General features: G+C 36.6%; 3 protein-coding genes across 9 annotated transcripts; all 3 read right to left on the reverse strand.

Moving 5' to 3' along the window:
- Positions 1–4,659: 4,659 nt before the first annotated feature.
- LOC131430086 (fasciclin-2) lies at positions 4,660–253,669 on the reverse strand. Of its 7 annotated transcripts, none has more exons than XM_058594739.1 (11): positions 252,622–253,669; positions 84,775–84,949; positions 73,217–73,270; positions 71,122–71,288; positions 58,946–59,070; positions 58,578–58,873; positions 57,305–58,505; positions 53,378–53,561; positions 19,265–19,466; positions 13,032–13,112; positions 4,660–6,161 (listed from the first exon to the last, which is right to left on the reverse strand). In XM_058594739.1, the coding sequence occupies exons 1-11, from the start codon at positions 252,683–252,685 to the stop codon at positions 6,032–6,034; spliced, it is 2,679 nt and encodes an 892-aa protein (XP_058450722.1). In that variant the 5' UTR covers positions 252,686–253,669; the 3' UTR covers positions 4,660–6,031. The 7 variants fall into 7 exon arrangements, with proteins under 7 accessions (XP_058450722.1, XP_058450721.1, XP_058450726.1 ...); XM_058594738.1 differs by having other exon boundaries at positions 13,032–13,148; XM_058594743.1 differs by lacking the exon at positions 13,032–13,112.
- Positions 253,670–445,691: 192,022 nt separating this feature from the next.
- LOC131428786 (uncharacterized) lies at positions 445,692–451,412 on the reverse strand. The gene is made up of 2 exons (XM_058592831.1): positions 447,355–451,412; positions 445,692–447,195 (listed from the first exon to the last, which is right to left on the reverse strand). The coding sequence occupies exons 1-2, from the start codon at positions 451,410–451,412 to the stop codon at positions 445,692–445,694; spliced, it is 5,562 nt and encodes a 1,853-aa protein (XP_058448814.1).
- Positions 451,413–462,803: 11,391 nt separating this feature from the next.
- Positions 462,804–471,315, reverse strand: LOC131430160 (uncharacterized). Its single transcript, XM_058594886.1, has 2 exons — positions 470,866–471,315; positions 462,804–464,768 (listed from the first exon to the last, which is right to left on the reverse strand). The coding sequence occupies exon 2, from the start codon at positions 464,213–464,215 to the stop codon at positions 463,019–463,021; it is 1,197 nt and encodes a 398-aa protein (XP_058450869.1). The 5' UTR covers positions 464,216–464,768; positions 470,866–471,315; the 3' UTR covers positions 462,804–463,018.
- Between the last annotated feature and the right edge of the window lie 14,483 nt (positions 471,316–485,798).

Below are 485,798 nucleotides of genomic sequence, written 5' to 3' on the forward strand. Positions count from 1 at the left end.
TTTCTCGTATTTTGAAAGCTCATAGCTCAGTGATCTGTGAAAGGATTTATATAATCTAACTACCAATAGAACCGAATTTTTTTAACTTAAACGTGTATAGAAACAGCATTGAAGTATTTCAATAGTACACTATTGAAAAACCTGTCTCATTTAACCCATGTCAATACCAGCCAATCAGAACGCGTTCTGAGGAAGAGAACAAAATATTTGCTGCTGTACAACCAATCGTTCGAGAAAAATGTTCCGAACAGTTCTTAATATCGTAGTGAGTTCCACAATTTGGTCCTTCTGAAAGGCAGGAATGAATCCCGTACAGCATCCTGATAGTTTCTTTCAATGAAATACAAATCCGAAATTAAATAATCGACATTAAAATTCTATATGCTGATATTTTTATAGCCGTTAGGACCGCTCTTTAGTGAGAAAGCTACAAACGAAATCACGTTAAAAGAAACCTCATAACAAAAATTGGATCAGTTTGGATTCTATCGCCACTGCGAGCAGATTTATTGTGTGTTGTTTTCAAAGCTAGTTTCGCTTCCGACAAAAGCGATTACGTCACAGCTGCCAGTTGATTGTATTGGTGAAAAAACAACGAAACGAGAACAACGGTGGGGAGCATCACACAAAATCAGCCGTTCTAATGGCTCTAAAAGTTTCCTAAAGAACTATTAGGATTTCTTCTTCGCAAATCGAAGATAAAAAAAACTCAGTTTGTGTGAAATTCACAGTAATCGAGATCAAGTGAAGCCTTTTTTTTTTTTTTTTTATTTGTTTAAGGACCTTTTAAACTTTGTCATTCAGGTCCGGAAGCCTGTTTTGTTTTTGCGAAAAATGTGAAAAAAGGAAATGTTTGCATGATTCATACAATAGATCAACTAATTGATATTCGGAAGTGTTAAAGAACATGTCAGTTGTTTTCGTATTCACGACATCCAGTTATGTCTCTGACACTATCCACCCGCCTTTTTATACGTCCATGCGGATTTCATGCAGGATACAGATTTAATACATATTGCCAAAACTAAATACAGAATCTGCCTACTTCTCATCCTCAACGCAATACAAAATCGAACCCATGTTCTGTTACGATATTTACTTGCTTCTGGCCTGCCGCCAGTGTGCCGGGTGAAAATCATCAATACAATCAAAAATAGCCTAGATGACTACAAGTTCATTTTTCATCGGGCCCGATAATGAACGTTTTTAACATTTCGTGAAAAAAATGAAAGGAATAAACATTACAGCTATGTATATACCACAAACCAATAATTATTTTACCTACCTGAGAGTCATTTTTTTCTGAACAACGTTGAAAAAAAAATGAATCGTTCCTTTCAAACATCGCTAAAAAAGTTAAATATAAAAACGGTATCCCATAATTTGTTGCGACGATTTTTTTTCAAATATTATACAAAGCTTGATAAAATCTGGCATCCAATAAATATTATGATTAAACATTAGTATGTAAAACAAGAGTAACTAAAACACCTATTATTAATAACGAATCGTATGAACAACAAAGATGAAAGCCCAAAGGGTCAAAACATTTGTACTGTAAAATGTTGATGTAATACACAAAAATAAGATTAATAAACAGATATTTATGCAAAAAAAAAATCTGGCATCCCTGTGAGATCTTTGTTGACAAACGGGGGAAAGATAACTAGTAAAAAAAACGTTTGCATAACACAAGGAGTGTACCGATACTAAAGAGTTCGCGCAGTTCAATATAGGTCGAACTAGTGGCCCACGAAAGTTTATTTTTAGAAGAATTTACTCATAGTGTCATGTCTGTTAGTCTGTGATTAGAGTGCCTATAATTAGAGCGACGACTTTGTTATGTTTTGCAACATTTCAAAACATTTAATCCAAAATGTTGGCAGTGTCGTTAATTTAACATTGTAATTGACAGGTCGTTTACTCGTTTGGAACTGTAAGCTGTCATTTCAAACGAAAAGCTTTCGTCACTCTAATTATAGGCACTCTAAGGGCGATACTTCAATTGCTAATAAGGAAGGGCGAAACTTTTTTTTTTCTTTATTTTAGGTGATTTCCGAACCTTTTACTACTGGAAATAGTAAGTGAGACGATAAAATTACCTTCCAAGTAGCAATCCGCAACTAGTTCTGATACGACTAAGTCCAAACTATGTTAAAATAAGAGCACGAACATGTTTTTTATGTTATACTGATTAAAACAAAGTGACAGCAATATTTCTTCCCAACATGACTAGTTACGAAATAGTCATTTAGGTTTCCAAACATATCTTTATTCACAACTATGCTTCTAGCTACTAGCTGAAAATAAGTTTATTTCCAACTATGTCGCAACAAGAGCGCGAACATGTTTTTTATGTTACACTGGTTAAAACAAGGTGACAACAGTGTATCTTTATAACATAAACATTGAACACTAACTATCATGTGCAAGTTATCGCTACTTAATTCTACAGCTATGCTATGCAGCTACTAGTTAAAACAAGTTGTATTTTCCTTTATAAATACGTAAACGAATGTTAAAATCGTTATTGTGAATTGATATAGCAATAACATAGATATTTGTTGGCTTCAATATGGCGAGCACACTATGGAGTCGCAAGAAGTGCATGAAACATAAATTAAACCCATAAATTACTGTTTTCAAAACTACTTTTGGCAGTTACGTACCCAGAGGGGGGGCGAGGACCCCTGGTCCCTCCCGAAATCAAAAACATATAGTTATTAAGAATGTCTCAGACATAAAAAGCAAAGTCTTGGCATTACATTCCTTTTGTGGAATTTGGCCTTTCTGTTTCAACAGACTTCGCAGCCGATTTTTAGTGTACAGAATCATTGCATTGCTAGTACTATGGATCCTACTGACACTAAGAACCCTTCCAGGTCGGGGCTCGAACATACGACAACTGGCTTGTAAGACCAGCGTCCTATGCACTGAACCGCCAACCCGGGACAACACATGTCTCAGACATGTGTTACAGAGATAACAAGACAGTAAACGTAATGAAATGTAATACAATATCAGTTCTAGTGGAAAAGTTTAAAGTGTATTTTAGAAACAACCGTAAAAGGCACACCGAGCATTAAGTACATAAGCAATCTTCAGTAACATTATTTTTTAATCTTTGGGCCCCTCCCGAAATGAAATCCTGGGTACGGGCCTGACTTTTGGCCAAAATAATCAAAGCCGGAATAGTCATTTTTGCTCTATGCAGTATAACAAACACTAAGAAACCAATATTGGAATTGAACATCGATTGTGATAATATTATAATTCTCATGATATATGAATTTAAAAAATATGAGAAATCACTCTACTTGAATTAATTTTGAGCAATCTGAAAAGGTTTATTTCGTTGTTTATTTTTTATATCTTCATAAACAGATTTTGATTGAAGGCGCTTAAAAAACAGTTAATTAAAATTGAATTTCGCTCGACAGCTTCAAAATCGTTGTAAAATCTGTACCTTGTATCAAATTTGTGATTTCAAGTACTTTACTGCCTTTTTATTTTTGGTAGAAAAGCATTCTGGAATCATTCAATGTTTATAATGTTGATGGTGACTAAGTTTCAACAAGTTTACTTTAAAACAAGTTATGGAAAGATAAGTTATTTTAGTATGGCATTACAACGTAACGACAACTCATTCTTAACCGACTTAGCAACTAGTAGAAACTGTGCTTTTTGAGTCACGCAAGTGGTTAAATATTAGTTGCAATCACTAAAATTTCTGGTTGCAAACTAGTCATATATAAGCTAACGTAACAAAAATTATTACTTGGGCTGCAGATTTGTCTTAGTAGCGAAAACCAGCCAATTTCACGAAAAATGCGCAATTCACACAGGAAGCATAAAAGTAAACAAATCGAAAAAGGGCGGAACTCTTTTTATGTTGATTTATTCAGTGGATATAGAAGGAAAGTGGTAAAATTTGTATGCCTTCTGAAGATAAACTAACAACTCATCGACTAATCATAAATTGATCTGAGAATATACGATTATTTCTGAATACGATTTGAAACCAAAGTCGAAACATTCATCAATAGATTTTCTTCATTTGCTGTCAATGTTAGATTAGCCTTTCTTTGAAAAACAGCTGATTTTCTGATTTCGGGGTACCTAATTGTTAATCACTGATGAGTTCAGCACAAGATATTGCCAAATCTCGGCAAACAGATGCACTTTGCTGAAAGATCCGCAAATCCACTAAACAAATGTTGGAAAACCTAATATTAAATACTGAGCAATCAGGAAAATTGTGTGTTGCCAATCTGTCTCGGCATTTTACTATACCGAGCTCGAGAATTGGTTTTAGGTATGCATGTTTTCCGGTTTCTTGAAAGCGGCGATCTTCTAAATCTACGACGCTATCGCAGTATCACCAATTGGTGAGTAGTGTCGAACCATCTTTTGTTGGTAGATTGCACTATCGGACTAACACCAACAAAAACAATCAGTAAACACGAACCTATGGAATATCATATCAACAACCTGTATCCCACGGACGGAAGAGATTTTGTTAAAATTTAGGCAATCTGTAGGGGAGACTGGAGGAAAATTTCCTGCTTTTATGCTAAAAACAAAGTTTATATGTCTTACTGTATACGGGTAATATAATAAATTCTAGACACGAATTTTCTTCAAAAACGAATATTTTCAGATATTATTACATTTATATAATTTGGTTTACGTTGAAAATAACACAATGGTGTGGTTTTAAGATTATTTAAAAAAAAAATCTAACTAAAGTTGAATCTTACACTAAACGTAATTATATGAAAAAGAAGTTTCATTTTCTACAAATTACAAACTCTTTTTTGGTTGAGATCTGATACGCAAAAAATACGGAGACATTCACTGTTACTGCTACTGCTAAAATAGATATCTGAGTCTGACTAATTCAAATGATTGGCTTTGGATCTGTGGACATAGTTTTCTGACGATGTGAAAAATGTTACAAAATATAACTATTTTGTGTTGGTCTGCGGCTCTTGCAAGCTATACGATGAATAGAGCTTAAGCAATGTTGTATAAATAGTACAATAGTTTCCATATATAGTACAAATATATGACAGACGTGAAATGCTTTGATTTTATTTTGTTTTCCTGTTCAGTGTGATGACAGAGTAATATATTCTTCCAGCGATATTTTTTAATCGAAATGAATCATTTATCTATACAATGACGATAAACATCTGTCCAAAGTAAATAAAGTTTACAAAAGCGGATGAAACACCTGTTTCTAACTGGGATGGCAGTCCATTTTGGAGCTTCTGGGGGCGGAATCTGTGCAAGCTGCGCTTTCGACTTTTCTACACAGTGTATGATACTTGTACGGTTCCGTAAAGGCAGAAGCTTTTTTGTTCAATATCCTCGAATGATTAACGACATCAAAATACCTAACTATTCAGTATGGTTTTATTGTATATCCGTTTCAGTTGACTCTTGGCTCGATTTGTTTTGCTTGGTATAATTCATATAGTACTAATAGTAATACTCATTTCGCTTTATTTTTAATAAACTCTTCTCGAATCGTGTAGTTTATGTAATCAAATTGTACATTTTTCAATTGTAGCAGTTTTCCGTTTGTTCGAGTTTTCATAGCAAAAGCACACATTGCGTCATCACTGTTATACTTAATTGATTGAATACTAATTAGATGGCGATTGAAAGAGTTTGTCATACATGTAGAATTTGTTCCTGCGGTAGCTTTAGAGGAACCTTGTTAACTAATATCTAAGTAATTCAACAGAAGTACAATCCGTGTGTTCGAAACTAAAAACAATCTGAGAGCATAATTCTGGCGCATTCTCTTCATTTAGTACGATGCAATCATGCAATGTTTGCAACTCGCTCTTATTACTAGTAGCTAAATATACACAATTTTGTGAAGAATTCTCAGTTGCTGTTCTCTCATTTGCTCACAGCACCGAGTCCCAGCGACCACTGGAATTGGTTACCCGGGTTACAGACGCTTTATCGGACCTCGGATGTGTGCAGTTCTTTAAATTGTAAGTACCAATTGACTGGATTACACCGACGAATTTTTCCCGATTATTTCACCGCTCCTGGTTTGTACCCCTCTGCCGTCGAACTCTACCGACATGTTCGTTTTTACACCAACTTCGGGAAGCGTGTTTAACGGTTGCTTTTCATCCTCTCTGTTTGGAATATCGAAAGAAGAAACAATATTTGTAAAGTTTATGAAGAATAAATTTTTAGTTACTACGGTGAAACTGGTTTTTCAATAGCTGTACCTACGTGAACTTGTTACAATCCCATAACGTGTTCATTTCGTACACTGAGACTCCGACTTGTGTGTAATCCATTTACATTTTTCTTGCATTACATCAGTGCCGGAAATGAAAACGTTATAGGTTTGCGTAATGAAAAATGACACAAAAAGCAGCTTGAGCATGCAATGATTGATGAAGCTGTAGAAGAATTATTTAATTAGTAACTAGGAGTAAGAGATGATCACTTGTGGTTCATTTGTAAATTGTATGATCGTTTACATGTAGAAACGAGAACTGAGACGTGTTTTACAAATCGATGGGTTTCCTTCTTGAAAAGCAATCGGATTATATCGGATAGTATTAGGATAAGTATTAGTCGATGAATATAAAATGTACTCGAAGTTTTAATACGCAATTTGTATTTTTTGAAATGTGTTTCTCCTTCCACCAATAGGTTTGAAATTATACAATTAAAATAAAATTGCTGTTTTGTAGAACTACCATGGGCTGATCCCAGGTTTGACTCAAAAGAACTAAATCGGAACCACTGGAACTCGCCTAATAACCGTGATTGATCTGATGTAAATGATGACAATTGTTTTCTGTTTCAATATTTTGACATAAACTAGTTGTGTCAAAACAATGTTTCATTTTGGGGCACAGAGACACTTACGTCGTTTTCGTTTGATGCCAAACCTAATCCAGTTTCAACCCTAATTGCTGTCAAACCATTTATTCGAAGCCAGTTTTGAACCTAGTTTCAACGATATTGAACTGAAAATTGAGTCAGTTTCGAACCTGGTTTTTATATCAGGTTTGCTTACGCCCCCGTTGCTAAGTGTGAAACGAACACAGTGGGCCGTATGAATAAAACATAGTAAGCTTGAATTTCGGTTGTAAATGCTACGTGTGGATCACGTTCCTGTCAAAAGCAGAGACTTTACTACACAATAACTTTCGAACATGCTACAAACTGTATTGTTTACTGCAATTTTTCGGTAGGTAGCTTTAGAGGTTGCTACTCGTGTATTTGCTGATAAAGTGAGGTACAAAAATTAAAAAAAAAGTTGCATTTTAGAAGCAGTAAGTACGTCTCTCGCTTTGTGTATACTTATTCCAGCTTTTCCAACTCCGTGGTTGCCAGTTATGCTTAAGGCTCGTATATTTTTTGACCATAAACAGTACATTTGGCGTAAAATTCAAGAAAACACAGTACATCGACTTTGAAAACAAACAGTACATTTTACAGTAAGCATTTTTCTAAAAATAGGGAATAAAAATCTAAAGCAAATAAAATTGATCAGCATCTTACGAGGAAAACAAATTGAAAAAATGACATTCGAATACAACTGTGTAATGAAAACCACGAAAAGGCCAACGCAGTTAGTTAGCTCCTATCCGGGTAAATTGTTTTGCCAATTAAACTATCCTGCATGTGAAAAACACGAAGAAACAGTCTAATTGAACAAAGGAACCAAGAATGTTCAGCTGTGCTCAGGCACCACGGCGTTAACTTGTAATTATTTCTGTTCGTTTTTCGTGTGATTCACATACAGGGTAGGTTAGTTGGCAAAACGTTTAACCCGGATAGGAGCTAACTACGGGTTCGAGTCTCGTCTCTGCGGTAGTTTTTGTACGGTTTTCATCACACAGTTGTATTCGCATATCATTTATGCGATCAGATCTGTTTTCCTCGTTAGATACTGATCAAATATAAAACTAGCTCAATACGACCTTAACAAGACAAATCGTTAAAAGTATATAATTATCAAACGATTTATTTTCATAATATAATTTAAAATACTTTTTAAGGGCATTTTTAGGTTTAAAAAAACTAAAAACTGCACGAATTATTCATCAAACATTTTTTGAGAAGCGTATGATTCTTCTTGATTGAGACATTTTTTTTTTTAACAATTTTTATTCAGGCCAATTTGCGTATAGCTTTACGTGGCCGATTTACCCATGTTTTTGTGACATAAAATTATTTTTTTATTGTTGGATCTCGTTGTCACCCTTCTTCTAGGGGGAGAAGAGCTTCCATTTCCTTCTAGCGAAGATTGGAGGTCGTTTTGTCCGTTGCTCGTATCATCCATTGCTATATCGTTGGAGTTGTGAGCGGTTTCCGTTTCCTTGTTTTCGTTGTTGATCGCCGTCTTGGGTTCATTTGCAGTTGCCGTAGATGCGCTTTGTACATTGATTGCAGTTGATAGTTGGTTAGATGGTGAAGGTGTTTTTGAAACAGGAGCACTGCATTCACTAGTTTCCGTTGTTGAGCGGTTGTCCTTGTTTTTGTTTGTTTTGTTTGTTTTCGCAGTTTCAGTGCAAGGTTTGCCGTAGTGTGCAGGTTGTTCACAAAACTGACATGTAACCAATTGATTTTCATACGTAATCAACGTTTTACACAGATGTATCCCGTCTTGACCACAAATGATGTAAGATGGAATTGCTTTACGTAGTTGCATACGTACCACTCTCACGCCATTCCGGATACCCGGGAAAAAATTCCGCCATACTTCCTTTTCGATGGAAAGAACTTCACCGTACTGCGACATACATTCCCGAACATACCCCTCGCTGGTCTGCGGGGGAAGGTCATGCACGCGTACTTCTATGGCATTGTCCACCATGTACACAGGGATTTTATATTTAACATTGTCATGATCAATACTGTGCACCCCGTTATTAACCGAAGCAAATGCAATTGCATCTTTTTCACGTTTAAACATAATGTACACACAGTTAGATGTCTTGTTGAATTGAATCTCACTAACATCATTAACGTTTAGATGCATTCGTTCCTTAAGCAAGATTTCAATTTCGGTTGCTGCAGGTCTAACTATGCAGCGCTTGAAATCAATACAAATTGAATTTGGCCTTGTAGGCCAAGTTTCAGGCTTTGTTAAATCGTATTTGCCCATTTCGTATACTCTATTGTTCACTGCACTGTATTGTCTTTGTTTCTGTCGTCGCGACCGTAAGAAATTTTGGACTGCGTCGGATGCGATGCGAGCACGAACTGGAGACATTTTTCTTTTATTTTATCATCAAAATTTCGCAAAATTGTTGTGACGTGCTCTGAACACAAATGATTAATGATAAAATATTTGTTGTTTGCATGTACTTACATTCACATTCACATTCGCTACGTGTTGTCACTGTTCTTTCTGACGCTTTGTTCTACCACGAATCGAAATTCAATGCATTAAAAATTTTAAATTTTGTATTAATTTTTAGTGTGAAAAATACAGTACATGTGTAACAATACAGTACAAATTAAAATACCGTACATTTGAGTGTAAAAAACAGTACACAGTATTTGGGTCGTAAATACAGTACAATACTGTAAAATACAGTACGGATACGAGCGTTAGTTATGCTACATGTTCGAACTTGTTTTTTATTCATACCAAACCGCGTAATATTCCGTGGACTTTGTTTAAAGAAGATACTACAAACATGCTGTATTAGGCGGAAGAAACTGCCATAACCACGCACAAAGCGATAAACCTGCTTACTACTAAAAAACACCTGTCCCATTATAATTTTTTCACTCGCTAAATCAGCAGTCTCACGAGTAGCGAGACTAGAGCTACCTACCGAAAACATGTAGTAAACACTACAGTTTATAGTATATTCGAAAGTTGTTGTGTATTAAAGTCTCTTCTTTTGACAGTAACGTGATCCACATGTAGCATTTCTTACCGAAATTCAAGCTTGCTACCTTTTTTTTTTGTTTTTTAATAGCAATTTATTGTAAACCTACTTGTAAGGCTACGTTTTGTTCATAAGGCCCATTTAGTGATGTTTATTTGTTCAAGACTCATTTGGAAACTACTTAGAACAACTTTCCCAAAAATTATGTTATTTACCGGAATCTCGAAGCTAGGTGGAAAATTCCCTAAATTAGGTAATTTCTCGGTTCCGTGTAAATCATACGTTGTAATGGTAAAGTGAGATTCGCACGTACCATCAGGTAACTGCCACCGGCATGGAATACGTCAATATTAGTAGTATACGATTCTTCTGAAGAAATTCACACAACGTCGTTACGGAACGTTTTGAAGACTGGCTCTTATAAACGCTCCGATAAAGAAAATATTGAACTAATCTTCAGCCCCAGACAAAGGGTCAGGAAGATTTTTACCAGAAAACAACGAAATTTCTCATATGTTATTTTCGAACTAAGAAATCGTCGATCAGAAAACCCACTGTATTAAAGTTCAGAACGGATTTTTTGGCAACGCGATTACTCGATGATATCTAAGAAAAATGTTTGCACATTGAATATATCTGATCTGATTCTCGAATTGAAGATTTTTGGGAAATGAATTTTTATAGCCGGTATATCTCAACTCTTTTCAGAATACATGATGAATAAATTCGCCGATGAACAAAAACTGAAGCTTTCTGAAAATGTTCAGTGTGCGTAGGGTCAAGGATGGCTTTTATCGTATCAAAGAACGCTCACTAGCAACTCTTCACACGATTCAGTCAGTGCCATCAAAGAGAGACGGATATCATCGCAGCAACAAAAAACCGGCATGGTTAATTTAACATAGAATATACACCAGTGCGAGAACGAATTTCTCTCGATGACCTCGATGATTCTCTCTGAAGCAACGAACGGTCGCTTATTCTCATTTCGCGATCCGATTCTGTATGGGCAGTGGATAATTGCGATAGAATCATTTTACTATTGCCGCTTATTCTAACAATGTGCGTATAAGTTGTGTCTATGAAAATGTATGTGAATGCTCCACAGGAGGTTCTGAAATATTGAAACTTAGTATGAGAGTCATCAAGTCGAATTATCGATTCGATTTTCCGCAATAATTGTCAATACTCTCTTGGTAAATTCCACACAGCACCAATCATTATCAGATTGTAATTTTTTTTAAGGGCCGGGAAATACTCAGAGTAGTAAGTGGAGCGAAGAAATGTAGAAAAATTCTCTCGCGGTTCATGCCTTGAGAGACTCGAGTTCTTGTAGCATCTTCTACTGGATTGAAAATGTTGTATACAATATTGATAAATATCGAGCAGCATCTGTCAAATTTTCGGCAATCACCAACACTGCGTAGGGTGATTGATAAGTTGATCAATAGTGGTGATGTATTTTAAATTTAGTCGGCAATACTGTTGTGGTGGAGTGAAATCATTGAGAAAAGCAGCAAGTGCTATGATTATTAATACTTATAATGACAATAAAAACATTATTAAAATAATCATAAAGAAAGCAACTTGAGTACCATACGCAGAAGTAACAAACGCTCCATTCAAACGCTGCGCCTGCTGTGTGTTTGAGACATTCTGACTATGCTGCGCTCTTGTTACTTCTATACATCAAATTCATGACAAATAACGTTTTATTGAAAAAACGCTTCAAGGAAGGAGATTTTACTTCAACGAAAAAGTTATTGCTGAAACAAACGCTTATTTCGAGGCAAAAGATAAATCGTTATACAAGAAAGGCATCGAAATGTCAGAGAAGTGCTGGACTGATAGGACTGTTCTGAGTATCGGGATTTATTGATCATGCGAATATGTATATGCTTTCCAAATTAAAAATTATTCTCAACCTACAACAAGATTTTGTCTATGAAAGTTCTCCCCAGATTAAGCCCGGTGAACGACAAAACAGTTATAACTGGAGTGAAATAGACGTTATCTAATCTAAAATCAGGAATTAACAGGATGATTCAATTTATTGTCAAATCATGGAAGAGAGCACAGTTTCCGATGTTCTTTACAGTTTCTGAAAACAACGGTTTTTATTATTGTACCGATTGAAGTAGTATGATGTATTAATTATGCGAATTCTCCAAGTTACCGAAATTATGGGGTACGTAAAAAAAACTTTAATATGCAGCAATATTAAATTTAAGCAATAATGAAAAAGCAAAAAATGTTAGAGAAAAATATGGCCAAAGGTACTGCAATGATCGAAAGAGAAGTTAAATAAAGAGTTACTGTCATTTAGAAATTGAACGTGATAGAAACATAGTATGTGAATCAACAATAAAAAAATAAATTCCTATATATCAAACAAAATTATAGATTTTCCTTTCTTTCCTAAAGGACTTTTTTTTTCCTAATTCTAATATTTACTAACTCATCTTAATTCAACTAGAAGAACTTTTGCAGTTCTATATACAAAGAGATATTTGTTTCACTGAACAGAAGGAATCATAAAATGGCTCGGTTGTATTGAACTGAATAATTCACAGCTAACTGTCGTGGGGAATGGTGTTCTGGCTTGCAGAATCTCAAACTGGAAAACAAATATTCGAAGGTACTCACAGTACCGTTTTCTTCGTGCTATACTTAAGCAGTCGCTACTGAATGCATTATTAGCATCATAAAAACCTGTTGGCTGATGCAACTTTTTCCAAATACTCCACTTCTTTACGAAGAACATCAAACGTCGATTCATTTCGTAAAGCTCTCTAACTTGCTCCAACTTTTTGCTATTTGTTTACTCGATTTTCTTTAGAAAAATCGTCTCACTCGTCGTATATTTTTTGATACCTACGTAGCTCATGCAAATAGTTTAACCACACTCACTCTCATGCTGTAACCTAATACTTGCACTATGGCGGAACTAAGAATCGGTAAAGGAGCTTATTTTTGCCATTTGCTCGTTCAACAAACCTCGCACCGTGAGTGCATCCGGCGATGGCAAAAACAAACCTGCCTTTCCTGGCAAGCAAACCGCTACATCGGAAAACTGAAATGCTAATAATGATAAAAATGCACGCGGAAATGTTGGTGGAAGGGGAAAGGCATCCTTACAGTGGCGTCGTAGCACCAAGCTTTACGAACGGCGGTGGCAGCGGTAATGGCGAGGGCGGACGCTCCTTGATGAGGCTCCCACTGCAATAGGGTAGCGGAAAACGCCAACCGTAGAGACTGGATTGTGGTTATAATGTAGCGATTTGTTTTTGTATATGGAAGTATTTTGTTGTAGTTGTAGTTGTTGTTGATGTTGTTGTAATTGAGTTTAAAATTTTTCGTACATATGGAAATGGGCAAGGGATGAGAGAACAACGTTATGATGATGGTAGAAGTGATGGAGTTCACTATACTGAAGCAGTTCAGCATGTGCAGATTAGGTGTGTATTAGATGGTTATTTTTCGCCGAAAAATATGCTCAACGTTTCCGGTTAGTCTCGATGCAGGCGGATTAGTTGTTGACATATTTTTCGATTCTATCATGGGTAAAATACTACTTGTGATGCTGATTAGTTAAGGTAGAAAAAACAAGTCGCTGGATCGGGTATTACAAACTATTGCATTGCGAGTTTCAAGAATATTGATAATTATGCATAAATCGATATAAATTAGCTATTTGTTTATTTGGAGCAGAGAAAAGCCCGCTGGAATTAGTTTCTGTCAAACATGCTCTTTTACAGGCATAAAACCTCCTCATTTTTTGCATCAACATCGAACAAAACATCCAAATGATACATTTCACTTAAACATAGTATTTCTAAACTAACTAAAACTAATTAGATAGTAACCCTAGGAACAATTTCTTGACAACGTTTCGTGATAGATTAAAGTCGAATGAATTGGAACAGTAGTTCTAGCATAGGAGATCCTAAGAAAAGAATAGTTTCTAAGATTACGGCGATGGATATCTATTTGTACAAGCTGTAAGAGCTCGGAGCAGTCTATTCTTGATTGAAAGAGATCTGCCACAAAAGTAGCCTTGCTGACATCGCGACGGTCAGATAAAAAATCGAAATCAATTAGTTTGCAACTGGCACAGTAACTTGGAAGGTTCCAAGGGAGCAGACGCACAGCAAATCGAACATATTTTCGTTGGATTGCTTCGAGCGAAGAGCGAACTAAGGCACAATACCATGCTTTCAAGCAATGTACATAATCGAATTCTTTAGTAACGCGGGAAATGAATCCTAGCAGTTTGGAGGCTTTGGAGATAGTAAACTCAATGTGCTCCTTGAAATTTAACTTAGAGTCCAGGAGGACTCCAAGTTCCTTCACAGACGATGTACGTTCCAAAACAATGCGTGAAATATCATAGCCGAAACTGGCTACAGACCTTTTGAGACTAAAAGAGATGACGGAGCATTTGGATGCGTTTAAAACCATTCTGTTGATATCACACCAATTAGTCAAATTATTCAACTGCTCTTGTAGGAACTCTGCGTCAGTAGTGGATTTGATGACATGAAATAATTTGAAGTCATCGGCGAACGATAGTTTCTTGCACTTGAAAGAAAAATTTAGATCGTTGAGATAAAGTAAAAATATAAACGGTCCAAGGTGACTTCCTTAAGAAACTCCATAGGTAACAGCGAATGGTAGTATTGTACAGTATTTTCACTACCAGCGGAGAAATCGGTGTAGATAGAATCTATTTGTAGCCGTGATTGTAATGAACGTATGATAAAGGAAGTATAGGATACTAAATATGTGGACGTCAAACGATTGGGCATGAAACCATGTGGAGTCTCAGATATATAGTTAGAGCATTATGTGTTATAAAATTCAGAGCTATAATTTCGAACAACTTAGATATGGCGCACAAAGCTGCTATTCTGCGGTAGTTGGATACTGTACACTTGTTTCCTTTTTTATAAACTGGAAACACATAGGATTTCTTCCATATTTCAGGATTGAATTCCTAAAACTATCGTAAAAAGTTATTTTATTGAACTTAGTGATTAGTGAATGCACATTTAACTACCTATCGTTTCAAAAACACTTAACTTGAGACGATTCTGCCCTGGTCAGAGACATATCAATTTAATTCTACGTAGTACGACACATTTAAAATATTAGTGTCCCTATCATTTGTTGTTCAAGAAGTTTTCCCGAAGATCCGTTGCCTTGATGTATCGTCTGTTTTTTTTATATATTCTCCTCTCTTCTTTAATGGAAACTATAACAATTGAGAAAACGTCATGTAATTTAATTTCGCGAATATAAAACAACTTAAATCATATCACACACTAAGCAGTCTATCATATGCTTCTTGAATTTGAATAAAATTTTAATTGAATGTTTTTCAATCCTGATTTCTAAATTTTATCGGAAATTCTTTGGAATCCATTTAAAATGCTACCCATAGATTTTTTTTATTCGAAAGTAGGATTATGGCAAGCTATTGGAAGTCACTACCATTCATTGAAATCAGTGTTTATGAAAATCAAAATAGCCGTTTTCTAATATATTCGTAGATCCCCAGTGTTCAAGCAAACAATGTTGCCTGGTTCCCGGGTAGATGTAAATAACAAACAACAATCAAAATAATAACAAATGTTACCATCATATATTGTCTTGATGTTTCTGTGCGGTCATAGCGATACTTGATATTTCCCTGATATTTCATCGGAGGATTGAAGAAATTGTACAATATCTGTTTAGCATCAAAATTAGTTATTATATTTTATTTCGTTATTGATTATATGAATTTCATTAACTTCAATTGATAAATTAGCTCCATCTTCTAATAAAACACTATTCAATAATCTACATCAGCATCAGATAAGATAAATGCTTATAATATTATTCTATTCTCAATGCTACACAGAAAAAAATAATGAAATTTACACGATATGTAAATCAACATTATGATGAAATAGACATAAGTTGAATCGAAAATTTGATTTAAAGACTGTCCCAGAAAGTATGGACGCAACCAAAAACCGCTACCATTTCACTCTTCTCTAACCACTTGTGCAGTTGTTTATTCGGTTTCATTAGTTTGTTTCAAAATGCGTGGACTTTCAGCAGAACAACGTCGAAAAATTGTGTACAGATGGTGCACAGAACGCGGACTGTCACTGAGAAAGATAGCAAAAATGGAAGGAGTAAGTGAAAAAGCCGTGCGAAATGCAATCAGAAAGTTCGGTGAGGATTAACACCATTGAGGATAAACCGAAAACGGGTCAAAAACCCTCAACCCTCAGTTGGATAAACGTATACTGAAGGCGTTCGAGCAAAAGAAGCAGGTTTCAGTTCGGGATGTGGCCAAAAAAGTGGGCACTTCGAAGTCAAATGTTCTTCGTGCAAAAGAACGTTTGAATCTTCGAACCTATAAAAAGCAGAAACAACCAAAACGTAGTCCGAAACAAGAAGCATCGATCAGGCCGAGGGTTCGAAAGCTGTACAATACGTTTCTTGCTGGAAAGTGAAGTCGAAAAATTTGGTAAGAAATCTATGGTGTGGCAAGCAATTTGTAGCTGCGGTAAGATTTCGATTCCATCACCACTGCTTCAATGAACAACGAAATATACATCAAGGAATGTTTACAAAAACGACTTCTACCCATGATTCGAAGCCACAAGAATCTTGTTGTCTTCTGGCTAGATCTTGCTTTTTGTCACTACTCGAAATCAACGGTAGAATGGTATACTACCAAAAATATCACTTTTGTCCAAAAAGACATGAATCCACCAAATTGCCCACAACTTCGACCAATTGAGGAATTTTGGGCATTAACGAAGGCACATCTTAGGAAACTTGTCTCGGTAGGCGAAACCATTCAACAGTTCGAAAAAGATTGGGAAAAAGTGTCAAAACTTGTCGCCAAGAAGTCTGTACGCAATTTAATGAGGAACGTTCGCAAGAAGGTGCGCCAGCTAGTCTACAATGGCTAAGTAGCAAATGTTGAGAATAATATTCTGTTGTTGTAGTCTAATATTATCAGTATATCGAATAAAATTTGAATATCTAACACTTGTGAATTATTTACAGCGAAATCAAAGTGCGTCCATACTTTCTGGGACTGTCTTTAAAACCATGAACGATATAAAATTAAATTGAATTGCATAGATTTTTTTAATGAACAAAACTGTATGCTTCAAAAAACGAATAGAACTCTATAGTAACTTTCCATTCAATTGCCTGCTCCAAATATGTGCATGGAAATTGATGTAAATGAACAAAATATTTTTATCTGTTTAGAATACCAATTAATTGAAACATTCGTCTTCTATAAATATTTTGTTCTTGGTTTGATATTACAATGACAGAATGTTATATTTTGTTGCTATTTTCTTATGAAGACTTTGTTATGATTTTTGATATTTTAGCCCTTATTTCAAGCTAAATAATGTTGATTTCTACCATAGAGTTGTTAGGTTTAATAATAAAATTAGTTATTGGTTTGCAAATTACTTCTACCCGGGTTCGTTGGTGGATATCCGGAATAATTTATAGAGTATATTCCACGTTTTGCTTGAGAAGAATTAAGTTTACAAAAAGTTTTAAAGTCCAGCGAAAATTTACGGAATTGACATCGGGATAATCTGGCATCAAATGTCATGCGTGTCAGAATTAAATGCAAGTGTAGAAAAATTTCGGAATTAGATGTTGTTAAAAGTAGATTACTTCTAATTATTGAGATTAAAACCAAAAACTAACTGGAAAAATTCGTTTCTTAGCGAGAAAAGCTAAATCGCTGTTATGATTCACACATTTTTAGAAAAAAAAGAAACTTTCATTTTCCAACACATATCACTTCACTTGATTTTCCCTATTACCAGCATCACGCACAGTGAAGTAATCACTGTAGTGAAAAAAAAATTGTTTTCTACAAAATTTTGGTGATGTGATGTTCATAATAACCACAAGCTCATCTAAGTAATTACTTTTTTCTCTGAAGCGACTTCCGTGATAAAAACCTACATTCACCTCACTTGATTACCACCGTGAAGTGATACCTATAGTAAGGGTCACAATCACTTTACTTGGTTTTCACCGTGTAGTGATACCGGTAATAAGAACCATTACATCTATTAACATGTAAAAACAGAATCTGTGTCTGTTCCGATGTCAACTGTAGCTATATTAGTTGTAAAATAATAATATGATTCAATTTTACATGCTTGAATTGTAAGTTTAAAGGAATTACGATGTTCATCTATACAGACGTAAATTTAGACGATGTGAGTTTCAGCTAAAACAACTATAAAGTTTATGATATGACTTATCTTTAAATGTTTTGTATTGTGAATGTAAGTGGATCGCGAAGCTCCTTTTATGTGCATCTAGAAAGATGTAACATTTTTTAAGAGTGTACAAACCTAGGGAAGGTCGTGTAAATTTACGTCTTCTGAGACCGACATATACGAATGTCAAAAATGACTCATGTTTGCAGTAGATCTAATACATATTTAATGCATTCTGACATATTTTCAAGGGCTGAAACATGTATATTTACACGACTGCTCGAAAGGTGGGGTATGTTTGACACATATTTGGAGCATTCTTGTGAAAATCTGTCATTTTACAAATTACGTTCTCATGAAAACTCTCACGAGCCATGGCACAGTGGTCCCAAACATGTCAAAACACACGTTTTTTTATTTGCGTTTCAGAGGTTAATTTTGGAGCTTTTATGTCTTCAGAAGAATTTCTGTTTGGAATAGTCCGCTTCTTTTAATATAATCAAAGTTGTCATTAATCCACCTACAAGTGAGTTTAAAAAATATTTTGCATACAATACGAGATAGAGTATTTATGTCTTTGGAAAGGTTGTAGATCATATTGAAAAAAAAATTGCCCAAGACACTTTACAATGCATTGGTGTCGAGATATGATGCATTGTTTATTGGAGACCTCATCATCATCATAACTTTTTTCAATGAATTTTTAGAATTTTTGGATGGATTAATGACAACTTTGATTATATTGAAAAAAGCGGACAATTTCAAACAGAAATCCTTCTGAAGAAACGAAAGCTCCAAAATTAACCCCTGAAACGTGAATAAAAAAAACGCGTGTTTTTACATGATTGGGACCACTGTGCATGGAGAGGAAACTTAAGAAAATTTTACTTGTCCATATTGTCATAATTGTTCTGCAATCCTTGATGTTGTAGTTATCACAAGAATCATGTTATTTCCCAATGCAAATTCAGCTTAAAATGTTGTTACCTCGACGAATTTAGAACCACAACCAGCATCACAATAGTGTCTTACCCAGATGTCTGATTAGTTCAAACCGAACACTTTTTATCGTATCGAAATATCTATTCACTAATTGGAGCTTACCTTCCTAATTTCTCTTCATCGCCCAGCTCCGACGGAGAGCGTTTTCGTCTTCTGCACATCATCGCCAGCAGTCCAAGGTTACCTATCAGACAGCAAAGGATGTCGATGATCAGCAGCAGAAGCAGGACGCAACCGACTACGATTCCGATCACAGCAGCCGATGAGAGCGCATGGTCATCAACCCGCAGCACTACGTCAATTCCTGTTTGATATGTTACACGTGTTTGTATGTGTGATCGTAGGTAGCACATGTTGAGAGATAAACATGGAAGCAAAAAAGAAATGCCGAAAAGAAGAGAGAAGAAATGCAATTAGTTTGCGAACCGCGGTTATTTCTTTTTGATAAATTAAATCCAGCGAAAATTAAACAAGAATTCCGATAGATGGATGGAAGAGGATAGCGGGTGAGAAAATTAATTACTAAGTTATAATTAAATGTACAGTAGAAATGGGAAATATAATTCACATAGAGAGCAGTGCCGGTAACACGTTTAGAGAAAAATTGTGCAATAAAAACAGAACAAATCACGACCGTTGGGTTTTGTTGAAAGCTTTACACTACTATCATGGAGGGTTATCAATAGTAAAACTTAAAATTAAATCAACAACTTTAGTAATTCTACGTGTAATTTTTGTTCAGTGCTCATCGCCATACACAATGCAACACTGTAGGTGGCAACAACAAGAATTCTACGATCCAAGGAACCATGGGACAAAACTTTCGCCATCTCTAGCCAAAGGGCAATTTCATTGTAAAAACCTGTTTTAATCCACCTAGTGGTGTAATGATGCCTTTCTCATGTATATAATATTGTGGCATTCTATTCAGAATTTCTCATACAGAATAGAACAGTGCTTTGATTGAGTAAGTCATCCTTAAGAAAACGAAATGGGTTCACTATTATATGCACCTCCGGCACTGGAACCCGAGAACCGGTATAATCAAAGTCGGTTCGTACGGCCACCAACTAAAATGACGTACAAACTCTTCTAGTACGCACTCTAGATTACGATTCAAATGTTTGTTGCATCCGAAAATATTTTAGGTGACGGTGTACAATATTGAACACAGTTTACTCTATAATTAAGGAACCGAAAGTCGGATCCGGATGAAATTCAGGAATTCCGTATGGGACCACGAGACCTTTCATTTGAATCTAAGTTTGTGGAAATCGGTCAAACCATCGCTGAGAAAAGTGAGTGAGATCCATTTTGGAATATATGACCACTATTTCCGGTACTTCCGGAACCGGATACCGGGAGCCAGGATAGCCGGAATCGGTTTGTTTAGTTGCCTACTGATAATACCTATCGATTTGTGTAGTTTTGAGGCCAGTTTAGAAATTTTTTTACGTTTTTTGTTTCGCCGGTTCAAGTGACGGTGTACAATATGTAACACACTTTACCCTATAACTCCGGAACCGGAAGTCGGATCCGGATGAAATTCAGGAATTCCGCATGGGACCACGAGTCCTTTCATTTGAATCTAAGTTTGTGGAAATCGGTCAAACCATCGCTGAGAAAAGTGAGTGAGATCCATTTTGGAATATATGACCACTATTTCCGGTACTTCCGGAACCGGATACCGGGAGCCAGGATAGCCGGAATCGGTTTGTTTAGTTGCCTACTGATAATACCTATCGATTTGTGTAGCTTTGAGGCCAGTTTAGAAATTTTTTTACGTTTTTTGTTTCGCCGGTTTAAGTGACGGTGTACAATATGTAACACACTTTACCCTCTAACTCCGGAACCGGAAGTCGGATCCGGATGAAATTCAGGAATTCCATATGGGACCACGAGACCTTTCATTTGAATCTAAGTTTGTGGAAATCGGTCAAACCATCGCTGAGAAAAGTGAGTGAGATCCATTTTGGAATATATGACCACTATTTCCGGTACTTCCGGAACCGGATACCGGGAACCAGGATAGCCGGAATCGGTTTGTTTAGTTGCCTACTGATAATACCTATCGATTTGTGTAGTTTTGAGGCCAGTTTAGAAATTTTTTTACGTTTTTTGTTTCGCCGGTTTAAGTGACGGTGTACAATATGTAACACACTTTACCCTATAACTCCGGAACCGGAAGTCGGATCCGAATGAAATTCAGGAATTCCGTATGGGACCACGAGACCTTTCATTTGAATCTTAGTTTGTCAAAATCGGTTCAGCCGTCTCCGAGAAAACCTAGTGAGATTATTTGACACATACACACACACATACATACACACACACACACACACACACACACACACACACACACACACACACACACACACACACACACACACGCACACAGACATGGCTCAGCTCGATGAACTGAGTCGAATGGTGTATGACAATTTTCACTAGTCGGTTTTTCAAGTGATTGCATAACCTTTCTATATGAGAAAGGCAAAAAGGTAAAAATAGCGTGGTTCAGAAGCAACATTTTACCGAGTCAGGACAAAGCAAGACTGAAACCGGTCATCAGGGCAGCAACCACAGCATCAGTACCTAAAGTCCTGCTCAGTGGTGGTAAATATCTAGAGCACAATGCGTCAGATAGATTACAGCCCGAGTGTTTCTGGTTCGCCACAAAGAGGCGGGAAAGCGGAAGTTGAACTTTTGCATTACACTTTCCGCTTATCGCGAGCTTGGCATTGCATTTCCCAACAGTTTCTCGTTTACTTAAATAAAAGCAGCTCAAGTTCTTACTTATGCTAGCTGAAATGAGGGCGGTTTGCCCTACAATGTGCCCTATTATATATATATACACATAGAATGGCTACTTACAGCGGGAGTTAAACAGCGTTTGCGGCGAGACTAATAAGTTTCATTATTGCTACTCGCTACGGGATGCTAATTATAGTCGACTATTCGGTAAGTTTCGCTATGTGAATGGATAACGGAGCTACCTGACCGAATAACACGGCTGCCACTAACTACCGCACTGCACTACCGCTAACCGGAAGAGGAGAAGCTATTCATGGGATTAGCTAGTATGAATGTTTTATGGCAGAGTGCACAAATATATCATTCCGGAAGAGGATGAGGTTGGAGACTCCTGAAGAGGTTGTCCAATTGCAACACAACACACGGTGTCCCTTCCGCTGATTTATTTAATTTTGCCTGTATAAAAGGAAAATCCCGGCTCTCCCAAGGATAGACACTTGAACATAAATTGGTTGAGTAGCACTCTTTCTATTCCCGCAATCCTGAAACGTTGCGGAAATTGCGGAAACTGATTCGCGTGCACATAGTCGAGCAAATCTTCACCGCAGTCTTGCATGCATTGCAAAGTTGTTCATAGATCAAATTTATCCGAGAGCAGGGTTCTCGCTAACGTCTGCATGGAAAGCAAAGGTATATCATTTTTTTCATTAGAGATATTGAGCTTTTAACAAATTAGTTAATACATTCGAAAATATAATGCAAAAACAGATTGCAATTTGATATTTAACTATAACACTCTGAATGTCGAATAAAACCATAATATGTTCCTGATTCAGCAATGTACAATGAAGTGCCAAACAGGATGGGCAAACGAAAACGAATAATAAAGAACTCAAGCAAACGTATCTAATGAGTTTTTATGAGAAACAGAAATTTTATACTTCGATATTACAGGAGCCATGGTTTCATCTCTCTTGAATTTATACGTTATTCTCGAAAGCAAAGTCTTGGCATTACATTCCTTTTGTGGAATTTGGCCTTTTTGTTTCAACAGACTTCGCAGCCGATTCTTAGTGTACATAATCATTGCATGGCTAGTACTATGGATTCTACTGACACTAAGAATCCTTCCAGGTCGGGGCTCGAACATATGACAACTGGCTTGTAAGACCAGCGTCCTATGCATTGAACCGCCAACCCGGGACAACGTTATTCTCGAGATAGTAGTAATAATGATTGGCTAACTTCTAGGGCTTCATTATTCAATGCTTGCAGTCTGTTTCATAAGAATGAAGGCAGTGATGGACCAGCACACGAGCCATATAGTCTCATACAGTCCGTGTGCTGTACCTTTTCAAAAACACACATACGAAGTCTGAAGCACACGCTCGTGTGCTGTGTTGCTACTAGATCGGGAGTCGTAAGCTTCGAAGAACCAGCTCGCGATGCTGGTTCATCTACTGGCTCATGAGCTGGAATGGGGAGCTAGCTCGTGAGCTGGCTCATGTGCTGACTTGAGTGTCGGTTTTTTTCTTTATTTAATAACATAATATAATTTTTAAGCACACAGTGCCCGCTCTTGTATTGTCTCTTGTCAGTAGGTGGACAACAACAATAGCACACGCTCATGAGTCTGGTTTGAAAAGATAAACGTTCATTCGTTAAAGAAGGTACTCATCATAACGAAATACCTAACATCAACAGATTTCTTTTGAACGAAATCGTTTTCGTTTATCACAAACTATTGGATACTTCTATTATTGTTTTTGATTACCCGCATGACAATAAAACCCTCTATTGTTCCAGTACGCACTTTTGTATGAAAAGCATTTACCGAAAAAAATTGCACGTTGACACCATGTGCAAAGCAATAATGTGTAAAACACATGAAATGCATGAAAATTTTGTAAAAAATAAAAAGTCAGTGTAAAATCTGTGAATTTATAAAGGGACTCATGCGAAAACGTAAAAGAATGACGCCAGATTCGGTATAAATTTTACACGAATGCCAAGTTGTTTTACATACAGTTTTCTTTTGAATCGCGACTTACTAAAGGAAGTGTGTTTAACACATGTAGGAAGATTCAATAGTAAAGCATTTTCCATCCAATGAAAATTCATATCTAAGTTGAGTGAAAAATATACTAAACTTGCATCAATATTGAATGTTTACATGAAATTCTAAAACAAATCACTTTGTATTGAAGTGTTATTAAGACATAAATTGATAATTATTTCCAACAGTGCATGTGTATCAAAAGTTTTTCCACCAATATGGCAGAAAAAAAACACTTATAATTTTACCATTATTATACTGCAATACTGTACAAAATAGTTCGTATTTAGATAAGATATTGCATAATTGAATGAAATATGCAATAAAAGTTACTGTAGACGCAGTAGCGTGAAATTACATTTGTCTACAGTTTAATTAACTTTAAAACTACATTGAAAATGAACGCTTGCTTATGTCAAATTCGGAAGCCTAACATTCATCTGAGAAACTTCTGCGACTTTACCGTGGTTGAAAACAGTAAGCTTTTTTTTCGTGCATGTCGCGAAGCCTTCCTATACCGACCGAAGGAGAACTGCTACAGAATAAAATGTGAGGTGTGAAACAACGATCAAAACTGTCGTCGCTGTGTTAAAGAAACCAAAAAGATGACATCATTATGGCATGCTATGACTGGTTCATGAAAACATTGGCTAATTGAAACCATTTTAAACGGTGCACTATTGAAATACTAAAACGACGTTGGAACACATGGTTAAATTAAATGTTTCCGATTCGATTGGTAGTTAAATTCATCAACAAGTGACTAAGATATAAGTTTCATGTCCAATATTATGACCAAAGAAGGTTACGCGCAGCGTATAATGAACAGTAAGGCATTTTTAATGCTAACATCTGATCTATACAAAGACACAAAAGCTCCGCGATTGATCAAACTTAAATTTTTGGCTTGTCTGGATTGAAAACAATACCAATTTGCAACAAAAGGCTCATTTGGGTTCAATAAATCTTTTTTTGATGTCAGTATTTTGTCATCTCATCACTGAAAGTTTGGAAAATTCCTCCCTTATTTAAAGTTCCATTCCAAACAGTTGTGAAATTATATAATTTTACTGATGGATGCCGAATAACCCAGATTTATTTGGGTAAAATACTTGAGTGATTTCTTTGAAAATATGTGTCCATATTATCAAAGAAAAGAGCGGTGTCAAACAATTTTTTTTTCTGGTCAATATGGTTCCTAAGTACGTTTTCAGTAGCTTAAAGCTATACGGGAGCTTTAAAATAAAACTGAAGCTGAAGCCAACGTTTTTCCAAAATTTTACTCTGTGTAAAATTTTTCGATTGGGCGTTTGGCCTCACATAAATGAGAATGTATAGAGCTTACTATACCAAGTGCCAAATCATCGAAAATTATGAAATGTCAAATGTCAAAGGGGTCCAAAAAATAAAGACCGATATACAAAACCGTTTCGTATGAATCATTTGATCTCGAAGTAATAATAATCACCCCGTCATGTTATTTACTTGACTGACTACTAGTAAATGCAACTCTCAAGAATTGTATGCATTTGTGTATTCCATAATAATGATGTGATTCCTCAGTGACGTCCCGTTAACGTTGGCGAAAGTTGACTTCTGTTCATTCGAATTGTGCTTAGATCTAGTAGTTGAGATTATTATATTTCGTCATGAAAACGATCAGATTAAAGTTGTCAGAAAATCTGATACTGTTATTTAGGGGTTTGGTACCACGTGGGTATCAGATTTGTGCTAAGTACAGATAACTATTTTCATTTTGATACTATGCCGATTAGTTCGAAATTTGGTGAAATAATATCGTTTGAAGGTGGCAATCAATTAAATTTTACCGATTATTATTTTGAAGTTAAGAAAAGGCGAGTTTGTACCGTTTTTGATGCAAGTGTTCTCAGAAATTCTGGCTAGGTAAATTATAAAACTAATCGGTAATTCCCGGCAATTAATTCTTGGTACATGTAGAAAATGGAAAGCTCCTAAAATACTATCTAAGCTATTTAAATTGTACCTAATAAGGAATATGAATTATGCTGCCATCATACACATGCTCATGCATAAAATCGGAAATCAAATGTGCCGAATTCTACTGTTTAAATTTCGTCACCAAACTTCGAAGTCAGATTTCATTAAACAAGACTCGTCTTGTAATCTTATTGACACAAAGTTTCTTCCCAATTAGGAGCTTGAACAGATTGATGTTGATAGTGTACAATACTTTGTATCATCAAGTCAGGTAATACTCGAAAACTTTCAAGTATGAATTGTTTAATTATGATAAATTCGTAAAATTTTGGGTAGAATTCCAAACTTCGAAACTGAGCATAAAACTCGTAGTTTGGGAAATCGCCATCATACAACTGAACAAATATAAGTATAGTGTACTATATAATCTGTATTTTCAAAAAGCTTTCAACGCACCTAAATCGAAATTTTTGGATTTTCGTTAAATAAACGCAATCAAGCCACTACGGATGCATTACTAGTAAGAAACTCCACATGCAATAGTTGTATCAAATCAAATTAAATAAAAACTGGAAACGCAAAAATGCAGCATTCATTTCATAAATCTGTACGATGGGAACCGATTCGTTTCAAATGATATATTCAATTAAACACACTATGAGCATTGATGGATGATTTTTTTTCAATAGCCGATTTGTCGGTTTACAATGACAGTGAACTCGAGCAGATGAGAATGCCGAAAAAGGATCGATGTGCTTTTTGATGCGATTATGTTTTCTAACTTCAGTTATTGTACATCGAAAGCGAACAAAACGTTTCATGTGCGATATTTACATCGATCAAATAGACAGATTTGCATCACATCGAATAGACGCTACCTAAAGCCGTTTGATAAATCTAGGACATATTTACAAATAGTGTCGTTTGCTCAGTAATGTTAAATCTATTCTATGCTAAATGAACCAGAGAAAAATAGTTCTAGAAACTGTTAATTAGTTGTTAAACTTTCAATAGTAGATTTCGGTTGAAAAATTCATTTCCTGATTGCTATAATTACCTTTAGGTGGATGATTCTCCTCGCTTTGCAGTAACAGTAACATGTCCCTGTGCGATTCATGTCTGGATCGCTGGTAAAACCGCATAGGTGTGGAACCGCTTTTATTAGTCATTATTAATTCAATCCAACATGCTTAACAGAACTAATTGTACTGCCGTACGTGAGACGCGAATCATTATGTGAAAATGTTCCACTGCGGACCACAGAAAAGCAATTTTATCATTGTAGATTCTCAATTCGTTTATTCGGTTTGCTCCTGTTCGCCATCTATTAACAATCCATTACGTACACAAAGAACTTGCATACGATTAAATTAGCCTCATCTGTTCCCACTACAATTCGGTTTTATTATTTTATTCTCGAGATTCGATCTCTGTGTGTATTGAATCCACGCGTTTCAATATTTTATGTAATCGTTACAATACTTTTTTTATTGTGTACATAAAAAGTGCACCTGTTTATCATAATTGCTGTTTTACATATTTATGATCCCTCAAGAGAAACATGACAATGCGATTGAATGAAAATCTCATTAAAGAGCACCTCTTCAATGAACTCCGCTGTAAATTACCTCCTGGTGATACGATTGTTGAGTTGATTACAATTTCAGATCACCAAACTGTTAATCGACTGTTTATTACATTTCGTTTTTTTAGTGGTATTGCATGAGAATACACAGAACCAGATTATCTATTTCATTTCGAGTTTTTAGAATCTTTTTTCCGTTTCTGTTTGCGAACAATTAGCAAATTAGAGTTTTTATTCAATAAGTTCAAATTAGATAAATTAGGCTTCCAACCTAAGATCGAATAACTAAAACTTATTAGATGGGTAAAACTTAACATTTTCATAACTTACTAAACGAAACCCTCCTTAATTCCTCCAATATGAGATAATTTTCTGGTTCCGAGTAAACAGAATTCGAGTACGTTAGACACCATGGTACACCGGTATCACGAAGTATAAATATACTGGTGATGAGATTTTTCAATATTTGAGTGCAGTTCTCTTTTTATTGCGCAAGAACAGGAAGATGTGTGGAAGAAAAACGTAAACATTTGCCGCTGTCGGACTATTTATCGAATCGCGTACAGTTGCAATTACTGAGCACAAAGTTTTATTTTACTTTTATGGAAATACTTGATAACTTGTTAATTTAAATTTCACACCCGAAAGTACCACATTGTATGCAATAGAATTCCGAACAACATTTCGTTACGCTATTTACATGCAGCGCCCCCGGCCGCCATACATCCCGTGAGCAAATTTTCAACACTTTCAAGGTTGGCTTATTTCGTCCCCAAAACATTTATACTTCGTGCAGCGGTATGTTGCTGTTGCCAATACTACTTTTTTCTGGACTGTGTTCTTGTTATTTGGATAGTAAAATGACGTGGAGTGTGTGATGGTGGCAATAAAAGATGAGAGTTGAATGTGATAACTCTAATGTACGATTCAGACGATCCGGCTCCTTCCGTCACAGTCAACATTAATTACATGCATTCTTATGGAGCCATTCACACGTAACGTCACCGTCACTGAACATCTTGACGGACGAAGCGTGTGAACGTTCCAGTAAAGAAAGTATTAGGCTCTCTGACAGCTCACTTACAACCACAAATGCAAATGAGATTGGTTTGTTTTCATCAGGAAACGCATGCATTAAACACGGTTCAGACGATTAATCAACTTCCGTCGACGTCCAGATTATTTTTATTATTTTTTTTAGCCGAATATTGCTCACGTATCCGACGTTAAAATGTTCCGTGAACTTGACGTAGTGTCCTTTAATATGAATTGCTTACAATTAATGTTGTTGTTCCGTAATCGTTCCATGCAGCTGATAGTCACTTGATGCTGCGTGTGAATCGCTTTTACATATTGTTGTGTTTTCATCAGGAAACGTGTTGGCCACCCATTTTTCAGTAGGGCCGCCGTTCATTTTTCACCGGGCATAGAAACCTCAATTGAACTAATTTTGACGGACGCTGACGTTCCGGTGACGGTGACAGACGAAGGCGGACCGTCTGAATCGTACATAACAGTTCTATACGGGTTGCCAGATGAGTTGATTTCTATTCTCGCTAAATTTGTTATATGCATTTTATTGTCTTAAATGATGAGCTTTCCGGATGTAGCTGAACCGACTTTAAATGTGCGAAAATGCCATCAAAAATTGAAAAACAATAATTGAAAAAGAAGTTAGTAAAAGACTCAACCAAACTAGAATTATTTCGGTATGTATAGAGATTGCGATTTTATTTTCAATTAGATGTATATGCAGCTAGTTAGTTAGTTTCCTGTGACTTTGAATACTAATAACAATAGATTAATGAATCAAAAAGGTAAAAAGCGATAAATAAGACAATAACTCTCATAGACATTGTTCTTTTTCTGAATGGGATATGTCTGAATGTTTTTGCCGAATCACACAATTATCCCAGATTGATTTATTATACTCTGGATGAAATTTCCTGAAAAAAACTAGTTGACTGTATAAATAACAAAGCATAAATCATTCGCTTTGGTATACGAAACAGGTCAACATTTGCAACTTATTTCCAATAACCGAGCGGTTTCGCCGCATCGCTTTTATTCGTGTGTTTTACGACTTCACTGTCGCTCACTCGAACCTAGCTAAGGCAAAAAAACCTAGCATTGATTAGACCGATCATGAAAATTAACAAAAAAAACTATCAAAAACCATAATTAGATTTTTTTTAAATTGGAAGATATTTAGAGCAAATTCTGCAGCTAGAAGTTCTATATGGAAGATCTATAATAGAGCAGAAACTGGAACAAACGTATCCCCAGCGAGCCGTTCTAGTTTTATTTATTCGACCAGTTCTTCTGTCAAATTTAAAACTGGTCAACGATGCCGTTCTAGTTTTTGTATATTTGAAACACGAGTAAAACACTGCTGACAGTTCAGTTCGTGCTCGCATCGCATCCGACACAGTCGAAAATTTCTTACGGTCGCGACGACAAAAACAAAGACAATACAGTGCAGTGATCAATAGAGTGTACGAAATGGGCAAATACGATTTAACAAAGCCGGAAACTTGGCCTACAAGGCCAAATTCAATTTGTATTGATTTCAAGCGCTGCAAAGTTAGACCAGCAGCAACCGAAATTGAAATCTTGCACACTTATAAAAAATCGTGTAAATTTAAATCATCTGTGACTGACATATTCGAGCGTCAAAAATAACCCATTTTTAAATGTGTTATTAATTTTACTTGGCACATAATTTTACAAACCTGTAATTTTACCATGAATTGATTTTTGTCGTGTAAAATTAAAATAAGTACTAATTTTACACAATGGGACATAAGTTTACGAGATCTTGCATTAAAATTCATGGTTTTTATGCACTAAAGAAATAACGATTATTTTAAATTATAATACATTGCTATTCATTAGCAAATTGTATTTATTGAATTACCAGTTCAATTAATGAAACATTTTCACCTTTACAGAATAAATTACAAGGTTTAACAAGAACGATTCTTCGGAATGTATGTAGACTTATATAGATAGAACATGACACCTATATACTGATATTGCTTAGGAATCCAACGTATGATTCGAGATAGCCTCTATTAGGCGCTTAACTACTCGCTGCTGCTGTCCCTTGCGTGTTGCATTTGATTTAGATCCACTTATGGGGAGAATCTTAAGAAAGTATTCCTGGATGAACTCCATGAACTTCGATGTTTGTTTTATATACATGAAATTATGTACGTAATGAATAGACATCAAATCCATAATGGCGACAATCAATAATTCGGTTCCTTCGCTTAAGCACACTTGCTCCGCAAATACATAATGCATCCACATATTATTTCCGCAATCTACAGCAACGAGTACTGGACCTGAACAGTCAGTAGTAACGCTATCAATTTTAGTGCCCATCTGGAAGGAATATATAAATAAAATGATGATGTAATTTCGCTCAATTTACATTACCTCTACATTACCTCTTTTTGAATAATAACGTCCTTAATCTTTTCTCCCAAAGAACAGCACAAAAACTTAAATATATCGTAATCCGATGAATAACTGTCTAATACACCAAACTTTTTATTGCTCTTCGAGAAATGAACGATTTTTGTCCGTTTAGCTGAGAAAAATTTCTCCAATAAATCCAATTAGACACCCGCGCGAAGAGAAATTTGTTGTTCTCTCAAAGAAGAATTTTAGGTACACGATAACGTATTTTCAGGTATTGAGAAATGTAATTTTACACAAGTAAACATTGAAGGCTATACGATTACTTGTTTTAAACAAATTTTCAGTAAAATTACTTCAAAGGCGGTAATATTAAAACGCTGTTACTCCAATTTTAGGAAACTAAAAAAAATAATTTCTTTACATGTTGTGGCATTGAAAATTGAGTTATTTTTCAGATTAGGTTTCGATAGATTGCGTCATATTGCAAAAAAGGTCATCGATAAAATTCCAAAATTTTTGGTGTGTGCTTAAGGAACGAATGCATCTAAACGTTAATGATGTAAGTGAGATTCCATTCAACAAGGCGTCTAACTGTGTGTACATTATGTTCAAACGTGAAAAAGATGGAATTGCATTTGCTTCGGTTAATAACGGGGTGCACAGTATTGATTATGACAATGTTAAATATAAAATCCCTGTGTACATGGTGGACAATGCCATAGAAGTACGCGTGCATGACCTTCCCCCGCAGACCAGCGATAGGTTTGTTCGGGAAAGTACGAGACACAGAAAAAAATTATGAATTTTACAGGTGATGTAATTCTACAACCGACACAATTCATAGAACTTTACAGGCTCCGAGTGTAATTTGCATTCGGCTACCATTAGTCGCTATGTAGATTTATATGCATCAATAATCCATCGAGCCGATATGAGCGATTACTGCCGTGCTTTGCGAGCTAATGTTTCTCGGTTCAAGTCGCGCTGTTTCTATCGATCTTTTGTTTTTTATTTCATTCGATTTAAAGCCATGTGATTTTCAAATCACATAATTTTACATGTTCTTGAATATAAATTTGAGTGAAATATGACGCTCCATTTATGTGCATGTTATGAGATGTAAAATCACTAGATTTTTTCGAACTGTGTAGAACTAGAACACTACTCAGTTCGGGTTTACATCTCATCCAAGTCAGTCGACAAACAAAACCGCTTACGTTGGGGACAGAAGAAACCAAGTACAGTATTGTGTAGTGAACAATAGACCTCGAAAATGAGTGAACCAAACGAACAGAAGCTACCGTCGGTACGAAAGAATACAATTATTGTTGACTTCAGACAGTGCAAAATTCGACCTTCGATACGAGAACTTGAAGGTTTGCTTAAGGAGCAAATGAATCTTGACATTAAACGTGTGCATTTACTCCAATGCAATAAGACCAATAATGTTGTTTATATCCAGTTCTATAAAGAGTTGGATGCAATTCAATTCGCTAAAGACAATAATAATGTGCACTATGTGGAGCATGAAAATATCAAGTACAACATTCCAGTTTATATGGAAGATAGTGCTATAGAAGTGCGTGTGCATGATCTTCCCTCAAGCGTCAACGGTTCTTATGTTCGCAAAACTATGTCCCAATACGGAGAGATTCTCTCTATCGAAGATGAAAAGTGGAGGAATTTTTTCCCCGGTATTCTAATTGGCGTACATTTGTTACGCATGCGCTTGAGGAGGCCTATACCTTCTTATGTGACATTCGGTCAGGATACAAGAATCCCGTGCAAATCACTTGTTACCTATGACAATCAGATGGCCACATGTCAATATTGCCAAAAAGCTGTTCACTACGGTAAGCCATGTGATAAACCGGACAAGGAGACAACTATACCAAAGGACAACGGTGCTTCCTTCACATCAACCCCAAGCAACCCCAGTACACCTGTGACAGTCACCAACAACAGTGAAGCATCCTCTTCAACGAAACCATCCAACGTATCCCCTATAGAACAAAGTACACCAGCTGCAGTTAACAGCTTACCATCCAACCAACCAGCAACTGCAAACAATGTACAACAAAGCGCATCTACAGCAACCAGCAACGAAATCAACAACAATACCACCGATGCGGCAATGGATGACGAGACGAACCACGAACGAAGTGCCCCTCTATCCTCGCAGGAGGAAAATGGAAGCTCCCTAGAAAAAGGGTGACAACGAGATCCAATACAAAAGAAAAAAATTTTTATTTAAAAACTCAGCTAAATCGGCCACGTAAAGCTTGTACGCAAATAGGCCTGAATAAAATATCTTTTAAATAAAAAAAACTAGAACACTACTGAATATGCCCTTATGCTCTGTACGAAAAACAGCCCCCGTTGAACGGCTTTCGGTGAAATCAACTGTTACCAAAACAACGGCGTGAAAATGACATGTTCAAGTAATGCAATATGCACTGAAATAATAAGACAGGTGTTGCACAAATTTTGGCAAGTCTCTTAAAAGCATGTTCCGCATTTATAATTTTTTTAAATTTTATCGTATGTGGGATAGAGATGGGCAATTCGCTCCTGAGCTGTTCCAATGAATCGAATCATAAAAGTGAGCTGACAGCTCACAGCTCTTTTTAAAAGAATCGCAGCTCACCAGCTCACTCATTTGCTACCCAGTCGCCGCATTGTGAAGCGAGGAATGACATGCGAGCTGAACGGATCTTCGAGAAGAAATGTTTGCACCAAGTTTCGTTATTTCTTCCATGCCTGCATCTATCCTTCTTCAACGGATTAAATGAAACATTAACATTACTTCTCACGGCACAAGAAAAACGGGTCACAAAATAAACCATCAGTTCAATCTAAATGAGCTGATTAGCTGAGACATCGAATCGGTTCATTTTGGTGTGCTGATCGGTTCGGAGCTGCTCACCAAAGTGAGCTGTTTCGCACATCTCTAATGTGGGAGTGAGTTACCAGTAAAATTCTTCATTTTTTTCTATGTAGCCCCGATGAACAATTTTTTAGTTTTATTAATTCGAACAGTTCCAATGTCAATATTCAGAAAAAGCATGCAGCCATTATCGAAAATTACAAACGTCACCTGGATAGTTCCTCATGATCCCATCCACCTGTCACGAAAGAACACCAGCTAGAAGCTGTATTTCCTAGAACTGTTGTAAGGCAGTATAACAAATTACTACATTATTCTATTTTCTAGTAGTTATAAGAAATGCCTTTGGCATCGTAGAACTAATGTAGTGTGCCTTTATAAACATATCTTGAGAAAAAAAAACTTTAAAACTGGTATGCGTTTCCGTTTTTGTTCGCTTAGTCGGGCATTTGACAGTTTTATCCAAAGGTTCCACGTTCGAATGACAATGGACCACAAGCCAGCAGCTGGACGAAAAATGATAACAACGCGCGAAAACATACACGACAGAGCGCTGATTTCTCATTACACGACCACATGATCTGGTGCAGATATCCAAGAAACGGGTCGGATTAAATACGTGCAAAAGGCAAGATGTTCCGTGACAAACGTCAGCAGTGGTTGACCCGGGTTGGCGGTTCAATGCATAGGGCACAGGTCTAACAAACAAACCAGTTCGCTTTTACATCTCATCCAAGTCAGTCGATATAACAAAACCGTTTACGTTCGGGACGGAAGAATCCAAGTACAGTATTGTGTAGTGAACAATAGAACGACCTCGAAATGAGTGAACCAAACGAACAAAAGCTACCGCCGACACGAAAGAATACAATTGTTGTTGACTTCAGGCAGTGCAAAATACCACCTTCGATACGAGAACTTGAAGGTTTGCTTAAGGATCAAATGCATCTTGACATTAAACGTGTGTATTTACTTCAATGCAATAAGACGAATAATGTTGTTTATATCCAGTTTTATAAAGAGTTGGATGCAATTCAATTCGCAAAAGACAATAACAATGTGCACTATGTGGAGCACGAGTATTATTATATTAAGTACAACATTCCAGTATATATGGAAGATGGTGCTATAGAAGTGCGTGTGCATGATCTTTCCTCAAGCGTCACCGATTTTTATATTCGCAAAACTATGTCCCAATACCGAGAGATTCTCTCTATCGAAAAAGAAAAGTGGAAGAACTTTTTCCCCGGTATTCTAAATGGCGTACGTTTGTTATGCATACACTTGAAGAGGCTTATACCTTCTTATGTGATTTTCGGTCAAGATACAAGAATTCCGTGCAAATCACTTGTTACCTATGACAATCAGATGGCTACATGTCAATACGATAAGCCATGTGATGAACTGGACAAGGAGACAACTACACCAAAGGACAACGGCGCTTCCTTCACACCAACCCCAAGCAACCCCAGTACACCCGTTACAGCCACCAACAACAATGAAGCATCCCCTTCAACGAAACCATCCAACGTATCCCCTATAGAACAAAGTACACCAGCTTCAGTTAGCAACTTACCCTTCAACCAACCAGCAACTGCAACCAATGTACAACAAGGCGCATCTACAGCAACTCTCAACGAGCCCAAGACTACGATCAACAAGGACAACGAAAAGAAAACAGAAATCACACACAACACCGACGATGAAGCAATGGATGATGAGAATGATGATGATGAATGGAAACTCATCTCCCCCTGGAAAAAAGGTGACAACGAGATCCAAAAGCAAAAAAAAAGTTTATGTAACAAAAATGTAAGCCAATCGGCCACGTAAAGCTTTTACGCAAAAAGGCCAGAATAAAAATTTTATTACAAAAAAAAGGTTGTTGTCTTGCATTAGGAAATTGCTTGAAAAAATATTCGATGTATCGACTTTTAAATCAAGATGAACTGTTTGCTAACGGATGAGCCACCGAATTGGGCTTTCATTGGTTGTGAACATTCATTCGCACATAATTTTTATCAGTTTGAAGTCTATCATCTACTTCCATGTGAACATGTTCAATGTCAACTAAGAAGATCTTTTTGACGACAGTCATTTAGCTTCCTTACCTTTTTACTATCCCGTTTGCTATAACGTTTACTTCTCACTGTTTCCTTCCTTCCCTTCCACAAAATTTAGAGCTCAAGAAGAGCCGCTCTAGTCGATGAACAAAATGCGGGGGGTCTTATTGAGCCGGGAATGTTTCCCGCAGACACACATAAAAAGAAGCTTGCAGTCACTATCAAAACGTATCAACGTCACCGAGGACACACATAAAAAGAAGCTTGCAGTCACTATCAAAACGTATCAACTTCACCTGGACCTCACGATCCCATCCACCAGTCACGGTCGGACACCAGCTGAAGGTTAGATTTCCTAATACTAAATTATCCCTGTTTGAAATAGTTGTAGTGAAATGCCCTTGGCATTATAGAACTAACGTAACGCGCCCTCATAAACATATCTTGAAGAAAAAAACTAGAAAAATCAGGAAAAAAAATTTTTCTTTGAAATTCTCGTCAAATAAAAGAAAATGCGACGCTCGGTTTTTCGTCCTCCAGAAATACCACGCGCCCCCTCAAAAAAAAAACTTTTTTTCATTTTATTAAATCACAAATTATGCAAAAGCATTTACAGCAGACTTGTTAATTAAATCGAACCAATAATGCAATGATACCGGCAAAACCAATTGAAACTTTCGTGTCGAACACTGCACTATCCGGCACTACCAAGGCGAGTACAGAGAAACGCTAAACGTGCAGTCATGTGATACAATCAATTTCAAAACTTTGCTTCCGATCGTTCTCCAGCTGCACAGTAACAATTTGTCCGACAAACTATTTCGGCTGAGAAACTTGTTCTGAAAACAGGATGTTACAGAGTGAAGCTACGAGAGAAAAAAATAACTTAACTCCAGATGCTGCGCCTCATAAATTTGTCACACTGTGAAGCACGGCGCTTCCATTCAATTTATGCTCTCTTATACCGTTTTTCCCCAGCCCGGGATTCAGTTACGTTGCCGTTTAGACGCCACTTTTCGGTCTTAGATTGGAAATGATCAGATTTGTGTTGATGTGGTTTTTGATTACTTGTTCATTTGTTTGAAGCATCACCCCAGCGGACCTGCGGTGACATCCTCGGACAGGAGCAAAAGTTTGTTTCGAAACTGTTATCACTGATGGTTTGTCAGTACCGATCGTAGCTTCAGTATCATCACCATAGTCCCCAATCGTAAGACGGTCACAGGGGGCACTCTTCGACATTGGAATCGTGCTAATTGATAGTTAAACTACAAGTGTATAATGGTGCTGAACTTACATTAAAGTTGAACTGTTCCAAGCATGAGGGTAATTGAATAACGGAAAATGACAAAATGAAACTCGAAATATAAAAGACACGAAGCGGACTGCTGTTTCTGCAAACTGTAGTTCTACGAGTAAAATCTTCAATCGTTTCAAAGTATGCAGCACGTATTTTGGCTTCTCACGTTAGAATGAAGAAATGGTTGCAGTTCCTTCCTCCGTCCAAAGAGAAAAAAAATAATGCTTCTACAGATGGCTGGATATAATTTTTGCCAACATTTAATTACTGTTAAAAAATAATACAAGCTGTGCTTTCCCGTTGGAATTATATGACCCGGAAAACTGTAAAAGCTGCAGCAGAAATCGCCATAAAACGCAGTTGTGGGTGGGCCAAAGTTGGTTGGACAAAAGTATTCGCTTATTTTCCTCCACTCTGTAATCAGATTATGTTTCCTAGTATGGCATTCAGCTAACCTTGGTATTACGTTCCCATGTGTAACTTAGTCTTCTCGTCTCTAAACCAGTGATTTCTATGCATAATTAGATGATTACGTTTCATGTAGCAAACAAATGGATTAATCGCTGCTGCACTCTCCAATGATTTCACCCACTTCCAGTTAGTCAGAAACCTTGAACATCAAACGGCATTAGTTTTCATTTGATGTTTTAATTGTACACTTGTGTGGAGAATTTTTTTTCACTCAGTTTGATAAACTTGACGTGAAACTATGCACTGCTGTTAAATTTGGTCCTCATTCAAAGATTCAACAATAGCATAAGGTTTCGGCAGTTGTCGGAGAGATATTTTAAATTAATCTTTTGGATGATGCCGATGAGACTTATTCATAATATTGCGTTTGAGTAACCTAAAAGCAAAGTCCAGGCCGGAACTCGAACATACGACAACTGGTTTGTAAGACCAGCGCCGTATGCATTGAATCGCCAATCCGGGGACAAGTAAGTAACTTACACTATATTATTAAGACCTGAGCCTTCCGGTAGAAAGATATTGTAGTCGATTTTATTAAAATACGTTGATGGAAATTCGAGTAATCGGCAAAATAATTTTGCGGCTTTACTAATGATATGGGCAAGGATGGCTTTTATTGTATCAAAGAACGCTCGCTAGCAACTCTTCACACGATTCAATCAGTGCCATCAAAGAACGATGGATATCATCGCAGCAACAGTAGTTATGATAGGTGATTGTGTGTGAAATGTACCACAGTGGCAATACTGACTGTAAGACGCTTTGGTCGTTGCACAGTCAGCACAAAAACGGACTTCTTGATGAACTGTATTTCATGACTAGTTTTTCTGCAAATCTTCATTTTCACTGTTTGAGTCTTTTTTCGAGCTGTTTTTCATTGGATATTGGTAAAAAATATAAGCTCTGGATAATTATTCACTTGCTGATACGGGTTCCAACTTATCATAGTGCGTATCATATTTAATGACTGTAAATTAAATTCATATAGATTTTTTTCCAGAGAAGACTAACATTTCCAAATGAAACAACACATATAAATATCTTTTCATACCAAATTGCAAAGCTTTTTCTTCCAACCATCTGACACTCAGACAATTGCCTTTCTCTGGAATTAATTTTCCTGTCAACGCAAAATGAAAATTTATGTTGGTCAATTAACAGGTGCTGGGATAGCGTGAATATCCTCTCCAGAGCCACTCGATTCATACATTCTATCATTGCGTTCGGTGTCGAAACGATGCATCGTTGTGCAGTTGCGGAATGCCCCAACACCCAACAATTTCAACATTCGGCCAATCATTTTCCATTGGGTGGTTTCTGTTTCCCATAGCCACAAGCTCAACGAAAAACCACAGCTGACAGACACCACACAAGTTTCAGGAACTTTCCAAATAATATCCAATCAAATGGATATCGATCCATAATTTATACAGGCTGAAGTGAAAAAAGTAACGTGTAAACAGAAACCACATACAAAAATTCGATCATATACTGTGAGAGGATTATTACCGGGAGTTCATTGTTTATTATTGCGGCCTGTCGATTAATTACGAAACCATTGCCAAAGAAAGTGTTATTTTCTGATCCCCGCCCTCTGGATGGGGGACTGAATAACACTTTAGGGTGCAATTTCAACATGAAAAAAAGTAACATGGTTTATGATAGATTATGCAAAATTTATCAAACGAAATAGTTTAAAGCTACACAAAGCAAACAGAACAAAAGTTTAACGATCAACTAAATCGTCGGTCGATGTATTTGTGTTTGAGTTCGTGCGGATGATTGTGTTTGTGTTTGTACATGTGGTTATGTGTTTTCGTACTTCGGAACCTGCTTCAATATAACTGGGATGTAGTATGATATTTACAACAATTGTCTATTATTCTATCGTCACATCAATATGTACATTATTGGAAGAGATATCCGTTGGTAACTAGTTTGCTCGACATCACTTTTTAATTCGATAGGAGCATAAAATCTTACAAACAGATTGTTTCATTATGTTTATTTCATCTCATGTTAGTTTAAACATTTACACGTAGAATCCCTTTTGGTTATTGTTATGCAAATTTAGTTTTGTACAAAACTACTTTTGAGGGATATTACAGTCTTGATGGTAACCACAAATTGAGACAAATTTTCAGCTTTCTTTCGATCTTTTAGTACATCACAATCTAACAGTATATATAACCTTGTTCCGAATTCTACCTTTCTATCTTTACCAACATTCAATAAAACCATCATTAAACCTTCACCTTACGTCATTATTTAAACTATTAGTAACTCTAGCATTTAGCTGAAAGGTTGATTTAGTTCTAATTGGCTTGTCTACCTACCTATTATATGTAGTGAAAATCTTCGTTCGGGTAAAACTTCACAACAAAATATCTTCGCATGGAAACCATGACAGATGTACAGATAAATTCGATTACTTTCCTGTCAGGCCGATCAGCTGATCCGATTTATAAAACTTATAACGAAAAATAAGATATATATTGAACATTGCTTCGAAGAAGGCATGAGTTAATGTTTTTTGATTTTTCGCTGTTAGTTTTGGGATAATGTTTGATATGGTTCTCTTGAATAAGAAAAATTATGGCGGAAAAAAACTGACACGAACTTGGTCATCGAATAGCAATTATCTTCTGTTGGTTGATTAAGTGCAATGAAAAAATCGAGAATAAGATAGTAAGGATATGCGCGGCTAAAATAATAAAATAAAAAGCGATAGTACTTCCAATTGGGACTCATCTATATGCTCACGGACCCACGGATCCGAAGAAAGAAACGGAGCATTGCCATGGAAGACTATCACTTTGTTATTGTAACGTTAAGTATTACACGTCTCACTCGGTTTCAGCAGCTCAAAAAAGATAACGTTAAGCTGATTCCACCAAATACAGAGTATTGTCATCTAGCCGAAGCAATTTGGACTGGATTATCCCATGATTTGATAGCGCACAGAATCCACAAAATCAATCCAATTTTCATTCGCTGTACGATGCAAAAATTATTTCCTTTTGAACTGTTGTATCTTTTCAGTATCATTTTACGAATCGTTCTACGTTTTTCTAGTTCTATCCACGTGGTACCCATTTTACCATCTTGTGCACTGTTTCCATAGCTCTCAAGCTGGTCGAAAATTGCTGGTTGCGGAACGCCTCAGTCAATTGTTTTGGAGTTTGCTGTGAATCAAGACTTCTCGGAACTTCCACATAGGATATTGTTGAAACGTTCACTCGGGAAGTCAGTGGGTTTAGTGGTGAATGCGAGCATCTTGAAACCGGAACATACTGAGTCGCGCGCGAATAATACCAATACTGAAATTTTTACTAACAAATATCCTTCTCCCTTGACACTTGTGGAATGCGCAGTAGTATATACGGCCTCTAGTAACAACAAGTGTTGGACTAATATTCCTTCCCATTCCTTAGATGATCTACGTTCGGGCCTGGCCGGCGCCGGTACTGATCAAGAAAATTCTGGGGTTACCAGAAGATGTACATGGAAGGATGATTTACCAGTCCCAGGTCGGATCATCTACAAACTCCCTGTACAATTTCAGCTAATCCCGATCAGTAACGGAGTAGCAACCAGGGGTGGTCGCTCAAGCTCAAGCTCAAAATTACCACTTTTGAAGTATTGAAACCATCTCTTGAATACTGCATCCAATAGAGCATGAGGGAATAAAGCCTGCTCAAGCATTCGATGGGATTCGACAGCGGATTTTAGACACAAAATTTGTCTTATTTAAAGTATAAACATTCAGTTAACAACAAACCACGCTTCATACCACGCTGAATCTTGTTGACGGATTTCAAAAAGGTAGAACATACTACATGAAAAAAATCATCAAGAGCAGAACTTCGACTCTTTGGTGATTATTTCAAGCTTATGTACCTGGTATGTCTGAGCTCGAAACTCGATCGATATTTATGCTACCATCGTTGGACTTACTATTGATGACATTGCATCACTGCCTGGTGAGGATTTTTATAAAGGTTGATGATCACTTAGTTTATTACACGAACGGGTCTCGGTGGCAGAGACGGTATCAATACTGGTCGTGGAAAGATATTAGATCCACCTCAACCACTAGGTAGATGCTGTAATATATTTCCAGCAAAAATCTGCACGATTCCGAGTGGCGTGCAGTTGAATCTTCTGTTTTTTGGTGAACGAATTCATTTTTCAAGCTGCATGGCTGCTTTAAAAGCAATTATTCCAAATAATTCAAGATTAAATCAAATTAAAAAAGAATGGTTTCATTTTCCAAATATTATTGCAGTATGGGAGTCGGTATAGACGATGTCAGTTCTATTGACAAGCAGCTAACATGATCCATAAATTGGGTTTGTTTAGAGTCCAATTTCGAAGATATTTCACGTATTGTAGCCCTTAACAACAGTTAGAAAGTTAATTACGGAATAAGCTGACATTCAACAACTTTATATGAGACCATAATACGTTTCATTTAAATCTAAGTTTGCAAAAAATCATGTAGCCATCTCTGAGAAATCCGAGTGAGTTCCATTTTGAAATATTTGATTAGTATTTCCTGTGTTTCTAAAACCGAAAATCCTGTTGAGGACCGATGTACTTGAAAACGGTTCAGGTTTTACGATCTTTGCATCGTCACTCTATGTGACAGATTGATTTTTTTACCATTCGTCATTTTTTTAATACCGGAACCGGAAGTCGGATCCGTATAAAATTTAGCATTTGCGTATACACTCCTTTTCACAAATATAAGACCACTCACGATTTTTAAGTTTTCGCAAGATTTTAAGGAGCAAAACACTTGGCACACGTGCGTAAAAACAAATTCCTGCGCTTCTTTTCCTGATTTTAATCGATAAATCTTCCATATGGTTGAAAAATAAGCAAATCAGTTCATTCTACTTACAATTTCAATTCAAGAAAAGCGATAATCTTAGTCTAAAACTCTTCCTTTTTTCTGAAAACTGCTCGAGAAAAATTATTTCAGTTTCAGCTACTCCCACTAACACTTTTGATTAGCAACGAATGGATGCCTGTATGGATTTTCTCTTGCAGAAATTATTGCGAAATAAAGACTTATGTACCTTCTATTAGTAATCCCGCAAAATAGGAACCTTTAATTTAACATGCGAAAGGCAATAGATATGGAAGGTTGTCGTAAAACTATTTATTTTTCCGAAAAACTGCTTTTAAACAGAAAATATTTGTATTTGTTTATTCTGTGTAGCGCGATCTAATACAAACGCATTGAAGCAGTGTAGCTAACTTCTTTATTAGGGAATTAAAATTTACATTCATAAAATGTAAGCAATTTTCCATCAAGCGTTGGTGAAAAATTGATCAAAACTGATATTTCATCCACAAAAGTTAAGCCTAACTTTCGTTACAGAATAAATTATTGCTAAAAAAGAAAAAAATCTCATTTTTGCAAGATACTTTGATAAACTGCTCTGCATTTATAATACATATAACATACGTACCAAATAAAACGTGATTAATATACAAATTACCAACACAAGTGAACTTGGTTTACATTCAATCTTTAATGAAACCACCTTAAGCGAACGATGTCAATTGATGGACAATAATGGAATAAATTAAATTTTCCAAAAAATTCGATAAAGTATGGCTTAAAACATAGTACAGGACGTAAAAGAAATCTTTCAGATAGGGATGTAGTAATGGAGCATCATACTATTACTCGTCAAGTTGCCAATATAGCATACAATTCTCGTTCTTCAATACTGAAGAAAAACATGCATTTAAACTTTTTACGGATTCTCGGACGGAACGAAGTTCAACCAGGACGGACCAGATGGATTTAATGGCTATCGGCGCGATCCTCGTAAGGAACCACGCCATTTCTTGGAGAAAAATTAGGCGAAGAATCTGTGAAGGTTTGTGGGTCTATTGGGTACAATCGCCAAACTGAAATTTCAATTCGTGTCGCACAAAATGAAAAGTTCGAAATTTTTAAATGTTTTTGAAGCTGGTTTGCTACCAGTATCCTCTTGGATACAATGGTTTGATAAGTTTACAACGATAATCGACAATTTTCAATACTACCAGAACTAGCAAGTGCTATTCGTTAGTTTTAGGAAGAAATCGAACTGGCAACACTCGGTCAAATCGTATTTTCAGACAACAAAACGTTCCGATGTAGTAAGGGAGCATAATACTATTATTCTGCTATCTAATGTCATTAAGTAGAACAAAGCCAAACATACTTCATCTTTGTTCTGTCTTGAAATTCATGAGTGGTCTTATATTTATTATCAGGAGTTCAGGACTATAGTACTGTAATACATTTAATTTGAATTTTAGTTTACGAAAATTGTTCTTACCATCTCTAAGAAATCGAAGAGCGTTCCGGTATTTTCGAAACCAGAAAATGGCGATTGGATAACCTAAAAAACACATAAATATTTTGCTTTCTCGACAAACTAGTTCAAATGGTATATGACACTTGGCCCTCACAGTGATTGCAAAACTTTTCCGAAAATTGTTTTCAGAACAACGCTTGGCCACATGTTTTGACTCCGGCCAACAATAATAATTCTGCTTTACCCACTTTATAATCCAGACTTAGCACTAACCGAATACTGCTTTTTTTTTGTCTTTCTCATATAGAAAGGCTATGCAATCACTGCGAAAACCGACTTTTGAACGGAAGCCCGGAGGGCCGAGTGTCATATACCATTCAACTCAATTCGTAGAGATCACAAAATTTCTGTGTATGTATGTTTGTATGCGACAAATAATGTTACTCCATTTCTCAGAGATGGCTGAACCGATTTTGTCGAACTTAGATTCAAACGAAAGGTCTTATGGTTCCATAGACTGCTATTGAGTTTAGTCCTGGTCCGACTTCCGATTCTGGAATTACAGAGCGATATGTGCCAATCTATGAGAAAATGTGCACTCAATTTTCTCGGATATTTCTTAACCGATTTTTACAAACTAAGATGAAAATAAAAGGTCTCTAAATTCTTTAAAAAGTTCCCGAAAAGGTCATCCAGATACTTATTCACAAGTGATGGCAGAACGAGGTGCAAATTTTTATTAAACTTACTGGTAGTTTCATCTTGTTGGCAAACCGTGTTAGTAAATCGATATATAAATGTACTTTGTTCCCAGTTTCCGCTTCCGAAAGCATCGGTAATAATGGAGAAAAGCTTCAAAAACGGAACTCACTTCGACTTATCAGCAACGGTTGAACCGATTTTCACAAATTATGATACAAATTAAAGCTCTCATCGTCTTAAAAGATACTGTGCAATCTCATCCAGATTCGACATTCGATTCCGAGATTAGATAGTGTAGAGTATCAATACTTTCAAACTGGCATACAAAACGATGTAAGCCCAAAACGCATCGGTTTTGATTTTAATCAAGTTTGGATGAAAAAATCTTGAGGTCTTGAATCTTCTAGTGATGTTTATGAAAATATAAGTAATATGAGAAAGGCATCATTACAGCACTAGGTGGATTAACAAAGGTTTTTTTTTATTAAAACGCTCTTGCCGAAATTCAATGCCGGTTCGTTCTTCAGTTTAAATAATTGTTCGAAAATCATTGAGATAGTAAGTAAATTTACTGTGAACTTACTTTAAAAAAATATATTCTCAAATTTTATCAAAAATTCAAGTTTGAATAGATGTTGTTTCCTCGAAGCATCCCTAAACAATTGGAGGATTTCAAGCACTAGTTTAACATTTATTTTCCGTCGAAAAAACAGATCGATTGTCGTCATATTCACATATTGGTTTAAAATCTGATTTGAGAATATTCTATTTGATGTTCAGTAAAAAAAGTCATGACAGTGTTTTGAAGAAACTTATTGTATTTTTTTCAAATCGATTTATGCTGCTTTCTTTTAGAACCATATCAAACGTACCAAATTCAATCAATCTATAGAATATACAACTGATAACTCACCGATTGTCTCGTAACAATGGGTTCTTTAAAGAGGACTAACAAATGTTATAATTCATTGGTTTTCAATTTAACTAACTTACGACCGGTGATAAAACTGCCAGAACCATGTCCTGTTGGAAAAGCCCTTAATTAATGACAGCGACAGAAATTGCTTGAAATTCCTTATCGAAGTCAACATGCTTCGACCCGGAAGGGGCTGCTTGTAATTGGAACTGGTGAAATATTTAACCACCCTCTTCTTCAGGTAATTTTTTTTCTGTGCTATGCTTCCGAGAAAAAAAAACTTATCTTGGCGAGCTGAGATTTACGATCGCGAGCCTATCGGACGTAACGGACGCGAATTCTCCGTTCGCATTACGGAATTCTCGATCGCGTGGAAGCACCAAATATTCCGAAAACAATATACTTTACTGTGAACCGCGGAAAAGAAGAAGGAAAATTAAATTATTCCAGTAATTTGCATTCCACTTCCACAGGACTTATTTCCGCCTCATTTACGGTCGTGGCCACCGCTTGCGATAGCGCATTCGTGTAGGCGCTGTAGTTTACCTCATTTCGTCGTCAATTTTCTATAGATTTTCGATTTTCTACCCTCCAATGGTTCCGTTTTTTGGTGGACCAGTTTTGCCTGCATCGTTTTCACCCTGTCTGCTAAAACTAAATTTGAGGAAAATGGAAATGTGCCTGTACTATGCTACTACTAACGATTGATCGCAATTTATTCGCCCACTCAATCTGAACACATTTTTTGGCATAAAAAAAACGTTTCGTTATTGATTTCGCTCGTGATAGTTTCTCCTTTTGCTGACTGTGATAAACTGAGATAGAAAAAAAACAGGTCGGTTCGGTTATTTGCGTTTTTACCCCTGCTTGATTTGATTTTTTTGTGCGCTTCTTCAGGATGTCGCTTATTACGGTGGTTCGAGGCCAGGACGAACACAAACCGGGAAAAAATACATTTTCTCACAGATATCTTTCCAGGCAGTTGTTTGCTGTTAGTTTCCTGTAGGGTGGACGCGACACAGCGGCAGGACCAGGACACACACAGGCAACACACTCAGTGACTTTTACGATCGCCGATGATGGATTGAATTAAATGTGGCTATCAACATCCATCCCGCTATGATGGATCGCCATGGGATGTCGTTAGAAATACCCTTACCGTAGTAATAATTTCCTAGACGAGCACAATTGAAAAGATATTGAGAGAAAAAAAGAGAACAAGAGAACGACAAGGAAGATTGTTTTGTATTTATCTTCGCTTTCGATTGCTTATTCTGCTAAACAATTCACGGTGTTCAGCTTGATAATGCTTATGAGCGGAACGAAAGGAGCGTTTTTGCCGTCGATACTCACACTTTTTTTCACACTTCTGTTTCCAACAATACTGTTTGTTATACGAGTTCAATGCAGTACAATCTGTCAAAAATGAAGCATCGAACGTTCGTTGGTAGCTTCTGATTTGGCATTGAAAGATTCAAGCGTAAAACTGTCGTTGGTAAAAAATGTTGAACCAGAGTTGGAAAATAAGAGGTGTGTATCTTTATAAATCCGTAAATTTGCATCGTTTCTGGATGGAAACTTTAAAGCATTTTTCAAAGCAGGCGTATAGAACTGTCTTTTGTACTACTATGGTACTGTGCAACTTGAATCGAACTATCTCAATTACCTTGAATGAAAGGTGATCACTTGATCGTATTATTCAACAAAATCGCTGAAAACAGATGTAAAATTTTCAATGTGTGTATAAGATTTTAAAGGTCTTTTTGGAAATTGATTACCAAGTAGCAACAAGTCTATAAAGGTGCATCAAGCAGTCCAGCAGTCGCTTATAGGCACTTGCTTTCGAACTTCCACACAATGCACAGTGATCCAAAACGGGAAATTAGCGAGACAAAAATATTTTCGCTATTAAATATTATTTTTTTGTAGTTAGTGTCTTCGCAAAAGTCGTATGTATTCAACTGGCGCATCTTTTGGTGTAAAAGATCATTAGGGTGGTCTATGTTAGGATTTTAATCTGAATTCTAATTTTCTTGAATTAATTTAAAAATTATTATATTATTTCGGCTGTACTTTTCTTGTTTATCATTTTTCGAAAAAAAATATGTATGAGACACTTATAAGGCACATTAGAAATCATCGTTTTGCTTAAGATAGTATGTTGCTACGTTTTGGCGTTCAAGAGTTATATGACTTTTTCAATTTTTTGTAAAACAATTTGAACACTAATTCAAAGGAACCGTATGAGATTAGATTTTATTGATCTGGCATCTGTTGAATATTTATACTGGAAGGTTGATTAGTTTTTGACCAAAAAACAACCATAATTTTAGAATGGTAACTTATATTGAAAATGTTAGTTGAGCAAAATTGTGCACAATAATTAACTCGACAAATTTTTGGAAGACGGTTTTTTCGTAAAACTGTTCATCAAAAAGTTTGAACAAAAAAGGTAATGTTTTTAGAGCCACCCTACTTTACTCCGAAAAATTGATATAACTCGATCAAATAAAGAGGTAGGAATATGACTTTCTCAGGAAAGTTCTTTAAAAATACTCTAACCACAAAAAAATTATATTTAATAGCGAAAATATTTTTGTCTCGCTAATTTTCCGTTCCGCATCACTATGCAATGGTAATTCATGCGTGCAAAATCATTCGGAACGGTGAATTTTAACGAATTTTCACTTGTATGCTTTTCACAGAATTTCAAAAAAAGTTTGTTGTAACTTGGATGTCTGTTCTCTATGATTCATATTTTAACGTGAATACTTCTGACTTTATGATTATGGAACGCCTTTTCAACATTTGCCCTCACATTAAAAATATGATTAGCAATTAATGATTAAATTTTCAGCAGTGTGAGATTAATAACTCAGTCCCGCTTTTCAACGGTTTTATACAATTTGTTACTAGCAGCAGTAGCAGCATTGTTATCTTGTAATCACATTCATATCGAAAGTAGCATTCGTGGTGCAACTAAAAACTGTCATTCATGCTAATTAACTGAGAACTGGGTCCATAATTATTCGTTTGGTTCTTATAAACAGGGGAAAATGTGGTCTAATCTATTCAATAGCGATTGTGGCTTATTGGCCGATTTGGTTTAGGCGCCGGTTCAAAAATGCACTCGAACTTTTCAACCAGGAGGAAATTCAATGATTCGGGTTTTCTAAGAATCTAATATCCATATCTCAAATTACTATTTGATATTTTCTTTCCATTGAAATGCTATATTTAGTTAGTGCCGGGTGTAGTTCAGCGGCCGGGTAATTTCATGCTCTCGTTAGTCCCGCCATATTGTCTGTAAGTGTGTAATGGTGCAGTATTTGAAAATTTTTATTTTTTATTCAACTATCGTCAGTATTGATTTACGGGGATCAGTTAGTATCTCAGATCGTTTGCTTTTATTTTTCATGAATTACACCCAAAAAGAGTATACAAAACGTGGGTAAAATGTTTTATTTTTAGATCGAAGGTGGTTGAAAAGTTATTTGCACAAAAAAACCGTGCAGGTATACGGAGTTTGTTTAGTTCGCTAAACTTTTGAATGCGTTTTGCTTTTTGATTGTTTTTGTTCAAATTTCTACTGCATATTCGGCACATTTGAAACATGAATTAAAATATTAAGATTGTTTCATTAGTATTTGATTTAGGGCTTATATAGATTCCAAAAAAGAGAAAACATTTGGATTTTTTTTCGAAGCTTTAAAAAAAATTTCCATTAATTTTTCCTCTATTTCAGTTCTAAACAGAGCCTCAAGCACCACAAATGATTTTTGATTTCAGATAAACATAACAGTCTTTTCTATGTTTTCATCACTGTATCTCCGAAAATATTCTGTGTAATGACTTGAAAAAATGTCCAAAGATTGTTTAAACGTATTTTTCATAAAATATGTAGTAAAACAATTACTTTATTTTGAGGATTTTCGAAAAAAATCCTTTAACTAGACATAAAAAATGACTGTCACACTTGCTGACCCTCTTAGTATGCATCGTATGCAGTTCAGCGGCCGTGAATTTAAACTTCTTCGCCTTTCAGATTAAAAAAACTTTTTGCCTCTAAGTGCCAATTTGGAACTTGTAACCAAATAGGCTGCCTTAAAAAGCGATCGTTTTATCTATTAGGCTAAATCTGTCACAACAGTATTATTTAGATTGATTATTATAGCTTTTATATTATGAATAATATATTTTTTGCTCAACAAATTTAAAAAAAAAGTTTTCGTGAAGATAAGCAATCTTCAAGTTGTATTAATTACGGTTGAACGAAAATGCAATCAATTAGGGTTACTTGAAATTTCCTTTTTTTCACCACAAAGGCAAATTTCAGATAAAACTTTCGTTGAGCGAACCCGTCGTTCCACGAAAAGTGCGATGAAATTTCGAGTATTTTATGGGATAGAAAGAATTTCATTCGTGCTCTGTTGGCTCGTTGTTGTGACACATCGAGGCTATCAATGGTAGTTCGTTGAATGTAAAGTTTTTCGGATTTTTAACGAAAACTAACTAATAATGAGGTAGTTAGCTTCGAAGCTATGTTAAAACCGGCATCATCTCAAGTGAGGTGACGTAGCCAGAAAAAAAGGAAGAAGAAAGTTTGTTCACAGTCTTGCATCTATTATTTCGAACGAACTCATTGGAGTGGTACTCACAGTGTGAATTAAATGGTGTAGCTTTGAAATTTGATTGTTATATTGATGGATGAACAACATTTTCAATTGAAGGAAGGAATAATGAAATATTCGTGCGTGTGTGTGTTGAGTGTGATGCTAGCCACTTAAGACGAGCCGCTCATGTATATTCGATTTCAATTGAATGAGTTTATAGCCCGAAATTATCGATTAAGGATTTAAATCGGAAACGATTACAATAATTTTTATGAAACTCGTCAAACAAATGCTTCGTCAAATTGGAAATTCAATAAAACGTTATTCGAAAACATGATAAATATTCGTTTGCCATGTCGGTAGACTTTGGTAGATTTGCTTCGGTGCAAATTTTTAAATATGCAGCTCATATTCAGCTTGAGCTTTACGTTAGCTTACCGGTTTTAGTTGAACTGATAAGAAGCAAAGGGGTTCAATATAAACTGTTATACACTGACGAGTCGAAGACAAAATGTATCGAAATTAGTTTTCTACCTGTTTTTATCACCATAAATACGCCAACATACAATTATTCGAGTAACAGTTTTGATTTCGATAGTTTTCTAGAAGCCTAGCAGATGAATAAAACCGCCAACTTTGGTCCGTTTCTACCTTTCGTTCGACGCGATTAAATTTATCAGCTGAACACCGTGAAAATCCATACTGAATACTGGTTAAATTGGTCGGAAAAACTGTCGGCAGAATCGCGCCTAGTTTCGTGTTAGTGAATGAACGAAATGCGTACGGAAAACAAAGATCAACAGAGTACCCGCCGTGTGGAGGAAAACTAATTTTCCCTCTCGGGTCAAAAGCATTGGTGATGGTGTTTGTGTTTTTTTATTAAAAAAGTGTGCGGGTGTGAGCAAGTGAATCAGAAAAAGGCTTTTTAAAATCATTTTTCGTCTGTATATCTATGCCGTTCGAGGGTTAGAGAAAAATGATTGATGAGGTTTTTGATTTGTATGCTAAATTGTTGACTTTTTTTTCCGGGGAAGTTATTTCCGATAGTAGATAGAGGGAGAGAGAGAGAAAGCGATGTGTGAATATCGATTACAGCTCGTCGAAGGGAGCATCGTGAGGTTGCAGTTTGGTAAAAAATGATATTAATCCTGCCTTAGTGTGATGTTGTGTGGTCAATTTTGCGGGATGAGAAGACACTTTATCTAATGTATAGCTTACTGGTTCGGATGTTCATGGAAAAATTATGACCTTCGTCTAATGCATAGTCTTTCACAAGAAACGAAAGATCCGCAACGCACGTGTTTCCTTTCCTGTGGTATGTCAATTTGTTCTTTCAAACATGTCCAAACCGCTAGCAGTTGATTTCACAAAATGATTCTGATGCTGTGCATGAATGCAACCGACTATTAAATGTGACATTTCCGGTTGATTGAAATTAATTAAAATGAGCTCAGTCATCATATCACATCTCGATCTGTCGGTGACGCATTTGACTGCTCATTGACCATTCCGATTACACATGCTAATTGAAATGATGAAATAATGAAAAATAATAATGAAACATAAAATATATAAAAAGTCAGTTAATATGGCAACTGATGACAGTATTGTTACCATAAGGTTATATTTATATGGAACATATTTTTTTATGAATGAGCTTCTGTTTCTATTGGAAAGTTGTGGAACAATGGCATTCATCAGAAACCACCGACAGTGAGAATTTTATTCCGTGTGAAAAAAAAATCGTACCCACGAATGCCATGAATGAATTAAACGAATTCGAATGATTCGGGCGGGATCGCGTTCTACTACTTGGTGGTCATGGAGACACCGAAAATAAAACCTATATAATAATCATCAGATCACGAGACAAGTGGGCGACGACGATGAATAATGAGACATTCAAATTGAGAGGTCAACCGACAGCGCGGACAAGCAACGAATAAATCACACAGCGAGACGGTTGCCAGAAAAAAAAATAAAATCAACCGGAAATGATCAATGCGTCGTACAGTTTGAAGTGAATTGAATGGAAACAGCACAATGTGGAAACTATAGGATTCTAAGAAGAACACCAATTGGTGGACGTGTGGGTGGCTTTGGCTTTCTAGAGGATGTTCCAATTAATGTATGAGACATTCGAAATTAGCATTGATAAGCAGACGCCAGTTTTTCTGTTTGTTGATGTCCGAATAGTTGACGTCAGGTTTATTGCGTTCTGTATGTTTATCACCAATTAAAAATGAGTCGTGTATCTTATGTGGCATTACTTAACTGTATTTTTCCTCCCTAACCAATACTTATACAGTAATAAATTAAATCTAACATTAAGACAAAAATGGAAATTCTAGTTACAAACTAATCTTACAAAATGAACATTTTATCGCTGACTTCTTTGACACTGAAGAAAAAAAAGGCGTTTACTATGTGTAACAATTCTTCGTACGATAAACTTATGAATTAAGTGAAGGAAAAAACTAAAGTTGTGTTCTATGTACGAAAAGCTAGTACGTGTGTTAAAATATGTTTTTAGCTGTCAACATTCTTTTGAACAGACGATTTTTCTTTAACTGATACCGATTTAATGATTGCCAATACACTAATGTTCGATAGTTTTATTGCTCACCAGGCACTTCGAATAATAAACATTATTGGATAAATCTTTAGCTCTACAAATTCTGGCAAGCTGGAAAGCAGAATTGAATCAAAAAAATTTGGCAGCAATTATTCTCAAAGCAAGGATCCAAAACATTAGAAAACAAGCCGAAAGTGTAGATATACAAAAAACAAAAACGATTATAGTGAGGCGCAACAATACAACAAAACGATAGAATGTATTTTCACTCAAGCTCGGCAAGAAGGTTTGCGTTGAAGCTCTCTCTCTCAATAGTAGCAGTGTTGCCAGACGGCAGCACAGTACCCTGCATTTTCCCTATCGGTTCTTACAATACTTGTTCACACGTCGGTGATTAAGTCACGTATATTATCGATAGTGGTGAATATTAGAAGCGATAAACGAACACAAAACTACACACAGAGTAAACAAACAACAGTAAAACATCCGTAGGCTGGGATGCGAAGCTGCCAGCGGTGGCAGGTGGATAGCCAAATCCAGCCTGGTATACGTTATATAAGCTGCCTAGGGATTTGTTGGACTCACCTCGAGCAGTCTTCAGCAGCAGGTGAGCCGGCTTCGAGAACCCGATGGCATTGTGCGCCATCAGTTCTATCCGGTAGTAGGTGTCGGCCTGCAGATCGCGCATCTCGTAATGCGTCGCCGTCGGGATGTCTTCCTCGATGCAGGCCCCTTCCAGCTCTGTCCAGACACCGTTGATTTTGGAACCCTGCGGGTGGAAAAATATTGGCATAAATTTTCTCGAAGTAACCGGTGCGTAATCCTTGAGCATTTCATTAAATTTTTTACTCTAACTTGCTACTGAGTTTAATGAAAATTATTACATGTACTCTAACAATATTCACATCTCAGAATATTAAAATTCCAGTAATTCTGCTTAAGTACACAGAAAGAAATAATGAAATTTACACGATATGTAAATCATTAGCAACATGGAATAAACATTGGTTGAATCGAAAGTTTAATTGAAAACCACCATCGATGCAAAACTGAACTGGATTGCATTGAATTTTCAATGAATAGAACTGTATCTTTCATTCATTCGCTTAGTTTTGGGATTAAATTATATTGAAACGTACATAATTGTGAAGTAACTTTATGTTTAATTGCCTGCTCCAAATATGTGCATGAAAATAGATATAAATTCACAAAATATTTTTATCTGTGTAATTAATTCTTGCAATTCAATTGACATTAGCATTTTAAATTTTGTTGTTATGAATGTTTCTGTGCGAAATTTTCATCAATACATTCAAAAACCATTGTTTATATTTAATTACTTAACTTTTTGTATGAAACAATTCTCTGAAGTGAACTTTTTGTATGAAACAATACCGGAATTGTAAGCTAATACATGAAAATTTACTGAAATTATGATTCTAAAGTCAATGCCCAGCAAATTCTAACAACGGACGAATCGAGCACAAAGCTTACGATTGCGCGATTTACCATGCACACAAAAAATGAGTTTTACAGGACTTAATCCCTCATACGATTTAATGCATAAATACCTAATTTATCAAATGACGGAAAATTTCATTTGTAATGACTTAATGTTTGATTAGCATGAATTTTACTGGATTCGATTGTAACTTGCATTCTGCTAGCAGGTGCGACTGTATGAATTTAAATACAACTTTTATCAACCAAGCAGATGTGTGCTTCTGTGGATCAGTCGATTAACAGACGTATTTTGTGATCCATTGAATCTTGGTTCAAGTCGCGGTGTTCGCTTATAAGTGCTTTTTTATTTCAATGAATTTCAAGTCATAGAAGTTTAGATACAAAATTGAATGTTCTTCCACGTAAATTTGGGTGAACTGCGACGCTGCATTTATGTGCATCTAATATTATGTAAAATCACAGGTTTTTTTCGAAGTGAATTTCACAGGTGAAGATATGTATTAACCACAAAATCTTTGAATAACTTGGTAAATTCAGATCAGTTTTATAGGAAAAAAATGAGACATCTCTGCTTTCACACTTAGCAAAAAATTTTAAAATTTGTGGGTGACGCAAATCAACATGTGACACAATTCATAAGAACGCAATCCGTAAAACGACTGAATTTTACACGAATGATAAAAATATACGCCAAACATACCCCGCCTTTCAAGCAAACGTGTCAGTTTACATGTTTTTTGCACATAAAAATATGTCAGAATGCATTAAATATCTGTTAGATTTGCTGTAAAATTGAGTAGTTTTTGACGCTCACATATGTCGGTCTCAGAAGACGCAAATTTACACGATTTTTTCTAGGTGTATACACGCCAAAAAAATTTGAATAATACAGGTGACTTAATTCCTCATACGAAGTAATTCATAAAGACCTAATCCGTCAAATGACGGAAAATTTCATTTGTAATGACTTAATGTTAGATTAGCTTTAATTTTACTGGTTTCGACTGTAACTTGCATTCTGCTAGCAGGTGTGACTGTATGCATTTAATTTCTCCTTTTACTAGCCATGCAGATGTGTGCTTCTGTGGCTCAGTCGATTAACAGACGTGCTTGCGATCCAATGATTCTCGGTTCAAGTCGCGGCGGTTGCTATCATATTTTTTATTTCAACGAATTTCATGTCATGGAGTTTTAGACACAATAATAAATGTTCTTCCACTTGAATTTGTGTGAACTGCGACGCTCCATTTATGTGCATCTAATAAGATGTAAAATCACAGGGATTTTTTAAGTGTGTACGTATAGAATTATCGATAGTACTTTGATGTTCGAAAGAAGAAGTAACCAAATAGGAACTGTAATTTGCACTTGGGGCCTTTTCTAATGTTCGTCATCATTCAATCATGCTCGAGCTCTTCTCCGATTAGTACAAATCCCGACGGCCGACAGAAACTGCGCATGAAATGTTCTTGACATGCCTACACAGAAAGAAATAATGAAATTTACATGACATGTAAATCAGAAGTAACATGCAATAAACATCAGTTGAATCGTAAGTTTGTTTGCAAAGCATCATAGATGCACAACTAAATTGGATTGCATTGAATCATCAATACATCAGATCAATCTTCTAATTACCGCTTATTTTGTGATTCAACTATATTGAAACGTACAGAATTGTAAAGTAACTTTATGTTCAATTGCTTGCTGTAAATATGTGCATGTAAATAGATGTAAATTTACAAAATAGTTTTATCTGTGTAGTAAATTCGTCTTTCATTCATTTCTTCTTTTGAACTCACTTGATTTTCTACCAGAATATTTTATCAACATTATATGCATGCACCAAATTTTTGTATTTTGTTTCAGCAAAATGATTTGCTGTAACTAATTCAGTAAAACATTGGTTGCTGTAAAGGCAATCATAAGCAATGAATGCCAAAGCGTTCATCAATTACATCGTATTTACTGAAATTTTAGTAGTTGCATGATTTCAATTTGTGTGAGAAATTCAACGGCAGCTTGGCAATTTGTCTATAGAGGCGATTCGAGCTGCCCAGCAAATGCTTATATTCATTGAATTTTCACTTGTATGCTCTACACAGCTTTTTTTCTGAAAAAAAGTTTATACGAGCTTGAAAGTCTATTCTCTGTGCTGCTGCTATGGAAAGGCCTAAAAGAAAATAATTACATATATGCCCTTGGAGGAAATTTCTGACAAACATTGCTTGTCTTCTAGAACCCACATTGCCTCCCAGATAAACTGAGTAATGAATTCTTGTTTGACTGCTCGATCACACCGTTTGATATTGACATTTTATACATCGCTAAACTTTTACTCGTCTCTTGATTGTTTTAACGTAAAATGAAGGCGATGTACACTATTTTATTACACTTTAGCTAGACGACGAACGATGCATGGAAGGTTGGATAATTTGTGCTGATTTCATTGGCAAATTTCAAGCAATACATGCTTAAGTTTTGTAAAAAGCGTTTTCAAACAAAGTTCTATTATTTCGATAAACTGTAAAAACCGGGATTGAAATAGATAAAGAAGAAGAAGAAGAAAACGTAATGTCAATACAGTCCGTTTTATCTCTCTTAATTCCAAAAGATTTCCGAACCAACCGGTTGGCGCAATTCGTTATGAATTCCACATGGAAATCAGCATGAAAACTTTTCGCTCACTCTAATTTATTTTGGAATTCCTTTAAAACTGGATATGGGGAAAGGGTTGTCTTCTTCTTCGGGCACGTTGAATTGTTATGCTTTGTTTTTTTTTGCGAAGTTATAATTCCCCACTGTGGAATGTTAACTGTAGAAAATTTTCAGCAACTAGCAAAAAATGAAAATATTTTAAGAGTACATGATTTCGATACTTTTGTTGAATATGAGATTCAGTTGTACAAGAATTTAAGAGTCCTGGAAAATTACAAATCAGGCAAACGAGAAATAATTATTTATTGAATTCCTAGTCTATTAATCAGCATTTCAGATGTTTGTTGCGTAAAACTTAACCCATCCGTTAACATCAATGCTAGCACTTACCGGACAGTATTTCACCCTGTAGTACGAGATCGGCTCGCCATTGTCCACGGGCACGTTCCACCGGAGCTCGAAGTGATCGGCATACGGTGAAGCAACGATCGCGTCATCTTCGTCGTCCTCTTCTTGGATCGGCACGTGCAGTGTTTTCGGCGTTTCCGGTTCCGATCGTTTCGGTGTCGAGTGCACAATGTAGGCTCCCCACTGACCGAGTCCTACCACGTTTCTAGCAGCAAATCGGAAGCTGTATGATGTCTGAGGTCGTAACCCTTCAACGATGTATGGACTGTCCGGTGACCAGGTTCGGTTCATGGCATTGTTCCAATCCGGATTGAATTCTTCCTTGTATTGCACAGAGATAGCAGTTATCGGTAGTCCCTTCTCCACCGCTGGAGGTATGATTTCGAAGGTCATAGAAGTGGCACTAACAGACCGAGGTTTTGCTTGAGCAATTGCATCAGGAATGCGTGCTTCCCGCAGTTCCATGATATGTTCATTGCGCCCTAATCGGTTTGTCGCCACACACTTATAGCTGGTGTAATACCGTCGATCAAGCGGTTTGATAATTAAATCGCTACGCACACCGTGATCTTCAATTTGCATATTGATGTCGTAAAGATCTGAGATGCGGCGATCATTCCACCGCCATTCGATAGTGGCGTTAGGAATAGCTTGTGCAAAGCAGCTTAGATTCGCTGGTCGCTGCTCCCAGGTGAACACCGGAGGTAACAGCTTCAAATGGTCGAATGTAGGTTTATATTCAACGGTAATGTGACCAACTTTGTATGCCACGTCTCCGGGATTCCGTGCAATACAGTCATACAAACCATCATCAGTCTTGGCAACTTTGGAGATTCGCAAGCTTCCTGTGGTTTCGCTTCGCTCGGTATTTGTGTCCAAATCCAGAACGATGCGATCATCACTGACTTGTAAACCAACTGAGAACTCCTCAGTCGTTCCAAATCGGCGGAATGTAATTTCCGGTGGTGGTCTACCAAAGGCTCTGCATGCAAAGACAGCCTCGGTATCCTCAGGTACTGTGATATTCATGAACTCGATGATCTTTGGACGAATTAAAACGTTTAGTCTTGTGGTTGATTCGGATATGCCAGCAGCATTTTTGGCAACACACGAGTACGTATCGTGATCATCCTGCTCCACTCTGCTAATGTCAAGCTGACCCGTCAGTGGATTCACAGAAAATCTAAACGAAATTGAAACATAGAGAAATCAACATAAATCAACGTGAAATTTCATTTCCAACACCCAAACGTACCTATCAATATCGGCAACATTTTGCTGAGTACTCTTCTTGATCCATTGGAACTCAGGAACTGGCTTACCGGTAGCGTTGCACAGAAACGAAAACGATTGACCCTCGACAGCGTCCAGCACGGGAGGTAGCTTTTGAACTTCAGGTTTAATTTGTACTTCAACCCGAATCTGCCGTTTGGCCAGCTCACCCGTAGATATCACAGCAGCACGGCAGGTGTACAAACCATCATCGCTCTCCGACACATTTTTGATCAGTAATCCTCGGTTTTCGATAACGTACCGGCCAACGGACCTAATCTGTAAAATTTCACATTCATTTCATTCTCAATCTAACCTGTAATACCTCTACTGGCAGTTCGCATAACTTACTGGATCCCCATTTCGGAGCCAATCCACAGTGGCTGGCGGATTGGCTGTCACCTCGCAGCGAACGATATAATCCTCACCCAGGATTGGACGCTGATCCTCCGGCGCATTCTTCCATGTGATGGCAACTGTAAAAGAACGAAGCAACAGTAAAATAGCTATGGTCAGCAACTTCATTCAAATGTGCTCGGTGCGGTGCGGTACGGTGTGGTAATTCTATATTCTATACGCTTCATTTTCACGAGATATAGCCTGCACGGGTGGTCTTGAGTTGATTCGAACGCGGTACTTGCATTGCTAGTGAAAACAAAAGACCGAACAAAGGAAGCTGCTCTCGATAATCGTTTATTACCGAGCCCCGTATAGAGCTTGAACATAAGAATAGCTGCGTATGGCATACCGTGACAATTGTACTAACATAGACAGAGCCGGAACGGTCGTTATGCTGTTCAATATGCACATAGCATCAGCATGCAAGCGATAGCCACACGAAGGCTGCCTGCTACTGGCTGTAATATTCACCATAAAGCATTCCGCAGCGTACCAACGCTCATATCGTCAATGCATTTCTGTACCCATAACACAACCATTCAGGAAAATTAAAGTTCTCCTTGCTAGTTTTCGGGGGAGCTGTGGGATGAATTCCACAGATTGCATTTCGTACAGGCATGTGATGGTGAAAATTCATGCTGGTTGTGTCGGGATTTTTAACTGATGGAATGAGGACAGATGCATAGCCAATAGCTGTTTGGTACGTGTGGAAATTTATGAAAATTGTTAAATAGTTAAATAGTTCTGTGGACATACCATAGCTATGAATATTTATGCTAAAAACTTTTGATCTACTGCTACGTAATGTAATGTGCAGAAAACGGTTAATGGTTTGTACTTTCAACATTTTTGCGATATTTTCGAGCCATGTTCAAACAATGCCATGTTAGAGCAGCGCCACGATAATCATAATAAATTGTATTTAGTTTATTTCTCTTCCAGAGGGCACGAATCTAGAGATTCACCAATAACACGAGAAGCGAAACTTTTTTCAGGTAGTTGTTATTTTATCGTGTGTTATTATGTTCTTTACTGTCGGTTAACGAGAATGTTGTAGAAGTTTGCCATGGATTTTATGAATTAATTATCTCGACTATAATGAAAGAAAAATAGGTATTAGGAAAACACAACACAACTCATATTATGGAATAAAGATATATTAAACAAAACAGAGAAAGTTTGCGTACTACAGTTCGATACGGTTCTCTGCGTACTGGATAAAACATTAAATTGGAAATGCAGAATCTATGCACAGATGATAAAAAATAGCGGACATAACTACAAAATGGTTACCGAAACTTTACGAAACAACATAAAAATATTCGAAGATCTGTTCATTTTACTTCACATTATACAGGGTTGTTACGAAACATTTCAAAAGTAAACGCGCCAAATCCGCACGAAATTGAAAACTGAAACGCGCGATGTTCGAGCGAAGCGTTAGACAACCATTTTTATGCAGATGATAATTTTCGCAGAATTTGAAAATTCACTAAAATATAATTTAAAAATCTGCATAAGCAATAAATAAGCCCGCATACAACACGTCACTTCGAGAAATCCCATGAAAATGATTGCATTTTTATTCTACAGCTTTTTCGATGTCCTTAGTTAATTAATAAAAAATAAAAATGCTTACAATTGTGATATTGAAAGAAGTTAAACAGATTTCAGCGAAGACATTTTTTTGGCTTCAACATCTTGTTCGGCCAGCATTTCCTTCTTGGTAAGAAGAATTTTAAGGTAGACCACATCAGGATGATCTGATTTACTCTTTTTACTTTCAATTTCAATTATAATATAGCCTTCTCCTGTTGTCAGATTTTACTCTGAATGTCTTTCTTTTCCTCCTCATCTTTTGCTCTTTTATTTGGATCAGGGAAAAGCCCACTGGAATTAGTATCTGTCAAACTTGTTCTCCAGCTGGCATAAAACATCCTCAACTTTTGCATTAATAGATTAAAATCCTTCAAATGATACATTTCCTTAAATCTAGTGCTTCTATAGTAACTAAATCTAATGAGACAGTAACATAAGAAACGATTTCTGTCCAAGGTGACATTACGTGATAAATGAAAGTCGAATCTAGCAATGGACTCGTTATGTCCATAATTAGTTCCAACATAGGGAATCCGAAGAAAAAAAAGGACCGAGGATTACGACATCGAGTGACAAATTTATTTATTTACTTATTTAATTTGGGGAGCACGGAAAAGCCCGATGGAGATGAAGTATAGTAATCTCTCTCTTCAGCAGGCATAAAACGTCCTCATCTTTTGTATCAACAGATTACAATGATCTAACAGATACATTTACGTTTAAAACTAACAATTAAAACTAGCAATTAAAACTAATAAATTGTAACAATTGCAATTACTCGGAGCAATCGTTCTGCGACTGAAGTAGGTCTACCACAAAACTAGCCTTACAAACATCTCGATGGACAAATAATAAATCGAGACCAATCAGTTTGCAGCGGTCATGGTAACTCGGTAAGTTTTGTGTTTTTCGCGGACCCACACGGACCGAAGGATGCGGCCAACATGGATAGTCGCCTGTTGAAAGCTGAATACTCGAGAATCCGCTACCCCGATACTACATTACATAATGATACTATTCTAGTTTTAAGTTAGTCGTAATTAAGATTAGTAAATACTCTTGGCATCTTAGAGCTTAAGCAGTGTGCCTGAAAATTATTTTATAATATTGAATAAAAAAAAACTCGGTAAGTTTAAAGGATATCTCCATGGAAGACGTCGGAGAGCTAATCCGACAAATTTGCGTTGAATCGCTTCAATGCGTTGGATATCGTTTTGGTGACCAGATAACCGCAGCATATTTGAGTTGAGTGAACTAAAGCGCAATACAGAGCTTACAAAAAATGTACATCAGAGATTTTTTTTAGTAACGCGAATAATGAATCCTAATAGCTTAGAGGTTCAGAACATAGTAAGCTCTATGTGCTCTTTAAAATTTAACTTTGATTCCAGAAGAACACCCAGGTCCTTAACAAACGATGCGCGTTCGAGAACAGTTTGTGAAATATTATAGTCGGACTTCAATACAGACTTTTTGTTACTAAAAGAGATGACGGAGCATTTAGTAGCATTTAAAACCATTTTGAAACATGAAATATGAAAGTCATTGGTAAACGATAGTTTCATACACTTGATCGAAAAATTTAGATCGTTGAGATACAATAAAATTAATAACTGTCCAAGGTGACTTCCTTGAGCAACTCCAGAGGTAACAGAAAATGGTGAGGTTGTACAGGCTCATATTTTCAATATCATTCCATGACCAGTTAGATATGGTCGAGGCCAATTCAAAAATAATCCGTTTAATCCCAATCTACTTAACTTGTAGATCGTTTGTGATGATTGATTGTGTCGAACAAAACAGCGATATATGTATATAAAACATACTTGTAGTCGTGCTTGTAAAGAACGTATGAAGAAGGAAGTGTAGGTTACTAAATTTGGGGAAGTTGAAGGCTTTGGCATGGATCCATGCTGAGTCTCAGATATGTAGTCAGAGCACCTATGTGTTATAAAATCCAGAATTATAATTTCAAACAGCTTCGATACAGCGCACAAAGCATCAATTCCACGGTAGTTGGATACTATACCCTTGTTCACATAGGATTTCTTCCATATTTCTGGAAAAATTCCAGAACGCAAAGAACAATTGAAAATGTTGGATAGTGGAACCATCAAACTATTAGAACACTTTCTTATCACCACGGGTGGAATCCCAGAGCTTCTTCGTTTCTTTTATTGTCAGACTTCGCTTCGTAAGCATGTCGTGTAAATTTTGCTTTAAGAATGCGATTTTTATCATACACAAAATTTGTGACCATATTATTGAAGAATAGCATTTCATTTATTACGTTCTTTGCATTATTGAATGTGTTTTCACTGAGACTATATCTTCCATCTGACATCAATATCCTTGATTGCGACAATCTTTCGATTTCTGCATTGGAATGGGAAAACGCAATCACATATATCGAAAAGTGTTTGTAATACCTGGTGACCTCTGTTGAAATAGCAATTTGTATCACTCGAGATCGAAGAGCATAAAATCCAAATTTTGTCCACTGAACATTTTCTAGAACCGCCTTCTAGTAAATTTTGGTTTTATCAAGGTGAAAATTCACCAATTCGGCCAGCTCGAACAATTGCTGAAACGTTCACCCATCTTTAATTTGGTAGGGTTTCATAAAACTCACAAGCTTCAAAAATTTTCAAAGAACTTTTATTATTCGAACAAATGATTCACAAATGTGGAATGATGTTTTTTGAAATTCACGCAAAATCCGCGCCATAGCATCGAAATCTTAGCAGAAACCGCGCTAAATCCGCGAAAATCGCAAAATTCGCGCGACCGTAACAACCCTGATTATAGCTACATATCAAAAAAATATGAAATTCACAAGTAACGCAACACATTCACACGTAATACAATTCATAAGAACGTAATTTGTCAAATGGTTGTATTTTACAAGAATTACTTGAATATGTGTCAAACATACCTAGCCTTTCTCGACGGCGTATAGTCGAATTACATGGTGTCATTAAAAATGTTTCGTTAAAACTATTAAAACAAACAAATTATTGTTATATACTGCTGTTAAACTCAACGAAAAGATATCAAACAACAAACGTTCTGGCAAAACTGTATACATAATTGTATACGCTCGAGTCAGTTTTGTACAAACTTTACTACCTAAAGTTATCCGTTTTCCTGAAAGTTTTATTAGTTTAATGATTCTTTTAATCTGGTGATATTTTCCGCTTTGCCATCATTGTTTTTTCTCGGCCAGTTTAGCACATTATTCATAAAAGGTGTGTTATTTAGATACTATAACAGTGACGACGAGCAAAATTATTTTAAAAAGACGATATTTTGCGGTTAGCTTTTGCACCTTAAATTAAAAGAATTTTTGTTTCTGCAGGCAAGTTATCTGCAGATAGGGTCGGTCGAAACCAACACTACTAACTTAAACAAGTTAGCAATAGGTGAGATTAATTGAAATTCCGGTCAATCGTTCCTATATTTCTTAATAGTTCCTTTAACCATATTAGTAGGAATTATGTCCACAGTGCATTTTCCTTTTCTCTTTTCTTTTTAATAAATTTCAGGATGGCTAATACGGTTACGGCAATAGAACCGTACAACAAGAGAACATTATTCTTTAACTGAGAAGAGAAGCTCAGATACTATTTTATTATGAATAATGTAAAAGATGATTCCAAGAAGGTACATTTTGCTACGTTACTTTACGTTTTTTTCGGAACTAAAATTATTATTCCCAAATGGCAATTGGTGGTAGCACCATATATAGAAATAGAAAGCTTAAATTGAGGCTCGCTAAGGTGGTCAGATTTGATTCAGCGCTTCAAACTTCAACAAAGACTTTTCTTTATGTTTCGTCTTAAACTCGTCAGTACATAATGGTATATCATTAACTTTTATGGCACCTCGCAGTCCAACATAAACAGCTAGGCAAACATAAATCTCATTCTATTTGCAAACCACTTTTTGTATTGCACTGAAGTATAACGCCTTTACTAACGTGTCGAACGAAAACGTTATTTTCAGCTTATACTGGCCGATTCAGGTATGGTCATTTAGGGGATATCCTATGTTTGTAGGGCACATAACCGAATTTACTTTCTTTTTCAGAAAATTTCCGATCAGATTTTCTTTCAGATTTCATTTCCGATCAGATTTTCTAACACAATCTGCACATTTTGGTAAATAGTGTAAATGTTCATCGTAACTTCCTATAGTCGTGGACCGATAGACACATGAGCGAGCTGCTGAATAGAATGACGACCGATGTGAAGAATTCATCCGACAACGAGGAAGATAAAGATTATCATAGGAAACGTCCGGGCAGAAGTCCATCGGAACCAAAAACGGGTTGGATTGATTTTACTAAAATTTAAGTGTAACACACTTTACATTTATGGGTATAGCTTCAGACACGTTTCTGCTACGATGTTGATATGTGCAACATAAATTCAGGCGAATATTTCGAATACAAATTCAATGGAACGATGAAAAAATGATTTTGTCTTTCTCGTATAGAAAGGTTATGCAATCACTGTGAAAACCGACTTTTGAACCGAGTACAATCAGTAGCCATATTGTCAGTAGACGGCCAAACATTAATTTGGCTTTCCTTGTTCTGGGGTTTTTGATGAATGACCGATGATTGTAGCCATAGACTTAAAAATGGATCCCAGTCACTTTTCTCGAATTAACTGTGATTATACCGGTTCCCAGATTCTGGTTTCGTAAGTACCTGGTTTCCTCAGAGATGCTCTAACCGACCTGAGTACTGATTCACTCTGCAGGTTATACTAGTTTATGGATAATCCTTTTTGTTTTTTAAGGATTAAAGAAAATTATTTTGAAGAATACCACACATTTATATATGAGAATATGTGAGATATGAGAAAGGTATCATTACACCACTAGGTGGATTAAAACAGGTTTTTACACATTCTAATAAAAAAGTGAAAGGCATTGCGGATTTCTTATAATCTGAATCATTTGAATTTACAATTAAAATATTGCGTTTTTGAAGAGCGACGACGCTTGACATAACCTATTTACTTGTGTTATTGCTCCGATTCTGATTTTGTGTTTGAGAGTAACGAACTGCATGAAAGAACACGTGTGAGCCGAACCTCATAAACAGGGCTGGCAATAATCAACTCAGTACTTCATCATCACCGAGTTCAGCTCACCTGCAAATCGGTTTCAAAAGCATCGCTGAATGAGTTGAGTAACTGGGTAACTATTTGTGTAGAGGAAACATCGTCTCAACATCGTAGTGTCAAGCAATCAGCAGATGAGGGCTGAGTGCACATCAAATATTAGAACCCACTGAGAGACGATTTGTGAGTTGTGATTTATTTATTTATTTATTTATTTTGAATCATGGGACATTGTAGTCTAAATGATTTGAGTGGGAAAAAGCCCATTTGAGTTTACCAACACATCCAATGGCATAGTTCTCAAACAGGCATAAAAACCACTATCTTTTCAACTATACTAAAAATAATGACATAATACACACAGAACACTAATATAATTGTCGTTGATTAAAAAGCAGAATACATACAAAAATAAAATAAAATAAAATATATCACAGAAGTTGTAGTCTGCGTATGATGAATGCAAATTTTTTTGATGAGTCGCCAAACTCGAAAACACTATCTACTTGTGAAAAAGTGCGTATCATAGAAGTAACTGGCTCGTGATATCCAAAACTTGTGCGATGAAATCTTGTCGATAGTAACGATACATCGCGAGTTCTTCTAGAGGCTCGTAGATCTATACGGGATAGCAGTTCGGGTACATCAATTTCACCATTCAGGATTTTCACTATTGTTACGGCTTGTTGTATACGACGACGACGTTCTAATGATTCAAGGTTTAGTAGCTGACAACGATCTCTGTATGGTGGAAGGTTCTGCGGATCACGCCATGGTAGATTCTTGAGCGCTAATCGTATGAACCTTTTCTGAATTCTTTCGAGTTTCAAGCTCCAAGTTAGCTGATGTGGATTCCAAACTGGCGATGCAAACTCAAGTATTGGCCTGACTAAAGAGCAATAAAGTGATTTCAAACAATATGGGTCAGTAAAGTCGCGGGATATTTTTTAAATGAATCCCAGTTGCCTATACGCTTTTTTAGTTATGTTAGCTATATGAGAGTTAAAATTCAGTTTGTGGTCAAAAATAGCGCCGAGATCGCTGATTTCACTGACTCTATGTAGGTTTATACCATCAATGCTGTGACTGAAGATGATCGGATTGCTTTTCCTATGAAATGTCATTACGGAACATTTAGCGATGCTAATGATCAGCAGATTGGAGCGACACCACTCCACGAAACTATTTAATACGGTTTGTAATCGATGGCAGTCTTCAATCGACTTTACTACTAGATAGAGCTTGAGATCGTCAGCAAATATAAGCTTGCATCCAGCACCCAAAACCGTAGCTACATCATTGAAAAAGAGAGTAAACAGCAGGGGACCCAGATTACTACCTTGTGGCACACCTGATCTATTGGTGAAATTGATGATTTGATGTGTTTGTACATCAATACATTGAATCAGATTCTTATGACACTGGGCCGTATGAATAAAACGTAGCATGCTTGAATTTCGGTAGTAAATGCTACATGTGGATCACGTTCCTGTCAAAAGCAGAGACTTTACTACACAACAACGTTCGAACATGTAGTATTGACTACAATTTTTCGGTAGGTAGCTCCAGAGGATGCTACTCGTGTGTTTGCTGATAAAGTGAAGTAGAAAAATTAAAACCAAACCAAAGGTGTTTTACTCTGTGGACTACGTTTTCGAGAAGATACTACAAACAAGAGACTTTACTACATTTTATTCATACGGCCCACTGTCTCGCTTGTATTCCCCATCCACAAGAGTTGCCAGCGGCCAACGTTCGAATCGATGCTATTTCAATCCAATTCTCAAGGCATGTTCTCGTATGCTGGAAAACGCATTCGGTTCAATAGTCAGTTGTGTTTAGCTCGAGACATGAAATTCAATCGTTTATGGTATACATCACGCTACGGTTCGACATTTGTTTTCATACATTAATGCTCGTGTTCGTTTTGAGTATCAGCAAAAACAAAACCGAAAATCTGGGTTGTGTTGGCCTTCTCTGTAGTTTAAACATACACTCACCGATGTAGCTCGGTACGATGATGCCAAATCAGTACTCACTTTTTAAAACTAGGAAAGAGAGTTAAATGCAATGAAATCAAAACTGAGAACCATCAATACCATCAAAATTTGATGTCAGCGGTGCTCTGTATAGGTGAGTGTTTTTGTTTAGATCAGCGATGATTTTCATCTTTACCATCATTTTACGAATTGATCGTAAATCATGAGGTGAGCTGATGAATAGAAAAAATCGAATCTTATGAGCGAGTTTTTGCCACCCTTGCTCATTAAACGAACTTTTATCTAAAGTTTGCAAATATATCGTTTTCAAAATAGTCTTATTTTAGATATTCCAAGTATACCATCGGAGGCTTGATATGCGATTCCAGTCAGCACATGTTGAGCGCTGGTGAAGTCAATGCTGTGTGAAGTAATCCAGAACAATGGATATTCTACCTAATATTGACGGTCAACAGCAGGGAAATTGGTTATCTGTAAGAAGTTGTGAGTCAAAGTTTACAACTATAAAGGAAAGTTCTGATATTCATTATAGCAGGCCACTCAATTTAATCCGTTTCTGTATCGCCCTTATTCTGAATAACGACGTATTGATTTTTCGATCGTATTTCATTTGTATTCCTAATAACGCTTACAAAATCAAAGGTAGCTAGGATTCGATCGAGAAATCAATACGTCGTTATTCTGAATAAGGGTGTATAACTTTGAACTTGCTGAGTAAATTGAAAATCTATTCACGTTGTAAGGATATTCAACGTACTGTAACGGTATTCAAAGAATATTTATAACCCGAAAGTCGTCATCGAATCCAGAAACGAATTCAAACATTGGTTTTGGTTACGCATCTACTCATCAACTCGATTTTGAAAAACCTCATATTCCGTTGAAAATCACCGTTGCGCAGGACTTTGCACGCATGGATTACCATTGTTTGAAAGCTCGAATGCAAGAGTCCACAAGGGATTACTGGGCTGCTCGAAGCGCCTCTACAGGAGAATTGCTAGTTGGTGATTACTTGTTAAAACTACCGTTAAATTTCTTACACAAATTGAAATCTCTACTTGGATGTCTGTTCTCTGTGACGATGGTTTTGAAGGAGTAAGCGATCCATCAGCTGGGAAGCATCGCTCTGATTGGTCAATTGATGCTAAAGCGAAGCTGTAGGGAATCTCGCGAAGTAGCTGCTAGACAACAAGACACAAAGCGCTATAAAACGATTTGAAGCTTTAACACAGAATAACAGACAGGATAGTAAGAGTAAATTCTTGAAAAAAAAATTTTCCTGATTCGCTAGTTCCACCTTTATTGTACTGCACGAACTATTTATTATTGGTACATCCCTTGTGTTACGTAAAAGTTTTTTTAATAGTTGGTTCCCTCTCGTTTGTCAACATCGATCAGCTGCTTGCAGGGATACCTGATTTCATCATAATTTTTGAAAATGAATCGTCACAATAAATTATTGGATTACGTTGATAATATATTAGCTTGTTTAGCGTTTTTTCCCAACGTTGTTCATCTAGATTATTTTTGATTGTGTTGATAATTTTCACCCGAAATTAAGTGGCGGCAGACCAGAAGCAAGTAAATATTGTAACAAAACGGGTTCGATTTTGTATTGCATTGGAGGATGAGAACTACCCGGGTAGGTGTAAATAACAAACAAAGGTCAAAATAATAACAAATTTTACCATCATATCTTGGCTTGATGTTTCTGTGTTGTCAGAGCGATACTTGATATTTTCGTGATATTTCATCAAGGGATCAAGACATTGTATAATATCTGTTCAACATCAAAATTAGTTATAATATCTTATTTCGTTATTGATGAGCTATTTCAATTTCATTAAGTAAATTGACCCCGTAGTTTTATCTTTAAATAAAATACCATTGAATAATATTGCATCAGAATCAGATAAGAGAAATACTTAAGATATTACTCTATTCTAAATGCTAGATTGCTTAATAATTAACAAATTCATCTTCTATAAATATTTTGTTCTTGGTTTGATATTACAATGACAGAATTTTTTATTTTGTTGCTATTTTCTCATGCAAGCTTTGATATGATTTTTGATATTTTAACTCTTATTTCAAACTAAATAATGTTAATTTCTACCATTGAGATGTTTGATTTTAATGACAGAATTTGGTATTGGTTTGCAAATCACTTCTACCCGGGTAGGCACAATTCTGTATATAGTTTTGGCAATATGTATTAGTTCTGCAAGGTAAACAAAGTCGGGGTTTGCGTGATCGATGTTGATTCTTAATACACTGAGGTCTGCGAGGGATACGTACCGCGTAACTTCGGGAATCCGCTTAACAAACGCATATAAAATACTGCGTGTAGTAGATCAATCGAAGGTGACTCTCGTGCAATCGCGCATTCAAAACCATGGTGGTTGATTGAACTGTTTGATTGAAAATATCGATCACTAGAAATTTTGGTTGCCATGTTATAGCTCGAACAACCCCATGGGACTGATCCATCTAGTTTTTTTACATAGATCAAAGCTGCCGTAGTGCCGTCGGTCGAGGCAAAAGCGGCAACCTCGCCGAAGCAAACATCGACGGCATAGAACCGCATAAGAAACGAAGTCCGAGTCGCTCAATGACCAGTCGGATGCGGCTATCTTTTCCATACAACCTTGTAACTGCCTCGTAAGCCCAGTTTATTCAACGCTATTCGCAATACCTTAGTTCGATCCAAACGAACGACAGTACACGAATCAGAACGATGCTGAGAAACCGTATCCGTAAATTTGAGTCGACTAACCAATAATTATTATTACCAAAAGTAATATTTTTCTTAATAGACTTGTTCATCAAAAGTATTATTTACGATTCCTGATAGATGAATCAGACTATGAAGGGTTTCTAGTGCATTGGTGATTCTACGAAGAGAGCAAATACCCCACCAAAACCACATCTGTCTAGGTTTATTCGTTTCGTCCAGTTTACAAAAAGCTAGTTAAACCCGAACGAACGGTAACGAATTCGGAAGGCAAGAATTTACCCGTTTGATACTCCAAATATTTTAGGATTGAGATACGACCCCTTCAGCAAAATAACTTTCGGCGAAATGGCTTTCGGTGAAACTACTCATCAAATCCGTTCAGAAAATTCACATGATTTTTTTCCATTTTCTCATTGTCACAGATATAACCTAATGATAGCGATCAATCGAAGTCGAAACATGGAAAAGATTAACGTTAAGTTCTCTTCTAACATGTTGCTTTGTTTTGAAGTGTTTATAAATCTTAAATATTATACAACATAATCAACGTCAAAGTTATGATAGCCTATTAAGAGTTCCTATATCTAAATTAAATATTTGCTTCAATCTAAACACCGATAAAAGTAAACGTTCTAAATAATTAACCACATATCCACTTACCGTATGTTTCCACTGAAACCGACGCTCCCAGTTGCTCGGTGACGGAGTAGGATGCGGCGCAATAGTAAATGCCAGCCATTGATTCCTGCAGCGAGTTAAATATCAGCGCCAGAGCCTGTCCGCTTGCGATTGACTCCGTGTATATCGGCGGAGATGACTGACCCGCCCTGAAAGGATAGGATGATACGAGTTTTATGTTTAACGGAGGTGTTATGTTATTAATGCAATTATATAGTTACAAATTTTAGGTGAAAGTTTCTGGCCATTTTAGTTTCGGGATTACTTTCTGTACAACACGGTAATGCAAGGTGACAGGATAGGAAAGTTAAAACGGAGAGTGCTCTGTCTGTGTTCATTACAAGTATCAACCGTGTCGTGTTGTGCCGATAGGTTTTTTGGTAGCCGGCTCTTGGAAGACTTTTAATTAGATTAGGGCAAAAGTGCCTGTGCGGGAATTTGCCTGTCCGAAGCGGATGTGGCAGGCCAAATTCCATTGATTGAGAACATCCTCATCAGAAGGCAGCAGTTCTGGAGGCCATTCCACACAATACATAATGCGATGATGCATAAAAGGCCCTCAGTAAGCATTTTACAACAGCTATCTGGCCGCAGCTTTCTGGAGACGACTTACAAAAGAAATGTGGAGCCCGAATTGCTATCTCATCGTATGGTAGTTAGATTCTTTTATCCACCGGGAGTAGAAGTAGGACTAATGGACATGCCGCCATGCCACTATCACCGTCTGCCTTCTGATGAGGGGGAGCATGCCGAGACGAGAGACAGGACAAACAAATCCATCGATCGAGATACGGTAGCTCACTAGAAGTTGTGTAGGAAGAAATTGTGTTATGATGTTGTAGGAGGTGGGATTGTATTTGAGTTTTGTGTTTGTTTGCATTGTCAGGATTAGCCAGCCCATTAGGTAGATTAGGCTGCCGGGTGCTAGTGAAAGGTTTAAAGTGTGTTCCAGATAAATTAATTGATTGACAAATACACACAGACAGGTTGGATACAGATCCAGACGATTAGAGTAAGAGGTTAGAAACTGATAGTAAATGCTCATGCTTGCACATAATTAGAGCTCGACTAATGCGTCTAATGCGTGAATATGCTTCGATGCTTGCACATGGTATCGGTTTCGTTGGTGGTTGACATTCATGGTGGTGTTAGTGCTTGGTGCACCGAATGTATAATTCAATGGAATTGATGAAATATCAATTGATTACAGCTTTGCTCGATTACGACAATACAATTATAGAGCAATTCTGCATATTGACCATGTGCAAATTATTACATTCATGTCGTATCGTGCGTAATGGGAATGAAATGCATTTACCCGGCTATGACTCCACTCTATTCAATTTCTGAACAAATCTAAACTCTGTACTAGCAGTTTCTTCCATTTGCACCTTATATTTATGTTCGCTTCGAAAATTCTGGAATCAAATATTGTTAAAAATTTCGAGATTTCGTAGAACACAAAGGCGAAAAGACTCATCCATTATGTCATGTTTCATTTGAAAATTATGTTTTTACTGCATTTGCACATAAAACTTAGTTATTTACATTCGCTGATCGTGTGCTTCAGCAAAAAAAAAAATCCAACCAATAAAATTTGGATAACTGTCACTGCTGTATAACTAGACCGTTTTTATGGTAGAAACTATTTTCAACTGATAGGTAATTTGTTTATCACATTTGAAAACTGACGCGAACCGTGAAATTCGAACTGTAAACTTTGCTGAGAATGGTTAATAAACGAAGCAGTATGATAGTGAAATGAAAACATGTAGTCTATTGACTTGTTAGTACATCTGTACAAACAAAAACTCAAACGCACACAGTGTGAGAAATGTTGGCGCTGCACCGGCTAGGACAGAGCCCCAACGCAATTAATTAATCTAACAGAGAACAAAACAGAAAACAAGATGAACACGGTATGGGAGGATGACATCGGTGGAGTCAGCACATTCTACAAATGGCCTGTTGGCTGTTGATATCTACCAGCTGCCACCGTGCGGAATTAGATTTGCGCAACTATTTGTATGAGAGAAAATGGTGGAACAACAATCAAAACTCGAAAATGCACACTTACTTCGCCGGAAGCTTTCGACCCTTAGAATCGTACTGTGGATAGTAATGTTTGGTCCTAAATAATGAAATAAGGGAAAATTAATTTTAAATGGTTGGAATTTGCGGAATCCTGTAAACGGTGCTGCTACGGTCTAGAAGCGAACGATTTGATATGTCTTCCGGTGGAAAACAATCAGAATGAAATGTTTTATTACAACTATAAAGCAAAAACTTGATGATAAGCCGAAGTAGAGTGGGTAGACACGAACACTTGAAAAAATAATACAAAATAATGCTCTCAGCTAGTTTTGGTGCATCATGCCGTATGCAGCAAATCCCTGCAGAGTCTAGTCTCTTACTTGTATAAGAAACTGTAGCTTGTGTGTTGCAACAGAAGGAGCCTTCAAATGTGCTTAGACATTCTAATGATTCATGTCGGTACTAACTGTAGGGATGCCAAACTCTATTCCGTTAAGGTACGAACATGTATGAAGATAAATATTTTCTCTCGATTAATTTTGGGAATTGTGTTAAGATGCTGGAAGTCTTGGGCTCAGTTTTTACTATTCAAAAATATCAACAAGAAATAGACCAAATGAAAATTCACAAAAAAAACCTGCTTTAATCCACCTAGTGGTGTAATGATGCCTTTCTCATATTACTTATATTTTCAAAAATATCACCAGAAGATTTTGTGAAGAAATTTTGTTTCAATCTTGAATAAAATAAGAAACTCTCTTTGGGTATAAACTAGCATAACCTTTTCAAATTCTAAACAGTTGTGTCAAGTTGATAAGAAGTTGTCTATATTTTGCATCATCACACTAAATGATTAAACACTCTTCGAACCCGGATGAAATTAAACAGCAACCTATGAGACTGTAGGAACTTTTATTTGAGCCTGTTTGTGTAAATCGATCAAATCATCTTTGAGAAAATTGAGTAAGTGACAGGAGAGGAAAGTTAAAACGGAGAGTGCTCTGTCTGTGTTCATTACAAGTATCAGCCGTGTCGTGTTGTGCCGATAGGTTTTTTGGTAGCCGGCTCTTGGAAGACTTTTAATTAGATTAGGGCAAAAGTGCCTGTGCGGGAATTTGCCTGTCCGAAGCGGATGTGGCAGGCCAAATTCCATTGATTGAGAACATCCTCATCAGAAGGCAGCAGTTCTGGAGGCCATTCCACACAATACATAATGCGATGATGCATAAAAGGCCCTCAGTAAGCATTTTACAACAGCTATCTGGCCGCAGCTTTCTGGAGACGACTTACAAAAGAAATGTGTGAAATTTGTGAAGAAATTTTGTTTCAATCTTGAATAAAATAAGTAACTCTCTTTGGGTATAAACTAGCATAACCTTTTCAAATTCTAAACAGTTGTGTCAAGTTGATAAGAAGTTGTCTATATTTTGCATCATCACACTAAATGATTAAACACTCTTCGAACCCGGATGAAATTAAACAGCAACCTATGAGACTGTAGGAACTTTTATTTGAGCCTGTTTGTGTAAATCGATCAAATCATCTTTGAGAAAATTGAGTAAGTCTCGTTTTAAACTTTTTGACCACTAGTGCAGGTACTTCTGGAACCAGGAACTTGGAACCAGTAGAGCCAAAGTCGGTTCGTTTAGTAAGTAACTAATATAGCCTACGAATTGAATCAGTTTTAAGTCAAATCTAGAATAATTTTACCCCTTTACCTTTTTATAGAACATATTGTACAAACTTTCTATATGAGAAAGTCAATAAGTGCACTTTTATTGAAAAGCATCGTTATCATGATCTTGTAATAACACTAACAAGTAGGTACCAATTGAATAAAAGGATTCGAAATTTACATATTTTTCACCTGAAAAATATAAATTTTAATGTGGCAACCCTGCACGCTATACGAAATTGACTAAAGCACCCTGTGAATGGAGCAAAGCCGCTCGTACCGTCGCGTACCAGTTTTGCATCGTCATTTTTTTCGATTATAGAGGTTTTAACATTGTTGTCATTCACCTCTGAGTTTTCTGACCCTATGTGCGCGGGGTTGGGAAACGAACCCAGGTGGGCAGCGTGAAAGGCATCGACTTACCCATAACGCTATACCCGTTCCCCTGCATCGTCATTTTGAATTTGAATGTTATGACACTCCTCGCCCCATAACTTCGGAACCAGACGCCGGATCAGGATGAAATTAAATAGTATGTTTAAAGACAATGAGAGCTTTAATTTGAATAATAAATCGTAAGAAACGGTTAAACCGTTGCAGAGAAATCGACGGGAGTTCCGTTTATGGAGATTTTCTGCAACCGGGGACTAGTGGTTTCAAAGTAGTTTTATATATTCACTAACTAATAAAATCCGTAAATTTGCAGTAAGTTTTATAAAAATGTGCACCTCGTTTCGCCATTGATTGTGAAAAAATACTCATGAAATTGAATATTTTCACTAATCGCACTGTAATACCGGAACCGGAAGTCGGATCTGGATCAACCTTTCAGGGACTTTTTAAAGAATTTCAAGACCTGTAATTTTGCTTCTTAGTTTGTGAAAATCGGTTAAGAAATTTCCGAGAATATTTATTGCATATTTTTTCATAAATTTTCACATATTTCCTTGTAATTCCGGAACCGGAAGTCGGGTCCAAATGAAACTCAGGAAAATTGTATAAGGTCATAAAACCTTTCATTTGAATCTAAGTTTGTGAAAACCGGTTCAGCCATCTTTGAGAAACGTGTGTGACTATTTTTTTCCTTTTTTAGGTGCATATCACCCTGTAATTCTGGAACCGGAGGTCGGATCTATATGAAGCTCAGGAACTTTGTATGGGACCTTTCATTTGAATCCAAGTTTGTGAAAATCGGTTCAGCCATCTCTGAGAAAATTAAGTGACATTATTTGTCACACACATACACACACACATACATACACACACAAATATTTTGTGATCTCGACGAACTGAGTCGAATGGTATATGACACTCGGCCCTCCGGACCTCGGTTCAAAAGTCGGTTTTCATAGTGATTGCATAAAAACAAAATATTTTATCGGGTTCGGATCGGGTAAGGACTCAAAAATTTGCGATAGTCGGATTTCGGGTATTCGAATCCGAAACCTAACCCGAAAACGAAACCAACGGGTTCGGGTCAGGTACGGATAGAGAAAAAACGAGTACGGGTACAGATTTTTATTTTCCATCGAGTATGTGTAGAATTCGGATTTAGTAAAAAAACCACGTCGGGTTAGTGCCGGGCAACGATTTAAAATCCAACGGGAACGGGTTTGAGAACTTGCGTATCTCTACTGTGAAACTATCTGCTGCTGAACTCGTATCAAAAATGTTACTTCAACTAGTTCAAATATCCTTCTCTTTATCCTCTTACTTGGTTACGCATAAAGGTAAGATGATTTGAGAGGTTATGCCTTATGCCGCGGGTACACAACATTTTTGACCATCTACATAACTGGCCACAACGCCTACAGCTAAAACAATTCAAAATCGAATTTTCAAAACTTAAAGTATTTATAAGCATGCTAACACTGAAATATGTTTGTACATATCAAAAGCAATGAATTTACTCATCACCTTTCTCCCAGAAGAAGTCGCATTCGAAATATTTACACATGAAGTTCAAAGAATTCAGTCTTTCGTTGAATTTAGAGTCTTTCGTTGAAATTAAAAAAAAAACTTGGGTGCGTTGATTTGTTAAAACGCCGGAATATAGTGAGTTCTTTAGAAGTTTTGTATATTTTTAATCTGTTAAATCATACTCCAGTGTTTAAATGAATATTTTTCATCGAAAACTTAATGTAATGTAAAAGCCTTCAAACTGTTTAACTGTAACTTTTGCAAAGATTTTCGAAAAAAAAAACACTAACTGTCATTTTTAAAAAGATACGAAAAAAATATACGTGAAATGCTTGTTTTTATAAGAATTTTAAAAACAAAAGAGGTGCGTATTTTTCAAACTTTTGTTTTCAAAATAATTTAAAATGGGGGACGGGCATAGCGTGATGGGTAAGACAATCGTCTTTCACGCAGCCTACCTGTGTTCGAATCCCAACCCCGCACATAGGGCCAGGGAATTTGGGGTAGATATTTTGAAATGGTTGCGAAAATTTTAATAGCATCCGGCATTATATCACGAAATAGATCGATCCGGCATCCGGTATTAAATCACGAAATAGATCGATTTCACCTCATAAATATTAAATCCGCTCACCTTTTCGATCGGTGCTTTTCAATTTATGGTACTATAAAAAGTCATAAAAAAACTTTTGTGTTGATTTTCACGCAATTAAAATTTGGTTTGAGCGCAGCAAAAAGTACAAGCGTCTGTTTGCTTTGGTATTCGGAACAAAAAGAACGTGCTGCTATTACACTCACATGACATTTGTCGAAATGACGCTATCTACTTTCTGTCAAAAGTTACGGTCTTCACCAACTCTATAAAAGTCCACTTTTAATTTTCTACAACTTCTTTTTGTGCACCTTTTCCATATAATTCAAAATTTATGCGTTACAACTACTTAAAGAAAGTACAGGGCCATTTAAAGTTGAAACATTTGTTTCTGAACAAAATATATGAAAATTTGTTCATATATTTATTTTCATTTCGATTATAATTTATTTTGGTTCAAGGAGATTTGTCACAGCTATTTTTTGAAAACGATATCGCGTAAATGATCTTTGACCTTGAGTACAAATTGTGCCCTTTTTTCGGTGTTTTGGCCAATGTATCGGGATATAGCGTCGATTTCACGTGGTATGTTGTCTTTGAGTTGAGATCTGGTTCTTGGCTTTTCACCCAAGGTTTCAACAAACCCCACAAGAAAAGTCTGGTGGCGTCAAATCAGGTGATCTCGAAGACCATTAAAAAATACTGTTTTTCAATATGATTCGTCCGGGGAACAATGGTCGTAACAAATCGATTGTTAGTCGAGGTGTATAACATGTTGCACCGTTCTGTTGAAACCAGTAGTCATTCAAACAATTTTCACGAACAACGGGTATCACAAGTCATTTTTTATGGCTGGATAACGATCGCCATTAACATTTTTATCGCCTTAGAGAAAAAGGCACCAATCACCATATTATCCACACGTGTGCGAAATATACCATATACTCAAAACGTGTGCAAAATTTCATCCAAATCGCTGTAAGTCAACCTTAACGTGGAAGAACATTCAATATTGTGTGTTTTAATTTCCATGACAAGAAATTCAATGAAATAAACAAAAAAAATGAAAACTGGTTGCGCACGCCGCGCGACTTAAACCGATAATCTTTGGATCGCTAGGTGCGTCTGTTAATCGACTTAGCCACAGGCACCCACATCTACTTGGGTGGTGAAGGGTGCATTTAAATGCATACAGTCGCGCTACAGAAAATTCTATCAGGTGTACAACTTTGCTTCCGCTGTTTTCCGATAGGTGGCGGTACCGGCTAAGGCTGGTCAAAATACATAGATGATGATGCCTTTAAAGTGAGTTGTTCTTGTTTTCGTATTATTCACGCTCGAGAATGTCTGTTTATGTGCCCAATTCTCGCCATTTGCGGGAAGTTTTACTGTTACTTTTTTACGGTGATGCTGCTCTGAGTAAAAGAACGTGTCGGAAGTGGTTTCAACGTTTTAAAAATGGTGATTTCGATGTCAGGACAAACATGGTGGTGGAGGAGAAAAACCTTCGAAGATGAACAACTAGAAGCATTGATTTACTACAAGCTCTTAAAACCGGGTGAAACCATCACAGGAGATCACTATCGAACGCAATTGCTGCGCCTTAGTCGCGCGCTCAAAGAAATTCGGCCATAACACCAAGAGCGACATGACAAAGTCATCATCCAACACGACAATGCTCGGCCTCACGTCGCAAAAGTGGTCAAAAAGTACCTGGAAACGCTGAAACCCGCCGTATTCCCCAGATATCGCCCCTTCTGACTTTCACCTATTCCGTTCGATGGCACACGGCCTGGCAGATCAACATTTTCAATCCTTCGAAGAGTTGTAAAAATGGATTGCTTCATAGATAGCGTCAAAAGAGGACTTCGTTTTTCGAGCCGGGATCCGAAAATTGCCGGAAAGACGCACGGAACGACCGAAATTAGCTCTGCGCCTAATTCGTATTACTGTTTTTGAATTAGTTGATTTTAACAACAAAATTTCCAAAATAACTATAAAATTAGTTAAAATTGAGAATTTATTTGCTGAAAAAAACTCTTATTTTTAGAGAATGTGTTTAGTTGGCGAATATTCTGGACACAAACCAGCAATATCTCATTCCAACACGAAATTCTCATTGACAACTAATTTTGTTTTTAAAATCAGAAAATTTGTTTCTATTTATCTATCACCAGTTTATTAGCCACAAAATTCATGAGAAGTGTCAAAACAAAACAATCCATTAAAAAGCTAAAAGGGACAGTCTTGTTGAAACTGCTTGCAAATTGTTCAGATGTTTTATGCATGTGTTACGATATATCCATATATAAATTTCTAAACCGGTATGTAAAAATGACGTAAACTGTTAGTGGAAAGTGTATTTATTCAGAATTTGTGCGCATTTGAAGCGATTGTGCGTAATAACGTTTTTACGCGGAACAGTAAATTAAGTTTCGAATGTTGCACTCTAATTGTACATGTCAAATGATGTTTTTTGTATCTTCCAACTTTCCGGGCCACGCCGTTCGATGTACTACTTGTATTCGGTTTTTATTTTCCGAGTGCTCAAAGTTTTCAGTGAGAGAGTCGATTTCGCGAAGTCGAATGAAGAAAACAGCGATTTAGAAAAAAAATGTTCAAAAAGAAGTTTATGTTTCGCTTATGTCTTTTTCTCCAATACAACATCGTATTTATACCTACCAATATATAAAAGTCAACGGCGACTGAAACTTTTTTCGGTAATAGTGTGCCATCTAGTGGCTAGTAGTCATTACGGTGTTAGCGTTATTTCGGCGACAGAGCGCCATATAGCTGCAAATTGCAGAAACCAATTCAACCATTTATGTTGGTTGAAAACAACGTTTTATTTCTCTTGTTCAACTAAAAATTTAGTTGAATGGATATGAAGTGTGCCTTAGCTAAGAAATGACAATTGGTGAATTCAACTAAAAAAATAGCCATTTCAATAAATATTTCATTATTATCAAGGAAATTAGAATTAATAAATCTAAATTAGCAAAAGTAAGATTTTTTTAGTTGTCTCAAAAAATAACTAACTAAAATCAGAAAATCAACTAATTTTTTCGCCAAAATGCCTTTCCGTGCGGGAGAAAGTTGTCGCTAGCGACGAACAATACTTTGAATAATTCATCTGTAAGCACTTTTTCGCCATAAAGCTTTTAATTTTGGAAAAAAAAACGGCGGAAGCAACGTTGTACACTTAATAACAGTTCGGCTGAAAAGTTCGTATCATTTAATAGAAACACACATTTTTTTGCCAAAATTCGTTTTTATTATTCAACATAATTGTCATCAGAGGCGATACAGCGATTATAGCGATCTTCCAACTTTTCGATACCATTTTTGTAGTACGATTTGTCCTTTGCCTCAAAATAGGCCTCAGTTTCAGCGATTACCTCTTCATTGCTTCTAAATTTTTTACCAGCGAGCATTCTCTTGAGGTCTGAGAACAGGAAAATGTCACTGGGGGCCAAATCTTGAGAATACGGTGGATGACGGAGCAATTCGAAGCCCAATTCGTTCAATTTCAGCATGGTTTTTCGTTGTTGTTTTTGATCGATTGTGAGCTCACGCGGCACCCATTTTGCACAAAGCTTTCTCATATCCAAATATTCGTGAATAATATGTCCAACACGTTCCTTTGATATCTTTAGGGTGTCAGCTATCTCGATCAACTTCACTTTACGGTCATTGAAAATCATTTTGTGGATTTTTTTCACGTTTTCATCGGTAACAGCCTCTTTTGGACGTCCACTGCGTTCATCGTCTTCGGTGCTCATATGACCAGTACGAAATTTTGCAAACCACTTACGAATTGTTGCTTCGCCCGGTGCAGAGTCTGGATACAGTTGCTGTGGAGGACCGTGAAACCGTCAATTCTGATGGGTATACCACCATTTGTTTGCCATAAGTTTTTCGTGAAATAAGAAGAACAAACGTAAAACGCAAAATCATTTTTCATCACGATTACGCAAGCTCTCACACATCGGCTCAAACAACCGAATATTTGAGCACCTAAAACGTCGAATTGATGGGCCACCTAACTTGGCACCTAACGACTTCTATTTGCTCCCTTCCGTGAAGAATAAACTGCATGGAGAGCGATTCAATACTCCTGGAGAAGCTGTTGAAGCGTTCAAAAACCATGTTTAGGGGGTACCTCAAGAAGAGTGGAAAAAATGTTATGCAAATTCTTTCAAGCGTTTATTATTTGAAAAACCTGCTTTAATCCATCTAGCGGTGTAATGATGCCTTTCTCATTTTCATTTTCTCCCGTATATAACAGCAGAAATTCCCCGAGATACTATAATTGAAAAAAGTTTAGAAAATGGTTTTGAAGATTTCTGTTGCATAATAACACATGGATCAATAAGTCCCGAGACTAAAGCAGAGATGGCGTTCGCAGTAAACCTGTAACCACGTCTTTCTAGAGTACTAACCTTTGCTTGAAACGGGTCAAAATTTTAAGTCGATCCGACCAGAAACAGCTGAGTTATCGAGGTTGGAGTAAAGTCGTTTTTTAGTTTGTTTAAAAAAATGGAAAAACCGAGTTTAGTGTTTTGATAAAACATTGTTTTTAATAGGTAAAAACACCGTGCAAGCGAAACAATGGATTGAAAAATGTTATCCGGACTCTTGTCCATCAAAAGCAACGATTTGTCGGTGGTTCGCCGAGTTTAAACGTGGTCGTACCGACACAAATGACGCGGAACGCTCAGATAGACCTGTGGAAGCCGTTACACCGGAAAATGTGAGTGAAGTGACAAAAATTATAATGAAAGATCGTAAAGTGAAGCTCCGTGAGATTGCTGAGATGACACAGATATCATATGGAAGTGTATTTACTATCCTTCATGAAAAATTGAGCATGAAAAAGGATTTTTCCAAGTGGGTGCCGCGATTGTTTTCGACAATGTCAATGCACCCTGCCACAAGTCGATGAAAACAATGGCGAAATTGAACGAATTGGGCTTTGATCTGCTTCCCCACCCCCCATACTCGCCAGATTTAGCCCCCAGTGATTACTGGCTCTTTGTTGATCTTAAAAAAATGCTTCAGGGAAAAAGATTTGGCTCAAATGAGGAGGTCATCGCTGAAACTGAAGCTTATTTTGAAGCGAAAGATAATTTTTTTTATAAACATGGTATTGAAAAATTGGAAAAACGTTGGAACCATTGTATCACCCTAAAAGGTGATTATGTTGATGAATAAAAAAAATTTGCAAAAAAAATGTTGTTTCGATTGTTAGTCTCGGGACTTATTGATCCATGTGTTATTGTTACATTGTTATACTACATTTGAATTTAAGTTAGTAAAAATCTATCATTTTAGGGTAACAGAGATATTTTGGCCCACTTTAGGTTTGATTTTATTTTGGCCCACTTTGTAAAAATATCCATCAAATGTTGCAATATCTTCGAAAAACCCTTCCGCAATAGGTAATTCAATGTGATTAGCTTCAAATTGATGCGACCTGGGTTACTTAGCATCGATTGAATCCCTAAAGTTTGTTAGGTGGGCTAAAACATATGAATTGGCCAAAATACCTGTTACCCTATTACATTTGATTATTATTGTTGGTACTTCCTTAACCAAAAGCTGGATGTCGGCATAGTGACATTCGTTTCATTCAACTATACACTAATATGACCTATAAATTTATTTACGATTCTCTATAGATTTGAATTTTGGAAAAAAATGTACCGGTAGTCGGACTTAAATAAAATTCAGCAGATCTTTTATGGGATTATCAATGGTTTATTTGGTTACAGACTCTCATGGTTTGTAAACTACAGAAATCAACTAGCAAATATGAAACTGACATTTTTACACTAAGCACCCTACCTCCGGAAGTAGGGGCTTAAGCCGAGTGAAAATTGGAATATTCTTATGGTATTTTGAGACCTTTAATTTAAATCGAAGTTTGTGGAAATCGGTTCAGCTATCTTCAAGAAAAGTGAGAGATATTATTTTCACATTTTTTGTGCATATCACCCTGTAGTTCCGGAACCGGAAGTTGAATCCCAACGAAATTCTGGAACTTTGTATGAGACAATAAGGCCTTTTATTTGAATCTTAGTTTGTGAAAATCGGATCAGCCATCTCCGAGAAAAATTAGTGATTTTTTTCATATTTTTCCTGTAATGCTGGAAGCGGAAGTGGGATAAAAACGAAATTCCGGAACTTTGTATGAGACCAGGAGACCATGACCTGAGTCGAATGGTATATGACATTCGGCCCTCCGGGCCTCGGTTGAAAAGTCGGTTTTTGCAGTGATTGTATAGCCTTTCTATATGAAAAAGGCAAAACAATAAAACCATTTCCAATCCAATATAATACTGTTTTAATACTTCGGCTAAATACATAAGTAACAACTCTCGTATAAGATGGAATATCACAAGTTTTTTTTCGAGCAGAGTAGGTAACTGTTTCTTCCAAAGCATCCACAAGTTCCAAAAAAAAAATTCAAAACATTTTTGTAATCCAATTTTCAGGGGTTTCGGACCAGCCGACATTACAACCATTTTTAAATTGCGGTACTCATAAACAACATATGTATGAAAATATGATTATTTATGAAAGGATTATACGAGAATGACTTCAATCTGTGGCAACTTTGATTCCAATTCGCTTTGATTCAAGCTTTGATTCCAATTTGCACTTGGTTAATAAGTGCAGTTGCGTGAATTTAAAATGTCAAGCAAATATGCAATGCCCAATCGAATAACGGACTTAATTTGTGATTTAATGATTCTCGATTCAAGTCGTAGCCGCTATCGATGTTTTGTTTTTTATTTCATTTGATTTGCTTGTTTGTGAATGGAATTTAGAAAAAAACAACGATGCTCAATTTATGTTCGTCTAATAAAATGCAGAAATACTATTTTTATTCTAGCAGTGCACAATTTTTGTGGTCGAAAGCTCATTGTAAAACTATTTTTCGAAACGGATTTCAAACCCGCATTATGTTTGTTTGTGAAAACTCATTTAAATAGTTGTCTTTCCTCCAAACACTTCGTTTAGACAAGAGAGAGAGAGACATCCCTAGCGCACATCAATTCACAGTTTTCACTCAATTATGTTCCACGGAAACCAGCGAGTTGCAGGTTACATCGCGTGCCATTCAGGACTGTGCAAAACCAAAACAACCATCCCACTTCGCTAAGTTCCGTAAAAGTTTCCCCATGGGTTTCGTTGCACGCGGGCTGTGACAGTTAATTATATGCGGTGCAGCTTTCCCAAAAGTGCCCGACTCGGAAATGCTGGCACAATAAAATTGAATTGTTTCACCCACTCGGGTACCCACGATTCATCGCGCACTCGGGGTCATGCAGTTCCGTTTGGTGTGTGCTCCATCTGTGGCAATTAATGTGACCGAGTGGGCCGGGTGGGAAAACTTTTCAGTACTTACGCTTTCGGCGGTATCGTCATGTTACGATTGTCGCTCCACCGCAGATCGGATATCAGTGTGCTATCGGGAACATCCGGTCGGCAGGTCAATAGCAGTGACGCTCCTACTGGCTTCCGCTGAATAGAGGCCGCCGGCAGAATTTGCAGACTAGGAATTTTCTGACATTGGGCTAGTCCTGAAAAAAAAGATACACGAGAAACAAAATTTATTGCACTTTGCTAGCTCAATAGTCATTTTTTTTTCAGAGAACATTCCAAGGAAAAAAAAACTATCACTAAATCTAGGGTAAACCTTTTTGCTAATCTTTATCATTCTCCGGAAAGTTCACAACCCGATGATCGTTATAATATTTAAATTACCATTAACGACGTCGGACAATTTTATCTACTCCTCTCTCCGTGGGGGAAGAAACTTTCAGCGAGTTTATGGATTTCACCCACAGTATTTCCAGCAAATACTACTAGCGAAAAACGAAACTTTATAAAATGGAATAAAACCAGATGGAGAGAAAAAAATAGCTAGTCGTAAGGAAGTATCTGGCGACACAATCTCGGTTCGTAATAGTTTCACTGTTCGGTGCCATACTCTTAATAAACTTTATTAAAACATTTTCACATAAAAATAAGAAGTATGGCATCATCACAGACTCACCAGAAATCGGTACTTCTATAAGAGGATGATAAAAAGTGGCGATATTGCCGAGAGCAAGTTCGCCGCGTACCAGTTTATGCCATTCGCTCCGGGAAAATTGCATCCCAAATTGTCACCCGGCTGTCGCTAACCGAGCGTTTTGCTTCCTCAGTCCTCCACACCTTGATCGGTTATTTTCGCACAAGAAAGTAAAATCTGGTGGAATGTAAACTCAGATAATATAAAGTTGGATTGCGTGCGAAGGAGAGATAGAGAGAACTGAGTCTGCGGTCTTCCAATTTATTGTTCTGAAATATGTTCCTAGTTAAAATTCAATCAGTGAGAGCAAATCCGTTTCCATGCAAAATATGGAAAGAACATTTGCATTCCTCTTATCGAACGTGTAGGGTATCATCGTGGAATGGAAGGTGAATCTGGTATTGGCGTGGAGTCACATTGAAGTTTTCACCTGAGTATGGCAACGATTCACAAGTTTTCGTAAGTACGGAGTTGATTTAATGGTAAGGAATCTGGTCGATATGGTTCTGGTTCTACTTCGTTAGCTCATGGTGTCAGCATAGTTCGAAGCTGTCGACGTATATTTGAGCGGATGAAATGTTGATTTACACACAGAGTAAATGGGAGATTATTTTGAGTAATTGGGTTTATTATTCATACAATGGTCTCATGCAACCTTCTGCTTAAGGTTCCAAGCATGTTTTGGTGCTAGATGGAATGTTTTAAAATTTTAAGCTGGATAACTTGTTCCATTAGTTGAAGTGAAATTCATATAGGGATTTTGTCAAAAGTTAGACAGAAAGATAAACATTAGAAAATTATTAATTTTTTGAAAATGAAACACATTAATTGCCACACGACAGTTTATTTGCTTGTTTGTTTTGGTAGTGACTGCAAGGCTATAACGGTACCGGTGATTCGAAATGATTCCCATCGCTTTCTACACATTTTACCACGTTTATGGAAATCTGTGAATACTTTGACAGTAGAATTGGTATGTTGAGCAATGATACCTGGTTAATTTTGACGTAGGACTACGTCTTTCTTTAACCTGGGTGCATTTCCAAAATTTCACAAAACGAAATTGATCCAGATTTGTTTTATTAGTAACTTTTTCCCCATTTGAGTATTTTCTCTAATTCTTCCACAAAACGAATGGAAAAATATGTAATATTGTTGTTAATACCACGTTTATCATGAAAAAATTGTTTAAATAGTGAAAAATAGGTCCAAAGACGAAACATTAAAATTAATCGAATCTATAAATACAGGGTCCGGCACTCGAAGTGTAACCAATTAAAAAGGCCATAAATTCAGTTGGAAAAATTACTTTTACTTAATTCAAAGTACAAAATGTGTAAAAATAATACAAAATTCAGAATCAATTCACTTTTGCTCGATACGACCACCTTTTGCCTTGACTATGGCCTTGAGACGGTCAAAAAACGAATCGCAAGCTGCCGAATGTGACTTGCAGGTATTTAGGCCCACTCGCGGACAATAACTTTTTTCAGCGCCTCGAGACTGGTGTATGTTATAGTTCGGACTTTGCTCTCCAAAATGGCCCAAAGAGAATAATCCATTGGATTCGCATCTGGTGAATTCGAGAGCCATTGTGAGGACGTGATGAAGTTCGGAACGTTGTTTTTCAGCCATTCTTGGTTCATTCGAGCTTTGTGAGACGGTGCCGAATCCTGCTGAAACGTCCATGGTCTGCCACCGAAATGTTTGTCTGCCCACGGCTTCAAAGCAACCTCCAGAATACTTTCCCGATAATATGTCGCATTTACCTTGACGCCAGGCTCGATGAAAACGATTGGAGAGTGCCCATCTGCGGTTACAGCGGCCCAAACCATTATCTGTTGCGGGTGCTGCCTCCTGGTGGCCAATCGATGACTCAAATTCTCGTATTAACGGTCGGTCAAGTAAACCCTATCGTTTTGAGAGTTTACGAATTGCTCAATTGGAAAAATTTTCTCGTCAGAGAATACAATGTTCGGAAATTGACCGCTTTCGGCCAAACGAAGCAACTCCTTCGCTCTCTCAAGTCAAGATTTTTTTTTCGCGTTTACTTTTGGCAAAATGCTTTCTTGCGCTTGTAAGCAATACAACTCCGAACTGTCATTTAGCAAATTTCCAGAGAGCTGATGCCCGTGCGTCAGCTGCGCGAGCGATCTGAAGTTGGTTACACTTCGAGTGCCGGACCCTGTAGAACCTGTTGTACATTTGCTAACTTCAGTCTATGATAATCTATGAACGGAGACACAGCCGTTCTAATGGCTCTAAATATTATCTAAAGCACTATTAAGATTACTTTCTTTGCAAATCAAAGGTCAAAGTCATCAGTTTAGTGCAAATCCAGAATAATTTGATAAGCTCCGAACAGTGTATAATATCGTAAAGAATTCCACAATTTGGCTTTTCTGAATGTCAGAAATGAATCCCGTACAGCATTTTGAAAGTTTCCTTCAATGAAGTATGCAAATCCGAAATGAAATTCAACAATATAATATAATTTTTTTGGCACACTGCTTAAGCTCTAAGATGCCGGTTTTTTCTAATTTTAGTTAACGACTAACATAAAACTGTAATATTGGTGTTGAAGTTGTCTATTCTCGAGAATCCAGCCTACAATCCGAAATGAAATAATCGACATCAAAGTTCTACATTTTGCTATTTTTGTGTACATTTCAACCGCCCATTTGTGAAAAAGCTTCAAATGAAACCATGTAAAAACATGTGCAGTGCGAACAGATGTGTTGCGGTTCTTTCGCAAAGCCAGTTTCGCTTCAAACAAAAGCGATTGCATCATACAGCATCTGGTCGTTTGCATTGGAGGAAAATAAAACAATAAGTGGATATCGATGGGGAACACTATTCTAAATCAGCCGTTCTAATGGATCTAAATGTTATCTAAAGAACTATGAACATTACTTTCCTTGTAATTCGAAGGTAAAAATCATCAGTTTTGTGCAAATCCAAAATAATTTGATAGATTGCGCACTTTTTGCTGGGCGAAATTTGCACCAAACGAATGCAAAAAATAACAACAAATCAATATCGTAGAAAAATACATTTAATCGACCCGAAAATTGAAAAATGATATCCGAAATGAAGTAGTTAACCTCAAAATTCTATATGTCGTTATTTTTGTAGCCTTTAGAATCGCTCTTTCGAACTTTTGATCCATTATGTTCATTGTTCGCTCCGTTCGCAGTGCGGCTTGGCGAAGCAAAGTGTTAATTGGATTTCTTCATATACATTAATTTAATTTTATAAAATCGATGTTTAATCAGAATAAGTGTCGTCACTAATACATACGACGTCCAACTTCATGGGTTCGACTCGTTGCGGAACGTTAGCGCTGTAGGGAAGGGCACACAAGCATGTGGCAGATTTACTTTGTGCGCCGTTCGCCAAACGAGAGGCAACCGATTTGTTCGGAATTTTGCTCGTGGAAATAATTTTCAACTGTTTTGAAAATTGTAGAAATGGCAACCTCCGGTTCTTTTCAGAATCCGAAGCATTTTAAAAAGATCCAATAAGATTTTACTTGAAATGGATAATTTATTAGAAGAAAAATGTACCACAATAAATGTGCATTTTTAATGTGTTGCATGGTCATGCACTTTTCACTGAATACTTCCCAGTGTGAAGTGTACGCCTTTTGATTTGTGCGATGCTGCATTTTCGTGGAACAGAACCACTTTTTTCTTAATTTTTCCCATGGCACGTACACACTTCGAAATAATCCTTTGATTTTTCATTCTATAAGATGCACATAAGTGGAGCGTCGTATTTTGCATAAATTTATATTCAAAAACATGTAAAATTGTGTGATTTGGAAATTACATACCTTGAAATCGAATGAAATAAAAAACAAAAGATCGATAGTAACAGCGCGATTTTATCCGAGAAATATTAGATCACCAAGCACGTCAGTTAATCGACCGTGTCACAGAAGCACATATCTGTATGATGAATAATTGATACATATAAACCCATACAGCGGCACTTGGTAGCTAAGTGCAGATTACACTCGGAGCCAGTAAAATTCTGAACGAATGGAGTATTGCATTATTTGGCAAGTTAAGTAGTTATGAATTATATCGTTTGTAGAATGATGTAAAATTCATAAACATTTTCTATGTAGAATTTTGGAAACTGCTTGCTGTTGAACTCCCAGAGTCTCTGCAATCTGTTGTTGGGTTCACTTGTCGCCTCTATCCAAAAGTGCTAGCAATTCGGTTTCATAAAACATTCTTTTCTTGCCGAATCGAGCAACACTTTTAAGGTTAAAATACCTTATTTTAAATCGTACAGTAAAAAAAGTTTAAAAAAAATGAAATAGCAATGCATGGCTCTTATACCCAAACTTCGATTAGTAGGTGACACCTTCGACGCGCGATTAAAACTGATTGAAAAGCAATCGTTTTCGTTAGACACGTTAGCAAAGACGTGACATACCGGTGACAAATAAAAAGTGTTTTGAAAATAGCATTAACTTTACGTCTGCTTAGCAGTTCTAGTTGAACTATTTAAATTTGCATTAAGCAGTTCAATTTGAACTGCTCTGCACTGATGAGTCAAAGACGAAACGTAAAGAAAACTGATTGAAACAACGAAATGATTCGACTCCTATATTTTATTAAATGCAACAATAAAAATTAGAATGCTAACTATCGGAAGAAACCGAAAACTTACACATCATGTATTACCGCACAGTAGTATTCCTATTCGGATTAGAATAAAAATTAAAGGCCTTTTCTACGGTAAGAATTTATTTTCTTATATATTGGGAAGCAGAGAAAAGCTCGCCGGAGCTGAATTCCACAATATCTCTCTTCAGCAGACACAAAGCCTCCTTATCTTCTGCATTAACATATTAAAATAATCCTTCAGATATAGACTTTCAGTTATCGTGAGCGGATTGATTTCTCAGGAGATTATAACAGATCTGCTATGAAAAATGATCCCTGGAGACATATCGACAAACGAATAACAAATCGAGAACTTACCGATATAGAATTCTTAATAGCTTACAATGAACCGTAATTTTTGTTTGTTTGGTTGGTTTGGTATATTTAATTTTCAACAAGTCATATTCAATTTTTTTGTTTTCATATTTTGTCATCGTGCTCATAATGTCGTATTTTGTACCAGAAAGTGATGATTTGCAGAAAGCATTATTTTTTAACGATTTATTAATTTGGTTTGACGTAAAGGCATGGCAGCTAAGTTCCGTTTTTGCAAAAAGTGTTGCAGAGTCGCATCGAATGCTTATTGAGGCATATGGTGACCATGTTCAATCAGAATCAACATTAAACGTTTCAGAGATAATGATTTTTATGTGCAAAATGAAGAACGTGGAAGACCAAAAAAGAAGATTGAAGGTGCCGAATTGCAAGCAGTATTGGATGAAGGCGATACTTGTAGTCAAAAGTGAATGGTAGCAAAGTTAAATATGACACAACAAATCATTTCTGACTGTTCAAAAGCTATGGGGACAGTCCGAACGTACGTAAAATGGGTGCCACATGGATCGAATGAAAGACAAATGGAAACTGAAATTTTGCTTCAAAGACACGAACGAAAATCATTTTTACATCAAATTGTTACTGACGATGAAAAATTGATTCATTCGAATCCTGAATGGAAAAAAAATTATAGGTTAATCAGGGGCAACCATCAACATCGACTGCAAAACCACATCGATTCGGTAAGCAAACTCTGTTTTTGGTGAGATCAGAAAGGTATCATGAGCTTCTAAAATCTGGAGAAACTGTTAATAATAATCGCTACAGACAAGAAATGATCAATTTCAACCAACCATAGATAAAAAATCTTGACTGGTGGAAGCTGCTGTCCTATCCACCGTTATCATCAGAGTTGGCCCCTTCCGACTACCATTCGACTCTGATTCTTACTAAAAAGTCGAAAATCGAGTTGTCTGATTGATTTGTTTCAAAAGACGAACATTTCTATTGGCATGGTATCCATACATTATCAGAAAGGTGGTCAGGATGTGAGAAAAGCAATGTTGAATACTTGAAATAACATTTTTCCATTCAAAATTAGTGTTTCCTTTTTAACAAAAAAAAAACGTTTATTTTATACCGGTACATCTGATATATGTTGAAGGGTATGATGAAAAGTCGATTTTACAGCAATTCTATAGCCTTTCTATGGAGAAAGGTATTACGAATCAATTTTTGATATCTACTAATGAAATTAGGCGTAATCTGGTAAAAGCGTTCTGTCTCAATATAAAAGAGTAATAATAGGTCGACGCCAAGTCTGGGTTATAAGGCGGGTGAGACCGAACTTCTTATTCACTACCATCGAATTGGTTTTGACCGGAGCCGAAACAAATAGCGCGAAGATGAATCACAAGCTCGTACATAATATCAAATTTCACGGCTTTTTTCTTTCAATAACCCTTTCAAACGAATTACACTGATAGACAAAAAAACTGTCTACCATCACACTGTTGTTTTTATAAATGTCATCTTTTTCTTCCGCAAAAGTTTCACTAATTGGAATGCTCAATTGAAACAGTATTGAAACAAAAGCAATGACAAAACCCTCCCGGGCCCGGACTATTCAGGGGGCCGGAAATTCGAAGATTCAAATGTTTCTCATTCTTCATAATAAAAAAAAAGTATTCAATAATCCAAATCTGTGTATCATTGCAACCGATCTACAAATTTTGGTATAGCCGTCATACCAATACAGGCACAAACAGTACGCTCAGTCAAAGCCGAAGAGATAAAAAAGGCGCCTTAAGGTGCAATTCATTCGAGAGTCGCGTTTTGGTGTGGGAAATACATGGAAGGTTTACTATCACGTATAGGGGCCCGTAATATTGCAACCTCCCCGGGCCTGTATTTTCTCACGGCGGCCCTGATGATTGTGTAGTAAAGGACGACGGAACGAAGGTCGTAGAAGATTTTAAGCTGCTACCAGACTCGAGTTTTTATACTTACATGCAAAAAAAATAGCCTGATCTTCCTGCAGAAAGAAGAAACACGAGGTTGCAGTATGACGGGCTATTTGTAGATGTGGTAGAATAATGCTAATAGTTATTTTTTTCTAATAAGAGTGGAAGTCCAACAATCTCGGCTACAATCCAAATAACGAAAATTAAAAGAGTAAAAAATCATATTAGTTGTAATAATAAGTACGTAAAAACGTCATTGAGGTGGGCGAACTGAATTATGCTGCTGCTATAATAATAGTAAAGAGTTTTTATTACTCCAGCAACTAATCAGATTAGACAAATTGCTGGATTATAACTTCCATAAATTATTCTTGGTTCGTCGGAGGGCTGCATCATTTACCCGTTGCATCTCAGTGCAACAATCTGCCTTCTTCATTTTTAATTACATCAATAAATATCAGACCACCTCGCTCCCACATTTTCTTCATAAAGACTTTGCGTTGAATGCTGAGTTTCAGCCAATTTTTCCTTCCGGAATACTGGATAGCTTGGGTGTCAGATATGAACGGATTTAAATACTCATTTTCATTAAGACAATATCAGATGTTAGATGATTTACTCAAAACAAAGTTATAAAACAAACAACGAGGGCCTGTTGCTTGTAGTTTGTGTGCCATTTCACTTTTCTTGTTAAGAATTATACAAACATTGAATTTAATTCTATAGGAACAGTTGTAAACGGAATGGAAAATAAACATTCTCACCAAATGAACAATTTATTCACTGACTGGAGCTGTTGTGCATAATCAAGCAAAGAAAATTTGTTTGCTAACAAGATACCTCGTTGCTTGAACTGTACAGACTGGTACAAACTGGGCACACATACAGGGAATGAGATTCGTCGCCGCTTAGACTGACTGACTGGATGGTAACAAGTCCCGGTGAAGCTGCAAGGTTACGCTCTACATCGGTATGTCATATAGCACATGTTTGTCATTGAGCGAGTTTGGTACGAGAAAATAAAAAAGAAACAAAACATGATAAATATCCACATGAACCTTTTATACAGCAACTATTTATGTTGCTATCGAAAGGGGACGTCGCCCATCAGGCAACTCTATGTCAATGGGATGTTTTGCGAGCAGGACGGTTAGCAGGATGCCGATGAGCAAGATTATAAATGTCGGTGATATTTTTAGATTCTATGGATAATTTGACTTTTGCAATTTCATGTTTTATTTAATACATGAATTAACCCAGATGGCAGTTCGTGCTCGGATGGGTTCTGTACTATAATGATGATGATGATGGTGAGCGAGAAATACTGAATATATTTCATTGTGAAGCTTGACCTTACACTGCAGTTTTCGCCACAGATTTACTAACCGTTCAAAATGTTTATGAGGTTGGTAAAACGGCACCCGGAGTGATACCTAATGTGACATTTTTTTCTGTGGATGCATTTATTTGAAAAGAAGACAAGCGTTCTCCTACATGACAAGTAGCTACTGACAATGCATAGCATAGCAGAACGAGAATTATTTATTTGGACATCTAAAAATTATATCTCGCCGGTAAATTTCAGAGAAATTAATTCCGAATTGGTCATCAACTTCGTTAAATAATAAAAATAAACATGGAACATAAAATACCAGTTTTCGTCGTATCGGTGGTAATAATCATATCGAATAAACTAGAGATTTTCGCATAAGAGATATATGGATTTTGATATTCAATGTTATTCCTGTAAACCGTGAAAAAAAAACAATATATCTTCGAAGCTCGATTAATATATGTTAGAAGATGGCCCATTTATCCAGTTTAAAATGAATTCCGAATCAAATCAGATTATAATGGCGACGCAAAATGGTTGATTCAGAAATCAATTGGCATTGAGCGAAAAAAACGAACTAAATTGACATAACGTTTTCATCTTCTTCGTCGCTCTATGCGTGATTTTTTGTCGTGGTTTATTATCGTTCACAGTTCGAAAAATTCTTGTTGTTTTTACATTTTATAGGATGCACATTGTCACGCAAATTTTGATTAAACAACATGTAAAATAGTGTGATTTTAAAAATACATTGCTTGAAATCGTATAAAATAAAAAAAAAACAAAAGATTGATAGCTACTGCGCGCGACTTAAACCGAGAAACATTAGATCACAAAGCAAGTCAGTCAATCGATTGAACCACAGAGGCACATACCTGCTTGGCTGGTAAATGGTGCATATAAATTCATACAATCTCACTTGCTAGCCGAGTGCAATTTATACTCGGAGACCGTAAAATTCTGTACGAGTGGAATATTGCGTCATTTGAAAAGTTAAGTAGTTATGAATAGCATCGTTTGTAGAATTATGTCACCTGTAAAATTCATAAATTTTGTCTGTGTTGTTTTGAAAATGGACCCAAAAGCTATATTATTTGAAATGAGTAGTTGAATACAAAACTCGGATAAATGCAACTAGAGTTGGAAATTCCTTTCAGCTTCTTCGATTGCAAAAACGTTATTAATCCACCAAGCAGTGAGATGATACCTTTTTTTATCAATCCGCATGTGTTTCTTGCATGGATATTCTTGGGTGTTTTAGTTCTCATGACATTTTTTAATTATCGTCGTTTTAAACGGCAAATTGAGATTTTAATCACTCATTACCCTGTAATGTCGAAACTGCAAATCGTATCGAATTTCAATCTTAACGTGTGACAATCAATTGAACATTCCATGAGATGTCGAAATAAGTTCCACTTTAGAGTTTTTCGTCATTATTTATGGTACTTCCAGAGCCGGTATTCAGGAACTAGCATAACCCAAAATGATTCAAATGGTCATAAATTAATACGCCAAACAATTCACATCTACTGTATCGGTATGAATTTTAAAAACTCATCATCTGTAATTCCAGAATCGGATAAAATTAACCAATTTGGTATGGAACCTTAAGTCCTTTAATTTGAATTTTTGTTTTTGAAGTTCGATTTGGCCTTTTTGAGAAAATGATTGAGCTTTGAGAAACGATTCGATACTGGAACCGGAATTCTAAAATCGGTGTAGCCGAAATCAGTGAAATTCACCTGAGGACATCTTTGAGAAATTGTAGCGCGAATTAAAATTTGGGGGCACATTCCGAATCCAAAAACGAATACCGCTTAAACTGAAATAAATTTATTTCGTGATCGACGATCCAAATCTGCAAACCCGATAAACCTGATTAATTTATGTGAAATAGACATTTTTATACTAATCACCCTGTATCTCCTAAACCAGAAGTCGGATCTGACTGAAAAGTAAGATGTTTTATAGGATTTTAAGACCTCTAATTTGAATCATAGATGATTCTTAGATTTCATTTGAATCTAAATCGGTTCAGCCATTTTCGAGAAAATGAATTGCATTATTTTAATTTCGTTTCACATATCATCCTGTGGTTCCGCAATCAGAAGTCGGATCCAAATGTAATTCAGGAACCTTGTTTGGGAGTATACTATTTTTCATATGAATCTAAGTTTGTAGAAAACGGTTTAGCCATCTCCGAGAAAATTGAGTGAAATTATTTGTCACACACGCATTTGCTGATCTCGACGAACTGAGTCGTATGGTATATGGAAGTTATGTTCTTCTAGTATTTATTGCTGTAAGTAGTGTAAATCAATATAATTATACAATTACTTTCAACTCGAAAATGCTGCCATATTTGCCATAATCTGGTTTACATATGTCATTCTCGAACGATTATGTTGCCAAAAACGAACCGTGCTAAAATCGGTCCGAGGCAAATTGTCATGAAAAAGGATGCTGTACACAGTCTTTTTGGTACTTAGAAACAATTGTATGCAACAGATCGCAGAACCATTCAATAGCGTTTCGATCGCAAAACCATTCAATAGCGTTCTGGGTGACGGGGAGACCTTTCATTTGCGACTAGTTTGATCAAAATCGGTCCAGCCATCTCTGAGATTTCGACCTCTTAGTTGACAACACACATACAGACACACACACACACACATACACACACACATACGGACATTTGTTCAGTTCGTCGAGTTGAATCGATTGGAATATGACATGCGGCCCTCCGGGCCTCGGAAAATTTTTCTAAAGTTCGAGCGAATTCTATGCCTATTTTTTATATATATAAAAAAGGTAAAACCGGAAAAAACAACGAATGTAGAACCGGAAACGGATTTTACATCGACAGACAGAAAAATCAATGCTTATAGTAAATTTTGTTTTAAAACCGCTATATGTCGGGAACAGTTGCGTTTTGCAACATTCCCAAAATTAGATCGAAAGCTTTTCAAAAAATTTATTTCAACTATTTTCAAAAATCTGCCAAAGTTTTCAACTTGTTTGCTCATTATTTCTCCATATTAACCCAGAGTGCAATAAACTGGTGAAACTATCAGCAACAACATATCAAAGAATTGAAAACAAATAAAAAATACTTGATCTAGAGAACGATTTTTAATTTTCATTTTCAAAATAAAATAATGACAAAAGTGTGTATACTCTTTCCATATAGTCCCAGTAATTACCTAAAACATTGCTCCCGACATCAAATCAATAGGATCACCAGTTATTGTGATACATGTTTTGGAAAATTTCCAAGGAAATTTTGCTTTGGGCCTTCTCAAAAATAAAACTAGAATCAAAATGTGAACCTATGGAGCCAATGGTTGCTTATGTGAAATTTGAGCCAAATCAAAACATAAAAAAAAATAAATTTAAGAAGAAAGTCGTGATTTCCAGTGGAACCGCTCTAATGTAGATCAAGAAATGTTTATCATAAATCACAAAAGCTTATGATAGTCTAACTCGGATAAATAAAATAAAAACCAATGAAGTTGAACTGCTCATTACCCAATGCGCAATGTTTTCAGTTAAACGACTCAATCATTCCAGCCAAATTGCTCGAAGGAGCCATCAGTTTCTAGCTCTTTTACCATAATTGAAATACCTACATGCCAAGAGTAATAGAACGTAGCTGCATTGTTTGATCTTTATCGTTTGTTGCAAATGGTAAGAGCTGAATTCAATTTTTGTAGGTTTCATTGAATAAAACATGATTCTGATACTGGCAGCAAAATCGTAGGATTACAATATGCACCAAACAAACGGTATTGTGTGAGCTTCCGGTTCCTTTTAGTTCCATCGGCAAGGCCGGTAATCATACACACACACAAACACAGTATTCAGACATTAGCTGACAAGCGACCCGCTGGCTAGAAGTCTTGCCGCCGAGAAGGCAAGCAAGCAAACTGTTTCTGAAGCGAACCGGTCAAAAGAATTGTATCGACTATACATAATACTCCAAAGTAAACTACATATTTTGCTTCTGCTCTATTGCACTTGAAATCGGTTTTACTACTGCAAAGACTATTGCATTACTATCTTTTATCCCTTCTTTTGGTCTAATCTTTTGCCAGAGCCACGTTCGGTACATTTATGTGCATTGCGAATCGAGAGAGTGCTCCATAGTTATATGTGCGAAAACGACTTATCGCCGTAGCATGCTGATGTAGAATTTCGATGCTACTCCACGTACATGTGGCAGAAATGGAACCAGTCCTGTCAAACGATGTACAGGATATTAGTCATTGGACGGGGCTGCACTTGTGGAGTCCTGCCGGGTGCACTGCCATGGGAACACTTGCAACGGCATCGGCGAGTTCGAAGTGCACTTTTCCAACTTAATGCGCACCAGAGCACTTATCCATTTTTCCAGAACGATTGACATGAGCTGTATACATTCTCCGTACTGGGATCCTGCACTTCATGGCACCATGAAACTATTGTTGCATCACATCATCAAAGGACGGCCGACAGAAAATTGTAATAAGTTGTACATGATTTGACCATGATACTGTATATGAGTGTGTATGTGTGTGTGTGTGTGTGTGTGTGTGTGTGTGTGTGTGTGTGTGTGTGTGTGTGTGTGTGTTAACGTATGTTCGTCAGTTGATGATACAAAATATTGTGCAATTCTTCTTCAAAGGCCCTTTCGAAACGATACTGCTGTTGATCACTAGGTAGCAGCAATCATCCAAATGACTTTAATAAAATGAAATCCCCCAACAAAACACTCCGGCAAGCTGAATTGAATTCCCGCACCTGAACAAAACTTCTGCAGAAAGGAGATGTTGGCTGGCGGGGATTTGTAAAATTGATTTCTTTGAAATGCGAACAAGGTTTATACCTGACAGAGCCGTCGGTTATCCACTGTAACAATTGAGTTACAGACTCTTTATTTCTGGTACCACTTTCTTCCATTGGCTTGTGCACTCCGGGGAAAGCAAAACATTCATCAGTTCCAACTCCCGGACCGCTAACATTCCGATCATCCCCCAAATTGGTACATTTTGGCTCATCGGATTCGGAAAACGCGTTTCGAATAGCAGGCAATGCGAGACAATAGCGAAGTCGTACAAAAAATGCCACTGCTGCTGGTGTCAGCTAGCCAAGCTATCCAAAGGATATAGACAAGATTCAATGTGCCCGCTGGGAGTTCTAAAAGAAAGCCATCAATATCGAGCTGAAAGATTTTCTCTGTTCTTGGAATCAGCCAAGCGTGCCACGTTTCACTACTCTCTAGTATTCTTTCAGCTGGATGGCGTGGGTAAAATTTATCTTCCACTTGCTGACGGGGAATTGTTCTCCACTCGGGAAGGGGTTCCATTTCATTAGAAATGAAATCGAATTAGAAGCCGGAATGAGTGACATTAAGTGCGGCGGCTAGCGGAATGGATAAGCTAAACGGAACAAGTCGGAATCCCCCGGAAAGGTTGTCACTCTCAATTACCGAAATCGACTGTTTGGTGAAATAGATTGCCTACAGATGCACCACGCGTTCACGTTAAGGTGTTTTGGGCCTTGGTGGAAGCGAAAATCAATCGCATCGTTATTGGCTGGCAACCGAGCATTCACGCTAAATGAGCAATCCTATTCTTGGTTTGTATTTAGGTTTATTGCATAATTATGCATGCCGCCAAGGCATCACCCCTTCAACCCATTTCCGTTTGCTTGGTTGACTTTTACTGGTTTTTGTGTGCTCGAGTCTATAAATGAACTTTCCGATTCGCACGTGCTAACGACGAATTGTCACGCAATATAGCCTTATGTTTGCATTAGCTTTGCAGCGTGGGAGTATTTGAATATTCACTTCGCTTCATATTTTGAGCTATCGATAAAATTTTGATAGAGCTATTCAAATTTCTCTAGTGAAACGTTGTACCAAGAAATAGGCCAAACAGGAACAAGAAGCAGGATCAGTTCAAAAACAAGAACTGGTAAGCAGCACAACAAATTGCTAACAAAATTTGACTGTGTGATTTTGGATGATGGAACAAATGTGAAAACTTATTTCAAAACCCATAAGTTGTCGAAGTTCAATAAAAAGTGTATAGTTTAGCACGCTATTTGTAGCTGTCGTTTGAAGAGAAAACTCTTGGTTACTACAGGTACGATAGAGCAAGAAGTTTACTTCAATGGGTGTTTGCGAAAACGGTTACTATCATTCATTGTATCATTCATTGCACACGAGTAGTTCTGGGTTGTTATTGTTTGATTTAGTGTTTCCCCATTATGATGAAACGACTCAAGGAAACAACATTAACATTGTTGCAAAGTACTACAATCATCCGAACATCTCAAAGCAACTTTCAATGCAAAAATGTCAAAAGGTTTCCAGGCAGATTCCCGAATAAAAAAGCGATAGCAGACTGATATTATAAAAATAGTTCATTTTACTATCATTGCTTATTTAGGCATTATTTTATTACTAAATATTTATTAACATTGTGGATTTTGAAATGTACAAACTTAGTAGAATTGTTATTCATCGTTTTATTATGTGTCATTCGTTCGATACGCATTAACAAAATATATTTTTCTCGAGACCGTCAAACGTGTTTCCTCAAAGATAATCCAAATACATTTTTAGATAAGTCACTGTATCCAACATTTTAATTTTGCTCTGCTATTGCTTTGGTATTGGAAATACCTCAATTAGATATTACTTTGCTCATGCGGGTGACAATTGTAAGTATGCCGTTCAGCTATTTTAGCTCTTTATTCAACCTCAAGAATATTACTATAAGTTCTTTTGCTAGTCGGTGACAAAGGTATGCCTTAACTAGTTTCACTCAAAGAAAATACCCCAATGAAAAGTTTAAATACTTTGTTAAATGTAGTAAGTTTATCTCGAAGTTCTTCTTACTTTCGCTGAACTGCAATTATTACACCACTTGCTTTCATTTTATTTTCAGAGCAAAATAGACCCAAATAACTTTCCATCCGTCAAACTTTGAAATGGTCCGCAGTTTTAGATAAATTTAACTATTCGATAAAAAATAACTGCTCGACTGTCAAATTTTAACTAAAAGTTCAAATAATTCGCATATTCTTAGAGTGGAGGAAGGAAATAAATTGCAATCGTAAAAATGCTAGCAAACTCGCGGGTAGCCAGTTCGACGTATATTGAAAATACACAGTCACAAAATTAAAAACAAATAATCATTTTTTTTAAACGCTGAACTGTTTTGCCTTTCTCATATAGAAAGGTTATACAATCACTTGAAAATCGACTAGTAAAAATTGGCCAAGTGTCATGTACTACTCCACTTAGTTCGTCGAGCTGAGCAATATCTGTGTATGTGTGTTTCTCGAACATAACTTAATCGATGTTGATCAACTTAGATTCAAATAAAACGTCTCGTGGTTCCACACGGAATTCCTGATTTTCAGCCGGATCTGACATTCGGTTCCGGAATGATAGGGTAAAGTGTGTTAAAAATTGTGTACCGTGACTTAAAGAGTCGAAACGAAAAGAGTAAAAAATTTCCTAAATAGGTCTTGAAAGTATCCCAATCAGTAGCCAAACAAAAGTATTCCAATCAGGCAGCCAAACAAACCGATTCCGGCTATTCTGGTTCCTGGTTTTCGAAAAACGACGGCAGATAATAATCATATGCTTAAAAAAAGATCTCACTTTTTCTCAGAGATGGCAGTCCGGTATTCTTAATCTTCGGTTCAAATGAAAGATCTCCTACCGAAAATTAGGCATATTTTTCGGATGCAATTAAAATCGTCGATTAGAGTACGATGTCAAAATCGTATAAAAATTTGAATAAAAACTTGTAGAGTTTGTAGGTCATGTTAGTTGGTAAGCATACGAACCAACTTCGATTATACCGGTTGTTGGGTTACAGTGCCCGAAATACCTACAATAGTGGAACTCACTTCGTTTTCTCATGGATTTCAGAGAACTGTTTCATTCTGTAGGTTATACTAGTTAATGCAGAAACAATCTCTTTAGTTTATTTTAAGAATTTAAGAGAAATATTTTTAATACTCTACCATAGTATTATATATGAGAATATGATTGATATGAAGAAGACATCATTACATCACTAGGTGGATTAAAACAGGTTTTTGACTATTTTATTCAGCGTAAACATATGGTAACAGTGTAAAGCTATGGTAGGATTATTTCGCCTATTCGTCACTAATGGCGCTGCTTGTTGTCGTGCACGGTCCCTATTGGATACTAAGCATTATTGCATTAGTTATTGTCACCATTTTTCATGTTTGAATGATGTCTTATAGGTTCTTACAATATCACAAATGTCATTACTGTATTTTTTGTTATATGTTGCATAAAAACTATCAGACAAGTGTAGCAAGTTTAGCATATTACAAGTAATTTACAAGCAGGGTTGCTGAGGAGGGAGAATAGCCCCCGAAATTTTTCATACTTTTATTTGGTCATAATTTAAAAAACACAAAATAACACATTTGGCATGTGAATCCATTTGTTAAGTAATTGTACTGAAATTTTGCGGCCTTTTACTAAAGGTTGGTGGGCGTATTGAAAAAAAAACTGTCACTACATGTAAATCACTTGCACTATTTTGTATTATCTTCACTGCCGTTTAACGCATAACCGTCCCATATATACAGGAAACCACATAGAATATAGAACAGTTATGCGTAGAACGGCGTAATATTGCAGTCCGAATTTTCTCTCGACGAAGATAAATGTGACCAAACTGATTCCTCCTGGAGAAGCTTTATAATTCCCCCTAAAGGTCTGAAATAAGTGAAATACGCTGTTCTAGCAAACAAATTATCAGGCCGGTTTAGGCTGGCAGTTGACATCCGTTTGCTTGTTATTAACGTCCAAAAAGAATTGTATTAGTCTGAAAAAAATTATACATCGATATCATAGCTCATTTTGAACTTCAGCAAAAAAAGAAAATAATTCATTAATCGAACATATAAAAAAAACTTTATAATGGTTTTCTCATTTAATATGACTTTCGCTTTTGGGTGGTTTTCTAACAACAGAAAAGAGCTAGTAAAACATATTCAAGACTACTCCAAAAAATAGGTGACAGTAATTGATTAATAAAAACTTTTCCGGTTATGCATATTCTTAGCCATTTCCTCTCAAACTCCTAAGCAGTAACAAGAGGAGCAAAAATACGCCAGGAAATAGAAAAAACGATTTGTTTTTTGTTGTTAGGTGTATAAAATGAATGACTTGTTAAGTTATTGTTTTTAAACTGACTGTAACAAGCAAAGCCTTGATATTACAATCTTTTGTAAAATTTGATCTTCTGTTTCATCAGACTTTACAGTCAATTCATATCGTACTGCATCATTGCATGGCTGGAGCTATGATTCTACTGACACTACGAATCCTTCCAGGTCGGGGCACGAACATACAACAACCGGCTTGAAAGACCAGCGCCCTATGTATTGATTCGCCAACCCGGGATAACTGTAACAACTGTCATTATTAAATATTGTTATTAATAAAAAAACTAGTTCCATTAAATTGATCAAACCTATCAAAATCGGTTTGTCAGTATCTTCGTACACAGCTTCTATGCCTCTATCCCGGGAGACTTTCTTTGCTTGTCACGATTTGAATCCTTGTAAGTCGATAATCCGGCTCGATGTTTTAGCTCGATGATAAAAACCACACTCCCTGCTTGCTTGCGACATTTCTGACGGAGACTTTGAAGTTCCAAATGCACCAGCTGGCAATTCTTTCCGAGGTTTTGTATTTATATTTCTGCTCAATTAATCGTAATATCATTACGTTAGTGACAGTTGATGTTCAATATTCAATAATTTCGCCTGTTTGGTGCTCAGAAGCAGAAAAAAGTACCAAATTGAAGTTGGTCAATTCAATTTTTAAGCGTAGCATTTGTCATTCAGAAAATTCTAAAGTCACCCACGCTCGCAGTCAACTTGCCTAGCTTGATGCCAACAACATTTGCAACGAACTACAAGTGCAAAACCTTGAATAGGTCTGAAGAACAGCTCCATCCATAAAAATTTCAACGATGTGCAAGCTAGCCTTCTTTTTCTCAAGCATATTACTGTCATTTGTACTACAGCTCAGTCTTCCTTCTGGTGAAAAACGACAACCTCGATTCTTGCTTCTTAAATACACCAACAAGGTGGGTGGAACATGATAAGTGTGATGATGGCCTTGACCTGAGTTGCTTACAGTGTGTGAACTTTCGAAGCAACCCCGTGGAATAATTTACTGTTCCATAGTGGTAAGAAACTGATAACAAAGTGGACAGAAAATTCATAGCATTTTATACTAGCTAGAAAAGGGTGATTTTTATGTAAATATATCCAAATTTTGTGATATTTATTTCCCATAATCTAAAAACTTTCACTGAAAGCTAACAAAGACAACTACACAAAACCACAGAGAAAAATCGTTGATTGGTATTTTTACCACAAGGAATTATACTTCTTGTGTTACACATACTATATAAGTTACTTTTAAATAGTATCATTGTACCCACATTAAATATTTTTTTTATCGAGATGCATTTGTTGTTTCAGCAGAGTTATATTCTCATCCTAATTCGTTGTGCATACATATTGACTGTATTGTGGAGCTGTGCTATAGTCGATAAGGTTGCGTATGCGAAATGGCACACCAAAAAGTGCTTCAGATTGAGGCACGTGCGAAAGCATAATCACCAGCCACGACTATCTTCTAGTTTAATGGAAAGTAGATCCACCTGAAGGATTTGTGAAAAAACTGTTTACGTTTCGGAAACATAGTACAATTGAACTTATTTAAATACGAAGGTCGATTTATTTTTCTATTTTACTTAACCTTTTTAAAATTGGGAGATTGATACGTTTTGTGTCGTGAACATTTCGAATTGAAGAAAAGATAAAAACTTCGTCATTTCTCCATACTATCAGAAATATGAACAGCAATTCACGATAAAAGTTTCAGTTGTATGAGATAATCAAAAATAACTCGAAAATAAACTTCCAGGTGAAGAATTCTATTTCAGAATTGCTTTTCAGCGTTCTGTTCCAGAATCCAGGCGCAATTTCAGAATTTATTTTCATTCTCTAAGCTAAATTTTCGTTTAGATGGCTGAAATGATTTAAAAAATCTCAGGCTTGTCTGAATATTCGGCTAGTGTTTGAGCTCGAAAATCAAATGGTGGACATTTCCGGTTCCGGAGATGTGATGGTATAACCGACAAACCGCACTGTTTTCTATCTGCACGATTCTCTCGAAGACGTTCCAACGGATTTCAATTAACCTAGGCTTATTTAACAGCTACTATGAGATTTGATTTTCGGTTCGTGGGATGTAATCCTATAGGGGACGTAACATGCCAACACAGTTTAACAATTTTTCAATACGTCTCGGAGATGAATGAACTGAATTCGAAAATCGCATTTGAAAGCTCGTAATGCTCATGGCGAACACTTCTTTTCTGGCGATATAATCGTATAAGTGACGTAACCGACAAGTCACACTTTTTCTATCTGCATTATATTTTCTAAGAGCGGCTTCAATGGTCAAATTCGAATATATTAGTGCTGCTACGTTGAAGTATCATTTGGAATCATCCAAATCAATCGGAATCAACCTAAATTAATCTATCTAAATTTGTGTCCAAAATTTGCTGCGTGGATTAAGAAGAAGTTGTTTTTATCTTGATGTACAGTGCTAAAAACTTCATCAGTTGTTAGCTCAATCAGAACAGGGTTCGATTCCGAATAATCATTTTTGATATGTAAATAAACTAAATATCGCTTACACTCCTAAAAAACTCAAGCTTTATATTTTTGATACATGCAAATTGTCGTACTTTTCATTTGACTCCTTTCGTCAAGTTCTAAACAGCTGTCGAGGTCCCTTTTTTGCCGCAGAATGACAGTTTTCCTTGCACTCCATGTATCTGGCAAAGGGTTTTGTCATTTTTTTAGGATTTGCTTGGTGACGTCTCAATATTGATCTGTTGGACGGAGTTCTGGGGTGACAGGGGATTCATGTCCTGGACATTGGTTGCGGTATGGATTCGATGACTACATGATCTTTTTGTTTTTCTCATATAGGACGGATAAAAAATCACTGTGAAAACAAATTTTCGAACCGAGGCTCAGAGAACCGAGTACTATATGCCATTTGAATCAGTTCGTCCAGATCTCAAAATGTCTGAGTGTGAGTTTATGTACAAAAAAGATTTTCTCGGAGATGGCTGAGCCAATTTTAACAAACCTAGATTCAAATGAAAGGTTGTACTTTCTTATAGAATGCTTTTGAATTGTATTCGGATCCGACTTTCGATTCCGGAATAACAGGGTGATGCGAAAAAAAATCAATTTAACGAGTATTTTCATATACATGGCAACGAAAAAACAAATAGAGTCCGTTGAACTAGCTATACAACTTTTATATTGTGCGCGTTTTGTTATTTGATAGTCCATAATCCTGATATCCGATATATCGACTTCCAGTTGCCGATTCCGGAAGTACCAGAAGATCAAAAGCAACAAAACGGAACACACTTTATTTTCACAAAGATGTCGAAATCGATATTCAAAACCTTTTGCTCAAATGGAAACTCATACGGTCTCTGTTGAATTTCTTCCGGATACGACTTCCGGTTCCGAAATTACAGGGTGATGTGTGTTTAAAAATTCGTACCGACAATTAGAGCTATAATACAATATACGGAAAAATTCTTCTAAGTTTGACTCTAAACTGTTTCATGTTGAATTTCGTTTAAGTTGCTGTCCAAGTGAACCAATTTTAGTTGTATCGAATCCAAGTTTCCTGTTCAGAAATACCAGAAATAGTGGGTAAAAACTCCGAAAACGTTACTGACATCATTCTTGTTTTTATTCATGATCCAATGAAAATGTTTTGAAGGATCCATTAGTAATATTTATGAAAATATGAGTAAGGCACCTCTAGGTGGATTAAAACAGGTTTTTCCATAATGGTGAGATGCCAAATCCTACAAAAAACGATCGAACCAGTTATTCGGCTCTTTTGCACTTAAGCTTAACGCGGCCGTTTTACAATAAAACAAATAATTTTTTGTTTTTGCTGGATCTTGTAATTTTTTTCCTTGGAAGAGAGGTGCTTTCGCTGTTATCTAGCGAATGAAGGGGAAGCAACTGTTCGCTCTTCTCTAACCACTTGTGCAGTTGTTTATTAGTTTTCATCAGTTTGTTTCGGAATGCGTGGACTGTCACTAAGAAAGATAGCAAAAATGGAAGGAGTAAATGAAAAAGCCGTGCGAAATGCAATCAGGAAGTTCGGTGAGGATAACACCTTTGAGGATAAACCGAAAACGGGTCGAAAAAAAGGTCCTGCAAACCCTCAGTTGGATAAACGTATACTGAAGGCGTTCGAGCAAAAGAAGGAGGTTTCAGTTCGGGATGTGGCCAAAAAAAGGGGACAATTCGAAGTCAAAAGTTCTTCATGCTAAAGAACGTTTGAATCTTCGAACCTATAAGAAGCAGAAACAACCAAAACGTAGTCCGAAACAAGAAGCATCGATCAGGCCGAGGGTTCGAAAGCTGTACAATACGATTCTTGCTGGAAATTTGAACTGCATAATCATGGACGACGAAACCTAGTAGTAAGAAAGCTGGTCTGGCAAGCAATTTGTAGCTGCGGTAAGATTTCGAAACCCTACATCACCACTGCTTCAATGAACAGCGAAATATACATCAAGGAATGTTTACAAAAACGACTTCTACCCATGATTCGAAGCTACAAGGATCCTGTTCTCTTCTGGCCAGATCTGGCTTCTTGCCACTATTCGAAATCAACGGTAGAATGGTATACTACCAAAAATGTCAATTTCGTCCCAAAAGACATGAATCCACCAAATTGCCTACAACTTCGACCAATTGAGGAATTTTGGGCATTAACGAAGGCACATCTTAGGAAACATGTCTCGGCAGCCGAAACCATTCAACAGTTCGAAATAGATTGGAAAAAAGTGTCAAAACAGGTCGCCAAGAAGTCTGTACGGAATTTAATGAGGAACGTTCGCAAGAAGGTGCGCCAGCTAGTCTACAATGACCAAGCAGCAAATGTTGAGAATAATATTCTGTTGTTATAGTCTAATATTATCAGTATATCGAATAAAATTTGAATATCTAACACAGCGAAATCAAAGTGCATATATACTTTCTGGGTCTTTAATGTGTGATTTGTGAATATTTCTTGAAAACAGAAAACTATTGCATTTGATGTTCAGTACAGTTACAGTTACAATTCAATTATACGCATATTGCTTGCCATATAGATTGCACTTCGCCTTTCGCAATTTTTTTTCGTCAAAGAATTTACGCACGCCACTTTGTGTTGATTTCACATTTCACTTATTTTCTCAACAATTCTCATGTCATAAACTTTACGTCGATACACGAATACTACACTAAAATCTAATTCCTATTGATATTATTCCATCGCTATTAGACGTACTGAAAGAAAGTGCAATGAGTGTGGAAAATTGAAATGATTGAATCCTCTGAGAGTGTGACCATTAAGTGCATGTTTCTCTGATGGTTTTCTCTCACTGCACTCTCTTTCAGCGCACCTGTGGAACGAAGTGAGATTGTCGAGAACGAATTTCAGATTGGCGAATTGTCGAATCCGAAGAAATAAAAATGTTCCATTGAGGACGGGCCCTCCATGCAGCCCACCAGCCTCTATAATTTAAACAAAAAAAATGTTCCGTCGTAATTGTAATTGACTTCAATATGTTGCGATACTGTAAGTATTGAGACCAAAAGTATCGATACAAACAGTATCGCTCTGATGCGATATCGATACCAAAAATACCCGATTCTTGAAAGTATCGATACCTCAAAGTATCGACTCGGTATCGGACATGTGTCGGTTTTTTTAAGCACTGCGGAAAAGAGTGTTAAGTTGAAATTGATCAATTTTTGATCGTTATAGCATTTAGAGTAACGGGTAAGACTATCGCCTTTCACTCATCCTTCCTGATTTTGATTCCCAATCCCGAATGTTGGATAGGAAAGTTTCTCGAGAAATAGATGGAAAGTTTCTCGAGAAATACCTTATTTTGAACCATTAAAATAGAATCATTGCATCGTTTAACGAGTTTATTAATCCTCAAATGGGGAACAGCCCCTCTCAAAACATTTCTATAACTTGAGTTGGAAAACAGATTATTAGATTATTAGATCTGGCCAACATTATGATTCTGGTAATGCTGATTCTATGAACTTTTGAATAATAATCTGACCGGTTCCGTAGAAAATCTATTAAACTAGGGATAAACAAACAAAGTGCATTCCGGAACTGTTCAAGTGCTCAAGTTGCTACACAGCATAATAACTCGTATGAGCAGCGCCTTGATTCATTCATCACGTTCGAACAGTTAAATGAAACCAAACTTCAACGATAACGGTAATTTTATCCTCTGTTGTAACTGTGTTCCACCCGCCGCACGAAACGATAATCCACTCGGCAGAGAATGGCAAAAACACGAATGGTCGGTTCGTTCGAATAAGTGGCCAATTGCATGCCCGGGATCAGCAAACTACAGGATCCAGATTAAAATTAATAAAAGGTCACTTTGTTCCGTCAATGCCGGTATCGGCATTAGTGACACCCTCGCATTATTGAACGACGATTAGTTATTGCCGGACTCCCACTCCAATGCGAGATTCCCGTTGGCTGCGGGTGGATAACTGAAATAGCCTTCGTTCGTTTGCCGTTTCCTGCCGCAGCTTTGTATAATGAAAATGGATTACATGCCAACGTGCTCTTTTTGGGCATTATCGGTCGCACCGTTTTTTTTTTGTTTGCTGTTGCCGGTTGATTTTTTATGAACTGCGAAAAAGTGGCAAGCTTCTCCGAGCGTGACTGAACGGAACCGTTGTGATCCGTGTCCGGCCCGATTGCTGTACGCCCAGACATGGCAGACATTCGAGGAAACCGTCGACGGTAGCAGCATCCTACAGTTCATTTCACAATGAAGGCATAAATTACAGTATAAATGAATAGATCCAAATATGCGAGTGACAGCTCATCGGTCCCTTGGGAGTCCCGGTCAACAGTGCAATGGCGGCTCGTGTCTGCCTCAGAACCGACAGGAACGACTCTCGGTCTGCAAGTGAGTATCTCCTCTAGGCAGCAAAAAGCAAAAAAGAATGTATAAATGGAAGAATATGTCGTACATGTCCCTGAACCTTCCTGTTATTCTTTTTTTTTGCCGCGGCCCGTTTCATACCCTCACTGTTGGAACGATGGCATCAGTTGGCATTCAAAGTTGAATCCTGACTAGAGCTAGAACGGCCCACCGAAAAATCATGATTCGCCGAACCAAGCGACTCGGGCGACAAGCAAAAGAGTCAATTAACGACAGTTATCGATCAACTTCAAAATTAATAATGAAAATGTGACATTCGGGGATTATTTTTGTGCTGACGCGTCGCCTAGTGATGGATTGGGAGATCCGCATCTGCATGTTTGCCATGGCGGTTGGTGACGTGGTGACAAAATCGATTATTTTACAAGGGAGCAAATCCGGCCATTCATTTAATGCTAATTTTTGGTTGTCATTCTCGTGATAGCTCAGGCAGAACGTGCTACAGCGCAGTTTATTGACTGCAGATCTTTCCCAGCGGCTAGTTTTGGATTCGCATGAACGCTTGATTTTTGTCATGAGATGTCTTCTATCCCTGTCTCATCGCTGAAAAACGGATTTCTTGGTAGAGCAAAATATTAATGCTGATCCATTTTGGTTGACCTTAAACCACGAGTAGAATGAATTAATTGATTTTCGTACAATGCTTCTTGGATGGTTTGACAGTTCTACCGTAATATATTGGTTTAGTCATCTTTTGTAAAAAGGCTGCGAATGCTTCTAGTATGTACTTAAAAAATGTTAACTGTATGTTCCGTTCTTAATTTTTCAATACCAATACCGGATTAATTAACAATCGTCGACGTGAAAATATTTGAATATTTCGGATAGGAGCTGTGCAACAAATAGGTCTGTTGGTTGTAATGGTAACAATTGTGTACGATTGGAATTGAAACTACACTTAAACTTCTGACAACGAAGCCGATAACGATGCCCAATTCGAATGGAATAACGATTGCAGTTTTTGATAATACTTATTTCCTATATCAAAATTTTCTCGAAAGATTTAAAAAACAGTCTGTCATGAAAATAACATCCAGCAAATAAATTTGTCATTTGATTTCTCTTGTAACCAGCAAAGTATATCCTGTCGAATGTAATCTATGATACGGAATCCTATGAATAGGATATCAAAAAGTGTACAGAGTGTGCCTCAAACCTACCGTAAAAGTCAACTATCGACTTCATAGCTGTGAATAGACGTAGTAGCATAGAAAATACAATTGCAGGATGTATCTTGCATCTTATTACCACAAAACGAATATCCTATTTGATCGACAAGGAATACAACGGATTACTACCGAGATATCTAGCGAAACGAACAACCCTCAACCTGAAGGAAGTGAAGGAAGAAGACACCGGCATACGAAATGTGCCCATATCTAGACGATGGATTTGAGTTTTGCAGCATGCATGAAATAAGATTCAGTCTGTTCGATGAATACATTCTCATTTTCCACACAAAGCATTTTAGCTAGCTCCCTTCTCTAACCCCGATATAAACTCTTTTTTCCTCCATTCAATATGTTTATTTGATAGCATAAGCTCCCGCCTCCAATGGTTCGACTCATATGAATAATGGTTTTGATGCAATATTTGACTTGCGAGAATAGCAAATGTTGGGTTTGTAATTTAAGAAGTATAAAAAATTTAACGGGTAACAATTGAAGTCTGCACTACTAACTGGTATTTTGGTATTTTTAAAATCATACCAGTTAGCAGTGCGTTAAAATATTCTATGTCCCAGATTGCAATCGAAAATTTGACTACAACTTGACTACAACAAGCTTCTAACCGTTTGCAACAAACAAAACCGACAGAGATGAAACGACTAATTTTCCCGTGAAAAGGGTCATCAAAAACGACCCGATTGTCGTGCAATCCAGAAAACCAATCGTCTGCCTAACTTTTTGACAAAAAAAAACCGTTCATTACAATACAACATAGAATGTATCTCCCTTTTAAAAATACCATCATTATAGATTGAAATATAAGCAGACTGACATAAACATCACGTACTGTTCAGCGGAAAATAATAAAAGAGAAAAAGTGAGCGGTACATATTTTACCACTAGATGAATAAGTGCGAGGCTAACGAGATTTAAAAAAAATCCAGACCACGGGATTGCACACTGTAGGAAAAGACCCTGGTTAAATACTGCGCCATTAAACGTTTACTGTCAACAAGGAGGAACTAACGAAAGCTAATGATATATGCCCGGCCGTAAAACTGCACACGGTTCGAATCACAATAATGCTGACACTAGATGCAACTGGAGAAAATATCAAACGTCTCAACGAGACCGGTTCTGTGTTCTTAAATGTACCTATAGTTGTGGAACTTTTGCAAGTAAAATAAATTCGAGTGCATTTTCCTTGAATGCATGCGACGTGTAGCTCTTCATGGAATTTAAAAATATCAACGACGCTGTAATATTCCAGAATGAAATCAATCTATTTCACATTTGGTGCTGCAAAAGTCTACCCCAACTTAATGTAAAAAAAGTAACTCAATAACTTTCAGTAGGAAAAACAAAACTCATTCTGTAGACATATTTTTAGGAAATCAAATAATAAAAAACGTGATTAATCCACCTAGCAGTGAGATAATATGGATATTCTAAGGTGTTTTAGTTCTCATGACATTACTTTAATTATCGTCGTTCTAAAATAAGAATTTTAATTACTCATTACCCTGTAATGTCGAAACTGCAAATCGTATCGAATTTCAATCCTAACGTGTGACAATCGATTGAACATTCCATGAGATGTCGAAGTAAGTTCCACTTTAGAGTTTTTCGTCATTATTTATGGTACTTCCAGAGCTGGTATTCAGGAACTGGCATAACCCAAAATGATTCGAATGGCCATAAATTAATACGTCAAACAATTTACATCTTCTATATCGGTATGAATTTTAAAAACTCATCATCTGTAATTCCAGAATCGGATAAAATTCACCAATTTTGTATGGGATCTTAAGTTCTGTAATTTGAATTTTTGTTTTTGAAGTTCGATTTGGGCTTTTTTGAGAAAATGATTGAGCTTTGAGAAACGATTCGATACTGGAACCGGAATTTTAAAATCGGTGTAGCCGAAATCAGTTAAATTCACCTCAGGAGTGTGTAGACATCTTTGAGAAATTGTAGTGCGAATTAAAATTTGGGGGTACATTCTGAATCCAAAAACGAATACCGCTTAAACTGAAATAACTTTATTTGGTAATCGACTAACCAAATCTGCAAACCCGATAAACCTGATTAATTTATGTGAAATGGACATTTTTATACTAATCACCCTGTATCTCCTAAACCAGAAGTCGGATCTGACTAAAAAGTAAGATGTTTTATAGGATTTTAAGACCTCTCATTTGAATCATAGATGATTTAAATTTCATTTGAATCTTAGATCAGTTCAGCCATCTGCGAGAAAACTGAATTGCATTAATCTAATTTCGTTTCACATATCATCCTGTGGTTCCGCAATCAGCAGTCGGATCCAAACGTAATTCAGGAACCTTGTTTGGGAGTATACTACTTTTCATATGAATCTGAGTTTGTAGAAAACGGCTTAGCCATCTCCGAGAAAATTGAGTGAAATTATTTGTCACACAAGCATTTGCTGATCTCGACGAACTGAGTCGTATGGTATATGGAAGTTATGTTCTTCCAGCATTTATTGCTGTAAGTAGTTTAAATCAATTAAGTATGGAATTACTTTCAACTCGAAAATGCTGATATCATCTGGTTTACGTATGCCATATTTGAACGATTATGTTGCCAAAACGAACCGTGCTAAAATCGGTCCGAGGCCAATTGTCATGAAAAAGGATGCTGTACACAGTCTTTTTACTACTTAGAAAAAATTGTATGTAACAGTATAATAAATCGTGTTTCACGTGGCTCCCAAGCATTGCTTTGTCATACAGAGCTCAAAACTTCTACTGCTGGAATAGGGAGAAAGGTCGCTTATACAAATCTGTCGATATCTTTGTTGAAAATTGACGATTTTTAACAATCTATGGCTTGTTAGATAGCTATTACCGTGTAGAATCTAAGTATAGACACATATTCTGTTTTCAAGGTCAAGTGTGACAGATACTGTCAAAAAACTAAAAATTTTGACATAAAACTTCGTATAACTCAAAAAGTAAACATCCGATCTCAAAACCATTCAATAGCGTTCAGGGTGACGGGGAGACCTTTCATTTGCGACTAGTTCGATCAAAAATGGTCCAGCTATCTCTGAGATCACGACCTCTTAGTTGACACATACACACACACGGAAATTTGCTCAGTTCGTCGAGCTGAATCAATTGATATATGACATTCGGCCTCGAAAATCTTGTCCGGGCCTCGTATTTTTTTTTCTAAAGTTTGAGTGAATTCTATACCTATTTTTTATATATATAAAAAAAGATGAAAAAGTAAAATTGTACGATATTTCGGTGTAATCTTGGATTCCAAGCTAACATTTGTAGAACATTACAATACAATAACCAATAAAGCAAATAGTATGCTGGGCTTTATCAAACGCTTCAGTCATAACTTTCAAGACCCATATAACGAGTCTATCGAAAATAAGCTATCCACAAATTTTTCTTTCAAATTATGATAAAAAACGATATTTTATTCAAACTAAAAATTGATTCTTTATTGTACGAGGTTAAACTTGAGCATAAAGAAAACCGGATGAAATTTAAGTTATTCACGAGTTTTCTAACTTTTGATCGAACGCTCTTCATCAAGTTCCGGACAAGTGTTGCATCGCATTTTTTGGACGCTTGAGTCCAATTTTTTTTAAATCCTCCATGTTCCCAGCTGCCTTACCAGTCTTCTTGAAGACCCTCTTCACGATTGCCCAGTAACGTTCGATGGGTCGAAGCTGAGGCCAATTTGGTGGATTGATATTTTTCTCGACGAAATGAGATTGAGAGTGGTTTTGGCATAGTGAGCCGACGCCAAAACAGTGGAGGTGTACTACGCTTTTTATATAAAGGCAGCAATCTCTTCTGGAGACATTCAGATCGATAGATTTCTGCATTTATAGTTCCCTGCTTTGATAGACCTGTCCGCATCGCTCACATCCTTCCCAACGACGACAGTAAAGTATTGTGGACCTGGAAGGGTTTTTGAGTCCTCTTTTACATAAGTCTCATCGTCCATCAAAACGCATGCATCCGGACCCTGCAAAAGACGCGAATACAATTTCCGGGCCCTTGTTGCTGTTTTACACTTTGTTTTGAGATTTTCTGCTTCTCGTAGGTCTTCAGGTGATTTAGCCTCTTGTTACCCTGGATCATTCCGACACACGTACCTGCTTTTTTGGCCAAATCACGTATTGACATTGGTTTGTTCTTCATGATTAGAGATAACACTTTCTGGTCCAGCTTCGGGTTGGCAGAAACGGGTTTTCTGCCTCTTCCTGGTAGCTCATCCAAAGAATAGTGTTCCCCAAACTTATTATTGATGGTTTTAACACTGGCATGATGAATTCCAAACCGCTTCGCTAATTTTCGCATAGTAATGCCCTTCTCACTTAGCCATGTGTCCAAAACTTTAATTTCCACTCCCTTTTCAATACGCGACATTTCGAAAACGCAGAATTTCAACCGCACAAACAAGTAAAGAATCGGAAGCTGACAGCCAAACGCACAGCATGCTGCGATCTGAGCATAAAAAACCATCGCGAATACATGCGTACAACACAAATGTATGTGGATAGCTTATTTTCGATACACTCCTTACTATAAAATTGCTATATAGTACAGAACCATTTTGGAATATTGCAGCCCAGTATGGAATCCATATAATATTACTCACGAAGAACGCAATGAATCGATCCAAAAACAGTTTCTTTTACATGCACTTCGTAAATTAAATTGGACAGCATTTCCTCTACCATCATGAAAAGCACGCCGCATGCTCATCAATATAAAAACACTTAAAGTACTCCGCGACTTTGCAATGCTTTATTTTATCAGTGACATTATTTCTCAAGCTCCATTATTAATGCAATTAAATTTTTATATATCTAGCCGTCAATTACGTTCCAGGAAATTATTTTTAGAAAGTCATACATACAAGAACAAATTATACAAGATACAGTCCAGTCGAACGAATAATGCGCCGTTACAATCAATACTGCGAATATCTTGATTTTACTATGTCAAACAGTAAAATAAAATCTCAGCTTTGTGGTAGAAATAATGCGTAGTATGTAAGTGAACATTGTGAACCATTTATATGTAGTCTGCATCTGCTTGATGAAATAAATAAATAAATAAATAAATAAATAAAGCACATTAGCCAATACAAAAATCGTCCTTTTAATACACAAAAAGAAATGATTGAATTATGAACCTAGAATTTCTTTCATACTCGTGCAGTCAAAAAGTGGGATTGACATGTATCTAATTAAATCAAAATCGTGGCAACCGTGATATATGATTCTGCTTGATTCGAAAACATTTCGGAAAAAGCGAGTGGGTAACCTCAGAGCCATAACTGGATGACATGAATTGAAATAAAACTAACATCCCATGCAACCAGAAGTTCTACAATTACTTAAAACATCCAATTTCTTGCTGCTTAAAAGTACACGCGGAACTTTTGAGGACTTGGAAGTTCCGCGTGAACATTCTATCTGCTTAAATTTTTGACCGTTCGAAGTACAGAACAAGTTCCGTGTGAAGTGTATTGCTGCTTAAGAGTATGCGTGGTACTTTTGGCAACTTGAAAGTGCAGATTTAGTTCCGTGTGAACTTTCTCGCTGCATAGAAGTTGAACAATATATTTTAGAAGCAGTTTAGAAGTTCGTTCGGTTGCGTCGCGCGAACTTTCAAGTGTGGATAATTACTTAAAAAACTGGGCTGCTTATGGAGTGTATCGAAAATAAGCTATCCACATACATTTGTGTTGTACGCATGTATTTGTGATGGTTTTTTATGCTCAGATCGCAGCATGCTGTGCGTTTGGCTGTCAGTTTTTGACTCTTTAATTGTTTGTGCGGTTGAAATTCTGCGTTTTCAAAATGTCGTGTATTGAAAAGGAAGTGGAAATTAATGTTCTGGACACATGGCTAAGTGAGAAGGGTATTACTATGCGAAAATTGGTGAAGCGGTTTGGAATTCATCATTCTAGTTTTAAAAACATAATTAATAAGTTTGGGGAACATTATTCTTAGGATGAGCTACCAGGAAGAGGCAGAAAACCCGGTTCTTTCAACCCGAAACTGGACCAGAAAGTTGTATTTCTAATCATGAAGAACAAATCAATGTCAATGCGTGATTTTGCCAAAACAGTCTTTTGCAGGGTCCGGATGCATGAGTTTTGATGGACGATGAGACTTATGTAAAAGAGGACTCAAAAACCCTTCCAGGTCCACAATACTTTACTGTCGTCGTTGGGGAGGATGTGAGCGATGCGGACAGGTCGATTCAAGTGGAGAAACTCGGTCAAAAGGTACTGGTATGGCAAGCAATATGTTCCTGTGGTTTGAAGTCAACCATTTTTTACACTACCGGAACTACAAATGCAGAAATCTATTGATCTGAATGTTTTCAGAAGAGATTGCTGCCTTTATATAAGAAGCATAGTACACGTCCACTGTTTTGGCTGGATTTGGCGTCGGCTCACTATGCCAAAACCACTCTCAATTGACTTGCGGAAAAGGATATACATTTCGTTGAGAAAATATCAATCCACCAAATTGGCCTCAGCTTGTAACGACAAACATAATCTACGATTAAATAAAGCGCAACTAACGAGAGCGAGAAAATTCAGTAGAAACAATAATTAAAGTCACTTCGAAGTTATTCAATAATGATGGAATATTCCTCGAGTAAGTCTGGAGCTGGATTCTGCACTTGGAACTAAATTATGAACCTTGATTCTTGACCTGAATTCTAGATCTGAGTTTTGGACCTGTAACTGAACTAGAATCTGGAACTGAATTCGTAATCTGGATTCTCGAGCGGAATTCTGTAACTGAGTTTTAAACCTGAACCGGCCTAAATCAGTTGCTTATGGTGTAAGGGGTAAAAATGTCATCTCGTCACAGTCAACTGCGAACTAGAACTAATGAAACTAGAACTAATAGAACTAGAACTAATGGAACATCAAAAGGTAACGAGAGGATGAATAAATGAATGTCGCTCGCTACATCAAAATCGTCGTCCGAGTACAAGAAAGTTATACACGCGTTATCAGTTTTCATCTTCGATACCCGTTGATACCGAGCATTTTCTGAAATTGTAATTTTTGGTTACTGGTCTGAAAATTTCGTCCTAAATTATTGAAGACACTTCTGATGGTGAGGACCAAAAAATCATGTTGCGTCAAGTACAACAAGAGATATTCACGATTAAGTTATACCCATTCATGTACAGGTTATGTTTCTAAGACGTCAAAACTTGAGTTTTGACGTTTTGCCTTTGGCTCATCCATTAGCAGTTCAAATTTAACTACCATGTCCACCAAACAGTTCAATTTGAACCGCAATACAGGCGCAAAGTTTACATTATTTATGTAACACTTTGTGAATATTGCACCACGACGTAATATCCTTTCAGATGCCTCTGACGTAACCGAGTGGGGGTTTCTGACGTAAACATTTAGGGGTATTAGATTACAAACTAACCAGTTTCTGCAACAAATCCCTGAGCTTCGGATGATGAACCTAAGGGCGCGTATCCCCAATTGGTGGATGAGCTAGGAGTCAATTTACACTTCTTACAAAAAATGAAAAACAGCTCATCACTATTTAAATTTAACTTCAAAATGATAATGGCAGTTCAATTTGACCAATCAGTGCTTTGATGAGAGTTCAAGCGAGAAAACATTTGACCCAAATAAGGGGACGGGTATAGCATGATGAATAAGTTGATGCCTTCCATGTAGTCCGGCTGGGTTCGATTCCCACCCCACACATAGGGACAGAAAGTTTTTCTAGCCCAAAAAAGTGACTGTCCTTAAGGTTAAAACCTCTATAATCGAAACAAAAAAAGTTTTTGGATCGAGTTCCGTCACAAAGAAAGTTTTTCGAAAATTAGCATTTCTGGTCCAACACTCGGTCGTCTTTTTTCAGTCTGTATGTATACTGATAAAATATTGAACTTAGTTTATGAATAAATAACAACATAATGTGCAGAGAAACTTAGCTATTCAATTTGCCATATTGAAGGTTAGTTCTCCTTGAAATTATTCATACTAAACATCCCTGTATCCTTTGCAAATTTTAATACCGGACTTACATGGATTTGAAAAACTTCAGCCATCTTACCTGAAACAGAAAAAAATAAGAATAAATGTTAGATATTTGTGTTCTTATGATGCTATTACAATAAAGAATCAATTATATTAAATAAACCTTTGCTTAACAAATCGTGATGAAATCGGTTACAATACCAACGTATCGGCACTAACACAGAAAAAATAGTTCTACAAATGAGTTATATTGTTGTTAGAGCGACGCGAAAAATCGAAACAAATGCAAAAAATTTCATCTCACCCCTTAAGCCCCTCTGCATCGAACAGAGATAGCAGATCTTACTCGAACTAAAAGTTTTAGCAAAAGAGATGAATGATGGATCGAAGATGAATGGGGATACCGTCACCCTACTAAACTGTTGAAATATAAAGCGCAAGTATAGAAATCTCACCATAATGCATGAAGAGTACGTATATTTAACCAACCAGTGAACCATTCAAAACACGATGTAGAAATCTTGTTGCTTCCCGGGAAAGCTCGTGTGCAACAACCAATTTCGAAGCCAGAGAAACCGAAAGCGGTTGAGTCTATTTGAGCCGGAATTTAGTCATACATCAGAACGGACTTCTAATCAAATTCCGGATGGTTCGGCTGAGTTATACTTGAACAATAACAGCTGTCATTTGGTCAGCTCGTAATCGCCGTTGCATTCGTGAATACGATCTAAATCGTTCTCAACAAACGAACAAACATACGGATGCGCGTAACCAACGCACAGTGGGACGGATTGGACAAAAATATACCAATAAATCCCCTTGTGATAAATTGACACTATAGCTATCAACACAAATTCAAAGGCTATTTTGTTCGATAATTTAAAAGAAACTTTTGCAAAATTAATAAACTGAGGAATGAGAAAAAGGGCGTTGTATTTTACACCCAACTAAAAAATCTATTTAATTCAAATTGATATCCACGATAGACTTTTGTATAAACTTGAAATCATCTCTTCGAATTTCAAATTTAAATCAATAAATTATTTACCGGAATAAACACAACATTCAGCCACAAACTATTTTTATCGTATTTTCTTAACTCTGTCCCAATATGCACTATTTTGGTTTGAGCAAATCGCATTAATATGGTCATGAGAATATAAATTATGTACCCCAGACGGAGCCAGTATGTTTCCAACATCGTTAACAACGGAATAGAACCGTATGTCTGATGAACTGAATGGAAATCTGATTGTCATCGCTCCGGTGTGATATAGGTTGAACTACTATGAATCCTTGTAGTATGACCAAACAAAAGAGTTGTTAATGTGTTAAGCTAAAAGGGGTCAAATAAAGAGAACATACTCTTTCAATATATGTAGTCTACGTAAATCCTTTATGAATAATTGAATTAATTTGACTTGGAGGCCGTAATTAGATCTGCTGGAAATCGATGATTTGGACATTACTGTGAAGTCATGGAAAACAATGAAGTGTAGACAATATCTAATTTATTGAATTTAGAAGCATAACCAGATTCTAGGAATAACAGTTTGGTATCCTGGGCTCGATGGTTCAGAAAGTAAAGTACTGGTCTTGTAATAAAACTCAGGTTACCATTTGCTGTTGCTGATGGACACTAGAGAAACTCGAAACACGGCGAAAGACGACACGATGGGAACGAATGGCAACGAATAGAAGGTAGACCACTTTATCCCTAACTTGTTTAAATAGTTGAGCAAGTAGTGCGAAGATGGATACGCTGGGTTGAAGCTTTCGACTATCTAAGTTATTCCCGGTGAAACCAAATTCCCGAGTTTTTTCTCGGTTTTCCCGGTCACCTGCCACCCTGAGCTTCTGTCGCCGTGAGATTTATTTTCCAGAGTAGGTTAAGTCCCGGCACAAGGGACCTAAACTAAAAAAATACCTGTTTCAAACCACCTAGTGGTTTAAAACTGCTTTTTCCATAGCTCACATATTCTCATATATAAATGTGATGTATTCAACAAAATAAATTTCTTTGATTCTCAGATCGGTTAAGTCTTATCTGAGAAAATGAAGTGAGTCCCACTATTGCAGGTACTTCCGATACCGGAGTCCGGGAACCGATATAATCAAAGTCGGAAAACCTGCAACCAGGCCGAAATTAATTTGTTTAGAAATTATTTTATTCAGTTTTTGCAATGACTGAGCGGAAACATATATTAGAGAAGCCAAATGAATGAAAAACTAACAGAAACGATGAATTTTTGGAAAAAGATACGCTCAGAGACAGAACTCGAACCTGCGTTCTTATGCATTCCGTGCATACGCGCTACCATTTCGCCACTCTGAATCTTGTTTTAGTCACTCTAAAACGCCAAACAGACACAATAGCGCGTACATCGAACATGGTCTACATCCTGGCCGTCACACGACCGATACCTTATATCCAAACATCTTCTCTGTCCATCAAACACTAGTCTTCTCGCTTTATATCTACTTCTCCGATCAAGCATTGAGTAGGAGAGTGTATTTATAATCGCTTGTCACCTTCTTTAATGGTGCCAGTCGCTGGCTGGACATAGGAATGTATGACCACTATTTCCAGTACTTCCGGAATCGGAAACCAGGATAGCCGGAATCAGTTTGTTCTGTTGTCTTCTGATAATGGCTGCTAATTGGAATAGTTCCGAGGCCATATTAGATTTATGTTAAGTGACAGTATCACATTTCTTACACATTTTACCCTATAATTCAGAAACCGAAAGTCAGATCCTGATGAAATTTATTTGGGACTATGAGACCTTTCATTTAAACCTAAGATTGTTAAAATCGATCACTCCATCTCTGAGCAAAATAAGAAGGTATTTCGAAATCACGCTGTAATTCCGGAACCGGAAGTCGGATCCAAATAAAATTCAGGAACTTTGTATGGGATAAGTAAACCTATTGACGGCTTTCTCAGGCTTGACATTTTGTTAAAAACGTAGCACATCCGAGTTGTTTATAGCGAGAAGAAGAAAAAAGAAAATAAATCTTTTAACAAAACTCGCACGAAGTCTCGCGATAGAAACGCTTTCTAACTGATATTTTTCGTCAAATGCATAGTAAAATAATTTATCGACAATCGTATGTTTTTGATTTTTCGTGAATCGGGTTAGTATTGGAGAAATTTGCAATTTAGGGTGAATTTTCGGCGACAAAGCAAAAGGAAGCATTGAGTTGTCTCGCTTCGACTTGACCACGGCGAAGCGCTACCTTAATGTTCCTTGTTACCTTTCTCATATAGAAAGGCAATACAATCACTGCAAAAACCGACTTTTGAATCGAGGTTCGGAGGACCGAATGTCATATACCATACGACTCAGCTCGACGAACTGAGCAAATGTATGAGTGTGTGTAACCAATATTGTCACTCATCTTTCTCGGAGATGGCTAAACCGCTTTTCATAAACTTAGATTCAAATGAAAGGTCTCATGGCCCCATATAAAGTTTCTGATTTTCATTTGGATCCGACTTTCGGTTCCGGAACTACAGGGTGATATGCAAAGAACTATGGAAAATAATGTCACTCATTTTTCTCTGAGATGGTTGAACCGATTTTCACAAACTTAGATTCAAATGAAAGGTCTCATATCTCCATACAAAGTTTCACACTTCCATTTGAATTAAACTTCCGGTTAGTGAATTACAGCATCCGACTTCCGCTTCCGGAATTACAGGGTGATTTTTTTTTTCATAAATACGTTTATTTCTTAAGGCAGTTTACATAAGTTTTTCTTCGCCGTAGCATCACTTTTACATAATATTCTTATCCTAATTTAATTCTAACATAGTCACAACGTTTTGAATTTATTAAAACATATTCTCTTATAGCTTAAATATCATCTTAGGTAACTCGTCATTATTTATGAAATCTACTCGGAAATATTATTTGAACCAAACGATTACCTTCTATAAATTATAAAATAAGCTGTTTTTTTGACATTTTGTTGATAATTTCATAAACTGTTTCGAGTTTGTTTGTATCATTACATAATTTTTATTCTAATTTAGCTATTGGTTGAACTCATGGACGCAGCTGGGATCAGAGCTAAGTCTTAAAAGGGGCCTTTATTAAATTGAAACTCCAATTTTCTTTATGAAATGATAAATAAGTTTCATGTATGAAAGGTCACGACAAGCAAGAATGTCTCGAACTGGGATATTGGATAGTCTACCTTGGGTACGCAAAGAATTTATTAGTTGAGATCTGACATCACGATACTCCACGCATGTCCAAACGACATGATCAATATCCCGATAACCTTCTCCGTAAGCACAATGATTAGTCTCGGAGAGCCCAATTCGAAGGAGATGTGCATCTAACGTGTAGTGATTGGACATGAGTCTGGACATCACACGAATGAAATCCCTACTCACATCCAGTCCCCTGAACCATGCCTTTGTCGATATATTCGGAATAATTGAGTGCATCCACCGACCCAGATCATCTCTATCCCAAGAAGCTTGCCAGCTGGCAAGTGTTCTTTGGCGAGACGAGCTATAGAATTCGTTGAAAGCAATCGGTCGCTCATAAATTTCACCCTCAATAGCACCACGTTTGGCTAAAATATCGGCTCTTTCATTGCCAGGAATGGAGCAATGAGCCGGGACCCAGACTATAGTGATTAGATAATTATTGTTCAATATGTCGTTCAGGCACTGTTTTATTTTGCCCAGGAAAAACGGTTCAGTCTTGCCAGTCATGTTTGAGCGAATGGCTTCAATTGCACTCAGACTATCTGTGAAGAGGAAATAATGGTTTGGAGATAATGTGACGATTACACTCAAACTATAATGAACTGCTGCTAGCTCTGCTATATAAACAGATGCAGGTTCTTGAAGCCTAAATGAGGCCGAAACATTATTGTTGAACATACCAAACCCTGTCGCTTCTTCAATTCGCGATCCGTCCGTGTAAAACATTTTCTCAGAGTCAATATGCCTGAACTTACTTGAAAATATTTTTGGGATTTCCGTCGAGCGTAGGTGATCCGGGATTCCACGCACTTCGCGCTGCATGGATGTGTCGAAAAATAAAGTTGAGTCAGGGACATTTAGGAGGCTGACATGGATAGGAATATATCTTGAAGGGTTGATTTCCTGTGACATATGGTTAAAATATACTGTCATGAATTTTGTTTGAGATCGAAGCTCGACTAGTCGTTCGAAATTATTAATTACCATGGGATTCAGCACCTCACATCTTATTAGCAGGCGTGATGAAAGCTCCCAAAATCGATCTTTTAATGGAAGAACTCCTGCGAGAACTTCAAGACTCATTGTATGTGTCGAGTGCATGCAGCCTAAGGCAATTCGCAAACAACGGTACTGAATTCGCTCAAGTTTGATAAAATGAGAGTTTGCAGCGGAACGAAAACAAACGCATCCATATTCCATCACTGAAAGTATCGTTGTTTGATACAATTTTATTAGATCTTGCGGATGAGAACCCCACCAAGATCCTGTTATTGTTCGAAGAAAATTTACTCTTTGTTGGCATTTCGTTATCAGATACCTAATGTGTTCTCCCCACTTGCATTTGGAATCGAACCACACCCCGAGGTATTTAAAAGTTAAAACCTGCCGGATCATTCTTCCCATCATATGGAGCTGAAGCTGCGCGGGATCATGCTTTCTTGAAAAGACGACTAACTCTGTTTTCTCCGCAGAGAATTCGATACCAAGATGAACAGCCCAAACGGACAAGTTATCTAAGGTATCTTGCAATGGTTTATGCAGATCAATAGCTTTGGGTCCAGTAACTGAAACCACGCCATCATCTGCCAATTGTCTTAGTGTACATGGGGTTACAAGACAGCTGTCAATGTCATTCACGTAAAAATTATAAAGGAGCGGACTGAGGCATGAGCCTTGCGGTAGACCCATGTAGCTAATTCTGAATGTTGTCAAATCGCCATATGAAAAATGCATGCGTTTCTCTGACAAAAGGTTGTGCAAATAATTATTTATAACCGCTGGGAGTCCATGTTGGTGGAGCTTGTCTGAAAGAACATCAATGGAAACTGAATCAAATGCTCCTTTAATGTCTAAAAATACAGATGCCATTTGTTGCTTTTGAGCGAAGGCAATTTGGATGTCAGACGAAAGTAATGCAAGGCAATCATTCGTTCCTTTATTTCTACGGAAGCCAAACTGAGTATCTGACAACAAACCGTTCGTCTCGACCCAAGTGTCGAGACGTCGTAGAATAATTTTTTCGAACAATTTTCTGATGCAGGACAACATCGCAATGGGTCTATATGAGTTGTGATTGGAAGCTGGTTTCCCCGGCTTTTGAATGGCGATAACTTTCACTTGTCTCCAGTCAGGTGGAACAATATTTTGCTCAAGAAACTTGTTGAACAATTCCAACAAACGTCTTTTTGCGAGGTCGGGCAGATTCTTCACCAAGTTGAATTTAATTCTGTCCAACCCAGGAGCGTTATTGTTACAAGACAAGAGTGCTATAGAAAATTCCATCATTGAAAATGGGTTATTAATAAAACCATTATTTGGAGGAGATTCCCTTATAATGCTCTGCGTAGGAACAGAATCTGGGCAAACTTTCCTAGCAAAGTCAAATATCCATCGGTTCGAGTATTCATCACTCTCATTGCCCACGTTACGATTCCTCATTCGTCTGGCCGTGTTCCAAAGAGTGCTCATTGAGGTTTCTCTTGACAAACCTTCGACAAAATGTCTCCAATAGCTACATTTTTTGGCTCGAAGTATGCTCTTGTACTTGGTTTCTAAAGCCATAAGTTTTTCAAAATTCTGAGGAGTTCCTCCTCCCCGTTTTAGAAACGTCTTGCAAGCATTTTGTTTTGCGAGTTTAGCCTCTGAGCACTCTTTGTCCCACCAGGGGTTGGCCCAGGAAAGCGTTTAGTTTGGGATTGTTCTGCTGCCTCCAGAATCGAACAAATGAGGAAGTCATATTCTTCAAGTGGAGGGAGCTCTTCCATTGAATTCAAAATACTAGAGATACTACTTTGGTATTTAATCCAGTCGATATTTTTTGTCAAATCATATGGAATACTAGCTGAAGTAGCAATGCAATTGCTATTGCTAATTGAGATGATGATTGGTAAATGATCGCTACCGTGTAAATCAGGCAATTTTTTCCAGGTGCAATCTAGTCGAATTGATGTTGAGCAAAGAGATAGATCTAATGCACTTGGGCGTGCAGGAGGTCTTGGGATCCGTGTCATGCTACCCATATTTAATACCGTCATGCTAAAATTGTCACAAATGTTTTGTATTAATGATGATCTGCTATCATTGTAAACGGAACCCCACATCATTCCGTGCGAATTTAAATCCCCCAGAATCAATCGTGGAGCAGGAAGGGCTTCAACCATTTCATTAAGCTGTCGCTGTCCAACTTGTGCTTTTGGAGGAATATAAACCGAAGCTATGCAAATATCTTTGCCTTTAATGTTTATTTGGCAAGCAACAACTTCTATACTAGAAGTTGAAGGGATGTTTAATCTATAAAAGGAATAGCATTTCTTAATTCCCAAAAGCACTCCACCATACGGAGAGTCTCTATCGAGACGTATAATGTTAAAATCATTAAACATTAAAGCTATGTTTGAAGTAAGCCATGTTTCGCATAAAGCAAATACATCACATTTTTGGCTATGCAATAAAATTTTAAATGAATCAAGTTTTGGCATGATACTTCGACAATTCCACTGCAGGACAGTGATTGTATCATTTGCGGCGGGTGATAAATTATCCATCAAAAGATACAAAACCTGAGACAATTGGCCATTGAGCTGATAACTGCTTCAAAAAATTTCTAGCTATTGGAAGGAATGCCATTATGAGGGTCTTTAAGGGTTCAGATATATTGAATGCTGAGAAAATCCATTCAACAATTTCCGAAAACTTCAGTAATCCTGTTGGTGGCTGTGAAATAGAGCCCACAGGATTATTACCTTTTTCTGTGCTAGATCCTGGATTGGTTTGTGAATTTGACAAACCAGGAGGCACAGTCTTTGGTTTTGACTTTTTTTGTTTAACACGGGGATCTTTTTTTGAAGATGAAATTTTAGGTGTCTTTTTTGGTAATTTGGAAGAAGACTTCTTTCTCTTAACTGACCCTTGGGTAGTGATAAACGAATTACCTTCACTATTTTCGTCAGAGTCAGAGTCCTCTGGTTCCTCTAGATTTGAAAACCCGTTTTCGGTTTCCAAAGGGGGGACATCAATGACCGTTTTAAGCATTTCTGCATATGTGCGCTTAGACCGTGCTTTTAAAGAAAGCTTAATTTGGTCTTTGTGTACTTTAAATGCAGTGCATACTGAAATATCCTCATGAGGACTTTCTCCACAATAAATACATTTTTCAATTTCCTTGTTGCAATCATTATCTTTATGAGGCCCTTCACACTTAATACATTTTGGTTTATTACTACAGTAAGTAGCTGTGTGGCCGAATTTTTTGCAGTTCGTACAATTCATTACATTTGGAACAAAAAGCCGAACAGGGAGGCGAATTTTATCGACATAGACATGGGACGGCAACGCAGACCCGGCAAATGTCACTCGAAACGAGTCTGATGGGCGATAAACTTTCTTTCCCTCTTCATGAACTACTGAGTACAGTTGTTTGCACTCCAGTATTTTCACACCCTCAAGCATAGAGTTCTTGAAACGACCAACACCATGCTTGAGTAAATCATCTACCGAAAGACTCGCTTCGGTAACAACACCGTCAATTTCGACATCTTTGGAGGGTATGTAAACTTTATACTCTTTAATGAAATGTTCCGAAGAGACAATATCATTCGCGTGTTTCAAATTATTTACCACAACACGAATTTTATCGTTATTTACTTTTATGATCTCTTTGATTGAAGAGTATCGTGATGTCAAACCTTTATTAATTTGTAAAATGTTTAATGGCTTTGATATACGTATAAAAAAGACTATCCAAGGCCCAGAAGAGCTCTCCTGATATTTTTTCGTTCGTGGGGGTATAGGATTCATGCTAGGATTTACGTCCATGGATTCATCCATTACATTAAAATTTTTAACTAAACTTTAAAATAAAATTTGAAACCAACACTACACAGTACTCAATCAAAAGGAAAAGAAAAAACTTCTACCTTGAAATTGTTGTCTATCTCCGTTGCACTGCCGTGTAGATCCTCGTTGCTCTATATGTTCTTGTTGGATGCTGATTGTTGGATGTGATGCTACTGCTACCTGACATCAAGCACCACTCGATTTCCGATATACTTTTGTCTTCGCCAGCTGTAACCAGCGCAGGCCACCGGTGTATACCTGCGTGTTGTATGGCAGTGGAAAGACCGAGTTGTCTTGTCTCCTTCTTCCTTGTGCTCCGCACCGATATGCTTCTGCACCGAAGTGCCTTCGCACCGGTGTGCCTTTGCACTCTCCTGCTTCTATGTGCCTTTGCACTCTCCTTCTTCGATGTGCCTTTGCACTCTCTTGCTCAGCACTTGTGGCTGTGTATTGTGGCCTGGGTAGAGCTTGAGAAACGCCCTTTGTTGTTTCCTTCACCAGCTTGGCCCAGCACTAGGGCTCTCTTATGCAGCACGACTATACGTTTTAACGGCTGCTGCCAACAGGTCTCTACCTGTAGTTCAACCGTTGTCGTATTTAACGCGTGTAAACTAACCAGCGTTGTTAAACTGTACGCTTCTATACACAACCTTCTCGGTTGAACGGCTATTACTGAATGGAATTACAGGGTGATATGCACCAAAAATGTGGAAATAATGCATTAAAAATGTGAAAAAAGTCTCTCACTTTTCTCGGATATGGCTAAACCGATTTTCCCAAGCTTAGATTCAAATGAAAGGTCTCATGGCCCCCCATACAAAGTTTCTGTTTTTGGATCCGACTTCCGGTTCCGGGACTACAGGGTGATATGCGCCAAAATTGTGAAAATAATGTCACTCGTTTTTCTCGGAGATGACTTAACCGATTTTCACAAACTTAGATTCAAATGAAAGGTCTCATATCCCCATACAAAGTTTTACAATTCCATTTGAATTAAACTTCCGGTTCCTGAATCACAGGGTGATATGTACCAAAAAATGTGTGAATAATGCTTTAAAAATGTGAAAAAAAATCACTCACTTTTCTCGGAGATGGCTCAACCGATTTTCACAAACTCAGATTCAAATGAAAGGTCTCATGGCCCCAAACAAAGTTCCTGAATTTCATTTTATCCTACTTTCGGTTCTGGAATTACAGGGTGATATGCATCAAAATGTGGAAATAATGCATTAAAAATTTGAAAAAAAATGTCACTCACTTTTCTCGGAGATGGCTTAACAATTTTCTCAAACTTAAATTCAAATGAAAGGCCTCATATCCCCATACAAAGTTCCTGAATTTAATTTGAATCTCACTTCCGGCTCCTGAATTTCATTTGAATCTCAATCACTAGGCGAACGATTCAATTCGACGTTTCGGTCGTTTTTGATGGCTTTCTTCAAAGGAAATGGTAAAGTTGTGTTTTTGTTGTTGTAAAAAAATAGGTACAAAAAGTTACATAAATACGAGAAACACAAATTCATTTTGAACTCACTTTAATCAATTCGTTTTTGTCGAGTAGGTTGATTGGCACCGGTAAGAAGTTCAACTATTTTAAACGGCTTTAATTGCTTCACGGAAATTTGCATTTGGTAGTCGATAACAGTCGCAGACTCTCCGGGTGTATACTTGCTTCACAACGGCCTTTGCCTAGTGATTTGTGACTGAGAAACCGTCAATAAGTCAATAAAAACTCATCTTCCAGTCGTTACAACCATCAGGCAATTATACCTTTCTTTTAAAAATAAGTTTGTGAGAATCGGTTCAACTGTCTCTGTATACTTAATTTCATTTTTTTTTTGCACATATCACCCTGTAATTTCGGATCCGGAAGTCGGATTCGAATAAAATTCAGGAGCTTTGTATTGTTACAAGAACTTTCATTTGAATTTAAGTTGATTAAAACCGGTTCAGCCATCTCCGAGAAAAGTGAGTAATCCCGGAAATATTAAGGCACAGCATAAGTAAGAAATAGCGAGACTAGCGCAAAGGGAGTCTTACACATTACCAATTCAGTAAAGGACACGTTTTTAAGTTTAGCTTTTTAAGTTTTGTCAACCTCACTATTAGCGCACACACACATTGAACTCACATTTGATTTCATCTTCGTACAACTCGTCGAATTGTATATGACACTCGACTGGGACTGTGAAATACGATGAGCAAGTAGAACCTTTGTGAGTCCCACTCTTAAACGAAAGAGGGTCCTCTATTCGATTCGAGAGTTCCGATCTATCCATTTGCATAAAACTTCCCTGGCCACCTATAGGAAAGCAGAGCGGTTTCTCCGGTACTCATTTTTTTCAAAATGCATCAGAAGAAACTTCGTTCGTAAATTCCGCATTGCATTTCTCCTCAGGTCTGTTGAATGATCGACCTCCAAATTGCCTTGAATTCCAGCGCAGCCGAGAATCTAGCAATGTAATGTACAGACTGGTTGATAATGATTTTAGTCGTTCTTGTCCAACTTTTTGTTAACTATTCCACAGAACTACTTAGCAGAACATGTTTACGAAAAGATAGCTCTTGACCAAAGCCGAATGGATGAATTTTAGAATAGCTCCCTCAATTCCCTTTGCGTCTGTGAGTTTGGGAACCTTGTTGAGTCGATTTTATTTCTCTCTTCTTTTTCAGAACGCTACCAGGAAACTAAAGCGGATAAAATAGTGCCCGTATCGAAACTAACACGAAACTTCACAGAACAATAAAGCTTGCTTCAGATAGAATTGGAACAAAGACAATTGCCTGTATTTCAGTTATTTATTATTGAATTCAAGATCTTTTTTTATACAAATGTAACGTTTTCTTCATACTTTTAAGAAAAAATACGGATAAAATTATTCGTCACGGTTTCGTTTTAGCTATCTTATTCCACCAGGTCGTCATCTGATTGATGTCTTTGACAACCTTACCCTTGGCCTTGAGTCTCCTCTTCATGATTGCCCAGTGTTTCTCAATAGGGCGGAACTGGGGGCAGTTTGGTGGGTTAAGGTTTTTCGGAACAAACATGGACCCCTTTCTCTGCATACCATTCTTGAACGACTTTGCTGTAATGACAGCTTGTCAAAACTTCAGTTTCATCGTCCATCAGAAGACACCCGTTGAACTTGGTCAGCACCTGGTCATATAGTTTACGAGCACGAATTTTGACCACACTATTCTGTTTTATGGTCCGATTTGACTGTTTGCTACCTCGATACGACTTGATTCCTTCCCGGAGTCGAGTTCTCCTCACGGTACTATGGGCTGCACCGAATTTTCTGGGCAAATCACGGTCCGACAGATTAGGATTCCTCTTAATCGTCTTCAAAATCTTACCACGCAGTTTCCGGTCGACAGTTCCACTCCGACAATTGACTTGAGGCTTCCGAATCGTCGTCAATGTTTCCTTATACTGTTTGATAACGCGCCATACGGTATTTCTGGCAATTTCAGCTGTTTAGCTAGCCTAGATGCAGACCACAATGGATTTTCCAAATAACTGTGCACAATTTTTTCCCTTCTTTCGGCTTCCATGTTGATTGTTTACATCGTGACAACCTATATGTACTACTGGTGTCTAAACTTATCTAGAGTTAATCACAGAGGTTTACGATATAAGATACTCCATGAACAAGTAGAGATATGCCATTCCTAGCGTTTCTTCAGTCAGAAAACGTCCAACGGTAAACTTAATGAATCATAACGCATAGCATGTCATTTCACAGAATATTCTTTAAACACATTTCACTATACATCATCAAGTGAATTTTTCGATATTCCTCACTGTTTCAAAGAAGTTGATAGTTATTTTTCCAGCATTGATTGAAGTAGACATCCATCTACTATGTTCGGATTTGTAAACTTACGAAGGGCTATGATCACTGTGTTAAAACCTATAAAAAACAAAGCAAAATACACTTCGTAATCGAATGAGTATTACTCACTTTTTTATTAGAAATAATGTTTTGTTCAAGTTTTCAATTCAGAAATGGATACGTAATAGTCGGGAGTTAGCAATGCACACAATTCCAATCCTCATATTTTACGAATCTAAATCGGCACATTTAAATACCAAGTGCCCTGTTATTCGTTACTTTACATTCGTGTGCAAAATTTCATGAAAACGATGCCAATCAGCAATCATTGGAAACGGATAGCGTTGGTCTATCCTTTCCGTAATCTAACTAGCCGGAACCACTCAAGCAGATTGCATTACGTTCAACACCAGAAGGGTTCTCCTAACTTTGGCACATCAATTAACGCTGAAGTGGAAGCCATCTCACTCTTCCCGCCGTATCCAAGATGATCGAAAAATACTGCACGGACACAAGCCTCCGGAACTGGCTGTAAATCCACCGACCGCGGAGCTGCTTCGGCTTTCCAGATAATGATAGTGTTTTCTTTTCTACGCTCCCGGTATGCTTTGCTATTATTAGCATTTCGGCTACAATTACCGATACTTGAGACACGGAAAATGAAATTCTTTTGTTTCATCATTTCTCCCCTCATCGAGTGGCAGAAATTTCTGTTTCATTTTGTTGTCTCTTAAGTGGGTGCGGCAGACGCATCTGTAAACGTTTCCCCCTGCCCACTGTTGCTGTTGCTGCCTCTGTGACGGAATGGCCATGGTTGAGGATGGGATGGAAGGGAATCGTAAGGTGGAAGCAGGATACTTCAGCTCGGCTACTAATGTCTCATTTATCTCAGGCGCACAAAAACAAAAACATCAACTAAGCAAAGAAACACAAAATTCATTCCACGAAGGCGAAAGTGTGGCGCTCGCTGGCTGGGAGAAATTATGTTGCGGGCAGAGATTATGAGCACGCGAGTGACTGCCGGTTGCACTTAACACAGAAAAACGCACCAGAAAGAAAAACAAAGTGAAGGAATCGTAACAAAAGTAAAATGCGTTCTTTGATGGTGGGCGCGGTGTTTTACTACTAGAGTTTATTTTAATAAAATGACACACAGGAGTCTTAATCCTGGTTTTAATCTACTGGTCATTTGTTATAGTGTTCTTATATTTAACTATAGATTGAATGTATAATATAATATTCATGTAAAAAATGATAGTTGGAGAGAATGATGAGTGAACTGAAAACGGAAAAAGCTTCAGTTTTTATCCAGTTTACAGACTGTACTAGATAAAAATGGATCAGTTTCATTTCATTACATGGGTGGAAATTAACGAAATTTGGAGTAAAGCTAATTTAGAGTGTAATGATTCCATGTACAAAATTTGTCGCAATCTGTCGAATGGTTTTCGAGATGAATTCTAAGCAAGAAGTACTTCGACCAAAAATTATGAACCCGATCATGGAAAATCCAGGACGGTCCTACAGATGGATCGCGATACTTCAATTTTACCATGTCCTGTGCGGTAAAAACGTTCACGGGGATCCAGGCGAAGCTCAAGTATAGGGGTAAGAAATGTCAAACTCGTGCGCGCGAAAGTAGCAGTACTGCTCAATCATATGTTTCACATGGTATGTTAAATGTGATCAGTGTTGGGAAAATCATAATAAAAAAAAGTTCATTTCATTATCACTAGTGAAAAAATCAGTTCAAGAGGTTTTCCAAAAAAACTCAGTGACTGAAAAATCGCTTCTGAGATGTAAGAAGTAACAGGAGTGCAGCATTGAATGGCGCGTTTGAATTGACGTAGCGATAACCTGCGCTCCTGTTACTTCAAACTGAAGATCAATTTTAGTGTGGTCAGTTTTAGTGAGATACAATGGCGTTGTTGAACTGAAGACCGATTTATATCTAAGCTGACAGGGTATGATACAATTGAGCAAGCTAGATAACATGGCTTCTAGATATAGTAAGTGCATATCCAAACTGCTTAACAGAACGGTGACGAGTCTAAAACGAAACGTAAGGAAAAGTAAAAACAATAATAATAATAAGCACAAACATAGGCTAACCCCTAAAAGAGAATACTGTGTCAAAATCGCCAGAGAGCTATACCGTGAACGGAATTGACTTGAAGATTTTCGTTCGCAGGTTCCGTCTGGAGGATCTGACAAAGGTCGAAATTTGCCAAGAAATACTTCGTGTGGCAGGCGAGTTGAAATGCAGCCCAAAGAATACGCATCGAAATACACCCAAACCTCCGTTTACGAAAACTTTTTTTGCGTTACCTCTTTTTAAGTAACTCTTTTTACGAACAAAATCCCAAATAACGTTATCTTTTTTACGAACCAAATCCCAAATAACGTAAACTTTGTTTACGAACCTACTTGGTAAAAAAGGTTTTTGCATACAATGAACATCGTTTCCGGCTCATTTATATTCCATAAAAATTACTACAATATAGGTATTTTCGGAACGGGTTTGAAGAGTAGATGTTGAAAAACGATGTTTGAGGTGGTTCTGAATTCCAAGATGGCGACTTCCGTTTTATTGTTATTCTTTGAAAACCTTCATAATATTGATATGTTTGAAACGGGTTTTATGAGTGGATGTCGGAAAACGATGTTTGAGGTGGTTCTGAATTCCAAGATGGCGACTTCCGGTTTATTAATATTCATTGAAACCCCTTATAATATGGATATTTTTGAAACGGGTTTTATGAGTGGATGTCGGAAAACGATGTTTGAGGTGGTTCTGAATTCCAAGATGGCGACTTCCGGTTTATTAATATTCATTGAAACCCCTTATAATATGGATATTTTTGAAACGGGTGTTATGAGTGGATGTCGGAAAACGATGTTTGAGGTGGTTCTGAATTCCAAGATGGCGACTTCCGGTTTATTGTTATTCTTTGAAAACCTTCATAATATTGATATGTTTGAAACGGGTTTTATGAGTGGATGTCGGAAAACGATGTTTGAGGTGGTTCTGAATTCCAAGATGGCGACTTCCGGTTTATTAATATTCATTGAAACCCCTTATAATATGGATATTTTTGAAACGGGTTTTATGAGTGGATGTCGGAAAACGATGTTTGAGGTGGTTCTGAATTCCAAGATGGCGACTTCCGGTTTATAAATATTCCTTGAAAACCCTTATAATAATAATATTTTTGAAACGGGTTTGATGATTGGATGTCGGAAAACGATGTTTGAGGTGGTTCTGAATTCCAAGATGGCGACTTCCGGTTTATTGGTATTCATTGAAACCCCTTGTTACATGGATATTTTTGAAACGGGTTTTATGAGTGGATGTCGGAAAACGATGTTTGAAGTGGTTCTGAATTCCAAGATGTCCGCCACCGGTTTATTGATATTCTTCAAAACCCCTTACAATATGGGTATTTTCGGAACGAATTTGATGAGTAAATGTCGCAAAACGATGTTTGAAATGTATCTGAATTCCAAGATGACGACTTCCAGTATATTGGCATTCCTCAAAACCCCTCTCAATATTCCTCAAAACCCCTACAATAACGGGTTTGATGAGAAGATATCGGGAGCGATGTTTGAGGTGGTTCTGTGTTCTGCTTTAGTTCCTTATATGAAGAATTTTGCTTTATGTGGGGCACTTGTTCAGTAATTTCAACCGTCTTGATAATCTGATTTGACTGGTATTTTAGCATTTTTTTATTAAATCCGGCTATGATTTAGATCTGCCGCAGATATTATACTACTGATTAAATAATGTAAATGCCTACTCATGATAACCGTTCTGAAAATATGCATATTGTGAAGGTATTCGAGCAGTTCGAGTAATATCGACACATATTGTAAGGGTTTTCAAGGAATATTAATAAACCGGAGGTCACCAGCTTGGAATTCAGAATCACCTCAAACATCGTTTTTCAACACATCAAACCCGTTCCAAAAATACCCATATTCTGGTGGTTTGTAACGAATATCGATGAACCGGAAGTCGCCATCTTGGAAAATAATGCAAATACTAATAATTTTTGTTCCATAGTTATCCAATATATTATACATTTCGAATAATAAACAAACATAGGGATAACTTTTTTTACGTTGGAAAGTCCAAATAACGTAAACTTTTTTTACGTTCAAACTTCCAAATAACGTAAACTTTTTTACGTCATAATTCGATTTACGAAGTCCCGATTATTACGTAAATGGAGGTTTGGGTGTAGCATGAACGACAGTAAAGAAAACTCCAACGTACTAGATTTCGCCTAAAACGTATGTCCCGAATTTGTTCCAAAACAGACGATCACCTGCATAGCAACATCAAACAGGTACGCAACACTATTTTCGATAATGGAGCTCTTGTCATGCAACAATACAGCTTCGGGACTAGTTACAATAAAGTTCAACTTTTTGTTTTTTTCACTTCTTTCAACATGTTTCTTTCAAATAATATTGTCCCACAAGACTGAAGACAAGTAAGTGTTATCATTATTCAAAAACTCATGAAATCAATGTTCGATCCCAACTCGTATATCAAAAGGGGTTTCGATTCAGTTTATCAGCATAGTCTTTCACAAACTTTAAACCACTGTTTATAGAATTTTTTTATCTGAAAAACACATGCATTTTGCGCATATTCATTCAGTGGTCATTTAGCTGCATGAGTCTTCCTCAGGATTCCAGTAAAAGTCCCTTTAATATAATTTATTTATGAACTACATCGACAAACATCTTGAATATTAAGATAACTTGACGACCATAGCTGCTGATCTGCAAGGGCTATTAAAAAATACTCTACATAACTTGTCACTTAAAATGGATTTCGAGTTGTTTACGTAGAAAACTGAGCTGGTGAAAAAAGTCAAGGAAGCGTCAGCTCATCTACAGCATCAACTCGGGGAAATGTTCGAATCTCGAAGTGTTGGTGGGCGTTCTTCCGTTGAAGATTTTATGCTCAATTGCTAATACTCAATCTTAACCGATAAGCAGACGCTACGTTTACACCACGTATGTAATACTTTTGGAATATTGCGTCTACTGAGCGGCTTAGATTGAACTGTTGAGTGGCAACGGCAGCTAAAGCTCTGATGAGCAGTTATTCTAGCTTCGAATAACATAGTGTGTTATGATAAACATGTGTTGCAACAATAACGAAGAAGTATTATAATTACTTTATACGATTGCAATGATTTTGACTTGAATATTCAACGATACAGTGTAATGTCATAGAATCAAGCCAACCCTCACTAATATAACTGTCCTAGCTCCGGCCTAGCTTAAAGTGACCTTTAAATTCGAAGAGCAAATTCAGCAGCTGTAAGATTCATATGGGTGGTCTATAATATAACTAAAACTGAAACAAACGTATCCCCAGCAAGCCGTTCTAGTTTTATTTATTCGACCAGTTCTTCTGTCAAATTTGAAACTGGTCTACGATGCCGTTCTATTTTTTGTATATTTGAAACACGAGTAAAACACTACTGGGGCTGCCAATATTTTTGTTATAAAATTCATATTTAAATTTTGTAACTGACATAAATTATGTATCTAGAACTAGAGCACTACTGAGTATGCCCTAAATTCCTTGAAAAGCACAAAATAAAGCATAAAGATAGAATTGCTAAATAAAATTTAGAATTCAATAAATCGAAAAAAAAATCAAAAAAATTCTTCATCTCGCGTGCCGCAGCTGTTGGTGTTGACGGCGGCTCCGTCTGTTTACTCTACGTTTCTTACTACCGAACTGCTGTCTGCATTGTGTATGTATTAATTACACACCTTCCTCCCGCACTCGAACGGGCGAAGATCAGTTAATTAATATCCATAACTGTTGGTTGGGTAAGAACGAGAATCCGAAGAATATGCCACTTAGACAAAAGGGGAGATAGTTGCCGCTGCATAGTGACTTCAGCTATGTACTAAGCCATTTGATCGACTGTAATGAATGAAAGTAATGAATGGTACAGGCAAGACAAAGTTGAGCAGAGATCTTTTTTCTTATCCATTGCTTTGTGAAGTACAAATTGTAATGAGCAAACATAACATCATTAGTTGCTTTGAGAAATGTTCATCAAGATGTTTGGAGAACTTGGAATATTTCTATCTTCTATTGTACTTAATTAAGGGGAGCTTCTAAAGAACAACTTGATTTCAAAAATGTTTATATCGGACTAAAGCGTATTAATTTTTCAATGAAACACCGAAATGAACTATTTAAAAAAAATGTATACCACTTTTTAAACAACTTTGACGAAAAAAATGAAAATTGTGTTTATTTTTGTGAAAATAACATGATCCACTTTGAGCAACCATATTTCAGGAACTACTCAATATTTTTATATAAAACTTACACTGTATCAGCTTAACCCATGTAAATTTTATTTTAATCATTGAATAAGTGTAAAAACTGTTCAATTTTAATGAAACTTCGATGACACGAAATTCTATATCATTTACAAGTGAATGAAAATTTATTTTACATTTCGATTTCAATTGTTTCACGATTTATTAAATCAAGTGCTTCATAGGTGCAATTGTACTATAAAAATGTACACACGTAAAACGGATCAATAGCAAAGCATATCACATTGAAAGGGAAACATTTCTAAAATTTAGTGAAAATGAAAATGAATTAAAATTGAATTCTCGGTTTTTATCACTGTATTATTAGGCAATTTGTTAGGTTCACAAAGCTCATGGGGAAACTTTTGGTTCCTAAGATATAATCGTATAAGTGACGTAACCGACAAGTCGCACTTTTTCGGTCCGTATTCTATCATACCACTGAGTGTGTGTGTGCACTTTTCGAAGATATTTTACCACTCAATTTTCTCAAAGATGACTGAACAAATTTCAACAAACTTAGGCTCGTTTTAAAGCTACTGTCAGGCCATTGATCAAGTTCAAAGAACAAATGGTTGTGACTTCTGGTTTCGGAGATATAATGGTATAAGTGACGTAACCGACAAAACGCGTTGTTTATTTTACCGCGCAAGTTTCTTTGAGATGGTTTACCCGATTTCAACAAGCTTAGGCTCGATTGAAAGCTACTATTAGGCCATTGATCAGGCTCAAAGATCAAATGACGGCGGCTTCTGGTTTCGAAGAGATGATGGTATAAGTGACGTAATGATCGTACGCGCGGAGCGTACCGCAGCGCAACTCGCTCAAATACGGGCTTAATTTACCGACATATGTCGCGCCACTGATGGAATCCTAACATTGACAGTTTATTGTTAACAACGTTTCAGTTAAGATTGCGGTTTAAAAGACGCACATTTCATATCTTGGACGAATTTTTGTATCTTTATTAGATTTTACAGTATGGGCTGTTGAAAAAAGGCTCTTTTTTGTACACGCGAAAATATCTCGAAAATTCCACGTACCATATTGAAATTAAAAAAATACGTTATTTTCGAGTTCCTTACCGAAAAAAATAGTTAGATGCAAAAAAATTGGGTGGCTGCCCGACGGTGAAGTTATGAAAATTTTCGATCTTGAAAAATCATCATATACATGAAATTTCCGAAATCGAAAATTTTTGTTGATGCCAAAAGTTTTAAAAATGCATGAAACGTCGAGATTCAAAGTTATCCCGAAAAAAAACATTTCGAAAATAAAGTATTTCTGGGAGATTCTCTTTAAGTCCCAGAAAGTCGATTTTTTTGAAATTTTTTTTTTCGAGATTACACTAAATCTAAGAAATTCAAGCAATTTTAAGACTTTTAACATAAAAATAAATTTTTCGATTTCAAAAATTTTATATTTTCATTTTGTATTGAAAATTTAGACTTTTTAATCTAACATAACAAAAATGTACACATCTGAAATTTTTTGTTTTTGAAAAAAATCTTTTGGACTTTTCCAAAAATTTTAATTTCGCTTCGTCAATTTTTTGATATGACACATTTTAAAAAATAAAATTGCGTCTTCTGTCTACAAATAAAAAAAAAATTCACAATTTTCATTTTCAGCCACAATACTCCAACTTTATGATATCTACGCATTTTTTCTGGAAACTATTGACATTTTTAGACAACGTCATTATAACTATTTTTAACAGATAGTATATTGTTAGTTCTGTTGCAATAATCGAAATATTTATTTTGCGTTGCGTAAAAGATGGTATATCATTCGAAATCCATCTTAAAAAGATGACATAACTTATTTTCGTAACAGGTAGAACGTTGTCAAAGATATTTTTTCAACCACAGGCAAAGTTTTTTCTTTCATCGTCATTTGGAATTGAGCGGCATCTATACCTACAAATCGATAGAGACGGTTCGCAAAACTATGAAAAAGATATCGTTTTTTAATATGAAACGCGTGACGTAAGATGCGTCTAATACTTAAAAAATGATCAAAGAATGTAAAGTTTCTCATTTACAGTTTGCAGAATGGTATCCGTCGTGACAGTAGACATTTTAAATTTTTCTTCTTTCCAATTTTTGATTCTAAATTCGGATAAAATGATTGAGGAATAACAAAAATGCATTTACAGTAAAGGCTATATCTTAATCTAAAGAAAAGTGTGGTATTTCTCCCCACGTTACCCTACATAAAAATGAGCATTTTCGATAACGACTGAAAAAGAACAATCTTATGTTTCTAAAGTCGTAGAAATTAATCTAAAGTAGAAGATACTTGATTTTGACATAGCCTAGCAGTTTCACAACTCCATATAAAATGTTAGATAGAAGCTATAAAAGTAGTTGATCAAGAAAATAAGTTCGATTAGATATAGGAACTTGTGATTGAGCAGCTATTTATCTGAAAATTGAAGTGAACATTACTAGTAACCAAGGATGGCTTGTATCGTATCAAAGAACGCTCAATCGTAACTCTTCACACGATTCAATAAGTGCCATCAAAGAGAGACAAATATCATCGCAGCAACAAAAAACCGGCATGGTTCATTTAACATAGAATAGACACCAGTGCGAGAGCGAATTTTTCTCGATGACCTGTCTGAGAATCAAAGGTTAGCTCGCTGCTGTGGGGATTCTCTCTGAAGCAACAAACCGTCGCTTATTCTCGTTTCGCGATCCGATTCTGTATGGGCAAGGGATAATTGCGATAGAATCATTTTACTATTGCCGCTTATTCTAACTATGTGCATATAACCTTTGTATAAGTTGAGTCTATGAAAATGTATGTGAATGCTCCACACAAGGGTTTTGAAATATTGCTCCCTAGTATGAGAATCATCAAGTCGAATCATCGATTCGATTTTCTGCGATAATTGTTAACTTGCGATTCTCTCTAGGTAAATTTCAACACAGCACCAATCAATTTCAGACTGTAATCTTTTTTAAGGGCCGTGAAAAACTCAGAGTATGAAGTGGAGCGAAAAAATGTAGAAAAATTCTCTCGCCGTTCATGCATTGAGAGACTCGAGTTCTTGTAGCATCTTGTACCGGATTGAAAATGTTGTATACAATATAGATAAAAATCGAGCATCTTCTGTCAAATTTTCGGCAATCACCAACACTGCTAGTAACTAGGCAATATAACTGAAAAATAAAAATCATTTTTTCCTGCTTCATTGCGTATTTTCCACAATTTGTATAGCACTTTTACTAATCGGATCAATGTTTTGTACTACCATCAAATATTAAAAAAAGAAATGATCAGTTTACCGACTTGCGCATATTTGATTGATATAATTCAAGCCAACGTAGAACTACCACGATAGGAACAGCTCAACCACGTAAGTAAATCAACAAATCACCGAACCACGTTTATTGGCAATATCGGTGCAAAAATCAACATCGTCTCCAAAACCGGATGCGATTTCGTATTTGATATGTTCATAGCCGAACTGGAGGGTTTACGTCCTGTACGTGCATGGGTCGCGTTTCAAGTTGAAAATACTCCTATATTATCCAGTCGTCCCTAATCGTAAATGAAAATCACCTGCAAAATATGTTACATTAACATTCAGCTGATTCTACCGCAGAGGGTCGGACGGTCGCCGGGTTGCGAATGGTTCTTACACAGCAGCAATGAAATATGAGGTTTGAATGATAATGAAGTGCCCTTATTTCATTGATACAAAGAAAACAAAGAACCCACATGAACAGCCAGTCCTCCATGAGTCCTCCAGGGAGGAAGCGGCGTCTATTGTTTTAAAATTCGATTTTAAATTTTATTGAGGGAAAAATTGAATTTTAACAGGCGTCCTCGGGACGACTCATTCCTGTGGATTCCTGGATATACGCTAGGAAGAACACCCGCATGGGTCGGAAAAGATTCAAAGAGCACGGACTGAAGGAAGCTCCTATTGTTTCAGCACTAGCGATACGTGATGTAATTTTCATTCAGTTCATACAATATCCAAAAGCCGATGGTGAAATCCAATGCTGTCTCTTCAAAACTTTGGACAAGATTGCAACAAAAACTCATAGACAGCACCTGCAAGAAACAGGTAGGCCTCGAGACGCAGGCGATGGAGTGTATGAGCTACAGACAATGCGCAGCAAGGGGAAAGGACTTTTGCAGATCTGCGGTAGTACCGTTCCCCGGTCCAATTGACGCCAGTCATCCGAGTCGACGCAGCCACTTCGCACTAGAGACATAAGCTGACGGCTAGCACTCCCGAACGATGCTCGGTGCGGTAACACAAAGACAGGAAATGATTCGTGCAAAAGTGAAGTTATCTGCTCTGCCTGCATTTTGCTTGTCACATCACACTTTTCACTTCATTTGTGTGCGATGAATTGAAAGTAAAAATAAGACCGCAGCCTCACAACAGCAGCAGAACTAGAAAAAGACCAAGGAATGGGATGCCCTTCTGAGGCTGCTCTTCCCCGGCAGATTACGGTGAAGTGGAAACAGTTAGTAAGTATTCCGGAACGAGCGAGAAAAGGTGAACGATAAACGGATGTGACGAGTCCTTTCGAAGGGTGGTTGTTTGTCTACTCTCGAGAACCTGGCCGACACCCCCACGGTTACGTAAAAAAACAAACACTGACAATACGTTCAAAATTAGTTGTTTAGAAAGGTGCTAATGCAGTTTATTATAGGGTCTAAAAGAGAGTTTCTGAAGCTTTACGAAAGATGTAGCCACTACTATGTTTATCTGTAGAACAAACTGCTGTGCGGTTAGGCGATACTTGAAGATTCCGTTCAATTCATTTAATTAACATAGCTTATCATTATCAAATGAAATTACATATTGGAAAACGCTCTATGAATACACCCAAGCTTCCATTTACGAAGTGTTCGATTTGCGTAATTCATTATACGAGCGAACCCAAAACAACTTGTTTTTTTACGAAGTAGAAAATATGTGTGCTGTAGTTTTAAAACTGTTATGATGAAAAGTTACCGAAAAAAAATTCTGAATCCAAGATGGCGACTTCCGATTTTTTGACATCCCGAAAATACGCATATTGTAAGGGACGACCCCAAACATTATGTTTTGCTTCTATTCTTCACATCTGTTTCCTAAATATCCATACGGTTGGGGTTTCAAAATTCATTACACAAAACATTTTTTTTTCAAAAGTAAATCCTAGATAGCAACGTAAATTTTGGCCAGGATGTAGAACATGTTCGATTTATGTTCTATCATGCCTAACCGTGCTTTAGAGTTGTGTCTATTACAAGTTCATGGTGGCGAAATGGAAGCGCGTATGCACGGAATGCATAAGAACGCCGGTTTGAGTCCTGTCTTTGAGGGTATCTTTTTTCAATAAATCATCTTTTCTGTTAAGTTTTCCATTCATTTGGCTTCTCCAATATATGTTTCCACTCAGTCATTGCAAGAACTGAACTGAAGTTATTGCGACTTTACGTCAAAACAACTAAAATTAATGAATCGTTAAAAACGTAACTTTTGTTCACTAATAAATTTCATATATCATAAACTTTTTTCACGAATTATCTCGATTTACAAACTTCCTTTTGGTTTAGTGCTAATCCTTTTGGTTTAGGGCTAATTCCTTCCGAAGAAATAATTCAACCCTGTCAACGCAAGTAAGCAACTCGAACCTTTCGATTCGGAACGTGGCCAAGAAGGATTAAGATATTTACCAAGAATTATTTGGTTTGGCTAGCGATCTGTGCGTGTGGTCATTTATATATAAAAATCGCCACAATCAAAATTCGAATATATGAAGAAGACAGAATCTAGAAGCGCCCACGAAGGTGAAACTATGTTTTGGCCGGATATGGCTCGTTCAAACACGCGATCGGTGATGGAGTGCTATGAAATTTCTAGACACCCATTTAGAAAAACACATTATACCATTGGACTGGATTTGATACGTAGTGTTAAGTCCAATGTGTGGGCATTTAGACTTGGAGAAGAAATTGAATAAACTAAATCTGAAAACACTTAGCTGAGGTGTTTATTGATTCCCCGAAAGTTTCAAAAATATCCAAATTCAAATGAACTTATTGTAAGCATTCTTGTCTGTTTAATAGAGTTGGGTGGTACCCAATCCGTGACAAAATGTGCGTGTTGAAGATCATAGGCAGTTTCTTCAATTATAGCATCATCAATGTACATTGCCGACTTCAAAATCATCGTATTTTTATGTTAAATAGTTAATATTGGACATTGTTGTTATAGAGCGTCTCTAACACTGTTATAAGTAACCAATTATGTATAAACATATAAACATTGAATGAAACCGACTCTTTTCTTTTTGCCTAAGAGGTTCGAAATGATAGTAGCAAACCAGGAAAATTTTCCGATTTCGATTGGAAATTTGGATCTTACCATCCTATGGCCACAAGTCTTTTCTAATCAACAGACTACCCGAATAATTGTTACGGAGGACATAATTAACCCACTCAGCCATAACAATGGTACTGCATCCAAAGAGATAACTGAAAACTTTAAAAACATGGTCAAATATCATACACAATAACCAGATCTCTTTTACCATTATGACCAAACATAATTACATCTCGATTCTAAACCTATCAGGGGGTCAAGTATCTATCAAAACTGATTTTCATGAACTGAATCCTATATATCGGAAATTAATCGCACCAAGGACGAAATTCTACTGATTTTTTGCTCAGTATTTTCCATGGCCTATTCATATTAACTTGGAAAATGTCGTACAAAAATTTATTAGTACTACGCACTTGTTTCGAACGTTAATTGCCGATGAGTAGAATACTACACACGGAACGGAATTGTAGCGTCGTTTTCCTTGTAGCGTTTTTGTTTTAAAAGGAATCCCATGAGAATCCAATGAACCTATTTTAATCCACCTAGCGGTGTAATGATGCCTTTCTCATATCTCACATATTCTCATATAAATTATATCTAATTTTGTTACAAATTTAGTACGACTATTCAGCTGTTATTACCCATTGTTTGGGGGGAAAGGCTTTACCGTGCAAATCTAAAAATAGATTCCGCGAAGTAAGATGAAATTGCATACCTTGAGGCGATTTGATTTGCCTTGAAAAAAGTCATGCACAGTCAAGCGACTGGTTTCGAACCGGGAAGTTTAGAGTTGCCAACATACGCTACGATTGCATCGGGGCATGAGAACCAACTGAGGTTGGAAGGATATATTGGCATCATATAATAACTATTGTAAGTCCATATTGCTACAAAAACAATCCATCGCTCTCCACCTTTTTCGTCGTTTCCTTTCAGCCGGCATATGAATGACACAGGGGCTATTTCAGAACTATGAGCAAGCTTTTTTTTTTGGTACTGAAGAATAGTTGATTGGAATAAAAATTCGAATTTAGATTGGAATAAAAATTCGTTTGAAAGACAGTGAAAAATCAGCAGATAACATCAATTCGAATATCAAGTTTTTATGAGTGATGATCAACCAATTGCCTATTAGTCACATAAGTTTGCGATATCCGCAGCCAGAAGCCCCGCAAGTAGTGTTTAAAAACCATCAAAATTGAACATTCATTCCGGGTTGATTGTTTGATATCTACCTAGATTGACTCAGAAAAATGATTCAAATGGAAGGTCTCATAATGCGGGTCGGCTACTTTCAACTCTACATTGCAAATTTCGAATCCCAACTCATGGTTCCGGATTAGAAGTAATCAAAAAACTACGAAATGAGACTATCATAAATTAACAGATATTTATAGGTTGAACTTTTCAAATCGAAGGTATTATGGTGCGATAAATTGTTTTTGTCTGATTCATGAATGTAAAAATTTTCATGCAATGATATAGATGACAACGGGCAAAATGCGATATCTGCAATTTGTAGATCTTATTAATTGACGACCTAACCAACTCATTTCGATTTTACTGATTTTGGATCCAAAAATTGTGAAAATGATTCGATATTACTTTAGTTTGCTTTAGGCCATGATGATATCATCAGCGCCACCAGTGAACATTTTTCAATGTAATATTAACAAAGTTTTTTATTTAGAACTACGTAAAAAATCATCAGATCAACATAGTATAAAGTACAGCAAGAACTAAAGATAAATCGGTACGAATTTTTTTCTCTATTTCCAGTACATCCGGGGTCCGGTAAAACTAAAGTCGCTATTTTCAATAGGAACTAAAAAACCTATAAATCGAAAAAGTTTTGAGCTGAGTTTAGATTTTGGTTTTGAACCCAGTTTAGATTTTGATTTTCGTTTATTGCAGCGTCACTTTTGAAGACGTTTTGAAATTTTTTAACACATATCACTTGGTGTTTTCGGAAACAAAAAAAACCCCTTCTTTGTTCGTAAGAGAATAAGCGCAAAATCATCTTGAAAAATATGTATTTTCAATTTAAAATTTGTATTTCAATAAAAACTTTACGCAATTTAAGTATTGGAACGTTCTCAAATTTAAAATTAAGACCGTCATTTCAAAATCAAATATCAAATTATTGTTTTAAAAAGCATCTTCAGGTATGTGAAATTAGAAAATATGTTTGTTACTGTTCTTTATTGAAGCATATAGCATTTTTCAGGTTAAAAGTCAAAAACATGATCGACAAAAGAGTTTGAACTCTTTTTTCTCAATTCTCCAGTATAATTTTCCCTGAAATATTACGGCCCCTAATATAATATCTGGACTTGATATAATCTTAATAAAATATGTATACACTGAAGTCTTTTTTTATGCGAATTTACGTACCGCATAAAAAAAATCGCATAAAAAAACCGCATAACTCTGAAAATTCGCATAAAAAAAACCGCATAACTCTGAAAATTCGCATAAAAAAAAAAACGCATAACTCTGAAACTTCGCATAAAAAAAGACCGCAGAAGGGCAAACCGCATAACTCTGAAAATTCGCATAAAAAAAACCGCATAACTCTGAAAATTCGCATAAAAAAAGTCGCGTAAAAAAAACCGCATAAAAAAAGACCTCAGTGTATTTGCTTCTGATTTGGAATCATATTTATAACATAATGAGATATAAATATTGGGATCATATATAATTTTGATAGAATCCTGTTATGCCCTGTTGATCGGGTAAACTAGTATAAACGACAGAGTGAAACAGTACACAGGTCGGTTATGCCATCTCTGAGGAAACGAAAAGAGGTACTTCCGAAGCCGGAATCTGGGATAGCGAAGTTAGTTCGAGCAAAGAGATTGGAATCCATTTTGGAGTCGATGGCTACAATCTTCGGTCGTTCATAAAAAATTCAAGAACAAAGAAAGCCAAATTAATGTTTGGCCGTCTAATGACAATGACTACCGATTGGAAAAGTTTCGAGGCAAGTTAAGAATTTTTTACGTGTTTTGTTTCGCCGCTTCAAGTGACGGTATCCATTTTTAAAACACTTCACCATATAATTCCGGAACCGAAAGTCGGATCCGGATGAAATTTAGATGATTTTGTATAGGACAATGGGACCTCTCATTTGAATCTTAGTATGTTGAAATCAGTCACGCCATCTTTGAGAAAAAGTGAGGAAGTAATTTGAAATAAGAATTTTTTATCACTAATCACCCTGTAACTCCGGATTCGGAAGTCGAATCAAAATAAAACTCAACTTTGTATAGAACAATTATACCTTTCATTTGAATCTAAGTTTGTGAGAATCGGTTTAGCCTTCTCTGAGAAAAGTATGTGCACTTATTTTCCTGTTTTTGCGCATATCACCCTGTAATTCCGGAACCGAAGATCGGATTCGAATAAAATTCAGGAACTTTGTGAGGGGTTACAAGACCTTTCATTTAAATCTAAGTTCATGAAAATCGGTTCAGCTATCTTCGAGAAAAGTGAGTGAAAAAAATGTTACATACATACATAGACACACACATACACACATACAGACATTTTGCGTACTCGACGAACTGAGTCGAATGGTATGGTTTTCACCGTGGTTGCATAACCTTTCTATATGAGAAAGGCAAAAATACTATTTAAGATTCTGATTTCACTCACCGAAAAGATTTGCACTTCCCGTGGGACTTACTGATTGTGATGTTTCACTACAACTGAACCCCACTATCAACAAAGGATCAATTTATTGTTTTTTGGCTTCATACAAAAAATCAATCGTTACCCCTTACATACAGCGACAATGTCAGCAGGACTGCTTCATCAATGGCAGTCGTAATTTTGTCGTTAGTGAACAATTTGGGAAACATCCAATTGATATTCCCGGCACGTGGAGTCACGTTTTCATTAGTCTTCTCTTCAGATGATTTCCTTAACGAAGAAGGATTTCTCGGGCCAACCAACACGCCCCCACAAATCTCGGCCTACGCGTCAGTTAGTGTGCCTGTGGCGATGATTCTGACGAAAAAGGAAAAATAACACGGTGAAAGCGGAAGTAATAGCAGATACCGGAGAATCCTCCATGAGAGGAGGCTGAAAAAACTGCCGACCAGCAAGCTGTTGCAAGAGGGGTACTGTCAGAATTCGAAAGCAAATTCGTTTAATATTCTGCTCGTGTAATTTAACGTTGAGTATAATGATATAGTTAGAATACAGTAAAGTAAATGCCAAATTTTGTTTGCTCCGATGTGTGTTTTCTATGACGAGCCAAACTCCCGGGAAAGGTTGCGGTGAAAAATGTCTGATGAATTTCTTATACTGCTGAATTCCAAAATATTTTGCTGTCTTCCGTATCGTTCGCAAAATTCACAGTCCAGACCTCATCAGTCATATCGTAGATCAAAGCACCTCGGAATAACCGGCAGCGACGACGTTATCGAGTGGATCTACATCTGAGAGCCGATTTTATCGTCTCAGTCGAGGGCACCCGAGTGGTTCAAGCAATTTCATGAATATTTGATACGAAGCATCACATTGAATCTAGATGTCTCTTATGAAGCACACGCACAATGGTTGTCAGGAGGGTGATAAATAATAACAACACCTCTTTCATCTCCTATTCCTGGTCCAATCGCAAGCCACAAAATCTCGCCATAGGGACGTGCCAGAGTTTATAAATAAATAATACAAATTCCAATAAACCACGGCACCCACTTCAGAAAGCCAAACACCATCCAAGTGGTGCATCTGGGCCTCGGCGACAGCAGAAGCAATACGCCCTCGCAGTTAAAAGACCGATTTGGGTAAAAAGCGGATTTTTTTCGATCCTGCGGTAAGAACCAGCCGTCCTTCCGTCCCGGGATATATTTTTGGTGGAGCAAATCAGTGTTGGATTGTATAATGATGACTTTAATTAAATTTTGATGCTTGGATCAATGTTTACACTTCTCGCTGGACCTATAGCTGAAATGAATCACCAGTGGGCGGCAATCCTTATTGAGTTTTAGGAACAATGACAGCAATCAGAGACAAAAATTCGGGTGATTGTATAGCCTTTCTATATGGGAAAGGAAAAAAGGTCGCCCATTAAGGGTCATTGAGTTAACTAGATCTTCTGATGAGTTTGTGAAATGTGCACTTGTTGTTGACAGTATTGAATAATGTCCAGGCAGTCCAATATAGAGAATATGAGAAAGAAATTTTATCTCTATATTTGTATATTTATGCATGAACTACGACTATCTGGCATCGCTACTTATAGGAGAAATGAAATTATTAAAAAAAACACATTAAACACATACGTCTAATTACTATTTTGAAAACAATTCTATTTTAGGTTTGTTTTTGGAAACCCTATTTGAATTATGATTCTACCTATCAAAAGCAATAAATTGGTTTCAATATTTTATACGAATTTATTGCTTTTAGACTGCTGTTATCTAGATATGTACGTAACAGAAATATACACTTGAATTTCCCACAAGAGGCGGTCTCGGTTGAAGATCTCGTAGTTCCACAGCCTGCTATAGAATTTATGCGGGATCCGATTTTCGGTTCCGGAATTATAGGTCCCATTAAATAATATTAAATTTTATTTTGATATGACTTCCAGTTTCGGCTAAAAATCTCAAACTTGAAAATAAATTTTGAAAAGTGAAAATATTAAAATTAGTAAAACTTGTTTTTATAGTTGCATCAGTTGCTTTTGAATTTCATTCGGATCATACTTCCGGTTCCTGAGTTTTTTAGATGTGGTAAATGACAAAAATATCAAAACGTCGTATTAGCGATGATGTAAACTAAAAACGAAATCTTCAAAATTTTTCTGAATAATGTACGACCTGCTAGTCAGAGTCTGAACAAATTCACTTCAGCCATTCCGGTCCCAGATTTCCAATTCCAGTAACATAGGAAGTAGTGGTCGAAAGAACCTGAGATGAAAATGACAAAGATAACAAACCGCTTGTCTCGATCTTAGTGTTGAGACGAATGCAAGACAACATTGCAATGGGTTTATAAAAATTGTAAATGGAAGCTGGTTTTCTTCGATTTTGAATGACGATAGCTTTCATTTGTCTCCAGTCAAGAAAAAGCAAAGCCTCGGTATTGCATTGAATTTGATCAACATATTTCAACAGACTTCGAAGTTAACACATGGATCAATAAGTCCCGAGACTAACAATGGAAACAACATTTGTTTTTGCAAAATTTTTTTTTATTCATCAACATAATCACCTTTTAGGGTGATACAATGGTTCCAACGTTTTTCCAATTTTTCAATACCATGTTTATAAAAAAAATTATCTTTCGCTTCAAAATAAGCTTCAGTTTCAGCGATGACCTCCTCATTTGAGCCAAATCTTTTTCCCTGGAGCATTTTTTTAAGATCAGCAAAGAGCCAGTAGTCACTGGGAGCTAAATCTGGCGAGTATGGGGGGTGGAGAAGCAGATCAAAGCCCAATTCGTTCAATTTCGCCATTGTTTTCATCGACTTGTGGCAGGGTGCATTGTCTTGATGAAAAGGATTTTTTTTCTCTGCATGTGCGGTCGTTTTTTTGCGATTTCCTCCTTCAAACGCACCAGTAAGTCAGTATAATAATCATTGTTGATCGATTTACCTTTTTCGAGGAAGTCAATGAAAATCACGCCATGCGTATCCCAAAAAACTGACGCCATGACTTTGCCAGCTGACTGCTGCATTTTCGGACGCTTCAGACGGGTTTCGCCAGCTGTGCGCCACTCAGATGACTGCCGCATCGACTCTGGAGTGTAGTGATGTATCCATGTTTCATCCATGGTCACGTAACGACGCAAGAAATCTTTTTTGTTGCGAGTAAATAGCGATAAACTGCTTTCTGAATCATCGACTCGTTGCTGTTTTTGTTCCATCGAAAGCAATCGCGGCACCTACTTGGAAAAAACCTTTTTCATGCTCAATTTTTCATGAAGGATAGTAAATACACTTCCATATGATATCTGTGTCTTGTCAAGCAGGTGTAACGGCTTCCACGGGGCTACCCGAGCGTTCCGCGTCATTTGTGTCGGTACGACCACGTTTAAACTCGGCGAACCACCGACAAATCGTTGCTTTTGATGGACAAGAGTCCGGATAACATTTTTCAATCCATTGTTTCGCTTGCACGATGTTTTTACCCATTAAAAAACAATGTTTTATCAAAACACGAAACTCGGTTTTTTCCATTTTTTAAACAAACTACAAAACGACTTTACTCCAACCTCGAGAACTCAGCTGTTTCTGGTCGGATCGACTTAAAATTTTGACCCGTTTCAAGCAAAGGTTAGTACTCTTGAAGGATGTGGTTACTGGTTTACTACGAGCGCCATCTCTGCTTTAGTCTCGGGACTTATTGATCCATGTGTTAATTCACAGCGTGCAGAATCATTGCAGTATTATAATCGTATTGATACTATGAACTCTTCCAGGTCGGGGCTTGAACATACGACAACCGGCTTGTAATACCAACGCCCAATGCATTAAAACGACAACTTGGAACTCCAGTTAAGAGGAACAATATTTTTCTCAATTTCAACAAGCGACAGTTGAATTTAATTCTGTCTAACCCAGGAGCCTTTTTGGTACAAGACAAGAGTGCTATTGAAGACTCGGTTCTGCGTAGGAACAGAAGAAAGCTAACAGCGTAGAAACAGAGTTTAGGTAAACTTTCCTAGTAAATATCCATCTGTTCCACGTTACAATTTCACATTCGGCTGGCCGTGTTCCGAAGAATTTCTGAGGAGGTATTAGAAATTTCTGGCAAGCATTTTGTTTCGCATCTTTAGCATCTGAACACTCTATGTTCAACCGAGGGTTGGAAGGCTTTCTGTTAGTCGTTGGACTAGGAAACCGTTTTAACACAAAACTGATTGGTTATGCTACGATTCCTCACGTGTCAGTCGATTTCAATTACAACTGTGATTTTACCGGAAATCGACGTCGTGTGATTTTACCGACAATACGACGTCTTGTCTGCACGATGTATCTTTGATACGAAAAATTTCTTGTTTTTAGCTGTTACAGTAGTGAGATCAAAACTATCATGCACCGAATCTTCTCTTTTCGAATTCCCTTTTATTACAGCCTGTAATTCCTAACTGAATATATTGTTTCTAAAACAGTCTTTGAAAAGTCATTACCACTTTCAAAAGTGAAAATTCAGTCTTTCAGCGAAGAAACTGTACGTGAACGGCTCAATTCGTTGTAATCCTTGTACTTTCCAGATGATAAGCATATTTTTCAGTATTCGTATTTTTAATGTACAGTGTGTTACATAAGAACATGGTCACGATTACTCGCGATCGGTAAAGGCAGTAGTGTCCTTCATGCAATGCAAGAATAAATCAGCTGACTATTGTTTACAATTCGATCTCAGCATTTTTTCAAAATGAGTACCGCGTACGCAGTTTTTTTGTGCTCGCACCCGAAAGGTCCCATATTGGATTGGTCTTCTCAGTGGCCCCGATCATCAAAACCTAACAAGTTTATAACAAAAACTTGTTTTTGTAGCAAGTCTGGTCTCGTTAATAGTTAAAATATCAGAAATACGAGAAACAGTTTAGATAGATATGTTGATCGGGGCCCGATACCAATCCAATTCAGAACGTTTGGAATCAAATGAAGATGAAGCTTGGGAAGAACCGTCCACACAATTTGAAGCAGCTTGTTCGCCGAATTCACGAAATTTGGAGGTCGTTTTCCGAAGAAATCTCGCTCAAAGTATGCCTCGAAGGTGTCAAGCGAATATTAACGCTGAAGGGGATTGCACTTGCTATTAATGTATTTGCATGTAAGTTTTTAGTGTCGTAGTGTCAGTAGGATCGTAGCACCAGCCATGCAATGGTTCTGTACGCTCTGAATCGGCTGCGAAGTCTGTTGAAACAGAAGGTCAAATTCCATTACAGAAATGTAATACCAAGGCTTTGGCTATGTAAGTTTTTGATCTAATAAAACAATATTCGAAAGAATTTTCGTGTTGAGTGTTTGTAAAAAACCCGACATTGTGATCTGTCCGTCCCATTGAGACATTGATGACTACATTCTATTGTCAGGCATTCGTTCTGTGTCTGGCGTATAATAATGGATTCAGCCAAATATGTACTCGAAGTGCGCTTGCGTTCGTTTTTCTATCCCTAAATAAGCATGTGCGGAGTCAAGGGGCAGGATATCTTTTTCATCTACAGAATTTTGCTTAACTAAGGCATGCTCGTGCACTTGCTTTCAATTGTATGTATTATTATTATTGTCATTTATTTTACACCGGTTTCATCCTTCATTTAATGTGGATTTAATTCTGTTCTGCTTTATCGACATTGGGTTTTGACCATCACGTAACTCTCAAAATCACTATCTCACTATGCAATTTACAGGATCAACAGTCTCATCATATTTCTCAAACTTTTTTAGTCGTGACCGAGGGAGACGACAGATCTGGTTTCTTCAAATACAACACGAAAAGTAAATGGAAAGCGAAAAAACTATATATAACCAAACATCTATATCGATCCGTTTGAAAGCGTTGCTAACCATGGAAAAGAAAGTCAAAGAACATGCGATCTCTTCATAAGTTTTCATAAGCCATATAGAAAGGCTATGCAATCACTGTGAAAATCGACTTTTTACCGAGGCCCGAAGGGCCGAATGTCATATACCTCGACCTGTTCGACTCAGCTCGACGAACTGAGCAAATGTCTGTATGTGTGTGTGTGTGTGTGTGTGTGGCCGTCCGTGTGTGTGTGTGTGTGTATGTAACAAAAATATGCACTCACTTTTCTCAGAGATGGTTTGACCGATTTACACAAACAAAGATTCAAATGAAAGGTCTCATAGTCCCATAGCCTGCTATTGGATTTCATTCCGATCCGACTTACGGTTCCGGAGATAAAGGATGATATGTACCAAAAAAATGAAAATAAACATGCACTTATTTTTTTCAGAGATGGCTGAACCGATTTTCACAAACTAAGAGTCAAATAAATGATATTATGGTCCCATAGTTTGCTATTGAATTTCATTTGAATATGACTTCCGGTTCCGGAGTTATATGGTAATATGTGAAAATTTGAGAAAAAGTTTACACTCAATTATCTGTGGAACAACTCAACCAATTTTCACAAACTAAGATTCAAATGAAAGGTTTTATAATATCCTGAAAATTTGTAGAGCATTTTATCTGGATCCGACTTCCGGTTCCGGAACTAAAGCGTGATAAGTGGAAAAATAACAATTTTATAAGTATTTTTCCACGAACGATGGTTAAAAACAGGTACAAATCCCATAAAATTGTCTGATAAATTCTTCTAGTTTGCAGAGCTTGTTAGTTTAACTTAATTCGGCACTACTGGTCCCCTCTTTTCCTGTTCCGAGAGCACCGAAAGTGAAGAAGAAAAACTCCTAAAACTAAATTCACTTCGATTTCTCTGCGATGCTAGAACCGATTTTCACAAATCTTGATTTGAATTAAAGTTCATACTGTTTTTAGAGCTATTGTGAAATTTCATCCGGATCCGACTTCCGGTTCCGCAGTTACCGGGCGATGAGTGTCAAAGTTTTCAAATCGCCATATAGAGTGACAATATGTACAACACCGAAAGAAGAAGAAAACGCAAAACGAACAAGGCGTGCTTTGTTCTATTTCGTACACGTTGTGTAGTGATGTCAATATAATTAATAATAATAATAATAATAATAATAATAATAATAATAATAATAATAATAATAATAATAATAATAATAATAATAATAATAATAATAATAATAATAATAATATTAATAATACTAATAATAATAATAATAATAATTAACTACGTTCAAAACTATTCCAATTCGTAGGTCATATTTGTTGGTAGCAAACGAACCAACTTCGGCTATTCCGTTTATCTGAATCCGGTTTCGGAAGAATTGGAAATAGTGATTAAAACTGCAAAAAGGATCTCGCTCACTTTTCTTGGATTGATTTTCACAAACTAATAGGTTCAAAAGGAATCTCACAGTTTCATACGGAATTCCGTAATTTGTTGTGTATACTACTTTCGGTTCCGGAACTACAGGGTAAACATGATTTATAGAGTTTGTGAGATTAGGTCCGAGCAAATTTTCCTATTTCTTTTCAATAAACAGTTGTTTTTGCGAATTTCACGGTTATATTTATGATGTAATGAGTAATATGAGAAAGGCATCATTACAACTAGGTGGATTGAAATAGGTTTTTGTTACTGTTTTTGGCAATCACTGAGTGTCAACATGAAATCGTCAGCAGATTGAAATAATGAAATTATGGTTCAAGAAAACGTTGAATTCAGTAGCTGGGAACGTGAAGATGGATAATATTTATTTTTTTGTTTTTTATTATAAAGGTTTTAACATTGAGGTCATTCGACTCTTCGGGCCAGAAAAACTTTCTGACTCTATGTACGGGGTTGGGAATCGAACTCAGGTGGGCTGCATGAAGGGCATCGACTAACCCATCATGCTATACCAGTCACTCATATTTAATTTTTCAATTTATTGTGACCCTTTGAAAGTTTAACCAAAGATATCTCTGTCCCTGTTCCCCTGACGGTTATACTATTTTTAACTATTTGCTGAGAGTAAATTGATATTGGTGTCGAATGGGTGAAACCGTCATGATATTAAGTTCCTTAAGGCAAAATTTCCTGAGAGCTTGAAGATGTAACAAAAGTGCCTTATGTTAGCTTATGGCATGAATGTTACTCTATTATAAGAATTTTAGACCTTTTGAAAATTATCAATTTAAGATACTATTCTGAAATTTTTAGATAAATTTTCAATATCTACATGACGACGATGAGCTGCAAAACGGTATAGAATACCGGTTTCAACATTGCAACAGTACACCGACGTTTTCAAAACTCAGTACCTCGCAGACATTGACTACTAGTTTGAGCATATCATCACAACGATCATAGAAATGGCAATGTTCCGGTAGATTTTCATATTTATTCGTCGGTAACCCATTTTTTTCGCACAGAGAGTTCGAATTATGTATTGATTTTATTCAATTCCCATTTTGACATTTAGACCGTTCACTAGGGTGTTGTACTAATTCCCGGTAGACTTATTGTTACCGCTAAGTATATTTTCCACCGCATGTTTAGCTGGAAGGAGCTCTTTTTCTTCTCTGTTTGGACATGAAATTGATTTGAAATTGATGACTAAGTGGCATGACTGAAAAGAAATTTTGATGAGCCCGGAAGTATATATTGTTAAGTATCTCTTCTCTAAACTCTTCATTATGAAAGTCTTGAAATACTAGAAGCCACGAATTGAAATTGTACATGAAACCGGTTCGATTTTCCAGTTCATTGATAATAAGTCATGATTTCATGAGTAAAATGATTGGTATCTTGCACAATAACACAACTTTCATGAAAATTTTCATGATATCAATCATTTTGCTTATGAAATTTCATGAGAAGGCATGGGTCATGATTTCATGATTAAAAAATCATGGTACCGGTAATAGATCTTTATCCATGTAGGCACTGGACAAAAGCGTTGTCTCGATGTCAATGTTGGAATATTGCTCTCTACTCGTCTGAAATAAACCAAATTGGATCAAGTTTCTAGCTAATATTTACTAAGCTGTGAATATTCAGCCCAGAAATAAGTAAAATTTAAATTCACAAAACAAGAACTACTCACTAATTGTAATGAACCACTTTTAACAAACTTAATGTGGAAAGATTATTATAATTATACTGAAATTTTGAAAAATGTTTTCTGCGTAAGAGTCCTATAAAAATTTACAAGAGGCATCATTTGTACCAATAGAAGATTTAAAAAAATGGCACATATTTTTTTAAAATTTTCTATCAACGTTGCTTATGGGCGGCCCCTTCGACAGTTTAGTCCTCCTCATTTCACATGCTCTGCAGGAATAACAAGAAAATTCGTAAATATTGTTCTCAGATCCGTTTGCCTATATTGATACCAGAATGTAGCCGCATGCATCCGTCACTGCGCTCAGCAGATGTGGGAGTCTCTCCGACTGAATGTCCCGCAAAAACGATGTCACAACATTTTGATGGACCGTCGCGCTGTTTCCTATGTGTCTCCGTCCTGGATGCTTAGCATGCGAGTCTAGTGAAAACGATGATGAACATCATCGCCGACGCCGTTTATCATGTGGATGCGTTGCCGGCAATCATCCGGACGGCCACATCCACAAACCAAGCGGGACCATACAACAAAAAGGTTCTCCCATTTCACGTACACTACCTACAGTTGACAAACGAAACGGCAGAGTGAGAAAAAAACAAAGTGGGGCACATTTGCACAACATCTGGTAAAAATTTAAAATATCTCATGCCGCTGAAAAAATTTCCTCGGGAAGCGTATGCGTGAAGAAGTCAAGACCATCATTGACACTTGTTCAACGGTATATGGTTCTGCCGTGACGATAGAGATATGTATGAGTATTATGCTCGGTGTATGTCTACTTTAGTTCCGCTTTATAGAGTGTCCGACGTTGAATCATTCCAGAGGAACCCTTGACACTTTCTCATGCTCCATAAAACTCAAGAATTTTGTCGCATCGGGTAGAATATGGTGTCAAACAGAGGGCTGTGTGTGAAGATCAAAGAAGCCAGATCCATTTCACAACGCACCACACATGCTACCGAGAACACACCGATAGAAAGAGAGACAAAGAGAGTTACGGGAGCTTTCATGTTCATCGGCAGTCATAACCACTCTTCTACAACCGATTAAGGATAGAATCACTCTACTACATATCTATCGAGTGACTGCCGTTGATGTTGATGTGGGTTGCAATGGTAAAAGATTTACATAAAAATAAAATTAACAAATTGTTACACGACAAAAAGGTCAAATATTATGACAACCCCCTGCGGGAGGGGACGTGCGACGGTTTCGTCACTCGTTCATTCTTCCTTTCCATTTGCATACTTAATGTGGTGTAACCGAGAAAAGGCAACAGCGCCTAGAATCTGAGACGGTGTGAAAATTATACGCATCACATGAAACGTTATTATCTGGAAGCGACAATATTTTCAAGAGGTTGCACTTCTCCGCTACATGACGGTAATTGGTTTGATACTCCTAAGCGGGTCATAATGAAATGAAGTAGGTTAGTGAATTCAAAGGCTTGATGATGCACAGTTTCCAAAAGAAATCCCCTAGCATGGAACCGTCCGAGGAAAAACCTCCTTTTAGTGAGTTTTGCAATTAAAATAATCGTATTACCTCATGCTATGAAGTTTTATTATATATAAAAACATAATAACACATTTCTCCGAATTCTTCACCGCATGATAAAAACTTTATAAACGCACTTGGCGTACAATTTAATCCGCGTCTCCAGGTTACCATGCCCTATCTCCGATCTTCGGTAGACAAGTGCTCAAGCCTTTCGGCGCCAGCTAAGAAGCATAGAGCATCTTCGGTGCCCGTTTGTGGTAGCGAAAACGTTTTGCACGACTCGTCGGCAGGTTATCCAGCTTCAGGATAACTATCAACATCTGCATAGGTTAAACTGGAACATCGACGGCCCGGAGCCGAGAAGCGTGCAGAAGTGCAGAAGTGCAGCAATGTCGTGCATGGAAAACGTGAAGCTTTCCCTGGTGTGCATTTGTCTTGCGGCGAACGTATCTTCGTGTTCATCCTGCATGGTGCATACCGTGAAATACAGCTGTAGCAAGATTTGTACTATTAGCGAGAGAGTATGACAAAAAAATGACTGAACAAGCTGCAAAGCACATACCAATCACAGAGTCGAAGCTGACAAAGGTGAAATGTTATGACATATCACAAATTTCCCGGGGGATTTTTGGTGTTGTTTGTCGTTGCCGTCTAGTGGTGAGAAGATTGAAATCTCGATATGTTATGGCACTATGAACGGAAGGTGGTTTTAGTTTGATGGTATTCGAGAGGACGCCAATAGAAACAGTAGAAGAAAAATCAATATTCCGTAAACGTATCTGAATTGTTTGTTTTAGAACAGAACCCGCGTGGATTTAGATATCCACATAGCCGGTTGCATAGACTCATAAAAAATCGAAATGAGTAGTTCAAATTTGTTCGCAAAAAAACTGTATATAGCATGAACGACAACGCAATAATTAATTCCCTAGTGTACCCATGGAGGTACAGAAGAAATGCAATATGTAAGGCTCCAAACTTTCCATACCCGACGAACTAGGCTATGATGCCCAAATGAACACTAGTAACGAAGGAGGAAACCCTCCAGCATGTAACCCAAGCGACAGATTCCTTTACGGTAACCAATTTCCCACAAAAGATACGAGTATCTTCTATTGCAAGTTTGCCAGTGAATTTGTCACTTGGGCAGGAAAAGTACTTCACCCGGTAACCAATCAATCATTGGGTCGTGTGTCTGTATTGTATTGCTATTTTGTCATCCTGTCGCTTCTGTGTTTTTAATGTCTATGTTTATGAATCTTCGGAGAATTTCGTATTGTATCCGCTTTGGTATTGGCCCTGCTTTCTTATGTAGTCTTTTATGTCTGAAGTAATACATACGATTATTACTTAAATTATCTAAAAATTGTGGAAATGAAAGTATTCTACAATCTATGTTACTTCACCCGGTAACCAGACAATTTTCATTTTTTTACATGTATAAGCCAACGATCGATCTCGCTATGTTCCGACTGTGTCCACATTCTTTACCTTGTGAAAAGTGTAAATTGACTCCCTTTACCATCCGCCAAACGGGGGTACGCGCCCTGTAGCTCATCATCAAAAGCCTAGGGTAATTGTTCTTTTTGAGTTAAAGTTGTAATAATACTATCGAAAATGTGAAATTAAATACAAAGCAAAATTTCTAATGTCTTTAAATACGCTGATGTATTCTTAAATTGTAATGTGAATCTTCAAATGAATCACAAGTCCTTATCGAAAATGGAACATTTTAACATGCTCATTGAAAACAGTAAAATCATAAAATTATTAATCATATCAAATTAGAATTCACGAGCGTGCGGAAACATTTTTGTAACAATACTATCACATCGTGCCAGCCGAAACTCACTTACTGCTATAAGTCTAGCCATATCTCTCGTACCATTTCCGAACTATAGTGAAAAATTGCAACCAAAACTCAATCTGTGCCACAGAACACACATTTCAAAATTTTCGACTCGTCGAAAGCAGAACATTTCATTGGTTTTCGTTTCAAACAATGCAAACGGGCAAATACTGCCTGCGTAGTGTGGAGGTCGTCGAATTACTCAATCAATATATAGATGTTTCGGTTCTATCCCCAGGCAGTATGTCGTTTGGCCTAAATTGGAACTCCGGCTGCCGTATTTAATTAACAAGCCGTAAGGCCATTCACTCGCCATCAACGGCACAAAGCTTCCCGTCTAACGGGATACAACATTGCAGCTGCTCTTCCCATCTTGCCTCGACGAGAACCGAAAACCGGACAAACCCCGCTGGTCTGAGGGCACTTTGCGTGAACACGCTGTTTGTTTTCATGTTCCTACCTCCATAAAGTGAAACCCACCCGTCCGGTTCACAGCACAGTCCATCCTGACTGTGACAGACAGACTCCACAGGGTGTTTCCAATGCGTTTATTTGATCCTTCCTCTCCGATAGCTTATTGTGTGTATTCTATCGCTTTACATCAACATATCGAAAAATATTGATTATCTATAAAAACAAAATTTCCACCGCACGCAGTTGCGGGCCAGCATTGAATTGGATACTGTGCCGTTCTCCTAGCGAATCCGAAGGTACTTTGTTTCCAACTAGGACTACCAGGCGAGGACTCTCCCTTGGAGGAGACCTCCTGCCCAGGAGCAGACTAAGCCCATTAGAAGGGAATCGTTTCTGCTTCGTTTCAGTCGAGTGAGGGAGAAAATGAAACTGGATACTGACATGCGGTAATGGTAATCATACTATTATCGGTTCAGTTTTCGTTTTTTTCTTCTTCGGTTTTTGAAGCCACAGCGGCGATATGCGTTTGATTTTCAAAGTGGATCCGGCGAAAGGCGCGCGCTTGGTTCGGAGCTTGTAAAGTTTGCCCACAGTCCACACGCCTCGGTCGAAAGTGGATTCGGGCGACTGTGTGTTTACTGCCTCAATTACGCTGATCCCTCTTCAAGGAGATTTCCTGCGAAATTTACGCCAAATTAAATATTTTCTCCGGCGCTTGGCGTGTGTTGTGATGTGATAATCCGCTACCGGCCGAGCGAGGGGGCAACTACCGGGGTCGAAACGGAATTGGAAAAGTTTTTGATGGTGATTTGCTGAGTTTTGCTGTGAAAACGGTGATGAAATTTGTTTAACGGAGAGCGTCTAGGAAACTATCAATGTCACGAGATTTGTTCAGAACCAAGAACATCTTAGGAGTGGTTTTTAGCGTACCAAACAATCGAAAGCATTATAACAGTATTATTTTTTCCAATTTTGTTAACAAGCTGCATAAAATTAACGTTTTAAGCCCCCATTTCTGTTTTGAATTTTTACTATTACCATAAAAAGAAATCAATCAAAAGTTGGTGTCTATCCGCCTGATGGTGTATTGATGTCACTTTCATTATCGTTTAATTAAGAAATTTATTTAAGATGAAATCTGTGCTACAAAATTTTCTGACCACACTTCCTGTGCTTCCGGAACCGGTATCTGAGAACCGACCACGTTGAGCATTTTGATCATCAACTACCAAGAATTATAAATTTTCTTTAAATTTCGTTTTCAACTCGTCATCACACCTAACCCAACAACTAAACTATCACGAAACGTTGTCAAGAAATTATTCCTAGGTTTACTATCTAATTAGTTTTAGTTTTAGTTAGGTTAGAAATACTATGTTCAAGTGAAATGTATCATTTGGATGATTCTAATCTGTTGATGCAAAGGATAAGGATGTTTTATGCCTGTTGGAGAGCAAGTTTGACAGAAACTAACTCCACCGGATTTTTCGCTGCTCTAAATAAACTAATAAACAAAAAAAAAGTTCAACAAAACATCGCTAAACAGACGTAAACGTTTTACTAAGGGGCTGTCCATAAAAGACGTCACGCTTTTTTGGACGATTTTTGACTCCCCATTCCCCCTTTGTCACAAATTGTCACAGAAGCAAAGACCCCCCACCCCCCTATGTCACATGTCACGAATTTAAAATAAATAAAATTCATCTCAATACATTCTCAATATGTATGACAAACCATACAAATATGAGGGAAAAATCGATTTATTACATGCTGTCATTAGAATAAAAAATATCCCTAAAACTACAAAATCATCGGAATTATTTTATTAATATCAATTAACAAAAGTATTTGGTTGGAATTGATGAAACATTTAAATCATCTGTTTTATTCCTCCTAGGGGTATACAGATATATTATTGTTTTAGGTAAAGAATAATATTTCCTTAGTGTAGCATACAGGGCTGAGAAAATAAAGACCAAAACCTCATCAAAACGAGATCCCTGCTGGAGAATCTTCAAGATCAGTTGAAGCTAGAAAATCAAATTACTGAAAAAATTGTCAGTGCATAACTTAAGTTAAACCGTTTGAAGGCATCTTTTTCTTTTTTACTCATATTAGGCAAAATATATTAATTTCGCTAATTTACTCACCCCTCCGTGCACTTTTTTTATCACAACAGAAATGATTTCCTGCATCATTCATTTCCGAATTTACAAGAAAAAGCTTTTACATAAACAAATACACGTTTTCCTATAGAATGTAAACGTTTATTGTGGAGATTTTTTCAGGAAATAGGGCAAAGCAGTAATATAATTAGGTATTTCGAAAATGCGCTCATTGAAAATATTGGACGTCACATTCCAAAAACCTCCCCCCCTTCCCCCTGTCACAAAAGGTCACGTTTTATGAAACACCCCCTCCCCCTTGCGACGTGACGTCTTTTATGGACAGCCCCTAATTACAGAATATTTTTTCGGTTTTACACCGAAGAACAATTATCTAACTGACGTGCCGAACGAAAACGTGATTTTGAATACATATACTGTCAGAATTTCAAACAATTTTGAAAACAGTTTTTTTCGTACATTCTTACGTCAATTACTTGATGGTTCAAAATTTTAAACACTAGTCACCCTGCCACTCCGGAACCGATAATCGGATCCTGATAAAAAACAATCGCAGGATCAACATTGTTAAGCATCGAAGTGTATTGGTTCCTTTTAGAATCAAATAAGAAAATCGATTATGAAATGATTATTCAAGAAACCGTCCATTTTGGGTTTGATGTATGTCTAGTCGCGTTAGCTCCGCCCTTATTGGTGTGAGGTGAAACTAATATTTAAATGCAATCAGCGTTACTATTGAACTGACTTTCACTCTACTAGAGCAGTTTATCACCTTTGATTTGATACTTAGGAGACATTGATTAAGTTCTAGTTACTCGAAATAAAGGGTCTGTAGCACTAGAAAAATTACTTTCCAAACGAAAACAAAGACACAATATAATTTTATTCTGATAAATGAACAACATTAAAAAAAATTCAATAACATTATTACTTTTCACCATTTCATGATATCTGGTACTAGACGTACCAGAAGTGATGGTCAAAGCACTGGAGCTCGCATCGAATTCTTAGAGAATAGCCTTACGATTGAACCAATTTTCTCGGTCGTGGATTAAAATTAGAGGTCTTTTACTTCTATCAGTTGATATTGAACTTTCTCGGACGTGGATTAAAATTAGAGGTCTTTTACTTCTATCAGTTGATATTGAACTTTCTCCGTACAAATTCCCGGTCTCAAAGCTAAATTCAAACCAGAAAACTGTTCTATCTAGTAGCTATTGTTAGTTGTTGGCCATACATACAAATTTTCAAGCAATCCGTTTCACCAGGAGCCATTTCGCCTAACGGGTCATGTCACCGAATTCCATTTCGCCGAATCATACAATTCTTTGTATATCGCATTGAAATTGATTTCAACTAAAGAAAGCATAAAGTTAATAGTGCTTACAACCGTTTTGTTGATCCAAAACCGTCCAAAAATTGTAATTTTGAATATCCAATAAAATTATTTCCCGGTGTTCAATTTAGAAAGATCATTTTCTTTATTCAACTTTCTAGATTGATTTTTAATCTCGGAATGGAATTTTCAGGAAAACTAGTTGACTTTATTAACTTCTAAGAATCAAAGCATTTGCTTTGGTGTACCTTCCCGAAAAATTATTAACAAAAAAGTAGTGGAAAAATTACTAGCTAGCTAAGTGGAAAAATTACTAACTAATAAAAGTAAATAAATGTTTTTGGCGGATAGGCAGAATTCAATCAGTTTAAATTTTGAATAACAGTTATTGTTATTGTCCGACATTTTAACCACTGATTTGAATGTTTATCACAAGAAATATTTTACACATTTCATTTTTGCAAGCTGTTTTTCCCGTAAGACACTGATCAAATTTAAAACTAGTTCAAGACGACTCTATGTCTTAACAAGACTAAATCAAATCATTGAAATATTTTAACGTTTCTTGTCTGAAAATCGCATGCTCACGATTGTTTAATTGCGTAGTCAAACTTCAAATGGTGCTATTATTTAAAAAAAAACATTCATTTTACCAATGCAAACTACCTAAGATGATCTTTGAGGATCTACTATTTTCAGGCAAGGAATGTGAGAATATTTTTTTGCATAAAGATCTAAATCAGTAGTCGAAACGCCGGCAGTACAACATCCGTTTTTATTAGAGAAGCCGCTAAACTCGACTGCAATACTGCATTGCATTTATGGTCGTTTTATTTTATATATTAATTAGGTGATATTTATACTCTGCACGATATTCTCAGTTCAGAAAAAAAACCATTTCGGCAAAATTATCCATTCGGCGGAATGACCCATCCGGCGAAGTGTCTTTCGGTTGAGTGGCTTTCGGCGAAACGGCTACCAGCAAAATGACCCGATCGCATTGACCCGTCAACTAAATTATAGGAAGAGTGTAGTTATTTTTCATGTACTAAACATAGGGGAAAGTGTTTGGTTGCCGGCATCCTAATAAATTTCGCTAAAAATTGAAAAATATAAGTAAAGACTGCAATTGTTCAAAGAAAAAACGGAATTTATTCTTTTCGGAGGCATTTCGGATAAAAGTCTCCGTTGTCTGATGGTGACTTCGCCTTGGTTCTCTTGGCCGATGATTTGGATGGTTACGCTTTTGGTGTCGATTTGGCCGGTCTTCCATCGGCTTCGCGGCATTGAATACGTTACTGCAGTCGAATTTATTGGCTTCTTATCCACTAAGCAACGTTTAATGTCATTAATCAGTGCATTAAAGTTCTTCTTTCTTGGCTTTGACGATTTGTTTGAAGTCGCCATGGCAAACTGAACCAGACAACCAAAGTTTTTACTTACCTTATGATAAAAAAAGAACCGGAATTTTCATTTTAAAATTCCCGCGCTTGTCCAATCGGTAAACTTTTATTCTCTCAACGTTGGTAACGTCAAAATTTGACAGAATGTGTATAAAAGTGTTGCCAACGTTGAGAGGATAAAAGTTTACCGATTGGACAAGCGCGGGAATTTTAAAATGAAAATTCCGGTTCTTTTTTGATCATAAGGTATATGAAGGATATATTGAAGCTGTCAATTTGTCTACGTGTTGCATATCACCAGAGATGCCAGTTCATACAATAACTTTAGCTAGCAAAAACAAAAAGATCGCGCCGATTTTCAAAAGTCTGTAAATTCTGACAGTTGTCGGTAAACAATCGAAGTTTCAAAAGTATGTAAAAAGTCTTCAGACGAAAAAAAGTTTGCAGGATATCTACGAAATTTTGATAATTTACAGACAAATATGCAGATTCGGCATCTATGCATATCACTGACAATTTTTCACGATTTATCGAAAAAAATGGGGTGTCGGTAACCAAACACCTTGAGGTGCCGGAACCGAGATCGCTAAACATTTTGAAAATTATTAAATCACGAAATAGATCGATTTTACATCATAAATATTGAATTCGCTCACCGTTTCGATTGATGCTCTTAAGCTTATGATACTATTAAAAAAAATCAGAAAAAAACTGTTGGGTTGATTTTCACGCAATTAAAATTTTATTTTGAGCGTAGCAAAAAGAACAAGCGTCTGTTTTCTTTAGTATTCGACTCAAAAAGAACATGCTACCAGTACACACACACATGACATTTGTCGGAATGACACTATCTGCTTTCTGTCAAAAGTTACGGTCTGGTGCCGGCAACCGAACAATGCTCGAAACCGAACACCTTACCCTATACTATTGTATATAAGAAGATGAGGAGGTTTTATGCCTGCTGGAGAGAGAGATTGTAAATTTCGGCTTCAATGGGCTTTTTCCTGCTCCCAAATAAACAAATAAACAATTAATTTGTATTATACATATATGAATAATTGAATGACATCTAGGAATCATTGGGACATCCCTTGGTTGATAAATGGTACATATTAATTTATACTGTCGCCATCGCTAGTTGAATGAAAATTATAGTTAGAAGCAGTTAAATTGCATAATAAAGTTAATACAATATAATTTTCCGTAATTTGATAAGTTAGGTCATTAAAAATGGCATCCTATGTGGAATAAGGTCACCAATATATTGGGTGTAGGCATGACTGTCCACCAGAGATAAAATCTACAACTTTCTTCCATCCGTGGAACTGCTCAAAGCAATGTGAGTTACGCTAATATAGGAATACATTCCATTGAGTTGCTTTCAGGAATTTATTATGTCACATTCCAGATTAGACCAAATGGCTTAGACCAGTTCCACAGATTAGAGAGTTATGTGAATGTTTGTCGTTCGCTAAAATTATCTCATATTATTCCAAATATTTGAAACCATTCCATGTTTTGCATAATTGATTCCCATAGAAAAATTACATCCCAGATTATACACATATGTGTGTGTGTAGGTGTAAGTATGTTTTCAGTTGAATTCACAAGCTATCGCCGTGTCTAACGTCGATTTTCACTACCGATTACATAAACGACAACCTTAGTGTGACGAAAAATCTGCCAATGCCATCACTTTTCCGGAAACACATTTCCACATCCGCACAGAAAAGTCACCAGCAACCGACAGTATAACTCATTGTGAGCACTGCATGGTTTTCCAGCCGAATAAACCTTTTCGGAATGGCATTACGCTGAAAATACGATCCGACGAAACCCTACAACGACGGTCCAAATGCATTGATTTCAACCTCGGTATAACAATAACAGTCTCGATAAAAGCACAATCGTGTTACGCTTTGTAATGGCACCTTGATTATACTGCCAATGCGTTTATTGGTTCATCGGACAGTAATAGAAGGTGCGAGAGGTTTATCGGGAAGCATGCGACTGCAAAAGCATAGGTCGAAAAATCACATCCCCTAGAAAGGTACAGGATGTGGTCCCACCTTTGCCAGTTTTCGCTTCTTCCTTCCTTCGTCTGCCGACTAACATTCACGGGTAGGGGAGGTTGATTTTTAAGGGCACATATTGTTGGTCCTGTACTGCCTGACGCCTGATGAACGACTGACTGACTTGACTTGTATCTCGTTAGCGTGACTTGTATTTTGGCGTGTGCACTGGGAGTTTAACAGTGCATAATTGATGGGTATTTGATGATTTGACACCCTGGAAGTATGCGTGTGCCATGTATGAGCTAATACATCTTTGAAAAAGGTGTCAAATAGCATAGCAGGCGATCGTTGTTGAGCGGTGACATTCCTTGTCCTCGTTAAATCCTCATGTCTGGTATGCGTGATTGCGTCCTCGCACCGGTGGGAGTAGCCATAAAGCGGGCAATTACGTGCATGACGCCTGCAATAATTAAGCAAGCCAACAACAAAAAAATGATGGCTATTTTCATTGAAAGACCTGTGAAAAGAATGGATAGGAAAGGTAATAACGGTTGACGTTACAAAACGATACCGACCATTTGTATGACGCGGAACAGCTACTTCTTTTGTTTGTAATTCTAATAGAGAGGAAGAACGAAAACATTTTGTTGGGGGTAGAGGGTATAATTGACACTATCTCATGAGCTAATGATATATAGTTATAGTTTTTTTTCTAAAGAACACGAAAGGTTAGAAGCTAACGAAGCTTAAGAAGCCACTAGAATACTACTGAAAACTCCCAATTCGATTTGGCGCGAAATGCGTTTGACCGTGTTTTTCATCAGCCTAATGCGATTTCAAAATTGTTCAAATGAATGTTCTTCTACACATTTAGAAGAAGCACTCTTAAGTCCTTAACTAGGAATACACAACTGTTACCCAAATCAGTGTACAATTTTTGTTTTGAATATTTGGGTAGCAGTTTTTTTGTTCCCTATAAACTTATTTGTATCTATACGAGATATTTTTTTCGAAAATAATTTATCGAGAATTTTGGTTGCCCTAAAGAGAACCGTTTGCTTTGTTGGTGATGAAAAGTGTGGATAACGATCATCCAGTACTCCATGATCGATGTCATCATTCGAGTTCCTCGAATGCAAAAAGAACAGCAGAATTTCGATGAAAATGTGAAAGTAAATCCACAGTAGGTCCGCTTGCTGATGTGCCCAACAACCTTCTCTACGGTTACACTTTCTTGTTTCGAGAAGGGGTTCCGTTTAAATGCGAACGCACATATTGAAGAGCGGAATTTCCTAGCAAAACCATGAACTTATGTATACGAAACTGTCGTCTCTGTTAAGGTAAACTAAAATAATAGTTTGAAAAACAGAAAAAACTAAATATTGTTCGTTACTAGTTGAAATTTCGACCACTAGTTATTTCAAATATATATCAAGTATACCGATATGAAGTGAGCGTTAAGATACAAATGTGTGTGGATAATTAATATTTGGTATAAACGAGTATTTTTTTGTTTGGTTGGTATGACACCTGCCAAACATGGTTAACATATTTCACTATGTTATATCACGTCATTACACTCTCACAAAGTCACTATTTTTCCGAAAGTGTATCAAACGTTATAATACAGATACGTATTTCGGAATGCTATTTGCATCCTTCTTCAGTGTATCGGTTTTATAAGTTTATTAACTTATAAAACTTATAAAACCGATACACTGAAGAAGGATGCAAATAGCATTCCGAAATACGTATCTGTATTATAACGTTTGATACACTTTCGGAAAAATAGTGACTGTGAAAATAGTGACTTTGTGAGAGTGTAATGACGTGATATAACATAGTGGAATTCAACGGTACAACAACAGTACTATTAGTGAGAACATTCTACTAACAGCTCAAACAGAAATTTAGTGATGGTTAACATACATCAAGCAATTGAAAAAAAATCTTAATACCTTATGATCAAAAAAGAACCGGAATTTTCATTTTAAAATTCCCGCGCTTGTCCAATCTGTAAACTTTTATTCTCTCAACGTTGGCAACACTTTTATACACATTCTGTCAAATTTTGACGCATATCGTACGATTAGTTTTTGTTTGGCGTCTATACAAAGAAGTTGTTGGGCGGCCAGGGATCTCATCATGATCCAAGCTTGTACGACCACCTTTGAAGCGTTTATACCACTCGTATGCCTGTGTTTTTCCTAGACACGATTCACCAAAGGCCTTTTCTAACATTTTCAACGTTTCGGAACACTTAAGTCCATTTGCAACACAAAATTTGATGCACGCACGTTGTTCTAAATTTTCATCCATTATAAAAATCGCCACACGAAAATTTTTCAACTTCTTTGTATAGACGCCAAACAAAAACTAATCGTACGATATGCGTCAAAAATTGACAAAATGTGTATAAAAGTGTTGCCAACGTTGAGAGAATAAAAGTTTACCGATTGGACAAGCGCGGGAATTTTAAAATGAAAATTCCGGTTCTTTTTTGATCATAAGGTATATTCAGTGATGTGAACATGTCGAAATTTTTGTCAAGTGAAGAGCATATGTGGGAAGTGTTGATTTATTACTTTATTTGGAAAAACGTACAGGGAACATGCTCTATCGATCACGACTTTGAAACGATGAAACGAAGACAAAGTATGATCAACAGATCATTCTACACGTTATGGGAACAATCCAAAATGTGATAAAATAAGTTCCTCATGAGCTGAATGATAAACAGCGGGAAAAGCTGAAAACGGTTAGTAAATGGAAAATGGTTTTATTTTGAGAGTCCTAAGCACCCAAAATCATGGTTCGACGCTAGCCAATCATCAACATCAACTGCAAAACCTAGACGATTTTGTGCATTTGTTAGGATTAAGATGGTGTCTTGTACTGAGCTTTTCGAGCTAGGAGAATACTAATCCCTACTGCCAGGGGACGGGTATAGCGTGATGGGTTAGTCGATGCCTTTCACGCAGCCCACCTGTGTTCGATCCTTAACCTCGCACATAGGGTTAGAAAGCTTTTCTGACCCAAAAGGCAAATGATCTCTAGGTTAAAACCTCTATGAGTGAAACCAAAAAAAAATTATCGCTTTTGATAGCAAATGACGAAACTGAATCTAATCTAAATCTTATGTGCTCGAAAGCACAATAGAAAGTAATTTTGCCGCACGTTAACTTCCCCGCGCACACAGTGAAAATGACCAAAAACAACATTTCTGGATTCAAATGAGAGCTTTTACTCCAAAATTCATTCGAAATCGGTTCACGATGATAAGTTCCACTGAAGTATACATCAGATCTCAAAAACATTCAATAGCGTTCTGGCCGATTATAAGAGTATTTCAGTTATATATTGAATAACTAAAATGACCGTCTCAAACAACATGCACAAATGTGTCTCCCTAATATTATTCAGTTAAAAATACTCTTGGTTTATAACCGTACATAGTGCCTATGTTACTAGCGAACAAAACGTGTCGTAAGCCCACCTAAAATATTCCGCATTTCTAAGTGTCGGTTTTGCACAATACGCTTTGTTCAATTAATGCGAATAAAATAGTTTGCGCCTTATTATGGCCATGAATTTCGCCTTTAAGCTCGTTTGTACTAAACATTTACTGAAAATTTTATCATAAATTGCTAGACATTTTTCCTATGATACGGAAAAAATTATTTTACTGCATAATATAAGAGTTATTCACGATTAAATTTTGCCTATTCTTGTACAGAATGAATTTTTATAAGGCGCCTCATATTATCGTCCAATTAGCTTACTTTCTTCTATCAGTAAACTTTTTGAAAAAATTATCTTGTTGAGAATGATGTCTCACATAAATGAGAATTAAATTTTTTTACCAGAGTAGTTTGGATTTCGTCATGAACATTCAACTACTCATCAACTTGTCAGAGTAACGAACATGATAAAAGCAAATAAATTTTCTGGGTTATCCACTGGAGTTGCTCTTCTAGACATAGAAAAAGCATTCGACAGTGTTTGGCACAAAGGTTTAATAGCAAAAATGTTTGATTTGCAGTTTCCTATTTATTTGATGAAAATGATTCAAAATTATTAAACTGGTCGTACTCTTCAGGTTAGCTATCAGAATTGTAAATCTGAATTGCTACCTGTACGAGCCGGTGTTCCGCAGGGTTCGAGCGTAGCTCCAATCTTGTATAATATTTTCACTTCTGATCTTCCAAATCTACCCGTTGGTTGTCAGAAATCGCTATTCTGTGACGACACAAGTCTATTAGCCACAGGTAGAAATCTAACAATGATCTGCAGTCGCCTACAAAGAAGTTTTAATATTTTCAGTGATTATCTGTCAAAATGGAAAATTAAACCAAATGCAGCAAAAACGCAAATAATTATCTTTCCACATAAGCCAAGAGCATCTTTTCTTAAACCAAACAATAATCACATTCTCAAATTGAATGGCTTGGAATTGACATGATCTGATCAAGCTAAATACTTAGGTTTAACGTATGACAAAAAACTCACTTTCAAGGATCACATTGAAGGAATCCAGACAAAGTGTTAATTTTAAATCATATTCGAAAAAAAGGCACCTCATAGTAAAGAAAGACGTATACTTCCCCAATTTGATCCCCTCTGACTATCACTTGTCTTACGCATTTGCTGAGCAACATTCCGCTAGTTATAGTAATGTGGAAAAAATCGCTTCTCTACTGGATCGCTTCAAAGGATTAACGGCTCTTGCGACGTGATATTCGTGAGCTGGAGTAAAAATGGAAAAATGATTAGCTTTCAAAAGTGAATATTTGAATAAAGTAACTTAAATCCATTACTTACAATCAATAAGTATTTCCATTCTAAAAATTTCGCATTATTATCTGGCAAACCTGGCAAGTTCATATTGCTTCTTAAATTATTTTTGAGTTCCATCTAAACAGACCCTGTCAGCTTGGAGCGAAGTCAATCTTCAGTTCAGCAACGCCATCGCACGGCATCACATTCAACATATCATGTCAATTGTATGGGTGCGCAACCCTGCTATTTTGGCGCGCACGAATTTGACGGGGCGACATGCTCGCAAAAAAGGATGTTGCCAATGATTTGTTCGGGAAATGTGAGAGCTGTATATCTTGTTAATATGATGTCTTTGATCTAAATCTGAGTACCAGTTCCAGAGTTACGTGTTAAAGAGCAAGTATTCATTCTTCATGACGAAATTTGCACAACAGAGTGCTCGGTAAACGTCTAGGCAAAATTGTATAATTTGTAAAATTTTTGGCAATCCTAAATGTGTTAATTTTCAAATGTTGAATTGAATCATGCATTACGAGTCATCTGTAATTTGGCGTAGGGAGGATTTTACTTCATTATTATATGCAACTATCACAAAAGCAAAAATTAGCTACAGAGAGTGTTTTATTAATCCTCATTTTTATTCAAAATACAAAAACGTGCTTAATCTACCTAGCAGTGAGATAAAACCTTTTTTTACCAATCTGCATATGTGTTTTGCGTGAATATTGTTCGATGTTTTTAGTTTTCATAACCATATTTAAATGACCGTCGTTTTAGGTCGCTGTTTGAGATTTCAATCACTCATTACCCTGTAATGTCGGGACTGCAAATCGGATCGAATTTGAATCTTAACATGTGACAATCGATCGAACATTTCATGAAATGTCGAGATAAGTTCCACTTTAAAGTTTATCGTCAGTATTTAGGAAACAGCATAATCCAAAACATTTCGTATGGCCATAAATTAATATATATCGAATAAAATGCAATAATGTTTTGAGCCCAACTTGGAAGCATTTTTGAATTGTCTTATCTATATCTTATCTTCTATATTTTTAAAACTCATCACCCTGTAATTCCGGAATCGGAAGTTGGAATTGGATGAAATTCACAAGTCTTTTAATTTTAACTTTTGTTCATGAAAATCGATTTGGCCGATTGCGCTTTGAGAAACGATTCGAAAATGGAACCGGAATTCGAAAATCGTTGTAGCCGATGTCAGTTAAATTCACCTAACGAGCTGTATAGTTTACATTTGATTCAAAATTTTTGAAAATCAGTGTAGACATTTTTGAGAAATCGTTGTGTCAGCTAGATTTATGGGTACCTTCCGGATTGAAAACTGAACACCGCAAAAACTGAAATAAGTTTATTTGGTTATCGACTATCCAAATCTGCAAACCCGATAAATCTGATTAATTTATGGGACATGGTAATTTTTATACAAATCATCCTGTATCTCCAAAACCGGAAGTTAGATCTGACTAAAAAGCAAGATGTCTTATAGGATCGTAAGACCTATCATTTGAATCTTAGATTTCATTTGAACCTTAGACCGATTCAGCCATCTCTGGGAAAAATTAGTTACGTTATTTTAATTTCGTTTCACATATCATCCTGTAGCTCCGGAACCAGTAGTCGGATCCGACTGAAATTCAGGAAACGTGTTTGGGAGTATACAACTTTTCATTTGTAGTCAACGGTTGAGTCATCTCCGAGAACATTGAGTGCAATTATTTGTCACACACGCATTTGCTGATCTCAACGAACTGATTCGAATGCTATATAGATGGTAATCTGTAAAGAATCTGTTTTAAGTGTGTAGAGTTATGACGAAGATGAAAATTTAAACATCAGGCATCATTGCTGCAATAATTTGATTGAATCATTTTCCTACTACTCAATAATTCAGTTCACATTTTTTGTCATTTTCTAGACTTTTTTGATTATACTTGTAAGATATTGACCCTGATCCTAATATTGATCAAAATAAATTTTGGCTGATCTCGGCACTGACACCTGCATTACTAGTGGCTAAACAAGCACTTTCCTTACATACTGAATCGTTTGGATGAACATTTGAACGCCCTGTCTTCTGTCAGTCCCTAACCTTACACAAACTTGTTTAAAACAAACTTACACAAACTTGTTTTAAACAAATCAATCACTGAACAAAATTTTTTTTTCAATCTGAACAGTCTTAGGCGTATGGCATGTAAAGTTCAAAAATTTTAGATCTACGTTTTAAAAAAAAGTTCAGTTCCATGTTTATCTGCATGAGAAAGACCAAAATAACAATTTATGATTCGTAATTGAGAATATTGATTAGAGAACCTCCCGACTTCCAGCTCCCCATTGAGGAAGACTAGAAATTCCAAAAATATAAAAATAAGAAAATAACAAATATTCTCAATCACATAATAGCCAGAGCCATTTGAAAAACCTATAAATTTCCATTCTATTTTCATTGCACTTCATCAAGTTGCCATTTCGCTTAAGGCTTAAACCGCAGACTGGAGGTCTGTGAGAGTAGACATAATGGATGCATGGACAAACCGTTTCTTTCTTTTTTATGGATGTAATTGTGTATATTGCTGTGTGTGCTTGAGAGCAACAGGAAGAGGCTGATGAACGTGAAGCATGCAGTGTTTTGCCATATGCCTTTCACAGAATTGCTCGAGTTTTATGAGCATTCCTTTAGAGCAAGGCAAGATTTTCTGCAGACAAGTGTTCTATCGGGTTCAGTTCATACACGTCCGTATGCTACATTTCAGCACAATCATTCCCCAGTTGGTCATTTCGAGCAGATTCCCACTCGCTGGAAAGCTGGATAATCTTATATAAATCAGCAAGACGTGAAAGCACACAACACATACCCATAAAAACTTAATTATCATACCATTTGTAATCTTCTTCGATTTGGTTGTACAACTTTTCTCGTTATCGCACCAGTTCGGTTTCGATCATCAAATAAATAAATAACTCCCGGCTGGGGAACGATATTGTGGCAGAACGTAAAAATATCTTTATGCTGGTCGTCATCAGTTCACGCTTCCTGGAGACAGTTGCTCCCATCCATTCATATTTCATATTTTATTTTCTTTGGCCGTTGTCGCCTCGTTTGCCGAGTTTCAACCTCACCCACACTGAAGCTGGCTGACACCCCCCTTATTCCGACTGGGCATAGTTTGTTAGAACCATGTAAATATCAAGTCTTGATGTACGGAGGAGAACCACTGAACGTGTCTCGAAAATAATGGAAAAAAAGCACAGCAAATGATTTATTCATAAATATTTCGACGCCACGGAGCTCAACGACATAATGCCTGAAATGATCATCGGATAACTCTGGAAAATCGAGTTCACGCTCAGAACCCACCTCGATGGAATAGGTATAGATAAAGAGGCAACAACTTTTCGACGAACGAAAATTCTATTTGGGCGGAAAAGAAGAATGGCTTCCACGAGCATTGGCGTTTTTTTTTTTTTGAAAAGTTTTAAACTTTTCCTCTTGATTCGGTACGGTAATGGACCGTAGAATCAAAAACCAATTTGTTTGATTTATGCTTTCTCAATCCAAGGTAGGTGAAGAACTTGGTGGCCTTTTCGATTACCGATAGATTGAATAGTTTTCTTGTAAGCATTTACTGGATATTGATATTTAGATTACGAGTCCACAGTAGCTCAAATATGCGTTGCGAAAAGTTCTTTGATTTCTGTTTACGTGTAGATAAATCGTTTTCCATTTGTCTTCTTGTTGTCACAATAATCTGTCGACTAAGGAAACCTTAAGTGTTACCTGTAAAGAAACAAGAGAAAAAAAGAAAAGTTTATTTTCTACAAGTTGCTCTGCTGGAAGATGCTAGCATAGATAAATATCCGTTTGCCAACATCATTAGCATAACTCAGAATGATCCACATAAGGAAACAAACAAAAAACTTCTCTTCTATGTAGTTTCGTTTGCAACAGAACCGTAACAGTTTTGCGGTGAAAAGTTCCACAAACTTCGAGTCTACTGTCGGGTGTCGGTCGAAGGGTGGGAGAAAATCCCCCTTTCGGAATGCTCTTGTTTTGAAGGCTGCACTTGCGCGCAAAATGCTACACAGAATGTTGCTCATTTCCAAATCCCAAATACATTTCATAATTTTTATTTTTTCTTACGTCCCATCGGACAACCAACCCTTGCGAAGTGAACGGTCATGCTCCGGCCTCCGATGCCGAGATTTGTTTTAGTCCTGGGGAGCATCCCTGTTTGAAGAAAATAATAAGTATAAGAAATGGAACACTGTCCCCGAAGGCTGCGAGAAGATCAAAATGTCATATTTCTTGACGGATAGCATAATCATTTTTTGCGATTTGCTCTAGGTCTGCACAATGATTGTTTACAGGCTTGTGGTAGAGTACGGAATAACGTTCGTTTAGTCTAGACGAATGAGAAGAGAGATAAAAAAGTTGCTCTATTTTTCAAGCCCCATTAAATGTAAAGCCTGGCCAGCTTTCTATATAATAAAACCCGAAATTGCATAATATTCATTCTATACCGAATCAGGTTGATAAAATGGATGCCATACTTGGAAACTTTTTCGGTTCAGCTTCTGCAGCTTATACAGTTACTACCCATCAACGAAGGCAACCAGAGTTTTCCAATGTAATGAGAATGTCAGAAAGGTGGAAGGAAACCTTTCTTATTTTTTTTCATAAATGGGTAATCTAGTGGAAGATATTAAGATCCAAATTGCAAAATAAGGATTACAAGGTAAATTCACTTTCGGACAGGTAGAGATTATTCATTGCACTATAGGTTCATCCAATGGATTAAAAAAAGTTTCTCAACTAGATTTGGAAACTTGTTTTGCTATATTACTCAACAACGTCTATGAAATGTGATAAAAATGTGCACTCACTTTTTAATAATGGATCTTGGTGTTCCATGCAAAATTTCTTATTATTCTACGGATCTGAATTCTGATGACGAAGCTACAGTATAATATGTACAAAATTTGGATCAGAATACCGGTTCCGGAATCACTGAGTGATTTCAGTAAAAATTTTATTTTCAAGAGTGTTTTGATCTTTCTCATAACAGTTCGACTGAAAAGTTCGTATCGTTTAATAGAAACACACATTTTTTTGCCAAAATTCGTTTTTATTATTCAACATAATTACCATCAGAGACGATACAGCGATTATAGCGATCTTCCAACTTTTCGATACCATTTTTGTAGTACGATTTGTCCTTTGCCTCAAAATAGGCCTCAGTTTCAGCGATTACCTCTTCATTGCTTCTAAACTTTTTACCAGCGAGCATTCTCTTGAGGTCTGAGAACAGGAAAAAGTCACTGGGGGCCAAATCTGGAGAATACGGTGGATGAAGGAGCAATTCGAAGCCCAATTCGTTCAATTTCAGAATCATCAATTCGTTGTTGTTTTTGATCGATTGTGAGCTCACGCGGCACACATTTTGCACAAAGCTTTCTCATATCCAAATATTCGTGAATAATATGTCCAACACGTTCCTTTGATATTTTTAGGGTGTCAGCTATCTCGATCAACTTCACTTTACGGTCATTGAAAATCATTTTGTGGATTTTTTTCACGTTTTCATCGGTAACAGCCTCTTTTGGACGTCCACTGCGTTCATCGTCTTCGGTGCTCATATGACCAGTACGAATTTTTGCAAACCACTTACGAATTGTTGCTTCGCCCGGTGCAGAGTCTGGATAACACTCATCAAACCATTTTTTGGTATCGGCGGCATTTTTTTTCATCAAAAAGTAGTGTTTCATCAACACAAGAAATTCCTTTTTTTCCATTTTTTTCACAATAACAAAAGTAGCTTCACTTAAAATGCAATATCTCACAAACTAATAATCAGACAGCTGTCAAATTTATACACGTATCTTTTGAAGGTTGGTACTAACTGAAAATGGTATGGATTTAATTCTAGTGGCGCCCTCTCATAGAAACGATACGAACTTTTCAGCCGATCTGTTAAGGAAAGACTTTCAATCACTGTTGAAAGCGACATTTGAACCGAAGTCGAACCGAATGTTATTTATGGTACTATTCGAATCAGTTCGACGAGATTGGAAAATGCCTGTGTGTACATAATATTTTTATACACTCAGATTTGTGATTTTAGTAATTGAGTGAATGAGTAAATGATAATCGGATTGAATGTCTGGTGAATATTGCTCGAATTGATCCGAGTAACATTATATCACAAAACAAGTCACTTTATCAACTGAACCATAGAAGCACATATCTAACACATGGATCAATAAGTCCCGAGACTAAAGCAGAGATGGCGCTCGTAGTAAACCAGTAACCCCGTCTTTCTAGAGTACTAACCTTTGCTTGAAACGGGTCAAAATTTTAAGTCGATCCGACCAGAAACAGCTGAGTTCTCGAGGTTGGAGTAAAGTCGTTTTGTAGTTTGTTTAAAAAATGGAAAAAACCGAGTTTCGTGTTTTGATAAAACATTGTTTTTTAATGGGTAAAAACACCGTGCAAGCGGAACAATGGATTGAAAAATGTTATCCGGACTCTTGTCCATCAAAAGCAACGATTTGTCGGTGGTTCGCCGAGTTTAAACGTGGTCGTACCGACACAAATGACGCGGAACGCTCGGCTAGACCTGTGGAAGCCGTTACACCGGAAAATGTGAGTGAAGTGACATAAATTATAATGAAAGATCGTAAAGTCAAGCTCCGTGAGATTGCTGAGATGACACAGGTATCATATGGAAGTGTATTTACTATCCTTCATGAAAAATTGAGCATGAAAAAGGTTTTTTCCAAGTGGGCGCCGCGATTGCTTTCGATGGAACAAAATCAACCTGCCACCAGTCGATGAAAACAATGGCGAAATTGAACGAATTGGGCTTTGATCTGCTTCCCCACCCCCCATACTCGCCAGATTTAGCCCCCAGTGACTACTGGCTGATCTTAAAAAAATGCTCCAGGGAAAAAGATTTGGCTCAAATGAGGAGGTCATCGCTGAAACTGAAGCTTATTTTGAAGCGAAGGATAATTTTTTTTATAAACATGGTATTGAAAAATTGGAAAAACGTTGGAACCATTCTTTCACCCTAAAAGGTGATTATAATGATGAATAAAAAAAAATTTGCAAAAAAAATGTTGTTTCCATTGTTAGTCTCGGGACTTATTGATCCATGTGTTAAAACTACAAAATTTGTTTCAAAAAAGTTTCAATTTATAGATTATGCTAGTTTATACCACAATAAACTTGTTTGATATTATTCAGGATCCATATTAGGAGAAATTTTAGTAATATAAACGAACCGAAGGCCGTCTATGATTTCAAAATACCAATATACCTAATCGGCAGAAAGGTACAACAAATTTCAAATGTCTTTATCTGAAACGTATTTCCTTAACTTATGAACACGGAGAAGAGAAAGTTGGAAGCCTCGAATTCAGCGAAGTATATTTACTTGATTTGAAGAATTATGATATGCTAACATTTTACAAGTAAATTCAATAACGATTACGAGTGAGTTCTAAAGTTTTGCTTCGGATTGATGGCAAAGTTTTTCTTAATATCTAAAAGCAAAAACGTAAAAGTGCACACAGGATACTCTGATGAAATCAATCGTTGTGGTATTTTGAACAGATGCCACTTTTTTTTTCATCCGTCGGTGCGACATTCTCAGCGCTTCCAATTTCTCTCCTTGTCACACCACGGATACATCTAACACATCGAATACCGCGTCCAATTTCACTCCGGAAATGCACGCTAATTAGAGTGACATCATCGCCACCAGTTTCCATAATTAATGAGCACGGTACAGTCGGTTCCCTGTCATTGCGCGATGCAGCAATGTCATCATACTTCGCTTCCGTGGAATCTAAGTTGAGCTGTAAAAAATTCATCAAAAATTACATTTCGCTAATTTTGACCGTACATGCAAAACCCATCTGGATCGATTAGGTCCAACATTGTTGTCCTGTTATCGAACTCGACGCTAAACTCAGCTTATGGACACAGACGAACTTTCTACTAAATATTCAATGGGAGCATCTGCATCCTATCATCGTAGTTAGAAACAGTGAGATGAGGTCCGGCATTGTTCAATCGATGAATTGAGTCATTATTTATTTTAATTGAGACCGTTTTCATTCATCCCATTCCAACTCGTGGTGGCTGCCGTACCGGGGAGCAGCTTGGTGTGATCCTATCCTGCGCCGACACATGAACGAATCTCGAATGGAGTCGGGCATGCATAGAAAGCGCAAATATAAACAGTATCACCCATTGTTTGAGCGGGGTGCTATAAATTATTTCGTACTAATAATGTGCCCTTTATGGAATCGACCATAACCCGGCAGGCAAACCGCGCGCCGCAGAGTCATACGCAATGATGTGGTGCGGCTCGAGTGCGTCGGGATCCTCTTTCCGTCGGATTTTCTGAATTGCAGTTCTGGTGTGGCGAGCAGAAAATGAAAGTAATTATGAACAGCACGGAACGCTGAGTCATGCGCTCCAACTTTGACTTTGGTGGTGGCGAGATGCGCGATATCGGAACTCTGGTTCAGTGAAATATTTATGATCTGTTGTTCTGCCCGAAAGACTCGCTCGCAAGTAGTTAGTATGCATGGGAAGGGAATTTGAAAAACCATATCGGCGGGAATGTTGTTCATTTCCTTCGATTTATTAGGCAGCTGCCTAATAAGCGCCCCTTCCAAGCTGTTAGTTTGAAGTCGTTATGGTTCGATTTTTAAGATGAAACATGTGTTGTAAATCACGAACTCAATATGCAGTTTGTTCTTCGATGAATTTCAAACAATGAGCTTCAATTTATAAGGCCGTGCCTATGTTGGCCATGATTGATACCCTAATTAACCAGATTGATGCATTCGGAATGTTGGTGAGAGGAGAAACGCGATAGGGGCTTGTTTACACGAAACGAAACCAAGATTATAAATGGCACCTTGTTTGTTAAATTAGACTCGTTTAAATGTGTTTAGTAAATGTAAGATTTACTACGAACATTGATAACTGGTCCTTTTGTCATTCTTTTCAGCTCATTGAATCTACGAATGGTAGTTGTTTGTCCTCCTAAAATCCTCTGAAAACACACGAGAAAATTTTCGTATTCATTGGAAATCATTTCATTCAACAAACCAAATAGCGTTAAATTCCAATTTGGTTATGGGAAATTGTTCGTGTGATATATTTTGCTTCTTTGTGAAATCGTTTTTCGAAAAACAGTAAATATGTACAATGGTTTACCAAAGTATGAAGTCTATTATCAATATGATTGTTTGCATAATTCAACATAATACAAATTTAAATCTGAGCAAGCTGCAGTGTGACCGCAGGTGATTACACACATGTTCGGTGAAATGTGAATATTCAGTGATTTATCAATTTTAGGGGGAGACGGGGTGTGACACAATTATTATACCGATTGGACAATAGCTGCACCATTATAATGAGTTAATCAATTATTCAAGAGCGCAGTCACAGGGACCGTAGAGAAATTCGTAGATTCATGACATCTGTATCAAGTGAAAACCTGTCATTACATGGCAAACGCAAACTCATAACTCGTATCGCTTTTCCCATATAGAAAGATTATATAATCATTACCAAACATACAATCATTCAATTATAAATATTAACTAAACATAGAGTTCGGGTGAGAAATGTGGTCAGTAGGAAAAAGCCCAACTGAATAAATACGCTAGAAAGGTACCAAACATTGGACCCTTGGTTCCGGAGGACTCAGAAGTAGCCAAAGACAGCAGAAAAAACAGCTTAATGCTGTGAAAATTGTGTAACTAAAACAGAGTTGAACTTCTCGTCTGCTAGTTGTTATTCGATCAGCAAGAAATAACAGGTTGGTAACAGAAAGTAATTCTCATCACATATTTAAATGAAAATCTAGTCTCGTTACTAATTAAAATGACAAACGACAAACACAAGAAGAGACATATTTTTTGTTATTTTATTATTTATTTATTCATTTATTTATTTATTTATTTATTTATTTATTTATTTATTTATTTGCTTACTTATTTATTTATTTATTTACTTATTTATTTATTTATTTATTTATTTATTTATTTATTTATTTATTTATTTATTTATTTATTTATTTATTTATTTATTGATTTATTTATTTTTTTTTATATCTTTTCCATCTGACCTAGATTGATATAAATGGAGTTTTGGTGGAGTGGAAAAATCCCATTTGAGTTTCATCCAATGCACTTAAAAACCCATCATTCTTGTCTATTGAGCCTATTCTTCAAAACCACACTCACACACACATTCCACATCGCTCTAATCGGTTCATTCTGACCATAATCTATTCTTTGGTAGTCCGCGCTCCAAGGGTTCTTGGTGGAACATTAATACGGAATATGACATATTCTTGTTAGTAACTAATTTCGCAAATTCGGAGTTGGTAGCGTCCTCTCGGTTTTTAATTAAACTTTCTGGACACGTAGACTTTGTTATACAACCAAAAACTTTGGAAACTTTTTTTCCTAAATTGATCTAGACTGCCTTTTGAGAAGGGAAAAACTTTATCGAATCAGAAGGATCAAGAGAAATAAATTTGTGAGGAGATGCTATAGATACTATACCTATATACTCTATAGGTACTTGCCCGATATTTGCAAAAAGTATCAAACCGGACAAAAAAGTTCCCATGTTGTAATATATAAACGATTGGTAGGGAACCTATCTCGAAACGAAATTTAATCAATATCAAAAGTTATTGTTTTTTTTTGTAAATCGACTTTAAATTTCATTTATTCAAAAATTGTCCGATTTTGGGAAAATCACATTGTTATAGAGATTGTCATTTTTTGACCATTTGAAAAAATTGGTTTGACCCTTTTCATGAGACAGTCTAGATCAATTTTGGAAACAACAAATTACACAAATACTTTCCATAAAGTTTTATTCTAATCTGAAAAAGTGCTGCCAACATTTGTTCGAGTTGGTGTGAAATTCGTCCATTGTTCTGTTATGATCTGCTGATCGGGTAAGTTGAACAACAAGGTTGCAAAAACGCTTTAATTTGAACTGCTATAGACTGATTGTTCCAAGACGAATTATAAAGAAAATATCGTACAGCGGTATCTTTGGTTGATCGTCGTACTAGTTTTATTCTGTACAGTGTAACAAACCAAAATAATCTTTCCTTTAAATAATGTAGAATTGAATTATAAATCGAGCTTCGAAAAAGTAGGAACGATGACTACATTTTTTAACATTGTCTGATATTTCTATAGAATCGGTTTCTTACCAATTGGGAACATCATGCGTTCACGTATCAAATAAAATGAATTATGAAAGATTACATTGTGTAAAATAGCATAATTTGGTTGTAGAATATAATCACATTGTGAGTATAATACGTTTTGTTTCAGCTTATAATGATTATTTTACTCAAAATGTTGTATATCTGGCTTTACTATATGATAAAACCCTTCTAAATCCACCTAGTGGTGTGAAAATGCCTTTCTCTTTTTTCATAACAGTCTCATGAAAATATATATTACATACTTTTATTAAATAATTTCGGATACTAATTTTGACACCAATTAATTCAGATTGATTCTAGTAGTTCACAAAAGCATGCTTCAGTGTTTATGTCACACAGTCAGCATCATTTTTCCAAACTAGTGCTTGACATTTGCGTTGCCTATTTGTATGAGAACAGTGATGCTAATCTAAAAAACCCTTCTTAATCCACCTAGTGGTGTGATAATGCCTTTCTCTTCTTTCATAACAGTCTCATGAAACTATGTTTCATACTTTTATTAGATAATTTTGGACACTAATTTTGACAACAATTGATTCAGATTGATTCGAGTAGTTCACAAAAGCATGCTTCAGTGTTTATGTCACACAGTCAGCATCATTTTTCCAAACTAGTGCTTGACATTTGCGTTGCCTATTTGTAATCAGTGATGCTAATCTAAAATAAAAAAAAGCCTTCTTAGTCCACTTAGTGGAATTTTCATATATCTTGAAAAATCACCATAGGGGGGAGTACATGAAATTTTCGAAATCGAAAAAAAATTTTTGATGCCAAAAGGCTTAGAATTGCATGAAACGTCGAGATTTAGTGTCATCTCGAAAAAAATTTTTTTTGAAAAAATCGACTTTTTGGGAATCATTTTGGGAGTTGATTTTTTCAAAAAAAATTTTTTTTGAGATGACACTAAATTTCGATGTTTCATGCAGTTTTAAGAGTTTCGGCATCAAAAAAAATTTTCGATTTTGGAAATTTCATGTACTCCCCCCTATGGTGCTTTTTCAAGGTCGAAAATTGTCAAACCTTTACCACCGGGCAGCACCCCTTAAGCATGTCCGACTTAGGTCAAATTTTTCATGAAGGCTTTTTTCGAGGTGCTTAAACTTTTGAGCACTAGAATTTAACGAAAATAGAGGTGATCCCAAAATTTTGGCACCCTTATATATATAAGAGCGGTAAAAATCAACGTGTTTTGTCGGTTACGTCACTTATACAACCATATATCTGGAACCAAAAGTCACAACCATTTGATCTTCGAACTTGATCAATGGCCCGACAGTAGCTTTCAAACGAGCCCAAGTTTGTTAAAATCGGATCAGCCATCTCTGAGAAAATTGAGCGCGTTCAAATACAACGCTTTTTGTCGGTTACGTCACTTATACAATCATATCTCCGGAACCAAAAGTCACAGCTATTTGATATTCAAACTTGATCAATGGCCCGGCAGTGGCTTTCAAACGAGCCCAAGTTTGTTAAAATCGGTTCAGCCATCTCTGAGAAAATTGAGCGCGTTCAAATAGCACGATTTTTGTCGATTACGTCACTTATACAATCATATCTCCGGAACCAAAAGTCACAGCCATTTGATCTTCGAACTTGATCAATGGCCCGACAGTAGCTTTCAAACGAGCCCAAGTTTGTTCAAATCGGTTCAGCCATCTCTGAGAAAATTGAGCGCGTTCAAATACAACGCTTTTTGTCGGTTACGTCACTTATACAATCATATCTCCGGAACCAAAAGTCACAGCCATTTTATCTTCGAACTTGATCAATGCCCCGATAGTAGCTTTCAAACTAGCCCAAGTTTGTTAAAATCGGTTGAGCCATCTCTGAGAAAATTGAGCGCGTTCAAATATCTTCGAAAAGTGCGAAAAGTGCACATACACACACACATACACACACACACACACACACACACACACACACACACACACACACACACACACACACACACACACACACACAGACATTTTCCGATCTCGTCGAACTGAGTCGAATGGTATACAACACTATGGGTCTCCGAGGCTCCGTTCGAAAGTCGGTTTTTTCCAGCAATTCTAATACCTTTCTATAGAGAAAGGCAAAAACCCTTCTCAGTCCACTTAGTGGAATTTTCATATATCTTGAAAAATCACCATACATGAAATTTTCGAAATCGACAAAAAATTTTGATGCCAAAAGGCTTAGAATTGCATGAAACGTCGACATTTAGTGTCATCTCGAAAGTCCCAGTCCCAGAAAGTTGATTTTTTCAAAAAAAATTTTTTGAGATGACACTAAATTTCGATGTTTCATGCAGTTTTAAGAGTTTAGGAACTCTTAAAACGAGAAAATTTATTTTGGAAATTTCATGTACTCCCCCCTGTGGTGCTTTTTCAAGATCGAAAATTGTCAAACCTTTACCATCAGGCAGCACCCCTTACGCCTGTCCGATTTAGCTCAAATTTTGCATAAAGGCTTTTTTCGAGGTGCTTGAACTTTTGAGCACTAGAGCTTAACGAAAATAGAGGTGATCCAAAAATTTTGGCACCCTTATATGTTATATACGAAATCAACGTGTTTTGTCGGTTACGTCGCATATACCATCATATATCTAGAACCAAAAGTCACAACCATTTGATCTTCGAACTTGATCATTGGCCCGACAGTAGCTTTCAAACGAGCCCAAGTTTGTTAAAATCGGTTCAGCCATCTCTGATAAAATTGAGCGCGTTCAAATACAACGCTTTTTGTCAGTTACGTTACTTATACAATCATATCTCCGGAACCAAAAGTCACAACCATTTGATCTTCGAACTTGATCAATGGCCCGACAGTAGCGTTGAAACGAGCCCAAGTTTGTTAAAATAGGTTCAGTCATCTATGAGAAAATTGAGCGCGTTCAAATATATTCTAAAAGTGCACACACAGACATTTTCCGATCTCGTCGAACTGAATCGAATTTTTCCAGCAATTCTAATACCTTTCTATAGAGAAAGGCAAAACATGTTCAATCACAAAGCATTAATTAGCCCAATTTAGGTTGAATATCAAACACAGAAGTAACAGGAGTGCAGAAATTTGTTACGCCAATTCAAACGCGCTATTCAAACTCTGTGCCTGCTGTGTGCATGAAACTGTCAAACCCTGCGGTCCTGTTACTCCTATAAATCAAATAGCTATAACGTCAAATAGCGTTTTAATGGGTTTAATCAAAATAGTGCATGAGCAGTATCAGCAAGCTGGTAGTAAAATAAAGTCTTTTGTCGCTATAAACACTGTATGGTGTGAATTTTTTTTATTAATTTGACATTGCGTATTGCTATTGCATAGTGAATGTTGACAATTTGACAGTATCAATGTGATTACGATCCTAACTTATTATTTTTATAGAACCTTCATCTAGTATTCATTATATTGCGAATCAAACAACCGGTTGCGAAATCGAACACCAGGTGCATCAAACAAGAACATATGTTAAAACTATGTGAACCGTGTCGTAACGAAACTGGTATTTTTTCCAACGCTGGTGATAAGGAGTATTAAAGGAACATTCCCCAAAGATACAAAATTGACCATTTTCCATTACTTTGAAAGTCCCATTGACACGCGTTATCTTTAGTTATAAATTCATGTAGGATTACTATTGTCACTCATTTTCACACCTCTCATCGGGGGATCAACGATTTTAGACATAAATCATTCGGCACTCATGTCTAATTTTAATCATATGTGATTTTCTTCCACAATAATGAATCAAGAGTCAGTTTAGCTCCAAATCACTATCGATTTTGTGTGATGGAAGATCAGTATCGATTTTGATCGTTGTGATTTAAAGATCACTGATCAACTGATCTTAAAAACATCAGATCAGTAGTGATCTTCATTGGAAAAGGTTACAAGCGATCTTCTTCGGCAGTTATCTCGAGTTGACGATTTTTCTTATCTTGATTTTCCCAGCCCTGGGCTCAGATGCTAAATTTTCTATATGCTTGCTAAGGGTTTCGATCAAATCATCAAAATCTTGCGAGCCTGGGCCAAGAGACTAGCTAAATTCGATGGATGAAACCGCTGAGAACAAAGTGCATCCTTGACATAGAAAAAAAACACTACGGCCGTTAAATTCTTCCTTACACTTGGAGCAAACGATAATTGCTTTTCCTAGAGTAAACAAATCTCTGTTTGAATGGCAGCATTACTGGCTAATATTAACTGGTTTGAACACCGCAGCATTACTGGCTAATATGGAAAAAAGCATTACAAAAGCCACATCACGCTGGCTCCAAATCGTAAATCAGCAATTGGCATTCCTGGTAATATTTTTTGTCCATCTTTACTCTACTGTGCTGAAGATCATCAGCGAGAGATAAACAAACAAGAAAAATGCCAGATACAACAGTTTGGTGAAAGTGGTGCCATATTATTTATTATCCATGCTGAAAAATTAAAAAATGGTTTTTAAATCTTGATGCACCATGCCACTGTTTCAAACGTTTATCAACATTTTTAGAAATAAAAAAGTCACCGTTCTTGACTTGCCGGGAGATTCTTCAAACATGTATCCTATAGATAATGTTTGGGACTTTATCAAATGGGAAGTTTCTTTGTGAAATGGGAAGTTTCACCAAAAAGGATCTGATTCGTGTACGTATTGAAACCTGGGAAAATATCGGTGAGACATGAAAAAATTGACGAGGCATATTGTCAATACAATTCTCAACATTTTCTTATATCTCTTCGTTATTTTTCCAGGTTTCATTATGTACACGTATTATATCACTACTTGGTTGTAGTAGCATGCTCAAAAACTTCACAGTTTACAAAGTCCCAAACATTATTTATAGGATACATGTCTGGAGATGTCTCGGCCAGTCTAGAACGACGCCTTTTATGATTCCTAAAAATGTTGATAAACGTTTAAACAGTTACATGGTGCATCGAAATTGGAAAAACAATTTTTTCATCGTTGGAAGTAACATCAATATTTCCGAAAAATATTAATTTTTCAGCATGGCTCTAATAATATGGAAAGGGACTGTAAAGACCAACACGAAGTATACCCCCAATTGTAAATCGATCCTTATTTATGATGATTAGGTTTATGATTCTCGAAACGTAAGGATTCAACAGAGTATAAACTAAAATTTGACATTGCTGCTCACACCTGCACGCAAAACATACATTACTTGAAATGAAAAGAGCGAAAGCTGAATGCGTCTGACAGAATTAGGACTGTACAGACTAAACCTCTTCGTGGTAATGTTCTGAAGCTATTCAAATGTCCCACTTTGGCAGACAGCAACGAGAAAGTGTCTTCAAAAGTAGGCTGACAATTAAATTCTGGTTCGTTTGGATATGTGCCTTCCGGCGAGTAAGACTGAGATGAGCTCTATGTCGGTGTCTGCTCATCCTCAACGAGGTTAAACTTATTTACTCTTTGATCTATTGATCTCACGTTCCTCTTTATTGATGCTGCAATTGATTAGTGCCACAGGCTGAATTAGTCTCCCGTGAGATTAGGAGCTGCGGGTGCTGCGGTAAATAAGTAGAGCCGTCTCCATAGCGAAGATGGAGAAAGAGCATACACAAATTTAGAGCACTATTTGCAGATTTGTGTGAAAAGAACAAGTTTTATAATCGTGTCAACGATTAATTCAATACAAAAATTAACTATAAATGTGCGATCTCATAATCACTAGCTACTACATGTGGTTCCAAACAGTTTTTTTTTTTTGTAAAAGATTGATAATTTTGAGCAAATCCATTTTCAACACCAAGCAGAAATATTCACGTGGGAAATAATAAGATATACAAACCATCTATAAAACATCATGATCAGTAACGCAGTGCATAGGCAGCAAGAAAATATCTCGAAAATTGCCTTGACGGACGGCACTACGAGCAGTGAAAGTGCGACGACGTCGCACTTGATTTTATGATTTTCTGCGAGCTTCTGCATTTTTTTTTTCTACTATTCGACCGCGGTAACGATGTCAGCTTTCACTGTGAACTAAGTCAAGAAGGCGGAACCGGTGATGATGGCATTATGATCGTAAAATGGTTGAAAAGACACGTTTTAGAACGTGATGAAGTCGTGGAACGCTTTCAATTAATGAAAAATTTATTCCCCACCCTCCAAACCTGTGGGAATTTTGCCGGTTTTCGATGTCTGATATTTGATTTTATCAGTTCACTTTAGTTTTTGCATGGATCGGTACCTCGCAGAGAGAGTTCAGCAAGCGTCAACGGCATCGGCAGACCGCGCGCAAGCATATTCCGAGTGTTCCCTTCGCTCTTTCCCTTACTTCTTTCCTGATGAGTGACGGTAAGAGCTTTCAAGACACGGCAAGTTCAGCGTGGGAAAGCCCTACTCTGTCTTGCGATGCGAGACACCGAATTGAGATCTTGGCAAAGTCGCAGTAATTTAAGGTCAAATGTTGAAGTCGTGATGATGCTCGTTCGTTGCGCACTGCCGCCGGCTGACACCTAACACGCATCAACAATGGAATATAGTTTGATTGTGTGTTTTCATTCCAGTGATTCGTTAAGACGAACTTATAGAGTGAGTGATGTACAATTAAAAACTCACAAGGAACTGTCAGAGCTACGATGTATAAATTGACAGCTAAGAAGTTTGAGATTACATTATAGGTGAAATTAGTCAATTGAGGGCTTTTTCGCGGAATGATGCTACAGGGACGAAATTGAACCACACCAGCCGAACCAAAAACTAAACATGCACAGAACTCAATATCTTTTAGAAACTTCCCAAACTTTGCCCAGATCTGATTTCCGGTTCCAAAACTGCGTAAAAAAATTTCAATATCAATAGAACTTTTAAACGACGTAAAGAGGATCGAAATTCCTTAAGTCGGTCTGTAAAATCATGCAGCTTTCTGGTCTCATTAGCTGATGACCAAATAGACTTACTTTTTCAGAAACGTTTACCAATTTCAGATTTCGGAAGCACCGAGAGTAGTGATCGAAAAATTTTAAAATGAAACTAAAAACTAATATCGTTTTCTCAGAGGTAACTAGATGCATTTTTTCAAATTTAGATTAAAAACGAGCTTAATCCACCTAGCAGTTAGATGATACCTTTTTTATCAATCCGCATTTGTTTTTTGCATGAATATTCTTCGGTGTTTCAATTTTCATGAACTTATTCTAATGGTAATTTGAGATTTTAATCACTCATTACTCTGTAATGTCGAAACTGCAAATCGGATCGAACTTGAATCTAAAAGTGTAACAATCGAATAAACATTCCATGATATGTCGAAGTGATTTCCACTTTAGAGTTTAGGGTAATTTAAGGTACTTCCAGAGCCGGTATTCAGGAACCAGCATAACCCAAACCGTATGACCATATGACGAATAAATTGCAATATTTTTGAGTCCAACTTTAAAGCTTTTCGGGATTGTCATCCTCTATATCACTTTGAATTTTAAAAATTCATCATCCTACAATTCCAGAATCGGAAGTCAGAATTGGATAAAATTGGATTTATTTTAATTTGAACTTTTGTTTCTGAAATTCGATTTGGCGATTCGATACTGGAACCGGAATCCGGAATTCGGTGTAGCCGAAGTCAGACAAATTCACCGGTGTAGCCGAAGTCAGACAAATTCACCTGAGTAGAGTGGTTTATATTTGTTTCAAAATGTTTGAAAATCAATGTAGACATCTTTGAGAAATCGTAGTGCGAATTAAATTTTTCTGTGTATTCCGAAACGAAAATTGAATACAACCAAAAATGAAATAAGTTTACATTTTTATACTAATCACCCTGGTTTTCCGAAACCGGAAGTTGGATCTGACTGAAAAACAAGATGTTTTACAGGATCTTAAAACAAAATATCATCCCGTAGTTCCGGAACCAAAGGGTTGGAACCAAACATAATAATGTTTGGGAGCATACGACTTTTTATATGAATCTGAGTTTGTAGAAAACGGTTGAGTCATCTCCGAAAAAAATAAGTGAAATTATTTGCCACACACGCATTTGCTGATCTCAACGAACTGATTCAAATGGTATATGGGAGTTATGTTCTTCCAGCATTTATTGCTGTAAGTAGTTTAAATCAATATAATTATGGAATTGCTTTCAACTCGAAAATTCTGCCATCATCTGCTTTATATGTGTGATATTCGAACAATTATGTTGCCAAAAACGAACCGTGCTAAAATCGGTCCGAGCCAAAATATCATGCTGTACACAGTCTTTTGGATACTTAGAAACAAATGTAACTAACAGTATAAAAAATCGTGTTTTATGTTGCTCCCAAGCATTTCTTTGCCAGACAGCGCTCAAAACTTCTACTGCTGGAATAGGGAAAAAAGTCACCGGACGGATTTTAACAATCTATGGCTTGTTAGATAGGTATTACCGTGCGGAATCTAAGTCTGAAAATATGTTTTGTTTTCAAGGTCAATTGTGACAGATAGTGTCAAAAAACTGAAAATTTTGACATAAAACTGCGTATAACTCCAAAAGTAAACATCCTATCTCAAAACCATTCAAAAGCGTTCAGGGTGACGGGGAGACCTTTAATTTGCGACTAGTTTGATCAAAATCGGTTCAGCCATCTCTGAGATCTCGACCTCTTAGTTGACAACACACATACACACACACACACACACACACACACACACACATACACACACACGAACATTTGCTCAGTTCGTCGAGCTGAATCGATTGGTATATGACATTCGGCCCTCCGGTCCATGGAATATTTTTCTAAAGTTTGAGCGAATTCTATACCTATTTTTTATATTTATAAAAAAGGTAAAAAGGTCTCATACTCTCATTTGTTTCAGTTAAATTTCATCGCAATCCGACCTACGGTGTCGGAGTTACAGGTTGATGGTTGTTAAAAATTTTAAACCGACATATAAGCAATAAAGTGAAAAGCTACTAAATTTGTATTGTTTGTTCAGTATTGTTCACAAAGCCAGGGGCGGCAAGTATGATGAAAAAATGGGGGGGGGGGCTCAAAAATTGATTACCACAGATCATTGAACTTTGCAATATATAAAGCATTTTTATAAAGGAAACAGAGAGATTAGAGCAAATAAAAAGCAACCAACTAAAAATCCCAAACATTTTCCCTACTATTCCAGTAATAACTAATATTCGAAAGTGGTGAAGTATAGCACATTTCACATTGTAGTAAATTAGTTTAAAAAATTTAGTTACTTAGTTAAGAAATATGAACGATTACGGAGACGAACTACGAGGATAACAGAAAAAAGTGTTATATCATAAGATATTTCTAGCAAATTTTCTAATATTTACTCCAGCTGCCAAAATATTGAGGGGGCATGGCCATTCCAATAAAATTTTTGAGGGGTAAAAAGTGCTTTGCCCCCTCATACTTGCCACGCCTGCACAAAGCTATTCTAATTGTTGGGTATTGTTAGTTATTCGTCAGACAAGTCCACTTTGGCTATTCAGGTCTCCGAAGACTCAAAATTTTCGCAAGCTTAGATTCAAATTGAAGGCTGTATATTTCAATAGACTGTTATTGAATTTAATCTGGTCCCACTTCCAGCTCCGGAATTGCAGGAAACTGAGTTGGGATATTATCGAACAGTTTTATATATATCCAGACGCAAAAAAGGAAAGATATCTGCATAATCGGATCCAAACGTATTCCGATGTGTAAATCAACTGATGGCCAGATAAACTCCTTTTGGTTCTACCGGCTTGAAATTTCCGGTTCCGTAAACATCGGAAGCTGTTATCAATTGACTCGGAAATAGAACTAATATCGATTTCCCAGAGAAGATAGAAATAATAACTTTCACAAACTTAAATTCAAATTGAATCTTCTGTGAGACCTGGTAAAATTATTTTCGGATCCTGCTTCTCCACAATTACCGAGTGAAACGTAGGATGCAATAAAGACTAATAAATAAATAGAAATGTTTCTGATGAATAATAAAATCGATGATTTGAGCAGGAATATTTTCCGTGGGTATTTCGATCCAAAACCGGTTAACATGAATTAAACGCATTTTTTCCATTAAACACTAATGAAACCTGCACACTAGAGTGACAATAAAGAAGGCTCATCTCTAATTTCGTAAAGCGTAAGTATGTAAGTTATTAGGCACTTTGAAAAAAGTTCTTTACCTAATTTATTTATTTTAAAGACTCAGATTTTGAAGAATCAGACGTAAAATCCAAGTTTCTTAAGACAAATGTCGTAACCTTTCACAACGAACAATTTTCGGATTTCGGCCAATGTTTACGTGAAGAGGAAAGGAATTTGCAAAAAAACTATATCACCTCCAGAACAGGGTACATAAAATTGTTGAAGAGTTATTAGAATACCTGACATATGTTGTAATTTTTCATCTTTTCGATAAACATATTTAGAGCAGAAAATTGAGTGTACAATCTTACTCCATTCCTACTTATATGAGTAAATTTTAATTGGTAATGTGAATCTTTCAATGAATCAAAAGTCAATACGAATCGCATCTCAAAATACTGAATGTGTTTGTTTTTTATCAAATTCACAAAACCAACGATTTATAAGTAGTATAAATTTAACTGGTTTTGACTTTCTTATACAAAAAATACATATAACATAATCACTGTGAATCCGACTTTTGAACCGAGGCTCGCGTGTCATATACCATTCGACTCATCTCGTCGAGATTGCAAATGTCAATGTACGTGAGTGCATGTAAGGATGTATGTTCAAAATATACGCATTTGAAAATTACAAATGAAAAGTAGAAAAAAATCTATTCGTGCTTTCATTCTTGACGCTCGTTTTTTAATTTTCACTCGAAACCTCAAATGATCCAATCGAAAGCTGTTGAGTTCCATTTGGATCCAACTTCTTGTTTCAAAATTACAGGGTGATAAGTGTTTACAATTTGACACATTTCGTCAACGTCATCGACGATGGAAAGAACGTAAAAAATTAAAACTATTTTAATTCATAGGTTATGTACTTTAACGGTCATACGGTCGGTTCGACTTCGGTTATACCGGTACCTAGTTCCTAGTTTCGAAAGTACCAGCAATTGTAGTCGAAAACTCCAAAATGGACCTCATATCGTTTTCTCAGAGATGGACAGCCGATTTTCACAAACTTAAAACATGGGCTGAAAAGTCCCGGACCTAACACATAGATGGCGCTAGTTTCATTGCAGTCACCTTTTTTCAGTTAATATTAACCTTCAAAAGTCAACTGTTGAAATATTATAATATTCTGTTCATTAGATTGTGAGCTATTGTGCCAAAAGTGACACAACTTTTGTTATTTTCAGAACAATGGATCAAGAACAATTTCGTATTACACTGCTCCTGGATGGGAAAAATACCATTCGAGCGAAAAGTGTTATGGAGACTCTGCTCGATCAGAAACAGCAATGAAACGTTGGTTTGTTGACTTCAAACGTGGTCGTAGAGACACTGATGATGCAGAACGCAGTGTACGTCCAAATGAGACGGTGACAACAGAAAACATTACAAAAATCCACAAAATTGTTTTTTAATGATCGAAGAGTAAGGTTGCAGTTATCTGACATCGTAAAGATACCAAAAGAACGTGTTGGCTTTATATTGCATAAGCATTTGACTATGAGAAAACTGTGTTCAAAGTTGTTGACCAAAAACGGGAACGCGTTGATGATTCTGAGCAGTTTTCGGTCATGTTTAAACGTAACAAACAAGAATTTTTGCGTCGATACGTGACAATGGATGAAACATGGATTCATCACTTCAGTCCGGAATCAAAACGATCGTCGTCTGAGTGGACAGCAACTGGTGATCCTCGTCCAAAGCACAACGATCGATTGAAAAGGTTATGGCCTCGGTATTTTGGGATGCGCGTGGTGTAATATTTATCGACTATTTTAAGAGAGCAAATACCATTAACACTGAATATTAGGGGAGACCGGGGCTAGTTGGCCGAACGGCTGTTTGGCAGAGCAGCTTTTCTGAAAAGGCTATTGTGCGCAGTGGCGACATCTATAATGATTTTGGTGGAGCATTTATATTTATTTATATTTGATTTCCAAAAACATGGTACCATTGGAAAGGGTATTCAAAACATTACAAAATGGCATAACCTTACTTAGCATAAATGGCATAACCTTACTTTTATTTTTGTTAATCGTGATTGTTCTCGAAAACATTCATTGGGGCAGGTTGGCCGAGTTTTGTGCGGGGTTGGTTGGCCGAGTTGTAATTTCGGCTTAGAGTAAAATGCACTTGGATATTCGTGAAATGTTATCATTTTTTTGGAATTTGATTGTACGTTTATATTTATGATCATAAGGAAAAACATACATGAGAAATAAGTAATGAAAATAAATTGAAATCATTGACAAATAGCAATAAGAAATTAGAATCATTAACAGTTGTAAATTGGCGATAGAAAATATGATTCCAATATTGTATGCATCAAATGCCATCAAAACTTTTAGCATTTAGAGTTCCTGACAGGATTTCTCGCAGATTGACCCAACCCCGAACAAAACTCGTCCATCAGTATAGAATCTGCTGCAGATGTAAGCCATCCTGAAAATAACAGACCTCTCCCCAAGGCTGATTCGGAGGAGCGTCAAGGTCGTGAATCCGGAATTAATCCAAAATTTTAACAATTCTCTAATAAAAGTAGCATTAGAGCAGTAAAAAATGAAACCAAACGTAAGCGCGAACGCTGGTGGAGAAAAAGGTATTAAGGAAACTAAAAAATTTCACTAATGCGGTCGAAATAAATTCCAGAACAGTTAAAAAGACTCAAAATCCAAAAAGGGGAGTTTTTTCACGTACTTACACAATAAAAATGATGCATACAGACTTTTTTAACTAATGAAAACGTTTATTGATACAACTGATGCGTTTCACATATTTCCTAAACCCCAAAGCCGGGGTAGGTTGGCCGATTTTTTTTCCACATTTAATTGTTAATAGCTGTTTTTCTGGTTTTCATACAGGAATGAAAAAAATCACACATGTGCTCAAAAGGTGTATCTTCATGACAGAGCAAAGCATTTATCGAAATGTCTAACCAGAAAGCGTACAAAAATTCCCGAAAGCGAAGCTCGGCCAACTAGCCCCGCTCTCCCCTATATAGCGTTATTGGAGCATTTAAAGACTGAATTGTTTTATCAAGACAACGATGCGCAATGGCAAAACTACATGAATTGAACTTCGAATTGTCCACCGTATTCGCCAGATTTAACTCCCAGCGACTACTGGCTGTTCGCAGACTTGAAAATAATGTTCACCAGTAAGACATTTCGCACGAATGAAGAGGTTATTTGCTGAAACTGAGGCCTATTTTGAGGCAAAAGATAAATCGATCTACAAAAGTAGTATTGAAATGTTAGAGCGGCGCTGGAATGATTGCGTTTATGTTGATGAATAAAGTTAATTTTGAACCTAAAAAATCGTATTCTCTTTGTTAGGCCCGGAACTTTTCAGCCCATATGTTAGATACAAATGAGCGTTCCAAGAACTTGTTATTTTATTTTATCTGGATCCAACTTTCGGTTTCGCAAGTATTAAAAATTTCAAACATTCGTTCAGAGCGACGATACGTAAAAGAGTTTTTTTTTAATTGGACTCAAAAACATTTCTTCTTCCTATAGGTCCTATGAGTTGATACCCGAACAAACTTTTATATTTTTATTAAAGTGGCAAGAAAAGTTTTTAGACGGATTCCACAGTAGTATCTATGAAAATATGAGGAAGGCATTACATTACCCAGCTCGATGGATTAAAACAAATTGTTCTGTGAATGCTTACTTATGTATTCCGTTGTGAACAGCTAAAAGACTTCTTACCTGAAATTGGAAAGAAAAAGTTATTTTTTTTTTAAATTTTCGACCATTCGAGTCAAATAACTTAAACAATAAAAAAATATTGTTATTTGCTATTGAAGTATGGTTATGGAAATTGAAAAAAAAACTATGCGAGATGTGAAATCTACATCTATGTCGTTATTTTATTTATATTTAAAGAAAATTTCCACTCTAGTCCCCATTAAACCATCAAATTTAATCATTGCCGAAAGTTCTTTGTCCCTCGAGCAGCGAAAATTCCCGAAAGTCGTAAAGTTTTAAATGAAAACTATGCGCCCATCTGCCGGAATCCAAGCGACACACAAGGGGCAGCTGCTATCTATTAGTCGGCGACCAGCCCCACACATGAGTCCCAAACAAAAATCAACCCGACGTAAGTAGACCATGCTTTTCCGTTCAGACCGTTTGAATGGGAGTTTAATTTTCTCCAGACCAATTTGGGTAGGCTATTTTAGGGTTTCCTTGTAGTAGCGTACCCTGTTCGAACTGCGCGGAGAGGACGACCAACCCACCGGGAGGAACTAGTACCGGTGCTTGGGGAAAGGTTTAAATTGCATGCAGTAGACTACAAGAATTTTACGACTGGCTACCAGCTAAGTTTTCACTCCTTCTCCAATTATCCTCGCTACTAGGCGTACGAGCACGACTTCCAGCCGGAAAAGAGGAGATGAAAGTGGCGGAAGATGGGTCCTACGGAGCAGCTATTATACAGCTGGGAAGTGGCTGCTTACTTTTTCCCGTGTATGAACAAACAAATGATGATGTGCACAAACGAGCGTGAAATTGCTGCCGCAAAACATTTGTGCCCCGAATGGAACCAGCGATTCGAGTAATCATAAATTTCGTTTACTAGGAACTGGGAGCGTGAATCACTTGGATTTATATCTCACGCAATTTTCTACGATGATTTGGACTTGGTTCGAGCCGAGAATTTCAAAACCTATCTCAAAAGCTACTAACCATCACATCTATTGAATCAATTCGAGCAATTCTCAATGTCTCCTAACAGGATAAAAGAACAGATACTGTAGTTGTTTTATTGCTTGCTTGTTCCTCAATTTGACGCCTTGCCATGATACGGTTAACTACTGATGATGGACGACGCATGATAAAGCTTCACAACAGTAACGTTTTCATTGCTTTCAATTAGTGAAACTATGTCCGATTGACTTGGTGCCAGGGAAACGATTTTGCAATCCTACTACGAACCATGAACAGCTCGGACACCAGTTCGTGTACATGTTGATGCCAGACACACAAATTGAAACAAATCTACTTTCTAGTCGTGTCTCTTGGATGATTCATTGCCAGGACTCAACGCAAGTGGCTTCTTCGGCAGTTTTCGGTGCAATGCTGCTAGCTGGTTTAGTTCCTCATTTTAGCAGAGACCGTGTGCTGTATTAGTTTTCACCAAGAAACAATTTCAAACTCGAACATCCGCCCAGCAAACCACGTTTCGAGTAGCAACCGAAAACAATGCGACGGAAGGAGGTGGAATTCGTTTAACCGAAAAAAAGTGTTCACACCCAATTCGTACAACATGCTACTTCGAAATTGCGAATGCTTGGCACCAATATGTTCACCTGATGGCATAAAACTTCAAACCAAGCAGGCCGTGAAACAATATCTGAAGAGCAACTCTTCTCGTACAATCTTCAGTGAGACCAACCGCTTCTTCTCATGACAGGAATAGTAAGTGAAACGAGTGTGAATTATGGTCGTAAACTTGGATGAGATATGCAGTAAATTATTGCAAGATGCTTTTCAGCATAGACGCTTTGTGTTTGGGACTTGGATCCGACGTTGGGAGATGATCATGAGAAATAGTTGCTTATTGTGAATAATCGCAATCTCCGTGCTTTTAATCGCTTGTCCCAGTTTCTTATTCAACAAATGGGTGGGATTCGAATGATACTCATGATTCATCGAAAAATGTTCAACGTTTAAAATCTGACCGAATCATACCAATTTTCAATTTCCTTATGTTTGGATTTTTAGATTCTTCTACATAACAATTCCAGAAGTTAACAGTAGAAAAACTTGCTCCGATTTAGATATACTTTTGCACACTTTTCCTTCGCATGAACTTTTCTTCAAATAGCTGTAACTCGGAAACTGTTATTGGTAGAAAAATGATGCCGTAAAAGAAGTGGGGCACTCAACACACTGAAAAAAAGTAAAACGCTTTTTCAAGAACTCAAAAATCGACCGAAAATATATAATTTTGGGAAAAAACACATCAATAATTTGGTTTTAAACCTATTATTGAAATCAATAAATTGATGTTAATGCGATTCTCGTCTTTCGAAAAACCAGCTTTTCAGGAATTCTAATTCAGATTCTTGTTGAATTGCGTCCATTTTGTTGTAATCGTTGTAGCACGGATACTGTTAATCCTATAAAAATTTTGTCCAAAAAGAAGTTGTAGAGAAGTTTGCCCGCACTTTCTTCATATCACTATATCTAAGAAACTGTTAATGTTTCAAAGCTGTTGTCGATGAAGAAGTTCTACGAAATCGGTTGAACAATCTAAAACAACTACGCTGGAAGAAGCCGAATATTTTTTCAAAAATAAATAATCTTACCAATCGAACTAAAAAGCCTCTTCACTTTTTTTTTAATTTATTTTATTTTAGACTTAAACTTAACATCTACATTTGTTATAGATTTCATTAGTATCAATCAAAAGCTAATGGAGTTACTGCAGAAAAAAACGGACATGGACCGCAACGGACTCTGGTTTTTTGTTGAATTACATCGATTCAACAAGTTGCAAGTAGTTGTATGTTTGATTTAGAATTACTGCTCTTGTAATGTAGACTTGTTGAAATGGCGTTATTCATTCATTTTCATACATTCATGAAAATTATTTCCGCTTTTTTTGGAACGAATTTTGCTGCCACTCGTTTCATGCCCAAAACATTTGAAAAAATATGATGGCATGAGCCAACTGATATGCCAACTTCATCAGCAACTTCTCTAATAGTGACTCGGCGATCATCCATAATCATTTTTTCCACTTTTCCCACATTTTCATCGATTATTGACGTGCTGGGTCGACCGGAGCGTTCGTCGTCTTCAACGTCTTCGCAAAAACGCTTATACCATTCGTAAACACTTGTTTTTTTCATAGCAGACTCACCGTAGGCTCTCTGTAACATTTCGCACACTTGGTTACACTTTATTTCATTTTTCACGCAAAATTTAATACAAATTCTTCAATTCTTCCATTGTTTAAACTAACAAAAATCGCCGAGCTCAAAAAAACACGTCTACACCTGCCGCTACAAGACAGAATGAAAACAATGAATACAGCTGAAAATTTCACTATTCATTAGGGACATATGTACCAACACAATAGAAAAAATTTTTGACCACCGGACTCTCCAGACGCGCGCAATTAAAAATTCCGGGAACTTTTTGAACAGACCTCGTACACATTGATGTTGTTATTTCAATTCCTTTGTTATTCTTAATGAATTGTACGTTTATAACACTATTCGTTTTATTTAATTGAAGCGATTATACCTCGTTGCAGAGAATGTTGAAGCCAATCCGTTTGAAATCAATAACAATGGTATTTTTTCTGTACTATCGCCGGTGATTTTTGTTCGTTAGATATACTTGTTTCGATTGTCTTATTACTCACAGCACATTGTTCTTGTTGCCGACTATTTTGAACGAGGCACGAGAGCAAACTGGTGCCTTTCTTTGGTCATTAAAATAACAATTTATTCCAAGGTTGCTAATCCTATCAATGAAACATTACTCGTGAACTATTCTCTTCACCGGCGATGCTCTACCCGTGCGGCGAGCAGTTTGTATATATTCCGTGTCTGCTTTATTCATTCTTTTCTTCCACTCAGAGAATTGAACCGCTTGGCAAAGCAAGCAAGCATCTTATATGCACTCTGTTGACTCACAGTGAGTTCGTTTCGAAGCATTTAGGTAGAAATCTATTCGGTGGTCGAACCAAGTCAACTACCAAAAAAGTTGAGACCAACTTTGATGATAAACACTATCAGTTCGTATAAATACTAGAAGAACCATAAACACCAAATAATTCCGTCACATTCAATATACAGGGCGTTAGAGCTACAATATAATAGAAACTAAAACCGAAATAGAACTTCTATAATTTTGTATAAGGCACTAATTTGGAGGCCAACATAAGATTTTACTGAAGAATGATATTTCTATTATTATCAAAAACAAACAAACTCTCTACAGTTACTTGTTGGAAACTGTGCCATTGATAATCGTGCAATGAAGACCTTCCGCAGTTTCCAATAACGAAATAAATATCTAAAAATCAAGTATCATACAATCAAACACAACAAAATTATCTGTCTCGTGCAGGCTTCCCAAATGTACCGCCGCGCGACATTATTATTGAGGATGTCATGCTACTCTTTCCATGACAGCCTTGTGATAGGTTTCATCACGACAGCCCTTAGACAAATAGTTCTGTACAGCCAACGTTGCCGTCATTCACTTCGTTCGACAGTTCATTCCATCTCAAGACATTTTGTCGTGGTCCACGACAGCCGAAGAAACATGAAGTTCCCGCTATTGCGACAGTAAACTTCGGGTATCAGTCACTGCGTTGTTTCTGTCGAGAGCAAAATATTACTCTCCCTTGACCAGGTCTGCGACAGTAGCCGGTGCGGTTCAAATTTGTTGCTCTTGGTTTGCTATGAAGATTCGAGGCAAGCAAATGGGTTTTAGTTTTGCCTTTGGTGATTGCTTTGCGCAGCGGTTGATCATTGCGCATAGCAATCACCGTTGTTAGGGCATTGATAACAATATAATTGATAATTAATAATATACGAAACTACTAATACGAAACGGATTGAAGAACGGGCTTTGGTTTTAATGAAAGGTAATTTTTATATTTTGGTCGATCTTCTATGAATCGATCGATCGATTAATTAAAGAGCAATGTATTTCAATAGCTGAGACAGTTCGGCGTGCTCCTTTCAGGCAGTTTGCGGTCGGTTTGTGGGCTGTAACATTCATAGTGTAGGCGCGTACTGATGTGCTTGGAGCATTATTTCCATCCTCTTTATCTTTTCCTTCAGAATATCAAAGGCGCGATCGTTTCTTATACAAGAGTGTATAAGTCAATTGAATCAGATTTTAGATGTAAACGGTGAATGAATGTTTGTAGCAAAAGATATATTCAAATTAAAGATTCTGTATTCGATACTAGTTAGCGTGATTCTGAATAGCATTCAACTTTGCGGTCGACTTGTAAGTCTACGGGACTATTGCATGGTCAGTGTTGCAATACTACGGACACTAAGAATCTTTCCAAGTCAGAGCTGAAACATACAAAATCTGACTCGTTAAGTTCGTTATATGTACATTGACCAATCGAATAAAAACCTTGAGTGCAAAATTTGGAGTCGGAATTAGCAATGCAAAAATCATTTAGAAACTTATTTGCAGGTACCGTACAACAAAGCTTTGAATGCAAAAACTGAATGAAAAATTGCGGATCTTTAAAAAACATGTTTCCAAGCGTGGAATGCAACATGGTTGCCCGTAACAGATTCGAATGTTTATTTCGTTTTATTTAGAAAAAAGTTTTAGTTCACCAAGTTATTTAATAATGTCTTTCTTGAGTAATATGGTCTCAAGCCTTCCAGACATATCCAGTTATCTTCTATATATGAATAGTATAGTGTTTCTATTAACCTGGAATATATTCCAAAATACATATGTGCTGATAATCTGGAATTCATTTTTTTCCTGTTATGCATTGAATTATCTTATCTCTAGAAACGGCATATTAACTATTATATTATTTTGGTCATAGCTACCAGAAGTTCGCGACTTTTACACACATTAAAACTGTCACTTTACATTGTAAAATTTAAAACTCGGTTAAAGCTTTCATCAAGTAGAAGCTTGTGTTCAGTATATTTTGAATTCTTTAGCTTAATGTCGTTGTTTACCACAAAACTTGATATAAAAGTAACTGAGGCCCAAATTTATAGCTACAGTTAAAAGGACAATTTCATGTAAACTTTGAGAAGTATCTTAATCATTTCCTCTATGTGCTTTTACGCTCAATCCAATTTTGGAAATGTAGATGTTGCAATCACGAGCGCACGCAGAAGAAGATGCGGTGCCTTGAAATTTCAAACAGCACATCCAGTTTCTATGCGCTTGCTACAATTCTCGTACACATTTTTGGTTCTTTGTTTCAGTCGGATCTCACGCCCTCACATTTCGATGCAATATAGATTCATCGTATTGAATTTCATTGCCGGTTCTGGTTGGGAAATTTGGGGATAAGTACGATTACCTATAAAGTACACTTATATTTCCAAAAATGGTAGGTAATAAAAACTACCTAAACATGAATTCAAGCTCAATTTGGTTTTGAAGAATCTTATATCTGCCATTGGAATTATAAAAATTTCATAGTGTGTATACATAGATTTTGATTTTGTCATAAAAAAAGGTTTTGAAATTACTTGCAAATTCGACTAGTGAAAGTTGACATTCGATTAGGATAAGTTAAGCAATTCCTCCGTGTGTATGTATGTGTATTGTATGTGTCAAACAACGTCACTCAATTTCTCAGGCATGGCACTGCACCTATTTTCCCAAATCAGGCTGAAATGAAAAGGCTGCATAGGTTACTATTGAATTTAATTCGGATCCGACTTCCGCAGTTACAAGTCTAAGAATGTCGAAAATTTTCTACTCTAATTGGCTAAGTAGCTTGTGTCCGCATTAAAAAAAATCAAACGTTTGAAACTTTAAATATTGTAAATGAATAGTGAAACATTCTGAGAGCCGAGTTCATTGCATATATTTAACAGTTTTCTTTCTGAAAAGAAATTATGTTAAAAAAATGAAAAATGATATATTGAAAAATGTGAAAAATTCCATGGTGAACGACCACAATTAAGTTTGAAAGCGGGAATAAATAAATATAATAATAATAATAATAATAATAATAATAATAATAATAATAATATTAATAATATTAATAGTAATAATAATAATAATAATAATAATAATAATAATAATAATAATAATACTCAGCACGTTGAATAGTAGCCATGTGATCATTGAGTTTGCTATGTCCAGTCAGAGCTCTGACCAGAATACTGCAATGATGCTTGGAAAAATACAGTAGACACTTTGACATTTTCAGATTTAAATCTGGTAGACATGCTTTTGTCTGAGCGCAAGCTTGCAAGCTGCGCCAGTAGCTGGCATGTTTGGATGCAGCCCAAGAACGAATCTTGTGCTTTATCCAACTAGTTGAAAGTGGTAATGCTGGTTCAGGACCAACGAAATCATTCGTTTCACCAGCTCTATCCAACTCATCAAATAATAATAATAATAATAATAATAATAATAATAATAATAATATTGTGGCTGTCATTTCCGACCCTAAAAAATTCATTGGTTTAGTTATCCTAGGAGAAACAGAAAAATCAAAACGTCGTTATTCAGAATAAGGGTGCATAAGATATTTTCGGAGTATTATCAATGAATGCTAGTGTATCTGTTTCTTTAGGAATAAGAAGGAAGCACTAAGGATGAATACTTCAGTAATTCAGATATATGAGCCGTTACACAAAACTCTGTGTTTATCTTTCAATATTCGTTAGTTATTAAAATTCATTGCCTTCGCCGACAGTATATATAAATCTAAAACAATTTCTTTATTTCACAATGGTAATGTAATGAAACCCTAAAATTTCCTGCAAAGGTAATCCCAACAACGCAATCGTATGTACTAGTACCATTTCATTGAGGCAGCCGAAATAGTGCGAGCGCACTATGAACTAGTGATGGGCAGAACCGTTCATTTAATAAAACCGTTCAGCCACTGTAGCACTTCTCCTATGTAGTGACTGAATGCCAAACAGGTCACAACTTGACAGGACCATTGTAAGGATTAATGTAGTGATGGGCAAAACCGTTCATTTTGAAAGAACCGTTCAGAACTAAACAGTTAAATCAAAAGAACTAGTTCTTTCGTTCTTTCGCTAGTTCTTTTGATTTAACTGTTTAGTTATGAACGGTTCTTTCAAAATGAACGGTTTTGCCCATCACTACATTAATCCTTACAATGGTCCTGTCAAGTTGTGACCTGTTTGGCATTCAGTCACTACATAGGAGAAGTGCTACAGTGGCTGAACGGTTTTTTTTAAATGAACGGTTCTGCCCATCACTACTATGAACCACAGCTCGTCTCCAGAAACAGCCGGTTTATTGCTTCAAGAGACATTGATGAGACAGCCGGCTTGCGACAGCCCTTCGTAACAGTAATTCCCTAAAAATCAAAGGATGTCTTCGATTTTCTAAGGCTGTCCCCGTAACATTTTATGCGAATGAGCGAACAGAAAGAAACAGGATACAAACAGCCCGTTCAGTTTGACTACTCTCCGGATAGAATACTCTCGTCAAACTGGTGAGTAGAAACTGTCTCAGTGACAGCATTCATTTAGGCATGCGAGCGCTGTTGCCATTACAGTTCGGCATATGCTTGCACACATATTGTAGACTGGGCTTTCGACTTTGCGGTCCGACAGTTCATGCTATCTCGTGGCGGATGTCATTGAAAAGCAGTACTGCTGGGAAGCGAGACTCTCGTGACATTAGTGACGTTAAATAAAGTGGAATTAAATGCATATTTTTTTTCTTGATCCTATATTCTCCTACTATCTCCTGATTATGTGATAACAGAATTATATTTCATTTGGACTCTTTGTATGTGATCCTTGAAGTATTCACGTAAAAATTTTTTTGCTCAACACAGTTTTAAGGTAAATAATACAATGAGTAGTTTCAAAACTGAATGTGTGATATGAGTAACAAAAATTCTAAATCGCACTATCTGACAAATCGATAAACCACGCGGATTGTGTTATTTTTCAAATTGAAATCGTTTCCTCTGTAATATGAATATTGTAAAATGTTATGAAATTGAATTTACAATTTCTTCTAGCGGATGTTCTTTTTTAAAAAAAAGCTAAACCGATCACTTCGGGAGTCAATTGTAGAACATTTTATTTTCAATACATTTTTGACAGCAATATCAGATTGTAATCTTAATTTGATTTCAGCTCATCAATTTCTCAACTGATATCACATTACGTTATTATTTTGCTGTTTGCTTTTGGAAGCAAAACTTACGAGGCAATAGTTTTGTGAAACTCCAAAAATGATAATATTAAATGCAAAAATTTAATGAATGCATTAAAATAGGACTAAGTTAATAAGGATATTCAGTAATAGCCGTTCAACCGAGAAGGTTGTGTATAGAAGCGTACAGTTTAATAACGCTGGTTAGTTTACACGCGTTAAATACGACAACGGTTGAACTACAGGTAGAGACCTGTTGGCAGCAGCCGTTAAAACGTAAAATCGTGCTGCATAAGAGAGCCCTAGTGCTGGGTCAAGCTGGTGAAGGAAACAACAAAGGGCGTTTCCCAAGCTCTACCCAGGCCACAATATACAGCCACAAGTGCTGAGCAGGAGAGTGCAAAGGCACATTGAAGAAGAAGAGTGCAAAGGCACACAGAAGCAGGAGAGTGCAAAAGCACACCGGTGCGAAGGCACTTCGGTGCAGAAGCATATCGGTGCGGAGCACAAGGACGAAGGAGACAAGACAACTCGGTCTTTCCACTGCCATACAACACGCAGGTATACACCGGTGACCTACGCTGGTTGCAGCTGGCGAAGACAAAAGTAAATCGGAAATCGAGTGGTGCTGGATGTCAGGTAGCAGTAGCATCACATCCAACAATCAGCATCCAACAAGAACATCTAGAGCAACGAGGATCTACACGGCAGTGCAACGGAGATAGACAACAATTTCAAGGTAGAAGTTTTTTCTTTTCCTTTTGATTGAGTACTGTGTAGTGTTGGTTTAATTTTTTATTTTAAAGTTTGATTAAAAATTTTAATGTGATGGATGAATCCATGGACGTAAATCCTAGCATGAATCCTATACCCCCACGAACGAAAAAATATCAGGAGAGCTCTTCTGGGCCTTGGATAGTCTTTTTTAGACGTATATCAAAGCCATTAAACATTTACCAAATTTCTAAAGGTTTGACATCACGATACTCTTCAATCAAAGAGATCATAAAAGTAAATAACGATAAAATTCGTGTTGTGGTAAATAATTTGAAACATTTCATTAAAGAGTATAAAGTTTACATACCCTCCAAAGATGTCGAAATTGACGGTGTTGTTACCGAAGCGAGTCTTTCGGTAGATGATTTACTCAAGCATGGTGTTGGTCGTTTCAAGAACTCTATGCTTGAGGGTGTGAAAATACTGGAGTGCAAACAACTGTACTCAGTAGTTTATGAAGAGGGAAAAAAAGTTTATCGCCCATCAGACTCGTTTCGAGTGACATTTGCCGGATCTGCGTTGCCGTCCCATGTCTATGTCGATAAAATTCGCCTCCCTGTTCGGCTTTTTGTTCCAAATGTAATGAATTGTACGAACTGCAAAAAATTCGGACACACAGCTACTTACTGTAGCAATAAACCAAAATGTATTAAGTGTGAAGGACCTCATAAAGATAATGATTGCAACAAGGAAATTGAAAAATGTATTTATTGTGGGGAAAGTCCTCATGAGGATATTTCAGTATGCACTGCATTTAAAGTGCACAAAGACAAAATTAAGCTTTCTTTAAAAGCACGGTCTAAGCGCACATATGCAGAAATGCTTAAAACGGTCATTGATGTCCCCCCTTTGGAAACCGAAAACGGGTTTTCAAATCTAGAGGAAACAGAGGACTCTGACTCTGACGAAAATAGTGAAGGTAATTCGTTTATCACTACCCAAGGGTCAGTTAAGAGAAAGAAGTCTTCTTCCAAATTACCAAAAAAGACACCTAAAGTTTCATCTTCAAAAAAAGATCCCCGTGTTAAACAAAAAAAGTCAAAACCAAAGACTGTGCCTCCTGGTTTGTCAAATTCACAAACCAATCCAGGATCTAGCACAGAAAAAGGTAATAATCCTGTGGGCTCCATTTCACAGCCACCAACAGGATTACTGAAGTTTTCGGAAATTGTTGAATGGATTTTCTCAGCATTCAATATATCTGAACCCTTAAAGACCCTCATAATGGCATTCCTTCCAATAGCTAGAAATTTTTTGAAGCAGTTATCAGCTCAATGGCCAATTGTCTCAGGTTTTGTATCTTTTGATGGATAATTTATCACCCGCCGCTAATGATACAATCACTGTCCTGCAGTGGAATTGTCGAAGCATCATGCCAAAACTTGATTCATTTAAAATTTTATTGCATAGTCAAAAATGTGATGTATTTGCTTTATGCGAAACATGGCTTACTTCAAACATAGCTTTAAATTTTAATGATTTTAACATTATACGTCTCGATAGAGACTCTCCGTATGGTGGAGTGCTTTTGGGAATTAAGAAATGCTGTTCCTTTTATAGATTAAACATCCCTTCAACTTCTAGTATAGAAGTTGTTGCTTGCCAAATAAACATTAAAGGCAAAGATATTTGCATAGCTTCGGTTTATATTCCTCCAAAAGCACAAGTTGGACAGCGACAGCTTAATGAAATGGTTGAAGCCCTTCCTGCTCCACGATTGATTCTGGGGGATTTAAATTCGCACGGAATGATGTGGGGTTCCGTTTACAATGATAGCAGATCATCTTTAATACAAAACATTTGTGACAATTTTAGCATGACGGTATTAAATATGGGTAGCATGACACGGATCCCAAGACCTCCTGCACGCCCAAGTGCATTAGATCTATCTCTTTGCTCAACATCAATTCGACTAGATTGCACCTGGAAAATATTGCCTGATTTACACGGTAGCGATCATTTACCAATCATCATCTCAATTAGCTGTAACAAATGTATTGCTAATTCAGCTAGTATTCCATATGATTTGACAAAAAATATCGACTGGATTAAATACCAAAGTAGAATCTCTAGTATTTTGAATTCAATTGAAGAGCTCCCTCCACTTGAAGAATATGACTTCCTCATTTGTTCGATTCTGGAGGCAGCAGAACAATCCCAAACTAAACGCTTTCCTGGGCCAACGACTAACAGAAGGCCTCCCAACCCCTGGTGGGACAAAGAGTGCTCAGAGGCTAAACTCGCAAAACAAAATGCTTGCAAGACGTTTCTAAAACGGGGAGGAGGAACTCCTCAGAATTTTGAAAAACTTATGGTTTTAGAAACCAAGTACAAGAGCATACTTCGAGCCAAAAAATGTAGCTATTGGAGACATTTTGTCGAAGGTTTGTCAAGAGAAACCTCAATGAGCACTCTTTGGAATACGGCCAGACGAATGAGGAATCGTAACGTGGGCAATGAGAGTGATGAATACTCGAACCGATGGATATTTGACTTTGCTAGGAAAGTTTGCCCAGATTCTGTTCCTACGCAAAGCATTATACGGGAATCTCATCCAAATAATGGTTTTATTAATAACCCATTTTCAATGATGGAATTTTCTATAGCACTCTTGTCTTGTAACAATAACGCCCCTGGGTTGGACAGAATTAAATTCAACTTGGTGAAGAATCTGCCCGACCTCGCAAAAAGACGTTTGTTGGAATTGTTCAACAAGTTCCTTGAGCAAAATATTGTTCCGCCTGACTGGAGACAAGTGAAAGTTATCGCCATTCAAAAGCCGGGGAAACCAGCTTCCAATCACAACTCATATAGACCCATTGCGATGTTGTCCTGCATCAGAAAATTGTTCGAAAAAATTATTCTACGACGTCTCGACACTTGGGTCGAGACGAACGGTTTGTTGTCAGATACTCAGTTTGGCTTCCGTAGAAATAAAGGGACGAATGATTGCCTTGCATTACTTTCGTCTGACATCCAAATTGCCTTCGCTCAAAAGCAACAAATGGCATCTGTATTTTTAGACATTAAAGGAGCATTTGATTCAGTTTCCATTGATGTTCTTTCAGATAAGCTCCACCAACATGGACTTCCAGCGGTTATAAATAATTATTTGCACAACCTTTTGTCAGAGAAGTGCATGTATTTTTCACATGGCGATTTGGCAATATTCAGAATTAGCTACATGGGTCTCCCGCAAGGCTCATGCCTCAGTCCGCTCCTCTATAATTTTTACGTGAATGACATTGACAGCTGTCTAGTAACCCCATGTACACTAAGGCAATTGGCAGATGATGGCGTGGTTTCAGTTACTGGGCCCAAAGCTATTGATCTGCATAAACCATTGCAAGATACCTTAGATAACTTGTCCGTTTGGGCTGTTCATCTTGGTATCGAATTCTCTGCGGAGAAAACAGAGTTAGTCGTCTTTTCAAGAAAGCATGATCCCGCGCAGCTTCAGCTCCATATGATGGGAAGAATGATCCAACAGGTTTTAACTTTTAAATACCTCGGGGTGTGGTTCGATTCCAAATGCACGTGGGGAGGACACATTAGGTATCTGATAACGAAATGCCAACAAAGAGTAAATTTTCTTCGAACAATAACAGGATCTTGGTGGGGTTCTCATCCGCAAGATCTAATAAAATTGTATCAAACAACGATACTTTCAGTGATGGAATATGGATGCGTTTGTTTTCGTTCCGCTGCAAACTCTCATATTATCAAACTTGAGCGAATTCAGTCGTTGTTTGCGAATTGCCTCAGGCTGCATGCACTCGACACATACAATGAGTCTTGAAGTTCTGGCGGGAGTTCTTCCATTAAAAGATCGATTTGGGAGCTTTCATCACGCCTGCTAATAAGATGTGAGGTGCTGAATCCCATGGTAATTAATAATTTCGAACGACTAGTCGAGCTTCGATCTCAAACAAAATTTATGACAGTATATTTTAACCATATGTCACAGGAATCAACCCTTCAAGATATATTCCTATCCGTGTCAGCATCCTAAGTGCCCCTGACTCAACTTTATTTTTCGATACATCCATGCAGCGTGAAGTGCGTGGAATCCCGGATCATCTACGCTCGACGGAAATCCCAAAAATATTTTCAAGTAAGTTCAGGCATATTGACTCTGAGAAAATGTTTTACACGGACGGATCGCGAATTGAAGAAGCGACAGGGTTTGGTATGTTCAACAATAATGTTTCGGCCTCATTTAGGCTTCAAGAACCTGCATCTGTTTATATAGCAGAGCTAGCAGCAGTTCATTATAGTTTGAGCGTAATCGTCACATTATCTCCAAACCATTATTTCCTCTTCACAGATAGTCTGAGTGCAATTGAAGCCATTCGCTCAATCGCTGCTGGCAAAAATGAACCGTTTTTCTTGGGTAAAATAAAACAGTGTCTGAACCACATATTGAATAATAATTATCTAATCACTATAGTTTGGGTCCCGGCTCATTGCTCCATTCCAGGCAATGAAAGAGCCGATAATTTAGCCAAACGTGGTGCTATTGAGGGTGAAATTTATGAGCGACCGATTGCTTTCAACGAATTCTATAGTTCGTCTCGCCAAAGAACACTTGCCAGCTGGCAAGCATCTTGGGATAGAGATGATCTGGGTCGGTGGATGCACTCAATTATTCCGAAAATATCGACAAAGGCATGGTTCAGGGGACTGGATGTGAGTAGGGATTTCATTCGTGTGATGTCCAGACTCATGTCCAATCACTACACGTTAGATGCACATCTCCTTCGAATTGGGCTCTCCGAGACTAATCATTGTGCTTGCGGAGAAGGTTATCGGGATATTGATCATGTCGTTTGGACATGCGTGGAGTATCGTGATGTCAGATCTCAACTAATAAATTCTCTGCGTACCCAAGGTAAACTATCCAATATCCCAGTTCGAGACATTCTTGCTTGTCGTGACCTTTCATACATGAAACTTATTTATCATTTCATAAAGAAAATTGGAGTTTCAATTTAATAAAGGCCCCTTTTAAGACTTAGTTCTGATCCCAGCTGCGTCCATGAGTTCAACCAATAGCTAAATTAGAATAAAAATTATGTAATGATACAAACAAACTCGAAACAGTTTATGAAATTATCAACAAAATGTCTGAAAATAACAGCCTATTTTATAATTTATAGAAGTTAATCGTTTGGTTCAAATAATATTTCCGAGTAGATTTCATAATTAATGACGAGTTACCTAAGATGATATTTAAGCTATAAGAGAATATGTTTTAATAAATTCAAAATGTTGTGACTATGTTAGAATTAAATTAGGATAAGAATATTATGTAAAAGTGATGCTACGGCGAAGAAAAACTTATGTAAACTGCCTTAAGAAATAAACGTATTTATGGGAAAAAAAATAAGTTAATAAAGCGATACAAAAATGCAAAAGTAAATTTCAATGGAACATCTATTCCTCCAATTTTATGTTGCGTTTTACAAAATGCTTCGACATCCTGTGGCAGTTGGCCGGAACCACAACCGTGATTCTCAATTTAAAAGTCTTAATTTCCTGATCGTAGTACAGTTATTCTAATCGATAATTTGCATAGATGTATGGTAAAAGATGCTGAATGAGTATTTAGTTAGTAATGACTATTTCTTTGTTAGCCATTCTTCTTAATTGCTTTGATTTTTGCAGAGCAAGCAGTTACATGGCGTCTCAGTAGGTTCAAACGTTGTGGAAAACCCTGCACTCCTATTACTTCTATAAATCAAATCTATGCGAAGAAGCGTTAAATTGTGTTTAATATAATAAAAACATGAGAAAATAAATCATCCCTGGAATTAAAAGATTAGACTTGCCTCTATAATCAATATTCAGAATATGTTTTTGTCACTCTATTTGCATTGCATATTGATATTGCGTATTGGACTTGATCATTCATAATCATATGTGATTTAAAAAATATCACTGTAGATATTTCAGTCCATTTTCAAAATCATAAATAAAATAAATATCAAACCAACCCGAAAGAGAATCAAAAGTGTTGCTACAGTTATATGTGGAAAATAATTCCTTTTATTTTATTTCTTATATAAGCCATATAAACTGCAAAATTTTCACTTTACAAAAGTGATTGCCCTCAGGTGATTCAACTCCAGCTTTTTTAAAATCTATCTGCCATTACTTGCCGCAAAATTTCAACAGCACGGAGTACGAACGTGAGAATAGTATTCGGTGAAATCTGAATAAACTGTTTCATTAGTTTTATTGCAGTAGGAAGTACATTATATGTACATTAGTATACGATTTTAAACGACGTTTTGAAGTAGACTATCAGTTTTATTTATCAGTTTAATTTTTATCCAGCCCAATCGTTTCGCCATCTTCCAATAATAAGTAATGATATTACGTTTAAAGTTTTCCAAGCTAATTTGTGATGTTCAACGCACACTTTTTATCAGGGCAATATCTACGAGACAATTAAACTAATCAAAATAAAAAATTGCTTCCATCGCATCGCTAATTTTTGTCTTCAATTTTTTTCGTACACTTGCATTCATGATTGCTGGCATTTTGACTCGCAGTGAGTCAAAAATTGACTCAATGTAAGCGCTACTCGTGCCTGATGATACCTGCTCTTGAAATGGTAGAGAATGGCTCACGGCGGAATAGCAACAAGCATGAAAAGCAAGATCTCTTCTCTCTTGCGAGTCGCTCAGGCAGTCACATATTGAGCATAGCTTTTGCCTCGTCCGGCATTACATGCTTTGCTGTCTCCGTTCTTGAATCGTTCGCAGGCGATGAACGTTAATGAGTTGCGTGAGGCGAATTTCAGCAACCCTGATTTATTCAATGAATAAATCCTGAAATAAATCTAGGTAGATTCAATAATTTTCGGATTACGTAACTTTCTCGGTAACATGTCTGAAACCGGAATTTTTAGCAACAATACATTAGAAATTGATTCATTTCCGCTTTGCTACTTTCAAACGAGCACAAGAATGTCAAAGTCGGAATTGTCCATGTTGGAGAAAGTTGCGCGAATAGAAAGGTACGGTTCGTTAGTCCTTAATTCGGATATACTTCCGGAAGCCCTTGATTTGTTTAAACTTGATCCATGGCCACATTGTATCTCCCAGAAACGTCTAAGATTGTCTAAATCGGTTGATCCATGCGTTATGTTGGTTACGCCACTTATACGATTATTCTTCCAAAACGACCAATTTGAACGCCATCTGTTACCATATCATAGCTTTCTGTTTGAGCTTGAACTAAGATCACACTGTAGCTTTATAATGAGCTCAAGTTTTTCCGAATCGGAGATATTGAGTGGATTGAAAATTGAGCGGGCTGTCGGTTACGTCACTTATATGATTATGTCTCCAGAGCCAGAATGGCTAACACCATGAGTTTGAGCACTTGAATCAAGGTCCCAAAGTAATCTAAGATTTTTAACATTTGTTCGTTCAGCTTCGAGAAAAGTGAATTTTTCGATTAGGTCGCTTCTACGATTCTATCTGGAAGTTTCTGTCATGTTCCATTCAAACATAGACCTCATAAAAGTTTAGTTTCAGAGAAAACTGAGCGAAAAGAAAAAATGTGAAGAAGTTTATACACATCAAGACAGATCCCTATCTCGCCAAACTGAGCCGAATTTCTGCAATTGTGAAAGACAAAAATATACAATGAAATGAATTTTTGTTAACAAAATTTTCCGAATCACATATAGCACAGAAATTTGAATAAAGGTATTGATTGATCTGATAAATAGGGTATCTGAGGTACAACGAAATGAACATTAATTTCGTTAAAATTGAGGTATAAGGTATAAGAAAATAAAACAAAATTCAGTGTTACTAAACAACACACATCCCATATATTCTAACTCATTGCTAACAATCACTATCAAAAAGTGGTGCAACACTCATACTGTTCACGCATTCCAACCTGATAGCGATAACACTTTGATAATATCAATGCTGGTCGGCTCGGTATGCAACTCAAACTCGTTTATGTGTGACGCTATCATATGCTCCTCAACACACCATGAGCCCCCACTGTATTTAGTCGCTCCCGAAGGCAACGGAAACGTTTACGCTAAACTTCAAATTTGTTCAGAACAAATTTTGCAGCATCACTTTAATGAGATAATGAGATTACTTGTAGAATGGAGTGAGAGAGCGTTACGATTTTAGAGTTATGCTCACGCTGAAATGATGAAGTTTACCGTCACAAAAGTTTAAACCGTGCTTGGGCTCTGCAGAATGATATCCTTTCACACGGCTATGGTTGTACAGCATGTCCCTTAAAAATGGATACGAATCCACTACTCGTTACTATACAAATTTTCATATACTTTGGTTAGAATGTGATTTTCGAGTATTGAATTCCACCTTTTGTTAAAAATTTACCATTCTGTTTCGAAGGACTTCGAAACCGATTATTAACCTACAGAACCATTGCATGGCATATAAAAAATGATCATCAGTAAATATGTACATTTCACTAACCAGGAAGAAAACTCCCATCCTAAAAAGTGTTGATAGATATTTCAGATCTTTTCCATGAGACATACTGTATAAAGCTTGCACGTTCTTCGGTGTCGCGGAAGGAAGCACGGTGTCGGGTACTCACTGTGATGTACGCCAAACACCTTACTATCTCATACCGGGAAGTTTTTAATGAGGAATGGAATTTACTATCCTCACTTTTTTTAGCTCTACTGTTTGAACGAATAGACAGAGAAAAGAGCATAACTCTATTTGGTGTTTTAATTAACGTGATGCAATTTTTGTTCTAGTCTTTTGTACGTGTTTCGTTTGACTGGGAAGATTATGAGGTAGCTCAGGTAGCGAATGCACATGTTTCTACATAAGATAGCTTGCATGTGTTGTTCGACACTATTCCAAAATGTCATTTAGTCAGTTAAGCTGAAGAAAATAAGACGATGCTAAGATAAACAACGATCGCTTTTCAATCGTGCGATTTTTTATCTACAAAAGGTTATGTTTAAATGTAATCCTTTAAGTGCAGTTCTCATACCAAGACGGCGCTGAAAGCTTCACTGTAAGAAATACCAATTTTCATTGTTTAACAAGAAAACGGTAAATGAATTATTTCAGAAATGGGTAACAAGTCATCAGACTTCGCGTACTCGGATTTGAATAACACTTTATACACGTATTTGGTGTAGTAAACCATTTGTCTAGCACGGATGAAAAAGGGATATTCTGAGTAAAAGGCGGAATAAATTAATGAAATAAATATATCGGTCCTCGCGAAAATTGGGCGAATATGAAAAAGTACGACATGTCGCTTAGCTAGCTTATACTCATTTAGGGGTTATCCTATGTTTGTGCTTTGGGCACATAACCGTTTTTACTTTTCTTTACGTTTCGTCTTAGACTCGCCAGTGCAGAGCAGTTCAAATTGAACTGCTTAGTGTAAACTTAAACAGTTCAATTTGAACCGCTAAGCAGACGTAAAGTTAATGCTACTTGCAAAACACTTTTTCAATTGGCACTTCGGTGCAAGGTGTTTTGCAAGTAGCATTAACTTTACGTCTGCTTAGCGGTTCAAATTGAACTGTTTAAGTTTACACTAAGCAGTTCAATTACTCGGTTCAATACCGAGTTGATACTTTCTTTCGAGAATCGGGTATTTTTGGTATCGATATTACATCAGAGCGATACTGTTAGTATCGATACTTTAGGTCTCGATACTTACAGTATCGCAACAGATTGAAGTCAATTTCCATTACTACGGAATATTTTTTTTGTTTCAATTATAGAGCTTTTAACCTGAAGGTCATTCGCCACTTTGGGTCAGAAAAACTTTCTAACCCTATGTGCGGGGTTGAGAATAGAACCCAGGTGAGCTTAGTAAAAGACATTGACTAGCCCATTACGCTATACTCGTCACTGTTGGAACATTTTTTGACGTGAATACATCTTACTTTACTATGGGGCGTCTTTTTAAAATTTACCCTTTGGAAGAGCGGTTTTTTCGTGAAAATTTCTTGTTTTATTCATCATATCATCCTAATTTTTTTACACGTCAGCGGAGACATGATCAGCATTTTGTGATAAAATTTTCAGTAATATAACCACAAATAACTAGAAATTAAAATATCATATTTGGTAAGTGAAAAAGGTAAACATTTAATGCTTCTTTTATTCTAGCCTGCGTAGTAGTTTCATTCAGCTCAGATCGGAATCCAGGTCAAGAATCCAAGACTAGATTTTATTTTTCATTTTAATAATCCAGTTCTAATATTCAGTCCCTCGTCCGGAATCCAGGGCCAGAATTGAAATCCTGAATTCTGGAACTTGGACTAAATTTAAGAATTTTATTCTAAGCCTGGTTTATGGACCCGAAATCTGGAACATAGATCAGGATCTTCGTTCTAGACCTAGACTCAGGAGCTAAAATTTGGAAAAGAAATTTTTGGACTTGAATATGAATTTTGAAATATAATTCTGGATTTGAAATTGAGATTCAGACCAGAATACAATTGCAAAACTCCTATCCAGAATTCAGACTTATAATTCAAGTTCAGAATTCGGAAATTGAGTTCTGAACCTCAAATTCTGGAACTACAGCCCGAAACTCTGGATCAAATTCAGATCTAAAACTCAGCTTTATTTCCAGAATTCTTATCAAAAATCTCCAGAACCAGGTTTCAGTTAGAGAATGCTGGTCTAGAATTATGACCTAAACTCACTTTTACAATTCTAGAAGTGTAACTGAATTGAGAGACTAGATTCTGAAGATTTCTGAACTATATTCCGGATCTGGATTATACAACTCAGTTTCGAAGCTGAATTATGGATCCGATTTTGAAAATTGAATCCTGAATCGGACTCTCGAAGAATCCTGTTACAGATCTCAGCTTCAGTGATCAGTTTAACAATCTAGATTCAGAATTTAATTCTTGGACTTAGTTTCAGAATTCAGTTCCATAGTCTAGCATCGGAATTGAGTTTCAGAATTTAGGTCCAGAATTCATTTTATTCGTATTCATGCCATCCGGTTATGTTTCTGACACAACCCACCTCTCTTTTTTTTCTTCGACGTCGATGAAACGCCAGGCTCGTGCATGGATTGGTATGACGTGGACGTGGACGCGAGATTTTCGAGAACGAATTTCAACGACAGCTAGTCCACGTCATACCAATACATGCGCGAGCCTGGTGCTTCCGTTCAGTCCGTCCTCGGTACCGTCGTAATGGCAATAGGAATTGGCTTTTAGTGTAGTATTCATGTATCGACATAAAGGTTTTGACATGAAAATTTTTGAGAAAATATCATCATGGCTCCAACACAAAGTGGCGTGCGGATAATCTTTGACATGGACCAAAAGTCGCGAATTCATTCACTTATTTTATTTTGAAATGATCGCTGTGCAAGTATCAATTGATACTTACAAGTATCGATACTTTATCGCCTTTTGATACCTTGTATCGACTCGCAAAATTTCGGTATCCCGATACCCTAGGTAGCGATACTTTGCCTTCCGAGTACCATCCCTACATTTCACAGTGGTTCAAAAGCCCAATTTCACGCTCTTAATTGATAACTCATCAAAAAAGAGGTTTTCGATGTACAGTATCTTCAGCGAAGTTGCTCAAAATGATAGACGCTATCTTTTGGTAAATTATTCCCCTTTTTGGTGATTATTCCCCTAAGAGTGAGATAAAAATATTCTATTGGCTCAGAGCAAAGACATCATATTAACTAGATATCCAGCTCTCACATTTCCCGAAATGATAGCAGCATAGTATGATTGGCAATATCCTTTTTTTGCGAGCATGGCGCCCTCAGGCGAGTCTGCATCGAATCTTGTACATAGAAGTAGGGGAGAATAATGTTAAATTTGTGCGCGCCAAAATAGCAGCACTGCGCATTAATACAACAAACATGATAAGTTGAATGTGATGCCGTGCGATGGCGTTACTGAACCGAAAATTGATTTCGTTCCAAGCTGACAGGGTCTGCTCAGAGTCAACTTAGGGGCTAGGTACTATTCCAGTAACTTGAGTGAAATTCATGATATAACGTATTTTCTGAAAAGGTTGTCATAAAACCAGTTTTTGTAAGAGAACACATATATTTCCAATTTATATGAGTTTTTCATATTTTACAACGTTTTTCATCATAAAAAAACTACACAACTTTCTCAAACATACTATGCTGCTATCATTTCAGTTTATTGAAATAAAGCCATTTTTCATGTTTTTTTTTACAAAATTTCAACTTATCTATCATCAAAAGGCGCAGAAAGGTGCAGATGAAACTACTTACATATTCAAAAGAGCTTTCATACCGTGGTCGAATACTCGTCTGCGATCGTCTGTGTTCATTGTATGTCAGATCAGATTTCAGTATATATTCATTACCATTGTGCTTGCCACAAAATATGATTTTTTTACACATTGAAATCTGCAGACGATTGCAGGCGAGTATTCAACCAAGCTATGAAAGCTCGTTTGAAAAAGTTTAATATGTAAGTAGTCTCATCTGCACCTTCCTGCGCCTTTTAAAGATAGTAAAGTTGGAATCTTGTGAATAAAAATGAAAAATGGCTCTATTTCATTATACTGAAATACTAGCAGCATAGTATGTTTGAGAAAGTTGTGTAGTTTTTAATAATGAAAAACTTTGTATAATCGGAAAAACTCATATAAAATGAAAATATATGTGTTTTCTTACAAAAACTGGTTTTATGACACCCTTTTCAGAAAATACATTATATCATGAATTACACTCAAGTTACGGGAATAGTACCTTCTGCAAATTTATTTGAAATAACTTTCTGCACAACTTTGTCGAAGTTAAGTTAAGCCTATATGTTGGCCCTGAGCTAAAATAATATTTGTATCTCACTTTTAGGGGGATTAATTACAAAAATAAAATTTTCCAAAAGATGGCGTCTATCATTCTGAGCAACTTTGCTGAAGATACTGTACCTCAAAAACAACGTTTCTATGAGTTATCAATTAGGAGCGTGAAATTGCGCTTTTGAACCACAGTGCATTGGTGAAGAATAGTGTCAACCACGTTCATCCAGCGCTCCATAATGATCGAAGTTATCCTGCGTTTTCCTCGAACGTGAAGAAACAGAAGAATTTTGATGAAAAAGTCTATCGTGCGAGACAAATTACATACAAAACTAACCCATACATGGTATGACTGCTGATATACCTTCTCTACGGCATTATCGAAACGCACAAAGAGCAAGTCGATTCGATACAGATTCTTATTTTGTGAAGATACTCTGTTTAAATACGAACACACGAATTGTCGAGCGAAACTGCTATGAAACTCATGAGCTTATGCATGCGGAACTGTCGTCTCTGTTAGAGGAAAACAGGGAAAATTGGACATTATTTGTCACTATTTGAAATTTCGACAACCAATTACCTAAAATATACATATATATATTAAACGACTTGAATCGATGCTATTATTTGTTAAAAATTAATCGAGCTATAGATGTTCAAAGTCGGGTAACTGTTTGTACGGTTTTAGTTGGCGTATATTGAATTCGCACCCCTATATAAAAAACAAAGACGTAGTTCTACATCAAAACAGCTAGACCAATTTTCACAAAGTAAGATTCAACGGTTTCACGATTCTGTTGTCCTCGTTTTGCATTACTCCCAGATTCGACTTCCGGTTCCAGAATTATAAGTCGATGGAATTATGGAATCCTTTACGATATTAAACACCGTTCGGAGCTTTTTTTTCTCGAACGCGAAGCAGTGAAATATAAGCTTTATTCGCACTCGTTGGGTTCGAATTTCACAAATAATTCTAAATTTGCACTAAACTAATGGTTTTTATCTCCGATTTGCAAATAAATAATCTTTATAGTACTATTGATAACGTTTGGAGCCATTAGAAGGGCTGATTGTGTATAATGTTCCCCATCGTTGTACACTTTTCGTTGTATTTTGCTCCAACGCAAACGACCAGAAGCAAGATGAAGGAATCGCTCTTGTTTGAAAAGAAAACTCACACTGCGAACGTCCCGCAGCAGTACTGCTTCCTGTGTGGATTGATTCAATTCTGAACTGAATTGTTGATACTGGAACTGGAACTGAACTCTAGATTTGAACCAAGTACAATGATATACTTGCTTTCATTCTGCTCAGTCAACTGCGCAGGCTAGGATGAACGAAATATATCAAATGTTAACCTTTTATACCTACCCAGGTACAAGAAAGGCCTCATGAGTTTTCTATTTTGATACTCGTTTATACCATACATTTCAGACAACATTAATTTTGAGTTATTTGTGATTAAGTCATACAATTGAAAATGTCATCATAAATTGATGATCATATTTCCTATGGCATGTAGTAAAAATTATGTTGATACGTTAGATACAACAAGAGACATTCACGATCAAAAACTTATCACTCTCTCAGAGGGTAAATTTTGAAAAGGCGCCCCATAGTAAAGTAAGACGTATTTATGACAAAAGTCGTTCATGAAAATGATTTGTGGCCCCAAAAGAGAACTACTTCCGAACCATAGGTTTGGAATAGCTGCTTTGAAGGACAGGTACTACAAAACTAAGCACGTTTATTAGTTGAGTCATTACTAATTAAATAGTACACCCGGGTTGCTCGTTGCTCGGGTGTTTCAAAACATGACATGAACAATTTCTCTAACATTGCTGAAACGGAAGAATTCGTAGCATATTTATATGAAGTTTGCGCTAGTCAACCTTGGTCACAGTTGTGAAAGCTGAAAACGGATGAATGAAACATCTTCTACTAGATGGCTTGTAGCCTATTATGAACCCACTCATTCCGAAAATATCGAATGCCATTCATTACCGGCAACATTCTAAATAACGGTCCACTACCCAATGTCCTATTTTCGGCTGCTCTCTAGCAGGAAAAGTTTCGTTCGGTAAATGGTCAACAGAAAGGCATACCGAGTCGACTGATTGCGTGTTTCATTACAATTCAGAATTTCACTCTCGGCACCCATTTCCCTGGGCTTCAGCGATACCCGCATGCCTTCTTGAAATAATTGTTCTGTCAGCACCGACTTGCAAAATATATTTGATGTTGACATTGTGATTATATTCCACCGACAACAATATTTTATCTTCCCTCTATTCACTCAGAGAACGCTACTGATACAGATAAGGTGAACTAACTGGCATGGAACAAAACTTTGTTCCAGTGTGTGTTATAATCATGCTACAACATTACATTGGTGCAGACAGACAGGTACAACAAGAGTAAATATTACCCACGGAAACGGAGAATTCCTTATTCACGGTTATATCCCGTTCCCGTGTATGAGATCGCTCATCCTTATGAGGGAGCCGACATGGTGTAAAGATCAGGTGAACAAAGATAAATAATCCCAACAATGGGGGCTTTCTATGTTTGATGCAAACAAGCTTTGTTTGTAATTAATGGTGTTAAAAACGATCCGTGTAACATTTCTATGAAGATTAATGACTTTCCAAGAGTAACGTACTCCTCATAAAAAGATATATCACTTTGGAATCTTCTGGTGATTATCAAATTTATTACGTTAATTATTTCATTAGAGGATTTTGGGAATTACTATTGTTTGAGGAGCTAATTTTGAAGCTATGACAAAACCCGTTAATCATTCGCAAACATTAAGCTCATTAATAAACTCATGAAAAAACGTTCAGTGTCAGTAAAGAGCTAAATCCAGAATGTCTTGATTCCATGCGATAACGAAACAAGCAAGAAGAGAAAAATATTTTTTCCCATTCACAACTTTAGTCTCATGAATAAACCAGCAGTCATCAGTGAAGAAAGGAGCACAAGATGCAAAAGGATGATAATAAACACTCAAGAAGACCTTTATCTACCGGTTAACCTTTCAACCGTTGATCCTGAATGTAGGGCATAATATACACTGTACAACATAGAATCCAGCAGACTATAACAGCTGTTTGACAAAAAAAATTATCTTAAATTCAAGCAATAATATCTGATCCCATTCGCAATGTCCCACTGATTAGTATCTCACCTGTTGGGACTGATTGTACTAGCTCAAGATAAGCATACAAATAGAAGTTTGGAGACTCTCGGTTCAGTGTAGGATGATGAAAGCACAGCTTGCTAGACTTCCTTCAGTGCTGACTACTCACATACACTACCTTTGTATCTTAGAACTCGAAAAGACTGGCAAACTTCATCTGTAAGTTTTGACTCTTGACTGCTGCTTTCGCAATTCAAAGGCGGATTACGTAAACTGCACAACAGATGAACAATCGCGTTCCCGGCCATTGTGTTGAATTGCAAATGCAGAAAAAAGACAATGTATTGTGTTAATGACCCGTGGACGTTTTATTGTTGTTCGGAGTCAGTGGTTTGGTCATATTTATTCATTCGTCTGGTGGACTTACGTCTCTTCCTTGCTGGTTGCTATCGTCTTTCCACAATGGGTTCATCGGAAGAGGCGACATTTTCAGTGGTTAAGATACAAACGTTAGAAATACTGTTTATTTATTCATTCATTTATTTATTTATTTATTTATTTATCGTAGTCTCCACGAAGCAATGGAACGGAAAAGCCCAGTTGAACCCAAATCGAAAATTATCTTTCATTGGACGTAAAAACCCTTATTCATTTCTGATTTCTAGATGTGATAATATTAAAATCATTACATTGTATTACAAATTTGACGTATACTTCCGTTTTTTTTAATTACTTCTAATACAAAAAATATTCTTCTAAATCAATCACATGGAATAGAAAATTATTATGGTTTATGGACACTGTTAAAAATACTACGGATCTCCTTTGTAGATTTGTTATATCTATAATGAGTACATTATACCACCTTATGAAATTACGCGATCTTGAAGCTCAAGGTGACAAAAAATAATTTACTCTAGAGAAAGGGTATCAACTTGATCGATTAAGAGTTTATTTCTTTAAAAGTAGTTCAAGAAATTACGTATCGCGTTCGACTTCTTGATCGAGATCTTAACAATGTGGTACTAGCTTTCGACTGGCGCGGTTCGAATTGTCAAATAAAAATAAACAAACCCATACGCAATCACGAAAAAAATGAAACTATGAATTATTGTTTGGATATTTTCGATTACATTGATGCGGTTCGAGTACTGAAAAACCCTTCTTAATTCACCTAGTGGTGTGATAATGCCTGTCTCTTCTTTCATAACAGTCTCATGAAAATATACTTCATACTTTTATTAAATAATTTCGGATACTAATTTTGACACCAATTGATGCAGATTGATTAGAATAGTTCACAAAAGCATGCTTCAGTGTTTATGTCACACAGTCAGCATCATTTTTTCAAACTAGTGCTTACATTTGCGTTGCCTATTTGTAAGTGACGAGTGACATTATTTTCACATTTCTGGTATATATCACCCTGTAATTACTGAACCGGAAGTCGTATCCGCATGCTATTTCGGAACTTTGTATGGGACCATAAGACCTTTCATTTGAATCTAAGTTTGCTAAAATCGGTTTAACCATCCCAGAGTAATGTGAGTGACATTATTATCACATTTTTGATGTATTACTTTCACCTATTTTATGCATATCACTCTGTATTTTCGGAATCAGAATTTGGATCTAAATGGTATTCAGGAACTTCGTATAGGACCGTGAGACCTTTCATTTAAATCTGAGTTTAAGAAAATCGGTTTAGCCATCTACGAGAAAAGTAAGTGACATTATTTTCACATTTTTATTGCATTATTTTCACATTTTTCATGCATATCACCATGTTATTCCAGAACCAGAAGTCGGATCCAAATAGAATTGTGGAACTTTGTATGGGACCGTAGCGCCTTTCATTTGAATCTAAGTTTGTGAAAATCGGTTCTGCCATTTCCGAGAAAAGTGAGTGGACATTATTTTCACATTTTTGGTACATATCACCCTGTAGCTCCGGAACCGGAAGTCGGATCCAAATTAAATTCAGGAACTTTGTATTGCTCAGTTCGTCGAGCTGAGTCGAATGGTATATCACATTCGGCCCTCCGGGCCTCGGTTCAAAAGTCGGTTTTAGCAGTGATTGTATAGCCTTTCTATATGAGAAAGGCAAAAAAGGAAAATATTTTTTTCAATTGAGATGCCGATATGTTTTTAATCCATTTGAAAGAGTAAAGAATTTTTTAAGTGCGAGCTTGTAAACAATCTTTTTTTGTGTGTGTGTAAGTAGTCACAGTGGCAGCAGTCCCTTGCTTCGGTTTTACACTGGACCATAAGACCTTTCATTTGAATCTAAGTTTGTTAAAATCGGTTTAACCATCCCAGAGTAATGTGAGTGACATTATTATCACATTTTTGATGTATTACTTTCACCTATTTTATGCATATCACTCTGTATTTTCGGAATGGTCGTCAAATGGTGAGATAACTAAGTCCTCACAAGTCCCTATCTCATGCCTCCCCGAGCGTCTATGATGACATTTGGTCAATAGAACGGCGTCGACTGGGTGCTATCGCCTTCTGCGGTAGTAGCAGAATGAGAGGGTGCGAAATGGCTTGTAGGTTGAAGCCCATCCTAAAAGGCAGTGTTTATCATAGTATATTACAACATATAATTCTGTTGTTTATTACATCATGTATTATTATTATTATTAACAGATCGGCTGAAAAGTTCGTATCGTTTCTATTAGAGGGCGCCACTAGAATTAAATCCATACCATTTTCAGTTAGTACCAACCTTCAAAAGATACGTGTATAAATTTGACAGCTGTCTGATTATTAGTTTGTGAGATATTGCATTTTGAGTGCAGCTACTTTTGTTATTGTAAAAAAAATGGAAAAAAAGGAATTTCGTGTGTTGATGAAACACTACTTTTTGATGAAAAAAAGTGCCACCGATACCAAAAAATGGCTTGATGAGTGTTATCCAGACTCTGCACCGGGCGAAGCAACAATTCGTAAGTGGTTTGCAAAATTTCGTACTTGTCATATGAGCACCGAAGACGATGAACGCAGTGGACGTCCAAAAGAGGCTGTTACCGATGAAAACGTGAAAAAAATCCACAAAATGATTTTCAATGACCGTAAAGTGAAGTTGATCGAGATAGCTGACACCTTAAAGATATCAAAGGAACGTGTTGGACATATTATTCACGAATATTTGGATATGAGAAAGCTTTGTGCAAAATGGGTGCCGCATGAGCTCACAATCGATCAAAAACAACAACGAAAAACCATGCTGAAATTGAACGAAGTGGGCTTCGAATTGCTCCCTCATCCATCGTATTCTCCAGATTTGGCCCCCAGTGACTTTTTCCTGTTCTCAGACCTCAAGAGAATGCTCGCTGGTAAAAAAATTCGAAGCAATGAAGAGGTAATCGCTGAAACTGAGGCCTATTTTGAGGCAAAGGACAAATCGTACTACAAAAATGGTATCGAAAAGTTGGAAGATCGCTATAATCGCTGTATCGCCTCTGATGGCAATTATGTTGAATAATAAAAACGAATTTTGGCAAAAAAATGTGTGTTTCTATTAAACGATACGAACTTTTCAGCAGAACGTTGTCGTTGTCGTTGTTCTTATTATTATTATTATTATTATTATTATTATTATTATTATTATTATTACTATTACTATTACTATTACTATTACTATTACTATTACTATTACTATTACTATTACTATTACTATTACTATTACTATTACTATTACTATTTCTATTACTATTACTATTACTATTACTATTACTATTACTATTACTATTACTATTACTATTACTATTACTATTACTATTACTATTACTATTACTATTACTATTACTATTACTATTACTATTACTATTACTATTACTATTACTATTACTATTACTATTACTATTACTATTACTATTACTATTACTATTACTATTACTATTACTATTACTATTACTATTACTATTACTATTACTATTATTATTATTATTATTATTATTATTATTACTATTACTATTACTATTACTATTACTATTATTATTATTATTATTATTATTATTATTATTATTATTATTATTACTATTATTATTATTATTATTGTTATTATTATTATTATTATTATTATTATTATTATTATTATTATTATTATTATTATTATTATTATTATTATTATTATTATTATTATTATTATTATTATTATTATTATTATTATTATTAGAAGAAGAGCGTAACTTACACTGCGACATTAACTGTTATATTGTATCATAGCATATTATTTCACAGCCCAAGTCACTTGAAGGAAACTTGTTTCCTTCTAAAGGTTTGACATGAGTCTGACGCGCCCTTCTCAAACAAACCATCAGGCGGGTTCAAGCATGTATAGCGATATGCTTCATCCATGCACTGGATATTATGGTTGGAAGAGCATCTTTTATTCCCGCGGAATACGAGTAAGTGACTCTACTTACGTATCCGCCCAACCCTTTTTGTTCGCTTTTCGGTAACAGTTATAGTAAGAAGGTGAATGGATGAGTCATATCGGGGCTACTGTAAGTCTACCCGCATCCACTGGCAAGTCCTTGAACTGATGGTGGCTTCACTTCACATCACATCACATCACATCACATCACTCTGTATTTTCGGAATCAGAATTTGGATCTAAATGGTATTCAGGAACTTCGTATAGGACCGTGAGACCTTTCATTTAAATCTGAGTTTAAGAAAATCGGTTTAGCCATCTCCGAGAAAAGTGAGTGACGTTATTTTCACATTTTTAATGCATTATTTTCCCATTTTTGGTGCATATCACCCTGCTATTCCGGAAGCGGAAGTCGGATCCAAATCATATTCAGGAATTTTGTATGCGGCTATGAGACCTTTCATTTAAATCTAAGATTGTGAAAATCGGTTTAGTAATCTCCGAGAAAAGTGAGTGACATTATTTTCACATATTTGGTGCATATCACCCTGTAATTCCGGAACCGGAAGTCGGATTCAAATGAAATTTAGGAACTATGTATGGGACCATGAGACCTTTCATTTGAATCTAAGTTTGTGAAAATCGGTTCAGCCATCTCCGAGTAAAAAGGTTGACATTATTTTCACATTTTTGGTGCATATCACCCTGTAATCCCGGTACCGGAAGTCGGATCCAAATGAATTCAGAAACTTTGTATGGAACCGTGACCATGAATCCTTTCATTAGACTAAGTTTGAGAAAATCGGTTTATCCATCTACGAGAAAAGTAAGTGACATTATTTTCACATTTTTATTGCATTATTTTCACATTTTTCATGCATATCACCATGTAATTCCAGAACCGGAAGTCGGATCCAAATAGAATTGTGGAACTTTGTATGGGACCGTAGCGCCTTTCATTTGAATTTAAGTTTGTGAAAATCGGTTCTGCCATTTCCGAGAAAAGTGAGTGGACATTATTTTCACATTTTTGGTACATATGACCCTGTAGCTCCGAAACCGGAAGTCGGATCCAAATTAAATTCAGGAACTTTGTATGGGGCTGTAAGACCTTTCATTTGAATCTAAGTTTGTGAAAATCGGTTAAGCCATCTCCGAGAAAAGTGAGTGACAATATTTGTCACACACACATATACACACATAGACATTTGCTCAGTTCGTCGAGCTGAGTCGAATGGTATATCACATTCGGCCCTCCGGGCCTCGGTTCAAAAGTCGGTTTTAGCAGTGATTGTATAGCCTTTCTATATGAGAAAGGCAAAAAAGGAAAATATTTTTTTCAATTGAGATGCCGATATGTTTTTAATCCATTTGAAAGAGTAAAGAATTTTTTAAGTGCGAGCTTGTAAACAATCTTTTTTTGTGTGTGTGTAAGTAGTCACAGTGGCAGCAGTCCCTTGCTTCGGTTTTACACTGGACCCTTGATAAGATTTGCTTCTATGAGCTTCTATTTTAAATCAACACACAGACGTTCCTAGGCTATGGTGCCCACTTGATCACTGTTTTTTTTGTGCTGATTCAAATAGACTGTATAAAATTGTCTTTATAATGTGTGGTTGTGTTTTATAGTTTTGTTGTTTTTGTAATGACAATGATCGTAGATCTGGTTTTGTGATAATGTAAATTATGGTATGTGGTTCTTGTAATGGTGTGTATGGAATGTAGTGGTAATAATTGTAATAGTAATGTAATAATGTAATAATGGTAATAGAATAACAATAGTGATAATCTTGTAAATGGGTTTACCTGTTGGGTACTTGATGTATTTTTTTACATACTTATCTATACTCTTGCGTTATTTGTTCGTTTCTTTTTTTATATTTCTGGTATTCTGCATCATTCTTCTTCTTTTCTTCTTTCTTCTTCTTCCTTCTTTTCCAAGTTTAAGAGCTTCTCTTAGTTCGATTTTCCAGTTTTCTCAGTGTGAATAAGTTTCATATGGAATAGAAATATTGAGTTAGTAATTATTTACACATGCAATTTACACATACATATACATCTACATATGCACGCAAACAAACTCACACACGTACATACATACATACATACATACATACATAATTGTACTTCACAAGCAAACATAGTAACATTGAGCTACTGTTTCTATTCTAATAGATTCTGACTAGGGTTAATGTACCAATAGTCATCTCATTAGTAGTGTCACCATGTTATTTTAGCGATTAAACGACTTTCAATTAATGCATTGTGATCAAATCGAATGCAATATCTTTACATCGGATTTATGAAGCAGTACCGCAGAAAAAATAGTTCGAAAATTGTTCAATACTGTTATTATAGCGACGCGAAAACTTGAAGCGAATGCTTCTAATTTCATCTTACTTTTGAAGTCAATCTATCGAATAGAGACAACAGATCTAACTAATGCTTTTCGTATATGAGATGACTAATGGAACTGGATAAATGAGGGTACCGTTACCCTATTTTTATCTCTACTATTGGTCACTGGTAATAAAGGCCGGTAGTATGAAAATGAAACATAGAACAGAGCTCAGTTAAGCCCTACCGGCCTCCCCAAACCCCAGATGTTTGGAGCGTAATGCAATCAACATCTTATTCAAGTCGTTCCGTATTTCTTTCATTAAATTCAATAATTAAGCTAAAGCTGTAACATATATCTATATTGAATTCTAACTGTAATTGTTATTATTGTATTGCAACTGTTATTCATGTATTGTTGCAAGTTTAACACATTTACGTCATCCATATGTGTGGTTTTAATCAAAGGCTTCTAGGTTCTGCAGCATTCACTGTAGTGTTTATCACTACATCTATCTAGGTACTATTGAAGAGTCAAATTAGAGTCTTTATCACGAGATAGCGAGATAGTGATGCTTTTGACATATTCCATATACGTTGAAGGATTTCACTGACTTATGGATTTCAGTATTTTGAAGTGAGTCTGTGCATATTACTCTTAACAGAGTACGTATGAACGTACGGCAATTATATGTTTATGAAAAGTAGAATCCGATCAGAACGCAATAACAAATTTATCATAAAGACTATCTTTCATAACAAATTTTGTTTCCCGTTTGTAGCAGCATAGGTCTAAATGATGGTTTGAAATTTCAAACACACATCTCCCTGTAGTTCTGGAATACCTTTTATCCGGGTCTTATGTTTATGAAAATCGGTTGAGCCATCCCGAGGCAAAGTGATCCAGCTTTATCACTGTCAACTAGTTAGATAAACACAGGATTCGTTCTCGAGCTGCATCCAAACATGCCAGCTACTGGCGCAGCTTACAAACTTTCGCTCATACAACATCATTTTTGCCAGATTTGAATTAGAAAATGTCAAAATGTCCACTGCATTTTTCCAAGCATCATTGCTCTGCACATTGCAACCTGAACCATCATATGGCTACTATTCAGCATGCTGAGTATAATTTCTGTGAATTGTATAAGTGCGATTGTGTACTTCATAACATCTGACATGTAACTTTCCCGCATTGAAACAACTACATATCCGGGTTTTTGGTTCTCCATACATGGTTGCATATGTGTATGGGGAGCTAAAATTGAAGGATATTCTATCGTTTCTCTTTTTCAATATGGAAAGCAGCAATAATCAGAGGAGTTCATCGCTCTTCCTGGAGTGATTGAATCAGTTCTGTTTCTACCCTACACGGAACCACCCGCGATCCCATTTCAACCAGAATTTTAGTTGATTTTCTGAATTTGATTGGTTAAAATTTGGTACAACTAATCGATTGTTGTTTTAACTATACTGTCATTTTTGTTTTTCGATTAGTAAAAACGATGGTTGAAACAACTAATTTAATTGGGGACGGATATAGCGTGATGGGTAAGTCGATGCCTTTCACGCAGCCCAGGCGGGCTTCGATTCCCAACCCCGCACATAGGGTCAGAAAGTTTTTCTGGCCCGAAGAGGCGAATGACATTAATGTTAAAGCCTCTATAATCGAAACAAAAAAAAACTAATTTAATTGGTTGAAAAAAAATGCTGTCAATTAGTGAGGACACATACCTTTCAATTTCAACAAATATTTTAGTTGAAATAACTGGCGTTGTTATTGAAACAAAATTCTGTTAGTTGAATCAACTCGAACAATGTTATTGATTTGCGATACTAATCAAAATATACTTACTGATATACGTCATGATCTATTTGAAATAAGTATCGTTGTTCCAATATAAACAGTATTTTATATTGACAAGTGATATCATTAGTTATTAACAGGGCTGGGAAAACCACCGATCACTGCTGATCTTAAGATCACTGATCTCGCACATAAAAAATCACTACTGATTTCATCACAAGTGATCTTAACCAAGAAATCAATCATCGTTACGAAATCACAACTAATCTGATCTATGAGTGATTTTGATTTTTGTAACACCAAATCAGTAAACGTTTTCTAATTTGTCACCAAACCTTTTTCAGCTGAACAAGGTTAACTTTATCGCAACACCGCTGTTCGATAAACACTTGTCATGGAATCATAAATTTCTTTAAATCGAATGGACACAATTTTCCCTAACGCTTTAACCATCGATGTTGTTTTCATTTACATTTTGAAGCTGAAGTTTGAAGTTTTCCATTTTAATTATTGTTTTGCTTTCAGCTGTCTCCGGCAATTGACTGCATTCAAAACAACACATTTTTCAACTACTTGAATATACCCAGGTCAAAAACCATATTGGTTGAATTGAAAAGAAATTAGTTGAATCAACTATCGCAAAAATTAAAAACTGCGATATCGCAATTTTATGGTCGGAGGGTTCTTCATGTAGTAAGTTTGAGCTGATTGTTTGGCATCCCTTATGGGTTGCCGATTTTACTTCTGTTAATACATATTGTGAATAGTCTGCCTTCTTCCGGGAGTGCAGAATGGTGTCGCTTTTGTAAAATCTCTAATTCCTCCAGGGGGTCGGAGGTTTTATTAAATGTATATTTTGGCACCTGCAGATCGTTCAGCATTCTTTCGTGGATGCAGAACGATTTATTTCTGTTTATGTTGTGCTGTTTCTCCACCTCATCCACTTTTCACATTTCCTTTTCTTGTTCCTTTTATCCAAGATGATCAGGAAAATGATGAGAAACCACGGAAGGCACAAATCTCTAAAAAACTAGGGCAACGTGCCACTTGAGCCAATTAGTTCTGATTCCTGATTTCTTGATTCGCAACCCAAGAGTAGCTTCCAAACGAGTTAGGTCTTTGAAAGAGGCATACACATACATACAGTGAATACGTAAAGAAAATTTTCCGATCTCGTCGAGTTAAGCCGATTGGTATATATCATTAGGGGTTATCCGGGACTCCGATCAAAAGTTGGAGTCTCTAGCAATCATCGTTAATCTACATTGGACGAAACTCATTAAAACTTAACATTACTAGAATAACTATAATTTTGTGGTGTTTAAGAGCATTTAGAAGAAGCATAGTGTAGATTTTACATTCCTCTGGTGGAATTTGACGATCCTATAGACTCAAAGATGCTTCCATGTCGGATCTCAAACTGCTTCCTGAAACTAGCGCCTTGTACAAAGTCTAAGCCACCGATACGAGGTATAAATCTAAACGGCTATCGAAGATAAAAATATTCCACATTCGCTCTCCAGCTTGGGATTCGAATGATTACACCGAAAAGTAACTAAGCAATGCAAACTCGGTTATCCACAAAACCTCATCTGCTTGATATAATTTCGAAAAAAAAAAACATATGTATGAAAGCAAAGTTTCACTCAACCATTTGCCGGTCGACTTCATTTTGGCTGAAATAAAATCCGCTTAACTAGTATAATCTACTTCCTCGAATCGGAACAGTGACTTGTAATAAAACTTTTCACTTTCCAGCATCAACAATTCACTGAATGTCCGCGTCGTTGTAATGATTTAATTATTTCTCGGTCATTGCTAATTTCCCTCTGCTTATTCATCAGCACACGAAGAAAAATTATGCCGGATCGAGGGTTCACGGCCCTGAACAACACTTCGCAACATAGTTAATATACATTACAACAAGTAATAATTGCACTATCAGCTGCTCTACCGTATTGTGAAATGTTCCAAGGTCTTGTGACTCTTCGAACCCTATCCTGCCGACATTGCTGGGTTGACAATTTCAGACAACAGCAGTGCGTCTCCGATCGTCCTAGAAGATGCCATGTTTATACACTTGACATCTAGCATCGAGTTGCGCTTCGGAGGCGGTGGGAAAGTTTTGCTCTGGCACGAAATGGGAAAAAATCACAACGAACAAGAAATGCTTGACTAGGCAAACAAATCGGCTGCTATTCTTCGCCGGAAATGATTTCACGACTTCAGTTGCAAACCGGCAAAGCAGGAGGCGGCGTCAGCGACGGGTGTGGTGAAACAGAGGAAAAATAAGAGAGAGAAAAAATCACTTTGGCGTGGGACATTTTGCGATGAATTTGGATCGTCTGCCTGTTCACGAACAGTTGGATCGGGCATTTGTTCCAGTGGTCACAAGTTTTAGGCGGCCGAAATGAGTCAGCAGTTTGTGGCACTTTCCCGTTAACCTCGAAACTACGGGATAGTTTATCATTACATGCAGAGCTCACCAGAAACTGTTTCGAACAATTCTTCGTAGAACTCAACCTAACATGCTCTTTATAAACGATGTTTTTAACCAGAAAGTAAAGCCCAATGAAAAACGCAACTGTGCAAGACGTGCGGCTATAGAAGATCGCGAAACTCATGCGCTGAAAATCGAACCCAACCACCATTGAGTGTTGGTTTCGGTGCATGAAAGCATAATGTTGGAAACTCGACAATGCTAGGCATTTGGACACGGTGGGGCCGGGCGGACCGTAGGAGAAATAAAATGAAATGCGTTATTCAACCGTGTGCTCCCTCGTCCGGTTCAGATTTGTTGTTGGTGTAATTCTCTCGTGGTCTGCCGGTAGCAAGACAGCAAATGTGAGCGTGCTGTTTCAGCTGGGTTTTGGGATCAACTAATCTACCAACCTCCCGCATCCCTGTGCACTGCAAGAGTAAAACTAATCATACAAGTATGCACTCACCTAAGCGGTTTCAGAATTTCAAATTCACCAGAACGTGGACTAGCTTCCTCCATTATTACAGTTTGCCTTCATCAGTCAGTCGCTGGCATTGGGAACGAGATATTTTCGGAGGGCGAATTTTGAGGTTTAGATTGAACGATGGAAGCCGCAACCACTCAGTTGGAATTGCTGCACCGGATCGGTACCTGTTACTACGCTATACCGATTATTATTAACGCAGTTGTACACACCCAATCAAACCTGCCTGTAGCTGCTTTCCAGTTCGAAATATTTAATTTATTAATAAAAACGTCACCGCAATGTTTCCGGTTCTACTGGAGGCACTCCGGTATGCAGGTAATTTGAAAATAAATGCTGTGCACTGGAAATGACAGGTAGGCAATTGAAAAAACATGACTTGTGTGGCCTAGAGCTATCAATAAATTTCCTATAATATTGATCATTTATAAAATGAAACAAAGCAGAAAAGTTATTTCTCCGGGAGCAATATACCGTGTTTGGCTATCGTGATCGTTGTTATTACACACAAGATGCTCGTTGATGCTAACAGGACAATAAACTATTATTAGAAGCCATAGAACATTGTCATGTTTTGTTTTGTCATTGCTTTCAACTTTAAAGCATTATTCTGCGCTTGAAATTTACATACATCGAGATGTTAGTGGCACAGTAATCATTGACTTTCAGCGTAAAATATTGGTTTTACCGAGTTCTAAATAAAAATATTGCAAAAAAAAGCATAGGTATGTTCTTCATTGATTTAATTTTTTTTGTTATTTTTCTAATTCTTGAAAAAATTAACTGTATTATTCAGTGTATTTTTTAGAGCGCCATATCGATTTTCTACTACTTCCCATTAGACACCATTTATTTATTTATTTATTTATTTATTTTGGTGAGCAGGGAAAGCCCAATGGAGATGAAATATAGTAATCTCTCTCTCCAGCAGGCATAAAACCTCCTCATCTTTTGTATCAACAGATTACAATGATCCAACAGATACATTTACGTTTAAAACTAACAATTAAAACTAACAGTTAAAGCCAAACCACTAACTCTATAGCTAGTTGATGACACAATATTACTGCATTACAGAGCAGCTTCCTTGAAAGGCGGGATAGAAGAAAAAAGTGGATATAAAGATGGAAGAAGAAGGTTAGTGAGTGAGCGTGGACGAACGACGGGGTTAGAACCGGCATGTAGATCTAATTAGTGAACAAAAAGATGGTGGAAGACGGAGAAAATGAGAGGGAGGACGAACAGGTTAGTTTCGGCGAATCTGATTAGTTTCCAATGAAGATGGTGAACATTTATTCACTGGATAGTTAAGGAATCGTTGAATAAGCGTTATATCGCATTACGCTAGAGATGAAAATCAAAGACCTGCGAGCAACTGTTAAACAAACGACACATACTGAGAAACGGTTCAATTTATCCGTAGTTAGTTCTAGCACGAGGGATTCGTAAAAATGGATGTGAACGGAGATTGCGACGATGGATGTCAAGGTTGACCAATCGTAGGAGATCAGGGCAATCAATATGTAATTGTATTAAATCAGCGATGAAAACAGCCTTGCAGACGTTTCTACGGATACCCAGCGGATCCAGTTCGATCAGTCGGCAACGATCATTATAATTTGGAAGGTTTAATGGATCTCTCCATGGTAGATTTCGGAGAGCAAACCTACTGAATTTGCGTTGAACAGCTTCAATACGATCAATATCAGTTTGATAATAAGGTGACCAAACGATAGCCGCATATTCAAGCGATGATCGAACTAGTGCACAATAAAGAGTTTTCAAGCAGTGTATGTTAGCGAAATTTTTGGTAATTCGAAATATGAAGCCTAAGAGTTTCAATGCCTTCGAAATCACGTAGTCAATGTGATTCTTAAAATTAGGTTTATCATCACGAATAACTCCTAAATCTTTCACGAACGATTCACGCTTAAGAACATTTTGCGAAAGATATGCGACTACAAGTCATATCTTATTACTGAGTGCCTGCGGGAAAATGATATGACGGAGCATTTAGAGGCGTTTATTAATACCATCTTGTTGGAGTGACACCATTCAACGAATGTTTTCAATTGCACTTGCAAAAAGTGTGCATCTTCTTGTTCTTTGATCAGATGGTAGAGTTTGAAGTCATCCGCAAATGATAGTTTGAAACATTTCAGTAAGAAGTGCAGATCATTAAGGTAGAGTAAAAATATGTACGGTCCTAAGTGACTTCCTTGAGGTACTCCATAACTCATAGCAAACGGTGATGTTGTACAGTTTCCTATTTTTACCGACATCTCACGACCAGTAAGATATGAATGCATCCAATTCAGTAACCAGTAACCAAAGCCAAGTCTGTCAAGTTTAGCAATTGTTATTTGATGGTTTATTTTATCAAATGCCGCTGAAAAATCAGTGACCATTTGTGAACAATTCAGTTTTTGGAAAGAGTGCATGCAAAAATACATCCGCTATTTTTATAAGTCACCCTTACGTCGAACTGAACCCTACATTCTGGCAAAATAAATTGTTCATCATACTGAAAATGTGCACAAAATGTTGTCCAGAATCGGTCAGACGTACTTATGAACATGAACTTAGCGAGGCACACCTCGCCAATAATGGTAACGCAAATGGGTGAATAATTTATTGCTAATAAGTTGCTAATTAGTTACAGTAGCTTTGAAGCTACTCAATATTTTTAATTTTTTTTTGAGAACTTCGCTAAATTTACATGAAGTTAACGGAATACCCCTCTTAAATAAGCTTGAAAACAAATCGAAACCCTGTGGATAGTTTGTTGCTAATTAGTTAGTAATTAGCTATGGTAACTTTGAATTTGTTGCTCAATTTTTTGAGTACTTCGTTAAATTTATATAAAGGTAATGAAGCACCACTACCAAACAAGTTTGAAAACAAATCGAAACACAGTGGATAGTTTGTTGCTAATTAGTTGTTAATTATTTACGGTAATTTTGAATTTGTTGCTAAGTTTGTATGAAATTAACGAAGCACCCCTCCCAAATAACCTTGATAACCAATCGAATTCCCGTGGATAGTTTGTTGCTAATAAGTTGGTATTTATTTACGGTTACTTTGAATTTGTGATTCAATTTTTTTTAGAACTGTGCTAAGTTTATATAAAGTTAATGAAGCCCCGCTACCAAATAAGCTTGAAAACAAATCCAGTCGATCATTTGTTAATAATTAGTTACAATAAAAAAATTTATAAATTTGGGTGACAAATTCAAAATTTCCCTAACTAATTAGCAACTTACTAGAAACAAATTATCAACTGGGTTTCGATTGGTTTTCAAGCTTATATGGAAGCGGTACTTTGTGAACATCATATGACCTTAGCGAAGTACTCAGAAAAATAAAAAATAAAATTGGACAACAAATCCAAAATTACCGTAACTATTTACTTATAAGCAACGAACTATCCACTAGGTTTCGATATATGGAAGGTGCATCATTAACTTCATATAAGCTCAGAAAAGAAGTGGTTTGCCAGTAAATAGAATCTAAAAGTGTGTTGTTTTTGAACCTATTATTGACAATAAAAAAAACAACATAGCATAAACAAATGAAGCTATCTACTTTTCACAAGTACTTTAAATCAAATAGTGATAATCAAACGAAATCAACGAATGTACACGAACACTGATGAAAGTCGTAAGTAGTGACCGAAATACGTATTTGTTTCTGTGCATTGTGGGTAGCATTGTTGACTTATAGTGGTGTGACCATCAAAAATACTACAAATTTTCAGCAAATAATTTGCACATTCTGCTATGTCGTTCAAAAGCAGGATTTCAGATCAGTTCGCTTCCACATCTAGTCTAAGTCAGTCGATAAAACAAAACTGCTTACGTTCGAGACGGAAGAAACCAAATACAGTATTGTGTAGTGAACAATAGAACGACCTCGAACCAAACGAACAAAAGCTACCACCGCTACGAAAGAATACAATTATTGTTGACTTCAGGTAGTGCAAAATTCGACCTTCGATACGAGAACTTGAAGGTTTACTTAAAGAGCAAATGCATATTGATATTAAACGTGTGCATTTACTTCAATGCAATAAGACGAATAATGTTGTTTATATCCAGTTCAATGAAGAATTGGATGCAACTCAATTCGCTAAAGACAATCATAATGTGCACTATGTGGAGCATGAAAACATCAAGTACAACATACCAGTATATATGGAAGTTAGTACTATAGAAGTGCGTGTGCTTGATCTCCCTTCAAACATTATCGATTCTTATATTAGCAACACTTTGTCCCAGTAAGGAGAGATTCTCTCCATCGAGAAAGAAAAGTGGGAGAACTTTTTCCCTGGTATTCTGAATGGCGCACGTTTGTTACGCATGCGCTTGAAGAGGGCTATACCTTCTTATGTGATTTTCGGTCAGGATACAAGTATCCCGTACCAATCACTTGTTACCTATGACAATCAGATTTCTATATTGCCAAAAAGCTGTTCACTATAGTAAGCCATGTAAAAAACTGGACAAGAAGACGTCTGCACCAAAGCCAGTATATCGGAGTCAGCCATCAACAGCTATGAAGCTTGCTCTTCAACGAAACCAGTTGTTCCATATGCAGAACAAGGTACGCCACCTAAGCTAACAACACGCCCAACCTCCAGAAAAATATAAGCAATAATCAACGTTCCGCCACCAACAGTGACACTGAACCAATGGACAGGAGCGTGAATAGCGAACCACTGCTCCCCCCTCATTCGCTGGATAACAATGAAAACGCCTCTCCGCCAAGAAAGAAGATGATAACGAGATGCTGCAATAAAAAAATAATTTCCTTTTTTGCCTTTTCTTATATAGAAAGGTTATGCAATCACTGTGAAAACCAATTTTTGAACCAAGGCCCGGAGGCCCGAGTGTCATATACTATTCGACTCAGTTCGTCGAGTACGCAAAATGTCTGTGTGTATGTGTGTATGTAACGTTTTTTTGCACTAACTTTTCTCGGAGGTGGCTGAACCAATTTTCACAAACTTAGGTTCAAATGAAAGGTCTTGTGGTCCCATACAAAATTCATGAATATTATTTGGATCCGACTTCATGTTCCGGAATTATGGGGTGAAATGTGAAAAAAATTGTGAAAATAAGCGCACCAACATTTTTCGGAGATGGCTGAACCGATTTTTACAAATTTAAATTCAAATAAAAGCTCTTTCGGTCCCATACTAAATTCCTGAATTTCATTTTGATCTGACTTCCGGTTCCGGAGTTATGGGGTAAAATGTGCAAAAAAATGAAAATATGTTTTCTAGCTTTTCTCATAGATGACGCGAAATATTTTCACAAACTTAGGTTCAAATGAAAGAATTCCTAAATTTCATCCAAATCCGACTTCCGGATCCAGAAATATAGGGTGAAGTGTGTTAAAAATTTTATACCCACACTTTAAAAATCTCTGAAAAGGGCGAAAACTTGTAAAAAAATTTCAAAATCGACCTCAAATCTTTTCCAATTGATAGTTTCTATCAGTAGATGGTCAAACAAACCGATTTCGGTTATGCTTTCAAGAATCGGAGAAAATAATTATGAAGAATACCACAGTATTATATATGATAGTGTGATTGGTATGAGAAAGGCATCATTACACCACTAGGTGGATTAAAACAGTTTTTTTTGTAATACAACCACTTAAGCCGAAGAGCGATTGAGCCGAAATAAAATTATTTGCAGGTAATTTATTTATAGTGTTAGCCAGGGTATTAATTTATGCTTTAACTAATTTGGATCTGGTATCATACTAAAAAAAACGATCGTTGCGTGGAAACAATTTCAGATATGATCATCAAAACAACTCATTGGTCACACGGTGACGGCACGACATTATCCACTCGAACTGACGAGTCTTAATAAACCTGCCAGCCATGCAATTTCCCATACTCTCATCTCCACCGATGACTCATTCTACTTGATTGAATCCATCCCTAATTGACTGTTTCCCACCGTTTGCGCCATCAGGCGTCCGAAGTAAGTTTTCATAAATTCGGAAATCTCGTAACGCGTATGTTTTTCAATCGGAAAGACTGCGCCTCTCTAGCCGACAAGAAAAAACAACAACCGATACAACGGGAAGAGACCATGAGTACTGCTGTCAACGGTAGCACTACACATAATGCTCAGCAAAGCACCAAAGAGCGAAAAATATGAAAAAAAAGAAAGAAACGAAATGTTCAGATCGACAAGTCGAAATGGCAAACTTGTTTACATAAGCATTCTTGCCTCAGGAACGTGCGTTGTTTTCCCACAATGTGTGCAACACCAGTGCTTGGTTGAGGCGGTTTTTCGTGTAGTGCACAGTGGGAAACTCCAAGCCTGATCCCAGCGTCTATTGCATTCGGAGCTGTGAATTGGAAGGCGATTTCAATAAATCGTATTTAATTGCAACACGGGTCACCTACCCCGAGGCTTCGAGTTGAATGGAAAACCGATAATTTGAACTTTTTCTTACAGTGCACCAACCGATTACGGGATCATGGAAAGCAAAATATAAATTGAAGAAAAAAAAATCAGCGAATAACCACCATCAATAAAGCAACAACGAACAACGAGATGTTTCGACCGATAGATGGAATGTTTACTCCTCTTTTGTTGCTGCAGCGCATTTGCTCCAACTGTTATATGATCGTTTCCACTTGCAGACGAAACATATGGAGATCTTCTTGCAGTCCATGCTCTCGAATGTTTGACCGGATTTAATAAGCTTCTCGTCCACGTACTGACTGACTCTTGTGCCGATCACTTTCTCTCTTGACATTCTGTTTCCGACGATTAGCATACTCTTGGGTGAAATTATTATGACTATTCTTTAACAACCAGGCGGAAGAGATTATAATTCGATGACGCCGGAACGGGACACTCGAAACCTGATGTGAGTTGAAGTGGGCACCGTCGAACGTTTATTGCTGATACGTGCTTTTTTCCATCGTTACCGGCTCCTGATTCCGTTCGAATCGATGTTGGCAGAAATTCGGCTTGTGTTTAAGTGTGATGGTGTCATGTGAAGGGTTCGGTAAAAACAACATTATGGCAAATTTCGAACGACCAGGGTCTCCGTTGTTTATTGAATGGTGATGACATTGTGAACCGTTTTAGTAGAAAAAAATGATCGTAATAGATGTTTATGAGCTTTTTGGATTGATTGGTTGTTATGCTGGAAGACAACGACAGCTTTCAAGATTTTGAAATTAAATATTGGTTGTTTATTTTTGAGCCCATAAGAAATATTAAATCAAAAGTGTTTTTCGATGTTTTTAAATCCTAGTGTGTATGTTTAACCTATCCCTAGCCCCATTGTTTGACATCGGTTTAAAGAAAAAATATGTTTCCATGTATTTTGTTAGCCGATCCAATTTCGTTGACCCATTTCGTATACAAAGCAAATCGTGTTCTGAAGTCACCGTTTCGTCGACCATCCCCGCTTCATTGCAATGTTTGCATCAAATGGATTCAAGCATTATATAAAGACTTGGCAAGCAATCGACATATTCAGTTTATGTTATACAGTTTTATATAAACGATTAACATTTTCCGATATTTTCAGTCTTCGGAACCAACCAATTACACTCTTGGGACATAGTATGATATTGTACACATCCGAATATTTTTCCTATAGACGCTCCTGCGTGAAACACTAATAATGAGAATAGAAAAATTATTTATACCCAAATAGTCATTTTTACTCATGAACGTACTAAACGCTTCATACGTCGAATTTTGTAACGATGAGATGAAAAATGCTACACGGGCAAAATTCCGATTCAAGAAATGAGCAAAACGAGTCATGATTTGGGGAAAATAGTATATTCTCATGTTATGATAATACACCATGGTTAAAAGTTCTCGGATCATGATCCAAGATTTTAAATATGAATTAAATGGAATGGTGTGAAAGTGTGTAGCGTATTGTTTATACGATTTCAACTAATGTCTCAAATAATGTACATTTGAATAGCAAACGCATAACGAATTTCTTTTAATCTGAAGCATTTAAATATGTTTTTGAACAACCACGACATCTAAAATAAAATGTTTACTTGCGTTCATTGCTCCAGATTTGATTTTTTGTTTCAGATTTTGGAAAACATATACGAACTGCATGAAAATACACGTGTGAATCAAACCTCTTAAAAAGATACTCCTTGTTGAATTCTTGCAAATACCGCGGATCGATTTTTCCTTTTTTGTTTTCAAAACATCGTTTGCTAAATCGTCTTATTTGAAATATTTAGGTGAAACAATACAGCTTGTGTTCTTATATCTAGGAAACAAATTATTCAAACTGGTTGAACAAAATAAAATCTAATTTTCCTAACTTACAGTCGAAATTATTTTTCAGTTTACGTTATCTCTCGGAATAATATTTTAACAACAACAGTCACATCGAATATGTAAGAATACATTCAGATTTATTCATACAAAATGTAAAACTTATAATGTCAATTTACGGTTCATTATCTTTATGTTGTCAATTCTCTGCCAGCCGGTGGGTAAACCAACACAATTATAAAATGAATATGCCTCAGGATCAAGTAAAAAATATCAGTAGTTCATGCTTTTCAATGTCTGCTTTTTGTCTTACCATTAATTTATAAAACAATCCATCACATCACTTGAGGCAGGGGGTTCAAAGGATATCCGGATAAAAATTGGAGTTACGAGCTTTAAAAGAAATACATTCCTCTAGTAACGCATTTTCGGACCATGATTAATTTTCATGGGATAAGATTTACGCTCACGGTTTCATGTGAAGTTAAAATGATTGGTTTCATGATTTTCTAATCATGACCGCAGTAACGGATTTCTTTCCGTGTAATCTATGAATACGGCGAAGAATGTTACAAACGGTTAAAAAGTGGACAACAAGTATGGATAAATTAAAGACAATTCAAAACCACTTTTAGGATTTTAAATATACTTTAGCAATAGGATGCTTGACCTATTTGAATGATATTTGGAATACTTGACCTATTTGAATAATATTTGATATTTTTTGCGTTTCAAATGATACAAACCAATTGGCACCCTCTCATTCTGCTACTAACGCAGAAGCTGATAGCACTTATACCGTTTTCGTTTTTGAACCTAGACGCGGGCTACTCTGACCCCGAGTAAAACGAACACGTGGTACGCGCCCTAAACAACAACTCATGAAAAAAAGAAAAAATAAACAAACTCGGCTGGATGCGTGGTGCGACCCGAGGAAATTTTCAGAGCGAAACTACGCGATTGGAGTCCGATCTAGAGCGACCTCAGGTTGCTAAAACAAACATATCAATCGTTGTTTGGGCGACTCTGGGTCAGCTTTCGGGCTGCTCCGATCAATAAACGAAAACGGTATTAGTTATCTCACCTTGAAATGATCCTTAGTAATGTCAAAATACATCTGCCTTTAAAAAATTGACCTTGAGTCGCATTGGTCTCTTCATCTGCCTAAAACGAATGGTTTGCCATATTGAAGATGTGTGCACAGTTTCGTTTGAATCGGAGCGAGTCGATCTTGTAATTTTTCTGTAACTAGCAAGAGAGCCAACTGAGAAACTTTTTACCAAAACAACGAAAAGCATGAAATATTTGGCAAAACGAAAAATGAATCCTTCACATTTGGACTAATCTGCTTTCATCCACCTTGTGGTTTAATTCTCCAAGATCTCCAAATTGGAATCGGTTTGAAACCAGCTATGAATATTTTGCGTCTATTGTAGTCATTATTTTTCCGTTTTCGTGTTTTGAAAATTTTAACACTCCTTAAGAAACAGGAAATCGGATCCAGATAAATTCTACAGAAACCGTTGAGACCCAAGGATATTCCATTGCAATCTATGTTTGCGAAAATAGTTTATGTTATCTCCGATTGATAACTTCACTCTTATGTTACATTCACGCATATGCATATCTTCTTATTTAGACGAATTGATTGGAAGAGTAAAAATGAAAGTTAGAAATGTCGTAAATAATAACTGGGCCAAATTTCAGATACCATTCGAATTAGTGCGTCGAGATTTCAAAATGGTTGTGTGTATGCATGGGCGAATATGACAAATAATGTCACGCAATATCCTCGAAGATGGCTAGACCAATGCTTACAAACATAGATTCAAATGAATGGTCTGTATAGCGTTTAATGTCCAAAGCCAACCCGATCAGATGCACATAACAAAATCATAACACAAGTATATCAACAGTTGATACGAATAACAATTTGTGTTATTTTGAGATATTTAACGAATGAGAACGGTTGAAAGTTAAAACTTATGATAATAATATAATAACAAAATCAGTTATGATGTTTTATTTTCATTTGCAAGACTCGTGATGAAGCTCGTTAATTGAAAAAACGTGTTCTTCCGTAGTTTTATATCGCAATATAATAATCAGAATTTCAAAAAACTAAAAGAAGAAATCTGATCACTAAATAAATTATTCATTTAATAAAAAAAATTATTCAACAATTTTGGATTGAAACGATGCTAGTTAGCTAGGATATAGTTTTTTTGTGTTAAATTTGTTATCTATTTTTTTACAACTAATGTTATAAATTTTTGCTTTCGGATTTCTGTAGTTATATCAAATTCAATTATAATTGTGATACAAACGTTCCAAAATCGTTTACGATTTGGCTCCCGCTAGAGTATTTTTTGTTATGATTTTTGTTGTTTTAACAGCTTACCAGTCAAAAATATTCTAATTTCTGTTACAAAATAATTCTGAAATAAAATACTCCAGTTGTTATAATTATATTATTACCATCTGATCGGGAAGGTAGCATCATCGCCATATCAAATCATCCAGCCACGTTGAAACGGACCTTTCCACAGCCCAAAGTTGTCGAAAACAAAGTTTTCAGATAAATAAAATAGTGATCTTGTACACCATATTTTAAATTCTAACGGAATACTGAGAACATCGAAAATATATTTTTATTTCAATTTTCATTCCGTAACGCATTCGCGTCAGTTCGGAGACATTAGCCTTCTTGATCTATGAGTAAAATTGAGAAAAAAAAATTGTATATTGTTTTATTGGAAGTATTGTTCTTCACGAGTGACAACGATTGCCAATATAAATACCAATGCATACATTTAAATAAAAACAATTAAAATTGTAGCTCAAAACAAATGAAAATTCAATCGCTGGAAGTCTGGTGTCTAACTATATGGCAGGTGAGACAATTTTGAACAGCGCAACAACCTTTCTGATTGCTCCATGTGCATAAAACCTACTTATATACAAAAATAATTCGCATTCACATCGATATAGTCACAAGCCGGACTTGGTGTCTACTGTTTATGAGATTAGGATTGTTATAATTATTCCACGCTACATCAGCTATGACAATTTGATGCAAAAACCGATTAATTGTAGTGGCTTCAACTCGCATGGAACCCAATTACCATCCATTTAGATACGTGTCATGCTTTAAAGTTAAGGGAGATGGTAATTTTTTTTATGTCTGATTCGAAACCCATTTTTCTCCTTCGATCGTACTCTGGTCAACTTGCTTTGCTTATGTATTAATCGTGCCGTTTAGTTACTTTGATTAAAAGAAAATGGTGAAACTTTTGAGATTTGTGCAAGTGTAAATTAGTTGATCTCTCTAATTGCCCTGAGTTCTCTATGACCCCAAGTTCTTTGTAATCATTAACTTGGCACACAGAAGAACGGTAATGATAAAGAGACTTAACTCTCTCTTTCCATTCGAAAAATAAATAAACAAATTACCATAGATTTACAAGAAGACTAAATTTATTAAATTTTTTATAAAAATGAGCAAAAGTTATTTTCGAAAAATTTGACGCATATGACGAAAAAATTTTGCATTCAACGAGCACGTCTACTGCGATTATCGTTATCCAAAAATTTTCTTTCGACAATTTCTCCCGTGTAGATGTGGTCCTTTTTTACAAACTTAGAATAAATAAATCTCTCATTATAGTCACGTAGCTTGCTATTGAATTATATCCGAATACGACTTCCAATTCCGAGATTACAAATACAAACACTTTAAAACTAGTCAATATAACTAGTTAGTATAGTATATTTTGATTTTGTTGGAAATTTTCCAAACAAACTAACCATGATTACACTGAGGTTTTTTTTACACGGATTTCCGAAGTTACACGTTTTTACGCGGTTTTTTTGTTTTGTCTTAGAAATGCATGAAACTCTCTGACATTTCCGGTTCCGGAAGCATTGGAAACAGTGGTGAAAAATCTCCAAAACGGAACTTTCATTAATTTCTCTGAGATGACTTGATCGATTTTTACAAACTAAAATTTTACAAATAAAAAGGTTTACTTTATTTTATCCTGGTTCGGTTCCCATTTTAATGAAACACCAGCGGTTATTGGTGTTGAAAATTTATTTAAACCAAAATTCACACGACTCTAAAGAGAATTTAAAAAGCAAAGTCTTGACATTACACATTCTTTTTGTGGAAATTGGCCGTTCTGTTTCGACAGCCGATTCATAGAGTACAGAAACATTGCATGGCTAGTGCTACGATCCTACACAGAAAGAAAAGATGAAACTTACACGACATGTAAACCGATAGTACTATGAAATAGACATCAGTTGAAACGAAAATCTGATTTAAAACCATGATTGATGTAAAATTACATGTAAATTTATTCAGTTTTTCATTGAACAAGACTGTATATTTACAAACCGCTTCGTTTTGTAATGTAAATTTCCATTCAATTGCCTGCTCCAAATATGTGCATGAAAATAAATGTAAAATCACAAAATATTTTTATCTGTGTACTGACACTAAGAATCCTTCCAGGTCGGGACTCGAACATACGACATCTGACTTGTAAGACCAGCGCCCTATCCATTGAATCGTCAACCCAGACGAAGAAAACCTAAACTAGGCTCAAAACTTCGAGATTGACATAGGACTGGATTCGAGTTATGTTTAAAGATTCAGGGGCCTGATACTAATTAAGATCACACATATATTTGATATTTCGAATTTTCTAAATGAACTCTTTACGTTACGACACGATCAATAATTTCTGAAGCACAAAAAGAACTGTTTCTTCACTGAAATTTTAACTACAGATTTCCTTGTTCCAATATATCACAAACAATTTTTGAGTTTGCTCTCAAAGAACTGAATAATCAGATAACTAAACTATCGAACCACTTTGTTATTTAACAATGCTGAGGGCATTTTTCTCGAATAGAAAAATCTACAGAATATTAATGAACCAATCACCTCTCGTTTCACTCACTGGTTTAATTTCTTATTTCACAACTGATGTTTTATTTCAATGGAAGAAAATAACGTTATTTACACTTTATGAATGCGTTGTAGGTTTTAAAAGAAAACAATTTAGTTACACATCTTCTTCTTGTTTCTAATAACACTGATGATATTCTACTCGGAGGCGAAGAATCTGCCGAAACAATTGTCTCATTTGCGGTGCGAACGGCTCTCAAAACATCTCCCTTCGCTGTTTACCGATTAATATTTACGTAATAAGCAAGATATCGACAAAAATCAGAAATTTTACTTTTGATTAGTATAACATTCACCTAAAATAATCGATCTTGACAAAAGCTGTTAAGAAATCAAATTTTTAAGTTATTTCGAAATTTTCTCGATGTGCGAAATTTTGCGAAATGACACCCAGTTTAGTACTGATATATTAACTGTAGTAGTCCCACCTGAATCCAAATTTCAGAATAAACTTTGGCCCAAAACAAGGTTTTTGAGCTCTTCAATAGCTTCTTCAGAAATATTGAATCGCTCTCCAAGTAGTTTATTCTTCACGGAAGAGAACAAATAGAAGTCGTTAGGTGCCAAGTCTGGACCATACGGCGGGTGGCCCATCAATTCGACGTTTTGCCACCATTTTCTTAGAAGTGCTTCGAGCGCCAACAACTTTTGTTGGGTTTGGTTCTTCTTGGAACACCCATACAGTTGACTGCTGTTTAGTTTCGGGTTCATATGAGTAAATCCATGTTTCGTCACATGTGTAGATGTTATTCACTAAATTTGAACCACCACTAATGATTTTTTTTCAGTATTTCTTTGCACCAATCGACACGAATCTTTTTTTGAGCGATTGTGGAATCCAATGTGAACAATTTTTTTTCACGACTGAATGTTCATGCAAAATAACATATAAGCTTTTGACACTAATGTCCAAGGTTACCTCCATTTCACGATACGTCCCATGGCGATCTTCCATTATCAGATTTTTCACAGCATCGATGTTTTCTGACAAAACAACTGATTTTGGGCGACCTTTTTTGAATTCATCGGTAAGCGAACTACGTCCACAATTGAATTCGTTATACCAGTTTGTTACAGTCGCATACTGCCCATACTCGCATATCATCCCATATCGATTTTCGCCATTTTTGAGTTAGCTTGAGGAATGAAATCGGAAATAATATTTTAATCGTCTTTTTCTCGACTTGCCGATTTTCCATATGGGACTGATATGCAAGTATGGGCAGCATAGGATGGTTCTAAACTGCCAAAAGTCGAACTAAATCGTTTGAAGCACTCTTGTCTTGATAATCCACGTCGAAAGTAGTAATAATTCATTGCATGAAAATGTTCACGACTCATTTCCTTTTTTTGCTGAGGTAAAATTTTCCACTCACTGTAAACAAAACAAATCGCGCTCAAATGACATAATGCTTTGAAGATATTAATGGTTTAAAATGTCAAACTTTATGATGGAAACGTCATATCATCACCGGTCAATAATTAGTGTTGCCAAAGCTGAATACACGAGTAACAATCTATATTGATGTAATATTCGGTGAACCCAATCAAATACGGTGTGATTGGAATTACGTTATGTGTAATTTTATTTTTTTCTAAGAGTGTAGATTTTAATCATACGTCTAATGGTCCCGTAGCCTGCTACTAGTTTTCTTTCACCGGATCTGACTTACGGTTCCGGAGACAGCTATACCGATTTTCACAATCTTAGATTAAAATCGAAGGTATTATTGTGGCTATGACACTCTCCGACTTTTCAGATCAGAAAGGACCCAAAGTAGTGGTAAAATATCTCCTACATGAAATTCAGTATTCAAATAACTTCGAAATGATTCGGTTTGACCGACTATCACAGATAAAAATGTAAGATCTTTTAATCTCAACAAATTTTGTTTATTGTGACTCTGAAATTATAGGATGATAAAGCTTTACATTGTCTAAACATCATAAAAGTGGATAATCAAAAGTAAAATCTTTAAAACTGACCCAAGACCTGTGTCACTGTGCAGGAATTATTATTCATTTGTCAAACAAACTTGAACGACTTTTCGAAATTGAAAATCCAAAGATTTCCAAGGATTATGATGATTTCCGAAAAATTTAAACCGTCATATAAGTGACAAGGCAGAAAGAGTCATCAAAGCTGTACTTGAAACTATTCAAATTAACTAGTCTTTCTAATTTATGACCACATATACTCACTTCTACCATACTGGTTCCAAATTTCCGTTTCAGTAGTGGTTGGAAGACACCGAATTGGAACTCACATCGATTGCTCAGATATAGCTGAACCAATTTCCATGAGCTTGGATTCTAATGAAAGATTATGGCCCTTATTACCGGTGTCACTACACGGTGAAAACCAAGTGAAGTGACTGTGACCCTTATTATGGGTATTACTTCACGGTAGAAATCAAAAGAGATGTGAATGTATGTCCTTATTACGGAAGTCGCTTCAGAGACAAAAGTAATTACTTGGATGAAGTTGATGTCATTATGAAAAAACCAAAATTTTGTTCAAAATTAGTTTTTTTCCACCACAGTGATTACTTCCCTATGCGTGATACTTGTAATAGGTAAAATCAAGTGAAGTGTCATGTAAGTGAAGTGAATGTGAAAGTGGAAGTAAGAACGGTAATAAGGGCCTATATGATTACATTGGTTTTCATTGCATTGCATCGGAATCAGACTTCCTGTTCCAGATTCATGTGTGGATGAGTAAATACCGCGAACAGTGGAACTTATAATTACATCGATTTTACAAATAAATGTCTTTGAAAAAGGCAACACAACACCACTAGGATGATTCCAGCAAGTATAAGTAGATGAACATGTTACTGAATTTTTCAGGTCGTTTTGAGTAACTAAACATGCGTTTTATTATTCTAATTTATCCTCGTAAAAATCATGAATTATAATCAAATCATGGTATTACAAATGTGATTATTACCGCCACACCCTGTGGAAACAGTTCGCAAGCGTTTTACTTCAACATAGGTATTAGTTCTGGAAAATTACTTCTATTACAAAGCAAATTGACAAAGTGCGTTACAAAATATTATCAGTTTACAACCGGAGCTCTACAAATAAATCAACACTACTAAGTTATTCAAATGGCAAAACCAAATCGTCGATTTTTAATTTCCGCTGGGGTGAGCTGCACTGGAAACGCTACTCTTAATTCTCGGGAAAAACTTGTAATCAGTCATGTTTGAGCTGCAACAGTCATTTGCATAATAACAGGTCGCTTTTCGCTACATGCTTTCAAACTAATGTACTACGGATGTAAACATTTTTCTTCTTGCTTCTTGCTGAAGTTTCTATTTCATTTAGAACCATTTGCCTGTTATGATCATGGGTAACTAGAAAGCATATGAGAGATTCTTTAACGAGAAATTGCAAAGAAATTTATTTTTGCGACAAACTTAGCACCAAAAAACGAAAAAAAATCAAACTGGAGCTCAGTGTTTTTCGATATATTTCAAAAACGCATAGCCCAGGTTAGGAGCACTTTCATCCATCAAAACCTCTGAGCAGACAACATTCGGTTACGACGGAGGTCAGTTAAAAAATTTACATTTCCGTTCCAAGAAAAAAAACGACACTGATCACAACAAAATTCGGCGGAGCAAGTGAAAGCCCAATCCATCTTCAACGGAAAGGAAAAATCGTTGGCACGAAAATAGAAATTTCCACCACCATGTCACATCGTCGGAAATGTTAGCACGCGCTGCGAAGGATAGCGACAAAGTCAAAGTCGAGAAAATATAAAACCACTTCGAGACCGAGATCGATTCCCATCAACCTTCAATGTATCAATATGTAGTTTCCACTAGCATGGTTTACTGTTATTTTTAGAGTCGGCATCTCCTTGAGGGTTTACCTCATCACAGCAAGTAGCTACTTATATTCCAAGGCTGTTGTTGTACTAGCGCTAGGCTGCCATTCTAACGGCCCGAACACAGTGGACTCACGTAATTAGAGACTGGATTATCTGGACTTAGGGCAATTTTTCGTTCGCGTGCCAGACATCGTTGTTGAATGTGCTCTTGCCGACGCTTTTCCGAACATGACGGGACTGTAGTGAATAATGCAAGGGAATGTTTTCGAGTCTTACCTAATATCGTAATCCAACAGAGTATCGTTATCGATGCAGAATTCAGCTTTACCCCGCTCGCCATTGTCGGGCAGCTAGTAGCTTAAGTCGGTGTTGTAAACGGAAACTATCTATGGGTATAGGTGATTCGCTGTTTCTCACTTATTTTTCCTGCCTGCTTTGTACCTTTTACTTTTTTTTTTCTCACAAACACCTTTAATATGCTTCGTGCTGAACCACTACCACCTTGTCTGTGTTATTTTTCTGGAAATAATCACTTGACCACAACACCTTATTTCTGTTACTTATTTTATTACCATATTTTAGTACGAATATTCTCACGAATAATCTGGAAAATGATAATTGAATTTTCCTTCTTGTTTTCGACTATTTCAAGCACTGAATAATTTGCAGTTTGAAAAGCTCACACATGCATAATCCACCTGAGCACACGACCGTTACCCACAGGTGCGCCGGTATTTGTATGGAAGAGTTGTTTTCAATTTTTCATTATCCACGACAACTCACACCAGTTAACACTGCCGTACTCTTCACAAAGAGAAGGTATGGGTTGATGTTGATGAATAATCGTGACGACGTTCGTTGAAGGGAGCTCCCTAATTCAGTTGACTAAACAACTATCACTGTTGTACTATTATTGAATGAGCACTCGCAAGTGAATTCAATTGTCATTGTGGCCACCCACACCCAGAACTGTTTTGAATTTCTCCAAATTTAATTTACGTTTGCAGTAAGCGTAACACAAATGGGCGCACGCCTTGCTGGCTTACGAATGCGATGAAGGCGAAATTGTGTAACACCCACCGAATTGAGCTGCACGCTTTGTCGCGTAGAACTCCGGCAGAAATGACTATCTTCGCGGTTAATCTAACACTTCACTACTGCGAATATTTCCGTCGTCGTCGTCGTCGACAGTTTCACAATTTATCCAAACGCCAAGGGAAGACCCCACCTCCAGCGGATCCTTGCTCCCAACAGAATTCACCACTGCAACTGAAGGGAAACCGGTTTGTTTGACTCACTTTCTGCACGTACGCACTGTACGACTTCTAGCGCACTATTGAATGAATGGATTCCAAATCTATTCCAACGAGCCTTGAGCTGCTGCTTGTAGCATGCCGAAACATACCAACACATGCGCGCAGCATGAATGAAAACATCGAAACGAACAAAAGGGCGAAAGCGAAATTCATCCAATGAACCCGACTTCATCCGTTTAACGGAATCGTGCGGCCGGTGATGTCTTTGAACATTTATGTTTATGCCGGCGCGAAGGAAAGAATAAACAGAACACTTGTTGAATTGTTTTGGTTCAGTCGCTTCTCTCAGTTGTTGCTATTACTTAACTACATTTGCATAATAATCATTGCAGCGGGTGGTAGTGACGCCGCAGGTTGAAAAATCCTATTAGATTGTACAAGAAAAAAATTACCTCGGTTATTACTGGAAACGCGCGCGAACATTGAATGTTTGACAATCTGATTGCATTGGTTAATATATTGTAGAAAAAATAGGATTCTATACATTATACGTATCTTAATATTTAATGTCAATGATAGTAAATTTGTACTTGAAATTTAGCAATACTCTAAAGAGTGAGCCGAACATTATTACGACACTGTATATTGATTGGTAAATCGGTTATAGTAATCGGAATTGAAATAAAACTGTTCAGTATAAGTAAATATTTATTTTTACTTTCATAAATTATTCAAATTTCAGGATCAAATTGTTGAAATGCTTAACATTTGCGATCGTTTCCGTTTTGCTCAGATTTGTTTTTCACTTTCTCGGAATTTCTTTTTCATCCTTTGTCTACCCTTTGGTCTTCTGAATTTCGTGTTTCGATCAGACTGAGCTCGGGGCTTTCGGCCTGAAACCGCAGAAATCACCGCATAGTATTTCTGCACTGATCTGGAGTAAAGGTATGAAGCCAACCAGAAATTTTGCAATTTGATCACGAATGCTTCTCTCCGATTGCCACAATATCATAGCAATTGACTTAAACAACAATATAATTTAATTATTTACGTTTCGCATTCAGCTCATCAGTGCATTAGCAGATTATGTTGATCTACTAATGCCACCTCGTGGATCAATATAATCCGCTAAGCAGACGTAAAGTCATTGCTATTTACAACGCACTTATTTTACACTAAATGTGCAATGTCTATTCTGACGTGCCGAAAGTAACGAAACCAATTGACGGCAATGCTGGCCGCCAACAGATAGTAGTCATTTGAGGGTTTGGAACCTTTTGGGTTCCAGTTTGTGCTAAAGTGCCGTCAATTAGTTTCGTTACTTTCGGCACGTCAGAATAGACATTGCACATTTAGTGTAAAATAAGTGCTTTGTAAATAGCAATGACTTTACGTCTGCTTAGCGGATTATGTTGATCCACGAGATGGCTTTAGTAGATCAACATAATCTGCTAATGCACTGATGAGCTGAATTCGAAACGTAAATAATTCAATTTAGTCATGTGCACTTTAGCACAAACTGGAATCTAAGAGGTTCCAAACCCTCAAATGAATACAATTTAGTCATTCATCTTAGTGAACCCGACTTTTGTGATACGCACTGTGGGTATGCTTTAGTTGCAAAAACAAGTTGCTTAAGCGGTAATATATAGGAGAGTACCTATGATGAACTTAACTTAACTTAACAATATCTTTGAAAAGTGATGTCAGGTTTGTTCATTTCTTTCGCGTTATAAAAACCAGATACAAATTATTTCATTGTTTTTTGTTTTAATTGCATATATAATGCTGTATTTCTGGAACTTCTATGATAATATTCTCATGTCGGCAAGTTTTGCGTTCTTTTCAAGCAGATAAATCTGGTACAACTTATTTGCAAGTTTCGAATTCTGTTTCTAAAAATGAAGAAATCTGCACACACTGACCTAATATTTCATGAGGCAACCAAGACTACGCGGACTCGGCTGTAAAATTGTTTTTAATGCGAGGTTTTCAATTCGGCTTACCATTTTTCGCCTTGCGGAGAGCATAATTTCACTATTTTTCACAAGAGATAAAAAGCCATTTCGGTATATATTGAGTCGGATACAATTATGACAGTCATTTGTAAATTTTTTGATAAGTTGAACTATTGTAGTAACTAATACTTCGTTTTTACATGACGATGTGAAAATTTTTGCTGAGCTTCTATAACTGCTAGAGCAACGTGGGCAAGTTGGTGATTTGCTGCACAATTGTTTCAGATGTACCTTAAAATGTTCTATAGTGATTTTTTGCGTAGTATTGTAAAACTTAACAGTGATAAGTTGCACAACCGATTTTAATTTATTTGAAAATCTTTCTGAACTTATCTAACATAAAAAATTTCGACAGGTTGTAACGATCCTCAAAAGCACTTTTTTCGTGGCCGTTAAATATAATGATTTTTCTATAGGTATGATTGGACCCATTAGTTGCCTGAAGTTTAGCCAACTTCATTGACATGAAGTTCCGCCCGCTTCATTGTTTGTTGGATCAGCCATACGGATGAATTTACCTCTTTGCCTCCTCCAAAATCAAAAGATTTTGATTTTGTTTGAAGAAATCTCTCATCTTTCCATCATTCATCGTTCCACCATTGATTTTACTACACGCGATATGATCGATTCTCGACTTTGTCGTCTGTGGTACTGGCCAGGGCTTTTCACAACCGCGAACGATTTTTTTTGTTGAAGCACTTTACTTGAAATATTATACTGAAATTTAGCACATGTAAACACTCCAAGCTAGTTTTTCCCAAGATTTCAACAAAATTGTACCCTTGCAGTTGTAGGGTAAAGTGGAGAGAGTTGTCGCTCTTTTCTTTTTGAGCGGGAAGTAACGTACTGTGAATCTGTGAAAATTCTTGAAAATACTACAAACATCAACTATTAATCCAACATATTTATTCAGATAAAAATCTTTGATAACAAACAAATAACAAATTATCAGAAAAAATTTGTTCTTTTCATGTGAATTAGAGGTGAGTATGGCAATAAGGAAGTACTCGGCAGCTTTGCCAGGTTATTTTTCCAAAAATCTGTATTTGGCGCAAAAATCTATGTATACCATATCGGTATCAGAAGCCCGTAACATAAGTACCAGGAAAATGTCACCAAAGCTAAAAATAAGGTCCCACATCAACCTTTTCTTCTCATATTTATCCAAGCTAAAACCGAAAATCGGTATTTATCTGTACGATCCGTGAATGTATTTTGGGAGTTCATATCTGTATTGCAGTATAGAGGTCAAATATCTGTATAAATACCGAGAAATCGGTATACCTGGTAACGGTGGTACTCGGTCTTGATTGAAAAAACGGCTCTAAATGTATCTTTATTATTCGTTAACCATTTTCGCAGAATGTAGGATCGAAAATTGAAAAAAATGAAAGTCTAATGTCCTTCTTTGATACATTTCATGGCTGCTTCTAAGTCGAGAGACTACAGATTTAGCATTGCACTAGCCTTCATTTTATATTGGGTAGGCATTCTGCACCTTACGCCACGCGTTTCATAATGAAAAGGGTGCATCTCACCCATAGTTTTTGTGCGGCGTCTCTACCGATTTGTAGGTATAGACGCCGTTCAATTCCAAGTGACGATGAAGAAAAACTTTCCCTGTGATTGAAAAATATCTTCGGCAACGTTATATTCGCGCTCGTTCACGTCATTCACGCTCGAAAATGTCTGTTTATGTGCCCAATTCTCGCCATTTGCCGGAAGTTTTACTTTTCTGTTACAATTCGAAAAAAAATGCAACTGAAGCGCATCGAATGCTTTCAGAAACTGCTGCTCTGAGTAAAAGAACGTGTCGGGAGTGGTTTCAACATTTTAAAAATGGTGATTTCGATGGCGAAGACAAACATGATGGTGGAAGAGAAAAAACCTTCAAAGATGAATAACAATTTACTACGAGCTCTTAAAACCGGGTGAAACCATCACAGCAGGTCGCTACCGAACGCAACTGATGCGCCTTAGTCGCGCACTAAAAGAAAAGCGGCCACAGTATCAAGAGCGACATGACAAAGTCATCCTCCAACACGACAATGCTCGGCCTCACGTCGCAAAAGTGGTCAAAAAGTTTATTAAAATGTGCACACTTTTAGTTTCAGTTAGTTGATTATTCAAAAACTGTTTGATATCCAGAAAAATTATCGTAATTCGTACCGTGTATACTTTTACAGGCGAAATTTTTTTTGCTCTTTTTTGCCCTGTCTTATTAATTAATTCATTCAATAACTTATAAGAACGATTTAGATATTCTGAAGTGTGAAGAAACGCATTAATTTTTTTCTTATTCACGTCATCTAGTTATGTCTCTGACATTACCCACTCACCACTTCTTATACCAGTGAGCTCCATTTTTAAGATTTTGACCACTATTTTCGATACTGCTGGAACGGGAAACTTGGGATCGGTATGAGAAAAATCGGTTCGTGCAACCATCAATGGATATAAACTACATATTGAAACAGTTTTGAGCGTAATTTAGATTATTTAAAACTGTTCTTTACGTTTCGTCTTAGACTCGTCAGTGCAGAGCAGTTCAAATTGAGCTGCTTATTGCAAACTTAAACAGTTTAACTTGAACCGCTAAGCAGACGTAAAGTTAATGCTATTAGTGGTTCAAGTTGAACCGTTTAAGTTTGCAGTAAAAACGGTTATGTGCCCTAAGCACAAACATAGGCTAACCCCTAAATGATTTTTTTAAAGTGTTTTGTACCGTGGTTATAAGTTTGAAATTTCAATCATTACCCCGTAATTCTGGAACTGGAAGCCTTATAAACAAGAGGTATTGAGGAATTTTTATGGAAACTTGAGACCATCCAGTTGAATCTAAGTGTGTGAAAATCCATTAAAAGACGGGTCTAGCACTTTTGAAAAATCATTTCTTTTTTCTTTCTATTTTCTTATAGTAAAACATTTCAAGAATGTTTTGTCGAATTTTCAAGCCTTTCGGAACAAAACTCTGGAAGTTATGAGATGTTCTCTTTTCTTATCTCATACTACGAAGAGGCAAGAATTCAGCGCACAGGCCCAAGAGTTCTGCTTCGATTGATTTGAAAATTTGAAAAAAAATACTTGAAATGTTTCACTATAACACAATACAAAGAAAAAATATGATTTTCCGAATGTGCTAGACACTACCCGACCCCTAGAAAACTAGATTGTTTCCTTCAATTTTATAGACAATAAACTTTAAACATGTTATTCTCGAAAGCACTTGTCCATCGCCATTTAAAAATCACTTTGAGAAGGTTTTGCAGCTGCTAAATTGCGGATTTTTTCGTGAAAAAAGCGCAGTTTTGACTTCAAATAACCATAAAAAATTCAAAAATCTGAAGAAAAAAAATTCAGATGAAAATTTTGGGGTCTGGAAAAAACATCTACAACAACTATGTTTCTTCAATTTTTTGACTTCTGGTAATTCTGCGCTGAGATACAGTGGTCATCGCAAATGCATCTTCGAAAATACTTATTCACCGACTTATTTCTATATTGTTCGCTACGAAAAAAAAACAACAAAATGGGGTTAGAATAAAGCTTTATATTATGCAAAACATTTGAGTTTTTTTCTTTAACGATAGCTATTAGAAAATTCGCACAAATGATGTTCATCCGCTAGATCCTACAGTAGATTTTAATGCGCGTTCGAATTGTTTGAACGGGATATTTGAAGTAGATGAACTGGGCACATCTGATTTTGACGTGTATGACTCGATGTTGTCATATATTATTTGTTTTGAAGTAATTTCAGTTTCATTGTTTTATTCATTTAAGTAACGAAATTTCATGCACGTAATTCATGATATCGCTCGAAAATTTGATTTTCTCAATGATTGCATAGCCTATCTGTACGAGAAAGGCAAAAGACAGCAAAACAGAAAGGAAGTAAATCCATGGGTACTATTTATATGTTATCGATGACAGTAAAAGTACTTACATATTGTAGTATATTCCGGAAGATAGGAAGATAATCCTTGGTTTTCGCTTGATGCTCGAAAATGTTAAATTCCACTACAGGCACTGGAAACAGAGGTCGGAGTTAAATTGGTTGAATAATAAAATCTACTACTGTGGGCAAAAAGTGGTAAGACTTTATAATTATATTTCGGGCGGAAAACCTTATTCGTCGATTTTTTTTTCTAGGTTGGTATGACTATCAGTGACATCTGTGTCAATTGTTACGTCAAAATATTCATTAGTGTTTAGTATACGTCTGTTATTCTGAAGTATTAAAAGACTTTTACAATGAGTTTACTTTGAGGGGGATGAAACAGATTTGGAAGAAAAAATAAAGAATTTTGAAATTATTAACAAAGTCTTACTAATTTTTGCCCACTGTAGTATTTCTACCTTTTCAGTATACAATTCGTAACAATTTTGTTGTTGATTACTTACTACATCGAAAAATAGTTCATTTTACTTAAGTAGAAAACGAAGAGAACTTGATTTTTTGTCAACGATAGCACTATTGTATTTGAAAATGGTATACATGGTTATTTTTGTCATCGTCAGAGATTCAGTTCGATCATGAAAATTAGGAATTATACTTTTTTAAAGCAAAAATATAAGTTTCACATGCATTTTTGTCGCGGGTTTAATCTGCTTTTACAATCTGTGTTGCAAATAGAAAATTTTAATTATGAAAAACTAACTTTTTCCAACCAATTGTTAACAGAAACCATTATGAGTAATAGTAATCGCAATATTATTTCAATCATTTTCAAATCAAAACATAATGCCGTGTGTTCACTGGAAAAATAAACACTCTCGCTATGAACACAATTTTCCTCGCACAGAACAAAGCACCGACGATTGTACCATTGATGTGTGCTTGCGACATCTGTTCTAACATTTTTGTTACACCGATAACTAAACATGCATCACAGTGATGCATGTTAGTTATTTCAATACCTAATAACAATCGATTTAGCTGTGGCAAAAAATAATTATTTTCGCACCAAAACGCTTCAATTTATAATTAACGAATTCCGAATTCATTTCATCGTGGTAAAATAGTAATAAAACAATTTCATCAGCGTTTGCTTGTAAACAAGTATACTCCTGTTTTATTTACGCGTAATCGAACGCGTAATTGAATTGCTCTGGTTGACGAAAAACATATTTTTGGTTCGATACCGATGCTTAAAGTTTTTTTCTTCTGGGTGAAATCAAATGCTAATGCCATCTTAAAGTTCAACATAAACTGATAACACGTTAAATTGATTCTAACTGCAGAACACTAGTTCTGCGCCGAAGTGCAACCTCTTTACTGATGTTTCGAACGAAAGCAAGTGACGACATTCTGGCCGTCAACAAACTGTAGTCATTCAGGGGTTTTTTTGGTTCCACGAGGGGAACCAGTTCGGGTTTTATGTTCATGACTGTTTTACATATTTTAGGTTTCGTCTTCGATTCATCAATGCATTAGCGTAAAGATAGAAAAAACCCAAATAGGAACTTCAGGAAGATGCGAACAATTATTCATAAAATGTAGTTCAAGTCAAACTGATGTTCGGCGGTGAGAAAAGTTCGCTATCGCGAAAAATATCCAGTATTGTAAACGTACTGTACAAAAAATGCACTATTGATCTGCAGTTTTCGAAAAATGTTGATGTTCGATTGATGATAATGGTTTAATATACCATGAAAGATAATTTACCGAAAATATACACACGTACACCAGAAAACGCGTTCATGCTAAATTATCTAAACGTTGGAAGGCATTGTTCCAAATTGAACTTCATATCGTTATCTGACATATCCTAATAACATATACGAATACGTCATTTTCGATTTATTTATTTAATCGACAGTTTCATACTTAGAAGTTAATTTTGATCAGTTTATATCCAGTTCCTTGCATCTAAGCGAAAGTTGGACTGTGAAAGTATTTTTCCCTGGTTTTTATTTCTCCCCAAAACATCTCTCCTGTTAGCTATCAAATTAATCTTATTTCCACTTTCACAGAATAACGTAATTCCCGTTACCAAACACAATTCAATGTTTATCAACTTTTTCACGCACCCACACTGACTGCAAATAATGAAATCGGGGTGGTGAATTTATTCCTTTACGCTAGTCAAACATTTTTGTTTCTCTTTCTGCGTTGGATTTTCCCGATTGAATCTATGAAGGATACGGCGAAAGTACACAGACCGCGGCGGGAGACGGCATGGCACGGCACGAGTCTTTATTCAACGAAATGCAATCACCAGAGACCGTTATGGTGACGATATGCTATTTCATTTTTCGTCTGGGCTTGCACCTTCTTGCCGGTACCGACGGCGAGGCTAAATTTCGAAAGGAAAGGGCTTTCAAGGTTAGCCTTCAGTACATGGCTTCATAAGAGTATTTCCTGCCAGTAGTAATGGAGCTGGCTGTCGTTGCCGGATGGAGCGTGTGTATACCTTTGCTGGTGCTACAAATTCTATTAATACTTGATTTCCTGCTAGCTTTTCGTACTTGTTACTTGTTTCGATTCATACGCAGAGAGCGTTGTCGGTAGGTGATTCCACAGCCACGGAGCAGAACTGTAAAAACATGCACACCCCCCATCATCGTTTTCGTCAGAAGGGAGTACTTTGGATCCCGAAATAACGCAAAGCCGCAATACTCTGAGATCGTAGATATGAGCAATCCTCTAGCATCGTATGTAAGAACGAAATATTCCGCGGCAATTACAGGGGATTTATAAATTTTATTTCACCTCCCTTTTGTTACTGCTCGCGCAACATTGCCACGGTTGCCGGTAGCGGACGGAAAAAGGAAATTTTGGTTCTATTAATTTACGGCACTTTTTCCGCATAGAAAGAAGTCCCTGCAGCATTGTTGTTCGTGTACCAACTCCCCGGTAAGGATGGGTAAAGAGAACCTCGCTTCCTGGTACCAACCATGAACATAAACTATCACTCTCAATCACGCGCTTTCCATTGGGAATGATCTTTTCCATCGAATTCGTGACGCAAACGTTCGTTCCATTCCCCGGCGGCGTGTCGAGACTCATTCGTTTCGGTCAACGCAACATCATCTTCTCAGGATTTATGTTATGTTGTACTTCGCACTAATAAAAGTTGCGAAATGTAGAGCAGTAAACAAGTTTGTCAAAATATAATAGAAGAAAAGGGGACATTATAAATTTGGATTTATGTCTCCCGGTGAAACAGTGTACGAAGGGTATATTAAATTTTATAATTTATTAGGCTAAAAGGCACAATCACAGTTCACAGCCATACATGAGCAGATCCGATGGTCAAACATAACCGAAAAATTGTAAACGCCCTTAATGTACGAGGATTTTCAATTTCAAATTCCCCTATACTTTTAAAAGCCATTAACTCAAACGTATCTCAATAGTTGACCAAATTCAAAAAAGTTGATACAACGATTATATTGACCCTAGAGGTAAGGTCTTGTTTAGCATGAATTATATAACGGAGGGTGTAGAATTTCAATGTATTCCCAACGAACAGAAAGCTTTGTAATTTAGATAACTACCCAGTAAATTCGAACATCGGACGGATCGTGCACAAAAGCTTATGATTGTGTTTCAAACAATATTGACGATTGCATTGTGTATCGCTAGTGCAAAATAGTGAAGAGATACCAAAGTAAAGAGCACGCATCTTGTGCCGATGCCTTTCATGCAGCCCATCTGGGTTCGATTTCCAATCACGAATATAGGATAAAAGTTTATTTGGTTCAAGAGGCGAATGACCTTGAGGTTTAAATCTTTACAATAGAAACAAAACAAAAGACCGATGCTGTTTATAACTCTATCTTGGAGACCTTGTTTTGATTTGGTATCTTTTCACTCATTTGCGCTAGCAATATATAATGTAAAAGTAAGTGAAGCTTTTAGTTCGACTCAGTTGATGCAAATGGTGCACAATTGTTCGATGACGACCCAATCGCAGCGCTAAGATCGGACCGATATCGTGCTCAATCCGTCCGATAATCAGGCGAGGCGCCTCCACAGAATTCACTGAGTATGGACAAATCCATTCGATGCAAACTTTAAATCGAGGCAGAGTAGTTCTATTGGATGTTGACCTCACGATGCACAGTGGGAGAAAATTGATGGAAAACCCAAGAAAAAATATTGGTTCCATATATTTAGAAGGAAAAATCATCATGCTCATTTTATCTCCAGTTTCTGCAGAATAGTAAATATAGTTTCTTCGAATTGAAAACTTTATCAAATCGATTGCAGATAGTTTGATCAAAATGATTATATGTGTGCATGTGCGAGTATGTAACATTTGTATGCACTCACTTTTCCTCGCAGATGGCTGAACCGATTTTCACAATCTAAGATTCAAACGAAGAGTTTTATGGTTCCATACAAAATTCCTGAATTGTATTTGAATATGACTTCCGGTTTCGGAATCACTGGGTGATACTTACCTTACCTTACCTAACAGCAGAGATGTCTATCTCCTCTGTGTGACGAAGAGCAAGCAAAATTTCTCCCCTCGCACTGACAACTTCAACGAGAGCTCTTCTCTTTCACATTTATACACCACTGTTGTGTAAGTGTGCACGCATCATGAGTGCGTTTGTTTATTTCCTTTTACCTCTTCCACTGAATCGCACCCAAGTGCTAGAGCATTAGCTAATAAATTCTCTGAGGTGGATGCAGATACTTTCACAGAGGTGTACACGCCGGTGAGCACTCTGCTGTATGGTTTTCGTAGATGAAGCGTGGACACGCAAAATCAGCAAAATAAAACAATTTATCGTAAAATTTTCGGTTTTCCTTGCAAATTTTTCATAGCAAGGCCAGATCTACTCTCTATTAATTGAAGTTCACAGAAGTGTTCGCTCAACATCACGCGCCAGTGGTCACTTGGATGTATTTAGACGAGAGCGCGTGTGAGCGATTCATGCGAAGAGAATGTGTTTCACTCGCGCAAGCTGCTTTAACCACAAGCACACACTCAAATGCTGTCTATTCGACACTGAGAAGAAGTGCGCTTTCCTCTTTGTGCGGTGCTTCGTTTTTTCATCCTCGGTGTTGCAAAAATCTGACTCTAGCGTGTATAACGCTGGTGAAATGCCATCTCTGCCTAACAGCTATAGGCCTGGGGTGTCCTTTGCTGTATCAAGAATACGTCTCCACATAACTCGGTCCATGGCTGCTCGTCGCCAGCCACTCAAGACATGAATGCTTCAGAAAGCACCCTCTACTTGATCGATCCACTGGGCTGTCGTTCGACATCCTTATGACATGCCCAGCCCATCGTAGACGTTCGATTTTAGCTGTCCGTATGATGGGTGGTTCTCGTAGCAGCTGTTGCAATTTGTGATTCATACACCGCTTCCACGTTCCGCCTTCCATCTCCACTTCGCCATAGATGGTCCTCAGTACCTTTCTTTCGAAAACACTGAGGGCGCGTTGGTCCTCTGCCAACATAGTCCAGGTCTCGTGGCCATAGAGAACAACCGGTCTAATGAGCGTTTTGTAAAAGGTCAATTTCGTGGTGGCGTACTTATCTCGATTGAAGGGTTTTTCTGAGTCCAAAGTACGCACAATTTCATGCCAAAATACGTCTCTTATTTCCTCTGCCGGTGTCATTATCGGCGGTCACCAGTGAGCCCAGATACACGAACTCGTCAAGCACCTCGATATCGTCACCTTCTATCAATATTCGTGGTGGGAGACGTAGTTGTATTTTGTTTTTGATGCATTTATGACTCCCGGTACAGCTGTTCCATCGCTTTGCGATCTTGGTCTTCCTGGTGGCGCTTTTTCCTCCGAAAAACCGTGTTCTGTCTGTTCCGCGTCTGTCTGTATCGTTACTCGTTCGCTCTCGTGCGGTGTTGCAGCATTCTTCTTTTCGACCAACTGCTGACATTCGCCGCCAAACCAGTAATTTCCTCGATTCGATAACCTCGTACCTAGAATGGTTGCAGCAGTGCTACTCACGGCGAACCTTATATTCCTCCAGCCGTCCTCAAGAGTCGCCGCGCCAAGCTGCTGTTCCGTTAGTAGCACTAGCTCCAGTTGTTGCGCGTATTCCTATGCAGTACGAACGCTACGTAGCTGCTCGAGATTGAGTCCCGGAGGTCCTGTGCCACCCAATCACGCGCTGGCGCATCTTGTCCAACACTATAAATCCCGTTCCTAGAACGCTGGTTGTGACACAGCTCTGGTAGAAGGTAGCCGCTCGATGCCCACTTTTCCACACCTTCTGTCCCGTCCAACAAAGTTCCTGCAGTGCTACGATATCATGGGAAGCCAAGCGATTTGCAGTTCCATGTGCCAAGCTTCCAATCTTAGTCCTTTGTTCGTCGCCTAGGTCTTTGCCAATCATTCCGAATCATATTTCTATCCTGATTTTACGTAACAAGTGTTTTCCGGGCGGTTTGTTAGACCTGCACTAACCTCCTGTATAACCGGAGGGTCATTTTGTCAGCACTGTTTAGAGCCCCACACTGACAAAAGGACGGTAATCAGCCGCTCCCAACATGGAGAACAGACGCTGTTTCGAGCCGCCCCAACATGGGGAACAGACGCTGTTTCCGGCACCGCGGGGAGATAGGGATAGGAGTTACTGGACAAGAGGCTAGAACCACATTGGGGCCTGAATTGCGCATTGTCCAGTCGTTTACCAACCTACCTCCCTTGATCAAAAAATTCGAGGAATTTATAAGGAAAATTCGTCAAAGTCGATATTATATTCAGTTTTCGGTATGACCATCAGCGCCATCTAAGATTTTTCCATAATCTCATCTCGGGTGCTGAAACGCGTTCCATGGAGTGATTCCTTGAGTTGACCGAATAGGAAAAAGTCGCAGGGAGCCAATTCAGATGAATTCGGTGGTTGCTGAATGATATTCGTTTCGTTTTTAGCCAAATGTTCACAGATAACGATGGCATTGTGTGTCGTGGGCAAGATCCAAGACGTCTGAGGCTCAAATCCAGTCACATACCCAGAGGGCGCCCGAGGGGCCCTGGCCCCTCCCAAAATCAAAAACAAATATATAATTATTTAGAAAGTCTCAGACATGTGTTACAGAAATAACAAGACAGTAAACGTAAAGAAATGTAATACAATAACAGTTCCAGTGAAAAAGTTTAAAGTGTCTGTTAAAAATACCCGTAAAAGGCACACCGAGAATTAGGACATCAACAATCATCAGTAACATTATCTTTTTATCTTAGGACCCCTTCCGAAACTAAATCCTGGGTACGTGCCTGCTCAAATCATTAACGCAAATTCAATTTCATTTTGAAACCTAAAAAAAATCTAATTGGATAACTGAAAGCTCCATACGGTGGTGATTCCGGGAATATTTTGAAAAATTGTTTATACAATTCTAGTTTGTAGATCTTGTTAGTAGATGACCATATAATCTAACTTCAGTTATACTGTTATAAACAGTTCTCAGATATGGGTCGGCCCATTTTTAAAAACTTATTGCTGTACTTTATTTTCTATCCGGATCCGACTTCCGTTTTTGATATTATAAGGAGTTGAATGTTGAACAATTTCAAACCGTTAAACAATTTTCAAACGTCATTCAATATATGCGAAGAACGAAAAAAAAAATTCAAGACTGCGCTAAAAAATTATTCCAATTCGTAAGTCTTGTTAGTTGATGCGTTATATCGGTCCCCAGCTCCCATGTTCCGGAAGTGTCGGAAAAAGTGGATCTGATTTTCAACATCTTAGGTTCAAATGAAGGGTATTGTGATCTCATGCAACATTTCTAACTTTGAACCGAATTCGACTTCCGGAATTGCAAGGTGATGAGTGCTTAAAGTTTCAAACTGTCGTATAGAGCGACAATTGAAAAAATTTCAATAAAATTCTACATTATGCGCAAAACTAGTCCAATTTGTAGGTTATGTTTGGTGATAACCTAACGTTGATGGTCCAAACGATTTCGACTATGCCGTTCTCCGGATGTCGCTTCTAGAAATACCGGAAATCACCAATATGAAACATAAATTTTCACAAACATAGATTCAAACTAAGGCTTATTATTCCTAACAAAACTCCTGAATGTCTTTCGGATCCGCCTTCCGGTTCCAGAATTACACGGTAGTGAGTATTTGAAATTTCGAGTTGATTAAATGACAGTTTAAAATTTCAATCACTCATTACCTTGTAATTTTGGAACTACAAGACGAATCTAGGATATAAATTGCATGAAATCTTAAAATTACTCCGTTTAATCTCAACGTGTGACAATCGATTAAACATTCCATGAGATATAGAAGTGAGTTCCTCTTTAAAGTTTTTGTCATTATTTATGGCACTTCCAGAAACGTTATTCAGAAACCAGGATAACCCAAAATAGTTCGTATGTTCATGAATTAGTATGACAAATAAATTAAAATAGTTTTAAGTCCAACTTTGAAGATTTTTTGATATCGTCATCTTCTATTACGGTTTGAATTCTAAAAATTAATTGTAATTTCAAAATTGAAAGTCGAAATAGGATAAAATTCACGAATTTTGTATGGAACCATATAAATTTATTTTAATTTTATTTCGTTTTGACATTTTTCCAGTTTCTCTATTCCCGATACTTTCGGACACGGAATTCGGAAATCGGTGAGCCGAAGTCAGTTAAATTCGCCTAATGGAATGTAGACCATTTCATTAGATTCTAAATTTTTAAAACGGTGTAGCCATTTTATAGAAATCGTTGTGCGTTCCACAAAACACTTTTGGGGTCGAAAAGTGGACGCCAGTAGAACTGAAATAAGTTTTTTCAGTCATCGACTCTCAAAATCTGTGAACCGGATAAATTTATATGAAATTTTTATACTAATCACCCTGATCTCCTGAACCGGAAGTCGAATCTGATTATAAAACAAGCAGTTTTTATGGGATCTTGAAACCTTTCATTTCAATATTAAATGGACGAAATTGATTCAGCCATCAACGAGCAAAATGATTGACATTTTTATAATTTCATTACGGAACCAGAAGTCGGATCCAAATGAAAATCAGAAACCTTCAGTTAAGCCATCTCCGAGAAAAAATATTGGAAATATTTTTCACACACAAATTTGCTGATCTCGACGAACTTCTTCGAATGGTATAAGGGTGTAATAAGTTTTGTTCTTCCAGTAATTATTGTTGTGAGCAGTACAAATCAATATAAACATGAAATTGTTTTGAATTTGAAAAGAAAGATAGTAGTAATACACGTGTCATGTTCAAACGATTATGTTGCCAAAAACGAACTGTGCTAAAATCGTAACGTCAAAAAAAAGTGTGCTGTTCATTGTCTTTTAAGTGCTAAGAAACAATTGCATAAAACAGTATTAAACATCGGGGTTTTAACTTGGTTTCGAAAAAGCTTTGTCATAACGTGAAAAATCGCTTACACAAAAATATCGATATCTCCGTTAAATATGAACGGATTTTAACAATCTATGACTTGTTGGATAGCTATTACCAAACAGAATCTACATACATCTAAAAACAAATGCTGTTTTCAAGGTCAACTGTGACAGATGTTTAACTTAAAACTTTGCATAACTTTAAAGTAAACATCTGATCTCAAAACCATTCAATAGCGTTCAGGAAGACCTTTAATTTGCGACTAGTTTGATCAAAATCGGTCCAGTCATCTCTGAGATCTCGACCTCTTTGTTGACAACACACACAAATAGACATACACACACGGAAGCAGAAAAAAAGTATTAGACCCTACTCGTACCTTGAAGCCAACAGAGTCTGTGGCTTTGTTCGCGTGTTCCTTGTTCTGCGGATTTTCACACGAAAACTAAAAGTTTTTCGGTGTGGATCAGGATTGATAGAACGAGACGAGGCGCTCAAACATTTGCATATAAATAATTAAGTCGTCGTAATGACCGATTGAAATTCTACTATTACTATGTTCAATAGAAAATATCGATCATTTAAAATTTTGTCTGTCTTGCTCTACATCAATAGTTCTTACAACCCCTTGAGAGGTTTGATAAGTGTAAAAAATCATTGTACAAACACGATGAATTCTTTAGTTTGAACGAACCAGTATTGTTGAAACAATTAATTTAAACAATCTGTTTTTTTTCCGGGTTAGCACGAACTATGAATAAGACGAATAAGAATATTACAGCTTCCGGGAGGCTTTTCAAATGTTCAACACTCCTTGCACTCATTTAACTAGTCCATGAAAAACTGCGTGCAGAATGTGAATTATTTCAATTGTAAAACGAACGCCCGTTGACAAGAATGATATCAGATTTACCAGCACGAGCCTTACGTAACACACATTTTAATTCGAAGCTCAATCGAAACATATTGAACTTTTCTCAGCATTAACCGACTTTAACACCCAAATTCAATTGACTGTTTCAAATCTGTTTGGAATTACACCTTCCAGATCCTTTTGTTGGCAGCTGTAGATTGTTTTATTCCGTATCGCATGCATTCGGCATTCGGCATTCAACATTCGGCAAATATCGCAACAGATGCTTTATCCCACAGCATTTTTCATACAGCCCTACTCGGAACAATCGAGTAATAGAATACCCTACGCGTAAAATATTAATACATCTTTCAAGTCTGTGGAACGTTCCTAAACAAATATTTAATCTTTTCCCTGGCCATGACAGCGAAAACGAAACGGTTCGCCGTTAAAATCTATTGAATGGAAAGTGTTTCCGAAAAAGAGAAAATATCCAGCAGTAAGCACTCTCGAGTTCGTTTCTCCGTTTAAGTTGAAACAATGTATATCTCTTAGCCGAAGGGTTTTGTGTACACAAAGAAATGGTTCAGAAAAGTTGATACGGCACACTTTCCGAGCGATGCGCCTTGAGCGATAGTCGGAAATTATCCTGCACACGTCCGAAGAGGACGTTGCACGATCTTCGCTTGTCCTACGGTTCCAATACGCCGCACACGACTCGGACGATATATTTTTGTTTATTTCTCAGTATCCGTAAAAGGCAACATTTTGACGCTCTATCAAAATAATTTCCATCACAATCAATCTCATCCTCGCGCTGACCCAACCCCTAATGAATCATTTTTGCCTTTCCAACCACGCTGGGCGGTAAGAAGACGTTCGTGGGTTCATCGAGAACATATCGCTGAGCAACTTCATCCAGAAGATTTATCTCACAAGGGTACATCCCATATTTAATTGATAGTTTTTGCCAGCACATGTCGAGTTGACACAGCGACGACGTTGGCAAATATCATAACCCATCAACTGTCGAACCATGCATTAGGAATCATTTTGGGCTGTCACTAAGATAGGGGCGGTGGGAGCATTGAACACTTGCTCCCACCGCCCCTTGAACAAAAGCATCTTTTGCTTAGCCAGCCGTCAGATGATACTTGACTAATGCATCAACATCGCAAGTAAACAAATAACGCTCTCCGGTGAAAGGCCGTACAAAAGAACCAACCGTTTGGGGGGAGAAAGTGCAAAATTAACATTGACATTTTGACATCTCACCCCTCGTCGGTGATGACATAGGGGTGTGCCGTCTGCTGAAAGGCTGGGCTGATGTTCCTGTGCGTGTGCTTCATTTAAATGAAGCTTATTTCATCAAAATTGCCAAACGAAATTTTCAATTGTTATTTCTCTATCGTTGTTCAATTTATACACAATTTATAGGTTGACAATAATAATGACCTATTTTGAAATATAGCTTTCAAAGAGCGGTTCTCTGTTTAATTCGGCTCTACACGGATTAAAATTCATTTTCATGTAGACATGCAGACGGCTTCTCATGAGACCATACCTATTATTAATGATAATATGAGCAAAATGATATAATTCATTAAAACTTTTATGGGAGATGAGTTACTGCTCGTGATATGAATCATTTTGTTCATAAAATCATCAGTAATATGCATGGTCTCATGAATCTCATTATTTTTGTTTTATTTTTTGGCTCATGCTCTATGTTCGACTTGCATTTTTGGCTCATGCCCTATGCTATAGAATCTTGTGACGTTACCGGAAGTCGCCCCCAAAAAAATGTCGCACTTTGGTTCCTTTGTATCCAATTGATACATTTCATAGAAGCAGTATGAAACGTTTATATACAAGAATGTGAATCTATCAGAGCACCTTGAACTTGTTTGTGAAAGATTGTGTGCTCGTTTAGTGGAAAATACATACACATATCTATTGGTAAGGAGATACAGTTGTGTGCCTTGCGTCTCTTGGTCTACAAAATACACGTTCATATGACCCAGTATAACTCCCATAACTCAACCCAACAGATATCAACCAAACTTGACACAGATACTGCTTGCACTTTGAACGTAGTCATAAAGGTATGGGGATATTTCTATGCGGGGAAAAAAGGAGCAACTCGATCAAAAACCCATATCAGAATTAAAAAAATGACATATAATTAAGATGCACAGTTTTCCGAGCTGGGAGGCACTGCAATGGACACTCCCAGCTCGTATATGTGTACATCTTTTTACCTTTCTCTTATAGAAAGGCTATGCAATCATTGTGAAAACCGACTTTTCAACCGAGGCCCGGGGGAGCGAATGGCATATACCATTCGACTCAGCTCGACGAACTAAAAATTTCTAAATCTTTTTATCCGAATTAGACTTCCGGTTTCGGAACTAAAGCGTGATAAGTTGGAAATTACCAATATCATGAGTATTTTTTCACAAACGATAGTCAAAACCAGGTACAAATCACATAAACATAAAGTTCTCAAACTGCCATATATAATGACAATACCTAATAATAATAATCACCTAATATTATCGAAATATTTGGACTGAATATAAAATTCACACATTTCGATCGAGTTTTCTTTACACATATTGCAAATCCAATTATTATTATGCCAAATGGTATTATGCCAAATAACTGTTATACCAAATAGCCATTATGCCAAACAGCGTTATGCCAAACGGTATTATGCCAAATGACCTCATGCTTAACGGGCCGCCCCCATATTTCCGATGGTATGGAGAAAAATTTATGTTGCTGCGTTAAATATAACAAAAGATATGCACGATTAAGTTCTGTCCATTCTTGTACAGAGTGAATTTTGAGAAGACGCCCCATAGTTAAGTAATTTATTCCTCGACATCAATCGAAATTCCATGTAAACGGTTAAGTCGGTTATGTGTGTTCAATATTCGCATTAATAAACCTAATATTATCAAAGGTTTATTGGATCGATTTCAGGGGCATTTAGTCAAATCTTTCAGAGTCTTTGTGGGCTTTTATGAATGATGGAATGTGCATTTTGATGTACAGCTCCAAGTTTATAAATTGATTTGAAACTATTATACGTAGCTGCAAAATGCTTTCCAAATCCTGAGTTTTTTACCAAACTTATTATTTCAAAACCAATGTTTATATGCTGAAAACATCTTCCAGAATTACACGCGCATACCGAAGCAGGTATATTATAAGTAGACAACAACTTGCAAACGTGTTTTCTCTGAACATTTTATTAAACTGATATTTTGTTGAACTGTTGCTTGATATTTCGAAAACTATTTGATCGTTTCAGCTCAAATTTAAATAGCATTTTTAATGAATATACATCATAAAGCTAAACTCAAAGAATTGATATGGCTTCGTTAGTTTTTCCTCAGCACTCATATAGAGGCGCCAAAACAGGAAGGTAAGTTGATTTATTTCTGAATCTTACTAAAACATTTATTTGAGAACAAAGAAACAGTCCTTATTTTAGTCTAATTCAGAGTCAGGAACGGCGTATAAGATTGTCAATTTTCAATAGAACGAAACATTCAGTTGGAGCGTACAGAACTATCTACTGTTTATTTTTCAGTTCATCGATGAAACGGCCTACGTCAAGTTCGTAAATGATAACTATCACCAGTGAATTGTGACAGAACAGCACCTTTCGGAAGATGGTAGGATGGCTGATGTAAAGTTGTTCTACAGAATAGTACCAATGGCAGATAGAATTAGATGGCAATGAAGATTTCTGTTAATTAAAACTGACGAAAATTACGAAGAATAGTGTTTAAGGTTTATCCGCACTAGGCCGATCCGACCAATCCGAGCTTTCTAAGGTCGGCTTGGCCTAATGCAGTGGAACCTTCACTCTCATCCCGCTCGGCCATTTTGAGAGAACGAGATCCATGCTCAATCGACAACACAAACGAGACAGAAGCCCCATTTGTTTCAATTTTACTCTACATTCTATGCAGCTCTTCTGCTTCTGCTTAGCATGACCTCACAACTTGCAATTAAGACGATTATGACAAAAAAAAACCTGTTTTAATCCACCTAGTGGTGTAATGATGCCTTTCTCATATCAATCAAAATATCATATATAATACTGTGGTATTTTTCAAAATTATTTTTCTTCGATTCTTAAAAGAATAATCGAAACAGATTTGTTTGGCCGCCTACTGATAAAAACCATCAATTGAAAAAGATTTGAGGTCTATTTAGAAAACTTTTTACGATTTTTCGCTCTTTTCAGTGATGGTATAAAATTTTTAACACACTTTACCCTATATTTCCGGATCCGGAAGTCGGATCCTGATGAAATTCAGGAATTACGTATGGAACCACAGGACCTTTCATTTGAACCTAAGTTTGTGAAAATCGGTCGCGTTTTCTATGAGAAAAGTTAGAACACATATTTTCATTTTTTTGCACATTTTACCCCATAACTCTCGAACCGGAAGTCGGATCGAAATAATATTCAGGAATTTTGTATGCCATTCAGCCATCTCCGAGAAAAGTTAGTGCAAAAAAACGTTACATACACACATACGCACATACACACACAGACATTTTGCATACTCGACGAACTGAGTCGAATGGTATATGACACTCGGCCATCCGGCCCTGGGTTCAAAAGTCGGTTTTCACAGTGATTGCATAACCTTTCTATATGAGAAAGGCAAAACAATGATTTCGTCAAATGGACAGATGCTTAGTTCTTTTTATAAAAGAAAACATTGAAAAAGAAACAATGTTCAATTAAACTGATGGTTTGACAGTGGTGTAGATTTGAGCGAGGCATTATGGAACTCAATAGCTGTCTGGAATACTTGGAAATATTGAAAGTACGCCAACAATTCCTAGCGGGTTATTGTTACATAAATCTTCTTCATATGAGAAACCACATTTCCTGATGGAATTTTCACGTATTATACTATAGCTGGAGTCTCAAAATGCAATAAATAATTCTTTTATTGTCCCCTGCCTCAAATATATTTCTGGGTACTCATAACGAATTTGAAATGAAATGAATATATTGTGTGTTCACAATCAACCGTTTTATGACTCAGGAACACGATTGTGCCATTAAATGCAAATTTTCTGGCTCCAACTACGTTAGCAAGCAGGTAGTCAGTATTCACATAACGGAACGGAATCAAACAACTTCTTGGTACGAGAGCACAAAAAGGAAATTCACATTTTTCGTTTGCCATCTCATAATACTAATGAGTGGAAAAGTTGGCCTAATTGTTAATATTCACTCACGTGTGCTACCGAAGCATCCTGTCTCTACTGGCATACCTAAGGTACCATGGTACGAACTCACTCTGTGAAAAACGATAATATAAATACATCACCACATGGGGAAACTTTTCTTCCATTGGCGTTGAAACCAAACTCCTTCGACAGCATCCACGCTGTTCATAGGATACCGCGTCATGCCGACGCCAATGATGCCAATATACTGCCGAGTCACGCACCTGTGAACTGGGATTCTTTCAGTTTAATTAACCATTGGAAACGAAGCGAAAATAAAGTAGATTTGAAGCCAACGTGAGAAGGGATATTTATTTACATAAACCAATTTAAATGACTTTGTAATTTCTGAAAATTTCGAAAGTTGTACTATTTTTCAGCAAAAACAGAATAACCAATTATCTACACAATCAAAACAAATTATTATTAGACTGCTATCCCAGCCGTCTAAAAGATCTATGTCACACATTGATCTTTTCAGATTACACTACTTACGCTATCAATTTCAAGGAATAGAATTATCCTGAGCAAAAAATAAAATCGTGAATAAATAGTGTACAATTAATGGGTCTTTGTTCATTAAATTAACCAAGCAATTCTTGAAATGGGTAAAAAGAAATCAGACTTCACATACACCGTCGTTTTGGATAAATCTATGTACACGTCTTAAATATGGCCAATCATTTGTTTTGAACGGGTGCACAGTGGTTCGAATCAATAAAAACGTGGACATAAATCAGTAGCTGCCAAACCGTTCTTTTAATGCATATAGTTGCTTTTAAGAAACTATTTACAAATACATACCGCGTAATTTGATTCTATCCCTAATTGTTCATGGCCTACTTTGACGAAAAATATAACCATAACTTTTTTTCTGAAGAGATTGAAAATTTTTTTCTTCGACAAACTTTCAGAACTATTCAAAATAATTTACTTTGTTAAATATGCCAAAAGTGTAAGTCGCACCGTTTCGGATATACAAAGAGTTTTTGTGGCAACCCCCTTAAAATCAACTTTTATTCATAACTTGTTTCAAGTTATTTTTTACGCATACTTTGTTTGGAATAATTGAAGAAAATAAAATATTCCATATTTTTGTTGAAAGTAGTGCATAGGTTTGTTGTTTCCTGGCAAAGTTATACAACATTTTACCTTTTTTTACCTATGATAAAATCTTACACCGAAGCGAAATATGCAACTTTATGCTGCTGATTTTCACAAAATTTATAGGAAAAGATATGCCCAATACTATAATAAAATATCTAAGTGGAACTCGATGGAATTTTTTTTGTAGGCCATGATTTCATTCCAAAGTTAGTTTTAGTTATTGAATTATGACAACCCCCTTAAAACTAGTTTTCTAATCATAACTTGTTTCAAGTTATTTTTTTAAACATATTTTGTTTGGAATAATTGAAGAAAATATAAAATTCCATAATTTTGTAGAAGGTAAAGCATAGGTTAATTTTTTTCTGAAAAAGTTATGCATCATTTTATCTATTTTTACCTAGGAAACTTTGTACCGAAGCGAAATATGCAACTTAATGCAGCAAACTTTTACAATACTTTTAGGAAATTATATTCTTAATCCAATTTATTTTATAATAAGAATACCCTGAGTACTATTCGTGTGACTCATTTTCACTATGACCGTGCTGAAACCATGCATGATTAAGAAACGGAGGGTGTCACGCGTCTGCTATTTCAGTAACTCACTTTTGCAGTGAGCGTAGAGATGGGCAATTCGTTTCTGAGCTATTCCAGTGAATCGAATCTTTAAAAAGAGCTGATAGCTCACAGCTCTTTTTAAAAGAACCGCAGCACACCAGTTCACCGCACTGTTAAGCAGGGATGCCACGTTCACAGATTAATCTGTGTTCCACAGATTTTCAACCTTTTGCACAGATTTTCACAGATTCCTGAAAATGGTCACAGATTTACACAGATTCTGAAATCGATCACAGATTTTTGAAATTGATCACAGTTTAGCACAAAAAATTACAAAGCGTTAGGAAATAGTTAGACCTTTTTTTTTTGCTTTCCAATTCCGATTCCGATTAGTTATTACGGAAACGGGGAAAGGTGCACAGATTTTGCACAGACAGGTTTTTGGCTTGATCACAGATTTTTTAAAAAATAACCTCGCATCCCTGCTGGTAAGGTGGAAACAAGCTACAAACTGAACGGATTTTCGGCTCTTGAAGAGCGAGTTATAAATGAGAATAAATGTGTGCATGAGCTTTTGTTCGTTTTTCCAAATGTGTATTTATCTTTCTTTAACAGATTGAATGAACCATTGTCAATAAGAAATCTTACCTCTCACTCAGTAGGCTAAGGTACATTCAGGGATTCCACTTTTGCAGATATTCTCAAATATGACATAATAATAATTCGCAAACAAGTTAAATCGCATAGCATTGTTCTTTGTGCATCAATGATTTCGATCATGCATATGAAAGAAAAAGGGCGCAAAAAAACGGCGCTCAAAACAAACCTTCAGTTCCATTTAAATGAGCTGATGAGCTGATACATAGAATCGATTCCCTTTAGTGAGCTGATCGGTTCGGAGCTGCTCACCGGTATGAGCTGCTTCGCACATCTCTAAGTGAGCGTCGCACGATAAATATATCATCTTAAAAAACGTGTTGCTTCGCGATAACTCAATTTATTTACACGTTTAAAAATGAAATCTCTTCGTAAAGGTTTGTACTATTGCAATACTTCTTCATATTTTGATTGGAAAACATTTTTCCATTTTTTTTAATATGGGTTGAACTTTTGATAATTTTTTGGATTTCGTATGTTTTCGAAATTGGTGCTACCCCCTTAACAAAAATTAAGGGCCACTTTCAAAAGAAGCGTATTATAATCTTGTAAAACTTCTTCGAAGACACGTTAGATCTTAAAAATCAGTGAAAGTCAGTAAAGACTTTTAACCGTCTTTTTCCAGTTTTGGACCACTGTGGGTTGGAGAGAATAGCTGTACTCGCAAACGAGATTCTATACCTACAAGAACAGATATTCTAATTGAAATATGCAATTACTTGTAACTGATTAAATCTACACCCTTCAGAAAAAAACAGAGTTCTTTAAATTAAACTTCAATTTAAAACTAATGATTTAAATACTATTTTTAATCCGCACTTAAAAGTTTTTGCAAATGTTTGTATATTGTTTAAGGTATTACTTCTGCAATTTTGAATAGACGTTAATCGAATCAACGTCAAGTTTTGCTTTTAAGAAGCGGGTAGAGTCTAACACTTTTGGAAAATTAATTATTTTTTCTTAAAGTAAAACATTTCAAAAATATTCTATGAAATTTTCAAGCCTATTGGAACGAAACTCTGGAAGTTATGGGCCTTTATCTATGCTTATCTCATTCCGCGAAGTAGCAAGAGCTCGGTGCACAGGCCCAGGATTTCGATTGACTTAAAAACTTGATAGAACATTCTTTAAATGTTTTATTATAACAAAATACAAAAGAAAATATATGATTTTTTGTTAGACCCTACCCGACCCCTAGAAAAATAAAATGAGTGTATCATATTTCATAAATGTGAATAACACTGAAGTCTTTTTTGTGCGTGATTTTTTACGCGCATTCCCCAAACGACTTCACTTTGTTACGTAGTTTCACTAGGTTTTTCTTACGAGTGTAACTAATCTTATAGCAGAACTGAACAAGTGAACAAGCAATCGAATGATGAAGTAGCTAAAATGAAATTTTTTGAAAAAATATTGCGGTGCGGTACAAATATTGTTTGATTTTTTTTCACAATTTGGACCTTTTGATAGTTGTTTGAAATCAAAATTGCGTTTTTTTTTACGACAAAATCCACAATTTTGCAGCTGCAAATCCTTCCCATAGTAACAAAGAACGAAAAGGAAAACTGAAATTGAAAATAAATTGTAAAGTGGTTTTTAAATGATGATGAACACGTTCTTTCGAGAAATACTCGTTTAAAGTTTATTTTATAAATCGAAATAAAATAAACTTTAAACGAGTATTTCTCGAAAGAACGTGTTCATCATCATTTAAAAACCACTTTACAATTTATTTTCAATTTCAGTTTTCCTTTTCGTTCTTTGTTACTATGGGAAGGATTTGCAGCTGCAAAATTGTGGATTTTGTCGTAAAAAAAAACGCAATTTTGATTTCAAACAACTATCAAAAGGTCCAAATTGTGAAAAAAAAGGCGAGTGCTCAGTAAAATAAAAAACAGAAACAGAAGCAAAATCACTGAATCGATTTTACCCGCAGCATCTGCAGCACCGGGGTTTTCCTGTCTGATGTATTTTGTAAACAATTTCGTACAATTAAGATCGGTTCGGTTCAATACTGATAAGAACTGATACTTATTGGTTGACTTTTGTTGATTTGGATTATGCAAAAATATTATAATGCAGGACTTCTTGTTAATATTATGATGATCAAGATAGTAGGTCATCTTGAAAGATAAATTGGACTTGAAAACATTCAAGTTTTTATTCAATAAGTCTATAAACTCGAGTAGAGTAGATACGAGGGTACGTGAAAAAACGGGGATTGCCATTCATCAAAGCACACAAAGGCCCTGATGCTTCCGTCCAGATAGCTCTCAATTCCGTCCGATCGAAAAATATTGAGCAATTTTAAGCGGACAAATTGAGCTCTGGATTTCAGAAAGATTCACGAAAAGAATGTTTAAAAGATGTGTTGCAAGTCATTCCATCTAAATTAATTAAATTAAATAAAAATTGGCAATCTTCAAAACCAGATATTGTCATAATCCAGTTTCTTTTGCCAATGAAATAAATCTCCAGTAGAAAATTTCACTATCCAACCAAATCCGCATTTTGGATTTGTTGAATTCTTCAAAAGTAAGTAACATAAATTCAGCATTAATAATTATTTGAAAACTTGATTCACCGCAACTAAAGATTCTAACTGCAAATTAGAAGAAACCATTACGACTCCAGACATATTTTTGAATAAAGATCTGTGATAATGTGATAATGACTTTCTCTTGTCACTCAAACAGTCTCATCGTCTTACTTTATTGCAATATCTTACAATATGAATAGAACTTAATCGCGAATATCTCTTGTTGTGTTCAACGCAGCAAAACATGTTTTCTCCATACAATTGGAAATATCTTCAGAAATTTATGAACAAGTTTTCAGTAGTATGAGATAACCACAAATCACTCAAAATTGAAGCTATCTAAAATGTGGATCAGGGTCATGTCGCCGAAAGACATTTCGCCGGAAGCCGTTTCGCCGAAAGTCATTTCGCCAAAAGGGTCATTTCGCCGAATGTCGTTTCGCCGAATGGGCCACTTCGTCGAATGTAATTTCGCCGAAAGCCATTTCGCCGAAAGGGTCATTCCGCCGATTCCTGCAATTGTCTTAAAATCGTAATGGGAATCGATTTAAAATAAAGACAAATTGAAGATGATTGAAGAAGTTCAACTTTATGAACCTCAGAACGGAGTTCCCAAAGAAACTTGTTGACTATTACCCACTAATCATCAAAGCAATTCGATAGGTATCTATCAAGCAAATGTATGTGGTATTTTCCGATTACTAAATAAAAAAATATCTAATGCGGCTTCGCCACATCGATTTGATTCGTGTGCTGTCCGACCTCGCTACCGCTCGTTCGGACCTAACTAAAGCAAAGAAACCTAGCTTTTAACAGACCGGGCAAACGAGGCGGTTACAGGTTTGTATGCATAAGGCCGCCGCTTCCGACGACGGTTCGGCGGCCAAGTAAGCCGGCGTCGCCTTAGCGGCTTTGTGCCGCCGAGCCATCTTGGCTTCGTTTATGTGGCTGCGCCATATCAGTTATGCAGGAGGCATAATAACACAAAAAAAATATTTGATGTATTCAAAATTACCCTTTCGGCGAAATGACCCTTTCGGAGAAACGACTTTCGGCGAAATGACCTATTCGGCGAAACGACTTTCGACGAAACGACTTTCGGCGAAATGGCTTTCGGCGCAATGACCCGCTCCCCTAAAATGTTCCACAGTTCCACAAAAATGCGTGCAAAATGTTCGTTCACATGCATTGAACGTATCGTGCAAAACCGACACATATAAATACGAAATATTCTCAATGATTTAGGGCAGTGGGCCTACGATACGTTATGTTCGCTACTAAAACATGCATAGCTAAAACCATTAGTATTTTTAATTGACTATTATGAGGGAGACACATTTATGCAAGTTGTTTGAGACGATCAATTTAGTCATTCAATTTATAACCAAATTGTTCTTATAATTGATATTCTCGCATATAGCTTTGTTACAGACCAACATCTTTGGCATGATAACAACACTTCACCCAACTGATTAAAGCTATGCATCATTTTATAAAGGAACTGAATAATATTCAAACAAGATCTTTCTTTATATGTAATTACAACTGGCTTGCAAGATGTTCACTAAAAATATCTAGTTTGTATCATGTTAGTATATAAGTGTAATAGTGAATAATATTTTATCATTTTTCGTGAAATTTGGAAAGAATTGTAAATACTTTTTGTCCAAGCTTTGCGAGTGGATATCAATATTTCATAGTTTTAGAATTCTTAGAAGAATTGTTATACAATTTGTATTTTCTTGACGAGTTTGATAAGCAAGTTTTTGAAGTGAATGTCAAATTAATTCCTTACTTAAATTTAGAAATTGTAGGTGACTAATTTTCAATTTATTAATGAATTTGAACATTGAATTTTTGATTTCGGCGGTCTTGTTCCCTGCACAACCCCGTAATTTTTGCTCTCGTGTGTTCCGCCTAGTATTTGTACCGTTACAATTATTTAAGTGAAGCACTGTATGTGCGATTATAGATAATCGGATGTGTGGAAAAAGCATGTCAGTTTTATTCATTTTCACATGATAAGGCGTTATGTCTCTGACACTACACTATCGCCTTTTTTCATTAGGATAATTAGGATTAGGATCTTGAATTTGGGTTGATTTTTGACACACACATATTGGTTCGAGTAGTTCAATGCTTACGATGCATATTCGGCACATGATCGAAATCATCAGCATAAGCAATAATACATTTGTACTTGATCATTGGTAAAAAAAATGAGCGATAAATATTTGTCGGTTTCTCCACTTATACGATTATATCTGCGGAGCTGGAGTGACAGCCATTTAAGCTACAAACTAAATCGGTGATATCTTTCAAACGAGCCTAAGATCGTTGAATTTGGATTAGCCAACATCGAAAAATATACTTCTACCATTGTATCTCGGGACTAGAAATTACCATTTGATCTTCGAACTAGATCCATATCGAAAAAGTAAATCGATTGGGCCCTCCAAAAAATTTACAAAAATAATATTCTTCAAAGAGTTAGAAAATAACAAAAATATGAAACGATTTTTCAACTCAGACCCGAATCGTAAAATGTCTGTCTTCGTATGTGCCAAAAATATGCACTCGAGTACCTCGAAAATGCTGAACCAATCTTTATAAACTTAGATTTATATGAATGGTTTTACTTTTTCATAGAACGCTATGGAATTTTATCCAGACCCGACTTTCGGTTTCGGAATTGCACAAAATTGCGAAAAATATACATTAGATGTCCTTAAAGATGGCTCAACCGAATGAAAATTTTCACAATCCCATGATTTGTTGGTTGATGACCAAAAAATTTGATTTCTGATTTCGGCTACACCGGTTTTAAGCTCCCAGTTCCGGACATAGTGGTTAAAAAATACAAAAACGGAGCATCCTTCATTTTCTTAGAGGCACCCGAACCGATTTTCACAAAATTAGGGTGAAGCCAGAGAGAAGGCGATACGCGACGCGAGCGAAACTTGACAGATCGCCCGGAGTCGCACGACCGAGCACCGTTCGTTTGATTCTTGCAGCAAAATGAAAAATATGTCAGAGTAAACTCGATGCCTTGCGAAGCGACTAGTGACCGCAACTCACTCTGACATACGGAGCTCTGCCGCGCGATCTGTCAAGTTTCTGGCTTCACCCTTAGGTTGCTGTCAGAGTGAAAGCGTCACGCGAAGCGACGAGGCGCGCGTTTGAGGTAGTTGCATTTGATCAAAACAAACCTGTCAGAGTGAAACCGATGCGAAAACAGTACATCGCATTGGATCGCTTAGCTTTGGTCCGCGATCCATGCTCACTCTGACATCAACCTTATGCTAAAATGACAGATCTTACAGTCCAATATGTTGTTATTGAATTCTACTTATCGGTTCTGGAATTGCAGGGTAAAGTGAGTTTAAAACATTATTTAGAGCGACGATGCCTGAAACAGATAATTTATCTAAAGTTTGGCTCAAAAATGTAACTGTACTTTATGTTAGTTGCTGATCAAATAAGCCTATTTTGGCTATATCGGTTCCCAGAATCTGTAATTTCGGTGGTACTTGAAATAGTGGTTTTTGCTTATGATTCAATGATAAGCTTTTAGAAGAACCCTTTAGTAACATTTATGAACAAATGAGTAATATGAGAAAAGCATCATCACACCAAAAAGCAAAGCCATTCGTTTTGTAGAATTTGAGCTTCTGTTTCAAAGAACTTCGCAGCCATCTCATCGCGTACATAATCCTTGAATGAATGGCTACGATCCTATTGACACTAAGAATCCTTCCGGGCCGGTGCTTGAACATACGACAATTGGCCTGTAAGACTAGCGCTCTATGCATTGTACCATCAACCCGGGCTAATCACACCACTAGGAGGATTAAAACAGATTTCAATAAATATTTTCAGTTCAAACTCTATATCTTATCAAAAGACAAATTTTTTTTCAATTTGGCTTATCTGCGTGAGTTCCATATTCACGGTAGTTTAGTTGGCAAGACAAATTTCCCTAGATGGAAAAAGTTACGGTTCTTGTCTCTGTTGCAACTTTTTCGTAAAATATCAATCCTGCTGTTTCAGATGGTGGTCTCTTGTCGCCATCTTTATCAAGTAGCGATGCTATTGTTTTACATCAATTCATATATCATTGCAATCTTAAAATGTGTTGTAATTTTATCATCAACTGCATATTGTATGTCGTATGTACGCGAAAGTGTTGGCATTGTAAGGAAACACGTATCCAACGGGTGACGCTAGTCGAGCTCACAAATTTACTTACTCAACCATGTTTTGATGATGGTTTAGTATTTATATGACCAACTAGAAATATTTCCAATGGTACGAGCTAGGAGATTGATAGTCTTTCTCTGAACAGGACCAGTCTAGATGACGCGTGGAATTCGGCGGAAAATCAACTTAAGTAAGAATCCACTTGGTTTCGGCTTCCATGTCTTAAAAGACGCAATTGTAGAAGTTTATCTTTTCCTTCAGTTATCGAATATTTTTAACGTTTCACATCTGGTTATTCTATTTTACTAAATTATTTCATCTTAATTTGCAGATTTGAAAAAAGTCGCGTCAACTATCGCGAATGTTAATAACAGAGATAACATAGATTGATATATTGAATAAATAGTTGGGAAATACTTGTTTGTTTGATCACATAACTCCTAATAACAAATAGATAGAGTTACGCATCACACATTAGACTTGAAGTAAATAAATTAATTTTTTCTCGATAGCCGACTGCCCAGATCTATCAATATGACCAATAAACCATTTCCGTGGTAAATAGGTGAACAATCAAAACGCGCGTGAATTCTGATGACCTTTGTTTGACGATTTAAAATGTTTAAAATAATCTATAGAGTAATTAATATGCGGCGGCCAGTTGTCAAATGTTCGGACTTCGACCTGGAAAGATTCTTAGTGTCAGTAGCACTAGCCATGCAATGATTCTGTACGCTAAGAATCGGCTGCGAAGTCTGTTGAAACAGGAAGGCCAAGTTCCAGAAAAGGAATGTAATGCTTTGACTTTGCTTAACTATTGAATAGACCTTTTAGATGATTTCAATATGTCACTACAATGAATCAACTATTTTGTCTAAACTTGTTTATACTGTTGCGGTCAAGTTTTTTATTCATTCCGCGCGAGTTCAAGAATTCCCCTCAGTTTCTACGATTAGGAACTGTGAATCAAGTGTTTCCCGGACTTCAGTATCGGATATTTCGGGAAGTCCATGAGTTTTGTAATGTATCCGAGCATCTTGGACCCAGTTGGATTAAGTCGGGCGCTACCATTACTGAAAATTATACTAACAGATATCCTGCTTTCGTGACACATGTGGAGTATGCAGTAGTATTTACGGTCTCTAGTAAAAGCAAGTGTTGGATTAACATCCCTTCCCATTTCTTAGTCGATCTACGCTCGGGCCTAGCCAGCAACGGTTTGATCAATGGGCTCTGGGTGTTCCAGAAGATGTACTTTGAAGGATGACCTTTTCAGCCGTGCAATAGAAATGGTATGCCATTCTCAAAACACTAGCAAAGCTACATCAAAATCGGAGTATGAGAAGTCTTATGACCTGCTATCAATTTCGAAAAATACTCGTATGGACAAACCAAACAAATAGTAATTTTTTTTTTCAATTCATTCAAGTATGGTCAAAGAGAAAGTTTATAGATTATAGACGAATGGCCTCTGTCCGACGATAGTTCAACATAATACTTACTAATACTAATAAACTTACCACAATTTGTACGGCTAGCAAGCCGAAACTTGTTTTGTCCGAGACGTCAGTTTTGATATTAAACTTAGGTGTAATATCAAAAAAGTGTTTTGTAAATAGCATCAACTTTACGTCTGCGTAGCAGTTTATGATGATTCGTCAGGTCGGAGGTAGCAGTTCAACATAAAATGCTACACACTGATGAGTCTAAGACGAAACGTAAATTTAAGTAAAAATGATTACGTGCATTTAGCATAAATTAGGGGGTAAACACCTTTTTTCTAAAAAACTTACCATTAAAATACTGATCTCCCATTCACTAAAACGATTCATTCCCGTTTTGTCACGTTGTGCATATATTTAAAAAGTTAAAATGAATGGAGTATCGCTAGTATGATTAGAAAATCTATGAAACGTCATTTTTCCTAGTTCCGTTTTTGCAAAAGAGTGTTGCTTGCAAAACTTTGAACACTAATAGATCCGAGCCTAAAGCCTGTATATTGCAAAATTCTAATCAAACTAAAGTTCAAAACATTGGGCGTTCTAGTTCAGTCCCATTCAATTTAAACTTTTTGTTCTGGGTAGGGGATTGAATGAGATTGTGAAACATGACTAGACAAAGAGTCACCTTCTCTTCGGAATTTTTACCATACAATTATTCAGCATGGTTTCCTGCTTGGAAAAGTTATTGATTGCGTTGAATGGCATCCATTTTCTAACAGAAAAGATGTTTCCATACTGATCAAATGATGACACTGAATAGTAGACGTGTTTGCATACTTTTCAACCCTGTTGTTTGTGAATGTTGAATGCATTGTACTCATTTCCAACATACAATCGAATAACTTTTTTTTATAGAATCACAGCAAGCATTGGGATTTAGAATTTTTCTATTACATAAGTAAAAGCTAGAAGCAAAACCCAGGCTCAATTAATTTATGACACCATCCCTTTTCCCTGTTGAAAAGAAACTACTATTTCCTCCCCCCATGGCACAAAACATTCCTGGAACGCTGCATCTACCGTGCACAAACTCGTAACCCGGATACAGTAACCGTGCTCAATCACGCATTTTCCGCAGGGAACCAAACCATTCACGTAAGGCTCGGTTTGTACAGCATTTCACAGCTGACTACAATCCGGCGTCGGCCAACGTCATGATTTTTTTTTATTTATGACTCGCCGCGAGACTTCACGCACCGTACTCTAATAAACATCGTACGAAATGTAGAGCACATTTAACACAATAAATAAATTTGCCAAAACACAATATAAGCGAGCATGTCGAAATCGCAAGGGGAAAGAAATGTTCTACCCTATTATTAGTAGTAAAAAAAAGGGATCACAATTAAAAGTATCATTTATCATAGTTCAAAGAATAAGTGCTCTCGATTTGGAATTAGCAATCGCTGGCTAGCGTTGAAGTGCTCCGGAGAAGAGGGAAAACATTTATGCTATGTGCCGTGTAAATGGTTATGCCGTGAGTTAAGGGAATAAAGTTGTGCAATAATTCAATAAAAGTGTAATTAATCTGATCAACCCGAATGAGTTTCCGTTACGGCAAGCGCAATCTAAATGCGGCAAAAATAGGAATAATTATGATGGATGTCATCGGAAGAGTTCCACTGGTTGTCCTCCGCTCGCTAGAACATGAACTTGTACTTGAAGAAGATTACGTCGTGTCGAACAACCTTTTTTTCCTATTCAAGGGTGAGTAAAACATGTATCTATTGGATTGTTGCATTTACTCTGTGCAGGGCAATTTATACTTTGAATTAGAACAGCTGCGTATTAATTAGGACCTGCTTTGGGAATGTTTATATTACGGTAACTTCAAGCGTTCATAGTTTCAAACGGTTAGCGCTTTGGACAAACATGTTGCTTTTCATTAAGGGGGTTTGGTACCTCATGGGTACCGGTTTGCATCAATGTGCACAAGACTAATTTCATTTTTTACGTTTCGCCTTCGACTCATCAGTGCATTAGCTGATTATGTTGAACTGCTAATGCCACATTGCGGATCGTTATAGTCCGCTAAGGAAACGTATACAATGTTGCTTCTGTCTAACTCATATTATGTTTAATTAATCATTCAGATCAGTATTTGTTTTTCCATGGTTGACACTTCATCTTCCAGATCCACCTTATTACTAAGCTTATCACAGTTGATCTCAATAATTTCGATCTTGCACAAGCTGCATTAATATGAGTTTAGTTTTTTTGTTTGGTGTACTTTAAGGATATTTTTCTGTTGATTTGTCTTACTAGTACTCCAGTCCACTTCCATCTTTTGTCATTACACATTATTTCGTATTCTGTCATTTTACATTATTTCGTATTCTGTGATTCTCTTTAACACATGCTTCCGTTGTCTCTTACATCCCTTACAAGGGAAATTTCTTATTTACTTCAACCCACAAGTAACTCAGCAGAAAGAGAAGTACACTGTTTGAAACAACCATTTTCTGTTGTGTACTATAACTGAGAGTATACACATTATCATACGTACAAAGTGTTAACATATCACTTTGAATGTACATTTCTTTTTTCAAAAATATATTTATTTACACTTATATGTGCATTTTGAAATATTAATATTGGTTTTTCTGTTGAATTACCTTTTGGTACCTTGTTTACAGCATTTATGTATTACTAATAATATCAGTAGAGTATCTTTTGTAGCAAACTTTGAAGAGCTACTTGTAAATGAACGGTATACTAAGTCTAAACGTTCTATATACTTTATATCATCTTCAACCGTTCTCTATTTCCAATACTTCCGAAATTTAAAGGCCGGGACGATCCGGGTCGTTTTTTTCCTCATCGGCAATGACTGACAATGACATAAAATCCATTTGCACCGACAATGACAATGACATAAAATCCATTTGCACCGATTGCCACCGATATTCCTCGCCGAGCTTTTCCCGGTGCCGACGGTGCGAATAGTTTCGAGCCCAATTTAGAAATCTTGGTAAGGCTTTCGCTTCGTCGCTTAAAGTAGCGAAATAAAATTTTTAACATCAAAAGTTGTATCCGGATGATTCTAAAGCTTCGTATGGGACCATATGGCTTTTGATTTGAACTTAAATTTATGGAAATCGGTCAGGTTATATCTAAGGAAAGTGAATAAGTAATCAGCTTCGGTGTTGGTTTTCGTTTTCTTTATGCCGTGTACGAAATTAAACAAAGCACACTGTGTGCATCGTTTGTAAATACGTGTTGTGTTTTCTTCTTCAGTGCCAGCACGTACCGGTGCGTACCGGCTTTGCATCGCCATTTTATATGGCGGTTTGCAAGCATTGACACTCATCGCGCTGTAATTTCGGAACCGGAAGTTGGATCTGGATGAAATTTCACAGTAGCTTTGAAGATAATATGAGCTTTTATCAAAATCAAGATTGTGAAGCTTTTGATACAATATGAGCTTTAATATAAATCAAGATTTGTGAAAATTTGTTCAAGCATCCCTGAGAAATCTAAGTGAGTTCTACTTTTGAAGATGTTCTAGGGAACCAGTACTGCCGAATTAAATTTATAAGCTCACAAACTAACAAGTTCTGCAAACTAGAAGAATTTTTAATCAGTTTTATGAGATTTACACCTATTTTTGTCAACGTTTGTAGAAAAATGCTAATAAAATTAAAGATTTTCCACTTATCGCACTTTAGTTTCGAAACTAATGTGAAAATCAGTAAAGCCATTTCCGAGAAAATTGAGTGCACATTTTGTCCTTAGTTTTCACATATTACCCTATAACTCCGCAACCGGAAGTCGGATCCAAATGAAATGCAATAGCAGGCTATGGGAGACTTTTCATTTGAATCTGAAAAGTGAGTGCATATTTTTTTCCATTTTTTGGTGCATATCACCCTGTATCTCCGGAACCGGACGTCGGATCGCAATGAAATTCAATTGCAGGCTATGGGACCATAAGACCTTTCATATGAATCTAAGTTTGTAAAAAGCGGTTGAACCATGTCCGAGAAAAGTGATTGCATATTTTTGTTACATACATACACACGTACACAGGAACACATAGACATTTGTTCAGTTCGACGAGACATATTCTCAATCTTTTTCCTTATCTCTTCATTATTTTTTCAGATTTCTTTGAGTACACGAATCGTATTCTGCTTGGTTGTGGGAGCATTACTGGAAAATTCACATTTAAAAAGACTCCTATATCTATAGAATCTATCTAGCCAAGAATGATGGTCTTTTTATTTTCTTTTGAAATTTTGGCATGAGGCTTATAAACTTTTGAAATTGTGGCATGAGGCTGCGCAACTATAAACCATTTTTTCATCGTTGGAATTAACAATAATTCAGTGATATATCAATTTTTCAGCATGAGTTATAAAATATGGCCCAGGAATGTAACTTTCAGCTCCCGTTTTCTGTTTGACTTTTGGGTGTCGCAGCAATGGCAGAATAGTTGACTAGATTCGTCACACGAATTGAAGAACTGCTGTCATAGTAACTGTAAAACCATACCATATCAATCGGAAAAACCTTGTTTGAAATGATTACATATAAAAAATATTTCCGTTGAAAACCGTTTTGCGTAAGTCCGGCTGCCTGGCACATCCGGGTGGAGCCCGTGCAGGTGGCAACCATACTTCCTGTGAAGCACTCAATGTGAGAGCATGTCGTTTCCAGATCGGGAAACAATAGTGTTCACCCTCATTCAAAATTCGGTGTTGTCGTATTGCGTTTTGGTAAAGACTGAATTGAAATACTGCAAAATTGCAATAACCACAGAAATTTACCAACTAATCGAAGTGTCGAAAAAATTATCGATGCACTCTTTATAATTCAGATTCTCAACAATTCATCAAAAGATACTATATTGGACAACGGATTCCTGTTCAATCCCATTAACTATTCAATTATGAACAATTAACTCAAATTTACTGGCTCTGGCGGGCTTGTAAAATATATTACAAAGTTTTGTTAAAAAAAAACCTTTCCAACCGGTACCTATTAATCAATGCGCTTGTAGTCGTTTTCAGTATATCTTGAAGATTTTTGCTGCAAAACCCGTTGAAAGACCGTAACTTGGTTGAAGCCGGGTATAAATAAACCAATATTAATAATAATAATAACTTTGCTGAAAAATAAAACAATATAATAACTTACTAAATACTATCATTCGAGATTAGAGTCATTCGAGATTAGTGACCACCTCGGATGCATCCCTCGCACGGCACCAATTTTATTTGGGAAAAAAGATCCTGCATTTGGCTTTCCGGTAATTCTAATCGTACATAAATAGTGCTATACTACCTAAATGAGTTATAACTTGTATGGAGTGTATACAACTAACTATGGATAAAATTACCGGAAACTTAACCATGCGTGGGATATGCGTTTTGTTTTGTCTAGGTGATTCTTTGGTTAACAATGTTTCTGTCAATGAATGCTTATTGGTGGACGCTTTCGAATGTGGGATCTAATTTTCCATTGGAACGGAGGCCGATCAAAATTAAATTTGTTTCAGGCCATCATGCTTGCTTTTAGGATTAATCATCATAAAATCTTAAAAAGTATCCGTGAAGCATGGTTTCTTTTTCAATGAAATGTAATCAAATTGATAAATAATTTTTGATTAGGCCACTCTCAAAGTGTATTCGCCATTGTATCACTTTTATTTTCACGATCATTCATCATTATTGGTTCCCGTTGTGGTTGTTATATTTCAAAACCCTTAGGGTTTTAACTACAATAGCCAAAAAATTGAGTTGACGGTAGCGTTTTTATCACCGGCTCTTCCATTTTGTAGCTTGGTGAAAATATGGAGGCTTATGAACAGAAATAAGCGGAGCTTTTTTCATTATTCATGTTTCAAAATACCACTACCTGTTAGAGTTTTTGACCAAAAGGAATCCTTTCTTATCTTTCCATGGGCATAATTTAAAACTGTCTAATACCAGTGTTAAAAGAACTCCGGTGTAACAACACACAATATTGATTCAAGTGAGATTGTTCGGGTCTGCGTTGCCTTGCCATGTCTACATCGATAAAGTTCGTCTTCCTGCTCGGCTTTTCGCTCCGCATGTTATGAACTGCACGGCATGTAAAGAATTCGGTAACAAGCCTAAATGTATCAGATGTGGAGAACCCCATGCAGATAACTTTTGCAATGGCCTATCCTATCAGCGTTTGTATCATTTGATGGATAATTTACCATCCGTCGCAAATGATTCAATCACTGTCTTGCAAAGGAATCGTCAAAGCATCATGCTAAAACTTGATTTATTTAAAATTTTATTACGTAGTTAAAAATATGATGTATTTATGTGAAACATGACTTACCTAAAATTTAGTTTTAAGTTTTAATGACTTCAACATTACACGGATACAAATCTTTTGCCGGTACCATAATACATAAATCATGAAAATCATGACACATTACTTCTCATGAGACCATGCCTATTACTGATGTTTTAGTGAGCAAATCCCATAGAAATTTTCATGATATAAATCATGTTGCTCATAATATCATTGATAATAGGTATGATCTCATGAGAAGACATGTTTTATGATTTTCATAATGCCCTAATCATGGTACCGGCAATGGATTTTTGTTCGCGTACACGTCTCGATAAACACTCTCCGTAAGGTGAAGTGTTTTTATGAATTGAGAAATACTTTTAAAAAACCGTTTTTCTTGGGCAAAATAAAACAGTGCCTGAACAACATATTGAATAATAATTACCAAATTACTATAGTCTGGGTTCCAGCTCATCACTCTATTCCAGACAATAAGAGAGCCGATAATTTAGCCAGATACTCTTGAGGGTGAAATTTATGAGTGACCGATGGCTGTAAACAAATATTATAGCGCATCCCACCTAAAAACACTTGCCAACAGAAAAGCTTCTTGGGCTGAGGATGATCTAGGTCTATGGATGCACTCAATTATTGCTAAAATATCGACAAAGGTACGATTCAGGGGGCTGGATGTAAGTAGGAACTTCATTCGTGTGATGTCCAGACTCATGTTCAATCACTACACGTTAGATGAACATTAGAGATGGTCGGGTATAGAAATTCTTATACCCGAACCCGACCCGTACCCGAGTGATCAGCAAAAAAAATTACCCGTACCCGACCCGTACCCGATTAAAAATTTAAAAAATTACCCGTACCCGACCCGTACCCGATCAATAATGAAAAAAAATTAACCGTACCCGACCCGTACCCGATAAAAAATAAAAAATTTTACCCGTACCCGACCCGTACCCGACTAAAAATTATCTGTACCCGTACCCGACCCGAATGAGTAGTAAAAAGTTTACCAAAATTCAGGATGGAAAAAATAAAGTGTTTTAGATAGCGAGCTAGATAGAGCGTATCAGGCTCTAGTTTGTAAGTAAAATACATTAAAATGCTTGTTTACATTTAAACATATAAATACACTGTGAAGCATGAATAGATTTCCAATGTCTTTGGTACTTTATACTCATTTACAAATGTCAACAAAAGGGAGTAATATCTACTCAAATTTTTCGAGAAGCATATTTATCCAAAATGTCGTAATACCCGTTGTATTCAATTTTGGGTAGGTATGGTTTTTACGAAACAGTGCGACTTTTGATCCAATTCTTTAGAACCACAAGTAAGCGTGCTCATTATCTTGACACACAAATAAAAATTCACATTAGAATCACTTGAAAAATCACGAACATCCCCTAAAATTAATAGAGTATCATAGGTTCGTTTACGTGAATTGACCAAACATCAAATAATTCACGTGTATTCCCGGTGTGAAAAAATCAGTTTTGAAAATGGTGAACTGTGAGTCCTTCAAGTGTAAGTAGTTTGAACATTTGTGAGAAATATTTTGTCGTGAATACGACTTACTTTACTATGGGGCGCCTTTTCAAAATTAACCCTCTAAGAGAGTGATAAGTTTTTGATCGTGAATATCTCGCGTTGTATCTAACGAATCAACAAAATTTTTGCTACATGCCATCGGAAATATGATCACAATTTTATGATAAAATTTTCAGTTGCGTGACATAATCTCAAACAATTCAAAATTAAAATTTTCTTAAATGTTTGGTATAAACAAGTATCAAAGAGGATAATTCATAAGGCGCGTTTGACTTTCTCGTATTTTTAAAGCTCAAAGCTCATAGCTCAGTGATCTGTGAAAGGATTTATATAATCTAACTACCAATAGAATTAAAATTTTTCAACTTAAACGTGTATAGCAACATCATTGAAGTATTTCTACAGTACACTATTTAAAAACCTGTCTCATTTGACCCATGTCAACACCAGCCAATCAGAACGCGTTCTGAGGAGGAGAACAAAATATCTGCTGCTGTATAACAAATTGTTCGAGAAAATGTTCCGAACAGTGCTTAATATCGTAGTGAGTTCCACAATTTGGTCTTTCTGAAAGGCAGAAATGAATCCCGTACAGCATCCTGATAGTTTCTTTCAATCAAATGCAAATCCAAAATGAAATAATCGACATTAAAATTCTATATGCTGCTATTTTTATAGCCGTTAGGACCGCCTATTAGTGAAAAAGCTACAAACGAAATCACGTAAAAAGAAACCTCTTAACAAAAATGCTATCTGTTTGGATTCTATCGCCAATGCGAGCAGATGTATTGTTTATCGTTTGCAAAGCTAGTTGCGCTTCCGACAAGAGCGATTACATCACAGCTGCCAGTTGTTTGCATTGGTGAAAAAACAACGAAAAGAGGACAACTAAAAGTTTCTAAAAGTTTCCTAAAGAACTATTAGGATTTCTTCTTCGCAAATCGAAGGTAAAAAACCTCAGTTTAGTGCAAATCTAGAACTGTTTGATTAGATTTGTGCACTTTTTGCTGTGTGAAATTCACAGTAATCGAGATCAAGTGAAGCCTTCTTTGTTTTTGCGAAAAATGCGAAAAAAGGGAATGCTTGCATAATTTATACAATTGATCAACTAATTGATATTCGGAAGTGTTGAGGAACATGTCAGTTGTTTTCGTACTCACGACATCCAGTTATGTCTCTGACATTACCCACCCGCCTTTTTTGGTTACATTTTTTTTACTACAAAGCAAAATGAATTATGATTTTGATTTAAATTAATCTGTCAAATATGCCCGTTTTGTAAGCCTCACAAACCCACACCAACGATGTTAACGGGAGCTGGTGGTTTTTACAGCCATTGAACTTCTGTTCTACCTCCCTTGGAACCCTCAACGAGTGAACACGGTGATAATTTGAGCATTTCGCGTGAAAAGATTTTCACCCGTACTTTTGCGACTGTCACGCATCGAGATTTTCAGTGAAAAGAAACGTAAACTAACTCGACGTCAACATTTCAAAAGGGCCTAAAAAACAATTGACAGATTTTCTTTGTTTACTTTCTCTTTCGACTATATCTGCGTTATTATACAAACGTTCGTTACATATTTGGTAATGTTGGAAACATGGAGATATTATCTTTCATTCTTCACGAATACTTTGTAGGTACACGTGAAAATTAAGGAGATATTCACAAAAGAGAAAGTAAACAAAGAGAAACTCTCATTGGTTTATGTGCCCTTATGAAATGTTGACATCGAACTGGCAATATAGCTCAACTTGCTGTGCCATCAATCGGTGTCATTTCAAGTGAGGTGACACCACAAACGAATTTCCAGACATGACAGTCACGATCTTTTTTTGGCGCACATCTACGGTCCTCCGTAAAACTGGCACTAATGGTGATAAATTGGTTGCACTGCTGAGTTTCCATCATACATTCATTATGCAAATGTCAAACCGTGAGAACCCTTTCGATTCGGTAGCTCATTTGTATATATTGAGATTTTATGGCACACTTTGGTTGAAATGATAACAATGCAATTAATCTTGCGCTCCACCAAGCGGTGAGTGCGGTCATTTCAGAAGGTACCGGGAACGAACCACATTTTTCAAAAATATTTAAAAGCACATACATGTCTTTATTATTTATCTTTGGTGACACCACCCAGAAGTGAAGAATAAGAAGAACTTCTATGCAGATTTTCTGAAATAAACGTTCATGTTTTTATGGGTAGAATTCTAATGATTTATATGTAAATTTTGAAAATCTCCAACCAATATTTTAAATAACAGTTTCCTGGTATCTGAATGTGATATGAGTACTACACTACATTTTATATATTATTCAAATAATTTTTAACGGGATTGTACATTAAACAGCTTTAAAATGGCAGTCCATTAAAACCTACGTGAAAAGTAGGGTCTGGCCGCAACATCTTAGAGCTAAGGCAGTGTGTCTTAATAAATATGTTATAAAAAAGTAGGGTGGAAAATATTCACATAACTTTTCACGTAACTATGATTGATCGTTTTTTTTAAATGAAGAAAAGAAATGTTTTTTTCTGGAAAAAGATGCCAGTTTTCAGGTCTGGTTCTAGGTGCGAATGTCAAAACCCCTTGAATCAAATTGTTTATTTTTCGGAACAACTGTTTTGCAAAAAAAAATTCTCGTCAACGTGTAAACATATTTATGTAAAGTACAAATGGTCGGGTAATCGATCAGAAAAAAAAATTACCCGTACCCGACCCGTACCCGAGTGAGTAGTAAATTTTTTTACCCGACCCGACCCGTACCCGAGTAAGCAGTAAATTTTTTTTACCCGTACCCGACCCGTACCCGATTGAAAATAAAATTTTTTACCCGTACCCGACCAAAAACCCGTCGTATACGGGTACGGGTCGGGTTTCGGGTAAAATACCCGATACCCGACCATCTCTAATGCACATCTCCTTCAAATTGAACTTTCTGAGACTAATCGTTGTGCTTGTGGCAAAGGTTACCGAGGTATTGATTATGTCGTTTGGATATGCGTGGAGTATCGTGATGTCAGATCTCAACTAATAAATTCCTTGCGTACCCAAGGTAGACTATCCAATGTCCCAATCCAATGACATTCTTTATCATTTCATTAAAACCATTGAAGTTTCATTTTAATTTTAATTTTATTTTCAAGTTAGCCTACTTCCTTTTCCATGAGTTCAACCAATAGCCAGCTATCTTACTTTGAATAAAAGTGATGTACTGTTACAAATAAATCTGGAATAGTTATAAGAATGTGTATAGTATATTTAAAAATAAATGATATGTTTTCTTAAATATAATTTATAACAGCTTGTCGTTTAACAAAGCATAAATATTATTATGATATGGAGGGTAGTAATAGTAGTAATATGTTTTATTGAATACTAACCGTCGTGACCATATTCGAAATATGTTAAATTTAAAGTACTATATATGGTGGATGCTACGACGCAGAAAAATGTATGTACATTGCCTCATGAAATAAACGAAAGAAAAAACACACAATATTGACATGACATAAAACTATGCCAAACTTACAGCGCTTTATCAGGTACAAAGGTAGATGAGAAAACCATACGCAAGTTAACTACATCGACTAAGCAAAGTGTAAATGTATGATACTTTGTTCAATCGAGTTCCTTATGATATGTGTTTAATCACATCCCAGGAAGTAACATTGGAAGAACAGTTCCAGGGATTGAAGAAGGGGAGAAAGTTTGAATTGTATCTCCAACAAAAACCACTGCCGGTCGAAATCCGTGCTGGTGGTAACCCAATTCGAGATTGATCTTACTTACTTGAAACTATCTCAAATGTATCGTATACATCTGATGATATCGCCATTTTTTATGTGTTGCCTCGCAATATTTGCTCTCTGTCACATGTCAGTTACAGATGTTCTTCATTAGTACAAATTTTTAATAAAAAGTGCTCAAGATTTTTCTCTACCGGTAAAATAAAAAAATCATTGTCAAATGTTAAGAGATTCTATGTAAAAATATTCTAATTCAATCTTTTATATGTTCCTTACACTTCCCCGTATAAGTAACCAACAGATTGCCATTATCTTAATTTCTAGACTTGAAAATAATAGCATATGCAATCTCTGGTGTCTAAACGGCTCAATAGCTATTATCCTATACGAAGTGTGAGTGACGAGCACGCGATACCTATAGTTACAGGGCTGTAAGTAATCCGATAGAAGAAAAAAACAAATCCTCTTCCCATGCTCAGTGTGCTATCGCAAAAATTCCCTGATAGGATTATTCAACATCACTTGCCACTAGTAAGCGAAGTATGACTGTCATTTGAAAGCATGGGGGAAGTAACGAGGTTCTTTTTTTTCGGAAAGTTGTAGCGTCGCATAGCAATTAATTGAAAGTGGGAACGGATCTAAGATGTGGAACATTTCATAAGGCTATTCAAATTTTCTAATGTTTACGTGACATTTGATATTGCATTTTATGCATAATAAATTAACATGACTAAATTATCGGATTCAATAACCCGAAAAAAGAAAACGAATGCTTACTCAAACAGTTAGCGCTACTACATTTAATGATTTTTTAATCTTGTCCGCGTTGTTTTCATTGCGATACTGCTGTGAATTGAAATCATCAATGCCTATCCTTGGGTATAAAACATTTCGAATTTCTTCTATGTTCCCCTTTTATTTCCAACTTTAATATGCCGTAAATTATCAATATTTCAAAATAAATTGTCCTAAATATCGCTTATAGCCTTCCGCCTCAAGATGAGAGCAAAAAAAAAGTTGAAATCCTCCCGTTTCCGCCTTGGCAAAAAATCGTCCCTCTAATGATTTATGCCAACAGCAGTGATTTCTTCGTTCTCGTTTCTCTCTCTCCAGAGTCCACTTCCTAAATCTCGAAAGAAATTGTCCCCGCCCACACAACATAGAACAGCACTCTATTGTTTTATATGCCATTCAGTCCCAATTGTCCGTAGCAGTCCCCGTGTATTTGCTGTACTCGCTTCTACCCTGGGCAAGCAGTAGACAACTGCCTAAGGGCCGATACCAACAAAGAAACTGAGCCGAGGAAATTTATTGCGCAGAAATTCCTGTGATGAATTCACGTGGAATTAAGTAAAGAACCCATGGCATTATTTTTAGTTTTCACTTTGAAGGGATTTTTAACATTATTTATTCCTTTCGTTATAAAAAGCAATGTTTCGTGGAAAGCTACATTTTATTAAGTACCGCAAACTTTACTCCAGACATTTGAAATCAGCGCGAAAATTGCTGTGCAGACGGAATGCCCAAAATGGGACGAAATATAAATTGCCATGATGATTGTGCAGGAGACTGGAACGGGTCAAATAACAATGACCAAATGAGAACCGGGTGTGTATTACACTTCCGTGACAATAGTTCCCGCTATATGCATTCTAAGTATGAACTCGAGAAATCACGTCATTACTGGCACATTAGTCTTAACTCAACACGTTGCAAGGATAACTTCCGTACAGTGTGCATCCATACCGATTGAGGGAAGCCAAAGCCACCTAGTGCTGGTGTCCTTGCCAGCAGCATCCATTTCATTTTATCGATTATTGCTCGCATTTGTTGAGCTTGAGCCAGTGTGGCGCGACAGAATGGCGCCCGCTTTATGAGTTTCTCTTGTATGAGTTTGTTTGGTTTGTATCTGAAACGGCTCTGTTTGAACGACTTCCTATGTGGTTTCTGTTAACATAGCCGGTCCAAGTCTAGAAGTGTGACAGTAATTAAAATGATTCTATAAAATATCACGAACTTTTATGGTACATATACGAAAGAGTGTTCGTACATGGTTTTCCACACAGCTTTCATTCTGCCATACAAAAACTACCTCATATTACTCAACTTGTACAAAAACAATTAAAATACCTGTTTTGTTGCCTTTTACACCCATGTAAGTTCTGAGCAATTAACAGTAGAAAGGTAATAAAATTGTGATCGACTAGCACCGATTCAAATAAAACTTTTCACACATCTTGAGTGCAGTTAATCTTTTCTTTCGCATGGACGGAAAGATCAATTGAATGCGTTTTCAACCATTTAAAACATTCACAGAAAGAAGAAAATTGAAAATAATCGTTTCTGAATTTGTTTTGCGATATTTTAACTTTAATTTATTATCAGAACTGAATTTCGAAGATAATTTTTTTGGCGCCTTTTTGAAAATAAACGATTTTTTCATAAGTTTGTCCTAAAAAGGTTCTCCGAAAAACATTGTTTTAAACATTCCACTTATTGTTTAAACAATATTTGAGAATATTTTTTTTACAAATTACAGATAAAAGCACGACGAACCCGAATGACCAGTCGATTAAAAGGTCCTTAATCAAAAAGAAAAAAATGATAGAAGTACCAATCATCGGAAAGCAAAGAGCAAAGTAGTTTTATATTATGTATCGAATTGGCTATGATCGGAACTAGAATTAAAATTCCTTTCAGAAAAACTAAATGGTGGCCATTTTTCGATTTTCGGCCCTGTTTTTGCACTTTTAACTGTTATTAACTTTTTGAAATAACAATGGATATTTTTGGTAGTAGTTCCGACCACAAAGAGACATCTAACGAGTAAAATGCCGTTTGATTCATGTTGAGAAAAACGGTGGCTATGAGCTCACTTCGTACGCGTCCATTGTCGCTATGTTTTTCAAATAGCGATTCGTCAGCAATGCTATCATTATATTCACTAGTTCATATATCATTACCAATTTAAATTGTGTTGTAATTTGATCATCAGTTGCATATTTTATATCGTATGTACGTGAACGTGATGGCATTGTAAGGGAGCACGTATCCACCACATCGAGCACATACATTTTCTTAATGAACTAAATCAATTGCAGCGAGAGCACCAGAGCATCAGGGCGTCTGAGGAATTTATGGAATGGTGCATATGGCACTGTAATGAATTATGTTATCGTATATTATAGTGTAATATATTAAATAATATGATATCAAGTTATTTTTTTATTCATAAATACGTTTATTTCATAGGCAATATACATAAGTTTTTCTTCGCCGTGGCATCCACAATATATAGTACTTTAAACCTAATACAATTCGAATATCATATTAGTATGTTGGTATTCATTAATTAATTTAAACACTGTTTTTATCAAGCGAGTTTCTATTATAAATTACATCAAATGAAATACATTTATTTTGTACATGATCTTATAACTATCTCAGGTTTATTTGTATCAGTTCATCACTTTTATTTAATATAAGATAGCTGGCTATTGGTTGAACTCATGGAAGAGAAAACAGTCTAACATAAAATAAAATTTAAATTGGATCTCCAATGGACTTAATGAAATTATAAAGAAGTTTCATGTATTTAAGGTCACGACAAGCAAGAATGTCGCGAACTGGGGCATTGGATAGTCTACCTTGGGTACGCAAGGAATTTATTAGTTGAGATCTGACATCACGATACTCCACGCATGTCCAAACAACATGGTCAATATCGCGGTAACCTTCGCCACAAGCACAATGATTAGTCTCGGAAAGTCCAATTCGACGGAGATGTGCATCTAACGTGTAGTGATTGGACATGAGTCTGGACATCACACGAATGAAATCTCTACCTACATCCAGTCCCCTGAACCATGCCTTTGTCGATATTTTAGGAATAATTGAGTGCATCCACCGACCCAGATCATCTTTATCCCAAGAAGCTTGCCAGCTGGCAAGTGTTCTTTGGCGAGACGCGCTATAAAATTCGTTGAAAGCAATCGGTCTCTCATAAATTTCACCCTCAATAGCACCACGTTTGTCTAAAATATCGGCTCTTTCATTGCCTGGAATGGAGCAATGAGCCGGGACCAGAACTATTGTGATTTGATAATTATTATTCAATATGACTTTCAGGCACTGTTTTATTTTGCCCAAGAAAAACGGTTCATTTTTGCCAGCAGCGTTTGAGCAAATGGCTTCAATTGCACTCAGACTATCTGTGAAAAGAAAATAATGGTTTGGAGATAATGTGACGAATACACTCAAACTATAATGAACTGCTGCTAACTCTGCTATATAAACAGATGCAGATTCTTGAAGCCTAAATGAGACCGAAACATTATTGTTGAATATACCAAACCCAGTAGCCTCTTCAATTCGTGATCCGTCCATGTAAAATACTTTCTCAGAGTCAATATGCCTGAACTTACATGTAAATATTTTTGGGATTTGCAACGAACGAAGGTGTTCCGGGATTCCACGCACTTCGCGCTGCATGGATGTGTCGAAAAATAAAGTTGAGTCAGGGACATTTAGGAGGCTGACACGGATAGGAATATATCTTGAAGGGTTGATTTCCTGTGACATATGGTTAAAATATACTGTCATGAATCTTGTTCGAGATTGAAGCTCAACTAGTCTTTCGAAGTAATTAATAACCAGGGGATTCAGTACCTCACAGTCGTGATGAAAGCTCCCAAAAACGATCTTTCAATGGAAGAACTCCCGTTTAAGTTATATTATATTATATTACATTATATTATATTATATTGTATTATATTATATTATATTATATTATATTATATTATATTATAATGTATTATATTATATTATATTATATTATATTATATTATATTATATTATATTATATTATATTATATTATATTATATTATATCATTCTGTATTACATTGTGTTATATTATTATAAAACATTTATCTTAGGGGCGTAATGAAAGGGAGCACCAGGGCATCAGACGAATCGATGACTGAACGAGCGATTGTGGATAGTCAGCCCAAATCACTTGAAGGAAACTTGTTTCCTTCTGAAGGTTTGAAATGAGTCTGATGCGCCCTTCTCAAACAAACCATCAGGCGGGTTCAAGCATGTATAGCGATTAACTTCATCCATGAACTGAATATTATGGTTGGAAGAGCATCTTTTATTCCCACGGAATTCGAGTAAATGACTCTACTTACATATCGCGAAACAAAAATTTCATTCGCGACTAATCGACTCACTTTTCTCAGAGATGGCGTAACTGATTTTCACAAACTTAAATTCAAACGAAAGGTCTTATGGTCCCATAGCTCGCTATTGAATTTTATGGTTATTCGATGTCCGATAAATTTTATGGTATTACAATGTCCAAATTCTCGAAAATTTCTTAACCGATTTTCACAACCTAAGACGCAAATAAAAGGTCTTGAAATTCTTAAAAAAGTCCCCGAAAAATTGAATCAAATTCGACTTTTGTTTACAGTGCGATAAGTGAAAAATTATCAATTTCATGAGTATTTTTTAACAAGCGAAACGAGGTGCAATTTTTTTAAATAAATAATTTTTTTAAACTAAATTGCTAAATTCTTCTAGCTACTAGACCTTGTTAGTTAGTGTTAGTGAATATATAATATATTAGTGTTAATGAATATATAAACCTACTTTGGGACTACTAAACCCCGGTTTCCGCTTCTGAACGCACCGGTAATAGTGAAGAAAAGCTCCAAAAACAGAACTCACTTCGATTTCTCAGCAACGGTTAAACCGATTTTCACGAAACATGATTCAAATAAAGCTCTCAGTGTTTTAAAAGATACTGTGCAATTTCATCCAGATTCAACTTCCGATTTCGAAATTATAAGGCGATGCGTTTAAAAACTTTCAAACTGTCATACAAAATTCTGCAAAACCGGTTCGCATCGGTATGTTCTGGTACGAAAGAAGAAAACGCTGCAGCCTAGCACACAGTGTGCTTAGATCAATTTTGTATAGCTTGCCGTGTTGCTACATTTAAATCTATATTAAAAAAATCATTGAATTATATTTTTAATACTTTTCGAGCTTATTTTATTCTATAAGCAAAAACAATCAAAATTTCGCTAAATGCAACCGTTTCAGAGATACAGCTGTTCAAAAATTAAAATTAAAACTTACTGAAAAATTAATTTTTTTTGGTGAATTCATAGATTCGCCGTTCTTATAAAGGACCGACTTTTGAGCCGGAAGTCTAAGGGTGAAGCCAGGGTGGGAGCATCAAGCGACGCGAAAGCACCAGAGGAAAAAAATTGACGTTTTCATTCGTTGTTAAAGTTTCAACAAAATGGATTCGGACGAAGAGTTTTTTATATCCGAGGGCGTACGCAAATATTTCTTCGGAAATCATAAAAGAGTTCGGAATTTATCCCAATAATCGAAACAGTAGAAAGATCGGTGAATATCATCGTCTGTATAAAGAATTGCTCACAGATTCTCAAAAATTTCATGACTATACTAACCAGTACTTCCTAATATTTCCAAAACTTCTTCACAGGAACCTGTTTCCGGTAATTACGATATTGTTGATCCCAGAGCGCATTTCGTTTAAAAATAACACCGATTAGCGCTTCAACATCAATCGAATTATCTTGTTCCGTCATGACAAAAATCAATTCAACCTCTGTTCGCTCGTAGATCGCGTGAAAAACTTTGCACGTGGTGCTTGATCGCTTGTCGCGCTGAAAATCGCTCGTCGCTACGCAACGTATCGCGTTTACTGTGGCATGCATGTTTTTTTTTAATGGACGAAATTCGGTCGTGCTTCGCCATACGGTCCTTTAATATTCGCATCGCATCACTTCGCGTCGCTTGTCGCTCCTACTATGGCTTCACCCTAAGAGTCACATACTTTGGACACAGTTCGTCGTGATCAGAAAATGTATGTGCGGAGGTAACAATAATAAACATTAGTTTTTCTCGGAGATGGCGATGGGCGCAGTTGTTACAGATTTCATACTATTTTATAATACAGTAGGCGTCAGAAAATAATGGGACTCAATCATTTTTAATTTCATTGGGGCTTATTATCTTTATTATCAACTTTAAACTTAACATTGATAATACTTAAAATGTTCGTAGAAGATTAAACTTCCTCTTCACTCAATATGTCCGCCATTTGCATTTATAACCTCTTCTAGACGACGCCTGAAGCATTTGCAGACCTTGGCAATATAATCTGATGAGATTTCTTTCCAATGCTGTGTCATGGAGGTCCGTAGAGAGATCAAATTCGAGTGGAGGTGTTCACATACACGTGCTTCAATATTCTCCCATACACTGAAATCAAGGGGATTTAAGTCAGGCGAGCTAGGTGGCCACATCTCTTTGGACCAGAATTGAGTTACCTTCATCTTAATGGATTGTATCAACTCTGGCGTTCTCACAGATCGCTTCCGAACACTTCCAGGTTTACTTGGTGCTGACGCCTTGATACGAAATATAGTAGCCCTTTAACATTTTACAAGGGACATGATATCTGAAACTGACTTCTGGGTGTGAAGTAATCTAAGGATGTCATCTTTATTATACATTTTTCAAAAAATCTTCCTTAATAAAAGCAAATTCAAATATACCTTACCTTACCTAACAGCTATAGGCCTGGGGAGTCCTTTGCTGTATCAAGCATACGTCTCCACATAACTCGGTCCATGGCTGCTCGTCGCCAGCCACTCAAGGTACGGATGCTTCTGAGATCACCCTCCACTTGATCGATCCACCTTGCTCGCTGCGCTCCTCTTTTTCTTGTACCAGTCGGATTAGATTCAAGAACCATTTTCACTGGGCTGTCGTCCGACATCCTTATGACATGCCCAGCCCATCGTAGACGTCCGATGCAGCTGTTGCAATTCGTGATTCATACGCCGTATCCACGTTCCGTCTTCCATCTGCACTCCGCCATAGATGGTCCTCAGTACCTTTCTTTCGAAAACACTGAGGGCGCGTTGGTCCTCTGCCAGCATAGTCCAGGTCTCGTGGCCATAGAGAACAACCGGTCTAATTAGCGTTTTGTAGATGGTCAATTTCGCGCGGTGTCGTACTTTTCTCGATCAGAGGGTTTTTCTGAGTCCAAAGTACGCACGATTCCCTTCCAAAATACGTCTATGAATTTCTCTGCTGGTGTCATTATCGGCGGTCACCAGTGAGCCCAAATACACGAACTCGTCAACCACCTCGATATCATCACCGTCTATCAATATTCGTGGTGGGAGGCATAGTGTTTCTTCTCTAGAGCCTCCCTCTCTCATGTATTTTGTTTTCGACGCATTTATGACCAGTCCGATACGCCTAGCTTCAGCTTTCAGTCCGATGTAGGTTTCCGTCATCTTCTCAAGGTTACGTGTGACAATATCAATATCGTCAGCGAAGCCAAAAAGTTGTACGGACTTTCGGAAGATCGTGCCATTCGTGTCGATCCTCGCTCTTCGAATCACACCTTCCAGGGAAATATTGAACAAGATACCAGAAAGTCCATCACCTTGACGTAGCCCTCTCCGAGATTCGAAGGGACTCGAGAGCGTCCCAGATACTCGGACGTAGCACATCACTGTATCCATCGTTGCTTTGAAGTCAATGAATAAGTAATGCGTGGGTACGTTGTATTCACGACACTTCTGGAGTACTTGTCTTATCGCGAATATGTGATCCGTAGTGGCGCGGGCTCCAGTAAATCCCGCTTGGTACGGCCCTACGAATTCCTTAGCTATTGGTGATAGACGACGGCAAAGAATTTGGGAGAGTACCTTGTAGGCGGCGTTCAGCAATATGATTGCGCGGTAATTGCAACAGTCGAGCTTATCGCCCTTTTTGTAGACGGGACATACCACTCCATCCATCCATTCCTGCGATAGAATCTCCCCCTCTCAAATGCTAGAAATCATCCAGTGCAGCGCTCTAGCCAGTGCCTCTCCTCCATGTTTGAGCAGCTCGCCTGGCAACTGGTCATTGCCCGCGGCTTTGTTGTTCCTCAGCTTGCCGATCTCCTCACTTATCTCCGACAGATCAGGGGCTGGGAATCTGTTTGTCAGCTGAGCGTGCACCCAGATTGATTCCTGTACCGTTCTCTGTATCTTGTGCTTCGCCATTCAGATGCTCGTCATAGTACTGCTTCCACCTGTCGATCACCTCACGTTCGTTCGTGAGAAGGTTACCACTGGTATCTCTGCACATTTCGGCCTGTGGTGTGTAGCCTCTACGTGAGCGGTTCACCTTCTCATAGAACTTCCGTGTGTCATTTGCGCGATACAGCTGTTCCATCGCTTCGTCTGTTCCGCGCCTGTCTGTATCGTTCCTCGTTCGCTCTAGTGCGGTGTTGCAGCATCCTCGCCCTTGCTTCATTCTTCTCTTCGACCAACTGCTGACATTCGCCGTTAAACCAGTCATTTCCTCGATTCGATAACCTCGTACCTAGTACGGTTGAAGCAGTGCTACTCACGGCGGATCTTATATTCCTCCAGCCGTCTTCAAGAGTCGCCGCGCCAAGCTGCTCTTCCGTTGGTAGCACTTGCTCCAGTTGTTGCGCGTATTCCTCTGCAGTACGGACGCTACGTAGCTGCTCGAAATTGAATCCCGGCATTCCTGTGCGACGTATATTGTGCACCGTCGATAGTTTTGAGCGCATTCAAATATACCTATCTGTTTGTAAACAATAACTGACACCTGCAGCCAAAGGGGGGGGGAGAAACGAAACTCAGGAAAATATTGTATGAAAATTCTTCTCTTTGAATATTTAAATCTATTAGAAAATGAATTACCAAACATTTTTTTTAATTGGCACATATTTACATACATATGGAAATCGATGAACATGTTCTCAAACTCCCCTCGAAAAAAATTTCTGGGTACGCGCCTGTACCTGTGCCTGTACATCATATTCATCGGATCAGTCTACTCTGACATACAGTCTCTTGAAAATTTCCAAGTAATTTTAGCTTAGGCCCTTCTTAAATTAAATAAAATTGCATCTCGATTTATTTTTGTATTTTTTATGTTTTTCAAATTTTGTATAAACATTTTTCATGACCAGAATGTCAATTTGCACTTTTCAGTAAGGTCTAAGCGAAATTTCTCAAATTATTCGATATTCTTTAGAATATAACTAAATTTAATTATATAAATTATATTCAAATATTTGTTTTTTTTAATGTTTTCCGACCCGAATTTGCACAACATCACAAAATTTTCAACCGAAAGGGCGTTAAACAAAATTTGGCTAAATGCGGATTTTAAATAAAGTTTACTGAAAATCTATAACTTCCAGTCGCTTTCGAATGTTTTTCGAGTAGCGGTTTTTTTTTCTTAAAAGTAGATAATTTTTTAATAATAGTCCTGTGGTGTTTTTTACTGTATCTAGAAAACGTCTACAGGTGTCTCGATCCATTCGTGGTTCATATTTGTGGCATAAACTTTGAGATGATGATGGAAACATACATGGGACTGAAAGCCGAAGCTAAGCAGATCGAAGTTACTTTAAATACGTCGAAGAGAGAATTCATGGAACGACGAGGCTTTAGAAAAGAAATACTACACTGGTATTCTGCAAAGTATCCGTGCTGGAGTGACTGACGATGAGCGGCCATGAACCGAGGTAGTTGGTGACGTATGCTTGATTCAGGACACTACTGCTAGACTATAGCTGCTAGTGAGTGTGTGTGTCCATTTCTTGGAAGTTCATGAAACACTAGAAAAAATTGTCATTTTCATTATTGCATTTATGAAAAAACTCAACAAATCTTTTGATTTTCTTCCCGATTGAACGAGATTTAAAGACTTGGTTTCAAGAAAAATGCACTTCAAAATTCATGCGCTTCAAAGTAAATTCAAAGAACTACGAGGTCTGTTCAAAAAGTACCCGGAATTCTCATTTTTCTAAAAAAATATTTATTTATTCGTCTACATCTATATGGTCCCCTTCAAAGTAATCCCCTTCTAGATATAATACACTTATGCCAGCGTTTTTTCCAGTCTTCGAAACACCCCTGATAGTCACTTTTTGTAATGCTCTGTAGCACTCTCAGCGATTCTGCCTTTATCTCTTCAATCGATGAAAAACGCTGTCCTTTCATGGGTCTCTTCAACTTTGGGAACAGGAAAAAATCACACGGAGCCTTATCTGGTGAATAAGGAGGTTGATGAGCATGATTAAAGTCTTGTAATGCGTTTGTTTTTTTTATCAAAATTCAGCAGTTTTGGAACGAATTTTGCTGCCACTCGTTTCATGCCCAAAACATTTGAAAAAATATGATGGCATGAGCCAACTGATATGCCAACTTTATCAGCAACTTCTCTAATAGTGATTCGGCGATCATCCATAATCATTTTTCCACTTTTCCCATATTTTCATCGATTATTGACGTGCTGGGTCGACCGGAGCGTTCGTCGTCTTCAACGTCTTCGCGGCCATCTTGGAAACGCTTATACCACTCGTAAACACTTGTTTTTTTTTTCATAGCAGGCTCACCGTATGCTCTCTGTAACATTTCGCACACTTGGTTACACTTTATTTCATTTTTCACGCAAAATTTAATACAAATTCTTTGACTCTTCAATTCTTCCATTTTTTAAACTAACAAAAATCGCCGAGCTCAAAAAAACACGTCTACACCAGCCGCTACAAGACATAATGTAAACAATGAATACAGCTGAAAATTTCACCATACATTAGGGACATATGTACCAACACAATAAAAAAAAAGTTTGACCACCGGACTCTCCAGACGCGTGCAATTAAAAAATTCCGGGAACATTTTGAACAGACCTCGTATATCTTCGAAAGTGCGATTTTGAAATTCGGCAATTATGCTTTCAGATAAAACATCTACGGATTAAAGTACGATATTTTCATGAAGGGACTCTTAATTTCCCAACAGTGTTTAGGATTCACAAATCACAACGGTTTTCCGCTGAAAAACAATTCCATTACATGGCTTCCATGACAGGAATTGAGCCATGCTGACAGAGACATCAGGCGTCACTGTCTCCTGCACACATCCCAAACTTGTCAGCTGTACAGCCTGCACACCCGCTTACGATGACTAGACCGGAGATCCTGCAATCGTTCAATTCATTCGAGACACATCTAATAAAAACAAATTGTTGGAGTGAAGTATGAGACAAGAAATGACTAATGCCGCCTCAATCGCCATGCTTCACTGAGCAATCTATAACAAACCAGACCACCCATTGAGTGGAGCATACGCAAGGGGGCTCTAGTTCTCGCCTTTACATCCGCACAAAGGAAGCAACATTTGTTTCGAACCCTCGCTTCCGGAGCGTATATTGCTGCTATCTTTTTATCACGCTGGCGCACTTTCCGGGATTAATCTTGGAAGAAAACCGGTTGGGTTACGCCGATTGTATCAGTGCGAAAAGAATAAGGCAAAATAAAAGCAAACAATAAACAATAAAATTTTATATGATTCGTTTGCTGATTATCCGGCTGAAAAGAATGGATCCTTCCAGGCTGGTTGAGGGATGTATGTTTACTTCGTATGGTGGTGTATGGGAAGCAAATGATTTATTTGAATTACTTCTGATCCTTTGTCCATGAAGAGTCTATTTTTAATAGATAATACAAATACTTTAAAAGTATTTATAAAAAATGCAAAAAAAACAGTTTTGAGGGAAACATCTCAATACTGTTAGATATAATTATATCGAGTTTAATAATAAAGTAGCATCCGAGGGTTCATTTCGAAACGAATCTTAACCTTCTGATTCCACAAAATTCGCGGTTGTTTTATCAGTGTACATGGCAATTACATGGTTAGTGCTGGGATTCAAATAACTAAAAGAGTAGTTCAAGATGAATATTCCACCTACCCAGGTTAAGGGACTGGAGTTCACTAAAAGATTGATAGTACCTATTGTCTTTCTCCGGACAGGACCAGCCTAGAGGTCATGTGGAATCCGGCGAGGAAAAACTTGACCAAGAATTGAACCACTGGGTTCATGCTTTCATGTCGAAAAAGGTGACAATTGCAGGAGTTTCTTTTTGCCCGTTTTACCTTTTCACTTTTTTTTACTTAGTTTTTTTTTCAAACGTATTTTCTCATAATTTCACGTCAAAATGAGTTCTTATATATTTCTATCTGGCTTCTGAGAAAACTTTTATTCGGTACATTTTTCCTATTATCGCTTGCCTCCCAAAATAACAAACTGAATTTCAGAAATCAACTATCGCGAAAATCCGTTAAAATTACAATGTTAATTACAGAGATAACATAGATCGGTATATTGGATAAATAGTAGTAAATATTTGTTTGTTTTATCACCTCCAAGTGTTTGATCAGAGGATGCGTTTTACACTCAAGATTTAGAGTACATAGGTTAATATTTTTTTTCGGTAGATCAACCAACAACAATACGAAAAGTAAACTTTTTTGTTCGGCATGTCAGTATAGACATTACCCCACGGTGCAAAACAAAAAAGTATTCTTAAAATAGCAAAAAATTTATGTCGAAAGAGCCGAAAACGTTATTTGCAAAATTTAAACCTTTTAATGAGCCACCAAATATTTTCTTAACATCAATAGATTGTGCTTGAATAAAAAACGTGTTTAATCCACCTAGCAGTGAGATGATACCTATTTTTATCAATCCGCATGTGTTTTTTGCATGAATATTCTTCGGTGTTTAAGTTTTCATGACATTATTTTAATGACCCTCGTTTTAAGCGACAATTTGAGATTTTAATCACTCATTACTCTGTAATGTCGAAACTGCAAATCGGATCGAATTTGAATCTAGAAGTGTGATAATTGATTAAACATGCCATGATATGTAAGTTCCACTCTTGAGTTTACGGTAATTTAAGGTACTTCCAGAGCCGGTATTCAGGAACCAGCATAACCCAAACCGATTCGTATGGCCATATGACGAATAAATTACAACAGTTTTGAGTTCAACTTTGAAGCTTTTCGGGATTGTCATCTTCTATATCGGTTTGAATTTTAAAAATTCATCATCATGTAATTCGAGAACCGGAAGTCATAATTGGATAAAATAATTAATTTTTGTATATAAGTTTGTTTTAATTAAAATTTTTGTTTCTGAAATTTGATTAGGCTTTTTTTGAGAAACCGATTGAGCTTTGAGAAACGATTTTATACTGGAACCGGAATTCTAAAAGCGGTATGGCCGAAGTCAGATAAATTCACCTGAGTAACTGTACACTTTACATTTGTTTCAAAACATTTGAAAATCAGTTAAGACATCTTCGAGAGATCATAGCACGAATTAAATTTTTAGGTGCCTTCTGATCGACAACTGAATACCACTAAAACTGAAAAAAGTTAATTTTTTTATCGACTATCCAAATCTGCTAACCCGATAAACCTGATTAAATTATGTGGAATAGACATTTTTATACAATCCCCGAAACCGGAAGTTGGATCTGACTGAAAAGCAAGATGTTTTATAGAACTTTGAAACTTTTCATTTGAATCTTAGATGATTCTTAGATTTCATTTGCATCTTAGATCGGTTCAGCCATCTTCAAGAAAAATTAGTTACACAATTTTGATTTCGTTTCACATATCATCCTGTAGTTCCGAAACCAGAGGTCGGAACCAAACATAATGCAGGAACTTTGTTTGGGAGCATACGACTTTTCGTATGAATCTGAATTTGTAGAAAAGAAATTTTCCGAGAAAATTAATTGAAGTTATTTGTCACACACGCATTTGCTGATCTCGACGAACTGATTCGAATGGTATATGGATGTTATGTTGTTCCAGCATTTATTGCTGTAAGTAGTTTAAAACAAAATAATTAAAAAAAATTCTGCCATCATCTGGTTTATATATGTCATATTCGAACGATTATGTTGCCAAAAACGAGCCGTGCCAAAATCGGTCCGAGGCTAAATGTCATGAAAAAGAATGCTGTACACAATCCTTTTGGTTCTTAGAAACAATTGTATGTAACAGTATAAAAAATCGTGTTTTCCGTTGCTCCCAAGCATTTCTTTGTCATACAGCGCTCAAAACTCCTACTGCTGGAATAGGGGGAAAAGTCGCTTACAGAAAAATTTCGATATCTCCGTTAAAAATGGACGGATTTTAACAATCTATGGCTTGTTGGATAGGTATTACCGTGCGGAATCTAAGTCTGAAAACATATTCTGCTTTCAAGGTCAATTGTGACAGATACTGTCAAAAAGCTGAAAATTTTGACATAAAACTTTGTATAACTCAAAAAGTAAACATCCGATCTCAAAACCATTCAATAGCGTTTTGGGTGACGGGGAGACCTTTCATTTGCGACTAGTTTGATGAAAATCGGTCCAGCCATCTCTGAGATCTCGACCTCTTAGTTGACAACACACATACGGACACACACACATACACACACACACAGACATTTGCTCAGTTCGTCGAGCTGAATCGATTGGTATATGTCATTCGGCCCTCCGGGCCTCGGAAAAATTTTCGAAAGTTTGAGCGAATTCTATACCTATTTTATATATATATAAAAATAGGTAAAAAGTTTTTTTCATGAAATATACGAATGATTTCCAACTGACTCAAAGCGGAAATCGTTACTATTCGTGTTCATAGGATTTACTATAGGTGTTAGTGGTTTTGTTGACTTTGAATTGCTGAAATCTGTCATTAAACTCATCTATATGTTTTTTTTACCTTTTTTATGAATATAAAAAATAGGTATAGAATTCGCTCAAACTTTAGAAAAATTTTCCGAGGCCCGGAGGGCCGAATGTCATATACCAATCGATTCAGCTCGACGAACTGAGCAAATGTCCGTGTGTGTGTGTCTGTATGTGTGTTGTCAACTAAGAGGTCGAGATCTCAGAGATGGCTGGACCGATTTTGATCAAACTAGTCGCAAATGAAAGGTCTCCCCGTCACCCAGAACGCTATTGAATGGTTTTGAGATCGGATGTTTACTTTTTGAGTTATACGAAGTTTTATGTCAAAATTTTCAGTTTTTTGACAGTATCTGTAACAATTGATCTTGAAAACAGAATATATATTCAGACTTAGATTTCGCACGGTAATACCTATCCAACAAGCCATAGATTGTTAAAATCCGTCCATTTTTAACGGAGATATCGAAATTGTAAGCTTTGAAATATTAGTAAGAGCCCCTTAAAAGGAATTCTACATTCCACTGGGAGTTCTTGCATAGTGTAAATAGTTAAATGTCTCTTCGCTAGTATATAACGTTAGTAGTAATAACCTCAGCTTGTCATCATCGCGGTTTTGTTTCCATTTTATTTTGCTATAGTTCTTGCTTTTCCAAGCTGAGGTATGTATGTGTCCGTGACCAGGGAGCTCCAATTGTGAGCTTTTTGGTGCGGAGGAGTGCGGAGGGCTATTAAAAAAAAAAATTTGTGTAAGCGACTTTTTCCCCTATTTTAGCAGTAGAAGTTTTGAGCGCTGTCTGGCAAAGAAATGCTTGGGAGCAACATAAAACACGATTTTTTATACTGTTACATACATTTGTTTCTAAGTACCCAAAAGACTGTGCACAGCATGATATTTTGCCTCGGACCGATTTTAGCACGGTTCGTTTTTGGCAACATAATCGTTCGAATAAGGCATATGTAAACCAGATGATGGCAGCATTTTCGAGTTGAAAGCAATTCTATAATTATATTGATTTAAACTATTTACAGCAATAAATGCTGGAAGGATATAACAGCCATATACCATTCGAATCAGTTCGTCGAGATCAGCAAATGTGTGTGTGACAAATAATTTCACTCAATTTTTTTTGTAGATGACTCAACCGTTTTCTACAAACTCAGATTCATATGAAAAGTTGTATATTCCCAAACAAGGTTCCTGAATTATGTTTGGTTCCGACTTCTGGTTGCGAATATACAGGATGATATGTGAAACGAAATTAAAACTGTGTAACACATTTTTCTCGTAGATGACTGAACCTATCTAAAATTCAAATGATCAAAAAAAATTCTAATAATCATCTAAGATTCAAATGAAAAGTTTTAAGTTTCTATAAAACATCTTGTTTTTCAGTCAAATCCAAATTCCGGTTTTGGAGATACAGGGTGATTAATATAAAAATGTCTATTTCACATAAATTAATCAGGTTTATCGGGTTAGCAGATTTAGATAGCCGATAACCAAATAAACTTATTTCATTTTTGGTTGTATTCAGTTTTCGTTTCGTAAGGCACCCAAAAATTTAATTTGCACTACGATTCCTCAAAGATGTCTACATTGATTTTCAAACATTTTTAAACAAATATAAACTATACAGCTACTAAGGTGAATTTAATTGACTTCGGCCATACCGATTTTAGAATTCCGGTTCCAGTATCAAATCGTTTCTCAAAGCTCAGTCGATTTTTCAAAAAAAGCCTAATCGAATTTTAGAAACAAAAGTTCAAATTAAAATAAATCCAAATTTATCAAATTCTGACTTCCGATTCTGGAATTGTAGGATGATGAATTTTTAAAATTCAAAGCGATATAGAAGATGACAATCCCGAAAAGCTTTTAAGTTGGACTCAAAAATATTGCAATTTATTCGTCATATGGCCATACGAATCGGTTTGGATTATGCTGGTTCCTGAATACCGGCTCTGGAAGTACCTTAAATTACCCTAAACTCTAAAGTGGAAATTACTTCGACATATCATGGAATATTTATTCGATTGTTATACTTTTAGATTCAAATTCGATCCGATTTGCAGTTTCGACATTACAGAGTAATGAGTGATTAAAATCTCAAATTGCCACTTAAAACGACGGACATTAGAATAATGTCATGAAAACTGAAACACCGAAGAATATTAATGCAAAAAAAATACATGCGGATTGATAAAAAAAGGTATCATCTCACTGCTAGGTGGATTAAGCACGTTTTTTCTACCAATACTGCAGTAATTCGTGTCAATAGATGCACTGGTTTAATCACAATATTGCTTTAAAAACTGAAAATAAACTATTTAATCAATCTAAACTCTTTTTCAACATATTTGAAAAATTCTTCAAATAGCATGGATTTTCGGTTTAATTCCAAGACCCATTCCAGGTATGAATGCAACTGCAGACAAATGTACGGAACAAATCTCCAAATAACCAGGGGAACGTGGAACTTGAGCCAATTTACTTAGGGGTTGAAGCTGGGTTAATTTCAGTTATGTTCAAGTGAAAACGACATTTTATTCAGTTCATTAATTTTAGCCAGGTAATCTTTGATTGAAGTAAAATTTTTGCAACCATTCGTCATTCTCAAATTCGGAGTGGTTGATACTTTTTTGAGAAATGTATTTATTTCATTCAAACACAAAGCAAACAGTTTAAATACCGTACTTTTGGAAAGCCATTGTTTTTTTGTTTTTTGTGAAACAGGAGTCTCCATTTCCATTAAGAACTTTATAAAATGGCGTTATTTCGACAGGAAATTAACGACGCGGTTCAGTGAAAAGCGAGTACATATGATTAAGAGATTGAAGTTGTGTCTAATTCTCGTTAATATACTTAAGTCGATTTTCAAGTAAATACATTTATAATATAAAATATATTTGCGTATAGAACTAAAGAACCGCAACTTTACATCCAAAGAGCCATATGTGGCTCGCGAGCCACAGGTTATCGACCCCTGATCTATACGAGAGTTCCACCATCATATCATTTCTGCTTCATTAATTTTTTTCATTAAAGGCGACCGATTGTGTACTTTTTGTGATAATCAAGTGATTCCACTAGTGTTTTTGTATTTTAAAAACAACATTAGTATATCATCATTGTTGCGATTAACGCAGCAAATAAATAATTTTGAAATCATTGAGGATGAATAAGTTTTACACTCAAATAAATTGCCTGAATGAAATTGGCTCTGTGGCTTCTGTAGGACATAGATTGTGACGAATGACAACCGAAATTTTGTGCGAAATATCACCTCTCGGTCGATTAATCGAATAATTAAAAATAACCCTGATAAACGACTAAAGATTAATCGATTTTGTTGAGAATTATGTTCGATTTCTGAATAATTTAATAATTCGAATAATTAATAATCCTGAAAATTAAACTTAAATTTAATCGATTAGTTTGGAAATTATATTCGATTACGGAATATTCGAATAATTTGGAAGAACCGACTTCCCCAATCACATGTTTTTTCTCAGTCAATGCCTGTCTGCAAGGTTGCCAGATCAATCAGAGTTTCTCAGAATTTTTAATTCTGAGATTAAATATTATATTCGATGAAGCTTTACAGCTTTACAGAGCTTTTTGGCAAAAAACAGAACTATAAAATATGAATTTAGAATAAATAATGATTGGAATGAAATAATTTTTAGTGGTAATGACTTTTCACGTTGTTATCGTTATACTAATTGTCTGGACTTCTTACTATGGAAAGCCAGCGGTAAATGATGATAGTCCCATCTTCATATGGCAGTTTCGCTAAGAGTATTCTTGGAGAAATTATTGCGAACTCTATTAGAGCAAATTCAGCAGGTAGAAGTTCAATATGAAATAACTAATATAGTCGCAACGATTTGAGTTTACTAAAACATATTCCTCTTAATTTTAAATATCATATTATTTGAACCAAACGATTAACTGCTATAAATTATAAAATAAGCTGATATTTTTTATACATTTTGTTGTTGATTTCATAACCTATTTCAAGATTGTTTCAGCACATCATTTTTAATAAAATTTTGCTATTGAATGAACTAATGGACGCAGTAGGAGTCAGAACTAAGTTTCAAAAAGGTCAATTATTAAATTGAAACTTCAATTGTCTTTATGAAATGATAAAGAAATTTTATGTAAAAAAGGTCACGACAAGCAAGAATGTCTCGAACTGGGACATCGGAAGTTCTACCTTGAGTACGCAAAGAATTTATTAGTTGAGATCTGACATCACGATACTCCACGAATGTCCAAACAACATGGTCAATATCGCGGTAACCTTCGCCACAAGCACAATGACTAGTCTCGGAAAGTCCAATTCGAAGGAGATGTGCATCTAACGTGTAGTGATTGGACATGAGTCTGGACATCACACGAATGAAATCTCTACTCACATCCAGTCCCCTTGAACCATGCCTTTGTCGATATTTTTGGAATAATTGAATGCATTCACCGACCCAGGTCATCTTTATCCCAAGAAGCTTGAAAGCTGATAAGTGTTCTTTGGTGAGATGCGCTATAAAATTCGTTGAAAGCAATCGATCGCTCATAAATTTCACATTCAATAGCACGACGTTTGGCTAAACTATCGGCTTGGAATGGAGCAATAAGCCGGGACCCAAACTATTGTGATTTGATATTTATTATTCAATATGTCGTTCAGGCACAAGGAATATGTATACGTCTTAGTTAAATAATGTTTTGCAGATGGATTTACATATTAAGAAGCGTATCGAAATTTTTCTTTCAAATTATGATAAAAAATGATTGTTATTTTAATCAAACTATAAATTGATCCTTCATTGTACGTGATTAAACTTAAGCATAATGAAAACCGGAACTTAAGTTATTCCTTCACGAATTTTCGAACTTTTGATCGAACGCTCTTCATCAAGTTCCGGACAAGTGTTGCATCGCATTTTTTGGACGCTTGAGCCCAAATTTTTTTGAACTCCCTCATGTTCCCAGCTGCCTTACCAATCTTCTTGAAGACCCTCTTCACGATTGCCCAGTAACGTTCGATGGGTCGAAGCTGAGGGTAATTTGGTGGATTGATATTTTTCTCAAAGAAATTTATATCCTTTTCCGCAGGCCAATTGAGGGTGGTTTTGGCATAGTGAGCCGACGCTAAATCCAGCCAAAACAGTGGAGGTGTACTATGCTTCTTATATAAAGGCAACAATCTATTCTGAAGACACTAAGATCGATAGATTTCTGCATTTATAGTTCCGGTTGTGTAAAAAATGGTTGATTTCAAATCACAGGAACATATTGCTTGCCATATCAGTACCTTCCGACCGAATTTCTCCACTTGAATCGACCTGCCCGCATCGCTCACATCCTCCCCAACGACGACAGTAAAGTATTCTGGACCTGAAAGGGTTTTAGAGTCCTCTTTTACATAAGTCTCATCGTTCATCAAAATGCATGCATCCGGACACTGCAAAAGACGCGAATACAATTTCAGGGCCCTTGTTTCTGCTCGCTACTTCTGTTTTACACTTTGTTTCGAGATTTTCTCCTTCTTGTAGGTCTTCAAGCTATTTCGCCTCTTGATACTCTGGATCATTTCGACACTCGTTCCTGCTTTTTTGGCCAAATCACGTATTGACATTGATTTGTTCTTCATGATTAGAGATACAACTTTCAGGTCCAGTTTCGGGTTGGAAGAACCGGGTTTTCTGCCTCTTTCTGGTAGTTCGTCCAAAGAATAGTGTTTCCAAAACTAATTAATGATGGTTTTAACACTGTCATTATGAATTCCAAACCGCTGCGCCAACTTTCGCATGGTAATACCCTTCTCACTTAGCCATGTGTTGTGCCATGTTGAATCTTAATTTTCCCACCCTTTTCAATACGCGACGTTTTGAAAACGCAGAATTTCAACCGCACAAACAAGTAAACAAACGAAAGCTGACAGCCAAACGCACTGCATGCTGTGATCTGAGCATAAAAAAACCATCACAAATACATGCGTACCACACAAATGTATGTGGATAGCTTATTTTCGATACACTCCTTGAAAATAATAATAAAAATCCAATTATTGAAAAGGTTGTCTTAGCAAGGATGGCTTTTATCGTATCAAAGAACGCTCTCTAGAAACTCTTCACACGATTCAATCAGTCAACCGTCAAAGAGAGACGGATATCATCTCAGCAACAAAAAACCGCCATGGTTCATTTAACATAGAATGGACACCAGTGCGAGAGCGGTTTTTCTCTAGATGACCGGTCTGAGCGTCACGGGTTAGCACGCTGCTGTGGGGGGATTCTATCTGATGCAACAAACGGTTGCTCATTTTCTTTTTGCGATCCGATTCTATACGAGCCGTGGATAATTGCGATAGAGTCATTTTACTATTGCCGCTTGTTCTAACTATGTGCATATAACATTTGTATAAGTTCTGTCTATGAAAATGCCTTTGAATGTTCCACACAAGCGTTTTGAAATATTGTAACCTAGTATGAGAATCATCAAGTCAAATCATCGATTCGATTTTCTACGATAATTGTCAAGTTGCGATTCTCTCTTGGTAAATACCAAACGGTGCCGATCATTGCAAAACTGTATCTATTTTGGCAAGGGCCGTGAATACTCCGAGGTGGAGCGGAGAAATGTAGAAAAATTCGTTCACGGTTTATGCATTGAGAAGCAACGAGTCCTTGTAGCATCATCTACCAAAATGATGAAGTTGTATACAATGTAGAGAACTATCGAGCCACACTAGAGATGACTATGGATACAATAGCCCTTCTCAGTTCGAAAGGAACCTGTAAAATTTCATTCAACTGCCGTAGCAAGAGGCGGCCATAATAAATAATGAGATTTTTCGAGCGATTTGACAACTACATGGTTTGAAATTATTAAAAATAAAATACAAAGTAATAGTTCGATTATCATCTGATAATAAATTAATTCTCAATTTACTGGTTATCAACCCATATTTGAACGGAATTGTAAATAAAAGAAGAGTAATACTGATCACTGAGTACACTATAAGAATAGTTTTACTCAATTTATTACGGAACGAAATAACAACAACATAATGTTTGGGTGATATGCACCAAAAATGTGAAAATAATGCAACTTACTTTTCTCGGAGATGACTGAATCTATTTTCACAAACTTATATTCAAATGAAAGATCTTAAAATACCATAAGAATAACCCAATTTTCGTTCAGATCCAACCCCTGGTTTCGAAGGTAGGGTGCTTAGTGTAAAAATATCAGTTTCAAGAATGATCTTTTCATATATTACCAGTTCTTTAAATTGACTAGTAAATTTCTCTACTTTGACGATCATAGCCATAGGGAACTGTAAAAAATTTTGTAGGTCATATTAGTTTATGGTTGAATGAACCGATTATCACTAAGCCAATATCCAGTTTTCGGTTCCAGAAGTACCAACAAAAGTAATGAAATGTGATAAAGTGGAGCTCACTTCACTTTCTCACATACAATTGAATAGATTTTCACTAACTTAAATTGAAATGTAGTACATCCATGTAGTAGGCAACAACAGAAATCTCTTTTCTAAACATTTTTAAATTATAGTATTTTTATGAGTTTTTGCTGTAATACATAGGTGAAAATGAGTCACATTAGAAAGGCATAATTACACCATTAGGTGGATTAAAAGAGGTTTTTCGTCAGAAAACAAACAACACTCAAAGTATAGAAAAGTTTCCACCTCTAAGAGGGTTTTGACATTTCAGATTTTGGTACATGCTAAACGCAAACTATTAAACAATATTGAATTAGTAACCTTTTCCGGCACGAGATGGTGTAACTGTGATTTCTATTACGATTTGTATTCCCTGAAGTGATCGATATTGATATATAATATACTTGTTTTGATGCAAACATAACTCGGTCGACAACGCTTCGTACAAAAGTTATCTGAAAGTGTATATGATTTTACCTATCAATGCTGTAACATAAGTTTTATGAACTATTGCCCATAAATTGACACGATAACCGCAATGACACAATACTAATTTGAATTATTCTCCAACAATAACATTAAAACACAAAAAACATCAATTGAAACAAGAGTGTTCTCAATTACTCTAAATATCTGAAACTATACTTCAAAGTCAATGAAAGTTTTAGCTATCGAATATTCTACGTTTGAGTATCTAATCAAGAAATTGATAATTTGTCTTAGCGTAATTAGATGAAATTGTAATAATTAAATTGTTAAGAATCAGCACCAATCTCGGTAACGAAATCCAATCGGTCCTCAGCTAATATTTTCTTTACATAATATTCAAATCTGTTTTGCCATTTACTTGATCCTCTTCCCGAAAGTCAGCCGACCGACCTGCCAGTGACACTGTCAGAATTTCAATGATTTTCATCTAAATAGCTTAATGAATGCGTTTCCGCCTCTCACATAGATTCGATCAAAAGAGTATTAATTGCGAGCAGAGATTTGCGAGGTCTGGTGTTTCCGGTGCCATTCCCCACGGTTGCCGAAACAACCGAAACGACGACAGTTTTCAATGGCTTCTTGCAGCTTCCGTCCGATGGATGAACCGCCTGTCACAGCATACCGTTTCTCCTCCAAGAGGTTGATTGGATTACCCAACATCATTTGCAAGTGGACAAACAAGGGGGATTGAATTGTGTAATAATGATATTCACTATTAAACAGTAGGAAATGGCACCCTTTTTGACATTCGCTGCAACAGATTTGTACAGAGATTCATCGTTGCGAGGAAATTTTGCTTACATTGCGGTGGCACGTGGAGTGGATTATTTTTGAGTTTTAATTATCTCTGCAGGAGTGAATTAGTCTACATTGAAGTCGGAAGTGAAAGCTTATTTTCATCAGAACGTAAACAAAACCCCTTGTTTGTGTATTCACTCCAAAGAATTCGAGTAAGATTTGAATCGTCTGTGGTATGCTTAATTGATTTACAATTGTGATGATATATTTCAGCAAATATTCAATTATTGAAAGGGAACGCCAAGTATTTCCTGCACTGTTTTCAGACAACTTTTCTGGCTGAATAGCACAAAAACAGTAATTTGTCGATAAAATTTTCACCTTACTTCACCGACGAGCTAAAGCGAAGAATAGAATAAAGCTGATGGGAAATTGATAAAATATGTGGGTGGCAACGCAATCAATTGTTATTCTCTGCCTGATGCAAACAAACAATGCGAACCCTCGTTTACAAATTTCCTGGTGATAAGAAAAATGGTGCAATAGTTTCAAAGAAAGGGGGACAAGAGGTGCTACAAAGAGAATAGCTGCTTGAATTGAATACATTTATTGGGAAAAAAGTTGTGCGTGAGGTTTTTATATTTCATCCTTGTAGTGAAGGAATGCTGATTGATTCTTTTTACGGTTGTTTCCTTGTATAAATTGCACTGTTTTGCATTATTGTTAAGAGTAAAATGAAAAGGAATTGCTCCAATTCATTTCTGAGGGTTCCGTGCACTATTCGACAGTCTGTTTCGTCGATTAACTCTATACTGTGAATTGGACAACTACAAATTTTCGGTGTAGTTTTCATGTTGAATTTTCGTATAAGTTTTGTTAAAATTCTTAAAAAAAACAATCTATTCAGGTACACGCAAATCTAAACTTGTAATCTTAAAATAGGCTTATTTCAGAACCGTTTTCCGGAAGTATAGTGAAAGCAATCGAAATTTATTTTTCAGTGTTTAGAAGAAAATTTCATTGTATAGGGGAGAGTGTTCGGTTACCGGCACCCTTTCTTTTGAGTTTATAACTTCTGACTAAGTGCACATTATGCGGACATATATACATCAATGGAAAGCCAAAGTTCCTAGCTTACAACTGAATAAGAAACAAAGTTGATTCAATCTATTGAAAAAAAATTTTTATCATTTTAGTAAAGTGATAAATTTTAATCATTTCAAAAAAGGTGTTCGGTTACCGGCACCCCAAGAAGTTTCGCTAAAAATGGAAAAATATTGGTAAAAACTGCCATTATTCAAAGTAAAAACGAAATTCATTCTTTTCGGAGGTGTTTTGGACAAAAGTCTTCATTGTCTAATGGTAACTTCGCCTTGGCTCTCTTGGCCAATAATTTGGATGGCGCCGCCTTTGGTGTTGATTAGGCCAGTCTTCCACCGTTGCTGCAGTCGAATTTATTGGCTTCTTATCCAATAAGCAACGTTTAATGCTTAATGGCATTAATCAGTGCATTAAAGTTCATTTTCCTTGACTTGGACCGTTTGTTTGAAGTCGCCAGAACCAGAGAATCAAAGTTTTTACTTATATGACGAATGTATTGAAGCAGTCAAATTGTCCATGTGTTGCATATCACCCGAGTGACCAGGTAATACAATAACTTTAGCTAGCAAAACCGAAAGATCGCGCCAATTTTCAAAAGTCTGTAATTTCTCACGAATGTCTGCAAACTATCGTAGTTTCAAAAGTCTGTAAAACGTCTTTAGACAAAAATGATTTACACAGGCGCGTAGCCAGAGAAAATTTTCGGGGGGGGTTTTAGAACATGGTGATAAATCAACACATGTACAATTTATATCACAATGTTTCCCATGGGTTATAATTTTTTTTTTCGGGGGGGGGGGGTTTGAACCCCTAAACCCCCCCCCCCCCTGTGTACGCGCCTGGGTTTACATGTTAACTAAGAAATTTGATAATTTACAAACAGATTTTCAGACTTCGCTTCTCTGGATATCACTGACAATTTTTCGCGATTTGTCGAAAAAAATGGGTTACCGGGAACCGAACACCTTGGGGTGCCTGTAACCGAAATCGGTAGGCATTTCAAAAATGACAAAAAAAAACTTTGGTTGCGAAGCTTTTGATAGCATCCGGAATTAAATCTTGAAATAGATCGATTTCACCTCATAAATATTCAATCCAATCACCTTTTCGATGGATGCTTTTCAATTTATGATATTATAAAAAAGTCATAAAAAACTTTTGTGTTGATTTTCACAACAACGTGCTGCTATTACACATACATGACATTTTTCGGAATGAAGTTATCTGCTTTCTGTCAAAAGTTACTGTGGGGTGCCGGCAGCCGATCACTGCCGGCAACCGAACATCTTCCCCTATTGTTTATAAAAAAAAGTCTACATCATATAAACAAACCCCTTCGTGGTATACTAGTTAATGTGTTTATAAAAGTCTCCTCAAAATTTGGAAACAGTCGATAAATATTTGTAGCTGCTATAAGTTCGCCCGATTTTGAAGATCATGTTTTGAGAAAAACGCGTTGAAAGTTGTCTCAAGATGCGTGAAATGCGGCGTGACCACAACACATTTCTTTCTCATTCTAGAGGATTTTAGGAAAATTTTAGGATCGTAAAAAAATGACAAGGGATATGCAGCTGTGGAGCAAAGATCAAAGTGTCCGTGACAAATAAACCGATGGGCTGGAAGCTGCACAAAGAAGAATGCACCAAAAACCGCGTACTACCTTTCATTAAAGTCCAAAAAGGTCCCTCGAAGTTTTGGGTAGATTTGGCGAGTTGCCACCACAGCCGGGAAATCATTCAGTAGTACCGCAATAATAACGTAGATTTTATCGATAAAAACATAAATCCACCCAATTGCTCGCAGTTCCGGCCCATCGAAAGATTTTAGGCAATTCATTAATAAAAGTGGAAAAACGGCTCTGGACGCAACTCGGCTGACCAGAATGTGGAACACATGTGGCAAGAAAGTTAACTCCGAAGGTGTGCAGCGTTTGATGGAATCAATCAAGAAGAAGAATTTTCATTAGGAACGAAGTGAAAAGATTTGTATTGATATTTTTTCCTTAAAGCACAGTGGATTACCTTTGTTTTGATGTATTAAACTTAAGGAGTGTATCGAAAAGTAGTTAGCAACATTGATTATTGAATAAAAAAGCGAAAAAAAAACATATTTTGACATCAGTTTTCGATATATTGTAGAAAAATTACATTTTATTCTGCACAGTTACTTTTGTGACTTTCCTGGTGGCAGCTGTCCAGTTTTTTTTAACTCCTGCATGTTTTGGGACACTGTACCTTCCTTCCAAAAGTGCCGCTTGACAATTGCCCAATACCTTTCAATTGGCCGAAGATCCGGGCAGTTCGGTGGGTTGATGTCCTTTTCCACGAATTGTACATTATTTTTTGACAACCACTGTAGAACGGAGTTGGCGTAGTGGGCTGATGCAAAATCCTGCCAGAAGAGAGGAGGAGCCTTATGCTTTCTGTACAGTGGCAGCATTCTCTTCTTCAAACATTCCTCCTCACCTTGGTGTTAATTGCGCCCTTCGTGGAGAAAATCGACGACCGCAAACCACAGGTACAAATTCCTTGTCAGACCAACACCTTCTGCCCAAACTTTTCCATCGCCACCGTGGTGTCAGCGTCGTCCAGGTCCTGGTACACTGATTTCGTATAATATTGCGGTCCGGGCAGCGCTCGAGAGTCTTCCTTGGCGTAGGTTTCGTCGTCGATCAGGATGCATCCGGATTCTGTAGAATCCGGTTATACAGTTTTCACGCTCTTGTTTTGGCCTGCACCAAAGACTTTTTCGGCACATTCTGTTTCTTGTAAGTTTTTAGGCAGTTCCAAACTTTGATCCGTTGAATCATTCAGATGCTGGTGTTGAACTGCTTGGCCAAATCCCGCGTCCCGCGCCGATGGGTTTTTCCTAATGTACTCAACCACTTTTAAGTCGCGGCCGGGCTGGCTGGGATCCGTTTTCCTACCGGATCGGGGCAAATCCTTCATGGAAAGGGTCTTACCGACGACACGACCTGCTACTCGTCTATATAAACTGTATCGAAAATCTAACTACCCCTCAGTAACTGGTAATGTCAAAACGAGGTTGTTTGAAAATCTATTGAAACTGGCAACAAAAGTCGAAAACTGTTGATTTTAGATAACAGTTACCAGAACCATGGCTACGTATGTTTTTTTTTAATGGAACGTACTATATAAATAACCACAAAATAAAAACAAGTTATATCTGTAAACCAAAAGAAATATGGAAAAAATAGGATCAGCTTTAGCATTTACCTTCGCCTAGAACCCCCCGAAAAGGCAGTTATTTGACTAGATGTTCATAGCGCAAGGTGAACGGGCGGCAGAAAATATAGCATTCGATCGGATTGCCATCGGGCGCAGATTGAATAGAAAACAGTAGCAGGGCATATTCGCTTGTACTAGAACGTGTACGATCGCTTTTTTTTCCGCATACGAATTTTCTTCGCTTTTCTCGGCGAGCGAGATAAGACCAACGGATTTATTCATACCGAAGTATTTGATCTGCAGTGGAGGGTAAAATAGAGTTAAGGTCCATGAATAAATCCGTCGGTCTTATCTCGGTATGAATAAATCCGTTGGTCTCATCTCGCTGTCGGGAACAAATTTTACGACGGAGATCATTTGATTCTAGAGCGACGAAATGTGATGTTGGTCGCTATCTTGCATAAGACTGTGAGCTACTACCTACTTTTACAATCTTTTGTTTGATTTTTGTATCCGTATTCTACATCATTATAACTAGAACATTAAAAAACGCTCGATCGATAAATTGTTTTTATTTCTCGATCATGAATTCGGTTTTTTAACGAAACGTTTTGCAACTCCTGTCTTTGAGAGTCCACCACCGCATGCAGCTAGAACATGTTGACTGATTAGTAATTCAATTGCGTCAAATGGAGAGATTTGATACCTTCTTTGGATTTCATAGTAGAAGTAACTGGTTTCATGCTTGAAGCACTAACAGATCCATATTTTTTACTATATTGAACAACATATGTACAAAATGTGTACCTTTCGCATATCTTGCGTTTTTAAATTGTTTGTTTATTTACTCTGGACCTCCTTGGTAACAAGTTCGTAGCAACATAAACAGTGTTGCTCAAGAAGATTATTTTTATCATTATCAAGGGGTCGCTATATTTGCGGTAACTGGCGGTGAATCGTTAACGGACAATTTCATTGCCAATTTTTCTTCGAAGTGCCTGGTCGTGTCGTCGGTCTTACCGAACTCCTCGATAATATTTTCGACACTTGTGTGGTGCACTTTCACCCGTTTTGCAATTTCGTTGTACGTGACACTACTTTCTTTCGCGTTTCCGGATCAATTCGACTCATCATTGAAACGATAAACCGTACCGCAACCAATCGATTTGCGCAGCTGTTATTGACATGTAAACAAAAATGTCACCGCAAAACACGCTGCAAAAAATTAAACCATTTCAGAGTAATAACTGTTTGAATGTTGCTACCTACTTATCGATACACTCCTAATTTGTACGTCAATTCGTTACCGAGATACAGATGATTTTATTATTCCGGATTCTTAATGGACATTGCTTTATGCTATTCTCTATGTTCTTCCAAACAGGATAATCCCTGTTCAAAAAAACTACGAGACCTTGCCAGGCATAGTAATTGACATTTAACGAATATGGACAATACGAAGTGATATACTAATTTACGGATTACGTACTAAAACGAACTTGGTTGATCGGAATGCCAGTGAACCAGAAACCAAACCGAAGAGATCGCCAGTAACGACTCGTGGAGAATTGAAAGTTATGCTCCAACCGGTATAGTTAGACAAACCTTAAGTTCAATTTTGGCATTAAAAATGCCTTACTCTTCACTATATGGGGCCGGGTGTCAATTAAATTTTTTTTAAAATAGTCGCGTAACCTTTTTGTGTCATAATTTTGAACGTTAATTACTCGGTCATTTGTTGATGGATTATTATAATTTAACAACCAATCGATTCGAAAACTTTGAACTTAAACATGTATGACGACATCGTTTCAGTATTTCAATAGCATACTATTGAAAAAATGATTGGAATCGACCTATGTTTTCATCCACCTGTTGTACAAAATGATGTCAACTTCTTGTTCGGCATAGGGGGCTTTGCGTCATGCATGAAAAAAAAAAACACCGTATCGTTATGCGTAGTATGAAGAGAAATCTATAAATATAGGCGGCACAATATTTCTTTGCCTAGTTGATGTTCGACTGTGAATGAAACAAGTAGCTTGTCCAGTGAGCTGATGACTGGATTGTATATGCGTTCACTTGCTGGATTGTCGCTTTTGCATTATTTGTTGGTAAAATTTTCTGTTGTCTGTGCAACACCGTGTTCGCTTGAGTATCTTATATATCATCTAGCTATTGAAGAACCGAATCAGCGTGGTTACCGATTCTTTTGAAATATCCCATGTATTTAGCAAATTTTTGGTCGATTTTGCCATTAAAAATGCCTTACACTTCGTTTCCAGAGGCTGGGTGTCAATTTAAAACATGCAAAACTAATCGAGTAATATTTTTCTGTCATAATTTTGAACGCTTATAACTCAGTCATTTGTTGATGGATTTATATAATTCAACAACTAATCGACTCGGAAACATTTAACTTAAACTTGTGAGATAACGTCATTTGAATATTTCTCTGGTAACTATCAGGCCAATTTAGAATTATCGGCGATAGATTTTTCGGATCTAATTTGCAGCGCTTGTTCCCTGATGATTTGTTAATGGATTTTCCTAATTTAAATGATTCCAAAGCTTCAATATTGTAAGCTTAAAAATTTTTTAATTTGTCAACGGATCGGTTTGCATACTTAAATTTCCATTCCCATACGAACAAAACGGTGGCGCGACGATAGATTCGGTATAAAGTTGTGTTATGATGATAATCATAGATACTTCTTTTTCATTATATGTGACTGAACAAGTTGTTGTCCCACCAGGAATTAAACGCTTCAAAAGATTCAAAATTAAATTCTGAAACTTATCTAAAAGCGGCCTCCTCGGTTTAGCAGTATAAATGAGTTCCACAGACTCACATATACAGTACAATTAGATGCAATACCATATAGTATCAAAGATAAACTCAAGGTAAGTTTACCTGCGATTTTACATGTATCGTTTTAATAGGAACCCTCGTAGAATTTGGTTAACCGCCAGTTTCAGTTCAATTATTATTTGCTTCAAAACAAAAAGCGTCTTATGGCTACACGCGTTGTAACTATGACAATGTTCATTCATGTGTTAATAACATCAAGTTACAATATGAACAAAATTTCAGAATTTATCCATTCCGTATATTCCTAATATGCCAAAGCGAAAATCAATGTAAGTAACTTAATATTTTATGCGGACTGTTTCACATGTTTTTTTCCTCGTATTGTTGCCATATTATTTACCGACACTTTCCGAAGATTATCGACGATTTTGAAGGATTGATAAAATTATACCATTACTAAGATTACTGGTACAACATTATTTTGGATCGATTAATTGTTTATAAAATTAATAAGTCCATCCAGTGAACGACCATTATTAGGTTAAAACTGGGGGTAAATATACGATATAAATCAAATCAAATTAATAAGTTTGTACGTTTCTCGAAAATTATCATCATAGAATAAAATAGTTTCATTTGTTCAGGTTCAAATCTTTAGGTTGTTTGTATCTAAAATTGAGCTCTCAAGTAACTCTGAAGTGTAGTGAAGCTTAGTGTATCATCATCATTATCATCTTTATTTTTGTATTTATTATGAAGACCCTAGGAACGTTTCATTTTTAATGTTATTGTGCTCGGTCGTGTCTTGAATACAACCCTCTAATTTTTTGAGTCTCAGTATGTCATCATTATGTTTTTCCACTAAAAACAATTCAGAAACCCGAAAGCTCTAATATTTAATTCTACAAATCAAATCAAAACTGTACGCTGATGCTATGATGTTTCAAATGTATTCGATATTGAATTGAAGGTTATAGGTATATGTATCGATAAAAGACATAAAGATATACCGCCATATTTCATAAAGGGGCTTCTTTAACCAGATTTTCGAAACTAATTCCCATTTTTGCATTCAGTCATTCAATTTTTTTAAAACAAGCAATTTAACTTAGAATTCTAGGTTTTATGTATTCTAAAACCAATTCAAAATTTTTTCTAGAGAACGTATCTGCTCCACCAGTAAAATTGTATTTAGAATCTTCGGTGTTATTTGTACAATAATTAATATTATCAATACAAAGCATAGAAAGAATAATCACCCATGCTGCTATTTTCTTACCGTTTTTAAAACACATTAAATATTTAAATCGTTAATAGCATGAATATTAAGCTCCAAACAGTCCCGGTAAATATCCCATTCACTAAAATCATACAATCGTTATACTACTTTTACGCTTCTCTATCGTCAAAGGATTTACATTGCACAAAACGGTTGTGACAACCTGGACTTGGGTAGTAGAACGATGACACGGACTTTCTCCTGGATGAAACGAGAAATGACTCCTTTAACAACTGAGTTTCGGTGTGCAAAGAACATCTGCTGCGCCATTCTGATGATACCACGACCAACGCACCCCATTCTTTAATAGGATAATTTCCTCAAAGGGTCTAGGGATAGACGAAAACTTCCGACAAGTGTCATCTCTTCATTTTCATGCACCATTAACACGCTGAGACGTGTAAATACTGCCTTCTTTCAGACTGTTGGACGAGCTTCTAGCTGGAATGGTGTTGATTTAAAAGCATTCCGTAATTAAGCTTTCCTGGCAGAGGAAAATTAAGCTACGATACAACGATGGCAAGCGGCGACACCAGCCGTGACAGAAGTGTCATAAAATGATACGACGCTCAATACGTGCGAAATGTTTCGAATCAGAATTTGTCCAAAAAATGTGTTTGCGAACTAATTATTAGTAACGGTTATGTTTATTACTTAATTATCATCGAATTACTTGAAACTGAAGAGCATGAACTCCATGATTGTTTTTCAATTCTCTGTTTTTTATAAGTAGAACAACTTTCGATATATTTGTCTAAAATTCCACGGCAGTAATCATTTTCAGATTTTATAGGGTCGCTTTATATTTTATACCTTAACATTAATAAGCAATTTCAAGTTCATCTGAAATTAAAGAAAAACTCTGCATCGAGATGTAATACTACTACCCTACTCTATTCAATCCATCCATCCAACACTGTCAACATTCCCTAAAGCCAAGAGAAATTATGTCCTTGCTACACATTGGAGTCCGCTGTTGCAAAGAGTTATTTCCTCAATTAATTATGTAAACCATGCATCAAAATCCTTTCCACACAAATTGTGCTTTAATATAAATCTGGATTGTTTTTCATGATGCTGCATCGCACTCGAAATGGGCACTGTTTGTGGATGCGGATGCTTGGTCAAACTTTGTGATGCTTTCGCTCAACTTCCTACTTGTCTCTTATCTTGCAGCAGTGAAATATCCCCCCACAGTATCATTATTTATATTCCCCACCCAAATTGCTTCCATTACTGAGTGCCTGTCGTCGCTCGAGAATCAAACAATATGGCTGAATTTACGTCGTGGGCATAAACTCAGCGTTACACCTTATGGTAATATTTCATGCAGCAGGGACCGTAATAAACCATAAATCAGCTGGATGACAAAATCGATTAAATTTAAAAAGCATACTTTAAGATCACCTACCGCAGTTTCCAACCTGCGTTATAACATTAAGTAAATAATCCTATAGACTCCACTTCGAGTATATACTGAATCAGTTCGTTAGCGATGATGATGGTGAACAACAATCATTGTTTTTTTTTGTTACAGGTAGGTTTCATCTCTGTGATCGTATCCCTTTCGAATCGGCGATCGTCTCCCAGTATAGTGGTTGTGTAAAAAGAGGAAGTAAATTTTCACATCCATTTAATACATGTGATGCTTCCTATAAAGACTGAACTCAACAAAACGCAACACTTTCTTTCGTGTATAACTTTTCATAGCATAGGCAAAAATTGATATAGTTTTAAGTGAACTGGTTTAGAGTGTAATGTTTACATGTGCTAAATTTCGTCGCAATCTGTCAAGTGATTATCGAGCTGGCTTCCAAGCGATTCGAAAATATGACCGTGTTATGTGTCGTAAAACAGTTTCAGACTAACTAGCGGGTAACGGCAGAAAAACGGAATAAATCGACCCTACCCAAGTAACAATTCGAATGCCTTATGGTTTTGATTATAATTTATTGGAGTTTTGTAATTGATTTTTCAATCACTACCTGTTTTATGACAACTATAATAAGTGTCTCTTTTAACCAGTAATATCATAGTTTTCAAAGCTTCTATAAAACCCTTTACCTACACTAAAAATAAAATGAAAATAAAACAATTTGCACTAGAATAAAACCATGCAAACACTCTTAATATTGCTTGGGTTAAGTGTAATTTGCATTAAAAGAAATTTCATGGCCGCCATTATTATGCTCTATACCGTAGCATTTATTGACATCAAATAAACTTCGAAATGCAAAAACGAGGAAATATGTTGGACTTTCATGATTTATTTACAGATCGTATGCACAAGTTTTATCGCCACAGAATAGTTTTATACAAAAATGACGATGAATCACAAAAAATAATTTTCATAAATCATGTAGACTTTCGCAAAAACCGCATTTATTTCAAGGCGATTAGTTATAATTCTTATTTTTATCCTTACATTCACGATAAAAATAAAAGCGCATGAAGTTTTTACGTTCGGAAAAGGTCTCAAACTCGTAATTAAAATATATATTCTTACTGATTGCATTCATAGTAGACATGACACACATAGTCAAGAAAAATATCATCAAAACGACAGTTTATTCATAGCGGAATTCATTCCATCCAAAGAAATTTAATGTTGATCGTAAAGCTGGTTTCAAAATTTTCTTGAATTTGGAGTTTTAAAGCAGGTTTATGCTGATTCTTCATTTTGATTTATAAACCTTATGAAGAATGGTCCACTTTGCAGGAACATGCTCTTATAGAGGTTTTCAGTAGAGATGGTCGGGTATAGAAATTCTTATACCCGAACCCGACCCGTACCCGAGTGATCAGCAAAAAAAATTACCCGTACCCGACCCGTACCCGATTAAAAATTTAAAAAATTACCCGTACCCGACCCGTACCCGATCAATAATGAAAAAAAATTAACCGTACCCGACCCGTACCCGATAAAAAATAAAAAATTTTACCCGTACCCGACCCGTACCCGACTAAAAATTATCTGTACCCGTACCCGACCCGAATGAGTAGTAAAAAGTTTACCAAAATTCAGGATGGAAAAAATAAAGTGTTTTAGATAGCGAGCTAGATAGAGCGTATCAGGCTCTAGTTTGTAAGTAAAATACATTAAAATGCTTGTTTACATTTAAACATATAAATACACTGTGAAGCATGAATAGATTTCCAATGTCTTTGGTACTTTATACTCATTTACAAATGTCAACAAAAGGGAGTAATATCTACTCAAATTTTTCGAGAAGCATATTTATCCAAAATGTCGTAATACCCGTTGTATTCAATTTTGGGTAGGTATGGTTTTTACGAAACAGTGCGACTTTTGATCCAATTCTTTAGAACCACAAGTAAGCGTGCTCATTATCTTGACACACAAATAAAAATTCACATTAGAATCACTTGAAAAATCACGAACATCCCCTAAAATTAATAGAGTATCATAGGTTCGTTTACGTGAATTGACCAAACATCAAATAATTCACGTGTATTCCCGGTGTGAAAAAATCAGTTTTGAAAATGGTGAACTGTGAGTCCTTCAAGTGTAAGTAGTTTGAACATTTGTGAGAAATATTTTGTCGTGAATACGACTTACTTTACTATGGGGCGCCTTTTCAAAATTAACCCTCTGAGAGAGTGATAAGTTTTTGATCGTGAATATCTCGCGTTGTATCTAACGAATCAACAAAATTTTTGCTACATGCCATCGGAAATATGATCACAATTTTATGATAAAATTTTCAGTTGCGTGACATAATCTCAAACAATTCAAAATTAAAATTTTCTTAAATGTTTGGTATAAACAAGTATCAAAGAGGATAATTCATGAGGCGCGTTTGACTTTCTCGTATTTTTAAAGCTCAAAGCTCATAGCTCAGTGATCTGTGAAAGGATTTATATAATCTAACTACCAATAGAATTAAAATTTTTCAACTTAAACGTGTATAGCAACATCATTGAAGTATTTCTACAGTACACTATTTAAAAACCTGTCTCATTTGACCCATGTCAACACCAGCCAATCAGAACGCGTTCTGAGGAGGAGAACAAAATATCTGCTGCTGTATAACAAATTGTTCGAGAAAATGTTCCGAACAGTGCTTAATATCGTAGTGAGTTCCACAATTTGGTCTTTCTGAAAGGCAGAAATGAATCCCGTACAGCATCCTGATAGTTTCTTTCAATCAAATGCAAATCCAAAATGAAATAATCGACATTAAAATTCTATATGCTGCTATTTTTATAGCCGTTAGGACCGCCTATTAGTGAAAAAGCTACAAACGAAATCACGTAAAAAGAAACCTCTTAACAAAAATGCTATCTGTTTGGATTCTATCGCCAATGCGAGCAGATGTATTGTTTATCGTTTGCAAAGCTAGTTGCGCTTCCGACAAGAGCGATTACATCACAGCTGCCAGTTGTTTGCATTGGTGAAAAAACAACGAAAAGAGGACAACTAAAAGTTTCTAAAAGTTTCCTAAAGAACTATTAGGATTTCTTCTTCGCAAATCGAAGGTAAAAAACCTCAGTTTAGTGCAAATCTAGAACTGTTTGATTAGATTTGTGCACTTTTTGCTGTGTGAAATTCACAGTAATCGAGATCAAGTGAAGCCTTCTTTGTTTTTGCGAAAAATGCGAAAAAAGGGAATGCTTGCATAATTTATACAATTGATCAACTAATTGATATTCGGAAGTGTTAAGGAACATGTCAGTTGTTTTCGTACTCACGACATCCAGTTATGTCTCTGACATTACCCACCCGCCTTTTTTGGTTACATTTTTTTTACTACAAAGCAAAATGAATTATGATTTTGATTTAAATTAATCTGTCAAATATGCCCGTTTTGTAAGCCTCACAAACCCACACCAACGATGTTAACGGGAGCTGGTGGTTTTTACAGCCATTGAACTTCTGTTCTACCTCCCTTGGAACCCTCAACGAGTGAACACGGTGATAATTTGAGCATTTCGCGTGAAAAGATTTTCACCCGTACTTTTGCGACTGTCACGCATCGAGATTTTCAGTGAAAAGAAACGTAAACTAACTCGACGTCAACATTTCAAAAGGGCCTAAAAAACAATTGACAGATTTTCTTTGTTTACTTTCTCTTTCGACTATATCTGCGTTATTATACAAACGTTCGTTACATATTTGGTAATGTTGGAAACATGGAGATATTATCTTTCATTCTTCACGAATACTTTGTAGGTACACGTGAAAATTAAGGAGATATTCACAAAAGAGAAAGTAAACAAAGAGAAACTCTCATTGGTTTATGTGCCCTTATGAAATGTTGACATCGAACTGGCAATATAGCTCAACTTGCTGTGCCATCAATCGGTGTCATTTCAAGTGAGGTGACACCACAAACGAATTTCCAGACATGACAGTCACGATCTTTTTTTGGCGCACATCTACGGTCCTCCGTAAAACTGGCACTAATGGTGATAAATTGGTTGCACTGCTGAGTTTCCATCATACATTCATTATGCAAATGTCAAACCGTGAGAACCCTTTCGATTCGGTAGCTCATTTGTATATATTGAGATTTTATGGCACACTTTGGTTGAAATGATAACAATGCAATTAATCTTGCGCTCCACCAAGCGGTGAGTGCGGTCATTTCAGAAGGTACCGGGAACGAACCACATTTTTCAAAAATATTTAAAAGCACATACATGTCTTTATTATTTATCTTTGGTGACACCACCCAGAAGTGAAGAATAAGAAGAACTTCTATGCAGATTTTCTGAAATAAACGTTCATGTTTTTATGGGTAGAATTCTAATGATTTATATGTAAATTTTGAAAATCTCCAACCAATATTTTAAATAACAGTTTCCTGGTATCTGAATGTGATATGAGTACTACACTACATTTTATATATTATTCAAATAATTTTTAACGGGATTGTACATTAAACAGCTTTAAAATGGCAGTCCATTAAAACCTACGTGAAAAGTAGGGTCTGGCCGCAACATCTTAGAGCTAAGGCAGTGTGTCTTAATAAATATGTTATAAAAAAGTAGGGTGGAAAATATTCACATAACTTTTCACGTAACTATGATTGATCGTTTTTTTTAAATGAAGAAAAGAAATGTTTTTTTCTGGAAAAAGATGCCAGTTTTCAGGTCTGGTTCTAGGTGCGAATGTCAAAACCCCTTGAATCAAATTGTTTATTTTTCGGAACAACTGTTTTGCAAAAAAAAATTCTCGTCAACGTGTAAACATATTTATGTAAAGTACAAATGGTCGGGTAATCGATCAGAAAAAAAAATTACCCGTACCCGACCCGTACCCGAGTGAGTAGTAAATTTTTTTACCCGACCCGACCCGTACCCGAGTAAGCAGTAAATTTTTTTTACCCGTACCCGACCCGTACCCGATTGAAAATAAAATTTTTTACCCGTACCCGACCAAAAACCCGTCGGGTACGGGTACGGGTCGGGTTTCGGGTAAAATACCCGATACCCGACCATCTCTAGTTTTCAGTAGGCTTTCGTGGAGTTTTAAGTTTTATTGCAAGATTTATTATGTAGCATTGAAGACAGCTACAAGTATTTAATTATATTAAAAATGTTACTTGGGTATGAACACAAGGAAGGTGAGGGATTACCTCAAACGCAATCCGATCATTTTGATTCTGGACGTGGCCAAGAAGATCATATCTTCAAGGTACGGCAGGCGCCTAGCCACATCGATAAACATAATACGGTGAGCAGATATAACGCCAGGAAGCTGAATCGCAACCCGAGTAGAGTGTGAGATCAAAAAGAAAACTCAATTTGATGTTGTGCTGTTCGTATATGTATGTCGATTACTTAATTTGCTATCGCTTTGGTCGTTTTAACGGTTAAAAGATCAAAATCGAAAGCAAAAAAAATGCTGTGTGACATCAAACTGAAAACTAGTTTTGCTCTCAGTGAAAGCACATTGAAAACTTAATACGATGTAGATTTTCTTAAAATGACACGTCACGAGCATAAACTAAAAATAGAACAGCAAAAACAGGTCCGAGATAGTATACATTTAGGCGATATTACTCGCAAGTAAGAAAAAAGATTTTATGTAATCTTCAACATTACCGCGGAGAGAATCCGGGTTTCGAACTTAGGCGATTTGGAATGCAAACTTTTTGCGATTGCTATAGACTGTAAGTGCTAGCTATAAGTAGACGGAAAATGTTCAGTTATATGACAAGCAGTGTTGTTCCACAAAGTTGTATTCAGGTAGTTTTTGTCAATGCACACTCGTTGCGTCGCTTACATCCCGCATCTACCGTGAATAGCAGTGTGGTTATTTAACCACAGTATAAAAATGTTCTCTTTGTCCTTCTCATATCCAAAGCTTATAACATTAAATTAAGTTATCTACTTGATCTCACACAACTCGCACATGTAATGACTTTGAAATACGAAGAGGCTCTGAAGACCAAACGTTTTACAGTGAAGTCTTTTACAACACAGGGAACGTGAATTAGGAATCCGGCAATAAGGTATCCCAGATCATTTGTTTTTCGACTAATTGGAACAATGAACGATTATCTCGCTTCTGACCATAGATAGAACCAGAATCTCTTCAGTAAATTTTTAGTTCTTGTGTAGACGTATAATTTACGATCATTTGATGCAGAATTAGTCCTGTGAACCAAAATTATGAAGATTAAGAAATTATAATTAAATTATTAATTAAGAAACCGTTTCTTTGGAAAAGTGTATTAAAGTTCCAAGATCTATTAGATGATTGATAAAATACTTCTCATAGTATCTAGCGTTAGTGAGTATATGAAGTTCTAAGCATTTATAACTAGGAATGAAAATTGTTTTGAAGAGTGTCTTCGACACAGTTTGTGGACTGCTTAGGAATATACAAATTAAACATATATTTTCTTGGTGGCTCCTATAAGCCACTAAAGTATTATTAAGAATTAGCTCTAGGTTTCACAATGAGACATTCAAAGTTCAATGTTCGAACTTCGTGAACAATAAATTTGTCCATACTGTTGAATATAAAGTTATGGGTATTTCTGGATGCACTAAAAATAATGGTATAAAAACTCATGAATGAACTGCGCGACGTCGTATGATTACAAATATCGAAACATTTTTTTAAACTGAATGCAAAAATTGTTACAGGGTCGGGTACTTAAGGTGAAATGTAGCGGAATGCGAAAATCGTGTTTTTGACCAATTATTCAAAAACTAGACCGATTTTCGAAAAACCAAAAACACTTAAATTTTCGAAATCAAATTTATCATAACTAAGTATTCTTAGAATTTTGAAATTTTGCTTTGCCGAGCCGTAATTGGTTTTTGAAATGTATAAACGGTTCCTGTTCCGTTCCACGGGGATGATTTCAGAACTGAAAAGTAGTGTTTGTAGCAGAATTTCACAAAGAATCTGAAAATGCAACTCAAAATTATAAAATATTAGCTAAAACAACCGAAGTTTGAAAAAGTTTACATAAATTTTTCCGCATTTTTTTTATTGCTTGCGCGCTACTGTTTCGTATTGAGGTGGTGTGAGAAATGCACGGTGGGCACGGTGGCATTATATCGTGAGCAAAAATTATTGTCAGCTTCGAGCCAGTCAGCATTGGAATTTTTCAATTATTATGAATATTGGTTTTTCAATTATTATGAATACAATGAATCAACGCTTGATTTTCCTTTCAAAATCGATTGAATAATAATGAACTACGAAATAACTTTATATTTAATTTTGTGCCCCAAATATGTGCTTGAGAAAAGATTCACTAAATAATTTTAACTGCATGGTAAGATGAACTATTAGTTATAATTGGAATGTATTCCAATAATGTAATTGATGATTTCTGGCACCGGAGGCCAGAGAACATTTGATCTTCGGTTCGTTATCGTTGAAATAGACATTCGCAGTCGACTCATAGCATAGCTTCGATTACATGGCTAGTGCTACGATCCTATTGACACAACAGAAATAACAGAAAGTCAAATAGAATGGAATATATTGGCATTGAATGTATTCGATAAGTAAATTCGACCGCGCTCTATCATGCGAGTCAAGTAAATACTTTTACGTAAATTCTAACTCATCGGCGGGAAGGGCCTGGTGAACGACTGGCAAAGATATCGAAAATACTTGAATGTTATCTCGTCTTCAACCGTTCTTTTAAAGGAGAATCCATGCTTGCTAATAAACTCAGGCATATACATGGTTAGCAAGTTGGTCAATACATATACATATAGCCTCATGTTAGTCATTCATAATTACTCATGATTTATAGCTCTAGTGTAAGAGTAATCACTAACAATAACGATTAAATTAGCATATATTCAAAGTGTGAAGGATTCAAAAATCCATTACGTCCAGTCTTTTTTACAAGCCAATATAACGAGAGGTAAACCCACTGCGCTCAATCATTGAAAAAAGTTCTTATTTCTATGTGTCCGCTTTTCTTGGTATACTTTGTGCGACGCTTCGTTCAACTGAAGCGGATAAAATTTTGCGCGCTTTATATGACGCTACATTTCACCTTAAGTTGTGGACCATAATATTTTCGTTTTTCGAGTATCTCAAAACTTTTGCTTGAAATTTTTTTTTAAAGCAAACATCAAAGTGATAACATAATGTGATATCAATTGAAAATTTGATGTGTCGATATCATATTAGGATTTCAATCTGATGTTGTTATCATAATCAGATTTCAATTTGTTCTCATTTTGATGTTACACTTTACTCGGGTAGTGCGAAATTCATCGTAATGGACAACGAGACGTGTATTTAAACAAACGCTAAGCAGAAGTCGGTAAGTTCCGTTTAAAAAAAGTTGGCTTAAAACATAGCTAATACGTGTTTATTTATTCTTTCAGAATTTCAAAAATATCCTACTCAAAACGAATTTTTGGTAATCATTTTTGTCTGGATAGGAACTAAACTATTGCTTATAACAAATACGATAATAGTTAGTAAGAGTTGGTAAATAATGTAGCTCGGTTTTCATAATTGCCGGTAAGGTATATCAAGGCTGATATACCGTATTTCGACTCTACACTCTCGACACGACTATTTCTTATATCGATTGAACTGAACTACATTATGTAGCATTCGGTTTACATTTATTGGTTTCAAGCGGTATTGATCTGTAATACATTATTTTCACTGAACAAGCTGTGAAATTTATCCAAATAACAGTCATTAGTTAAAGAACTAATTGGTTTTGGTAAATACTATAAAAGATTTAAAAAAACATTTCATTTTGATGATATACTTTGTTAACTGTAAAATGTCATAATTTCTATTGACCGTTCTCTATAACTCAGTTAAAAATAATCTAGAGTTGCAGGAAAGATAAAAAATTGTATATTTTACTCGTAAGACTAAAACTTTTAATTTTACTTATTATTAATTGTATTGGATGAAAATATGCGATTTTTTTTCTTATTTCACTTAGCGTTCTGCTCAGTGGTTTATGTTGAACTGCTAAGTCATTTAAGCAGTTCAATATAAACTGCCAACGCACTGATGAATTAGAGATAAAAGGTAAAACAAGTAAAAATGCTTAAGTACACAAGTTTCTTTCATTTTCGGTATAAACTTTACCAAAAAAGCAGCAATGCTTAAGATATTTTTATATTTACGAATTAATTGTAGAACCTCCAGTAGGTGAAGAACAACTCAGTAGAACTATGACAAAATTATGCCCAGTGCAACTCAAACTTATTGAACATGGGAAGTCTTTTAAACAGATTACTGAAGCCAATCCATCTATTACAAAATCAATTTCTACGGCAACGTTTTACAAACTACCTTATTTGCAATCTTGGCTTGCTGGAATAAACTTTACTCTTTCCATTATTCCACAAATAACTTCTGGTACTGTCTTTTTATTCATTCTCATTTGTCCTTCACCGTTTAACAAAAAAAAAAATCTATAATCTCTCGTTTTCATGTCTATCCAGCGAATGAAGGGGAAACAGTGGTTCGCTGTTCACGCTTCCGTCCATTGGTTCGGTGTAACAGTTGTTATTAGCGGAACCATCGTTATTGCTTATCTTTGTCCAGGCGTTGGGTTCGTTGTTAGCTGCAACTGGCATATCTCGTCATACAAAGGATACAGCGTTGTCTTCTTGTCCAGTTTATCACATGGTTTATCACATGGCATATTATAGTTAGAATAAGCGGCAATAGTAAAATGATTCAATCGCAATTGTCAACTGCCCATGCAGAATCGGATCGCGAAACGAGAATTGGGTTTTGCACGAACATAACATAACCTCACAAAAATGAACAGAATAATTTTTTTTGACAGCCGCCGTGTATTTGTTTACAGTTTAAAAGTTCATCAGAGGTTCATCTTTTGAATTTAAAAATTTCAAGTCGCTTTACACTAAACAAATTTATACAAATATCGCTCCTTGATGCTGGAAACGCATACAGGGCAATCTTTTTAGTTCTTTTCACTGTGGAACACATTTTAACAGGTACTTTTTCGTCAAAGATGAACTTGATTCATCGGCAGTTCATTTGTGTCGTCATCGTGCAAAACCTAATTTATTTTCTGTAAAATGACAGCCCTTTGAAAATAAAACCGCATTTTTTCATCACAAGATTTACTTGACTTATGTTTCCGGCCGTCAAAATGCCGCCAAGCCGCCATTTTGTTTTTCAAAAAACTTTTCAAAACTGATCATTATTTTTGTACTTAAATATACATATTAAAAAGTGCTTTATATAAAATTCGGATTACTCCATTTTTTGGATCCCAAAATAATTCCCCAAAAAAGTCCGTCTCTCAGTGGTGTAACCCCTTAAGCAAATCTTCAAGTTCTCGTATCGAACGTAAGCGGTTTTGTTTTATCGACTGACTTGGATGAGTTGTGAAAGCAAACTGAAGTCTGGCAGCGTTGAATTCAGAGAACGAGAGGACCACTCGAAATTTCATTTTTTTTTTGTATCTCGTGATTTGAATCGGTACAACGAACGATTTACTGTTGATCCGAAGGAAAATAAAAAGTGACTTAAATAGATTTCCGTATAGTGAAAAAGATCTCAAGCGGGTAGTTCAAGCTTTCAAAAAAAAATCCAAACTGTTATGTAAGCGATCCGGTGGAAAAACTTTACATATCAAACAAAACATCATTGGCAATAAATTCGGTCATGTGCAAAGCGAAGCACTTTATTTGTGGTAAGACTGGAAAGATCAATAGACACGTATACATAAAGGAATACCTCCAAAACCGTCTACTTACACTACTAGGTCATACAATGGTCCTACGCTTTATTGGTTGAATTTAGTCCCTTGCCTTTACTCGAAAGATGTTTTGTAGTGGACCAAGACTAATGGAGTCAACTTGATGCTGAAGGACTTCAATCTCCCGAACGCACTGGAACTGTTGCCAACTGAGAAGTACTGGGTCACCATAAGTCAGACGCTTCAAAAACATCCTAAGGAAGGAGGAAGGTATGAAGAAAAAATGGATTTCCACGTAAAAAATGTTGGTCCAAACGTTATACAAGACCTTATGAGTAGTGTTAAGAGGAAGGTTCGTGCACTTGGATATGGTATCGAAATTGAATAAAGCGAACATGGAAAAAAGTTAATTAATATTTTTGATTTGATTCCCAGTAAATTTAGAAAAGATCTGTTGAATTTTGCTGAGTATTTTCTCGTGATGCAGTTTGAATCCGTACACCCTTTATTGACCGCAAAGCTGCCAACATGACATCTTAAATAACATTTTTAGATGTTTTGAACAACTTGTTTTGAAAACTGAAATTGCAGTTTAGAAAAAACGACAGACAATTAGACAATCAGAAAAATAAAATATATTTTACTAGTATTGCGATCGCGGGAGGTTCTGCGAAGAGGTAGAAATGATACGCCAACAGACTGAATTTTTCATGAAGAACCAAAATCTAGGGCACACATTCCCAGCCTCTCACATAGGCACTTAAAATCACACACTTCAAAATATGGTATATTTGAATGCATCAATTTATGAATGAATTTATTTGAATCTTAAAAATGCTCAATGTTTCAAAGATGGCTTTTTGGTCAATTGATTGACGAGAAACTTGAAAAATTGGCCAAAACAGCCATCTTCGATATAAAACAACACAAATTGGTCGTTCAAGTGTATATATAACCTACTAGATGCTCATTCTTCTCGACGTATTGAAGGAATTATACAAACTTCATTTTTTACTTTCGAACTGGAAAACATTATGCCATTGGCACTTCAAAATTGAACTATGTGTTCATTCTCGAGCCCGCAGTAACACCTAATCCTCACGTTCTTGCATTTTCTGTGGATCCTTCATCCGTCAGTTCCGAACTCGTGCACGCTTTCCATTTCCACCCGATGAATGTATGCTCAGCAAGGGGATGAAACGTGAAAAAGATTCCTAACCAAATTTCCTCAGCTAATGTAAACATGAAGGGATAAGAGGAAAACGTGATACGCTGCACAGGTATCGCATCAAGTGAACAGGAAAAGCGAATCATCTTTGGTTTACGGCTGACTGGAATACAAGACAAAGGCTGGAATAGCTTTTAACCGAAACCCGTGTTTCCTCTCCTGATAACCAATTACAGCCGACGTGCTCGGTGCGGCTGGGCTGGATTCCGTTTGTGCACATGGTGCCTCTGGAATCGACCGGAAATGGTTTGGTATGCAGATGTTTGCTCTCGTTATATGCATTTTAAACGCATCCTGGTGGTTAAACAAAATGCACAAAGTAACTATGGTAATATTAACCATTGTTCAACTCAAATCTCATTGCATTGGTTTCACTTTAATAACGTGTGCATGCTTTTGGTTTCTTCTTCGCTTAACTGGTGCCTTCTTGATTACGCAGAAAACTTTTTTTCTTGTCTAGCTACTTTCCGCCACTAATACTCCCCTATATGAAAAACTCACAAAGAATCCAAATCTAATTACAGTGGAGTGACTATAGAAACCCCGAAATCGTACGAATAATGTCTTTCTATCATTGCAAATATCCAGACATTTCGAGAAGTGGGGAATCACTATGAACGAACGGAAGCAAAAGTTTTGTAGACGAAGAATTGTTCGTATTATTTATATTTTGGCACATACCAGTTCTATAAATTTTCCTTGGTTAACGATGGAAAAAAGAAAATTAAATTTCGACATTTGTACTCGAGGGGATATCCGATTTGGGAGAGTGTAACGAGATTGACATTGGTAATGAAAATGTTTAGCTATAACATAGATAGGTCAAATTGGATGGATACTAGAACTACTGGTGATTATATTTCGTCAGAAGAGGGGTTGCGCTTAGATACATTGTGTACCTAACCGGGCGGTCATTCACCTCTCGGGTCGATACGTCCTAGCGAGTGGAAATAAAATATTTCACTTCGTGATACATGATCTTTTCGTCAACTACACTACATCTGTCATCATTGTTCGTCGAAATTCTTCAACGAACATTAATTATCCAAGGCAACACACAAGAAAAGCATTTTTTTGGTGGATCATTTTATGCTTATGTGTACTGTACAGCTCAAAATTATTCATAAAATTAACAAAATTTTACCTTCATCTAACAGATCACATCAGAAAAAAAGTTTTTAAATTTGTAACGTTTGTAGAATATATTATGTTAATTTACACTTTGTTAAATTCTAAAATTCTCAAATATTTTCATTATTTATTTTACATGAGTATTTGAAGTCTTTCGCCAGGGCAACGAGTAAACGTGTATATTTACAGTCTGTGAAGTCTGTTGTCTTGTTTCCTATTTCCGGAATGGATAATTCTGAACGTTATGAGTCCGCTGCGAAGTCCGTTGAAAGAGAAAGGTCAAATTCCACAAAAGGAATGTAATTTATACTAAAGATTGACTTATTTGCGACAAATATTTTCTACCACACAATTAAATAACGCAGAACAAATGATAGTAAATAAAATAGCAACATACAGAATTTTTATGTCGATCATTTCCTTTTGGATATGCATATTTCAGTGGAAGAACTTATCGAAACGCTGTACGGAATTCATTTTTGACATTCAGAAGGGCCAAATTGTGGAATTCTCTCGAAACTAAATACTGTTCAAAGAATTTTTCTCGAATGCGAAGAAATCAAATGCTGGCATTATTCGCACTCGTTTGGTGCGAATTTCGCACTGCAAAAAGTGCAGAAAGTTATCAAATTATTCTAGATTTACACTAAACTATCTCCGATTTGCAAAAAGAAACAATCTTCATAGTTCTTTAGATAACATTTTCAGCTATTAGAAGAGCTGATTTGGCATAATGTCCCGCATCGCTGTCCACTTTTCATATCAAAGGATAACACTTGATATATTTCGTTCATTCTAGCCTGCGCAGTTGTTTTAGCAGGAAGTAGAGCAAGTGCATCATTCCGGCTGGTTCAGGTCCAGAGCTCAGTTCCAGTATTAGGAATCCAGTTCAGTATTGCTCCAATCGGAGTAAAATTTTCTCCAATGCAAACGACCAGCAGCAGGATGACGCAATCGATGAAGAGAACTTAGCTCTGCGAACGTCTCGCAATTACTTCAATACTGAACTGAATTCTTAATACTGGAACTGAGCTCTGGACCTGAATCAAGTAGAATGATGCACTTGCTTTACTTCCTGCTCAATCAACTACGCAGGCTACAGTTCGGGTTTACATCTCATCCAAGTCAGTCGACAAACAAAACCGCTCACGTTGGGGACAGAAGAAACCAAGTACAGTATTGTGTAGTGAACAATAGACCTCGAAAATGAGTGAACCAAACGAACAGAAGCTACCGTCGGTACGAAAGAATACAATTATTGTTGACTTCAGACAGTGCAAAATTCGACCTTCGATACGAGAACTTGAAGGTTTGCTTAAGGAGCAAATGCATCTTGACATTAAACGTGTGCATTTACTCCAATGCAATAAGACCATTAATGTTGTTTATATCCAGTTCTATAAAGAGTTGGATGCAATTCAATTCGCTAAAGACAATAATAATGTGCACTATGTGGAGCATGAAAATATCAAGTACAACATTCCAGTATATATGGAAGATAGTGCTATAGAAGTGCGTGTGCATGATCTTCCCTCAAGCGTCAACGGTTCTTATATTCGCAAAACTATGTCCCAATACGGAGAGATTCTCTCTATCGAAGATGAAAAGTGGAGGAATTTTTTTCCCGGTATTCTAAATGGCGTACGTTTGTTACGCATGCGCTTGAGGAGGCCTATACCTTCTTATGTGACATTCGGTCAGGATACAAGAATACCGTGCAAATCACTTGTTACCTATGACAATCAGATGGCCACATGTCAATATTGCCAAAAAGCTGTTCACTACGGTAAGCCATGTGATAAACCGGACAAGGAGACAACTATACCAAAGGACAACGGTGCTTCCTTCACATCAACCCCAAGCAACCCCAGTGCACCTGTGACAGTCACCAACAACAGTGAAGCATCCTCTTCAACGAAACCACCCAACGTATCCCCTATAGAACAAAGTACACCAGCTGCAGTTAACAGCTTACCATCCAACCAACCAGCAACTGCAATCAATGTACAACAAAGCGCATCTACAGCAACCAGCAACGAAATCAACAACAATACCACCGATGCGGCAATGGATGACGAGACGAACCACGAACGAAGTGCCCCTCAATCCTCGCAGGAGGAAAATGGAAGCTCCTCTCCCCCTAGAAAAAGGGTGACAACGAGATCCAATACAAAAAAAATCTTTTATTTAAAAACTCAGCTAAATCGGCCACGTAAAACTTGTACGCAAATAGGCCTGAATAAAATATCTTTTAAATAAAAAAAAATGCATTGCACATAAGAATATTATAAGTAACTTTACTACATAGATCATTGTCATAAAATGTCAGTTTAAAGTATCTCAGTATTGATGTATTATTTATTTATATTTGTATGAGATTTTTGTATTTAGATATAATGTAATTGTGAATCGTAAAACAACATCATTCAATCCGTGCACTAGGTGTGTAAAAGTCGATGAAAACGAATTGATATTTCTGCATTAAATATACAAAATTTAATACTCTAAAAACAAAAAAAAAACTACGCAGGCTAGAATGAACGAAATATATCAAGTGTTATCCTTCTATACACACGCAGGTACGAGAAAGGCGTAAAGGGTTTTCATTTTTGATACTCGTTAATATCAAACATTTCATAAAACTTTAATTTTGAATTGTTTATGATTATATCATACAATTGAAAATGCTATCATAAATTGATGATCATATTTCCGATGACATGTAGCAAAAATTATGTTGATACGTCAGATACAACAAGAGATATTCACGATAAAAAGAAATCACTCTTTCCGAGGGTAAATTTTTAAAAGGCACCCATAGTAAAGTAAGTCGTATTCATGACAATAAAGAAAAAAATCACAGAAATATAAATTTGTAAAAAGCTTTAGATAAAAATAGATTAAATTTTCCCCTTCTTTTAGGGTGTAAAGCAGGGCTAAGAAAACTAACGAAACAATGTTAATACTCTTTAGTTCAAATCGAAAATTCGATGTAAATTTGAGCAGAAACAATGAATCAATGTTCGAGATATCATGGCTGCACATTGGAAAAAACATTTTTTTAGAAAAAAGCATTTAAAAGTTGAGCGGCCTTATTAGATCCGAATTAGAGAGTGCCCCGTTCACGAGCACTTCAAAAGAACTAGTTCTTCTGGTAGAATGAGTGAACAACAGTTCTTTGTTGAAGAACAATAGTTCTCCAATCTTATCAAAAGAAATAAGTGACAGAATTTCATAAGAAAGTGTGTTAATAACTGTTACGGTCGTAGTTTTTAAGAATGCAGTAGAAATTATGTATATTAGCGACCTCTGAAAAAGATCACAAAAGTGAACGATTGCTACTTTAAATATATGTAAAAAAGTTACTGTATTTCCATTTGAAGAGATGATTACGAAAAAAAATATAATGATTTGCTCTCGAAAGGTTTTTTTCCGAAACATTTAAAATTTCCGAAGAACGAATAAACCGTTCAGGAGAACTAGTTCTTTCGGTAGAATTATCAAGTTTTTAGCAGTTTTTTGAAATGTCCATCTTTTTGACCATCTCTACTTCGTATACCTGCACGAGTTTACTTGCGTGTGTAAATTTAAAACTTGAAAGCCTCTTCAAAACGTAAAGAAAAAACGTTTTCCTCGCGTCTTGTATGCATGTTTTCGACGTATTCAATTTATTCATCTGATATACTAAATTTTCACATTCGCAACTCACACACACACAGCCGGCAAGTAAGTGCGCGCTTTAAGAACTCTTTTGTTCTTTTGTCAAGGTCACTCGATTGTCAATGTAAAAGAATTTCAGCGAACTTTGATATAATTTGAGCGGCAAGTAAATCAAAGGTGCCCGGGAGTTTAACGTAAATTGTGCTATTACTTTTGTTTAGCTGAATCTCGTGCACCAAATTTAGATTCAGCTGTTCCTTAAGCAGATCTACAATTTCTTGTGCCGAAGGTTAACATAAGTTGAAATCAATAACGATTGTTTTTGGTCGCGGCATACACGGTAACGGTGCCTTTTGTACATCTCAAAAAGGTCTTTTTGTTTACAACACTGCATTGGTTCTAGTTTCTTCGTCTGTTACGACCGTGAGCAGTATATTGTGTCGACTATCTCGGATCAGACCGAAAAACAAACAAAATTTATGAGATTTTATTATGTTTAAAATCTTTTTGATTCTCTACACTCTTCTAACTAGTTCAGAAATTTTTTATAGAAACACATGTCATTTTAAGTAAGTAATATGGGACCCTGATATCTGGTCGAGTGCAACTCCATACGAATCTAGCGATACCCAATACACTGCCAATAGCCAATCGCAACTAGTTTAAAAAGACGCTGCGCGTTGTCTTGATGAAACAGAACAATTTATCTTTTGCCTCAAAACAGGCCTCAGTTTCAGCGATAACCTCTACATTCGCGCGAAATTTCTTACCGGCGAGCATTTTTTCCAGATCTGCAAACAGCCAGTAATCGCTGGGGGCCAAATCTGGTGAATACGGTAGATGTGGAAGCAATTCGAAGTTCAATTCATGCAGTTTTGCCATTGAGTTGTGACACGGTGCGTTGTCTTGATGAATCAAATTTTTTTATTTGCCATATGTGGTCGTTTCTTTGCAATTTCAGCCTTCAAACGCTCAAAATTCGCTATACAATATTCGCTGTTAATGGTATATTATACCACGCACATCCCAAAATACCGAGGGCATAACCTTTCCAGTCGATTGTTGTGCTTTCGTGCGCTTTGGATGAGGTTCACCAGTTGCTGTCCACTCAGATGGCGATCGTTCTGATTCCGGAGTGAAGTTATGAACAGAGGTTTCCAACAGTCAAATACAATATAAAGCTATCACGTCCTTTTGATATCTTTACGATGTTAGCTAACTCACGCAAGTTCACTTCTCGATCATTCAAAACGATTTTGTTAATATTTTTTTGTTTTCTGGTGTTACCGCCTCATTTGGACGTCCACTGCGTTCTGCATCATCGATATCTCTACGACCAAGTTTCAAGTCAGCAAACCAACGTTTTATTGTTGTTTCTGATGGAGCGTAGTCGGCGTAACACTTTTCAAGCCATTGCTTCGCTTGAACGTCATTTTTTCCTATCAAGAAACAGTGTAAAATTAAAACACGAAATAGGTTTTGATCCATTATTCTGAAAATAACAAAAGTCACTTTTATCGCAATAACTCACAAACTAATGAATAGAATGTTGTGAAATTTCAACAGCTGTCTTTTAAAGGTTAGTATTAACTGAAAAAAGGTGGCTGCAATAAAACTAACGCTATCTATGTGTTAGGCACGAGACTTTTCAGCCCATGTGTCACTCATCAAAACTGCATTTTTTGAGTCACGCAATTGGTTAGATGCTACTAACAATTACTCAATTGGATTGTTCCCAACTGCTCACAAATAAGCTACCTTAACAAAAACCGTTGCTTAGAGGATTGAAACAGTTATCTTCTACGGCAGGAGGATAAATAAACTCTTGGAGTGTTCTAACGAAAGGGGTTACGAATGATCAACGATGGAGTACTGAAATCCGACGGAATTTGGCGTACCATGAACTACACGTTTTGCTTAAAGAAGTTCGGCATCGTTGCACAAATGCATGATTAGTGGTATAACGATGCCTTTCTTATACTGTATGATAAATTGAGACAAGCTACATTCTATATTTTCTAATTATTATTTACGGTATTTCCGATATAAGAAAAGTAAGTTTCTGTTGTCGTCAAAAAACTAGACCTTTGTATTAAAAAGTACATAAATAAATTACTTTATTCTTACATAAAAATTTAAGTTCGACAAAATTGATTTATTTGTTTTTCCATTCATAATATATATATATATATATATATATATATATATATATATATATATATATATATATATATATATATATATATATATATATATATATATATATATATATATATATATATATATATAACCGATCCTGATAAAATGCAGTAGCAGCTTTTGGGAATAAATAATGTTTCATGCGATTCTAAGCAGCAAATAAAAATATAAATTGAAACACAGACTGAAGAAAAGTCTGACGAATACTGCAATGTAATTAGAACCTGCCAAAAAGTTACCGCAAAGACCGGAGAAACCGGAGAAAGCTTTGGGTTCAAGTCCTGTCTCTGCGGTAACCTTTCTATACCAGAAAGGAAAAACAAATTAAACAATGTAAAATAGTCGGTGTTGAACGGTCGTTCGCACCGCACGCGTATAGCTCTTGGCTCCTGGAAAGTTTTTCTGGCTACCTAGAGTTTCATTGATTCAAGGCTTCAGTATTTTTCAAGGCTACCTGAATTAGTCACAAGGCTATACAAAGAGTGATATTAGAGTGACTAAGAAATTAATCAGCCTTTTTTAAGGCTAGCTATTCAAAGAACTATTCTTCGAACTAATCAGTCTTTATTAAGACTATCACAAAATCAGTCTTTGTCAAGACTTTTCCAAACTAGGAGTCTAATCGAAGACTTATTTAGCCTAGTTAATTTAATTTAAAATTTCATTCATTTCAAAAATGCCTGTGTCCAACCGGAAAGGCAACAAGATAAGGCTAAAAATAATTCAATACGGAATAAATCACAATCCGTTATTCAACATTTTTCTAATAACATTCACGATCTCATAGAATCTGAATGTAAAAATAAAAGACAACGGACGGATTTCCCTTCCGTTGATTCTATGCCGTCTAACAATATTTACGAGTTTCTTCCTGAATCCGATTGTAGCGACATAGAAGAAAATTCTTCAAAAATTCCCAAAATGGACGCTTGTCGTTCTGGGAAGAAACATCAATCTATGCCACCAGTGACGGTGATGATTTCCGACTTCAAAGCATTCCGTACTGAGCTTTCTACTTTTCTTCCAGAAGTAAAAGTCTCATTTCAAATCGGACGAAGGGGAGAATGTCAAGTCTTGGATGATGGATTGGAAGATTACGAACGTCTTATCCGATATTTGTCCGAGAAACTTCGTAAATTTTATTCATATGATATAAAATCAGACAGACCCTTCAAGGCAGTCTTGAAAGGCTTATCAAATGATCAAAGTACCGATGAAATTAAAAATGAACTAAAAGAATTGCTTGGTTTTGCCCCTTCCCAAGTAATACTTATGAAAAAAGAGCGAATGGTACTTCTAAACCACGCTTTGGAATTTCCCATGAACATTATCTAATACACTTCAATCGAAGTGATGTAAACAATTTGAAAACTTTAGAAAAAGTACGTTTCATTTCCCACATTAAAATTCATTGGGAACATTATAAACGGCATAATCGTATTGCAAACTTAACGCAATGTCGTCGTTGCTAAGGCTTCGGCCATGGAACCAAAAATTGTCATATGGATATACGGTATTTGAATTGTGGTAAATCGCATTCGAAAGACGTTTATCCAATGAATGAAACCACTGATAAATTTTCATGTTCAAATTGCGATGGAAATCATAAATCCAATTATTTGAAATGTCCTGTCAGAGAAAAAAATTTAAACGCTCGTCCGCTTAGACAACAAGTCAAATCAACGACCTTAAATTTACAGAACACACTTGAAAATCAAAAATCCGTTTTAAATGCCCCGCCTAATTCTTCTAAGCCACTTATTTCTTCGAATTTGAAACAAAAAACAGGTACGCCTGCCAATTCGTCTTCTAACGAAAACAATTTATTGACAGGTAGATCGACCTCGTCATCATCTTCTCCTAATGTCAATTATGCTAGTATGACAGGTAGAAATCTACCATTTAATTCTTCTAATGTAAATAATCAAAACACAGGACCACCTTGCAGTACATCTTCTATTGAAAACAATTTTTAATAGGTAGATCGGCCATATCATCTTCTTCTAATGACAGTCTACCTACAAATATTCCTTCAATGCAATTCGCTTCTTTAAATGAAGTTGATTTAGGCGATATAACTGAAAATAAAATGATCTACCTACAAGATCAACTTTTTTAAGCAAATAATATTATAATGAATTTAAAATTTAACAATGATGTTGAATAATTATTTGAATATTTTAAATTGGAATGCTCGATCTTTGAAATCGAGTGAAGATGAATTTTATAGTTTTCTCAAAGTTCACAAAATTCATATGTCAAATTGAAAAGTAATCCACATTATGTGGTTCATCGATTTGTCAGGTTCATTGGAATTGGTGGTGGAGTTGCCATTGTTGTCCAACGGCAAATTAAACATCGAATATTACCTTCTTTCAATACTAAAGTTATTGAAAGCTTGGGAATCGAAGTTGAAACCATTCATGGAAATTATTTCATCGCTGGAGCATATTTGCCATTCCAATGCACCGGCGAACAATTAAATTTCTTTAAAGGCGATTTGCAAAAACTCACAAGATATCGACCGAAATTTTTCGTAATAGGGGACTTAAATGCTAAGCATGTCCAGTGGAATTGTAGGCAAAATAACAGTAATGGTAAAATACTTCATAATCAACTCTCAGCTGGTTACTTCACAGTTCTTCATCCCAGTAATCCGACTTGTTTCTCTTCCGTGAAAAACCCGTCTACAATTGATCTGGTTCTAACGGATCAAAGTCACATTTGTAGTGATTGCCATGCTGACTTTGACTCAGATCATCCTGTAACATTCAGACTTTCCAACGAAGCTTTAATTAATCCAATTAGTTCTATATTCAACTATCATAGAGCTAATTGTTTGGATTACAGATCTCACATTGAAAATCATGTTGATCATGAAACTATTTTAGAAAATTCTGCGGACATCGACACAGCAATTAATAGTTTGAATCATTACATTATCGAAGCAAGAAATCTTTCAGTTCCCAAAGCTCAAACTAAATTAAATTCTCCTATCATCGATGACAATCTTCAATTGCTCATTCGGTTGAAGAATGTTCGTCGACGACAATATCAACGTTCTCGTGGTCCTGCTATGAAAAGCATAGTTAAGGATTTACAAAAAGAAATTAAACATAGATTTACTCTTTTGCGAAATGAAAATTTCGCTAAAGAAGTTGAACAAATTAAATCATATTCTAAACCTTTCTGGAAACTTTCTAAGGTTCTTAAGAAACCCCAGAAACCAATTCCTGCTCTCAAGGAAGGAAATCAAATACTTCTTACAAATGGCGAAAAAGCTCAAAAACTTGCTAAGCAGCTCGAGAGTGTACACAATTTTAATTTGAACGTTGTGAGTCCTATTGAAAATGAAGTCTCACTGAAATATGATCATATTTCAACCCAAGTGTTATCACAAGATGACATAATTGAGGTGAATTTTGATGAAATTAAATCAATTATTAGGAAACTTAAAAACATGAAGGCTCCTGGTAATGATGGAATTTTTAGTATTCTTATTAAAAATCTTCCCGATGTTTCCTTGAGACTCCAGGTTAAAATTTTCAACAAGTGTTTTTCATTAGCTTACTTCCCAAAAAGATGGAAAAACGCTAAAGCAATTCCTATCCTCAAACCTGATAAAAACCCAGCAGAAACATCAAGTTATCGACCAATTAGCTTACTTTCTTCTTCAGTAAACTTTTTGAAAAAAATAACTTGTTGAGAATGATGTCTCATATAAATGAAAATTCAATTTTTTACCAGTGCAGTTTGGATTTCGTCATGAACATTCAACTACTCATCAACTTGTAAGAGTTACGAACATGAAATCAAATAAATCTTCTGGGTTATCCACTGGAGTTGCTCTTCTAGACATAGAAAAAGCATTCGACAGTGTTTGGCACAAAGGTTTATTAGCAAAAATGTCTGATTTCCAGTTTCCTATTTATTTGATCAAAATGATTCAAAATTATTTAACTGAGTACGACTCTTCAGGTAGAGTATGACTCTTCAGGTTAGCTATCAGAATTGTAAATCTGAATTGCTACCCGTATAGAAGCCCGTATAGTAGCTCCAATCTTGTATAATATTTTCACTTCTGATCTTCCAAATCTACCCGTTGGTTGTCAGAAATCGCTATTCTGTGACGACACAAGTCTGTTAGCCACAGGTAGAAATCTAAGAGTGATCTGCAGTCGCCTACAAAAAAGTTTAAATATTTTCAGTGATTATCTGTCAAAATGGAAAATTAAACCACATGCAGCAAAAACACAATTAATTATCTTTCCTCATGAGCCAAGAGCTTCTTTTCTTAAACCAAACAATAATCAAATTCTCAAATTGAATGGCTTGGAATTGACATGGTCTGATCAAGCTAAATACTTAGGTTTAACGAATGACAAAAAACTCACTTTCAAGGATCACATTGAAAGAATCCAGGTAAAGTGTAATAAATATGTTAAATGTTTATATCCTCTTAAAAACAGAAATACTGCAATCGTCAATTGAATCGATTCGCTCTCTGTATTAGTTAGTAAATTAGTATATAAGTTCCTTTTTCCCATTACATGTAGGTTTAGAATTTTCCCTACACAAAAATCTCAGATTTGCGGAAGCAAATGATGTCATCATGGTAACAACCAAATCATATATATAATAGGGCTGAAAATTCACCAATTGTGGCTGAACACCCAATTTAAATCTTAATAATTTAATTTCAACTCATATGCCAATAAATAGTTTTAAAAAAAACAATGTAAAATTACGGACAAATAAAATAATCTCATGGAAGGTATGAGGCATGAAATAACTACAAACGCAATTATATTATCTCGATAGTTGAAACAATCACAACAATGAGCGGATTGAACAACGTACTGTGCACGTTCCGAAAGCGAAATAATTTTAGAATCGCCAGATGTCAATCTATAGATAAATGCCGAAAATGTTTACGATTCGCAACAATTGTCTATAGGCTGTGTAATCGAAAACATCCAAATATCGTAGGCGTCACTAATCGATATGAAATATTATTTTACGATGCTATCGGCTTCATCGCTGACCCGAATCGTACTAATAAACATTCCCTGCGGCGAAGGGACGAGCGTCCGGACAAACTCTTGTGCTCTTGGCTATGATTATAAGGCGTGCTTTCATCCAGTACAGTGCATAAAATGTATTGTTCAACGAATAGCTTCCGTCGATGGACATTACATTTCAGAGTCCATTATGGTATCCTTTCACAGGGTGGTAAATGTGTGTAATCGAAGCAACAGCATATTCCAACGACATTCTTTCGTTCCCCTGTGGTGCTGACCGGAGATCTTTATAATGATGTAGGGAATTCTGTGCCATGCGACCGTGATACCGTCCTCGTGATTTCAGCTATGTCGAATTTACTGTATGCACATTTTAGGAAAACGAAAGAAAACTATTCCACATGGCATACATAAAGAAGGATTTAGCTAAGATCGGTCTGAGAGATACTGCAAATTATGCATGCGATGCTTTGATGATCTTTTAGTTTAACAATTCTTTGATTTTCAGCTTAATAGAAGGGAAATAATGGAAATCATAGATACTGAAATGAAACCTATTGCAATCTAAAAACTCGATGGGTTTGCTTTCATAATGTTTAATTTGAGAGCATGTCCCTAATAAAATATAGTATGACTACAAAATATATTCCTATTGATACATCTTCCACCTGTTTAATTGAAAACTATAATTACAAAGCATGTAAGGAAAAATAAAATTTTCGGATTTCAAAACTCTATAATGAAACGATATATTTAATGAACTTTCCAGAAAATTGCTATGTCTCTATGGAATACTCCTCCTGAAAGCCTGTTTTTAAAAGATAGAACATATTATCTTATAAATTTTGAATGCTTTACGAATGAATGAAAAAATACGAAGCAAAACGCATGATATCTGCAGGAGGTTATGGTTCGAGACACATTCAATTAACGTTTGATTGGATTCGATGTAATCGGCTTTACTATCGCAAAAAGTTTGGATCCGCATCCCATCAGAAAATCTTATTTCAACATGCACCTGAATCATGCGTCAGTTTCATAAATGTAATTCTATTTATTTATTTATTCATTCAATCCTCATACACAACATTGCTTGCTGGTTAGAAATAAAATTGCCGAAACATTTGATTAGGACCGGACGCACAAACACTGTCGCGAATGACTTCCGGACAGGCTTGGAACTACAAGTTACGTAAAATGAGCTCTACGCTCGACCGACAGTTTTCTCAATTTTGGCCGGCTCGTATTCCTCCGGAAAGGTTCTCTCGTTTAGGATGTGGCGACGAAGGGGTGAACTGAATAGTATACATATTTCTTCCCATTCCATCGCATGCTGTGTTATTGGATAACCCAGAATGGCTGTTTTGAAACTTTCTACCGCAAGATAGAAAGTTTTTATGTCTCCATGAGTCATACATTCGATAAATTGTGTACTCAATACGGAATGAATTCTAGATGTGTTTACGAAAACACCAACACTTGAATGAATAGTGCAAGTCTATACAACTAATTATAGTTAAAGAAACCCCAGTTCCACTGTTCGAGGACTTCTAAGCAGTATCTTTATCAACCTTCGATTACACAACACTACTTCAGCGAAGAGTGGTCATCAAAAGCGACATGAAGTCGCGACGTCTAGACGCCATTCGAATGCGGAGTGCACAATATAATCTGATTTGCAAATCGAAGAGAGCCGCGAGAGTTAAAATGATTTAAATTTTGTGATGCGGTACAAAACACATTCGTAGCTAGATCACAAAATCGATAATACATTCCACTCAGAATGCAGCATCCTATGCTCTATTATCATTGCTCACAACAATAATTGGCGCAAAGATCAATGGAAAATGATAAAAACAGCCAAACATTTTTTTTGGAAACTTAATACTATTTCTTTTTGTAACTCTTGTAAATTGGTGACCTAATAAACTCTTTTTGGCTACACTGGTCCTTCAGTTTCCGGTTTCAGAAGCACCAAAAATAGTAGTTAAAACTGTAACACATGTAGAATTTACAAAGATGACTGGATTTCACAAAATAAAATTCAAAATAATTTTCACGAAGTTAAATTCAAATAAAAAATGTTATGGTCCAATAAACGAGCGCGTTTGATTTAGGTTGTTTTCTCGAAAGCTGTGTAGTCGCTTGGGCCATTTCGCCGACAAGAGCTTTTCGCCGTTTACGAAATATCGTACAGAGTAAGTACGTAGAGTAAGTTTTTACGAAAATATCGTACAGAGTAAGTACAAAGCAATAGTTGATGTTTTATTGTGCAAACAAGCGATCGTAGGCACATTATTTTATTTATTTATTTGGAGCAGGAAAAAGCTCAACGGAGCTGAACTATTAATCTCTCACTCCAGCAGGCATAAAACCTCCTCATCGTTTATATCAACAGATTATATCAATACAACAGATACATGTATGTAGTTAATACTATCAATTAAAACTAACCCTAGCTAACTAACTCTATAGTAATTAGATGACACTAAACCCATCGGGTAAACGATGGTGATTTTGCATTAAAACTAGAGAAGAAAAGAAATATGCTTTAAATGGGGAGGTAGAAAGTGGGAGTGGTGAATGAGAGTTGGCGAACGAAACGGGGTTAGGTTCGGCATGTAGATCTTCAGGAATCAGGAATCAGAACAAATTGGCTCAAATGGCACGTTTCCCTTGATAATTGGAGATTTGTGCCTTGCCATCAATATGTTTTTAGCATCATTTTCCCGATATATAAGAGGGAAGGATTGAAAGGAAATGGCAAGGGGTTGGACTAGGAGGATGGGAAAAATTGACGACACAAAAACACATTAAAGCAGAAGTTAATTTTGCACCCCTAAGGGATCAATCTGCTGGGGATCACATTTAGTGGAAGCAGAAGTAAATTCTGAACCTCAACGAGGTCCCGAATAGTCTGCTGTTAATAAAACCTCCAACCCCCGAGAGGATTTAGAGATCTTACAAAAGCGACACCATTCTGCACTCCCGGAAGAATGCAGAACGATTCGCAGTATGTACGAACAGATGTAAATTTGGTACCTCCTTAAAGGATGCCAAACAATCTGCTAAACCCTATTTAAGGTGAATACAGAAAGGATTCATTCACTCCAGGAAGAACGATGAACCCTCCTGACTATAGCTCCTTACCACATTGGGTGAGAAACGAGAGAATATCCTTTAATTTTAGCTCCACATACACAGACTCAACCAAGTATGGAGAACCAAAAGCCCGGATACGTAGCAGCGTCAATGCGGGACAGTTACATATCAGATGATATGAAGTACCGTAATCGCATTCACACAAATCACACGAATAATACTCAGCACGTTGAATAGTAGCAATGTGATAATTGAGTTTGCAATGTCCAGTCAGAGCTCTGACCAGAATACAGCAATGATGTTTGGAAAAATGCAGTAGACACTTTGACATTTTCAGATTTAAATCTGGTAAAAATGCTTTTGTCTGAGCGTAAGTTTGCAAGCTGCGCCAGTAGCTGGCATGTTTGGATGCAGCCCAAGAACGAATCTTGTGCTTTATCCAACTAGTTGAAAGTGGTAAAGCTGGTTCAGGACCAACCAACGAAGCCCATTCATTTCAAGTAATACCAGAATAGCCGGGTACCCATAAGAAGTAAACAGCATTTGATATGCTGAGGTCTTCAATTTGAGTTCGTCATGCGATCACTAGATTCGACCGTGAGTCATTCGAACTGAGTGCTTTTAAGGCTGCCTGACTGTCAGAACAAAAATAAATTCGTTTACCACAGATCCTCTGCTGAAGTGCCGATTGTACTCCACAAAGAATCGCGTAGATTTCTGCTTGGAACACAGTACAGTATCTACCAAGTGAATGAGACTGTTCCAGCCTCATTTCACGACAGTAGACACCAGCACCAGCACGACCATTCAACAGAGAACCGTCCGTATAACAAACTATGTGTTCATCAAGTTGTCGTTCCAGACTACCAGACAACCATTCCTCACGAAGAGGATAGCTCACATTGAATGTTTTGAAAGGAAAACTGCATGTGAGAGTTAGGTCACTAGGAGCGAGTTAATACTCATCCCACGTAACCGTTTGAGACTACAAACGAGTGTGGCTAGTAGCATAATCTAATGAGTTACTGTTCCAAAGCCCTGTAACCTTAAGACAGTATGCACAAGATAATGCTTCTTGTTTTGAAACACATGTAGTGGTTTAATGCACAGTAGCACCTCTACAGCAGCAGTAGGAGTTGTCGTGAATGTTCCTGTCATCGCCATTAGGACCATCCTTTGGAGATGATTCAGCTTTGACTGAACTGTCGCGACTTCTCCTTTCTGCCACCATACAAGACAACCATATGCTAAAATTGGTCTAACAATAGTTGTGTAGATCCAATGAATGTATCTGGGTTTGAGTCCCCATGATTTTCCAAAAACTCGTCTGCATGCAAGCTCTTTTAATCCTGGAGTCAATGTGAGCAGACCAATTCAGTTCGGAATCAAGAATAACTCCGACGTATTTAACTTGATCAACCACAGTGGCCTCTGAACTAAAGAACTGTGACGGACGAGTTCCTGTGATTATCCTAGGATGAGAGAAAAGCACTATTGAAGTTTTCCCGGATTTACAGATAATCCAACCTGACAACACCATTGTTCAACAGATCGCAGGGCTTGCTGCATTAAATCAAAGAGAGTGTTAATGCTTATACCGGTCATCAATATATGATAATCGTCGGCAAAACCATAAGTCGGAAATCCAAGGTTATTTAGTTTCCTTAACAAACCGTCAGCGACTAGGTTCCATAATTTTTTTCAATGTTGTACACAACATCATGTAACAGGGTTGTAGTGGACTTTCCAGGCTGGTAAGCATGTTGCATTCCATGTAGCAGATGCACGCCCAAACTAAAATTCCTGATATAGTGATCTACTATGCGTTCCACTGTTTTAAGAAGAAATGAGCTAAGACTGATATACCCGAAACTCTTCGCTTCCTCATAAGTGTCGCGACCGCCTTTGGGAATAAATTTGACAATTATTTCCTGCCAGGCTCTTGAAATATATCCAGTCGCAAGACTAAAAGTAAGTATTTTCTTCAAAACATGTTGGAAATGTTCATACCCTTTCTGCAGTAACACTGGGAAAACTCCATCCTTCCCAGGAGACTTGTACGGAGCAAAATTCTCAACTGTCCATTTGACCGATTCAATCGTCCCGACGCTTCGAGCAAGGGCCCAAGAATCGTAACTACCTGAAAAAGTCTCGAGAAGAGCTGTCGGTGATGGATCCATACATCCTGGAAAGTGAGTGTTAAAAAGATAGTGAAGTACATCACCTTCATCAGACAAGTGTTCACCATTGAAGTCCTTAGACTTCGAAAGTAACTTATTTAATCTGCTAGCCTCGTTGAGACTAGAGACATTTGTGCAAAGGCTTTTCCAACCATTTCGCTCAGACGATCGAAGAGCATTTTTGTAAGCCCTTCGAGCCGACACGAATGCCCCCGACCCATCTCTGCGTCGGTAGTTCCAAGCTCTTCTGCATAGTTTCGTTAGTCTAGCAAGTTCAGAATTCCACCAAGGAGTTCCTCTTGTAGCTCGCACAATCCGAAGTGGACAAGCCTCTTCATATGCTGTGGATTTGATAATGAGGTGACCAAACGATAGCTACGTATTCTAATGTTGATCGAACTAGCGCACAATAAGGAGTTTTGACGCTTTCGAAATTACATAATCGACATAATTCTTGAAATCCAATTTGTGATCGAGAATAACACCTAAGTCCTTAACCGAAAATTCACGTTTGAGGACATTTTACAAGAGATGATAGTCGTAATTAATTATTGAGCGTCTTCGGGAAAAAGATATAATGGAACATTTGGAAGCGTTTAGTACCAACCTGTTAATGTGGCACCATTTGGCGAATGTGTCAAACTGAGCTTGCAGAAAACGTGCATCTTCTAGTTCCTTTATAGGAAGATATAGTTTGAAGTCATCAGCAAATGATAGTTTGAAACATTTTACGGAGAACTTGAGATCATTGAGGTAGAGTAAAAATATAAACGGTCCTAAGTGGCTTCCTTGAGGTACTCCAGAACTAACAGTAAAAGGAACTGTTGTGAATTTTCCTATTTTCACCGACATCTCGCGATCAGTAAGATACGAACGCATCCAATCCAGTAAAGCGCCACTAAAGCCCAGTCTGTCGAGTATAGCAATTGTTATTTGATTATTTATTTTATCGAATGCCGCTAAAAGATCTGTATAGATAGCATCTACCTGTAGATGCGATTGTAGAGATCGGACGATAAAAGATGTGTAAGCTACAAGGTTTGTAGATGTTAGGCATGAAACCGTGTTGAGTTTCCGATATGTAGTCTTTGCATTTGTGAGTAATGAAATCGAGAATAATTATTTAAAAAAAACTTGGACACAGTACATAGTGAAGCTAGTCATTATGTCAAACGACCATTATGCCAAATGGCCATTATGCCAAGTAACTGTTATGCCAAATAACCATTATGTCAAACGGCGTTATGCCAAACGGTATTATGCCAAACGGGCCGCCCCCATTCCACGGTAGTTAGTAATATTAGATTTGTTACCTAGATTATGGGTAGGCATACATATTTCCTTGCGCTGTTCGTTTACGTGATGCTAAAATTTTTTTTTCAGAAAAGGAACGTAATGATTTGAAAAATTTAAAAAAGATCGAAACAAGTTGTCGAAACGCTGGGCAGATGAAAAATGATAAATTCGACTTTAGCGACTTTTTAAACAATCCTTTTCTTAAGATCAAGGTTTGTTGATAATAGAGTCTGCAAGCTTTTTCTCTGTTGGAGAAAAATCCAGTATATCGTGAACAATAACTCATCTCACATGAAAATTTTCATTTGATCTTCAGAGATGGTCATGAGGGTATTTTTATAGAAGAAGGAACGTAGCAAATGTCAATCACAGGGGTGGTCATGAAAAAATTATATAATTTGACGAGAATCGTTACTTTTCGAAGAATATATATATATTTTGCATACCTATCAAACTTGGTACAGGTACTTCTTACTCTTCAGAGATGGTATTTTATGGGGAAGGGAGCATAGCAAGGGGGAGGGTACTTTCTGAAGACCATACATACTGTTAATCTCTAATATGGTCCTAGAGGTATTTGTGGGGGGTGCATGCAGTAAGGGCCTACAAAAAGGGGGATGTGGTGTTTGTAACGGCATAACTCCGAAACTACTGAACGGATTGCTATCAAACTTGGTGCAGGTACTTCTTGCTATTCAGAGATGGTATTTTTATGGGGAAGGGAGCAAGCAAGGGGGCAGGGGGGATATCATGACAAAATTTATCTAATTTGACGAGAATCGATACTTTTTGAAGACCATACATACTTTTAATCTATAATGGTCTTAAGGGTATTTGTAGAAGGTGGATATAATATACAGAATTTTACAAAAAAGAATCTTCTTGCTGAGTACAGATATTGTTTGCACTTCAGATGATCATAAGGGTGCAAAGGTCAAATTGTTTATATGATGGAACATAACACCGAAACATCTAAATATATTACCACTTAACTTGGCACAAGTAATTCTTGATGTTCATAGGTTGCTATAAAATATTTCAAAGGGGGTGGTGGTTGCAGGAAGTGTTCGCTTAAAAGGGGAATTTGAGGGAGGCAATTATTTGTATATACCGCCATAATTCCCTATAACAGTAAACTATTACCAAACTTTCTTGGTGAGCTTGGATATTCATCGAAAAGGTGAACAGAAAGGTGTAGTTTGTAGCAAGTGGCTAAAACTTGTCTTATTCGTCGACAAACAAGAAGAGGGGAAGGGAAAAGGCTAGGATAATGGAGTCTTGAAAACCAACTTTCATCTCCCATTTTTTTGTAAAATAAGAGAGGGGCAAGAATTTAAAGGTCGTGTTAGATAGTATTGCTGATGTTAATTTGAATAAAACGCAGAATTTTTAAATAATTTCAACAAAATTGATTCCATTTTCCCGGAAAATTCATAAGAACTAATGGAACATTAATCTTTATCTGTCTATGAACGCAAATGTATGTAAGTATCAGCATAACTACGAACCAACTAAACGTATCGCAAGTTTGGCACATGTGCCAAAGGTGTGAATCGGTACTTTTTGACAAGCACAGATGATGATAATTATGAAATACTTTCTACACTACTCAGACGTGGCCATAAGGGTAATCATGGGGGAAAGCTGTAGTAGGTTAACTAAAAAAAGGGGAGTACAATGTGAAATTTTTCGAAGAGAAACGATACTTCTTGACTACTACAGATACTACTTTCACATCAAAATAGATTATAAGGTTATTTTAAGGTTGAGGAAGTGTAGCAAGTGCCCAAATATGGAATGTGAAAAGTAAAATTGATCGAATCTTACGGAAAAATGGTACGCCGGGTACAGCACATTTCTAGCAACTAAGTGAGAGTCACAAAAATATTCACAAGAAGAAAGAAGAATAAGTATTCATAGCAAAGGGAGGTGAAATCGATCTGAATTGACGAGGAAATCATACAATCAGGTACGTTTTTTTATGTAAATTGAGAAGACTTTCGCCCCAAGGGGATGGAAGTAAATTTACTACATCGTTTGTATTAGCTGAATCGTTATTCTATAGAACCAATGCAGTTATAATGATAAACAGCATTTCGTTCAGTTTTTGCAATGACTGAGCGGAAATATATATTGGAGAAGCCAAGTGAAAGAAAAACTAACAGAAAAGATGAATTTTTGGAAAAAGATACGCTCAGAGACAGGACTCGAACCTGCGTTCTTATGCATTCCGTGCATACGCGCTACCATTTCGCCACTCTGATCTTGTTTTAGCCACTGCAAAACTCGAAACAGACACAGTAGCAACGTACATCGAACATGGTCTACATCCTGGCCGTCTCACCCGACCGATATCTCACATCCAAACATCTTCTCTGTTCATCAAACACTAGTCCTCTCGCTTTATACCTATTTCTCCGATCAAGCATTGAGTAGGAGAGTGTATTTATAATCGCTTGTCACCTTCTTAATGGTGCCAGTCGCTGGCTGGACATCGTCAGCGACAGACCCCTATGAAGCATTTCGTTATCAAATAATCATTATCAGATAGAAATTCTTGAGCGATTTTGTGGAAATAATGATGGCATAAGAATTTTTATAATGAGTGGGAGGCACGATTTCATGAGATGACATGTTTCATGATTTTATTTCATGAAATTTCAATGCAGTAAGTACTCTAGCTGAGAAAAAATGAGGAAATTACTATATACGTTATTCAGAATAGGCAATATTTCAGAAGAACGCAGTTTTGAGTCAACAAAACGGGTGGAAATACAAACATCTAGCATTTCTATTTATTTGAAAGCAATTCCAATGCAACATAAAAACAGTTTCGTGAAATTTCGTTTTAATTCGACGGGTCAATTTCTTTTGTATATTTCGGTTTGACTCAAATTTTGCATACACATTCTTTGTAACCAAAAATGACAATTTTCATCATCACCTCTCAATTTTGGCTCTAGTCTAACATTTGAGAAGGGCATAGCAAAATTTTAACTATCAACAACGTACACGCAAAATAAAAACTAGCTATTATATGGCTGTGAGTCCCGGGTTGGCGGTTCAATGCACAGGGCACTGGTCTTACAAGCCAGTTGTCGTAATAGTTCTGTACACTCTGAATCGGCTGCCATGTAATAGTTCTGTACACTCTGAATCGGCTGCGAAGTCTGTTGAAACAGAAGGTCAAATTCTACTACAGGAATGTAATACCAAGGCTTTGATATTATATGACTTCGTTTTACTTAAATTTAAGTTGTTTCAAATCCTTTCTTTCATTTGTTGTCACATTGAGCGAAACCACCCAAGAGCGAGAGTTGCATTCTACAAGCCAAAAATAAGTAAACCACATTCGATCTGAAATTTAGTCAATACGACTCAACCGTGTAGCAAATATAGCGCTCTTTTTAGTATATTTTTGCAAGCGCCATGTGAAAACAACTTGGCCTTGAATCAGGTCCACTTTACTTAAAAATTGGGTTATTAAACGTAGGTAAGGTGGAAAGTACTCAAAATTAGGTAGTTTTGCGGTTCCGTGTACATTTCAAAATAGTAGGTACGATTGATTTACAGTCTTTGGTAATGTTTAGGGATATATGGAGAAAATATACGCTTTAAAAAAACATGTGTATTCTAAATGTATTTAAAATGAAATCTTTGAAATCAGTTAACCCAAAAGAGACATTTTTGAGGCTTCTCTTCATTTTGGAAATGTTGTAGCAGACAATTGAAGAAGTTTATTACACTCTAGATAAGGATGAAGAAATAATATACAAAAATGTTACAGTCTTCTAAAATTAGATATATTTTTGAAAACAATAGTTTTTGACCCAATTTTGTGAGATCACGCCAAATTTGAAATAATAAATGGGCTAATCAAATAGCTAAGGCTGCTACCGTACCCAAAACACAGAGAGTTTTGCACATGTAAACATTACATCCCAAACTAGTTTTACACAAAATTGAATAAGGTTTTACCAGTGCAATAAAAAGTTATACAGAACAGAAAGTGTTTCAGTTTTTTTTAGCACAGTCTTCAGCGATTAAAAGTTTTGTTTTGTTTCCACAACTTCAGATTCCTTATCGAATCAAGCAAAATTGATTTGTGGAAAGGGACGGATATACAAGGCTCGCTATTATAATGAGGAAAAGCGACAGTGGAGCCTATAGGCAAATAAGCGCGCACTTGCGGCACTCTTCTTCTCTCTCTCTCTCTCTCTCTTCGTTTCTCTCAGGATCACTCGATTATCAATTTAAAAGGACAAGTGATCATGAAAAAGAACTTTATAGCTGATGGATGATAAATGACTCTCTAATTGGCGGGCCCGGTATACCCTAAACCCACAGTCCCCCGATGGTTACACCACTTCCCGAATGCAATATTCCCGATTTAAAAAGAAGGCAGGAAGATTGGCGAATAGATAACAAAAGACATGATTGCCCCAAAACAATTATGCATTTTTCTTCTTGAAACGTGAAAATAGAAAATAAGCAAAAAAAATACTGTTTGCATTAGATATTATTTGCGTAATCTACTATATGCTATTGAAAATTAACATTTTCTATTCTCCCAATGCTACTGCTTTGTTTTAATAATCGAAAAGATCTATAAAATTATATTTTAACTCGAAGATTTGGGTGCCTCGGAGATTTGCCTGCCTAAAAATACTTTCAGTTTCTTCATATTTTGCAGCGGACTACTTTCAAACTTGCATAGCAGAAAAATGCTACGAAAAGATAGTGCGAGTGATAAAACTTTTATTCAGAAAAGTGTTGAATGCTTGAAAAAGGAAGAGAGGCTTTTTAGTCTGCAGGGATGCTTTATACTACATTCCCTTACAGCTTATTGGTTTCAATGATTACGATGATGTTTGTGACACGTAACTTTGAGATGATGACGGAATCTCACATCGGACTGAAAGAAGAAGATAGACATACTGGACAGGCTATATACGCTCGAAAACAAAATATAACCCGAAAAATTACTATTAAATCTTATCCGGATTTGTATTTTTTGAAATTCTAGTCGTCGTTCAGAGTAACGATGCAAAAAAAAAGAAAAAATATTCTAAATTTGATTCAAAACTATTGAAATAGTTGGTTGTTGGTTATGTTAGTTGATGGCCCAACGAATCGATTTTGGCTACACCGGTTCCCGGTTCTGAGAGTACCGAAAAAAGGGATCAAAATCTTCAAAACGAAACGAATTTTTCAAAGTTGCGCTAAAACGAAAGGTTTTATGGTCACATATGAACGAATGGCAGTTTTTGTCCGGTTTTTGCGTTTTTAGTCCGCTTTAAGGAATAAGATGTTCATGAATGATTTTGTATTGCAAAACCGTGCCTGGTTACAGTACTCAATGTCTTGCTTGGTTTCTCCATTCAGCGGTTCACATGTTGCTATTGAACTTTGTGTAGATTCGACTCCCAATTCCGGAATTACAGATTGAAGTGTATTTAAATATCCAGAAAAAAAATTGTGCTCAAAACTGACATTTTGAGATCTCGACAAACTGATTCGAATAGCATACGCAATTCAATCCTCCAGAAAGGATGCTTTTCTTCGTGATTGTATAGCCTTTGTTTATGAGAAGGAGAAAACATAATATCTCAGTACCAATAAAAACAAATCCTCTTGAGCTTTTCATAAATACTTCCATGTATGAGCAGACCTGTTCTAGCTCAAAGCTTTATTACCGGTTCCGTCAGATTCCGTTTTAGTCTATTGTACTTCAGAGGAAATTGACTTCCGATTATACACAAACGATAGATGTAGACGTTAGACACAATGCCATAATCCGCCTCCAGGTGCATTTGCTTTTATACTTGCTAAATAATTTAATTCTGTTCAATTCATTTCGAAAGTGAATAGTTCTTCACAACATAAGAGAACACAACTGATTCTATGAATGTCTCTTGTCAACAATGGTACTCTAAATTCATCGAGGATGCAAATATTGAAACCTTAAAGCAACATACCTTTCCTTACATGCCAATGACGATTCACCCCCTAATACTTTCCGCAAACTTTATCAGTCATGTCACGTTCCGTAGCTGCTCCCCTTCGTTCGAAAGCTGGGAAGCCTACAAATTCCGACCAGCATCCCTGCAACTGGCTTTGTTTTGTGGAATAAATGAATATAAATGATAATTTTATTCCCATTCATCAAAGCTTCGGTGAGCTGGCAGTCATCAGGATTCAACTCCATCGAGGTGGGGACCTGCTTTGGACGGTTTACGTGCGCGTCCGACCAGACAGGGCTGATGCTCGTCGAGGGTGAAAGTGTTGATGCATTTTTTCCTCAACTCGACATAAAGCTGGAAATTCCAATTTTCCCGACCCGTCACTCAAGAGAGAGATTTTACTTCCATGTCAATTATTTTGTCATTTCATTCAGCTGCGTCACTGAGTTGGAAATACTCATTAAAATAACGGGGATAGTTTGGAACCGGAAATCAATCGAGGAATTTTTCCCTGATTCACTATGTTACTGCTAGGTGATACTGACTGATTTAAGATTGATTCAAATTAATATTTTACAATTTAGTATGCCAAGAATGCATGAAATACTACCTTCAGGTTCGGATAAACATCGCAGTTGGGATCCGGCATGCAGGACAATTGTTATGATTCTAATGGAATGGGAACACCCCTCCAAATTGCTCCGCCAACAGAAACACATAGTGGAAATATTAAATGAAGCATTTCGGACGTCACAGAACAGTGAAAAGATCAGGACGAAACAACTTCAACGGCGTGGGCAGTTTATGTAGGTTGAGTTTTTTTTTATTGTGAAACATCGGACTTGTATTCCTGCTCTACTCTACATCTACTATGTAGATAAGCATTGTGAAATTCTAGCAGCTTTTCAGAACAAAGACAGGTCGTTTCATTTGCCCGGTGGCGTATTACGTTCTCTGTGATTTTACCGTAGGAGTGCAATGAATTCAAAGAGGCTATTTCTTATTCATAAGACAGGATGATGTGATGAATAAAAAATCATCTTCATCAACAATGTTAGTGAAATGAAGTGTGTATGTGGAACATTTACGGATGTGATAATGCAGAGTATTCTACATCAAGCACATTTCAGTTGGACTCTTTAAATCTTTCCAGTCCATACATATTCTCAACAGTTGTTATTCATCTCAACGATAAAACAATGATAGACATGGCTATGTTCCAAGATTGACTGATATGAATACATTAACACTCGACACTGGAGCTGATAGACTAGACTGATATGGATGGATACAAACGAGTAATACCAGAAACTTTTTTCGAGTAACACCAACTTCATAAACTTTTGAAAGTACAATCGTTAGTTTGGCAGTCCAATTTAAATAAATTGTTGTAGCATGACAGCTTCAAACAATGCTCTACTTTCACACTTTGAGCTGATCAATCATAAACCAAAAAACATGTTTAGGTGGCCTACATAAAGACTGTTACTCACAAGGTACTTAATTTATAACAATTTGCAATTCTTTCATACGTTCCTATGGAATGGAAGGATAAACTGACACTCTTCAATCGTCAACCTGGCCTTTCGGTTTCTGGAAACCAAATTGGTTTGGGCGAACCAAAGCTCAAAATCGCCAAACCCACGCGATGAGAGACCGTTCATACACTACAAAGACCAAAATTTAACACTTTTGAATCACCCCACCCCCTTCGAGGATTATCGTAGATATTTTTTAAGTACACCCACCCCCTTCTTCTGCAAGTCTACGTAGACATTTCATGGTCATATTAATTTTGGATTTGTCATCAAAAGCTCGTTGTGGATAGATGAATAAACTGCTACTCCAAATTTCGATGTGGTTTTATCTCTTTATTCGCGGCTGCCTGTTGATGTCGTAGAACAACAACTGTAGAGGGAGGAAAGAATACAGCCTTTCTGCCTGACCGATATTACATTCGGACTTCAACACGTTGTACCGGTTCTAAACCACAACCAAACCGTCAAAAGTCGAAGCCTGGAATGTGCTAAACTTCTCAAACCTTCCAATTGCCTGCTAGAAGACTGCCGAATTTATGAAAATTTGCAATTGAAGTATCTTCTCGTATGAAACCAACCTGCAAGTATGCTCCCCAGATGGACAACACAAACTAATCGTGGTTACTGCCGAAGAGGGATCTTCCAAATTGGCCACCGCTGATTTGTCCTTTGCAAAAATCAAAAACCCGTCCTGGTTGAGTTTGCTCGCTAGTGAACCACAACTTTGATGATAATTTTCCACTGAACAATTGATTATCTTTTGTGAAACAATGACGACGAAATTGCAGAGGGCGATTTGAACAATTCAACACTCTAGGTGAATTCGTCATCGAAAATACTCTATGGAAAGATTACTTTTCCATGTCTAAGCTCCCAAAATAAATGCTTTTCTTCGAGAGAACAAAGTCTATATTACTTTTTTCAACCGAGACCCACATTAAACAAGAAGTTTATTTTTCTGTTTTCAATTACAGAATTAAACGACTTGATAGAAAGACTACAAGAAGAAGAAGAGTCCGTCTTTAAACGATCCATCCATTTTTTGGTTGCCTTTAAATAGCACTCTCTTGAAGCAGGGGTTGTGGTCCTCTAGAAGATTGATAGTATCTATTATCTTTCTCCACATAGTATCAGTCTAGAGGCCGTGTGGAATCCGGCAGAAAAAAACAGGCAAGGATAAAACCACTGGGTTGTACCGTGTTGGCGGTTCAATGCATAGGGCACTGATCTTACAAGCCAGTTGTCGTATGTTCGAATCGGGATTTTTAGTATCAATAGGATCGCTGCACCAGCCATGCAATGGTTCTGTACGTTATTAATGGTCTGCAAAGTCTGTTGAAACAGAAGGTTGAATTCCACCAAAGTAATGTAATACCAAGGTTTTCTTTTAGATTCACTGGGTTCCTGCTTCCATGTCGTAGAAGGCGAATATTTCTTTTGATTGCCAGATTCTTTCAATGTTTAAAATCTGGGGACTCTATTTATTCACCTCATTCAACCAAATTCCAGCACCAAATCTCTGTAGTCAGTTCCAAGATTGTCTTCAACAAGATCTCTTTCGACCACTTCAGGGTAGTGCTTACGCTTGGATTTTCTGCCGTTTGAAGGTCAAATCAAACTAAAAGAAACTATCATTGCTTCGCTTTCAAAAAACTGCAGAAATCAACATACTTGACTAACATCTCCAGTCTAAAATAATCCAAAATTCTTCGGTAAGTTCACCAGCAAATATTCCAGTTCGATCACACTGTTTAAGTTTATTCTGAACTAGCTGAATTACCCGGCGTTGCTCGGAAACGTTTCGTGACAGCAAGCCCGAAAAAAATTCTAGAAATTGTCCTGCCCATTGAAATAATCCGATTGTAATGAAACACAACTTAGACGGTAACTCGATTGAATAATACTCCGTTCATGTTCAGATGGCGAATGATCAGTGTTCAATCTCCGATCTCTCAATAATCATTTGTTTTATGTTTGAACTTTTTGTCAGGAACATTTAAAACACCTTTCTTTCTATAAATACCTTCTTAGTAACCTCTGTTCCAAAAAGTATATGTGCTCGTAGCGCACCCGAATTAACGTTCCACGTTACATCCAATCTACAATACCCGAGTTTTCTCAATTTACATAAAAATGCACCTTGATTGTATGACTTCATCAATTCAGCTCAATGTTGAGAATACTTATTCCCCCATTCTCTTGTGAATATTTTTGGGAACCTCACTTAGTTGCTATAAATATGCTGTATTCGTAAAGAAGTACCAATTTTTCGTAAAACCCGATTAATTTTCCCTTTCACTTTCCATGTTCGGGGCACTTAGTCCACTCTCTCATCCTCAAAATAACCTTATAATCTATTTTGATTTAACTTCCTTTTTGTCAGTGAACTTACTACAGATCTCCTCCATGATTACCTTGAGTAGTGTAGAAAGTATCTGAATTTTTCAAAAAATATCGATTCCCACCTTTGGTCATGTGCCAAATTTGGTGGCGATTCGTTTAGTTCTTTCGTAGTTATGCTGAGACTTAAATACACTCGCGTTCATAGACAGAGAAATATTGTTTTTCCTTAGTTCATTAAATTCCTCGGTAAAATGTAACCAAATCTTTGGAAATTATTTAAAGAAAATTGCGTTGCATTCAAATTAACAACAGCAATAATATCTACTACGACCTTGAAATTCTTGCCACTCTCTTGTTTTACAAAAAATGGGAGATGAAATTTTATTTTCAAAAATCCCTCCTCCTAGTCTAAATGTTGATTCTCTTTAAATTGTATAAATTTCTTCATTCCCCTCCCCCCATAATAAGGAAACTTGCTACACACTCTACCTTTTGAAAATTTTCTAATGATCATCTCTGAAGAGCAAGAAGTATCTGTGCCAAATTTGATAGCAATCCGTTCAATAGTTTTGGAGTAATGCCGTTACAAACATTACAATTTCTTTTTAGAGGCACGTACTACATCCACCTCACACGAATACTCTTATAATCATATTTTAGTTGCGCAAAAAGTATCTATGGTCTTCAAAAAGTACCGATTCTCATCAAATTAAATAATTTTTTTCATGACCCCTGTTAAGAACACTGGCTATGCTCCCTCCCCCATAAAAATACCCTTACAACTATCTCGGAATAGCAAAAGGTATCAATGCCAAATGTGATAGCAATCCATTTAGTAGTTTCGGAGTTATGCCGTTTCATCCCCTTTTTACAGGCACTTGCTACATCCACCCCCCATGATATATCATATCTAAGGTATGGTAAACGTTTGCATGGTCTTCAAATATTACCGATTCTAGTCAAATTTTACGAATTTTTTCATGACTCCCTCTGTTAATCATATTTGCTACGCTTCCTCCCCTATAAAAATACTTTTATGACTATTTTCAAAGAGCAAGAAATACCTGTGACAAAGTTTATAACAATTCGTGTAGTATTTCCAGAGTTATGCATTACACTCCTTTTTTTGAAGCACTTATTACACCCTCCCTCCATCGAATATCCTCATAATCATGTCTAAGTTGTGCTAAATGTATACATGGTCTTCAAAAAGTACCGGCTCTCGTCAAATTAAATAAATTTTTTAATGATCCCCTTTGTTAAGGACACTTGCAACACTCCCTCCCCCATAAAAATATTCTTATAACTATCTCTAAAGAGCAAGAAGTACATGTGCCAAGTTCGATAGCAATCCGTTAAGTAGTTACAAACATTACACCCCCTTTTTAAGGGCACTTGCTACATCAACCCTCCCATATAATCGTATCTAATATATGCAAAATGTCTCTATGGTCTTAAAAAAGTATCGATTCCCATCAAATTAGACAAAATTTTTCATGACCCCTCCTGTTAAGGACACTTACTACGCTCTCTCCCACATTAAAATACCCTTATGACCTTCTTAGAAGAGAAAGAAGTATCTGTGCCAAGTTTGGTGGCAATCCGTTTAGTAGTTTCGGAGTGATGCCGTTTTAATCATTACACCCCCCCCCCCTTTTCAAGGCACTTGCTGCATCCACCTTCGTATAGTCATATCTAAGGTATGCAAAATCTTTCTATGGTCTTCAAAACGTATCGATTCGTTTCAAGTTATATGAATTTTTTCATGACTCCCCCTTGTTTATGACATTTGCTATGCTCCCTCCCCTATAAAAATATTCCTTAAACCATCTCTGAAATGCAAGAAGTACTTGTGCCAAGTTTGGTGGCAATCCGTTCAGTACTTCCGAAGTTATGGCGTTACAAACATACAAAGGTACATCCATTTATATATATATATATATATATATATATATATATATATATATATATATATATATATATATATATATATATATATATATATATATATATATATATATATATATATATATATATATATATATATATATATATATATATATATATATATATATATAGATAATCGGTTTAATGATTTTTTCTATCTAGTGTGGATCAATCGAATAAAATTTAACTTGCATTACTACGAACACGAAATAAATTTGAACGAAGTGGGTCTTCAAGCTAAAACAGTACTGGATTTCGTTTCTAGTGACGTCATCACTTATAAAAACACAATTCCCCGCTTGACACCACACACTCATCACTTTTTATTTCCGAAACCGGAAGTCGAATCCTGACATAATTCAGCAGCAAACTATGATACCATTTAATGCTAGGTTTGTGAAAATCACACGGAACGACCTAAATTAGCTCTGCACCTAATTCGTATTACTGTTTTTGAATTAGTTGATTTTAACAACAAAATTTTAAAAATAACTATAAAATTAGTTAAAATTGAGAATTTACTTTGCTGAAAAAATCTCTTATTTTTAGAGAATGTGTTTAGTTGGCGAATATTCTGGAAACAAACCAGCAATATCTCAATCCAACACGAAATTCTCATTGACAACTAATTTGTTATTAAAATCAGAAAATTTGTTTCTATTTATCTATCACCGTCATTACTGAAGCAGCACAAAGAAAACAAAAATGAAATTGGTTTTATTAACAAGTTTATTAGCCAAAAACTCATGAGAAGTGTCAAAGCAAAACAATCCATTAAAAAGCTAAAAGGGACAGTCTTGTTGGAACTGCTTGCAAATTGTTTAGATGTTTTTCACATGTGTTACGATATATCCATATATAAATTTCTAAACCGATATGTGAAAATGACGTAAACTGTTAGTGGAAAGTGTATTTATTCAGAATTTGTGCGCATTTGAAGCGATTGTGGGTAATAATGTTTTTACGCGGAACAGTGAAGTGAGTTTCGAATGCTGCACTCTAATTGTATATGACAAATAAAGTATTTTGTATCTTTCAATCTTTCGACTATGCCGTCCGGTGTTCTACTTGTATTCGGTTTTTGTTTTCCGAGTGCTCAAAGTTTTCAGTGAGTGAGTCGATTTCGCGAAGTCGAATGAAGAAAACAACGATTTAGAAGTAAAATTTTCAAAAAGAAGTTTATGTTTCGCTTATGTCTTTTTCTCCAATACAACATCGTATTTATACCTGCCTATATAGAAAAGAGAACCGCGACTGAAATTTTTTTCGATAGTAGTGTGCCATCTAGTGGCTAGTAGTCATTACGGTGTTAACGTTTTTTCGGTGACAGAGCGCCATATAGCTGCGAAATTGCAATTGCAGAAACCAATTCAACCATTTATGTTGGTTAAAAACAACGTTTTATTTCTCTAATTCAACTAAAAAATTAGTTGAACGGATATAAAGTGTGCCTTAGCTAAGAAATGACAGCACGTTTATTTGGAGAATTCAATTAAAAAAATAACCATTACAATAAATATGTTTTTATTATTAAAGGAACTAGAATTAGAAAATCTAAATTAGCAAAAGAAAGATTTTTTTAGTTGTCTCAAAAAATAACTAACTAAAATCAGATAATCAACTAATTTTTTCGTCGAAATGCTGATTTGGGTCTTTCCGTGTAGTTCGACCATTTCTAAGAAAATGTCGTACAAAATACATTCATTTTTTTGTACATATCTTTCAGTAATCTTTGGAAACGGATGTCAGATTCGAATGTAATTCAATAGCATCTTATGAGACCATAAGTCTTTCCATCACTACAATTTTCTGTAACTTTGTCTAGCCGTCTCTGAGCAAAAATTTTTGTGACTACACTGAATCGAGTTTACTTTTTATTTTTTGGCATTAAAAATGCCTTACTCTTCACTATATGGGGCCGGGTGTCAATTAAAAGTTTCAAAAATAGTCGCGTAACCTTTTTGTGTCATAATTTTGAACGTTAATAACTCAGTCATTTGTTGATGGATTGTTATAATTTAACAACCAATCGATTCGGTAACTTTTAACTTAAACATGTATGACGACGTCGTTTCAGTATTTCAATAGCATACTATTGAAAAAATGGTTGGAATCGACCTATGTTTTCATCCACCAATCCCTGTTGTACAAAATGACGTCAACTTCTTGTTCGACATAGGAGGCTTTGCGTCATGCATAAAAAACACCGCACCGTTATGCATAGTATGAAGAGAAATCTATAAATATATGCTGCACAATATTTCATTGTTTAGTTGATGTATGACTGTGAATGAAACAAGTAGCTCGTCCAGTGAACTGATGACTGGATTGTAAATGCGTTCACTTGCTGGATTGTCGCTTTTGCATTATGTGTTGGTGAAATTTCCTGTTGTCTGCGCAACACCGTGTTCGCTTGAGTATCTTATATATCTTCTAGCTATTGAAGAACCGAATCAGCGTGGTTACCGATTCTTTCGAAATATCCCATGTATTTAGCAACTTTTTTGTCGATTTTGCCATTAAAAATGCCTTACACTTCGCATCCCGAGGCTGGGTGTCAATTTAAAACATGCAAAACTAATCGCGTAACATTTTTCTGTCATAATTTTGAACGCTTATAACTCAGTCATTTGTTGATGGATTTATTTAATTCAACAACCAATCGATTCGGAAACATTTACCTTAAACTAATGAGTTAACGTCATTTGAATATTTCAATTGTATACCATTGAAAAATTGGTTTGAATTGAATATTTTATTTTGGTTCTCTGGTAACTATCAGGCCAATTTAGAATTTTCGGGGATAGATTTTTCGGATCTAATTTGCAGAGCTTGTTCCTCGATGATTTGTTAATGGATTTTCCTAATTTAAATGATTCCAAAGTTTCAATATTGTAAGCTTAAAAATGTTTTAATTTGTCAACGGATCAGTTTGCATACTTAAATCTCCATTCCCATACGAACAAAACGTGACAATGTGACTGAACAAGTTGTTGTCCCACCAGGAATAAAACGCTTCAAATGATTCAAAATTAAATTCTGAAACTTATCTAAAAGCGGCCACCTCGGTTTAGTAGTATAAATGAGTTCCACAGGCTCATATATACAGGACATTTAGATGCAATATCGTATAGTATCGAAGATAAACTCAAGGTAAGTTTACCTGCGATTTTACATGTATCGTTTGAATAGGAACCCTCGTAGAATTTGGTTAACCGCCAGTTTCAGTTCAATTATTATTTGCTTCAAAACAATAAGCGTCTGATGGTTACACGCGTTGTAACTATGACAATGTTCATTCATGTGTTAATAACATCAAGTTATAATATGAACAAAAGTTCGGAATTTTGTTGCGTATCCATTCCGTATATTCCAAATATGCTAAAGCGAAAATCAATGTAAGTAACTAAATATTTTATGCAGACTGTTTCACAAGTTTTCTTCCTCGTATTGTTGCCATATTATTTATCGAAACTTTCCGAAGATTATCGACGATTTTGAAGAAGAATTAATAAAATTACACTATTACTGAGTTCACTGGTACAACATTTTTCGTTAAAATGAATAAAATCTTCTCTTGGATCGATTAACTGTTCATAAAATTAATAAGTTTGTACGTTTCTCGAAAATTATTATCATAAAATAAAATAGTTTCATTTGTTAAGGTTTAAATCTTTAGGTTGTTTGTATCTAAAATTGAGCTTTCAAGTAACTTTGAATTCATCATAATTGACAACAAGTTAAATGACGTTATTCAAAACTTAACTATGTAAAAATTTGTGGAAAGGGGTCAAAATTGAATAGAATCAATTATCAAGAAAGAATCTAATTGTCAATTTTATCATTCACTATCAATCCAAGCGCTCAAACTAGAGCAAGTTTGTAATTAGTCAATTGAATAAGTTTTTAGTTTAGTTTATCATCAACATTATCATCATTATTTTTGTATTAATTATGAAGACCCTAGAAACGTTCCATTTTTAATGTTATTGTGCTCGGTCGTGTCTTGAATACAACCCTCTAATTTTTTTTTAACGAAAACACTCATTGTCAAGCTATTTTATGAGCTTCCCAGAGCTTGGGTCGTTATCTACTCAACCTTTGACTTGATCGTAAAAATATAGGTAGCGACCCGATCAGATGGTAATAACAGAATTATAACAACTCGAGTAATTTATTTCAAAAATATTTTGTAACAAATTTTGAAATATTTTTGGCTGGTAAGCTTTAAAAATAACAAAAATCATCACAAAAAAAACTCTAGCGGGAACAAAATTGTTGAATGTTTTTTTTATTAAATGAATAATTTATTTAGTGATCTGGTTTCTTCTTTTAGTTTTTCGAAATTCTGATCATTATATCTCGATATAAAACAACGGAAGAACTCATTTTTCCAATTGATGAACTTATCATAAGTCTCTCAAATGAAAATAAAACATCATAACTGATTTTGTTATTATATTGTTATCAGAAGTTTTAGCTTTCAACTGTTTTCATTTGGTAAATATCTCAAAATAACACAAATTGTTATACATATCAACTGTTAATATACTTGTGTTATGATTTTGTATTGTGCATCTGGTCGGGGAGGATTGCCAAAGTTGCCATGACAACAATCTTATGTCGTTTTCACTTGATGCCAAACCTAACTCAGTTTCCACTCTAACTGCTGCCAAACCGTTTGTTTGAAGCTAGTTTCAAGTGCGGAAGTTGCTAAGTGCGAAACCAACACAGTTTCGTGAAAAGTGTTTGTTTGATGAAACTACCCTGGGTCAGATTCAGTTTTCTCAAGCGAAAACGACATAATATTTTCTTAAATGGTGAGGTCATTACTCGTTACCTAAAAATGCGGAAACGCATTATATCTTGCTCAGAGAGTTCCTTCTATTGCTCGACGATTTGTGAGCTGTGGCTAAGAATAATCTTCATCTACAGGTTCGACACTAACATTCACCGATTCTCAAGATCCGGCTGTCGAGATTTCAAAATCAAGTCTGTCCACCATCTTCCCGATCAGATACACATAACAAAATCATAACACAAGTATATCAACAGTTGATATGTAAAATAATTTGTGTTGTTTTGAGATATTTAACAAATGAGAACAGTTGAAAGTTATAACTTATGGCAACTATATAATAACAAAATCAGTTATGATGTTTTATTTTCATTTGCAAGACTCATTAAGTTTATTAATTGAAAAAATGAGCTCTTCCGTTGTTTCATATCGAAATATAATGATCATAATTTCAAAGAACTAAAAGAAGAAACCAGATCACTAAATAAATTATTCATTTAATAAAAAAAAATCATTCAACAATATTGGAATGAAACGATGCTAACAGTTGGCTGTGATATAGTTTTTCTGTGTTAAATTTGCTATCTAATTTATTACAACTATTGTTAAAAATTTCTGCTTTCGGACTTCTGTAGTTATATCAAATTCAATAATAATTGTGATACAAACGTTCCAAAATCTGTTACGATTTGGTTCCCGCTAGAGTCTTTTATGATATGATTTTTGTTATTTTAACAGCTTACCAGCCAAAAATATTTCAAAATTTGTTACAAAATATTTCTGAAATAAATTACTCCAGTTGTTATAATTCCGTTATTACCATCTGATCGGGTTTATCGGCACTAACAAGTTATTTTCGCTGCCACTAACTTTTTCGCTCTACCTTCTCTCGCCTTTTCATCATCTCGAAATCAACTGATTAGATCATTGTCTTGCACTTCGTTTTCCACAACATTTACTTCTCTATGTTTTTTCTTTCTCTTCCGGTACTTTACCATCATCACTCACGGAAGGCCGCTCCTGTTGATGACCAACATGCGGGCTACCCATCGGGCCTTCGTAGTCTTAGTCAACCATCCCTACAGCTACTGCCAACCACCAACTGGAGACCGGATTCCCTAGAGTTGCAGTGAGCAGCACACAACAACGTGAACCAAATACAACTATGTTATGATTCAAGAAATCATCCTAGTCTTAAGTACCGTTAAGAAATGCCCTCGGCATCTTAGAGCTAAAGCAGTGTGCCCTAATCAATCTATTGTCATATTAAAAATTTGTTTTAATCCACCTACCCAAGTAGCAAATGTAACTTATTGAACTTTCAAGATGTTTTACAATTGATTTAGAAATGTTATTTATGTTAGATATGTTTACAAATATATATTAAAATTAGTTGTGCAACTTATCACTGTTAAGTTTCACAATACTACCGAAAAAATCACTGTAGAAAAATTTTAAGTACATCTAAAACAATTGTGCAGTAAATCACCAACTTGTTAATGTTTCACTAGAAGCTCTACAAAAAATTTCACATCGTCATGTAAAACGGGAGTAACTATACCAATTGTGCAATTCATCAAAAACTTACCAAACGGCTGTCATAATTGTATCGAGCACAATATACGGCGAAATTGCTATAAATGATCCATGCTTGTGAGAGCAGTAGTATTGAAAATCAAATGTGAAACCTATTTATTAGAAATTATGTTTGTTATGTTTTTGTAAACGTCATTCCATTTCTTGTTTACATTACGTAGTAGATTGCACGAGTTTCACAATTGTTTTTTTCGCTGATTTTATTACTGCCTTTTTGATGGGATCGACGCATGAGTTTTTGTATCAGTTGCACAATCGTTGTGAATCAATGTTCGTAATAACGGATGAACTTGAAAGTATGTTGCACAACACAGAAAAATTGCGCTTTTTCTATAACACAGCTGTTACTAAAATAGTGATATAAACTAACTTGATAAATTGCACAATCAGTAGAAACATACAGAACAGCAACTTAACATGCTACTTGGGTAGTGGTGTGATGATGCCTTTATCATCATACTATCATACTATCATACTATCATATATAATACTGTGGTATTCTTCAAAATAATTTTCTTCAATTTTTAAAAGAGTAACAGAAATCGGTTTGTTCGACCGTCTACTGATAAAAACTATCAATTGGAGAAGGTTTAAGGTCGATTTAGAAAACTTTTTACAGTTGTTCACCCTTTTCAGTGATGGTATAAAATTTTTAACACACTTTACCCTATATTTCCGGATCCGAAAGTCGAATCCGGATAAAATTCGGGTATTACGTATGGGACCACAAGACCTTTTATTTGAATCTAAGTTTGTGAAAATCGGTTCAGCCATCTCCGAGAAAAGTAAGTGCGAAAACACGTTACATACACACATACGCACACACACACATACGCGCGCACACACACACACACACACACACACACACACACACTCACACACACACACACACACACACACACACACACACACACACACACACACACACACACACACACACACACACACACACACACACACACACACACACACACACACACACACACACACACACACACACACACACACACACACACAAACACACACACACACAAACACAAACACACACACACACACACACACACACACACACACACACACACACACACACACACACACACACACACACACACACACACACACACACACACACACACACACACACACACACACACACACACACACACAAAATAATCTATTCCATCGCTTTTCGTTATTTGTTACCTTGGGAAGCTACAACAGCTACAAAATAACGATTTATTTGTGAAAATTCGCAATTTGTACTTTCAACAACCACCAAAAACTTAATTAATTTGAAAACGAATAAAATAAAACGTAGGGTTCTAGAACAACTTCTACTACAACTATGTTGCTTTAATTTTTTGACTTCAGATAATTCTGCGCTGAGCTACAGTGGACACCGCAAATCATGATTTTTAAAACGCGTCCTCGAAAATACCTCTTCATCGTCTAATTTTAAATATTCGTCTTTGTCGTTTGGTGTCGTTTTTCATTCATTCTGCATTGACGATCAATATCGACTCCGGCCACGTCTGAATATAGATCTACTGGAGAAGGGAAAGATTGTCAGTTCAATGCCTGTTGCTACTACATCACAGGGAGAGATAGTTCTGATAATATTATCATGTGTTTAATGCACTGGGTAGCCGGCTGCTGAGGAAGCAATAGAATTTTATCGTGTTTTGTGTTAATGTGTTTTTCCTACTAAGACGGTGCAAATTTGATAACTGAAAGAAGGGAAAAAAACTCCTGCAATTGTCGCCTTTTACGACATGGAAGCAGGAGCCCAGTGGATCTATTCTTTCCGCCGGATTCGTCTCGGCCTTTAGGCTGGTCCTGTACCGAGAAAGATAATAGGTACTATCAATATCCTACTGGACCCCAGCCCCTTGATGTATACCTTATGATAAAAAAGAACCGGAATTTTCATTTTAAAATTCCCGCGCTTGTCCAATCGGTAAAGTTTTATTCTCTCAGCGTTGGCAACACATTTATACACATTCTGTCAAATTTTGACGCATATCGTACGATTAGTTTTTGTTTGGCGTCTATACAAAGAAGTTGAAAAATTTTCGTGTGGCGATTTTTATAATGGATGAAAATTTAGAACAACGTGCGTGCATGAAATTTTGTGTTACAAATGGATTTAAGTGTTCCGAAACGTTGAAAATGTTAGAAAAGGCCTCTGGTGAATCGTGTCTAGGAAAAACACAGGCATACGAGTGGTATAAACGCTTCAAAGGTGGTCGTACAAGCTTGGATCATGATGAGATCCCTGGCCGCCCAACAACATCTGTTACTGAAGAAAACATTGAATCGGCGAAGCAAATCGTGTTGCAAAATCGTTCTGTACAGATTAGAGATATTGCTGTGTTGTTGGGCATCTCTTATGGATCAGCCGAACACATTTTAACTGATGTTTTGGGTTTGAAACGCGTCGCTTCTCGGCTGGCGCCAAAAAAGCTGAATTTCATTCAAAAACAGCGTCGTGTTGATGTGACCATAGAGACGATTTCCAACGCAGATAGTGACCCCACATTCATCGAATGCATCATAACTGATGATGAGGTGTAGATCTATGAATATGACGTCGAAACCGCACAACAATCGACCGAATGGCGCTTCGAAGGCGAACCGTTGTTCTAAATTTTTATCCATTATAAAAATCGCCACACGAAAATTTTGCAACATCTTCGTATAGACGCCAAACAAAAACTAATCGTACGATATGCGTCAAAATTTGACAGAATGTGTATAAAAGTGTTGCCAACGTTGGGAGAATAAAAGCTTACCGATTGGAAAAGCGCGGGAATTTTAAAATGAAAATTCCGGTTCTTTTTTTATCATAAGGTACGTTAAAACTCCAATCTCCTATAAACTGCCATCCATGATCCATTTAAGGTGGCTTACGGCTTCTGAACAGACTTCAAACGCAGATGACTAGTCCTGAGCAGTTACCTTCAGCATATTTAATTACTTTCCAATGTTCCAAATACCACTTAACTAAAATTAATACTGATGCTTCAGTAGAAATGGCAAAAGAATTTGAAAAGGAGAACCAGGAGTCCTGCTCACTTTGAAAATATGCGATCAGCTGACTGCTATCAAAATGCTAAGATTAAATTGGAAAAATGGTTTCCGAGTTTTTCTACTTTATTCGTTTCGGATGCAACTAATCAATCCTGGAATCATTACTAACTACCATGATGTATAGCAAACCAGTGGAAATTCATGATGTTCTCCAGAATGTTGATACATCCGGGACCCCCACAAAAACAAAACAGCATAAAAAAAATTCGCTGTACAAATCCCTAATCCTCACTACGAAGAGAGCATTTTTTATATCATTACAACCAAGGCAACGCTATACGAACCAGGCGCACGACGGAGAAGAAAGTCTAATCTATTATTAATATTTCAATTTTTGCCTCCCAGGCCATCCGAAAAACTGTATGAAAAACTGTCTCCACCAGCGCGTACCGGGTAACGGTTGTTAAGGTTGAATTTCCAATCATCAAGGAAGGATTTTTCCATTGGCAATCTTGAAATATAAAGAAGATAAATTGAAACAATGGAGAGTTCCTGTCGGGCATCAGAATTAAAATTAGCCTCAAGAGCACACAATTCACTCAGGATGATGACTTTTTAATTCGATCGATCGATTCACTCGTACGGATTTCGGTTAGCAAAGACCGCTCTCTCATCAAAATGATAAATAATACAAGTGGAAAAATATTGGCTCTGGTATCGATTGAACACGGACGTTGTTGATTAGAAAACAACGTTAACGCAAAAGTCAATTTGTTTCAATTTAGGCCGAAAAATCTTTTGCACAACAATTATTTCAAACTTCTCTAAGCATTTAAATTGTTTCTCGACCCGGATTAGACGGAGAAGACCGAAACCTTCCTTTTTTACTATTTTCTGTTCCACCATCGTGGCCCCCCGGCGGTCGCAGTCTCCATCAGTAAAGGAAAACGATGGATTCGAACTGTTATTTAATTAAAGATGTTCCGGAAGAAATTTACAGAATGGAACCAACAGTGGCAAAGAAATTAATTGAACATGCTTTGTTGACTATCCTACAGGATCGATCGGCCTGTCGTGCTGTGAATAGCAAATATGTACAGCTATTAATTGAATACAAATAACTAATTAACCTACTTTATTGAACGGGAAAATCGGAGCGACACCGTTGACTGCCAACGTAATCTTCAGAATGATCAATAAACTGCAGCATTAAATTTTAGCCAAATACTAGATAGTAGCAAAGTTCAATGAATGCCCGTAATAAATGTAAAGCGTGCTTCAGATTAATCACAGGTACACGTTTGTTCCCTAATCGATGAATATTTTACAATGCAATGCTTTAAACAGCTGCGATGTTACACGTAGAAAGCCGCTCCAACAAACGCTCGCAATTGTAATTAAAATATGTATTCCGACAATTGTACTCACAAATCACCACCTTGCTAGGGAAAACTGCTCCCACTGGCACTGCTCCAACGTAGAGCCTCGCGGTGTTCTACCTCACAAATGCGTCTTTTTATTGCCTCCTAAACATCTTAATGTTTTCCTTCGCGCCTTTGCTCACCGAAGGGCTGTAAAGTTGATATCGGTGGCGGAAATTAAACCAAGTGGAAAATTCTGTTCTTTTCGGAGCATTCAAAATCAGTCCACCCCAACGGGTCGGAAGTTCGCGAACAAGTCTGTTTCCAAGCAATTTCAACCGTGGCTGTGTTCACCCAATTGGCACACGTACATGCAACGCCTACGCGCTGGCGGAACTGACAGAGGGGTGCTCCAAATGGCGCGGTTCACCATGTGGCGCCATGAACGTGTAAGTGCTCAATCCTATAGGCTGAGGAAATATTGAATTAAATGGGTTTATGTTTATTACTTGGCGGTTTTCGTGTTCCTGTTTAAGGAGTTTGGGTTAGCCTCCGAGAAGGATAAGTACGGTTGGATGTTGCTTTCCTAGTTATTGAATGCGTTTGGTTATGAATTTACTTATGGCCTACTAGACCAATCTGTCCCAAATTTCGAAGAGGAAAATCTAATTCGGAATAAATTATCGTATTATGAAGAGACACATTCAATATACGGCAGCCATACTGAATTTAAACCCTTCCTTTATTTTGAAAGGAAGATTTTAAAGAAAGGATGTCTATATCTGTTTAATAAATTGACTTAAATGGTGCAAAATTTGGTGTCCAGTCTTTGGTTTTGTTTAAAACCCCATTTTCTATTTTTCGTACATTTTTCGGAATCAAACTATGTTTTGAGAGTGAAACAGTAATATTTACTTCATTTCGTCGATCTCAAAACAAGAGATTATGATATAAAACGTTCATTGTTATTACCATTCACTAATCAGTTATCAAAGCAGCATCGATAGATAAAGAACAGTGTATCACTTTGATGTATGTTAACGTTTGTAGACTACTTGGAAAGCTTCTGATATATACTAAGATAACAGCACAGCTTAAAAAACTCTAAAGATATACTTAACTGGAACGTCACAGTTCAAGTAAATTTATTTTCAAGATTATGAAAAATTATACTAAAATCGATAGCGACTTGAAGCGAAGATCACCAAGTAGGGTAAGGGCTCCCTATTTCATCTCAGCTCCAATTTCCACCTCATTCCTTCACCTCATAACTTTGAACATTAATCATATCTTTAAACGTACCTGAACGAAACTGTGGAACGTTTTGAAACATTTATTCTAGGTTTTGCCACACTTTCCAATTGAAAAAAATAGTTTAAAAACCTTCAACGATCGCTTTTTTTATTTAAAATAAACTCACTTTTTGATTTAGGAACCACTTTCGTCTGAAGTTTTACAATTCATCATGTTTCTGAATATTTACTAATCGGCTCGTCTCAAAACATGATCACTATTTCACATAATTACACCACTATTTAATGTTGGATGACCCTATAGTTAGTAATATTCACTTTCCACTTGTTTAATCAACGATTGAGGACTTCTTAAATTACCTGATAAGCAATAAAAGCTATAAAAAATATGAGATGAAAAATTGCACTTAATTCACTTGATTGCGCTTTTCTCATAATGTTGAATAAAAAAAATTATTTTTTCTTCTTTAAATTATCAGTATTAGTATTAGTATTTTTTGGTATCCGTGACATTAGTTTAATTGTATCATTGATATTTATATATAAATAAAACTGTTTCGGATTCTAATATTACCAAATAGAGCGTGTTCAATACTAATCAAATAGCCATTGTGGCAAATCTAGTAGCACTGGTTCCTTTCCGCTATACGTCACCACAACACTGTTAAATGTGTGTGTTTCATCGGCTGTGCACAGAGATGCCAGATATTTTCATAGAAAATATGTATCTGCTCTATCAGTTTTCACTAATGAAATGAATCAAATTCAAATTGGTTTTAAATTTTAATATAAATGTTTATCAGTGTTCATCATCAAACATTTGCACAAAAGATTTGCATTTTAACATGTGATTTGATTAATAAACTTTTAAAGAAGTACTGTAATCAAATACTAATAGATACTCAGGGAGTAAAGTCTAACGTTTTACTTCTCACTTTTTATGAACCTTTACAAAGCTGTATTAAATTTAGAAACTCTGTAATCGGATTTAACGAACGCGAACGCAAAAATCTATACAATACAGATAAATCTGTATGAATGGCATCTCTGGTTCTACATTTTGTTTTTAAAAGGGCTAATGCCTAAATAGTAACAATTCTATTTTTGTATTTTTTTTTAAATTCTCCAAATTACCTGCAGAGTAAAATTTTAAATTTGAAACGAAAGGTAATAAAAACGATCCAAAAAAAATTTAAACGTCGAAATGATTCCAAACTGTTTTTTTTAATATCATAGTTGGCATTAGGCCCTTTTTAAGGAAAATTCTGACATTTTGAACCTGAGAGTGTAATAGTGCAATATTTTGGTTTTGATTGTTGTCGCCATTGCTAATTTATGGGATGAATAAAGGACCAACGATAGGATGAATACAAAACCTTTGAGATAAAATTAGGAGCACAGTAGTGAACATACCAGAAGTGTTTTTAGCTGATTTTTCAATTATTATTTTAATTTCCAAGGAATGTGAATCAATTCCCAATGTGGAGCAAGGCGAATTAAGCCGAAATATGAAAAAAAATCGTAATGATTTTGGTGGCTAAATCAGGTTTTTAATTTAACGTCCTTACAAATGAGATGAAATAGAGAGCCCTTACCCTACGTCCGTTAATAAACAGAGCCACATAACACGTTGGTCAAAAAGACCTCGGTCTGACAAAGAAAGTCTCGATTTTATTCATCAATGTATTTTGCTTGGCTCTTCAAGAAACTCCAACATTTCCACATTACTTTTATTCCAAAATTTCTCCTTAGCCTCAAAAAATGCTTAAGTCTTTACGATGACCTCATAATTGGATGAAAATTTTTGGCCAGCAAGCTTTTTTTTAAAGGGTGTAGCCGGGGTTTCATATAAAAACTGCTCCCAAACAGGTCAAAAATTGATATACGCTATTTGAAACGGTTTATATTGGAGATGATTTTCCCAAAATTTTAACCCTCTAACTGCCATATTGGTGGAGTTAGGGTGGCTCTTCTGATTTTCATTTTATTAAAATTTTTCAAAAACCTCTTTAGCGAAAAAATTGAAAAAAAATCAAGAATATTTTAGGAGTTATGGGGAACCTTTCAAATTTTTTTCAGAATTTTTCAAAATGTATTTCATGTGAAAAAATATGTTCAAAATTTTGGATTTTTTTTAATCGCGCTTACAATTTTGGTACCACTCAGTAAAGTTTAATAAAGGCGTCCTCTTCAGGAAATTAAAGAACATGTTATTTGTATAGAAAATCGACGATGCGAATTAATACGTTCTTTTTGGGTCTTCGGGACTTGCTGCAGGCGCATCGACTTGATTTCTATCTGGCTTACAGTATTTCTTAGGACTGCTAATAGCTAACCTCGAAACCTCCAGACCAAGATGTTGAAGTTAGAAACGAATTACAACGTCCGCTGGCACACATGTTCACTAATGCATTCCCTACATCATTGCTTGGTAAATCGACCCAGGCGTGCGGGGGTGTGTAAATAACATAAGGAATAAAATTCTTTTATCATTATTAATTACGTCAATACTCAAGCCCTGAACTCACGTTGTAGTTGTAAACTCATGGTACTTAGTTCTAAGGGCATGTGATATATGATTTAGAACAAAATACCATGCGTATCCATCGGATGATGATAATTTGATGGAGACGCTTGCGATTAAAAAAAATCCAAAATTTTGAACATTTTTTGTCACATGAAATATATTTTGAAAAATTCTAATAAAAAATCTGAAAGGTTTCCCTAAAGGTATCCTGAATATTTTCCTAATTTTTTTTTGTGTTTGTTATGTTTAAAATATTCTTGATTTTCTCAATTTTTTTGCTGAAGAGGTTTTTGAAAATTTTAAATAAAATGAAAATCAGAAGAATCAACCTAACTCCACCAATATGGCAGTTAAAGGGTTAAAATTTTGGGAAAATTATATCCAATATACCCCCTTTCAAACAGCGTATATCAATTTTTGTTCTGTTTGGAAGTAGTTTTCATATGGAAACCCGGCTACACCCTTTATAAACAAAAAAAATGGTCGCTAGGGACTAAATCTGGGAAATATGGTGGATGTGGTAGCACTTCGGATTTCAATTCATAGACTTAAATTTAAAACGATAACTCGTTTGTTATCACCTGCAACTTTTCTTTTATATTTTCTTTTTCCTTACTTTTCTTTTTTCGACAGATGACATCTGAATGATGTCTCAATGAACGTTGTCTGTCAGACCGGGTACCAGTTGACCGACGTGCTAGATCTGCTGGACCTCCCTTCGGGAACCTTTTTACTCTGGAAAGTCAAAAATTTAAAAAGCGCAGCAAACATTTTCTTGCTTTTAAAAATCCATAATCATTTTCTTGTCGTTTCAAACCTCCAAAAAATAAAATTAGCATATGGAGCTTTTTCTTGCTGTAGCCTTACATCCAAAAAGCTGCATGCTGCGCTCGAGTTGCAGGTTCCCGACCTCTGCGATAGACTGATAATTGCTTCATATAAATTCATGCAGTTGCACTTGCTAGCCGAGTGCGAATTGCTGTAGGAGCAGTATAATTCATTCAATGTGACATTAAATCATTACAAATGGTGTATCCCATCACATTTTACACCTATGGCTTATATCACTCATATTCTCATGTATAATACTGCACTATTCTCCAAAATACTTCTCTATTGATCTTGAAAGAAAATCGAAACGGTTATTCGAACATCAACTAGTATAACCTCAAACAGTTTGGTACAAATTGAAACAATTCTCAGATCGTTTGAACCATCTATGAGAAACGAAGTGAATTCCACAATTTCAGGTACTTCCGAAAGCGGAATTCCATGGATTGGGATAGCCGATGTCGGTTCGTATGATCATCAACTAACATGACCTACAAATTGGATTAGTGGAAATTTCAAATACTCATTACAGTGTAACTTCGGAACCGGGAGGTGGATCCGAAATGTTTCATTCGGGACCATGAGAACTATAGTTTGAATCTAAGTTTGTGAAAATTCGTATTCGATATTCATGATCTTGATCACTATTTCTGGTACTTCTGAAACCAGAATCCGGGGACCAGCATAGCCAAAGTCTTCTCGGCAATCACCGTTTGGCCATCAACAAACATAACTTACAAATTGGACTACTTTTGAGCAGAATTTGGAAGATATTTTTAAGTTTTTTATGTCGTTACTAGTAATTACAGAAATCGGATCCAGATATAAATTGAAAGTTTTTTATTAGACTGTAGTACTTTTCATTTAAACCTAACTTTAAGGAAATCGGTAAGGACATCGCCGAGAAATCGGAGTGAGCTCCGTTCGGGAATATTGGAACACCAGAATTGGAATAGTCATTGTTAACTGACTGATAAGGCTTATTAGTTGGATTGATTTTTAGCACAGTCTCAAAAAGTCTTGAACCGCGAAAATAATAGATAATTATCTGTGAAGGTCGGTCGAGGTGGGCTCGGGTCCCGAGAGTTATCACCACCATCTCAAAGAAGATTTGGGCGAATCCCGTTTACTGACGAGAAACTGTTCACCGTCGATAGCGAATCGAGATCCAGAACCGACCGCCATATTACTTCATTCCTGGTCCGATGCAAAATATTTCAGTTCCAAATTAACAAATTGACTTCGTACATTCATCAACATCAAAGACAGTCAATCTGGTGACCACATTAAAAAATCTTGCCCCTTTTTGTGTAAAAAAAAGAACGATAGCTTTATCTATTTTAGTATATTATATAGAAAGCACTACATAAACATTTGCTAACATTGATCATCTTAGTGATAACTTTCCTTCGTGTCACCATAGTGTACTTCAGAATTAAAGTCAAATAAATTAGCTCAGTCAAACTAACTCGTTATATTTTTCCTGTCAGCTCAAGTTACACAAGTAAACAAGCACGTATCCTTAAAATTAAGGAGAAACGTTCGCGTTGCTGCTGTGTTTTCTACGAGAGAGGGAGCAGAAAATATCCTCATTTTCATTGCCTTGCCAACGTCAGCGGCTTCTTGAGCAAACAAATCATCAGGCGTCCGCTCGTTTTTTCTTCATTTACTTGTTTGGCAAGCTGCTAGTACCACTGGATAACGAATAGCCCTTCATGTAACAGCAAGGACAGTACATTGCTTCGGGGAATGAAACAGATTCGCTCTTTGCGCTCAGTTACACCACTGGGTATTTTCGTAATCGTGCGAGAAATTCGTCTTGTTAATTCTTTTGGCAATAATTACCTCGATTTCCAGCTTGCTGCGTTTGAGGGGCGAGATCTAATCAGCGCGAAATTGCTGACAGAGAAAGAGACATGTTGTCCAGGCAGGGAACATCTCAATCTCATTACAGTGTAGCAACATAAGCTTATACCTCCTACACAAATTGTTTGAATGCATTTTAAGGGCGAAAATTGAGAACAGCGAAAAATCAGAAATCAATATTTCTTTGGTATGCATTTTTCCTAAAAACTTACGTCTTTCTTTTTCTCAAGCTAAAAAATGATCCAGAAATCATTTGTTTACTTCATATCTCACTGCATGATCGTATTTTTGAATAAAACCGAGAATATCATGGTAAAACTTTTTTTAACACGCACAAACACACACTTTTGACATTGTCCATACGCTTGTAAAGTGCCCGTCTCCTTGAAGCCTGAGGAGAGTGAATCGTGATTGTGTTTCACAGAAATATATAAAAAACTTAATTTGTATCTAGAATACATACATATTATCGTATTTTTAATCGTATCTAAGCTAAATTATGTAGACTTCATCACGGTAGATTTATGATGAAAGCCTTAAAAGTTGATTACAAGCGCCATTACAAGCGTTGCAGTTTTCAGCAGTTCATCAGTCAGAAGAAACACAACTCAAGCGGTGAACTCAATGAATCATTCAAAAGTTCCACAAAATAATCTCAACTAAATTTCAAAGCTATCATCGGGTGGAATTTTTCGAATAATTTAATTTTTTGCTTTAATTGCTTTAATTATCAGAATAGTAAAATAAATAGTTAGTTATGGCATTCTACAAAACGATTTCATGTACTTGTGGCCGTTGCACATAATACATTTATTATGTGTTCTATTTTCTATAGGTCATTTTGCAACTTTTTGAGTGAAATAAAGATTGATAGTTCGTTTCACTAATTCGTTCAGAAACACATTTGTCACCTTAAAAATAGGTTTTCTTCAACATTCTGTACAAAAACATCGATTTAATAGTAATTGAAGAATCTATAACGATTTTTATAGAAAGGAAACATATTTCCCTTGAGCGTTTTGGGGTTAAAAAGAACCAGCCATTTCGCAATGCTTCAGAATCTGTCAATTTTTATGGCTGCGTCCTGTTGTTTACACTCTTCTCTAACCACTTGTGCAGTTGTTTATTCGTTTTCATTAGTTTGTACCGGATTGCGTGGACTTTCAGCAGAACAACGTCGAAAAATTGTGTACAAATGGTGCAATGAATGCGGACTGTCACTGAGAAAGATAGCAAAAATGGAAGGAATAAGTGAAAAAGCCGTGCGAAATGTAATCAGGAAGTTCAGTGAGGATAAACCGAAAACGGGTCGTAAAAAAGGTCCTGCTAACCCTCAGTTGTATAAACGTAAACTAAAGGCGTTCGAGCAAAAGAAGGAGGTATCAGTTCGGGATGTGGCCAAAAAAGTGGGCACTTCGAAGTCAAATGTTCTTCGTGCTAAAGAACGTTTGAATCTTCGAACCTATAAGAAGCAGAAACAACCAAAACGTAGTCCGAAACAAGAAGCATCGATCAGACCAAGGGTTCGAAAGCTGTACAATACGATTCTTGCTGGAAATTTGAACTGCATAACCATGGACGACGAAACCTACGTGAAACTCGATTACAAATCCTTGCCGGGACCACAATATTATACGGTGCGAGAAGGGCAAGTGTTAAACCAGTCCAAGACATCGATTGAAGTCGAAAAATTTGGTATGGTCTGGCAAGCAATTTGTAGCTGCGGTAAGATTTCGAAACCCTTCATCACCACTGCTTCAATAAACAGCGAAATATACATCAAGGAATGGTTACAAAAACGACTTCTACCCATGATTCGAAGCCACAAGGATCCTGTTGTCTTCTGGCCAGATCTTGCTTCTTGCCACTACTCCAAATCAACGGTGGAATTGTATACTACCAAATATGTCACTTTCGTCCCAAAAGACATGAATCCACCAAATTACCCACAACTTCGACCAATTGAGGAATTTTGGGCATTAACGAAGGCACATCTTAGGAAACATGTCTCGGCAGCCGAAACCATTCAACAGTTCAAAAAGATTGAAAAAAGTTCTAAACTTGTCGCTAAGAAGTCTGTATGGAATTTAATGAGGAACGTTCGCAAGAAGGTGCGCCAGCTAGTCTACAATGGCTAAGTAGCAAATGTTGAGAATAATATTTTGTTGTTGTAGTCTAATATTATCAGTATATCGAATAAAATTTGAATATCTAACACTTGTGAATTATTTACAGCGAAATCGAAGCGCGTTCATACTTTCTGGGACAGCCTTTACTTACTTACTTACTTACTTACTTACTTACTTACTTACTTACTTACTTACTTACTTACTTACTTACTTACTTACTTACTTACTTACTTACTTACTTACTTACTTACTTACTTACTTGCTTACTTACTTACTTACTTACTTACTTACTTACTTACTTACTTACTTACTTACTTACTTACTTACTTACTTACTTACTTACTTACTTACTTACTTACTTACTTACTTACTTACTTACTTACTTACTTACTTACTTACTTACTTACTTACTTACTTACTTACTTACTTACTTACTTACTTACTTACTTACTTACTTACTTACTTACTTACTTACTTACTTACTTACTTACTTACTTACTTACTTACTTACTTACTTACTTACTTACTTACTTACTTACTTACTTACTTACTTACTTACTTACTTACTTACTTACTTACTTACTTACTTACTTACTTACTTACTTACTTACTTACTTACTTACTTACTTACTTACTTACTTACTTACTTACTTACTTACTTACTTACTTACTTACTTACTTACTTACTTACTTACTTACTTACTTACTTACTTACTTACTTACTTACTTACTTACTTACTTACTTACTTACTTACTTACTTACTTACTTACTTACTTACTTACTTACTTACTTACTTACTTACTTACTTACTTACTTACTTACTTACTTACTTACTTACTTACTTACTTACTTACTTACTTACTTACTTACTTACTTACTTACTTACTTACTTACTTACTTACTTACTTACTTACTTACTTACTTACTTACTTACTTACTTACTTACTTACTTACTTACTTACTTACTTACTTACTTACTTACTTACTTACTTACTTACTTACTTACTTACTTACTTACTTACTTACTTACTTACTTACTTACTTACTTACTTACTTACTTACTTACTTACTTACTTACTTACTTACTTACTTACTTACTTACTTACTTACTTACTTACTTACTTACTTACTTACTTACTTACTTACTTACTTACTTACTTACTTACTTACTTACTTACTTACTTACTTACTTACTTACTTACTTACTTACTTACTTACTTATTTACTTACTTACTTACTTACTTACTTACTTACTTACTTACTTACTTACTTACTTACTTACTTACTTACTTACTTACTTACTTACTTACTTACTTACTTACTTACTTACTTACTTACTTACTTACTTACTTACTTACTTACTTACTTACTTACTTACTTACTTACTTACTTACTTACTTACTTACTTACTTACTTACTTACTTACTTACTTACTTACTTACTTACTTACTTACTTACTTACTTACTTACTTACTTACTTACTTACTTACTTACTTACTTACTTACTTACTTACTTACTTACTTACTTACTTACTTACTTACTTACTTACTTACTTACTTACTTACTCACTTGCTTACTTACTCACTTACTTACTTACTCACTTACTTACTTACTCACTTACTTACTTACTTACTTACTTACTTACTTACTTACTTACTTACTTACTTACTTACTTATTTACTTACCTATTTACTCCTAAATGTTCCTTTAAGGGATTTATGTCTGCCAACGATAGTGATAGTCAAATTTTTTCTGACATTAAGAATATATAATTAAATCGAATAACTTCTATGCAATAAACTATGCTTAGTAAATTAAGTTAATCTTTATATCCAAATGATGGCATTTTAATACTTGTCTGATAATTCAACTGCAAGTGTCAAGCCAATTAAATATTAAGTGTCATACAATTAGGATCAATCTGCTGCTCGATAGGTGGAATGAAAGTTTATTACCTATATGTTTCAATGTGATTTCAATCGAATAAAATCCCAAATCAAATGCGACAAAATTAAGTGTAAAAAACTTTAGTCTAACACGTCCATTTTTCTCAGTGTAGGTTGCGAAACATCGCTCACTCAGCAAGCGATTATATTTTGTTGGTCGTTGAGCGTTCGTTGAACGGTATACTGCACGAAATATTCGTTCAGTTTGCTAGAACGGTTTGTTGTTGTTTTTTCGTATAAGTTTTTTAACTACAGATTTTAGTTTTGTAATGAACGGCTTTTCTCCGTCTAAAAAATGAAGCAGACGGTTTGTTTTTAGATTTGCCCGACGTTTCGGCCGTTTTTGATGGCCTTTTTCAAGGGCCATTTTTTAGCTCTTGCAAAAGGCCATCAAAAATGAAACGTCGGGTAAATTTAAAAACAAATCGTCTGCCTAAAACTGAGACTGAGAAAAGTTGTTTTTTTCTCTTGCAGAAACAGTGTGAAAATTAGGTGTTACCTTCATATCGAAAGAAAATTTGTTGCTATTCTACTTGAAGTAGAAGTATTGTAAACGTATGTAGTGTAAGTTTGAAAAAAATAAGTGAAAAAAACTTCGGAAACTCTCCAGTAAAACTAGTCCAACAGGGCTCCAACTCCTCATATTAAAAATGGCCGAACAATGGACCTCTCTCTGCCGGGTTTGTTGAACGAATAAAATGGCATTCGGTGTTGGCCTCCCGTTGAACGATTGATTGGACGTTCATTGGACCAACGAAGGACCACCGTTAAGCGTTTTTTCTAAGAGAGCGAACATTTTAAAGGCTCGACTGGACCACAAAATTTTGAAAGGATCTGCCGCAAAAATTAAAAATTTGACCGTTTGTTAACTTTCCGTCAGCCAAATAAATACTTAAAAATTCATTGATTAAAAGCGTAAATCACATATAGAGCTTTACAGGCTTTATTGAGGATTGAGATAGAGCCCGAAAGTTCTTTTAGTCTCCTTTGACGCTTTCTTAATACACTGAACTTCCAAGCCTAGGTGCTTACTGTGAGTTCGGACAGATATGTCGAGTTGTCTGGGGCTTTTTTTGATAATTTTGGCTTCGAATCAGTCACTTTTAGCTAATTTATTGCCTTCAAACAACTGGATTGACTGCATCTTATAAGATGCACAGTAATTCGTAAAAATGTGCATCTTATAAGATGTAAAATCACATAATTTTTTAGAACTGTGTATAATAAATGTGAATAAAACCAACATGATTACACAATTTATATAAATTTGCTTACATTAATGCAACATTTTTAACAATTAGGTAGGTGTTTTCAGTTTCCACACTATCCATTCTAATATATTTCCTTGGAACTTTGTTCAAAAATTTCCGAATTCCAGCAGCCACTGAAGCCCGAAGCTGCTGAAGCTCAGTTCAAATAAATAGCAAACCAAGCCCACTTTGCCAGACAAGGCTAGTCCTACTGCTTTGGACAGCATCCCAATTACCATCTCGAATCCACTCCCGCGATGCTCTTTGCAACAGTTTGTGCGAGAATGGAATCAACCGCAACGTAGACCACAATGTTTCGATGTTTTCTAAATGAATAAGTAATAAAGCTGCTTTCGGCGCTACGGGCAAACAGCTAAGCGGAAACCCGTTGCCAAACTTTTGTATAAACGAGTATCCTTTTCGACGGAAAATGAGACAAATGATACCTCAGGCTCTAATCACTAACAGGAGCAATTCTGGCAGCCGAAATGGCAAAAAGTCATTCCAACCCCGCACATTCTGCGATTTCAACCCCAACGAATTTCGGCTACCGGCAAAATGGTAAATATTCGGTTGAATAAATGTGGTTATACGAAGGTTCATTTTGCTATGCGGTAGAATAAAGTTTCGGGAGTTTTCAAACGTAGGCTGCGTTATGAGAATTGAAAGATGTGTACCGTTCCATAAAGTTTTGGATTTAAAATCGACAAATTAAGTAATTTTAGCAACCACAACAGAATTCGTTCCGAATTTACATTGCTTTAAAAAAGGCTACGTTTGCACTGTAAAATGGTGAACGCTTTCCATGAATCCCCAAATAGGGAAACCGTTGAAAAAACATCTTTATTTATTTTGAATCCCCCTTGTTGTTCGTGTGAGCGTGTGTGTGTGATTGTACGTAATACCAAGCCAGCACAAGAAGGTCGAATAAATGATGCGGTCATCCGACTTATGTTGCCTCTAATTATTATGGCTCATAAATCAACCAGATGGTGTTATCGATTTTCCCTCGAGGATTTGCCATAAAATATGTGAAGAGAATGTTCGAAGGGATGCTTTTCAAGTGGTTCCACTGATGAAGCACTGGAATTCAAGCTTTACGCAAAACATCTAGATTCAAATGGCACAAGATTATGAAGACATTTTGTTTCATATAAATCGGATTCCACATTGCCAAGACTAATAGATCCCAGAAGATTAAACAGTCAACTTCGAGTGGAGAACAAAACGAAAACGGTGAACTTAAAAAAAACACATTATGTATAAGACATGCAGGATAGTAGCATATAACACAATTTTTTATTAATATTTCGCAACATGTTCAATAGACGGAAAAAAGTTATCGTCAGCAATCAGTCTTGAAATGGAAATTGCAAGCCAATATAGTTCTCCTACCTATTATAGAAAACTTCCAACTACAACAATTTGAACACTTCTCACACGATTCCCCAAAGCGGTGATGACTAGTTTATTTCCATATCGTTTGAATCACGCGTGAATTCAATCCAAATAAAACAAAAATGAACTTTTTTTAACCTACAGCAAAACAAAAACTTTGCGTGAAATTAATTTAGCACCCAAAATAGTGTCTGGTGTGAATGCGGTCCCAAAATAGTGTCGATCGCGGTGACATCTGCAAATACTCTGCATTCAAAATTTTACTGTTTGCGTGTGAGCGTTTGTTCGTATGCGAATATCGGTGTTCTGTGATTGTAGTGATAGAAAAATTTAACATTTCTTTATTTCGTAAGAACCGTAAAAAATGAATTGGGAATATGTATATAATTTAGTCAAAACAAAACTTCCGTGACGTAACGTTCTGCCTGACTTTCTGACATCTACTCATCACATCTACAGTAAATTCAAAATGTCGTAATTTGACACTAAGGTTGCTATCAGAGTGAAAGCGTAACGCGAAGCGTCTAGGTACGCGTGCGAGCTAGTTGCATTTGATCAAAGCAAACCTGTCAGAGTGAACGCGATGCGATAAGAGTGCATTGCATAGAACCGCTTCGCTTCGCATCGCGTTCCGCGCTCACTCTAACATCAACCTAAGTATTTTTTTAATAACGTTAACTTTAATTTGCGAACTAATTTTATATACAGGATGCGTCAACATGGAACAACTCCGCCATTTTTCAGACGATTTTCACAAATAAACTAGTTTTGCCTTTCTCATATAAAAAAGTTATTCAATCACTTGAAAAATCAACTAACAAAATTTGGCCCGAAGGGTCAAGTGCCATATTCCAAATGATTTCACCAACTTTTCTCAGAGATAACATCGCCGATTTCTACGAGCTTAGGATCAAATCAAAGGTCTTTTGGTCTCATAGGGGGCTATTGAAAAACATCCGGATCCGACTTCCTGTTCCGGATTTAAAGGTGAAATGTACAGAATAGGGAAAAAATCATCCAAATTCGGCTCGAAACTATTTCAATTTGTAATTTATGTTAGTTGCTTGTCACTTGAACCGACTTCGTCCAATTCCCAGTCTCGGAAATACCTGGAATAGAGTACAAGAGCTCTAAAACGGAACTCACTTTATTTTTTCAGAGCCTTGACCGATTTTCACAAACTTAGGCTCAAATAAAGGCTGCTATTGACAAACATTCGGATCAGACTTCTGATTCTGGAATCAGAATAAATTGGCTCATAACGGCACGTTCCCCATATTTTGGGGGATTTGTGCCTTGCCGTGACTTTTCATCATTTACCTGAATGATGGTGGGAAATAGAAGAGGATGGAAAATAAAGGAACGGGTGGAATACGGAATGAAACACGCACACAACATAAATGTGTACAGAAACCAGTCGCAACTTACGAGACGTAGAAACCGCTTGCGAGAGTAATTAGAGCTCTTTTTTACATTGGGTTAAAAACCCAAGAATATCTCTGAGTTTCAGTTGCTTGAACAAAGGTTCTTCAATGTAAAAACAACCAAAAACCCGAAACCGTAGTTGAGATACTGCAGAGCAGTTACATATTAGGTGATATGTAGTCCCGTAATCGGATTCACAGAGATCACATGAAAATGATTCAGCAAGATGTATAGTAGCCATGTGATAATTAAGTTTACAGTGGCCAGTCAGAGCACTCACCAGAACACCACAATGGCGCTTCGAGAAATGTAAAAGATTCTTCGAAACTCCAGAGCATGGATTTTCCAAGAATATTTTTGTTTGACGACAAGTCTCAGAACTTCGCCATTAATTTGCATGCTCAGACGAAGCCCAAGACAGAGATTTTGTTTTATCCAGTATTTGGAAATTTGTAGTGCTGGTTCAGGACCTACAAGGTCGTTTTCTGCTCCCACTCTGGCCAGTTCATCCACCCATTCATTTCCAATTATGTTGGAATGATCAGGTACCCAGACTAGATTTACAGCATTGAAAATGCTAAGTTCTTCGATCTGAGTACGGCAATCGATCACAAGTTTTGAACGTGAGTCACCCGAGCTAAGCGCTTTAATTGCAGCCTGACTGTCGGGGCAAAAATCTATTATTTTACCAGATATGCCTTGCCGGAGGGTACATTGTACTCCACACATGATTGCAAAGATCTCAGCCTGGAAAAACCTGGAAGTATCTACCAAGTGAGTACGATTGTTCCAATCCCAATTCACGACAGTAAACACCCGCACCAGCTCGGCCCTCCATCAGCGAACCATCAGTGTAACAGACTACGTGCTCTTGCTGTCGTGTTTCCATAAATCCAGATAGCCACTCCTGTCTAGATGGAATTTTTATTTGAAAAGTTCTATACGGGAAACTACACGTGATGTGTTAAATCGCTAGGGGCAAGAAGAACATCATCCCATGGAACCAATTGGGACCACAGACGTGTATGACCTATTCCTGAATTTATTGATTTATTCTTCCATTAACCGGTAGCTTGAAGTCTTTAGGCACAAGCGAGTGCTTCTTGCTCTAAAACGGAACTCACTTTATTTTTTCAGAGCCTTGACCGATTTTCACAAACTTAGGCTCAAATAAGTGGCTGCTATTGACAAACATTCGGATCAGACTTCTGATTCTGGAACTACAGGGTGAAATGTGGTTAAAATTGCAAACCGTCATTTAGGCTCAAAAGGAAGGTCTTATGGTCCCATAGGTTGCTATTGCGTTTCATACGGATAAGACTTCCAACGATTTCGGCTATATCAGTCCTCAGTTTCCGGTTCCAGAAGCACCGAGGGTAGTAACCAAACACTTTAAAACGAAATTCACTTTATATTCTCGGAGCGGACTAAACCGAGGATCAAATGAAAAATCTTATGGTCTTATAAGCTGCTATTGATTTTTACCCGGATCCGACTTCCGGTTGTTGGAACAACACAGAGAGAAATAATGAAATTTACACGACATGTAAATCAATAAAAACATGGAATAGACATGAGTTGATCGAAAGTTTAGTTGAAAACCATTATCGATTCAAAACTAAATTGGATTGCGATGGATTTTCAATGAATAGAACTGTATATTTCAATTAACGCTTAGTTTTGCGATTAAGTTATATTGAAACGTACAGAATTGTAAAGTAACTTTATGTTCAATTACCTGCTCCAAATATGTGTATGAAAATAGATGTAAATCAACAAAATATTTTTATCTGTGTAGAAATCGAAGTGTGTTCATAATTTTAAACCGACACTTTGAGCGATAATGCAAAATAAAAGAAAAATTCTTCAGAATTTAACTAATATCTGTTTACAAATGGAAAAAGTTATGCTAGTTTATTCTCAAATAATCGTTCTAGTTTTTATTCAAGTTTCGAATAAATTGTTTTGGGAGAATCCTCTAATAATGTTTATGTGAATGTGAGTAATATGGGAAACGAATCATTTAACACCTAGGTAAAGCAAAACAGGTTTTTTTGCATAACATCGACCAGCATTTCGGACTTAATCGCGCCTATTTCAGCTCGTATATTGTTTTTGAGTTGGTCAATGTTCTTTGGCTTTCTGGAATAAATTTTACTTTTTAAATAACACCGCATTAAAACCGAAATCGAATGAAAATAACGAGGAGGCCACTACAAATAACCATTTTTTTAGGCTCTGAAATGGCTCAGAAATGTGTTTATCTGTCAAAGTCGGTCAAACCTGAACGAGACTTTTTTGTAAACTGCGTATCCAGACACACGATTTGGATGGGGAGACAGGAGTTGCTTACTCCTCGATGTTATCTACATTTCGGTACCGTATTCGCTTGACTCTGTGACTTTTTCCTATTTCCAAAACTAAAATATCCACACCGGGGAACGTGCCATGACCCAATCGAGGGCATAAAAAGTAATTCGCTGAAGGAACTAAAGGCCATCCCGGTCGAGGCCTATGGCAAGTGTATGAAAAATTGGATTGACCGCTTGAATGCGTGTGTTGGTTCAAAAGAAGCCTATTTTGAAGGCAATAACAAAGAAATGTACTAAAATCAAAAAAAAAATACAAGGATCAGCCCCATGGGGTTGTTCGAGCAATTGATGTGGAACAAGGCAACCAAAATTTCTAATGATCTACAATCAAACAGTTCAATCAATCGTCACACTTTTGAATCCGCAATTGCAAAAGAATCTGCTTAGATTGATCTTGATTAGGAACCAACACCGAACATCGTTTGTTATGATTTGTATTTGTTTTATAGCCGACGAAATTACACAAATATCCCAAATGTATGCAATTATATATTTGTACATTCTTGCGATACGGATTTCGATATTTAAGCTTCTCTTCGCCAAACTTATGTTCAAGTTTCATATTCATTTCGAATTCATCTTATATAAATTAGAAATTAATCGTAAGCACTGAAAATTTACCCTAGAAAAGTTGTCAATTTCTCAAACGAAATGACATAAAATGAAATTTCATCCAAGCTTGCATGACACAAGATCAGCATATCAAATAAAGCTACAAACCATTTCATGACACTTTTTGTCTTGCTGTCTAGCAACCACCTACCTCTAGCATGCTACGCGTAGGACTGAAACGTTAGCTATAATTTCGCTTCTATTTATAGATTCTCGTGCTTCCAACCGCTTCGCTTTTGCATCTATTGACCAATCAGAGCGATGCTTTCCCATTGACATATCACTTACTCCTTCAAAACAATCGTCTATGGCAGGGAAATCCGGTATGCCGGAGATTTTTAGCAGATAGGACACTGCTCGCTACTAATCAAAATTTCAATCATATACAATTGAAAATACGTGGCTTGATACATTCAAATCGAAACTTAGAAATATTTCCAATACAATGATAAAATAATATTAATAATTGATACAAAATAGACTGAGCTGTAAGTGTTTAAAACCTGACCACATTTCTACGTGTAGTTTTTCTTGGGTTTCTGATTTGTAACCCCTATATAGAAAATAGAGATGTGTTCCACATTAAAATTTTTTTTTTATTCAGTCCGGTTAAATTTTCAGAAGGTACATTACAATCGGTTGAAGAAATGATCAAGCAGACATATTTTGTTTGTTTTTCTTTGTTGTTATTCATCACATTTTCGTTTCAGTGGTTAATGCAATCTGATCGGGCTAAATAACGTATTATAATGTTTTGCGAATGCCTTTTTTTATTATCATCACACTTAAGAGAAGCATGTAAGCAAACCTAAAATGAGGGAAATTAATACCATGCACAATTTTAGATAGCAAAGAAATATCAACATTCTTATTCAATGGAAAAAATCGAATGACCAAAACTTTTATTTCACCATCAAATCGATTACCCTACATGCAAAATCAATTAACTACTTGGTGGAAACAGCTGACAGCATTTTCTGTACAAATCCCAGTCCGGTTAGCGTATTGGCCTATGGAAAGGTAGACTGACCAATTGGCTGTGAAAATGGTTCGTTACATTGTGCATAATGCATTGAAACTATGAGCTTCACGATTGCTGACTGCACTGCACTAACTACAAAGTGAGTTCAGATGCATGTCTGCTACCTAAAGGGGAAAAAGGTAAAAACAGGTACAGCACAAAACGACAAGTGTAATTCAGAAACAAATTTTACATATTGAATGTTCTGACAAACTTTACAAATTACGAATAGATCACTTTAGTGACTAAACCAAGATGATATCAGAATACAAATAGAGCATACACACTTTTTAATTCAATAGATTGCGTCATTTATTGGGTCTAGAAGGAAGCTATCACTGTTCTTACCTAAATTTGAGACTTTATTGCGAAAAATTGTTTCATTCGTATGTTGCTAAGTGAAAAAAGTGGCCGATCGTTGTAGTTAATATTCTTTCAACAATATTTCGGATATACTACATTGTCTTTCTTTATCTCTTGGTTTTCAATTCGTGCGGAACCCGATTTCCAAATTTTAGAATGTACCCCGAAATATTGAAAGGCAGAGCAATGGTTTTGTTTTACGCCTGATGATGAACAAAGACATCGTATTATCGAGATATCTAGCTCTCGTATTTCACGAGCAAATCGTAAGCAACATACTTTTTGCGAGCTTTTGCGCCCTTAGACGAGATCGCATGGAATCTCGTACATAGAAGTTGGGAAGATAAATGTCAAATTTGTGCGCGCCAAAATATCCGCACTGCGCACCCATATAACTGGCGATGGCGTAGCTGAACTGAAGATGGAGTTCTCTCTAATCTGACTGGTTCTGTGATGAAGCAACTTCTTCTTGTGTCTAGTACAGATACTCATAGAACAAAGCCACCAAATCTTTTGAATTTAGAGTATCTTTATTCAATAATAAATCATTAATATTTATGTATTCGAATTTTCCGTGATCAACCGTAACATAAAGCTCAGTAATGTTATTTTATATAAACATAAATTAAATAACACATTACGAATCTGCGTTTGCCGCTCGAAAAAAATATTATATTGGCATAGCAAAACTATTTGATCTTGCTTCTACGATAGATATATCAACCCATTCACCTCTTTACGATGCAAGCCATATAAGCCAATCATCAGTACGAACAATCACGTGGCAACGAATACTTTCGCCAGCAGGATTTTGCTATATCGAACGTGGAAAACGAAAAGGATCGAATGGCTCTCTACTTCCTTGTACCATCCAAACAGATATGACTAGCTGGAAGTACGTTTTGATGTAATATCCGTTCAATAAGCACACAATCAGTGTTTCACGGATGAGGGCAGTAAAAATGTACTTCTAGTGATGTGAAATAATCTCCAGTCTGTATCGGATCGAATTAGCTTACAGAAAAGTTAGACCAAAGAGAACAAAGTTGATAGTCTTTTGATCAATTACACTAAATGAAGGATTTTTGATGTAAAAGCTCATTTGAAGACTACAAACAAATAACCAAGAGTTTCCATTGAAATCAGATTAGTTTAAGCCCAATGAGTACGTTTGGTGTTATATTAATGTTATGCTGATATTAACGTTCGTTGAGTAATAGAGCTACCGTGGCTCAATATCCTTGATGTGATGTGTAGGACAGAAAAAATAATCTGATTGTTTACTGATCTCGTCCATGATAGCGAGCAATACAGCGGACAAAGTGCAAAGTCTAAAAATGCCCGAAGGATTTATACAATTAGGTTGTTTCCTTAATACTGTGATTGGCAGAACGATTTCCCCGAATAGAGGGAAGTTGTTGGATTAAGTCCTCTCTGTAGTGATTTTTTCGCAAATTCTCATTTCTGTCATTTCATTCATAAGCTTTTTGTAACCAGATTATTACTGAGAAAGATGGTGTTTTAAACATACCTTCTTTTTCGTTTTGATTGAAATACTTCGAAACTTTTTTAACGCATTGTATGACTCTTATTCTCAAATAAATGAATAGAGCTGATGTGTTGAACATATTTTAAATTAAGGTACAATGTAGGAACAAATTACAGTAACAATTACACACGGAACCACCCACAATCGAAAAACAGCTGATATATTAATCATTCAAATCAACTGGGTTGATAATTATACCACTAAAGTTGATTCTTGAATTTACACAAGTAAAAGGTTATTAACAATATAATTGTTTCAAACAATTATTTTATTTTCTAGACTCTAGTACATCATAGGTTTAAATGCAATATTATTTAATAAATTTACCTAGCGACTGGAAAAAGTTGGGTCGAGCAATTTAAAAACAATATAAGAGATTCATGAAACAAAATATATAATTTTAAAATTTGTTGAAACGAAGAACGAAATTTTTGATGCATCATTGATAGCATGAATATTTATTGGCTGGCTGTTGAAAATGTCAACGCTTTTACGAAATTGTTCGTCGAATTAAATTGTGACAAACATATTGTATCTGATTTGGTACAATTGATTTGAGTTGTCAGTGAGTCATCCGTTGTGTGTTCAACATGTTGAATTTTCAAAAGCAGAATCATTAATTTCACTTTAATTTCAGTTCAACAGCAATCGAATGTCCTGTTTAGTTTTACATTACTCTAAAACTGTTTTGAACTTTCTAGCAAACAAACATCAGCATAATATTGAGACTAATTTTATATACATGCCAAAGTAAGTGACTGTTGACAGCGTTTTTTTTTTAAATTAACAATATATTTAATAGGGTACACTGATCGCTATTTTAAAACTTAGGCTTGACACATTACTGAATCAACCAAAGATGTTAATGATATCTGTTTTGCTGTTTCCATTCCGAATCAATTTGTACATGTGAAACTTCCATTCCTTCACGTTTCGCCTTCGGCTCAGCAGTGTTTCAACCATTTCATTTGAGCTACCACGGTGAACATGACAGTTCAATTTGAACTGTTTTAAGCACTAATAAGCCGAAGGCGAAACGTGAAGAAATCGAAACTAAACATGTAATTTTTGTCCAAACCAAAGGCTCGCTAAAAATCTACTATTGACTTGTGGATCAAGTTCGAGGATCAAATACTTGTCACTTCTAGTTCCGGAGATATAATGGTATAAGTGACGTAACCGGCAAAACGTGTTGTTTTTTTTTTACTCCTCATGTGTGAGTCGAGAGAAGAAAATAGGAGTAGTTGAACATTTCAGACAGAAGTAGAAAGAATTTCCTAAAGATAGACGAAGGTTTCAATGGTTTCTTCAATTAAATATTGTTAATCTGTTAAGCGGTTTGTATTTCATTTTTGATTGGAGGGAACACTGTATTAACAGAACTCTCCGTTCTTTTATGTTTCACTACTTTGTGTAAAAATGTTTATCTTGTTTTCGTCTTCTACTATTTTCTCGCTGACTTTGATCAATATTGAATTTAGGGTGCAAGGTTAATGAATATTGTATGTTAGGGTGCTAAATATATATTGGAGAATGTTAGAACATGCTTTTCTTTAAAGTGTGTTTCACATAAATCTAAGCGAATTTAAGTTGTGACTAATGATTTTTCTAATACTACCTTGATCATACTTTCAAATTTTGATAAATTGGTTCCCATATTTCGAGATATTGACAACGTAGTATTTTGAAGTTAAATTGTTCAAAAACTTATTAGTTTGTAAACTTAAAAATATGTAACCTTTGACAAAAATATGTATTTTGATAATTAAAATATAATTGTAGAACATTCGAAAATTTGAAAAATTCATTGAAAAAAGTTATGATGGAAAAACTTGATTTTGGGGGTCTCTAATAAACAATGGATCATATCTCGACACCTATGCATTTTAAAGTGTTCATGTCTTCAACATGTTTTCTTGTTTAAACATGATCTACAACTATCCAATAATACGTTGTTCGAATGTTGACGAAGCGGTCCTTATTTTCAACAACATTGTACGAGCACTGATAAATAATCATACACCACCTTTTCGATCTCCTTCCAAGCCACCGTGGTCTAATGCCCATCTCCGTCGATTGAAAAAGAAACGTGCTTCAGCGCTGCGAAGGTATACGAAAACGCGTTGCCCGTTCATGAGGATCGATTTTAAAATGTCTAGTAGCCAGTATAAACTGTACAATCGACAGCGTTACATATTGTATGTTAAAAAGATCCAGGATCAAATCCGTCGTCAACCTGCAAAGTTTTGGTCGTTTGTAAAAACTAAACAACATGTTTGTAAAAACATGGATTGCCATCTACAATGACTTTGGGAAAGGAGATTTCTCAATCCTGTATTGAAAAATACGGTTTGTTCGCAGAACATTTTTCATCTGTATTCCAGCAACATAATGTTGAAAACAATGACACGAAATTTTTACATACGGTTCCTTCGGACATCATTGACTTGGATGTTCCAAGTATCTCAGAAGAAATGTTGAAACGTGCAGCAGTTCGATTGAAATCTTCATTCACCCCTGGTCCAGATGGTATACCCTCGGTCATACTGAAACGTAACATGAATGAACTTACTGTTCCTTTATTGAAAATATTCAATATGTCACTGCAACAATCGAAATTTCCCTCCAAATGGAAAAAATCATTCATGTTTCCTATATATAAAAACCTGTCTTAATCCACCTAGTGGTGTAATGATGCCTTTCTCATGTACATATAATATTGTGGTATTCTATTCAAAAATTTTCTCTTCGATTTTTGAAAGAAACCAAGTGATTGTTTATGCATAACATACAGAATAAAACAGTGCTTTGATTGCGTAAGCCATCCTTAAGAGAACGAAATGGGTTCACTATTATATGTACTTTCGGCACCGGAACCCGAGAACCGGTATAGACAAAGTCGGTTCGTACGGCAACCAACTAACATGACACACAAACTCTTCTAGTACGCACTCTATAACTCCGGATTCGGAAGTCGGATCCGGATGAAATTCAGAAATTCCGTATATGACCGGGAGACCTTTCATTTGAATCTAAGTTTGTGAAAATCGGTCAAACCATCGCTGAGAAAAGTGAGTGAGAACCATTTTGGTATATATGACCACTATTTCCGGTACTTCCGGAACCGGATACCGGGAGCCGGAATCGGTTTGTTTAGTTGCCTACTGATAATGACTATCGATTTGTGTAGTTTTGAGACCAGTTTAGAAAAATTTTCACGTTTTTTGTTTCGCCGGTTAAAGTGACGGTGTACAATATTGAACACACTTTACCCTATAATTTCGGAACCGGAAGTCGGATCCGGATGAAATTCAGAAATTCCGTATGGGACCGGGAGACCTTTCATTTGAATCTAAGTTTGTGAAAATCGGTCAAACCATCGCTGAGAAAAGTGAGTGAGATCCATTTTGGTATATATGACCACTATTTCCGGTACTTCCGGAACCGGATACCAGGAACCAGGATAGCCGGAATCGGTTTGATTAGTTGCCTACTGATAATGACTATCGATTTATGTAGTTTTGAGACCAGTTTAGAAAAATTTTCACGTTTTTTGCTTCGCCGGTTAAAGTGACGGTGTACAATATTGAACACACTTTACCCTATAATTTCGGAACCGGAAGTCGAATCCGGATGAAATTCAGGAATTCCGTATGGGACCGGGAGACCTTTCATTTGAATCTAAGTTTGTGAAAATCGGTCAAACCATCGCTGAGAAAAGTGAGTGAGAACCATTTTGGTATATATGACCACTATTTCCGGTACTTCCGGAACCGGATACCGGGAACCAGGATAGCCGGAATCGGTTTGTTTAGTTGCCTACTGATAATGACTATCGATTTGTGTAGTTTTGAGACCAGTTTAGAAAAATTTTCACGTTTTTTGTTTCGCCGGTTAAAGTGACGGTGTACAATATTGAACACACTTTACCCTATAATTTCGGAACCGGAAGTCGGATCCGGATGAAATTCAGAAATTCCGTATGGGACCACGAGACCTTTCATTTGAATCTAAGTTTGTGAAAATCGGTCAAACCATCGCTGAGAAAAGTGAGTGAGATCCATTTTGGTATATATGACCACTATTTCCGGTACTTACGGAACCGGATACCAGGAACCAGGATAGCCGGAATCGGTTTGATTAGTTGCCTACTGATAATGACTATCGATTTGTGTAGTTTTGAGACCAGTTTAGAACATTTTTTACGTTTTTTGTTTCGCCGGTTTAAGTGACGGTGTACAATATTGAACACACTTTACCCTATAATTTCGGAACCGGAAGTCGGATCCGGATGAAATTCAGGAATTCCGTATGGGACCGGGAGACCTTTCATTTGAATCTAAGTTTGTGAAAATCGGTCAAACCATCGCTGAGAAAAGTGAGTGAGATCCATTTTGGTATATATGACCACTATTTCTGGTACTTCCGGAACCGGATACCAGGAACCAGGATAGCCGGAATCGGTTTGATTAGTTGCCTACTGATAAGGACTATCGATTTGTGTAGTTTTGAGACCAGTTTAGAAAATTTTTTACGTTTTTTGCTTCGCCGGTTTAAGTGACGGTGTACAATATTGAACACACTTTACCCTATAATTCCGGAACCGGAAGTAGGATCCGGATGAAATTCAGGAATTCCGTATGGGACCACGAGACCTTTCATTTGAATCTAAGTTTGTGGAAATCGGTCAAACCATCGCTGAGAAAAGTGAGTGAGATCCATTTTGGTATATATGACCACTATTTCCGGTACTTCCGGAACCGGATACCGGGAACCAGGATAGCCGAAATCGGTTTGTTTAGTTGCCTAATGATAATAACTATCGATTTGTGTAGTTTTGAGACCAGTTTAGAAAAATTTTCACGTTTTTTGCTTCGCCGGTTTAAGTGATGGTGTACAATATTGAACACACTTTACCCTATAATTCCGGAACCGGAAGTCGGATCCGGATGAAATTCAGGAATTTCGTATGGGACCACGAGACCTTTCATTTGAATCTAAGTTTGTGGAAATCGGTCAAACCATCGCTGAGAAAAGTGAGTGAGAACCATTTTGGTATATATGACCACTATTTCCGGTACTTACGGAACCGGATACCAGGAACCAGGATAGCCGGAATCGGTTTGATTAGTTGCCTACTGATAATGACTATCGATTTGTGTAGTTTTGAGACCAGTTTAGAACATTTTTTACGTTTTTTGTTTCGCCGGTTTAAGTGACGGTGTACAATATTGAACACACTTTACCCTATAATTTCGGAACCGGAAGTCGGATCCGGATGAAATTCAGGAATTCCGTATGGGACCGGGAGACCTTTCATTTGAATCTAAGTTTGTGAAAATCGGTCAAACCATCGCTGAGAAAAGTGAGTGAGATCCATTTTGGTATATATGACCACTATTTCCGGTACTTCCGGAACCGGATACCGGGAACCAGGATAGCCGGAATCGGTTTGTTTAGTTGCCTAATGATAATAACTATCGATTTGTGTAGTTTTGAGACCAGTTTAGAAAAATTTTCACGTTTTTTGCTTCGCCGGTTTAAGTGATGGTGTACAATATTGAACACACTTTACCCTATAATTCCGGAACCGGAAGTCGGATCCGGATGAAATTCAGGAATTTCGTATGGGACCACGAGACCTTTCATTTGAATCTAAGTTTGTGAAAATCGGTCAAACCATCGCTGAGAAAAGTGAGTGAGATCCATTTTGGTATATATGACCACTATTTCCGGTACTTCCGGAACCGGATACCGGGAACCAGGATAGCCGGAATCGGTTTGTTTAGTTGCCTAATGATAATAACTATCGATTTGTGTAGTTTTGAGACCAGTTTAGAAAAATTTTCACGTTTTTTGCTTCGCCGGTTTAAGTGATGGTGTACAATATTGAACACACTTTACCCTATAATTCCGGAACCGGAAGTCGGATCCGGATGAAATTCAGGAATTCCGTATGAGACCACGAGACCTTTCATTTGAATCTGAGTTTGTGGAAATCGGTCAAACCATCCCTGAGAAAAGTGAGTGAGAACCATTTTGGTATATATGACCACTATTTCCGGTACTTCCGGAACCGGATACCGGGAACCAGGATAGCCGGAATCGGTTTGTTTAGTTGCCTACTGATAATGACTATCGATTTGTGTAGTTTTGAGACCAGTTTAGAAAAATTTTCACGTTTTTTGCTTCGCCGGTTTAAGTGATGGTGTACAATATTGAACACACTTTACCCTATAATTTCGGAACCGGAAGTCGGATCCGGATGAAATTCAGAAATTCCGTATATGACCGGGAGACCTTTCATTTGAATCTAAGTTTGTGAAAATCGGTCAAACCATCGCTGAGAAAAGTGAGTGAGAACCATTTTGGTATATATGACCACTATTTCCGGTACTTCCGGAACCGGATACCGGGAACCAGGATAGCCGGAATCGGTTTGTTTAGTTGCCTACTGATAATGACTATCGATTTGTGTAGTTTTGAGACCAGTTTAGAAAAATTTTCACGTTTTTTGTTTCGCCGGTTTATGTGACGGTGTACAATATTGAACACACTTTACCCTATAATTCCGGAACCGGAAGTCGGATCCGGATGAAATTCAGGAATTCCGTATGGGACCGCGAGACCTTTCATTTGAATCCTAGTTTGTCAAAATCGGTTCAGCCATCTCCGAGAAAACCTAGTGAGATTATTTGACACATACACACACACACATACACACACACACACACACACACACACACACACACACACACACACACACACACACACACACACACACACACACACACACACACACACACACACACACACACACACACACACACACACACACACACACACACACACACACACACACACACACACACACACACACACAGAGACATTGCTCAGCTCGATGAACTGAGTCGAATGGTATATGACACTTGGCCCTCCGGGCCAATTTTCACTAGTCGGTTTTTCAAGTGATTGCATAACCTTTCTATATGAGAAAGGCAAAACGTGTTTAATCCACCTAGCAGTGAGATGATACCTATTTTTATCAATCCGCATGTGTTTTTTGCATGAATATTCTTCGGTGTTTAAGTTTTCATGACATTATTTTAATGACCCTCGTTTTAAGCGACAATTTGAGATTTTAATCACTCATTACTCTGTAATGTCGAAACTGCAAATCGGATCGAATTTGAATCTAGAAGTGTGATAATCGATTAAACATGCCATGATATGTAAGTTCCACTCTAGAGTTTACGGTAATTTAAGGTACTTCCAGAGCCGGTATTCAGGAACCAGCAAAACCCAAACCGATTCGTATGGTCATATGACGAATAAATTACAACAGTTTTGAGTTCAACTTTGAAGCTTTTCGGGATTGTCATCTTCTATATCGGTTTGAATTTTAAAAATTCATCATCATGTAATTCGAGAACCGGAAGTCATAATTGGATAAAATAATTAATTTTTGTATATAAGTTTGTTTTAATTAAAATTTTTGTTTCTGAAATTTGATTAGGCTTTTTTTGAGAAAACGATTGAGCTTTGAGAAACGATTTTATACTGGAACCGGAATTCTAAAAGCGGTATGGCCGAAGTCAGATAAATTCACCTGAGTAGCTGTACACTTTACATTTGTTTCAAAACATTTGAAAATCAGTTAAGACATCTTTGAGAGATCATAGCACGAATTAAATTTTTAGGTGCCTTCTGATCGACAACTGAATACCACTAAAACTGAAAAAAGTTAATTTTTTTATCGACTATCCAAATCTGCTAACCCGATAAACCTGATTAAATTATGTGGAATAGACATTTTTATACAATCCCCGAAACCGGAAGTTGGATCTGACTGAAAAGCAAGATGTTTTATAGAACTTTGAAACTTTTCATTTGAATCTTAGATGATTCTTAGATTTCATTTGCATCTTAGATCGGTTCAGCCATCTTCAAGAAAAATGAGTTACACAATTTTGATTTCGTTTCACATATCATCCTGTAGTTCCGAAACCAGAGGTCGGAACCAAACATAATGCAGGAACTTTGTTTGGGAGCATACGACTTTTCGTATGAATCTGAATTTGAAGAAAAGAAATTTTCCGAGAAAATTAATTGAAGTTATTTGTCACACACGCATTTGCTGATCTCGACGAACTGATTCGAATGGTATATGGATGTTATGTTGTTCCAGCATTTATTGCTGTAAGTAGTTTAAAACAAAATAATTTAAAAAAATTCTGCCATCATCTGGTTTATATATGTCATATTCGAACGATTATGTTGCCAAAAACGAGCCGTGCCAAAATCGGTCCGAGGCTAAATGTCATGAAAAAGAATGCTGTACACAATCCTTTTGGTTCTTAGAAACAATTGTATGTAACAGTATAAAAAATCATGTTTTCCGTTGCTCCCAAGCATTTCTTTGTCATACAGCGCTCAAAACTCCTACTGCTGGAATAGGGGGAAAAGTCGCTTACAGAAAAATTTCGATATCTCCGTTAAAAATGGACGGATTTTAACAATCTATGGCTTGTTGGATAGATATTACCGTGCGGAATCTAAGTCTGAAAACATATTCTGTTTTCAAGGTCAATTGTGACAGATACTGTCAAAAAACTGAAAATTTTGACATAAAACTTTGTATAACTCAAAAAGTAAACATCCGATCTCAAAACCATTCAATAGCGTTTTGGGTGACGGGGAGACCTTTCATTTGCGACTAGTTTGATGAAAATCGGTCCAGCCATCTCTGAGATCTCGACCTCTTAGTTGACAACACACATACGGACACACACACATACACACACACACACACACACACACACACACACACACACACACACACACACACACACACACACACACACACACACACACACAGACATTTGCTCAGTTCGTCGAGCTGAATCGATTGGTATATGTCATTCGGCCCTCCGGGCCTCGGAAAATTTTTCGAAAGTTTGAGCGAATTCTATACCTATTTTTTATATATATAAAAATAGGTAAAAAGGACAGAAACGTGAAATTGTGAACTATCGTGGAATAACATCGCTCTGCGCGGGTTCTAAATTATTCGAATTAATCGTAAATGAAACGATTATGTTCAACTGCCGTAGCTATATTTCTCCTGAACAACACAGTTTCATCTCTGGTCGATCGGTTACAACCAACCTCATGGAATTTACGACGTTCTGCATCGACAACATTGCGAAAGGATTTCAAGTTGATACAATTTACACAGACTTGAAGGCAGCTTTTGATCGAATTAACCATGACATTGCTTTAAAAAAATTGGCCAAGCTCGGATTCTCCCCAAGATTTTGTTGTTGGCTCAAATCTTATCTCAAAGACCGCACCGTTCAAGTGAAAATTGGCGACGCACTTTCAGACGAATTCTGTAATTGTTCCTGCGTACCCCAAGGTAGTAATCTTGGACCCATTTTGTTCGCTTTATTCTTTAATGATGTCACATCGATCTTTAACGGAAGTTGTAAGTTATTATATGCTGATGATTTCAAAATATTTGTTGTAGTTGAAAGTCTAGCGGATTGCTATCTGCTACAATCGCGATTATCTCGATTTATCGAATGGTGTACCGATAACCACATGACAGTGAGCAACGAAAAATGTGTTGTGGTTTCATTCCATCATAAAACAAGCCGTGAGGTGTTCACCTTCAACTACACCATCAGAAATCATGTATTAGATAGAGTTGAATGTGTGAAAGATCTCGGTATATTACTTGACTCAAAACTCTCTTCTCGAAATCATTAGTCTATGATAGTAGAAAAAGCCAACAGACAACTAGGTTTTATGTTTAAAATTGCCAGAGGATTTGATGATCCACTCTGTCTTCGATCATTATACTGTGCACTTGTTCGCTCGCATTTGGAGTCTTCAGTTGTGATTTGGGCACCATATCATCAGAACTGGATTAACAGGATCGAAAGTGTGCAACGCAAATTTGTTTGGTATGCCCTAAGAAGCCTGCGTTGGACGAACCCATTGAACTTGCCTCCATATGAATCACGCTGCCGTTTATTAGCTCTAAATACGCTCGAGAAAAGAAGGAAAATTGCAAAGGTAGTATTTGCAGCGAAAATATTAACATCTGAGATTGACTGTCCAAATCTTTTGGCGCAGTTGAATGCTAGTGTTCAAGCTCGTTCTCTTCGTACTAGACCGGGTTTCTTTCATCGGCCTATAGAAAGATCGGAGTTTCAAAGAAATTCCCCGTTTCGGTCAATGTGTTCCTCTTTCAACGAGTTCTTTCATTTATTTGAGTTTAACGAACCTGCCAGACTTTTCCACAATAGGCTGATACAGGAAATGCGATGAAATCTATGATGACTATCTAACTCTTTATTTATTTATTTATTTGTCGTCAATCAAAAGTAGACCATAAGGATAATTACAATAATCGTCTTAAATTAGTAAACTATTCTAAATAGATCACTAAATAATGTATAATGTATTATGAGTTAAATAATTATAATTGGCTTACCGAATAGAACTGAAATATTGCCTTAGTTCGTTTTTTGACATAGTGAAATCGACTGCTTCTGAATGCTTGTTGTATACAGCCATCAATTGATTTATTGGCCCATTTTTTGCATAGTTTGTTCGCTGGTGGTTTGTAATAAAAATATTTCGATTTCTTAAAGGCCGAGATGGTATGTAAAAATTTAGTTTGGACAGGAGTTGACTGGAATCTACGCGATTCGAGACAATGTCATTTACAAATGAGACCATTGAAAATTCTCTGCGTTCTTTTAATGTTTGAATACTGATCAGCATACAGCGAGCTTTATAGGATGGAAGAAGAAGTCTTGTCCAACCTAATTTACGAAGTGCAAATAACAAAAATTGTTTTTGAACTGATTCAATTCGATCTTCCCATGTGATTAAGCAAGGTGACCAAACTAAGCTACAGTATTCTAGTACTGACCGAACATAGGCAATGTATAATGTTTTAATTGTATACGGATCGTGAAAACAGTAACAAAATCGTTTTATGAATCCTAGCATGTTATTGGCTCTGTTTATGATTGTATTATAATGGTCAACAAAAGTCATTTTAGAATCTAGTATTATTCCTAAGTCCCTAATTCTTTCGCATTTTTGAACTGTTTGACTTCCAAGAGTAAGTATCAAGTCAGGTGTATTTCGCTTTTTACTGAATGTTATTCTACTGCATTTTATCACATTTAGTTGAAGAAGACTTTTGTTACACCATGTATAAAAAAAAAGAATTTCTTCTTGATAAACCATGGCATCCTCACTTTTCTCTATTTCTAAAAATAGTTTTATATCGTCTGCGTATTTTAGAATTTTTATTTTTTTTTAAAGAAAGGAAATGTCGTTTACAAACAATATAAATAAAAGAGGACCTAAATGAGATCCCTGGGGGACCCCGGAACTGACGTGAATGGGGCTCGACTTTTTACCCTTAAATTTTACAATTTGTTGACGATTTGTTAGATAAGATTCCAACCAATTAAGAAGACCTGGTAAGATTCCCAATTTCTGTAATTTGAACATAAGCATGGGTATGTCAACACGATCGAATGCTTTGCTGAAATCTGTATAAAGAGCTTCATTGTAATTTCGCTTGTCCATAGCGGTCAGGGTATAGTGGACGAATTCAAGCAAATTAGTAGTAGTGGAACGTCCTTTGAAAAATCCATGTTGCATGTGAGTAATTCTATTTTTTATTTGACTAAACAGTTTGTCATTAACGATCGCTTCAAAGAGCTTCGGAATGCAAGAAAGAATAGCAATCCCGCGATAGTTGCATATGTCTGCTTTTTCCCCATTTTTGAAAATTGGTATAAGGAAAGAGTTTTTCCACGTATCTGGAAAAACTCCAGACTGAAGCGAATTATTAAAAAGCCAGCACAAAGGGGTTGCAAGATCTAATGCTAATTTTTTCATAAATATGGGTGGAATCCCATCAGGTCCGGCACTTTTAGAGACATCCAATTTGTTTAGGGCATCTATTATGTCTAGCACTTCGATTTGATTTACATTAATATCTTCAGTAAACTCTGGAAAGAAATTAAAATATTCACGATCGCGGTCATCTTCAGAAAATTCGTATAGATTTGTTGAAAAAATTTAGCGAAAAGATTACAAATTTCTTGTGAGTTATTACCAATGTTTTCCTGTAGATACATTCTTGACGGAAAGTTTTCTGATTTCAATTTGTTTCTAACATAACTAAAGAAATTTTTTGGGCAAGACTTTATTTCCTGCTCAGTTCTTGAGTTATACTCTTTGAATGCAGTATCAATTGCTAAACTTAGTTGGTCACAGATGTGTATGTAATTCGATAAATTGTCACTATTATTTTCTCTTTTGTACTTTTTATGAGCTTTTTGTTTTCGATTTCTTAGGTTTCTAATATGCTCGTTATACCAAACAGGATACTTTGAATTATTTTGTCGCCTAATTTTCTTTAATGGGACATGTTCATTTATTATGTCGTACAGCCGTGCGTAGAAAATATCGACTGAAATTTCGACATTTCCTTCGTTTCTAAGGAGTTCTTGCCAATCTATTTCTCGTAGCTTACGACTAATACTATCATAATTTGCTAAGTGGTAATCGAAAATCTCCTCATACTCGTAGTCGTCGGGTCTATTAATCTGATGTATAAATATTGAGAATTTGATTGCTGTATGAAAAACTTCATTTTTCCACAATGGAGTTGGTGATTCTATTACACAAAAATCATCGTGAATATTAGTAAATAAAAAATCTAAATAACAGTTTTGCTGATTTTTTACATGATTAATTTGATTAAGACCTAAACCAGATATTTTGTCGAATAAGTAATGAAGTGTTTCATTCTCCCCAACGAGAGGTAGTAAAATGCTATCATTTTCAGCGTCTTGAATAAAGTCGATATTGCGCTGATTAAAGTCTCCATATATATGAACTTTAACTTCCGATGGAAGCTTAGTAATTATTTCATCAGCAACATGCAAAAACTTTTCATATGTGGCTTTTTGGGCATTGTTAGGAGGAAAATATACTGAAACAAAAAAATGTGTTTCACCTGCTAAATGAATTCTTACCCATACGTGCTCAAATTCTTTAAATTTGGTAGTGGTTATCATTTCGGCGTCAAATTCTGCTAAAACAGCAATGAGAACACCACCCCCCGATTTTTTATCAGATGTATGGAGCTCACGATCGTTTCTAAAAACGTTGTAAATGTTTCCGAAGACTTCCGTGCTGTTAACGCGATCATCCCAACTAGTTTCGGTTGCTAGAATAATTCCATACGAACACCCTAAAATATTTTTATGGATTTCATTAATCTTAAGTGCGCTCTTCATACGGTTGAAATTTTGACAATATGCTACGATTTCTGTCGACGACGCTAGATGAGGAGATTTTATTGAACATGATTGTTGACTTATGATAATATTGTCATTATTCTCTTCTTCTGGGTAATGCGTCAAAATTGTCGAAAACACGAATGTTGAGCACGACACGCCACGCACGTATCAGTTGACGAACATTCAGCAGACATTTGATTCGGCATCGTTAGTTGCAGGTTGTGCTCTCGATAAGGATTAATCGTCGGTCCTCTTTGAAAATTAATTGTAGGTCTATAATTTGTTGGTGGTCCCGAAAATCGATCCTTAGCTGCAGTGCAGCAAGAAGTATTCTATCAGGTGGAAGATTATTTCGGCTGTTGTTGTAGTTGTTGTTATTATAGTTGTTGTTATTATTTATATACACACCTGTACTGTAGATAAATTATTAGGCTAATTATTTGTTTAAGTTTTTCAATGTAATTTGTATCTGACTGTTTTAAAATTGTTTTTGAATGTGAGTTTTTGAAAAAAGGCAGGTTTTGTGCCTATTTGAGAATGGTACATTGTACACCAACTCAAACGGGGTTTTCCCTGTCAATAGTTTTTAGAAAATCATTAAGACAAAAGTCGGATGATAAAACACAAAAAAAAATAAAATAAAAATCAACCCTCGAAGCACAAATAAAAAAACGCGTGTTTTGATATGATTGGGACCACTGTGCAAAGATCAAGTTTGAAGATGAAATGGCTGTAACTTTCGGCTCCGGAGACATATCTCGGATATCATAATGGTATAAGTGACGTAACCAACAAAACGCATCTAGAAAGTATTCAATACCGTTCAGGCTGGCGTCGACATTGATTTCGAAATGTGTCCGTTGAGTGTGTTTCCTTAGTTCCGATGAGTTAAGATCGATTGGTTCTGGCGCCTCGTGCGGTGCCTGCCTCCTACAGGAAACTACAGGAAACATCCTCGGAGGTACGGTGGATGGTCCACGCAGTGGAAGCCGGCGTCGAGGCTCGAGTCGTATTGTTGGCGGATCCCGGTTTATGTAAACGCGTTGTATGCCGGGTGGTCCACGAGCTGGTTTTCCTAGTTGACGACCAGTTGTGTTCGATCAATGCAGTTTTTCTCAAGTGATTTGTGCCACTGCGGCGGATGACCCGCAGGGGTTTTCCGGTTTGTAGCATTCAGTGCATAGAAAAAAGGAAAAATACCAGTAAATGTGCCAGAAAGAAAAGAAATAGAGATATAAAGAGCATTACGGAGCAGACACAGATATAAGAAAACGGTTAGTATCAGAAAAAAGGCGGATGAAAGTTAGTGCCGAGCCTAGAATCAGATGTTATTTCTAACTAATAAGATGATTATCATTTTGGTCCTAATAGCCACTGGAAGGTGGAGGTTTCTGGAAGGAGAGTATAAGAGCGTAGGAGCTGAACACAAGCCTCATATATATGGGCCACGATGAAATCGCGGTAAGCCCGTAGGATCATTGTTAAACGGGTTCCAATGTTATATTTTTTGGTATAGTCCGGCGTCTTCAGTAATAGAATGATGGTTACTTCGTTCACGGGATCGATGGAGAGTGCATCCCGGATTGAAGACGGGATGTTATAAGTGTTCCTAAGGTTCTGGTATTCCGGATAATTGATGAGCACACACGCACTCCACAGATAGTCAGGCGCACGGCAAGCTTGACGGTCCTGGAGGTACATCATATATATTATGATCAAGTACACAGCAAACTGTGATGTTGATGTCGCTGTAAGACTCGGTCTCTCGAACAAAAGAATCTATGAAACTTCCTGCATCCAAGGCGGGAATAATTGCCAAGATGACAGAAAAAATAATAATGCCTCGGATTCTGGAGATAGAGTAGTCAAGCTTCGGCGTGTTGCCTCACCTACATTGAACAACCACGTGAACAACTAAAGCGGAACCGGCTTTCTAACCAAACTCTTAAGATTTTTCTTACAGCGACTCATTGTTGTTCACTATGGTGGTGGTTAAATATACCCTTACAATGTCATCACCATGTAGTTACGGATGACTTGGGATATACATTAGAAAACTAAATAATAATTTAATTTAAGTTAATAAAAGAAGCATATGTAATAAAGAAAATTACATCCACGAATCGCCGCAAGAGAAAAGTCAACAAGAAACGCAGACGAATCGAGCTCACCACCACCTTATTTTGGAACGGATTTGCGTTCAAGCATCAAAGCAAAAATACTCGAACGCAGCTACTGACTGAACCGAGGCCCGGAGAGCTGATTATTTTATACCCTTCGAATCAGTTCATCGAGTTTACAAAATGTATGTGTGTTTATATGAATGTATGTGAAAAAATATGCACTCACTTTTCTCCGACATGACTTTCACAGACTTAGGCTCAAATTAAAAGTTCTATTGCTCCATAGACTTTGCGGTTATATCAGTTGCTTGTCAAACGAACCGAAGAATTTATCTAATAAATAATAAATTCTCTCGTTTCTATTCAATGAATATGAATATGAGTAACACCACCAGACAGATTAAAATAGCTTTTCGTTATTGGCTTCTCTGGTGAGCAAAACAGTCTGTCCTTATTTGGTGATATTGGATATGGAAGAAAATCTAATTCTTGAAAAAGTACACATGACAAGTCTATGACGGGTATAGCGATGCCTTTCACGCAGCCATCTGGGTTCGATTCCCAACCCCGCGCTTATGATCGGAAAGTTTTTCTGACCCGAAGAGGTTAAACCCTCTATAATCAAAATTTAAAAAAAAAACATAACAAGTCTAATCCGGCCTAATGTTTTGTGTTGCAAAGTGGAAAGGCTTTTTATAATAAAATACCTGAACCAAGAATATATCTAACCATCATGTCATTTGATATTGTACCCATAAATTTCCAATCATTTTCCACAACCTAACACTCGAAGTAGAATTTATTCCACATCCTCCGAGAACAGAATATTTCAGCAGCTAGCTAATCCTCAACATCATCCTGCCATTCTGAAATAGGAACCTAGTTTCATTATGTCGTACACCGCCCTAAATGCCGTAAGACAGCGACAAGATGTACATCATTTTTTTTCTTATGTGAGGAATAAAGCTGCATAATAGGAAAACGTGATCTAGCCAGGTGCCGCCTATAAGACATTTACGAGCAGTAGAGTGTTCGCAAATCTTGTTTCGACCTTAACAGCCTATTAAATGGTCTCGTTTGGAAGGATCGAAAAATTGCCAACTGCTATGGAGGTTCACGTGCGAAGCATCAATCTCTTTAACACCGCTCCTGATGCAAGAATCCTCGTTATTCAACCGTGTTTATGGCCAGTTCTGAATGCATAAATCTAACCAATATTAGCAGGGAATTCCTACGTGAACTGATTTCCCGAACACAAACTTTGTCTCATCACATCACGAAACAAATTACTTCATTGCCAGACAGTCAAAACTTTCCCCGCAGTACGTTCTATTTACTGTGTGGCAATGCCTTAGTTATTTAACTTGAATCAGGAGTTCCGTTCTCGGTGTCTCCTAATGTCAATTTCATTACATTGCTCGGGCATGCTCCCCACTGACGAGTATATTCCACCGGAGTATCATAATTAAATTTTCTATTTTGTTTACCCCCCAAAGATGCGGACTCTTCCGGCTGTTTTGGAAATAATGCGCATGGAGAGGATTTTTTCCCTTCTAGCGAGAACTTCGGTCGCAGAAAGTTGTCAGCCAAACTGTCATCATCGTTTCTCCTTAACTCCCCGAACCGAAATTGGGAGCATCATGTGTCACCCTCAACGCCGGAACGAGGAGACTACATGTGACAGTGCGTCGTCGGTCGTCATCCTGGTCCTCGTCGTCGGTAGCCGTAATTAGATTTGTATCCTGTACGTGTTTCGCCTAATTCAGCCAGTCAGCTAGCATACAGCAATCGAGCTGGAAGAAAATAAAGTTAGGGACTGAAGATCGTTCTCATTTTCGGTATGCATTTGGTTTCTTCTTCTGCCCGAGGGTTGTAGTCATAGATAAGATTCGACAATTGTAGGTCAAACCCAGCACGAATAATTACATTGGTAATGAACCAACGTAATCATTACAGCAAATAGTAGGAACATATAGTGGAAAGAAGTTTGCATTTTTCATGCCATACTGTTCTGCACGATGCCGTAGAATCGTTTGCTCTGCCAGCATACAGGGTAACGGCTTCCTATTTCCATCTCATCCCTTCATCTCATTACTTTGAACATGAATAATGTCTTACAACGTACCTGAACCAAACTGTGAAATGTTTTAAAATTTTTAATTATTCGGTGATCGTTTTTTTTTTTTCATTCAAAACAAACTCACTTTTACATTTAGGACACATTTTTGTCTCAAGTTTTACAGTTCATCATGTTTCTGAATATCTACTAATCGATTCGTATCAAAACATGATCACTATTTCGCACAATTACACTACTATTGAATGCTGGGTGACTTCATAAATAGTAATGTTCACTTTCTACTTGTTTAATTAACGATTCAAAACTTCAAAAATTACCCGAAAAGCAATAAAAATATGAGATGAAAGTTTTTCACTTAGTTCATTTGATTGCGCTTTGTTTTCATCTCATATGGTTTCACAAAGTTCCCATGTTTTCTCATAATATTACAAAAAAAATGTTTTTCTTCTTCACATTATCATCAACAAGTATTTTTTTGGTATCCGTGACAATAGTTTGATTATATTATTGATATGTTTATTTCAATAAAACTGTTTCGGCTTCGAATATTACCAGAGAGAGCGTGTTAAATACTAATGAAATAACCATTGTGGCAAATCTAGTAGCGCTGGTTTCATTCCGCCATATGTCAACATAACGCTGTTAAGTGTTGTGTGTGTTTCATCGGCTGTGCACCAGATATTTTAATAGAAAATATGTATTGCTTTGCATTAAAAGTCTCTATCTGTTTTCACTAGCATCCTGTTGGGCCACCATTTTCTTGTGACCATCATCGAAGAAGTATGTTTGTTGATGCTAAATATCTGTGAAATTTGTTGATATAAAGTTGATTTTAATGCTTGATAATAATTGTGATATCGTTATGAAATGTGCGGTGCCAAATTGTAATACTGACTTTCACAATCGATGATGTGTTGTATTTCTCTTCATTTTGTTTACTTCGCTCTCACTGACTTACTAGTTTTAAATGTTCCAAACCAGCGCGGTGGCAAGGATAGGGCTAAGACAAGACCTGGCAACTGGGGGGGCTGCTTTTGTTCCAAAATGGACCAGTTTCTGATTGGCTGATTTTGATGTTGCTACCCGCACATTGTGAAAAGAAAAAACTTTCACAGGGTACGCGAGCAATGATGCCAAGTATAAAGAAAATCGAAAAACAAGTTTATTGAAATGTATAATTTTAGCTCACCAATTAAAATGAAAATGTTCAAAGAATGTTTTCCTTTTTTTCAATTTCATTTGTAATAAATGTTTATAGTAGCAGCACTGTGTAATTAAAATCAGCATCAAGCCGTTTCTCTTTTTAGTGAATTAAAGTGTAACCAAAAAAATTTTTTAAATTAGTGTAAACTCGAAAGTGTGTTTAGTTTTACGAGAAGAATGAACTGTTGTGTTTCACACTGTGGTCGCACTGAACATTTCTATCCAAACTTGACTTTTTCCGGTTTCCAAAAGATCCAGTAATACGTCAACAATGGATTCGATTTTGCGTCCAACATGAGATATTTCTTGTTTTGTCATCAAAGCTCAATTAATTGTTTATATATATAATAAAAAAATGCATTTACCAAAACATTTTTCATGTTTATTTCAAATTAAAATGCGAGTCTAAGAATTTAAATTTAATAAATATTTTTTTCTTAGTATATAGTTATTAAAAATCTGTAAATATGGCTACATTGTATCCGATACGTTGGTATTAATTCCACAGGGTGAAAATGACGAGATGATTTGGTAGGAAGAATGAGAAGCCAGTTGTCAGGTCTTGTCTTAGGGATAGGGCGCTTCAGCAAGTGCTATCGTAGCCAACATCTGGGGCATTTGGTGGGCAATCAGAGCGCGCAGAGTCTGGTAAACGAACATTCGAGCATTTCAAATCGAGTAAAATCAAAATTTCCTTATCGTAGTGATGATATTCTGATCGATAATTTACGGGGAAATGCGGTAAAGGGTACCCGATCAAATGCACATAACAAAATTATTTTAACAGTTGTTATTTTTATCTAAATGTGATATGTTGAATTATCTGTACAGTATATTTGTCGGTTTATATTAACGCACAATACCAATTTTATAACACAGTCTGTAACAATTACTTTCAACGCATACTATCAAAGTCAAATATTTATTATAGTTTATCGTCTTGACATCTTACATGGAAAGATGGGATAAAACGCACCTTGAGGTAAACAAACATATCGCTTTTTCTTGAATACGACAAAATTATTCAAAATATTGACGCAAATTGCTGAATACTGAGGTTATGTTAGGAAACAGCTGATTCCACAAAAATTTTCTTGAAACATGTATATGTTACTTACAGTTTTGTTCCAATATAGATCAGACATTTGAATTACCATTAGTTACTCTACACTTATGCCAACTGAGCAAAATTATATAAATTTCGAGAAAAGCAACACTCCGCCATTGGTTCCTAAGATTTGAGTATGAATAATCGAATTAAATAATAATCGGGAATAATTCTTACATTTAACAAACGAACTCGCTTAAAAAATGTTCACCTATCTTTATTATAAAAACAACATATTTTAGTGATGAATTTATGTGTATCGTTCGATTTGTCATTTTATTGCATTACTATAGTGCAATTGGTAGTCTTTTTACAATTTTCGGAACCCGGGACCGGTTAGAACGAAGCAAATTTATTTGTTGATCAACATAAATTGACCTAATACACCCAAACCTCCATTAACGTAATAATCGGGGGTTAGTAAATCGAATGACGTAAAAAAGTTTACGTTATTTGGAATTTTCAACGTAACAAAAGTTTTTTTTATGTAAATGTATTATTGTGTATGTATAATATAATGAATAATTTTTGAACGAAAATCATCAGTATTTGCAGGAAAAGGATGTTCTAAATAGCTTCAAAATATCCAAGATGGCGACTTCCGGTTCATTGAAATGTCATAAAAACCCTTACAATATGGGTGTTTTTGGAACAGAATTGATGAGAAGATGTCGTCAAACGGTGTTTAAAGAGGTTCTGAAATCTACGATGACGACTTCCGGTTTATTGATATTCCTTGAAAACCCTTACAGTATGTGCATTTTCGGAACTGGAATAATAGTTTTCATGGTATATTAAGAGCAACTCTAATATTTCAAGCTCGGTTTCTTAGTTGAAAATAGGTACCATGAGCAAATTTCTAGCTTTCTGTCGGGATGAAGTGAATATAGTAAAATACATAGGATATTGGAAAGCAGAATAGAGCGAGATAGAGAGATAAATAATAAACGAGGTTCAAGAACAATGAAACCGACGTGCGTTTTGCGGTTAGCTTTGAAGAATCAAGATCCGTTCAATTCCGTTTTTTTCTGATTCTTGAAAAAGTTTTCAACTTTTTGCCTGTGTCAGGTGGTTGTTTCACTAACTCTTACCACTTCATCGAAATTTTCCGACATCTACTCATAACACCCGATCTGAAAATATCAAAATTGTTACGGGTTTTAAAAGATATCAATAAACCGGTAGTCACCATCTTGGAATTTAAAACCATTTTAAACATTCGACATCTACATATTCAATGCGTTCCAAAAATACCCATAATGTAAGGGATTTCAAGGAACATCAAAGTGGTCATCGTAGATTTCAGAACTTATTTAAACCCCGTTTGACGACATCTTCTCATCAATTCTGTTCCAAAAACACACATATTGTAAGGGTTTTTATGAAATTTCAATGAATCGGAAGTCGTTATCTTGGATTTCAGAACCACTCCTATAACTCCACTCCTATAACGTCTCCTATAGTTTCCATAAAATATAAATGAGCCACAAATCCTTTTCCTTGTATGTAAAAACCTCTTTTACGAAGTAGATTCGTGAATAAAGTTTATGTTATTTGGAATTGACTTCGTAAAAAATGATAACGTTATTTGGGATTTACTTCGTAAAAAGAATTACATAAAAAGAGGTGACGTAAAAAAAGTTTTCGTAAACGGAGGTTTGGGTGTAATCCAAAACAATAAGACCAATATTGCAAATTTCACGTTTGTCACTATAGAACAATTTTGTAGTCATCACTGTAAGCATCAAATTTGAAAATTAACTGGAAACTTGCAAACTTTTGGTTGGTGGCTATTTTCACAGATTTCACAAATCCGTTATTCCGTAACCGGAAATCGAGGCCGTATAACATCCAGTAGCTACTAATCATGGTCTATGAAACAGTTCATATTTCGTATATGTCGATTTATTCAACTACATAAAAATTATGTGCACATTCTTGTCTCATTCACTCGATTCATATATCGAATGTTAGGTTGGTTTTCGTAGTGACTGCATTGCTTTTTTGTATAAGAAAGGTAGTGCTAATCTAAAACAAAATGATCAAACTAATCCCATATGAATCTAATGTGTATTGTATCCATTTAGTAGACTAAATTTCATCATTATCGCAAGGGACTGTATAATTACTTTCACTGCTACGAGTACAAAGAAGAACAAAATTTAGAATGAATACCTATTTTCCTTTATCAATAAAATCATCCAGTTCCAGGAATAGCCTGTGAGAAATATTCAGCACTCAATTTAGACAAAGTAGCTATTTTAGTCAATCTGCCATCATGCTTTATCACGTATGCCATTATTTACAGGAATACACAGTTTAAAACAGACAAACCAACTTTCAATCTGTAGCGTATTACCATTCAAACATTTCAGGTTTACACACCCCACGCAAAAAGTCGCTTACATGATCACTCACTGATTGAAATTGATCAATGAACTTTTAAAGAATCACTGCAATAAAATACTAATTGATACTCAGAGAGAAAAGTCTAATTTTTTTATTTCTCTCTTTTTATGAATCAGTATTAAATTTAGGAAATCTTTATAATATCTGTACTCTGATTTAAACCAGTATGCGAACGAAGAAATCTATACAATACAGATAAATCTGTATAATTGGCATCTCTGGCTCTGTATTTCGCGTTTTTAGAAGGGCTTATGCCTAAAGAGTAACAATTCCTTTTTTGTTTTTGTTTTACTTTACAGTAAAGTTTTAAATTTAAAACGAAAGGAAACGAAAACGACCCAAATTTTTTTAAACATTGAAATGATTCTAAACTAGTTCTAAAAATATCCTGTTTTACGTCATAGTTGGCATTTGGCCCTTTTTTGAAAATTCTGACATTTTGAACCTGATAGTTTAATAGTGCAATATTTTGTTTTGATTGCTGTCGCCATTGCTAATTTATAGGATGAATAAAGGACCAACGATAGGATGAATGAAAATCCATTGAGTTGAAATTAAGAGCAGAGTAGTGAACATATTAGAAATGCTTTTAGCGGGTTTTTGAATACTAGTTTGATTTCCAACAAATGTGAATCAATTCCCAATGTGGAGCAAGGCGAGTTAAGCTGAAATATGAAATAAGTATAGTGATTTTAGTGGCTGAATCTGGTTTTTGAAATAACGTCCCTACAAATGAGATGAAATAGAGAGCCGTTACCCTATCTAGATGCTGCAAAGTTTGTCGTGCAAAACCGTCCTGCAGAGGGATTGCCTGGTATCTTCCATGTTTTATAATTCTCATTTGATTAATTAATTTAATCCGTTTTTAATTTAACCCAAAGACCAACCAGTTTGACTCATGTGTTCTCTTCCCAAAATTTGCCCTCTCCATGGATGCGACACCATAAACCAGGTGAAAGAACTACCGTAACGATACTCTAAAGCTTCTCGTTATCATGAGCCCAATAAATATTAGCTAACTGCACTGACATAGAATGGATAAGCAGCCAACCAAAGCAGATGGTTTGTTGCTTTGGGACAAGCCCGGTGTATGCTAAGCTGCGAAATGAAAAATGTGCAAACTTGAATGAAAGTAATTTGAACGAAAACTGTATACGTTCTAGTCCTTACTGGCCATATTAGAGCTGTGCGCCGCCGCGCCACACCGCCGCCGCCGATAATTTCGACACGCCGCCAATTTAAGAGAAATATGATCAGCGCGCCGGTTATCATATTTTAACCGTGCCGCCGATAATATTACATCAGCCGAAAAAATGATTTTATCAATGTGGAAAATTGTTTACAGTTTTCATGAAAATTCATTGAAAATTACAGTACAGTTACTTTCCTCCTACTTATACTGAAAATCAGTACTACCGATGTCAACCGAAGCCAATGTCATTTGATTCAAAGCCTATTTTCTATCTTTATTTAAAAGGTTTTGAGCTATTGGCACATTATCGGTCGCGACATCTGAAAATGAAAAATGGAACCAAGAAAAGGAGGGTTCTTCCGAAAAAAATAAATAATGTTAGGTTTTTTCCGATTAACATTTTTTTTAGAAACCAGTGTAGTGTTGATTTCTCAGGTACTAGAATGTTTAGTGATCGAGTACCATTTATTTTGGATACTTTATTTGTTACTTCCGGGCATTTGAAAAATGGTATTGAACAAAATTTCAAAGTAAAAACATTTACTTCTACTTCTACTATGACTTTTCAAATGAATTTACCCGTTTTTATAAGAAATCGTTACAAATGTGAAGTAATTAAAATTGGAATTTGTAATTTGATATTATTTTTGATATCTGAATGAATTTGAGCGCCAAATCGATTTTATGTTAATTACATACGTACGAAAAAGATATACACTGAAGTCTTTTTTTATGCGAATTTACGTATCGCATAAAAAACCGTATAAAAAAACCGCATAACTCTGAAAATTCGCATAAAAAACCGCATAACTCTGAAACTTCGCATAAAAAAAAACCGCATAACTCTGAAACTTCGCATAAAAAAAGACCGCAGAAGGGCAAACCGCATAACTCTGAAAATTCGCATAAAAAAAACCACATAACTCTGAAAATTCGCATAAAAAAGTCGCGTAAAAAAACCGCATAAAAAAAAGACCGCATAAAAAAAGACCTCAGTGTACTTATTTTTTGTGCATGATAATTATCAACTATGTAAAAAGCGATTTGAAAAATAATAAAACTTCATATTTCTTGCTCATAATAAAAAAAAGCCCTTTGTATATGACTGAACTATTTATTTAAACAATAGTCAACCATCTCCAAATATCGCACTTATATTCATCTCAATTTCTCCTCTAATTCGATGCATTCGAAAACATTTACCATCTCCATTCACTACGTTGGCTTTAATGGATCACATAAACATTAGGATCGTTGATGGTAGGTCGACAAAACAATAAGATAGAGAAATTGTCCTGTATGAATCAATATTAAAATTTTTAATATGTTTATAATTGATTACGCCGAATCGCGCCGCCTCCGCCGCCGATGTTTTCAGGAAATAGCGTCACGCCGATTCGCCGCCGCCGCTGGTCAAAAAGACGTTTCAGCCGCCGATGTTGACAATTTTGATCGGCGCACAGCTCTAGGCCATATAAGTTATCTAGTTTGGCAAGCAGTACAATCTTTCTGAAACTAATTTGTAGTCCTTCAGTATATCGGTTAGAAAAATGCTGAAGCAGTTTCTTCTGGTGATTCTATCCACAAAGTTTCTTTTCTTGAAGAAATTTCTTTTAAAGCTGAAATTGCGGCACGACCTATTATTACGATACACTTGCGTTACATCGATTCCATTCTCGTAAGCATCTGGGATTTCATTTAATTGCACAGTCTTGACCTAATCTCTATTATATTGTATCGTTCTATATCCATATCCGGCCACCGAAGATGTAATGCCAGCTGTTACTTTTCACAGAAACTTTATCTCTTGTTTTATTGTTGGGATGTAGAGAAGCGAAAAAAATATATGAGCGGGCTGGGAATTTTTGGATTAGTTGCAACACATTGAGCAACACCAAACATCACCAATCTTTTAGACCAACATGTTACTTCCGCAAAATACGGTCAGAGTTTGGTATTTAATCATAAACACCATATTTTTTCCAGCGAATGATGGCGTCAATATATTCAAAGGCTCTAATAACAGTACTTTGGACATCATTTTGATCCAAACAGTGTCATGTTATCAATATCTAACGGGAAAAAACAAATTGGAAAATGTGAACGCAATAAATAAGAAAAACCGCGAAATTTTATCGTAGAGAAGGGACTCGAACCCGCAACTAACTCCAAACCGGGGAAATTGTTTTACCAATCAACATATTCTGCATATGAAAACACATGAAGAAAAAATTAAATTGACTAGACTAAACTAAGCATGCTTCGCTGTACTTAGTCATTACGGTATTCATTTACAGTCCTATATATACGGAAACAAATTCAACAGAAACACTTACACATCGTATATTTATATGTGTGTATGTATCAAACAATCCCATAAGTTTTTTTCGGAGATGGTTTAACCGATTTCGACAAACTTTGGCTCAAATAAAAGGTGTGGTGGTCCCATACGAAATTCCTGAATTTCATCCGCATCCCACTTCCGGTTCCGGAATTATAAGGTAAACTTAGGTTTAAATGTAAGCTCGGAATTCCTGAATTTCATCCGGTTCCGCAGTTATTGGGAAAATTGTGCTAAAAAATGTGTACCATCACTTAAAGGAGCGAAACAAAACACGTATTTTTTTTCTAAAAAGCAAAGTCTTAGCATTAACAGTTCGGCTGAAAAGTTCGTATCGTTTAATAGAAACACATATTTTTTTGCCAAAATTCGTTTTTATTATTCAACATAATTGCCATCAGAGGCGATACAGCGATTATAACGATCTTCCAACTTTTCGATACAATTTTGTAGTACGATTTGTCCTTTGCCTCAAAATAGGCCTCAGTTTCAGCGATTACCTCTTCATTGCTTCTAAATTTTTTACCAGCGAGCATTCTATTGAGGTCTGAGAACAGGAAAAAGTCACTGGGGGCCAAATCTGGAGAATACGGTGGATGAGGGAGCATTTCGAAGCCCAATTCGTTCAATTTCAGCATGGTTTTCATCGACTTGTGACATTGTGATTGTGAGCTCACGCGGCACCCATTTTGCACAAAGCTTTCTCATATCCAAATATTCGTGAATAATATGTCCAACACGTTCCTTTGATATCTTTAGGGTGTCAGCTATCTCGATCAACTTCACTTTACGGTCATTGAAAATCATTTTGTGGATTTTTTTCACGTTTTCATCGGTAACAGCCTCTTTTGGACGTCCACTGCGTTCATCGTTTCGGTGCTCATATGACCAGTACGAAATTTTGCAAACCACTTACGAATTGTTGCTTCGCCCGGTGCAGAGTCTGGATAACACTCATCAAGCCATTTTTTGGTATCGGCGGCACTTTTTTTCATCAAAAAGTAGTGTTTCATCAACACACGAAATTCCTTTTGTTTCCATTTTTTTCACAATAACAAAAGTAGTTTTACTCAAAATGCAATATCTCACAAACTAATAATCAGACAGCTGTCAAATTTATACACGTATCTTTTGAAGGTTGGTACTAACCTAAAATGGTATGGATTTAATTCTAGTGGCGCCCTCTCATAGAAACGATACGAACTTTTCAGCCGATCTGTTACATTCCTTTTGTGGAATTTAGCCTTTCTGTTTCAACAGACTTCGCAGCCGATTTTTAGCGTACAGAATCATTGCATGGCTAGACTACGATCCTACTGACACTGAGAATCCTTCCAAGTCGGGGCTCGAGCATACGACAACTGGCTTGTGAGACCAGCGTCATATGCATTGAACCGCCACCCCGGGACATTTTTTTCTGAACTGGCCTCCAAACTACTTCATTTGGCAGTCATTATCAGTAGACGACCGAACAAACCGATTCCGGCTATCCTGGCTCCCGGTTTAGGATTCCGTATGCATCGGAAATAGTGGTCATATTTTCCCAAATGAATATCTCTCACTTTTCTCAGTGATAGTTTGATTTAGGTTTAAATGAACGGTCTTGTGGTCCTGAAGTTCATCCGGTTCCAGAATCATAGGGCAAAGTGGGTTAAAAATTTTTATACCATCATTTAAAGGGGCGAAACAAAAACATAAAAAGTTTTCTAAATTGGCCTCAAAACTACTCCAATCGGTAGTCATTATCAGTAGATGACCAAACATACCGATTCCGGAAATTCTTTTCAAAGTCAAAGAAAATTATTTTGAATAATTCCGTAGTATTATATATGAGAGTAACATGATTGATATGATAAAGGCACCCTTACACCACTAGGTGGATTAAAACAGTTTTTATATTAAAATTGGCTTGGTTTATTGATATTTTATCTATTTTTTTCGTTCGTTGTTATATAGGAGTTACTAAGAGAAAAAACCTGTTTTAATCTACCTAGTGGGGTAATGAAACCTTTCTCATAACAATCGTTCTATCATATATAATACTGTGTGTGTGGTCTTCAAAATAATTTTCTTCGATTCCTGAAAAGAATTACCGAAATTGGTTTGTTTGATAAAAATTATTAATTAGAGAAGATTTGAGGTCGATTTAAAAAAAACTTTTTACGGTTTTTCGCCCTTTTCAGTGATGGTTTACAATTTTTAACACACAATTACGTATGGGACCACAGGACCTTTCATTTGAACTTAAGTTTATGAAAATCGGTCGCGCCATCTATGAGAAAAGCTAGAAAACATATTTTCATTTTTTGCTTATTTTACCCCATAACTCCGGAACCAGAAGTCGGATACAAACAATATTCAGGAATTTTGTATGGGACTACAAGACCTTTCATTTGAATCCAAGTTTGTGAAAATCGGTTAAGCCATTTCTGAGAAAAGTTAGTGCACTTATTTTCACATTTTTTTGCACATTTTACCTCATAATTCCGGAACCGAAAGTCGGATTAAAAAAATATTCAGGAATTTTGTATGGGACCACAAGTCTTTTCATTTGAATCTGAGTTTGTGAAACTCGGTTCAGCCATCTCCGAGAAAAGTTAGAGCAAAAAAACGTTACATACACACATACGCACATACACACACATACACAAACACATACACACACACATACACACATACACACACACATATACACACACAGACATTTTGCGTACTCGACGAACTGAGTCGACTGGTATATGGCACTCGGAACTCCGGGCCTCGGTTCAAAAGTCGGTTTTCACAGTGATTGCATAACCTTTCTGTATGAGAAAGGCAAAACGTCGGTTTATAAGTTCCCAATCTGACAGACAGATGGCGCTACTAATTTAGAATCTCTAACTTTGAATAGTGACATTCTTCAGGTGACACTCGGCTCGTTAGTGTATTAGATAATGTGCTTCCAGTGACGCTACTTTTAAATGATAAACAATGAAGAGGAAATAACTTCGTGTGTTGATAAAACACAGCTTGAATAAAATTGTCCGGACTTTGCCACAAGAAAATCCACCATTATTTAATGACATACGAAATTTAAACGTGGTCGTGCAAACATGATGATACAACTCATTTCATTGTAACATCTGAACATGAAATTGCAGGATCTAAAGAGATTTGCATTGAAAGATGAAGTCATCCCTGCGACTGAAGTGTTTTTTATGCTAAGCAGAAATCGTGGTATTAATGTTGTGCAGAAGTATTGGAACGCCGTTGGATCAATTTTATTGTTCTTCAAGGAGAAAACATTGATAAACAAAATCGAAACTTGAAATATCACAGCAAACATCTCTTGAAACAAAACAAAATAGCATGTTTGGACGTCAACAAGCATAACCTACAATTTGAAAAATCGGAATCGAGAGTCCGACATAGCCGAAGTCGGTGTGAAAAGCCATTTGAGGCAGCTCGTCGATATAAAGACTGTCCCAGAAAGTATGGACGCACTTTGATTTCGCTGTAAATAATTCACAGGTGTTAGATATTCAATTTATTTTTTCGATATACTGATAATATTAGACTACAACAACAGAATATTATTCTCAACATTTGCTACTTAGCCATTGTAGACTAGCTGGTGCATCATCTTGCGAACGTTCCTCAATAAATTCCGTACAAACTTCTTGGCGTCAAGTTTTGACACTTTTTTCTAATCTTTTTCGAACTGTTGAATGGTTTCGGCTGCCTTCGTTTATGCTCAAAATTCCTCAATTGGTCGAAGTTGTGGGCAATTTAGTGGATTCATGTCTTTTGGGACGAAAGTGACATTTTTGGTAGTATACCATTCTACCGTTGATTTCGAGTAGTGGCAAGAAACAAGTTCTAGCCAGAAGACAACAGGATCCTTGTGGCTTCGAATCATGGGTAGAAATCGTTTTTGTAACCATTCCTTGATGTATATTTCGCTGTTCATTGAAGCAGTAGTGATGAAGGATTTCGAAATCTTACCGCAGCTACAAATTGCTTGCCAGATCATAGCTTTCTTACCAAATTTTTCGACTTCGATCGATGTCTCGGACTGGTTTAATACTTGCCCTTATCGCACCGTTATAATATTGTGGTCCCGGCAAGGATTTGTAATCGAGTTTCACGTAGGTTTCGTCGTCCATGATTATGCAGTTCAAATTTCCAGCAAGGATCGTATTGTACAGTGACAGTCCGCGTTCTGTGCACCATTTGTACACAATTTTTCGACGTTGTTCTGCTGAAAGTCCACACATTTCGAAACAAACTAATGAAAATGAATAAACAACTGCACAAGTGGTTAGAGAAGAGTGTAAACAATAGGACGCAGCCATAAAAATTGACAGATTCTGAGCCATTGCGAAATGGCAGCGGTTTTTGGTTGCGTCCATACTTTCTGGGACAGTCTTTAGCTAAATGTTTGTGTGCCTATTGAATAAACAGTAAGTAATAATTATGGGGATATGAGTAATAAGAGAAAGGCATCATCAAAGGTGGTGTGGATTGAAACAAATTTTTGGCATAGCCATTACAAACGACAATTTGAAACACTTCAAACACTCATCAGCATGTAATTTTGAAACCGGAAGGCGAATCCGGAAAACTTTCAGGAATTTTGTTAGGGACTATAAGATATTTTATTCGAATCTAAGTTCGTGACAATTCAAGTTCCATATTGATGATTTTGACTACTACTTCCTGTACCTTTGAAGCCGGAATCCGGGGACTCGTATAGCCGAAGTCGCTTTGGCCACCAACTGACACAGCATACCAATTGGAATAGTTTTTTCGCGTTTTTTGCCTCGTCGCTCTAAAAGACAATTTTAAATTGGAAGCACTTATCAAGCTGTAATTTCAGAACTGGAAGTCAGACCCGGATAAGATCCAGCGAAAGTAAACGATAATGTGTATTAAGTAGGACCAAAACGTTGTCTTGTACTACGAGCTTTTCGAATCAGGAGAATATGTAATTACTAATCGCTTCCGACAGTAAATAAAGCAAAGTCTTGGCATTACATTTCTTATATGGAAATTGGCATTTCTGTTTCAACAGACTTCGCATCCAGTTCATAGCGTGCAAAATCATTGCATGGCTAGTACTACGATTCTACTGACACTTAGAATCCTTCCAGGTAGGGGCTCGGACATACGATGAGTGGCTTATAAAACCTGCGCCTAATCCATTGATCCGCCATCCCAGCCTGCCACAGTAAATAATAAAACTAAGTTTCATTATTTACAGAGACTGTAAATAATGAAACTAAATCATACGTTACTCGAAAAACGACAAGAATGTTCCACAAAACATTCAACACCACAACGACTCGCACACACAGCAAATTCAGTAAAAAACATCATTTTTCTCAGGTGGGATCGTTTGCTGCACACGTCGTACTCCCTAGACTTAGCCCCTCCAGACTATCATTTGTTTTAATCGATCTCTAACGCACAAGCTGAGCAGCACTACGCCAGTTTTTTATGATGTAGAAAATTGCCTCACGACGCTTTAAAATGTAAACAGTTCCTTCGGCGCGGTATTCATGAATAGACGAAAGAAACCTGTTTTAATCCACCTAGTGGTGTAATGATGCCTTTCTCATATCAATCATACTATCATATATAATACTGTGGTATTCTTCAAAATAATTTTCTTCGATTCTTAAAAGAATAACCGAAATCGGTTTGTTTGGCCGTCTACTGAAAAAAACTATCATTTGGAAAAGATTTGAGGTCGATTTAGAAAACTTTTTACGGTTTTTCGCTCTTTTCAGCGATGGTATACAATTTTTAACACATTGTACCCTATATTTCCGGATCCGGATACGTATGGGAATACATGACCTTTCATTTAAACCTAAGTTTGTGAAAATCAGTCGCGCCATCTATGAGAAAAGTTAGAACTCATATTTTGATGTTTTTGCACATTTTATCCCATAACTCCGGAACCGGAAATCGGATCCAAATAATATTCAGGAATTTTGTAAGGGACTACGAGACCTTTCATTTGATTCTAAGTTTGTGAAAATCTGTTCAGCCATCTCCGAGAAAAGTGCAAAAAAACATACACACATACGCACATACACACATACACATACACAGACATTTTGCGTACTCGACGAACTGAGTCGAATGGTATATGACACTCGGCCCTCCGGGCCTCGGTTTAAAAGTCGGTCTTCACAGTGAAAGGCAAAAATTATAAAATGTATAGGCCAACAAGTATTCCCATTTGAAAAAATGCCCGCATAATTTACTGGAACACCTGTTTAATTCTGCTGATTGCTCATGTATGATCTGTTTTCAATAGAATTTTTGAACGGCGAAAAAAATCTGTAGAAACAGATCAAAATAGACAAATGAGCGGTAGGAAGCTCCAAAACTTTGAACAACCCCTCTGAAAAATTTTCAACATCGAAAATATTCAAACTATGACCAATGGGCTGCTTCGCTAACCCATGTCCAGTTTAGCTCAGATTTGCGTAGGGACTTCTTTTAAACAGCTTAATCATTTGAGGTGTTTAATCATTTCATCATAAGTAACGCGTTTTTTCAAATCAATAAAATTTTGAGCGTGTCAAAAATTTAACAAAAATATTTTTTGCATCACTCTACTAACACATGGATCAATAAGTCCCGAGACTTAAGGAGATGGCGCTCGTAGTAAACCAGTAACCACGTCTTTCTAGAGTACTAACCTTTGCTTGAATTGGGTCAAAATTTTAAGTCGATCCGACCAGAAACAGCTGAGTTATCGAGGTTGGAGTAAAGTCGTTTTGTAGTTTGTTTGAAAAATGGAAAAAACCGAGTTTCGTGTTTTGATAAAACATTGTTTTTTAATGGGTAAAAACACCGTGCAAGCGAAACAATGGATTGAAAAATGTTATCCGGACTCTTGTCCATCAAAAGCAACGATTTGTCGGTGGGTCGCCGAGTTTAAACGTGGTCGTACCGACACAAATGACGCGGAACGCTCGGGTAGACCTGTGGAAGGCGTTACACCGGAAAATGTGAGTGAAGTGACAAAAATTATAATGAAAGATCGTAAAGTGAAGCTCCGTGAGATTGCTGAGATGACACAGATATCATATGGAAGTGTATTTACTATCCTTCATGAAAAATTGAGCATGAAAAAGGTATTTTCCAAGTGGGTTCCGCGATTGCTTTCGATGGAACAAAAACAAGTCGATGAAAACAATGGCGAAATTGAACGAATTGGAACCCCCATACTCGCCAGATTTAGCCCCCAGTGACTACTGGCTCTTTACTGATCTTAAAAAAATGCTCCAGGGAAAAAGATTTGGCTCAAATGAGGAGGTCATCGCTGAAACTGAAGCTTATTTTGAAGCGAAAGATAATTTTTTTTATAAACATGGTATTGAAAAATTGGAACAACGTTGGAACGATTATATCACCCTAAAAGGTGATTATGTTGATGAATAAAAAAAAAATTTGCAAAAAAAATGTTGTTTCCATTGTTGGTCTTGGGACTTATTGATCCATGTGTTATATACACAACCTTCACTATGTCACTTCTCTAGTGTGTAGTTTTCTGTATCACCATGTAATTGATTCCTCTTTATGAAATTCCTATATGTTGAAGTTATCGAAAAACATTATTTAACTAAAAAACACCAGTTTCCGGAGTTGCTTAAGAAATTAAGTTCAGATACTCCCCGGAAAACGAGCTAAGTATTCGAACGAGACTTTTTTTCGTTGCGAACCTGAAACTCGACCCGAAACCGAATCCGACCTTGTATGAGAAACTTTAAACAAGGAAAACAGAACCAGCAATGTTTTAGAGAGATTATTGATATAAACTACATTTTCCGAAGAGTTGTTTGAGAATTTTGAAGTGCGGGAGATTTGAAGCATTCTTTATGCAAGCATCCTAAATTTATATCTCTAAACTAACACGAATAATGCATAACCATTTTACTGTATTTGTTGATACTAACATACAATCACCTTAAAAAATTGAATCATGTGAACCAAAGACCTAATGTGACAAACTCTTCGTCATCGCAAGTCACTACACATAAACTTCTAAGACCATTTTTCTAATCAAAACAAACTCCAACTCATTCTTCGGTCTACGGATAAGTTTTGAGAGTTTCCTTCGAATAGTTCCATAGTCAGTCACAAACAACAAATTTCCTAAATTTATCGACAGCACACAAGAAGTTTACAAAATACTGTACACACTGTAGACATACATTGTTCATGCCCCAAAAGATCTGGTACGAATGCAAACAACTATAAATATGGAAAGAAAGTTTAATGCAGTCAAAAAAATCGCCCCGAATATCCACCCGAAAATGAAATAACTTGCCCAACTGATCAACTGGAAATTGAAAGGGGGAATTCCCTTGCCGCATCCCAGTCCCACCCGAAGAGGAGCGCTGTGTGATGAATATGAAACGATGCGTTACGGAAGAGCCGAGCGGGGGAGGAAAAATCTTTCGAAAAGATATCGAATCGAAAGTTTCTGCCTGTATGCGGTCCACACCATCAGGACATGCGTGCGCTCGTTTGGGGCGAAACGCGAAATGGGTTCACCACAGCAAAATTTGTCCTTATATCCTGCCGAATGAATTCTCCGGAGTCTGGGAAGAATTGTTTATTTTTCCTTTGTTAGCAACATAATAAATCAAATCAGCTTATATATATTCTAAGGGATGACTCATATCAGAGGCTAACATTATCGTTTCGCTTTAGTTCGGATGTAGAGCAAGAAAACAATTGTGGGATGTATGGTAGTCACGGGTTTTCCCGTTCGGATGGGGAATATTTTATTTACTACATGGTTTGTAAATCTCTGAAGATTGAAAAAGCTTGACATTGTTAGTATGCAGCATTAACTTTGCATCAATTGCTATTAAATTCAGTTGAATTGAACTGTTTACAAAATGTTACAACAAAGCTTTTTTTTTGAACACCAAAATAGTTTTCTTAATATGCGTCAAGTTTGTTAAAAAGAAAGCTTTGAACGATAATAATATGTAACATGACAATTTATCAATTTCGCATCGTTACACCCAATTCGTTAATGAAAATATCCCAAACGGAAAGACCGAAACCAGCATTTTGGCGAAAAAATTAGTTGATTTTCTGATTTTAGTTAGTTATTTTTTGAGACAACTAAAAAAATCTTACTTTTGTTAATTTAGATTTTTTAATTCTAATTCCCTTAATAATAATAAAATATTTGTTGAAATGGCTATTGTTTTAGTTGAATTAACCAATTAAACGTGCTGTCATTTCTTAGCTACGGCACACTTCAGTTCCATTCAACTATTTTTTTAGTTGAATTAGAGAAATAAAACGTTGTTTTCAACCTACATAAATGGTTGAATTGGTTTCTGCAATTTGCAGCTATATGGCGCTCTGTCACCGAAAAAACGTTAACACCGTAGCCGTAATGACTACTAGCCACTAGATGGCACACTACTATCGAAAAAAATTTCAGTCGCGGTTGTCTTTTCTATATTGGCAGGTATAAATATGATGTTGTATTGGAGAAAAATATATAAACGAAACATAAACTTCTTTTTGAACATTTTTCTTCTAAATCGTTTTTTTTTTCATTCGACTTCGGGAAATCGACTCACTCACTGAAAACTTCGAGCACTCGGAAAACAAAAACCGAATACAAGTAGTGCACCGGACGGCGTCGCCCAGCAGGTTGGAAGATACAAAAACATCATTTGACATATACAATTAGAGTGCAACATTCTAAACTCACTTCACTGTTCCGCGTAAATTTTTTACGCACAATCGCTTCAAATGCGCACAAATTCTGAATAAATACACTTTCCACTAAGAGTTTACGTCATTTTTACATATCGGTTTAGAAATTTATATTTGGATATATCGTAGCACTTGCGAAAAACATCAAAACAATTTGCAAGCAGTTTGCAAACAGTTTCAACCAGACTGTCATTTTAGACTTTTTAATGGATTGTTTTGCTTTGACACGTCTCATGCGTTTTTGGCTTGTTAAACTAATTTCATTTTTGTTTTCTTTATACTATTCTTCAGTAATGATGGTGATAGATAAATAGAAACAAATTTTCTGATTTTAATAACAAAATTAGTTGTCAATGAGAATTTCGTGTTGGATTGAAATATTGCTGGTTTAAGTCCAGGATATTCGTCAACTAAACACATACTCTAAAAATAAGACTTTTTTCAGCGAAGTAAATTCTCAATTTTAACTAATTTTATAGTTATTTTGGAAATTTTGTTGTTAAAATCAACTAATTCAAAAACAGGAATACGAATTAGGCGGTCGTTCCGTGCAGAAGCCAAACTCGAACCGAAAACCTTCACTATTCTATACTATATTCTATACCCACTATATACTACCCTACTGACACTACGAATCCTTCCCGGTTGGGGGTCGAACATACGACAACTGGCTTGTAAGACCGGTGTCCTATTAATTGAACCGCCAAATCTGGATGATCTCAATCCACCTAGTCGTGTGATGATGCTTTTCTCTTGTCAGTCAAACAGTCTCACTATAACATACTTTTTTTCAATGACATTATTTCTGTTCTTGCTCTCAAACGAGTCAAAAATTGTTGAAATCGATTCAGCCATCTCCGAAAAATTGAGCGTCGTGAAAAAAATTACGATTTGTCGGTTGGTCAATTGTACCATCATATATCAGGACCTGGAAGTGGAACCATTATATCTCAGGAACCGGAATTGATTCACAACCCAAAAGCTTTCAAACGACTCTAAGCTTGTTAAAATCGGGTCAGCAATCTCCGAGAAAATAGAACGGAGAGAAAAATGTTTTTTTTTTTTTTTTTTTTTGTTTCGATTATAGAGGTTTTAACCTTAAGGTCATTCGCCTCTTCGGGCCAGAAAATTTTTCTGGCCCTATGTGCGGGGATGGGAATCGAACCCAAGTGGGCTGCGTGAAAGGGCATCGACTTGCCCATCACGCTATACCCGTCCCCAGGAAAAAAAAAATGTTGAAAGGTTCACACAAACATACACCAGGCGCGTACCCAGAAAAAAATTTCGGGGGGTGTTGCAGAACATGTTGATCAATTTCCATACAAATGGAACTTTTTATATAATTATTTGAAATTTTTTTATTGTGGTGTCGTTTGTTGAAAATTATTCATTTTATTTTTTAATTATTTGAAAAAAAGAGTTTACATAATATCATACTTTTTTGAGTTTCGGAGGGGGTTTGAACCCCTAAAACACCCCCCTTGTATACGCGCCTGACATACACACATAGACATTTTCCGATTTCGTCGAGCTAAGTCGAACAGTGTATAACACTTGGAATCTCCGGAGCTCCGATCAAAATTCGGGGTTTTCAGCAATTCTATTACTTTCCTATAGATAAAGGCAGAATCTTACAAGGCCGTGCTTTTTTCACATCGTTTAGTGCACAGTGGCCGGAAATTTGAAAAAGACAGTCAGTAAGTCTGAGCTGGCTTTCAGTGACACTAAAAAGCTAAGGTGAAGAAAAAATAGTTTCGCAGGATTACCAGGTATACCGCTATGAAGTAAGCCTTTTTCTTTTGTAATATGAAACACTAGTTTTGAATGGAAAATAAAAAAACTTTATTCAACGTGTTGACCATTACTTTCGACACATCTTGACCACCTTTCCGGCGATTTTTACAGCAAAATTCGTTTCTTGTTCTACACAACGCGGGACAAAACAAGACTCAGACAGCCGAATTATGCAATGTGATGAGATTTGTAAACAATGCGTTCCATTTAACATCGTTTGCTAACATTGCACGGTATGCATTGACACAAATTTCGGCGAATAGAAAGCGTATTAATCAACTTTCAAAATGTTTTCTTAAATGAGTGAAAAAAATTATAAACTACATAGGTAATCAAAGTGAATGTATCGATTTGGACAGAGAATTAATTAACATTATCATACTTAGTAACATTCTATGTGTTGTCGAAAGTCAGACTGGTTCAATTACTTTATAACTATGGTATTCAATGCATGAGAAAACATATCATCAAGGTCTAATTGTTGACCAAATTAAGTCGTTATCTACTCAAACTTTGCCTTGATCATAAAAAATATGGCATAGCACTTCGAGTAAACATACATTTACCTTAATTTTAAGGTTATAACTCGTTACCTAAAATTATGGAGATGAACTTTAGTTGATTATGGGTACGTTTTGACTTAAAATTAGGTAGCAGCTGGTAAGAGTGTAAACTAGAAAATCAATAAAAGTCTTCATGCCTATAATTGAAAACACATCAAAAAAAGACAAACATACTTGGAGAAGATATGATTTATTGAAATTAAAGATACATTGTTCATTGTTGAACAAAAATTAGTGAACATTTGAAAACGGTCCGTAATCGGATGTTCGGCGAAGCTTCCGTTTGATGTCGGAACAGGAGCGTTGTACGGCCTTCATGTCAACTTTGCGAATGCATCTCTTAATTCTACCAATCAACTATTAGCAATTCGTGGCTCTCCAGTTATTTTTGTACACCAAGGAGCTCAAAACCCCGAAGAAATCTTCGATTAAGCGACACTGAGGTAGATTTATCGGGTTGTGGTTTTTTCGTACAAATGGGATCGAATGGGTGTTCAGGAACGATTGTGTTTTTTGGCCCAATGAGATGACGCTTTATCCGGCCAAAACACGTATTGTCCATCAGCATGATGTTTTTGAAAAAACGGGATCAAAACTTTCAATGTTTTGCAGATGTACTGGTGAGAACAGTTGAACTTTTTTTTGGCATTCCTTTGACTCAGTGAATCCTTGTTGTTGAAGGCACGAGAAAGAGAACGAAGTCCTTTTGCGTCCATAATTTTGGCTGGTCTTCCACTACCTTCCTTACGAGCAGTTGTTGGGCATCTTAGAATATTGTAATCTGTCGAAGCCGCAACATTTTTGCTTTTAAAATGTTGTACCGTATACTATTCACCGAGATTTCTGTGCAGTTCGTAGAACTGTACAATGCGCTCGTGAAATACTTCTTGTTTCGACGGCATTTTGAGCAAAACTGAGCAAGCATGAACAAAACAGAAAATACAAACAGAAAGAAGAGAAAGAGAGCTAACACATACACACTCTTAGTTCTTTCTGAGCTCGTTTGTTGTTGAACATACAGGCCTCGAAAAAAATCAAAAATTTTAGTTGCCACCCGTTAGGTATTTGTCGACGACACGATCAGGCACTCCGAAGAAAAAATGGAAAAAAGTATTCGTAAGCATCCTGTTCCTGAATGTTCAGATTGTATATGTATCGAGTCTTTAAATACGGGTGGATAAGCTTAACCACAGAGAACAGACTTCCAAGTAGAGATTTCAATTTGTATAAGAAAGAGTGTAGCCGGGTTTGCATATAAAAACTGCCCCCAAACAGAAAAAAATGATATATGCTGTTTGAAAGGGATTATATTGGAGAGGATTTTTCCAAAATTTTAACACTTTAACTGCCATATTGGTGGAGTTAGGGTGGTTCTTCTGATTTTCATTTTAGTTAAGTTTTTCAAAAACCTCTTTAGCAAAAAAATTCAGGAATATTTCAGGAATTATGGGAAAGCTGTCCGATTTTTTCCGAACTTTTCAAAATGTACTTCATGTGAAAAAAAAGTTCAAAATTTTTGAATTTTTTCATTCGCACTTACAATTTTGGTACCACTCTAGATTTTACATCAAAAATAAATCATTTATAAGTTCATTACGCTGTATTTTTTCAGATTTTCAAAAAATGTTGACGGGTATAATATCAAACTTTAAAAAATAAATCATTCGAAAAACCAATGGAGACGCATGGTATTTAATTCTAAAATCATATATCACATGCCCTTAGAACTAAATACCATACGTTTCCATCTACAACGTGAGTTCAGGGCTTAAGAAAGATTTTCATTCCTATAATTATTTTCACACACCCGTACGTCTGTCTCGATGTAGCTAGTAATATGTAGGGAAACAGTTCGTTTGAACAATTAAATTATATTTCTTTTGCAGAGAAAAGTATTCCCAGATACCAAGTGCAAAATCAAGAAAAATTCAAAACCAAGCGAAATCTAAAAAAACTATCAATTTTAGGGTAAACTTTTCATCGACGTTCTGTATCCCATGGTATGAATAGCCAAGTTGCTTGAAATTGTTCAACAAGACAGCTAATGTCAAATGCCTTAAGCTAATAAAAACGGATAAATAAAACTGGGATCGGACTGACAGTAAATCCGAAACAAAATATATGAGAGGAAAAGGCTTTAAAATATAACACCTTCCTACTCGAATAATGGCGCGTGGCGACGATATCGTGGTGGTTGATGAATTCGTGTATTTATTCACTTATGACCGCAGATAAGGATACAATAAAAGTTATATGTTACCACAAGAAATTAACTAACGGTGTATAAACCGCAGTTTTCAACAGCCGCTTAGAGATCTACCTATCATACATATTTGCGAAAGCCTATTATTCGGAGGGATGGTATGAAGGTTCTTCGGAGTTGTGATTCGTTTCTCAGCAACTCAAAGCTGAAAGTTCATTTTATTCAAGTTTATAAGTAAGATATCTTTTCAATTCATTTGCTTACATTTAGTCTTCCTTAAATTTCACTTCCCTCAGAATGTTACGTTTCACTAACGATCGAACGTATTTGCTTCTTGCGCTAATTAATAAAGGTATTTTAATAAAGAAATTTATAATTGAATTTACTGTATTACTTGCGGAATAAATATAGATAATCGCCATTCCGATCCACGTTGCTCCAATCAATAATTACCGTCGATTTTATCCGGATCTTGAACAGTCACACCAACTGTCAACTGCGCCAGACACTGAATTGGTACAGTGTTGCCAGAACATCCTCCCCCTCGTGAAACCGAAGTAATCCTCTAACGCTGATTTTCGGGTTCACAAAGCTCCATCACAGCTAGTTTTATAACCGGTCTTTTTAGTTTACCGGTCGCGGTCTGAACGATTGCTTGACGCACTCGGCCGTCTGTTCCTTTGATTACTGCTTCCACCTTGCCTCGAATCCACGATCTCCTTTGACCCTCCGCTACGTACACCAAGTCGCCGATTTCTACCGGACGCGTATCGTTGATCCATTTCGACCTCTTATTCATAGTGGGGAAATATTCCTTTAACCAACGGGACCAGAGACAATCTGTCAGGTACTGTGATCTATGGTAGCTACTTCTTAATGCTTCAGCTAGTCGAACTGGAAGACGCAAAGGATCATGTACCCCGGCTGAGCTACCAAGGAGGAAATGATTCGGTGTAAGGGCTTCTCCTTCATATACACCTTGAGCCATGTAAGTTAAGGGACGTGTGTTTATAAAGCTTTCGGATTCTGCTAGAACTGTGAGTAGGATTTCATCAGTCAGTTTCCGACCATCATCGAGCGCTCCCATTGCTGCTTTCACACTCCTAACCATACGCTCCCATACGCCGCCCATGTGTGGCGCCGAGGGCGGGTTGAAGAGCCACTTAGTTCTCGCATTGGTGAAAGTTTCAGAACATCCCTCGTTAATTTTGTTTATTTGTTCTTTCAGTTGACGGCTTGCTCCAGCGAAATTTGTTCCGTTGTCAGAAAAAATCTCTATAGGTGGGCCTCTTCTACAAACAAATCGTCGAATTGCTTGTATACAAGAGTCGGTAGTTAAATCGTACGCAAGTTCGAGATGAACGGCTCTAACAACTAAGCAAGTGAATAATACCACGTATCGCTTTTCTTTGCGTCTTCCAATTGTTACTTCCAGGGGTCCAAGATAGTCAACTCCGACATAACTAAACGGTTTAACGTAGGGCGTTAAACGTTGCTCAGGAAGTGGAGCCATTCGCGGGAAGTTAGGTTTGCATTTCTTTATTTTGCATGCCTGACACGTTCGAAAAATCTTATCCACAGTTGGTCGTAAATGTGCAATTTCAAACCGCTGTCGTACTTCATTAACAACCGTTTCTTTATTCAAATGTCCGAATTGACGATGATAGTGATCCAACAGTTTAAAAGTAATTATTTGATCTTTGTGTAATATAATTGGAAATCGAGCATCGAAGGTTGCATAGTTTGCATTCGCAGTTCGGCCTTCCATTCTTAACACGCCGTACTCGTCGGCAAACGGAGAAAGTTTATTGAGATCACTGGATGGATCTAGTCTGTGCCAGGTTTCGGGTGGTTTTTCGCGGTTATTCAGCAAGATCTTTACCTCATCGGGATAGTAATCACTTTGCACAATACGCCACAAGTATCGCTCTGCCTTAATGTATTCTTCTTGATTTAGATTGGCCCTCACGAACGGTACTTGACGCTGTACATATTGCAGTTGCTTCTTTGTCGGATTCAACACTTCTATGGGTAGCCCTGCTACATACCGTCGACAGTTGGAGATGAACCTATAAACAAGCGCTATGGTACGCACTAGAACATTCCACTTAGATATTCTGTTGACGTCTATCAAACTCTCTGGTAGTGCTATACGATGAATGAGTAGGGTTGCACGCAATTCTTCGGTCGTCTCTTGAATTACTCCAGTTTGACTCGGCCAAAACTACTTCGTGAGGTACAGGAAAGGTACTCCATTGAACCATCTTCCTTCCGAATCTGGCTCAGTATCTCGACACCATTTCGTTAAACCATCGGCCACATTATCTTTCGAGGGGACCCATCGCCAATCATCTAGATTAGCGAGCGTGAGAATTTCTCCCACTCTATAAGCAACGTACTGCTTGTATTTTCTATGGTCTAACCGGATCCATGAAAGTACTGCAGTCGAGTCAGTCCAAAGATAAGTTTCACGAATCTCAAAGGTGTGGTAATCGATCACAGACTTTTTCAGTCTCGCTCCCAACATAGCTGCTTGTAACTCTAGTTTGGGGATAGACAGGTGTTTGAGTGGAGCTACTTTACTTTTCGCCATTACAAGCCTACATACCACCTTATTTCCATCGACTATTCTAAAATATGCTGCGCACCCGTATCCTGATTCACTCGCATCAGTGAACATATGAAGCTGAATAGATTTCAATGCATTGCTATTGGCGGTTGCGAAGTAGTATCGAGGAATTTGTAGCGTTCCCATCTTTGGAAGAAGTTTCGTCCACTGATGCCACTTCTCGTTTTCTGCATCTCGTATCTCCTCGTCCCATTGTATTCCGGATCTCCAAAGATCCTGAATTAAGATTCTTCCATGTATTAGAAATGGGACCAGTAATCCCAGTGGATCGTACAGACTCATAATGCACCTAAGCGCCATTCTCTTCGAAGGTCGAAGAGTTCCGTTGGCGTACGCGGACAGATCGGTATGAAAATTGGTGGAAAATGTGAACACGTCGCCTCGTGGATCCCACATCATTCCTAAAACGCGCTCCCAACCTCCGTCCGGTTCACTGGTCAACGATAGTGGATTTTGACACGCAATTTCATAGAGTCCTTTCAAAACCTCAACACTATTGCTAACCCAATGTCTCATTTCGAACCCCGCTCTCGCGTGAATTTTCCTGACTTGTATCGCTCGTTCAATTGCTTCTGTCACTGTATCAGTACTATCATAATAGTCATCCATGTACGTTTTGGATTTAATAGCAGAAACTGCTTCGGGGAACTCGTGGGCTGACTCATCAGCATTCAGATGAATGATATATTGGGCGGAGCATGGAGAACATGTAGCTCCGAAAGTGGCAACGTCCATTAAGTATACATCAGGTGGTTGATTAGGGTCGAACCGGAAGAGAAATCGTTGAGAGTGTTTGTCTTCGGGTTTGATTCGGATTTGATGAAACATCTCTATGATATCTCCCCCGAATCCGACTCGTCTTTCACGGAATTTGCATATAACTGATGGTAGCGAAGTGAGTAGATCGGGCCCTTTCAATAATTGGGAGTTCAGTGACACGCCATCAACTTGTGCAGCTGCATCCCAAACTAGGCGCTTTTTGTCTGGTTTTTTGGGATGGATGACCACGTTAAGTGGCAGATACCATATTCGATTCGGATCGGCAACCACACGCTCATCATCGGTGATTCGGTGAGCGTAACCTTTACGAATATATTCCTGTATTTGCTGATGTACGTTGTCACGGAGCTTTTGGTTCTTTGAAAGTTTGTTTTCTAAAGATATTAGTCTTCTCATCGCCATGACTCTATTATCAGGAAAAGAAACACTGTCTGTTTTCCATAAAAGTCCACATTCGAATCCTCCGTTTAAACGAACTGTTGTTTTCCTCAATATTCCTCGATCTCTTTTATCCTCGATCGGTTCTGGCAGTTGAGCTAGAGATACCCCCACATCCTCTAAAACAAATCGCTGCCGGATCATTTCATTTAATTGTTCATCTGCTTGGCATTTGCACGAATGGGTGTTGACATTTCCATAGTTGGACCTTTCTGCACCATTGGGACCATACACTGCCCAACCCAAAAGCGACTTTACCGCAATGGGTTCTTCCGGACCGCCGATACGACTTTCGATCGGAGAAAACAACCCCAAATTATCTAAGCCTAGCACTTTAGGTACTGCGTCCAAGTACATTGACACGGGAACTCCTTTGAGATGGGCAAATCGTTGAACTAAACAGTCTATCGGTAGACTCTGTTTTGGTAAATTTAAGCTGCTGACTGTATGAACGGACTTCAGTGTATACTGCTGCTGCTGACCTTTTCCTGCAATTTTAATATCCGCACATTTAGAAGATACTTCATTTCGCACAACATTTGACGTCCACACTAGTTGCAATGGATTTGATTCTCCGGTTATACCTAGGCTGTGGAATACACTTGATTCCGCTAACGTTGAAGACGACCCTTCGTCGAGAAACCCAAACGTGTGGAGAATACGACTGCGGTGAAATAATGTAATGGGTAGTACTCTAAAAATTATCGTTCTGTCCTTTTGCCCGTGAGCGTGACATCCTGACGAGGTAGTATGTACATTCGTTTCTGGCCGGTGAAGTAACGGATGGTGCCGAGCTCGGCAGCTCCCGACGTTGCATTTATATCTCGACCTACATGGCCACGCAGCATGATCATACAGGCAAACATTGCATAATTTATGATGAACAACTGCTCTGAGCCGTTCTTCCAAGTTCATTTGTCTGAACCTTTCGCAATTTCGAACTCGGTGGTCCTTTCTCCCGCATATAGGACAAGGGTATCTCTCTGTTCCACCACTCGTTCGTTCGTTTTTATCACTGTGCATGTGAAGATTACTCTTCTTCTTCGATTTGGCTTTATCGGTTTTTGAAAACTCGCCCTTCGGTTGTACTAAAGTGGTGACTTTGCTTGCATCTACCACTAACATATCCATGAACTTGCCGAAGTGCTTCAGCGACGGTTTTTTGAATGTTCTCTTAAATCGCACCCATTCCAATTTTATAGCTGCTGGGAGCTTTTCCACGAGTTCATCAAGTAGTATTGGATTTGTGAGGTGGCATTCTAGCTTCGCCGCTTCTAAGTGGCCACAAAGCTGCTGTACGGTAATTCCGAAGCTAATAAGAGTATCAAGACGTTCGGGCTTTGGCGATTCCACACGACGTGCCTTTGCTAGCAATGTTTTTACTAATAATTCCGGCCGTCCGTACAGCCGTCGTAAAGTATCTATTATAGACGGTACGAGGTGAGGAAACATCAGCTTTGAAATAACTGCTTCGCGTGCAACACCACACAGACTTTCTCGTAGCCTTATCAAGTTTTCTATATTTGTAAAGCCACAAGCTTCGTTGGCGGTTTCATAACTACTCAGAAATATCGGCCAATCCTCTGCTTTGCCAGAAAACATTGGCAGCCTTTTAGGCCAGATTTGCCTCGCCGCTATTTGATTCCTGTTTGGTCCTACTAAACGTTCATAGTTTCGTACTCGTGTACGTCTTTCGCCTTTCTCGGAGCCACACGAAGCATAATCCGATTGTGAGGATTGTTTGTCAGAATCGTGTTCTTCTCCCTTTAGTTGGTCATCCATCCATTCTTTCGTCTTTCTGTTTCCATCGACCTCACTGACAGATATGTCTTCATCATCGCTATCCATTTGATTCTCCAATTCGCTTTTCTCCTTAAGGTACCTTTCGAATGCTGCTATTCGTTTAGCTCTAAGAACACGCTCCTTTTCCTGGAGCACCTTTTCCTCTTCCAAACGCGTTTGTTCTTCTGCCAGCTTTTGCTCTTCCAGTTTCCGCTCTTCCTCTAATCGCTGCAGCGCTTGCCGCGCTCGAAGGCGTGTACTGGAGACGATAGATTTATCTTCGACGTTCGATATTTTCGGTATATCGGGATTTTTCTTCGGTGTAAATTTACTGCTCTTGGGAGTCACCTCTGGCAGGTCAGCGTCATTTACTTTCCCGGGAATTGTTAACTGTTGTCCACTACGATTACTCTGGTTGCCGATGCTGCCATCCGGCTTTAACGATTTCTTCGTTGTTTTCTTCTTTGTTGCTCCCGTGCTCGAAGCCGGTGGTTTTGATACTAATGAACACTTCCAACATTTCCAAGGACGATTTTCCACCCCCGGGGTTACACCCGCGCAAGAGTAATGGTACCATGCACTACACGCATCGCACGCTACCATTCCTATGTCTGCTGAGTTAGGCCGACCGCAATCGCACGCTCCTAAATCATCCATAGTGGAATAAATCTTTGAGATTATTCGGAGGGATGGTATGAAGGTTCTTCGGAGTTGTGATTCGTTTCTCAGCAACTCAAAGCTGAAAGTTCATTTTATTCAAGTTTATAAGTAAGATATCTTTTCAATTCATTTGCTTACATTTAGTCTTCCTTAAATTTCACTTCCCTCAGAACGTTACGTTTCACTAACGATCGAACGTATTTGCTTCTTGCGCTAATTAATAAAGGTATTTTAATAAAGAAATTTATAATTGAATTTACTGTATTACTTGCGGAATAAATATAGATAATCGCCATTCCGATCCACGTTGCTCCAATCAATAATTACCGTCGATTTTATCCGGATCCTGAACAGTCACACCAACTGTCAACTGCGCCAGACACTGAATTGGTACAGTGATTCCAGAACACCTATGAAGTTTGATTTTTATACATAGCTTAGTTTCTCATTCATTTTTAGTTAATTCATATTTCGATTAAAGCAATATAACCAAACGATTTTCTGAAACTGTTCAATAAAGGGGTCCTCTTCAGAAAATAGCAAAGTTTAAAAGAACACGTTATTTGTATAGAAAATCAACGAAGCGAATTAACACGTTCTTTTTGGGTCTTCGGGACTTGCTGCGAGCGCTTCGACATGATTTCTATCTGGCTTATAGTATTTCTTAGGGCTGCTAATAGCTAACCTCAAAACCTCCAGACTATCCCGCAAGATGTTGAAGTTAGAAACGAATTACAACCGTTCTCTGGCACACATGTTCACATTGTTCACTAATGCATTCCCTACATCATTGCTTGATAAATCGAGTCAGGCGTGCGGATAACATAAGGAATAAAATTCTTTATCATTATTAATAACGTCAATACTCAAGCCCTGAACTCAAGTTGTAGATGGAAACGCATGGTACTTAGTTATAAGGGCATGTGATATATGATTTTAAAACAAAATACCATGCGTCTCCATCGGATGATGACAATTTAATGGAGACGCAATATATTCTGTTTGAAAGGGCAGGCAGTTAAAGTGTTAAAATTTTGGGAAAACCATCTCCTATATAAACCCTTTAAAACAGCATATATCAATTTTTTCTGTTTGTGGGCAGTTTTTATATGCAAACCCGGCTACACGCTTTCACGGTTGTTTTAAAAAGCTATCACCAAGTAGCAATTCTCCTGCAGAGACGCATCGAGCAGCAGGGCTTGTATTGTGAATCCTCAAACGAACGAAGCAACAAAAAATATCTGCTGTGAACACTTTGGTTGACATAGCTGAATGAGAGACCTATATTAGAGAGAAACTGGATGCGTGAGAGTATATGCTACTGAGCAGACCAATTCCCCTTGCCAAGTAAACTGTCTGTGCTCTCAGTCTCAGTTAACACATGAACTAAGCAATCCATGACAATGTAATGAAATGAAGGGTTCGCTCTCGTTAGTATTGTACGAGAAAGAAGACCTTGCCTCACGGTGTGCTACAAGACGCGAAGCAAAGTCATATAGGCAGTGTTTACGGTTTATTTTAAAAAAGTAGGATTACAGAAATCATTTTTAACATAATGTTCGCATTCCAAGACCAAATTTGATCACATTTCAAACATACTTTAAACATTTTATAGCAGAAGTTTTGCATTTGAGCCCATTTTCAAAACGATCAATTTGTTTCTTGGCAGTTTACACTGTGTATATATCCGAGAAACACTAAAAGCAATGTTCTTTAAGTTAATATTCATCGGAACTAAAAGTTATGAAACTAGTTTCCTCATAGGCATCTACAATATAAGAACCATTCATCAAATGCTAACCTCATGAAGCATAGGTCTCAGCAAGCGGGCATATTCATGAACTAATGAACGAACGAAGCAGCTCTCCTGGCTTGGGTTGCGCTGTGAATTCTACCTGACATACGAATGTGTGTGAATAGCACAGATGGTGAAATCCTTTCGTTCATATTCGTTGCTTCAATTTGCAAGCCCTGTCGAGCAGCCCAGCAATTGGGCTATTGCGTTCGAGCTTTCATACAATGGTAATTCATGCGTGCAAAGTCGTGCTCAACGGTGATTTTTAACGGAATTTTACTTGCATGCTTTACACAGCTTTGTTGAAAAAGTTCGTACTAGCTTGGATGTCTGTTCTCTGTGGCTTAACTATGACTCACTGAACTTTTAGACCGCTGCTAAGCTATTGTACTAAGACAAGAAGGAGTACTAAAACGCGCAGAATGCCGAACTAAGTAATGTCGTTTTCGCTTGAGAAAACTGAAACTGACCCAGGGTAGCTTTATCAAACAAACACTTTTCACGAAACTGTGTTGGGTTCGCACGTAGCAATGGGGGTTTGAGCTAACCTGATACAACAACTAAGGTTGAAACTGACTCGATTTTCAGTTCAACAACGTTGAAACTAGGTTCGAGACTAGCTTCAAGTAAACGGTTTGACAACAGTTAGGGCGGAAACTGGGTTAGGTTTGGCATCAAACGAAAACGAAATAAGTGATTCACGAGTCCCCGGTCAATCTAGTGAAGAAAAGCTACAAAACGGAACTCACTTCGAGATCTCAGCAACGGTTAAACTAATTTTCATTAATCATGATTCAAATTAAAGCTTCTATTGTCTTAAAAGATACTATGCAATTTCATCCAGATCCGACTTTTGAACTGTCATACAAAATGTGAGAATCTGCAAGTGATGTTTTTGAAAATATAAGTAAAAGACTGCGATAAGTCTACTTACATTCCTTGATAAATCCTTGAACTGCTGGTGGAACAACATAGTGTCATACATACCTACATACATAAAACGACTCCACTTTTGCACGCTTGTGGCACATTTGCTGCATGTTTTACGATTTAACTACAAAGTGTAGATATGTGCTTGACGCGATCAAAATATGTGATATAGAAACAAAATGGTTGCCTGGATAACTGGTGTTGCTCTCTAATTGCTCGAATGCCACAAGACAACATAAAGCTATTCCGAAGTAAGGTTTACACTTCTGATTAATCACGGATATCTGAAATTAATTCAGCAGCGGTTAGTACCAGATTAAACATCGCACCGCATCATTTTAAAATGCGAAATGAAACTCAAAACATCGAAGGAGCGAAATTCATTCCATAAATGAAAAGCGAACGAAGTTCATGATGCAAGGCGAAAATAGCACGTGTTGAATTTGTATACTGCCATGAATTCCAGTTGGTTACATGTTCCAAATAGTAATTGTGAGCAGTCCCGGCCAATTTTGCGTACATATAACGATTTTCGACAAAAATGAACTCGAGAGCGAAGCCTTTTTATCGCTGCACTCCTTCAGCCATGTGGTGTTCTTCACTTCATTATTTATCCGTGGATAAGTTTATTTCTTTAGACAATAGAATGTAATACATTTAACGGTTCTATCAATTAGATTGAAATATTGATTTAGATTGATGAGATAGTCAATCTAATACATGTAATACATCACTCAATAAGTCGTGTGACTAACTAAGAAACACATATTTTTTATCAAATTTCGATTTTATTCATCAATCTATTCTCCTCCAGGACTTTTCTATGCCGTGATTGTAGAATTTGTCTTTTTTCTCTAAGTAGACTTCACATTTAGCAAATGCTTCTTGGTTTGAATTGACTTTTTTACCGGCAAGCACTGTGATTAGCCAGTAGTAATTTTAAGGTAATTCGTTAAATTTAACGATCGTTACTATCAACTTGTGAATCGGTATGTTTTTTTCTTCGACATATGAAATCGTTTTTCCTTGATCTAGCGATATAACGATCTAACAACGCTGTGCAGTATTTGCTATTCCTTTCTCAAGATAGCCGGTGAAGATTATACCATTCGGATCCGGAAATACTGAAGCCATAACCTTCCCACCTTACTATTGTATATTTGGACGCATCGGACGTGTCTTACCGGCTACAGTCCACCCAAGTAACATTTTTTATATTAAAAAATACTTGTAGCTATCTTCAATGCTACATAATAAATCTTGCATTAAAACTTTAAACTCCACGAAAGCCTGTTCCTGCCAAGTGGACCATTCATAAGGTTTATAAAGCAAAGTGAAGAATCAGCATAAAGCTGCGTTAAAACTTCAAATTCAAGAAAATTTTGAAACCAGCTTTACGATCAACATAAAATTTATTTGGATGGAATGAATTCCGCTATGAATAAACTGTCGTTTAGATAATATTTTTCTTGACTATATGTGTCATGTCTGCGTTAAATGCAATCAGTAAGAATTCATTGGATTTTATTTACAAGTTTGAGGCTTTAACAGAACGTAAAAACTTCATGCGCTTTTATTTTTATCGTGAATGTATGGATAAAAATAAGAATTATAACTAATCGCCTTGAAATAAATACGGTTTTTGCAAAAGTCTCCATGATTTATGAAAATTATTTTCTGTGATTCATCGTCTTTTTTGTAGAAAAATAATTCGTGGCGGTAAAACTTGTGCATACGTTCTGAACATGAATTATAAAAGTCCACCATACTTCCTCGTTTTTGCATTTCGAAGTTTTTTTGATGTCAATAAAGGCTACGGCAAAGAAAATCATAATAGCGGCCATGAAATTTTCTTTAATGCAAATTACACTTAATCTAAGAAGCAATGAATCAAATAGCCCACAACAAGAATGTCATAAATGTACTTTAGAACCCTCAAATTTGCTCTGAGTGGAACTGTCATTAAATGAACACGCACACAAACAAAACTAGATTTATGAAAGAATTTAACTGACAATAATGTTTTAAAGACAAATTTTTAAAGCAATATTAAGAGCGTTTGCATGGTTTTATTGTAGTACAAATTGATTTATTTTTAGTCCAGTTGTTAGTCTATTTGAAAGGTTTTATAGAAGCTTTAAAAACTATGATATTACTTGTCAAAAGCGACACTTATTATAGTTGTTATAAAACAAGTAGTGATTGAACAAGCAATTACAAAACTCCTATAAATTATAATCAAAACCATAAGGCATTCGAATTGTTACTTGGGCACTCAAATGATGATCGTTTTAACTCCGGAGTGAAGTGATGGATCCATGTTTCATAAATTATCCCATATCGATGCAAAAATCTGATAGGTATATGCTTCCTATATGAGAGAAAACTGACTTAGAATGTCTGTGTGTTTGTGTGTGTGTAACAAAAATGTGCACTCGATTTTCTCTTAGATAGCTGGACCGATTTTCACAAGCTTAGATTCAAATGAAAGATCGCATGGTCCGTAGTCTGCTATTTAATTTTACCCGGATAGATTTTCCGGTTCGGGAGTGACGGGATAGAATTTGCAAAAAAAAAATTAAAAATGCACATGGTCTTCTTGATTAACCGATTTTCTTCAACTTATATTCAAATTAAAGACCTTACAGTCCCATAGCCTGCTATTGAATTGTACATGAATCCAACTTCCGGTTCCGGAGTTATGGAGTCAAATAAATACATTATGTGTTAGTCACACGACTTATTGAGTGATTTATTAGCTTGTATCAAAAATCCTAGGGTGACGGTTCAATGAATAGGGCTCTGGTCTTACATGCCAGTTGGCGTATGTTTGAGTCCTGACTAGTCATACAAATAATCTGTACACTAAGAATTACTTGCGAAATCTGTTGAAACAGAACGGTTCCACAAAAGAAATGTCTTCTTTTTTAGTTTGAAACTAATTATAAGATCTTTTGCAGTCAAGCGACAAAGTAATCATTTTCATTCTCATATTTAAACTTTTTCTTATTTTTAAAGATTTTGCAATCACTAAAAAAATTGACTTTTAAACTGAAACCCGAGTTTCATAAGCAAAGCGATTTTCGTACATTTAAAGATCGCAAAATGAATCGGTACATTTGTGTGAATAAGTGTATCCCAAGTAACATTTTTAATATTAAAAAGTACTTGTAGCTATCTTCAATGCTACATAATAAATCTTGCAATAAAACTTTAAACTCCACGAAAGCCTACTGAAAACCTCTATAAGAGCATGTTCCTGCAAAGTGGACCATTCTTCATAAGGTATATAAATCAAAATGAAGAATCAGCATAAACCTGCTTTAAAACTCCAAATTCAAGAAAATTTTGAAACCAGCTTTACGATCAACATTAAATTTCTTTGGATGGAATGAATTCCGCTATGAATAAACTGTCGTTTTGATGATATTTTTCTTGACTATGTGTGTCATGTCTACTTTGAATGCAATCAGTAAGAATATATATCATATTTTAATTACGAGTTTGAGACCTTTTCCGAACGTAAAAACTTTATGCGCTTTTATTTTTATCGTGAATGTAAGGATAAAAATAAGAATTATAACTAATCGCCTTGAAATAAATGCGGTTTTTGCGAAAGTCTCCATGATTTATGAAAATTATTTTTTGTGACTCATCTTCATGTTCTTATAAAACTATTCTGCGACGATAAAACTTGTGCATACGATCTGAAAATGAATCATGAAAGTCCAACATATTTCCTCGTTTTTGCATTTCGAAGTTTATTTGATGTCAATAAATGCTACGGTATAGAACATCATAATGGCTGCCATGAAATTTCTTTTAATGCAAATTACAATTAACTTAAGAAGCAATAAATCAAATAGCCTACAACTAATGTGTCATAAATGTACTTTAGAACCCTCAAATGTACTCTGAGTGAAATTGTCATAGAATGAACACGCACACACACAAAACTAGATTTATGAAAGAATTTAACTGACAATAATGTTTTAAAGAAAATGTTTGAAAGCAATATTGAGAGTGTTTGCATGGTTTTATTCTAGTGCAAATTGTTTTATTTTTATTTTATTTTTAGTGTAGGTAAAGGGTTTTATAGAAGCTTTGAAAACTATGATATTACTGGTTAAAAGAGACACTTATTATAGTTGTCATAAAACAGGTAGTGTTTGAAAAATCAATTACAAAACGCCTATAAATTATAATCAAAACCATAAGGCATTCGAATTGTTACTTGGGATGAATGTGCGAATTTGACGAAAATATGCTTAACTTTTATCCGAGACGGCTTAACCGACGGTATGCTAGAAAATTCTTGAGATTCATCCGGATCCAGGTTTCTGATCAATGAATTTAAATCTCAATAAAGTATCTCACAATGTTTCAACAGAATCGAGGCATTGCACTCGAACTCCCGCTTCTTTTCAGTTTCTCCGTTGTGCATACTAATGTGTGGCAAGAAAATTTAATAATCGTTCGATAATCGTATCATCGCTTCTGAGTATTCCGAACCATACAAGGCGTGAGAACGCTCTTTCGTGATACGTCTTATAAAATAGTTTCTCCGTTGCAGTAGATCATAATTGATTTATGATTCAACAACCGACCACATACTCGTGCGCCGTTCTGATGCGAAAGCTGTTTCCCGATTTCAAATAAATTATATATCTTGACGTGATGTGAGGTTGATTTGGCTGCACAACCAGTGCAGTAGCTACAGTTACTTTCAATTACATGTAGAAAATTGCTTTACAACCACTTACGACTCAATGCTCTACAAAGAGCCAACACGAAAGGAGCCAATAGTTCTCATGCCTACATACACAACCGCAATCCAAAAGAATATTCATTTTCTTACAACAGTTGAATCTTGTGAGAGGAATATTATGATTTCAAATGAAAAAAAAAACAATTAAAAGTCCCCACAAATCTGTCCACTCTGTACTAACCTGGACATTTTCGATAAAATAAATTTAATGCTGATAAGGAATCAATAACTAATCTATAATGCTGTTATCAGATGACAAAAATAACAATATGATGCATAAAATTCGAAAATTTGCACAAAACTATCTTATTGAGGCATAAGGTTTGTTCGCGACAAAGTCTGGACAAATTAAATTTGGAATACAACAAATTTTGTGTTAGTTCAATACAAGATGCATTTTTTTACTAAATCAATTGTGCATTATTAGTCATCTTAAAATTAACTATAGTTACTTAATGAGGCTACATGTAGATACTACAAACTTTTGAGTTTACTCCAGTTGTTAAGGTCTAAGGACAGCGGGTCACGTGTTGAATTTTAAATCGACCACGCGGCTCGCTCAATTCCCTTTGCGCATCGTATTTCTCTTTTACTCTCTCGTATATGAGCAAACTGTACCGGGTTGCCAGCATACAACCGATTTTCGAAATATTTCTACAGTTGTAGTTTGCTATTTATAATCAGAGAGTTCTCTCTTCACGAGAACCCAATACCGCACGAACTACGGGCAGATAGGTGGGTTCACCTCTTTCGGTACAACGTGGACTCCATAGGCTTTATACCATATTTATTCCAAAACATTTTTGACGTAGTGGCAAAATGTCAGAATAACGAGGAATCGTCATGGTATATTTCCTTGTTTACCGTTCCGGTTGTGAGGATGCTCCCGCTTGCTCAACCACAGCTGCAAATAGCCTGCCAAACCAAATATTTTTTCGGAAACTTAAACTTTTTCTTCGTCCTGATATGCTCCTCAACGACGTTCCGTTGTATGTCAGTACAAAAAGACATTCCGGGAAGCTGCTTTAAGTCTTCCAGCGAATAAGTTTGACCGATCATTATCACGTACACTCTCATTGCACATAATTCAAAATTGAGTGACACATCACTCAAATTCATAAAAAGTGCACGTACTCTAAACTTGAGTTACCACCTATCTACTCATTTTTGCGTTAAAGGACGAAATTGTCAAAACTTGAGTAATTTTTACTCAAAATAAGAAAAAAATATTTTGTTCAAAATTTGAGTAAGTTCAACTCAAAATTTGAGTTTCTTGCTCTAAAAATGAAGAAATTTTTCTTCGTTAATTTTCATATACAAAGTTATTCTTCTTTCTTTTGAATGCGCAAATTAGTGATTCAAAACCGTTTCCTTTTGAACGGTTTGGAGTAACAATTGAATTATTTTGATATCCTTATGTTGCGCTTTTCACTAAGCATAATTTAAACCACAAAACATCTATGATTGACGTTGATTCATGTTTTCAAAACCGGATCTAGAAACGGCAATGGAAAACGACGTATTTTTGCATTCCTTTTTTCGATAAGAATATTCCGAGAATAAAACGCACTGAACTGCAAGTATTTTTTTTTTCACTCAACTGTTTAAAAACTCAACGTTTAAAAACTTTACTCTAATGTATGAATAAATGCGAAAGAACTCATGGCAACGAGTTTATTTTACTCAAATCCATACTCAAATTTTGACATATTGTTCCAGTTTATGAATTTGAGTAGTCGCAACTCAAACCATGAGTTATGTTCAAAGAGCGTGTAGGAAAACTTCATCAAATATTCGCGATACACCTTGCGAGTCCGGGTTTTAGACGTCACATTCTGTTCATTCTTATGGTTTGGTACAGCTTTCATCTTGAATGACTTCACACCTTGCCGATGTTTGAAAATATGCTATGTTGGAGACATTTTTTTCTAGTCACAGTACGTACCGAAAGATCTGTTCACTTCTACAATGTTTTCTGCTACTTCACGTTCTTCTGGAACTTCCTGAGATCCGTTTATGTCCCTGCCTTCCTTTTTGTTGTCAAACGTGCAAAACCAAGCCTTTTGGAAGTTGGAAGTAATTCCATAATTATATTAATTTAAAAAAACTACTTACAGCAATAAATGCTGGAAGAACATGACTTCCATATATCATACGACTCAGTTCGTCGAGATCAGCAAATGCGTGTGTGACAAATAATTTCACTCAATTTTCTCGAAGATGGCTAAACCGTTTTCTACAAACACAGATTCATATGAAAAGTAGTATACTTCCAAACAAGGTTCCTGAATTACGTTTGGATCCGACTTCTGATTGCGGAACCACATGATGATATGTGAAACAAGGTTAAAATAATGCAACTAATTTTTCTCGTACACTTTGAAAAGGCCTAAAAAATTGCATCGAGTTCCCTTAGATTTTTTATAATATTGTTAATTGTCAAAAAGTAATCAAAATAAAAATCCCAACAATCCCAACAGTTACGCGTGCAAGCATAAGCATGTTTATGCGTGTTTACGCTCACTTTGTAGTAGATACTTGGGCAATAGAGGTAGATACGTATACGTAGATAAATGCAAAAAAAATTGTTTTTAAAATAAAATGAATATATATATATATATATATATATATATATATATATATATATATATATATATATATATATATATATATATATATATATATATATATATATATATATATATATATATATATATATATATAAAAGGTGATTTTTTTGAGGTTAGGATTTTCATGCATTAGTATTTGCTCAGATTTTTTGAGGTTATGATTTTCATGCATTATTATTTGCTCAGTATGCTCTGACATTTCATCATGAATAGACTTACTAACGAGCAACGCTTGCAAATCATTGAATTTTATTACCAAAATCAGTGTTCGGTTCGAAATGTGTTTCGCGCTTTACGCCCGATTTATGGTCTACATAATTCTGGTTGAATGGCTACGTAAATAAGCAAAATTGCCGCATTTGGAGTGAAGAGCAACCAGAAGCCGTTCAAGAACTGCCCATGCATCCCGAAAAATGCACTGTTTGGTGTGGTTTGTACGCTGGTGGAATCATTGGACCGTATTTTTTCAAAGATGCTGTTGGACGCAACGTTACAGTGAATGGCGATCGCTATCGTTCGATGCTAACAAACTTTTTGTTGCCAAAAATGGAAGAACTGAACTTGGTTGACATGTGGTTTCAACAAGATGGCGCTACATGCCACACAGCTCGCGATTCTATGGCCATTTTGAGGGAAAACTTCGGAGAACAATTCATCTCAAGAAATGGACCGGTAAGTTGGCCACCAAGATCATGCGATTTGACGCCTTTAGACTATTTTTTGTGGGACTACGTCAAGTCTAAAGTCTACAGAAATAAGCCAGTAACTATTCCAGCTTTGGAAGACAACATTTCCGAAGAAATTCGGGCTAATTCGGCCGAAATGCTCGAAAAAGTTGCCCAAAATTGGACTTTCCGAATGGACCACCTAAGACGCAGCCGCGGTCAACATTTAAATGAAATTATCTTCAAAAAGTAAATGTCATGTACCAATCTAACGTTTAAAATAAAGAACCGATGAGATTTTGCAAATTTTATGCGTTTTATTGTTTAAAAAAGTTCTCAAGCTCTTAAAAAATCACCCTGTATATATATATATATATATATATATATATATATATATATATATATATATATATATATATATATATATATATATATATATATATATATATATATATCTATATATATATATATATATATATATATATATATATATATATATATATATATATATATATATATATATATATATATATATATATATATATATATATATATATATATATATATATATATATATATATATATATATATATAAGTTAAAGGTCGGATTATCGGATCTAAGTTTTTAAAAAACGCGACTGCACTGTACTGGCTGTTAAACAAGAATGAATCGATTTTATTTTGTGATCTTTCGAGTCCTGGCTACTCCTACTGTTGCAGTATTGAAATTGCTGACTGAAGCTACGCGTTCTCGCCGGGTCTCCACGTGACGAGGCTGGTACACGTTGCAAGTACCGGATACTAAAATGCTGACGCTACTGTCTGGGCCTGGGAATGACTACTGGTGCGACTGGAGTTAGACTTGCTGTTGTTGTTGTTGTTGTTGTTGTTGGTGGTGGCGGTGTGTGAAGTCCTACGAGACCTTTGAACATAACTCGTCCTTCCTTAGGAATTGAATCGTCCCGATTCAAGATTTGCTCTGGTTTATTGCCTTTTGCCGGGATGTTGGGCTTTGTTACTGTATCTGATTGAATATTGATAGTTTGTTGCACGCTACGTGACCTTTTCCGTAGAATAAGGATCAAAGCGATAGCTACTGCAACAACAATGCTTGTAGTAGACATGGTGATTGATACACCTGTCTTTAGGTTGCTCGTGTAGTTGATCTCCTCGATTATTTTTCTGTTGGTTAGGTGGATGTCTGTTAGGTTCAAGGTTGATTCGGAATGTTTTTCGTATATGACGAGGCCATCGAGGGGCAAGATGGTCATCGGTTCGGTCCTGACCAGCTCGATGTTATTATACTGCGTATCGTTCAGGCTTATTGAGCAATTATGAAACTCTATTAAAAAGGTACCGGAGAGGTTCCTATTACTTAAGTCGCAGGATGACTTCACTTCCAACGATTTAACTTGTTTAAGTAGAAGATGGTTGTTGGTGAGTTTGATTATTCCGGTGGGATTTGTGCATTCTAAGAAGGTGCAGTTTCCGGACGATCCTTGAAGCAACTTGGAAAAGCAAGGATCTCCGGTGAAGTTTACCAGGTTGTCGGGGGTACACAGGTAATTGTTTTGCACTCGCTGACAGTCGGATATAACGAAGTAGGTGGCTGAGATGCTCTGCAGGGCGGTTGACGCAGGTGGCTTCAGTATTTTCTGTCCTACTGGTAATGGTTCTAGTAATAGGTGGTTATAAATAGAATTTTCAGTTTGCGGTATTGAGACAATAAAAGTTAACAGTGATTGATTGTGAAATGCTTTTAATTCTAGGAAATTGTATATTTCGTCTGTACTAGTTATCGCTATGCCTTGTTCCTCGAATCTCTTAATGACAAAATCTAGTTCATTGGTTGATAAGATATGCTTGGATATAACTTTCAGTTTGGCCAGCTGAATGGCTTCGAATATTTCTTGTAGGTGGTTTGATAAAAGATCGATATTGAGATTTACATTTAGTATTTGCCTTACTAAGGAGAAATTTCTTCTCGTGTCGATTTCATTCTTGGCTGTCATTAGGTGTTGGGTAATTTGTTCCTGTTGTTTCTTGAGTACGTTGAGGATCACATTTATTCTATCCTGAAATTGATTGTTTACCTTGACTTGCTGATTATTTTCTCTAATTAATAATGTTTTGCTACTCTGGAGGTGTTCGAGGTCTTGCGATATACGGACGAGGTCATCGTTATCTAGGTTTCCCGTGATTTTTTTTTATTCCGCTGCCAATAAAGTCAAACAATCCTCTTTTTGATCTTCTTGGTAACATTTCTTTAAGAAGATTCTGAGGTCTGCGTAACTTCATCCGCAGCAGTTCGGTCATTTCTGTGAAATTTCCTAAAACTTCTATATCTTTTATGCTAGATAGTAGTTTCTCAAGAATAGGAGTATATCTGTCGAGATCGATTACGTGAAATAATTTGTGTTCGCCTATTTTTAGGAAGCTGTATCCATTTTGAATAGTTACTAGTCCTGGGTTGAGATGTAGGTTGGAAATTTGAATAGAACGGAAGGCATGGCTTGGATTATGAGAGAGATATAAGGTGATTACTAGTACGGTGTGGAGCTTCATCTGTAATTATAAAGTGTATTAGAAATTTATTTACTATGTTCGTGAGGTTTCTGCGGTTGTAGAGTTGGGGCTCGAGTACCTGAGGAATAAAGGATAAACGAATTAGTGGAATGATATTATTTTCGGATTCTACGGAGTTTGGTTTTGTGTAGTTTGCGTTCTCGGTCGTCTTTGTAAGTCTGATTCTTGTCAAGAGAGACTCGTACGGGTTCGAACTGATCTTTTTGTTTCGTTTTGATCCCTTGGATCCGATTGAAAACTTGTTCGTTGGCTTCTAGGATGGGTGGTTCTTCCCTCTTGGCGTTGTGATATTCGTTCTGTTGTTTTTGATTTTTGGCCAGTTTGAGTGTCGTCTCGTCGTATAGCTTGTCTCTTAGTTCTATGATGGCATTGGCGTCTAACGGTCTTTCTTGTCCGTCCTTAATACCGTAAAACACTTCTCGCGGTTTTAAATTTGTCGCTGTGTGTATGGTATTGTTGTATAATGTGCAGGATATCAGGAATATTTCTTTGTTGGGTAGTGTATCAAATTTATGTCTATTTGATCTGAAAATTTCGCTCAACGTCGAGTGGAATCTCTCGACGATTCCGTTTGTTTGGCTGTGATTGGAAGGTGTAAAGTATTGTTGAATATTGAGGTCAGATAATATACCTCTAATTTCTATGGATTTAAAGGCAGGCTTGTTGTCCGAAACGATGAGTTTTGGTTTTCCGTATGTGCTAAAGTATTTTAGAATGGCTTTGCGGACGTCGGGAATAGATCTGGATTTAATCGAGATTAGTGCCGCGAATCTAGACAGTTTATCGACTACTGATAAGAACGAATTCGGTTGTGCTATGAAAATATCCATGTGGATTATGTCAAGGGGTTGTTTAGGGATTGGTGATTCGCCGAACTTTACTTTGTATGGTTTCCGTTCGTATTTACTTTTATTGCATATCTCGCACATTATAAGGAATTTTCTTATTTTGGGTTTCATTCTGGGAAAGAAAAATCTTCTCGCTATCTCTAATTTGTTTTCTTGGATGCCTCTATGAGAGACTTCGTGGGTTTCTTCTATGAGGCGGTCTTGCTCTTCGTCGGTTTTCAAATCAATTAGGATTTTTTGGGTGATTTTCACCTTGAATGTTTTACACCTGCTGAAATAGTTTTTGTAGACTATTTGCAGAGATGGAATGAGGCGTTCGGGGCAGTGAATACAGTTAACCTTTCCGGGATTCATGTATTCGCGGAAGATACGAATTAAAGCTGGGACTCCGAATGAGGGTTTAGTTAATGTTCTCCTGTACATTCTGGGAAAGACTTCTTCGAACTCTTCGTAGTCTTGGTCATCTATTTTTAGTATGATCTGGTTATGGAAGACATTTAGCGGTAGCTCCGTACACGGGATAAACTCCGAGTCATCGGTATCTGCCGAGTGAACGGTATCGCCATCCGAACTGTCTTCATATATGTTGATTTCGATTCTTGACAACGCGTCAGCGACAACGTTCTGCTTGCCGGGGCGATGTTTAATATCGAAATCGTATTCGGTCAGCTGCAGGCGCCATTTAACGAGCTTTGAATTGGGTGTTTTTAAATTTAATGCGTACGTCAAAGGTTGGTGATCTGTGAACAATGTAAACTTTCTACCAAACAAATATGGTCGGAAGTATTGGGTTGCCCACACGATCGCCAGCAACTCCTTTTCTATCGCGGAGTACCCCTCTTCTGATTTTGTCAGGGTCCTGGATGCAAAAGCGACAGGTTTATCTTTACCTATGGGTCCTTGGGAGAGCACGGCTCCTAGGGCAAAGTTACTTGCGTCGGTGGTTAAAACAAATGATTTCTCAAAATCTGGGTACTGTAAGATGTCGCTATAGGTGAGAAGATTTTTGCATGTTTCGAATGTTTTCAAGAATAAGGGGGTGTGCTCTACTGCCTCGCCCTTACGTAGCTGTGACGTCAGTGGCTTGGTTATTTTCGCGAAGTCGCGTACAAAACGTCTGTAGTACCCTAGAATTCCGAGGAAGCTTTTTAGTTCTTTTTGGTTTCTAGGTACCGGCCAGTTTTGTATGGCTGTAATTTTGTCTGGGTTTGGCATGACGCCGTCATTTGTTACGATATGGCCAAGAAAGGCGACTTCTTTCTTTAAGAATTCGCTTTTGTTTAGTTGGATTTTAAGGTTTACTTTCGCGAGAGCTCCGAAAATCCTGTTAAGATTTTCGATATGCTCTTGCAGAGATGTTGAAAAGACAATTATGTCGTCCATGTATACTAGACAACATTTGCCGATCAAATCTCTTAGCACGTTATCCATTACGCGCTGGAAAGTGGCGGGGGCATTTTTGAGGCCGAATGGCATACGAAGGTATTCGTATAGCCCATGTTCGACGGAAAATGCCGTTTTAGGGACGTCTTTTGGGTGAACCTCGATTTGGTGGAAGCCAGAAGCGAGGTCCAATGTTGTAAAATATTGACATCTACCGAGTTTATCTAATATTTCGGTTATATTAGGTAACGGGTATTTGTCAGCTGGAGTTTTTTCATTGAGTTTTCGGTAGTCTACTACCAATCGCCATTTTGGTTCTCCAGAGGCGTCGGGCTTTTTTGAGACTATCCAGATCGGCGAGCACCATGGTGAGGTACTCGGGCGGATAATTCCTTGCTCGAGCATCTTCGAGATTTGCTTTTGTACCTCTTGCTTGTGGCAGTAAGGGTACCTGTAGCTTTTTGCGTGGACTGGGATTTCGTCGGTTGTTTCTATTCGATGCTTGACCGCGTTTGTGAACGTTAGATCGTTGCCTTCGAGATAGAACACATTTTGGTATTTCGTTATGTTTAACAGGAGTTTTTGTTTTTCCTCGTAGTTCAGGTGATCGATTCTGAGTTGGTCCCGTAGCTTTGGATCGAGAGTTGTTTCGTCCTTGGAAGGTACGTGAGGTTGAACTGTTTCAAAATTATTTATTTCTGCAAAGATCACGCGATTGGGACTGGTCCGCACCTCGGTATTACTGAGGTTTTTTATCACTACGAATGACTTATTTGCGTTTGCTTCGTATAAGCCGGGCAGCACGACAACGTCATTCGTTAGTGGGAGTGGATTTCCTACGATAAAATCTCCGTTATCTACGAGAGTAGGGAGTTCCGCTACCATTTCCTCGTGTGCGTTTAGTTTGATTGAGAAGCTGTCGGGGTATTTTCGTAGCATTTGGATATTTCCTCCGGGGAATTTCAATTCGTTTGATGAAGTGATAATGGTTGCTTTGGTCTGTTGCAGAGATTCATAGCCAATCAGGCCATCAAAGAAAGGGTGGAACTCGAATATGAAGAATTTCAGGTTTTTTGTGCCAGGTATATTGATGAAAGGGTTGAATTCAGTGAAGCGGTCTATGGTGTGTGTTCCGTTGAGGTTCCGGACAGTTCTAGGCGCGGTAGAGCGACATTTGTCCAAGTTAACATGTCTCGGACTAATATAATTTCTATTCGCGCCAGTGTCGATCAGGAATTTCAGTGGGCCTTTTGATGTTTTGACCAAAATGTACGGTATGAAGTTATTTATGTTATTGCGGTGAGGTCGGTTACAAGCTGAAAATTTTATTCCTCGACCATTTCGGGATCGGGGTTAGTGTTAACGATGTGTTCTATGGATGGATCTGTATTTATTTCTTGGGTTTGAGCGGGCGATTCGGGGTATGGATTGTATTGGTAGGAATTTAGATCGCATGCAGGATACTGTGCATACTGGGGGCAGGATTCCGGTGTCCAGTATTGCGGTGGAACGTCCGGAGAGAACTCGTAGACCGTCTGTTCATTATTATTGGCGTCATCTTCATGATAATTAGGACGATGATTTCTGTTGATGTAATTGACGGCCTTACTTCTGATGGAAGAATCGACTTCCATAGGAGTTGGTACTTGTTGCTGGTTAGGATAGCTCGGATATCGTGGTTGGAATTGATTGGCTCTTGGTGGGTGGAATGGATTCGGCGGAGTAGGTTTAAACGGTACATTTGGTCGCTGCGAGTAGAACGGATTCGGATTCGATCTATATGAAAAGAATTGATTCGGATTCGGTCTATGGGTGTGAGATTGGTTCGGGTTTGGTCTCTGGGGGAAAGGTTTTGGCGGATAATGTCTTGGAGGTGTATTTACGAACGAGTTCGGATTATGCCTCGGGTAAATATTTTGCATGCTTGGCTTTGGTGGGATAGGTGGAGGTTGTGGCCTGGAGAAGGTTCTAGCGTACTGATAGTTTCCCTCTTCGAGGCATAGGCGTAATGCTTCCTTCATGGTTTCCGGGGCTTGGGCACGGATTATGGGTCCCAAAGGATCTTTTAGCCCAGATAGGAAAACTTTCAGTCCCATCTGCTGGTAAAATTGGTTTTTCGCAGATTTTACTTGTAAATTTGTTTCGTTTAAGTTCAATAGGTTCACCAAAAGTGAAACCATATGTGACAACTTACTATAGAATTCTTCTACGGTTCCTGTTTGTCGCATCGCAACGAGGTCTCTGGTAAGAGAGACTTCGTCCCTACGATCGCTATAATGTGTGATTAGGTTCGATTTAATATCGTTCCAATTTAAATCGGTGCCGTACAACTCCAATACATTGTCGGCATCACCTGTAATTTTGGCGCGGATAGCTTGCAACCAAATAGTGTGCATGGTGGTTCCGCGCACTGAATCGATCAAAGGCGTTAAATTGTCGATTGATCGGATGAAAGAATGTACAGGGTGATTTTTTAAGAGCTTGAGAACTTTTTTAAACAATAAAACGCATAAAATTTGCAAAATCTCATCGGTTCTTTATTTTAAACGTTAGATTGGTACATGACATTTACTTTTTGAAGATAATTTCATTTAAATGTTGACCGCGGCTGCGTCTTAGGTGGTCCATTCGGAAAATCCGCTTTTTTATCGACAAATTTTGTTCAGCGATGAGGCTCATTTCTGGTTGAATGGCTACGTAAATAAGCAAAATTGCCGCATTTGGAGTGAAGAGCAACCAGAAGCCGTTCAAGAACTGCCCATGCATCCCGAAAAATGCACTGTTTGGTGTGGTTTGTACGCTGGTGGAATCATTGGACCGTATTTTTTCAAAGATGCTGTTGGACGCAACGTTACAGTGAATGGCGATCGCTATCGTTCGATGCTAACAAACTTTTTGTTGCCAAAAATGGAAGAACTGAACTTGGTTGACATGTGGTTTCAACAAGATGGCGCTACATGCCACACAGCTCGCGATTCTATGGCCATTTTGAGGGAAAACTTCGGAGAACAATTCATCTCAAGAAATGGACCGGTAAGTTGGCCACCAAGATCATGCGATTTGACGCCTTTAGACTATTTTTTGTGGGGCTACGTTAAGTCTAAAGTCTACAGAAATAAGCCAGTAACTATTCCAGCTTTGGAAGACAACATTTCCGAAGAAATTCGGGCTATTCCGGCCGAAATGCTCGAAAAAGTTGCCCAAAATTGGACTTTCCGAATGGACCACCTAAGACGCAGCCGCGGTCAACATTTAAATGAAATTATCTTCAAAAAGTAAATGTCATGTACCAATCTAACGTTTAAAATAAAGAACCGATGAGATTTTGCAAATTTTATGCGTTTTATTGTTTAAAAAAGTTCTCAAGCTCTTAAAAAATCACCCTTTAGTTTAATTGGATCGCCGGTAAATGGTGGCAGATCTCGTATGATTTGCGGCGTTTGCAGCGCCTTGAGAATAGTTTCGGCCGTTCCGACACCGGCATGCTGTGCGGCCTGCACGGCCTCGGCGGCACCTTGCGCTTCTACTCTGAGTTGATGGATGATTTCATCCCTATTTTCAATTTCGGCTCGCATGTGCGCGAGTTGCTGTTCGTATTGATCCATTTTATTTTTCACTTCACTTAATTTTCACTTCACTAAGGTTAGATAATGTATTTATTGGATAAGATTTTTATGTTAGTGTAATTCACTTGTGATATATAGACCTCCGCTTACCGTGGGTCGGGGCTCGGGTCTCTTAATTAGTATGGCTTATTGTTTGTGTAGAAGGATAAAATTCTTTTTGTTTCAGTTGAATTTTTATCTTTCGGTTTATGGGTTAAAATAATGATTAAAATTTCTTACCTTAATTTCTATAATCCAACCGATGTTCCCTCGGTTTTTGGCGGTGACAGTTCTAGGCGCTTCCTCTAATCCACGATGAGCCGTCGCAGATGGCTTATGCCGGGAATTCGCACTTTTCACTTCACTGCACTTAAACCGATCCTACCGACTGCGCCAGTTAAAGGTCGGATTATCGGATCTAAGTTTTTAAAAAACGCGACTGCACTGTACTGGCTGTTAAACAAGAATGAATCGATTTTATTTTGTGATCTTTCGAGTCCTGGCTACTCCTACTGTTGCAGTATTGAAATTGCTGACTGAAGCTACGCGTTCTCGCCGGGTCTCCACGTGACGGGGCTGGTACACGTTGCAAGTACCGGATACTGAAATGCTGACGCTACTGTCTGGGCCTGGGAATGACTACTGGTGCGACTGGAGTTAGACTTGCTGTTGTTGTTGTTGTTGTTGTTGTTGTTGTTGTTGTTGGTGGCGGTGTGTGAAGTCCTACGAGACCTTTGAACATAACTTATATATATTAAATTTTTTTGTTTTTTTTGCACTATATCTTCAGCAAAAATACAGGTGCCGAAAATTAAGGTGCCACTTTCAAAAGATTATATTACATCTTGAAAAACTTCTTCGAAGACACGTTAGCTCTTAAAAATAAGTGAAAGTCAGTACAGACTTACGATCGTCTTTTTCCAGTTTTGGACCACTGTGCGACGTTTGGATTTTTTGAACCGATAACAGCATGCAGCAGAACATTTGGCACTGTTGAACATCTCTTCGGTTTTGGCGAACCAACGATCCACTATTTTATAACTTGACTACATTATATCCATTAAGACCTTTTGTTGTTGGATGAATTAGAGAAAAATAAAGGAATAAAATGATATTTTTATACTAATCAGCCTCTGATTCCAGAAATAAAACATCGTTTTCCGTCATCTACTCATCAATCCCGTTCCGAAAATACCCACATTGTAAGAGTTTTTAAGCAATATCGTCAAACCGGAAGTCGCCATCTTAGATTTCCGAACCACCTCAAACATCGTTTTCCGTCATCTACTCATCAATTCCGGTCCGAAAATATCTACATTGTAAAGGTATTTAAGGAATATCGTCAAACCGGAAGTCGCCATCTTGGATTTCCGAACCACGTCAAAAATCGTTTTCCGTCATCTACTCATCAATCCCGTTCCGAAAATACCCAAGTTGTAGTAATTTCCATGGAGCCGGAAATTGTTTTCATTGGATGCAAAAACCTCTTTTTACGAAGTTGGTTCGTAAAAAAAGTTTACGTTATTTGGGATTTGGTTCGTAAAAAGAGTTACGTAAAAAGAGGTAACGTAAAAAAAGGGTTCGTAAACGGAAGTTTGGGTGTATTCCATTCAAACATAATTTTACATGCTCCGAGTGTAATCTGCACACGGCTACCAAGTTCCTCTGTATGGGTTTATATATATCAATTATTAATGTAGCAGATATGTGCTTCTGTGATCTAATGTTTCTCGGTTCAAGTCGAGCGCTTTTGCCATCGATCTTTTGTTTTTTTCATTATATTTCAAGTCATGTAATATTCGAATCACACAATTTTACATGCTCCTGAATAAAAATTTGTGTGAAATACGACGCTCCATTTATGTAAAATCACAAGAATTTTTCGAACTGTGTAATCAAAAGTTCGAATAAAAGAAATTGATTAGGCTCAAGCAGACTACGAAGTTCATGAACAGAATTCTAAACAGCCAGTTTGCTAAATAATTATACACATTTGAGTGTTCGCGCGACACAACCGAACGATCTTTCAAGCAGCCTCTAGCGTACATTATTCAGCTACTATGCATGCGAGAAAGTTCACGCGGAACTTGTTCTGTGCTTTCAAGTTGTGCCAGAAGTTCCACGCGTACCGTTAAGTAGCGAGAATATTCATGTGTAACCAGTTCTGTACTTCGCAGCTGTAAAAAAAACCACGTGTTTTCTTAATCAGCGAGAGATTTCACGCTGAACTTGTTCTTTCAAACTTTCAAACGTTCAAACGTTACACGTGTACTTTTGAGCAGCAAGAAAGTGGATGTTTTTAGTAAATGTGGAACATTTGGTTGTTTGGGTGCTGTTTCTACCCTTTCTGCAAACAAGAATGTCAGAGATTGTAGCTTGAAGAGACGTTACGATGAGTTGACTGGCCGATGTCGTGAAAGGCTCTGGATACACTGTCAAATAAATTAGTGAAAAAATTAATACATCTAAAATTATAGAATGACAAAACGAGATTTCCCTCACCTCGAGGATATCAGACTCACTGGAAACAGAAACAGTATATTTGCAAACGACAGTGGCTGCTACCGGAACTGATGCGGTCGCTGAATTTAATTCCCTCTGCATCCGGCATTGACGCCATGAAGCTGTCACATAGCGTCACAATTTACGCTTCATTTTGAATTATACTGCAGTACGCACTCCATAACTAGAATATTATGCTGCCAATGCCTATTTGCTTTCTCTAGCAATCGCGTCCAAAGGGACAGAGAGGGGCCCACAAGTGCAATGTAGGATATAAAGGACGACGAATTTATTGCTAATACGGTTGATTGTGTTGTAAAATGCAAATTTTACTGTTCGGGAAGGCATTCTTATTATATTATGCGTGATACAATATTTCGGGCCAAACGTTCTGAAGAACGACGTTTTGTTTTTGGACTTCCTACAGTTAGGGCTCTAGCGAAAACTGTTAAAAAAGTATGTACTCAAAACACGTTATGTCGTTGGTATTTCTAGAAATTAGCAGGAACTGTTTCTATTAAAGTTATTCTTCGTGTCCGTTTGGGATAAACATGGAACTAAGAGTACTACAGTGTCACCGAATTGGTACTCCAATCTAGACCGCAATACTTCTGAGATATTATATCCTGTGGTAACAGATTGGTCTACAAAGAACGGAACTTGTTGATTTAGCACAGGTTTACAGCTCAACAGTTCTTTCAAAGTGGGTGAAAAGAAAAATAGAAATGGATTTTCAAATAACAGCTTTTTGCAGCTCTGGTACAAGTTTCGATTGCATCCGTACTTTCCGGGCAATATGGCACAGAAATTTATTTTTCTTACCCAATTGCAGCTTCTGACCGGGACGAGTGCCGAGGCTTACGGAAAACGTTTAAAAGCTGCTTCCGGGCGGTTATTTGTTGATTCCTCTCGTTTCCCTTGCCGATTTCTGAATCTGCTCCAAATTGAAATATGTGCACACAGGATGCAGTGCAGTGCACAATCTGGTCCGGCGATTCTCGGAAGAGAAATAGCGGGAAATAATTCCTTCAGCTTTTTCGGATCTAGATATCAACAACTGTGGGTAGTAGCAATCTGTGGCATATACATTGCCACAAAGCACTGAAATCAAAGTGGGTTATCGTAACAGTTGGGGTTGAAACATATTTCAAAAAACTTTCAGCCGTAGGAGAGCTAAGCGATAACCAATTTATAATTTCGAGTGCCAATATTGTTCGACTGCTAACACGCATAAGATTTTGTTAAAATCTCTGAAATGTGTCCTACTGTTTGCTTTATAATTTGATACACCTTCTCAGGCATCCGGGATCGATTCATATCTACAACGCAGGGGATGCAAAGCATAAATCTTCTAACAACGAGACTCGATCGAAATCAATTGGGATTTGTTATAAATGTCTTTGCGGTTGAGCTACAAATGCTTATGAATTGGGACAGTTTTTCTGTATAAAAAGTATAAAACCTCAGGGGATATCCGGCTTCAGACCAATTTTAACTATTCTCTATAGAAAGGTAATAGAATTGCTGGAAAACCTGACTTTCGAACGGAGTCTCTAAGAATCATAGTACCATTCGATTCAGCTCGTCGAGATCAGAAAATGCCTGCGTGTTTTTATGTGCGTGCACTTTTCAAAGATTGTTTTGCCGCTCAATTTTCTCGGAGATGACTGAACCGATTTCAACAAGCTAAGGCTTGTATGAAATCTTCCATTAATCAAATTCGAAGATCTAATGGCTGTAGCTGTCGGTTTCTTAAATATAATGGTTTAAGTGACCTAACTGACAAAACGCGTTGTTTTTTTACATCTCCATTTTCTAAGCGATGACTGAACCCATTTCAACTAATCCAGGCTGATTTAAAAGTTACTATTAAATTGTAAATCAAGTTTGAAAATCAGATCTCACTTTCGGTTTCAGAGATGAAATAGTATAAGTAACGTAAACGACTAACCACAAATTTTGAGTTTTTGTTTTAATGCTACTATACTAATGGCTGAAGATCAAGTCTTGAACATGTTTTGCCTTTCTCTATAGAAAGATATTAGAGTTGCTGGGAAAATCGACTTTCGAACGGAGCCTCGGAGACCCATAGTGTTATATACCATTCGACTCAGTTCGACGAGATCGGAAAATATCTGTGTGTGTATGTATGTGTGTGTGCACTTTCTAAGATAATTTAACGCGGTCAATTCTCTCAGTGATAGCTGAACCGATTTTAACAAACTTAGGCTCGTTTGAAACCTACTGTCGGGCCATTGATCAAGTTCAAAGATCAAATGACTGTGACTTTTAGTTCCGGAGATATGATTGTATAAGTGACGTAACCGACAAAATACGTTGATTTTTACCGCTCTTATATATAAGGATGATATTATTTTGGGATCACCTCTAATTTCGTAAAGCGCTAGTGCTCAAAAGTTTAAGCACCTTGAAAAATGTCCTCATGAAAAATTTGAACTAAATCGGACATGCGTAAGGGGTGCTACCCGGCGGTAAAGGTTTGAAAATTTTCGATCTTGAAAAAGCACCATAGGGAGGAATACATGAAATTTTCAAAATCGAATTTTTTTTTATGTCAAATGTCTTAAAACTGCATGAAACGTCGAGATGTAGTGTCACCTAAAAAGAATTTTCTGAAAAAATGAACTTTCTGGGACTTTTATCTTCGAAATGACACTAAATCTCGACGTTTCATGCAATTCTAAGCCTTTTGGAATCATTTTTTTTAGATTTCGGAAATTTCATGTAACCCCACCACATGAAACGTTTTATTTCTCTAATCAACAAAAAAAAATAGTTGAATGGAAATGAAGTGTGTCTTAGTTAAGAAATGACAGCACGTTTAATTGGTGAATTCAACTAATAAAATAGCCAGTTCAACAAATCTTTAATATTAAAGGAATGAGAATTTAAAATCTAAATTAGCAAAATTAAGATTGTTTAGTTGTCTCAAAAAATAACTAATTAATATCAGAAACTCAACAAATTTTATCGCCAAAATACTGATTTTGGTCTTTCCGTGCAGATACTTACGAAAACACTGCTAAGAGTAGTTTAGTTTGCATAAACACTTAAAATATGGAGAACTAGTAAACTTGTAATAAATACTCAAATTATAGATTGTAATGAATATAACAACATTACTTCCATTGCCATGGATTGTTCTGTATGAGCTGTTTCGTGCTGTCTAACACAGGAGTCTGCTGAAATAATACTGCACTCCACTATATTTGTATAAATGATACTCATCAATTAATTATAAATCATACGTCAAACCCCCGTGCGCTAAATCGCCCCTTTAATAAATGGAGCTTGTTTTTCATTTCACCGCTTCCGGTTGATTTGTCTCGCACTGTACAACCCCTGGCAATCGACAACGGTTTGCTTCCTCCTAACAGATCCTCTTATCAGACGGGCAGGGCGGTTAGCATGAAGCTAATGCCATTATTCATTGAGAGCATCCCCCTCAAATCGCTATACTTGCAGCATCGAGATGCTCCAACGAGATTCCATGAAAGCGTATCCTCGCCAGGTACGCCACAGCAATTGATATTTGTTCGAGTGAGTCGTGAAATTGCATAAATTTCCATGAAGTGGAAATCAGTTATCACGATTCAAAATGGATACATCATTTAATGAAACGAATCCAATTTGTTACTTATTGTACGTTTGGTTGACTCCACTGTAAGGGGTACCTTGTAAAGTGATTCTGCTAGATTGGCATACACACGATCACTCAATTTAATTCAGTACTACCACTTCTGAGTTATCCTACTTGTTGTTTTGCAATTCCATGGTTCTCCATTTATTTCAACCGTAATTTTTTTCCAAAGTAAATCACACTTTTTTAATTTTTTATTCGGCCGTCTATTTTATTCAAGTAGTTATCAAGAAATCGTAGTATGTGTAACATTGTTGTCATAGTCGATCGAAAAGTGATAGTAGGGGAAACCGAAAATAGCTACTTTGAGTCTTGACCAAAAACTAGTGCAGAAAATAATATTTTCACTCGGAATGTTATTGTATACTGTTCTAAAGCTATAAGGGGCGTCCATAAAAGACGTCACGCTTTTTTGACGATTTTTGACTCCCCTTCCCCCCTTTGTCACAAATTGTCACAGAATCAAAGACACCCCCCACCCCCCCTATGTCACATGTCACGAATTCAAATTGAAAAAAATCATCTCAATACATTCTCAATATGTATGACAAACCATACAAATATGAGGGAAAAATCGATTTATTGCATGCTGTCATTAGATTAAAAAATATCACTAAAACTACAAAATAATCGGAATTATTTTTTTTAAATCAATTATATAAATTAACGAAAGTATTTGGTTAGAATTGATGAAACATTTAAATCATCTGTTTTATTCCTCCTAGGGGTACACAGATATATTATTGTTTTAGGTAAGCATACAGGGCTGAGAAAATAAAGAAAATAAAGACCTCATCAAAACGAGATCACTGCCGAAGAATCTTTTCAAGATCAGTTGATCAGTGAATCATATTTTTTTTTATTCAATAATAATATATTTAAAGGGATCTTCCGTCACTCAATGGGTAGTGATTTTGAGCTAAAATGATTCTTGATTTATGTAAGTCCAATCATTGGATGATTCGATAAGCTTTGATGTTGGTGGATCAAAACCACATATGATCAAAATAAGACATGACATGATCTACGTCTGAAATCGTTGATCTCCCGCCCTTTTTCAAATGGAGTACAATTGAATATCAAATCAGAATCAAATAAGAGATATTCTTATGATATACTATTATCAATGCTAGAAAATCAAATTACTGAAAAAAATGTCAGTGCATAACTTAAGTTAAACCGTTTGAAGGCATCTTTTTCTTTTTTACCCATATTAGGCAAAATTTATTAATTTCGCTGATTTACTCGCTCCTCCGTGCACTTTTGCTGATCACAACAGAAATGATTTCCTGCATCATTCATTTCCGAATTTACAAGACGAAGCTTTTATATCAACAAACACACATTTCCCTATAGAATGTGAACGCTTATTGTGGAGATTTTCCCCCCCTTCCCCCTGTCACAAAAGGTCACGTTTTATGAAACACCCCCCTCCCCCTTGCGGCGTGACGTCTTTTATGGACAGCCCCTAACCTTCAATTACAAATCGTATTTGGTATAGGTTGTTGCACTCAGTCGTGATAATCATTCACACGTCAAAGCTACGAGATAGGTCTGTCACGAACCAAAATGATCGTCATTCTAAGATGGTCGAATTAATGCAATGGGTAGGGTACGGCGAACAGGAACATCAGTGACGCGAGAGTGGCAACACGCTGAGAGTAAAATGATTCGAATGAGAGAATAGATCGGCTATTCTCTGTTTGTTTTTATATGATCAGTTTATAGTTCTGTACAGTTTTTTTTTTAACTATAAATTGAAAATGGAATGTTTATAATCACTGGATTGCTCGTAAAGACTCCTATCGTCAACTTCTTGCCGTAGCAATGGTGGAATTAGCAACTCCAGCAAGTCAAATATCAGTGTAACGTGCATTCCAGTTCAATTTAGATTTGATTTCATCCGACTTTCAGACAGGTATCTCTAAAGAAGTTTCAGAGGAAGTTACTCGCTAAACTAACTAAACAGTTTTTCAAAAATACTCTTCCCACACTCTATGATTGGAAAAATTTGGACTACAACATATCCAAAACAATTATTACATAACGCACTGCAGTATAAATTTCATTTCATGTAGTATCCAGATGTACATTTTCCGCTCTAGTAGAACTTTGAAGACATGAAATAAACAAAGGAATTTGAATGCAATTGAACACGTACCACAGACTAACAGACAGGACACTCAAATTAGATTCTTCAATCATTTTAACGGTCATTTCGAATATTCCTTTATTTGGGACAGTACTCACATGTGTCATGATGGCGCCACGTTACCCTATCAAAAACATCCTGTCTGTCATCTAGACAGTGTTTATTTTTTTCATTTACCAACAGAGTTACCATTTTTACAGAATTACCTGTAATGTATTGGTTTGTATATGTCCATGCGAATTTCATGCAGGATACAGATTTAATACATATTGCCAAAACTGTATACATAATTGTGCCTACTTCTCATCCTCCAACGCAATACAAAATCGAACCCGTTTTGTTACAATATTTACTTGATTCTGGTCTGCCGCCACTTAATTTCGGGTGAAAACAACCAACACAATGAAAAATAGTCTAGATGAACAACGTTGAGTCAAATAAATGGTTACCTTCCAACATCGCGGAAAAGTTAAATATATTATCAACGTAATTTATTGTGACGATTCATTTTCAAATATTTTGATGAAATCAGGCATCCCTGCAAGCAGCTGATCGGTGTTGACAAACGAGGGGAAACCAACTAGTAAAAAAAACTTTTACATAACACAAGGGGTGTACAGATAGTAAATAGTTCGCGCAGTACAATATAGGTGGAACTAGTGCATCACGAAAAATTATTTTTATAAGAATTTACTCACACTGTCATGTCTGTTAGTCTGTGCAGTTACTGTATGAAGCGTTCTTCCTTTTCATTTCCCTAAAACTATGCAGAGAAAAATTATTAAACTGAAAGTTTCGGATTCTGTTATTTATGTTACATCACCACAATTTGCATTGAAAGAAATACATCAAATGTGCACTATTCGATTTCTATCTAGACAAAAGTGTTTTGTTTTCATTTATTTTTATCTAGATCTGCCTACTACGATTACAAATGTCATCGAAACACGATATCGTACAGAGAGGTGGGATTTTTACTCTACAAAAGCTGTACAACAGTCAGTTACTAATCGTAGTAATAAAGCCTACTTTGATGTTCATAATCATTCTCTGACATCATCTAACGTACAAAAAAATGCAAGTCTGGTGTTGATTTTGTTTTGTTAGTAAATCTTCGGTAATGTTAAATATCTAAGAGTAGGGGCTGGGGTCCACTAGGAGATTGATAGTACCTATTAGCTCTCTCCGGACTGTACCAGCCTAGATGCCGTGTGGAATCCGGCGGAAAAAAATGAACCAAGAATAGATCCACTGGGTTCCTGCTTCCATGTCGTAAAAGGCGATAATTGCAGGAGTTTCTTTTTTCTTTCAGTTATAAGATATTTTCAATGTTTTACTTCTGATTACTCTATTTTACTAAATCATCTCTTTATTCAACCTATCAATTTCCGTCTAGCTTCGGAGAAAAATTTTATTAGGAATGATTTCTTCTTCCATGTTATTGATTGTCTTTCAGGATTATAAAATGAATGATAAAATTCAACCATTGCGCAAATCCGTTTATATTACAAAGTTAATAACAGAGATAACATATATCGGTATTTTGAATACATAGTAAAAAACACTTGATATTAATATTGCAAACAGTAAATTAATTTTTTTTTTCTCGGTAGCCGGCTGCCCAGATCAACTAATATAACCAATTAATAATTTCAATAAACAATTCAAATAATAAAAATAATAAAGAATCGGAAATAATAAAGAATCAAGACGCGTGTGAAATCTGTTGACCTTTGTTTGGTGATTTAAAATGATTTTATAATATCTGTTTAGAATATTTCAATGCAATGAATCAACATTTTTGTCTAAATCCTATTCGCTCGTTTATTTTGTATCACGTAGTTTCATTTATAAAAACGTGCTTAATTCACCTAGCAGTGAGATGATACCTTTTTTTTATCAATCAGAATGTGTTTTTTTTGCATGACTAAAAAAAACGGGAAAGGTAGATGCATAAACGAGTGACTGCATACTCGACAGCCGGCTGTCCGGAGTTTAGTCAATTTCGGAGATTGACTGTTTCGTGCATTATATTGCCAGCACAAAGTAACACATAAAACGATAATACTTTAAAACATTCTTGGTAGCCGGCTACCCAGAGCAATGAACACATGATAACATTATTAAAACATTTACTAACAAAGTATCCTCTCCTGTGATGCATGTGGGAATGCAGAGGATTTCTCGGTTCTTAGTAGCAACATGCATCGAACTAACAATCCTTTCCCTTCCCAAGTAGATCTGCATTCGGACGTGGCCGGCGTCGGTATTGATCAGCATGCATGATTCAATACAGTTTGCACAGTGTGAAACAATGTGTTATTCCCAAACATGTTACTTCAAAAAATCATTTTGCAATCTCAATTGGTCCAGATCAATAACGGAGTAGCAACACACGGGCGGTCTCTAATGCTAATGGTAATGTTAAATATCTAAGAGTTTGATATTATGATCGCTGGTATGAGAATCGGTTTGCTTCAATTTTCATATATAGATTGATTAATTGGATTACGAATGCATTTTTTATCTTCCTTCTATGAAATAAGTTAAATCGAAAAAACGTTGTTTTTAACGAATTTTCCTTGCAATTGACGATCACGACGGAAATTTTAGACATTGACCGTCACTCTGAGATTTCCATCATAGTGATTTGTCACCAAGTGAACATCAAACTGAACTGACGGAATATATATCTCAGTGAAACTCATACATTATTAATGACAGTATGTGTAGATTTTCAGTAAGAGAGCATGCAAGAGAAACGATTCTTTTTGGAACCAACATCGAAGTTGAAAATCTCAAAATAGGTGGGGTGAAAATGGCCAGTCATATTTTGCAGTCAAAACACAAACAAAAATTATTTGATCATAAAAACACTCGTGATTTTAATTAGCTAAAAATGCTGACCGAATATGATGCTACAACCAAAAAATTCTGGAACTAGAAAATGTAACGACACTTTCGCAAAATCGACACTTTCGCACTCATCGACTACTGAAGCTAAACTAAGTGAACGGCGTGTCAAATGAACATAAGCCAAATGTAGCTAGTGCTCGGACCCACGAATAGAGGACTTAGCCGATGGGATGTGACGTTTAGTGTTCGAGTTATTGCAAGTGACCATTTTCGCACCGTGGCCATTTTTCGCCCCGGTCTCCCCTATTTAATGTTATTATAATTTATTTTTATTTTTTATTTCGTCAAGCAAATGTAGACTACATATAAATTGTTTACAATGTTCACTTACATACTACGCATTATTTCTACGACAAAGCTGAGATTTGATTTGATTTTTTGACATAGTAAGGTCAAGATGTTCGCAGTATTGATTGTAATGGCGCATTATTCGATTGACTGGACTGTATTTTGCATAATTTGTTCTAGCTTGTTTTTCTAAAAATAATTTCCTGGAACGTAATTGACGGCTAGGTATATAAAAATTTAATTGCGATAATAATGGAGCTGATTGAATGCGTTGAGAAATAATGTCGCTTATAAAATAAAGCATTGCAAAGTCGCGGCGTTCTTTAAGTGTTTGTATATTGATGAGCATGCAGCGTGCTTCATATGATGGTAGAGGAAATGCTGTCCAGTTTAATTTACGAAGTGCATATAAAAGAAATTGTTTTTGAATAGATTCGATGCGTTCTTCGTGAATAATATTGAATGGATTCCATACTAGGCTGCAATATTCCAAAATAGGTCTGACATATGTAGTGTATAATAATTTAATTGTGTATGGGTCCTGAAAGTTATGACTGAAGCGTTTAATAAAGCCCAGCATGCTATTAGCTTTATTGATTATGGTATTGTAGTGTTCCACAAAAGTGAGCTTGGAGTCTAAGATTACGCCTAAATCTCTTACAATTTTGCATTTTTCTACAAGTTGATTTCCTAGATGTATGTTTATAGATATAGTTTCATTTTTCCTACTGAAAGTTATTGAGTTACATTTTTTTACATTGAGTTGGAGTAGACTTTTGCAGCACCAAATGTGGAATAGATTGATTTCGTTCTGGAATATCACAGCGTCGTTGATATTTTTAATTTCCATGAAGAGTTTCATGTCGTCTGCATATATAAGCACCTTCAGATTTTTGAGTATGAAGGAAATGTCGTTTATATGTAAAATGAAAAGGAGAGGCCCTAAGTGAGAACCCTGAGGTACGCCAGAAGTTACATTAATTGGTTCAGACAGAATGTTTTGGAAGCGGACTACCTGTACACGATTCGTTAAGTATGATTTGAGCCATTCCAGAAGGCTATGTTCTATGCCATATTTTTGTAGTTTGTGTAGAAGTAATGGAATGTCAATACGGTCGAAAGCTTTGCTAAAGTCAGTGTAAAGAGTTTCTACGTAGTTTCCGGCGTCCATTGCATTCAGAGTGAATGTCATAAATTCTAAGAGATTTGTTGTTGTTGAGCGGCCTTTAAAAAAGCCATGTTGTTTGTTTGTTATTACATTTTTAAGTTGATGAAAAAGTTTTTCATTTACAATTTTTTCAAATAATTTTGGAATGCATGAGATAATGGCTATTCCACGGTAGTTCCGAATGTTAGATTTTGCACCAGATTTAAATATTGGTACAAGAAAGGAAGATTTCCATGCTTTGGGAAAAGTACATTTATTAAGTGATAAGTTAAAAAGTAGTTGTAGTGGTAGTGTAAGTTCTTCAGCAAGATTTTTTAAAAATATTGGTGGTATACTGTCAGGTCCAGGCCCTTTTGAGGCGTCTAAGTTTTTCAGTGCTGTCGAAATGTCATGTTCTGATAGATAGTTTACAGAGATGGAGTTGGAAAATGCAGGTATGAAAGAGAAGTATTCACGGTCACGGTCAGTTTCTGAATAAGATGTATATACTTCTTGGAAAAAATTTGCAAAGTGATTGCAGATTTCTGTACTATTTTTCCCTACATGTTCGTCGAGGTGCATTTGAGATGGAAAATTGTTGCTTTTTAGTTTAGTTTTTGTGTAGTTAAAAAAGTTCTCAGGGCAAGTCTTTATTTCGTTTTCAATTTTGCGGTTGTATTCTTCGTGTGCTGTGTTAATGGCTATTTTGAGTTGATTGCATAGATTTAAGTAATTTTGAAGATGAGCGTCACTTTTTTCTTGTTTGTAAATTTTGTGCGCTTTTTGTTTCCTATTTTTCAAATGTTTTAGTTGTGAATTGAACCATACAGGTAATTTGCTGTTATGATTTTTTCTTCTTCTTTTCATGGGCAATGTTTCGGCTAATATTTTGTTTATAATGTGATAGAATTTGTTTACTTCGACGTCGACATTTCCTTCTGTACTCAGTATGTTCCGCCAATTTATTATACTTAGTCTACACTTGACTTCTTCAAAGTCAATTTTATTGTATTCCGGCACTTCCTCATATTCCAAGTCGTAGGGAAGGGATGTATTGTGTGAAAATAATGAATATTCAATTGCGGTGTGAAATGCCTCATTTTTCCATAATGGCAGGTTTGATGCGTTCACACAAAAGTCTTCTGTGCAATTTGTGAAAAGAAGGTCTAAATATGCATTTTGTTGATTTTTTACGGAGTTTACTTGATGCAGGCCAAAATTAGAAATTTTGTCGAAAAAGTAATGCAATGTTGCGTTTTCTCCTACGACTGGAAGTAAGATTGATTCATTTTCAGTGTCAGAAATAAAGTCCGCATTACGTTGATTGAAGTCGCCAAAAATATGAAGCTTTACTTCAGGTTCCATATTCGAAATAATTGTGTCTAAAGATTGAAAGAATAATTCAAAAGAGAATTTGTTCGCATTTTCGGGTGGGAAGTAGGCAGAGCAGTAAATATGTTCTTCTCCCAATATTGAGACTTTGGCCCATACATGCTCAAATTCTTTATATTTAGGAGTAATAATTTCTTCAGAAGTAAAGCAAGAGTTTATGGCTATGAGGACTCCACCTCCAGATTTTTTCTGACAGAGAGATAAATTTCGGTCGTGCCGGAATACGTTAAAATTATTTCTAAAAACTTCTTCGCTTCTAACACTTTCATCCCAGCTGCTTTCAGTTCCAAGGATTACGTCGAAAGAGGAGGTTATTAAATTTTGATGAATTTCTTTCATTTTGGCCGGGCTTTTCATGCGGTTGAAATTTTGGCAATAGACCAAAATTTCAGTCACATTTTGTCTATGAAGCGAAGAAGTTTTTGAGAATTCTGGAATACTTACATTACTAATTCCTGTTTCTATTCCTTCGTCAAAGGGCGTCGTTATTTCCGAAAATTCGGCCTTGTAAAATTGTGTTCGGCTTCCCGGATTAGTTGGAGTCGGCGGGTACGTTCACTTGTCAAAAATTTCCCATAAGAGTCCAGGTCGGCCAGCGCTTCCTTAGGTTTCATTCCATATTCCTGATGCACTTCGATGAAGATTCGTAGGAGGTGGTCAGGTGTTGTTGGAATGCCTTCTGATGCTAATAGCATTTTTATACTAGTTGGTGTCATACCCTCGATGCATACTGTAGGTTGTTGATTTTTCATGTATGACAAATACAGACGGACGACGTGCATTATTTTCGGGTCACGAAGCCTTGCTTTCAAGAAGCGTTCGTCGCCATTTGCAGATTGTGAAGTAAGACGTACAATGGGAGGACGCATTGGATCAATTTCGAATTGGCTGTCTGTATTCATGTCCTGTGATATTGCAGATGAATTTATGTTCTGTGATATTGAAGAAGTGTTCACATAGTTAGTGGATGGTGCAGCTTTGATGTCATTACTTCCTAAGACCGAAGTAGTGTTGTTTTGAATACTTCTTGTTCCTTTGTAGGGGTTGATTGTTTCACCTTTTTGAAAATTTATGAATTTTGAGGCAATATCTGCACCTGGATTCCCGGAGAATTG

This window comes from Malaya genurostris, chromosome 2 (assembly GCF_030247185.1).
Source record: "Malaya genurostris strain Urasoe2022 chromosome 2, Malgen_1.1, whole genome shotgun sequence".
Lineage (NCBI taxonomy): Eukaryota > Metazoa > Arthropoda > Insecta > Diptera > Culicidae > Malaya > Malaya genurostris.

Coding starts and splice junctions, on each gene's coding strand:
- LOC131430086 (XM_058594738.1), bottom strand. CDS start 252,685: ATGGCGAGCGGGGTAAAGCTGAATTCTGCATCGATAACGATACTCTGT. Junction 73,271..84,774: donor ATGACGATACCGCCGAAAGC/GTAAGTACTGAA, acceptor TTCATTATTTAG/GACCAAACATTACTATCCAC. Junction 58,506..58,577: donor AATGTTGCCGATATTGATAG/GTACGTTTGGGT, acceptor AATTTCGTTTAG/ATTTTCTGTGAATCCACTGA.
- LOC131428786 (XM_058592831.1), bottom strand. CDS start 451,412: ATGGATGATTTAGGAGCGTGCGATTGCGGTCGGCCTAACTCAGCAGAC. Junction 447,196..447,354: donor CCTTTCCTGTACCTCACGAA/GTAGTTTTGGCC, acceptor GCTTGTTTATAG/GTTCATCTCCAACTGTCGAC.
- LOC131430160 (XM_058594886.1), bottom strand. CDS start 464,215: ATGACAGCCAAGAATGAAATCGACACGAGAAGAAATTTCTCCTTAGTA.